General features: G+C 43.0%; 8 protein-coding genes, 1 non-coding gene and 1 pseudogene across 15 annotated transcripts; 5 read left to right on the top strand and 5 right to left on the bottom strand.

The window, feature by feature from the left end:
• Window positions 1–19,332: 19,332 nt before the first annotated feature.
• Window positions 19,333–89,615, bottom strand: PPP1R18 (protein phosphatase 1 regulatory subunit 18). The gene is made up of 4 exons (XM_089656946.1): window positions 89,214–89,615; window positions 84,872–86,278; window positions 35,549–35,741; window positions 19,333–28,741 (listed from the first exon to the last, which is right to left on the bottom strand). The coding sequence occupies exons 2-4, from the start codon at window positions 86,135–86,137 to the stop codon at window positions 28,722–28,724; spliced, it is 1,479 nt and encodes a 492-aa protein (XP_089513072.1). The 5' UTR covers window positions 86,138–86,278; window positions 89,214–89,615; the 3' UTR covers window positions 19,333–28,721.
• A 15,450-nt stretch (window positions 89,616–105,065) lies between these two features.
• Window positions 105,066–126,201, bottom strand: NRM (nurim). Its single transcript, XM_089656945.1, has 4 exons — window positions 125,991–126,201; window positions 121,580–121,779; window positions 112,310–112,486; window positions 105,066–106,046 (listed from the first exon to the last, which is right to left on the bottom strand). The coding sequence occupies exons 1-4, from the start codon at window positions 126,166–126,168 to the stop codon at window positions 105,744–105,746; spliced, it is 858 nt and encodes a 285-aa protein (XP_089513071.1). The 5' UTR covers window positions 126,169–126,201; the 3' UTR covers window positions 105,066–105,743.
• A 96-nt stretch (window positions 126,202–126,297) lies between these two features.
• On the top strand, window positions 126,298–126,370 carry TRNAK-CUU (transfer RNA lysine (anticodon CUU)). Its single transcript has one exon. It is a non-coding gene; the product is annotated as a tRNA-Lys (tRNA).
• A 13,260-nt stretch (window positions 126,371–139,630) lies between these two features.
• On the top strand, window positions 139,631–167,018 carry PPP1R10 (protein phosphatase 1 regulatory subunit 10). Of its 3 annotated transcripts, none has more exons than XM_089656943.1 (19): window positions 139,631–140,168; window positions 150,289–150,404; window positions 150,496–150,582; window positions 151,225–151,360; window positions 151,449–151,500; window positions 151,612–151,689; window positions 153,201–153,371; window positions 153,454–153,556; window positions 153,801–153,910; window positions 157,132–157,232; window positions 157,386–157,530; window positions 157,632–157,805; window positions 157,902–158,148; window positions 158,297–158,372; window positions 159,665–159,853; window positions 160,731–160,845; window positions 162,741–162,848; window positions 165,030–165,404; window positions 165,494–167,018. In XM_089656943.1, exons 2-19 carry the CDS (start codon window positions 150,298–150,300, stop codon window positions 165,601–165,603), a joined length of 2,484 nt encoding a protein of 827 aa, XP_089513069.1. In that variant the 5' UTR covers window positions 139,631–140,168; window positions 150,289–150,297; the 3' UTR covers window positions 165,604–167,018. The 3 variants fall into 3 exon arrangements, with proteins under 3 accessions (XP_089513069.1, XP_089513068.1, XP_089513070.1); XM_089656942.1 differs by having other exon boundaries at window positions 162,738–162,848; XM_089656944.1 differs by lacking the exon at window positions 159,665–159,853 and having other exon boundaries at window positions 162,738–162,848.
• Window positions 167,019–187,526: 20,508 nt separating this feature from the next.
• Window positions 187,527–238,341, top strand: ATAT1 (alpha tubulin acetyltransferase 1). The gene is made up of 13 exons (XM_089656941.1): window positions 187,527–187,718; window positions 187,831–188,070; window positions 198,106–198,166; window positions 199,138–199,229; window positions 203,332–203,392; window positions 204,692–204,805; window positions 204,984–205,085; window positions 205,960–206,005; window positions 212,898–212,969; window positions 218,896–219,106; window positions 229,914–230,011; window positions 235,232–235,268; window positions 237,965–238,341. The coding sequence occupies exons 2-13, from the start codon at window positions 187,976–187,978 to the stop codon at window positions 238,263–238,265; spliced, it is 1,290 nt and encodes a 429-aa protein (XP_089513067.1). The 5' UTR covers window positions 187,527–187,718; window positions 187,831–187,975; the 3' UTR covers window positions 238,266–238,341.
• Window positions 238,342–243,212: 4,871 nt separating this feature from the next.
• CUNH6orf136 (chromosome unknown C6orf136 homolog) lies at window positions 243,213–271,121 on the top strand. Its single transcript, XM_089656939.1, has 6 exons — window positions 243,213–243,409; window positions 248,470–248,958; window positions 253,055–253,143; window positions 265,943–266,143; window positions 269,917–269,986; window positions 270,608–271,121. The coding sequence occupies exons 1-6, from the start codon at window positions 243,299–243,301 to the stop codon at window positions 270,734–270,736; spliced, it is 1,089 nt and encodes a 362-aa protein (XP_089513065.1). The 5' UTR covers window positions 243,213–243,298; the 3' UTR covers window positions 270,737–271,121.
• Window positions 271,122–284,948: 13,827 nt separating this feature from the next.
• ABCF1 (ATP binding cassette subfamily F member 1) lies at window positions 284,949–365,615 on the bottom strand. Its single transcript, XM_089656937.1, has 27 exons — window positions 365,352–365,615; window positions 357,563–357,609; window positions 351,128–351,214; window positions 340,646–340,781; window positions 336,543–336,577; window positions 335,604–335,705; window positions 325,375–325,428; window positions 324,765–324,827; window positions 323,745–323,900; window positions 323,344–323,415; window positions 319,999–320,088; window positions 318,181–318,303; window positions 316,411–316,511; window positions 316,106–316,191; window positions 315,884–316,023; window positions 315,656–315,804; window positions 313,727–313,810; window positions 313,479–313,603; window positions 301,912–302,024; window positions 300,266–300,437; window positions 300,097–300,171; window positions 298,172–298,242; window positions 298,054–298,086; window positions 297,783–297,951; window positions 287,927–287,991; window positions 285,681–285,753; window positions 284,949–285,291 (listed from the first exon to the last, which is right to left on the bottom strand). The coding sequence occupies exons 1-27, from the start codon at window positions 365,395–365,397 to the stop codon at window positions 285,119–285,121; spliced, it is 2,640 nt and encodes an 879-aa protein (XP_089513063.1). The 5' UTR covers window positions 365,398–365,615; the 3' UTR covers window positions 284,949–285,118.
• On the bottom strand, window positions 354,942–355,057 carry LOC149441750 (U2 spliceosomal RNA; annotated as a pseudogene).
• Window positions 365,616–365,771: 156 nt separating the features above from the next.
• Window positions 365,772–403,068, top strand: GNL1 (G protein nucleolar 1). The gene is made up of 12 exons (XM_089656938.1): window positions 365,772–367,064; window positions 371,766–371,934; window positions 374,948–375,084; window positions 379,169–379,320; window positions 379,942–380,013; window positions 383,007–383,214; window positions 384,489–384,584; window positions 387,258–387,455; window positions 394,447–394,625; window positions 395,294–395,444; window positions 395,541–395,681; window positions 400,797–403,068. The coding sequence occupies exons 1-12, from the start codon at window positions 366,992–366,994 to the stop codon at window positions 401,069–401,071; spliced, it is 1,851 nt and encodes a 616-aa protein (XP_089513064.1). The 5' UTR covers window positions 365,772–366,991; the 3' UTR covers window positions 401,072–403,068.
• Window positions 403,069–407,088: 4,020 nt separating this feature from the next.
• Window positions 407,089–526,113, bottom strand: DDR1 (discoidin domain receptor tyrosine kinase 1). 5 transcript variants are annotated; one of them, XM_089656932.1, is made up of 18 exons: window positions 525,543–526,113; window positions 462,015–462,142; window positions 457,720–457,822; window positions 446,921–447,149; window positions 445,178–445,325; window positions 444,554–444,656; window positions 442,870–443,056; window positions 440,401–440,647; window positions 436,438–436,593; window positions 434,352–434,509; window positions 432,710–432,920; window positions 431,481–431,582; window positions 430,926–431,158; window positions 424,946–425,073; window positions 422,258–422,464; window positions 418,793–419,027; window positions 416,342–416,491; window positions 407,089–413,279 (listed from the first exon to the last, which is right to left on the bottom strand). In XM_089656932.1, exons 1-18 carry the CDS (start codon window positions 525,545–525,547, stop codon window positions 413,121–413,123), a joined length of 2,889 nt encoding a protein of 962 aa, XP_089513058.1. In that variant the 5' UTR covers window positions 525,548–526,113; the 3' UTR covers window positions 407,089–413,120. The 5 variants fall into 5 exon arrangements, with proteins under 5 accessions (XP_089513058.1, XP_089513059.1, XP_089513060.1 ...); XM_089656933.1 differs by having other exon boundaries at window positions 430,926–431,155; XM_089656934.1 differs by lacking the exon at window positions 525,543–526,113 and adding an exon at window positions 471,431–471,567.
• Window positions 526,114–535,998: the final 9,885 nt, after the last annotated feature.

Below are 535,998 nucleotides of genomic sequence, written 5' to 3'. Positions count from 1 at the left end.
ATGGCATTAAACAATCCACAACCCCCCACCCCAATATTAGGACAGATCACCCTGTACCCCTAACAGGCACAGGGTGACTTACACATAAGAGGGATATGGGGAGCTGAGACAGAGGTCTCCCCACCTCTCCAAAGTGAGCTGGGTTCCATGGGCCCCAAACCCAAAGTGACTCCCGTCACATATATTCAAAACTTCTTTTCTCAATTGTTCATTGGTGCAGGGTTCCCCAACCCCCGGGTGACCAGGTTGCACGGCAGGAGGTGGGCGGTGACCATGGACCAGAGAGGACAATCATAGACTGCAGTTGATGCTCACCTCCTGCTGTGCAGTAGAAAAGCCTATATCCTGCCATCATGCTGCAGAGAAGAACCTTTGCTCTCTGTTCAGAAGCAGTGGTCTCTCTGTCGAAGTCTGTCACACCCCCTTCTGAGTCAGACCAATAGCTCTACAATAAAAGCTCATGCTGAGCGAAAGAAATCTAGCAGTGTATGGCTACCTTTAGCATGAGGTTATCAGTCTGCTACTTCTTCACCATTGTTTGGTCAGCAGGCTGGGGGCTGAGATAATGTAATAGAGGAAGTGGTGTCTCCCTGCTGGCTGTTCAGTGTGGCATGGGTTGTGTAAATCACAATTGTGGCCCAACAAAATCACACATTTCTTTCTATATATTGTGCTGTTTGGATGGAGTTCAGCTTTAAAGAAACTTGTCTAAGTGCCCATTTACCTGTCACATAAAGCTGGTGTCTGCCATTGCTGACTCCTGGGAGAGGTGCCAGTTGCAGGGCAGAACACATCTCTGCAGTATCACGTCATATGACACCCTATCCTTAGAATTGGCACTTCCTCTGAGAGTCAAGCAGTGGCAGCCACCACTCTGGATGACAGTCTTGGTTGTGCCAAGGAACGGATATTCTGACTGGTTCTCTTTGATATGAAACTGTGCATTCATTCTCCATGAAGAGTTTGCAAAATATATTTCAGAAAGCCGTGAAGAACAATTGTCTACAGGGGAAAAAAATGGTATGCAACCTGATGTCTTGATTTCTAGTTCAGCAAGGGTAGTCCAAGGTGGCCCATGGAGGCCTAACGAGCTGCACATACCTTTGCTTTAGCTCTGCAATGCTCTGTTCAGATGCTGGATACAAAGAAAAATACCTGGTACGTTAGAGGAATGCAGCGGCAGCACAGTGGCTAAGTGATTATCACTTATGCCTGGCAGCACTGGGGTCGTTAGTTCGAATCCCAACAACAGCACCATCTGCCTGAGTTTGTATGTTCTCCCTGTGCCTGTGTCGGTTTCTTCCAGGTACTCCGGTTTCCTCCTACACTCCAAAAACATGCTGGTAGGTTCATTGGATCCTGTCTAAATTGTCTCTAGTATATCTATGTATGAATGTGAGTTAGGGACCTTAGATTGTATGCTCCTTGAGGGTTAGGGACTGATGTGAATGTACAATATACAGTCAGGTCCATAAATATTGGGATATCGACACAATTCTAACATTTTTGGCTCTATACACCACCACAATGGATTTGAAATGAAACAAACAATATGTGCTTTAACTGCAGACTGTCAGCTTTAATTTTAGGGTATTTACATCCAAATCAGGTGAACGGTGTAGGAATTACAAGAGTTTGCATATGTGCCTCCCACTTGTTAAGGGACCAAAATTAATGGGACAGAATAATAATCATAAATCAAACTTTCACTTTTTAATGCTTGGTTCCTTTCCTTCTCCATGCTCTTCTCTTCCCATCACTCTGGTACAAGTTGATCTTGGTCTCATCTGTCCATAGGATGTTGTTCCAGAACTGTGAAGGCTTTTTTAGATGTCGTTTGGCAAACTCTAATCTGGCCTTCCTGTTTTTGAGGCTCACCAATGGTTTACATCTTGTGGTGAACCCTCTGTATTCACTCTGGTGAAGTCTTCTCTTGATTGTTGACTTTGGCACACATACACCTACCTCCTGGAGAGTGTTCTTGATCTGGCCAACTGTTGTGAAGGGTGTTTTCTTCACCAGGGAAAGAATTCTTCGATCATCCACCACAGTTGTTTTCCGTGGTCTTCCGGGTCTTTTGGTGTTGCTGAGCTCACCGGTGCGTTCCTTCTTTTTAAGAATGTTCCAAACAGTTGTTTTGGCCACGCCTAATGTTTTTGCTATCTCTCTGATGGGTTTGTTTTGTTTTTTCAGCCTAATGATGGCTTGCTTCACTGATAGTGACAGCTCTTTGGATCTCATCTTGAGAGTTGACAGCAACAGATTCCAAATGCAAATAGCACACTTGAAATGAACTCTGGACCTTTTATCTGCTCATTGTAATTGGGATAATGAGGGAATAGCACACATCTGGCCATGGAACAGCTGAGAAGCCTATTGTCCCATTGCTTTTGGTCCCTTAACAAATGGAAGGCACATATGCAAACTGTTGTAATTCCTACACCGTTCACCTGATTTGGATGTAAATACCCTCAAATTAAAGCTGACAGTCTGCAGTTAAAGCACATCTTGTTCGTTTCATTTCAAATCCATTGTGGTGGTGTTTAGAGCCAAAAATGTTAGAATTGTGTCGATGTCCCAATATTTATTGACCTGACTGTTTATATAAATTGCTGTGTACATTGATGGCGCTATATAAGTACCTGAAATAATAATAATAATAACCTCCCTGGCGGTATTCCCGAGTGTAGCTCGGGGTAAAGTTTCAGCACCACAAGCGGTAACCCCGAGCTACAGTCGGGCTTACCATGCGGCGCTGCTCCGGAATCCCTCGATCACTTACCTTGTCCTGCGCTCCCGCGATGTCCCTCCTGCAGTGTCCCCGGCAATGTAATCCTGTGGATGCCGGCATCTGTCTTCCGGGTTCCGTTCCCTGCAACGTTGGGAAGTACGGGGGACGGAACTGGCGGGAAATTTAAAAATTTCAAAAAGTGACATTCACTAAATACACTAAAATCACATAGTATTACATTACTGTATCAAAGCATTTCACATACATATTGTCCCTAGTGCTTTGTCCTGTGCCCTGCCTGCATTTTGTCTGTTCTTTCTGCCTGGAAACTGAGAAACATCCATGGTGTCCAAAAAGCGTCCCTGTAGGTCAAAAGCGATTTTAGACCAGCTAGAGAACAGCGATAGTAAATCAGAACCACTTGCAGAATTAAGTGATAATGATTCGTGGAGAAATTCGTCATCAGACACTGAAAACGAATTTGCGACTTTGCTCAGTGATGTGCGAACTTGGTGCTATATCTCAAATGTCAGTGTTTTTGGTTTGATTATATTATTGAATTAAATTTATTATTATTATATTTTTTTTATGATTATTTATTAAATTATAATTTATGATTTTGTGTTTCCAATTTTAACATCCCCGGGATGTTTACTAGACTCTTGATCAGACAGATTTCAGTGAGTTATTCCTAAAAATTACAGTCCTACAATAAAAAAATACATATTTCCATGCAAAAAAATGTACCGCTTTGAGCACAGAAATATGGACATAATCAGAACGCTAGGGAGGTTAAATGTGAAAACATCAAATACAACTTTTTTTCAGTCAATATACAGCAGTTACATCGTGCTCTGCAGTGTGGTTGTGTTGCTACTACTTAATAGACGTGTGGTTTATTTCATTCCAAATCAAAATTTGGACAGATTTTTCATTATTCAGTGATTCAGATGTATCTGAATTTTTGAATTACAATAGTGAATTTAAACAAATCCAAGAGAACGAAACTAAATTTTGTCCAAAATTCAAATCAAATTTGAAATCGAATTCAAAAACAAGAATAAAATAGAACAGAAAATCAAGGAACAGAAAAGAAAAAAATAGCATAAAAGAATAGAATAGATCAGAAAATAATAGAATAGAACAAAACAATAGATTAAAATAAAAAGAATATAACTATCTTTCGAATTTCATGTAGACTAAATTCAAACAGAATAGATTGGAATAGAATAAAATAGAATAGAACAGAAAATAATAAAACAGAATATAACCGTCCTTCAAATTTTGAATAGATTAGAATAGAAAATAAAAGAATAGAAAAAAAAACAATAAAATAGAAATAGAGTAGAACCATCTTCTGAAATTTGGATTGAATAAATTCAAATAGAATACAATATAACCAATATAACCATCTTCCAAAATTCAAATAGATTAGAACAGAATATAATGAAACAAATAGAATAGAAAATAAAAGAATAGAATAGGAAAAACAATAGAATATAACTGTCTTCCAAAATTCACATTTCAAATAGAATAAATTCAAATAGAACAGATTAAAAAAGAATAGAAAATAAAAATATAATAGAAACAATAGAATAAAATAAACTTTCTTCCAAAATTTGAATAGAATAAATTTGTGTGCCGATTCTGTACTTTTCGATTTGGTCAAATTGAATTCAATTCCACCGAATTTGGAAAATTTTGATTAAATTCAAAAACAAACTAAACAAATTCACGTCTGCAAATACCTACCACTTAATAATGGGGGAGAGTTACTAAAACTGGTATACACAGAATCTGGTGCAGCTATTGACAGTTACCAATCAGCTTCCAGGTTTTATTGTTAAAGCTTAATTAAACAAGCTGAAGTTAGAAGCTGATTGGTTACCATACACAGCTGCACCAGATTCTGAGTGCACTAGTTTTAGCAAAACTACCCCAGTGTGTTTTTAACTATCCAGTTTTTTCAATAGGTTAAACCCCTGGTGCACCAACCTGCAGCCCTCTGGCTCCTGTGACCCCTGCCGCTGCATGTGGCCCTCTAGCACATTTTGTGTGGCCTTCGGGGCCCCTACAGACACTAATCTGTGTTTCCCTATTGCTTTTTTATAGCAGTGACCTCTAGCAGTCTCCTGTAATGTGTCTGCAGTCTGACTGTCTCTTGAAGCATGTCCACAGTCTCTGACCATCTCTTGTATCAAGTCCATTGTCTGACCATCTCTTGTATCATGCCTGGAGTCTCTGACCATCTCTTGTATCATGCCTGGAGTCTCTGACCATCTCTTGTATCATGCCTGGAGTCTCTGACCATTTCTTGTATGATGTCCACAGTCTCTTCCCATTTCCTGTCTCATGCTTGCAATCACTGACAGTCTTTTGTATCATGTCTGCAGTCTGTTCCCATCTCTTGTCATGCCTGCAGTCTCTTTCCATCTCCTGCCTCTCGCCTGCAGTCTTTGATAATCTTTGTTTCTTGCCTGCATTCTCTGACCATCTCTTGAATCACATCCGCAGTCTCTTCCCATCTCCTGTCTCGTGTCCGCAGTCTCTTCCCATCTCCTGTCTCGTGTCCGCAGTCTCTTCCGTCTCGTGTCTGCAGTCTCTTCCCGTCTCGTGTCTGCAGTCTCTTCCCGTCTCGTGTCCGCAGTCTCTTCCCATCTCCTGTCTCGTGTCTGCAGTCTCTTCCCATCTCCTGTCTCGTATCCGCAGTCTCTTCCCATCTCCTGTCTCGTATCCGCAGTCTCTTCCCATCTCCTGTCTCGTGTCTGCAGTCTCTTCCCATCTCCTGTCTCGTATCCGCAATCTCTTCCCATCTCCTGTCTCGTGTCCGCAGTCTCTTCCCGTCTCGTGTCCGCAGTCTCTTCCTGTCTCGTGTCCGCAGTCTCTTCCTGTCTCGTGTCCGCATTCTCTTCCCGTCTCCTGTTTCATGTCCGCAGTCTCTTCCCATCTCCTTGAGGGCGGCACGGGTGCGCAAAAACACGCATGTATATATACGTGATTTTGTATTTCTGGGTGCCCGGTGGTTTCTGAGGATCTCCAATGGGGATAACTGTTTTGTTTACTAACAGTTCTCCTCCCTATCAGCTCAGGCACACTGCTTTGGCTGGCTGTGCACAGCGCAGCCATTCAGAGCAGTGTGCTTACAGTGAAGCACACTGACACAGCCCCCTATGTAAAACACTCCCAGCACACAGTTAACCCTTTGATCGCCCCTCATGTTAACCCCTTCCTGCCCAGTGCCATTAGTATCAGTGTCAGTGCTTTTTTTTTTTTTTTTTTTTTAGCACTGACCACTGTATTTGTGTCACTGTGGATGTCAATGACACCAAGTCCGTTCCCCCCCAGTGTCAGAATGCCCACCGCAGTCCCGCTATAAATCGCTGATCGCCGCCATTACTAGTAAAAATAAAAAACTACAGTATATATACCGCCAGTTGTAAACACTAAAACTTTTACGTAAACCAATTAATTTACATGTATTGGGATTTTGTTTAGCAAATACATGTAGCAGAATACATTTTAAACTAAATTTATGACTAAATTTTATTTTTTTTACTGGATAAGTTTAATAGCAAAAAGTCAAAAATATTGTTTTTTTCTCAAAATTGTCTCTTTTTGTTTCCATAACGCAAAAAATAAAAACCGCACAGGTTATTAAATACCACCAAAAGAAAGCTCTATATGTGGGGAAAAAAGGATGTAAATTTCATCTGGGTGCAGCGTTGCATGACTGCGCAATTGTCAGTTAAAGTAACGCAGCGCTGTAGCACAAAAAATGGCCTGGTCAGGAAGGGGGGTAAATCCTCAGGAGAGCAAGTGGTTAAAGCTCCAAAGAGACTGTGTGTGTATTGCCTTGTGAGCACTTTGGACAACAGTTGTTTGCCCAAACCCAAGTAATAGGTGAAAAGTCTAGTGGGCTCCACCTTTTTGTCTCTGAGTAACCCTCAGGATATTTGGAACAGGTTGTTCAGTTCTATTCTAGGAAAATCACTGAATCTCACAGATAATTATTCCTGATTTCTTTTTCAAAGGGAACCTCCTAGTTCAATACTTGTTTGTAGCTGTGCAAATTGTTGGAACCAGAAAATAAGGCATAGCTTGCATAGGTGAGGTTAAGGTTTGGTACATAATGAGGTTGAGTTTAGGCGTAATAGAGTTCAAATTAAATCGTTCTTATGCTAAATCCGTCAGCTAGCTTCTAATAATATCCAAAAAATATGCTTCGTTTACATAAACAGAGCTAATTGTAATCCTTTGTAACCTTGACTGTCTAACTTTCCACAGGTGCTTAATATAGGTTGGGCACCTTCTGTCCTCCCAGAACACAAAGATAGGAATACCTGGCCTGCGCAGTCACATGGCTCAGCTGTTAGTATTCCCAAAAAAGTGTATGTTGGCACCAAGCTGAATTTTTAAAATACAGCTCCACCTTTACCTAACTATAGCAATTCCTAGCCTTCCTAAACTAATTTGCACTAATCTCCTCCAGCTTGGCGCTCACTTATTTTCATAGCACTTCCATAGCCTTCTCCAATGTTTACAGCCTGTCCAACAAAACTCTTTGGATTTGAATGTGGGATGTCTCGCTATACTGCGCATTCAAGCATATGGGTACTCGCTGCCCAGGCATGGACATAATTAATAAGATCATATGTAAAGACTTGGCTAAACATCCATCCTGCACCTTCACTAGGGTTGCCACCTCATCCCTTTAAAACCGAACACATTCTTTACACAGGTTCTGGGGCTAATTGGATGCAGATAAGGCACCAAGTGAGTTTAATTATCACCTTCATCAACCACGGAACCTGTATAATTAATAGGTGTTCGGGTTTAAAGGGATGAGATGGCAACTCTAACCTTCAGGCCTGATAAAGGGCGTACGGCCAATTGAGACACCAAGTAAATCTATACTCAAAAATGTATGTATAGGGTGTAAACGCCGAGGAAGGCTATGGCAGCGATGTGTAGGCAGCTGGGTTGGGGGTTGATGCAAACTCACTTAGGGGAGCTGGGGGGAGGGAAGCACAGTACTTTAGCCTTTCCCTGCAACTGATGTATGTCATATATCCGCAGCAGGGGGTTTTACACACTGGGGATACACTGTACCTGCACATCTGACAAATTTGACTGTCAGCTTGAAGTGATCTGGCAGTTGTACAGCCACCTGATCGTGTCCCCTGGTAGTGCGACCTCCCTCGTGGGGCCAGGGATCCCCATGGTGGATGTCACTGGGTGTAGAGGGAGGGAGACCAGTGAATATTCTTTCACTGATCTCCCCTAACTAACATGGAAGCAGTGTGCATTACGTCACTTCTGGGTTTCAGCTGTCAATTTCTTGGCCTCTGTGGCCAGGGAACAGACTAATGAAGTGTGATCTGAGCATCATTAGCTTCAGTGGAAGGCAGGTGAGATAAGAGTTTCCCGTAATGTCATTGGCCATATATGGTCATGTTCCAATATGATAAATGCCGTCACCTGAACACCCCCGCATCTTTGCTTATTTTGCATGGACTAGCGGATGACATTTGTTGGGAGTCGAGTGCTTTTTTTTCCATTTGTTGGGTCAGCACCATGATTGATGTGGATCTGCATCACTGGACAACGTGGCTGATGGTGCATTTACATTGTAAGCATTGAAGGACTTGTCAAAAAGTTTGTGTTTATTTACCATCAACTTTATTTTTGTGAATGAGCCCCTCAATCATTCATGTAGGGGGCAGGGAAAGTGAAATCTGGGGGCCCCCTTTTTTTTTGTAATAGGGGCTTGCAAATTCCAATAAGCCCCTTGCCTGCAGACCCACTCAACCACTGTGCCTTATCAACATAAGATCCTTTGCCTGGGATCCCCCCCTGGCAAGGCAGCCCCCATTTTGAGGGCATTTGGGAGAGGGGGACTGTATGCTTGTCTCCCGTTTCTTGGCCACCCAGGCTATATGCTCACATATTCTAGGGGTCTGGTACTGTATATGGTAAATCTATACCAGACTCAGTTCGTGAGGGACCGCATGCCTTTTTTTTTTTTTTTATGTGGTCCCAACTAAAAACCATACCAGACCTAAAGAGCCTGGTATGAATTTTGGTGTGTAATAATGAAAAACAAAAATGAATGGGCCCCTGGCACCCCAACCACTCCCCCCCCCCCCCCCCCCCCATGCTCACGTGCAAAGGCGAAAGCACGCGTTGCTTCCGCATGCACAAAAGCAGTGATTGACACATGTGAGGTATGGCCGTGATTATCAGTAATTTTAGCACTAGACCTCCTTTGTAAACCTAAAGTGGTAACCCGTAAAGACTTTGAAAGCATTGCCTATGAATAGTAAAATTTACTCATGCATGTATGAGCAATTTTAAAGCCTGACATGTTTGATATCTATTTACTTGGCGGAACATCATCCCCAAATATTTTCCAAAAAAAAATAGGTTATGTATTGTGGTTTTTTTTTGCAATAAAATTTAAAAAAGTGTATATTTTCCCATAAATTGTGTTTGAAAAACTGACATAAAAAATACAAAAACCATCAAATTTATTCTCTAGGGCCTCTGCTTTAAATAAAATATATGTGGGGGTTCTATGGGCATTTTCTAGCAAAAAATACAGATTTTAAAATGTAAACAAAAAGTGCCAGAAATAGCCTGGAGCTGAAGTGGTTAAAGACTACCCTCCACAACCAACGTTGTCTTCCACATATACAAATGCCTGCAATCATTCCCATCCTTTCTGGAACAAAATTGAGTTGTACTTATGTTTAAAGTGGTAGGAAACTCTTAATGTTAACTTTTCCCTACAGGTTAGCTTTTAATAAAGCTTATTTGTAGGTAAAATGAATATTTCCTACATGTGCACTGTTTAGGAGATATTTGCTCTTCTTTTAGAGCCGGCGCATGCGCTCTGAAGCGACAGCATGCCTGTGCTGTTCCTTTAGAGTACTGTTCTGTGGCCAGTCAGATGGTCAGAGCTCGTGAACCCGGAAGGAAGACTGGGTGAAGATGGAAGCCCTGTCATTGGTGACAGCTGGAGAGCTTTGTTTTAAGGGAAGTCCTACATAATATGTGATGCATACTAACACATTGACATTTCCTTGCAGGGGATTTTTTTATTTTAGTTTTTTACCTGCGGTTTACATCTGCTTTAAATACATGGTTTCCTTTGATTGACTGAGGGCAAGCTCATGACCTCATCTGAGGACCTCTCTACCATCAGCTTGGCCCAAACAATCTGAAGTCATAGGAAACCTGGATTTAGGTTTCTGGTCTGCATGGATCAATGGACCTGTTGTGAACAAGCCTCTGTGCTGCTAAGAATGCAGACTAACGCGACTGCTGCTTGTACAAGAGTGGTGTCATGTCATATGTGACTCTCATTTGTGATGACAAAGCCAAGCTTTCATCCCAGAAGTAAAATGTCACCGCAGACTTCTCTGCTTAACAGGAGAGACAAGTGATCTGTAATCCAATATCACCTGTGAACCTCTTCCAAAAAGCTTGTTTTGACATAATAAATTGACACATCTGTAAGCACCTTGAGGCGCATTCTACATGCGTGAGTCACCCAAATTTAGCCTCTGACTAAGCATGGAGAGAAAATATTTGAAAACAGCTGGATTCCTTGATACTTTTCAACAGAAGTCTCATGTCATACAAAGAGCAAAATGTATTATTATAATTGTCGTCCTTTATTTATAAAGAGATGGGGCCAATATATGCAGTACAAAACAAATACCAGAAGGGAAGGAATTGCAGAACTCTCTGTTTCACTCCCCCACAGGTCTATTCAGTCAACAGGAGCGGAAAGAAAGTTCTGTGTAAATGCCAGAGTCAGGGGCTATGAACTACTCTGTGACAATGCTGATTGGCCCAGTGCTGTCAGGGGTGAGACACATGTTGTTCCATACCCAGAGGAACCTGGTATTTCCTTCAGGTCCCCATGCTGAATACAGTAGTAGAGGAGAGAAGGAAAAGTATTTACTGTATACACAGGTAGGGATTGGACTTTAAAGCAAACGTTATTTCGTCCTGGATGGTCTAAGTACAGATAAAGGAAACTTACACTTACATGTTAGATATGTTAGTTTTGTTGAGGTGGATACATAAAAAGTAATAGAGGGGCTGAAAGTCTTTTGCTGGAGGGACTACTTCTCCAGGCTCCTTCCAGTGCTGATCACACAGGTCAAGAGGAGCAGTAGGTCGGCTGATCAAAAACTAATCCTTCCCATCAGCCGAGATCACATGATCAAGTACCTAGCCCTAGAATCTGAGAACAATAAAAGCAAGTAAACCCAAAACCTTTTTTCTAAGTTTTGGATGGAGTAAAAAGATTATAATCTAGTCAGAGGTCACTGTGTCCCCAATGTGTTCACATTCTCTATGGGGTTGATTTGCCAAAACTGGAAAGTGTAAAATCGGGTGCAGCTGTGCATGGTAGCCAATCAGCTTCTAACTTCAGCTTATTCAATTACAGTTGCTTGAAAAGTATTCATACCCCTTGAAATTTTCCACATTTTGTCATGTTACAACCAAAAATGTAAATGTATTTTATTGGGATTTTATGTGATAGACCAGCACAAAGTGGCACATAATTCTGAAGTGAAAGGAAAATGATAAATGGTTTTCAAAATTGTTTACAAATAAATATCTGAAAAGTGTGGGGGGCATTTGTATTCAGCCCCCCCCCCCCCCCCGGAGTCAATACTTTGTAGAACCACCTTTTGCTGCAATTACAGCTGCAAGTCTTTTTGGGGATGTCTCTACCAGCTTTGCACATCTAGAGAGTGACATTTTGCCCATTCTTCTTTGCAAAATAGTTTAAGCTCTGTCAGATTGGATGGAAAGCATCTGTGAACAGCAAATTTCAAGTCTTGCCACAGATTCTCAATAGGATTTAGGTCTGGACTTTGACTGGGCCATTCTAACACATGAATATGCTTTGATCTAAACCATTCCATTGTAGCTCTGGCTGTATGTTTAGGGTCGTTGTCCTGCTGGAAGGTGAACCTCCGCCCCAGTCTCAAGTCTTTTGCAGACTCTAACAGGTTTCTTCTAAGATTGCCCTGTATTTGTCTCCATCCATCTTCCCATCAACTCTGACCAGCTTCCCTGTCCCTGCTGAAAAAAAACATCCCCACAACATGATGCTGCCACCACGTTTCACGATAGGGATGGTGTGGTCAGGCTGATGTGCAGTGTTAGTTTTCCACCACATAGTGTTTTTTGCTTTTAGGCCAGAATGTTCAATTGTGGTCTCATCTGACCAGAGCACCTTCTTCCAAATGTTTGCTGTGTCCCCCACATGGCTTCTCGCAAACTGCAAAGGGACTTCTTATGGCTTTCTTTCAACAATGGCTTTCTTTTTGCCACTCTTCCATAAAGGCCAGATTAGGGGAGTGCACAAATAATAGTTGTCCTGTGGACTGATTCTCTCACCTGAGCTGTGGATCTCTGCAGCTTCTCCACAGTTACCATGGGCCTCTTGGCTGCTTCTCTGATTAATGCTCTCCTTGCCCAGCCTGTCAGTTTAGGTGGACGGACATGTCTTGGTAGGTTTGTAGTTGTGCCATACTCTTTCTATTTTTGGATGATGGATTGAACAGTGCTCTGTGAGATGTTCAAAGCTTGGGATATTTTTTTTTATAACCTAACCCTGCTTTAAACGTCTCCACAACTTTATCCCTGACCTGTCTGGTGTTTTCCTTGGCCTTCATGATGCTGTTTGTTCACTAATGTTCTCTAACAAACCTCTGAGGGCTTCACAGAACAGCTGTATTTATACTGAGATTAAATTACAGACAGGTGGATTCTATTTACTAATTAGGTGACTTCTGAAGGCACTTGGTTCCACTAGATTTTAGTTAAGGGTATCAGAGTAAAGGGGGCTGAATACAAATGCACACCACACTTTTCAAATATTTATTTGTAAAAAAATTTTGAAAACCATTTATCATTTTCCTTCCACTTCACAATTATGCGCCACTTTGTGTTGGTCTATCACATAAAATCCCAATAAAATACATTTACATTTTTGGTTGTAACATGACGCAATGTGGAAAATTTCAAGGGGTATAAATACTTTTTCAAGGCACTGTAAGCTTTGACAATAAAACCTGGAAGACTTCTATGGTTTCTATGCAGAGCTGAACCCAATTTTGCACTCTCCAGTTTCAGTAAATCAACCCCTATGTGTCCTGGTGACCATTGTCTCCAGTATAGAAAGTGATGGTAAATACAATATTTTCCGTTATCACAGGAACAAGAGGTAGGGAGAAATCTTCCAAAAGGTGATCCTGTTCTGGTGTCAATGATCTTGATCTGCTGTCTACTTTCACACTGCTCTGCTGAAACAACACATCAAAAACGCATATGCGGTTTTGCTGCGGTGCCTTGCGTTTTTGATGCATGTGAGTTGTGTTTTTCCCCACTGAACAAAGCACTTCCCACAGGTGCACTGAGTTTTTTATGCAGTTTTTTGCTGAGGTTTTCTTTCATCTCAATGGAGGGGTACGGTTTTGGTGTGTCTTTTTTTTTTTTACTTAACATGCATCAAAAATGCAGCATGTTGGATTTTTTTTTCACAGCAACTGAAGGACGAATCCATGTGGAGAGCACCATAGGATTTAAAGGGCTGCGATTTGCTGCTGCTTTTCTTTCTTTTTTTTCTTTAACTGCAGAAAGCACCAAAAGTGGATCAGTGTGAAAGCAGAGGATATCCCCTCGCTTTGGAGAAATCTCCTCTTCCTGCTGAGTCTCTGGGACAGGAAGTAATGAGAAACTATTATTATTATTATTCAGGATTTATATAGCGCCAACAGTTTGCTCAGTGCTTTATAATATAGCGCTCAATACAGCAACAATACAATAGGGTTAGGAGGGCCCTGCTCCTTGGAGCTGGGAAATTTCCCTGATGGGACACAGTCTGTAAAAAAAAAAAAAAAAAAAACCTATACTACAGCTTACCAGTCCTGAGATTTAGTGGCTGTGTTGTTTTTCTTTTTTCAGGTCTTTTCCCTGTTGCAAATAACACATTTTTTTTGTCTGTTTCTATAAACACACTAATCCGCCATAACATTATGACCACTGACAGGTAAAGTAAATAACATTGATTATCTTGTTACAATAGTATCTGAAAGTGGGTTGGATATACAGGCATACCTCGGTTTACGAACGCCTCGGTTAACGTAATTTTCGGTTTACGAAAGAAAATCCATTGAAAATAATGCCTCGGTTTAGAAATTTTTTTTCGCAATGCGAAGCAAGTTTCCCCAGGATGCATTGCGCCTTGAAGGTTATAGTGCTGGCCACGTGCCTTTAAAGTGCACTTTATAAAGAGTTTTGAACAGATACTTTTTTACTTTTTTCTGACCTCCGGAACGGATTCATTGGTTTTCAATGCATTTACAAATTTTTTTTCACAATATGAAGCAAGTTTCCCCAGGATGAATTGAGCCTGAGACGTTTATAGTGCCGACCCCATGCATGCTGGAGTCTGGGTAGCACGTGGCATCGAGTGTGGAGGTGTTGGAATGGTTTTTGCATTGCATTTTGGAGCCATTCTGGAAATTTTTAATCATGTCCCTGTACAGTATTTGTCTTTAAAGTGCACTTTATAAAGAGTTTTGAACAGATAAAAGATTTTTTTTTACTTTTTTCTGACCTCCAGAATGGATTAATTGGTTTTCAATGCATTGCCATGGGAAACCGTGTTTCAGTTTACAAATTTTTCACAATACGAAACAACCTGGAGAATGCATTAAATTCGTAAACCGAGGTATGCCTGTAATAGGCAGCAAGTGAACATGTTGTCCCTTAAGTTGATGTGTTGAAAGAAGAAAAAATAAGCAAGTGTAAGGAGAGAGCCATGGGTGGCTTAGGCTCACTGATGCATGTGGGAAGCGAAGGCTGGCTGTGTATTTCAATCCAGTAGAAAAGCTACTGTATCTCAAACTGCTGAAAAAGTTAATTCTGTTTCTGCTAGAAAGGTTTCAGAATATGAAAACCATTGCAGTTTGTTGTGTATGGGAAAGCATAGAAGACCAGTCAAGGTGCCCATGCTGACCTGTGTCCACAGCCAAAAGCGCCTACAATGCGCAAGTAAGCATCAGTACTGGACCATGAATAAATGGACGGTGTTCTGTGTATGCGTGTGCAGGCAGTCCCATGGGTTTGTGCACCCTAATAGACATTATTGGGACTGCACAGGAGCATGAATATGTACACCCTTGTGAATGAGGCCTTAAAGAGAATATTTTCAAGCCCAATTTAAGAAATATTGCTTTTCAGGCCACAATCTGGAACTTGAAACCTCAGACCCTGTCACCAGTCCATTTATTTCAACAACAATCTTACCATAAGATTATATGTACATTTACCATACTTCCAAAATGCATTTAGGCAGCTAGATGGGGTGAAAACAACTTGCTGAAGTTCAAACTGAGCATCAGAATGGGGAAGAAAGGGGATTTAAGTGACTTTGAACAAGGCATGGTTGTTGGTGCCAGACGGGCTGGTCTGAGTATTTAAAAAAACTGCTGATTTACTGGGATTTTCACGCACAACTATCTCTAGGGTTTACAGAGAATGGTCCGAAAAAGAGAAAACATCCAATGGGCAGCAGTTGTGTGGACAAAAAAAATGCCTTGTTGATGTCAGAGGTGAATAGGCAGACTGGTTGCTGTGATATTCAGTTGGTAGGGTTAGAATTTGGCGTAAACAATGAGAAAGCATGGATCCATCCTGCCTTGTATCAACTGGTCAGGCTTGTGGTGGTGGTGTAATGGTGTGGGGGAGATTTTCTTAGCACTAGCTAGGTGTACCTAATAAAGTGGCCATTAAGTGTATATGCATCACTGGTTTACTGAATGATCACACAAGGTCCAACAAGAAAGCATCTCAGTGCTGAGTCCATGTGACTGTGGTTAATCTATGCAGGCTCATGTAAGAATGCACTGAAAATGAATCTTAATTGTGGCTTTTGTAGTTCCTGTGTTCCAGGATTTTAATAGCAGCAGCTGACTCTCTATGATCGAAGATATGGGCAGAACAGGCCGGATCACTTGACTGCCCTTGATGCAATCTGTATTGGATACACACCCTTTCAGGGATAAATATAATTATTCAGTCCGGGGACTGGGGATCAAATTGCAGCATTATTGCACTTAAGTTTGAAACTGGTTGTAGCAGGTTTGGTAAGTTGTTCCATCTGACTCCAGCTAAATTTTAACTCCAAAGTGGCAAACTAAACAAAAAAAAATAGGATATTCAGTGCAAATATGATTGTCTAAGGCCTAAAAAATAAAGGAAAAAATTAAATAGATTTTTTGTATATTCATATTTTTATTATAATTTTCAGCCATCAGTTCCTGGCTCCTTCTTATGATTTTCCCAAGCTACTTTGCCAGCTTCTGAAAATAGTTAACAATAGTTTGAAGTTCTGTCTGAAGCTTGTTAACAATAGCCTGGTCATACGGCCTTAGATTTTATTTCATTCATCATATTGGATAGTCACTTCTGGTTTCAGATGCACCATTTCCTGGCCAGTACAGCCAGGGAATACATCAAACCAAGCCGACCTGTGCTTATTTAGATGGTGTGAAGGGCAGGGGAGACACTGGGATCTATTAGATTTATGTCTCCATAAAGAGTACCTGTCACCTGCCCAATGCTGTCACTTAGGGGTTTATTAACTCCTTGTGATAGAAATCTAGTAAAAATACATAAAAAAAGTAAAAAAAATAAAATTATAATAAAATATATTAAAATAAAAAAAAAATTGGCATAACCCTGTTGCCCTGTACACCTATGTAAACCCAACACAACAAGCTCTTTTCTCCTGTGCTAGGAATGGACTCAGTAGACCCAATAGGAATGTTCTGGAATATGCACTTCTTGCTGCCCTCTACAGACCGGGGTGGTCCATAAACACTAGATGCAAATGGAGAAACAAAAAAAGGGCGCACCGACCTAGTGCATTAACGTTTATAAATATTTATTGAAGGAACAATGTAAGTATCATACTCACAATAGAAATAAAAACACAGGGATGTCAAACTGAACAAGATGTATGATCCAAACAGCATCTGAGTCCATACGATGGAACCCTGGATGACCAACTGGCTAACGCGTTTTTGAGGACACAACCTCTTCCTCAGAGCCACCTATGCAAACGCAAGCCCAGAGTGTGCGAATGTATGTAAACCGCACAACATATTGCTGCAAACATCAGAGGGAAAACAATAATTTTAGCATAAGAGCTCCTGGTTGACTCTAAACTGATGAGCTGTAAAGGCTTTTAAAGCATCACTTATGGTAATTTTTGGGCACCATAGTTTTTGGCGATATTGCAGGCGCATGCAATTTTAAGACATGGAATGTTTGGTATCTATCTACTCAATGCAACCTCATCTTTTATGTATTAACCCAAAATGGCTATTATATTGTGTGTTTTTACACTAAAATTTAATTTTATTATATTTTTTCCTGAAAATTTGCATTTAATAAAAATAGCACAAATATTATGTGACATAAAAATTTGCTACTATCGCCTTTGATTCTACAGCGCCTCTGCTTTCAGAAAATAGATAATATACCACCTCAGTCTCCGCCCAAATCACACACCTACTGAGCGACATATCAGACTGGATGTCACTCCACTTCCTTAAACTGAACCTCTCCAAAACCGAGTTTCTTGTCTTCTCCCTAGCCCGGACACCACCCCCCATTGACTTCTCCATCACATCCAACAACGCCACCATCAAACCCGCAGGCCAGAGTACTTGGTGTCATTCTGGACTCCAACCTATCCTTCCAGCCCCAAGTCCAATCTTTAACAAGCTCGTGCAGACTCCACCTCCACAACATCGCCAAAATCTGCACGTTCCTAACCCCAGAAATCACTAAACAGCTCATTCACTCCCTCATCATATCACGACTCGACTACTGCAAATCCCTCCTCACTGGCCTGCCTCGCCGCTGGCTATCCCCTCTTCAGTCTATCCTGAACACGGCTGCCAGGCTCATTCACCTTTCCAACCACTCCATTTCCGCCACCCCCCTCTACCAATCCCTCCACTAGCTTCTGATTGCGCAACGGATCAAATTCAAAATCCTAACACTGACGTACAAAGCCGTCCACCATACTGCCCCGAACTACATCACTGACCTAATATCCAAGTACCGCCCAGCACGCACACTCCGCTCCTCACAAGACCTCCTTCTCTCTAGTTCCCTGGTCTCCTCCTCCCATGCCCGCCTCCAGGACTTCTCCAGGGTGTCACCCATCCTCTGGAACTCCCTGCCCCAACCCATCAGATTATCACCTACTCTCCTCTCTTCTAGGCGCACCCTGAAAACCCACCTCTTCAGGGAAGCCTACCCCACCCCCTGCTAACTTGCCAACCTCCTCCACTCTTCCTACCACCCCATCCCCCACAGCTATCTCCTCCTGTGCCCCCATTCCCTACCTCCTAGATTGTAAGCTTGAAAGAGCAGGGCCCTCAATCCCCCCGTTTTGCATTGTATTGTTGTTGTTCTGTCACATGTTCTGTCCCCCTTTGTAATGTACAGCGCTGAGCGAACTATTGGCGCTTTATAAATACTGTATATTAATAATATTTTGGGGGTTTAGGTAATTTTATTGTGAAAAATTAAGATTTTTACAGGTGTCCAAAAAATAAAAAAAAATTGCTCTTGGGCCAAACTAGTTAAAGCATATCTAAAGACAAAACCCCTTTTAGTTATTCTTTGCAGTTTCTGTCTCATAAGAAGTAGGGGAAATCCTATCTTGGTTGCCACTGCAACAAAGTTTCCCATTGGAAGCCTTCCCCTCTAATTTTCTGGTGACAAATCTAAATTTTGGAGTCAGTGACTGTGGTTACCATGTCAGGAAAGAATTTTGGCTTGAGACACATTAAAGCCTTACTTTAGGCTGAATAGACTTCCTCCCCTTGCATTTCTACTGAATGAAAATCTGATATTTGTGAATGATTTGGAGCTGTCTTCAGGCCAGTCATGTAATGTGCTGGTGCACATTTCTTCCAACAGAGCTGGTGGGCAGATCTCGATGCAGAGAACAATGCAGAATGACCAGAGTGTTGCGCTTTCTACTGTGAGCACAGAGTGGCTAAGTGATGTGCCCACAGGGCGCAGATCCTTTATGGCCTGGGTTTTCAAAAAAGGGGGTAGATGATACTGGACGTTGTTCAACCTGAAAGAGGAATGCGGACTGGGTCTAGAGGAAGATGCAGAGTGCAGCACCGGAACAGGAGGTGAGTTCTGTTTAGAGGCATTTTTTTTTCAACCAAGAAGGATTCAAAAAGCAACAAAAAGGTGGAGTTGGTCTCTAAACCTTTCTGCAGTTCACATTTGGGAGTGGTAAATGCATAAAAGCAGTGCTGAACCTGCTATTAGCCTGCTAAAAGATAGAGCCAGCAATTCTGTATTCAGTGCTCCCAGCTGACACTGAAGGATGCTTTTAAATGGATGCTCCAGAAGAAGTTGTCACCATATAAACTAGTAAAAACATCTGATGCAAGCACCATGGTATCATGTACTGGATGCTCTGTTGGTAACATGCTTCAATTTCTTTGTTTACAAGAAATAGACTACACAAATACTTTGAATACTGCTTTATTAACAATACAAAAATCAAGTGGCAGCTGCTCTTTGCATCTGAGTAAAAACATCCTCATCTACCTTAGTATTGCTACATTCTATGCCACCTCAGGCAATGCATGCAGTGGCCACCCATTAGACAAGGTAAGAAGTTCTGACCCTACCAGTAACCCTAGTTCTTTTATGAAAGTTTTTTATATTTGCTAACATGAATAATTAGAATTGGTAGAGGGTATCATGTTGTCTAGGCCTGAGCCGATTCCCCATGTCCATGCTAGCAGGAGGAAGCTGTGGGGGCAATAGACATGGCAGAGAACTCTTCTGATGGAAGCCCTGGAGGGGAAGCCACCTGAGATGTAATTCTCAACTTGGCCCATGGTGGGAAAGGTTCTTCTGGATCAGGGGCATAATTACACTATTACTGGGGAAGGCCAAGCTATATCCCCCATTTAATTACATTGTGTAGTAGGATTTCATATTAACCCATATATTTCACATTAATGATAATTATAAAAGAAGTCTGCAACCTCTATATTTATGAGCAAATTTTGAATTTGCTCCCAGCTGCAGCTGATAATAAACCTCTTGCTGTCTTGGAAATTTACTGCCTTGTCGTTACTTTCCACATCGATTGACTAGCCTTTTCTGGGCTGAAAAAAATCTGATATGCTGAAAATTAATACTTTTTTTTTTAAATGCTTTAAAGTTTAAATGTAATCATTTTTTTATTTGATAGATTAGAAAAGGGGTTAAAACCTCTGTCATTTCTTTTCTGTCTATGTCCGAACTTTCTTTCTTCTTCTATCCCTGAGACCGGAAGTTATAGAAATTTTCCTCAAAGTGAGAGGAATTTCCCCCTTAAGCAGTTGTCAATGGAACAGATGTCCCTCATTGGAAGATCTCCCCTCTGGTAGCAATTGGTGAAATTTTGTATTTCCATCATTTTCTGCCTTGAGGACAATGGATAACAAGAAAAATACGGTGAATCTCCCCAGGGGACATACAGACAAAGAAATAAAAACTTGACAGGTATTCACACATAAAATGTCTATGTATACTGTGCAGTACAGCTATATAAATCCTGTATAATAATAATAATACTTAAAGTGTAAGGGACAAAAACGACTTATTATTAGTTACATGTTCCTATTTGAACAGCATAACTTGAAAAATAAAATTTAAATTATTGCTTACCTTTCTACTTGCTAAAAATGCTACCTAGCTTTCCTTTACTATATAATGTTAAAGTAGTTCCTAAGTGTGCAGCTCCCCCCCCTTATACTTACCTGAGCCTGATCTCGATCCAGCAATGTGCACAAGCACAGAGGGCTCTCCTGGCTCTCTCCCTCCTCTCTGGTTCAGACACCACAGCTGGAGCCACTGGTTCCCACTGCAGTCAATCACAACTAATAAGGTGGGAGCAGGGGGCAGGACTGAGCAACACTCTGTGTCTTATGGACACAGAGCAGGGCTCAGGTGTGAGCATGCACAAGTGCCCCCATAGCAAGCAGCATGCTATGAGGGCATTCAGCAGGGGGGGTAGCCAGGAGCACCGGCAGGAGACCCGAGAAGAGAAGGTTTGGGACTGCTCTGTGCAAGACTATTGCACAGAGGAGGTATCACATGTGTGTTATCTTAAAGAGAAAAAAATTAGCCTTTACAACCAGTTCACATTGGTGCAGCTTTCAAAACGCGATACATCAGCACGATTTCAAGGCCGCACATCAGTCTATGCAAGTCACAATAAAAAATTGGCAAAAAGTAGGCAGGAACATCTTTTTCATAATCGCTGCAACATGAACAGTTCCATTGCCAGTAATGTGGTGTGAGTTGTCATTTGGAACTGTCAGATCGCATGATAAGTCGCACTGGTGTGAACGGGGGCTTAGTATCACTTTAGAAATTTAGATGGGAGTTATGTATACCATAATTAACCTAGTCTGTACTGTACTGGCAGATCTTCATCATCTTTGAGAGAGAGGAGTGAATACCATGTGCATTACCATACCATGTGCATTCAAAAAGTGCTCCCAAAACACTTTTTAAATGCACATGGTATTCACTCCTCTCTCCCCCCTCTTTTTTTTTTTTTTTGGAGAGGTCTGTACTGCGTTTTTACAGTGCATCATTTGCATTCCTCAAGACAGTGAGGTTTTTTTGGTGCATATGGTGATGTTTGGGGCTTTTCCATGAGAGGCTGACGTTGAAACCCGTGGATGAGTGTACCCGTACTACATAGCTGTAGCTAGATAGATTATACTATTCAATTCGTTTGTCCATGGGGTAACTCCATTTCCTTAACAGAGATTATATATTCAAGCTGATAGGCTTATGATCAAACTAGTACCTCCTTGTATGCCGTCACTTCATCTAAAACGGTATGGTATTTGATTTTGGTCTGGTGTTATCAACCATTTAGATGTAAGGAAAACAATTGCAATGGTATTCAGTTATATTGTGCGCAGTACATTCCACTCCAACAGGCATTAATTGCAGCTAAACATACATTTTTTATATATTTGAATAAAGGTTATATTTTAGATTCATCAATTGGGCAGATGGTGCGTAGGGAAACGCACTCTCGTTCAGTATAGATTTGTTATTTGCCAAAAATGATGATTTACAATTAGGGCGTAGTAGATCATCATCTGTTGTAAACTAGGTGTGCATATGATCTGTCCTAACAAAGGGTTATATACTGTATATCAATGCTAGCATGGTACATTGTATGTTAACGCACCGTTGAACCATTCTGTCCCTAAATATGCACATTGCAAGTTATTCTGAACAATATAAGCCGACTATGTAAAAGCCTGCTACAAAGTAACAACTAGAAAGATAAGAAATACAAAAAAAAAAGGTATGCTGTGTGAATGGGAACATAAACATATAGGGGAGGGGGGTTCTCAAATCTGTCTGCAAAGGTGGAAACACTTGAAGTAAGTTGTAAATGAAGCATGAGGCCTTATTCACATGGGCGTACTACAGTGAATGCACGTATGAGGGCCGTGTTTAGCTGCACAGGTGTTCCGTGCAGGTAGTTCCATTCATGTAAATGGCTGTATGGACACAGCCGCTGCTCCCAATTTGACATTTGAGCGGGTGCACAGCCCTGAATGCAGCCGCTGCATCCCAACTTCCAAGAATGGGATGCCTGCACGGGGATGCACTGAACACCTGTGCATCCCATGTAAGTAAACAAGAACCTCATATGGGCACTACTGTGTCCTACGATGATGTGGAGTTATGAGGGAAGAACCACTGAATACCATGGGGAAGATAGATGAATGAAACTCCTCGAAGTGTTGGTGTTTGTACAGGCTTCAGGGGATGGGTTCTCTTTTTGGGGATGCACTGAACACCTGTGCATTCCATGTAAGTAAACAAGACCCTCATATGGGCACTACCTGGGGTGGACTGACAACTCATTGGGCCCCCGGGCAATAGGGGAGCATGGGGCCCCTGTGTCCTTGCCCAAACTCAAAAAAGCCTATGAAAAAGGTACCAGGGGCATCTCATGGGGCCCCCTACTGACCCCGGGCCCTCGGGCAGTGCCCGAGTTTCCAAATGGTCAGTCCACCCCTGGGCACTACTGTGTCCTACGATGATGTGGAGTTATGAGGGTTGAACCGCTGAATACCATGGGGAAGATAGATGAATGAAACTCCTGGAAGTGTTGGTGTCTGTACAGACTTCAGGGGATGGCTTCTCTTTTTGGCGGCATGGGCAGCAGGAAAGGTATTTACTTGTTCTTTACAGGTAACCTCTGTATAAGAAAGCCTTTTGAAGTGACAGAGTCGCTTTTAAGAATAAAGAGAATTCTATCTCAGTGTATAGTTTAAAAAATCCCCTGACCATTAACTATCACAAAATGAGGCGCTGAGGCCAGTTAAAACAATCTACCCATAATTCATTTCATTAAACTCAGATGCAATTGTGATTTCTGCCACGCCACATTCATGAAAAAACAAACAAAACTCCACATCTCAATCATGTAACATGCTGTAAATCATATGAGGACTTTCTAATATTCTTTGATTTTCCCACCTGTATATCATGTTCCATACCCTATACTAAGAGCTCCAAGCAAATGTATAAACTTTAATTGAGCACACTGACAGATGGATGCTCTGTCGCCATGTACATTTGCATATAGTGACTAGAGAAAAGCTTGGGCGTCCTCCAAACTCACCTTTATCCGAATAATCAAAATACAATTTTTTTTTTACGCCAATGAGCTGAGAACTAGGTCATTTCCCACCCTGCAGCACATGTAAACATAGGGGTGGGATGCTGGTGCAATCAGTGCCCTTGTATGCACATATGCCCTTATGAAGCCTTTGTTTACATGTGCTGCAGGGCAGAGAATTATCTGGCCCACAGCTGGAGTAAAAATAAAAAGTGAAAATTTGATGTTCGGAGAGAGATGAGTTTGGAGGATGGCCAGGATCATCTCTAATAGTGACATGGATAGAGCATAGGCTAGTATGCAAATGGTTTGGCTAAGGCTGGTGACATGGTGAATCGAGATGGATGGAGATTCCTCCATCCCCCACAAGAAATTGTATTCTGACAGCAACTCCCAACGCTGTCCCTATACACTGATCAGTGGCTGCAGCTGATGATCTTTGCAAAATTTTTTGACAAGTCCTTTCAACAGAAGTTTAAACAGATTACATTTTTTCATGGAGCAGGGAAGGCCAAATACTTGCTGGACCGGCCAAATTTCAGTGTTTGGTTATTTTAATTGTCAGCTCTCCTCCCTCCAGGCACTGACCAGACTGCCATCTGATGGGAAATTTATTCTGGCCTGTTAGACAGACGTTCTAGCCAGGCAGTCGGCTGAGAGAAAGATTGGGTGTCTGTGCTGAAGCAGACCAAACACAGCCAGGACTGAATATATTCTTTCATATCAATGTGTTGAAACCCCCTGCATTGAGAACCTGCTGTAAAGAAATTATGTTGAAAAAAAAAATTGTCAGCAAAGCCATTAAATGCAAACTAGCAAGTGGATTGAATCCTTGAAAGCTCTACTCTTATTTATTTAATATATAGCACCGTCAATCTTAGATTGTTAGCTCCAAGGAGCAGGATCCTCCTAACCCTCTTGTATTGAATTGTATTGTTGCTGTATTGTCTCCCGGTATATTGTAAAGCGCTGAGCAAACTGTTGGCGCTACATAAATCCTGTATAATAATTTACGCAGCGCTTTTTACATATATATTGTACATTCACATCAGTCTTGAGGCAGAACACCAAAACACATATACATTCTTTGTTGCTTAGCTTTGGATTTGCAGTGCCTTTCACTTTGAATAGCTCCCCAATACACTGTTACAGTAATGAACAATGTACCCTCACTGCAGCGCACCACACTGCAAATGCATTGAGGTGCATTACAAAAAAGTTACAAGGATGATTTTTAATGTATTAAGGATTAAAATTGGCTGTTTTAATGAACCTTATACCTGAACAATCAACAAAGTTCATGCTCCCTGCTGATTGGTAAACACCCACTCTGACTCCGTCAGAGCTGGCAGGCTGGCAGGAGACAGGCTTTTCTACTGTGGCTGCATTCCAAAGAAAATAACATTTTGCACACCTTTTGTTTTCGTGTACCTGGAATGTTTTTAGCATATTTAAACCAAGGGTTAAAATGGGCTTTTAGAACTCTATCATTTCTGAGACTTCAGTAAACCCAATTTGTACAGCTCCTGATGCTCCAAGTCCCAACAGGTCCGGGCAGTCAAAAGTCCAATGTCTGATTTCACAGCATGTACATAGAAGAGATACCATTTACTGATTCTCATGCATCCAAGAAATACAGATAACAAAACATATACAAATACATATATTAAAACATTACAAATTAAGTGCAAAACACAGTGCATTACTGAAGCAGAGGTAACTCTGCTGGAGTATTATCATGTCAGGTGTGCCCAAGAAAAGCACCCTTTTTTGTTTTGGGGTGCAAAGTAGACTTGCCATAGCCACACACTGGAGGCAGCCATGTTGTCAAGGAGAACCACTGTGTTTCAATGCTTGGACTTTATTCTGCCAAACAGTAAAAACAAAGGAGGTGTCCTTCGGAGTCTACAACTTGAAATTTGCTTGATGTGGACAACACAGGCTTACCCAAATTGGAATTTGATCTTTTGGCTGTAGTGGGGAGGTTTTCAATCCTCATTGGGTCATTACAATTTTCTTGGTCCCAAAAGAAAGATCAACCCCACATTTGTGGTAGAATATAATTTTCAGCCCTGCATTATGTGTTACTAGCCTAAGTAAATGCCCATATATTTATATTGTGGACATTTTGTTCAGTGTGTTCTTCTGTGAAACCAGAAGCTTGGCTCAAAAGGCCATAGAACGGATTATATTTATAATCACTGCATCTTGCTCTTTAAAACTTTTAAAAGTGTCTGATCTTAATGCACATGTATGTGACCCTAGGAAACCATAGCAGCCATCATGTTGTTTTATGCCTGTGCCAGCAACAATATACAACAGGGCAGGTAAAACGGTGTCCATTACTTACTGCTACCAGATCAATTAAAATGAGTCCACAGTACAGCAGAGTAAGGTACAAAATTTGAAAGCCTTGTTCAGCCAACACAGTTCTGTTTTAGTCCTGAATAGACTTTTATCAAACTTGAGGGCTCGTTTACACATAGTGTGATGACCTGTGTTTTTCCTTACTAGATAAAGGTACACAGAAAACAACTGTTTTCTATATGCCCCATTCACTGCAGTTGGTTGGTGTGGTGTAGTGAGTTACGGAAAAATGCAGATACAAATTATTTTGCCTCAGCAAAGTGGAAGGCAATGCGTGTCACCACAATGCACAGCTATGTGGACGCATTAAAGAAATGTCACTTTGTAACACTTCAAATAAAGGTTTAAAAGCAAAAAAAGTAAACTGTGCGTTGTGCTTGAGTGCACATCACACTGAAAACTCACTGACCCTGAACCAAAAGCAGCCAGTATGCTAAAACTAACCGTTTTAGTGAAGGTGCTCTGTGAACGAGCCCTAAATCAGGTCCAGTCAGGACTGACATGCTGTCATGTTAGGTATGTAGGGCTAATCATACAAGGGCATGTATTAATCTTACCTTGTAAATACTAATCTGAAGAGCATTGCATTCAGTAGGCATTAAAGCAAGCTTCAACAGGCATTTGCTAAATGCCTGCAGCAGCTCAGCCTTCATGCAGCTGGGAGAGTACTTCCTGAAGTATGTGTCATGTCTTCTGCTTTCTATATCATTAATCACATTCAAACTGGAAAGAAAGATGACTGAAAATGGTGAGCTTACCGATTCTTCTCCTGGATCACACACAGGTGTTCACAGACACCAACCCAACGAGTAGGGTATACTCAACCAATGATGCCCTCTCACGTTATTCCTGCTGCAGGAATATAACCCAGGTAAGCTTGAATATAGGAGTTTACCTAAAGCTGGGTATACACTTATAGAAATTTGGCTGGTTCAGAAAGAAGAAGCCGAATTTCGATCCAGGTATAGTCCTCTCTGTTCAACAGAAACCAGTCTTGTCAAACGGTACTACTGGCAAACCAGCGATCACTCAGCCGCTGCAGCCAATGGGTGCAGTGCTGAACAGTGTATTCTGACAGGGGGAGAGTCGCTGCTGTCAGAATACAATAGCACAGTGGGGGAGATTTCTGCAACCACATCGTTTGTGTGGATGCAGGGATCTGTATTTTTTTTTTTTTGTTCAATCCGCTGGTTGAATTAAGAAAAAACTCAGTGTGCACCCAGCTTAAGTGAATGATGTCACAGCCCACATGAGAGAGATCAGCCCTGGTGATTGGCTGCACATAGGGAAAGTCAAGTGGTAGCATTACAGAAACACAACTAGGGCTTAAAGTTAGCATAGATCAGTGAGTATGCTTTGCAGAATGAGCAAGTGCAGTGTCTCTTTAAAATGCTTTGCAAGGAGCTAAGGAATGGTAGGTAACATTTACAAGTGAAAATATAAATAAATGCAATGTCCACTAAGCCTTCAACTCTGTGTTTTGCAGCTTATTCTACTATACTGTAAACCATTTTTGACACCTTGGTGCTCAGTCTACTGAGCTTACAGACTGCAAATATTCATATGCTTATTACTGACTCCACAATGGCTGCCGTCGATACACAGACAACTCCTCAACTCATTTTCCATTTAAAAGAACGTAACAAGAACCTAAAAACAAAAACATGGTAACATTCAATACAGCTGAAGCGAAACAAGCCATTATAGTATGACTAATCTCCACTCCAACCAATCAACACAGGAATTGGCACTCAAGTGTATACTGAAATTTAAAGCCTGGGTAGCAAATGCTTCTTTTCTGATCAGTGTCTTTAGAAAAAATACAAAAATATTAAAAAATCCATATATAAAAAAGGGAAAACAAAAGCAGTTGGAAAAAAAAAAATACTCGCCGGTAACACTAACTAGTAACGTAAACTAGCTTGAACCAGTGTCTCCTCACTAAAAAGTGTAACAAACCTGAGCCAATATTTGTTCTTTGTTCAGTGGCTGCAAATGATGATCCCCAGCCAACTAAGTTATACCAGTGGTATTTACTATTCTTACGATTTACCAGTACCTTTGACTAGTTTAACCAGCAATTTTCCTGGCTTACTAGTAAAGTTAAGACAGTTCACTGGAAACTTGTTTCAAAGTAAGAAGCGTGCTTAAACTAACTGGCTATCTAAATACAAATGGTTCATTTATTTTATTGCTAACAATAACTAGCATGCAAAAAGATATGTAAAAGCAAGCAGCTATAAGGTCTACTCTCAGTGGTTGGTAATGATAACTAGTTCTGCTAATAACTAAACTCTGGCAGGCTACTAACTGGAAAGATTAAATATGTTAAATGTGTGATGACAGCTTGGAAAAAATGTTTAACTAAACTGAATGAGATGGTCGGTAAAACTAGGTTAATTTGTTGTGCTTAGTTATCTATAACTAATTTCCCCTCTAACACATGTATAAGAACAAGTCATTGTTACCAGCTCTGCTTCAAAAAACTACAGTGTAGCTAGGTCCAAAAACAGTTGGTAAGCCACCAAGTTGCAGGGAAAAAAATAAACGGTTCCAATTCTTAGCAAAAAGTTTTAACGGAACCCATCATTTCGCATAAAAGCTGAACAGCTTCAACAGTAACCAGATCATCACTGGTAACAAGCCAAGTGGTTAAGCCACCATTCATTGGTTCCAACTCTTGGCTTTGGAAGTAACAGGGATCCACTGGTAAACTAGCAGATGTCAGCTGGTCGCTTTGTTTTATCGGTAAACATTGAAGTTCCATGGGGTAAGTAACCCAGATCCACAGGATCTTGCTGCTCTGTACCAGGAATACATGGAGAGTTGTCTTCAGCGCTTGCAAGATTCATCTGTAACAAACAAAACAAAGAGGCATGATGGTAAGGACAAAGAAGGCTGCATAGGCAGAAGCTGCACGTTTGCACATACATCAGCAAATGCAGATCCATATATCTATCATTACAGGTGCCCTTTAAAGTGTAATAAAGTGTAATTCTAGCCAAAACTTTTGTTTTTCTTTTGGGGGGGGGGGGGGGGATTGGGAATGGTTGAAACCCCAGTTAGTATTTTGGGTGTTTTTTTGCTGTCTGTGTGTTGTTGGGGAGATTTACCTCAAATTCTAGTCGAAAAGATGCTACAGGAAGTTACAGGAAAGTAAGGGGCATTCCCTTCTTAAACTGGCCTTACACCTGTAGAATTTCCTTAGAAAATTGTCCTTTTCAGTGCATATGTTCGATTATCTAAGCGTTAAAGGGAATGATCCAACAATCAGGTTTGCCCAGAGCAAGCAAAATCAAAGAGCAAGGATGGAAAATTTTGGTCAAATTTATGGGGAACGAACAAATTACTAAACCATAACTCACTCCCGGCTGAGAAAAATTAACACTAGTCTTATGCACATGCACTTACATAGTTAGTCTGGCTGAAAAAAGACAAAAGTCCATCCAGTTTAACCAAAAAAGTTAAATTCCTTCTTGATCCCCCCCACCCCGAGAGGCAATCGGATATTCCCTGGATCAACTTTACCTAGAAATGTTAGTATCCAGTTATATTATGTGTATCTAGGAAGGAATCCAGGCCTTTTGTTAAGATATCCACTGAACTGGCCAGAGCCAACTCTCGAGGGAGACTATTCCACATTTTCTCAGCTCTTACTGTAAAGAAACCTTTTCATATTTGGAGATTAAATTTATTTTCCTCCAGACGTAAAGAGTGCCCCCTTGTCCTCTGTGATGACCACAGGGTGAATAACTCAACACCAAGTTCACTATATGAACCACTGATGTATTTATACATGTTGATCATATCCCCCCTTAATCTCTTCTCAAGAGAGAATAAATTCATTTCCTCTAATCTTTCCTCATAGCTGATCTCCTCCATGCCTCTTATCAGTTTGGTTATCTTTCTCTGCACTTTCTCCAGTTCCCCAATGTTCTTTTTGTGAATTGGTGCCCAAAACTGAACTGCATTTTGCAGATGAGGTGTTACTAATGATTTGTACCGGGGTAATATGATATCTCTCTCTCTGGAGTCTATACCTCTTTTAATACAAGAGAGGATTTTGCTCGCTTTAGAATCCGCAGCTTGGCATTGCATGCCATTATTAAGCTTGTGATCTACCAGAACTCCCAGATCCTTCTCCACCATTGATTCCCCCAGTTGTACCCCCCCTAGTATGTATGATGCTTGCATATTCTTAGCCCCCAAGTGCATAACCTTACATTTATCAACATTAAACCTCATTTGCCTCATAGTTGCCCAATTAAACAGTGCATTGAGATTGGCTTGTAAATTGGAGACATCCTGTAAAGACCTTATTCCACTGCACAGCTTGGTGTCATCTGCAAAGACTGAAATGGTATATTTAATCCCAGACCCTATATTGTTTATAAATATATTAATAAGTAAGGGTCCCAACACTGAATCTTGGGGTACACCATTGACAACCCTAGACCATTCAAAGTATGAATCATTAACCACTACTCTCTGAATTCGGTCTTTCAGCCAGTTTTCTATCCATTTACAAACTGATTTTTCCAAGCCCGTAGACTTTACTTTACACATTAGCCATGTGTGGGGAACTGTGTCAAACATTTTTGCAAAATTCAAGTATACCACGTCCATCGCCACCCTTCTGTCCAAGTATACCATGTCCACTGCCACCCCTCTGTCCCAAGGTTTTGTTCACCTCCTCATAAAAAGAAATCAGATTTTTTGATAACTTCTGCCTTTCATGAATCCATGCTGTCTGTTGCTTAAAACATCTTTTTCCAGCAAGAACTCATCTATGTGGTCTTTTACTTAACATCTATAGTTGGGAAGATACTAGATAGTTTAACTAACAGGTCTTTAATTACTTGGTAAAGATTTTGATGCCTTTTTAAATATAGGAACCACATTGGCCTTACGCCAATCCAGTGGTACTATGCCAGTCATTAAAGAGTCCCTAAAAATTAGAAACAATGGCTTTGAAATGACAGAGCTCAATTCTTTAAGGATCCGTGGGTGTAGAGCAGCGGTAAAAAGTGCTAAAACCTGAATTTAAGTTCCCCAGAAATTGAAACCTATCAGTGTAAAGTGCAAACAATACTCCAACAAATAGTATAAAATAAATGGTGAAATTATGCACAAATCAATATTTTATAAATAAATAAATACACTGCTCATAAAAAAATTAAAGGAACACTTTTTAATCAGAGTATAGCATCAAGTCAATTAAAGTCCTGGGATATTGATCTGGTCAGTTAAATAGCAGAGGGGATTGTTAATCAGTACTATGCCAGTCATTAAAGAGTCCCTAAAAATTAAAAACAATGGCTTTGAAATTACAGAGCTCAATTCTTTAAGGAATGCCATCCAGTCCAGGTGCTTTATTCACTTTTATTCTGCATGAATATTTTGGGGTCATATCAGTTGTGAGCCAATAAGGATCAGCTGGGGCTGTGTCAATGCCATGCCCATTATGGACAAGAGCTCCCCCATGCTCCTTTGTATACACAGAGCTGAAGAAAGTATTTAATACATTTTCCTTCTCTTTGTCCCTAGTCACCCACTCTAGATTATTTTGTAAATTGTCTACATGCTCTGACTGGACCTTTTTACTATTAATATATCTGAAGAATTTTTGGGGGTTTGTCCTGCTATCTTTTGCAATCTGTCGTTTGTTTTCGAATTTGTCAAAGTTAATCCGGAAGTAAAAAATTCTTTCTACGAAAATCAAGACCTTGAAATGGTAACTGAATGAGAAGTCATTTAAAATTAATTAGTCCATGAAGGCAACATCAAATAGTCAGACATGTGATTTTTATACTTTCTTGTCTGAATGAAATTCTACAGGTGAAAGGCCAGCCTTAGGCTGGACATAGATGGTTCAAATCGCAGCCATTTCAGCAGGGATCGAACCATCTATGGGCAGGCTGATTGTACCCAAGTCGATCCCTCGATTGATTTGGGTACAGCCAGCATGTCATATTTTTACATGCAATTATTGCCAGCAGCCAGAGACGATAGCAATAATCAATGTGTTCTCCCACCAGGGGCAGCTCTCCACACCCCCTGCCAGGAGAAAACAATAGCTCCACGAGAGGCATTCCCCCATCAAAATGACTGTGTTGATGGGGGAATAGTGCAGTTTTCTTTTCCAGAACCTGTGGTTGCAGGAAAGAAAATCGCTTCACCCATGACCTGCCTTAGTCTAGATGCACATGGGTGACTATTGCTTTAAAGATGTAGTGACTGCTACAGGTAGGGAAAAATGGAGAGTACAGCATTGCTCAAAATTTGACAGATTTCTACTACAGGCAAATGCATTTTGAGCAATTGCTAGGGATTACTTGTAGTTTGATAGTGAGATCCATGATCACTATAGCAAAAACAGTGTGGGGTTTAATTACTAAAGCAAAAGAGTGCAAAATCAGGCTCACTTCTGCATAGAAACCAATCAGCTTCCAGGTTTTATTGCCAAAGCTTAATTGGGCAAGCTGGGGTTAGAAGTGGATTGGTTTCTATGCAGAAGTTAGCCTAATTTTGCACTCTCTGAATTAAACTCCTATGTGTTGTGGTGTATTTTGGTTTTGTGCTGTCCTAGGCAAAACTAAAATTGGGTGCAGCCCCCCCCCCCCATCATTTAGATATATCCACCCCTTCATGTTTCAGATCCACCCCTTCTGAACAGGACAAGAGGGGGGCAGCAGGACAGGAGGGGGCAGCATGACAGGCGGGTCACGGGACAAGAGGGGGGCAGCAGGACAGGAGGAGGCAGCGGGACAGGTGGGGGCAGTATGACGGGGGGGGCACGGAACAGAAGGGGGGAAATGGGTGAGGAGCAGCAGGACAGGATGGGGGGCAGCGGAAAAGGAGGGGCAGCATGACGGGTTGTGTCCAACTTTAGGCAGTTGCCACTGAAACAATCACTGCTGGTAGATTTCTCATTACCTCTTGTCTTGGTGACAATGCTAACATTTAGGAGTGTCACTTTCTATCTCAGTGACAACAATCACCAAGAAAACCAGATAGCGTAATCTCCTCAGTAAAGACAGCAATAAAAACTTCACAGAGGTTATAATCCTTCTTTACTCCATCCAAAACTTTAAACATTTTGGATTAAAATAAACTTTATCTACTCCACTGAGGATATGTTTCCTAAAGAACAGTTACAATAAAGTCAACCAAAAACTCAAAGTTTTAATTTTTGTTTTGGTTAATGTCTTTATTAACCACCACAGCAACAACATGTTCAGCAATACATTACAATAGAGAATACAGGATACAATCCTGCACAAAAATATAGAATATAAATTGACTCACAAGGTGTGACAGCTCTGCTTGATAGAGCTTATCACAGGAAACAGGAAATATTATAAAAAGCACAAATACAGTAATAGTTCACATATAAACAATTGAGTGGGCAGACTAAGCATACTGTATTATAGACTCAGGCGCTAAACATTTATTAAGTGATAAAAACTAACATGCATGCTTTTTTTTAGCTGAACATAGTTTACCGATCTATAAAAGAATAATGGTAAATAGCTGTGATGCTCCATTCTAGCTGGGAGGAATTATTTAATTAAGTCTCCCTTGAAAATCGGGGAGGAAAGCAGTCAGCTTAATTTTTTCCATGAAAATGGCCATGCGTGATCGTATGTCTGTGGGTACTGTGTGACCTCTGCAGTAATAATCATATCCCATTGCCTACTGTAATCAGCCAGATCAGGTGGTGATTATATAAAATGTTTGAGAACCTTAAAGTGGAGTTCCACCCAAAAGGAGAAGTTCCGCTTTAAAGATTGGTCCCCCGATCCCCATTAAGGATTGGGACCTTTGGGGAGTGGGGGGGGCGGGTACCCAAATTTCACAGGTACCCGCTCCCACTTCCACTGTGATTGCCTAGGCAATAGGAAGCGGAAGTTGTCCTCTTCCCCTCCTTCGAGACTTGTGGGACACGTGACAGGTCCCAGAAGACTACGGGGCCATTCAGGAAGCACAGCGCTACTCGCGCATGTGCAGTGGGCACCCGGCTGTGAAGCCACAAGCTGCCACAGCCGGGTGCCCTGACTGGAGATGCCGGTGCCTGGAATACAGGACGGCCGGTGAAACGGGCTGCGGCGGGGACAATGAGGGATCATGGGACAGGTGAGTGGCTGTTTTTTAAAAGTCAGCAGCTACAGTTTTTGTAGCTGCTGACTTTTATCTCTTTACAGAGTGGAACTCCGCTTGAAAGAAATCCTGTCACCAACCTTAAAAACTGGAGGCAAAAGTACAAAATAACAAAGTTATTTAAATGCTTATTTTAGCCTTTTTGTTTTACATTAATAATTTTATATTCATCTGCAATGCGCCTCTGAACATGCTATCTAATTTGACCACCAGTCTTGCACAGCTTCCTCCTTTAGACCCGAACACATGAGCCGAATATCGGCCGAAATCAGCTGGTGCAATAGAAACTGGCTGATTCGGCTTATGTGTGCAGGTCCATGTCTGACAGAAGCCAACCTTATGACCAGCTTCTGTCAAAAGAGCATGCTAGAAAATTAGCAGCTTATCTGCATCCGTTCAGTGCTCTCAGCCAATGGCTGCAAGCACTGACCAGTGTTTTCTGGCGAGAAGGGCAGTACCCCTGTCAGAACACAATAGCACAGCAGGGAGATCGCTGTACTAACATCATACAGTTAGTACAGAGATCTCCTCTGTTTTTTTTCATTAAGCCCGCTGGGTTGAAAGGAAAAAGAGAACATCCTGGGTGTACTTAGGCATAAGGCTGGCACACACAGGCCGAATACCAGCCGGTATCGACCGGTTCAACAGAAACCGGCCGACATTCGGCCTGTGTGTGTACAGCAGCCTGTCCTACAGAAGTCAGTCATTTATCAAATAGGCAGGCTGGAGAAACAGTATGCAATCAGCGCTGATCAGTGTGTTCTGGAGGGGGAGCGGTCCCCCTATCAGGATACAATAGCTCAGCGGTAGAGATCACCGCACTAACATTGCTTAATTAGTATGGTGGGAGTGTCTACTATCTGAGCTTGGCTCAGCTCCCATATAACCTTTTATGTAGAAGAGAGGAAGGAGCAAAGGGGAATACTATAGCATGTCACTAGAGTGACAGCTCAAAGTCTACTGATGCTGCTGACATCACATCCAAGATGGCGCACCCAGCAGCAGTCTCTGGGCTTTAGGATGTCTACAGAAGACAGTTACACAGGTAACTAACGTGCATAAAATATGTTGAATGCACATATGAACTTATGGAAAGATTGTTGTGCAAATGAATGGTCTAGCAACAGGGTCTCTTTAGAGGAGCAGCCATGATTGGGCTTAAACAAGAATTTGATTACGTAGTCCTAATTTATTATAACTATGTAGGCATACTTATGAATATTTTTACTTGTCTGCTTATGAAGCTTTAATTGCACTCTCTGTGGCTGACACATTGACATGTTAGTTTCAGTGTAAGGGGGAAGAGACCAACTGCTGCCCTATCAACTGCCTGACCTATCACATTTTTTAACAATGTTGGTATCCAGTCTTTATTTATATGTAACCTATGTAATCTGCAGAAAATCTGTAGCAAGAAGAATGCAGGGGCTGTGGTTGCTGTCCCCCTTCTCACACTAATTGTATGGGAAAAAAGTGTGGTTGAAAGCCGCTTTACTCACCCACTATGAGAGCTTTCCTCCTTAAGATACCACCTAACAGTACACTCTCCTCCTCTTCATCTTCTTCTGGCTGAGCGAGCGGAGGGATGGGGACCTCAAGCTCCTCACAGGGTCCATACTCTGCCAGCAGAGAGCTCTCAGATGGATACTCAAAGGTACGTTCAAGCTCCGCCTCAGGAAAAGAGATGTTCATCTAGAAAAGAATAACACAAAGAGGAGATCCTCTGGTTTAGGATATCAGCTAATCTGTATATTGGCAGCTTTGCAAGAGTTTTTTAAACAAAATTGTCCATTTGTAATATTTAGATATTTCAACAGTTCTGGCATTAGCAACTATAGAACATTTTTGCTTACATTACAGTTTTTCCTAATTCTAGTCCCCCCTCCTCTTCCAACACTTTCTTTTAATACTTATCTTCATTCAGAAGTCTTCTGGCCAAGTGTAGTGTAGAGCAGTTCTCAATAATCCAGAGTTACCCTGATGAGGTCAGAACTGCACTCTGAATCAGCTTCATTTTACTGTGAGTACAACACCCAGCACTGACAAGAAGTAGGTTGAATGACACTGGATGTAATTGACAATTGCATTTTTTTTCTGCTGGTATAGGGCTACTGATTTTTTTTTTTTTGTTAGATACTTGGAAAATTATAATTACAAGCAGCAGCAGCACCTCCGCTCATTTTCTTCCTCTATGGTAGCAACCTTTACTTCAGCAGGATACTGTAGCTTTTTTAAACAATAATATTTTATCAAAGTAAGTAAGAAGCAGTTGTGCACCCCGTATGTATTTCCTAGGAATGTAAGATTTCAGCTAGGCCTTGACCACCTGCCGCTGGTTCTCGAAGTCATTTAATAAGCCCAGAGCAGTGCTACTATTGTATCCTTAGGCAGGCCAAAGGTACAGATTTAATTCCTGCAACCATGGGTTGCAAGAAAGAAATTCACACGATTCTCCCATCAACACAGGCAGAGCTGACAGGGGAATCCCTCCTGCTGAAACATTGCATATTCTTGACGGGGGCGGGCGAGCAGGGGAAGCCATCCCCGCCAGCAGACCTGATACATTCAGCCTACCCATACACCGTTCGAATCTCGGCCGGTTCAGATTCGAACCATCTATAGTCGACCTTAGACTTGTAAACTCAATAAATAATATTGGCTAAACTAATTGTTTCCTTTTAAAGTGAAGTTCCGCCCAAAAGGGGAAATTCCGCTTTAAAGATTGGTTCCCCGCTTCCCATTAAGGATTGACACCTTTGCGGAGCGGGGGAGGAACGGGTACCCGAATTTGACAGGTACCCTCTCCCACTTCTGCTACGATCGCATAGGCGATTGGAAACGGAAGTTCTCCTCCTACCCTCCCTCCCCAAAGCCTTGTGGGACATGTGACAGATCCCAGAAGATGACGGGCCCATTCAGGAAGCGCAGTGCTACTCACGCATGAACAGTAGGCACCCGGCTGTGAAGCCGCAAGCTGTCACAGCTGGGTTCCCACACTGAAGATGCCGGCCCCTGGAATACGGATGGCCAGTGAAACGGGCTGTGGCGGGGCAACGCGTATGACATGTGAATGACTGTTTTTCAAAAGTCAGCAGCTACAGTTTTTGTAGCTGCTGACTAATTTTTTTACAGAGTGAGTGGAACTCTGCTTTAAGTTGTTATTGATAGGACTTTATGTATCAAATTTCAGCAAGCCACTTCTATCAAACTTTTCCATGAATAGCATGTTAATAGTGAACAATAGCTGTCACTGAGTCGCCACCTTGCTAGAAAAAGAACAACTAATACCTTAGAGACATGCAAAAACCCTTACTTGTTTTTTATTTGTCTCTGTGTGTCCAATGTAAATACAAAGATATCATAAATGCATGCTTGTAGAAGGATTGCTAACTATAACTTAAGCATTGTGAGAATGATCTTCAGTTTTTTGGGTTTTTTTGCATGCTAGTCTCATATCGAAAAAGAATGGATTACTGTTAAGAAAATTCTCACAAGACAGACTACAACTTCCTGCGATGATGTAATGGATTGCATTCTTTCCAAGCATGCAGAGTCTTGGTCACTTGGATTTTTTACTGATGAATACTGTACTGGTTAAACAAAAATCACTCGTTCTATATTGTACAAGACAAAAATTGTCGTGCTTGTCCCTTCAGATAATTTTGCATGAACTGCCATGACCAGCTCTGGAAAGCTGTGTACTAACAATCGGATCATCGGATGATTGCTCCAAAAGTGGTATTTTTTGTCCGATTTTCTCATTGTATATGATAGGCATTAGTTCCTACAGGGATATGACTGACAGATTTCCAAGCTCACTATTATGGGCAGCTCTCCACATCCCCTTCATCTGCCCCCACATTTCTGCTGTCATTTAGTTTTTAATGTGAGATAATCCTCTGACAATGGACACAGACCCCAAACGTAGAAAGACATGAACTTCGAATCAGTTTATAGTATTTATGTGGATATTATAAATTTTTGCCCTGTTATATATTCTTAATATCATATACCTATATTTGAATTGTTACTTAAACAGGTGAATTCAATCAGTTGTGCAAAAGTCAGTCTACTCAGCTAAATTAAAATATGTATTTGAAATTTTTAGCAGCCAGATTAAAGCGCAACACCAGCTACATGTTTTTCATTTCGTCCAGACTGGAGAAGGGATAGCACAACCATAACCCTGTTGGAGAGATTTTCCTTCATTTTCTACAGGGAAAAGATGTGGTGGAAAATCTCTCCAATAGAAACACAAGCTGCAATAAATACGATGTCACCAGCACACCCTTTCAGAAAATGCAGACAGGATATCTCTTAGATTGTAAGCTCTAAGGAGCAGGGCCCTCCAAACCCTCTTGTATTGAACTGTATTGTTGCTGTATTGTCTACCAATATATTGTAAAGTGCTGAGCAAACTGTTGACGCTATATAAATCTTGTATAATAATAATAATAATTTATTCATCACTCCTAAACAGAGACAATTCAAGGATATAGGGACATCTTCCTCAGGCAGTAGCAAGGACCATAGCGGCCTTGAAACGTCTTTGCTTATGGATGATGAATAATTGTTTTGTCTGCATTTTTTAGTATGGTGTGCTGGTGATATGGCATTTTTGAAACTTGTTACCGTAATGCTGTAATTTCGCTTTCCTGATCTACACTTTGTTTAGTAAAATGGGGAGGACCCTCTGTCAGGTTATTATTTTTGTCCGTGTCTTCCTGTCCTAGTGACAACTGCTTTCTTAAAATCTTCTGCTTTCACAGGCTGTCATAGGGACAGGAAGTGATGTAACTTATTTCTAACAGGGTTAAGAATATCGGTACACTTTTCACAGGAACATTTGCAATTCATAAAGTGACCCTGTGTCTACAGCAGCCTTTTTCAACCAGGGTGCCCAGGCACCTTGGGGTGCCTTGAAGTTCCTGCAGGGGTGCCTTGGCAAAATATCTAAAAAATGCCCACAAATTGTATAAAAGCCAGCAGGTGGATCAAGCCTGCCTTTTAATTACACAAAGCCATAGTTTTCAATCTGCCCCATTACAGCCTTCTAGCCACCAGCATCCTAACAGCCAATGATACCATCAGCTGATATAGAGCATGTTGGTCGCTTCCATGGCATCATGTTTGACCCTCCCCTGCCCCTTTCAGTCAGTAATGGGGTCAAATCAAATGAGTGATCAAAAGGAACTGAGTGAGAAGAGAAACATTGGAATACTATTCAGTATCAGTGTGCAAACATGTATTTGCTTTGGAAGAATAAATCACCTCCAATGTTAGGTGTCCTACATGTGTGGATGTTGCTGAATTAGGTTAAACTATTAGAATAGTTTTTTACGTTTTAGAATGGGGTGCCTTGAGACTGTTCATAACTTTAAAGGGTGCCTTGACTGAAAAAAGGTTGAGAAACACAGGTCTACAGGGTGATTTACAGTGCATTCATAAAGTATTCAGACCTCCTTTTTTAATTTTGTTATATTGCAGCCTGGTACTACAGTTGTTTAAATTAATTTTTTTTCTCATTAGTCTACTCTCAGTACGCTATAATGACAAAGTGAAACCAGAATTTTAGAAATGGATGGAAAAGGAAAAACTGAAATATCACATAGGCATACGTATTCAGACCCTTTACAACACTTAAAAGTTAGCTCAGGTGCCTCCCATTTCTCAGTTACATCCACAATTCTTAAATGGAAGAAGTTTTACTCAACCGGGACTCTTCCAAGAGCTGGTCGCTTAACCAAACTGAGTAATCGGGGGAGAATGGCCTTAGTAAGAGAGGTGACTAAGAACCCGATGGTCACCCTGACTGAATATAGAGATCCTACATGGAGATGGGACAAAGTTCCAGAAAAGCAACTATCACTTCAGCCATCCACTGCTCTGGGCTTTATGGCAGAGTGGCTAGATGGAAAGCCTGAAGGGCTTTCATGTGTTTGAAAGGGGGGTCTAAATATTTTATGAATGCACTGTATACACAATACCCAGGCTGTAAGGCTGGAATTACATTTGCATGTTTCATGTGCATGAGATGCGCATAGTAACGCAGATGTGTAGGTGTCAATGGGCCCATAGAGTTTCTTTTGTCTTTCACACTAATGTGTAGTGTAGATGTAAACTAGGCAAATAGGAAAGAATAGGATTTCTGAATGACATACATCTTTAGGCAGCAAAATGTAGGCGTTTTGAGGCGCCAAAGCAGACAAGTGAGAATAGACCCTAAAAGAAAAGGCTTCATGCTTACCTTTCCAAAGCCCATTTTTTTAATTTCTGCTGCTTCAGTGCTCCATGGCCAAAGCAGGTATTACCCAATTTTTGGGTGTGTAAAATACAAGCTCATCTACTGTACTCTTTGGTTTCTCTTACTAGCTCATTACTACAGGATGTACGAGCCAGCAGAAAAACCCATGCTGGCTGTGGTATAGGTAATGGGTAAACGCTCTCCAAAGTTCCAGTATCTGCTCTGCCCGCTGTGCAGCGAAGTGGCAGCATTTTAACAAACAGGCCCCGGAAAGGTAAGTATAGAGCCTGTTCTTTTACAGCCTGGGCATTGTGTATACATAATGGTTACTTTTCAGCAGAGTCCAGCTGAATTTTGATTCATATATGGGCAGGTAGATTGTACACAAGTTGATCAGTTAACTAGGGTACAACGAGCCTGTTGGACTTTTCTGCATGCGATTACTGCTACATTATGGCTATAGCCGCTAGCAGTAATGATTGTATGCTGCGGGCTGTAAGGCTCCTCAACCCCCCCACCCTTCTGGCCAAGAGAATGTGTTGATGGGGGACATCCAGCAATTTTCTTTGCATCGTCTATGGGCTGCCTAAGTTTATCCAAAACTGGACCTGGGGTTTGACTAGTTGGAGACTTTGGGCGTGTTACACATGCTCAAAAAACATCATCATTGTACACAGGGCATGTATAGCACATCCAGTCTCCTGCCCTGCTTCTGGGACCCCCATTTCAGTATACCGTAATTGTCGGCTGTGACTAATCAGAGCCAACATTACAGAATACTCTAGCCATCAAAAAAGCAGTCTGAATCAGTGTTTATAAACAATACTGCTCTAGACTGATTATGCAAAGATACAAAGTTACATATTGTTACATTTGTATCTTTCTGTTCATTCATCTGCATATCAAAGGGATGAACTAATCTGCAAAAGATGTTAGTTAAAGCAACCAAACAAGTAAAAAAAAAGTTTTTTTTAAAATAAAATATTCCTGTTTAACACAGTCAATGTTGATGGGGGAATCCCTCCCGCTGGTAGAACACTGATTATTGCTAGCGGCTATAGCCACTGGCAATAATTGCATGAAAATCCGACATACTGGTTGTACCCAAATCATAGAGCAATCGAATTAGGTACAATCAGTCCCATCTGAACCGACCAAGATTCGAACCAGCTGTACTTTCATTCTTTTTTTTGTAAGGTTTATATGTTTGCCATGTTTATTCTGCAATAAATGTTAATTTTGCTGTTTTTTCATACAAGCCGCAGTTTGTCCTCATTGGGTCCTCTTGACTTTAGGGGTTCTTTCCCTTGGTCTCCCTCCCTTTTTCTATGTCATATTTGGTTCCAAGGACACCACAATGTGATTTACATATGAGTCGGCCATTATCATCCTGCAGCATTTGGGGCTATTCTGTTTAGTACTCCCCTGGTCATTATTTATTTATATATGGTCATGGGCATCCTGGTCTTTTAGCCCTTTTATGTTATGAGTACTCTCATTCTCTCTTCAACTGCTGATATTTTTTTGTTTGTTTATTTTTTTTAATTATTAATATTTAAATGTTTTTATTTTGTTTGGTAATATATTTAAACATCTAACGTATATTTACACATTTACCATTTTAAAAAGTGCAAAACGTAAATAAAAAAACTCACTTTATTTCATTTGTAAATAACTTTGCAATGCCTTGTATTATAACTTGAGTGAAATTTTAAAATGTTAAGCATAACAAATGTGCACATTTTATATGCAGTAACACTATTTTTTTAATTTAACACTGCTCAAAAAAAGTGTTGTTTTTTTTTTAATTTTTTTTTTTTAGTTTCGTTGCAAAATATCATTCTTACAAGACTATATCATGAAAAGAAAGCCTTGTTTGTCCTTAAAAAACAATATATGTATTACCTTGTTATTTTTAGTCATGACAAAGTTATTGTCGAATAAACAGGTCCACAGCAGAAATGTAAAAATCGCTCAGGTCCATAGAGGGTGAATAGGTGTGAGAGGCGCAGTGATTACGCAGACTTTTACAGTGTAGGCCTGCAGCCTACTGTAATAACCATGCAATATGGATTGGCAGATGGGATCCATGTAGGGTTGCCAGCCTGGAAACACATTTTTTCTTTCTTTAAGGCTCAGTTTACATCAGCGCGGACAATGTTTGCTTGGTAACGGCAGCCCATTCATTTAAATGGTCTGCTGTGTCCGTGTTTCACACAAGAAAAAGGTGCATGCACCGTTTCCAAAACGCATTCACACGGATACCACATGGTCTTTTTGACCATGCGGTTTCCGCACCCCTGATCATGCTGCGGGATGAAATGAGTGAGGATACCATTCAGAATGAATAGCACCACCTCTGCGTCTCGCAAAAGAAACGGGATGCAGCTGCGGGTGGGGGAACTGGTGAGATTCCTGCACCCACAACTAGGGGATAGTGTGAACCAGAGGTAAACCAAAAATGCAGCTGAGATGATATTAGCTGGGGCTGAGTGGTGTGGAAGACATGGAGATGTTTGGTATACAGTATGTCAGGTGCAGTCTAAGAAATGATGGTGGCTTATGTTGCCAAGCTGGTATATGGCAAGGTTGCATTGTGTATACCTCATACACTGGTGAGGCTTCAAAATCTGCAATTGTTGTTCTTATCGAATGCCCAAGGTGATTGTGATTCTCTGTCTATGAAAGGGTTAAGTGTGGTAATCACAGCTAATCTAAATTGGATGTGGTCATAACCAGATTATGTCATTAGGGGTCATTCAGGAGAGACAGGCTGGGGGCGATCAGGTGATCTCTGTCCAGGAAAGGAGCAGAGGGAAGGGTGAGGTGTGCAGGAGGAGGTGAGAGAACTGTACAGTACAGGGAGGATTGTATTTGGTAGATGAGCTATGTCCTTCCGCTGTACAAAACTATTACAACAGCATTTTCATATCCTCTTGTAGAGTGGTTAATAAAAGAGATTATTTTCCTGTCTCCGGCCTGCAGTTCTCTTTTCATTCCCTCTGCATTGCCCATCAATAATCTCCATCTCTCTCTCTCCAGGGGATTTCCAGACTTCTGTCACCCCCCATCCCCCTTTTAGTCTCACCCAGCTGTCTCTCTTCCTTTCTGACCCCAGATGTCAGGAGCCTTCTCCTCTGCAAAGCCACAGTCTCTGCCCCTCTTTAATAACTCTTTCCTAAACTGCCTCAGTTAACTCTTGACTAAACTGTCTTAATGGAGATCACCTTCCACTGTCTCAAAATTATACAACAGCAATTTCGTAGTATTATCATAAAATAAATAAATGCAAGACATAAAAAAATACTTTTTATAATCTGGAATGAAATCTTACTTCAGGGCTGCAGTAAGAAAAGATCATTCCAACCTGCTGGGAAATGTCAGTTGCTGCTGGTGTAAAAAGACAACAAGACTGTTAGCCGACACAGCATTGGGTCCATTTTAGGCCTGATGTCTTGTCAGCTGATGATGATAGGCCCATCTACAGCTTAGACTTAGATCAGTGCCCCCATAAATATATAACAATTAATTTACAGTCTTTAAAATGTTTATACGTTTTAATTATTTTTTTTATTAAAGCCGAAGAATAGCCAAAGGTACGTTGGCTGTACTCCTCCTGGGGATCACAGGAGTGCAGTTTGTTCTGAACATCTGTGACCCGTTTTCAGATGACAGTGGGCAAAAGCTCGCTCTCGGCTGACATCACTCAGCCAGTCCAGGCTCTGGATCAATCCCCACTTTACAGTCGGGATCCCCCAGATGCTTGGGCCAGCAGCTCCCGCCTCTCCAGTGAGGACTGCAGGGGCAGAGCAAAGAGCCAGTTACTGACAGTCACCGGTTCTCTGCTCACTGAAGGCTAACAACCAAGAAGTCAACAGTGTTTGAAAGCTCAGTTCTCAGTAATAGAAGTGGCTGGGGACAGATGCACCATCAGATCGAGGTGAGTATACATATTTGTTTTAAAACCCATACATCTCTTCTAATATATCCACTACATATTCCAGCACTGAGGTCCTCAGTGCTGGGATCCCAGCCAGGACACTATCTCCATGGTGTTTGTATGTTGTTCCTGTGCTTGTGTTGGTTTTCTCCAACACTCTAAAGGAATGATAGTAGGTTAATTGCCCCTGGTGTATGAAATAGGGACCTTCAATTATAAGTCTCTTGAGGGCAGGGTCTGAAGTGAATATACAGTAAGTAAATTGGCAGCGTTATATAATCGTCTAAAATAACTACACATTTACATATACCAGTGGTGTAGTTAGGTTTTGTGCTGCCCTAGGCAACACAAAAATCATCTGCCCCAACGGACGCCGACCAACACCACCCCTCCTTCCCCTCCTGCGGAGAGAGTCTGACATTGCCCAACAACACCCCTGCCACCCACTTGGGAGAGCCTTCCACTCGATAGAGGGGAAGACACTCATCTTCAAAGCTCCAGATATCCCTGGGAAAGGGAGTCAGGCTCTACGTACACCATCAAGCAGTCCGCAGCCTCTCTCGGATTCCGCCTGGTTCCCATGGCACGCGTGTCCCTTCTTTCATCCCTTCTTCTGAGGGGAGGTGCTGCCCCCCTGAAAAAATGCAGCCCTAGGCAAGTGCCTTGTTTGCCTTGTGGTAAATACACCCCTGACAGATACTGTAAATGATTGAAGACCTGTTCCTAAAAATATTAACTAACAGATTCCCCTCCTCTGGAGATGATCACTGTGTACTGACCACAAATATTCATTTAAAGAAAACCTGCCCAATGACAACACTCCATTCATTGCCAGGAGCTGAAGGAAATACTTTTTGGTATGGAGGAGGATATGACTCACTCCATATGACAATGCTAGGCCAATCAGCATTGTCACAGGAGTCCATGGTCCTATGTATGCCATCACTCTGGTGACTTGCAGCTTGCTTCAGGCTGCTAAACAGCAAATGAGCCAAAGATGGTAAGAATATGCTACTAGAGAGGTTTGCCATAAGAGCAAACCCAACATGGGAAAAGAACTGGTTCAATTTAAGGGGCGATTTACATCCATACATTTCTGCCTGAAATCAGTTTAAACGCATCAAAATGCATTAAAACACAGGCATCATAAAGCATGTAAATGTGTCACAACACGCAGCATTGTGCTCTATGATGTATTCTGACATTCAATACAAAATTCATTGCAACACGCGTTGAAAATATGCAACAAAGACATGCTAATTGATGCCTTTCAATTGATTTTTAATAAAAAACAAAAACAGGGGTAAAATGCAAAGATGTAAATCAATCTTGAGACTTTTTTTTTAATCTGTCTTCCCCTTTTGCTCTCCTCCTGCCCTTTCCTTCCCCCTCCTGATCCTTTTTCATATCCTCCAGACGGTCAGCTGTTTTTTCTTCCCCTTCTTTACACTAGGGGAAAAGTTACCAAATAACGAAACTGTTCCAAACAAAATATACAAAAAAGTATTACATAAGCACAGTAATGGATAAGTTTGTATTTTACTTGTAGAAGGAGAGTTAAAGAGTCATTTGTGGATGGGAAAATCAATATAATCACTTCTGCAGTCTTATAAAAAAAAAAGAAGTAAATCTGTCATAAACTGTACTGCTGCGAAATGTATCACTTGATAATGGTTGCCATACAAGGCCTGACATTCGCTTATGCCAGTGTAAGGGCTGTGTTTTTCCTGCACCAGGATACACAAGTGTTCCGTGCGTCCATGTGCAGGCAGTCCTATTCATATCAAAATGGGAAGCAGCAGCTGCATGGACACAGCCGCTGCTCCAAATTTTGACATCCATGTGGGTTCCGGTCTCCGCACACACTGTCAAATTGGGAGCTGCGGCTATGTTCGAGCAGCTGCTCCATCACAATTGACATAAATGGGACTGCCTGCATGGAGATGCATGGAACAACTGTTTGGATCAATTTCCAAGGAACTTGAATCATTATCAACTGGGTTATCAATGAGTAAATATTTGGAAGCAGCACTTAATGGATCAGTTCCAATCCAACAGTTAACAAAATAACAAAAACCTTTGTCCATTGTATTCAGTGTCTATTTAATCTCTGTGATCAATAATTGGATATAAATGAGGTTGAGGATTTGGTGTACATAGATCTTCAACCATCAAGTGTAGTGAAAGAGGATATCTGAACTGGTATTCCAGGAGTGTCCATCACTTCTACAGATAACAGTCACATTATGAGGACAAAATCTCTCTCCATATATAATCAGGCTGTATGAAGGCTAGTTGTCACAAACTTATACTTTGTAAATGGAGACACATAGTTGTATATGGTCTACAGAATATAAATCATAACGGTGTATCAATGGTTCTCAGTGACGCAAACAGCATAATCCAGATGAGCAAGTTATAAAATATAAATGGAAATCGCACTCATATGCAGTCAAGTTCAATAAAAGACAGTGCACCACATGCAGAAGTGAAAGGCGCCCAAAAGCCAGACATATATAATAGAACTGTGGAGGTTTTTTGCAATACTAAGTCAAAGTACATCGCCCAATGTCAGTTCCTGGATGTCAGATATTGCATAACTCAAAGTTGAAGTTCAAACATGCACTCTTACGTACAAGTCCACATTTGGCCGAGCATAGCATGGGAAAAATCCATCTGGACTGAAATGTGGCAAATCAAAATGTGTGTAATGTGGTTCATCATTGAAATGGTGACTTTTTCAAAAGAGTGAACTCATTTACAGTAAAACTACAGGAATTTTTTCCCATTTTGGATATAGGAAGGGAGGTTCATATCTCCTGTAAAAAATGTTTCATGTCTGCCATTGAGGAGATTTCACTTCACTTCCTGTCCCATAACTAAACCGGAATGGATCCCCACAAATTAAGGGAATTCCTTGCCCCCCCTCCCCAGGTCACCAGAACTAGTGACTCCATTGGTAAATTTCCCTTCTATTACATTTCTGGGGACAACTCAAAATTTGAGATTTTCTTTTATGTTCACTTTCAATGACAATTGTAATTAGGACAAATAAGGCGAATCTTCCTAATGGGGACACACACAACAATACTGACAGGGGTCCTAATCCATCTCCACTCTATTGAAAACCACAAAAAAAAGTTTTGCCTTTTAGTTATACCTTAAGGATTGTTCATGTAAATTATGCTATTCAAGTCACCGAGACTCATTGAAAAGCCATTGTGATTTACATTGTGTGGATTCTATATAGCTATGTGTCTCCATTTATAAGTTAAAAGTTTGTGACAAACAGCCTACACACAGCCTGCTTATATATGCAGAGATTTTTTTCAGACATATATTTGTGTCAGTATATTGAGCCATATCTGGAGAAGTGATAGGCACGCCTGGAATACCAATTCAGATATCATCTTTCACTAGATGTGAAGACTGGGGATTCACATACACCAGAACTTCAAACTCAATTATATCCAATTTTTAATGATAGTGTAAAAAATAGATGTCACATACAATAGACAAAGATAGTCATTATGTTAAGAAATGAAACTGATCTGTTAAGTGTCACTACTAAATATTTGCTCTATGATAACACACTTGCTAATGATTTAAGTTATTTGGAAATTCTGAAGAAAAGAATCTAAAGTTGGCCACAGATGGATCGAAATGCAGCCAGTTCAGCAGAGACCAGCCGCATTTCAATCCATGTATGGTGTTCCCAGCTCAACGTTTGTCGATCAGCGGCTGCAGCAGTTGATCACTGAGTTCTGACAGTAGAGGAGTTCCCTCTCAAAATACAATGGGAAGATGTATTAAAACTGGGGCACACATAATCTTGAATTAATAATACAAAAAAAGAGGGCACACCGACCTAATGCATTACCAAAAACCGCATTTAATAAATACATAAAAAGGACAAAACACAAAAATAGTGAAGCGCTAAAATGAATCCCTATATACACACACAGTGAATATATTATCCAAAAACAATATATATAAGTTCCATATACTCCAATGAAACTGTATAACCATCTGTGGGATATCTATACATACACAAAAAAAATTATCAAATGGAAAAAATACCTCATAAAAATAAATAAATCCGTGATATGAAATAATAAATAAATAAATAGAAAAAAATTAATAGAAAAACTCCTATGCCCTTAATTATTCTTCAAATCAATCAGTGATACGAAATAAAAAATCCATAATAATGCAAATAAAACAGTGATACAAAAACAATATCTGTGATACTAATATTCAAAAATATATATATATAGGTGATGCTTTCTATAATATATGTGACAACCTAAAAAATAGAAATTCATAAATTGTGATTCTTAATCAAATTTACGTGATTAATAATTAATTGTGACAAACCATACATTGAACTATTAAATATATAATCCACTATATCTTGTGATGATTAAATATAAAAATGTGTCCATAAATGAACAAAAAAATCCATGCAATAAGGTGAAAACGACACTCAGTGATCTTCACTTCTAGTGCTCAAAAAAAGAAATCCTCCAATGGCAGCAATGCCTGCTCACCTCCCCACCTCGACCCACAAAGGGCCACAAGGCTATAACTCTCCTCCAGGCAATCCTTTGCTTCCAAGCAGCTCAGTAAGGAATCACAGGACCTCCACTCCACCTCCTCTCAAACGTCATATAGGACACAAACAGAGCTTCCCATAGTGTAATACCGTTTATTTAAGACACTCCATATAACATACTGTTTCCACTCACATGTGTTTTCTTAATGAAAACCGCAATCGGTTTGACCCTGATGAAGTCACGACGCACGTGACGCAACGCGTCGGAATGCTATTCCCAGCCCAGAGACACATTACTTCCGGTCACGTGGGGACGGATGTCCGAGCACAGCGGCCATATTGGTTTCCCTATTTACATGTGAATGCACCCAGGGAATGAGGAGGATTGCGTTTTTCATTAAGAAAACACATGTGAGTGGAAACAGTATGTTATATGGAGTGTCTTAAATAAACGGTATTACACTATGGGAAGCTCTGTTTGTGTCCTATATGACATTTGAGAGGAGGTGGAGTGGAGGTCCTGTGATTCCTTACTGAGCTGCTTGGAAGCAAAGGATTGCCTGGAGGAAAGTTATAGCCTTGTGGCCCTTTGTGGGTCGAGGTGGGGAGGTGAGCAGGCATTGCTGCCATTGGAGGATTTCTTTTTTTGAGCACTAGAAGTGAAGATCACTGAGTGTCGTTTTCACCTTATTGCATGGATTTTTTTGTTCATTTATGGACACATTTTTATATTTAATCATCACAACATATAGTGGATTATATATTTAATAGTTCAATGTATGGTTTGTCACAATGAATTATTAATCACGTAAATTTGATTAAGAATCACAATTTATGAATTTCTATTTTTTAGGTTGTCACATATATTATAGAAAGCATCACCTATATATATATATTTTTGAATATTAATATCACAGATATTGTTTTTGTATCACTGTTTTATTTGCATTATTATGGATTTTTTATTTCGTATCACTGATTGATTTGAAGAATAATTAAGGGCATAGGAGTTTTTATATTTATTTTTTTCTATTTATTTATTTATTATTTCATATCACGGATTTATTTATTTTTATGAGGTATTTTTTCCGTTTGATAATTTTTTTTGTGTATGTATAGATATCCCACAGATGGTTATACAGTTTCATTGGAGTATATGGAACTTATATATATTGTTTTTGGATAATATTATATTCACTGTGTGTGTATATAGGGATTCATTTTAGCGCTTCACTATTTTTGTGTTTGGTACTTTATTACTTATTGGTTAAGGCAGAGTGATAGCAGCTGTTAGGATAGGGACCCATCCATACTAAGCGCAGGAGGATATTCCCATTTTTTACATAAAAAGGACAGCTTTTCCCAAACACATGTACTATACAGGCATATAGTAGGATGACGCCGAGACTGCCTCTAGGTCCTTGGTACCCAGCCAGTGGTATGGGAAGTCTCTGCAGCATCCCTTTCTTACACGTTTCGAGGAACGAACCTTCTTCTTCAGAGTCAAAGCAAGAATATGTAGCTCTGCATAGTAACCATCTTCTAGGCTTTATTGTCAAAGCTCCATTGAACAAGCTGAAGTTAAAACGTTTTGCGATAGAAATGAAGGACACCTTTTAGCAAAAGTATGTGTTCATAGGACACGGACCCTGCCACACCCCCCTTAAAGGAGAATTATGTGACAAAATGATTAGTTAAACCCACAAGTGCTTTATTTTACCACTACTATTCCTTTATACTGGCTTTTGAAATTTACCAATGCAGAAATTTAGAAACTGAATCAAAGGTTTAGCACCCTGAAACACTTTTTGAAAGATAAATAGTGCATTTTATATACAACTATATAGATCAAACTAAAATGAGGGACAAATGAGTTGGAAAGAGGGACAGAGGGACATGGATCCAAATCAGGGTCAGTCCCTCGAAATCAGGGACAGTTGGGAGTTATGAGTATGTACAGTTGTACCAGATTCTGTGGACACCGGTTTTAGTAAATCCCTCCTCGCCCAATGTCTCAGTAGGGGTGATTCCTTTAAGCCGGCCATAGATGGATTGAATTTCGGCTGGTTCAGCAGGGACCAGCCGAGATTCAAACTTTCTATGGGCAGGCTAATTGTACCCAAGTCAGTCCATCAATCAACTTGGAAAAAACCAGTATGTTCGATTTTTTTGCATGCGATTATTGCCAGCAGCTATAGCCGCTAGCAATAATCACTGTGTTCTCACTGCACCCCCTGCTGGGAGAACACAACAGCTCTTCAGGAGGGATTCCCCCATCAACACTGACTGTATTGATGAGGGAATTAACTGTAGTTGCAGGAAAGAAAATCACAATCTATGGCTTGCCTTAGCTACCTCATTTGTGTGGATGTAAGAATCCATTCGTTTTGAAAAGAAAAAAAAATGAAACAAGTTACCTATGACCAGCATAACAGTTTTGTCATTTTACCTTTGTTTGCTAGGGGACCTATCTTTAGTATTGGGGGGGAAATAATGACCATTCATTGGTGTCATTGGGAGGAGTAGTGCCCCATTATTGGTGTCAGTGGGAAAAATAGTACCTCATTGTCAGTGTCAGTGGCCAGAACTATGTCCCATTGATGCTGACCGTGGGGGGAATAATGTCCCCCCCAAGGGCTGAATAAAAGCAAGCAATGGCCGCATCCGGCCCCCGGGCCGCAGTTTGGAGACCACTGTGATAGATCAATACAAAGTGGCACATAATTGTGAAGTGGAAGGAAAATGATAAATGATTTTCAAAATTTTTTACAAATAAATATCTGAAAAGTGTGGCGTGCATTTGTATTCAGCCCCCCTGAGCCAATACTTTGTAGAACCACCTTTCACTGCAATTACAGCTGCAAGTCTTTTTGGGGATGTCTCTACCACCTTTGCAAATCTAGAGAGGGACATTTATGCCCATTCTTCAATGCAAAATAGCTCAAGCTGTGTCAGATTGGATGAAGAACATCTGTGAACAGCGTTTTTCAAGTCTTGCCAAAGATTCTCAATTGGATTTAGGTCTGGACTTTGACTGGGCCATTCTAACACATGAATATGCTTTGATCTAAACCATTCCATTGTAGCTCTGTTTATATGTTTAGGGTCGTTGTCCTGCTGGAAGGTGAACCTCCGCCCCAGTCTCAAGTCTTTTGCAGGTTTTCTTCTAAGATTGCCCTGTATTTGGCTCCATCCATCTTCCCATCAACTTTGACCAGCTTCCCTGTGCCTGCTGAAGGAAAGCATCCCCACAACATGATGCTGCCACCACCATGTTTCATGATGGGGATGGTGTGTTCAGGGTGATCTGCAGTGTTAGTTTTCCACCACACATAACATTTTGCTTTTAGGCCAGAAAGTTCAATTTTGGTCTCATCTGACCAGAGCACCTTCTTCCACATGTTTGCTGTGTTCCTCGCATGGCTTCTCGCAAACTGCAATTTGGACTTTTTATGGCTTTTTAACAATGTTTTTTTTCTTGCCAATCTTCCATAAAGGCCATATTTGTTGAGTGCACACCTAATAGTTGTCCAGATTCTCCAACCTGAGCTGTGGATCTCTGCAGCTCCTTCAGAGTTACCATGGGCCTCTTGGCTGCTTCTCTGATTAATTCCTTGCCCGTCCTGTCAGTTTAGGTGGATGGCCATGTCTTGATAGATTTGCAGTTGTGCCATACTCTTTCCATTTTTAGATGATGGATTGAACAGTGCTCTGTGGGATGTTCAAAGCTTGGGATATTTTTTTATAACCTAACCCTGCTTTAAACTTCTCCACAACTTTATCCCTGACCTGTCTGGTGTGTTCCTTGGTCTTCATGATGCTGTTTGTTTACTAATGTTCTCTAACAAACCTCTGAGGGCTTCACAGAACAGCTGTATTTATACTGACATTAAATTACACACAGGTGGATTTTAGTTTCTAATTAAGTGATTTCTGAAGGCAATTGGTTCCATTAGATTTTAATTAGGGGTAGCAGAGTAAAGGGGGCTTAATACAAACACACGCCACACTTTTCAGATTTTTATTTGTAAAAAATTTTTGAAAACCATTTATTATTTTCCTTCCACTTCACAATTATGTGCCACTTTTTTGTTGCTCTATCACATAAAATCCCAATAAAAAAACATTTACGTTTTTGGTTGTAACATGACAAAATGTAGAACATTTCAGGGGGTATGAATAATTTTTCAAGGCACTGTAAGATGACAGCTTCTTTGGCTAAAAAGGATAGGGGGGTTTAGTTCTACTATAAGTGTATTTATTCCAAAATAATCATTTTGGTATTAGAATAAGAATCCTTAAATGAAAAATAAAGATTTTTTTTACTTTTTCTGTCAAATGTTAGTGTGATGCTTTTTTTAAATTCCTGTACGAATGTTACACACGAAGGCAGGGTATCTTCCAGTCAATCATATTTATATGTATGTTCTGCGACAGCGGATAGACAGTAATAAAACATTAAGACAGGCTTTTACCTTTCTCCACCTGTCCAAAACAAATAGATTTGACTAGGGTTGCGCTTTAGTATCGCAGAACCGCTGCAACTCAGTGTAGCCAAAGTCCACTTTGGCATATCGAGAGGGGAGCACATCCCTGAGCACCTGTATGTATGGGGTCACCTGGCACATTGCCTCTCTTAGAGATCTGATACCAGGAACAGCCTAGCAGAAGTGAGAACCCAATACTCCCTTTTTGGCTTTCTTGTATACAAGCTCCAACCATTAGAATTTCATTCACACGACTGAACACAGAAAATGTAGTTGTGCAACCGTCCCTATACACAGAATACTATTCGAAAGATTATAATTAATACTGAATGCTTTAAGAGATCCCTGAAAACATAGCTCTTCAGGGAGGTGTATTAGATTTCCTAATCATTTATTACAGCAATTTGCTAGTCATTCATTCCCTCAGTCTTTCACACTGATGCATACTATTCCATCCATTCCACTTACCAGAGCAGGAACAAACAGACAGGGATGTATGCATGCTGTGGCCGCAATGCATTGTCGCTGTGGCATATTTAACTCGGGGTACAAAGTTCAAAAATAAAAAAAATGCATATTTGATACTGATGCTTAATGTATTTTGTACTTCTGTTGGTTTCTTGTTTGCATATTACTAATAAACATATTGAAAGTAAGACAAAAAAAAAACAGGCATTCAAGGAGGCAACAGTAGCACTTCCTGAATGCATGTCTGATGCAGTTATACCGCCCTCTGAAAAGCAGATCACTTTTCAGAAGGCTGTGCACTTATTGCAAATGACTGAAAGAAGCCTTCTAGTACAATTGCCATTATACAGTCTTCCTTTTTCTGGTGACAATGCTATCTGTCTGGTTGTCATGCTGACCCTCTTGCTTCAAGACTTTAGGTCAGCAAACTGGAAGAAATACAGTGCTCAGCATAAATGAGTCCACCCCAACAGATTTGTCAGAAAACCTTTTCTTTCCTTTCAGAATCAACATTTTCTATGGGACACTATACTACAAAATACTCCCACGAAGGCCATTGATTGCAAACAAGATTTGTTCATTTGCACACACAAAAAAGTACTTTTCCTAACAAATTCATTCAAGACCATGGTGCAAAAATTAATACACCCCAATGAAAGTCTAATGCAGGCCATAGATGGGTCGAAAATCGGCCGATTTTTCGGGCCGAAAATAAAATGGGCCGATTTTCGGATCGTTAGTGGGTTAATAGGTCGGCCGTTTTTTGGTATTTTGGCAGATTTTTTTTATCGGTAAAGTGGGAAAAAGATCGGCCGATTTTGCCGATCGGCCGATTTTCGTGGCAATTATGGGCAAATCGGCCGATCTTTTTACCGATAAAAAATCTGCACATGAGCAGTGACCTGCAAGAGGAAGACAAAAAGAAGAAGAAGAGGATGAAGAAGAGGATGAAGAAGAGGATGAAGAAGAAGAAGAGGATGAAGAAGAAGATGAAGAGGATGAAGAAGAAGATGAAGAGGAAGAGGAAGAAGAAGAGGATGAAGAAGAGGAAGAAGAGGAAGAAGAAGAGGATGAAGAAGAAGAAGAGGATGAAGAAGAAGAAGAAGAGGATGAAGAAGAAGAAGAGGATGATGAAGAAGAAGAAGAAGAGGATGAAGAAGAAGAAGAAGAGGATGATGAAGAAGAAAAGGATGAAGAAGAATTATGGGCAAATCGGCCGATCTTTTTACCGATAAAAAATCTGCGCATGAGCAGTGACCTGCAAGAGGAAGACAAAAAGAAGAAAGAAGAAGAGGATGAAGAAGAGGATGAAGATGAAGAAGAAGAAGAAGAGGATGAAGAAGATGAAGAAGAGGATGAAGAAGAAGAAGAGGATGAAGAAGAAGAGGATGAAGAAGACGAAGAAGAGGATGAAGAAGAGGATGAAGAAGAAGAAGAGGATGAAGAAGAAGAAGAGGATGAAGAAGAAGAATAAGAGGATGAAGAAGAAGAAGAAGAGGATGAAGAAGAAGTAGAAGAGGATGAAGAAGAAGAATTCCAGTCCGGCAAAAAGTGTCCCTGCAGAGAGCTCCGCTATTTCTTTGACAGTTCCTTGACATTTATAGCGGCTGCAACAATGTATCTGTTTCCGAATAAAAACATCTGTATCCGAAATGGATACAAATAGATACAATGTTGCAGCCACTATAAATGTCAAAGAACTGTCAAAGAAATAGCGGAGCTCTCTCCAGGGACACTTTTTGCCGGCTGTAGATGGGATGAAAATCGGCCGATTTTTTTTTACCGTTCCTGGTAACGTTGGCCGATTTTTCATTTTTTTAAAGAAAAATCAGCCGGTTTTCTTCCCATCTATGGCCTGCATTAGGAGCAAAGCTACATTTTAGACAATAAAATCCTAATTAACAAGATTTCAACTACATATGAGTCTAATTATTCATTAAACAGGTGTCCAGCAAACAGCTGATTATAAAAGGACATTACTCAACAAAGAGAACCCCTTCCATTTTATGCTGTCAGCACCACATTAAAGAGACATGTCACAAGGCCTGAGAAAGAAAATATTTTCTTTGCATAAGAAAGGTGAAGGCTACAAGTAGATCAGCAAAGCTTTACTCATCTTTCAGAATACTGTAGCAAAAGTGGTAAAAAAAAAGTTAACAAAGATGGAACCGAAACCATCTGACAGAGATGCCCAACCCATCCTCGGAGGTTAACACCTTGACAGGAGCGTCTTCTGATGAGAAGGGTTGAAGGAAATCACCATGCAAGTTCACTGCAGTTAGCTACAGAAATAGAAAGCCAAACTAGGGTGATTATTTCCCATGACACAATATGGCATACACTGCAGAGGAATGGCATGCATGGGTGTCATCCATGATGAAAGCCTCTCCTAAAGCCCATACTCAAAAAAGCCCACCTAGATTTTCCAGGGCTCATGCTAAAAAAAAAAAGAAAAAAGAAGACTGCTGGGACTCTGTAACTTGGAGTGATGAGACCAAGATAAATGTTTTTGGAACTGATGGCTTTAAAACTATATGGCATCGTAAAGGTGTGGAGTACAAAGAAAAATGCATGGTGCCCACAGTGAAACATGGTGGTGACAGTGTCCTTCTGTGCGGCTGCATGAGTGCTGCTTGTGTCGGGGAGCTGCATTTCATTGATGGTATCATGAATTCACAGATGTACTGCTCTATATTGAAAGAGAAGATGCAAGCATCACTCCATACCCTTGGTTGTCGTGCACTTTTCCAACATGACAATGATCCAAAACACACATCCAAGGTCACTGTTGCATTTCTGAAGAAGCACAGGGGTGAAAGTGATTCAGTGGCCAAGTATGTCTCCTGATCTAAACCCATTCGAACACCTATGGGGAATTCTGAAGAGACAAGTTGCGCATCATTCTCCATCAAGCACCCAGGCTCTAAAAGGTTGTTGTTGAAGAATGGAAAAAGACTGATGTTGCAATATGTCGCCGACTTGTTCATTCCATGCCTAGAAGACTTGGTGCTGTCCTTACAAATCATGGAGGTCATACAAAATACTGGATGTAGTAGTTTTTGTTGTGGGGTGTATTCATTTTTGCAACAACTAATTTGAGTAAAACTGAAGATTTTGTAATCTAAGTTATATTATTAACTTTACTTTCATGTAATGAACTAAACAAATGTTCTATAAAACTGAGATTTGTCAATATTTTGGAAAATTGTTCTTGTGTTCATTGAGATATTGATTAAAATCTTACTTTTCAAAAGGGGTGTACACATTTATGCTGAACACTGTATGTTTTCCAAAGTCAGCTGGTCAGCATACAAGCTAGGCAACTAGCATTTTCAGAAGGATTTAAGTGATAGCCCCTGGGACCAGGTTATGGTTAAATAAAAAAAAAAAATCAGTCCAGTCATGTTTCCTTATTTAATAACGTCACTTATTTGCTATTTTTTGGTCCCTTAACTATACAATTACAAATGTTTTGTAATAGAAGTATAAAATAAAAGTAAAAAAAAAAATGTTGATTGTACTTGAAATCTTGTGAGCTGATAGCCTCCTGTGCTGACTGTTCAACATTGTTTCCATCAATCTCTGTGGGCCACAAAACACCTTTCCTTATTTCATAGACAAAAGAAGAGAAGGTATTCCTAAGGTGACAATGCTGCTCCTCCATAGATACAGTAAAGTGAGTGAGCGTTGTAGCCCTGGGACAGAGTTTGACACCGACAGGATCAACAGGTGAAAAAAGGAAAAAAAAAAAAAAGTAAGAAAAACAAAAACTAAAGCAACTACTTAATCTAAAGACTGGTAAGTTGCACTCTAGCCAGACTTTTCCCTTGAGATTTTATATGACTTTTTAAATAGCACATTAGACCTATTTTAAGCTCTGTTTGGTTTTGTATTGTTTTGAGTACATTTTTACCGTGTACCCTTTTGTAAAAAAAAAAAAGAAGAAGAAATAGGACAGATTGTATATACAAAAAGAAAAAAAAAATTCTATTCACAACACAACATTGCTCACAAATTCTTTTGGGTTAAAATCATGGACACTTTAACAGCTGCCATAGTCATTATCAGCTGTCCCCCTTAGTACTGTGCTCACCCCTCCTTCTCTCACCAGCTATGTCTTCATAGTATTATTACTCACTGCTTCCATTTCCGCCTGTGACGCCAATCCTGTACCCTCTGCTACATCACTGCATTCTGAAAGCCAAATCTGGAGATTTTGCAGCAGTAAAAACCCTCTCTTCTCCTAGCAAAGCTGATCTCTGAATGAATCATGTCTCTGGTTTACATAGAACTGACGTATGCCAGAATGTGAATATTCAGAGAGATTTTCACCTGAATTCAAGGCAACACTTGTCTACCAGTTTACAGTTGTGTCCAAAATTATTCAACCCCCAATGCTGTAAAGGGGTTTAGGGACTATAGTGTACATTTGGAATTGTATTCAGAATCAAATCCTACAAGGACGTTGTAACTACCCAAATGCAACTAAAATGACATCAATTGTTTATGTAATACAGTAGTAAATGGTTCTTATGTGGTTTCTTCATTGCCACAATTATTCAACCCCTTAAAGACTACCACTCTGAAGAACAGAGGTTCATACAGGTGCTTTCCATCAGGTATTGAAAACACCTGTGGATGTCACCGAGCAGCAATCAAGCATAATAAGCACCAATTAGGCAGCTTTAAAATGACTGTGATACTCAGCTCCTTCTAGACATTTACTGGTGTGGTTACAAACATGGTGAAGGCAAGAGAATGGTCCAGGAAGACAAGAGAAGAGGTGATTTCTCTTCACAGGAAGGGCAATGGCTATAAGAAGATTGCAAAGATGTTAAACATACCAAGAGACACCTTAGGAAGCATCATTCGCAAATTCAAGGCAAAGGGCACTGTTGAAACGCTACCTGGTCGTGGCAGAAAGAAGATGCTGACTTCGACTGCTGTGCGCTACCTGAAGCGTAGAGTGGAGAGAAGTCCCCGTGTGACTGCTGAGGAACTGAGAAAAGATTTGTCAGATGTGGGTACAGAAGTTTCAGCCCAGACAATAAGACGCACACTGCGTAATGAAGGCCTCCGTGCCAGAACTCCCAGGCGTACCCCCTTGCTGTCTCCAAAGAATAAGAAGAGTCGACTGCAGTATGCCAAAAGCCATGTGGACAAACCACAAAAGTTGTGGGATAGTGTTCTGTGGACTGATGAAACAAAATTAGAACTGTTTGGGCCCATGGATCAACGCTATGTTTGGAGGAGGAAGAACAAGGCCTATGATGAAAAGAACACCTTGCCTACTGTGAAGCATGGTGGAGGGTCAATCATGCTTTGGGGCTGTTTTGCTTCTGCAGGTACAGGGAAGCTTCAGCGTGTGCAAGGTACCATGAATTCTCTTCAGTACCAGGAGATATTGGATGGAAACGTGATGCAGTCCGTCACACACCTGAGGCTTGGGAGACGTTGGACCTTTCAACAGGACAATGATCCCAAGCATACCTCCAAGTCCACTAGAGCATGGTTGCAGAGGAAAGGCTGGAACATTTTGGAGTGGCCATCGCAGTCACCAGACTTAAATCCGATTGAGAACCTCTGGTGGGACTTAAAGAAAGCAGTTGCAGTGCGCAAGCCTAAGAATGTGACTGAACTGGAGGCCTTTGCCCATGAAGAATGGGCGAAGATACCCGTAGATCGCTGCAAGACACTTGTGTCAAGCTATGCTTCACGTTTAAAAGCTGTTATAACTGTAAAAGGATGCTGTACTAAGTACTAAGATTGAATGTCACTTGGGGGTTGAATAAAACTGATAATGCTGTGAGCACAGAAAAGACATTTGTGGTTATTTCATTATAACTGTTATGTTATATTTGTCTGACCTACAAGTGCCTCTTTAATGTAAATGTAAGCAAGATGACTGAATGATCAAAAGCAATGTCAAACTGGCCAAAACACTCAATTTCAGTGGGGGTTGAATAATTTTGGACACAACTGTACATAATATGGGGTTATATGAGCTTTTTCTTCTACAGCATAAACACCTAGAATCAATGAATCAAATAAAATTCCCCACAGATGTAATTTTTTTAAGATTGGCTTTACACCTTTGCGTTACTGCAATGCATTGCATGATGCATGCAGCAGCATAGCTGGGCCCAGGGTTAGGCAGAAGAGGCGGCAGCCTTGGGCACTTCAACAGGATGGGGCTGCAAAAAGAATAGGACCAGCAACCCAAGCAGCTCCTAATTTATGGAGGGGGGTGCACTGTGGCCTTTTCACCTTGGGTGCAAGGACCTTGTTATGGCACTGAATGTTAGTGCAATACAACACACAGTAATGCACTACCATGCACTGTGATATGCTGGGTTGCCAAAAAAGGTCAGGTCTGATTAATGGGTGCCGAGGTACATTGGCAATCTATTCAAAATGAATAATCTGCCTTAATACAGCCTTTTATAACAAGTGAGGTAATGCACCGCAAAGGTCTGAAGGGGTTATAAATAACAGCATGTAGGCATGTTCTCTGGAGATAGGACTGATATGCCTGCAATGCCATTATGTTTTTTTGTTGTGTTTCATAAGGTTTTTATTGAAACATCAAACAAAAAAATAAATACAAGTGTGTACAACTTTGGACTGAAGGAATGCTTCAAAGGTGTAAACATTCCCAGAAAAATCAATAATTATGTCATTATTTTAATGATCAAGATACTACAAATATATAAAAAGTATGATTTGTATAGCAAAAAGTCTTATTAATATGGCTTCATGATAATTTTAATAAAACCCTGTAGTTAATGTCATCAGGGCAAGTTGAACATACACTGCCTGCTTAGCTACCCTGGAATACACTCTCACCTCAGGGCTGTCAGAAAACTAAAATGCTACCCTCATGTTTACCGAACTTTATTAAATCTTAAATCAGATCTGTCATTAAGGTATAAAAGGAAAATGTTCAAATATGAATTAAACAGAGGGTATACTAATAATTTAAGTTTACAGACGCAGTAGATTCTGGTGCCAGGACTTCAGTGCTGGTATATTATGGAGCAATAAGGGGGTCTTTGGTACAGAAGATCCTAGCAGAACAAATGCAAGTATGCAGACATGGGAGATTTACTGTGAGGAGGCTGTAAGGTATGCATCACTCTATTGCTAAAAACTGCGAATGCTCGGGGGGAGAAGGGGGTTCTCTCTCGGGAACACACAAACATGCAAATCTGAAGAATGCAAAAAGGTTCATTATGATCTGTTGTAAAGGAAACATTCTAAAGAGTGACTCTATAGCAGTACAATTTAAAAGCACGTCACCTATTTCTGAATCATATCGAGCTACAACAAAGGCAATAGACTATCGGGAACTTTAAAGGCTAAGTTCACTTTTTATTTTTAAAATAAAATCCAGCTCCCCTATGCATCATTAACGTACCTCCTTTGTAAAAATATTCAAGCTCCCTTTTATCTGGAGAGCAAGGCCTTACCTTAACCCTTGGTAGATTTCTTAGAAAGCTTCTTTAATTCCTGGAATGTAGACAGAGGACAGAGAAACCAGTAGGACCCCCGGAAGCAGCTTACCAGCTGATCTCATTAGCGCACACATCCTGCACTGACCTCATTAGTACACACCCTTCATCCATCAACTATTTTTTCACAGCATTCCTCCCTGCATGCATTTGCCTGGCTACCCCAGCATCCCTTCAGACGAACTCAGGCTGCATGCAGCCCACAGGATACCCCTGATGTAATGTAAGGGCCTGCTAGATTGGATATAGAGTGATTGGATAGATGCTGTGTCCTTCTATTATATAGTTTTGGTAAATCTAAAGGAGATTGTACATTCAGATTGTATAGTGTATGGCCACATTTTGCGTTTTCAGTGTCCTTAACTGTTAACAGCATACCAAACACAGAAACAAGCACACATTTTGGCACATGAAAAAATGGGTGACAGATGCAGCAAAATGCGCAGTAAAAAATGTGCACCTCGCTTCACGTCAAAATGTCCCATGGTCTACTTTGCCAGGTGAAGCGCAGCTCATTGAAATCAACGGGCTGCCCTATGTGTGTCAATTGGAAAAAATGAGCCATAAAACATGCACTCCCTCTACCCTCGGTGTGAATGGGGCCTGAAACTGAAATTGGTACGTTTACACAGAAGAAAGAGGCTCCATCCACATGCGTTTCTGAACGCATGGCAATCTGCACAGAAAATGTATGCTTTGCCATGCATTTCAGAAACACGCTGCAAATGTACATCATGTTTGTGTTGTCCTTACATGTTAGAGGCACCCCAAAAGCGGCAAACGCACCAAAAAATTCAGTAACGTACCATGATCCACTCCAAAAAAAAGTTCTGGAGCATTTCTGGGGCAATTTTTGTCTGTATAGCAGCCCTTTCAAGTGAATTAACTGCCCTATGTGTGATGAGTGAAAACGCTTCAAAACACCCAACACAAACGCATGGGGGAATGTGAGTCTTTAATACATGGAGATGTGAATGGGGCCTGACAACTGAACGTCTCCATCCATTCCCTCCTATGTACTCGTATAAAGATGGCTATACACTATACAATCTGTTTGTACAATTTCCTTTAGATTTACTAGAACTATGGAATAGAAGGACACACCTGAACAATCTATTCCATTTGTATCAAATCAGACAGGCCCTTGTACTACATAACTGATGGGAGGAAGGTAATATCGTAATAAGGGTGGTGTGGTCTAGAGTGGTGAACACACGCTATCACACCCTCTTCTGTGATGCAACAAGGAAGTGAAGGCTTCTGGGAAGTGGAGTTCAGGCAGTGAATGCTAAGAGACCATCTACAGGAAATTATACAATCTGAAAATCTTTTCAAAATCTCACAGAAACTGACAAAATAATTAAACGTCTTGTGGATGAGGTAAGTGAGAGAAAAGCACATTGGGATGGCTGGGCCAGAAATGGCATTGGAAAACGCTGCTATTTATGATGAAAAGTGAAATTGTGCTCAAAAAGGGGAACTTATCCTTTAAAGTGTATGTCAGAGAAAGAAAAACAGAAGCAGTACATTCCTGCAGTACACTCAGCTCCTAATTTCTTATTGTGAGCTGACTGCATATAGCATTTTTGTTGACTGAATGGTGTCAGCCCTTCCTAGTTGTCTTTTCGTAAACTACCAAATCCCTCCCACTGTCCTCATCTTTAAAACATGGGAGCTGAGTGTTCTGCAGCTATATTTGTTAGACTCCCTGTGATAACAAAGAAGTGTGCACGGGACAGTCCTGGATTTCTGAAAAGGTCAACAGAATGTTTTTCTGCACTTATCAAACAGGGATAACAAAATGAATTCAATGGTATAGTTAAAAGACCAAAAGGGAACAAAATAAGAAAAGTTAATTGTTAGGGTTCACATAGAGTTTAAAGACCTGCTAAAGTGAAATAGCCAGTGGCTGTTAAATTTAAATATGTAGCTTGTATGACAAACAAATGACAATTTTTTCCTGGACGCATCTTTGAAAGCTAAATAACTTTGTGAGCGCCATTCTGCCATAGTATATGAATTGGTACAGTCAGGTTTACTTCTTAATGGTTAATTTCTGAATGGGACTAACATGCCTGCCCACAAAAAGAACCATACACACGCTATACAGTGGATATAAAAAGTCTACACACCCCTGTCAAAATGTCAGGTTTCTGTGATGTAAAAAAAATTAGACAAAGAAATAATTTCAGATCTTTTTCCACCTTTAATGTAACCTATAAACTGTACAACTCAGTTGAACAACAAACTGAAATCGTTTAGGTGGAAGGAGGTAAAAAAAAAAAAAAATGTGGTTGCATAAGTGTGTACACCCTCTTATCACTGGGGCTGTAGCTGTGTTCAGAATTAAGCAATCACATTCAAAATCATGTTAAATAGGAGTCAGTACACACCTGCCATCATTTAAAGTGCCTCTGATTAACCCCAAATAAAGTTCAGCTGTTCTAGTAGGTCTTTACTGACATTTTCTTAGTCACATCCTACAGCAAAAGCCATGGACTGCAGAGAGCTTCCAAAGCTCCACTGCACATACCAAGCAGCCATAACGTTATGACCACTGACAGGTTACGTGAATAACATTGATGATCTTGTGGCAATGGCACCTGAAAGTGGGTGGGATATATTAGGCAGCAAATAAACATGTTCCTGAAGCTGATGTGTTAAAAGCAGAACAAATGGGCAAGCATAAAGATCTGAGTGAATTCAACAAGGGGCAACTTGTAATAGCTAGGTGACTGTCAGAGCATCTACAAAGCTGCAGTTCTTGTGGGATGTTCCCAGTCTGCAGTGGTCAGGACTGACCAAAAGTGGTTCAAGCAAAGAAAAGTGGCAAAACAAAGACAGCATGATGGGCAGTCAAGGCTCACTGGAGAGCAAAGGTTGGCTCTTGATGGTTCAAAAAGATGTCAGAACACATAGTGCATTGCAGTTTGTTGTGTATGGGGCTGCAAAGCTGCAGAGCAGAGTGTCCTTGCTGACCCTTTTCCACAACCAAAAGCACCTACAATGGGCATGTAATCATCAGGACCAGACCACAGAGCAATGGAAAAAGGTGGCCTGGTTTGGTGAAACACATTTTCTCTTATATTATGTGAATGTCTGGGTGTGTGTGCGTCACTTACCTAGGGAAGAGATGGCACCAGCATTCACTATGAGAAGAAGGCAAGCAGGCAGAGGCAGTATGATGCTTTGTCTAAAGGAGTCCATGCCTCAATTGATCAGGATCAATGTTTTGGCAGCAAAAGTGTAACTTACACAAAATTAGCTAGGTGGTCATAATGTTATGGTGGGTGGTCATAATGTTATGACTGATCTGTGAATATTCTTGTGTAGAATAAAGGCAAAAAAAACAAAATAACAAAACTTGTCATACTTACCTTCTCTGTGCAATAGGTTTGCAAAGAGCAGCTTCAATCCTCCTCTTCTCAGGTCCCCCACCATCATTCCTGGTCCCTCCCTACTGCTGAGTGCCCCCAGGGCAAGCAGCTTGCTATGGGGGCAACAAAGCAGGCTTGCTCCCAAGCCGCTGCTTTGCGTGTCCAGCTCAGCCCTGCCCCCTCTCTCTTCATTGGCTCACTGGCTGTGATTAACAGCAGCAGGAGCCAATGGCTCACTCTGCTGTCTCAGCCAATGAGGGGGGAAAATCCTTGGAGAGCCATCCCATGCACATCATTGGACCACGTAACGTAAGTATTGGGGGGGGGGCTGCTGCACACAGACGTTTTTTATCTTCATGCATAATATGCATGAAGGTAAAAACTTTCAGCCTTTACAACCACTTTCAAATTAGTAAATAAAAGCAGAAATGTCCTCTTGCAAAATGCTAAACAATTCATTTGAAATGAGACAACCAGTTCCAAAATTTCAGAACAGACCACACTGAGCTGCTGCACAAGCTGGTCTGGCTGATACTAATGAGCAACATGGAGTCTTGGCAGCTGGTCTGGCCAGCTGGTGGGGCAGAGCGTGCCTTCACACATGCCAAGCGTCTCACTGCACACAGGAAAGTGTTAGTGAGAAGCTGCGACATTCATCAGTAACAATGGCCAAAAGTGGGCCACTGATTAAAACACTTTACCTGCATCTGCATGCACTGCGAAGACTGGAAAATATAGCAAAGGAAGCACAGACAGCATGAAAAGAGAGCGAAGATATAACACCTAGCACACTGAAAGGTAAGTATAAAACTTCATTTACAGGATGCCCTTGTACTTTTTTTTTTCCTAAGATGACAGGTTCACTTTAAGAGCTGCTTCAAAACCACAACTTTCACCCAAAATGGAAAGCTAAAGAAAGTCTCAAACTGATATTTCTAAGGCTCGAAACCTGTGAGGTCAGCAGAGTTTATATGAATGGAGAGGGTATGGAAAAACAGCCACAAGCAGGAGGCCGGTGCTGGCTCATTGGGTGGGTGATCGGAACTCATGAAGAGTGTCATAGATACTCCATTAGATACTCCATAGACATCTACTGTTATCTCACAGGAGTGCAGCAAGTGATGGAATGTGCAGCAGATTCATGTACGTGCTGAAATGATGTATTTGCATTTGTCACAACTCTAACCCAACTGTGAAGTAGCAGACTACTCCTCAAGTGGAGTAGATATATGGAGAACCTTGAAGAGTGTATATCGATGTGTGTGTATATATTTGTACACACAAACACCAATATAATCATACATCCCTGTATTCGAATATTATTTTATATACTGTAGTTCTATGTCATATTCCATAATGTACTTATAATGATGTATTTTAGTTATATAAATATTATTATGCAGGATTTATATAGTGCCAACCGTTTGCACATCGCTTTACAACTTGCGGGCAAACAGTACAGTTGCAATATAATTCAATACAGGAGGAATCAGAGGGCCCTGCTCATTGGAGCTTACAATCTAGAAGGGGAGGGTCACGTGATACAAAAGGTAACAGCTGTGGGGATGAGCTGATGGAGAAAATAAAAGTACAGTTGTTAGGTGGGGTCAGGATAGGCTTCCCTGAAGAGAAAAGTTTTCAGGGATCGGCTAAAAGTGGACAGAGTAGGAGATAGCCAGACAGACTGGGGTGGGGAGTTCCAGAGGATGGGAGAGGCTCAGGAGAAGTCCTGGAAGAGAGCATGGGAGTAGTTGACAAGGGAACTAGAGTGCAGCAGGTCTTGGGAGGAACAAAGAGAACGATTTGTTTGGTAGTTTAAGATTAGGTTAGTGATGTAGCTTGGGGTAGAATTGTTAGTATTTTTAAAGGAGTTGCAGTAGTTGAGGCAAGAGATGACCACGGAGTAGACTAGGAGCTCTGTGGTGTCATTGGTTAGGAAGGGGCGTATTTTGGAAGCTCAGTCGTCATGCTTTGGAAAGTGATTGGATGTGGGGCCAAAAGCAGAGTTCAGAGTCTAGGGTTACACCTAGCACCCTGCCATGCCATGCGGTTGACAGTTGATCTTGACAGAGAAGTCAGGGGAAGGGGCAGGTAGGGGAGGAATTATTAAGAGCTTGGCTTTGGACAGATGAAGTTTGAGGAAGTGGTGTGACATCCAGACTGGTATGTCGGTCAGTAAATTAGTGATACGTGAGGAGACAGATATTGTAAGCTCAGGGGTAGAGAGATAGATTTGGGTTTGTCAGTGTAGAAGTGATATGGAAAGCCATGGGAAGCTTTCATGGAAAATGTTTCTCAAACAAACAAATTTCTAATAGTCTATATGGTTTTCATTTGGTTTTGTTCATTAGTTCCAATGGGATGTTAAAAGCAAACATGTTTTTGAAGTACTTTTGAATTGTATTGGTTAATCCAACAAATGTACTGAGAATGTTCAGTCAAATGTGCACACAAAAGTTCAGCCAGCTTTAGATATAAATGTATGGGTGAAAAACACAGGCACAAGGCAGCTGGACAGTTCTGACAAGAGAACATATTACATACATTAGAAACCTGTATAGAAGCTAAGGCCCCTTTCACACAAGTGGTCGGATCATGTCTGCCGGTCTGTTTTTCAGGCAGACCCAATTGGACACTCCATTCTCCTCTATGGACAGTTGGATGTAAATTCACTCGTGTCCATTTACACCTGGCTACCTCCGATCTGATAAAAACTAAATTAAAGGGCATCGATTCCCCTTCATCTGGTGGGATTGGAGGGCAGCTGGGTGTAAACAGACAGCCGGGATTTTACATTCGACTGCCCATAGAGCACAGCAGGCTGCGTCTGTGTCCGTGCTGCATAAGGCAGACCATAGATGATGCAATTTTCTTTCCTGTAACCACAAAAGAAAGTCACTCGATTCCTCCATCGACACAGTCAGTGTTGATGGGGGAATCCCTCCAGCGAAGCTACTGTGTTCTCCTGGGATGAGGGGGGGGGGTGCTTGTTCAGGAAGCTGTCCCTGCCGGGAGTGATTATTGCTAGTGACTATAGCCGCTGGAAATAATCGCTTGAAAAATCAAACAGGCTGGTTGTACCCAAGTCATACAACAATCAAATTGGGTACAATCAGACTGCCCATGGAAATCCTCTTAAACTGACCATAGATGGTCCAAATCTCAGTCAGTTTAGCAAGGTCTGGCTGAGATTTGAACCATCTATGGCCAGCATCAGAGGAGCGGACACAGACCTCTCATCTGGCTGCTCCACTCACTTTGGCAGAAGATTCCCTGCTGAGAAAAAACAGATACGGTCCATGTTAAGGGAGCCTATCACTGCCATGCCAATCAAATGGTTCTACACTTTCTGAGTCATTGAACTTGAAGTGTGCAGACTATGAGCTGTGACACGACGGATTTTCCTGGCCTGCATGCTTGTCTGGGTCAGTGTCTCAAAGTACAAAAACCAAAGACAACCATGCAACTAGTATTTTCAGAAGAACAGCAATGGCAACCTACTAATGTACCTCTGCAAACCCTATCTCTAAAATCGCATATAAGCTTTTCATTTTGTTTTAAAAGTCAAATTTGCAGCTTTTATTAAAATAATCCTTGGAGACCCTGCTATGAAGACCCTTGTTCATCAGTTCTTGTGACAATGCTCTGTCTCTCAGTTGGGCTCCTGTACAGTCACCCAGGCTTCTAATGGAGATTATAAGAAGGCATTCCAACACACAATATGCAGTTATTGTTCACTGTTGTCGCCATCAGGAAACCCACCGTGAGAAATGAAATGCAGCCGTTGCTAGAGTGCATGTAGACAGGAAGTGGCTGCAAAGAGGCTACAGGAGATTGCAAGCAATGACATGCAACAAGGGATTAAAAAAGGTTAAAACAAGTATTTTATATAAAATATGATAACTGTGTATGATACAGGGTGCTTTAACAAACTAAAAGTCGTGCATTTAGGGCTTACATCTACTTTAAAGCAGAACTCTGGGCTAAAACTTCTTTACATGTCCTTGTTGCTGATTTCCTACCTTCACCAGGGGCTGACTGACCATTCGGGTACTGCCTGAGGGCCCAGGGTCAATAGGGGGCCCCATGAGATGCCCCTGGTACCTTTTATAGGCTTTTTTGGGTGTGGTTTGAGTGTGGGCGAGGACACAGGGGCCTCATTATCCCCTATTGCCCAGGGGCCCCATGAGTTGTCAGGCCGCCCCTGACCTTCACTGAATATGTCATCCATCTTCTGGTTCACTCAGTAGTTGCTCTGAAATAGCCTATTCATTTTCAAATAACCGTTACTTCTCTTTGGTTTCCTGTTTGTAAGACCGATGACTTCTATGCCTCCTTTTCCCCCAGCCAATAGTCTTGGTACATCCCTTCTGTAGTTTTTCTTCAGGGAGCAGTGATGTAATTCAGCCCCACTTGCAGTGGTGGGTGGACCAAGACTCTCAGACATATTCAACATGTACAGGTCTAGTGTACCTGCCCACATTCACTACAGTCCCTGTGGTTGATGGGAACTGTAGTTTCCTATTACTGCAGAGAGAGGAGAGGATGTGGTGTAATCCCTGCTGTTACACCTCCTCCTTGGCAGAGCAGACGCTATTATCATTTGAATTACAGTCATGACATTTCAGTTAGTCTTTTCTCCTAAATTGTAAGGATTTTCAAAATTGTATTACCTGTTTAGTGTTTTCTGTAGGAGGTGTACTACTAGGTGATTTTTATTTGCCTATCCTGGAGTTCTTCTTTAAAGCATATCTAAAGACAAAACTTTGTTTTCATTTTGGGCAGCGTAGGGGAGGGCAAAAAACTGCTTTCAGAGGTTTCTTTTGCCATTTGAGTCATAAGGGAAATTTCCCTTCCTGTCCTGAAGACTCAACAGGAAGTGAGAGATCTTTCCAATGTGAGGGAGATCCCCACTTAGACAGCTGTCACAGGAAAAAGGGTTTCCATTAAAAGATTTCCCCTCTTTCTCTTTTGGTGGCAACTCAAAATTTTTAGTTTAACCTCACTTTTCTTTCCTGGTGACATTATTAGGACAATTACAGAGAATGAATCATCCTAATTGGGATACAGACCTTAATAAAAACCTGACAAGAGTTTCTAACCCCACCACTCTATCCAAATCTAAAAAATGTTTGCCTTACTTTGACCGTCTGCCCTATAGCAATAATACTGCTACAGGGTGGCACGGGTGCACAAAATCACGTATATATAGATGATTTAGCATTCCCGTGTAGGGGGCACGCGTGAGCCGTGCATGCCCTACTCGCGCTGCTATTTGCAGCCTCAGCTGTCAATCACCAGGTGATTACTCGCCGGTACCTGGTGATTGAGGATTATTACCAACGGAGGGAGAGAACTGTATGTAAACAATACATTTCTCTCCCCTGTCAGCTCCTGCACACTGCTATGCATGGCTTTGCATAGCAGAGCCATGCAAAGCAGTGTGCTTACAGCACACAACACACACACAGTAAAACAGCACACAGTTAACCCTTTGATTGCCCTACATGTTAACCCCTTCCTGGCCAGTGCCATTAGTACAATGTCAGTCCCACTATAAGTTGCTGATTGCCGCCATTACTAGTAAAAATAAAATAAACAATCCCAGTATATATACTGCCATTTGTAAATGCTAAAACTTTCACATAAACCAATTAAATTACACGTATTGGAATTTTTTTTAGCAGAGACATGTAGTAGAATACATTTTGGCCTAAATTTATGACAAAATTAGATTTTTACATTTTTCTACTGGACATAATAGCAAAAAGTAAAAAATATAGTTTTTTTCTCAAAATTGTCAGTCTTTTTTTTTTTAATAGCGCAAAAAAATAAAAAAACGCACAGGTGATCAAATACCACCAAAAGAAAGCTCTATTTGTGAGGAAAAAAACAACATAAATTTAATTTGGTTGCAGTGTTGCATGACTGCGCAATTGTCAGTTAAAGTAATACAGCGCCGTAACACAAAAAATGGTCTGGTCAGAAAGGGGGGTAAATCCTCTGGAGTGCAAGTGGTTAACCAAAGGTGAGCATACAAACAAATAGGTACACTGGACCGTTTATTTTATTGGCAGCAGAAAACTGTTAAACGCTGCAAAAACATATGTAAACAAGGTACCGTCTTTAACGCTTGGCTGTTTATTCATTTCATTGGCCGGAGTACTTACCATTGAAATGAATAAACGCCCAAGCGTGTCCATGTACACTATGTCTTTTACAGGCAGTTGAGCTTACAGTCGTTTTATTTAACGCACCTAACTTGCGTTCAGGAGTAGATTTTATCAGCGTTTCAAACACCTGTAAACACGGCTAACCGCGTTTATAAGCGTTTGCATTTAGAAGTGTTTTTTAACTGTTCCATGTCCAGAGCCTTTTTTCATCATCAGAAATGCATGCAAAGCATTTTCCATGTATTCAAATGGACCCGGTACACCAGTGCAGTCAGTTCCAGGTTTTGCATGAAGGAAAAAATAGTAGAACGTGCCGCATTATGCACATGATGGGATCCATAGTGAATACAACCAGAAAAGACAACTAATCTCAACGCATACTGATCTCTCTGCTTCTGCTCTCTCTATTTCTCTCAAAATGTCTGAAATAGTTAATTTTTTACTGTTTTCCAGTACATTCTGGGCATTTGGGAAGGTCTCCTGATGGTATGTTTAAAAAACGCTTCTAAACACAAACACGCATAAACAGACATTTTTTAACCTACATTTTCCAGCAGTAAGTTTCCATCATTCAGAAGTGTTTTCCAAACGTCCCGTGTACATGGAGCCTTACACACGTTGTTTGGCCAAAATGTTTCTTTCCTGAAAATGATTCTTCTGCATTCAGGAGAGGAATGTTTAACTGCCCCTAAACTCTGCTACTGTTAAACTCTGATAAAAGCCTATATGTGCATGGACACATAGGCTTTTAATGAGCTGAGTTCAGGGCCATGGCAAAAAAAAAACGCCAAAAGCTCCTGAACTTACGTTTAGGAGCAGCAGTGTGCTGAGGCCTACTTTCTAAATCCTGATGATATATTTGTTACAAAAAATAAATTCCAAACTAATAAGAACATCCCAAAAGATCTAATTTCACAGGGTTACAAAGTCACATCATGTTGTGTAAATCTGTAACAAACATCTTTCTAAAGAACTTCCTGCGTACTGTACCGCTAACTTCCTGTATTTACATGTACACATCCAGTAAAGGCAACACACAGCTACCTTTGTAAGCGAATCTTCCCATGTGTCTCATACACACAGTAAAACAGTGACAATCCAGTTACTGGAACCCATTAATTCACTTTACATTTGTAACCCTTCATTGTAACATTATGTAGTTGGAGAAATGGCCATCCTTATTGTTCCAAGGAAGATATTTAAAGAACCCCCACCCTGTGTAAAACCAACATTTTTATTTTCAATAATTTCTTGTAAGATTTCCATATATAACCGATTAACAATTCTAACTCTGTTGTCCGTCGAATTTAGCCTGACCCTTACCCCCCATCCCCCCCCATTGAGAGCTGTCCCGTTTACACCAGCTGACTTCCATTATGCGCCATATAACGCATGGTCACTGCTTTGCATTTTGATGCGTTGCTACAACACACTGCACTGTTTACTTTTTTTAATCTTTATTGAAATGTTACAAAATTAGATTTCATTTAGCTGGTACCTCAACACACTAAGGAAATGCACATGCATTGCAGCGCACTGCAACACACCAGAGTGCGTTGCAAAATTTGTGGCAGATCTTCTTTTTGAGACACTTTTGTGCATTGTCCGCCAATTCAGTGGGTTGTGTTAACACAACATGCATTAATGCACCATACAGATGTAAATGGGCCACCATACAAACGGTTTCTTTCACAAGAAATGTTAAAGCAATTCTAAAGGTTCATTTTTTTATTTTGTGTAAAATAACAAACATGTCTATACTTACCTGCTGTGTGCAGTGCTTTTGCACAGAGTAGCCCAGATCCTCCTCTTCACGGGACCCCCCCCAGTCTCTCCTGGCTCCTCCTTTCTGTCGAGTGCCCCCACAGCAAGCATGGGGGCACCTGCTGCTCTGTGTGTATATTCACACTCGGATCCACGGCTTGGTCCTGCCCCATCTCTCTCCTCATTGGCTGGCTGGCTGTGACTGGCAGCAGCAGGAGCCAATGGCTCCTTGCTGTCTCAGCCAATGAGGAGGCATAGCCCTGGGGCAGCAGAGGCTGTCATTCACATTGCTGGATCACGATGAGTCGAATAACCTTCAGCCTTCACAACCACTTTAAGTTATGTGGTCAGTCTGGTCACAAGCAGCACATAGAGGGGTTATTCCTAAAATCTGCAATATACTAAACCTGATGTAAAATCTACAAAGTAAGTACTGATTGGTGTTGTATGTATCATTTTTTAACATCTTGATATATCAGTATGGATGTCACACGACTTCCTTACTCTCGTTCTGGGACGTCCTCCCACTCTAACTGCACATGCGCGCCCCCCCCCCCCCCCAGGGTCGCACGGCGATCGGTGGTGCTCTGTGTCCCTGGGACATAACAGATCAGATGATGTCGAAAGAGCTGATGATGTCGGCTCTGTCATGTGATCAGCTGTGTCCAATCACAGCTGATCACATGTAAACAAGGAAATGCCGGTTATAGGTAGTCCTCTCCTCACGCTGACAGCATGTGAGGATAGGAGAGCTGGTAAGCAGCATTCCTCAGAGGGGACATCTACATTGATCATCAGAGCACTGTCAGTGCCCATCAATGGCACCTGTCAGTGCCCTATCAATGCAACATACCAGAGCCCATTAGTGCCTGTCAGTGCCACCTAACAGTTCCAATCAGTGCTGCTTATCAGTGCCAGTCAGTGCTGCCTATCAGTGCCCATCAGTGATGCCTGTTAATGCCCACAAGTGATGCCTGTCAATGTGTCAAGGTCCTACCTTTCCTCAGACCTTGTGCTGCTCCATGTGCTGGCATCCATCTTAGGTGTCTGCAAAGCATTGTGGGATCCTTTATGCTTTCAGCCCTCTGCGGCTCCTCCCCCAGGAGGTGGCGGCTTATCACATATAAGTCTGCTGTTTGTGGCTGTCCATTGCATTCGTGTCCTGTCTATTGCACAACAGCAAGCTCCTGTTTAGCTACTCATTGCTTTCCTGGATACCGACTCGGCTTTGGCTAAGACTCCTCCTGGCTCCTCATAGCCCACTGACTATGGGGAGTACCTGGACGTGTTTGACAAGGTGCACAAGCCGGTGCTCTGCCTCCTCATCGTCCATATGATTGTGCCATAACCTTACAACCCGGTACCACTCCTCCGCGTGGCAGGGTGTATCCTCTTTCGGTTGCGGAGAATCAGGCCACGGAGCAGTACGTTGCGGATGCGCTTTCCCAGGGGCACATTCGCAAGTCTACTTCTCCAGCAGGAGCTGGCTTTTTCTTCGTGAAAAAGAAGGGCGGTGAATTGAGGCCTTGCATTGATTTTAGGGGTCTCAATCGAATCACGATTAAGAATACTTACCCAATTCTGTTGATAACCGAGTTGTTCGACCGCCTCAAGGGAGCAACGGTCTTTACTAAACTCGACCTTAGGGCTGCGTACAACCTCGTACGGATCAAGGAGGGCGACGAGTGGAAGACCGTGTTCGACACCAGAACCGGCCACTATGAATCCCTGGTTATGCCCTTTGGGTTGTGTAATGCGCCCGCGGTCTTTCAGGAGTTCATTAATGATGTCTTTTGTGACTTGTTGCAGCAGTGCGTAGTGGTTTACTTGGACGAATCCTGGTTTACTCTGCGTCCATGGAGGCTCATATCCAGGATGTTAAGCGAGTGCTGCAACAATTACGTGAGAACGAGTGGTCATCCGAGGCCATCTTAGCTTTCGAAGCTCTGAAATTCGCCTTCGCTTCGGCTTCGATACTGTCTCATCCCAATCCCGGGTTGCCTTTTGTCCTCGAGGTTGATGCATCTGAGACGGGAGTAGGCGCCCTCCTGTCTCAGTGTCGGTCGCCTGATGGACCCCTACTTCCCTGTGGGTTCTACTCCAGGAAGCTTTCCTCCGCAGAATGCAACTACCAGATTGGAGACAGGGAGTTGTTGGCCATTATTCAGGCTCTCAAGGAATGGAGGCACCTGCTTGAAGGTTCTGCGGTTCAGGTTCTCATTCTCACTGACCACAAGAACCAGACGTATCTCTCGGAAGCTAAGAGGTTGACGCCCCGTCAGGCCAGATGGGCTCTGTTCTTGTCGCGTTTTAACTATGTGGTCTCCTATTTGCCTGGCTCCAAGAATGTCAGGGCTGATGCCTTGTCGCAGCAATATTCTGAGCTGTCCAGGGAGGACTCTGAGCCAACCTCGGTCATACCTCCGGATCAGATCCTGGCTGCCATTCGTACCAGCCTGACTTCTCCCCTTGGGGAGCAGATTTTGGCGGATCAAACTGATGCTCCCTCTGAGAGACCGGCTGGTAGATGTTTCTTACCTGAGGGATTGCGCATCCGCTTGCTGCGTACCTACCATAATTCCAAGACCGCCGGTCATCCAGGGAGGAACCAGTTGTCCTGGGTCGTTTCTCGTTTATTCTGGTGGCCATCTCTCCGTTCCGACATCGCCTCATATGTAGCGGCATGTTCTGTCTGTGCCCAGAATAAATCTCCTCAGCATCTTCCATTGGGCCTTCTGCAACCCATTCCCAATAGGGAGCGTCCCTGGTCACACCTGGGCATGGATTTTATTGTAGACCTCCCTGCGTCTCAAGGTCATATGGTCATTCTTATGGTCATTGATCGTTTCTCCAAGATGTGCCATTGTGTTCCATTCAAGAAATTGCCGACTGCGCAAGAACTGGCTACGGTTTTCGCCAGGGAGATCTTTCGCTTGCATGGGTTGCCTAAGGTGATTGTCTCGGACCGTGGGAGCCAGTTTGTGTCCAGGTTCTGGCGCACCTTCTGCTCCCAGTTGGGTATCAAGCTCTCCTTCTCTTCGGCCTACCACCCGCAGTCCAATGGGGCTGCGGAGCGTTCCAACCAGGCCCTGGAACAATTCCTTTGCTGCTATATCCCTGACCATCAAGACAATTGGGTCGATCTCCTGCCATGGGCAGAGTTTGCGAGGAACTCGGCTGTCAACTCCTCCTCCGGGATGTCTCCCTTCATGGCCAACTATGGGTTCCAACCCGCTGTATTGCCTGAGTTGTTCTCACCACAGGGCATTCCAGCTGTGGAGAACCATCTTGCTGCCCTGCGTTCCTCGTGGGGGCAGATCCAGAGGTCCTTGAAGGATTCAGCTTAGCGCCAGAAGCTCCAGGCTGATCGTAGACGGTTGCCCGCTCCTTCATACCAGGTCAGAGATCGGGTGTGGTTGTCCACTCGTAACCTCAATCTTTGGGTGCCCGCACCGAAACTGGCTCCCCGTTTTGTTGGTCCTTTCCGTATCCTCCGCAGGGTGAACCCAGTTGCCTATGCCCTTGCTCTTCCTCCTGGGATGCGTATCTCCAATGTCTTCCATGTATCCCTGTTGAAGCCTCTGGTCTGTAATCGCTTTACTGCCTCTCCGCCTCGGGCTCATCCTATCCGGGTCGACGGTCATGAGGAGTATGAGGTGAGCCGCATCCTGGACTCTCGGTTGGTCCGCGGTCGGGTGCAGTTCCTGGTCCATTGGCGTGGTTATGGTCCCGAGGAGCGTTCCTGGGTTCCTTCCGCGGATGTTCATGCTCCTGCCCTCCTCCGTGCTTTTCATGCCCGCTTTCCACAGAAGCCTTATGTTGAGCCGTGGAGGGGGAGGGGCCCTTGAGGAGGAGGTACAGTCAAGGTCCTACCTTTCTTCAGACCTTGTGCTGCTCCATGTGCTGGCATCCATCTTAGGTGTCTGCAAAGCATTGTGGGATCCTTTATGCTTTCAGCCCTCTGCGGCTCCTCCCCCAGGAGGTGGCAGCTTATCATATATAAGTCTGCTGTTTGTGGCTGTCCATTGCATTCGTATCCTGGCCATTGCACAACAGCAAGCTCCTGTTTAGCTACTCATTGCTTTCCTGGATACCGACTCGGCTTTGGCTAAGACTCCTCCTGGCTTCTGACCCCGGCTCTGGCGACCATTCTTCCTGGCTCTTGACCCCGGCTTTGGCTACGATTTCCGCTGTTGGACTTGCATAGACTCTTGTCTTATTTTTATATTAATAAACCTACGTTTAATTGCACCTCCTTGTGTGTCTTGCTCCTCGCTCCCTGACACAATGCCCATCAGTGCCACCTACCAGTGCCTTTCAGTACAGCCTATCAGTGTCCATCACTGTAGCCTCATTAGCGCACATCAGTGAAGGAGACAAATGACTTATTTACAACATTTTATAACAGAAACTAGAAAAAACTTTTTTTTTTCAAAATTTTCAGTCTTTTTTAGTTTGTTTAGTAAAAAATAAAACCCCCAGTGGTGATTAAATACCACCAAAAGAAAGCTCTGTCTCAAAAAAAATTATAACAATTTTGTTTGGTTACAGTGTTGCATGACCGCGCAATAGTCATTCAAAGTGCTACAGAAAATTGGCCTGGGCAAGAAGGGGCTAAAGTGCCCAATAGGCAAGTGGTTAAACTCAGTCTTTGTAAAACTAAGCTCATAATATTTTCCACCTTGCCTGTGCCCCCTCCCCTGACTTCTCGATCAAGATTAACAATACAACAATCAATCCCTCCATTCATGCCAGGGTACTCTCCAAATCCTTTAGACTTCACCTCTGTAACATCTCTAAAATATGCCCCTTTTTTTGTATCAATGAATCCACTAAGGAACGTATTCACTCCCTTGTTATCTCTTGGCTTGACTATTGCAACTCCCTTCTCGCAGACCTATCTCTATACAGACTATCTACCCCCTTAGTTTATCATAAATGGTGCTGCCAGGCTCATTCAACTTACCAACCACTCAATGTCTGCCACACCTCTCAATCCCTCCACTGGCTCCCAATTGCTCAACAAATAAAGTTAAAAATACTAACATACAAAACCATCTACAACTCTGCCCTGAGCTACAACACCAATCTTGTCTTGAAAGATCACCCAAATCTTCCTGTCTGCCCCTTCCAAGACCTCCTGCTCTCTAATCTCCTCCTCCCATGCTTGTTTCCAGGACTTCTCCAAAGCCTCTCCCATGCTCTGGAACTCTTTACCCCAACTGGCCCACCTATATCCTGCTCTGTCCACTTTTAGGAGATCCCTGAAAACTCATCTCTTTAGGGACGCCTATCTTGCCTTCAGCTAACAACTGAATCTTTTATTTTTCCTATCAGCTCATCTTTTAGTTACTTCCTTTATTTCCACTTTCTCCTCCCTATGAGATTGTAAGCTCTCAGGAGCAAGGCTCTCCTAGCCCTCTTGTATTAAATTGCATTGTTACTATATTGTCTCCCTATTTATTGTAAAATGCTGAACACACTATTGGTGCTATATAAATCATGTCTAATAATAATCCTGATCTTCACAGAAGTCCATTCAACAAAGGTGCTCTAGCATTCTTCTCCACATCCCTCAAAGTGTATATATACTCTACCATTGAACAAAAGCAGTGTAGGGTGCAATGAGAATGAGCAAACAATAGCTAACAGTCACATTATACAAGACCAGTCTTTCTAAACCTTTTTACCCCCAAAGACCCCTTGAAATCGTTTCTAAGTCTCAGGGAACCCTGCTTACATAATATCTATCTATTAATAGATAAACCTCATGGTGTAATGATCTGATCAGTAAGTTGCAAAATTAAATTGCCCCCTTAGAGTGATGGACAGTGGAAAATTGCCCTTTTACGCTGGTGGTCAGTGTAGACAGGAGATCAATCAATCCACCAGTGCTCACTTGTCAAGGAATGCCTAGCTCTGACTTGGACTATCTTAAAGGTGGATAACCAAGGCAGTATCCGTAGGGTACAACAGGATTATTGGCTAAGGTCCTTGTGGTATCAGTGGCTTCCAGATCTTCTGTCTAATCCCTTTAATCACTACTGACATGACTAAAGTTCTACAGGGTTTCCTTGCCAATTAGATTCAGTCATTGCTTTATCCACATTGAATCAGCCACGGATCATCTGTAATTAGTCCTCTATGTGTCAATAATTCAAAGGGGTGAGTTGGTGAGAGTATTTGTGGTCATCTAGTAGTAGTCCGGCTGCCATTTGGACAGCAGCTCATCCTAAAAGTGCCCTACATTACAGAAGATTCTTTTTTTTCCCCAGCAATCAGCCGCCTGATCAAAATTTATATATATATATATATATATATATATCTTATTTAGTGTATTCCTACATCCACACATTCAAGGTCAATGGAGGAAATCTTCCCCGCTACGCTACTGTGTTCTGACAGCAGGCCTTTGCTGTCAAAATACACTTATCAGCGCTGCAGTCAATTGACTGCAAGAGCTGATCAAACACAAATTGTTCAGCAGCCCCATCCAAGAGGAATTGATCACTAAGTCAACTCCTCTCAAATGGGAACAGCCATGGATGGATTGCAATTTAACCAGTCTCTACTGAACTGGCCAAATTGTGATCCATCTGTGGCCGGCTTTATTTGTCCCACTGCTTGCTTCTTTGATTTTCATTCTAAGAGTTATGGTCACCCAAAGAGTTTCCACATTCAACATGTCCTAGCGTATCAGATGCCTGTGTATCCCGCTGTTTGCTGTGATCCCTTTTGCTGATCTCCTATGTCACTACAACAAAACACAGGAACAAAAAAAACACAGTAGATGAACAAGGCATCTCAACATACCCAGAAGTGTGTTGAATGTGAAAAAGCCATTGCGAACATCAGAGGTTTGGTCTGCAGGAATTGGGTATTGCAGTTTGTGCTTTTTTCTTTTTTTTTTGCCAACAGTCTTTTTAGAGGATAGATGCTGAGAGTTTGGAATTACAAATTAACAGATGCCATGAGACAGCACAGTAAAATCTATGATCATTTTATGTCAATATATGTTTTCTGGCATCCGATTTTATATTTTGACTGACATCAGATGCTGAATCCATACTTTGCTACAACTATGCAATGGAACAAAATGTCACATTTCAGCCAGCTTTAGGCCATGCATTTGGTTAAAGAGACCCTGCCACCAAATTGCAGGTAAAAAAACAAAATCAAGCATTTTAAATGCTTACTTGTAGTGTTCTTCCTTCCATTAACTATTTTTGATCACACTTGCAATGTACCTTTAGATGTGCTATGAGTATGCCATAGATCTCTCCTCTTCTGGAATTATGCAATTACTGTTTGTACTGCCCCACCTTTTTCACCCTTTACCTCTCTACATAACTCTTTATGTAGGGGAATATTACAGATTGCCACTTGATGGTGGCACCCAGCAGCAGTCTCATGGCTTTTAGATGTCAACAAAATGGAATCTTTTACAGGTAAATATCATGCAAAAAATATTAAAGGATAAGTTCACCTATCGTAACATGTTACATGTTATACCCATATTCAGGGTAACATGTAACGTGTTAGGATCAGACCGGCCCACACTCCTCCCCGCTCTCTGCTGTGACAGCTAGCAGGCATGGCTGTGTGGGGCTCTACCTGCCCCCACCGGCCTTGTCACTCATTCACAGTATTCTGTGAATGGGAAAAATACAAGTCCTGGCAGCCTTTGTGGCTATCGGCTTGTAGTTTTTAATGAACTACCACAGTGCCGTGGAAGTTCATTGAGCCTAGTATCTGCTTGCTTGTACGGGATGTACGAGCAAGCAGATATACTGACAGGTCAGGGGCAGACCTGCATGGCAATGCTTTAGAGGCTCCACAAACAAAAGATAATTTACCTGCAAAAAAATGTGCATTTATTATTTTTTGTTAAAAGGTGAACTTATCCTTTAAATGTGAACCTTTATTAGAAGAGTTTTGTTGCAATTAATGGTCTGGTGATAGTGTCACTTTAAAATATCTCTAGATTAGCCCAAAAGAAGCTGAAGCCTATGTTATCCACAGCAGCCACTGTCTTCTATTTTTCATTTTATCACCTACATTGGGAGAGCATGAGATAGAATCTGGTTGAAATACAGCTTTTCTTCTCAGTGATCGTTATAGATGAGAGCTGCTGAAGGCTTACTCCCTGTCTCTGGGGATATCAACAGAAGAACTGGCTCCCAGGAAAATTACAGAATCGCTAAACTTAAATTATAAGATGCCATGCTTGAAAGGACCATTAATAAGAAACAGACTAACCAACACAAAAACACAGGCACGCATATTTTCATGTAATGTTTAGTTCAATGGAACTGATAATATCTGATGTTCCATTTACATCTGCATTACAAAAGATGATTGCCCTATAATACAAAAAAAGAGACCTCTAGCCAATGCGAACCTCCTAATAATACCAGTAGCCTGGCTGTCTTTGGCTTCATTACTTACCGCTGACCTGAAACAAGCGTGTAAAAGACAAAGTCAGAGTTAAATCAAAAGACCTGCTCCTCATACTTGTTCTGAGTCTCTGCATCAGAACATATCAAAGCCATAAGATCAGCAGGACATCCAGGCTACTAACAGCAATGGCAGCCTCTGTATTACCTCTACATAGGTTTCCTTTAAAATGGGATAAATCAAAGCGCAAAGTGAGATAAACCACAGTAAGAAATCAAAAATTCCTCTTTGGCGGACAGCTGAAATTTGATTTGTTGCTGTGATGTACTATATTCTGAGGAACAGCATTACATTGTGCACTGCCTTATGAAACAAGGGTGATTATTCTGTGGACTCACCTTTTGGTCAAAGAAAGCTCTTCAACAGGACCTTTACCATAGTAATAAAGAGGAAAAAGGCAGGTGGGGAGATATGCAAAGTTGAAGAACATTTTAGGATACATTTGCACAGGCCATACATGGGTTGAATTCCGAACAATTTTTCGATCGAAAATCGAAAACATTGTTCGTTCTGTAATCCGATGGTGCCACCAATGATTTTGAAAATCGGTTGTTTTTCACGAATTTTCCAGCATGCCCGATAAATGAATTGGGGAGGAACCACGAAAATCAGCCAGTGCCATTGCCCCACTAACAGAATGAAAATCGGCCGTTTATTCTTAGGTCTGATTTTCAAACAAAACATCCTTCGAAAATCGACTCATGTATGGCCAGCCTTAGCCACGCTGCATATACCAGCAGCAGGAATCCACTGATTCCTGCAGCTGGGACTGACAGCTGTCTGCAGATGGCTTTGAGCCTCCGAGCCCACATGACATGACTGTTTGCACAGCCAGTGATTACCTGCAGTGATTGTGGCTGGACGCAGGGTCGTCTTAATAGAATAATGGACCCCTGGGCAAAGTAATGCCCTGGGGCCCATACTAGGGAGATGTGCACAAAAAGCGAGTGTGGCTAAATTATGCTAAATATTGGGATTGGCTTTTTAGACCCCATTCACACTTGTGCGACTTCCCATACGACTTCGGACATTAAAGTCGCATGACAGGTCGTACCCCATATTTTCCAATGATCACTATTACATAGAGATGTGAGATGTGATTGGCTACAGTACACAGCTTTGCCAGATTTTGCACTCTCCATTTTTAGTAAATCAACCCCATGGTATCATTAATAGTAACCACATGCCTTACAAACTGATTATACAATCTACTATTAAACGGTGCCTTAGGTTGTTGCATTTTGAATATCACTGCTTCATTTAAAGAGCCAAATTCCAGCAAATGAATCAGGATGACACAAAAACATAATTTTCAGTGGGCACACCACTGGAACCCCTCCATAAAAGGATAATCTTGTAGGAATGTCATGAGCAGTGTGCACCCTTCCTGCTAGAGAAGACTCTGACCTCTAACTTGTCCCAGCCTGTCAGTGGAATGATGATAACATTTTACTGTGCAGATAGAGAGTGAAATTATGTGTGTGGGGGCCAGACATCAATGGGGAGAGAGGGACAGAGAACAGCATTGCTGGACAAATTCAATTTTGGATAGAGAGAGAGGAAAAAGAGAAAAGAAGGGAACTTTTATTTACTGGAGATGAAGTTTTCCTTTGTTCACAGGACTCTTGGAAAGTACAGCTTTTAGATTTAAAGTGACAAGTCTTCAATCTTGTCCACTCAAAATGATGAAGTACATTGCCTTTTGCTTGCCTTACATGGACAGATGTCTCATTGCTTGAAATCTCTGAGCCGAAATCTTCCGTGGGACATTTATTAGAAGTGCATGCACAGTTAAAGCAGAGCTTCACTCCAAAGGGAATGTTCCTCTTTATTTTCCCAGCCCCCCATAACCCCTCGTCCCCATGGTTGTCTAACACTTTTTGGGCATTTTTTGATGGGGGGGGAGCAGGTACCTAGATTTGGTAGGTACCCCGCTCCCACTTCTAGGCGGATCACCTAGGGGATTCAACTGGAAGTTTGTCTCCTTCCACTAACCCCCCACCTACAACCTCTTGGGACACAGCTTGGACCACAGCTGAAGTGAAATTCATCTGATTCCCCATCCATGCGATATAGAGTGGATAGAGGAATCTCCACTGCCATCCATTGTATTCAAACACAAGAACAAACAGGGGCGCTGGCTTCAGATTTTCTATGGCTCACTGAAATGGTCACTGGGTACACTACTTTGCCTATTCAGTGTTTCTTTAAACTGGGAAGTAAAGCTAGTTTAAAAGCAGATCTATAATATTTCTTGTCACTATCTACAAATCTCTTATTTTCAAAAATAATGGGAAAATAAGCATGTAAAGATGCATAAGTCGAATAAAAGATTACTTTAGGGTTAACTGCAAAAATAACTTAAAATGTGCAAACACGAATATACTGTGCTTTCCCTTTAACACTTCCTTCCCTCTTCTATATTTAAGCAATAGTGCTTCTGTGGGTGAGATGGACTCTAGAGCACTAAGGGTCCTTCCCATGAGCATTCTGTCTGTCAGTTTTTTATCCGTCTGTTGATGGATGAAAATGGACAGCAATGCATTCCTATGGACAACTGGATAAAAACCGGATGTCGTCCATTTACATCAGTTTATTGTCAGCTTCCGTTCAGGTCCGATTTTTAAATGGAACAAGTCTGCATTTTTGTTACGTAAAAAAACAGAAGGGAAGAAAAACGGATGTAAATGGCCAAATGGTCTGTTTTTCTGTCCCTTTGTGCATTGGTAATGGATGTGAAAAACTGAAGTAAAAACAGATCCATTTTTTCTTTGAAAAAACTAATGAGTAAAATGAAATGCCAATGTGAAAGGGGCCTTATATGTGGCCCAATTCTTATCACAGGTAAAGCTGGGAATCTACCTGTGTATGGACATAGCCTTATGTTGCCAAGTGTTTTCTATCATTATCAGCTGAAGGAGTTATGCAATTGCTGATTAATATCAACACAGCTGTAGCAAGCTATAACATGCTAAAATATGCAAGGTGGAAATTGCAGTAAACAGGATTTATTATGACTATATGTGGATAAAAAGTCACATCCAAGTTGAACCCATCCAAAGCTGCACCAAAATTGCGTCAAAGTTGCAATGTAAAGTTGCAAATAAATCAAATGACTTTGGAGTCGCACAAGTGTGAATGGAGCCTAACAATATAAACATACTGAGTAGAGAATCATGCAAGGCTTCCCCCTCTGCTGCCAGGACCTCAGCTCACATCTGGGCCGGAAGGGGAAAGCTGCTCAATCTCTGTAGAACACATAGCCTTACAGTTGCGATCTGCAGTGGATGTCAATGTTAATTTAATGACACCCAAAACACAGGTTGCAAACGCAGTGCCTTTTTCTCCACCAGATTGCATGGTACAGAAGTACTAAGCGATCCAGTTTCAGTGCATTTTTTCTTGTCCAAATATTTTATGTGCATATCTTCAGTGCATTTTTTAAAGTAGTTCATGTACTACTTTTAGTGTGATCCAGTGCGATTCAGCCCTTTCAAAGTGAATGGGCTCAAATCACACTGCACTACACTACACCTGGTGTGAACCGGCCCTTAAACATTTGCAGACTTATGCATCTGGAAACGTAAAGCCTAGTGTCCCAAAACAAATAATTAGACATCACTGCAATGGAATCAAATTCTTAATGCCTGTTCACACCAAAAGAAGGTGAGTTTCCTGCATGCACTGTAAGAGGAAGATGCATGAAGAAAAAAGAATGCCATGAAGTAAAGGCATACATCCTCAGTAAAAGAAGAGAGAGACAGCAAATTCAATATAATTAAATGAATACATAAAATTTAGGCAAATCCTGCAGCAATAACACATATAGCAAATATATTGTCTTACCTTTTTCTTGTCCCTGGTGTTCTTGGCCAGGCATGACCTAGACAAAGCCAGGTAACCACCAATCACTTTGATCTCATCCACTGTTGGATAGCGCTTCTTTCCCGAGTCCGGCTTAGCAGTTGGGGTCTTGGTCTCTGTGGCAGCAACACCATTCTCACAGACAGGCGCTTTACGTGGGTTGACAGTAATGGTGTTGCCTTTTCTCCTCTGCATTGCTTGGCTCTCCACTGGTCCTCTTTTGAAGGTCTGGAGGTTGGATGGTGCCTTGGATGGACTGAGACCTCTTTCCCCATCTTCTACTGATTTCTCAGGACTGGGTTTCAAAGTTTCTGGTTTTGTTTGGGTTGGTGAAACCTGGGCAGCCTGTTTGAACTGTCTGGGAGAGCCCGCAGATGCTGGACGTAGCTGGAAAGGAAAAGACCTGACTTCTTCTGTCATGCTAGGCCTGTTGATAAAGCCACTCATGGCCGTGGGGGCCACACAGGGCGAGAGCTCAGCTGGCTCAGAGTCAATGCAGGAAGGGGAAGGGGAGACGTGGGAGGAGAGAGTGGTTTCCTGAGTTAAAGTCTGGCTTCCCGTGACAGCTCGATGACAGGAAGGAGAAGAAAGAACAGGGTTGGCAAAAGCAGTAGAGGCCTGGGTTTCAAAGTCAGTTAATACAACAGGACTAGGTGACAGAGTCTTGGATGGCGAGCTTGCCTCCCCATTTATCCGCTGCAAACAAGGATCACTGTTTTCATCCTCTGTCCTTGAGCCTCCAAAACGGCTAAGCAACCTGCTTACCCTTCCCTTACCTTCTACAGAAAGAGGCTGGTGTTCTTCTAACCGAGTCTCTTGGTCCTTTACCTCATTAGCAAGGTGAGGATCCCTGACTATGTCTTCTGCCTTTGCAGTGCGATTGACTGCCTGCTCTGTGATAGGCTTAGACTTTGTACAGGAATACTCTGGGATCCTCTTCTGCTTCTCCTGTTGGATAAACGGATTTTGCTGAACTGGCCCAATATTTTCCCTTAGGACCCTGCTCTCTTTTTCTTCTTCCTCTACAACAGCGATCTTCTCTCTCTCTTCCTGTTCCCCATCTTCCAATTCAACTTTATTCTCCAACATTGATGCCTCAGCTTTGGCCTTGCGTCGTAGAATGATCTCTCTTTTCCAGGCAGGCATCTTGGCAAGTCTTTCCTCCTCTTCCCTTTCTTTCCTCTTTGCCTCTTCCTCTTCTTTTCTTTTCCGCTCCAGTAGATGAAACTTCCAGTCAGGGACTTCCATCACAGCCTGGCTATGGAATCCAGTTACAAAGCGTGATTGTGGACTCAGCTCTGGCCTATTGTCCCAACACAGTGGACAGAATCCGCCAAGGTGGCATGTTGTACAGAAGACAATGTAGTAAGCCTTTGGTTTTTTAAACTCCTAGGAAAGAAAGAAAATATAAATTTAAAGAATGGCAGCAGAAGGTCTGGAAACAAAGAAGCAATAGAGTAAAGTTGACCAAACACTGATTGAAAATTTGCCAGTTCAATAGGGCCAGGCCAAATTTTGATCAGAGTGTGGCCTCCGCCACTTGATAGAAGTCACATATTTAATCAACTTCTATTGAAGGGACATGTCAAATTTTCCTCAATCTGTGTATTCTGACAGCAGTAGATGCTGCTGTCAGAATACAATGTTCTAAGCGGGAGGGATTCCTCCATCCACTTTATTTGTGTGAGTGAAGGATTATTTTGTCCTTCATGTGTATGTGCATGAAGCCTCTTCTACACAAGGTGTGTACGTTTTTGGGGGGTTTTTCACTTTCCTTCCACAAATCAAAGAGGTACTGGTAGATAAGTCATCTTCCAATTTTGCATCTTATTGATCGTAAAAGCCTGTGATTGTGGTAGGGACATTACTTTATGTGTTACTTTAAGGGCCATGACTGTAATTTACAACACAATTCTCTGAAAAATACTAAAAGATATGTTGGAACAATAAACACACAAAAAGTATTTATTAGCATTTATTTTGTGATAAAATAATCTCAGAAGGAATAAAAACAGAATTAAATGTGCTAGAAAAAAGTTTACACTGCAGAATAGTGAAAGTTTGGAACAACTTGTGAGCTGCATAAGAATGGAAAAAATGAATAAAGGAAATGTAAGAAGAGATAAAGAGGTGGATGTAGACACTGAACAAGAAATAAGAGCAATGTCTGGTTTCTCAATGGCCGTATTTATATAATTGTGGCCATTTACCTTGTTTTATTTGTCAATGGTTTCAGAGAGCACACTACAGACTAAGGTGTTCTAGGGTTTGTATTAGTAGCATTTATAGAATAAAAACTCAGTCTTCCTTAACCAGTAGAATGTAGCCTTTAGCAATATGGTGGGTGGTGACAAAGTGCTCCGATCTTCTTTTGAAGAACAGGATAGGCTGGCATGATACCTTACGCAGTACTTTTGATTTGTTGTGAGTGCACAGATAACCTAAAATTCCTAAACAGCAAGAATGGTGTAGACTGGAGACAGATTGATATACGGAAGGATGACAATGGACTTAGGAATGGTAATAAAGAAATCAAAGTCGAACGCAGGAAAAAAATACAAAGTAAGGCACCAACCAGTATCACATGTAGGCAATAGTACAGTTGTACAGAATAGATAGAGAGAGGTAACACAGTGCAATCATACATAGTAGAGAATCAACCCAGGATAATCATACATAGCAGAGAGATAGCTCAGCATAATTATACCTAGCAGAAAAACAGTCCAACACAATCATACATAGAAGAGACATTTCAGCACAATCAATCATAGCAGAGAGACAGCAGAGCACAGTAGTACAAAGCGTTGAGGCAGCAAAGCAAAATCATATAGAGATTTGAGACAAGAAAGTGCAATTATTTAAATATCTGAGACAGCACAGTGCAATCACAGAGGGCAGTGAAATGGCACTATAAAAAGGGAGAGGAGACAGTCGAGTATAATTAGACAAAGGAACTGGACAGTACAGTGTAATCAGCCATCCAGGCAACGAGACGGCACAGAGGCAGCCAAGGAGCAAGACAACACAGACATCCTTAGATTGGGTTCTATGAATTGTCACAGGATAGTGAGACATCTTAGAGCAACCAGACAGGGAAGGGGGGGGGGGGGGGCAGACGTCAGGAAACACCACAGGCTTAATATAGCAGGACACATATCACAGAAATATGGGGGTGGGGGGGCATTGAAAAGCAGCAAAATATTGTAGGGGCAACACAGAGCAATTAAAATATATGGCGACAGCATAAATGACATGCCAAGTGTCACTGAGCCGAGTCCAGACAGCCGTGATTGGAAGACATGCACAGTTTGGGTAATCAGGCCAGTCTATAGAGACAATGGCAAGACAAAGGCGCAGCTGTTCACACACACTCTGAGATATATACACATACACGGGGCTCTGCTATGAAACCTGACACATAGGCAGCATATAGAACAAGTACCCATCACTGTAAGGACAGATAGAGAATATATAAACAGAAGGTTGTATATGCCATAGAATACAAACGTGTGTGTGTGTGTGTGTGTGTTGCATATCTATTGTATATAAAAGTTATAACCTAAATGTCTATTAATAAAAAGCAGCATAAAAGGTGTACAGTATATATATATATATATGTACAATATAAAAGAGATAAATTCTAAGCTATATGGCAAAACAGAAGAAGCAGCATACAGTACAAAATACAGTATATATGTTAAAAAACTGAAAACAGTCTGTGCTGTTTTTGGCAACTAATCAGATTCTTCCTTTCCCTTTCCAAGCTTCCCTGGAAACTTGCAAAGGAAAATTTAATGGGCTGTAAAATGAAGATGGGCCAGTTTGATATATGAGGCCCAGTGTTCATATATATTTCACACACATACATATACAGTATATATATATATATATATATATATATATATATATATACACATACAAACATACACAGTATATTATATATATATATATATATCACACATACACAGCATATACTGTATACGTGCACATAAATATATATATATATATATATATATATGCAACAGACAATATATATATATATATATATATATATATATATCTATCACACATACACAGCATATACTGTATACGTGCACAGACATTTTATATATATATATATATATATATATATATATATATATATATATATATGCAACAGACAAGAGGTGTAGGTATGTCTACATTGCCCAGCGTGATATATATCCATTTGTCATTCTACAGTATGTGAAATCTATGTCTAGGAGCAAGACGATCAGTACGTGTACATCTCATTTTATGCAGCAATATTCAGAAATGACATGATGGACAGTACAGATGTACATACCACTGCTTGCCTGTTCTCCAACGCTGGGTACAAAAGCTCGCTCCCGCTATGTCCAGTGACCCATTCTGACGTGAATGTCCATGGAAATGGACCAGGGATAACTGTTGTCGACTCTCCTCCTACAACCTAAGTTTCAGTGAAAAAAATAAACAAATGCTTATAGTGGGTAAGGGTTTAGAATCATAGAAATCACAGCCAGATCCTGATTCTTCTAGGATTTCTCCAGGAGAAAAGTTGGGATTTTTAGAATATGGGAAGCTTATACTTGGAGGATTAAAAAAAAAATCTTACATTTCTCTTTCTGGATAAGAGAATGTGGAATAAAATCCCTTTAAATGAAGGAGAGTGAGAGAGAGAAGAGGGTGTGTGGAAAGAAGAAATTGAATCAGAGACAGAAGGAGAGAGAGGGGGTGGAGGGTGAGGTTACTGCTATGAATAATACTGAGTAAAGGGGGAGGGTGGAGATACTGAGGAGGGGGGGGGGGTGATACAGGCTTATTAACCCTACCACTGCTGAGGGGCTTCTGCTGAATGCTCTGATAATGTTACTCAAAACCACATTCCGATGCTGACTGCTCACTTCCCATCATAACTTCCTCTTCGTCTCTTGTGCGTAAAAGTCCCAATTAAACAATCAGCACACAGAAACGTCTTGTTAGAACAGAAACATCTTTGTGTACTTTTTGAAAAATATCAATGAGAGAGCTTTACAGAATAAAATTAAAAAAAGAACTTCCCGAAGACCATCCATGCCCTGGAATGCATAAAGAGTGTCTTAGGTTGGCCATGCACGATTCACTTTTTTTCCCTTCAACTAGTGGGTTGAATTAAAAAAATATGAGCCGATTCCCACATCCACACATTCAATGGGGATAGGGGAATCCTTCCCGCTGTGCTATTTTATTCTGCTGGCAGGGAGCCTTCCCTGCCGTCAGAATACAATGATCAGTGTTTCCGGCTATAGCCAGCACCACTGATCATTCAGGAAAAACCCAACAAGCTGGTTGTACAAAAGTCAGCTGAATTTCAATCCACGTATTGCTAGCTATAGACACTCATCAAAAATTTGTCTCCCATGCATGCAACAAATGGTGACATTTTAAAGTCCCTGTTCACACCTGTGTGGTTTGTTGTGCGACAAGAGGCATCCCATTATGGTCTATGGGGCCCATTCACACCTATGCAGTGATATTCTGTGCGACTCAAAAATAGTTATTTTTGGTGCAAGTTTGGCTCCATAGACTTCGATGGGATCACATGAAAAATGCACAAAAGCATAACAAATGCACCAAAAATGCAAGAAAGTTTAGACAAATACGTATATAACTTGACCCAAAAGAGGAAGTTCTGCTTGTCTGCATCCTTCCCCCCTCCAGTGCCACACGTGGCATTTTTGGGGAAGGGGGAGGGGTTAGCGGGTACCTGGTTTTGACAGGTACCCGCTCCCATTTCCGGGTCAGATCCGTGATGATCTGTGATGAAGTTCTGCCCCTCCTCCTTCCCTCTGTAGCCTTCGGAGACACACACAGGTCCCAAAAGACTGCAGGACCATTCACAAATGCAGCTTGGCTTGCTCATGCGCTGTAGGAAACCAACTGTGAAGCCGGAAAGCTTGACTGCCGGTTTCCCTTACCTGAGATGCCAGCAACTGCACCAGAAGCTAATTGAAGGATCAGTTCGGGTGAGGACATCGCTGGATCCCTGGACAGGCAAGTGCCCTTATATTCAAAGTCAGCAGCTACAGTATTTGTAGCTGCTGAGTTTTAATTTTTTTTTTTTTGGGGGGGGGGGGGGACTGGAGCTCCTCTTTAAAGTAATATTAAAGGTTAATTTTTTTTTTGTTGGTTTTTAAATAACAAGCATGGGATACTTACTTACTTTGTGTAATGGTTTTGCACAGAACAACCCCAATCCTCTTCTTCATGGGTCCTCCGCCAGCACTCCTGGCTCCTTGCTCTATGCGATTATAAGACACATAAAGTAATGGGTCAGCCCAACCCCCTGTTCTCTCCTCATTGGCTCACTGGCTATGATTGACAGCAGTGGGAGCCAATGGCTTCTGCTGCTATGTCTCAGGCTATGAGGAGCAAGAGACCCAGGAGAGCCGAGGCTCCTGTGCACAATGCTGCATCGAGAGGGGGCTCAGGTGAGTATTAGGGGGCTGTGGGGGGAGCGAGACACGTGGGACAGCCAAGGCTCCCATGCACATCGCTGCATCGAGAGGGGGCTCAGGTGAGTATTGGGAGGGCTGTGAAGAGATAGACATAGAATGCACCTTTACAACCACTTAAAGGCTGGATGTACACCTATGTATTTTTAAGCCATAGCGTACGTCAACACGTTGTTTTCAAGGCAAATTGCAAAACACTTTGTATTGAATGTCAGCACACATCATCACCACATCAATGCGCGTTGATGTGCATCATGATATGTACCATTAGACATCAACGTGCATCATTGTACATGTTAACGGACGAATTATCGCATTCGTTAATATGTATTTCTATTGATTTCAATGGAAAATACATCAAACGAAAAACACAAAAGCATGAATCCAGCCCTTCAGTAAGGTGTATATAAATCTGTTGCAGAATTACACATGCGACACAATTTACTCTAACACAGAAGAGATATTATTTACCTCCACATATTACCAACACGGTGGTATTTTTTAATGAACTAAATCGCAGCCATAGTGACAGAATTTTGAAAAATCCTGAAATTGTGTAGCAGAGGACTTTTAAATGGGCAAATCAAGAGATTTCAGTGCTACAAAAATGCATACAATTAAAAAATCCACATTTATTTATACAAAAGATAAAAATACATATTCATAACAACGGACTCACAAATATGTTCTACATCTAAATGTGTGTAAATCAAGTAAAACAGTCCACATGAAAGCTCAACGCGTTTTGAACATTCGTTGGCTTCTTCAGGAGAACACATTAACAGAATCTAGAAACATAGTACATGAATATCATGCTATCAAATATATGAACCTAAAGATGGGCAACAATGTTTCATTTTATATACACACGTTAGTCCTCATGCACACTTGATGTTTTTACAGCGGCTGTTTTTGGCTTTTGACGTTTTTTTTCTACAGCCAGTAAACCCCCCAGCATGTTATCCTATGTGTCCATACACACATAGACTGTAATCAACGTTTTTTGGCTGGAAAAACGGGTTTCTACAGGAGTTTTTTAGCTGGAAAAACGCTCTAATGGTGAGAAACGCGGCAAAACGCTGCAAGTGCTATCAAACCGCCCAGTGTACATGGAGCTTTACTAATATGATTGAGAAAAATCCTTAAAAACACAGAATGCTGCTGCATCTAGTGGCAGCACTAAGCCACCTCTGAATGCAGCAAGGTATCCGCAGATATGCGCCAATGTAAATGTAGCCTAAGGTCCACAGGCAGACAGACCTCTCACTCAGGGGCAAGAAGTGATAAATCCAAGATTGAAATTCTGCTGAGAAAAGGAAACAGTTACTGATACATCTCAGAGTTGTTTAAAAAAAAGTTGGAAATCATCTGCATGTACTAAAGAGCACTTCTGATGCCTATATACTGTTCCTATTTCTTTTGTGAATTTTTTTTCCATACTTAGTGAAAGGTTTATTTTGAAAAGAACTATATATTTGTCACAAAATATTTTTCAGCATGCATGAGACCAGCCATACCCAACACAACATGAAGCAATCCTGGAATCTTCCCATCATCCAAAGTGTTGGTTTTCCAAAGCATGGCTTTGTGACACTAATGCCATTTTACTACAAGCGGCTTTAGTTGCAGTCCTGACTGGAAACTCAGTCCTGCTTTACCATGATGTGAGGAATGCTTCAGTCTCATATCGGGATGGTCAATATTTCAAGCAAGCCAGATTCCAGTCTCCAGCTGGGACTCAATCAATGCACTGCCTGTGCCATACACGCTGGTCCTGGACATTATGTCTGCGTTGCCCCTAACAGCATCCTCCGTGAAGACAAGAACCACCTGAGATGCCAATGTGTACACAGCAATACTAGCACAATGGATCTGTAAAAGCAGACTAGAAAATGTTAGATTCAATTCTCAAAATAATATTGTATTTTTTTCCTTTCAATTCACCATGGCCTCATTCACACCACACATTGAGCCATGCTGGGTAAGGCCTCTTTGACACTAGCAGCAAACTTTACAGCTCTCTGAAGAGTGATCTATGGTGCATTGCTTTTCAGATTGTATTTGACAGCCGGCTTATAGGCATTCAGGAGGCGATACTGCTGCCTTTTGTATGCCTGTTTCATCAATTCCAATGGGGATTTTACATTGAACTCTCACGTCCCAATTGCCATAGCAGTGTTTGGAATGGGGTTGTGCCATGGTCTCATTAACTTCAAAGGCTTATTTCTCCTTTCTGAACATGTTACACGCATATTTAGGGTGTAGCTTGTAACATGTTGAGCATCTGCCTCCTCTCTCCTCGATCTGCCGCCTCCCTGTGACAGAGAACTGGGGATTCTCTCCCCGCACCCGCTATCACAATTTAGAAACAGCACAGCTGTGCAATGGGCTCAACCCACACAGCCACATAATTCATTCCCAGAGTTCTGTGAAAGAATGCCTACAAGTACCATCAACCACCATGGTGACACTGTTCTACTTGTAGAGGGTGATGAAGTTTTTTTTTTTTACACCGATTGCTTTTACACCCATAAAGGCTGTAAAAGCAATCATTTCTCCTCCTCTCTAGCTGCATTCTTGCAGCCATTGAGAACTACTGTGTGAGCTGTGATTGGTCACAGCTTGTCACATGGTAGAAGGCTGTTGTGAATAGTCTTGTACCATGTGACCTCTGTGATCATTCACAGATTTCACACGTAGTAAGCAATGATGTCAGAAGTGACATCTTGCTTACTACTCTGCATGTGATCACTGATTGGCCAATCAGTGATCACATGATCGGGACCTCACACAGAGGTCCCGTCTGACAATCAGTATTCCACTGTGTCCGGAGGACACAGCAGGCACCGGATTGCGGTGCTGCACGCTCCCAGGTAGCGTGCACAAGCAGGTCGCGGGAAGGCCATTTATTAACGGCCACCCGACCCTGCTCTGCCACCGTCCGGCCGTTTATATACATGGGCCAGACAGGAAGTGGTTAAGGCTACTTTTACACTGATCCGCAGCAAAAAATGAATATGCATTTTTGATATGTTTTTACCGTGTTTTCAGTGCATTTTTTTAACAGGACATGTGACTAAAAAAACGCAATGTTGTATCTGCTGAAGTTACTAAATGCAAGTTAAATGATCAATCTTTCAGCATTTCGTATGTGAAGGTCAATTCACAAAGATTATTGCACAGATTTCTGCTCCTAAAAATATTTCTAGCTTTGCCTAGACTGAACAACAAAGCTCTATGTGACGAGTATTAGGGCTTGTTTACACTTTCACCACCTCATGAAGAGCCATCTATGGTAGATTGCTTTCCAGAGAGCATTTGACAGGCAACCGGGAGGCAATATGTCACCTCCTCACTGTCTGTTTTAACCGTAAAAAGTCTGCATCACCTCAATGCAACCACATGCATTGCGTGTGGATTTCCTGTGATCCCAGTCACATTCAGCAGTGGTACTGTACGCTGAATGGGACAGAGGATTTAATTATTGTCTCTCGAGCACAACCCACTCTGGCCACCAAGATGGCTTAAGGGGGCTGTAAAACCACAGCTCAACCACCTGTCCATAATGCCCCTCAACTACAAGTATAAACTAGGAGAAAGATTATAGCAGATCAGAGAAAAAACAGAGCATTTGAAGTGGGGATAAAATAACACCTCATAGTATCTTGTATCAAAGAATCACTGTTTTTTATGTTTTTATTTTGTTTGTTTTTTAATCGAAGCCCCATTGACAACGGAGAGTGAGCATGCAAGCTTTTTTTACAAGTGACTGTGCATTTTTGTTTTACCCAATAGAGAGAAGTATTATCTGTGACATTTACATGTTGTCATTGTCATCTGTGTCCTTCTTGATTTGAATACATGGTGGTATAGTGTCTTGTGATATCAGAGCTCTTGAATCATGTCCACTATACCAATTTCTTCTCAGGACCTCTGGCGTTTTCCATGGTTCTTGTGATGAACATCACTGGAGTTGTAGAGGTACTTGTGGGCCTTCACCAGGCACATGAAAATCTCCACATACAGCATGGACAGTACTAAATCCTCGATATTATTTAAGGACCTGATGTTGCTAGAAGACCAGTTGGTTGGCACAAAAACATGCTTTAGCTGCTCTCATTAAAGTGTTACAAAACTCACAACAGTAAAATCAGTCTGTATCTGCAGTAAACGTACATATTCGCCAACATGCCATGGATCTCGATATGGTCCAAAAAGGTTTTTATTGCAAAAAAAATCACATCACAAAGAAAAGTGCAACATTTCAGACCCGCGCAGGACACCTTCGTCAGGCATGTGATGGATTCGTTCAAGTGACCCTGCAGTTGTCCATTCATCTTCTTGATATGGCTAACTAGGGTGTCAGTGTGGGATCTGAACACCATCTGCTCATTTGATCTCTTGATTGGAGATCAAAGTGTCTGGTAAGAGGCTGATTTTTTTCTTTTATGTCAAGCATTTGTGGATACCTATGCACTTTCTGTTGGATGATTTCTTTGGCACACAGCACTGTGTTATTGGATTTGGGGACTTTTAATTAATATATGAATGTGGACTTATGTCATTTCAATTAATTTATGTACATTTTTCATGTAGCAGCATTTATTTGATTTATTATTGTTTATGATTATTTAGTGTACAGCACACTCATTTTTTAAAAGATTTTTTATTGACTTGCAATGTGCCTCTGAACTTGCTGGCGAATAGGACTACTCAAGGAAGAAACAGTTCTCTAGCACAACCACCTTCCTCCAGCCATGTTATAGCCTTCTCCTCTTGTGGGAGTATCTAATTATTCTCTGTGCTGGCCCAGCTCTTCTGCCCTATCTTCATAAACATTTATGCAGCAAAGAAGCAAAGTATGATACTACAGAGTGTCACTTGAATGACAGTTTTGTTCCAGTTGATATCACATCCAGGATGGCGAGACCCAGCAGCCGTATCAGGACTTGTCTACACAAGAGAACCTTTTACAGGGAGCTAACATGCCTAAGAAACACAATATATGTGTATTACATAATTATATTCTGTACTGTCAGACAAAAAAAAAAATACATGAAAAATAAGCAGTTACCCCCTATGCATCCTCAGCAGATACAGAGCATCTGAGGACATCTCAGCTTATGCCTCATCACATTCTGCCATAAATGTTAATGGAGCAATCTCCAAACAATGAATTAAGAGCTCTAAAACAAACTGGTACTTTTCTGCCCTCTGTTGTTTAGTTGTAGCACTACAAGAAACATGCATTCACAAAATCACGATCCTAACACTAGGTGAATGTATGTTGGTACACCACCCTGGAGCTCAACTTTCACACCTTAAGGAGGGTAGGAACAAGTGTCAGAAACACCCCTATCGCATGGGACTTCGGCAATCAAACCCAACGACTGTAAAACAGAATGGAGGATAGGACCCTGTTACAGCAAACATTTTATTAAGTAAGAAAAAAAATTCTTTATAAACATATTACACATTAAAAAGAAGGAGTTCAAAATCTGTATTACAGTCCTGCTGCAAAATATTTATTATTTCTGCATACCCCATTCTTGGCCAATCACTGGTCAGAAGATTGTAAAATCTAACGAGCAGGGCCCTCTGTTTCCTTTTGTACCAAATTGTATTGTAACTGTAATGTCTACCTTCATTTTGTAAAGAGCTGCGCAAACTGGTGGCATTATATAAATCATATATAATAATAATCACTGAAACTCCTCCCACCTTTATCCTCCACAACAGGCAAGAAAAAAAGCTGTAGTGGAGAGAAAGCATAGACCAAAGTAGAATGACCCAAAGGAGTCACCAGGGCATCTACTGCATACGCCTACGGATTGCTGTCCAGCTTTGTTGCTAAATCTAGAGGCCAGGAGATCCAATTCAGCCACCCTCACCACAATCAGGTCTCTGAGAACACCTCCAGATGAAGAGTCCATTCTCCCCATTTGAGCTCCGATGGTTGAGAAAGTCTACCTGCCAGCCAATTTTCCACATTGGAAATGTACACTGCGGAGAGGGCTGAAACATGATGTTCTGTCCAAGACAAGATCAGGTCTGCTTCTTCCTGAGCAGAACAACTTCTTCCCTCTCCTCAATGGTTGACGAATGCCACTGGAGTAGCACTGTCAAACTACACTCTAGCAGGGAGATACTGAAGGTGTAGGAGAGCCAGCCAAATCGCCCAAAGTTCCATGATGTTGATCAGAACTTTACGCTCCTCTGACGACGTTCCCTCAATCGATAGGTTCTTCAGAACACCTTTCCATCCCAAAAGGCTGACATTCGTTGTCAATGCCTTCCAATTCATCAGAAGGAAGGATTTCCCAGTATCCAGCATCTACGTGGATATTCAGGATTCCAGAGCGGACCTGGTTTTAGGAGACAGGTGCATTGGCAGGTCCAAGAACTCCTGACGTTTGCCTCATATCAGCAGGATATTGAGTTGAAGAGCGCTGGAGTGAAACAGGGCACAAGAGACCGCATTAAAATGTGACTACCATCTTCCACAGAACCCTTATGCAGGTTCGAATCAAGGGACTTTACAATGACCTCAGAGACTCCACCTGGAATTTGGAGAGACAGGCATTTTTTCCCACAGAAGTAGTACTTTCACCTGTGCCATGTCAAAAACGTAAGCCGAAGCACTCCAGCTGTTGTGTTGTGACCCACAAGGACAACAGCTTCTCCAGAGCTGCAAAGAAAACGGCTAGTGTTTGTGGCTCCAAACTTGAGCGCACAAAGCATAGAGGTGTAACGCTGAGAACCTCTAGACACAGTGGCTGCAGATCCAGTCTTCTTTGACTTCCTAAGTACAGACTGTCACAAAGGCCAATAAACATCCCCATCCAAGTGGAGGATTGGGAAGAGGATGTTTATCCAGCTCCAGAGGTGTAGGCTTTTGTCAGGAGTCTGAGACTTGTTGCTTATGCAAGAACATTCTGTGACTGTCAGGAATGGACTCACCATTAGTGGTGGAACTCATCTGCCATGTGGGCTGCAGTACCAGGGCTGGCCAGCTGGTGCTCTCAGCAACCAAAAGCTCACTCCTGCAATCAGCCATCACCTGAGGCTGATTGCAGGAGGTGTATTTAAGGAATGGCCAGACCTGCAGTCAGTGCCTTGGTGTACGTTTCCCATGAGCCCCTGTACCTGCATCCTGTCTGCTTCCTGCCTGATCCTGACTCTGAATGAAGTCCACCTGTCCTGACCTCAGCTATTCCTGACCACTCTTCCGCTTGCTCCTGGTACCGTTTGCTACCGACCCGGCCTGCCCAACTACGTTTGATTGTATATATGGGTATCTGTTGGAGGTTGGGTTGCTTGCACTGTGTTATGTTTACCTTGCACTGCGTTTGTGTTGTTTAGTCTTAATAAATTCTTATTTACACTATACCTGAAGCCTGCGTTTCCCTTTGTCAATCCACACACCTCTGGTCATACCCGGAGCCCTGACATTACACCAAGGCCATTCCTGACCAGAAGTGGCTGCACAGGGAAGCCATCTTGGCTTGTTGTTGTGAAGGATGCATCCGGAGGAGGTTATCTACTTGTATCTGCTAGTCTTTGATGACAGAGAATATGCCTATCAGACTCTGCAGGAGTATACCAGGGATCAGCTGCTAGAATGCATACGGGTCGCACATTCCCTAGTAGATCAGGGCACGGAGTTCTCTGAGGTGCAACCATTGATTCAGGCTTGTGTTGAGTTGGCTTCATCTAGTACCCCTGAGAGCAGGGATGACTTTCTTCCACCATTCAGTGTAGATCAAATAGAATCACTGGTATGGTTGCTGGAGGATGATCCGGATTGCTTCTGGGAACATTATTCAGCATGTTCACCACATATGCTAGTGGAGTGTATAAACGCAGTGCAGTCTTTGGTCAGACGGGCCATGTGTAAGCTGAGTTTTGTTCAACCAATACTACAGTCCTGCTAAGACTTGTTACACCCAGCCTCAGTCAGCTTGCAACAAACCCGTCCTGCTTCTAATCATTCCTCTGCTCAAAGCTCTATTCCTGCATTCCTGACAGCACCCCCAGTTACAGCCCCGTATACCCTGCTATCTACCACGTCAGTACCCTGTTCCCACTCGCACCTATCCTGTAAAAAAGGCAGCTGTAGCAACTACTCCCTCCTCTGTTCCATCCTCCAGCTCTTCTCTGTCCCCAGCTACTCAATCCATTTACAGACCTGCATTTACTTGCATTCCCCCAGTAACTAAACCCAAGAAGAAGCAAAAATTCTTTCCAACCAGTACCATCCTACCAGTATCCAAATCGGTCAGCCTGCTGTCTGAGAACCCGCCTTCCATTGTTCAGCCTGATGCCTGATGACCCAGTGTACACTACCCCGCCTGATGACCCGATCCGGCCTGATGACCCGTTCCAGCCTGATGATCCTACCCAGCCTAATGATCCTATCCAGCATGATGACCTGGTGCCCGCTACCCAGCCTGATGGCCCGATCCAGCCTGATGACCCGATGTTCGTGATCCAGCCTGATGACCCGATCCAGCCTGATGTCCCGATCCAGCCTGATGACCCGGTATTCGTGATCCAGCCCGATGACCCGATCCAGCCTGATGATCCTATCCAGCTTGATGAGCTGGTGCCCGCTACCCCGCCTGATGGCCACGATCCAGCCTGATGACCCGGTGTTCATGATCCAGGCTGATGACCTGGTCCGGCCTGGTGCCTCGATGCCCGTTGTCGTGCCAGATGACTCGGTGCCCGCTGTCGTGCCAGATGACTCGGTGCCCGCTGTCGTACCAGATGCCTCGGTGCCCGCTGTCGTGCCTGTTGCCTCGGTGCCCGCTGTCGTGCCTGATGCCTCAGTGCCCGCCGTCGTGCCTGATGACTCGGTGCCCGTTGTCAAGCTTGGTGAACCGGTGCCCGCTATCGTGCCAGATGACTCAGTGCCCGCTGTCGAGCTTGGTGAACCGGTGCCCGCTGTTGTGCCAAATGACTCGGTGCCCGCTGTCGAGCTTGGTGAACTGGTGCCCGCTGTCGTGCCTGATGCCTCGGTGCCCGCTGTCGTGCCTGATGGCTCGGTGCCCGCTGTCGAGCCTGGTGAACCGGTGCCCGCTGTCGTGCCAGATCACTCGGTGCCTGCTGTCGTGCCAGATCACTCGGTGCCCGCTGTCGTGCCTGATGCCTTGGTGCCCGCTGTTCTGCCAGATGACTCAGTGCCCACTGTCGTGCCAGATGACTCGGTGCCCGCTGTCGTGCCAGATGACTCGGTGCCCGCTGTCGTGCCAGATGACTCGAGCCCGCTGTTGAGCTTAGTGAACCGGTGCCCGCTGTCATGCCAGATGGCTTAGTGCCCGCTGTCGAGCCTGGTGAACCAGTGCCCACTGTCGTGCAGGTGACTCGGTGCCTGCTGTCGTGCCAGATGCCTCAGTGCCCGCTGTCGTGCCAGATGACTCGGTGCCCGCTGTCGAGCTTGGTGAACCGGTGCCCGCTGTCATGCCAGATGACTCGGTGCCCGCTATCGTGGCTCAACTTCCCCTCCAGGGGAATCACTGCAGTGGACCTGTAGCGCACCCTACCAGTGAGTTCACCTTGTACACTGTATCCTGGAGATCACTGTCCCACAGGATCCAGTGCCAACTTGCATTATTACAGGTCATCCCCACTCTAACCTGAATGGTCTGGGTATGGCCTCGCTCAGCCATCGCAGCTGATCTGGATAAAACACTTTACCTCATCAGGGGTGTTAGGAACAGACCAAGCATTAGGGGGAACTAAAGCCCATAAAAAGAATCTTCAGAGAGACAAAGATTAGATTACTTAAACATACTAGACAAAAAAAAAATCAGCCTTAGCTGAGCTGGGAACAGTTATGCTTGGGCAGGAACTCCTGATTTTTTTTGATTTTTTTGCTAGTGTCCAATTAACCAAAAGGTGGCAGCATAACTGGAGAAGTCATGAATATGAAGTCCTATTTGTCCTGTGATGTAGGATTAAGAACAAAAGTTTAATATGTTTTACTTATTCTGCATTGTGTGAAGGTTACCAGTATCATGTTCCTAATAAAAGTGAAATTTATAATAACATCACCAGTAGAAGGTTAATAACACCATTACTCATAATCCTGCAATACCTGGATTTTAGAGTGCAATGCCATTGACTGATAGTTCTATAGGATGCTGGATGACAAAGGCAGGCCATAGAGTAAAATTCCGTTCCTTCAGCCACAGAAGAAATTAGCTTGATTCCCCCATCAACACAGAGTGTTGACAGGGGAATCCCTCCCTCAGAGCTATTGTGTTCGCGTGGTGGAGGAAGCCATTCCCCCTGGAAGAACATAGCGATTAATGCTAGCAGCTTTAACAGTCACTTCCAATAATCACTTAAATCCGGCAGGCTGGTTGTACCCAAGTTCAATCAACTGAAGTACATTTAGCTTGCCCATACACGGTTCAAATCTCAGCCAGTCCCTGCTGAACTGTTTGAGATTCAATAGTTTCAGTTTCTGTTGTATGGTCAGCTTAACATAGGACGCTCCAGACCTAAGCTTAACTACACCATGGATGATGACCTATTCTGCTATACAAAATCTGGATTGAATCATATTAGGCACTATACACTGCAAGGATTGCATGCAACTATACGCCCCAGTCACTACATACACAGACAATTAGTACATAGCACTCCATATTCTAGTGCTGTTTTTTTTCTGTTTACTGGCAACAGTGTTTGAACTTCAGGATTTAAGGTCGCCCTACACAGCTTGATTTTCTCACGCTCAGCACATGGGCTGAACAGCTGAAATTTATCTGGATTCCCCCACCCACGGAAACAGTGTGGCTGAAGGTATCTCCACTACTGGCTATTGTATTCAGGTTCTGGTGGCTGCTTGAAAACCCTGACACTGCCAATGATTGCATTAGATAGGATGCAATCACTGATTGGCCAATAGTGTTCCACCCAGTAGCATTTCTTTATTTTAAAGCCACGTTTGAGTTGGTAGGTGGTTACATGGGCACTCACTGCTCTATTCCAGCCGATTCAGCAGGAATTGGACACAATTTGAGTGGTCTATGACTAGCATTACTATTAGACAGTCTCTTTATTGGATTGCTAGTCTATTCAATTTTTACTAGTAAGGGTGCACTCACACCAGCAAATGCACCCGCATTCTGATTAGATGGGAGAAACGCAGAGGGAGTCCCTGTGATTAGTTGTGGGAGGCAACCCATCACAGCCACTTAGCCCCGGCTCACATAGATGCAGCCGTGTGGGCCGCGTTTTGCGTGGGCACGAGAGCCCATTCATTTGAATGGACTCCCGTGCCACGCAGGGAAGAAGTCCCTGCACTTCTGCCGAAAACACAGCCCGCGGGTCCGCATTTCTCTGTGGAGTTGCATGGATTTTCGTGCGGATCCGCAGCAGCACCACCCGCACAGATGTGAACCTAGCCTTGCGAGTGATTGGGCTTTGACACAGGGGTTCTCACATCTAATCGTGGTGTAGGTATATTACCAGTGTGAATGCACCCTTAGGGGGAATGGAGCATTTACAGGATGAAACATTTAGCACTGTTTCTTATCTGTACTTTAGCTGAATTACCAGACAACCCTCACCCTGTGTATTAACTTTGTTTTCTTACAGGTTTAATTTGTTAAGCAAGGAGTTAACTTCCCACACAATACTAGTGCTGCTTACCTTTTACTCTGTCATTGAAACATGGTTTTCTTTTTTTTTTTAGTGGTAAACCTTAGGTGTATCACTTTTAATTGTTCTAATAGTGCAGCCTTACCACTCAGCAGAGGCGTAGGTAGCATATTTTGCGCCCGGGGACAAACTATAAAATTGGCACCCCAGCCCCCCTCCCAGTTTAATCACATCATTGACACCAATGATGGGGCACTATTCCTCCCACTGACACGAATGACACTTACCTTTCTGACCCCTGCTCCAACCTAGGCTCCTTCCCTCTCCCATCCACAGCTAGTATACCTGGTTGCAGCAGCACCATCTGCACGGCACACTTACCGGTCAGCTGTCTTCACTTGCTCCAGCAGCTCCCTCACTCGATCCTCGCGCTGGCGCTCGGCTCCTCCTACTTGCGGGTGATTGGTAACCTGTGTGCCTTTCCTGAGCTACAGTTCTGGCGCCCAATCACCGGTGAGGAGGCGGAGCTTGCAAGAAAGGTACAAGCTGCCATAGGCTGTCCAGTGATCCCGAGGGTGTGGCCAGATGACAGGGGCGGCACCTGCAGACCTCTCTACCCCTCCTCTAGCAGCGCCTCCTGGACTAGATTGTCGTGGGACTGGGACACGAAGCCAGGTAAGACACAGCAGCCCCTTGCCCGCCCCTGTAGTAAGTGTCCCTTCCGTTGGAGGGGGGGGGGGGGGCATCACCACACCGCCCCCCTAAAAAGGTGAAGCCCTAGGCAAACGCCTTGTTTGCCTCAGGGTAAATGCGCCCCTGGTTGTAAGCCTCATTGGCGCCCGGGTACATATGTACCCCCCTCTCAACTACGCCTCTGCCACTCAGCCATAAGTGCATGCGCTGTTATTTAGCTGCATCTTTTTCCTCACAGCAGAAATGTCAGGCTGAAAGGCTATTAGAGGCTATCCTGTCACCTGCCCAAGCGCAGGGCAGCTGGATGAAAGTAAAAAAAAAAAAAATTGCTCTCTTTAATATGATCCCAACAGAACTTTTAAAAGGAACTTTGATTTTCTGTAATCAATGCAGACTTCAAGTTTTACAGCCCAACAGGGAGAGAATACAATAAAGAAAGGAAAGATTGCACTATAACAAATCAAGAGTAAAGATTCAGATTAATAGAGAGATCGACAGGTGACAAGTTATCTTTAAAGCAGACGCAATCAAACCATGTACCCAGAGCTGTACTAAAAGAGGTATTAAATCTAAATGTAAAACAGATATAGTGACTTCTTTAGGCTTCAGGCGCCCCCCTCTCCTTTTCACCTGTTGATCTGGCCAGTAACAATTCTCCTGTAGTAGAGTGCCTCCTCTCTGGATGAAGGAGCACAACGATATTGTCAGTCTGGGGGGCTGAAGTAGCAGATTTAAATACACTACCAAACTGAAGCCAAACTTCTGCTAATACTTTATAAGCAGTTACAGCAAAAAAATTTTATTTATTTTTTTTACTCGTAGGAGGTTTTACATGAATAAAAATATGATCATTGTAAGCACCCCAGTCAGTGATAAATGGTTTGTCTTATCCCTGTAACCGATACATCTGTAGGAGAGCTTATTCTTTTGAGAAACAGACTTACTGGCAGGATCACCAGGTGAAAATAGAAGAAAGAAAACCTAAAAAAGAAAATGAATGCAGCCATCACATCTAAGAATTGGTAAGATTAAGTATTATAAACTCTTTGCTTGTGGGTGTAATACGGCTTTAAAGCTGCACTAAAGTTCTGCTATTGTTTGTTGCAAACATAAGGTTTTTTTTTGGTTTTTTTTATTGCAGAAAAGACACTTACACGTACATGCCTGTTTGTAGCATCCCTCAGCATGTAATCTGCACAGTTCAGCTTACAGCAGCCTGATCCCCAGTGTGCCAGATTTACAGCCTCCTGCTCATGTATAGGAGAGAGTGCGCCAGTCAATGAAGATGGCTGAAACCGGCAAAAAAGGAGAATATGCAGGTGCCAATGAGGGATGGTTAGTCAGATAAGTTAGTTTTCCAACCAGGACACAAACTGTTCAAAGTTTTTTGTTTTTTTTTTAATTCGAAATATTATGCAATATTTCCACAAAAAATAAAAAGCTTTAAAAAAAACTAAAAAAAACAAACAAACAAAAACCTCAAGTGTAAGAGAAATTAACTTCTCCCCCATTTTTGTTTTCAGTGCACAGTTAAAAAGCAAAATGTTAGAAAGCAGAGCAATTCTCTACAGGAAGCTTTGCTCATAAGAGTTACATGGTGAAACCCAGTCCTGAAGAACATGAAGCCTGTTCTACGATTATCAGGTGACAGACAACATTGACTTCTGCTTCCTTAAAAGGGTTTGTGGGTCATAAATATGCCAACCCATGGGTGGCTTTTTTTTTTCTTTTTTCTTAAATACATGGTTAGCAAATCAGATTTGATCATAAATGCACTGCTGTGGACAACAATTAAGTTTACCTTACTTTTGAAACTTCTCAAGAGTAAAAGAAATAATTAAAATACAATTATTCAATGCTGGGGATCAAGGTGCAAAGTTTTTTCCTTATTTAAAATACTTAAAAAGGTTTCTGTCCATCATATTCCACAGTCAATGTCCATCAGAGGCACTTGTTTCCTGTAGACCAACACTTATTTTCAGCTCAAAATACTTCACACAAGTTAGTCTTTTTCTATACATCCTTTTCAAAACTCAGAATTACAAAGCTCTCTCTCAATCATTTTTCCACAATGTTTCCCGATCAGCACTGGCTTCCTCACGAGTGAAAAGTGAAAACTTCTTCTCAAGCTGAGAACGGAGGTAGCTGTAATCTTGAACATCTAGTCGATGAACGCAGGAGACGTACAGAGTGAGGGCGGAGGCCAGGAGAAGACGATCCGGAGGAAGGGAGGGTACCACCCACAGGATTACAAGTAATTCCAAAAAGACAGGGTGCCTGAGGTGGGCATAGAGGCGAGCAGCACGAGGAGACTTATGAGACAAGGGGTCACCCATTCCAAAGCAGTGGTAATACACCTGTGAGAAAAGTCAGATGAACAGAATGGAGTTTAAAATACTTTAGCTCATTGCCTGCCTTCAAAGTTGTTGGGAACCTTGGGAATACCAGCACAAAGTGCAGCTTTGAATGCTTATCCCACTTGTAGCTTCTGGCATTTAAACAGGGAATGTAAAACCAGCAAAACTGGTGCAGCTGATACTAGTTATAGTTTATGCAAGACTAGCTATTCTTTAACCTCCCTGGCGGTATTCCCGAGTGTAGCTCGGGGTAAAGTTTCAGTGCTACAAGCGGTAACCCCGAGCTACACTCGGGCTTACCATATGGCGCTGCTCCACGATCCCTCGATCACTTACCTTGTCCTGCACTCCCGCGATGTCCCTCCTGCAGTGTCCCTGGCAATGTAATCCGGCGAATGCCGGCACCTGTCATCTGGGTTCCGTCCCCTGCGAGCATCGGGACGTACGGGGGGACGGAACGGTGGGAAATTTGAAAATGACAACAAGTGACATTCACTAAAATCACATAGTAAAACATTACTCTATCAAACCATTTCACATACATTTTGTCCCGAGTGCTTTGCCTGCATTTTTACTGTTCTTTCTGCCTGGAAACTGAGAAACGTCCATTGCGTCCAAAAAGCGTCCCTTTAGGTCAAAAGCGGTTTTAGACCGGCTAGAGAACAGCAAGAGTAAATTAGAACCACTTGCAGAATTGAGTGATGATTCGTGGGGAAATCCGTCATCAGACACTGAAAACGATTTTGCGACTTTGCTCAGTGATGTGCGAACTTGGCGCTATATTTCAAATTTCAGTGTTTTTGGTTTGATTATATTATTGAATTTAATTTATTATATTTTTTATGATTATTAAATTATAATTTATCATTTCGCGTTTCAAGTTTTATCCTACCCGGGATGTTCACTAGACTCTTGTTCGGACAGATTTCAGTGAGTTATTCCTAAAAATTACAGGGCTACAATAAAAAAAATATATACAGTCATGGCCGAAATTGTTGGCACCCTTGATATTTTTCCTGAAAATCAAGTATTTCACACAAAAAAGGTATTGCATTAACACATGTTTTGCTATACACATGTTTATTCCCTTTGTATGTATTGGAACAAATATAAAACAGAGGCAGAAAAGCAAATATGACATAATGTCACACAAAACCCCAAAAATGGGCTGGACAAAAGTATTGGCACCCTTAACTTAATATTTGGTTGCACACCCTTTGGAAAACATAACTGAAATCAGTCGCTTCCTATAACCATCAATAAGCTTCTGACACCTCTCACCCGGAATTTTGGACCACTCTTCCTTTGCAAACAGCTCCAGGTCTCTCTTATTGGAAGGACACCTTTTCCCAACAGCAATTTTAAGATCTCTCCACAGGTGTTCAATGGGATTTAGATCTGGGCTCATTGCTGGCCACTTCAGAACTCTCCAGCGCTTCTTTGCCATCCATTTCTGAGTGCTTTTTGACGTATGTTTGGGGTCATTGTCCTGCTGGAAGACCCAGGATCTTGGACGCAAACCCAGCTTTCTGACACTGGGCCCTACAGTGCGACCCAAAATCCTTTGGTAATCCTCAGATTTCATGATGCCTTGCACACAGTCAAGGCACCCAGTGCCAGAGGCAGCAAAACAACCCCAAAACATCATTGAACCTCCACCATATTTTACCGTAGGTACTGTGTTTTGTTCTTTGTAGGCCTCATTCCGTTTTCGGTAAACAGTAGAATGATGTGCTTTACCGAAAAGCTCTATCTTGGTCTCATCTGTCCACAAGACGTTTTCCCAGAAGGCTTTTGGCTTACTCAAGTACATTTTGGCAAACTGTAGTCTTGCTTTTTTATGTCTCTGTGTCAGCAGTGGGGTCCTCCTGGGTCTCCTGCCATAGCGTTTCATTTCATTTAAATGTCGACGGATAGTTCGCGCTGACACTGATGCTCCCTGAGCCTGCAGGACAGCTTGAATGTCTTTGGAACATGTTTGGGGCTGCTTATCCACCATCCGGACTATTCTGCGTTGCAATCTTTCATCAATTTTCCTCATCCGTCCACGACCAGGGAGATTAGCTACAGTGCCATGGGTTGCAAACTTCTTGATAATGTTGCGCACTGTGGACAAAGGCAAATCTAGTTCTCTGGAGATGGACTTGTAACCTTGAGATTGTTGATATTTTGCCACAATTTTGGTTCTCAGGTCCTCAGACAGTTCTCGTCTCCTCTTTCTGTTGTCCATGCTTAGTGTGGCACAGACAGACACACAATGCAAAGGTTAAGTGAACGTCTCTCCTTTTTATCTGCTTTCAGGTGTGATTTCTATATTGCCCACACCTGTTACTTGCCCCAGGTGAGTTTACAGGAGCATCACATGCTTGTAACATTCTTATTTATCCGCAGTTGTGAAAGGGTGCCAATACTTTTGTCCAGCCCATTTTTGGAGGTTTGTGTGACATTATGTCGAATTTGCTTTCTTTCCTCCCTTTTTTTGTTTTGTCCCAATACACACAAAGGGAATAAACATGTGTATAGCAAAACATGTGTTAATGCAATACGTTTCGTGAGAAATACATGATTTCCTGGAGAAATATCAAGGGTGCCAACAATTTCGGCCATGACTGTATATTTCCATGCAAAAAAAATGTACCGCTTTGAGCACAGAAATATGGACATAATTAGACCGCTAGGGAGGTTAAGACACTATTGTTGCCTAATTTGGTCAATTACAATCATATGATAGCAACACTGCACTTACATTAGCTCTGTGTAACCTGTGCAGACACCCCAACCAGACATGTCTTGTGGGCAGGAGCGGACTGACAACTCATGGGGCCCCTGGGCAATAGGGGATCATGGGGCCCCTGTATCCTTGCCCACACTCAAAAAAGCCTATGAAAGGTACCAGGAACATCTCATGGGGCCCCCTACTGACCCCGGGCCCTCGGGCAGTGCCCAAGTTCCCCAATGGTCAGTCCGCCCCTGCTTGTGGGCATGATTTCTGGTGTTTATTTTTTTCCCCAGACACTCACTTTTGTTCTTAAAAAAGGCTAGTAGTTGCAATTATTTTTCTTATGTTGCAAGACATTTGTGCAACTGTTCATGAAATCTACATTGTCAGTAAAAAAATACATTTATATTCTGTACAGAAAAATGTGATCCCAATTCTATTTAATTTTTAAATATAAAAGATGAGGCTGTGTAAAAGTATATGGATTCTAAATGTGTCAAACCTTAAAAAAAACAAGTTCACTTTTTTGGGAAAAAAATAAATGCATATATTTTTACAGAAAAAGCATTTATTATTTTTCCCCCTACAGCAGCCTGCAAAGCATTGAACCCCTAATCAATGGGTGTTAGTCCTCATGCACACTGGATGTTTTTACAGCTGCTGTTTTTGGCTTTTGACGTTTTTCTTCTACAGCCAGTAAACTCTCCAGCATGTTATCCTACGTGTCCATGCGCACAGACTGTAATCAACGTTTTTTGGTAGGGGTGTTTTTTGGCTGGAAAAAACAAACAAAAAAAAAAAAAACAGAACTAGTGGGTTTCTAGAGGAGTTTTTTAGCTGTAAAAACGCTCCAACACTGGAAAAACGCCTCAAACCAGAGGCTTTGAAATTTTTTTTTTTTTTTAACCAAAAAAATAAATTTTTTTGTGAGTGAATGACACGACTGTGTGAACGGGGCCCCCCAAACACAGTGCTGTTTTTCAAAAGTGACAGCGGGTACAGGGACTGCTGGAGCATGTTACACGTTACACTCTAAATATTGGCATAACATGACCAGGTGACCTTAACCTTTTAAAGTTGCACTGACTAAGAAAATGGCAAATACAATACCTAAAATGGACAAATGTTTTTACAGCTCATCAGTTAAGGATTTCACTTTAAATGATGTTCCTAGAGTTATTCCTATTACTCTACTGTATGTAACAACACCGATAATGATACGAAATGATCATTTATACATGCTTTTAACCACTTGCCTTTGCGATACTGCGCTGCATTACTTTAACTGACAATTACGCAGTTAAACAATGCTGTACATCAGGCATCATTAAATGGCGGACCGCGGTCCAGATGTGGACCCGGTCATGCCATTTAGGAGCCGCTTCTTTCCCCCCATTCTCTGCCACAATTATAACAGCAGAGCGGAAAGCAGGAGACAGAACATTTCTGCAGCGAGTGTGGAATAACAGCACAGTATTGAACAGAGCGCAGGAGCAGAAGCTCTCATAACATTTCTAGATTGGATGCGGGAAGCACAGCACAGCATTGAATAAAGCACGGGAGCTGCCGGGGTACTTTTTAAGTTAACTAGCAGCTGATTGGAAGTAGGGCAGTCCTAGCAGCCAATCACCAGCTGGTTAATACAAAAAGTTAACTCCCACAGCTCCCCTGCTCTAATCAATGCTGTGTTTCCAACACAGCAATGGCGGTGCGGGTAGGGCACGCGTGTGCCCCCTACATGGAATTGCAAATGATTTTGCGCAGCCCTGCCTCCCTGTAGCAATACTTCAACTATAAGGCGGCGGGCAAGCGGTTAAACACTAAATTTTTATTTAACTTTATTGTAATCATACAGGACCTGACAAGCTCCCTATGGGATAGCATTATGACAGATGCCCTTTATGGACATTTCAGATCAAACAGTGCCTGAGCCACCAGGATGTGAAAGCTCTGAAACCAAAGTGCACAGAGCTGGATGCTTCCGGGTTCCTTTACTGCAAGACATTGAGAAACCATACATACATATTGGAAGGGTCACATGGGTGGGCACCGACATCCCTCAATTTAAACAACAAATATGCCTCTCTGTATGAATCTTTAAGGTGACCAAATATATATGTAATATACACTAATATTAAAAAGTTATTTTATATATATATTTATTCAAAGTGCAAAGACATTAAAACTTTTTTCATTTTCAATATATTATTATTTAAATAATACTGGGATAGTTCAGACCTTGTTTGTTTATGATGGGATAGTGAAAGCATTTTGGTTCCTATGTCCCTCTTCCACTAAGGCAGTTTACATACTTCCGCCCTTTGGGTGGACCTGCCCCTGGCCTAGGGTAGGAGGTGGTTCCCGAACTCGAATTGCACATAATACTGGGGCTGGGGGAGAAGAGTATGTGGCGCCAAATGGATGTGGGTTGTCCTGCCTGCCTCAAATGGGCAGCGGAAAACTTCTGCCTATGTGGAAGGGAGGTCACCTACTGCGTAAGCAAATAATGTGGCAGAAAACATAAAAGAGCACTTAATCCCAACTGCAGAATGCTGGCTCTTTCTGAAGACATCTATGTGCTGCCAGATAGTCCACCATTGTACAAAAGGTGGGGGTTGCTATAACTATATGGTGCACAAAATAAGGGGAATCGCAAGCTGTACAAGTTTGTTAAAAAGAAGAAACAGACACACATTCTTAAATTTGGACAGTTTGGAATATTACAGTGGGTATACAAGGAAGATGGAGATATATATATTTTATATGTATTTTTTTTTTAAATGATTTTCTTTGAAAAATCACAGAATTTTAAACAAGTATTTTTTATGTTACAGGTTGTCTTATATAGCTTTTCTCTTATAGGGACACTGCACATTTTGGGGGGGGGGGGGGGGGGGGGGAGAGAGAGAGAGAGAGAGAGAGAGAGAGAGAGAGAGAGAGAGAGAGAGAGAGAGAGAGAGAGAGAGAGAGAGAGAGAGAGAGAGAGAGAGAGAGAGAGAGAGAGAGAGAGAGAGAGAGGGGAGAGAATTTTCTGTCCAATTTCCTTTAGATTTAACTTCAAATATGTAGTGCAAGTGCCTGCCTAATTGGATACAATTGAAAGTGTTGTTTAGGTTTGAGCTCATATTATATGGTTTTTGGTAAATCTAAAGAACAATTCTCAAGAAAAATGTATAATGTATGGCCAGCCTTATACTGTTTGCTACACAGGGGCTTTATTTAAAATCCCACATCCTTTAGACTTGATTTAAAACAAGCTTGTTGTTGCCATTGCAGCTGTGGGCTTGTTCAATCCCTCTGATTGCCATGAAGTGCAAGACATGTCCTTGGTAGTCAAAGGGTAAATCCCATATTTATCCAATGCCCTTGAGGTACAGTAAATGCCCTAATGTATTTACTCACCTGTATTAAATCCATCATTACAAGCTGAAAACTTCAAACTGTTGTCCTAAATTTACTTTAGCAGTAGAAAGATCTCTGGTTCCTGGAAACATACAGTAGCTAGGAAACAAACGTGGTAAGTTGTACAACACAGCACACTTACCTGCTTAATTCCCATGAGCTCTGCATAGTCAAAAATAAGTAAAACACTGAAAATAAGCAACCACGATATGGTGTGTAGCAGAGCGCAGATTACAGGGAATAATGTACTCCATGGAGCAGTAGGGACATTCCACAGGAAGGGCCCACTTGGGAAAGACTGCCAATATCTCATCATGATCTATAAAGAGAGAAAATAAAAGCACCCACTAGCAAACATCATTACAGTTATCAGATAGTAAGCCCACTGCTCTTCCCTACAGCTTTTTTGTACAAACAAGCAAGTGTTTTACAGTCCTATACAGTCAGGTCCATAAATATTGGGACATCGACACAATTCTAACATTTTTGGCTCTATACACCACCACAATGGATTTGAAATGAAACGAACAAGATGTGCTTTAACTGCAGACTGTCAGCTTTAATTTGAGGGTATTTACATCCAAAATCAGGTGATCGGTGTAGGAATTACAACAGTTTGCATATGTGCCTCCCACTTGTTAAAGGGACCAAAAGTAATGGGACAATTGGCTTCTCAGCTGTTCCACAGCCAGGTGTGTGTTATTACCTCATTATCCTAATTACAATGAGCAGATAAAAGGTCCAGAGTTCATTTCAAGTGTGCTATTTGCATTTGGAATCTGTTGCTGTCAACTCTCAAGATGAGATCCAAAGAGCTGTCACTATCAGTGAAGCAAGCCATCATTAGGCTGAAAAAACAAAACAAACCCATCAGAGAGATAGCAAAAACATTAGGCGTGGCCAAAACAACTGTTTGGAACATTCTTAAAAAGAAGGAACGCACCGGTGAGCTCAGCAACACCAAAAGACCCGGAAGACCATGGAAAACAACTGTGGTGGATGACCGAAGAATTCTTTCCCTGGTGAAGAAAACACCCTTCACAACAGTTGGCCAGATCAAGAACACTCTCCAGGAGGTAGGTGTGTCAAAGTCAACAATCAAGAGAAGACTTCACCAGAGTGAATACAGAGGGTTCACCACAAGATGTAAACCATTGGTGAGCCTCAAAAACAGGAAGGCCAGATTAGAGTTTGCCAAACGACATCTAAAAAAGCCTTCACAGTTCTGGAACAACATCCTATGGACAGATGAGACCAAGATCAACTTGTACCAGAGTGATGGGAAGAGAAGAGTATGGAGAAGGAAAGGAACTGCTCATGATCCTAAGCATACCACCTCATCAGTGAAGCATGGTGGTGGTAGTGTCATGGCGTGGGCATGTATGGCTGCCAATGGAACTGGTTCTTTTGTATTTATTGATGATGTGACTGCTGACAAAAGCAGCAGGATGAATTAAGAAGTGTTTCGGGCAATATTATCTGCTCATATTCAGCCAAATGCTTCAGAACTCATTAGAAGCTGCTTCACAGTGCAGATGAACAATGACCCAAAGCATACTGCAAAAGCAACCAAAGAGTTTTTTTAAGGGAAAGAAGTGGAATGTTATGCAATGGCCGAGTCAATCACATGACCTGGATCCGATTGAGCATGCATTTCACTTGCTGAAGACAAAACTGAAGGGAAAATGCCCCAAGAACAAGCAGGAACTGAAGACAGTTGCAATAGAGGCCTGGCAAAGCATCACCAGGGATGAAACCCAGCGTCTGGTGATGTCTATGCATTCCAGACTTCAGGCTGTAATTGACTGCAAAGGATTTGCAAATAAGTATTAAAAAGTGAAAGTTTGATTTATGATTATTATTCTCTCCCATTACTTTTGGTCCCTTAACAAGTGGGAGGCACATATGCAAACTGTTGTAATTCCTACACCGTTCACCTGATTTGGATGTAAATACCCTCAAATTAAAGCTGACAGTCTGCAGTTAAAGCACATCTTGTTCGTTTCATTTCAAATCCATTGTGGTGGTGTATAGAGCCAAAAATGTTAGAATTGTGTCGATGTACCAATATTTATGGACCGGACTGTAAATAAATATATAAAAAAAAAAATACGCCCCCTTTTCCAAACTAGGCGTTTTTAGTCTAAAGCAAACCTCTCCATTTTAATAGTTTCCATACTGGGATAATACCTACTTTAATGTTGTTACACGTTACCATTTACACAGCACAACTTCAAGTGTTACTAAACCCACAACAGTAAAATCAGTCTGTATATGCAATAAACCATGGTTGTTTTACTCACTGTGGAACCTAAGTGGTTAATCCTCTACATTGTGCAAATAGGCTGCATGATCCTGTCTTCTCTGATCCCCCCTTTGTCAAGGTCCTACCTTTCCTCAGAGCTTGTGCTGCTCCATGTGCTGGCTTCCATCTTAGGTTTCTGCAAAGCATTGTGGGATCCTTTATGCTTTCAAGCCTCTGCGGCTCCTCCTCCAGGAGGTGGTGGCTTATCACATTTAAGCCTGCTGTATGCAGCTGCTCTTTGCATTCGTGTCCTGTCTGTTGAATTGCAACAAGCTCCTGTTAGTGTCTCAGTGCTCTCCTGGATATCGACTCGGTTTTGGCACGACTCCTTCCTGGCTTCTGACCCCGGCTCTGGCGACCATCCTTCCTGGCTTCTGACCCCGGCTCTGGCGACCATCCTTCCTGGCTTCTGACCCCGGCTCTGGCGACCATCCTTCCTGGCTTCTGACCCCGGCTCTGGCGACCATCCTTCCTGGCTTCTGACCCCGGCTCTGGCGACCATCCTTCCTGGCTTCTGACCCCGGCTCTGGCAACCATCCTTCCTGGCTACTGTCCTACCCAGTCATCCGCTGTTGCACTTGCATAGACTGTCTTATTTTTGTACAATAAACCTACCTTTTATTGCACCTCGTGTCTGGCTCATCGCTCCCTGACACTACACGAATGCCATGAATCCTGACAGTGCAGGTACGCTCTCGCTCCCTAGGTTGGTTGCCAGACTTGATCAGCAGGATCGCTTGTTAAATCAGTTCACTCAGGTGTTGCAAACCCTGCTTGCACGCACAGCGCACCTTGCTCCTGGTGCTATTAGGCCGGTTGTCACTCCTATGGTCGCTCCTGCTGTTGCTCCGGTTGTTGCGCCTACCTCCGCATCTGCTGCCGCACCTGCAGTGCCCAGAGGCATGACTGGCTCAGGCCCCCTTCCGCAGCGCTTTGGGGGTCAGCCGAGTCAGTGTCGGGGTTTCCTTAACCAAGTGGGCATATATTTTGAATTGATACCCCACGCTTTTCCTACGGAGAGGTCAAAGGTGGGCTTCCTAATCTCGCTGCTCTCGGACAAGGCCTTGACAAATCCCTTATGGGAGAACGATAACCCTGTGATTCACAAGTTAGCAGGTTTTGCTGCCTCCTTCCGTAGGGTATTCGATGTGCCTGCTCGCTGCCTCTGCTGCAAAGCTGCTCATGTCCATGTATCAGGGTTCACGAACCGTTGCCGAGTACGCCATAGAATTTCGTATCCTAGCGGCAGAGGTGGGTTGAGACAATGAGGCTATGGTGGCTGCTTTCTCTCATGGTCTCTCAGATGCGTTGAAGGATGAGATTGCAGCCAAAGAATTGCCTGTGGAGCTCGAGGCACTCATTTCCTTCCTAATCCTGATTGACACCAGGCTCAGAGAGAGGCCTTCATTAAAGGCGCATCTGCGGAGGCCTCCTAACCGATTGGCGCCTACGTTTTCTGTATCACCCGTTGCTCCCTCTCCTCCCACGCCTTCTGGGGATGGTTTGTCTGGCGGTGAGCCCGTGCAGCTGGGGTTTGCTTGCCTTTCAGAGGGGGAGCGGGCCTCTCAGCGTCGGGAGGGTGCTGACTGTACTGTGGTCTCGGTGGGCATTTTCGGCAGTCCTGTCCGGTCCGTCCGGGAAGCGCTCGCACCTGAGATCCTGTCGGGGGCAGATCTTGGGTGGAGTTTCCTCGTCCCCGGTTTCCCGTAAAGATAAACTGCTAATCACCGTTGTCCTCTCTTGGGTGGAGAGCTCGGTGACGGCCCAGGCGTTGGTAGACTCTGGTGCTGGCGGGTTGTTTATGGACAGTTTGTTTGCTGCCCAGTACTCCATTCCTCTGCAGGCTCGAGTTACTCCTTTGGCCCTCGAGACAATAGATGGCAGGCCTCTGCAACCGTCGCAGGTTACCCACGAGACCCTGCCGGTTCAAGTAGCTATTGGGGCTGTTCACAGGGAGTTGGCCTGTTTCCAGGTAATTTCTTCCCTGCACTACTCCGTGGTTTAGGGCTATCCCTGGCTTCAGAAGCACAATCCGACCTTTGATTGGCGGTTGGCCGAGATCCTCTCATGGTCTCCATAGTGTGTGGTCGATTGAATCCGTGGATTTGTTAAGGTGTTGTGTGCCTCCTCGGACTCTGTGTTGCCCACTGAATACGGGGAGTACCTGGACGTGTTTGACAAGGTGCGCGCCGTTGCTCTGCCTCCTCATCGTCCATACGATTGTGCCATAGACTTACAACTTGGTGCCACTCCTCCGCGTGGCAGGGTGTATCCTCTTTCGGTTGCGGAGAATCAGGCCATGGAGGAGTACGTTGCGGATGCGCTTTCCCGGGGGCACATTCGCAAGTCTACTTCTCCAGCAGGAGCTGGCTTTTTCTTCGTGAAAAAGAAGGGCGGTGAGTTGAGGCCTTGAATTGATTTTAGGGGCCTCAATCGAATCACGATTAAGAATGCTTACCCTATTCCGTTGAGTTGTTTGACCGCCTCAAGAGAGCAACGGTCTTTACTAAACTCGACCTTAGGGCTGCGTACAACCTCGTACGGATCAAGGAGGGCGACGAGTGGAAGACCGTGTTCAACACCAGAACCGGCCACTATGAATCCCTGGTCATGCCCTTCGGGTTGTGTAACGCGCCCGCGGTCTTTCAGGAGTTCATTAATGATGTCTTTCGTAACTTGTTGCAGCAGCAGTGCGTGGTGGTTTACTTGGACGACATCCTGGTTTACTCTGCGTCTAGGGAGTCTCATATCCAGGATGTTAAGTGGGTGCTGCAACGGTTACGTGAGAACGAGATTTTCTGTAAGCTGGAGAAGTGCGAATTTCACCGATCCCAGGTCCCCTTTTTGGGCTACATCATTTCCGCTGTGGGTTTTTCCATGGACCCTCAGAAGGTTTCGGCGGTTCTACAGTGGCCTCGTCCCAGTGGTCTTCGGTCCATTCAGCACTTTTTGGGATTCACCAACTTATTAATCGGAAGTTTATCAGAAACTTCTCCACGCTATCCAAGCCTCTCTCAGATCTGACCAAGAAGGGCAGTAATCCTCACGAGTGGTCACCCGAGGCCACCTTAGCTTTCGAAGCTCTGAAATCCGCCTTCGCTTTGGCTCCGATACGGTCTCATCCCAATCCCGGGTTGCCTTTTGTCCTCGAGGTTGATCCTTCTGAGACGGGAGTAGGCGCCCTCTTGTCTCAGCGTCGGTCACCCGATGGACCCCTACTTCCCTGTGGGTTCTACTCCAGGAAGCTTTCCTCCGCAGAATGCAACTACCAGACTGGAGACAGGGAGTTGTAGGCCATTATTCAGGCTCTCAAGGAATGGAGGCACCTGCTCGAGGGTTCTGCGGTTCTGGTTCTCATTCTCACTGACCACAAGAACCTGACGTATCTCTCGGAGGCTAAGAGGTTGACGCCCCGTCAGGCCAGATGGGCTCTGTTCTTGTCGCGTTTTAACTATGTGGTATCCTATTTGCCTGGCTCCAAGAATGTCAGGGCTGATGCCTTGTCGAGGCAATACTCTGAGCTGTCCAGGGAGGACTCTGAGCCAACCTCGGTCATACTCTGGACCAGATCCTGGCTGCCATTCGTACCAACCTGACTTCTCCCCTTGGGGAGCAGATTTTGGCGGCTCAAACTGATGCTCCCCGAGAGACCGGCTGGCAGATGTTTCGTACCTGAGGGATTGCGTACCCGCCTGCTGCGTACCTACCATAATTCCAAGACTGCCGGTCATCCAGGGAGGAACAAGTTGTCCTGGGTCGTTTCTCGGTTATTCTGGTGGCCATCTCTCCGTTCCAACATCGCCTCATATGTAGCGGCATGTTCGGTCTGTGCCCAGAATAAATCTTCTTGGCATCTTCCATTGGGCCTTCTGCAACCCATTCCTAATGGGGAGCGTCCCTGGTCACACCTGGGCATGGATTTTATTGTGGACCTCCCTGCGTCTTAAGGCCATACGGTCATTCTTATGGTCATTGATCATTTTTCCAAGATGTGCCATCGTGTTCCGTTCAAGAAATTGCCGACTGCGCAAGAACTGGCTATGGTTTTCGCCAGGGAGATCTTTTGCTTGCATGGGTTGCCCAAGGTGATTGTCTCGGACCGTGGGAGCCAGTTTGTGTACAGGTTCTGGTGCGCCTTCTGCTCCCAGTTGGGTATCAAGCTCTCCTTCTCTTCGGCCTACCACCTGCAGTCCAATGGGGCTGCGGAGCGTTCCAACCAGGCCCTGGAACAATTCCTTCGCTGCTATATCTCTGACCATCAAGACAATTGGGTCGATCTCCTGCCATGGGCAGAGTTTGCGAGGAACTCGGCTGTCAACTCCTCCTCTGGGATGTCTCCCTTCATGACCAACTATGGGTTCCAACCCGCTGTATTGCCTGAGTTCTCGCCACAGGACATTCCATCTGTGGAGAACCATCTTGCTGCCCTGCGTTCCTCGTGGGGGCAGATCCAGAGGTCCTTGAAGGACTTAGCACAGCGCCAGAAGCTGATCGTAGACGGTTGCCCGCTCCTTCATACCAGGTCGGAGATCGGGTGTGGTTGTCCACTCGTAACCTCAATCTGCGGGTGCCCGCACCGAAACTGGCTCCCCGTTTTGTTGGTCCTTTCCGCATCCTCCGCAGGGTGAACCTGGTTGCCTGTGCCCTTGCTCTTCCTCCTGGGATGCGTATCTCCAATGTCTTCCACGTATCCCTGTTGAAGCCTCTGGTCTGTAATCGCTTTACTGCCTCTCCGCCTCGGCCTTGTCCTATCCGGGTTGACGGTCATGAGGAGTATGAGGTGAGCCGCATCCTGGACTCTCGGTTGGTCCGCGGTCGGGTGCAGTTCCTGGTCCATTGGCATGGTTATGGTCCCGAGGAGCGTTCCTGGGTTCCCTCCGTGGATGTTCATGCGCCTGCCCTCCTCCGCGCTTTTCACACCCGCTTTCCTTAGAAGCCTTATGTTGAGCCGCGGAGGGGGGAGGGGCCCTTGAGGAGGAGGTACTGTCAAGGTCCTACCTTTCCTCAGAGCTTGTGTTGCTCCATGTGCTGGCATCCATCTTAGGTTTCTGCAAAGCACTGTGGGATCCTTTATGCTTTCAAGCCTCTGCGGCTCCTCCTTCAGGAGGTGGTGGCTTATCACATTTAAGCCTGCTGTTTGCAGCTGCTCTTTGCATTCGTGTCCTGTCTGTTGAATTGCAACAAGCTCCTGTTAGTGTCTCAGTGCTCTCCTGGATATCGACTCGGTTTTGGCACGACTCCTTCCTGGCTTCTGACCCCGGCTCTGGCGGCCATCCTTCCTGGCTTCTGACCCCGGCTCTGGCGACCATCCTTCCTGGCTTCTGACCCCGGCTCTGGCGACCATCCTTCCTGGCTTCTGACCCCGGCTCTGGCGACCATCCTTCCTGGCTACTGTCCTACCCAGTCATCCGCTGTTGCACTTGCATAGACTGTCTTGTTTTTGTACAGTAAACCTACCTTTTATTGCACCTCCTTGTGTGTCTGGCTCATCGCTCCCTGACACCCTTCTACAGTCCCCATCCATCTGCTGAAAGTACAGAGCCCTAGGAAGCACTCTGCACCTGCTCAGTTTGGCGAGTATGGCTAGAGAGTTTTCTTTTTTGGGAGGGTGCATGTGATCAGCACAGGTCCAATCAGCCCTGTCCAGACAGAAGGTCAAGGGTCATGCAGCCTCATATTATTATTATTATTACATCGAGTTTATATAGCGCCAAAGGGTTTGCTCAGCGCTGTACAATAGAGGGGGGGACAATACATGGCACAGTACAACAATAACAAACAACGTACGAGGGGTAAGAGGGCCCTACTCTTTCGAGCTTACAATCTAGGAGGCAGGGGGTAAAGGTACAGTAGGAAGTGGCTGAGGGGAATGAGGGGTGGGAGGAAAGAGGGAGAATGGCCGTTAGGTGAGGGTGGGGTAGGCTTCCCTGAAGAGATGGGTTTTGAGGGAGCGCCTGAATGTGAAGAGGGAAGGCGACAGTCTGATGGATTGGGGCAGTGAGTTCCAGAGGATGGGGGAGGACCTGGAGAAGTACTGCAGTCGTGCATGGGAGGAGGAGACCAGGGAGCAGGATAGAAGGAGGTCCAGTGAGGAGCGAAGGGTACGGGTAGGGCGGTACTTGGGGATCAGGTTGGTGAGGTAGTCAGGGGCAGTGTTGTGAACGGCTTTGTAGGTCAGGGTTAGAAGTTTAAATTTGATGCGTTGGGCAATCGGGAGCCAGTGGAGGGAGAGGCAGAGGGGGGTGGCAGAGGTGGAGTGGGTGGTGAGGTGGATGAGTCTAGCCGCTGAGTTCAGGATGGTCTGGAGCGGGGAGAGCCTACACTTGGGTAGGCCGGTGAGACAGTCATATGACAGTCCAAAGAGAATGAAAACTCCTCCTACAAGATTAACCAGTGCTCAGCTGGACACTGATAGAAGTCACAAGACTGCAATATACTGCTAATGAGAAAAGGTATTTAGCAGTCTATATTTACTAAAATAATTGCGTTTATATGTTCTGTGTACTGTGGGAGACCTGATATAGTGAATGCAAGGTCTTGGGTTTAGTAACAATTTAAATAAAAAAATAAATAAAACTGCTGTTCACATTTTTACTTGCATAAAGTAATCCTGCTCAGCTTTCCTTTCAAAGTAATATTAAGGAGGGAAGCGTTGGAGTTAATGTTTAACATAAATAACCCTGTCTGTGCTGTTGTAAATCAGCTTGTAAACCATGTGCTCAATATTTGTCCTAACAAAAGGCTTAATGGTCTCTAGGCTTGGATGATACACTGTATGTTAACAAAAAAAAAAAAACCTGTTCCTTTGCAAACGGTGGAAATACAATTTAAGGTATAATGCTAAAGTGCTATAAAGGCCAATGTAATTCTATCCAATAGAAAAAGCAATCACATGGCTAAAAACAACAATTACTGTTGAAAATAACATATGCATGATAGCCATTGAACTGAAAATGAAGTCTTATCACATCAAGGAAAACTCCCTTATTACTAAAGTTTATGATAAATTTAAAAACAAGTGTAGTCAACTATTTTTTTTTCTTATTCTAGTAGAAAATGTATAACAAAAGGTGTATCCATGATACTTTTTAATAAGACTGACAATACCTGGAGGGAGACAGCAGTGCACAATATATAAACGGATCGCTGAAGAACTCCAAACACCCGAATCACCCACTCCTTTAATGGAGGCCAGGCCATGAGGCTGTGCTGGAAAACAAATACAAGAAGCAAGGCCACATTGATTCCGAGAGAGCGCAGGAATTGAGAGTCTCCAATAGCATCTCGCCACAGCAGAGGGGACTCACCTGTGAAAAGAAAAATGACAGTTAGCAAATGTCAATCTATGTACAGGTTCAAAAGTGGACCGTTCTATACAAAATTGAACTGATTATGTTTAAGGCTTGGTGCACATTAGTGCAGGTGGAAGCTGCTGCGGGACACACTTTGTAACAACAGCTGCACAAAAAACGCGGGACCCACGGCGGGCAAGTGCCATTAACATTCATGGCACGCCGCCCACACTGAAAATCACACCAGCACTGGGAACCACAATGTAGTGTGGTTGCTGTGCAGGCTGCTATTTCTGGAAAGGCGCAGGGACCTTTTCCCTGCATTTTGCGAGGCACGGCAGCCCATTCAAATGAAAGGGCTGCCGTGTCCATGCAAACGCAGCCCACAAAACACGCAAAGGTGTGAACCTAGGCTGAATACTGAAAATAAAATATTTCTAGGAAAGAAGTTAGTATATACTCATCTCCAATCGTGACTTGCACTGTCAATCTATGCTATGACAAAGAGAACCTCCAGCTGAAGAGTCTTCACAATCTGACAATTCAGCCATCTACGTCACTACAGGACACAGCGGATGGGGGAATGAGAGTGCATGGCTGGAGACCAGGAAGACCACCTGAGTGTCAGAAGATTCTTCACCTAGCAGTTTCTCGTCACCATAGGGTAGCAGTGCAGGCAAATACCTTCTTTGCAGGGAACACCATTTTTAACATTTATCTTAGTTAGGTGTAATACAGCTGAGCTTAGAGATAAGCAATATTGTACCAGCGTAGGGACTGACAATGGGTCCAAGGATTTCATCCCGATACCTAATGGTAGTCAGGGTGCCATTGTCTAGCCTGTAAAGGTCTGTGCATCCCTCCATGGATATACCTCCTCAGATCATCACTGACCCAACACCAAAGTGGTCATGCTAAACAATGTTACAGGCAGCATAACGTTCTCCACGGCTTCTCCAGACCCTTTCATGTCTGTCACGTGCTCAGGGTGAACCTGCTCTCATCTGTGAAAATCACAGGGCGCCAGTGGCGGACCTGCCAATTCTGGTGTTCAATGGCAAATGCCAATCGAGCTCTATGGTGCCGGGCAGTGAACACAGGGCCCACTAGAGGATGTCGGACCCTCAGGCCACCCTCATGAAGTCTGTTTCTGATTGTCAGAGACATTCACACCAATGGTCTTGCTGAAGGTCATTTTGTTGGGCTCTGGCAGTGCTCATCCTGTTCCTACTTGCACAAAGGAGCAGATAGCGGTCCTGCTGATGGGTTAAGGACCTTCTATGGCCCTGTCCAGCTCTCCTAGAGTAACTGCCTGTCTCCTGTAATCTCCTCCATACTCTTGAGACTGTGCTGGAAGACACAGCAAACCTTCTGGCAATGGTTACATATTGATGTGCCATCCTGGAGGAGTTGGACTGCCTGTGCAACCTCTGTAGGGTCCTGGTATCGCCTCATGCTACCAGTAGTGACACTGACCCTAGCCAAATGCAAAACTAGTGAAAAACAGTCAGAAAAGATGAGTAGGGAAAAAAAATGCCAGTGGCCTCGACCTGTAAAACCATTCCTGTTTTGGGAGTTGTCTCATTGTTGCCCATCTAGTGCACCTGTTAATTTCATTAACACCAAAGCAGCTGAAACTGATTAACAACCCCCCTCTGCTACTTAACTGACCAGATCAATATCCTAGAAGTGTGACTTGATGCTATACTCTGATTAAAAAGTGTTCCTTTAATTTTTTTGAGCAGTGTATTTAAATAAAAGCTTTTGTGCCCGAAAGTCAGTTTTACACACTGTATTGGATCCTTTCATATTGATAAAACACACAATGCCTGCCACCTTCTATTCCAACAGTGCTTGGTGCGGTGCCACACACGAGCACATGAGGTGGGAACATGTCCAGGTCGATTACAAATTTCAAAACTCTGTATTTGCATTTGTAATCCCATCTCCCTTTGCAGATATCAACAGGACAAAAAACGAAGTAAAATCTACCCAACGGAATAGAGGCAGTAAAAAAAAACTGACAGGGTTTTAAAGTTTTTAAATCCAAGAACAAAAATATATGTTAGTTTACCAATCCTAATTTGGCACGCCCCTGAAGAACATCATTTACATGTAGCACAGACTGCCACTCCTCTGAAAAGCGATCCACACTCAAATTGCTTTTCGAAGGTATTAGACCGGTAGTGTTGAGGCATCATGTTGCCTCCTCTGCACCGGACTTAACCCTATAGTTGGCATACTACCACACCACAACTGAGTACCCAGTTGCAGAGCAGCCCCATGCATTAGTTGCATTTAGCGAGGCACCACCTGACAAAAGCAACATGTTAAGTTTTGCTGAAATTGTATGCCAGTGCTCAGGCAGACTGTAAAACAGCTCAACTGCCTGGTTTTACTGCCCCTCTGCTGCACACGTGAATGAAGTCTAAGGGCTCGCTTATACTTGCGGTGGGGGGGGGGGGGGATAAAAACAGAACAGTGGTTTTATAGCCCCCTCCTCAAGTTCCCAGTCACACCTGTGCGACTTGTCATGCGATTAGATGATTTCAAATCACATGACAAGTCGCACCCTACTGTCTGCAATGGAAGCAGTCAAATCAGTGTGACGGAATCTGTTGGAGTCGCACAGATTTTGAAAGCAGTTCATGCACTACTTCTTGCAAGTTCAGGTGCAACTTGAATAAACATCTGTGCATGAAGTCACACAGATGTCTTCGAAGTCACACTGACATCCGACTTTGAAATCACGCAACTTCAAGTAAACTCGCACAATTTCAACATTGGATTCATTGTGACCGAAGACTAAGCTGCAAAGGCAGCCAGACAGTATTGTTCACATTCTGCTGTCTCAGTTATATCCCCTGTTACTTTTGGCAGGCATTACCACCGTGTGAGGCCTTGTTCATACAGTGGGGGGGGGTGACATCCATGCCCCATGCAGAGCCCTGTTTTACTGCCATGGGGATGCAGAGTTGTTGTGTGCATCCTCGTGCAAGCAGTCCCATTGTTCCTTATAGGAACACAGCAACTGTGGCCCAATATGACACTTCTGTGGGTCTAGATGTCCAAACGCACACACAGGGTGATTTCAAAGGACTGCACCCCCACAGACTGGGAGCAGCAGCTGTGTCCCCATAGACAACAATGGGACTGCCAGCACAGGGATGCACGCGGCACCTGTGACAACACAGCGCCCTGCACAGGGTACAGATGGAATTACCCAATGTGAATAAAGGTCCTTTCACGCCGCCGTTCCGTCTCTCTTTTTCATCTGCTGATGGATGAAAAATGGACAGCAATGCATTTCTATGGGCAAACAGATGCCATCCATTCACATCAGTTGTCAGCTTCTGTTCTGGTCTGTTTTTAAACGGAACAAGTCGACATTTTTGTTCCAAAAAACAGAACAGATGAAAAACGAATAAAAATAACTGTCCATTTATGCATTGGTATGGATGTGAAAAACTGATCTGTGAAAATGGAAGGTGCATGTGAAAGGGGCCTTAGGCCTAACACAAGCCATTCAAGTGAATGGGGCCACAGCGGAAGCACTTGTGCTGAAGGCTTTTAAGGCCTCATGTACACCGCTCCTAGGGGTGTCTGGTGGGTTTTCTTTCTGCCTCCATGTTATCCTATGGGCTCATTAACACAAGTGTTTAGAGGCAGAAAAAAAAATCCTACCACCAGTGCGTCCAGGAGCAGAGCGGACTTCTTGCTCCAAAAAAGAAAACAAATGCTTGGCCCTTGTAAACGCATGTAACACATTTTTTGGGCACATTTAGCGCTTAACGACTGATTTCAATGGCCGGAATCAACTATTCTGGCCAACAAAATGACACCCAAGCGCTTGATGAGCCTAAACGCCTTTACAAGCATCAATTGCTCTTTTACTACCAGGAGGAAAGGCGCTGAGGAGAGCCGGCCAAAGTGTCCAGCGTGCACCAGGTAAACCCAGCGCTGAGGGGCGCCCTGCCTGCCAGCTGCCCAGTGATGGCTTTGGAGGGGCAAGGAGTGTCTCCAATGTGTGTTAGACCTATAGGAACTGTACAATCCTATTATACAGGGTGGAGACCTTCAGGGCCGAACACTGACCATGGCACACAGGACCATCAGGCACCTGCGGGGCACCTTTAAGAAGCACGTGACCCGCCCTCACATGAACTCCCCTCATCGCCTCCGGGTCCAGAGAAAGGCACCAGAACCTTCCCGCCATGTTCACTCACTCTCCGACCCTTCACTGATATTCCTCAGCAGCGCTCCGAATGACAGAAACCGCACGAACTCCACTCCAGTACCGAACCCAGCCATGAAGCACAGCAAGGAGACCAGACCCAGAGCCGCACACACTGGCAGGGCAGGTCCCGGGGAAACCGGACCGCTCATCTCACTTCCCGCCGACATGTTCACACTCAGTTCTCTAAACTCCACCGCCCCGCCCCCCAACCACTTTCATACCCCGTGTTCTGCGGCTTATCCGACACGCCCATAATTAGAGTCTCTTCTAGTCAATTACAAGGCTTGCCTCCAAGTGCCCGGCTAGCTCAGTCGGTAGAGCATGAGACTCTTAATCTCAGGGTCGTGGGTTCGAGCCCCACGTTGGGCGGCTAAAATTTTTCTTTTTTTTCCCAACAATTAGTCTCACCTCCCAGAACAGAAGATTAACCACTTGCCTACAGGGCACCTATACCCCCTTCCTGCCCAGGCCAATTTCCAGCTTTCAGCGCTGTCACACTTTGAATGACAATTGCGCAGTCATGCAACACTGTACCCATATGAAATTTTTTATCATTTTTTTGTGACAGATAGAGCTTTCTTTTGGTGGTATTTAATCACATCTGGGTTTTTTTATTTTTTCTTAAACAAACCAAAAACCACTGAAAATTTTGAAAAAAAAAAGTTTTTTCTTAGTTTTTGTTATAAAATTTTGTAAATAAGTGATTTTTCTCCTTCACTGATGTGCGCTAATGAGGCTGCAGTGATGGGCACTGATAGGCTGCACTGATGGACACTGATAGGTGGCACTGATGGGCACTGATGAGGAGGCACTGGTAGGTTGCACTGATGGGCATTGACAGACATCACTAATGGGCACTGAAAGGCAGCGCTGATACATGACACTGATATACGGCACTGACTGGCACTGTTAGGCAGCACTGACTGGCACTGTTAGGCGGCACTGACTGGCACTGATAGGCGACACTGACTGGCACTGATAGGTGGCACTGATTGGCAACACTGATAGGTGGCACTGATCTGATTGGCATTGATAGGTGGCACTGATGGGTAACATTGAAAGGCAGCTCAGATGGGCACTGATATGTGGCATTGATGTGCACTGGTATGCACTGATATGTGGCATTGATGTGGCACTGATGGGCACTGGCATGTGGCACTGATGAGCACTGAGAGCTGGCAGTGATGGACACTGACAGGTGGCACTTCTGGGGCCACACTGATCATCAGGGCACACTGATCATCACTGCCCTGATGATCAGTGTACATGTCCCCTCCGCAGTCGTGATCAGCTGTGATTGGACACAGCTGATCACATGACCGAGCCAACATCTTCGGCTCTTTCCGTGATCCGCTGTGTCCGAGGGACACAGCGGACCGGCGATCGAAGTGCTGCGCGCTCCCTGAGCCACGCATGCGCAGTGAGAATGGTAGGACGTCATATGACGTCCTATCAGAACGAGAGAACCACCTTGCTCCCGTCATTGTACTAAGGAAGGTAGTTAAACTAGTATACTTGAATCTGTATAGATTGTTATTTACCGGACAGATTGTGGCATTGTCATTCAGTATGTCACAATGCATTGTGGAAACAACAGGTAAGGCCCCATTTGCACTTGGCAGTGTGAAAGCACGTTCCCGCTCATGATTTTGTGTGGGTGTTTTTTTACATGTCTCCATGCGACCTGCATAGGGAAGCTTGAACGGGGTGCCCTCTGTGCACTTGTCGCACAAAAAATACTTCTGCGCCTTTTTGGGCGATGAGCTTCATGTAATTTTTTTATGCACGTTTCTGCCATGCAACAATCATAACAAAATCTCATTGTGTAGGAGGTGCCATTAAGAATGAGTGGCCGCAATTTAAGTGCGATTTGGGATTACGGGTGGAATCGCATCGTTTTTGCCCGGAGTTCCAAATCACGCACTATGAATGGGGCCGTAGATGTGTTATGAGCAGAATTTATGAAAACTAGAACAAGAGTGCATGGCAACCAATCAGCTTTGAAGGGCCAGTTCACACTACATGCGTTTCAGTTGCTTTTTTTCTGCATCCAAAACACACAGTAGGTTATTTGGTTGTCAATGTCATAGTTCACATCAGCGCTTGCAGTTCCAGTGCGTTCCGGTTGCAGAAGAAAAAGTGGAACAGGCTGCATTTTTTCTGCACAGAACTGTACTGGAATGTGGAAAACGCACTGGAGCGCACCAAAAATGCACTGGAACGCAGATGTCCCTATTTAAAGTGAAGACAAAGAGGAAAAAAAAAATAACGGGAAAGCATCAAAAACACACCAGAACACGTCAAAAAAGCACTAGAACACGTCAAAAAACGCATGCAGAAACGCATCTGGACTGTGTTTCTATGGTGTGAGCCGGTCCTAAGGGTTCTTTCACACAAAGCCACTCCGCTCCATTCAGCAGCAGTTCTGTGAGTGGATCCCCTGCTGGATCAATGCTGAATGGGACAGATGTCAGTTTTTATATCCATGCCTCTTCAGTTTGTGTCCGTATATTCACACAGCAGACCTTTGCGGACCCGGAATGGTTCTGTGGATGGGAATACCTCTGATCCATTACATTTAGGTCCAGAAAAACAAGGCTGCAGTGGTTTTCCCTTTATTCCGGACCTGGACAGATCTGGAGTTAGGCAGGTGTAAACTGACCCAACTTTGTTTACATCAGCCTGCTCATAGAGCTCCATGGAGCTTGCAATTATTTCCTCCTTAACCGCTTGTCTACCAGGCACTTTCACGCCCAAGCAAATTTCAGGCTTTCAGCGATGCCACACTTTAAATGACAATTGCGCGATCATGCAACACTGCCCATATGAAATTTTTATAAGACAGAGCTTTTTTTGTTGTTATTTAATCACCACTGGGTTTTTTATTTTTTGATAAACAAACCAAAAACAACTGAAAATGTTTTTTAACCGCCTCCCGCCTGACATATAGTAATATGACGGATGCAAGGTGGTTCTCTCGTTCTGTCACACGCTGACAGCTCGTGAGGAAAGGAGAGCCGGTAATCGGCATTCCTCGGAGGGGACTTGTACACAGATCATCAGGGCACTGATGATCAGTGTGCCCTGATGATCTGTGTAGCCCCAGCAGCGCCACCTGTCAGTGTCCATCAGTACCAGCTCTCAGTGCTCATCCATGCCACCTGCCAGTGCCACATTTCAGTGCCCATCTGAGCTGCCTTTCAGTGTCACCCATCAGTGCCACCTATCAATGCTAGTCAGTGCTGCTAATCAGTGCCACCTATCAGTGCCAGTCAGTGCCGCCTATCAGTGTGCATCACTGCCGCCTATCAGTGCCCGTCAGTGCTGTCTAACAGTGCTAGTTAATGCCACCTAACAGTGCCAGTCAGTGCCGTCTATCAGTGCCATATATGAGTGCTGCCTTTCAGTGCCCATCAGTGATGCCTGTCAATGCCCATCAGTGCCACCTACCAGTGCCTCCTCATCAGTGTCCATCAGTGCAGCCTATCAGTGCCCATCACTGCAGCCTCATTAGCGCACATCAGTGAAGCAGAAAAATCACTTATTTACAAAATTTTATAACAAAAACTAAGAAAAAACTTTTTTTTCAAACTTTTTAGTGGTTTTTGGTTTAAGAAAAAATAAAAAACCCAGAGGTGATTAAATACCACCAAAATAAAGATGTCACAAAAAAATAAGAAAAATTTCATTTGGGTACAGTGTTGCATGACTGCGCAATTGTCATTCAAAGTGAAACAGTGCTAAAATCTGGAAATTGGCCTGGGCAGGAAGAGGGTATAAGTGCCCTGTAGGCTAGTGGTTAAAAAAAGTTTTTCTCTTTGTTTCTGTTATAAAATTTTGTAAATGAGTAATTTTTTTCCTTCACTGATGTGCGCTAATGAGGCTGCAGTGATGGGCACTGATAGGCTGCACTGATGGGTACTGATGAGGAGGCACTGGTAGGTGGCACTGATGGGTATTGACAGGTATCACTGGTGGGCACTGAAAGGCAGTACTCATATATGGCACTGATAGATAGCACTGACTGGCACTGATAGGCAGCACTGACTGGCATTGTTAGGTGGCACTGACTGAAACTGTTAGCTGGCACTGATTGGCAGCACTGACTGGCACTGATAGGCAGCTCAGATGGGCACTGATATGTGGCATTGATGTGCACTGATATGTGGCACTGATGGGCACTGACAGGTGGCATTGATAGGCAATGACAGGTGGCACTGATCATCACTGCCATGATGATCAGTGTAGATGTACCCTCTGAGGAATGCCAATTACCGGCTCTCCTCTCCTCACGAGCTGTCAGCGTGACAGCTCATGAGGAGAGAAATGCCAATAACCCGCATTTCCTTATTTACATGCGATCAGCTGTGATTGGTATTTGATAACCATTTTTTTTATATTTTATTATATAAATAAGGACTGAACATTTTGGGGAAAAAAAATATATTTTCTGCTTTCTGTTATAAAACATTTCCAATAAAATCAAATTTCTTCATACATTTAGACCAAAATGTATACTATTACATGTCTTTGGTAAAGAAACAAAATCCCAATAAGTATATTAATTGGATTGTGTGAAAGTTATAGCGTCTACATACTATGATATATAGAGTATACTGGAATGTACGCAGCTTTTACTTTCTGTCTATCACATTTCTTGAGGTGCTAAAATGCCAGGACAGTACAAACACCCCCAAATGACCCCTTTTTGAAAAATAGACACCCCAAGGAATTTGATGAGAGGCATGTTGAGTCTCTGGAAGATCTTATTTTGCCACAAGTTTTTGGAAAATGACATTTTTTTTTCACACAGTCACTTTACTGAGATATTTCTCTCACACATCATAGGTATACATGGCAATACACCCCAACTTCTCCTGAGTATGGGGATACCACATGTGTGAGACTTTTTGGGAGCCTAGCCGATGGGGCCTAAAACCAATGAGCACATTCAGGCTTTCAAAGGGTGTAACTTCCTCATTTGATTTCCTGACTGCCTATCACAGTTTCAGAGTAGAAACAAACTACCCCTTTTTGGAAGGTAGATTTGAAATGGGTACTTGGCTCACTCCAGGAAGGGGTTAAAGTGGTATATGCGGCGACAACTAAAGATAAAAGTGGACATAAGACATAGAATGTACGTGTACACATATACATGTGTAAAAACCACAATATAAATGTAAAGTCCTTAAATAGTCCTTGTGAGAGTTCTGATGCACAGCTGAATAGGGGGAAGCCAGCCACTAATGAGCTAGAGACCCTGTAAGAAATCAGGAAAAGGTGGCACCCTATAAGTGCAGTATAAAAAACTATTTAATATGGTAGAGTCTTCTTCGCTCTGAGGGAATCCCGAAACTCGGAGGATATGCTGGAAGCCACCAGCATCACCGCCATACACCAGGTCTTCCCAGTTGCTTAGAGGTTCGAGCTCCTTCACAAAGCGGTTGATTTCCTAGGTCACAAGCGCATTTCACCTTACTTTTGTGAGTGGCCTGCATTACTCTATTTTACCATATTAAAGAGTTTTTTATACTGCACTTAGAGGGCGCCACCTCTTCCTCCAAAGTATTTTCTAAGAGGCATGGCAATTATTTTGTAGGTTTCATTTGTTGCCACAAGTTTTTGGAGAATGAAGAAAGAAAACTAAAATGGATTTTTTATTTTCTTTTTTCAAAACCTTTTTCGGCCTTACAACTAAGATCATCTGTAGTATCTATCCTTATCAGTTTTTCCTCTGCTTTCACCTGGTGATCTAGCCCTGTCGCAAGAGCACTGATTATTAGGGCGATTTAACACTGCTTCAGTACGGTTTCCCTGTGTAGACTTGTATTAGATTGGGTGTTTTTGGTGCATTTTTTTAAAGCGCACCAAAAGTCCTGCATGCTGCATTTTTGTTTCAGAAAACTCACCAAAACCACGCGATCTATTAGAAGTCTATGAGAAAGCATGGGTAACCCACACGAAAAACTCGTGTACACTGCGCTGGGTGGACACCACACTGGAGTAGTCTGAAAGGAGCCTCTTAACCAAAAGACGCCAGGCCAATAGCCGTTTGGCGGCCGGCAAAATGCTGTAGATTTCCAGGGTGGACGCCAAATGGCGTCCTCCCGGGCATGCGCAGTTTTCGCGCTTGCAGAGCTGCGCAGCGGCGCGATCTGTCTCCGGCCGTGTACCTCGGACACGGCCGATGACAGATCTGAGTATCGGCCCCTGTTGCCAGTACCATGTGATCTGCTGTGACCAATCACAACAGGTCACATCACAGTTGTATACAATGGATGGCTTCATTCATGCCATCCATTATATACTAGTGTCTAGCTGTGAATGGTCACAGCGATCACATGCACATGTCATGTGATTAGCTGCGGCCAAATCACAGCTAAGCACAAAAAAAAAAAAAACCCCTGAATGAATCAATGTCATTCAGGTAAATACTTGCTTATAGCAAAGTAATTCTTTGCTATAAGTAAATTGTGTAGAAAAAAAAAAAATACTGATCACTTCCCCAAAGTAGTACAATGTTACCATGGTAACATTGTACTACTTTGGTCATAATGAAATATGAAAAAAAATCTTAAAAAAAAAGAAAAAAAATATAATAAAAATTTAAAATTAATAAAAAAAAACCTTTTTGTTAAAAAATTATATATATTTTTTTTTCATACTGTCAGTGTCCCTGATCACCGCCATGCCAGTTATATGATGATGCTGTACTGCACTGGTGACAGTATGTAAAAAAAAATAGTGAAAATAATTTTATTAATTTTTTAATTTTCCGAAAAATTATGACAAAAAAATACAATTTCAAAAAACTCGCCATGCCTCTTATGAAGTACGTCGGACTGTCTACTTTGCAAAAAGTGGTCATTTGGGGGATATCTGTACTGTTCTGATATTCTTGGACCTCAAGAAATTAGATTGGCCATCAGTACTTCAGGATTGATCAATTTTCAGATCTATACCATAGTTTGTGAACTCTATAACTTTCCTACAAACTAAATAATATATCCTAATTTGGGTTATTTTCACCAAAGAAATGTAGCAGAATACATCTTGGCCTAAATTTATGAAGAACAATTATTTATTTGCAAACTTTTATAACAGAAACAAAGAAAAACGTGTTTTTTTTTTTCAAAAATTCGGTCTTTTTTTGTTAATTTAGCAAAAAACAAAAACCCCAGTGATGATTAAATACCACCAAAAGAAAGCTCTAGTTGTGTGAAGAAAATGATAAAATTTTAGTTTGGGTACAATGTTGTATGACCGCGCAATTGTCATTCAAAGTGTGAGAGCGCTGAAACCTGAAAAATGGCCTGGGCAGGAAGGGGTGCCCGGTATTGAAATGGTTAAAGGTCCACGCATCTGAATATACTGTATATACACACACACCAAATGAAATAAAGACCAGGAACAAAGTGCATTGTTAGAATTTTTTAATCCAAAAGTTTACTTACATAACACAATGAACTGAAAAAATAGGAACAGTCAAAAAGTCCTAATAACCCATCACTTGTGAACTAATGTGTGTAGCCCCCTCCTCTGTATAGGAAAATGCACCACTTGAGTACAATGGTACAGAAAGCTCCCCTATCAGCAGGCTACTTCACTCAGTGGAGTAATTGATACAAGTCCAAAGAAAAGATGCAGGCTGTTTGGAATTTGGATAGCATAATTTGGTCTGGTGGACTAGAGCCACTGCCTGACATCCAGTCCAATATAAATAAGGCCCAGAAGTGAAGTGCAGTAGTGGAAAGATGAAAACTTTCTACTATTGCACTTCACTTCATTTGATTTGGATTGCATGTCAGGAGGTGGCTGGAGCCTGCCAGACCAGTAAAAGCGATTTCTATTCCGCCGTACAATCTGCAGCACCCTATTTGGATATATACACACTATATTGCCAAATGTATTGGGGCACCTACCTTTACACGCACATGAACTTTAATGGCATCCCAGTCTTAGTCCGATTAGGGTTCAATATGGAATTGGCCCACCCTTTGCAGTTATAACAGCTTCAACTCTTCTGGGAAGGCTGTCCACAAGGTTTAGGAGTGTGTCTATGGGAATGTTTGACCATTCTTCCAGAAGCGCATTGATGAGGTCAGGCTCTGATGTCAGACGAGAAGGCCTGGCTCACAGTCTCTGCTCTAATTCATCCCAAAGATGTTCTATCAGGTTTAGGTCAGGACTCTGTGCAGGCCAGTCAAGTTCCTCCACCCCAAACTCGCTAATTCATGTCTTTATGGACATTGCTTTGTGCACTGGGGTGCAGTCATGTTGGAACAGGAAGGGGCCATCCCCAAACTGATCATACAAAGTTGGGAGCATGAAATTGTCCAAAATGTATTGGAGTTCCCTCCACTGGAACTAAGGGGCCAAGCCCAACCCCTGAAAAGAACCCCACACCATAATCTCCCTCCACCAAACTTTACACTTGGCTCAATGCAGTCAGGCAAGTACCAATCTCCTGGCAATCACCAAACCCAAACATGTCCATCCACAGAAGCGTGATTTGTCATTCCAGAGAACACATCTCCACTGCTCTAGAGTCTAGTGGTGGTGTGCTTTACACCACTGCATCCGATGCAGCTGCTCGGCCATGGAAACCCATTCCATGAAGCTCTACACACAGTTGTTGTGCTAATCTAAAGGCCACACCAAGTTTGGAGGTCTTTAGCTATCGACTCTGCAGACAGTTGGCAACTTCTGCGCACTGTACGCTTCAGCATGCACTGACTATGCTCTGTCATTTTACGTGGCCTACCACTTTGTGGCTGAGTTGCTGTTGTTCCCAGTTGCTTCCACTTTGCTATAATACCACTAACAGTTGAGCGTGGAATATTTAGTGGCAAGGAAATTTCATGGATGGACTTATTGCACAGGTGGCAACCTATCACGGTACCATGCTTGAATTCACTGAGCTCCTGAGAGCGACCCATTCTTTCACAAATGTTTGTAGAAGGAATCTGCATGCCTAGGTGCTTGATTTTATACACCTGTGGCCATGGAGGTGATTGGGACACCTGAATCCAATGATTTGGAGGGCGGACCCAATACGTTTGGCAATATAGTGTATATAAATATAAAAACACCGATCAGCCATAACATTATGATCACCCGTCTAATACTAAATAGGTCCCCCTTTTGTTGCTAAAACAGCCCTCACCCATCCAGGCATGGACTCCATTAGACCTCTCAAGGTATTCTGTGATATCTGTCACAAGCTCTGACTAGCAGATCCTTTAAAGTGGAACTGAGCCCTCCTGTTATTTACAGACAAGAAAGCTGCCATCTTGGCCTCTGTTTGATCTTCAACTGCCATGACGTTGCACATCAGTTATGACACCAGCCATTTGATGGTGTGACAGTTTGGGGTAGATTTACTAAAATTGAAGAGCATAAAATCTGGTGCAGCTGTGCATGGTAGCCAATTAGCTTCTAACTTCAGTTTGTTCAATTAAGCTTTGACATAAAAAACTGGAAGCTGATTGGTTTCTATGCTGAGCTGCATTAGATTTTGAACTCTCTAGTTTAGTAAATCAACCCCTTTGGGTGAGAGCACAAGCGAAAGTGACAGTTACACTCCCAGCCCGTGCTGGGAATGTAACTGTTCACCCCGTGTGAACGAGGCCTTACTGCACTCGCTACAGATTTGTTTACCTTTCCTAAGAGAAATACAGTTGCAAGAAAAAGTATGTGAACCCCTTGGGATTACATGGAGTTTAGCATGAATTGGGCATAAAATGTGCTCTGAATGTCATCTAAGTCACAACAATAGAAGAACACAGTCTGCTGAACATAATACTACACAAACATTAGATGTTGCCATGGTTTAATTGCACATAACATGTAAACATTCACAGTGCAGGGAGGAAAAAGTATGTGAAGCCCTAGCTTAATGACTTCTCCCAGAGCTAATTGGAGCCAGGAGTGAGCCAACCTTGACTCCAATCAGTGTGATGATATTGGATGTGTTGCTGACAGCTGTCCTGCCCTTAAAAAACACACACCTGTTTTGGGTTTACTGGTTTCAAGAAGCACTGTCTGATGTGGACCATGCCTCGCAGAAAAGAGCTATCAGAAGACCTACGATCAAGAATTGTTGACTTGCATGAAGCTGGAAAGGGTTACAAAAGTATCTCCAAAAGCCTTGATGTTCATGTGTCCATGGTAAGACAGACTGTCTACAAATGGAGAAAGTTTAGCACTGTTGCTACTCTCCCTAGGCATGGTCGTCCTGTAAAAATGACTGCAAGAGCACAGCGCAGAATGCTGCATGAGGTAAAGAAGAATCCCAGAGTGTCAGCTAAAGACCTACAGAAATCTCTGGCACATGCTAACATTTTTGTTGACACATCTACAATAAGGAAAACATTAAACAAGAATGGAGTACATGGGGGGACACCACGGAGGAAGCCATTGCTGACCAAAAAGAATATTGCAGCACGTTTGAAGTTTGCAAAAGAGCACCTGGATGTTCCACAGCACTACTGGCAAAATATACTGTGGACAGATGAAACCAAGATTGAGTTGTTTGGGAAGAACACACAACACTATGTGTGGAGAAAAAAAGGCACAGCACACCAACATCAAAACCTCATCCCCACTGTAAAACATGGCGGAGGGAGCATCATGGTTTGGGGCTGCTTTGCTGCCTCAGGGCCTGGATGGATTGTTGTCATTGATGGGAAAATGAATTCCAGAGTGTATCAAGACATTTTGCAGGAAAACGTACGACCATCTGTCCGCCAACTGACGCTCTGCAGAGGATGGGTGATGCAACAGGACAATGACCCAAAGCATACAAGTAATTCAACAAAACAATGGCTGCAACAGCACAGAATACGCCTTCTGGAGTGGCCCAGTCAGAGTCCTGACCTCAACCCGATTGAAATGCTGTGGCATGACCTAAAGAGAGCGATTCACACCAAACATCCCAAGAATATTGCTACACTGAAACAGTTTTGTGAAGAGGAGTGGTCCAAAATTACTCCAGATCGTTGTGCAGGTCTGATCTGCAACTACAGGAAACGTTTGGTTGAGGTTATTGCTGCCGAAGGAGGGTCAACCAGTTATTAAGTCCAAAGGTTCACATACTTTTTCCTCCCTGCACTGTGAATGTTTACATGTTATGTGCAATTAAACCATGGCAACATCTAATGTTTGTGTAGTATTATGTTCAGCAGACTGTGTTCTTCTATTGTTGTGACTTAGATGACGTTCAGAGCACATTTTATGCCCAATTCATGCAAAACTCCACGTAATCCAAAGGGGTTCACATACTTTTTCTTGCAACTGTATGTGAGCAGTCACAGCTGACCTCCCAATGAAAATGCTAATCAACTGGCTGCTACATCTGCGTAAAGCTTCAACACTTTGGGGTTGATTTACCAAAACTTGGAGAGTGCAAATTCTGGTGCAGATGAGCATGGTAGCCAATCAACTTCTAACTTCAGCTTGTTCAATTAAGCTTTATTTAAAAGAAAACCAAAAGCTGGAACTGATTGGTTTCTATGCAGAGCTGCACCAGACTTTGCACTCTCCAGTTTTAGTAAATCAACTCCATTCTGTCCCTGCACAGCAGACAAGAATACTGGATATTTGTATTATTAAAGTGATATTAAAGGTTTGGATTTTAACAAAATAAAAATGTCATACTTACCTGCTCTGTGCAATTGTTTTGCAAAGAGCAGCCCCGATCCACTTCTTCTTGGGTTCCCTGCCGAAGCACCTGGCTCCTCCCCCTCAGCCAGTGCCCCCAATAGCAAGCCGCTTGCTATGGGGGCACTGGTGCATGCTCACTCCCAAGCCCCACTCTATGCATCCATAAGACACATAGAGCAGGTGCTCGGCCCTGTCCTCCGCTCTCCCCTCATTGGCTGTGACTGACAGCAGTGGGAGCCATTGGCTCCTGCAGCTGTGTCTCAGCCAATGAGGAGACAAAGTCTTGGGATAGCCAAGGCTGACGTGCACATCGCTGGATCAAGGGAGGGCTCAGGTGAGTATAAGGGGGGGCCTATGGGAGGAGCAGTACACAGAAGAAACCTTCAGCCTTTACAACCACTTTAAAGCAATAGTACACCGCCAAAAAAAAAAAATAGTGTCCCCTGTAGTTTTATCCCATAATGTGCTAGTTTGCACCACATACTAGCACATTATGGCAGACTTATCTGCAAATGGAGCCTCACAGCGCACTGCTGTCATGGCTCCCCTGATAGCTCCATCTTGCTTTCTTCCGGGTTCATGGGTTCTAGCCATTTTAATGGCTGGGACCATGATGACGTCACTCTGAACAGGAGTCCTAGGCCGCCTCAGCACAATGCTCTGCATTCCATGGAATACCATTTGTTCTGAATGTAGAGCATCACAGCGCATGTGCAGTCATCAGCTATTGCCACTGTAAACATCTCCTAGAAGTTGCACATTTAGGATCTATTCATTGTACCTACAGGCAATCCTGATTGTAAGCTTACCTGTAGGTACAATATAAAAAAAAGAGAATTTACTACCACTTTAATTTTTTGCAGTCAAATGGCTGCCAAAAATGAGGAGCTGTTATAAACCCTCCATTGCCCTCACACTCCTCATCCTCCACAGGTCTCCTCTGGCCACAACTTGCCCAAGGAGGTCGCCATCTTGGAGAGGGAAGTCACACGGTCTGATCTACCAAGCAGCACACGTTTTTTTTTTTTTTACAACTTTCATTCAACTTTATAGATAATGTTCACTCTGCGATTGAAGATACTAGAACTGTATTTGTTCATAGCAACTTGCTTTATCATTAAATTCATACACACGGCTATCCAATAGTATTGTAAATGATAATAATTCGCACCCAGCAAACGCAACGGGGCATAATAACCGCCCGCAGTCTGTACAGCGTGACCTGCAGGCGCTGGGATACTGTTAGGCAATGAAGGTGTGGCAACTGGCAAGCACTAACCTCGCACAACTTCATCCCCATTAGCGACATATAAAAAAAATCAAAACTCTCAATGTCATTAAGTCTTTCTGTATCACACGTGTCTTTAATTTTTTTGCATTAAACAAAGGCGCCATTTTGCAAGAGACCGTTTCTAGGTCATTTAAAACAAAACTGCCTCACGCAAAATGGCTTCCACCGAGGACACAACTAGCGAGTCAACTCGCGCTCTATGGGCCCAGCATGTAGTAGAAAAGCGATTACGTTAGGCTGTAACGCGAGGTTATAACTGGCGACGAGCCTCAGTCTCTTCGTTAAAGCCTTACAGCAATACAAGAAAGATAATGGAGAAGGAGTGACGAGGCGTGTTTAAGGTTGCTCGGCTTCTATTGGTCGGTCAAACAACGTCAACTGTCTCTATCTTCCGTCTCCAAATCTGCCTTTAGAGATTCACCAACCCGCTTCGTCCTTTCAGCCTCCAGTTTCCACCCCCTTAGCTTACGTCACGGAGCTTTATAAACACGGGCGGCGCCTGCCGCCGCCATTGAAGGCTCAGTCGTCAGGTATGTTAGTAGTGGGAGCGTGGCGGGCATTTTGTCCGTTACCCCCTCCCTCTTTTTTTTGTCCTTTTTGCCATTGTGTTTGTTTTTGCTCCCGCCATTTAGGATTCGTACTTAATCTGCTTTGTTTTGTCTCCTGTACAGGTCTCTACCTCCACCAGTTGTTCTGGCTTTCCAAGGTCTGAATGCTCATGTTGGACGATAGTTATGATGAATCTCTAAAGAACCCAGAAGCTTTTCTTTGCTTGGACCAGACTGAAGATCAAGGGGAAAAAAATCCCTCTTCTGCTCCATCTACACGTCTTCCCCTCAAATTTTGTGCCACTCTTATGAATCTGAGCTCCCCTGAACCCCATAGGGCGGTTGAGAAGTTAGAATAACATTAATTGGTAATAAAAACAAGGCTAGCTCTAGTATTACTGAAAGCTAGGCTGTTAAACTGCATTTCAGCCATTTTTGTGGTCAAGTTCCCCTTCAGTATGGATTTGCTGGACAGTTTCCAACCCTGAGTTGTACTACGCCCTTTTCTAAGATGGTGGCTGCAGCCTTTGTCATGCTGCTATAACCTATAAAGGCACATTGGCCCCTCTAAGAGGCATTTGCCTCCTCTGGTTCCTCTTTTTTTTTTTCTTCACTTTTTAGCCCAAAAACCTACGTTCGAAGCACAGGAGGAGAATTTTGGATAGTAAGTGTTGCTTTTTCAAATGACCTTTTCACAAACAACTTTCCAACTCCCCCAAAACCTTTTTTTTTTTTTTTTTTTTTTTTTTTTTTTTTTCCCCACATGAAAAAGCCATGTGGGTTTCTCTAAACTCCATTTTTTTTTTTCAGTGTAGCTCTGGACATATAATGGTATCAGAAATTTCATGGCACGGTCCCAATCATTACCAGGAAGGACTTAAAGCTGCAGAGAAATGAATTGCAAATTTGAACGTATATAATTAGGTTGGCATGTGTTCTATGACCATCTAAGTCTTCCATTAAAATTAGAGCTGGGGCTGGTTTAGCCAGGCACTAATGATCTAGGCAGTCATGAGCTATCAAACAGAGATATAATCTAGATTTCAGTGGAAAATGAGCTCCCATACTTGAGATGAGGTTGGGAGTTTTGCCTGAAAGGCTTCATCTCTGTGTGGGAGACAACATTTAACTTGGGTTAGCAGGGAATTGTAGATTAGCTGTAATAATAGATCCATGAGCAATCTGTACATAAAGATTGCAGGCAGAGGAGGCTGCTCAGACACCAAGCAGGATGAACCCCTATTCCAGGATGGCCAGGAACAAATTTATATCCAGGCAGGGAACATAAAGGCTTATGGAATGAAGCAGATGAGAGCAGATTGATTAATGGAGGATAACCCATGACCATCCTGCCCAAGGACTCTTCCTCTTGGTTTTGCTCTGCTTTTTTTTTTTTTTATTACGCCATTACCATATTGTGGGCACCATACGGATATAATATTTACACAGCAGTGGAGTTCTATTTCATTTTTTCACCTGAGGCAGATGTGTAAATTTAAAAGAGAATTGCAAGCAATCTAGTAATAAAGATTGCATAGCTTCTGCCTACAAATTGCCACAAATGGTACATATTTAAAATGCAACGCTTTCCAATAATGACTGAGCAGTGTGGCAAAAGTGATATGGGTAGACTTATTTTTTAATTATGTATTTTTTTTATTTTTTGTATATAGCTTTTGTATAAGTCAACGCATGTGCTGTTTAAAAAGTAATTATGTCATTTCATAACTCCCATTTCTGAATATTATTTGCCACAACACATTTCATCTTTTTCCATGAAATTGGAGTCATAATTGTATGCAGAAGAGGCAATATACATCTTTAATATTTCAAGTGTGAGGCAATATTGGATCTATGCTAATTTTTATGTATGAAAATTTTTTTCTTATACCATTTCTTTTTTTCTTTTTAATTGTTTACCACGGGAGTTTTTATTTTTCAGAGCATTTATTGCAGTGCATTTTGACTGTTCTTCAAAATGGCTGCTCGGCTTGTTGTTTTTTGTCTCTGGCGTGTTCCTGAATCAAAATGGATTCTGTCACTCCTTCTTTGTTTGCAGATGGGGCGGACGGACGAGTCATGCTGGGCTGCAGTGGGGTTGGGTTGGCCAATGTGCACAGCCCATGGAAACACCCTCTTCTCTTCTGCTTATGCCCTCTGCTCGGCAGACATCTGTTAAAGATGTTAGAGCGGTGAGGCAGGCTAGATAGGCTATGGAATCAATGTTAATTTTTTCAACATTTCATTCTATAAGCCAGTGACTTTCTACTTTTCAGATAGTAATTCTATTTTTTTTTTTTTTTGTTCTGCAGCACTTTTGTATTAATGTCTAAAGTACAGCACAAGAAAATTGCTAAAATATCCATTATTTACAGTAATTACCAAATACATTTTGACACATTTATTCATTTATGTTACCCACAAGTTCCACAGTGTTTCAGTTTACATTGGACATTTCACCCGTGCTTTGATCTGTACTAATTAACTTGTATTTTGTTGTAGCCAGTTTCGGAAACATAGACGTTTAGCTATCAACCGGATTTTTTTTCATGCTTGCAATTTTTCACGTAAGCTTTTTTTTTTTCCCACAAATTTTTCATTTGTGTGTGTGTGTACATGTGTGTGTGTGTGTACACGTGTGTGGTTTGTTGTAGGGTTTTTTTTTTTTTTAAACAATATAGGCCTAGAGATGAATTGACTGCCTTAAGTGTTGTATGTTTGGGGGTGGGTGTGCATATATGTGTGTTACTCAAGAATTATAACCAAGAATTTTTATTTAAAAAAAAAAAAAAAAAAAAAATGCATGTACTATGTAAAGCATAATTTCTGAGGCATTTTTATTTCCTTTTAACATTTTAACTAAAGCCATTTATTTTGTTCTTGTTATTCATTATGCCACGGTCTTATATTTCTTCATAAAAGAATTAAAAACTATTTTTTTTTCAATATTCTGATGTTTAACTGCCAGTATCGAATTGGGCTCTGTCTGGTGATAAATTCAGTTTTTTCGTTTTTTTTTCTTTAAATGCCTTATCTGGCATTTTTGAAGGTGAAAACGTGGCTATTCATTTTTTTCCCTAAACATTACAATGTTTAGTAGACATTACAATGCTTAGTAAACTTTATATTTTACTATCATACTTTAAAGTGGAAAAGAGTCCTTTTTTTATCCCTTTTGTGGGTTTTTTTAATCACCAAGATTCACATTAATGCCACATGTATAAATTAATATCTGAAACAAAACCTTTGTCACTGGGTAAGTATTCTGATATTGCTTCCCATACCATACCAGCCAGCTACAGGCAGTGGCCAGCCTGGAGTCGATGGTAATAAGGCACCACTGCCAGTTTTGGCACGAGTGTCAGTGCCTATAGCACAGGGTCAGCTGTTACAGATACCACCGTTGTGTATTGGATGAACTAGAGGAAAATCCCTGTCACTGAGATGAAAGGCCAGCTCAAGTATTGGTAAGCAAACAATCCCAATATGTGTGTATATGCACACTTTGCCCATCTCTTGTTAACCTGATAAAAGTTTGCAACTTTATGTTGAAAATTTTATAAGTGCTAGCAGATATTGCGAGCACAAAAATATATGCATGCCTAATGTGTCTATCTACCTATTGCAATTGAAACCTATGCACTGAACTGTTATATAGATGCCATGTACACGTGGTGGACTACACCAGCTGTGGTACAATAGCTTTTCTGTACAGTGGAGATGCTTTAGATTTTTTTTTTTTTTTTATTAAGTAAAGTGTTGGTGTTGAACAAAGCAACCAATTATTCTCTGTTTTTAACCTGATCTTGAAATCCAGTTGATATTGGGGTCAGCAACAGTTTCCCTCCAAACACTTTCATACACCAGGCCCCTCATAGCCAAATAAGAGAATGAGCCTCATTTATCAAATTGAGAAATAACTGTTTCCCTAGGGTGTTCAGCCAGATTCCGGATTTCATTCTGACGTTTTCCAGTTTGGGTTTTAGTCCAATTGCTATATGGCTACAGACATTCTAGGGCCTATCTGCTATGCACCAGAGTAAGCTTCAAACATTTAAGGTGTCTATGTTTTCACTTTCACCCAAGAGTCACACTTTTGTAATTGGATTCTAATGGGAAAAGTGAAAAAACGTATATAAGTAGACACCTAAGATTCCAGTTTTTTCCTTTTAGATTAAAATCTGATTGCTTTGAGGCAGTGCAGAATAGCTTGCCGCTGGAATCCGGTGTATATGATAAATACCCATGTAAAGGAGGCCTTAGTCTGCAGCTTTCTTTAACACAACCCCTGTTTAGGACTTTTTTGTTATTGGTTGACAGCTTTCTGCCAACTGTGCCCCTACGTTGTCACCGGAGACTGCCCATTGCTGTGCCAACACATAGTGCAGGCATAGTCCATTGTCGCCAGGAAGCTGATCCAGCCAAAGGCTGCAGGAGATTAGCAACAGTGAGATGTAAAAAAGTGAAACCAGTACTTTTATGAAGTAAGGCAAACATTTTATGCACAGTGCATTAACAGACTAAATATGGTTTAGATCTACTTTAAAGTGTATTCAAAGGCAACATTTAAAGGCAAATTTGGAATAGTGTAGGGAAGAGTTAAAACCCTTTTGGTGTTTTATTAATGTCTGTGTCCCCACAGGGAAGATTCACTGTCTATTTGTCCAGCACCAAGTCCAAAGTTGAGTTGCCATCAGAACAGGAAAATTTTGAGGTAGAGAGATTTCTCACTTTTGTTGTCTTCATGACAGAAGGGAAGGTGTAAGTCTAGAATAGAACCATCCTTTACCATATTCAATATGGAAAAAAAAAAGGTTTTACTTTAAGTATACCTAATGAGCTGCCATTTCTTGTCTTTAGAATTGTCCTTTGTTGCCACATACCTACCAATCAGATTTAAATATTTCCTGGAAAATTACAGAAGTAAATTCACCATTTTCATTAAAGGATAAGTTGACCTTTTTTAACATGTTACATTACACCTGTGTTCAGGTTGAGACATGTTACAGTAGCTCCCCGCACTGTTGCAGATTCTCTCCCCGCACCAGCTAACACTATATTTTTTTTTTCTAAATGGCTGTGTGGAGCTCTGCCCACCCGGCCGCATCATTTATTCAGTGTTCTGTGAATGGGAGAACTACAAGTACCGACAGCCTTTGCAACTGACGGCTTTTAGATCTCAATGAACTACCAGAGCGCTGTTGTGCTTTCTAGGTAGTTCATTAATGCTTCCTGTCATTGTGTAACTGCCTGCCTGTAGGAGATTAGATCTGACAGATACACAGACAGTCTTCAGGATCCTGAGATTGCACCCACGGTCTGCTGGTCGTGGGTGCAGTTTTTTGCTGGCTCCTAGTAAAATAAATAAATGCGCATATTTTTTTTTTTTGCCTACAAAAAAAATGTGCATGTATTTATTTTTTTTCAAGGTGACTGTATTCTTTAAACAGTGTTTACTGGCATATGATAGTGGAATAATAGAATCTCAGTTACTCTAAATAACAGCTCCACCTTTGCTTCAGTTTTCATAAATCAGGCACACTGTTGCTTTCTAATGATTCCTTACAGGATTTAACTACAATTCTAGTGTTAAGGCTCATTCCCACAGCACCATATCGCATACTGTGTATGTTTTGTTATAACACATTGCAGTGCTCACTTTTCTCTTATTTTTTTTTTTCTTTTTCTACCCTAATACTGTACACTGCAGTGTGTTGCAATAAAATGTATGTCTTCACCAGTGCATTGGTGTGAACAGCCATATGCAATGCTACCCAACAGGGCTGGTGTGAAAAAGCCCTGAGCAGCAAAGAGATGCTTTTTACCATTTGAATGGGATGCCTAATGCACCAAACCCTTTTTTTTCTGTTCTGCAGCACGCCACAATGCACTAATGCAGCACAACAGTGTGAACCAAGCCTTAAAGCGTAACTGAAGTATGCAATTCTTACCTCCGCTTCAGCTGTCCCACATTTGCCAGGTCCCTCGCAGGGGCTGACTTCTGGGTTCTTCTGGTTGCCGATCTTTGACCTTCTCAATTGGCCGATTTAGGATGATGTCACTCCCACGCATGTGCAGGATTTAAGTCATTGGGCACACAGGCACTGTACTGGAATCTAAACTGAGCTGTGTGTGCCAGGGGCGGACTGACCATTTGGAAACTCGGGCACTGCCCGAGGGCCCGGGGTCAGTAGGGGGCCCCATGAGATGCCCCTGGTACCTTTTTCATATGCTTTTTTGAGTTTGGGCAAGGACACAGAGGCCCCATGAACCCCTATTGCCCGGGGGCCCCATGAGTTGTCAGTCCGCCCCTGGTGTGTGCAACTCAGTAAAGACATTTGCAATAAAGAGCCTGCCTGCTTGCAGTTTTTAAATTTTAGACTTTAGTTCCACCTTAAAGTCTGATGCCATACTCCCAGCAAAATATAAATGATGGTATGGCATAGTATAATCTGGTTTAAAGTGGTTCTAAAGGCCTGATGTTTTTCACCTTAATGCATTCTACATATTAAGGTAACAAAAAAAACCTTCCAGTGTCAGCTCCCTGTGCTTGAGAGCAGCATCGCTGCTCGCTCTTGCTCCTCACAGAACTCAGAGGCAGCAGCAGGTGCCATTGGTTCCTGCTTCTGTCAATCAAATTGTAAGAGGAGTGAGCGGGACCAAGCTGAAGTGTGTGTCTATGGACACACAACCTGGTTTGGCAACAAGCCCACACATCTGCCCCCATAGCCAGCGCTTGCTATGTAGTAGCCAAGAGCATTGGCCGGGGGCCCCAGAAGATGAGTTTTTCAAGACCACTATGTGCAATACTGTTGCACAGAAGAGGTAAGTATAACATGTTTATTATTAACATCAAATTTTTTAAATAAAATAATGCTTTAACTTTTTAGAAATCCAGTTTTGATAAATGGATTACATTTTTAAGCATACTTCTGTACAGTGTATAACAGTTCCGTCAGTGCAGAATACTCTTCTCTCTTGGTGCAGTATGAATTATGACATTATGAACAATAATGTCCACTGTAATCCTGCACACTTCTCCTGAATTATATAATATATTCACATTTGCATGCATATATAATTTACTTGATAGAGTAACAGTCTTTCTATTCTATAAAATTAAAATGTGCGTTCTTGCCTCCAAATTTGAGCTTATGCCTGGTGACATGGTATTAGAAGTGCGTGTTGAATGGCATTATCAGTGTGTGTGTTCATCCGACAGAGTGCAGAGCCTGTGTGTGAGTGTGTACGCTTCAGTTGCCGGAGGAGCAGTCTTGGTTTGAGATGGGAGGAGACTGTTTCATAATTTCCAAGTCTCCCCATCTCCCTCTATCTGTTAAAGGAGAAACAGATACATGTGTCCTCCAGCCTCTGCTATAGAAAGTCTATTAACAGCGAAGGGCAATGCAAGCAGCTGTTCTGACTAGTCATGCTAGAGGTCAGCCCAGGGGTGGTGTGAGTTTACAACGTTCATAATGTAGACTGAGGTTTAGAATTTTTCCGACTTTTCTCAAATCTATTCATCATCTAGAACAAAAAAAGTTATAAATTTAGAAGAAACAAAACTCTTTACACAAGGCTTCTCTGCAGCTTTATGAACTCCTTGTCAAAATCATGCCATACAGTGTAAACCATGTTCAAGAAACCATCGGTGTTTGCAAATGTAATAGTCCTTATGTGTGAAGGAAACAAAGCACCTCCATTGTATAATATCTGAGTCTGGACTAACAGTTTGATCAAATGAAGGTTGCTATACATCCCATCACACAATTTATTTCTTTTCTATAGCAATATCAAGAAAGATGGCTATATAAATATCTTGTTTAGTACCCCTGTCATGGGTGACCTATGGGGCTACCATTGCTGAATCCTCTTGCACATGCTAGTTGCCTGGCGTCAATACATTTAAATAACAGATCAGAAACAAGCCCATGTTGTAAATAAAGTGTCAGAAAAGTGTAACAATTTCTTCTTTCTTTACTCATTCTGGGTCAGCAACTCAAAGTGTGAAGCTAAAGAACCTGGTATCAGTCGGCGAACTAAAATTCCCCAAAAGGGGACATCGGCAATGGTGGCCTCCATAATTCACTCCTGACAGGTGTACTTTAAATTTGTTATTTCAACCTAAAAGCACAGCCGTATCTTTTTCATATTTCTTAGATTATAAAACTGCATTTATACATTTTACCCTCTCTGCTAATATTACTAACAGCTATTCAATGATTGTTCTGTGTCATCTATATGTACTTTAGTATTTTGGTGTACATCACGTGGATTGGGCCCCAGCATTGTGTCCTGCAATACATTTTTGAGCCTCCCAGATTGTAAACTATGACTATTCCATTTTTGTGATCCTATAAATATCACAGACATTTGGGGTCCCAGAAAACAATATGCCGACACTTGGGAACTAAATATAGGAAGGTTAAGCAGCCTATGCTATATAGTGCAAGTTAATTGCCTCATAAACCTTACTGACATGAGCTTCACTCTAATAAACACAGCCAAAGCTTGCTACCAGAAGAAAAACTGTCAGACAGGCATCACAATATTGTAGTACTGCAACATTATTATTATTATACAGGATTTATATAGCAACAGTTTGCTCAGCGCATTACAATATAATGGGAGACAATACAGCAACAATACAGTTCAATGCAAGAGGGAAAGGAGGGCCCTGCTCCTTGGAGCTTACAATCTAGGAGCATGAATGCATTAGTACATTGCGGTGCTATTCATTCTGAATGGCACCCCAATACACTTGTTCATGTAACCTGTATGGTAGTGAAACATCGTATCATACAACTTTGAGTTCCGGTGTGTATCATAGGGTAATAAAGGTGCAGGTATGGTTTTTGGTGTGCTGAAAGTCAATTGTAAATGAATGGGCTGCCTTAACACAATACACATTGTGTGTTCAGAACTGCACAGCAGCGCACCGCAAAGGTGTGCACAGGTCAATTGTATAACAGATTTGTTATAAATCCACACATTCAAAATTGATTTAAATGCAAGTCAAGTTTTGGATACGGTTAACCTATTTTATTTGCAATAATAACGTTTATGGTAAATGATTGCTTTAGGTTAGACAATTGAGCCTTTAGTGTTGAGACTAAGGTCAGCTTGATCAATATAATAGTAATAGAACTCTGGCACTAATTCATATAAACCAATAGACCAAAAAAAAAGTGGTGGCCTGTGGTCCCCTAAAGCTCACATTTGTGGCAGCCATAATGTTTATCTTTTAGGGTCAAGGTTTTCTTTTCGTCTAAATTTTGGTGCTGAAAACTTTTTTACCCAATAAGTTAGATTAGTTTTCAGAGCATGAATATGTCATAGGATGGCTGAAAACTATGAAATAAATGAAAGCAGTGTTTTAGCATACATTCTTGTAGTGTCATCACGATTTGATAGGCCATGTTACGTTTTGACAACTCAATAGAAACCATAAAGTGCCCGCCACCTCCCCGGAACATAACAATTTAACAGAGGCTACTTAAAATGTGGCCTATTCACTATTCCTTTACAGTGTTTTTTGGAAAGGGCCAGGGGCTTCTTTTCCGACAGCAGTTTGTGTTTTTAGTCCAATAGACGTCAATGGAACAGCATATAAAACGCAAGTGCTGTATTTTTTATGCAATTTTTCGTTTTTAATCTGCCCAGCAACAAGTTGGCAAAAATAAATAAATAAAACAGCATTTGGGGAAAAACCGCACCTCAAAAAGCACTGCAGAAATGGATCAAACGCCAACTGCATAGGTGTGAACCTAACCTAAAGGATAAGTTCACCTTTTCATAAAAAATAATGCACATTTTATTGCATGTAAAAAAATGTGCATTTACTTTTTTTTTTTTTTTTTACTATTTTTTGTGTCATGAGCATGTAAAGTATTGCACCAGCAATCAGTCGCTTGCTGATGCCATGCAGGTCTTCAGCAAACCTGTCAGTGTATCTACTTGCTAGTACTTCATATGGGCAAGCCAATACTTCCTGGCAGGAAGAATCCATGAACTACCACGATGCTCACAGCACTGTGGTAGTTCATTGAGTAGTACAAGCCGACAGCCACAAAGGCTGTCGGAATTTGTAGTTTTCCATTCAAAGGACTCTGAATGAGTGGCGTGGGCTGAGCCCCACATGTCCGCATTTTTTTAAATTTTGACATTTGGGGAAGAAGATCCTTGCTAGCTGTCAAAACAGGGGAGCGGGGACCAGTCCTGATGTTACACCCTAAATATGGGTGTAACACCTTATGGAAGGTGAACTTATCCTTTAAGGTCTCGTTCACACCATGGAGCAGAGATTTTTCTGCACGCATTTTGTAAGGGCACAAAGAAAACAACTGTTCCCTGTGCACATCACAGCACTGGTATTATGTGCAGGATAAAACTCACACTTGTAATAAATTAAGTTTAGTAATATTTTTCGGGATTAGGTTGGTGTAGCCCTTTGCAGATTTTAGATACTCACTGTAACCCATGATTATATAATATAATTAGTAATATATAGCCACATTGAACCTAATTCTTACAAGCTCTTAGTGGGTGTACTTGACACTATCAATCATATCTATTGTACATAAACAAAAACCCTGAAAAACAAACATAACAAAAATATGCTTTTTAAATTTTTTTTTTTTATTTTTCAATTTTTTTAATATTTTTTCAAAGTGAATTTCTAGATTATCCAGATTACCCCCAGTTAACATGTATATTGATATGCTCCATATCCATGTATATCAAAATATAATGGAGTCCTTATCTGTCTGTTTTCATTATTCCAGCTTGGTGAAATGGGGTCAGGACCAATAGATCCCAGTGAGCTGCTCAAGGGCCTGGATTGTTTGCTGGGGCAAAAGGGAGAAGTAAAAGCTGTTAATGGAGTAACAAAAATATACAAGTAAGAACATGAAAAAATTACTGGTGACTGTAATTGCTGGTTTTAAATCTTGTTTTATTACTCATACTTACATTTTTTAATTGTCTTTCAGCTTGATGAAAGAATCTCAAAAGATGGTCAGTCGGTGTATTTACCTGAACATCATATGCCAGACACATGCCCCAGAACTACTTTCTAAGTAAGCAGCAGATGTGATTTATAAATTCTATTTTCAAGACTGTTATATTCTGCTCTGATGTTCACAGATCTCTTACATTTAAAGTGGACCTGTATTTTTAAACAGCACCTAGCAGGCATTTTTTGTAAGCTGTATAAAGTTCTGAAATTTCCAGGAATCGCATAATCAATGCCAAGCCATTAGTCATGTGGTCTGTGTGTTAATTCAAGTAGAATTAGGTAATCAGTGGTTGTCTGATTTTCAGTCCTCCTATTCAAGATAGACCCCATCACTGGCACCAAAGGGCAAAAAGGCATAAAAAGAGTTGTGGTGGCAATTCAGTGTTTAACCACCTTATAGCCTTTGTTAGCGGGACATAGGGATGTGTATATTGTGTTTGTTTTTGTTTGTTTTTTAAGTGAAGTATTTAGAGTATAGGTCTACTTGGCAAATCACTGCTGAGCAACTCTGAATCAAAACATGTTACAATAGGTGTTTCACTTATCTGTTTATTTTCAGCATAATGCTATAAAGTAAATGGTTTTTGTACATAACAAATATGAATCTGAGGATATAAATTTACTGCATTTCCAGGGTTCTGTATTTTTAAATGTATATGTTTATATATTTGGTGGACTTGACCACCTTTTCTGAATGTTTCAGGTTCATCCGGGTTGGAGGATATAAGCTTTTAAATGTTTGGCTGACATATGCTCGGAACAACAAAAACAGCCCTTTGCTTTATCAAATTCTGCTGACCCTTCAGCACTTACCATTGACAGTGGACCACCTAAAGTTGGTAAGTCTTTCTGATGTTTTGATCATCTGTATGCAGGATGTAGACTCTAGTATTGTGTTATCTAATATCTTCTGTCTTGAATTTACAGAATAACACAGCCAAGCTAGTGAAGCAGCTTAGCAAAACCAGCGAGGATGAAGGTATGGTACATACTTTATATTGATATACAATAGTTCAATGTGTTTCTGGCGTTTGGAAGTATGTTTACATCTGTCTTCCTTTTTTTTTTTTTTTTTTTTTTTTTTTCTCAGAACTTCGGAAGTTAGCACTTATACTTGTCAATGACTGGATGACTGTAATTAGGACCCAGAGTAATCTTTTACCTGTTGGTGAGTGGTGGTATTACGTTTATTAGCAGGGCTGTACCTAGAGACTCTGTCAGCTAGTGTACCTAGTCTATACAGTTGTCTCTGGAAAGGTCAGCCTCCAACCTCCAATTACTCACCTTCTGTGCTGCTTTGCTGCTCTACAATTGCTAAATTGCTACTGAAATCTGTGTCGGCAACCTAGGAAAAAGTGATGCCGTTCTGGTCATGTGACATTATTAAAGCGATGGTGAAGTCTGGGGGGGAAAAAACCTTCCCCCTACAAGTTAAGGGCATAATGTACTAGTATGCATTCCATACTAGAATATTGTGAAAGGCCTAGTTTAAAACAAAGCTCTCCAGCGGCATGCTGTCCCTGCTGACAGGGCTTCCATCTTCACCTGGTCCCTTCAGGGTTCTGGGCTATGGCTGTTTGAATGCATGTGCACAGGAGCCGTGATCGCTGCACAGCGCTTTGAAGAGATGGCATACTCATTATGCCATCCCTTCACAGAGCAGTATGCATGTGCCAGTAAAGACACCAGCTGCAGAAAAAGTGAATATCTCCTAAACTGTGCGGGAAGATGAGTACAGGGTGGTTTGGTGATGCTTTGCAGAGTCTGCATCACTTTGCCCACATGCCCTGCATGGGCAAGAATGTGACAGAGTCTCTTTAATGGATAAGTTCACCTTTTAGTAAAAAGAAGTAAATGCACATTTTTATTTAAATTTTTTTTTTTTTTTTTTGCAGGAAAAAAAAAAAAAGTGCATTTATTACTTTTTTCTGCAGCTTTGACAGCAGATTGCTGGTGCCATGCAGGTCTCCTGTAGATCTGTCAGTATATCTGCTTTCCTGTAAGGGATGTACGAGCAAGAAGATATATTGACAGGAAGAATGAGTGAACTACCACAGTGCCGTAGTAGTTCATTGAGGACTGCAAGCTGACAGCTGCTAAGGCTGTCGGGACTTGTAGTTTCTCATTCACAGAGGACTGTGAATCAGTGACGTTGCCGGGCGGGCGAAGCCCCATAGGACTGTTTTTTTGGGGGTTTTTTTCTAATGGGACAGCTAGCGAGGGGGAAGAGGATCCCCCCCACGCTAGCTGTCAAAGCGAGAGCAGGGGCTAGTCTGATTGTTCTATATTACACTTTGAATATGGGTGTAACATGTTACGAAAGGTGAACTTATCCTTTAAGCTAGAGCATTGATGGGCCAGTACAGGTTAATGGTGTTAGCTCCAAAGCATATTATTTTTTTTTCTTTTCTCTGGTAGGAGAGCCTTAGGGTGCACACCAGTGTCTGGGAGAAAGAGATACAACACACAACTGTCTCTTTTTGTTTATTACATTTTAATAGTTTTAGAGCTTAATGTTTGCCTATGTATATAAAACAAAATTGTTCACATAACACATTCTGCTGTCACATGATATGGTAACTAAAGAGGGTGCAGCCTATATTAAAGGGTATAATTACAGATTCACTACTTGCATGTAGCACTTTTATTTTGTAAAACCTTTTTATTCTTACTCTCTAGAAAAGGAGAAAAAGAAAAAGAAAGATGATACAAAAGGACGATCTACTGTGGCTGATAAGACTGCAGAAGCCAAAGCTGAGTCCTGTATAGATGACCAAGCAGATAGAAAGAGAGAAAAGCCAAAAACTCTGCGCACTACTGCCCCTAGTCATGCAAAGTTCAGATCTACAGGTAAGTGACCACAAGCACTGTTCTCTATAAATAAATCTTTTATATTGTCTTTGATTAATTTTGTTCCTTTACCCTAACACAGGTCTAGAGGTGGAAACACCATCACAAGCTCCCATTAAGAAACCAGCTTCTGTTCCACTTATATCAGACAAATACTTGAAACCCGTTCCTGTAAAAAGACAAAGGTGAGAAAAAAAAGTGGAGACTGTCAGTATTAAAACATTATAATGTATGCTCACTCGGACAACAGTTCCCAGTAGTCAATGGGTTTAGACGGCCTGTTGATGCACAAGGTAACAATGGACTAATTTAAAGGGATTGTTTCCAAATAAATGCATTTTATTAAAACTGCTTTAAAATGCAACCTGCGTTACATTTATTTTATGTCTACAGCTGTATTGCTTTGCTTACATTTGTTGTCTTTACCAGTTCGGTTCCACCACCCAGTGATGCAACACCTGCAGAAAAGAAATACAAGCCACTTAATGCTACACCAAATTCTACCAAGGAGATCAAAGTGAAGATCATTCCTCCACAGCGTATGTGTCATAACCTACTTTAAAGTATTCCTTAATTTACAATGGTTGCATTATTTCAAAGTTCACTTAAATTGGAATTAAACCTAAAAAACACATTGAAGGGTAGGATTTTATGACAGAAGAGACCCTATTTGTCTCTTCTGTCATAAATCCTTCACCCTGCCTGTCAGTATTTGTGCACTTTTAGCTATGCATGCGCAGCTCAACGTTTATGGTGTGGCTCTGTGTTGTGGTGATGTGACTCCCATGTAAATGTGACCAACCAGTTGGCCAAAAGACCAAGAGAAATGGACAGCGCCTGTACCTGATGGGAACACTCGGTGCTTGAGGGGATCACTAGCCAGATAAGGTTGCCAAAGTGTGCCAATATGCTGTGCACATTATTGCTAAAAGCTCATATAATAATAATAATAATTTTTTAGTGCTTTTCTGCTGCTGGGTCACTATGAAAAACACGGGCACTTTGATTATGGGGAAACATGATGCTGCCCATGACTTCCACAATATGGCGCTTGAAGCCTAAGAGTTTAATTGTCTTAAAAAAAAAAAATTCTTCGATGATCTGGCATATGATCAGGGGAGGTTCAGGTTCATTTTAAAGTGTATCTAAACCCTCTTAATGAAAAACATGTCTTACATGTTCCATATTTATGTTCTTTCTACTGTCTACCATCTTTATGGCTGGTTTAGATAAAAAAAGAACAACAAAAAAAACAAAAAACACTCATAAAAAAATAGCCCCTGCATTGCTGCCTGTATTGTAAGAATGCTGCAATTGCAATTAACTCTATGGAGAGGTAGAGTTGTCACCCTTGTGTGCTTGCTCCCAAGAGGAAGCACTGACTCAAGGAGCGCTGATAATTTTGCTGTCTGCTGAAATAGGCAATATCATTGGCCAGCCTTCAGACCACTATACACTGTATACTAGGATAGAGCAAAGCATTCTGGGACTTGTAGTTTCCAGCACTGCTCCAAGTTACACTATCCAGCCCTGCATGGGAGCAAATAGCCTTTGAAAGTTCTGGTGTACAATTCTGTGGTTCTGTGCGTGGCTTTTTAACTAAATATACGTGAAAAACTGGTTTTGTTTGTGTTTTTAGTAGTTTATTTTTTATTAGTGATTTTGATTGAGCTTGGGGACTAACATTTTTATCCTGAAAGATTAGTATTCCATTAGTCTCAGTTCACACTGATGCGGTACGGAATTTGCAGCAATTCCACACCGCATCACAATCGCATTGTGTTCGTGCGAACCGCTGCGGGTGTCCGTATTAATGATATCCCAAAAATGGTTGCAAAACGCAGTGCGATTGCCTGAATTGAATCACGTGGGTGAATACCCATGTGTTTTGATTCCAGTGTGCAAAAAAGGTGTATCTACATGGGGGGTGCAAATCGCACTACATAGAATAGCATGTGATTTGAACAAGAATGCAGTGTGATTCCTGTCCAAATCGCATGCGCTTTCCCACACCACATCAGTGTGAACCAGGACTTAAAGTGAAAGCTTAAACTCTCAATCCACATAAACTATTTTAAAGTGGAAGTTAAGGTAAAACATAACTAATGCTAAACCAGCTTCCACCACCATTCTAAGCCTCTTCTATCCAACCCTGTAAAGAAAAGATCTGTATACTTGCCTATTCTGAAGGTGATTTGGTCTGCTCCCAGGATCATCTGTCAGCTGCGATTTCTGTGTAGAGGTGCAGCTGACAACTGATGCCCCACAGTAAGTTTTGGGTGACATCATCTCCTAGGCATTTCCAGCCATTGTCGGCAATCTCTCCTGTATACAGAAGCTGCTGCTGAAGAGTTGACCGGAGCAGCTTCAGAATAGGAAAGTATACAGATCTGTTCTTTACAGACTTAGATAGAATAGCTTAGAATGGGGGAGGGAGTAGGTGTGGCCTTATTTGGCTTTTGCCTGAACTTCCACTTTAAAGTGATTGTTTTGAAAGGCAAAACATTTGTGTATAGATTATTATAAATACCTTTTTCTTTTTTTTTTTTTTTTTCTTTTTTTAAGAGTGATTACATACCCTCTGTTCTCAGCTGCAGAAGAGCTGGGGAAGGAGAAGCAGGGAGACAAAAATGGTCACATCCATTAGTAAAGCCGCACATATTGCACACATTACACATAGTTAGACACACAACCCTTTGCCCAAATGTTAACCCCTTTCTGCCCAGTGTCATTAGTGTCAGTGCATTTTATTAGCACTAGTCACTGTATTAGTGTCACTGCTGATGTCCGTTAACCAGTGTCAGAATACCTGCCATACTCGCAGCCCCGCTTTAAGTTGGTCACCGTCATTACTCATGTAAAAGAGAAGAATTCCAGCGTGTATATATACCGTCGTATAGACACTATAACATTCATGTAAACCAAATACTTATACATTTTGCTTAAATTTTATGAAGATTTTTTTTTAATTTTTAGATATGTTTTATAGCGAAAAGTAAAAAATCTTTTTTTTCTCCTTTTTGGTCACTTTTTTTTCCTTTTATAATGCAGTAAATAACCCAGTGGTGATTGAATACCACCAAAAGAGAGCTCTATTTGTGGGGAAAAAAATATTTAAATTTAATTTGTGTACAGTGTTGAATGACTACGCAATTGTCGAAGTTGTGTAGCGCCGTATATATAAAAAAAAGAAAAAATTACCTTCTCATGCATAGGGTAAACCTTCCAGAGGGCAAGTGGTCAAACTGTGCCATATATCAAAGTGGAACTGCACTGCATCTGAGCTCCACAAAACAAAAATGCCATATATTTAATTTTCAATATTCAAAGCTAACTCCCTGACCCCCCCAATCCATCCATCTATCCATGTCTCCATGCTTTATTTTGCTGACAAGTCATCTTACACCCCCCCCCCCATTCCCCCAGCATTTCTAGCCATGGCCATCTTGAGAAAGGGCAGATGATTTATGTAGCATTTATTTCCTGGAATCCCCCTGCCCTTAGCTCAGGCATGTGCTAAGCTGTGAACCCTCCCTCCCCTTCTCAGACTCCTGGGATATATGGCATCATTTGCCTAGGCATGGAAACCAGAAATTAACTAAAGAAATGCAAACAAAAAAAAATGTAAAACAAATATGATATACCTTCCTATCTATATACTAATGCTACCAGCATAAGGATTAGAAATAGTCAATGTTGTTTAAGAGAGTAAAGTTCTGCTCTAAACTCTTAAATAATATCCTACATTTTTCCCCTGTAGCTATGGAGAGTTTAGGTTTCTTGGATGCACTGAATTCAGCACCAGTACCTGGACTTAAGATTAAAAAGAAGAAGAAAGCGGTTTCTCCAACTAGCAACAAGGTAACTTAATTGCCTGTAAAAAAATGGAATGTTTTTATGGTAGCCTAATATATTGACTTGTTCTGGGAAATGTAATTCTAGAAATACAGATACAAGGATGTTGTTGTAACTGCCGTACAGAGACCTAAAACCATATCTGTTTTGTGTATATAGCCAAGTCCATTTGACAGCAAACCCCAAGGAGATGTAGTAGTGGTCACCAAGCCCTCTTCTCCAGAACCAGAGCTCCTAGCTGAGGCAATGGAAGTGGAACGACCTGGCACTCCAGTTCCTGTTGAACTTCCTGAGCCTATGGAAAGTAAGTCCTCATTCTATACTCTTCCGAGCTGTAACCATTACTGACCTTTTCTCCTTCTGTGCATTTTTCTCATATGGCTAATTTTTCCTTCCATTTTGCAGCAGCAGTACCTGCATCTACACCTGCCCCTGCCCCTGCCCCAGCAGAAGTGAAATCTGCTGATCCAGAAGTTCCTCAACTAACTAAAAAAGGAAAGAAGAGGAAAACGGTTAGCTGGCCAGATGAGAGTCAACTTCGGGAGTACTTCTACTTTGAGTTAGATGAAACAGAGAGGGGTACATGGAATATCTAATCTCTCTTGGCATTATATCCTTGTAATCCATATAGCTTTGTGCTTATAACAGTCTTTCCTTTTGTATGTCCACTTACAGTTAATGTGAACAAGATTAGGGACTTTGGTGAAGCTGCCAAACGAGAGATGATGAAGGACCGCCAGGCATTCCAAAATGCCCGCCGGCTTAGCCATGACGCCATGGAGGAAGCCATTCCTTGGGTTCTTCCACGCCCATTTTCACTCACAGGGTCACTTGTTCAAATGGGAAGCAACAGCACAGAAAAGCACACGCAAGCTGAGCGGGAGATGGGCATTCTGCAAGAGCTTTTTCTCTCTAAGGAGAGGTAAGTTATGTACATCAAGTATTGTAGAACACATTTCACACAAGTCTGTTTTTTGTTTTTTACAGCATGGTATGTGCACAAGCTTTAAATCCGTGCTTTATTTTATTTAGGCTGACACATTAAAACTAACTTTTATTGCTTCCTACAGTGTTCCTGATACTCCACATGAGCCAGACCCTGAGCCTTATGAACCGGCGCCTCCAAAGCTCATACCACTGGATGAGGTAATTTTTTTAAGCCACTACTTCAAGCCACAATTTTGTCATCCCCCAGCATGCAGCCCATCTAAGATAATTTTCCTTTCCAATCCAATGATAATTTCCTCCAACGCTCTTGCCATCTCTCCTTCATATTACGTATGCACACCATGACTCCATTCATTCATGTGAGTAAGCCGTACACATGGCCTCCAGCAGTCCCTTTGAGTATGACTTGCACATAGACTAAATGGAGTCACATGATGCATGTGCAGTATAAAGTGGAGCCAGCCAGGGCCTTGAAGAAAAGATCACTGGATTGCGGAGGAAGCTAAGCATTAAGTATTATTCCTGGTGGGCTGCATTTAGGGGAAGGGGGTCATTAAAGGTTAACTTTACTAAAGGCAAAGTTCTCCTTTAAATATTTACCTTCATCTATAATTGTTATAATAATAAGCTACATACTTTCCATGTTGGGTGGATTCTGTGTATTAAAGGACATTTTTACCTTTGGTACAATTGTTGTGTGTGGAGTTTTTTTTTTTTTTTTACTAAAGTGGAACTAAACCCTTCAATTTAACTGTTTAACAAAACAGTTATATTCAGAGCGTCCTGTGGATGAGAACTGTCCTGTTTGATTGAGCTGTCAAACGAATTGTCAAGTCATCAAATTGCTGGTATCCTAACTGATCATGTGTGCAGCACCATGGCAACTGCAGATCAATAGAGGCTAAGATGGCAGAGTTTTAGTTCCTATTTAAAGTGTGGTAGTAAAGCCTAACTCATACTAAAAATGCCCCCCCCCCCCCCCCATCCCCCTTTTCCTACCTATCTCGCATAAAAAAAGAAGAGATAGAAATCTGTGTACTTCACTTTACAGTTGTGCTTAGGACCACAGGGCCTTGTCTTTGAAGATGTCCATGTATAGTCTTCCATGTAGTGTGGATGCCACAGCCCTGTTCATTCATGGGTAAGCCATACATATGATGCCCCCAGGGGTCCAGCAGTGTATGGCTTGCCTATAGAAATAGGGCCTAGGAAGAGTATTTTCAGTGGAAAGGCTGTGCAGGAATACACAGAGAAGATCACTAAATTTAAGGTAAGTAAATGAACCAAGGAAATTCTCTTAATAGGTTACAGTTGCCCTTTAATGAACACATCAGAGCATTGCTTGTTTTCAGGTCAAAAGAAATAAGATCTTTCAGCTGATATATTTTGTAACTAAATAATATAATCATTTATTGCTATCTATAACTCAGGTATGTAAAAGTATATTTTATTACAAACCACGTTTTTTTTTTTTTTTCTACATCCAATAGGATTGTTCTGTGGATGATAGTTCCTATGTTGAATCCATGGACCAGATTGGAGGGTCTCAATCTCCAGACCTGTCATCTGGTGCTAAGCTGCCTCCTGTACTTGTTAACCTAATGGGCAGCATGGGAAATTCAAAGTCACAAACAAGCCCACTGCCAGGCACCATGCAAGAGATCCTGACTTCTATCATGGTGAGTAGATTTCCATATTGTGCACCATTTGTGATGCATGGTATGTCTTGGTAAATAGAAACATCGTCCGCATTATTCCTTAAAGGATAAGTTGACCTTTTGGACAAAAATAATAAATGCACATTTTTTTTTTTTTTTTGTCTAAAGGAGCCGGGAAAGCATTGCACCAGTGATCATTAGATCGCTGATGCCATGCAGGTCTCCTGCAGACCTGTCAGAATAACTGTTTCCCGTACAGGATATATTAACAGGAAGCTTCAATGAACTACCATGGCGCTCCACAGCACTGTGCTAGTTAATTGAAAACTACAAGCCCACAGCTCTTAGGTTGTTGGGACTTGTAGGCACTCATTCGCAGATCACTGTGAATGAGTGATGCCGCCATGTGGGTGGAGCCCCGCACGACCACGCTGTTTTTAAATATGACAGATAGTACAGGGAGACGTTTACCCGTACTATCTGTCAAATTGAGGGGGGCGGCAGGTGCTGCTGCGGCTATGGGAACATGTTCCACTCTATAAACGGGTGGAAAATGTAACATTTTTCCACAGGTGAACTTGTCCTTTAAGACCTCACAGTAACTCGTGCAAACATGGAATATGGCATTCAGCTCAATTGCTAATTGATAACTAGAAGTTATACACTATGGCTATCAGCGTCCTAAGCTCGGTTCACTAAGCTATAACAATATTTGCCATAATGACTCTTCTTTTTAGCAGTAACCATCAATAAGATTTGCAAATTGGCTTACGTGGCTGAAAATAACTTAATGTCAAATAACACATGCATTTTCCTGTTGTATCTCAGACCTTTTCTTGTTAGATTGTCTTCGTACTCTTTTGTATTTATCACTTTCCAAAAATGTTTTATGTTGCAGGGTGCCCAGGGTAATGCTAAACCAGAAGATTTGATGAAGCAACCAGATTTCTCAGATAAGATTAAGCAGCTTCTTGGCTCACTGCAGAACCAGAGCCAGGCCACACCTACACCAGGTGAGATTTATTTTTTTTAAATTATAGTAAGCTACAATTCTTCCTGTCAAGCGGAAATCAACAATATTTCACTTTGATGCCTACTGCATTAACACTGCAGTTCTTGTTTTTCTGACTCCCTATAATGTAGTTATTACCGATTGATCCTGCCAGTAGATCCAATATTATCAAACTTCCTTTAACAGGCCAAGCTATTCAGCTGGGATAATCCGTATAGCATTTAAAGGGGGGAGGGGGGCATCAAATTGAACTTTGAGTTTTTTGTTTTATTTATTACAGTTGCTTATATAGTGCTGTCAATTTATGCACCACTGTTGGATTCGTGGCCACAGTACCTCATGAAGGAGCTACAAGAACATGGACTGCCTAACTATGCATGAGCAGTCAGCTCTCATTCTCAAAGCACTAAGCTTGGCCTCTGCCACAGAAGAGAACAGACTGCACATGCATGGTTAGGAAAGCTGAATGCTCAGTCATGAGGTTCTGGGGCACACATCCAACAGTCAGACATTCCGCCACAGGGTAAGCCCCTTACATAAGCTGCTACAAAAGGAAGAATTATTTTTAAAAACGGAAGGCAGCATTTTAAAGTGCGCTTAAAGCTGTAATGCATTTGGAATAAAAAAGTAATTTAACAATGAAATAAACCCATTTTCCTTATGTTTATCATACCTCCCTGCATATAGATTTCTTTGCAAACTTTTTTACCTGGACATCCTGCCAGTAACAGCACTTCTGTTTGCAGGCTGACCCTACCAAGCTGCTGCTTTACTATTCACATCAGCATTGTCAGCCAGCCACTGGATTGCCGTATCAGGTCTGAAGTGTTGTTACTGGTTTGTTAAAGGATAAGGTCACTTGAAAACAAAAATGCACATTTTTTTTTTTTGCAGTTAAAAATATGTAGTTACTAAATAAATATATAATTTACATTTTTTGTAGGAGCCTGAAAAGCATTGCACCAGCGATCAGCAGATTGCTGGTGCCTTGCAGGACTTCTGCAGATTGTCAGTGTAAGCCCGTACAACATACAATCATTGAGAACTACAAGCCAACAGCTGCAAAGTCTGTGTCGGTACTTGTAGTTTTCCACTCACAGAACTCTATCAATGAATGATGCCGCTGGCCAGAGCCCCGCACAGCCGCGTTTTTTTTTTTTTTTTTCAAATTGTGACAGTGGGTGGAGAAGATCACCTGCTAGCTGTCACAACAGGGAATCAGGAGGGTGCTGGGGCCAGTCCTACAGTAACATGTTACATATTACACTCTGAATATGGGTGTAACATGTTATGAAAGGTGAACTTATCCTTTTAAAGGAAGTTTAAAAAATGGTTGTGGGGTGGACTCAGGAAAACTACCATGTTAATGAAATTCACAGAGTCATATGTAATTTTGTGTTTTGCCCATAGTACAGTTTTAAAGCTGAACTCCAGGATATATAAATATTGTCTAAATAAAAGACATGTATATTCTCAGAATCTTGGTATGATTTGTCTATTCCATATCTGTGCAGTAATTTAAAAACTTTACCCCTCTGCAGGAGCTTCTTTTTAATAAGAGCGCTCAGTGCTGCCCTCTATTTGTACAGGGTGGCTGATCTTGTCTCTGCCACCTGTTTATTCCTGGCAGCCGGTACTGGGTGAAGCCTGCTGGCTTCCCCTGCAGCTCTGCTTTCTACATAGGCTGTAGACAGCTCAGTGATATCACTACTACATTTACTAAGTAATACCTGGGTTTGCAAATACATTTGGTACACACAAAGTAGATTTATATCCTTTATGGCTATTGAGGCCCTTATTTATTTAATGGTAATTTTTTTGTACCTGGGGTTAAGCTTAAAAATCTCTCAAGGTTTTTGTATCATAAAAATCCTTTTCTCATTTCTCTTCTAGCAGGGCCCATGTCTGCTGCCAGTGGCTTTCCACCACCTGCACCTAAAAACCCACCACAGCAGCTGCCTCCGCAACATTACCCACAGCCCGGGCCTGGTGGGCCATTCCCAGGTAATTTGTTTTTGTCTTGGCTAGCCATTAATGTGTTTTGTTTTTTTTTTTGTTTTTTTTGTTTTTTTTTTTTTGTTTTGGAGGTTCAAAGAAGATCTGTTAGTGTTTGCAACTTTTTTGAAATAATTGTACAGCAAATCGGGTGCATGTTGAAGATATGCTTCTCAAACTTGGTCATAAGGAGTGCTGCATTGATTTTAGTTCAGGGTTTTTTTAATGGGTTAGTTCCTAGTGAAGAAAGTCAAGGCATTTGTTCACCTGTAGGCTTTGTTCACACTGCTGCGACTTGGGATTCAACTTGTGAGACCCCAAGTCGCATGACATGTGAAATCCCATGTTAGTCTATGAGAGCTGTCTTAATTAACACTATTATTATTATACAGTATTTATAAAGCACCAACAGTTCGCTCTGCGCTGTACATTACAAAGGGAGACAGAACATGCGACAGTACAATAACAATACAATGTGATACACGAGGGGTTCAAGGGCCCTGCTCCTTTGAGCTTTTACAATCTAGGAGACAACTGTAGTTGCTCCAACTTTAGGTTCCTGTACTACTTCAAGGCGACTTCTATCCAACTTGTGCCCATAGACTTTAATAGAAGTTACCTCCAAGTCAAATCCTCATCCATATTGATGTGATTTGGATCTGATATTACAAGAAGATTGCCTGCAGCTGATGTTCTCATTTGCCACAGGCACAGTCGCATGGCATGAAGTCGCTTCAAAGTCACATCAAAGTAGTACTTGAGTTGCGTCAATTTGCCAAAAAGTCACCTGTCAAAGGCTCACCATAAGTCGTATGACTTTCAGGTCGCTGTAGTGTGAACCGACACTTATTTAGCATGTACTTGAGGCCAGAAGTGTCATTTTAAATTTTGGATACATTGGGAAAATGTTTTAACTATGATCGTTTTTATTACTCTATGTTCCTTCTGGGAAAATTCACCTTCCCTCTTTTGATCTGTGTCCACAGTCATTGTATCAAAAAGCAATGAGACATATTACTGATGTCACTAGAGCAGGAGGTGAAAGATCTAGTTGGACGCCTGTTCTGTTGATAACTGTCTAAGAAGGGAATTTGGGGTGATATTAATGCTCATTGTCTTTTGCGGCTCTATGGCTGGAAATGTAGGGAAATCTCCCTAACAGGACATAGACTACAAAGAAAGTCCACCAGCTGCTGCAGGGGATGAAGATTTTTTTTTTTTTTTTTTTTAAACGTACAATTATCCTGATTTAGAGCTCAAGTCAGTAACCGCTTTTTTTTTTTTTTTTTTTTTTTTTTTAAAAACCCTCTTTATGGATTTCAACATTTTGGTGTGGTGCTCCAACCTTTTGAACCAACCAATATATTTTTCAAGGCTTTTCGTGGCAGTCCCTTGGTGTATGGAAGTGGTCCGCATATTACCCAGATTATGTATGGGGATAAAAGTGTAGTTTTTTTAATATTAGCAATCATAGGTGCCACGTAACCTCCACATAGGGTTCCAGGGCCATCAAATTCACTATCTTAAAGGATTAGTTCACCTTTACCAAAAACCTACGTATGCAGGTAAGGGACACCTGTAGATAAAAACAAACTCTGCAACAGCCAAATGACATTGCATGGGCAGTGAGGCTTGCATTTGGGGCCGCACAGTATGTTGTGGAATGCAGAGCGCTCTGCCACAACCATGACTCGTACGTGCTTTTATCTAAAGTAAGCAACATTGTAACAAGGCAGGAAGGGATGGTGCCATCTCTGGAAGTTTTTCAAACAGGCTTCAGGACATACATAAATGGCTTCTATCTTTAGTAAGGGCATTATTCAACTTTAGTCAAAGCTGCAGAGTATATTTTTATTTACAGGTGACCCTTACCTTCATAGGCAGTTTTTGGTAAAGATAAAGTAACTCTTTAAGCATACAAAGAAAAACCTGTCAGGAGTTTTATTCACTCCATATTCTTTTTATGTTCCTTTTTCCTTGGTATGCTTTAAATAAAAAAGCTAATTCTTGTTTAGAGTTCTCTTTAAAGTTCTGCAGAAAATTGTTAGCACTATGTAAATAAGTAAATGTAAACTGTTCTTGTTGCCTTTATCTGTCATGCTAATCCTTGAAATACTGCGGTAATGCTTGTGGATAAATGCATGCAGTAGAGATTAAAACAGAAGCTTAACATATGTGTTTATTTTGTAGGTCCACATGGACCTCCTGGCGGTCCACGGATGATGGGTCCAGCTCCTCCACAACATGATGGTTATTGGGAACCGCCACCAAATGAAATGAGAGGTGAACACCACGATCCCATGGTTGGGAGAGGAGGTGGAATGCGGGGGGATAGAGGACATCCTCCCCCATTTCACAGAAACCGAGGAAGCAGAGGAGGTGACCCAGGATTCAGAGGACGAGCTGGAAGGGGAGGAGAAAGAGGGCCACCTGGACGTGGACGAGAAGGTCCACATGGCATGGGACATGGTGGAGAGCATAGAGGTTACAGTGGAGAACACCGAGGCCATGGTGGAGAGCACAGGGGCCATGGAGGAGAACATAGGGGACATAGTCAAGGTGGAGGTAATTTCATTAATATCATAAATAATTATGAAATCTTTAAAAAACATTAAACCCATGTCACTATTTACAAATATCTGTTTCTTTTCCAGATATGTCCTGTCGACCTATATGTCGGCATTTCAGGTACAAGGGTACCTGTCGATATGAAAACGATTGTGCCTTCTATCACCCAGGCATTAATGGACCACCTCTACCTTAAAAACTGACCAATGAAATCAGTGTTTTCTTGGACAAAAGCGAACAAACTGAACTTTGTTACTTTTATGGCTTCTGTGAGGCCTATATTTTTCCCTCCGTATGTTTTATGTTACCACTGATGAAGATGAGACCTCTTGACTTTTTCCATTGTTCTTTTTTTTCTTGCACCTTTTTCAGTGTTTGTCATCCCAGTGTGTCCATTATCTTCTGACATCCCAATAACACTAAATCGATGATATTTGGCTCAGAGGTGGCTTATCCATAGCTGACTCGGCTCCTCTTTTCAGTGCAACTTCAAAGAAATACATGCAAAGACTTAAAGTATTAACACTGACTGATGACTTCACACTAAAATGGGAAACCTTTCCCAAAATATGCACTGTGGTGTACTAGACCAGCAATGGAAAACACTGAACTATCTATGTTTATACTTTTTTAATGTATATAAGAATATGTATGTTTATCATTGAGCAGTTATGATGCTGAGCATCTGTATAAATGTATTCCACAAACAAGCTGCTTTTATTCATCCAGGGTACATAGAGATAAACGTGCTGAGTAATTACTATTGCAGCCCAAAAGTCAGGAGCTATGTTCACCAGTAGTGATGAGCTCGGGTTCAGTCCAAACTTGGAAGTTAGCTGTCATTTCTGGGCTAGTGAGCTGTGGGCAGGAGATTCCCCACCCTGCAGCTGACATACACAAAGGGGCAGGGATACTTGTGACAATATTGACCCAATATGGCAACATGGTCCTATTAGGTCAACTATGTCAGAAGCATTCCCGCCCCGCAGCTGCATGTTTACAAAAAGGGCCTTTGACAGACCCAACCGGGACAGGGTTTTTTGGAGGGGGAATACAGACTAACCTCTTGCCTACTGACCATAAAGCCTGCCTCTGATGCTAAGGCCCATGGTCAGAAGGAAAGAGGCTATCACTCGGTCCCCTCCATAAGCCCCTGTTCTGTTTTGGGTCTGTCAGGCGGGGACTGCAGGCTAGCCTCTTTCCTACTGGCCCCTCCAAAAGCCCCTGTCCCAGCTGGGTCTGTCACAGGGCCTTGCCATGTTTCTGATATCATTGAACTACTTTGACCCACAGCTCATCCCTATTCAACAGTATATACTAAGCTTGCTGTTTTGATACCACTTTAATACAGTTTTTCGTTATCACTCCCAAAATGTATTAAATACAGTATTAATGGAGGAAACTCTGGCTTTCAGTCTCATTGGTATTACAAAGTGGGAAGGAGGCTTTGGTTTCTATCCTGGAAAATTGTTTTTTGTGAAAACTGTTTGAGAATATATTGAATCACTTTTAATTAATGTATTTGCTTTTTATGGGTCCCTAAAAGGATTCCTTTGTTTGGGACTTGTTTGTAAAATTTGTAAATGTTAAATAAACCCAATGAGAAGGTGATATATTTCATTTGGAAGTCTTATGCTACAATTTCATCAAAAGATACTTTAGAGTGGAACACCAGACATGAAACCGCTAAATCCACAGATGGGATACTTATGTGGGAGCTGTTTTACCTTTCAAAGAATTTGGATTTCTGACATATTCACTCCTGAGATTTATACAGCTTTGGCAGAGAACACGTGGAGAATGGACTCTTTTGCAATCAATGCAACTACTCTGCTCCCTGCCCTGTTTATGATTTGGATAATGAAGGAAAAGTAGCAGTCTGATTAATCCATCTTTTTTCTTTTTTACACTTGTGAAAATATCGGCACTACATACCATTTTATTGGCTGTTTGTACTGCTTCTCACTGTCCCAGTCTGAGCTTTTTTTGTGCGGGATTGCAAGTGGTGGATACCACACTAAATTCAGGTACTTAACCCCTTCAAGATGGAGGGTAAAACAAATACTAATGCCTGAACACAGTTTTTCAACTTTGACATGCGTTAGTAAATCTGTACATATCACACAACCACTTTGTGTATCCAGGTGGATTATACCTTGTTTTTGTTTTCAGGACAAATTGGACTTTCGTTTGGTGGTAAATGGTAATGGATAGCTCTTGAATGTTTTTAATGATCAAAGGAAAACTGGCCCAAAATAGCAATACAGCTAATTAAAAAAAAAAAAAAAAAAAAAAATTCTATTACCATAACTTACCACCCAAAAACGCAAAATAAATTCTCCTGCCCCTGATGAGTGCAGCAATACCTCATGTATATGTTACATGTTTTTACACGGGGGGGGGTTCAGAAACAATAGTGTACAATTGTTTTTTTTTGGTTTTGTTTTTTACATTTTACCCAAAATACATTGACCCAAGGCTGCATTCACACCTCAGCATTTTGTAGCTCAAGCTCAATGGTTCTTGTTCATGCTCAAGCATGTGATGGGATTTTGCTTGTTGAGCATCCTCGAGCTACAAAATGCTCAGGTGTAAATGCAGGACACTGACCTAGATCAAAACCTGATCTACCCATTTTATTCTTAACTGCTTGCCGTCCAGCCACTGTGGAAAAACGGCCACAAGGTGGCACCGCTGGGCAAAATCATGTTTTAAAACGTGATATTGCAAAACACGTAGGGGACGCGCTTGACCGCCCTACCCGTGCTGCCGATCTTGGCCGGGGGTGTCAATCGCCGGGTCCCTGTCGGTCATTACCCGCCAAGTCCTGGCAATTGCCGGCAAACGGTGACACAGAGCACATGCAGCTCTGCTCCCTGTCAGTTCCTAACACACTAATCCCGAAAGCGGAGTTTAGCTCTCGGGATCAGTGTGTTCCTGTAAAGCACACACCCCCTGCCCACTAGTAAAACACTCCCCTCACACAGTTAACCCTTTGAATAAAAATGTTAACCCCTTCCTCCCCAGTGCCATTACTACAGTGTCAGTGTTTTTTTTGTTTGTTTTTTTTTGCACTGATCACTGTATTGGTGTCACTGGGGATGTCAGTGACCCCAAGTCAGTTCCCCCCCAGTGCCAAAATGTCCAACGCAGTCTCTGATAAGTCGCTGATCGCCGCCATAAGTCGCTGATCACTGTCATAAATTGCCGATCACCGCCATTAGTCGCTGATCGCCGCTATTATTAGTATAAAAAAAAAAAAAATCCCAGTATCTTTCCTGCCATTTGTAGATGCTATAACTTTCATGTAAACCAATTAATTTACACGTATTGGGATTTTTTTTAATTTTTTTTTTTTAGCAAAGACATGTCGCAGAATACATTTTGGCCGAAATTTATGACAAAATTTGATTTTTACATTTTTTTTACTGGACATGTTTTATAGCAAAAAGTACAAAATATTAATTTTTTCTCAAAATTGTCAGCCTTTTTTTTTTATTTTTATAGCGCAAAAAATAAAAAATGCACAGGCGATCAAATACCACTGAAAGAAAGCTCAAGTCGTGGGAAAACAAAGACGTAAATTTAATTTGGGTGCAGTGTTGCATGATCGCGCAATTGTCAGTTAAAGTAACGCAACGCCGTAACACAAACCGCTTCTGTAACTGCTTCCTGACTGCCCTATAGCAGAAATACTGCTACAGGGCGGCACAGGTGCATATACAAGTGAAACTCAAAAAATTAGAATATTGTGCAAAAGTTCATTTATTTGAGTAATGTAACTTAAAAAGTGAAACTAATATATGAGATAAACTCATTACATGCAAAGCAAGATAGTTCAAGCCGTGATTTGTCATAATTGTGATGATTATGACTTACAGCTCATGAAAACCCTAAATCCACAATCTCAGAAAATTAGAATATTGTGAAAAGGTGCAATATTCTCGGCTCAAAGTGTCACACTCTAATCAGCTAATTAAGCCATAACACCTGCAAAGGGTTCCTGAGCCTTTAAATGGTCTCTCTGTCTGGTTCAGTAGGAATCACAATCATGGGGAAGACTGCTGACCTGACAGTTGTACAGAAAACCATCATTGACACCCTCCATAAGGAGGGAAAGCCTCAAAAGGTAATTTCAAAAAAAGTTGGATGTTCCCAAAGTGCTGTATCAAAGCACATTAATAGAAAGTTATGTGGAAGGGAAAAGTGTGGAAGAAAAAGGTGCACAAGCAGCACCGATGACTGCAGCCTGGAGAGGATTGTCAGGAAAAGGCAATTCAAAAGCGTTGGGGACTTTCACAAGGAGTGGACTGAGCCTGGAGTCAGTGCATCAAGAGCCACAACACACAGACGGATCCTGGACATGGGCTTCAAATGTCGTATTCCTCTTGTGAAGCCGCTCCTGAACAACAAACAACGTCAGAAGCGTCTTACCTGGGCTAAAGAAAAACAGACCTGGTCTGTTGCTCAGTGGTCCAAAGTCCTCTTTTCTGATGAGAGCAACCTTTGCATCTCATTTGGAAACCAAGGACCCAGAGTATGGAGGAAGAATGGAGAGGCACACCCTGCAAGATGCTTGAAGTCCAGTGTGAAGTTTCCACAGTCTGTGTTGATTTGGGGAGCCATGTCATCTGCTGGTGTTGGTCCAATGTGCTTCATTAAGTCCAGGGTCAGCGCAGTCGTCTACCAGGAGATTTTGGAGCACTTCATGCCTCCTTCCGCAGACGAGCTTTATGGGGATGCTGACTTCATTTTCCAGCAGAACTTGGCACCTGCCCACATTGCCAAAAGCACCAAAACCTGGTTCAATGACCGTGGGATTACTGTGCTTGATTGGCCAGCAAACTCGCCTGACCTGAACCCCATAGAGAATCTATGGGGCATTGCCGAGAGACATGAGACCGAACAATGCAGAAGAGCTGAAGGCCGCTATTGAAGCATCCTGGTCTTCTATAACACCTCAGCAGTGCCACAGGCTGATAGCTTCCATGCCACGCCGCATTGAGGCAGTAATTGCTGCAAAAGGGGCCCAAACCAAGTATTGGAGTACATATGCATGCTTAGACTTTTCAGAGGTCCGATATTGTTCTATGTACAATCCTTGTTTTATTGATTGCATGTAATATTCTAATTTTCTGAGATTGTGGATTTGGGATTTTCATGAGCTGTAAGCCATAATCATCACAATTATGACAAATCACAACTTGAACTATCTTGCTTTGCATGTAATGAGTCTATCTCATATATTAGTTTCACCTTTTAAGTTGCATTACTGAAATAAATTAACGTTTGCACGATATTCTAATTTTTCGAGTTTCGTGTGTGTGTGTGTGTGTGTGTGTGTGTATATATATGATTTGCACTCCCCTGATTTTCACACCCCTCCCAGATAGCGTCAGATTGCCCGTCACTACACCAGTCATCACATTTAACCCCTTGATTGCCAGGAAGACGCTCATGCACAATAAACCTTTATTGCTAGTATAGTGTCTGAAGGGATCAATATCTTTGATCAGATCAGCACTATACCAGCGTCCCCAAAAACGCAGCGTTAGCGGGATCAGCCCTGACACCTGTCAGCACCTGCATTTAGCTCCTACGCTTACCCCACCCCCTTCTCCACCAGCAAGTGCAGTGTCAGTAGGTCACTGTCACTTGATACATTGCACACAAAACAGCAGTGTTGGCAGAATCAGGCCTGATCTCTGTTAGCACTTGCCTGTAAATGTTGATGACTCTCATATGCAGCAGAGTGCCAGTACTAGGGCCGCGCTACCTTTTGGTGAACTGGCAACTACCAGCGGTCTAGTACATCTTGGTCTTTCACATACCTCTTAGATTGTAAGCTCCCAAGATCAGGGCCCTCCTAACCCTCTTGTATTGAACTGTATTATCTCCTGTTATACTGTAAAGTGCTGAGCAAACTGTTTGCGCTATATAAATCCTGTATAATAATACTAGCACTGCAGTATGACTTGGTGACGTGGCGAGTCCCATAAGTCCAGTACAAGCCGGTGCGGTAGCGAGCACAAGTATTGTCCCGCACCCACCAAGAATTTGCACACAGGCCCATAGAGCTCCTAGTATCTTTCCGGATGTGATTGCAAATCCCGATTGACAGCCCACAAGTTCTGCAGCACCCGTACTTCCCCCATTAACTGCCCAACCCGGAATTCAGGTCGAAATAGCAAATTTAACTACACCCCTTGATTTTTGGAGCTGTTTTTCACGGAATATCTGTATGCGTTGATTGTGGATCAAAGCAATTTATATGCACAACAATTTATCGCCACCAACCCAATTTCAAACCTTGCCAGACCAGTCGCATTGAAACTCATTACGGTTTTCGAATTTACATTTTTTTGGGCCTAACCCTCAGCATGGGCGTTATTAAAAGAAATGAATTGCGGTTGTATTGGTCCACAGACCCGATTTATCATATGCCCATGTTCTCTGCTGCCATGGCCAGGCATAAATATGAGAGTATAATGTCTTTTATGCAGGTGACCCTGAATTTGATTGACTCCACAAAATTCAGCCCCTCACAAATCACCTTAACCAAAAATTTGCAGATGTCTGTACTCCCCAGCAAAACATCTGCATTGATGAGTCCCTGATTAATTTTTCTGGCCGCCTTCCATTCAATTTCTTCCCAGCAAGCGTGCCAGATATGGGGTCAAGATGTAGAAGACCTGTGAGTGGAAAACAGGCTATACTTATAAGTTTCGGATTTATGAGGGAAAAGATAGTCGTATAGAGCCCCCCGGATGCCCAGACTACATGGGGAGCAGTGGCAAGATAGTTTGGGACTTGGTGTCATCCTTTTTCCATAGGGGGTACCACTTATACGTGGACAATTTTTATTCAAGCGTGCCACTATTTAGACATTTGTACAATCTTGGAAATGGCGCATGTGGCAAAGTGTGACCTAATGTATGCCCACCATTAGAAGTGGGTGGATGCAGGGCGGTATATTCTAAAGGTGGGCATACCACACATTTTTTCTGGCAGAGATTTCTTCTCTTTTTTTCATTCAGTCCACAGGCTGCATACAAAAAAAAAAAAAGAACATAGCATATATACCCAACAAGGCCCAGCGACGTACTGGTAGATCACTGGACTTTGAATGGTTATACCAGGATGATGCCTACAGCTGCAGACATCATCCTGGTATTGTTTTTTTCAGCCAGCAATCGGCTTTCATGTAAAAGCAATCCTAGTGGCTAATTAGCTGCAGGATTGCTTTTACAAGCAGCGGGAGATGTTGCCTTCCACGGCCTTCTCGGGCAGTCCCGTGCCATTGGGGGAACCTGAGATTGCAGCCGGTGTTTCTGCCAGCTGACCATAGAGCTGATTGGAGACCAGAGTGGTGCCGATTATCTCTATAGTCTAAGAATTTGGAAGCTACAAGCATTTCATTACTTCAGTTTCGCAGGATATAAACAGCGCCATTTGTAAATTGGGAAAGCATCTGATCACACCAATTTTGTCACTTAAGTGATTTACTGCTCACACATGCCATGGGTATATGTGGAATTATTCCCCAAAATACATTCTGCTACTTCTCCCGAGTATAGGGGTACCACATGTGAGAGACGTTTTGGCAGTCTAGCCAAGTACAGAACCCCAAAATCCAATAAGCACCTTCAGGCTTTTAAAGGACTTTATTTCCTCATTACACTTCCAGACTACCTATCACAGTTTCAGAGGCCCTGAAATGCCAGGATAGCACCTAACCCCCCCAAATGACCCCTTTTTGGAAAGTAGACACCCCAAGGAATTTGATAAGAAGCATGGTAAGTATTTTGCAGATCATTTAAATGACAACTTTGTGTAATTTTTGTAATTTTCCAGAAACTTGTGGAAAACAAAATAAATCTTACATGGACTCAATATACCTCTCAGCAAATAGCTTAGGGTGTCTACTTTCCAAAAAGGGGTAATTTGAGGGTGTTTGTACTATCCTGGTATTTTAGTACCTCAAGAAATGTGATGGGCAGTCAGAAAGTAAAAGCTGTGTAAATTTCATTATCTATACCATAGTTTGTAGATGCTATAACTTTCACACAAAGCAATAAATATACACTTACTGGGATTTTTTTTAACCAAAAACATGTAGCAGAATACATTTTGGCCTAAATTTATGACAAAATTTTTGTTTTTTTGGATATTTTTTATGACCAAAATGAGAAAATATTGTTTTTTTTTAATAATATTGTCCGTTAAACTAGCGCAGTGCTGTATAGCAAAAAAAATGGCATAAATTGCAGTATCTATACTATAGTTTGTAGACATTATAACTTTCACACAAAGCAATCAATATACACTTATTGGGATTTTGTTTTACCAAAAACATGTAGCAGAATACATTTTGGCCTAAATTTATAACTAACTTTGAGTTTACTATATATTTTTTATAGCTGAAAGTAAAAAATATTGTTTTTCTTCAAAATTTTCGGTCTTTTTTTGTTTATAGCGTGAAAAATAAAAAGCACACAGGTGATCAAATACCACTAAAAGAAAGCTCTATTTGTGTGAAAAACAGGACGTACATTTAGTTTGGGTGCAGCATTGCATGACCGCGCAATTATCAGTTGAATTAGTGCAGCGCCGAGTAGCAAAAAGAGGCCTGGTCATTAGGGGGGTAAATCCTCAGGAGTGCAAGTGGTTAATTAACATTCCCCCCTCTGGCAAGGAGAAGAAGATACAATGTATCTTCTCCATTCAAGAGGAGAAAGAGGAAAACAAAAAAACTGGTTGGCTGCACAGTGAATGATCACTGTTCTGTGATAGCTTCTGATTTTCTATGAATCAAGTGATTGGGAACTGATACAGTACATTCAGTTCCCAATGTTAATACGATACCTGGGCCTTTCAGTGAGAGCCCGGTCTCTGTGGTGGGAGTGCGCTGTGCAGTGCACTCCCAGCACAAACACAGATGAGTATAAATGCTGTTTTGTGGAATAAGACCTACTTGTGAGGCAGCAAGAGATTAACCTCCCTGGCGGTATGATTATTTCAGATTTTTGGTGCTGAAAGCGGTACCATTTTTTTGCATGGAAATATGTTTTTTTTTTATTGTAGGCTGTAATTTTTAGGAATAACTCACTGAAATCTGTCCAAACAAGAGTCTAGTAAACATCCCGGGTATGATAAAATTTGAAACACTAAATCATAAATTATAATTTAATAAATAATCATAAAAATAATAATATAATAATTATAAATTTAATTTAATAATATAATCAAACCAAAAACACTTAAATTTGAAATATAGCGCCAAGTTCGCACATCACTGAGCAAAGTCGCAAAATCGTTTTCACTGTTTGATGACGAATTTCCCCACAAATCATTATCACTCAATTCTGCAAGTGGTTCTGATTTACTATCGCTGTTCTCTAGCTGGTCTAAAACCGCTTTTGACCTAAAGTGACGCTTTTTGAACACCATGGACATTTCTCAGTTTCCAGGCAATAAGAACAGTAAAAATGCAGGCAGGACACAGGACAAAGCACTCGGGACAAAATGTATGTGATATGGTTTGATACAGTAATGGAATACTATGTGATTTTAGTGAATGTCACTTCTTGTCATTTTTGAATTTCCCGCCGTTCCGTCCCCCGTACGTCCCGACGCTCACAGGGGACGGAACCCAGATGACAGATGCTGGCATCCGCCGGATTACATTGTCGGGGACACTGCAGGAGGGACATCGTGGGAGCGCAGGACAAGGTAAGTGATACAGGGATCGTGGAGCAGCGCCGCATGGTATTCCCGAGTGTAGCTCGGGGTTACCGCTTGTGGTACTGAAACCTTACCCCGAGCTACACTCGGGAATACCGCCAGGGAGGTTAAACTAGTTTTATTGACAAAATTGGAGTTTACAGCAAAACCAAAAATATTTCTTGACATTTGTCACAGGACACTCAAAAGATTGTACACATACTGAAATACATATATGGCAGACTCGAAACATACATTAAAGGATAAGTTCACCATATAACATGTTCCACCCATATTCCGGATGTAAGGTCTTATGAACCCCCCCCCCCCCAAATCCTCTGTTTTGATAGCTAGCAGCTTCATCCTTCATTCAGTTTTCTGTGAGTGGAGAAGAAGTTCTGACAGCCTTTGCAGCTGACAGCTTGCAGTTCTCAAAGAACTACCACGGCTCTGTGAGAATAACCCCACATTAAGTTCGCTATATGGACCACCTATGTATTACTACAATTTGATCATATCCCCCCTTAATCTCTTCAAGAGAGAATAAATTCAGTTCCTTTAATCTTTCCCCATAGCTGAGCTCCTCCATGCCTCTTATCAGTTTGGTTCTCTGCACTTTCTCCAGTTCCCCAATATCCTTTTTGTGAATTGGTGCCCAAAACTGAACTGCATATTCCAGATGAGGTGTTACTAAAGATTTGTACAGGGAAAAAATTATTTCTCTCCCTCTGCAGTCCACACCCCACATGTCCTTCAGAGGATTTACCCCCATTCCTGAACAGGCCATTTTTTGCAATACAGCGCTGTGTTACTTTAACTGACAATTGCACAGTCATGCAATGCTGTACATAAATTAAATTTGTCATTTTTTCCCACTAATAGAGCTTTATTTTAGTGGTAATTGATCATCTCTGCATTTTTTTTTTATTTTTTTGCGCTAAAAACAAAAAAAAGACCGACAATTAAAAAAAACAAAACAATATTTTTGACTTTTAAAAAATTAAAAAATAACATTTCTCCATAAATTTATGCCAAAATGTGTTCTGCTACGTCTTTGCTAAATAAAAAAAACCCCAAAATAAGTGTATATTAATTAGTTCATGTAGAAGTTATAGCATCTACAAATGGGGGTATATATACTGGAATTTTTATTTATTTATTTTTATACTAGTAATGGTGGTGATCAGTGACTTATAGTGGGATGCGATGGACATTCTGACACTGGGTGGGAACCGACTGCCACTGACCTCTCCAGTGACACTAATACAGTGATCAGTGCTAATAAAAAGCAATGGCACTGTACTAATGACACTGAGCAGGAAGGGGTTAACATCTGGGCTGATTAGCGGGTTAACAATGTGCTGTGTGTGTGTTTTACTGTGTGCTGTTTTACTTGGGAGACATGCCGCTTTGTATCTCTGTGTTGTGCACACACAGCTCTCTCCCCTCTCAGCCCTGCCAACGATCGCTAAGCCGGGACCTGGTGATTGACATCCCCAACAACCAATAGTGGTGCGTGTAGGGCAGCGCACGCCCCCCAGTCTCATTGCCACCAGGAAAGTGATGGGGAAAAAACTGACAGAGATTTTACCCATCCCTTATGCAGGCCATAGATGGATCGAAAACCGGGCGTTTTTTTAACAAAAAAATGAAAAATCGGTCGTTCAATAGGCCGACGTTACCACCAACAATAAAAAGAATCAGCTGATTTTCGTCACGTCTACGGCCGGCATTTATTTACTTCTGTGCCCTGCAGAGAGCTCCGCTCTTATATTTGACATTAAAAAGTATTGTGGTTACAACATTGTATCTATTTGTATCCATTTCGGATACAGATGTTTTTATTCAGATACAAATAGATACATTGTTGCAACCGCAATACTTTTTTCATGACAAATATAATAGCGGACTGGAATTCTTTTTCTTCTTCTCACGGCTCATGCGCAGATTTTTTATTGGTAAAAAGATCGGCCGATTTGCCCATCATTGCCGTGAAAATCAGCCAATCGGCAAAATCAGACGATTGTTTTCCAAATTTACCGATCAAAAAATGTGCCAAAATCCAGAAAAACGGCTGACCAATTAACCCATCAACAGTGTGAAAATCGGCCGAAAAATCAGCCGATTTTTGACCCATCTATGGCCTGCATTACTCACACAGCCATCATTTGTCTTGAAAACTGTCCTTTTGTCAGGGCTCCGGGGTGTGACCAGAGGTATGTGACTGACGCAGGGAAACGCAGACTTCAGATATGTTATAAATATAATTTATTAACACTAACAATACAAACATAAACGCAGTGCAATACTAAAACATAACACAGTGCAAACAAACCAAACCAACCACCCACAGATGACAGTACATACAATACAAGCGTCGTCAGGCAGGCCGGGTCAATATCAATCGGGCAGGTAGGTACAGGGGGAGCAAGCGGAGAATGGTCAGGGTCACAAGCCAGGTTCAGCAGGTAGCGGGCAGCGTGGTACAGAGGGTCAGGCAGAGGAGAATGGTCAGACAAGACAGGGATCAGGAGCAGGAGAATGGTCAGACAAAGCCAGGGATCAGAGCAGGGTCAGCAACCAATCAGACAGGAACAGGAACAGGGAGCAGGAACAGGAACAGGATACAGGGCCCAGGAGAAACACACACCAAGGCCGAGTCTGCAGGTCTGGCCATCCCTTAAATACACCAGTATAATCAGTTCCAGGTGTTTGACTGGCTGCAAGGTTGAGTCTCTGATTGCTGGGAGCACCCGCTGGCCAGCCCTGAAACTGCAGCTCATAAGGCAGGTGAGTCCCACCATTGCTGGCCAGTCCATTCCTGACAGTACCCCCCCTCAAGGAGCGGCCTCAGGACGCTCCAAACAGTCCTAGCTGGGCAAAATGTTCCACCACCCGGGTCTGGTAACTGGCGGGATATCAAAGACTGGCACACCGGGCAGGACTCTGGGCAGCGGCACACTGGGCAGGACTCCGGGCAGCGGCACACCGGGCAGGGGCACACCGGGCAGAGGCACACCGGGGCTGGACTCCGGGCAGAGGCACACCGGGCTGGACTCCGGGCAGAGGCACATCGGGCTGGACTCCGGGCAGAGGCACATCGGGCTGGACTCCGGGCAGCGGCACACCGGGCAGAGGCACATCAGGCTGGACTCCGGGCAGAGGCACATCGGGCTGGACTCCGGGCAGAGGCACATCGGGCTGGACTCCGGGCAGAGGCACATCGGGCTGGACTCCGGGCAGAGGCACATCGGATTACCAGGCGAAGCAGCAGGCACCGGGCCACCAGGCGGAGCAGCAGGCACCGGGCCCCTGGGCGGGGCGACAGGCACCGGGCCCCCAGGCGGGGCGACAGGCATTGGGCCCCCAGGCGGGGCGATAGGCCTCGGGCCCCCAGGCGGGGCGACAGGCCTCGGGCCCCCAGGCGGGGCGTCAGGCATCGGGCCCCCAGGCGGAGCGGCGGGCGCCGGGCCCCCAGGAGGGGCAACAGGCATCGGGCCCCCAGGAGGGGCGACAGGCATCAGGCCTCCAGGCGGGGTGACAGGCATCGGGCCCCCAGGCGGGGCGACAGGCATCGGGCCCCCAGGCAGGGCGACAGGCATCGGGCCCCCAGGCGGAGCGGCGGGCGCCGGACCCCCAGGCGGAGCGGCAGGTCTCGGGCCCCCAGGCGGAGCGGCGGGCGCCGGACCCCCAGGCGGAGCGACAGGTCTCGGGCCCCCAGGCGGAGCGGCGGGCGCCGGACCCCCAGGCGGAGCGACAGGTCTCGGGCCCCCAGGCGGAGCGGCGGGCGCCGGACCCCCAGGCGGAGCGACAGGTCTCAGGCCCCCAGGCGGAGCGGCGGACGCCGGACCCCCAGGCGGAGCGACAGGTCTCAGGCCCCCAGGCGGAGCGACAGGTCTCAGGCCCCCAGGCGGAGCGACAGGTCTCAGGCCCCCAAGCGGAGCAACAGGTCTCAGGCCCCCAGGCGGAGCGGCGGGCGCCGGACCCCCAGGCGGAGCGGCGGGCGCCGGACCCCCAGGCAGAGCAGCAGGTCTCGGGCCCCCAGGCAGAGCGGCGGGCGCCGGACCCCCAGGCGGAGCGACAGGTCTCGGGCCCCCAGGCGGAGCGATAGGTCTCAGGCCCCCAGGCGGAGCGACAGGTCTCAGGCCCCCAGGCGGAGCGACAGGTCTCAGGCCCCCAGGCGGAGCGGCGGGCGCCGGACCCCCAGGCGGAGCGGCGGGCGCCAGACCCCCAGGCGGAGTGACAGGTCTCGGGCCCCCAGGCGGAGCGGCGGGCGCCGGACCCCCAGACGGAGCGACAGGTCTCAGGCCCCCAGGCGGAGCGACAGGTCTCAGGCCCCCAGGCGGAACGGCAGTTCTCAGGCCCCCAGGCGGAGCGACAGGTCTCAGGCCCCCAGGCGGAGCAACAGGTCTCAGGCCCCCAGGCGGAGCGACAGGTCTCAGGCCCCCAGGCGGAGCGACAGGTCTCAGGCCCCTAGGCGGAGCGGCGGGCGCCGGACCCCCAGGCGGAGTGGCGGGCGCCGGACCCCCAGGCAGAGCGACAGGTCTCGGGCCCCCAGGCAGAGCGGCGGGCGCTGGACCCCCAGGCGGAGCGACAGGTCTCGGGCCCCCAGGCGGATCGACAGGTCTCAGGCCCCCAGGCGGAGTGACAGGTCTCAGGCCCCCAGGCGGAGCGACAGGTCTCAGGCCCCCAGGCGGAGCGGCGGGCGCCGGACCCCCAGGCAGAGCGGCGGGCGCCGGACCCCCAGGCGGAGTGACAGGTCTCGGGCCCCCAGGCGGAGCGGCGGGCGCCGGACCCCCAGGGGGAGCGACAGGTCTCAGGCCCCCAGGTGGAGCGACAGGTCTCAGGCCCCCAGGCGGAGCGACAGGTCTCAGGCCCCCAGGCGGAGCGACAGGTCTCAGGCCCCCAGGCGGAGCGGCGGGCACCGAGTCACCAGGCACGACAGTGGGCTCCGAGTCAACTGGCATGACCGCTGGCACTGGGTCAGACATTGGATCGTCTGGCTGGACAGCGGGCATCGGGTCATCAGGCATCAGGTCATTTGGCTCGATAGCGGGCACCGCATCATCTGGCAAGGCAGTGGGCTCCGAGTCAACTGGTATGACCGCGGGCACTGGGTCAGACATTGGATCGTCTGGCTGGACAGCGGGCATCGGGTCACCAGGCATCAGGTCATTTGACTCAACAGCGGGCACCGCGTCATCCGGCAACTCACCAGGCACGACAGTGGGCTCTGAGTCAATTGGCACAACAGCGGGCACCGGGTTATCAGGTACCGGATTGTCTGGCTCGACAGCGGGCATCAGGTCATCAGGTATGACAGGGGGCACTGGGCTACCAGGCATCAGGTCATTTGGCTTGCCAGCGGGCACTGCGTCATCTGGCAAGGCAGTGGGCACCGGGTCACCAGGCATTGGATCGTCTGGCTCGACAGCGGGCATTGGGTCACCAGGTATGACAGCGGGCACTGGGTCACCAGGCATCAGGTCATTTGGCTCGCCAGCGGGCACCGCGTCATCTGGCAAGGCAGTGGGCACCGAGTCACCAGGTACGACAACGGGCTCTGAGTCAATTGGCACGACAGCGGGCACCGGATCAGGTACCGGATCATCTGGATCAACAGCGGGCCTCGAGTCAACTGGCCTAATAGGATCATCAGGCTGGATCAGTTCATCATGCTGGGTAGAGGCATCAGGCTGAGTGGAGGCATCAGGCTGAGTAGAGGCATCAGGCTGAGTAGAGGCATCAGGCTGAAGAGAGGCATCAGGCTGCGTAGAGGCATCAGGCTGAAGAGAGGCATCAGGCTGGGTACAGGCATCAGGCTGAAGAGAGGCATCAGGCTGAAGAGAGGCATCAGGCTGAAGACAGGCATCAGGCTGGGTACAGGCATCAGGCTGGGTACAGGCCTCAGGCTGAAGTGCGGGTGCCGAGGCACCAGGCTGAACCACGGAAGGCAGGTTCTCAGACGGCAGGCTGACCGGTTTGGATACTGGCAGGATGGTATTGGTTGGAAAGAATTTTCGCTTTTTTCTGGTTTTAACTACTGGAGCACTGCAAGTAAACGCAGGTCTGCAAACGAATGGAGCAGCTGGAGACAGAGAAGAGCTGGAGGATGGAACAGGAGAGGGAGCAGTTGCTACAGAGGGCTTTTTTACAGGGTTAAAGGCAGGATAGGTGCAGCGAGTGGGAACAGGGTACTGACATGCGGTAGATAGCAGGGCAGGAGGAGCTGTTGGGAATGCAGGAATAGAGCTTTGAGGAAATAGATTAGAAGCAGGACTGGGTTTTTGTAGGCTGACTGAGGCTGGGTGCAACAAATCTGTCCATGTCTGCAGTACGGGTTGAACAAAGCTGAGCTTACACAAAGCCTGTCTGACCAAAGACTGCACTGCGTTTATACAATCTCTTAGTGTCTGTGGTGAACATGCAGCATAATGCTCCAAGAAGCAATCCACATCATCCTCTAATAACCATACCAGGGACTCTACCTGGTCGGCACTAAATGGCGGCAAAAATTCATCCCTGCATTCGGGGGTACCAGATGAAACCAACTCCGCACAAATCTGAATCAATGGCTGCACCTCAGAGAATTCTGTGCCCTGATCTACTAGAACATGAGCGAGCCGTATACATTCTAGCAGTTCATCCCGGGGATACTCCTTCAGAGTTTGATAAGCATACTCTCTGTCATCAAACACTAGCAGATATAAATACACAACCTCATCAAGATCCATCCTTCCCATCAACAAACCAAGATGGCTTCCCTGTGCAGCCACTTCTGGTCAGGATGGGCCTTGGTGTAATGTCAGGGCTCCCGGGTGTGACCAGAGGTGTGTGACTGACGCAGGGAAACGCAGACTTCAGATATGTTATAAACAATATAATTTATTAACACTAACAATACAAACATAAACGCAGTGCAATACTAAAACATAACACAGTGCAAACAAACCAAACCAACCATCCACAGATGACAGTACATACAATACAAGCGTCGTCAGGCAGGCCGGGTCAATATCAATCGGGCAGGTAGGTACAGGGGGAGCAAGCGGAGAATGGTCGGGGTCACAAGCCAGGTTCAGCAGGTAGCGGGCAGAGTGGTACAGAGGGTCAGGCAGAGGAGAATGGTCAGACAAGCCAGGGATCAGGAGCAGGAGAATGGTCAGACAAAGCCAGGGATCAGAGCAGGGTCAGCAACGAATCAGACAGGAACAGGAACAGGGAGCAGGAACAGGGACAGGGAGCAGGAACAGGGACAGGGACAGGGACAGGGAGCAGGATACAGGGCCCAGGAGAAACACACACCAAGGCCGAGTCTGCAGGTCTGGCCATCCCTTAAATACACCAGTATAATCAGTTCCAGGTGTTTGACTGGCTGCAAGGTTGAGTCTCTGATTGCTGGGAGCACCCGCTGGCCAGCCCTGAAACTGCAGCTCATAAGGCAGGTGAGTCCCACCATTGCTGGCCAGTCCATTCCTGACACCTTTGTTTCCACATACCTACCAATCAGATTTAGACATACCCTGGAAAATTACAGAAATAAATTCAACATTTTCACCTTTTTGCTGCGAGACCATATTACCACTTTCCACCCGGCCAATGCACATATACAGCCTATCGAGTGCTATCCAGTTCCAGGAGGACATCCCCAGATGTTGTCCCACTCACACATTCCCTGGGGCACACAGTGGTGCAATCTGTGAATGATCACAGTGCTCGGTACTGGGCTCATGTGATTGGCCCAGGTACCATGTGATCGCTGTGACCAATCACAGCAACCACATGAAAACAAGTGAACACAGCTGTCATGAAAGGCTTTCATTCATGTCAGCTTGCTTACTATTGTGATCTCTGTGATCAGTCACATAGTACAGGGCCAATAACAGCGGCCCTGTACCATGTGATAGCTGTAGCAAATCACAGCAATTGCAATAGTAAACAATGAGTCATGAATGAAAGCCATTCAGTACAGTAAAAAGAAAAATGATATACAGTGTATATAGGGGATGCACTGAAACCCTTTTTTTAAATTGGAAAGTAGGAGTACCGATACTTTGGGTCAAGTACTCGCTGATACTGTTTACCAATACAAAATGTAAGGATGCAAATTGCACCTCAAAGAATAGCATGCAATTTGAACAGGAATGCAATTCCTGTCTAAATCACATTTGGTTTCTCCACTGCTCCTGTGTGAACCTACGCAGTCAGCATGCAGGAGCGGTGCAGGGAGATTTCCCGCAGTGGAGAGTAGGTGTGTGAGGATGTATACTATGGAGGCAGATGCTCCATAATCTCAGTGGTAGGAGAGGTGAGAAAGCAGCGTGGATTTGAATTCCCTGCCTTGTTCTCTCCTCTCCTTGCAGGAATGACAGCTCGGGCTAGGGGGCTTTTAATTGGGTATATGTGAGGGGTTACAACCACTTAATGTCTATGTGGCAACTGTGTCCCAAAGAAGCTAATGTACTCTTCGGAGTTTTGAGCGACAAGCTTCAAGTCACATGATGCGCAAGTATTAATAGGCACCAGTGAATATATGGTCAATTTTTACTGTGTGACATCTAATCTGTGTTTGATTTGCTCTTCAGACAGCAATAGATAGGAGGTGTTTTAACCCCCTAAATACTGGACAACTGCACATGTTGTGTGCGGTTAGAATGTGCCCCATTTACTTGAATGAGTCGTGCTTGGCGGGTGGTAGCACCCGCTGAGCAGGACAGGAGGTATAAATCCTGCCATGGCCGCAAACCAAAGCATTGCAGTTGTGTACACCCACTGCTGCTGCCTCAGCAGCAAAAGGGGGAGTAGTTGAGGGGTGGCAAAAACACCACTCAACTCCCCCCCCCAATAGCAATTGTAAACAGGCAGGAAACCTGTTTTAACCGCTTTCCAACCGTCCTATAGCAGAACTACTGCTATAGGGTAGCAGGGCTGTGCAAAATCACATGTGTATATATATATACAGTGGGGATCGAAAGTTTGGGCACCCCAGCTAAAAATTTGTATTAATGTGCATAAAGAAGCCAAGGAAAGATGGAAAAATCTCCAAAAGGCATCAAATTACAGATTAGACATTCTTAGAATATGTCAACAAAAGTTAGATTTTATTTCCATCATTTACACTTTCAAAATAACAGAAAACCAAAAAATGGCGTCTGCAAAAGTTTGGGCACCCTGCAGAATTTATAGCATGCACTGCCCCCTTTGCCAAGCTGAGACCTGCCAGTGTCATGGATTGTTCTCAATCATCGTCTGGGAAGACCAGGAGATGTCAATCTCAAAGGTTTTAAATGCCCAGACTCATCTGACCTTGCCCCAACAATCAGCACCATGGGTTCTTCTAAGCAGTTGTCTAGAAAACTGAAACTGAAAATAGTTGACGCTCACAAAGCTAGAGAAGGCTATAAGAAGATAGCAAAGCGTTTTCAGATGTCAATATCTTCTGTTCGGAATGTAATTAAGAAATGGCAGTCATCAGGGACAGTGGAAGTTAAAGCAAGATCTGGAAGACCAAGAAAAATATCAGACAGAACAGCTCGCAGGATTGTGAGAAAAACAATTCAAAACCCACGTTTGACTGCACGATCCCTCCAGAAAGATCTGGCAGACACTGGAGTTGTGGTCCACTATTCTACTATAAAGAGATACTTGTACAAATATGGTCTTCATAGAAGAGTCATCAGAAGAAAACCTCTTCTACGTCCTCACCACAAAAATCATTGTTTGAACTTTGCAAATGAACATATAGACAAGCCTGATGCATTTTGGAAACAAGTTCTGTGGACTGATGAGGTTAAAATGGAACTTTTTGGCCAGAATGAGCAAAGGTACGTTTGGAGAAGAAGGGGCACAGAATTGAATGAAAAGAACCTCTGTCCAACTGTTAAGCATGGGGTTGGATCAATCATGCTTTGGGGTTGTGTTGCAGCCAGTGGCACAGGGGACATCTCACGAGTAGAAGGAAAAATGGATTCAATAAAATTTCAGCAAATTTTGGATGGTAACTTGATGCCATCTGTGAAAAAGCTGAAGTTAAAGAGAGGATGGCTTCTACAAATGGATAATGATCCTAAACACACCTCAAAATCCACGGGGGATTACATCAAGAGGCGTAAAGTGAAGGTTTTGCCATGGCCTTCACACTCTCCTGACCTCAACATCATTGAAAATCTATGGATAGACCTTAAAAGAGCAGTGCGTGACAGACAGCCCAGAAATCTCAAAGAACTGGAAGACTTTTGTAAGGAAGAATGGGCAAAGATACCTCAAACAAGAATTGAAAGACTCTTGGCTGGCTACAAAAAGTGTTTACAAGCTGTGATACTTGCCAAAGGGGGCAGTACAAGATATTAACTCTGCAGGGTGCCCAAACTTTTGCAGACGCCATTTTTTGGTTTTCTGTTATTTTGAAAGTGTAAATGATGGAAATAAAATCTAACTTTTGTTGACATATTATAAGAATGTCTAATCTGTAATTTGCTGCCTTTTGGAGATTTTTCCATCTTTCCTTGGCTTCTTTATGCACATTAATACAAATGTTTAGCTGGGGTGCCCAAACTTTCGATCCCCACTGTATATATATGTGATTTTGCATTCCTGGGTAGGGGGCGAGCACACCACCCTACCCGCCGCTACAGCTGTTGATCACCAGGTTCCACCCAGAGATTCCCCCGCCAACACCTGGCGATCGCCAAGGAACACTGACAGGTGAGAGGTCTGTATGTAAACAATACAGATCTTTCCCATTAGCTCCAGCATGCTACATAACGGAGTGATATACAGCAACATGCTTACACAGTAAAACACAAACAGCACATAATGTGAAATACGCAAAGCACACTGTCAACCCTTTGATCGCCCCAGATGTTAACCCCTTCCTGCCCAGTGTCATTAGTACAGTGTCAGTGCTTTATATTAGCACTGATCACTGTATTAGTGTCACTGCGGATGTCAGTGGCAGTTAATCAGTTCCCCCCCAGTGTCAGAATGCCGGCTGCAGTCTTGCTATACGTCGCTGATCACCGCCATTAACAGTGTAAAAAAAAAAATAATAATGAAACCAGTATCTATACCGCCATTCGTAGATGCTATAACTTCCACGTAAACCAATTAATTTACACATATTGGGAATTTTTTTAGCAAAGAAGTAGCATTATACATTTTGGCCTACATTTATGAAGAAATGGTATTTTTAAAAATTTTTTTACTGGACATGTTTTATAGTAAAAAGCCAAAAATATATTTTTTTCAAAATTGTCGGTCTTTTTTTGTTTATAGCACAAAAAATAAAAAATGCACAGGTGATCAAATACCACTGAAAGAAAGCTCCATTTGTGGGAAAAAAGGGCATACATTTTATTTGGGTGCAGCGTTGCATGACCGTTCAATTAAAGTAACGCAGCACTGTATCGCAAAAAAATGGCTTGGTCAGGAAGGGGGTAAATCCTCTGGAGGGTAAGTGGTTAAAGTAGAGCTAAAGTCCGCTCTGTAAGTTGTGCCTACATGTAACCCTGTAGGTACTCCTGTAGGTACACTGAACTTGCACCGTAGAGGAGATAGTCACACAGCATGCAGCCGGAGATGTTACTGGCACATGTGCACTACAGGGACAGCGCAGGGTGCTGAACCTTCAGAGCTCAATGTTGCAACAAAGAGCTCCCGCGCACATGCGCAGGAGTGACGTCATCGCGGCTACAGCCGTTCGTTCTGCAGAAGCCGGTGAATCTGGAAGAAAGGGCGGGTGGAAATAACGGCACTGCGGAGCCGCGACAGCTCGGTGCTGGAGAGCTCCGTGTACAGGTAAGTCGGATATAACATACTAGTATGCTGTGCATTTTAATACGTCATGACCTAAACCTGCAGGGGCCCATTTCCTGGCGGTTTACTACCGCTTTAAGTCAATCAGGTGTGAATGTATTTCCATGTATGAATGAATTCTTTATGAATGAAATTCTTATATATTATGAATGAAAGATGAATGAATTCTTATGTATTATGAACGAAAGATGAATGAATTCTTATGTATTATGAATGAAAGATGAATGAATTCTTATGTATTATGAATGAATGATGAATTCTTATGTATGTATGAGGAACATCATCCCCGTTGCTAAGGAAGGCCTGCGCGGTTGCTAGGGAGCTGCTTAGCCTCACATCAGTCTATGGACTGTACTGTAAGAGGCGTGGTCAAATAAAAGCCTATTGCTGCAAGTATCAGGCACGAGCATCCAGCTGGGCGAATCCCCCACCACTCCCACTCCCCTACTAGCCAATTGCCGGGCGTGTGCTTATGTCGCTAGGGAAGCGGTTGCTAGGTGGAAGCGGACGCTCCAAAAGCAATTGGACGGGATGCTGATCACGTGGCTACCGCGCCGTTCTCGCCTCCCGTCTAGCGCCGGTTTCTATTGTCTCGGGGGCGCGCTGTGTAGTGGAGGACGGACGGGTGCGCGCTGCTGGGCTGTACGTGTCAGAGGGGGAGGCATAGTGGCCCCAATGTCTGTGATGTGATGGATGTATAGAGCAGCGTACAGTCCTTTCCATAGAGCGGTCAGCATGTGATTTATTAGGTGTCTCAGTCATCTATATGTACCGGTAAGTACTGGTGCGATAATAGGCCAGAGGCTGCACGGTTTATATTTACGGAGGAATATAAATATTGCACAGATTGTATATAGAAGATGTTTATTATGTCTCCTTGTAACAGAAAGGTGTGAACAGCTGTGCAGGTGATGGGCTATAAGGAAATGCTGCCAGTCATGGAATGTGAATGAATATATCCGCCTGTGAGCGTCAGCTGACACGCGATTGTACACGTATCTTAGCACACACTTTATCCCACTTTGGTCAACATGGAGTTTGATTTTGACGTGCACAAGATCTTCTTGGACCCCATCACTAAGATGGATAGCAATCTCACCCCTGTGCGCCGACCGCTCATCTCCAGGTATGTAGAACGGGGTAGAGTGGGTGGCTGCAACCCTCCACCTCAGTGCACTTAATATTCATCTGTAAATATTTTATGCCTGGCTTCAGGGCAAAACTATGGGGGGAAGCATGTGCCCAGGGCCCCAGATAGAGAGGGGTGTTGCCAGGCTCAGCCAGTCAGCTCCCCCGGTGCCCGATCTTCACATCACAGGTGCTAGAGCTGCAGCAAAGATCAGGCGCTGGGAGACATTGGAGCCATGTTCTTAGTGATTTTATCGCAGCGCACCAGACCAAATTGTACTGCAATGTCAAGAATGACAACACATTGTGCTGCCCGACATCACAGTGAATGAAATGTACATTTTGCACACTTTTAATAAAGCTCAAACAAAAACATTTTTGTACGCTGAATTGCACACCACACTTCCCTCCCTAGCTTAGCCAGCAACGCAGAGTTGCTCCTGCTGCTCTGCGTTGCCATATGAATTCACCTTTATGATACCAGCCATTTGATGGTTTGACAGTTTGGTCGAGAGCACAAGCAAATGTGACAGCATTTCCGGTATGCCAGGAATTTAAAGCGGTTCTAAAGGCTCATTGTTTTTATACCTTCATGCATTCTATGCATGAAGGTAAAAAACCTTCTCTGTGCAGAATCCCACCCAGTCCCCCCCTAATACTTACCTAAGCCCCCTCTCAGTCCAGAAATGTGCACTGGAGCCTCGGCTATCCCGTGACTTCCTCTTCTCATAGGCTGAAACAAAAATGGGAGCCATTGGCTCCCACTGCTGTCAGTCACAGCCAGTGAGCCAATGAGAATAGAGAGGGGGCGGGGCCGAGCTCCAGCTCCTTGTGCGAACAAGCTGTTTGCTGTCTGGGCACCTGACAGGAGGGAGGGGCCAGGAGCGCCAGCGGGGTACCCGAAAAGAGCAGGATCCAGACTACTCTGAAAAACCACTGCACACAGCAGGTAAATATAGACATGTTTGTCTATAAGCCTTTAGAATAACTTTAACTGTTTTTTTATAAACTGTTCAGTCCATGGGTTAGTTTTGCTTTATAGCCTCTTTCACACAACATGATTACTTGCTTTCTTTGTGCGGGGCAGTGTTTTGCCAGCAGGGGAATACACAGCTGGAGCTTCCCGCCTGCAGCTAATAGCCAGAAAACCCGCTGAGTCTCCTGCAGGTTATACTAACAGCCCCATTCACAAGTGTGAATGGGGCCTTGGTGAAATTCTACTATATGTAAAGGTCACTGTCTGCATGGAGTTTGCATGTTTCCTCCAGGCACTCGGGTTTCCTCCCACGCTCCAAAGACATGCTGGTGTGTTCATTGGCTTTTGTCTAATTTGGCCCTAGTATGTGTTTGTGTAGGTGTACATGTGAGATAGGGACCTTAGATTGTAAGCTCCTTGAGGGCAGTTACTGATGTGAATGTACCATATGTAAAGCTCTGCGTAAATTCTTGAATATTTGCTTTTTTGAATATTTGTAATAAATCAATAATTGGTCTACCTCCTGTAGAACTGGCAGCTTTGTCAATAACCAGTCTGGATGGCTGAGAAATGGCTCACGCTAAGCCTTCTCCTTGTGCTTGGTGATATTCTGCATATGGCAAGTTATAAAAGGAGGTCTCCATCTAGGATGCAGTGAATATCATAGTTCACATATTTCCCTTCATTCCTTTTTCCATCTGGGTGGTGTAGCTAAAGACAATTCACACAGCTTCAATCTAGCACACCCCAATGTGCAGTAATGTATTACTGTGCAAGGCATCATATGGCAAAGGTGTGTTTCAGCCCTAAGAAATTTTGACAGCTAATTATTACAGTTGATGAGTCCAGGAGAGATCATCTGCATTTTACGATCTGCATAGATCACAGCAAGTAAAAAATCAGTACAGTATATTTGTACACCCTTAAGGCCTCGTTCACACCATACATACAGATAAACTGATGAATAGATTTCTCTTGCAGAGACATCAGTTTTCTTGCACACTTCAATGCATTTTAGACATGTTGCATATTCCTGCACAGAAAAAAATCTACAGGTGATACTAGTGTTGTGGTGTGCGCAGGGCACATAGAAAACAATAGATTTTGTTGTGCCCTTGCAGAACGTGTGCAGAAAAACTGACATTCCTGCACCATGGTGTGAACAAGGCCTACATCTGTGTTTTTGGTAGAGGTGGAATGTTAGAACCCATCATAAGCTTTTATTTGGTGTCCCTGTTGCAGATTTTTCCCACTTTCTTTGGTGAAATTATCATCAAAACAGTTAAAGTGTTACTAAACCCAGGACCCTGTATTCACTTTCTCTGGTCTCCCACAGTACACAGAACATGGAAATGCAATTATTTTAGTAAATATAAACTGCTAAATACCTTTTTCTCATCAGCAGTTAGAGCAGTTTTTTTTACTTCTATCAGTGTCCAGCAGAGCACTGGGTAAAGCTTGTAGGAGGAGTTTTCATTCTCCCCTGATTGTGCTATGAGGTTGCAGGACCCCTGGCCTCTTTGTCTGGACAGCGCTGATTGGCCCTGTGCTGGTCACATGCACTTTCCCAAGAGAAAAAAATCTCTTTAGCATTACACACCAAACTGAGCATATGCAGCTTGCCCACAAGGCTCTGTTCAATCAGCAGATGGATTGGGGACTGTGGAATAAGGGGAGGTTTAGGGAAGACAGGAGCAAACATCCTTTTTACACAATGCGGAGGGTTAACCCCTTAGGTTCCACAGTGAGTTTAACAAGCATGGTTTACTTCATATACAGACTGATTTTACTGTTGTGGGTTTAGTAATACTTTAATGCTGAGTTCCAGCTGAAAAAAAAAAAATAAAAGTCAGCAGCTACAAAAACTGTTGCGTTGACTTTTAAAATACAGACACTTACTTGTCCCTTGGTCCAGCGGTGTCCTCACAATGGCTGGTTTCACCAGCTGTCGTCTCTCCCTGGCGCCAGCATGTTTAGTGTGGGCACCCGGCTGTGACAGCTTGCGGCTTCACAGCCGGGTGCCCACTGCGCATGCGCGAGAATGGCCCTGCAGTCTTCTGGTACCTGTCACGTGTCCCAGAAGATTATGGGGAGGGGGGATGGACAACTTCCGCTCCCCCCTGCTCCCCCAATCCTCCCCTTTTGGGTGTAGCTCTGATTTAACTCTAAATTGATGACAGGCATCACCTATGCACAGTTTTGGGTCCTGCAGTTATTTCCTGCTTCATGGCCATGCAGTTAGGAGACTTGACATATTTTGTATCTATGTACGCAACGCAACCTCAACTTTAGTGTGTGTGTTTATTTATGTATATGTATGTGTAAAATATATATATATATATATATATATATATATATATATATAAATTTTTAATTATTATAAACGTAATAGCAGGAGCCCATATAAATTCCACAAATACTTTATTGGTTAAAATCCATGCAATCCAGTGAATCCTTAATCATATAAGTCTATAAGTCGACTGTGTTCAGGTTTGGACATCCATCCATAATCGCAGCTAACCGCTGTCAGTGTGGCTACTGTACATTTAAACATTGCTGCTGCTGTTAGCCTTTCATCAGTTTAAATAGACTAATGTGCTCAAAAAATAGCCTTTGAGGTTGGTGAAAATATATATGCATATACCAACACACATCCGCTAAAAGTTGAGCGTTTGTCACTGTAACCAAAAAACAATTAAAACAAAAACAAAATTGCCCAAAGGGTAGGCAAAAGTGGTTACTATTGATGACGTCCAGATGAAGCGATGCTATGTTCTAGTGAAACGCGTTGACGTCATCTGCAATGTCACCTAACGCAAACCCTCACATGGGAACTCTGTGGTGATGGTGCCCTGTGTGCCTGTGATGGCGTCCTGGAGTGTCGGTAGGAGCATGGAGAGATTTTTGACCCACACAAAGCTATAAGGAACAGCAGCCAACTCTCCGTGAGGCTTGGTCTGACATTTTGAACTGTGGAACAGCTGTGGACAGGTGGGTGAGCGGTAATGTATGTGCCGCCCTTCCCTGGGAAGTAGTGGAGACCTCAGGGACACAAGAATACTTAATACTCCTTGATATTAGGTCCAGGTGGACCAGAAGAAAAACGGAGTTTCAAGTAACTGCGTGCCATATCAGGTTGGCTATTTATCCTGGGGTGACGCTGTTCACAGTTTGCCCATAATTTCCATATCTACAGTTGGATTTATGCTACTTCCTGATGTTGTCAAGTGCACTTATTAAGTCCTATACCGTACAGGATAATTGCGGTCTTCTCCTCCTGAAATACACTCTATGGGGACCTGTGTGATGAACTAATCCTTCTGACTCCATATGGGATATAACCATCTAACGGATTAATATTTTCATACAAATTGCCACACTGACCACCTAGGTCCTGGCCACCCAATTGAGCATGCTTTTTAAGCCTCAAGACTTTTTAGTTATTTTAGTGCACTTGTGTCTCTTTGAATATTGGGCCCCTAGAGATCCCAGATTCACACATGGTGGTTACCTTGAAAGTTATTCTAGACAACATAAGCGGCGTGGTGCTGCGGTATGTAACCCATGTGTGACTTTACATGTGTCCGGATGTTTATTTTTTTTTTGTTTGTCTATTCTGTTTTGTCTGTTCATGTTTTCTATGTGCTGAATCTATTATGATTGATGTTTGCATCCACGCTGGTGTTTTATTCAAATCGAATAATAAAATTGTCGGTTTTATGATACTAAGTATTAAGACTCCTTTTCTGCGATCCCTATGCCCAGTAAATATTTGTCATCAATAGTAACCACTTTTGCCTACCCTTTGGGCAGTTTTGTTTTTGTTTTAAATAGACTAATGTAGCCTAAAGGTCCAGGCTTTGGAATAGGAAGCAACAGATATAATACTTGTGCACTCCTTCCTTAGCTTTGTTGCTAGTGAAATCATATATAAAAGAGGGAGGGAATGACACCCTATGTATATTTATTTTCTGTTTTTATTGCCCTTATTCCTTCTAATATGTCTTTAGGAGGGATACATAATTACAGTGCAAATGAGGACTGAATTCTGATGAACTCATTCACATTCTTGTCAAAACCATAATATATAAATTTGGGGGGTTGTTAAGCAAGGCCTAAAAGTGTGTTTTAACGTGTATGCAAAAATGAAAATATGACTCTGGCAGCAAAAGGGGCAAAAATGAATGCTGAGTGTAAAATGAATGCTGAGTGTACACCCACTCTTGTTTTCCTCTTTGTTTTCGGGGCCTTTAAAATGCTGTCTGCTCCTGAGCGTGTGCCCAGTCTATACAATGGACAAAGCTCAGATTATTATATCGAGAGCTATTCAATTAAGCTTCAGGGTGGAAGTCTGAGAGCCGTGAATAAAAGTCATTATTTAGTGTGGATTATTCTGGCTGATCTCACATCTGAAGATGGAGAACATTGATTTGATAGACTGGATGAAAGCTAGTTGGATGCTCTTGTCTGTTTAGTGTGCATTGTCTGAGAAACCTCAGTTCTAGGCTTCAGAAATTCTTCTAGGACCTTTCATTTTTGATTATTGTTAAACTGCTTTATTCAGTGTTCTAGTTGAAGGAACTATAAATGTAACTATGTTAAAGAAGAATTCCAGGTATGACATTTTTACAGTTGTATTTGTCCAGCTTGAGCCAGTGTAACTATACATATACCATACCTGTGGGATCCTTCTAAAACGCAACTGTCAAACACAAGGCCCACGGGCCAAATCTGGCCCACCAGGCCTTTTTGTGTGGCCCTTGCACCCTGTTTTGCAGCTGGAACGTAGCAGAACTCCATTCCATCACCTCCAGCTTTCACCCTCTGCTTCTGATTCTAGCAATCACTTGTAAATGCAGAATCCTTCTTTGTTTACAAGAGACAGGTTTGCTTTCATTGGCTCCCAGATCTAACAGATCCCTGCACGCCCTCACGGTGGGGACAGATCTCCAGTTTCTGAGAGAAAGAATGATCTACCTGCAAGGCGAGGCAGAGCGGCATACACAGGGAAATACTAGAGCTGAATACACGGATAGTAGAGCCGCCTACACAGAGAGGTACTAGAGCCAGGCCAGGTAGGAGAGAGATGCTTTGGGGTGGTTGGGGTTGCAAGCTTTGCAAAACGTACCCCTAAACCCTGCACTCTTTCAGACATTCACACCAGTGGTCTGCTGAATGTCATTTTGTTGGGCTCTGGCAGTGCTCATCCTTTTCCTTCTTGCACAAAGGAGCAGATTCTGGTCCTGCTGATGGGTTAAGGACCTTCTACGGTCCTGTCCAACTCTCCTAGAGTAATTGCCTGTCTCCTGGAATCTTCTCCATGCTCTTGAGACTATGCTGGGAGATGCAGTAAACCTTCTGTCAATGGCACGTATTGATGTGCCATCCTGGGGGAGTTGTACTGCCAGTGCAACCTCTGTAGGGTCCAGGTATCCCCTCATGCTACCAGTAGTGACACTGACCCTAGCCAAATGCAAAACTAGTGAAAAACTGTCAGAAAAGATGAGTAGGGAAGAAAATGTCAGTGGCCTCCACCTGTAAAACCATTCCTGTTTTGGGGGTCCTCTCATGGTTGCCAATCTACTGCACCTGTGGTTAATCAGTTTCAGCTGCTTTTTTGTTAATGAAATTAACAACCCACTCTGCTACTTGACTGACTAGATCAATATCCCAGGAGTTTAATTGACTTGATGCTATACTCTGAAAAGGTGTTCCTTTAACTTTTTTTGAGGTGTGTCTGTATATAATGATGCCATGAAGGCAGTGGAGACCCGACCCATGAGAGGGTCTGCATAAAAGAGGCTCACAGTCAAAATATGTAGCGAACTCCGATGAGCATTTGAAATAGGATCATACGGTCCAAGTGAGTCGGTAAGATTCTGATTTGTCATTTTCCCTGGAGACCAGGTTTTCCAGGTGGCCTATAGAATCCATCTCACAGGCCCAGTCAAGGTTACGGCTACTTTTATATGTGTTTCTTTTATGCTACAATTAGTATATATAAAACACTATGTGAAAATATCCTGAATTTTGATGGTTGACCAGAGTAAAGATAGGTATATGAGATTTATGCAAATATACCCTGGAGCAGGTCTAACATTTGAGGCCCCAAAATGTGTGTTGGCCTGTGTTATTTTGTGCAGGATATTCCTTAGGCACAATTAACATTTGTAGAAGTTCCCTTTTTAGATTTTTTTTGTGTTCAGGTCCACTTAAAAGATAAGTTTACCTATTGCAAAAAATAATACGTGCACTTTTTTTTTTTTTTTTTTTTGGAGGTAAAAATTAATTGTGCATTTTATTATTTTTTTGGTTACGGGAACTTGTAAAGCATTGCATCAGCGATCTGCTGGTTGCATGCAGATCTCCTGCTGACTTGTCACTATATCTGCTTGCCTGTACAGGATGTACGGGCAAGCAGATATACTGACAGGAAGAATCAAAGTACTACAACGGCACTTCACAGCGCCTTGGCAGTTCATTGAGAACTACAAGCTGACAGCCACTGAGTCTGTTTGGACTTGTAGTTCATTCATTCACAGAACTCTGTGAATGAGTGATGCGGCCGTGTGGGCGGAGCCCCGCACAGCCATGCTGATTTCAAAAACTGACAGCTTGTATGGGAAGGGGGGGTGGCGACGGCGGCGATCAGACAGCAGCTGCAGCATTAGGAACATGTTACATGTTCCACCCTAAAAATGGGTGGAACATGTAACATATTCCCAAGGGTGAACTTATCCTTTAAATACTTTAACCTAGCCATGCCTACTGATGGCTTCCCCACCAGCAAGGTATACTCACCAAATCACAAGGGGCACTCAGACCTTTCAAATTGGCCAGGTCACATGCTCAGGTGCTCCATACCCAGATGCTTTCCCTTCTAAAGCAACAGTGAGGGATGCAGATCGATGAGTATACATTGCTTTGGGGTGGAGTGAATAAATGGGGAAAGTGACAGTGTCTCTTTAAAGCTTTGTAAACTGAGCTTATTGTCTTCAGAGGGGGAGGTACACCTGTCAAAAAAATACATGTCATAAGGTGAGCTCAATGAGGATAGAAACCTTCCATGGAGCCTAGGGGTACAGTTAATTCATTCCATGGAGGAGAGGGAATTCTTAGCTACAGTCCAGACACCCACATGCATCACAGCTGAGCCTTGCCTCTCCAGTTAAATCCTCTTACACAGAGTTGCATAAGGCCATCTGCTGAGCATCTCTTTTCTCAGGAGCCCTATACAAGACTATGAGGACTCACAGCACAAACATGACCAGCTCTAAAGAGGATTTTTTCCTGTAGAAGCTGTAAACATCAGACTTAGGGATTTAAGTAGCTGGTATGGTGAGTTTTAGGGTAGATTAGTTCAGCAGAACTGGAAGGGTGGATATGGATTTTTTTTTAAAGGTACAGTTCTCCTTTTTAAAGTGTATTGCTAATTTTGGAATAGAATTTACTTTGTTACATGGTCTTATTCACATAGCATAATTTTAAAAAAATATTTAAAATTTGCTGCTTAACATTTTACTTATTGAATTAATGTTTCTGTGGAATGTAAGGGGGTTATTGTGTACCATAAATAACCCTTTCTGTAGTGGGTTGGCAGATCTCCTTATCAGTTGTAAACTAGATTTGACCACAGTTTGTCCTAACAAAGGGTAAAGCGATACTAAACTCATGACACTGCATTAACAATATAAGGGCTCCCAGAGTACATAAAACATGGTAATGTATTTATTTTCGTAAAGTGAAACTGCTAAATGCTTTTTCTCAGCAGTGGTATACAGCATTCATGTGACTGGTTTCTGTGTCCAGCCAAGTGCCAGTTCAGCTTCAAGGAGGAGTTTTTCATTCTTCTCTGAAGTCTTCCAAGCAGAGGCTGCATGGCCCTCTGTCTGAACAGCGCTGATAGTCTTTGTGTCGATCACATGAACCCTCCACTAAAGCCTGTGTCCACATGCTGTTATGGGAGGCGTTGCCTCTATCACTCAAGATGTGAACTCCCACCCACTGTTTACTTTTTGAGTTACTGGGTATGGAGGGAGGAGAGAGGGGCTGGGCTATCATTTGGGATACACACCTTAATGTGTGATTAAGTCCTGTGCCCTTAATAGTTCAGATCATAGAGGAAATGTTCTCTAGCAATACAGACAAAATGGAGCATGTGCAGACTTGCCACTGCTGCACTGTACAATCAGCAGATGGATTGGGGACAGTAAAAGAAGGGGAGGATCAGAGAAGACAAGATTACACACTCTGGATGATTAACCCCTTAGGTTCCATAATGAGTATAACAAGGATGCTTTACTGCATCTACAGATTGATTTTAGTGTTGTGGGTTTAGTAACACTTTAAAAATCTTAGAAGTCTTATATGCTATTGTGTCCCCAGTCTGTGTGGGGACATAGACACTGTGAGATTGTTCAGAAATGTTTGCAATCAGCCACGAGGCCTTCTCAAAAACAACTAAAAGGTAAATGTATATACAGTATATATTTTAAAATTTGTAGGTATACTGTATGAATGGGAACATTATAGCAAGCAAATGGTAGTGTTTTCTCAAACTTGACTTCAAAATGGAAATACACTTTAAAGCAGCTCAAGATAAAAGTTGTTGCTACATTTAAAAATTTTCACCCAAAGCACACAGTAAAAGAACAAAATGAATACTTTCCTTTCTATTGGTTACAAGTCAAATGTTTCCTTTTCCAACGCTACAGATTACACTGTAATGTAACATTTCCAGGTGTGTCGGATAGCATTTCCCCCACTGAGCCCTACACTTCTTACTGCTAACTGCTACATCACTGCAGGACAGAGTAGTGACGTAGCAGCTGGCGGGAGAGCCTCTGGACAAGTATGTTATCAGCTTCTTTACAGAGTGAATTTTTTCAAATCCTTTTTTTCTGCCAACAGGGTCACTTTAAGGTAGACACCACAACTGTAACTCCACATAAATAAAAATCCACTAAGCCCTGACACAGACAGGTCCAGCTTTCACCATGCAACTTTATGATCAATGCTTGTTCGGGGTCATCTAATGTTTTTTTCTTTTGTTTTCAGTTCTGAAGCTCAAAGACAAATCATGGCAGTCATAGATGAAATTGGAAAAGCATCCGCAAAGGTAATATTATTCATCTGTTAGAGCAAATACTGTATTGCTGTTCTGACTTATATTTGCTTTGCATTGGCCTTTTCCAACTCCACAGGCAAACCATATTTTTTAGGTTTTTGTATCTCTCGACTCCTCCACTCACCCCACTCACTCACTCTCATCACTAAATTACTAACTGACCTACAGCATCTGTACGGATGTCACACCACTTACAAAAACTCAAGCTTTCAAAAACTGAGCTCATGATATTTCCTCCCACCCTATGGACTCTTTACTGACTTTTCTATTCAGACCAAAAGAGCAACTGTCAATCCCTCCCTAACATTTCCAGAATATGCTGCCTCTTAAGGTTGGTTCACACTATACAAATGCAGTCCAGATGCATTGCGAATGTGTTTCTGCATGCACGTTTTTTGATGTCTTCTGGTGTGTTTTCTATGCTTTCCGGTTAAATTTTTCACCCTCTTTTCTTCACTTTAAACTGCAACTAGAACGCACTAGATATGCAAGCACTGATGTGAACTTGGACATTGACAACCATATAACCTACTTTCTGTGTGTTTTGGATGCAGAAAAAAAGCAACTGAAATGCATGTAGTGTGAACTGGCACTTAAACGACAACAGCACCAAATTGCTTGCCTCGGCTACTGCACCCCTTTACTCTTTGGCCTACCTCTACACAGGATATCCCGTCTTCTGTCTGTCATGGATGTTGCTGCCAGATGCACCACCTTACTAACAGCTCAATGTACACCAATCCTCTCTGCCAACCCTTCCACTGGTGTCTGCTCACCCATGGAACCCAGGGTCCCTTTGACTCACTTGTCTTGAATTGTATTGTAATGGTGCTGTCTCCTTTTTTATATTATGAAGTTGTACACAAACTGTTGACGCCATATAAATTCTGTATTATATTAATATATTTGAAGTTTGTTTTTGTAACAGAATATTCACTATATTTACACTCTCCATGTTTCAGGCCCAGCGACTGCCTGCCCCAATAACTAGCGCCTCCCGTATGCAGACAAATCAGCATCAGTTGTATATTCTGAAGGACTGCACAGCTAAAACGTAAGAAATGGTACATAAAAGGGTTACTTGAACCACATGGTTTACATATATAATGGTGATTTTGCTTAGTAGTTGTAAATGGAATAACCCTTTTTAAAATTTAAATTTCTGCATGCCTTTATTTGATATTTGGGATGTCATTATGGCCTACTGCTGCTGTTTAATGACTGTTATCAGGTATCCATAGTTGCATAGTTAAAGGAGAAGTACGGAAAAGCAAAAATAAATAGTGCATATTATCCTAATGCTTCCATTACCTTTCTTCCTTTCCTCAGTCCCTTAGTCTGTGCTATACACGTAGTTAAATTGTCAGAAAACACCAAGTAACCGATCCTCTTTCTGTTTGAAAGAGGGGGTGTATAGAAAGTCCAGCAATCCACCCCCAATTTCAGTTTCTTCTTTCCTCAATTATGTGGCCACGCTTATCAAACGGGCACACTCCTCAGCAGCAAGCTAGAGCTGGGCACACTCCTCAGCAGCAAGCTAGAGCTGGGCACACTCCTCAGCAGCAAGCTAGAGCTGGGCACACTCCTCGGCGGCAAGCTAGAGCTGGGCACACTCCTCGGCGGCAAGCTAGAGCTGGGCACACTCCTCGGCGGCAAGCTAGAGCTGGGCACACTCCTCGGCGGCAAGCTAGAGCTGGGCACACTCCTCGGCGGCAAGCTAGAGCTGGGCACACTTTTCGGCGGCAAGCCAGAGCCGAGCACACTCCTCGGCGGCAAGCCAGAGCCATTCAGAAGGGGAAGCATCAGCCCCCGTTTGCTGTGAGTTTCTGTTTTGTGAATGAACACAGTCCTATGTATAGGACATACCTGTGTTCAATATATTGGAAGAGGGAAACTGACAGCTCAGTTTTCTCAATCTCTTCCTTGAAGTAAAGTGAAAACCCCAAATATTTCCCCAAAGTCTCCTGCACTGTAAAACAATAAAAATTATAGAGGTAAAAAAAAAAATATATATATATATAAAAATTTTAACACAACAGAGCTATCTGGTCATGAAGCTGTCACTGCAGACAGCCAAACATAAGTGACCAAGTCACCCCACAGCTGCACATATAGAGGAGCATGAATACATGCAGTTGCAGGGTGGGGAATGCTTCCACTGTTCACAAATTTAGGGGTCAGAGGTGAGCGGCGGGTGAGGCGGAGTTTAGTAGTAACTGAACCTCTATGCCAAAAAACAGCCACAAAGCCCTTCCCTGCATAGCTTACTCTTTTTTTTCCCTGGACTGTGGTTCCCATTGGTTTTCTATTAGAATGCACATTTTGGTGAGTTTTCTAAAAGCGCACCAAACGTTCTGCATGCTGCATCCTTGATGCACTTTCTGAAAACGTGCGGGATAAAAAACTGCCACAAACGCACAGACCTACTAGAAAGTCTAAGGGAAGCCGCAGCTTAACCGCATAAAAAACGCAGATACACCCATGCTGCGGTCAAACAGTGCAGCAATGTGAAACCAGCCTAAGCAGATGTGAATGGAAGGTGTCATTGCCTTGATCACATATAGCAATCTGAATAGTCAGTAAAATGATCCATTCACAATATTTGCTCTGATTTTATTATTTTTTGATATTATAAAAACACTCTTGCTGAAAAGCACTTTACTGTAATTACAAGTAGCTACCTCTAAATGTATAAATACATTTATAATGGGTAAAGGCAGCGCTAACAAAGAAAAGTGCAAAAATTCAGATTATTTATACGCAATCCACATGTGCTACAAGAAATAAGTGCAAAGCAACCCATCAATAATTCATAGAACACAAAATATCGGTAGCTCATGAAAAATCATAAAAACAAAATGTACAAAAATTAAATATCAATAGAGTGCTCAAACACAACGTGCATAACCTATAAAGTGCAAATGAACAAGTGTCCATACAGAAAGTTTGAAATTTCAAGTGTTCTCCACCCAAAATGGATACTTTCAATAATGCTCCACCCACAATGATGAATAAATTGTAGTGCAATTAAGTGTTTGCTCAAAATTCCAAAACAGATGTGCTCCACCCAAAACTGATATTTCAATTGTGCCCCATTCACAATAATGAAGTCCACAAACCACAGTGCTCTTGTGATCTCCCCTCTGGACAGATATCACTTACCAGAAAAGATGGACCGGACTTCAGCGCATTTATAAAGTGCACAATAATTAAGGCAAGGCTCATCTCCACTTCTCCTCCACACACCAGGTGGGTTCAAAACTTAAATAAAAATGACAGAAAAGAGGCACTCACATTTGCAGGTGCCCAACATACAACGGCACTATTACAGAAGGCTCAGTCATTATTGTGGATGGAGCACGACTGAAATATAAATTTTGGATGGAGCACTTCTGTTTTTTTGGAATTTTGAGCAGACACCTTTTTGCACTCCCAATTATTCTTCATTGTGGATGGAGCATTATTGAAAGTATCCATTTTTGGAGGAGCACACTTGAAATTTCAAACTTTCTGAATGGGCACTTGTTCGTTTGCACTTAATAGGTTATGCACTTTGTTTTTGAGCACTCTATTCATATAAAATTTTTGTACATTTTTAGTTTTTATGAGCTACTGACATTTTGTGTTTTTATTGATTGGTTTCTTTGCACTTTAACACTTTCTTTTTGTTTTCTTGTGCATATAAATAATTAGAATTTTTGCACTTTCATTTTAGTGCTGCCTTTACCCATTATCCATGCTCTGATAGTTTATTTATTATATTTTTTTTTACTGTACATGCAGGCAATGCTGGTCGGTTGATAAGACAATGTTACCTGTGTATTTTTACTTTGCTAAAGTATATTGTGCATTGTATTTTTAACAGGAATGTAGAACACATATGTATAAACAACACCACAGTAAGGGCTCGTTCACATTTGACTGTTTTTCCAACTCTTGCCAAACGCCCCTATAGTGTTTGACAAGCTTTGGTCCGGCATTTGCATAGCGGTTTAGCGGAGGTTGCTAGGTGTTTGCCAAGCATTAAAAACGCCGCACAAACGCCTATAATGAAGTTTGAATGGTGTTACCGCTCCGCAAACGCCTCGCAACCGCTCCGCAACCGCTCTGCAAACGCGGCCGGGCGTTTGCGGTGCGGCACCATAGACTTGAATAGGATGCTTCAACTCCTGACTTGACCAGAGGCATCCGTTTTGCCATAACGCAATGCTAACTCTCCCGTTTGAACAGCAGTATGTGCTGCAATGTGCAGAATTTTCCCAGGCCTTTGGGAAGCGTTTTTACCGTTTCTCAAACGCCCGTCTGCCGCTTGCTAACAAGGCTAGTGTAGCCTTAGTTCTGTTTACAGAAGTGCTGCTGTTACTACTGCAACCTTGTGTGTTCAGGACCGTCTGTCTGGAATGGAAAAGGGAGGTGGGAAGAGGGAGAGGAGCTGCTGCTCAGTGATGGATAAGCCCCCTTTCACACAGGTGTTCCGTTTTTACATCAGTTCAGTCACGTTTTTTCCACGAAAAAATTGATCCTTTTTACTTTCATTTACATCCGTTTTTCGTCCGTTCCGTTTGTGTTTTTTTTTTTTTTTTACAGAGGAAAAATAGTGTTTTCTTCCGTTCAAAAAGACGGATGTAAACATGATCATCTGTTTACATCCGCTAGTCTATAGAAATACATGGACTGATAAACCGTAAATGGACAGATGAAAAATGGCCGTGTGAAAGGGCCTAAGCCAGCAGAGCGCTTCCAGCAGACATCAAACAGAGGAGAGGAAAGTGGTGGATTCTAAACTGAATGACAGCATAAAAATCCAGAAAAGTCTGTAGCCCCTCCCACAGGTAATTTAACTCCTTTTTTTTTTTTTTCTATCTTTTTTTAACAGAAATTATGCACTTCTCAGAGGGCAGGAAAAGATTGTAGGTACTAGGAGCTCATAAGGATTAAGACTGTGCAAAAAAAAAAAAAATCCATACTTCTCTTTTAATTAGATTAAAAAAAGACAAATGCCCTTTGCAACCTCTTTCAGTGTGGGGATTACAATAACAAAAACACATTTAGTACATCTCTACAATGCATGCACAATTCATAATGTTTTATTCCTTAAAAACCGTAATGGTCAAATTCAGAAAATGTATATATTTTTTTTTAATCTTGTGTTGCAGAGCTGGTCGAGGAGTGGTGATTGGTTTTCTGAAGGTGGGATATAAGAAGCTATTTGTGCTGGTGAGATTTGTTATTAAATATTGGATATAAACATTCAATTTGTCTGTCTAACACAATGCAGCTTAATGCATTAAAATCCATGCTTTGCAGTGCTGTGTAATTTGCATGAGCCCTTATAAGCCAAATCCTGGCTTCTGATTTTTTTAAATTCTCATTTAGTTGGGAAGGGGGGGGGGGGGCCAAAAAGTACAAATAGCCAGTGCTCCCTTCCTCTGACGCTTCTTCAAATTTGGGTGGGGCGGGCCCTTCTCTCCCCTTTCTCCTGTACAATGCAGGACTGCTGGTCCTGTATTGTAGGAGATGATGTCAGAGAGCTCAGACTGGCCATGCAACATAGTAAAGCGGCTTCAGGGGAACCTGTTGCATGGTAACGAGGAAGCCTTCGGGAATGAGGAATAACTTAACTGTTTGAACTAATTACTTTCCAGTGCTGGAGGATGGGGGACCCCACTGCACAGGTAAATGTAGAAACCGCCCGGAGTGGGGCTTTAAGTCAACCTTGCAGGGCAAAGCGAACGGTTTTCTTTAATGCTTCTCTCTCCAGCAGCACATACTCGCCTGTACTATGAACCCCCACTGCTCAGATTTAACCAAGAATGAAGAAAATACTTGGAAGAAGTTTGCGACTCCCTTCTTTTACTCTCATATGACTGCATTAGTACTTGGTGGTTTGCCAGCACTGTCACATGGGGACAGAGAAAGCTCCAAATAGTGACCCTGAGTTTGCACACTGCTTCCTTTCCTTTCTTGTGGAATCCGAACACAGGGGCAGGGAGTAAATAGAAGAGACTCTAAAAATGAACTATAGGGGGAAAAAAAGGATATTTTTCTTTTTAATATGTTGTGCACAAAGAAGCTGCCTCGGATGGTGCCTGTGGTTTACTGTGGATCGCAGCTATGTTCTGTGAAAATCAAAGTTTCATTGATGTCAGAAAGTACAGTGATCCAAACCTGGGATAAGCATCATTAGAGGTAGCTTGTTTGTGCACAGCACAGGTTAAAAAAAAATTAAATAAAATAACTTTTTCCTTGAGTTTCACTTTAAAGACAACCTGTTAGTTTTGCTTGTATAAGGAACGTAAATGATTATTACGGTTGTTTTTGAAGGATCCGAGAAAAGAAAAATATCCTGTGCCTTTGGGAGATTTTTCTTTCTTTAGCACTCTGCAGTAGTTACTGAATCCTTTTACAGTATCCAATTGCTGACCCTCCCAATATTTCCTAATAAAAATGCATGAAAGTGGTTTTGCCTTTAAAACATTATTAATGTGTTCCAGCTTGCTTTTTCTTTATTTTTAGGACCACAAAGGCTCCCATATTGAAGCAGAACCACTGTGCATTCTTGATTTCTATATCCATGAATCTCTTCAGCGCCATGGCTTTGGGAAAGAGGTTTTTAGCTTCATGCTCCGAGTAAGGGCTAACTCTTTTTGTGTTCTTTGGATTTGTGTTGGTGATTTTATCACTGCTGGGTGTGTTTTTTAGATGGTGTCTGCCAATATTGCTGCATTGTGAGTTTGTGTTCATTTTATGTCTGTTGGTGTCCCTTTTTTGTCCAGATGTTTTTTTAATAAATGTTTCCTTGTTCTAGATAGAGCAGGTAGAACCTCAACATTTGGCCATTGATCGTCCTTCTGATAAGTTTCTTTCATTCCTGAGGAAACATTACAATCTTCGTTCCACTATCCCACAGGTGAGTGGATGATATAAATGGCTTCTTGCTAGGTGAGGCATGGTAGGACGGAGCAGATTGGACAACAAGAAAAATTTGGTCTATTCATTTTCAGCTTCTGAAAATTGACGTTTGCAAAAAATCATTGGCATTTTCACACCAGAACTTTTGGCATATAATTTTCAGAACTGCTTTTTTTTTTCTTTTCTATTTTGTGTCTGACTCTTTAGCTTGAATCAAGGGTCAGACGCACAGTCATGATTGGCTCTCTTTAAAGTGGTTGTAAAGGCCAACAGTTTTTATCTTTTTAATGCATTTCCTGCATTAAGGTAAAAAACCTTTTCATGTTTAACCCCCTCCTAAATACCTACCTGAGCCTGATCTCGATCAAGCAATGTGCCTGAGAGCAGCTCAGAGATTGTTGATCAAATCCTGTGAGGAGGTTCCTGTATGTTCCGTGCATCCCCATGCAGTCTGCCTCATTGATGTCTATTGCTGTGGATGTCCCAATATGACATCCGTGTGAGTGCTGGTGTGGGTCCCCGAACGTAGACCTCATGAACTCGGGGACATGCATCTGCACCCACATGGATGTCATATTAGGATACAGCATCTTTGTTTGTGCAGCTGCTATGTCCCAGTGGATGCAGGGATGCATAGAACACCTATGGATCTCCGTACAAGTCAAGATGGCCATGCACCGGCATACAATATAGTGTGCCCTTTGTGAACAAGGCCATACAAATGAAAATGTTCCCTTTTTGTTTAAAAAAAATAAATAAAAGAGGAATGTGTGTGTATGTGTTTGATACATTGCTGATAACAGTATCACTGGAGTTTACTGTGAAACAAATGGCATTAAATACGTTCTAACTTTCTTTTTTTTCCCCCTCAGGTTAATAATTTTGTTATTTTTGAAGGCTTCTTCAGAGATCGGAAAGGTAAATATGTGTGCCCCCAGTGCCAGAACTTAAAGGTATTATATACCTTCTAATTTTAGTTATTTGTAGTATCCTACAGGAGATCAACAATTATATGGAATACCTGTGTCAGCGTGCTGTGGTATGAATTGAAACATACAGATGTTTAAAACTGGGAGAAAATGCTGCTTCAGGTCCCTTTTCTGTGCCAAATTTTTTTTTCTGTGCTGAAGGGAAGGGTCAGAGTTCAGATTGTCTGTCTAATTCAGGGGTCTCCAAACTATGGCCCTCCAGGTGTTGAGGAGCTGCAAGTCCCATGAGGCCTTGCAAATCTCTGACAGGCAAAGACTTTTAGAGGCAGAAGCATGATGAGACTTGTGCTTCAACTAGTACTTCAACAGCTGGATGGCCATAGTTTAGAGACCCCTGGTCTAAATCTTCCCCCGTTGGAATTTCTGCCACTGTTGTGATCCAAGCATGACTGCCACAATGCAACACTTGATCATTGACCTTATTTTTCTCTAGTGCAATTCAACAATATGGTTTGATTGAAGAACTTCCCCAACCTGCTGATTTGGACAGTGAAACATCAGCAGCACACTGAAGAATCCACTCCGTGCTGTTTTCTCCTGTAAAGCCAGCCATACATGGATCGAAATTCAACCGGTTCAACAGAGACTGACTGACTGAATTTCAATCCGTGTATGGGCACCCTGGCTGGACAGAAGTGGATCTACCGATCGAGTTCTGTAAATGCTGCCTATTGGATGAATACCAATCTTAATCAGCGCTGCCAGCCATCAGCCGTCAGTGCCGACCATTGTATTCTGACTTCATGAAAGTCTTCCTGCTGTTAGAATACAATGACACAGTGGGAGTACTTCTCCCATCCACATCGAATATGTGGATGGGTGGCATCGTGTCAAGTTTCTTTTTTTTTTTTTTTTCATTCAGCCTGCTAGTTGGACAAAAAAAACTGACCCATCTATGGCCAGCTTAGGCATATACCGTAGTTGTACAGCACTATGGATAACAAAAGAGCCTGGTAGGCGCAGAGTACAGATGCTCTCTCTGCTAGTATGCTAGCATGAAGACCAGTAATTCAAAAGGCTTACATAAATACATTTAGTTACTTGTGCCAGTTGTAATTAAAATGCATTTAATGATGTTTTCAATTTATTACATTACTAGAATAAATTGTATTACATTTATACTTGGCTATACTTGACAACTACACCTTTTAAATATTTAGGCCTCATGCATACAGACATTTACATTCTGAAAAGTCTTTTAGTATAAAATCCCTGTTGTTTTCTCACGCCTGAGGAGCTGCAGGTTCTGTGTAAAACCAAGCAATACAAGTGAAAGGCTGTATGTGACCATACTCGTGTAAATGGTGATTGCTTCAGCATTGGAGTTTACAGTGCATGCACGTTACTACTTTTTTCCCCAAATGCAGTAGTGTCGCATTTGGCATAATGTGCTGTATACACATGGTGGGTAAACCATGAAGAAGCAGAAGCAATCAACGTTTACATGAGGACAGCCATTAAGTTGTACTGGCAGCTGTATGCAGCATGTGTGGATCACTGACCACAGGAAAGCACCAAGGATGTTATGCTAGAAGATTTTTCAGCATGTTAAAGTCTATGTGCATAAGACCTTCTTTGAGTGTCATTTGTGTAGTTTGTGAGATATATTTAATACCTTTTAATACAATGAATCAAAATGGGGTGCGTTGTCAGCTGCTAAATATTCCCAAGAAGTGGGCAAGCTTTTAAGGCTTATAGCCCCTGCATCTTCCAGACACTCATACCTTGAAAACTAACAGTGATTGCCTCTACAGTTCCCTGTTACCAATAACAGTAAGTAAAGACCTTTCTCAGTTCTTATTAGCAATATTTAATACATTTGCTCATGTTGAATGAATGGGTCGCTTCTAGCGTAAATGACCCATTTTCTTTGACTCTTCGATCTATGCAGCTGATGTTACTTTACACACAGAGATGGAAGATCATCCTGCTAACAAGACAGTAAGACAAAATGCCGACCCCCTAATACCCAAATTGTTTGTATTCACCTGAACTCTTATTCCTTCAGCTGTTCCTCCCTCTTTACCAAATACCATGCTTCCATTACCCTCGATAACCCTCCTGTATGAGTATGTTAAAAAGAGAGTGCTTTAAAAAGTATTGACCTTTTCTACCTCCAGTTACATTGTAACTAGTATGGTTATTTTTTTGGTGTTTGGTACCAAGCTGATCATTCAGATGGCTTTTTTTTTTATTGCTTTATGAATTTTTTTTAGGGTCTTTCACGACCCTGGATGCAAACAGTTTAAGTCCAGGGCCACTCAAATGTCCCTGTAACCACTTGGATATGAAGTCACAAGCATACAACCATGGCATCTTGAATAATATGTAAATAGTTCAATGTCCATAGTGTGGGCACAGGGGCACTTTAAGCCAGGGAATCCACAGTTCAAATGTCTGCATGGCGACTCTGCATTAATTCTTGTGTAACGGAGAAGATTATTCCTTTCTGTGACTGGGAGATTTTCACTGACGTTAACCTTTGATTATGCATCTCTTCCTCTGTGGTTTACTATAAATTGCTTAGAGTTGTGACTGTTTTACCTTACATAATGCATTTACCTAGAGAAAATAAAAACTAGTATAAGCATTGTACAACCAAGAATGAATTTTATCCTTCATAATTTAATCAAGGTGGCTGCCAAATGTTCCATTTAGAGATGAGCGAATTTCTCAAAAATTCGATTCGGCTGATTCGGCGAATTCCAGTGTGAAATTCGATTCGATGCGAATTTCTTCGCTACGAAGATGACTTATAAAAAGGGTTTCTAGGCTTCAGAGAGCCTTTAAATTAGTGCAGAACACTGTACCTTTAATTTAAATGCCCTTGGAGATGAGGAAAGAGAAGGAGAAGGAGAAGGATGAGAAGAAGGAGAAGGATGAGAAGAAGGAGAAGGATGAGAAGAAGGAGAAGGATGAGAAGAAGGAGAAGGAGAAGGATGAGAAGAAGGAGAAGGAGAAGGATGAGAAGAAGGAGAAGGAGAAGGATGAGAAGAAGGAGAAGGAGAAGGATGAGGAGAAGGAGAAGGATGAGAAGAAGGAGAAGGATGAGGAGAAGGAGAAGGATGAGAAGAAGGAGAAGGATGAGAAGAAGGAGAAGGAGAAGGATGAGAAGAAGGAGAAGGAGAAGGATGAGAAGAAGGAGAAGGATGAGGAGAAGGAGAAGGATGAGAAGAAGGAGAAGGATGAGAAGAAGGAGAAGGATGAGAAGAAGGAGAAGGATGAGAAGAAGGAGAAGGAGAAGGATGAGAAGAAGGAGAAGGATGAGAAGAAGGAGAAGGATGAGAAGAAGGAGAAGGATGAGAAGAAGGAGAAGGAGAAGGAAAAGCAGAAGGAGAAGGATGAGAAGAAGGAAAAGGAGAAGGATGAGAAGATGGAGAAGGAGAAGGATGAGAAGAAGGAGAAGGAGAAGGATGAGAAGAAGGAGAAGGATGAGAAGATGGAGAAGGAGAAGGATGAGAAGAAGGAGAAGGAGAAGGATGAGAAGAAGGAGAAGGAGAAGGATGAGAAGAAGGAGAAGGAGAAGGATGAGAAGAAGGAGAAGGAGAAGGATGAGAAGAAGGAGAAGGAGAAGGATGAGAAGAAGGAGAAGGAGAAGGATGAGAAGAAGGAGAAGGAGAAGGATGAGAAGAAGGAGAAGGATGAGAAGAAGGATGAGAAGAAGGATGAGAAGAAGGATGAGAAGGAGAAGGATGAGAAGAAGGACAGTTCTGTGACAGTTTCTGTCTATTTCTGACAGTTCTGGGACATTCACTCCATACAGCTGTTTCAACCGCTGTATGGAGGGAATGTCATAGAACTGTCAGAAATAGACTATTAATGACAGTTCTGGGACTGTCCTTCCATGCAGCGGTTGAAACATTGTATGTATTTGTTTCCATAAATGGATCCATTTATGGAAACAAATAGATACAATGTTTCAACCGCTGTATGGAAGGACAGTCCCAGAACTGTCATTAATAGTCTATTTCTGACAGTTCTATGACATTCCCTCCATACAGCGGTTGAAACAGCTGTATGGAGTGAATGTCCCAGAACTGTCAGAAATAGACTATTTATGACAGTTCTGGGACTGTCCTTCCATACAGCGGTTGAAACATTGTATCTATTTTTTTCCATAAATGACATTCTGCAAATACACTTAGAGGAGCGCTGCAGATACACTTTTTGCCGGCTTGGAATTAATCTTATTTTCATCCTACTTCTTCTTCTTCATCCTCATCCTCATAAGAAGAAAAAGAAGAAGTAGGATGAAAATAAGAATAATTCCAAGCCGGCAAAAAGTGTATCTGCAGCGCTCCTCTAAGTGTATCTGCAGAATGTCATTTATGGAAAAAAATAGATACAATGTTTCAACCGCTGTATGGAGTGAATGTCCCAGAACTGTCATAAATAGTCTATTTCTGACAGTTCTGGGACATTCACTCCATACAGCTGTTTCAACCGCTGTATGGAGGGAATGTCATAGAACTGTCAGAAATAGACTATTAATGACAGTTCTGGGACTGTCCTTCCATAGAGCGGTTGAAACATTGTATGTATTTGTTTCCATAAATGGATCCATTTATGGAAACAAATAGATACAATGTTTCAACCGCTGTATGGAAGGACAGTCCCAGAACTGTCATTAATAGTCTATTTCTGACAGTTCTATGACATTCCCTCCATACAGCGGTTGAAACAGCTGTATGGAGTGAATGTCCCAGAACTGTCAGAAATAGACTATTTATGACAGTTCTGGGACTGTCCTTCCATACAGCGGTTGAAACATTGTATGTATTTGTTTCCATAAATGGATCCATTTATGGAAACAAATACATACAATGTTTCAACCGCTGTATGGAAGGACAGTCCCAGAACTGTCATTAATAGTCTATTTCTGACAGTTCCATGACATTCCCTCCATACAGCGGTTGAAACAGCTGTATGGAGTGATTGTCCCAGAACTGTCAGAAATAGTCTATTTCTGACAGTTCTGGGACATTCACTCCATACAGCGGTTTCAACCGCTGTATGGAGGGAATGTCATGGAACTGTCAGAAATAGACTATTAATGACAGTTCTGGGACTGTCCTTCCATACAGCGGTTGAAACATTGTATGTATTTGTTTCCATAAATGGATCCATTTATGGAAACAAATACATACAATGTTTCAACCGCTGTATGGAAGGACAGTCCCAGAACTGTCATTAATAGTCTATTTCTGACAGTTCCATGACATTCCCTCCATACAGCGGTTTCCGGCAAAAAGTGTATGTGCAGAGTTCCTCTATTCTGCAGATACACTTAGAGGAGCTCTGCACATACACTTTTTGCCGGCTTGGAATTATTCTTATTTTCATCCTACTTCTTCTTCTTCTTCTTCTTCTTCTTCATCCTCATCCTCATCCTCTTCTTCTTCTTCTGAGGATGAGGATGAGGATGAAGAAGAAGAAGAAGAAGTAGGATGAAAATAAGATTAATTCCAAGCCGGCAAAAAGTGTATGTGCAGAGCTCCTCTAAGTGTATCTGCAGAATAGAGGAACTCTGCACATACACTTTTTGCCGGCTTGCAATTATTCTTATTTTCATCCTACTTCTTCTTCTTCTTCTTCATCCTCTTCTTCTTCTTCTGAGGATGAGGATAAAGAAGAAGAAGAAGAAGTAGGATGAAAATAAGATTAATTCCAAACAGGCAAAAAGTGTATGTGCAGAGCTCCTCTAAGTGTATCTGCAGAATAGAGGAACTCTGCACATACACTTTTTGCCGGCTTGGAATTATTCTTATTTTCATCCTACTGCTTCTTCTTCTTCTTCATCCTCATCCTCATCCTCAGAAGAAGAGGATGAGGATGAGGATGAAGAAGAAGAAGAAGAAGTAGGATGAAAAGAAGAATAATTCCAAGCCGGCAAAAAGTGTATGTGCAGAGTTCCTCTATTTCTGACAGTTCTCTCACAGCTTCTTCACATGTACAGCGGTTGAAACATCTGTATCCTAAATGTAAACTAATAGATACAAATTAGTTTACTAATTGTATCTATTAGTTTCCATTTAGGATACAGATGTTTCAACCGCTGTACATGTGAAGAAGCTGTGAGAGAACTGTCAGAAATAGAGGAACTCTGCACATACACTTTTTGCCGGCTTGGAATTATTCTTCTTTTCATCCTACTTCTTCTTCTTCTTCTTCATCCTCATCCTCATCCTCTTCTTCTGAGGATGAAGATGAAGAAGAAGAAGAAGTAGGATGAAAAGAAGAATAATTCCAAGCCGGCAAAAAGTGTATGTGCAGAGTTCCTCTATTTCTGACAGTTCTCTCACAGCTTCTTCACATGAACAGTGGTTGAAACATCTGTATCCTAAATGTAAACTAATATATACAATGTTTCAACCGCTAAACATGTGTTCCTTCTGTCAGAGAACTGTCAGAAATAGCGGAGCTCACTGCAGGGACACTTTTGCCGGCTGATCGGGAAATGTTCGATTCGCGCACCCGAAGTAGGCAAAATTTCGGTTTCGCCGCGAATCGAATATTTCCTGAAATTCGACTCGAATTCCGGTTCGCCTGGTTCGATTCGCTCATCTCTAGTTCCATTGTGAACTTCCACCTTCTTCCGAACCAGGGTAGTCATACACAGAATCCTTTTACTTTCCTGAAAACTGACTCCTGTGCCCCTTGTTTAGGACCTCATAGCATGTTGGGGATGTAGATGTTTGTCCAGAAAAATGCCTAACCTAGTATTTGTTCCAGGGATTGGTTAAAAATCCAAACTTTCTTTAGTGAATGAAGCTGGTTAAAGTCTAACAGTGTTATATCATATTTTTTTTCCTTTTGTACAGCTCCAGTGAAGAAGTTGCCCCCCAAGCGACCAGAGGGAGAGATCAAACCATATTCGCTGTCTGACAGAGAGTGTAAGAAATAGTAAACTGTGATGGGTTGTAAGGGAAGCTGTGGCAAACTGTACAGCTTTGTGACTGCTAAAGAAAAGGAAGGCCACTGTTACTTACTGTAGCTGAAAATATGCACATACTGTGATGGAGAGCTGAATATATTTCAGGAAACTGGTAGCCAGTGCAATATATTTAAAACAGGGACATGGGCACTGGTAGATTTTGGTGCAGAGTTCCTGATCCTTAGAGCAATGACCTAAAGCTTCTCTCGCTATTCAGCTGCTTAATGCAGCCAAGGCTTGTATCCCTATATGGTGGAAAGACAGCCACCCTCTTACCCTTTCATTGTGGTTCTCAAAGGTGAACGAGCTTAGAGACATGGAGGATTTCACGGCCACCTTGTATAAGGAGGAGATATTTCGGGGCCTTTCGCGGCCGAGGGTGTCAAATCACCGGGTCCCGGCCAGTCATTACCCGCCGGGTCCCGGCGATTGACGGCAAACAGTGACACAGAGCACAGCTGCCAACACACTGTTCCTGAGAGCGGAGTTTAGCTCTCGGGATCAGTGTGTTCCTGTGAACTACACACCCTCGCCCACTAGTAAAACACTCCCCTCACACGGTTAACCCTTTGATTGCCTAAAAAAGTTAACCCTTTCCTCCCCAGTGATATTGGTACAGTGTCAGTGTTTTTTTTTTTTGCATTGATCACTGTATTGGTGTCACTGGGGATGTCAGTGACCCCAAGTCAGTTCCCCCCCAGTGTCAGAATGTCCGCCGCAGTCCCTCCATAAGTTGCTGATTGCCGCCATAAGTCGCTGATCGCTATCATTATTAGTATAAAAAAAATAAAAAATCCAGTATCTATCCCGCCATTTGTAAACGCTATAACTCATGAAACCAATTAATTTACACGTATTGGGATTTTTTTTTTAGCAAAGGATTTGTGGGTAAAAAAAAGATGTAAATTTAATTTTGGTGCAGCGTTGCATGACCGCGCAATTGTCAGTTAAAGTAATGCAGCGGCGTAACACAAACCACTTATGTAACCGCTTCCTGACCGCCCTATAGCAGAAATACTGCTACAGGGCGGCACAGGTGCGCAAAATCACAAATATATAAGTGATTGGCGCTCCCGTGGTTTTCACGCCCCTCCTAGATGGCGTCAGATTGCCCGTCAGTACACCAGTCATCACATTTAACCCCTTGATTGCCAGGAAGATGCTCATACACAATAAACCTCCATTGTTAGTATAGTGTCCAGGGGCGGACTGACCATTCGAGCACTCGGGCACTGCCCGAGGGCCCAGGGTCAGTAGGGGGCCCCATGAGATGCCCCTGGTACCTTTCATTGGGTTTTTCATAGGCTTTTTTAGGTGTGGGTGAGGACACAGGGGCCCCATGATCCCCTATTGCCCGGGGGCCCCATGAGTTGTCAGTCTGCCCATGATAGTGTCTGAACGGATCAATATCTTTGATCAGATCAGCACTATACCAGCGTTCACATTAGTATAGCGTCCCCAAAAACGCAGCATTAGCGGGATCAGCCCTGGCACCTGCCAGCACCTGCGTTTAGCCCCTACGCTTCCCCCCCCCCCCCTTCTCCCCCAGCAAGTGCTTTGTCAGTAGGTCACTGTCACTTGATACATTGCACACAAAACCGCAGTGTTGGCAGAATCAGGCCTGATCTCTGTTAGCACTTGTCGGTAAATTTTGATGACTCTTATATGCAGCAGATTGCCAGTACTAGTGCCGCGCTACCTTTTGGTGAACTGGCGACACCAATGGTCTAGTACATCCTGGTCTTTCACATACCTCTTAGATTGTAAGCTCCAAGGGTCAGGCCCTCCAAACCCTCTTGTATTGAACTGTATTGTTGCTGTATTGTCTCCCGTTATATTGTAAAGCACTGAGCAAACTGTTGGTGCTATATAAATCCTGTATAATAATAATAATAATACCAGCACTGCAGTATGACTTGGTGAGTCCCATAAGTGTAGTACAAGCTGGTGCGGTGGAGAGCACAAGTAGTGTTCGGATTTACGAGCCCCCCAGATGCCCAGACTACATGGGGAGCAGTGGCAAGATAGTTTGGGACTTGGTGTCATCCTTCTCCATATGGGGTACCACTTATACATGGACAATTTTTATCAAGTGTGCCACTATTTAGACATTTGTACAATCTTGGAAATGGCGCTTGTGGCAAAGTGTGACCTAATGTGTGCCCACATTAGAAGTGGGTGTATGCAGGGTGGTATATTCCAATGGTGGGCATACCACACACTTTTTCTAGCAGAGATTTCTTCCCTTTTTTTTTTTTTCATTCAGTCCACAGGCTGCATACAAAAAAAAAAAGAACATAGCATATACAGTAATACCTTGGTTTCCGAATGCCTCTGTTAACGTAGTTTTCAGTTTACGAATGAAAATCCATTGAAAATAATGCGTTGGTTTACAAATGTTTTACTAATATTTTTCACAATACTAGGTGTACGTCAGTGCTGATTTTTAAATGCAATTGCCATCTTTTTTTTCTTCAGTATAGCTCACATTAGCTGTCAGTTTCCCAGAGCTAAAAGATACTTTGTATATTTTAAGAAACTGAAAGGATATATTGTATCTTTTAAGAAACTGAAAGTAAACATTGTATCTTTTAACTTATGGAAATAAACTAAACGTTTATTTAGAAACGTTCTCTCTTTCAGCTGGAGGGGGAAAGTAACTGCTGAATTTCTGAACTACTGTATAGTGAAGGGAAAAAAAACAAATCGGTAATTACATTTAAAAACTGACAGCTGAGTGAACGAGTACTATGTGACATAAAAAATTGCAGCTCCCACTATTTTATTCACTAGGGTGTTTGCGTTAAAAAAATATTTAATGTTTGGGGTTTAAATTAATTTCCTAGCAAAAAATACAGATTTTTTTTTTCATGTGAACAAAAAGTGTCAGAAAAGGCTTGGTCTTCAGGTGGTTGGAAGAGTGAGTGATGTGTGGCATAAACTTGTAATGCTGGGCATAAAATGCCCCCACCCCCCAAAACGACCCCTTTTTGAAAAGTAGACACCCCAAACTATTTGCTGAGAGGCATGTTGAATCAATAGAAGAATTTATTTTTTTACCACAAATTTTTGGAAAATGACAAAAAAAAATTTTTTTTTTTTTCACAAAATTGTCACTTAACTGATTTATTGCTCACACATGCCATGGGTATATGTGGAACTACTCCCCAAAATACATTCTGCTACTTTTCCCGAGTATGGGGGTACCACATGTGAGAGACGTTTTGGCAGTCTAGCCAAGTACAGGACCCCAAAATCCAATAAGCACATTCAGGCATTTAAAGGGCTTTATTTCCAACCATGGCGTCACCTGCCTGGAGTTTGCATGTTCTCCCTGTGCCTGCGTGGGTTTCCTCTGGGTACTCTGGTTTCCTCCCACACTCCAAAGACATGCTGGTAGGTTAATTGGCTCCTGTTTAAATTGTCCCTAGTATGTGTATGTATGAATGTGAGTTAGGGACCTTAGATTGTACAGCCCTTGAGGGTTAGGGACTGACGTGAATGTACAATATATATATATATGTGTAAAGCGCTGCATAAATGGACAGCGCTATATAAGTACCTGAAATAAATAAAAATAAATTTCCTCATTACACTTCCTGACTACCTATCACAGTTTTGGAGGCCCTGCAATGCCAGGATAGCACCAAAACCCCCCCAAATGACCACTTTTTGGAAATTAGACATCCCAAGGAATTTGATAAGAAGCATGGTGAGTATTTCGCAGATCTTGTTTGTTGCCACAAGTTTTTGAAAATTGAAGAAAAAAAACAAAAACATATTTTTTCTTTTTTTTTTTTTTTCTATTTCAAAACCTTGTGAGAAAAAATGAGATCTGCAAAATACTCACCATGCCTCTTTTTAAATTCCTTGGGGTGTCTACTTTCCAAAAAGGGGTAATTTGGGGGGGTTTGGTGCTGTCCTGGCATTTCAGGGCTTCCGAAACTGTGATGGGTAGTGAGGAAGTGAAATGAGGAAGTTACGCACCTTGAGGCTTTCAAAATGGTCATTGGATTTTAGGCTCCTGTATGTGGCTAGGCTCCCAAAAAGTCTCACACATGTGGTATCTCCATACTCGGTAGAAGTAGCAGAATGTATTTTGGGGTGTAATTCCACATATACCCATTGCTTGTGCGAGAAATTAAATCATTTAAATTACAACTTTGTGTAAAAAAAATTTTCCAGAAATTTATGGAAAAAAATAAACCTTCCATGGACTCAATATGCCTCTCAGCAGATAGCTTAGGGTGTCTACTTTCCGAAAAGGGGTCATTTGGGGGTGTTTGTACTGTCTTGGTATTTTAGCACCTCAAGAAATGTGATGAGCAGTCAGAAAGTAAAAGCTGTGTAAATTCCATTATCTATACCATAGTTTGTAGACGCTATAACTTTCACACAAAGCAATAAATATACACTTACTGGGATTTATTTAACCAAAAACATGTAGCAGAATACATTTTGGCCTAAAGTTAGGACAAAATTTTAGTTTTTTTGGATATTTTTTATGACAGAAATTAGAAAATATTGTTTTTTTTTTCAAAAACATTTTTTTTCTCAAAAATTTTTGTTTATAGCTTCAAAAATAAAAAGCGCACAGGTGATAAAATACCACCAAAATAAAGCTCTATTTGTGTGAAAAAAAGGACATAAATTTCATTTATGTACCGTATTGCATAACCACGCAATTGTCAGTTAAACTAGTGCAGCGCTATATAGCAAAAAAATGGCGTAAATTTCAATATCAATACCATAGTTTGTAGACGCTATAACTTTCACACAAAGCAATCAATATACACTTATTGGTATTTTTTCTTTTTTTACCAAAAACATGTAGCAGAATACATTTTGGCCTAAATTTATAACGAAAGTAGAAAATATTGTTTTTCTTCAAAATGTTCAGTCTTTTTTTTGTTTTTAGCGCGAAAAATAAAAAGCGCACAGGTGATCAAATACCACCGAAAGAAAGCTCTATTTGTGTGAAAAGAGGATGTAAATTTTGTTTGGGTGCAGCATTGCATGACCGCGCAATTATCAGTTGAATTAGTGCAGCGCCGAGTAGCAAAAAGAGGCCTGGTCATTAACGGGGGTAAATCCTCAGGAGGGCAAGTGGTTAAGATAGATTACCTGCTTGTGCAAAAAAATGGAAACCCCTGTATTTCCTTTTCTCCAGGGACCACTTCACAGATAGCAGAAAAGTAGGAAAAGACAACTTGTGTGGGAGGCGTAGAAATGTAAACAGGGAGGGGTTTTTGAGAAGAGGAAAGGGGGAGTTGTTATGTAGTCCAGCAGGGGAGAACTCGGCAGAGCTGGATTTCACTGCAGCAGTGGAACTGCTTTGTTAGCCTAAAGAGGAAGTTAAGAGCTCAATGGATTTCTAGCAACCTGTATTTTTGTGAGCTTGCAGTGTTTAACAGGATAAACATGGGAAAACAGTGCTGTGACACATTGGCAGTTATCGCAAATGCTTGATTGCAGTTGTTGCCGCCAAGGTTGGCACAACCAGTTATTAGGTTTTGGGGATAATTACTTTTTCACATAGGACCAGACATGTTTTGGACAGCTTTTTTTCCCTTTTAATAAATGAAATCGTCATTTTAAAACGGCATTTTGTATTTACGTGGGTTATCTTTGTGTGATAATAAAATTTGTTAGGTCATCTGAATCATTTAAGTGTGACATACATGTGCAAAAAAAAAATCAGGAAGGAGGCCAATACGATTGCACAGCACTGTATGGAAATGTGTTTTTTTTGCCCCGACATTAACGTAAACTAGTTTTAGTTTTGTTTCATCCTAATACCATGGGTAGAAAGGAGTTGTCTTTATGGGTACTGGGAAATAAGTCAGTTCTGTCTCATGCAAGTGTGTTTTTCCTTTCAATTGTAGTTCTGAAACACGACGAAGGCCTCCCTTGGCCTTTCAGCCAGTCACCGTCATCCCTTAATCGTGTTGGTAGCCTTGGTTCTTCCCCTACACGGGCCCGACCATCTCCCAGAGAAGAGGAGTTTGTGAAGTCCCTTCGGGTCTGCAGACCTCACTCGCTACAAAGAGCAGCCAATGGGGAACAGGAAGAATCTTCCCAGAGGAGAAGGACCAGGTATGAGAGGGTTTCTTGGGTACATCTAAGAATAGTACAGCTCCTTAGTAAAAACGCATGGGCAACGTCTAGCACCCAACAACTAGCCACAAACTAAATCAGATATCTCTGGGGAGATTTGTAATAAAAGATGATTTCGGTACTCTAGTATAACAGGAGCATAGTAAGCTTTGAAATTACTTTCAAAATTTTTTTACTAGCTTGTCCATTTTTGTATTATTAAAAGACAACTACTTTGAACCTAAAATCTTCAATTCAATGCTCCCACCAACCTTGTGTAATCCTAAAAAGCAGGAAGCAGAATCTGTTTTTGATGAGCAAATATGGCTGCCCCATGTACAGTGTATGTATATAACTACGAACTACACAGAGGCCAAGTTTTTGAAATGTTGACACGCAGTCTAATGTTGACTTTCAGAGTCGCAGCAGAAAGCACAAAATTTTATTTATTTATTTATTTTAGAATTGACTTGCAGTTACGGTACAGTAATATTAAATTTTATATATGCATGTGACTAGTTTAAGAATTTCTTTAATTCTCCCTAATAATGTTTGACAAAGACACTTTACAATCGTGCTTACAAGTATCATATGCTCTAGGACACTGTCTTAATTTAGTATTCAGTCAACTCATTTTCAGAAGGAGGTTCGCAATGGCTGTTTTCATATTTCTCTTATCCATTTCTTTAAAAGTCCAATTGAAGTTTTATTTTTTTTACAACATAGTTATGTAAATTCTGCTTGAAAACCGCATTTAGAACTAAAGCTGTCCGACCAAGTTCAACACTAACTGACCTTAACGCTCTCAATTAGCATGAGGCATCAGAGTTAAAGTGATACTAAATCCACAATAGTAAAACCAGTTTATGTATGCAGTAAAGCATGGTTTATACTCACTGTAGAACTTAAGGAACTAATCCTCCACATTGTGTAAAAAGGCTGTTTGATCCTGTCTTCTCTGATCCTCCCCTTCGTCCATCTGCTGATGGAACAGAGCCCTAGGAGGCACACTGCACATGCTCGGTTTGGTATGTACTGCTAGAGATGGTGCATGTGATCGGCACAGGGCAAGTTAGCACTGTCCAGACAGAGGGTCAGGCGTCATGCAGCCTCACAGGACAGTCAGAGAAGAATGAAAATTCCTACAAGCTTTAACCAGTGCTTGGCCAGACACTGTTAAACTTCACAAGACTGCTCTATACTGCTGATGAGAAAAGGTATTTACTAAAATAGTTGCATTTCCATGTTCTGTGTACTGTGGCAGAACAGATATAGTGAATGCAGGGTCCTGGGTTTAGTAACACTTTATAAAGTGAAAATGCACAATACACTTTTCTTACACACATCACCTAAATTTGGCAGCTCCATTAGTTTTTCTTTCTTTCTTTTTTTTATGTTAATTTTTATTGATCTGGCGAATAAGTCTGTTATTTTTCATTTTCCTTTTGTTATCAAAGCAAAGTTGTCCAGCATAAGTGGCAGTTTGAGGGCTGAGACACTACTTAACGCTGACAGGGGTGCATACAACAATCCGGGGTTTTTTTTTTTTTTCGCTTTTATTCTTTTGTGTAAAACTTTTATCCTTAAAGTTTAAAAAAAGAAAGAAAAAACTATTCCTGTAAATGCTTAAGTATAAACTGGAGTTGGCCTTAATTTGTTAGTCAATCTAATTTGTTTTATGCATCTTCCACTACGTTCTCCCCAGATTGCCATCATTGCTATCCAAGGGTGTTTTGCTTTTTTGCAGTTTTGCTCTTCCATCTAGGGTGGATCCACCCTAACTTGGGAAATGCGTTACTGGCTAATCACCAAGCCAATACAAAGTTACAAAAAGAAAACTAAAGCAGCCACCACATTTTAAGGATTGGTAAACTGCAGTATAATGCATATTTGTTTTGGGGCATATTACCGCTTCAAACTATACACTGAATAATTAAACTTCAATTGGGCTTTAACCAATGATGGGCAAGTTTCCTGTTTTTTCTTTTTATAAAATCTCATTGTACTGTTATTTCTTACTATAGCTATTCCTAATCCACTTTCTTTTTTTTCTGTCTTCTCTTTCCTCCCTTTTCCTTCCTGTGTCTTTTAATGATCCTGACAGTTCCCTCAACCGTCCTCAGAGCATTCACCATTAACCTGACATTTTATAAGCTCCTTCTCTTTCCATCGCAGCTATATTTAATCTTCCATCATTGTTCTAACAAGCCGGCACAATACAAATGACTGTGTATCAAACCAATTTTTTAGGAAACTAGTGGCCATTCCACCCACTGAATGCCTCTACTTTTGTATCATCTGTCTTGATCACATTGAGTTTCTTTTTATATATTAATTTATATGTTAATATGTGTTTAACAAAAAAGAAAACAAAAAACAGGGGTGAGTGAATTGCATTGGATCACTCATCCTCCTTTACCCATGGCAGTCATTGCGTAGAAGCCTTGTAGCAGGAAGAACTATACTGTAAGAAAGGTATGAGTACAAGTACATCTTTCGATTGCAAGATCAGCAGTCCAGGAAGACCAACTTACACACTGCAAGGACTCATGCTGAAAAAAGCCACTGTTAAAGGACCAGTAGTGTTGCTTGATATGGAGGATCATATTTATGAATATGCAGACTATTTTATTAGAAAACTTCAACGCTAGCAAGCTGGTTTTGTTTCGCTCACTATCCATGTGCTTGGAAATGGATAGAAAAAACATATAATAGTGAATTTTTAGTTTTAATAGAGTTTCATTTGTGCTACAAAAGCTGAACTCCAAGCAGATATGGAAAACTACACAATTTTAATCCAAATAATCTCATATATATATATATATATATATATATATTTTATTTTACATGGGACCAGCATTTGTATCTACATCTGTCCTGATACGCTGTATAGCCAATTGTTTGTGGAAACTTTACCATCACACCCACACTATATGATCAAAAGTATATGGACATCCCTCAAGTTGAGATAAAGTGTTCACAGTGAAGGGTACTGTTAATTTAGAAAATTGTTCACTTCCATTCTTAATGCAACTGTGAATGTACAGTTGCCATTTGCCTGGAGTTCAGTGTTAACCCAAAACATTTCTACAGAAGTGCAATATTCAGTGAAGAAGTCTTTTGATGATGTGAAAGATCAAAGGCAAAAAAGGGGTGACAGAAGCTATGATGGATATTTCTGAAGCAGTGTAGCTACCAACGAATCAACATTTGGCTATGCAGCGTATCAGGGCAGATGCCAAAGTACCTGAAGTCACAAATTGTTGCAGTGTGCTAAATTAATAGATGGCACACACAATCTATCACTAATGAAAATAATTCCAGATTTGAGTGATCCATTGCAAACCCCAAATTGATTTGCTTATTCCTGTTTGCACTACTTGACCACAGTTGTAAAATAGTGGTCATTCGGACACAAGTGTTCTTCATTGTCTCCTGTGCATTACAGCATCAAGATCTGAGTGGTAGAGTCTCCGATGAATGTTTTGAGGATAAGGCTGTTGTCAGTTTATTGAGCTATTACTTGCCACTGGGGAATAAAGTGCATGGGGGGAGGGGAAGGGGGGGGGGGTTGAGAGACACTTCTAGTCCTAAGCACTTTGTCCATGTAAGGGACTTGGTAGATACAGGAATCCTCCTGGAGCTTCGGGTGATTTTTAAGCATAAGATCAACGTGTTGGCAGGCCTTCTGATTTGTATCCATTTGGGTTCCAGCTTTGTCAGCTGTTTACATTACTGGTGTAGACCATTTGGCAGGCAGATTTCCTCAGCCAGCAATGTCTAGACTCGGAGTGGTCTCTGGGTGTGGCCCTTCAGGTCCAACAGCAAACTAAACAGGTTTGTATCAAAGTCCAGGGATCCGCTGGTGGAGGCAGTAGATGCTCTAGTGACTCTGTGGGATCAGTACACCCTGCTCTGTACCTTTCCTCTCCTGAAATTTCTTCCTCGCCCTATCTACAGGATGGGGATAGAGGGTATTCGAGTGATCCTCATTGATGTGGATTGGCTCAGGTGGATGCAGTATGCTGACCTGGTAAGACTTTTCACATACATTTCCATAAGCTTTGTCAGAGCCTTCCACCGCCTGTAAAAGTAATCGAGCGGCTGTATAGCCACTAGGATCACATTTACCAGATAGATAGGGAAACACCTGCTAAAAAGAATAGTACTAGGGTCACGGTCGTAGCTGCAACCATGATCCTAATATATCCACCTCAATACGAGGCCGTATTTATACGTGCATTGGTATTAAGGTGGTTAAAGCCCAGGTTCTTAGCGGCAGGGGGATCTTGAAGTCTATAAATCTTACAATGCTGAATTCTAGGCAGTTCAGCTTCTGCAAAGTATACAATCAGATGTGGAAGGCATACTCTGCTTGATGTGAGGGCTTTTACACTGTAGTTTCCTACGGATCCTTTGTTTTTTTAGAGTCTGTTCTAACACTTGCCTCTTTGTACTATTAAGGGCTAAATCTCTGCCCTTTCTATTCTGTTTCAGAGAACATTGGCTTCTTACTCTTTGATTAAGACCTTTTGTGCAGAGGTCTCTCATGTGATCCAATCCCCTTTTGCACCCCCATGGGTTTAAAATCGCCTTCTTTAAACACTTCAGAAGGTCCCATTTGAACCTATCAGATTTATTTCTTGCTCTTCTCTGACCCACAAGGTTGTATTTCTTGTAGCCATCACCTCGACCAGGTGAGTGCCTGAGCTTTATCCTGCAAGGAACTGTTTTTGGTCTTGCACACAAACAAGGTGGTATTGAGGCTCAGGCCTTCCCTTCTTCCCAAGGTAGTCTCCACTTTCTACCTTAACCAAGCCATTGTTCACCGAAAGGACATTTCCCTTTTTATTGTCTAAATGTGGTTCAGACTGTATGGCTCTGTTTTTCAGCCCCTGCTTTCTTCACAAAGGCTGAATTCCCTTTTTGTCCCCCCAGATGGGCCAGGAATGAAACCCCAGCATCTCTCTTCTCTAGCTGGCTAACGCAGACAATCGTTCATGCTTGTGGTCTTAAGGATCAGATTCCCCCTTTCTAGTTTAGGATCACTCCACTAGAGCAGTGAGCTGTGCTTGGACTTTGCAACATCAGGCATCTGTTTCCTAGATTTGCATGGCTGCCACCTGGTTCATTTTGTAAACGTAATTCTCTATGTTTTATAGGGTGGGTGTTTCTGTCTCATCTTATACCAGTTTGGGGTGCAAGGTCCTTCATTTGGTTCTTTTTGCTGCAGGGCAGTCCACTGTTTTTTGCTTGTTTGGCTTGTTGTTGGCCTGGTTGTTTTTCTGTGTTGCACATTCCTCAGCTGTACTGCTTTTGGATGTCCCAAAGGTTTGAGTTTTCCTCCCTCAATGGACTAGAAAGAAAGTAGGATATTTTGTACTCGCTGTAAAATCCTTTTCTTGGAGTCCATTAAGAGCCACAGGTTCCACCCATCTGTGTTAATAATCGTGCTGTTGGTACTGTTTTGCTACAAAACTGAAGCATGCTCGAAGTAGAAGGGGTTATACACTGGGCTGGCCTACAGTTTTTTTGATTGCCAGTGTCCAATCAATCCTTCTGTAGGCAGCAGTATAATCCAAAGGTTTAAGACTTTCCACGGTCTCTCAAGGGACTCCAAAAAAGGTTTTCTGTGCTTCAGATACTGGAAACCATACTTTTCAAAAGCATCCTACTCAACATATATGCTTGAGATGTATTTTAATTGGTCATTCCTCACAAAAATGCCATATTAGTTATAGGTGGAGTACGATAGAGTGGGTCATCTGTTGGTTTCTTATGATTCTTGGGGACCAGAGTTCTAAGATATTCCCACAAAAACATACAGGTCTGTTCTTGCCCGCCATGGATTCTTTCTGTTCTAACAGGGGTGTTTCCACTTCTGCTTCATTCTCTGTAATATATAACAAATACATCCAGCAGGGTTAGTGGTACTAAATGCCAGGTAGTAAATGCCAATAACAGGTGGGCGTAAATCTCACCACAAGAGTCACTAAGAGATATAAGAATCTGTTTAGGTGATTTGTCACTTCACTTTCTTCTAGAAACTTAGGGAGGACTGATATTTTCACAGTATCGGCCTCTATTTTATTGCATGTATCCTTCCTGTGCTTGTGAAATCAATTTTTAATTTCATATTAGCACTACAATTCAGGTTACAATTTAATCCGGCCTATTGACTTGTTGCCACACCAGTATCTGACAGCACAAAGTGCTTTGATGTCTAATGTAAGTATTTTTACAACCAGCAGCAAGTATTAGCTCATTGATATTTGTCCTCTTAGCCATATGAATGTTTGGTTTTTTTTTTTTGCTTTTTTAATAATTGTTTTGACCCATTTTTATACTGTACCACAAGTAGTAATCCTACATGTTTGAGCTAGTAAACTTGCACATTTTGACTGAGCAAGAGAGCTGTTTTTAAAGTATACCTGTCATACAATCTGCAGGAAATTTCTTTGTGGAAATCTGTTCTGAAGAACATTCCTCTCCACCCAGGTGAAATTAAGGTGAAACTCCCTGTATCACCATCCAGTAGTCATTAAGTGTTGTGCCACTCTTCAGACAAAGAAGACACTGGGAGAATGAAAACTGAGTGTGGAGGTGCCTTGGTTTGCAAAGCTAGATGGTGCTCAGGTTGTAGTTTCTCTTCACCCACTGTAATGTATGGGTGTTTTTGCTGATTTTCTATAGCAGACAGATTTTGATGCTTTGTTCTTTGTATAATTGTTTTTTTGATTGAATGTATTTTTGGTAAAACTTTTTTTTAAACACCAAAAGCATCACACAGATACAGACTGCATCTTATGACAAATATCCAAAACTGCATCTCCCCAATATAAAGAATAAGCATTGCTACAGTATACAGTCCTGTATGGAGGGTACACCTACGACACATGAATATATTCAAAATACCATAAAAACATAAGCTATAAATCTCTAAGACACTATATCAATATTGGTCACAAAACTTGTCATAAGAGAAGAGTCCGAATGGTAGGGGAAGCATGATGTCCACAAGGCCTTATATACAGTGCCTTGAAAAAGGATTTATACCCCTTGAAATTTTCCAGATTGTATCATGTTACAACCAAAAACGTAAATGTACCTTATTGGGATTTTATGTGATAGACAAACATAAAGTGGCACACAATTGTGAAGTGGAAGGAAAATGATAAACGCTTTTCAGAATTGTTTACATATAAATATCTGAAAAGTGTGGCATGCATTTGTGTTCAGACCTCTTTATTCTGATACTCCTAATTAAAATCTAGTGGAACCAATTGCACTGCACTGTAGTAGATACTGCCTGTAGGGAAGACGTGTGAACGCTAGCAATCAATCAACCTGAGAGGGTATGAGGCCAGTGGAAAGGGAAACAGAAGAATGGTATTGGGAAAGAGAGGAAATGCACAGTCCCTGGAATGCAAAGCTGGCAGAGGATCCACAATGGACTAACCCTTGTAGGATCCATGATAAGTGGGGTATAAGTCCCAATAAATCCAAACTTGGGATTTCTTTAGAGTACTGTGTTCTGGCCGTAAGTTGTTACCTGACTCTCGATTCCTTGATTAAATTGAGCAAGTTGCCATAAGTTGTTGGGGGTTGCACATAGTTGCACTTGGAAGTCAATAAACAGTGGGCTGCAAAAAGAATATGTATAAGTGTTCTTAATTTTTTTGGATGGTACTGCAAATGGTAAGCCAGTCCCAGGTAAATGACAGTCCGAGATTTTGTATAGGAGGTTCTCAAACTCCCCTCCCACCCCACCCTTCTTATACTAACCACCACCACCAAAATGATGAGACACCTGGACAGGTCCACAGTGTATAGTACATGGAACCCACTTGAGATTTGCACTACTGGTTAAAAAAGCAGAGATGGCTGCTTACAGCGGACCCCCTACCTTCTCTCCACCTTCTCCTTCATGCAAGGCAAGTACCTGTCTTTCAACAGAAACCTCAATAACTCAAACAAAAAGCAGATTAAGGAAGATGACTGTTGTAAAAATAAAAGAAGAAAGGAGGAACAGAAGTGTGATTCTCATACTAAATAGATCAACAATCAGAGTAAATAGTTAAAAACTGATCTCTTTTCAAGAATGGCGGCTACACTCACAAGACTGCACTGCATTAATTGTATGTGACAGGTATGACTTTAAATTTCAGTATTTGAAAGGGGGAGGGGGTTTGACAAATGTTGACTGATAAGTTTAATAAAGATGCAGAATGTTGAAGTGTTTTGTGTACTGGTCAGTAATTTTAACATTGCTATCATAATCCTATTAATAGATGCTAGTTCATTTGTGTCACCTTTCTACAGTTTTCAGGGTTTGCCTTAAAAGTTGAGAAAAAGGCTTGTCGCAGCACTGCTTATATATGAGAAAATCTTACTACCAGAGATCTACAGACCTTTAGAGCTGATCTACTGTCTAATTATTTTTTTAGTTTTGGATAGAGTAGGGAAGGGTTAGAACCTCTGTCAGGTTTAATGATGCCTCTGGCTGAACTTGGGAGATTTTCCCTTTTTTTTTTTTTTTTTTTGTCCTGGTTAAAATGTTGTCATGGAGACTACACACAAGGGTTTCTTCTGGGAACATGGAGAGCAATAAAAAGCTTCAAAGCGCATGTTGGTGGAGCACTGAGCCCATGAACAGGTAAAAAATAACTTCACATCTAATTCTTGAAGGCAGCTTTCTATCAACATGGGTATCCTCAGTGGTCCCTGGAGTGGTCAGAACTGTATGTAATCGGATGAGAGTGCCAAAGGGTTGGACTAGGTTCAGTAAATGTTTATGTATCTTAATAGGTCAAAGGATACATCCAACACGTTTAAAATCTGCTACTCTCCTTCCATCAGGTGCTGGTAATTATTGAGGTAAACTGGACAGCAATCTTTTAAAACAAGGATTTGATTTATTCTGAAATGCCAGTTGCCAGGATGTCAGACTGGAATATTTGAGTCATTCAGATTCTTGTTTTATATGATTCCTGTCCAGCATATCTTAAAACTGGATTTCGGGCACAAAAATTTATTTATTTCTCAATAGCTGCAAAGAATATACTTTGTGTGCACCAGATGCCTTTGCAAACTCCGATTTTACTTTGTAAAAGTAGTAGTGACATCATCACTGTACTGTATATAGCCTGTACAGAGAGCAGAGCTGTGGGAGGGACCCAGAAGGCTCCAGCCACTACAGGCTGCCTACAGAAAACTTTTTTTTGGGGGGGGAGGGAACAAGACCAATTCCGGAAGATCCTGCCCAGAGGCAGAGTTTCAAACCGGATTTCTGCACAGATGTGGAAAAATATATGAAGCACATCAAGATTCCATAATATACATGTCTCTAGTATTTAGATAATATTTACATATCTTGGAGTTCAGCTTTACGCCCCGATGAAGGGAAAGCTATGAGCCACTGAACACAATGGCTGTTTTCTGTGACCTGTTATCAAAATAAATACACTTTTTAATATACAGAGTACAAACATGTAGCGCTCTCATCCTTTTTACATTCTGTTTTGAGCAATAAAAAGCTGGCAGAGGTCCTAGCCTTCTACCACTGCATTACAAAAAGTGTTTTCATGGCTGTTGCTTATTTCCCTTTTTTTGCTGTCCTGGCAACAATGTTGTCACTGGGACAGGAAGGGAGGGGAAATCTCCGCTCTTAAAGAAAAGGTCTCATCATCAATGATTAAAGCAGTATTAAACCCAAAACCAAAAATGTAAAATATTATAGCTTACCAATCATTAGATGTGAATATTATAGCTTACCAATCATTAGATGTGATGTCTGTCTGCAAAAACCTCAATCTGATGTCCGCAAGGCCTGTTGCTGGAGCCGACGTCTTCTCCCTGGATTTTTCCTCCTTGATTGGCCTGCCCTGTATGACGTAATTCCTGTGCATGCACATGAGTTCATTCATCCCAGCACCAAGGCAATGTGCTGATAATGTACCCTGGGCTGTGCATGCACAGCTCAGTGCACATTCCAAACAAGACTGCAAACAGGGCAGGTAAGCTTGTTTTATTGCAAAAGAGACATAGCATATCTCTTCTGCAATAAATATCCTACTTTCCCACAATTATATTTACACTTTAGTTCTAATTTAAAGTGTATGTCTGTGCAAATTAAAATTTACATATGCAGTACATCTCTTCAGTACTTGTACCTTTACCCTGTTTGTCTCCTTGGAAATGCTGCAGTAACACAATAATACCTGTTGATCTGCCAAAATGTTCTCCCCTGCTAAAGTAAAAGAAATTTCTCCTCTATGTGTTGTCAGCTCAAACAGGAAGTTAGGTGCGCACTGGAATTCTGACAGATCAACAGGTCATTTTCTGTGCTTGCTTTTCTTTAACCGCTAAATCTCAAATTGGGCAGACCACAGGCTGTTTCGGTAGGGCAGTGATCCAATTATATAGGAGAATGGGATTTGGATTCTGGGTAATTGTTTCCATGGTTGCAAGGAAATAATTGAACATTGTAAGCTGCACACTGATGGAAAAAGTTTGTTAGTTACACTGAAGTGCTTATTATTATTTTCGTTGCATCGGGTTTTTAACAAAATTGGAGTTACACTTTATCTGTTTGCTTTAGGATGACTTATGTGTAGAATTTGTGGGGGCTGATGTCACCATTTGTCATTTCTTTCCCTATTCTCTCCTATTTGCCTTCCACGCATTTCACATCACTGCACTTTTTTCTCTTTCATCTATGCTTATCCTTCATCTTTGTACTTCCATGCATGATCCTCTGCTGCCCAAACCTTCCTTCCTTCTTTGCCCCTGTCGCTTTGTCTCTTAGTGATATGAACCTCTCCCGTGGACTCATGGCTCAGCGAAATTGTTACAGCCGCTACATCTCCACCTCTCCTCCTCTTCTCCGTAGAGCTCCCCCTGAAGGTATGTGCAGATGTTTTAAACTGACATTTCATTTTTTATATGTGCAAATACTGTATATGGAATTAATTTGTGTGCACTGTATGTGGCCTATGTATAAAACAATTACATGGTTAATTTCAACTTGTTTTCTGTTTAATTTCACACCTAATTAATTTATATAAATGTATTCAGCTGTTTAGCTCCTGAGATTGTAATTTTGAAATGTCATTGGAATCAGGAATGCAATATTGTGAGATTCTGATACTCGGACATATAAATTCATTCAGTTTTATTGGGCAAGTGGCAGAAAGTCCTCACTGGTTACTCCCCTCTGACATATTTGCCACTTGCTGAGGCTTGGGAGCTTTACATTGCATTGCACTTGTTTTTGTGCATTAAGGTGTACTCTGATGCACTGCATTAGGCAGCCCAATCAAAGTGGTTTCTGCTCAACACACAAAACACTAGTGCTGGCTGCATTTTTATATACTGCACAACACACACTTGACACATGTACATTCTGGAGGCATATTGGGGTGCCATTCAAAATGAATGTTACCACAGAGCACCAACACAAGTAGCATGCACTACAGTGTGTTACCACAGCGCATTGGTATGAATGGGCCTTTAATCATACTGTTAAAAGAAATGAAGGCGTACAAAGATCTTTAAATTGAAATTATAAACACTTAAATATACATCTTAAAGTTACAGGATAATCTAATAGTAGGGGTCTCCAAATTTTCAAAGCAAAAGGCCAGTTTACTTCCCTTAAAATTTTAGGGGGGTTAGACTGTGGCCAGTGGGAGTAGAAAATGCCCCTGACAGAGATAAGAGTAGACTGTGTCATGGGTTCAGTGGTCAGTGGCAGTAAAAAAAAAATTACATCAATGGTGTAAGTGGGAGGAATAGTGCCCCATCATTGGTGTCAGTGAGAGAATTATTCCACATCTCTAGTGTCAATTGAGGGCCAGATAAAGGCAGACAAAGAGCTGCATTCGGCCAATTGGCCACAATTTGGAGATCCCCTGCTCTATTAGCACTCAAATGCCATACCATCCCAACCTTAAAAACATCTTTATTATTTTTTAAAAAAACTTTCCATCTAAAAAAACCCTATATGGTGCATGACACTAAAATGTTTCCATCTCACACAGGCTGTACCCTTTATCCCTATACAAATGAAAGCACATGGAGGGCTGGGAAGTGTTAGGCAGCTTACATTATTACCTTGCAGAAAGGAGTGGGTGAAGAAACCCAAAGTTGGGTGCACATCCGGGGCTAAAGTGAGCTGCTTCAGGGTTATGCTTTAGACTGAAAATTAAAAAAACTTTAGCCTGGTATTTTACATTTTGTGAATTGAGCCCTTTCTGTTTGTCATCAAATGTATAAATTAGTAAACTCAAAATTTCCTCAGAATAATTTGCTGGTTGACTGTACCACAATTACCATTTCAATACTGGACACTTTCACCTCTTTCCTGCCCAGGCAAATTTTCAGCTTTCAGCGCTGTCATACTTTTTGAATGAGAATTGCATGGTCATGTAACACTGTACTCCTATGAAATTTTTATAATGTTTTCACACAAATAGAGCTTTTTTTTGGTGGTATTTAACGGTCTCCTGCCTGCCATATAAGGCAATGACGGGTGCAAGGCGGTTCTCTCGTTCTAGGAGGATGTCATATGATGTCCTCCCACTCTAACCACGCATGCGCGGCTCCTGGAGTGCACAGCAGGGCGATCGGTGGTGCACTGTGTCCTTCGGACACAGCGGATCACCAATCAACGGAAAGAGCCAAAGATGTTGGCTTGGTCATGTGATCAGCTGTGTCCAATCACAGCTGATCGCATGTAAATAGGGAAATGCCGGTTATCGGCATTTCTCTCCTCACGAGCTGTCACACTGACAGCTCAAGAGGAGAGGAGAGCCGGTAATTGGCATTCCTCGGAGAGGACATGTACACTGGTCATCAGGGCACTGATGATCAGTGTGCTCTGATGATCAGTGTAGCCCCAGCAGTGCCACCTGTCAGTGTTCATCAATGCCAGCTGTCAGTGCCCATCAGTGCCACATCAATGCCACATATCAGTGCCTACCAGTGCACATCAATGCCACATATCAGTGCCCATCTGAGCTGCTTTTCAGTGCCACCTATCAATGCTTGTCAGTGCCGCCTGTCAGTGCCCATCAGTGCTGCCTAACAGTGCCAGTCAGTGCCGCCTATCAGTGCCATATGAGTGCTGCCTTTCAGTGCCCATCAGTGATGCCTGTCAATGCCCATCAGTGCCATCTACAATTACCTCCTCATCAGTGCCACCTATCAGTGCCCATCAGTGCAGCCTATCAGTGCCCATCACTGCAGCCTCATTAGCGCACATCCGTGAAGGAGAAAAATCACTTATTTACAAAATTGTATAGCAAAAACTAAGAAACATTTTTTTTTTTCAAAATTTTCAGTTTTTGGTTTGTTTAGCAAAAAATAAAAAAACCCAGAGGTGATTAAATAACACCAAAAGAAAGCTCTATCTGTCTCAAAAAAATATAAAAATTTCATATGAGTACAGTGCTGCATGACCGCGCAATTGTCATTCAAAGTGCGACAGCGCTGAAAGATGAAAATTGGCCTGGGCAGAAAGGGGGTATAAGTGCCCTGTAGGCTAGTGGTTAATCACCACTGGAGTTTTTATTTTTTGCTATGAAATGAAAAAAAGGTGAAACATTTTGAAAAAAAGCACACATTTTCTTTTTTGTGTTTATAAAAGTTTGCAAATAATCTTTCTTCATAAATTTAGGCCAAACCTGTATTCTGCTTCATTTCTTTGGTGAAAATAACCCAAATCTGTGTACATTATTCAGTCTGTAGGAAAGTTATAGAGTCCATAAACTATGGTATATATCTTAACCATTAGCCGCCCGGCCAATGGCCGTTTGGCGGCTTCAGATGTGCTCCTCCATTCCGGGTGCACGCCATTTGGCGTGCTCCCGCACATGCGCCGTTTGCGCTAGTGCAGAGCGGCGCAGCAGTGCGATCTGTCGGCGGCCGTGCACCTCGGACGCGGCCTATGACAGATCCGAGTACCGGCTCCCGTTGCTGGTACCATGTGACCTGCTGTGACCAATCACAGCAGGTCACATGACAGTTGTATACATGGATGGCTTCATTCATGATGCCATCCATTGTATACTAGTGCCTAGCTGTGAATGGTCACAGCTAATCACATGCACATGTCATGTGATTAGCTGTGACCAAATCACAGCTAAGCACAAAAAAAAAAAAAGCTGAATGAATCGATTTCATTCAGGTAAATGCTTGCTTATAGCAAAGTAATTCTTTGCTATAAGCAAATTGTGTAAAAAAAAAAAAACAAAATACTGATCACTTCCCCAAAGTAGTACAATGTTACTATGGTAACATTGTACTATTTTGGTCATAGTAAAATATGAAAAAAAAAATAAAAAAAAATGTAATAAAAAATTAAATATAATAAAAAAATCAAAAAAAAATTTAAAAAAAATATATATATATATTTTTTTTTTCATACTGTCACCAGTCAGTGTCCCTGTTCACCGCCATGCCAGTTATATGATGACGCTGTACTGCACTGGTGACAGTATGTAAAAAAAAAAAATAGTGAAAATAATTTTTTTCATTTTTTCATTTTCCGAAAAATTATGACAAAAAAATACAACTTCAAAAAACTCGCCATGCCTCTTATGAAGTACGTCGGACTGTCTACTCTGCAAAAAGGGGACATTTGGGGATATCTGTACTATTCTGACATTCTTGGACCTCAAGAAATTAGATTGGCCGTCAGTACTTCAGGATTGATCAATATTCAGATCTATACCATAGTTTGTGAACTCTATAACTTTCCTACAAACTAAATAATACATCCTAATTTGGGTTATTTTCACCAAAGACATGTAGCAGAATACATCTCGGCCTAAATTTATGAAGAACAATTATTTATTTGTAAACTTTTATAACAGAAACAAAGAAAAATGTGTTTTTTTTTCAAAATTTTTGGTCTTTTTTTGTTAATTTAGCAAAAAATAAAAACCCCAGCGGTGATTAAATACCACCAAAAGAAAGCTCTAGTTGTGTGAAGAAAATGATAAAATTTTAGTTTGGGTACAATGTTGTATGACCGCGCAATTGTCATTCAAAGTGTGAGAGCGCTGAAACCTGAAAAATGGCCTGGGCAGGAAGGTGTAAAATTGCACGGTATTGAAACGGTTTAAGTTTGATCAGTCCTGATGTACTGACGGCCTATCTCATTTCTTGAGGCCCGAAAGTGCCAGAACAGTACAGATATCCCCCAAATGACCCCTTTTTGGAAAGTAAACAGTCCAAGGTATTTAGTAAGAGGCATGGTGCATTTTTTTTTGAAGTTCTAATTTTCTGTCACAATTTTTTGGAAAATTAAATTTTTTTTAAAAAAATGTGTTTATTTTCACATTTATTTTTTTCCCACATACTGTCTCAGGTGCAGTACAGCGTCATCATATAACTGGTGTGGCAGTGAGCAGGAACACTGACTGGTGACATGTAAAAAAAATAAAATAAATAATATATTTCAACTTTTAAAAATTTACAGATTCTGATTGCTTATAACTGTGAATTTCAGTGCTATAAGCAAGCATTTTCACTGAATGAAATAGATTAATTCAGTGTGTATTATGATTAGCTGTGATTGGCCACAGCTAATCACATGGTACAGATGGGCTGTGATTGGCCCTATCTGTACCATGTGATCACTTTGACCACTCACAGTTGTACACAATAAATGGCATGAATGGAAGCTATTCATTGTTTACAATTGTCATGTGATTTGCTGCGATTGGTCACCGTGATCACATGGTACTGGCAGCAGGTCGGTGGACACATTGGGTGAGAGATCGCACCAGAGCGTGGCTCGCATGGCCTGCGCAAGGAGTGTTCTGGGGAGGACGTTATATGACATCCTCCTAGAACAATAGGGCAACCGCTTGGGTGTCATTTTACAATGGCCCGGGCAGGAATCAATTAAAGTAATGTGTTAGAGCCCATGGCATCTTCACCTTCCACTTAAGATACTCTTCCTTGATTTTCCAACCTTGGCATGCTATAGATTGCAGCTCTAGAGAACATCAGAAAACACCAATGTCTTTGTAAGCATGTTGAATGAGTGCAAATTATCTCCAGTAAATTATAAGATGAGGGATAATGTTTTACTTTTTTTTTTTTTTTTTTCTCCAGAGGATATTAAAGAAAAACATTATGATTCAGATAAAAGGTAAGAATTTTTTGTAAGTATGTGTTGGCTGTAGCTAGTGGCAGCTCAATCAGCTTGCTTCTTTAAATTTTAAAAAGCATCAGAAATATACATCAGCATTTATAGCCACACAGGTAACTATCATCTTATCCCAAACATTTTGGACAATCAACAACTGCCTTGACATATTCAATGAACAGGATGGGAGGTGAGAAATTTGTAGAACCACCCTGTTCTAATTGCATAATCCCATGCCATGATAGAATGAAGTCCTGTAATGGGTATCAATCTTTGGATTGTCAAATAGTTGGGGGAGAGATGTTAAAACAACAAAATACAGTATAGGAGAGACTGATGGTGTTTAAGACCCTCAACCCTGTTTAGGGATGGTTGTTTGAGTTTGATGAAAATCATTCACACCGCTTATGAACCAGTTTTCCTCTGTCCATGATGTGCACCTCATTGTCCCCAAAAGAATGTCCCTTTTTCTAGAAGCTGAAGTTTCAGTATGGTTTTTATATCATAGTTACATTAATCTAGCTTGGACAGATTTAAGTGTATATATATCATAACTGACCAATGCCTGTGTAAATATCAAATCACTGCCACTACAGTGAATAACCGCAGTCTTCCGGGTCCAGTGCCAGGTGCCTGCCCTTTTGCAGAGAAGACAGAGGGGGTTGCCCTTTGGCACTGCCACCAGTCAGAGAAAGTCTTGTATTTGTTCAAGGAATACAAAGCGTTTTCTGATTGAACAAGGTGAAGAGACGGTGGTGACATCACAATCTCATCCAATAAGAGAACGCCTTTGAAAAAAAAATACAAGGCTTTCTCTGAGTGGTGGCAGTGTTGAGTGAGTGATCTCTTGTAATTACTGTGCAGAAGGGCAACCTCTTGGCACTGGACCAAGAAGACTGCTGTTCTCAGTATAGTAGGAGTGACTACTATAGCAATTTGCAGCTTATACAGGTACTGGTTATGTATGATTTATGGATACTTACACTGGTCCAAGCTGGACAAATGTAACTATGCTATAAAAATCATATCTAAACTTCATCTATAAGGTGTATGAAAACAGTTGTGGTCTTACCTACGAAATTTGCCCTTCTATGTTGGGCTATCCTATGTTTTTGAGTCTTTTGGATGTATAAACTTCCGTATCAGTGATGTTTGTTATTGATCACTATCCCACAAAATTGCTATATTACTCCACATGTTCTGGTTCTCACCTCTGTTCCATGGTTCCATTATTTTTTTGACTTTGTGGTTGTTTTATAGAAGTCCCAATCTGGGTTGCCACAGACTTTCAAAGCATCCCTGAGATGTCTGCATTGTTTTGTCTTTAGACTTTGGGGGTGATTAGAACTGTATAACACTGGGCTGAGATGGTCACAACAAACTGTTTGGATTTCAGTGGGTGGTGAAAGTCAAAAAGCAGATACTGGTTTGTGTGGTAAGTTTTCAGTAGATGTCAATGTCCAAGTCACCCTACTCCTTGAACTGTAACACACAGTCCAAAAAAGGTTATTTTTGTAAATTATTATTTTGTCTAAGGAGTTTATGCATTCACTAAAACCCTGTACTTGGATGTTTTTATCTTGAATCCCTCTATCATCCACTTACTAGAACCAATGGCTCTGTGGTTTTCCCCTGAAATAACTAATTGCTTTCTTCTCCACCTCCTCGATGAATAGGTTAGCTACAATGGGCAATACTGGTAATCCCATTGCACAACCATGTTTCTGTCTATAAACGTTATCCTTGTACTTGAGATAGGTGGTGTTGAGACACAGGTCTAGCAAGAAACAATGTCAAAGCGCCTTTTTCCAAATTGGGGGAGCACATGATTCTAAGAACCCTGTTATATGAGCATTTAGTTTGGATCTGTCTGTCAGTTGTTCAGAAAGATCCAGGCTAAACCACAATGTAAGTCTATGGGTGTTTACATCTGAGCCCTTTATCTCTGCAGAAAAAAATTAAAAAGGTTATTTTTCTGTTTTTGTGAAATCCATTCCATTTATGTCTGTGTTTAGGTAAGAAAAAAATTGTTTTATTAGTTTGTCCACCTATGACTATTTTTTTCTTATAAAATTAATTAAAAAAAAAACAAAAAAAAAAAACAGACATGTGAAAAACATACATACTAAAATTAACTGAAGACATATGTAGAAACTGTTGGAAATATTTTTTTTTTTTTTTTTTTCTGTTTTGTCAGTTTTCATGATGGAACTGATGATATTTGTGTGAAAGGACACTTAGGCTTGATACACACTGTTACATTGCAGTAATGAGTACAAGGTAGCTCAATTGTTTTTTTGCACAGTGGCGCACTGCAGTGCATTCATTATTAATGCCACAGCATCACACTTTGCTCTGCAGTGCAAGTCCATCAGCATCGCAATGCACTATAATGCACTACTGTGCGTTGTGGTCCATTGTGCTATGAATAATAGTACACGTTTTTGGTGTGATTTGATGCTGGAAGCAGCAAATTAATAGGCTGCCTTAACATAATGCACAGTAATGTGTGGAAAAACGCACAGATGTTACCACAGTGCAACAGTGTAAACCTAGTCTTAGCTTTCTTCTATACTGATCTGCTGATTAATGGATAGACTCAGCTTTTGCCTGCGTCAGAACACAGAAGGAGGGTCAGTCGGGAGGGATGTTACTGTGCTGCTTCCACACTGCAATATGATGCTTGCTTATCTTCACAGCATAAACAAGAATGAGACATCAGATGTGGCATCTCTTAATCTCAATGGCCAGCTCACAAGCAATCAACACTACCGATTTCTTATCCAGAAGCCTCAGCAACAGACTACATTACATTCCAAGCAAGGGCAACCAGAAGCAAAAGGAAGCCTTGAAACAGCAGGGGACCATAATCAAACTAGTGTTCATGATGTTTTCAGAACTCCGTTGTTGGAGCAACCATCTTGGACAGTCCTGGGTACAGTAACAAATGCACAGTGGGTCAGACGGAAACAGGAAATGCGTGGTACACGGCCATGGTGAAGAAAATGAATACGAGCCAGCACTGTCACTTCCATTTCATTTTTTTATTACAGAATAAATATTTATCTATCAATCATTTGGTTTTTTTTTTTGTTTGTTTTTTTATACTAACGTGTTGCTCTATAACAGCCTTTCTCAACCAGGGTGCCTTGAAGTTTCTTCAGGGGTGGGTACCTTGGAAAAATGTCTAAAAATTGCTCAAAACATGTATACAAGCCAGCGGATGGAACAAGCCTGCCTTTTGGTTACACAAAGCCACAGGTTTTTATTGTGCACCATTATGACCTTCTAGCTGCCGGCGTCCTGACAACCAATGACATCATCAGTTGATAAGGAGGATGTCAGCTGCCTGCGCAGCATCCTTGTTTGACCATCCCCTGCCCCTCTCCATCAGTACTGGGGTCACATCAGGGATGGAGAAAAATTGAGGGAGAAGAGAAACATTGAAATACTACTCAGTACCAATGTGCAAAAGTGTATTTGCTTTGGAAGAATAACTCTCCTCCAATGTCCTACATGTGTGGATGTTGCTGCGCTATATAAAACTTTTCACATTTTAGAATGGGGTGCTCTTTTAAAATTATGGACAGTCTTGAGGCACCCTATTTTAGAATGCGGTTCCTCAAGACTGTTCATAATTTTAAAGGGTGCCTCGGGACTGCCCATAATTTTTAAGGGTGCCTTGACTGAAAAAAGGTTGAGAAACACTGCTCTACAATAATAAATATAATAGATCTCAAATAAACAATATACCAAATGTCATGTGAACATCAAATCATATTCAAAAGTGCACAGTTCTCATATCATACAATGACTGTAAAAAAAGTCCCCAAATCCATCAATATTATGCAAAAATGTAATTCACAATATTCCTAATTCAGAAGTGAAATAATGTGATGACGATATTCAATACAGCCACAATCACTCCTAGTGGACACTCCCACCTTGTGTGATGGACCTTAAAGCCTAACTCTAGGTTTCTTTTTACTTTAAATAATTTGTTTGGACCAAGCAAATAATTTTATTTAAAGGCACAAGAAATCTGGAGTTAAGCTTCAAAATTATAGAAGGTCTGATTCCGCCATCTTACTTTCAGCTGGAAACGGCTTTCACAGATTAATGACCACCCTGATTAACTTCATACTTCCTTCCTATCTGCCTTTTCTTTTCACAATGCTTTGTATGTAAGAGGAAACGAAAACACTACATAGTGCTCTCCATTACTTTTTCCAAACAATTCAATATAAAACACTCACATAGTGAAAAACATGCACTAGTGTGGGTTTAACCTCCACTGTTCAGTGCCACCACTCTCAGTGCCCTAGTGTGCACTGTCAAACTCTGCCTTACATGTTACTTCATGCGTTACATGTCTAGTGTATGATTTTGAAATCTGGTGTATGATTAGGATGCACTACTTCCTTTTGTGAGTGCTTTGTTTTTTTATTAAAAATTTTTTAAAGCGGAGCTCCAGTCAGTTTTCTGAAGAAATTAAAAGTCAGCAGCTACAAAAACTGTAGCTGCTGACTTTTAGTAATCCGACACTTAGCTGTATCAGGATCCAGCGATGTGCTGACCCGAGGGGGTTCCGGGGACCGCGTTCAGTCCTCGGTGCTGGCGTCTTAACACCAGTGGGCACCTGGCTGTGACTGCTTGTGCCTTCATAGTTGGGTGCCCACTGCGCATGCGTGAACCACAGTGCGCATTGTGAAGGGTCCCGCAGTCTTCCGGGACCTGTCACGTATCCCAAAAGACTTCCGCTTCTGATCACCTAGGGGTGTCGGAGCGGGCACATGTCATAATCTGGTACCCGCTCCCCCCAATAGTCAATTTCTTACCAGGAGCAGGGGAGGATACCGTAAAGCGAACATCCCCTTTTGGGTGGAGCTCCGCTTTAAGTAATGGAGAGCACTATGTAGTGAAATTCAGACAGTAAAAAAGTAAAATAAGGTTTTATAAAATAAACTGCAAATTTATGTTTTGAAAACATTATAGTCCATTTGTAAAATTATAATAAACCACATAATCAGATAATTTATTAAAACCATGTACAGAATAAAGGTCATATATGTCGTTTCAAAGTAGCAACCAAAGTATTTAGGCTGGAAAATGATCATTAGAATTGTTACATGTTAGCTAAAGTTGCTACATTTGGTCTGGTATACCTAGGACCTCGGTGTCCCAACACACTCTGGCTTGCCTTTTCCTGGAGCTGGGACCATCAAATGCTGAGCACTAGTGGTGTTTGGTTCTGGAATGCTCTCAGCTTTCCATCACCCAGCATTGAAACAAAGCTGGTTCTCTCAGGCAGTGCTGTCTCTCCCCTTCAGTACAAGTATAGCCCTGGGTGGATGGGGGAACAAAAGAGAGCAGAGCAGTGTGGGGGCATGGGATCGGGTAGGTAACCTCTGACTCCCAAGGTTGGGGGTTAACTTTTACAGCCTCTGATCACCAATGCATAGGAGGGATTGTTACAAACACATTCACTGACCACCAATGGTTAGGGGAGGGGGTGTTACATAATACTGTTACTGACCACTAATGGGAGGTTAAATAAAAATCCCACAGACCACCTTATGGAGAAATGGGAATAGGACCTTAGTTTACCACTAAGTGAAGAGACAGATGTGGCCGACCACCAAGTTCTGCTCAGCGAATGTTGGTGCACTGGAGATGAGCAGTTATCGATTCAATTCACACTTCTGTTACATATGCAAAGCAGGTCATTGTGAAGTCCTGGAAGCCACCAAACCTCTGTCCTAAGGAGGTGAAGATACAGTATGCATCACATGGCACCATGACCAGCAAAAAGTGTCAAAACTGAATGACACTGCTGACATTTGACACATTATGGGCCCCGAGGTGAACCATTTTCCACTACCTGACTTCAATCACTGGCTTCTGTACCACTAGTAAATGAAATATGACCAGTGGATGACTCCCTTCCTAGCTGTACTCCTCACATCTCTGTTAGCTTTTGTCCTTTTCCATTGCTGGGTAAATGATTGCAGGCACTGACACCCATGCTGGGCTTGTTATTACAGTCACTGACACCAGTGCTGGGGTTATTATTCTTGTCACTGACACCAATGCTGGAGGTTGTAATTGCAGCCACTGACACCATTGCTGGGGATTATTATTACTGTTACACCAGTGCTGGGGGTTGTTATTGCAGTCGCTATCACCATTGCTGGGGGCTATTATTACTGTCACTGACACCAATGTTGGGGGTTATTACTCTCACTTACACCAGTGCTGGGGATTTTTATTACTGTCCCTGACAACAATGCTGGGGGTTATTATTACTGTCCCTGGCACCAGTTCTGGGGGTTATTATTACTGTCCCCTGCACCAGGTTTGAGGGTTATTACTGTCACTGACACCAATGTTGGGGGTTATTATTGCAGCCACTGACACCATTGCTTGGGGTTATTATTGCAGCTACTGACACCAATGCTTGTGGTTATTATTACTGTTACTGACACCAGTGCTGAAGGTTATTATTACTGACACCAATGCTGGGCGTTAATGCTGTCACTGACACTAGTGCTGGGGATTATTATTACTGTCCCTGACACCATTACAGGTTATTAATGCAGCCACTGACACCATTGCTGCAGGTTTTTATTGCTGTCACTGTCGCCAATGCTGGGGGTTATTATTGCAGCCACTTGACACCATTGTTGAGAGTTATTACTGTCACTGACACTAGTGCTGGGGATTATTATTACTGTCCCTGATATCATTGCTGCGGGTTATTATTGCAGCCACTGACACCATTGTTGAGAGTTATTACTGTCACTGACACTAGTGCTGGGGATTATTATTACTGTCCCTGATATCATTGCTGCGGGTTATTATTGCAGCCACTGACACCATTGCAGGAGGTTTTTATTGCTGTCACTAATGCTGGGGGTTATTATTGCAGCCACTGACACCATTTCTTGGGGTTATTATTGCAGCCACTAACACCAATGCTAGTGGTTATTATTACTTTCACTGACCAATGCTGGGCATTAATACTATAACTGACACTAGTGATGGGGATTATTATTACTGTCCCTGACACCATTGCTGCGGGTTATTATTGCAGCCACTGACACCATTGCTGGAGGTTTTTATTGCTGTCACTAATGCTAAGAGTTATTATTGCTGTCAATGACACCAGTGCTTGGAGTTATTATCACTGACACCGATGCTGGTGGTTGTCATTACATTCATTGACACCAGTCCTTGGGCATACTATAACTGTCGCTGACACCAATATAGTATGTTTGTGTTCCCTAAAATCAACTTAAATGTATTTGTATTGAACATTTGTGCTTAACAAATCATTGCATTAATATGTAACATAATCATTTGGAAATGCCACTATGTTGGGTCCCTGCTTTCAACATATATAACGTTTGAGGAGTTTTACTAATCTGCAGGCCTAATATGTTTTTTTAAAGCTGTGTAAGAATGCAGAAATGTCTCTGGCAGCAAGAGTTTGATCCGTGCTGGGTTTGTACTACGCTGCAACACGAGCCGAGCAATGTTACATTTTCCTCCCTCTGTGACCTTCCCTACAAGTGTCATTGAAGAGCACAGGCACGTTCCCTCACTCAATATGGCGCTCCCGCACATCAGAGCTCCTTTAGCTTTTTTGGCCAATCAAATGAAGACGGTGGGGTGGGACTCTAATTGATAATCCAATAAAGAGTAGCCTCCGTGTGAAGACATGCCGCTAGTCCTGGAACGCATATCGCGGAAGTGTACAAAACCACCGCATTTTTATTTGTCAAGCCTTTTTACAAGGAGGAATGGTAGCGGTTGCTGAGTATTTTATTGGTCATTACGCTCACGCCTCCACCATATGATAGGCTGACAGGTTTGCACTGGGTCAGTTGATAGGTTCATGGAGAGTTGTGTCTTTTCCATTGATTGGCTGTTTGTTTTTGCTTCCCAGTGGGTGCTGGTTGTCCTCCGCGCCCTGTGCTCTGCTTCAGGCGGCGGTTCCTGTGTGGTGACGTAGCGCTGGTGAACGGGAGAGGATGGCGCTGTGTATGAGGAGGCTCCGAGGGGCTCCGGGGCTGGGCGGCAGGTGGAAGAGCGGAGTGAGGGCAGCCGGGGGGGCGTCCCTGAGACTCCGGGAAGGGAGCCGGGTGAGTGTTACAGGCAGCAGTGATGGAGCAGAGGGCTGTTGGTGGGAATGAGCCAGAAATGGGCTTTTTGTGTGTATGTAGAGGCCTATAACTGTACATGTGTGGCTCATAGACCCCCCCACATACTGCCTGTGTGCTCTCCCATACCCAGAGGTGTGCTCCAGTATGGATTGGAAGGTGAAAGACATCTAAACCAAAGAACAAAATATATTCCAGTTCACCAGTCCTTGTAATGGTTGCATTTGACATACAATTTCATTTTCTTCATTTATTTCCAGCTGGGAATAACACACTTCCTGTCCTATAGTGACAACGCTTGCCTTGTGTACAGTGCATAGATGCAGCGTTGTCACCCTAGGCCACTTCTCATTTAGGCTTCAGAATAGAGACTTCTCTGTGGACTACAGAACATCAACCCTTCATGTGATGGAGATGAGGAGAGTGTTCTGTAGTTCACGGAGGAGAAGCAGGCATGAACGAAAACGCTATGAGGATGTTGTCACACTAAAACAGGAAGTGTGCTAATTGCAGGATCACCAGGTGGAAAAAAAGCCTAAAAAGAAAAAAACCTCATGCAACCGCCACATCGAAGAACTGGTAAGCTGTAATATATTACATCTCGGGGCTTAACCACTTGGCACTGGCTCCTCCCGGCCCTTTAAGGGTTTCAGGAGGCGGGGTTTAGGGTCACGTGACACGCTGTCACGGCGGTCACATGATTGGGAAAGGTCCGAAAGAGGAGATCTTGACCTTTGCGTGAGTACCGGACGTGTGCTGGGAGCACGTAGGGCGCGCGCTCTCAGCACATATTTTTTTTTAATAGAATGCAAATGTGCGGCAACTTGGTGTCTAGGCCCAGACGCCAGGAGGCCGCACATTTGCGTTTGGCCAGCGCCAAGAGGTTAAAGAGGAACTAAACCCATTGATTTAGGTCTCGTTCACACCCTGGTGCAGAGACATCAGTTTTTCTGCACACGTCCTGCAAGGGCACAACAAAATCGACATTTCTCTATGTGCCCTGTTCACACCACAACACTAGTATCATGTGCAAACGGTTTTCTGCGCAGGAATCTGCAACCTGTATGAAACTCACTGAAACACATGAAAACTGATGTCTCTGCAAGTCAGTTTTCATGCTCGTATGGTGTGAATGAGCCATTAACGGTTTAGAAAAAAAAAAAAAAACACTTATAGTCCCAGCATGCCAGGATTGCTAACTGTCACAGTTGCTTGTGATCTCAACCAAAGTGTCAAACCATCAAATGGCTGGTGTCATAACTTGTCACGTGCAGCACCATGCAACTGCGGATCAAACAGAGGCCAAGATGGCAGCTTCCTTTGCTGAAAAGCATAGGAGGGTTTAGTTCTGCCCTAAATACATTTTAAAGTGGAACTAAACCTACCAATTAAAGTTAATCGGTCCAAAAACAGTTACATTCAAGGTATGCCTCTGGTGACATCTGTCACCATTTCCAGTGTATTGAAAAAATAGGAATGCGCTAAATTAAATATAATAAAATAAAAGTGTCCATAATTAAATATGTGAAAGTCCACACACCAAAATTATAACAAAAAGTCATCTTGTGAAAATCATAACACCGTGATCAATCCACCAAATAAATGGGATAAACTCACCAGAGCTAAATGCTGATCAGGTTATAGACCAGCACAAGCGCTTTTGCTCTGGGAGCGGTGAATAAAGCGATATCCAGATTATAGATGCAATGCTCTGCAGTGGTAATCACATTTCCAGGTAACAAGCAGCAATACTCTGCAATGGTGGACAATATCTCAATGTAAGGAGCAATACTCTGCAGCCAATCCTCCCAGGATGAGCCTTTTCATATACCAACGTATCTCCATAAATATAGGGACCACACTCAGGGACAAAGGAAAAGAAATGATGGTGCAGCACGTTTTAAAACAAGATAGCATTTAATAAAACTTCATATCACTCACAAATAAGGTGTCTAGACCGACACCAGTATAAACAGCGTAACACAGCACTGGTAATGGACGAGCCCCGCTCACCGCGGATCACCGCCAACAGTCACAGGGAACATCCTACGTCAACATCAAGTAGGCCACGCTCTAAGTGTTTCGTCACCACAACATCCTCACGGGGTGGAACCGTCGTGACGAAACGCGTAGGGTGTGGCCTACTTGATGTTGACGTCAGGACGTTCCCTGTGATCTGCGGTAAGCGGGGCTCGTCCATTACCAGTGCTGTGTTACGCTGTTTATGCTGGTGTCGGTCTAGACACCTTTTTTGTGAGTGATATGAAGTTTTATTAAATGCTATCTTGTTTTAAAACGTGCTGCACCATCATTTCTTTTCCTTTGTCCCTGAGTGTGGTCCCTATATTTATAGAGATACGTTGGTATATGAAAAGGCTCATCCTGGGAGGATTGGCTGCAGAGTTTCTCTCTTTACATTGAGATATTGTCCACTATTGCAGAGTATTGCTGCTTGTTACCTGGAAATGTGATTACCACTGCAGAGCATTGCATCTATAATCTGGATATCGCTTTATTCATCGCTCCCAGAGCAAAAGCACTTGTGCTGGTCTATAACCTGATCAGCATTTAGCTCTGGTGAGTTTATCCAATTTATTTGGTGGTGGATTGATCACGGTGTTATGATTTTCACAAGATGACTTTTTGTTATAATTTTGGTGTTTGGACTTTCACATATTTAATTATGGACACTTTTCTTTTGCTGCTATATTTAATTATTTAGCGCATTCCTATTTTTCAATATTTTTATGCCTAAATATTTTTGGGGTTTGGGAGTTGCGGCTATAGGTGTTTATTTATATATGGTCAAAAGTGTGGCGCTTTTCTAAGTTTATCTGATTGACCATTTCCAGTGTGCTTATGTCCGCTCTTAACCATTAGCTGCCCGGCCAATGGCCGTTTGGCGGCTTCAAAAGTGTCTCTGCACTCTGGGTGCACGCCATTTGGGCAGTTTGCGCTAATGCAGAGCGGCGCAGCAGTGCGATCTGTCACCGGCCGTGCACCTCGGACACGGCCGATGACAGATCCGAGTACCGACTCCCGTTGCTGGTACCATGTGACCTGCTGTGACCAATCACAGCAGGTCACATGACAGTTGTATACAATGGATGTCTTCATTCATAATGCCATCCATTGTATACTAGTGCCTAGCTGTGAATGATCACAGCTAATCACATGCACATGTCATGTGATTAGCTGTGACCAATTCACAGCTAAGCACAAAAAAAAAAAAGCTGAATGAATCGATGTCATTCAGGTAAATGCTTGCTTATAGCAAAGTAATTCTTTGCTATAAGCAAATTGTGTAAAAAAAAAAAAAAAAATACTGATCACTTCCCCAAAGTAGTACAATGTTACTATGGTAACATTGTACTACTTTGGTCATAGTAAAATATGAAAAAGAAATCTTAAAAAAAATAAAAAAAAATGTAATAAAAAATTAAATATAATAAAAAAAAAAATATATATATATATTCTTTTTTCATACTGTCACCAGTCAGTGTCCCTGTTCACCGCCATGCCAGTTATATGATGACGCTGTACTGCACTAGTGACAGTATGTAAAAAAAAAAATAGTGAAAATAATTTTTTTAATTTTTTCATTTTCTGAAAAATTATGACAAAAAAATACAACTTCAAAAAACTCGCCATTTCTCTTATGAAGTACGTCGGACTGTCTACTCTGCAAAAAGGGGTCATTTGGGGATATCTGTACTATTCTGACATTCTTGGACCTCAAGAAATTAGATTGGCTGTCAGTACTTCAGGATTGATCAATATTCAGATCTATCCCATAGTTTGTGAACTCTATAACTTTCCTACAAACCAAAAAATACATCCTAATTTGGGTTATTTTCACCAAAGACATGTAGCAGAATACATCTCGGCCTAAATTTATGAAGAACAATTATTTATTTGTAAACTTTTATAACAGAAACAAAGAAAAATGTGGGGTTTTTTTTCAAAATTTTTGGTCTTTTTTTGTTAATTTAGCAAAAAATAAAAACCCCAGCGGTGATTAAATACCACCAAAAGAAAGCTCTAGTTGTGTGAAGAAAATGCTAAAATTTTAGTTTGGGTACAGTGTTGTATGACCGGGCAATTGTCATTCAAAGTGTGAGAGCCTGGGCAGGGAGGTGTAAAATTGCCCGGTATTGAAACGGTTAACCAAATTTAAAGTGGAACTTTAGTCAGAAAATTAAATTGTGCTCGATCACTTCATACTGGCCCCTTTTGCAGGTATAGCTATGTAAAACATTTCAAATAAGTGCCTATACTGTTTAAAATCCAGTAATACACTGTCTCACCCTGATCTGCACAGCCTCAGTTACTCTCCATTTGTTAGGCACTGTGCCGCATCTGTAGCGACCGGTCTGCTGACAGCCTAAAGATTTGAGCTCTGGGCTTCAGCAAAATGGCATCTTTAGTATTTATTGCACAGAATTTCTCCAAACTTGTGCGGAGTCCTGTAATGCATTAAGAACAGTGCATTACAGCTAACCCTGTACATGTCTGTGCCCGTTCCTGTATTGTTTGCATTATTTCTTTTGACTTGTATGCTGGGCATATAATGCCTCTTCTGTGCATTGGCAGTCCTATGTTACATTCATTGTACATTTGTCTTCATTATATAATGCGGAGCGCAGTGTGCAGCCTGCAGACAACACTTGTGTATGAAGGAAAGTGCTGTCATGTGATATCTTCCCTCTTCCTTCTGTGATCCTTTTTTTGTGCTCTTGGTTAGGGCAGGATTTCAGAGTCTGAAAGTCTTTGAAGGCAACACATAATCACTGACTACTGTATAAATGTTCTATTAAAAGGTTTTAAAAGAAAAGCTGTAATGTGGCCATGGCTAGACCATACTGCTGCTTCAGAAATTGGCTCCTAAGTGCACCAGAGCTCCTTTTGTCTGTCATATCTATTGGCTCAAACGCAAAGATTCCAGCTGTTTGATTTGTACTGCTTGCACCAATATAGCACCCTACATTTTCTGTCTCTGCTCTCACTTGGTCACAAGTCATTTACATTCTGTTCTGCCTTAGGTCCGCGATGCTGTCTTGTTCCAAGAATTGCGCCCCTTCCCCGGTACCAGCACTCCTGCTAGACGACCAGTACCACCAACAGCCATTGTTCTTTCACCGTGTACCAGGCCTTTGGGCATCGAACTGTCTTCCTCAACCTCTGAGCAGAACAGGGCTCTGCAGCAGCTAAAGGACATTATTATCCAAAGTAAACTACCTCCAAGACCAATTTCCCAGTTCTTACGTAGTGCCGAGCCCAGTGACTGCTACCATCTTGGCAGGGAGTGTGGTTATCTTAGCAGTGCACAGTTAGACTGTTTCAGAAGTCTCTTTGAACCTGGATTGTGTAGAACCCCTTACCAAGCTCTGGCATTTCCTCCACCGGCAGCTCATGAAGGTCTCTTGGAGTTTACCCTCAGTGCCAAAACTGAGGGTAGTCAGTCTACCGGGAGTAATCAACCCAGTATGGAAGAGCATCTGGCGGTAATGCATGAGAAGCTGAGAGAGGAGGTGAGCCAAGACACAGGATTTGTGATATAATGCACACAACAAGGCTCCCAAGTGTCTAATGCCCTTGGAGTGATGCTGTCACCAGATTAAAAAGTGTAAAAAAAAATGTACTCTTGCCCCTACCCCAGCAAGACCCAATTGAAAGGACTGTTGTCTTGGAAATATCAGAGCTTATGTGAATTGACAAATAGATTAGGGAGGAACTAATTTGCTCTAGGGGCCCAAAACAGACCAAAACCTGTGTGATTAAGACTCCATGTATGATGAAAAGCTATATACATACAGTAATGGTTCTTTTTGGTTTAAACCATGTCACATTAGATAATAGATCCGAACATCTAGACAGCTTAACCGCTTCCCAACCACCCTATAGCAGAAATACTGCTACAGGGTGGCACGGGTACGCAAAAGCACGTGTGTATATATGTGTGTGTATATATGTGTGTATGTATGTGTGTGTGTGTGTGTATGTATGTATGTATGTATATATGTGTGTATATATATATATATATATATATATATATATATATATATATATATATATATATATATATATATATATATATATATATATATATATATAGTGTGATTTTGCATTTCCGGGTAGGGGGCGTGCGGGCTCCCTACCCGCGACATAATCCGTGGCTGTCAATCACTGGGTGCCGGCCCGTGATTTCTCACAGGCGCCTAGTGATTACCGAGGATCTCCAACAGGGAGGAGAACTGTTTTGTTTACTAATAGTTCTCCTCCCTGTCAGCTTGGGCACACTGCACAGCATAGCCATCCAAAGCAGTGTGCTTACGGTGAAGCACACAGACACTGCTTCATAGTAAAACACACCCAGCACACAACCCTTTGATCGCCCCTCATGTTAACCTCTTCCGCCCAGTGCCATTAGTACAGTGTCAGTGCTTTTTTTATTTATTGGTTTGTTTGTTTTTTTATCACTGATCACTTTATTGGTGTCACCGGGGATGTCAGTGACACCAAGTCAGTCCTGCTATAAGTCGCTGATCACCACCATTACTAGTTAAAAAAAAAAAAAAATCCCAGTACAGGTGTACCTCGGTTTACAAATGCCTCGGTTAACGTAATTTTCAGTTTACGAATGAAAATCCATTGAAAATAATGCCTTGGTTTACACATTTTTTACAAATTTTTTTCGCAATACGAAGCGTATGTTGGTGCTGATTTTTAAATGCAATTGCCGGCTTTTTTTTTTCTTCACTATAATACACGGAATTCGCTGTTTTCCCCGGAGTTAAGAAACTAAAAGGAAACATTTGTTTCTTTTAACTCAAACTAAAAGGAAACTTTCTGTTAGCTGAGGGGAAAGTGACAGCTGAATCTCTGAGCTATAGTGAAGAAAAAAAAAAGCTGTAATTACATATAAAAAACAGCGTGGGTTCCCCCCTCCCATCCATGTCTGCCGCCGACCCAAAAAAAGAATTTAAAAAAAGGCTCCGCTTCTGACAATGGCCCCCAGCCGTCTGCCTGCTCCGGTGGTTTCACAGTTCTTAAATATATAAGGGGCGGGGCCACCTGGGGACATTATGCATGTGACCCCACCCCAGGTGACATAAATGATGTCACCTGGGGTGGGGTCGTTCCGCTGATGTCCCAGGGTGGCCCCGCCCCTTACATATTTAAGAACTGTCAAACAGCCAGAGCACGCAGACGCTGGGGGCCATCAGCGGAAGCAGAGCCTTCTTTTTTTTTTTTTTTTTTTTTATTCTTTTTTTGGGTTGGCGGCAGACAATGGATCTACTGCGGGGGACATTCTTTTATTTTTTTTTCTTTTAATAAAGGACTTGTCAAAGACCATGTCCTGTCTTTTTTCACACTATACCTTTTTGTTTTTTGTGAATAAGCAGCGGTACCATGAGGGGGGGGGGGGGGAGGTGTTGCGAGATCTGGGGGCCCCCTTGTTAAGCCCCAAAGCACCCCCTCCATGGGGCATGCGGCCTGGTATGGTCCCGGGGGGGGGGTGTTTGCTTGTTCCCACCCCCCACTTTTTCGAACCTGCCGGGCTGCATGCTTGAATAAGGGTCTGGTATGGATTTTGTGGGGGGACCCCACACCATTTTTTTTTTTTTTCCAATTTTTGTGTGGGAGTTCCCCTTAAAATCCATACCAGACCCGAAGGGCTTGGTATGGATGGAAGGGGACCCCACGCAATTTTAAATTTTTTTTTTTCCGTTGCCGGCAATTCTTTCTTTTATATTCAGCTGTCAGTGGGGAACCCCGCTGACAGCTGAAACATTAACACATGGTTGTCACTACTAAAATACTACACGACTTGAGTATTTTGGTATTTAGTATTTTAGTAGCGTTTACTTTTTTCTGACCTCCGGAATGGATTAATTGGTTTTCAATGCATCCCTATGGGAACAAATTTTTCGCTATGCGTAAAGTCCTGCAGAATGAATTCAATTTGTAAACCGAGGTATGCCTGTATATATATACCGCTATTTGTAAACGCTATAACTTTCACGTAAACCAATTAATTTACATGATTGGGATTTTTTTTTTAGCAAAGACGTATAGCAGAGTACATTTTGGCCTAAATTTATGACAAAATTTGATTTTTTTAAAAAATAATTTTTCCTGGAAATGTTTAATAGCAAAAAGTCAATAATATTGTTTTTTTCCTCAATATTGTCGGTCTTTTTTTTTTTTTTTTTATAGCGCAAAAAAAACAAAAACGAACACGCGATCAAATGCCACCTAAAGAAAGCTCTATTTGTGAGAAAAAAAGGATGTAAATTTAATTTGGGTGCAGCTTTGCATGACTGCACAATTGTCAGTTAAATAACGCAAAAAATGGCCTGGTCAGGAAGGGGGGTAAATACTCAAGTGGTTAATTTATATGCAAATCATAACTTTGCTGATAAAAATCAGTTTTGTGCTCAGGCCTCATTCACACAAACGCTGTGGCTTGTACACTGTGGATTGGCCATTTGTTTATATGGCTGGAGCTTGGTGGAGGCAGCCTATGTAAGTCTATAGGGATGTAGCAGCTATGCAGACACAGCCACTCATCCATTTCACAGGCGTGCAGGGGTGAGTGAGTGGCCCCGAACGCATACTTTCTGCATTCAGGGCATTTACCCAACTCTGCATGCCTGTCAAATTAGGATGACCGCCTGTGTCTGTACAGCTGCTACCTTCCCATAGGAATATTTGGGTTGCCTCTGCTAAGCTCCTGGCAGCTCCAACTGCATAAACAAACGGCTGAACAGGCCACAGCATCCTTGTGAATGAGGCCTAAAACAGAACTAGACCGTCTGAAGAGTACCTAAACCTTAACACATACAGTATATGTAGGATATTGCAGCTTAACAAGCCCTTAAATGTGTTGGCTGCATTCATTTCATTTTTCAGATGCAGAACATTTTCAGAAAGTATAGAAGATATCTGATGATTTGCCAAAAATGCAGCTTCCCTGTCACTTCTTGTAAGCAGAAAAGAAAACATAAAGAATCTGATCTTTCTTGTGTAAACTTCTAAGCTTGTCAGTCTGTTTGAAATTCAACGTTTGTGACTACTATGGATACCACTGTAGATAGTGGATGAAAAAGCATAGACACGAAGGAACTTAAAGTGTTATTTGCAGGATTACCAGGGGGAAAGACTAAGGAAAAAAAAGAAAACTAATGCAGCCACCACCTCCAAGCACTGGTAAACTGCAGTACATTTGGGTTTAGATTCACTTTAAACATAATTTTAACAAATATTTTCCAATTATTTTTGCCTGTTGATTATTCCAGCCTGTTTTAGAGTGACAGTGCTCATCCACTCCACTGTGTCTATGGTTGTCACCTTAGGGCAGGCCTAGACCTCCTCCTTTTCTTTTTGCCATAACATAGATGTGAGGGGCTTTGTAGTCTTCAGAGATAAATTCAATATAACTGCTAATAAAACTTTCAATGGTATATTTTCCAGACCAAGTGGTACCAAATAAAAGAAGTTTATTTTTAGGGTTTGCATACCCTTTAGGATGTTTGTATTGCAATTCTATTCTTGCCTTGTTTATCGATTATGTTCAGGCTCATTGCAGTTTTTTTATGCTGATGTTGTTTATTACATTTGCAGCTGCCAAGGTTCTTGTGGAAGCCAGCAAATTTCTCTTTATACAGAAAAGATGTGGAGTTTATCAGTAGCACATTTCACGTACACTTACGGTAAAGCTAAACTCCTACTGTTGCTGTATCTTACCTCATTTCTTTTTCATTTTTTTTTCTTACTCCTTTTTATGTATATATTTCTCATCCTGTCATTCTTCCTATCACCTTAGATCTTTTCTCTGTCTCCTCTTCCTTCATCTCACTCTCCCACAACTTTGTTTTCTTGACTTCACTGAAAGGCTACTATTTTGAGGTCAGGTGACCTTACAGATACTAAGGGATCACAAGTCCCAGTGTACTGATGGGGCATGCTGGGATTTGCAGCTTCTCAACATCTGGACTGCTGCATGTTGCTAGGCATGTACTAGATTGTATGATGAATGCCTGATGAAACTATTTTGTTTAAATAATAAGTACCTCTTTAATTCAACAAGCCAGATCCTATTCTGTGTGCAGCATAAATATACACTTCAAATGTTTTGAAAGTGTAGTATATTCCGGCTTGGCAGGGGTTTTCACTGGCTTTCCCAGGGCTGGAGCAGTGTTGCTATCTTCTGGCGCTCCTAGTTTGTCTTTAACATCTGAAACATGCTGCTTCACCTTGGAGCATATTGTCAGTCATTATATTTATCTTAACCACTTGCCTACAGGGCACTTATACCCCCTTCCTGCCCAGGCCAATTTCCAGCTTTCAGCGCCGTCGCAATTTGAATGGCAATTGCGCGGTCATGCAACACTGTACCCATATAACATTTTTATCATTTTTTTGAGACAGAGATTTCTTTCGGTGGTATTTAATCACCTCTGGGATTTTTATTTTTTCTTAAACAAACCAAAAACCGCTGAAAATTTTGAAAAAAAAAAAAAGTTTTTTCTTAGTTTTTGTTATACAGTTTTGTAAATAAGTGATTTTTCTCCTTCACTGATGTGCGCTAATGAGGCTGCAGTGATGGGCACTGATAGGCTACACTGATAGGTGGCACTGATGAGGCACTGGTAGGTTGCACTGATGGGCATTGACAGGCATCACTGATGGGCACTGAAAGGCAGCACTGATACATGACACTGATATATGGCACTGACTGGCACTGATAGGCAGCACTGACTGGCACTGATAGGCGGCACTGACTGGCACTGATAGGTGGCACTGACTGGCACTGATGGGTGACTTTGAAATGCAGCTCAGATGGGCACTGATATATGGCATTGATGTGCACTGATATGTGGCATTGATGTGGCACTGGCATGTGGCACTGATGAGCACTGACTGCTGGCACTGATGGACAGTGACAGGTGGCACTTCTGGGGCCACACTGATCATCAGTGCCCTGATGATCAGTGTACATGTCCCCTCCGCGGAAAGCCGATTACCGGCTCTCCTCTCCTCTCGAGCTGTCAGCGTGAGTACATATGCATGCTTATACTTTTCAGAGGTCCATTATTGTTCTATGTACAATATTTGTTTTATTGATTGTATGTAATATTCTAATTTTCTGAGATTGTGGATTTGGGGTTTTCATGAGCTGTAAGCCATAATCATCACAATTATAACAAATCACGGCTTGAACTATCTTGCTTTGCATGTAATGAGTCTATCTCATATATTAGTTTCACCTTTTAAGTTGTATTACTGAAATAAATGAACTTTTGCACGATATTCAAATTTTTCGAGTTTCACCTGTATATACGTGATCCTGCAATCCGGGGTAGGGGTGCGCGAAGTGCGTGACCGCCGGTATGGTACTGCGGGTACTGCAGCACCGATCGCGGCCGTGGATGTCAATCACGAACGGTGATTACCCGCCGGAGCCCGGCTATTGCCGGCAATCACTGACAGAGAGGAAGGCTGCATTGTTTTCATTAGAGCTTTCCTCCCTGTCAGCTCACTGTTCCGGGATCGCTGGTCACAGCCTTCCAGGACAGTGTGTAACAGAGAGGGCCCCCGCCCTGACAGCTCCAGGACACGCTGATCGGAACAGAAGAGTTTCTCTCTCCCGATCAGCGGTGTTCCCTGTAGTACACACCCCCGCCCCCTAGTAAAACACTCCCCTCACACAGTTAACCCTTTCATTATCTCCAGAAGTTAACCCCTTCCTCCCCAGTGCCATTAGTACAGTGTCAATTGTTTTTTTTTTTTTTGCACTGATCACTGTATTGGTGTCACTGGGGATGTCAGTGACCCCAAGTAATTCCCCCCCCCCCCCCCCCCAGTGTCAGAATGTCCGCCGCAGTCCCGCCATAAGTCGCTGATTGCCGCCAAAAGTCACTGATTATTAGTATTAAAAAAAATTAAAAATCCAGTATCTATACCACCATTTGTAAACGCTATAACTTTCACGTAAACCAATTAATTTACACATATTGGGATTTTTTTTTAGCAAATACATGTCGCAGAATACATTTTGGCCGAAATTTATGAAGAAATTAGATTTTTAGATTTTTTTACTGGACATGTTTTATAGCAAACAGTCCAAAATATTGTTTTTTGTTCTTTTTCTCAAAATTGTCAGCCTTTATTTTTTATAGCGCAAAAACTAAAAAACGCACAGGCAATCAAATACCACTGAAAGAAATCTCAATTTGTGGGGAAAAAAATATGTAAATTTAATTTTGGTGCAGCGTTGCATGACCTCGCAATTGTCAGTTAAATAATGCAGTGCCGTAACACAAACCGCTTATGTAACCGCTTCCTGACTCCCCTATAGCAGAAATACTGCTACAGAATGGCACAGGTTTTCATGCCCCTCCCAGATAGCGTCAGATTGCCCGTCAGTACACCAATAATCACATTTAACCCCTCGATTGCCAGGAAGACGCTCATACACAATAAACCTCCATTGCTAGTATAGTGTCTGAACGGATAAATATCTTTGATCAGATCAGCACTATACCAGCATTCACATTAGTATAGCATCCCCAAAAATGCAGCGTTAGCGGGATCAGCCCCAGCACCTGCCAGCTCCTGCGTTTAGCCCCTACGCTTACCCCTCCTTCTCCCCCAGCAAGTGCAGTGTCAGTAGGTCACTGTCACTTGATACATTACACACAAAACCGCAGTGTTGGCAGAATCAGACCTGATCTCTGTTAGCACTTGCCGGTAAATTTTGATGACTCTCATATGCAGCAGAGTGCCAGTACTAGTGCCACGCTACCTTTTGGTGAACTGGTGAGCACCAGCAGTCTAGTACATCCTGGTCTTTCACATACCTCTTAGATTGTAAGCTCCAAGGGTCAGGCCCTCTTAACCCTTTTGTATTGAACTGTATTGTCTCCCGTTATATTGTAAAGCGCTGAGCAAACTGTTGGTGCCATATAAATCCTGTATAATAATAATACCAGCACTACAGTATGACTTGGTGACGTGGCGAGTCCCTTAAGTGCAGTAAAAGCTGGTGAGGTGGCGAGCACAAGTATTGTCCTGCAACCACCAAGAATTCGCACACAGGCCCATAGAGCTCCTAGTATCCTTCTGATTGGCAACACACAAATTCTGCAGCACCCATACTTCCCCCATTCACTGCCCAACCCAGAATTCAGGTAGAAATAGCAAATTTCCTCCCCTTGATTTTTTGGAGCTGTTTTTCACGGAAGATCTGTATGCATTGATTGTGGATGAAAGCATTTTATATGCACAACAATGTATCGCCGCCAACCAAAATTCAAACCTTTCCAGACCATTCGATATCTAGAGTCTGATAGAACCCAGATCTTTGAAAAAATAATATATGACAATGCCCATTGAAGTTGTAGGGGATATTTGCATTAAAAGTGATAAAAAAAAAGACTGTGTAAAAAAAAATTAAAAAAATCAAAATAACTTAAAAAAAAAAAAAGTACCCTCAACCCCCCGTGTGCACCTGCGTTCATGAGTCTTGACCCAGTGCCAGTATGGAAACAGCAGTTGCACCATGCATGTGAGGTATCACCACGAACGGCAAATCAAGGGCAGTAATTCTAACACTAGACCTCCTCTGTAAATCTAAAATTGTAGCTTGTAAAGGCTTTTAAAACGTTGCCTATGGATATTAAAAACATGCAGTTTGTCGCCATGCACAGTTTAAAAGCATGTCATGTTTGGTATCCATTTACTCGGCATACCATCATCTTTTATATTTTACCACATAATTGGCCAATATATTGTGTTTTTGTGCATTAAAAGTAAAAAAAAGTGTTTTTTTTTTGTTTTTTTTTTAAATTGCATTTGAAAAATCGCTGCGCGAGTATTATGTGCCATACTAAATTGCAGCACCCACCATTTTATTTACTAGGGTGTCTGCTTTAAAACAATATATAATATTTGGGGTTTAAATTAATTTCCTAGCAAAAAATACAGATTTTTTTCATGTAAACAAAATGTGTCAGAAAAGGCTTGGTCTTCAGGTGGTTAGAAGAGTGAATGAGGTGTGGCATAAACTTCTAATGCGGGGCATAAAACGACCCCTTTTTGGAAAGTAGACACCCCAAACTATTTGCTGAGAGGCATGTTGAATCAATAGAAGAATTTTTTTTTTACCACAAGATTTGGAAAATGACAAACAAAAAAAAAGTTTTTTTTTTACACAAAATTGTCACTTAAATGATTTACTGCTCACACATGCCATGGGTATATGTGGAATTACTCCCCAAAATACATTCTGCTACTTCTCCTGAGTATGGGGGTACCACATGTGAGAGACTTTTTGGCAGTCTAGCCAAGTACAGGACCCCAAAATCCAATAAGCATCTTCAGGCTTTTAAAGGTCTTTATTTCCTCATTACACTTCCAGACTACCTGTCACAGTTTCGGAGGCGCTGAAATGCCAGGATAGCACCTAACCACTTTTTGGAAAGTAGACACCCCAAGGAATTTGATAAGAAGCATGGTGAGTATTTTGCAGATCTCGTTTGTTGCCGCAAGTTTTTGGAAAATGAAGAAAAAATAACAAAAACATATTTTTTCTCTCCTTTTTTTATATTTCAAAAACTTGTGAGAAAAAATGAGATCTGCAAAATACTCACTATGCCTCTTTTTAAATTCTTTGTGGTGGGGTGTCTACTTTTCAAAAAGGGGTCATTTGGGGGGGTTTGGTGCTATCCTGACATTTCAGGGCCTTCGAAACTGTGATAGGTAATGAGGAAGTTACGCACCTTCAGGCTTTCAAAGTGGTCATTGGATTTCAGGCTCCTGTATGTGGCTAGGTTCCCAAAAAGTCTCACACGTGGTATCCCCATACTTGGTAGAAGTAGCAGAATGTATTTTAGGGTGTAATTCCACATATACCCATGGCTTGTGCGAGAAATAAATAATTTAAATGACAACTTTGTGTTGAAAAAAAGAAAAAAAGAAAATTTTTTTTTTTTTAATTTTCCGGAAACTTATGGAAAAAAATAAATCTTCTACTGACTCAATATGCCTCTCAGCAGATAGCTTAGGGTGTCTCCTTTCCGAAAAGGGGTCATATGGGGGTGTTTGTACTATCCTGGTATTTTAGCACCTCCAGAAATGTGATGAGCAGTCAAAAAGTAAAAGCTGTGTACATTCCATTATCTATACCATAGTTTGTAGATGCTAGAACTTTCACACAAAGCAATAAATATACACTTATTGGGATTTTTTTTAACCAAAAACATGTAGCAGAATACATTTTGGCCTAAATTTATAATGGAATTTTAGTTTTTTTTATGAAAGAAATGAAAAAATATTGTTTTTAAAAAAAAAAAAATTTTCTCAATTGTTTTTGTTTATAGCTTCAAAAATAAAAAGCGCACAGGTGATCAAATACCACCAAAAGAAAGCTCTATTTTTGTGAAAAAAGGGACATAAATTTAATTTATGTACCATATTGCATGACTGCGCAATTGTCAGTTAAACTAGTGCAATGCTGTATAGCAAAAAAAATGGCGTAAATTGCAGTATCTATACCATAGTTTGTAGACGCTATAACTTTCACACAAAGCAATCAATATACACTTATTGGGATTTTCTATAGCCGAAAATAAAAAATATTTGGTTTTCTTCAAAATTTTCGGCCTCTTTTTGTTTATAGCGTGAAAAATAAAAAGCACACAGGTGATCAAGTACCACCAAAAGAAAGCTCTATTTGTGTGAAAAAAAGGATGTAAATTTCGTTTGGGTGCAGCATTGCATGACCACGCAATTATCAGTTGAATAAGTACAGCGCAGAGTAGCAAAAAGAGGCCTGGTCATTAAGGGGGGTAAATTTGTGTGCACTAGTGAAATGGCGACAAACTTCAGTACCCTATATTTTCTATAGGGGACACTTTTAAAGCTTTATAGGTCATCAGTTTAGCGTTACGGATGAGGTCTGGTGCTAGAATTATTCCTCTCATTCTGGCATGCGTGGTGATTTTTGACGTGTATCGCAATCGACGTTTTCATGTGTAGGCGCCCCAGCGTGTGCTTTTACGTTTGTAGGTGTTTATATGGAGCAGGGGTGGGGGCATTAATTTTTTATGGGGGGGAGGGTATGTGCTTGGATGTAACTTTCATTTTTTACAATAAAAAAAAAAAATATATATATAATTTTTTTTTTTTTTTCCATCCACATAGTGGGGGGGGGGGGGGGTTAGAGAGGCTGGCACTGAGAGGAAGCAAATGAACGTCGGGAATCTATCATCACTGCATATATCTCTGAATGGTTACGTTTTTCCATGTTATAAACATTTAACTATGTCATGGTGGAGACCCAACATTTTCAGCATGTAGCCTTACCCTTCAACTTTGACAGTGGCCAGGGGATATTTATCAAAGTTTCTGAACAGCCAGGGCTCCATATGGGGGTAGGAAGTTATTACAACCTTGAGATTTGCTTGAACACTTTGGTGAACATTGATTTTATAGTAAATCACCAGAAGTCCTTTGAGAACTTCCATCTTAGAGCCTGACCTTCCTGGGAAAGGAATTTAACATCCCACTCATGAAGGTCATTCTCCCTTTTTAGAGTGGATGGCCTTCTTGTTCCTGGGTATCGGATCTGAGAATTCAAACATTGTTGATTATCAGAAGTTGTATGCAGGTCTTTGAAATAATCAGCCTGGTATTGAAGCCAACCCTGATCAGTTTTTGCATTCAGTTCTTGACCAAGTGACAGCTGGATCACTGTAAAATAAACCGATCCACAATAAATCCTTGTCAATATTGTCTTGTAGCACAGCACCCTGTTCTTTCTTCAAGCAGGTCCTTGAGTACCAAAACCCAGGGTGCTCATTTATAGATACAACATTTAACCAGGATGTCAGTGCCTTGGCCCACCTCCTGCACCTTGTTATTTGATAGGCTGCCAATCACGTTCAGCTCCCATTAGGGAGGAACAGGATGGAGAGGGTTAAGATGCTGGCTTTTCCTCTTCCCAACGTTTTTTATGGATAATGGAGCATATTGGGCTTTGGGTTTTACAGGGCACTCTAGGAAGGTAACTTGATTCCTGGAGCTGCTTGTTTTCAGCTTTTGCTAGCATTTTTGTCCAGTGTAGATTACACAGGTTGTTTTTAAAGGTTGCTTGGTAAACAGAACATTTCCTAATACCAAAGAAGCATCATAAAGGATAGTGTTGTCCACTCTGTACAGGGCTTGCCCTGGCTTTGTATGTTGCCTAATTTTCCCCATTTGTCTTTCAAGACAGCACCTTGAGAGACCTCGGCTCCTCCCCACCTGAGTAAACACCTCCACCCTAAACAAAAAGGACTATCACTCCCCTCCGACCTCAGTTTTGGTTGTTTCCTCCGGTGGGGAGACATCTCGAGGAAGCCTCTCAGGTACTGTCGGGGGACGGCAGAGCCTGACATCCAGAAATAGGGGAGCAGCAGGGAGTGAAGGCCGGAGAGTCAGCTGCGATCCTCCCAACTGAAGCTGCGGTGGCAGAGCGGTGAGCCCTGGGTGACAGGGAGTGACACTGACCTGCTGGCCGCCCCCTCCGGAGAGTTGCGGGTGCCGGGGCGGCCTCGGTGGGATCTGGAGAAGATCGGGGAGGAGTCCCGCTCCTCCCATGCATGCCGGCTTAGGAGCACGACGGCCGGATGACGGGAGACATCATTTCTGGCAGAGGAGGTGGGGCTTCTTCCGGGGTCGCGGCTTCCGGCCACGGCCCTATACACCGGGGTCGGCGGCAATGGCGGTGCAACGCGGACCTGAGCCTGTAAGGACAGGCACACCGCGGAAGATTGGCGACCACCCTCCTGTCGGATGTCCAGCGCAGAGGCACCGGGACCAGGCAAGGCCTGCACCAGCCAGACCCAGGTGAGGTGACTCAGTGGAGTCCTCCCCTGCCTGTGGGCCCCTAACTCCAGAGGTATTCCCCGGCCCTCTTGTGGTCAGAGGGTCTAGGGCGGGGGGGGGTCGGTCTTATGAGGGTAAGGCCCTTAATTCCTGCCAGGGAATGGAGGGGGGGCAGGTAGCCAGGGGGTAATAGGTTTTCTGGCTCTCTCCCTCTTTCCCTCTTGTCTTTTCAGGGTAAGGCCCAGGAAAAACTTAAACACCAGGAACCTAGGCGGAAATGCCCGTCTTGCGGAGCAGCCCTCAAGGAGTCATGGAAGAAGGTTCTATGTGGGCCCTGTATTGAGGGATTAGTGAGGAAAGAGAGTCCAGTTCAGGGGGATTTGGTCAAGTCAGTAAGGGAATTGACCAACACCTTTGACTCCTTCAAAAACCTGATGGAGAGTTTAGCCATTCCCCAGGCAATGCCCCCGCCCCCCCAGCAGGTAGCTCCGTCAACTAGCCTGGGTAGGGAACTCCAGGAGGCGGGGGAAGGAGAGCCTTCCCTGGATTCCCAGTCCGAGGAGGACTCAGCAGGGGAGGGCCCCATCGGAAGACCCCAGAGGCCCCTCCAGGTACAAATTGTCCCTGGAAGAAGTGGACGATTTGTTAGGGGCAACTTATGATACGCTGGACATCGAGGAAAAGCCTCTATCTCTACATGATCAAATGTACCAGGGCATGGAGGAACAGAAGCGTGGAGTATTCCCCGTACACAAGGTTTTGGTAGACACTTTAAGTAAAGAATGGCACGATCCTGAGAGGAAGCCCTTTTTCTCCAAGTCACTCAAGCGTAGATTTCCGTTCAGTGATGACCCGTCAGCCTTATGGAACAAAAATCCTAAGTTGGATGTGGCCTTTTCCCAGATTGCCAGGAAAATGGATCTGGCCTTTGAAGACATGGGTGTGTTACCAGACCTGATGGATAGGAGAGCTGAATCCCTCCTTAAAAAGTCGTGGGACTCGACCCTATCTAATCTGAAGCCAGCCATGGTCACTACTGTAGTAGCCAGAAACATGGAAGACTGGCTTACACAGTTACAGGCACATATAGTGGTCAATTCCCCTAAAGATAAAATCCTTGCGTCATTTGAAACATTGTTGCAGGGGGTGGGGTACATTGCGGACGCATCCGCAGAGTCTGTAAGGCTGGCAGCTAAGTCGGCGGCCCTAACCAACTCGGCCCGCAGGGCCTTGTGGCTTAAGATGTGGCAGGGGGATGTCACGTCTAAGGTAAAGTTATGTGGAATCCCCTTTTCAGGAGATCTCCTGTTTGGGCCGGGATTAGAGACGGTGTTGAACCGTACGGCGGACAGGAAAAAGTCCTTTCCCCTGAAGCAAAAAATGCAGGATCTAGGGGGTAGGAAATTTCGGTCCATAAAGAGACAGAGTCCTAGGGAAGAAGGGCAAAGGAGGACATGGGGGCAGAGAGGGAGGGGCAAGGGAGGTGCAATATTACGTCTTCCTGACCAACCCCAGAAACCACGGTGACTCGGTTCCCCCGGTGGGAGGAAGATTGGCGGCCTTCCTCACACGGTTGGAAGCGGAGGTCTCCAGCCCCTTTATATTGGACATCATAAGAAGGGGATACCGACTGGAGTTTTCGAGACCACCGCTGCAAGGTTATTAATAATGAGCCTGCCCAGGTGTCCTGAGAAGGCCTCAGCCTTGCTAGCCTCGCTTCGGGATTTGGAGGCACAGAAAGTGGTAGTAAGCGTTCCCGAGGCAGAAGTAGAGGAGGGTTTCTATTCCCACGTGTTTGTGGTTCAGAAACCATCAGGGGCGTACAGATTAATCTTAAATCTGAAACCCCTAAACAAGTCCATTTGTTACAAAAGGTTCCGGATGGACTTGATCTTCAGTCAGAGCCCTCCTTCCACCAGGGGCCTTCCTGGCCTCCGTCGACCCGAAGGATGCCTATCTGCACGTGCCCATCGCAGAGGCATTTCCGAAATTTCTCAGGTTGGCAGTACAGAGCACAGCAGGGACGTATCACCTACAGTTCCGGGCCTTGCCTTTTGAACTCTCCTCCTCACCAAGAATCTTCACCAAGGTTCTGTCCGAGGCATTGGTTCCTCTTCGGCTTAGGGGAATTTCAGTGGTAGCCTATCTGGACGACCTGCTTATATTTGTGGGCTTGGCAGATCGGCTCGCACTGGATGTGGCAGTGGTGAGGAGACATCTGGAGAGTCTGGGATGGCTGCTGAACTTGGACAAGTCCTGCCTAATCCCTTCCCAAAGAATGACCTAGGGTACATTCTGGACTCCACCTGTCAGAAGACCAGGTTAACCCCGGAGAAGCTCGCCAAATTAGACAGGGGGATCAGGCAGTTACTGGGAAGCCACGAAGTAGCATTGAGGCAGGCGATGTCGGTATTGAAGAGTGAAGAGATCCCTGTGGTGGTGGAGGAAGACAGCCAATGTGACTCGGGGCTGTTATGGAGTTTCCCGGTGGTCAGGGAGATCACGACGGACGCCAGCGCCCAGGGATGGGGGGCCCATCTAGGAGAATCGGTGGTACAGGGAGAGTGGTCTCCAGTAGAAAGGGGGGAATCCTCAAACTGGAGGGAGCTAAGGGCAGTATTGGAAGCACTTCGCTCCTTCCAGAGCTTGATTTTGGGCCAGCATGTCCGCGTCCTTTTGGACAATGCAACAGCGATGGCCTACGTGAACAGACAAGGAGGGCCCTGGCAACGGTGCTTCTGTCTTGGGCAGAAAGGAATCTTGCCTCATCTGCCGTCCACCTAAAAGGGGAATTAAATCGGGTAGCCAATTTTTTTTTTTGAGCAGACGGCAACTGAGAGAATCGGAGTGGGTTCTAAATGGGGAGGTTTACCAGGCCATTGTAAAGAAGTGGGGATCCCCAGACATAGACCTTTTCGTGCCAGGTCAGAGCAACAAAGTCCCAAGATTTTTTTCGCTAAACCAGTGGGACGGGGCGCGGGCAGTGGATGCGTTAGGACAGAAGTGGGATTTTCCTCTGTGCTACGCCCTTTCCCCCGGTCGCCCTACTGTCAGCAGTGTTGAGGAAGTTCAGGTCGGAGAGAACTTCTCTAATCCTGATAGCTCTGTACTGGCCCTGGCGAGCGTGGTTCGCAACATTGAGGGCCTAAGCCACGCGGCCACCCTGGATATTACCTCCGCGGAAGGTCTTACTGTCATAGGGCCTGGTCCTATGTCCCAGGGTGGAAATGCTGAAACTGACGGCTTAGTTTCTGAGGAGCAACTCCTGTTAGCAAAGGGACTCTCAGCCAGGGTGGTGGCTACGCTCTTAGCTAACAGGAAGAGAGAAACCCAAGTCATCTATAGGAAGGCTTGGAGGCGCTTTAATGAATGGTGCTTCAGGGCCTCAGTGGATACCCATAGCCTAGTGTTGGTGCTGGAATTCCTGCAGGCAGGGGTCGATAAGGGGCTCGCGATCAGCACACTCTTGCCAAATTTCGGCCCTTAGTGTGTTTCTAGAATCCCCCTTAGCTAAGGAAGTATTGGTAATTAGGTTCTGTAGAGCTCTGGCAAGACAGAGACCTCCTGGGAATTGACCTTTCCCAAAATGGGATTTGGCAATGGTACTCAAGGTGTTGATGGAACCACCATTTGAACCCCTAGGATCCTGCTCCCTAAGGGCCCTCACATTTAAAACTGTATTTTTGGAGGCAGTCACCACAGCAAGGAGAGTGTGTGAACTGGAAGCCCTGTCGGTCAGGTCGCCTTATTTGCAAATTTTTCCAGATATGGTGGTGTTCAGGACTGACCCATCCTTTGTTCCTAAAGTGGCCCTAAATTTTCATGTGGAACAGGATATAATTTTGCCTTCGTTCTACCCTAATCCAGTGGGGGAAAAACAAGAGAAATGTAATTTGTTAGATGTAAGAAGGTGTGTGCTCCTTTACCTAGATAGGACTAAGAAATTTCGAAGCACTGATTCATTTTTTATTTCTTTTGCGGGGGCCAGGAAAGGGCAAAAAGCCTCCAGGCGCACAGTAGCTAGATGGTTAAAGCTAGCAATTGAGCAGGCATACCAGACCAAGAGTCTAGAAGTCCCAGAGGGAATCGGGGCTCATTTTACACGGGCCATGGCGGCAACGCAAGCGGAACTGGCAGGAGCCTCCCCGGGACAGATTTGTAGGGCCGCAACCTGGTCCAGTTACGGGACGTTTGTGAGGCATTACAGACTTGACCTGGTCTCGGTGCAGGAGCAGGCCTTCAGACATAAGGTACTGCAAGCAGTGAGCCTGCCCGAGTGGTAAGTACTCGCTTATCCTCTCAAGGTGCTGTCCTGAAAGACGTAGGGGGAAAATCAAAGTTACACTTACGGTAACGCCTTTTCCAGTAGTCTTTCAGGACAGCACCGGTTACCCACCCTGTGTTGCAGAATTGTTGTGTGAGATGTCTTATGGTATGTTCTGGTGTATCAGATTATGTCTCCCCAGGTGACCTGAGGTGCGATTCCAGGAACCGAGGTCGGAGGGGAGTGATAGTGCTTTTTGTTTAGGGTGGAGGTGTTTCCTCAACTGGGGAGGAGCCGAGGTCTCTCAAGGTGCTGTCCTGAAAGACTACTGGAAAAGGCGTTACTGTAAGTGTAACTTTGATTTTTCTTTCTTACAGTGGTGTGCATAAGTATCATCTCTTCCTGACCTTCATCCGGTTGCTGCTGTTGATGTATTATAGCAACTGTCGTATCTCAGTCTTGAAGCTTACATCTCATCCGGAGACCAACAGTATCCATGCACGCTGGTCTTTCTCTGGCCTGCCACTGCACTGTCTGTTTTTTTACATTTTTAAGAGTGACAAGAATGAGTTGTACAGGTGAGTCAACATTTCCATCTAAACGTCTTTGTGTAGGCACAGGCCTTTGTGGCAGCATTCATTGGTTTTTTCAGCAAGACAAAGCAAAATAACCTAAAACCACCTTTCACTGAATTAAATTTGATCAGTATTGTGTGCATCATTACTCTGCATGGCTTTTTTAAATATACACTGTATTGCCAAAAGTATTGTCTTTACATGCACATGAAGTTTAATGGCCCCCCAGTCTTAGTCCATAGAGTTCAATATTGAGTTGGCCCACCCTTTGCAGCTATAACAGGTTCAGCTCTTCTGGGAAGATTGTCCACAAGGTTTAGGAGTGTGTCTATGGGAATGTTTGAACATTCTCGCAGAAGCGCATTTGTGAGGTCAGGAACTGATGTTGGATGAGAAGGCCTGGCTCGCAGTCTCTGCTTCATCCCAAAGGTGTTCTATCAGGTTGAGGTTAGAACTCTGGGGTAGAGGAACTTGACTGGCCTGCACAAACTCGCTCATCCATGTCTTTGTGGACCTTGCTTTGTGCACTGGTACGCAGTCATGTTGGAACAGGAAGGGTCCATCCCCAAACTGTTCCCACAAAGTTGGGAGCATGAAATTGTCCAAAATGTCTTGGTATGCTGACTACTTAAGAGTTTCCTTCACTGGAACTAAGCGGCCAAGCCCAACCCCTGAAAAACAACCCCAGACTATAATCCCACCTCCACCAAACTTTACACTAAGGTGTGGAGGAGGTGAGAGTTCACTTGTAGTCTTAACAGTTGCTGCCCTCTCACCTGCCTGAGCTCACACTGTTTTAAAGCATTTTAGTGTACAGTATGTGATATTTGGTACAACGCAGAAATTTTGTGACCCTTTGACACAAGCTGGAGTGTCAGAGTAAATGGATGCTAAATAAGGCAACAGATATTCATTTCAGCAACAAGCTGTCTGAGTGTACAGTGTGTAAGATAGGCAAACACTTTGTGAATCCCCCCCACAAGCTGAAATGCCACACACAGCATGTAGATGCTAAAAAAAAGGGAATAGATTTTAATTTTTTAGCAGTAAGTTTACACAGTTATAACAATTTAATCCCAATTCAGATTCTTCAATAGATCCAGTCTTGACTGGTTTTCTTTAGGGTCTAATCCCTCTATACATTTTGAGTGTTGTTGAATGTTTAGGTTTGAGAGTCTAAAGCTCTCTCCACAAGTTACAATCTGATTTTGTAGTCTCGTTTAGATCAACTGACAGCTATGTTATGCAGTAGCCAAACTAAATGGATTGTACAGATTGTAACATGTGTAGCAAGACTTGTTTAGTACAGGTATGAGGCGTCATCATTGTGGTAGAACCTAAATTGACCTGATCATGAGAAAGGTTTGGGTGTTCCAGAGCTGGCCCTCTTCTGAACACACTAGTTGTTGGCTGTGTCTGGGCTCAGACACAGATCTATAACAAGCTTGGTGTAAACAAGTGTCAGCATTCCATAGCTCTATATTTTCCTAGGTCAGAGACTTAGAAAGCATGGAAGCCAAAGAATTAGCATGACATCCAGGAAATTAGCATTTTGTAAATGAGGTGAGCAGCTGCGGACCCCATGCTTTCAACTTAATAGAATCACTTAATGAAATAGGAAAGATGTTCTCCCTGCATTATATTTTTTTCTATTCTAAAGCTGCAGTATACCATAATATTGTACCATATTGTCTACCTTACATCTTTGGTTAGCTGCTCAGAGCATTTCCCCAGTGTTGTTGAGATCTGCACTTTTTGCATCACCAGACTTTAAATTTCTTGTTTGCTCTTTAAACCCTGGCAGTACTATGTATGCCTATGTGCATGACATGGATTTTACTTGTACATTTTCATATTGGTTCTATATAGTACAGCGGAGAGATGGAAAGTAGGAGACCCAGAATTCAATGTGTCCCTGTCTTGCTGATGCTTCCATCCACCTCCAACATCTGGCCGGATCCAGGCTGACCTTGACCAAGGATGGTGGGAGGATATCGTATGATTCAGTGTAACATAAAATTTGCAGTGTCATCATGCAGGGAGGAATGGGTGTGTTGTCTCAAGCCTTAGTTCTATTGGAAATATACTGCTCAGAAAAATTAAAGGAACACTTTGAAAACACATCAATGGGGAAAAATATCATGCTGGATATCTATACTGATGTGGTCTGGGTAATGTGTTAGGAATGTAAGGATGCCCCATCGTTTGATGGAAATGAAAATGATCGACCGACAGAGGACTGAATTCAAATACACCCCGAAAATCAAAGTGAAAAAATAATGCAGTAGGCTAGTCCATTTTGCTGAAATTTAATTGCAGCAACTCAAAATTGTACTCAGTAGTTTGTATGACCCCCACATGCTTGTATGCATTCCTGACAACATCGGGGCATGTTCCTAATGATACGACGGAAGGTGTCCTGGGGTATTTCCTCCCAAATCTGGAACAGGGCATCATGAGCTCCTGGACAGTCGGATGTGCAGTCTGATGGACCGAAACATGAAATGCCAGAGGTGTTCTATTGGATTTAGGTTAGGCGAGCGTGGGGGCCATTCAGTGGCATAGTCTTGCCACATGAGGCTGGGCATTGTCGTGCACCAAGAGGAACCCAGGACCCACTGCACCAGCATAGGGTCTGACAGTGGGTCCAAGGAAGTCATCCTGATAACTAATGGCAGTCAGGGTGCCATTGTCTAGCCTGTAAAGGTCTGTGCGTCCCTCCATAGATATGCCTCCCTAGACCATCACTGACCTAACACCATAACGGTCATACTGAATGATGTTACAGGCTGCATAAAGTTTTTCACGGCTTCTCCAGACCCTTTCACGTCTGTCACATGTGCTCAGGGTGAACCTGCTCTCATCTGTGAAAAGCACAGGCGCCAGTGGCGGACCTGCCAATTCTGGTGTTTATTGGCAAATGCCAGTAAAGCTCTATGGTACCGGGCAGTGAGCACAGGACCCACTAGAGCAGGGGTGGGCAACTGTGGCCCTCCAGCTGTTGGTGAACTACAAGTCCCATCATGCCTCTGCCTTTGGGAGTCATGCTTGTAACTGTCAGTTTTGCAATGCCTCATGGGACTTTTAGTTCTACAACAGCTGGAGGGCCACAGTTTCCCACCCCTGCACTAGACCTTGGGCCACCCTCATGAAGTCTGTTTGATTGTTTGGTCAGAGACATTCACACCAGTGGCCTGCTGGAGGTCATTTTGTAGGGCTCTGGCAGTGCTTATCCTGTTCTCCTTGCACAAAGGAGCAGATACCGGTCCTACTGATGGGTTAAGGGCCTTCTTTTGCCCTGTCCAGCTCTCGTATAGTAACTGCCTGTCTCCTGCAATCTCCTCCATGCTCTTGAGACTGTGCTTGGAGACACCACAAATCTTCTGGCAATGGCACGTATTGATGTGCCATCCTGGAGGAGTTGGACTACCTGTGCGACCTCCATGGGGTCCAGGTATTGCCTCATGCTACCAGTAGTGACACTGACCCTAGCCAAATGCAAAACTAGTGAAAAACAGTCAGAAAGATGAGTAGAGAGAAAATGGCAGTGGCCTCCACCTGTAAAACCATTCCTGTTTTGGGGGTCATCCATCTAGTGCACTTGTTGTTAATTTCATTAACAACCCCCTCTGCTACTTAACTGACCAGATTTATTGACTTGATGCTATACTCTGATTTAAAAAGTGTTCCCTTAATTTTTTTGATCAGTGTATTTAGAATAATAAACCTTCTCGATGTGTAGTTCTGTGCTAATATTTTTTCTATTTCCGTTGCAGGACATATGACGCTTTCTCCACTTTCCAGCTTGCGCATGATGGTCTCATATGCCTACATAAAGTAGAGCAGGTATGTGATGAAACATTTCGCCTCCGCTGGCTTAAAAAGGTTATAGTGTTAAAGGCTGCCTTTGCTCAGCTGCAGATTTGTTTCCTGCTCTGTTCTGGTGACAGATCTTACCCCTCACAACACTTATAGTGTATGTACTGGTGCTTCTGTGTTAAAGGAAATTTACCAAATGAGAGCTCGTTCAGTGCCCCCCATAATGCAGAAATGTACTGTGGAGATATTTGTAAAGGAAGATTTCACATTTTATTTTGATCTGAAAGATTAAACCTGATTGCTGGCACTCCCCATGGCAGGTATACTGGTCAGCTCGACCCCTTCTTATAAGCCTAGATAGACACTTGAGTATCATCTCCCCAATGTTGTTTTGTTTTTTTTGGCCCTAGCTGCAGGACCAATATTATAGTGTGACAATATCCCTACCCAACACCCCTGTCGGCACATTCAGCATCTCCATCCGATTATGGGACCCCATGTTGTGCTGGGACAAGTAGTTAGGCCTTAATATATAATATTCTTACATATTTTGCATGAGAAGTGGACTGCCAGGACAGTCTGTTCTTGTATTCAGTTCTCCACTTTAAAATGTATATGCACATTGTTTATTCTGCCTGTGTCTTATAGGTGATGCCATCGTCGCCACTCACTGTAACCAAGAAGACAGTACTTGCTGCATTTCTCGCTTTGGGACTGGGGCAAGATAGACCTGCATTAAATTTACTCTCCACCCCTAAAATGCCTGACGAAGTGTAACCTCTGCTGAACTGGGAGTGTATTTTGCACTGCTGCTTCCCCTTAGCAAGTTCTACATAGTATAAAGACAGACCGTACCTGGAGCTGCTGCTCTCCTCCTAGGGGACAGAGACCAGATGTTGCAGAGCCCATCCAGAATAACAGCAGGCCTTAATGCACTGTAACATGCCACTGGATAACTCCACAACCAAACATGTCTTTTCACTATTAGATCTGGCCTGTGTTTTGTTATGTGATCCTAACCTCTCACAGTTTTATCTGTGTCTAAGCCCATCATGGAGTAGGCTGTTTGCCGATTACTCTGCACTGCTGTTTCTGCATGCGCAACCTGGACCTTGCCTGTGGATGTGTAACATATACTGTATATAATTAAATTATAACAACATTCTTGTTTCTCTTGCTGTCAGCAAGTTCAAATTGCTATTGCACAGTCAAACTGAATTTTCTTTTTCAGCTGGTTAAGATTAGTTTGTTTAAGGTTAATAAATGATGGGGTGTAGAGGAGGAAAAACCAATAGAGGGGATGTAATATGGATAGTGAAACAGGAACCCCCTTTCCTCTCTGCCTGTAAGTATTTTCTAAAGAGGAGCTAACCTTCAACGGGCAAGCACAAAAGGCACTTTTCTCAACCAGGGTCAGCCAACCAAGCGCTAAGCCATAACATTCTGCACCTATACAGAGCCTTGAAAAAGTAATCATACCCTTTTACGTTTTTGATTGTAACATGACAAAATGTGGAAAATGTCAATGTATTTTATTGGGATTGTATGTGATAGACCAACCCAAAGTGGAAAATAATTTTGAAGTAGAAGGAATATGATAAATGGTTTTCAAAATTTTACAAATATCTGAAAAGTGTGGCGTGCATTTGTATTCAGCCCCCTTTACTCTGGTTCCACTAGATTTTAGTTGGGAGTATCAATTACCTTCAGAAGTCGCCTAATTAGTAAATAGATTCTAACTGTGTTTTAATGTAATCTCAGTATAAATACAGCTGTTCTGTGAGGCCCTCAGAGGTTTGTTAGAGAACATTAGCGAACGAACAGCATCATGAAGGGCAAGAAGCACACCAGACAGGTCAGAGATAAAGTTGTGGATAAGCTTAAAGTAGGGTTAGGTCATATAATAAAAAAAAAAAAAATATCCTGAGCTTTGAACATCTTATGGAGCACAGTTCAATCCATCATCTGAAAACGGAAAGCGTATGGCCCAACTGCAAACCTACCAAGACATGGCCGTCCACGGGACAAATATGCTACTCAGAAAAAACTAAAGAAACACTAAAAAGTGTAGAGTATAGCATCAAGTCAATTAACCTCCTGGGATATTGATCTGGTCAGTTAAGTAGCAGAGGGCGTTGTTAATCAGTTTCAGCTGCTTTTTTTGTTAATGAAATTAACAGGTGCAGTAGATAGGAAACAATGAGATGACCCCCAAAACAGGAATGCTTTTACGGGTGGAGGCCACTGACATTTTATTTCCCTACTCATCTTTCTGGTTTTCACTAGTTTTGCATTTGGCTAGGGTCAGTGTCACTACTGGTAGCATGAGGTGATACCTGAACCTTACAAAGGTTGAACAGGCAGTCCAGCTCCTCCCAGGATGGTGCATCAATACATGCCATTGCCAGAAAGTGTGCTGTGTCTCCCAGCACAGTCTCAAGAGCACGGAGGAAATTCCAGGAGACAGGCAGTTACTCTAGGAGAGATGCATAGGACCGGAGAAGGCCCTTAACCCATCAGCAGGACTGGTATCTGCTTCTTTTTGTGCAAGGAGGAACAGGATGAGCAATGCCAGAGCCCTACAAAATGACCTCCCAACAGGCCACTGCTGTGAATGTCTATAACCAAACAATCAGAAACAGACTTCATCAGGGTGGCTTGAGAGCCAGACATCCTCTAGAGGGCCCTGTGCTCACTGCCTGGCACCCTAGAGCTCAATTGGCATTTGCCATTGAACACCAGAATTGTCAGGTCCGCCACTGGTGCCCTGTGCTTTTCACAGATGAGAGCAGGTTCATGCGACAGATATGAAAGGGTCTGGAAAAGCCATGGAGAACATTATGGTGCCTGTAACATCGTTCAGTGTGACTGTTTTGGTGGTGGGTCAGTGATGATCTGGGGGTGGCATATCCATAGACCTCTAGAGAATAGACAATGGCAGCCTGAATTCCATTATTTATCAGGATGAAATCCTTGGCCCCATTGTGAGACCCTACGCTGGTGCAGTGGGTCTTGGGTTCCTCCTGGTGCACGACCCCTCATGTAGCGAGAGTACACAGGCAGTTCCTGGAGGACAAAGGAATTGATACCATTGACTGGCCCCTATGCTCGCCTGACCTAAATCCAATAGAACACCTCTGGGATATCATGTTTCAGTCCATCCAACACCACCCGGTTGCACCTCCAACTGTCCAGGAGCTCAGTGATGCCCTGGCCCAGATCTGGGAGGAAATACCCCAGGACATCCGTTGTCTCATTAGGAGCATGCCCTGACGCTGTCAGGCATGTTTACAAGCACGTGGGAGCCATACAAACTACTGAGTAACATTTTGAGTTGCTGCAATGAAATTTCAGCACAATGGACTAGCCTGCTGCTTAATTTTTTTTTCACTTTGATTTTTGTGGTGTCTTTGATGAAAATGATAAACCTACAGCAGACTGAATTCAAATAATGGAGCGTCCATCCTTATGTTCCTGACACATTACCCAGTCTATATCAGTATCCAGCATAATTATTTTTCTCCATTGAGATCTGATGTGTTTGCAAAGTGTATGTTTACTTTTTTGAGCAGTATATTAGTCGTGCACTCCACAAATCTAGCCTTTATGGAAGTGTGGCAAGAAGAAAGCCATTATAGAAAGAAAGCCATAAGAAGTCTCGTTTGCTGTGTCCCCCACATGGCTTTGTGCAAACATAGAAAAAGGTGCTCTGGTTAAATGAGACCAAAATTGAACTTTGTAGGCTAAACACAAACTGCTATGTATGGCAGAAAACTAACACTGCACATTACCCTGAACACACCATTCCCACCGTGAAACATAGTGGTGGCACCATCATGTTGTGCGGATGCTTTTCTTCAGCAGGGCCAGGGAAGCTGGTCAGAGTTGATGGGAAGATGGATGGAGCCAAACACAGTGAAATCTTAGACAAAAAAAAAAAACCTGTTAGAGACTGCATAAGACTTGAGACTGGGGCAAATGTTCACCTTCCAGCAGGACAACGACCCTAAACATACAGCCAGAGCTACAATGGAATGGTTTTGATCAAAGCTTATTCATATGTTAGAATGGCCCAGTCAAAGTCCAGACCTAAATCCAATTGAGAATCTGTGGAAAGACTTAAACTGCTGTTCACAGACACTCTCCATCTATTCGGACAGAGCTTGAGCTATTTTGCAAAGAATGGGCAAACATTTCACTCTCTAGAGGTTCAAAGCTGTTAGAGACATCCCCAAAAAGTACACACTACACTTTTCAGATATTTATCCCAATAAATATATTTACGTTTTTGGTTGCAACATGAACAAATGTGGAAGGTTTCAAGGGGAATGAATACATTTTCAAGGCACTGTATATGCAGAAAGTAAGTACATTCTGGAGATTTGACAAATCACATTCTCTATGCACAATCAGGGTCAAGTGCAAGAGCTGTAATGTTTCAGAAAGAACAGAATTATCTATACCAGGAGAACATTCACTGTTGAGTTGTCTAGTCCAGCTCACCATAGTCTGAGCAACTGATAGAGCTGCACTAGCTGGACCTGTCAGAACAAAAGGAAGACCTCAATATAGTCTCTAAACTCCAATCAACAAACTTTGAGCCCAGAGACTTGCACCAACCATGCCATACCTTGCAGGTGGAGAGAGAATTTCCCTATGCATATCACTGTACATAAAACACAGAGAAATGAGATGAAGGCTTCTAACAAACCATAACAGCTGAAATGTAATACTACAAAGCTCTCTGTTTGTGTTCTATAATCAAGGGATCAACCTCAGTAGCAGTTAAATATCTTAAAGGAATATTGACCAGTCAAATATGGTTTGGCAAAATGAAGACACAACCAGAATCCAATAAAGGGCAGAACTCACCAGCAAGAACATGGCTCTAAAAGGGGCTTCCAACTGTTTATTAGTTGGGTCCTTAAGAGAGCTATCATTCCAATGGAGGATGAGCTGGTCTTTAAATCAAAACACTGCTGGATCCACAGTGAGGATAGATGACTTCTATACATATAAAAAAAGACAAAATCCTCCTGCGCTCTTATGTTGGAAAAGAAAGAAAAAATATAAACGCTAAAAAGCAGCTAGCATCCTAACCTGTACCATATAGGTCTTAAATCAAATAAACATAATGATGCAGCGCTAATTAAAATAAACAATCATGGGTGACAAAGTGTATAAAACAAATATATGTATGAAAGGTCTAGAGAGCAGACCTTTAGGTGATCACATAGACAATCATGACCCCAATCCACATGGGAATATATTGAGTCCCAATAGGGCACCTGGGGTCACGATTTAATTTACCAGTAACAAACAGAAGTGAATCCCTGCTGAGGGATAACAAATATAATACCATGTGAAACACACATCACATATAAATAATCATAGTGTCAAACAGTCCATATCATGGTGTAGTGATCTTCCTGTTCATGCACGATGTGGATGTCAGCACACCCTCAATGTGACCCAAAGGAATGGCTGCAATGGTCTCTCACCTCTACTTCACGACCCTGCAGGGTCATAAAGCAAAATATTTCCCCTCTGGATCCTCAGAGTAGATGGTGCAAACCAGATGGTGCAAGCAGGTCATAAGTATTCACTACTCCACTGGACCGGTTTGCAAGCAGATTAGCACTCTCAAACATCACAACTCATATGCCCATAAAACAAGAAGAGAACACAATCTCCATAGTGTATAACTGTTTAATGGCATATAGATAAGAAGCCAGAAGTGCACTCACATAAATGTTGTTTGAATCAAGGTAGAATCCAATGTGCAAGGTATACAGCATGAAGAAAAAGCGCTGATAGGTATTCAAAAATGGCGCCAAGCCGGAAGTATGTCACACGTGAATGCCGTCGACGTGTTGCGTCACGTGACCTCGTGATTTCAGCAAAAGTCAAAGTCAAAAAGTCAACAAAAGTTAGATTTTATTTCCATCATTTACACTTTCAAAATAACAGAAAACAAAAAAATGGCGTCTGCAAAAGTTTGGGCACCCTGCAGAATTTATAGCGTGCACTGCCCCCTTTGCAAAGCTGAGACCTGTCAGTGTCATGGATTGTTCTCAATCATGGTCTGGGAAGACCAGGTTATGTCAATCTCTAAGGTTTTAAATGCCCAGACTCATCTGACCTTGCCCCAACAATCAGCACCATGGGTTCTTCTAAGCAGTTGTCTAGAAAACTGAAACTGAAAATAGTTGACGCTCACAAAGCTGGAGAAGGCTATAAGAAGATAGCAAAGCGTTTTCAGATGTCAATATCCTCTGTTCGGAATGTAATTAAGAAATGGCAGTCATCATGAACAGTGGAAGTTAAAGCAAGATCTGGAAGACCAAGAAAAATATCAGACAGAACAGCTTGCAGGATTGTGAGAAAAACAATTCAAAACCCACGTTTGACTGCACAATCCCTCCAGAAAGATCTGGCAGACACTGGAGTTGTGGTACACTATTCCACTATAAAGAGATACTTGTATAAATATGGTCTTCATGTAAGAGTCATCAGAAGAAAACCTCTTCTACGTCCTCACCACAAAAATCATCGTTTGAACTTTGCAAATGAACATATAGACAAGCCTGATGCATTTTGGAAACAAGTTCTGTGGACCGATGAGGTTAAAATGGAACTTTTTGGCCGGAATGAGCAAAGGTACGTTTGGAGAAGAAGGGGCACAGAATTTAATGAAAAGAACCTCTGTCCAACTGTTAAGCATGGGGTTGGATCAATCATGCTTTGGGGTTGTGTTGCAGCCAGTGGCACAGGAAACATCTCACGAGTAGAAGGAAAAATGGATTGAATAAAATTTCAGCAAATTTTGGATGGTAACTTGATGCCATCTGTGAAAATGCTGAAGTTAAAGAGAGGATGGCTTCTACAAATGGATAATGATCCTAAAACACACCTCGAAATCCACGGGGGATTACATCAAGAGGTTTTACCATGGCCTTCACAATCTCCTGACCTCAACATAATTGCTCTTTTAAGGTCTATCCATAGATTTTCAGTGCGTGACAGACAGCCCAGAAATCTCAAAGAACTGGAAGACTTTTGTAAGGAAGAATGAGCAAAGATACCTCAAACAAGAATTGAAAGACTCTTGGCTGGCTACAAAAAGCGTTTACAAGCTGTGATACTTGCCAAAAGGGGGCAGTACAAGATATTAACTCTGCAGGGTGCCCAAACTTTTGCAGATGCCATTTTTTAGTTTTCTGTTATTTTGAAAGTGTAAATGATGGAAATAAAATCTAACTTTTGTTGACATATAAGAATGTCTAATCTGTAATTTGATGCCTTTTGGAGATTTTTCCATCTTTCCTTGGCTTCTTTATGCACATTAATACAAATTTTTAGCTGGGGTGCCCAAACTTTCGATCCCCACTGTAGATGTACCCATGATGTGAAATAAATCACATAATTGTGCAAAAATAGGGACCATATAAAAACATACTAAGAGCAATTAATATCTCTTAGTTGCATCGTGCATGAACAGGAAGATCACTACACCATGATATGGACTTTTTGACACTACGATTATTTATATATGTGATGTGTGTTTCACATGGTGTTATATTTTTGATCCCTCAGCAGGGATTCACTTCTGTGTTTGTTACTGTTATATTGTGTCCCAATAGGGCACCTGGGGTCACGATTTAATTTATCCCCATGTGGATTGGGGTCACGATTGTTCATGTGATCACCTATAGGTCTGCTCTCTAGACCTTTCATACATATATTATTTGTTTTATACACTTTATGTCACCCATGATTGTTTATTTTAATTAGCGCTGCATCATTATGATGTTTGACTTCTATACATAATCCTCACTATTTGGATATAAGGTCATTAAGAATTTAGGAGAAGAAAACTTGTCAAGATGTTTACATTTGCACTTAGACCACAGAGACTTTACAATTTCCATTTGAAAATAGTCGGAACACTTAGAAATTAAAAAAAAAACCAAGGTTAGAAACAACACTGGTAGGAGCAACAGGCTGGTGCACACCGTATCAAAAGGTGCTGAAGTTCTTAGTTGGTCTACTGCTATTACTCCCAAATTTACTGACACTTCAGAGGCAAGCTCATCAGTCAAGGACTTGACCAACTCAGAATACGTTTCTGTGGCCAGAACAGACCCGAAGACCAGAGGATAACATGGTTCCAGGCTGCAGATCTCAGCACCATTAGAAGACATGCTGTATGCAACCTGCTAACCACTAATAGAACGTGAGCTGGGGGCACCCAATACTGTACAATACTGTCTTCCCCTGCCCCATGCCTAGAATCAGACATGTTGGGACAGCGAGGGAGTAAATCACCACATACAGTGGATGTAAAATAAAATGTCAGGTTTCTGTGATGTAAAAAAAAAATGAGACAGATAAAGAATTTCAGAACTTTTTCCACCTTTAGTGTGATCTATAAACTGTACAACTCAATTGAAAAACAAACTGAAATCTTTTTTTTAATCATTTTTTCGGCCTTTGGGGAGGTGGGGTGGGGGTATAGAGTAAAGATGAAAAACTAAAATAATGTAGGTTTAGGGTGAGTGGCAAGGCCTCAGGTATTCGTGAAACCTAGAAAGCCTGTAGCAGGTAAGGGTCAGATTGCCAGAGGTAATCAAAAGCACTGAAAGCAGGCATGAGCAACAGTATGACGTTCCTCATGACTCTTTACAAGCAGAGCAATGCTTCCTTAATGCTGTATGAGGGTGCACAACACTCCATTCAGAGTATGATGTCAGTGCTCAACTCTACAGCGTTAATACCTTCTGTAACAAAAGTAGCAGGAATTCAAGGTGTGTGGCAACCCGATCAGTCTACTCACCAAGTCTTCAGAGACAGGGCAAGCTCGGAGGCCAAGCCAATGGCTCTGGACCTATTAATGTTCTCCAAAACTAACTTTTACCAGAATATCTGGAAAGTGCACTAAGCAGAGCCCAGTGTCCAAAAGTCACCTCCAGGTTATCCCCGCAATTACAGTCCACTGTGGTCTGGATATGGTACTCCAAAAACTAGGCTGAGGACAACCATGTTGAAAATCTGCACATGAAGAGACAATTCCAGTAGCGAGCTAGCAAAATTACTGAGACATGTTGGTAGTGGGGGTGTTATCCTGGGCTGACCTAGTTCATTTGCCAGTGTCTCCTGTGGGTGACAGAAAATCTTTTCACCAGAGCACCTGACTGGCAATCCCTTAGCTGCAAAAAAGGTGGTTAGACGTGAAGGCACAATGTGACTCTGCTAGGGCCAGTACATTTGTAAAAACCTCCTAAAACTTGCAAGGTCAGCCTCTGTGGTACAGCAGGCTCACATCAGGGCAGAAACCAAAGTCACCGCTAATCGGACACAGAATCTGAAGGATCGAACAATGGGCTCAAGCCCACCTGCTTTTGTTATGTCTTACAAGACCAGTTGTGTGGTGTTTGCCTGTTACAGTACTGCAGTATGATCTGCTCATCTGTGACTGCAGCAGAGGAATTTCTAGAGTGACTTAAACGGATGTAACATGTTCCCAAAGGTGACTTTATCCTTTAAAGTGTGAAACATGTAACATGTTCCCAATGTTGCAGCTGCTGCCCAATTCTCCAATCCCAGCCGCCCCCCCCCCAGTGGAGCGCCATGGTAGTTCATCGATTCTTCCTATCAGTATATCTGCTTGCCCATACATCCCGTATTGGCAAGCAGATATACTGACAGGTCAGCAGGAGACCTACATGGCACCAGCAATCTGCTGATCTCAGGTGCAATGCTTTACAGGCTCCTGCAACCAAAAAAAAATAAATGCCTTTTTTTCACCTACCAAAAAAATGCACATTCAGTATTTTTTGTCAAAAGGTGAACTTATCCTTTAATTCACCTGTGTATATTGGCCACAACACTGAAGATCAGCAGCTTGGCTTCAGATGTATTAGAAGGGTGACTTTGCTTCTCACATGTTGCAGCTCATTTATGCTCGCAGCCCACAGAGACTTTGGCCTAATGGGTGCATCAGAGCTTCTGCACGGTATCAAAGTATATTTATTGTTCCCAGCACAGATTGTGGTTAAATATTACCAAGCAACAGATGGGCTTGGCTTTGTTGTTAGCCTGCTTAGTGTTCAAAGAGGTTTATTTTTTTATCACATTTGCTAAACATTTAGGATAAGGGTGCTTGCAGAGAAGAGTGCTTGTTATAGTGGGAACTTACTTTGTGTAGTAGCAGGGGCTACTTGTGAGCTGAACGTAGGCATGTGCCAAGAGGTTCAGGTAAAAAAAGAAAAAAAAAAGTCATGACCCTATAAAAAAAAAAAAAAAAAAAAAAAAACGAACTATAAGCTTCTCTTGATTTTAAAAGGAAAGTCAAGCATCAAATATTTTGTTTACATTTATTGACTACCGTGCTCCAGGGCTTTCTTCATGTCTAAACCTATACTGAGTTATAATTGCTTTTACACACTTATTGAATTCTGAATGACTAAGAATTGTGCCAGGAATAACCTTGTATATTTTCCAAAGCATTGGATACAAAGAAAACAAACAGAAGGCGCACGGGCCTAGTGCATTACCATAAAAAACATTTGATAGAAATAATAGGTATTGTACTCACAAATGACAATAATGTCAACGGCACTTCATAAAAGAACAGCACTCTCCAAATCCATACTATGTGACCGTCCACAATAGGAACCCTGGACTTCCAACAGACCCAACACACGCAATGCCAGTACCCTCTCTTATATATTCTCCGACTAGTTCAGAAGCTACATGTGGGCCGTCACTGCTTGCCCAGGTGCGGAGACGTTCACATGAGCTGCCCTTCCAGATGACATAAAAGAAACATAAAAACAACCAATCTGTAAACAATACTATAACTGTTATAAATACTTGATGAATTGTAAAAGACCACGCAATTCCATAAAAGACAATAAAAGTGCATAAAAAGTTTGCCTCATATTGTATATATTGGATCCCATTATGTTATATTTTATGAATCCTTGTCGCCTCATCTGTCTACATCTACAGGTTGTGCTATTAGAAATAATAATGATTATATAGTGGATGTTGGATAGGAGGGAGATGGAGAATACAGTTCACATGCAGATGTGTATAAATGCATTAAAAAAAAAAAAAAAAAAAAAGTGTGTGTATAGAGGGAGATCAAAGCAAATTAATGTTGTAAACTTACATCTCCTGTATTGATGCAGTGTAGTGGTGTTGATGCCATTGCTTAGTGTGTGTGGGGATGACATGCCTGAAAACATACCTGCCGCTAAAAAGGCAGCTGTCAAGTGACACTCTCCACACTGCATGGAATTGGCTGGAAAACACACACCGGCATGTGCAGTCCAGTGATTCTCTCCTGTCTGTGTGTTCCAATGGGACGCACGCCCAGTGGAATCAAATATATTCAATACAATATGAGGCAAACTTTTTATGAACTTTTATTGTCTTATGGAATTGTTTACAGATTGGTTGTTTTTATGTTTGTTTTATGTCATCTGGAAGGCGGCTCATGTGACATTTGTCTCTACCCCTGGGTGAGCCAGTGACTGCCCACATGTAGCTTCTGAATTAGTCTAGGAATATATAAGAGAGGGTACAGGCCAGGGGCGGACTGACCATTTGGAAACTCGGGCACTGCCCGAGGGCCCTGGGTCAGTAGGGGGCCCCATGAGATGCCCCTGGTACCTTTTTCATAGGGCTTTTTTGAGTTTGAGCAAGGACGCAGGGGCCCCATGATCCCCTATTGCCTGGGGGCCCCATGAGTTGTCAGTCCGCCCCTGGTACAGGCATTGCGTGTGCTGGCTCTGAGGAAGAGGCAAGTCCTTGAAATGTATTGGCCTGTTGGAAGTTCAGGGTTCCCATTGTGGACAGTCACATAGTGTGGATTGGAGAGTGCTGTTCTTTCATGATGTGCCTTTGACATTATTGTCATTTGTGAGTACAATACCTATTTCTATCAATAACGGTTTTTTTTTAAGGTAATGCACTAGGTTGGTGCGCACTCTGTTTTCTTTGCATCCAGTGCATTTGGACTTCCATAGTCCATTGAGGGCAGCAAGGCGTACACTTTCCAGAACATTCGAGATGTGGTTATAGCCTATATGTTGAGTCCATCCCCAAGCTTCAGGAGTATTTGGGTTTACCATTTTCCAAAGCATGCTTTAACCACTATTATTAAGGTTATCACATGTGCTGGTAGAGTCTAAACTTAAAGATGCATGTTTTTCCCAGGAGGGGGCTGGTTTTAACTGTAAGGCCTGTACAGGGGGCATCCACTAGGGCTCTTTATGCTTGTCTGCAATGCGGAAAGAACCATACTAGGAAAGGAAGATGGGGCAAGGTCCATGTCAATACAAGCCAACTGTGCACAGACCCTCCCCCCCTTCCATCTTTGTCTTAGTGCAGTGCCCACATACTGTATTTTGACAGGTGAGAAAACCAAAGCATGTAAACACTGCGTGGACCATGCACCACACAAAGCACATGTTTTTGTCAAGAATAGTTATTTGCATTTACCAGTGCTGATATGTTTGGTAAAATCACATAGCAAAATCTACAATGGTTAATGAAAGATTTTAAGTCTAACTGCAAAAGAATTAAAACGTGGTTCTAAAGGCTGAAGGGTTTTTACCTTCATGCATTCTATGTATGAAGGTAAAAGAAAACATTCAGTGTGCTGCCCTCCCTAATATGTATCTGCACCTGATCCCAGTCCAGTGATGTGTACAAGAGCAGAAGCTCTCCGAGGTCTCTGCCACATCATTAGCTGAGACAGGAGAAGAGGGGGCTGGGAGTGGGGCCGAGCGGTGCTCTGTGGGTCTCAGACACACAGAGGTGGCTCGGGAGCAAGTAACTTGCTATGGGGGCACTCAGCAGGAAAGAGGTGCCACGAGCGCCTGTGGAGGGGGGAACCCAAGGAGAGAATGATCTGGGCTGCTCTGTGCAAAACCAGTGCAAAGAGTAGGTAAGTATGCGTTTTTTTTGCTAAGGTCCAAATTTTTTTTCTTAAATAACGCTTTAAAGTCAGTCTTATACTAAGATAGCAGGTGACATTGATGCTTTGTGACAGATTAACCACTTGCCGCCCTGCCACTGTAGATATACGGTGGCAAAACCACTTTTTAAGACGTGTGTTTTGTAAACAAATAGGGGGCGCGCGCGAGGTGCGCCACCGCCCTATCTATCCCGCCAATCACCGCCGCAGATGTGAGTCGCCGGGTCACAGCCGGTCCTTAGCGGCTGTTTCCCGGCGATCGGCGGCAAACAGTGACAGACAGCACAGCTGCAGTAGCTGTGCTGTCTGTCACTTCCCTGTCAGCTTGAGGATGAGCTGAACAAGAAAGAACAGTTTCTCTTTCTCGATCAGCCTTGTCCCGCCCAGTACACACCCCCGCCCCCTAGTAAAACACTCCCCTCACTCCTATAACCCTTCCCTGCAAAATAAAGTTAAACCCTTCCTCCCCAGTGCCATTAGTACAGTGTCAGTGGGTTTTTTTTTTGCACTGATCACTGTATTAGTGTTTTTGGGGATGTCAGTGACCCCAAGTCAGTACCCCCCAATGTCAGAATGTCTCCCGCAGTCCCGCCATAAGTCGCTGGTTGCTGCCATAAGTCCCTGATCGCCGCCATTATTAGTATAAAAAAAACCCCTAAAAATCCCAGTATCTTTCCTGCCATTTGTAAACACTATAACTTTCACGTAAACCAATTAATTTACACGTATTGGGTTTTTTTTTTTTCAGCAAAGACATGTCGCAGAATGCATTTTGGCAGAAATTTATGACTAAATTTGATTTTTGCATTTTTTTTTTTACTGGACATGTTTTATAGCAAAAACGTCCAAAATATTGTTTTTTTTTTCCACAAAATTGTCAGCCTTTTTTTTTATAGCGCAAAAAATAAAAACCGCGTAAATTGCAGTATCTATACCAGCAATGGGCAAACTACGGCCCGGCGGACCTTTTAATCCGGCCCGCGGAGCGTGGCAAACATCGGCTGTCAGAATGTGTGTAGGCGGGGCAGCGTGAGGAACGTGAGGGGAGCTAGGCTCCTCTCACAGTCCGCCCTGAAGACCGGAACGGCGCGGGAACACGGCGAGAGGAACGCGCGGAGCAAAGGTAAGTGAATTGACACAGGGGGGACTTGGGGACTTAATATGGGGGATGAATTAATATGGGGAATGAATTACTATATGGGGGATGAATTACTATATGGGGGATGAATTACTATGCTTACTATGGGGGAATATTACTATACTTACTATGGATGACACATACACATCATTCATCTACTCTTGGTCCGGCCCCCGGGTCCAATATATGAACCCATTGCGGCCCTCAAGTCAAAAAGTTTGCCCACCCCTGATCTATACCATAGTTTGTAGACGCTATAACTTTCACACAAAGCAATCAATATACACTTATTGGGATTTTTTTTACCAAAAACATGGAGCAGAATACATTTTGGCCTAAATGTATAACCAACTTTGAGTTTACTATATATTTTTTATAGCTGAAAGTAAAAAATATTGTTTTTCTTCAAAATTTTTGGCATTTTTTTGTTTATAGCGTGAAAAATAAAAAGCGCACAGTTGATCAAATTACACCGAAAGAAAGCTCTATTTGTGTGAAAAAAAGGACGTAAATTTCGTTTGGGTGCAGCATTGCATGACCGCGCAATTATCAGTTGAATTAGTGCAGCGCCGAGTAGCAAAAAGAGGCCTGGTCATTAAGGGGGGTAAATCCTCAGGAGCTCAAGTGGTTAATAAATCCAGCATTAGATGGTGATTTCTACACTGAAGTCAAGCTGTAACTATTAATACACAGTACTCACCTGTGACCTCTGCAGTCTTACCTTAAGCATTGTTATCTCATCCTCTGGACTACAGTACACCCCACATGTTATGGAGGACTTGGGGGAGGAGTGAGGACTACTAACACTTTATGCCCCAGGATGACAAGATTATATTTTTTTTAATTTATGAAGCACAGGGCTCTTTCCAGCCAATATATAAATATTTATTTTCATTTTCCTCAATAACAAGGCAGCAGGATGGAATAAAAACAGAGAGATTTCCTCATCATTCTCTCAGGTCCAGGTGGGTCCATTGTAAGGGGTGATCCATCACTCCCCGACTTGTGGCATTCTGTTCACCATCAGTCCATGTCACTCCTTGTCTTTAGACTTGGTGATGATCACCTCACCCAAGCTCTCCAGGACCTCCCGCTTGTAGTCATCAAAGTCTCCTTCTATCTGGTTCACGCTCTGATCCTCTACCACCCACAGCTGGCAGTTCGTCTCTGTGATGAGACGGGCATCGTGGCTGACCGTGATTACCGCTGTGGATAGAGACAGCATGGTCAGTGATGGCTCCAGGCCCTGAGACATGCTAGACAGTAGACAGGGCACTTTACAATATATTTGAAGACAACTTGCTGATACAGGAATAAAAGGACCCACCATCTTTGCATCCTGCTGAGTCACTGATCTCAAACAAGCACACAGGAGCTCCGACCTTACCCATTTCATACTTCTGGGTCAACAACTCACCAGTTATTAGTGAAATGCAGATGGGTGTCTGTACCTTGCATCTGTAAAACAAGCCTGCCCCTACCCTTTCCCCCCCCCCCATTTACTCCAGAAGGTCCCTTCCCATGTATGTTATGGCAAACTTTTGATAGGATATACCATATGTCCAACGAGAAACTGCAATTGCACAAACACTTACCTCCTTTGTATTCATTCACAGCTTCTGCCAAAGCATCAATGGATTCAATGTCCAAGTTATTTGTGGGCTCATCCTATAGTAGCCAGGAGAGAGGAAAATTATTAATAAACAAAACTGTACCTTGTTATTTGCAGTATTTCTTGGACAATATCAGCAAATATACAACCAGTTAAATCAAGTTCTAAATGTAGAACAGGAGAAACTAGGATCCATTTTTTTTTTTCTAATTAAACATTTCCATGAACTGCAGCAGCCATTACGCTACAGGTACACTTGAAGGGAAAAATTAAACATTTTGGTAGAAATGTAGCTTTTAACCTACAGTGCTCAGAACACTATAATTAGTCATGTTATACCTAGGGAAACTACTTTATTTTGGTTTTAAGGAAATGTAATATATAATGTAAATATCAGAGGACTAGGATATATGACCCAGCAAATAAGGCACAAGGCCATAAAAATTTATTTACTTCCCAAAATACATACAGTAAATCTAATAGGCGCAGAAATTTTCCTTTTGGCAGGTTATTGCTTTTGCTGAGCTAATGCAAGGTCAATAGAAGAGTGACAGTGCTGGTTTGTAATTAGTAGTTGCCACAGCACTCATTTACTCAAAGCCATCTCCAGGAGTGTGTGCGATGGCAATATTTTATTTGACCGCAGGCACTGTTTTCCAAGCTTCAAAATGAGCAGTATGTGTGAATCCAGGCAGAAAAATGGAGCAACTTCCCCCAACACTCCAGCTTAATGTCATGAAAAATGAAAAGCTAAAAGGGGGGAAATATAGATCCTTCATTGAAAGATAAGTTCACCTTTGTATAAAAAATAATAAATGCACATCTTTTTGCATGTAAAATAAAAAATATGTGCATTTATTATTTTTTTACATTTCAGTTTGTAAGGCATTGCACCCACGATCATTAGATCAGATGTGCAATGCCTGGATGCTGGAGACTCTCAGTATACTGAATGACAGGAAGGATAAATGAACAACAGAGTGCTTATCAGCACCCCGATAGTTCATTGAGAATTACAAGCTGCCAGCCACAAAAGCTAACAGTATCTGTAGTTTGAAAACAAAGGCTAGGTGCTACAATCTGATCAGTGGTTCATATAGTGAACTCGGTGTAGAGTTATTCACCCTGAGGTCATCACAGAGGACAAGAGGGCACTCTTAACATTTGGAGGAAAAGAAATGTAATCTCCAAACACGGAAAGGTTTCTTTACAGTGAGAGCTGTAAAAATGTGGAATAGACTCCCTCAAGAGTTGATTCTGGCCAGCTCAGTGGATTGCTTTACAAAAGTCCTGGATTCTTTCTTAGATACACAGAATATAACTGGATACTAACATTTATAGGTAAAGTTGATCCAAGGAATATCCGATTGCCTCTCGGGGATCAAGAAGGAATTATTTTCCCTGCAAGAACAAATTGGATCATGCTTTGCTGGGTTTTTTTTGCCTTCCTCTGGATCAACTGCGAGTGTAGGATTATAACTTTTTTTTTTTTTTTTTAATGGTTGAACTGGATGGACTTCTGTCTTTTTTCACCCAGAATAACTATGTAACTATGCAGTTCTTAGGCTAAAGCTCAATTCACATTCACCTTGCCAGACCAGCAGTCTCCACCTGCTCATATAGAATATCCACAACGTAGAATGTCGTAACAAGGTGAAAAGGTAAACTTCTTCTTTATTATATGCAAGAAGTAAAATATTCCATACAGTAATAAACGCTAAGACATTTCAGTCAAAGAAAGAGCTTATTCATAGCGTATTAAAATAGTGGCAGCGAGTCGGGGGAGAAGATCCCTGTTTGCTGTCACGGTGAGGCAGCGGATTGGGGAGGGGCTGCAGGAGAGGGAATATGTTACATGTTCCAACCTAAAAAAGGGGGGAACATGTAACATGTTCCCAAAAGTGAACTTATCCTTTAAGAAGCCTGCACAATTATCTTAAAGGCTGAATATTGAGATTCCTAAAAAAGGTAAATTATGGCACGTCCTCAAAAAGGTAAGGTAGCCCAAAGGAGATTGATGGAGGTGATGTTGAGAAAAAAAAAAAAAGTATCGCCAATGGTATGTCCACAAGTGGTGAGGTATTTCAATGTAAACCTGATAACAAAATGCTGACAGTTGCCAACAACAAACATTCCAAGTTAAAGTATAAAAATGTGTCCACTGGCATTATTAATGCCTGTATAAGACTTATTTAAAAGTGTTGGAAAAACATGTTGAAGCATACTCACCAAAATGAGGACATCTGGCTCCCGGCAACACAACTCTGCAAACACTACTCGTGCTTTCTGCCCTCCTGCAACAGAAATGCTGACAAATTTAGTTTGTTCCTGATAAAAAAAAAAAAAAAAAAAAAAAAAAAAAAAAGAGTTCCAGAAGCCATTAAGCATCTCAAACACCCCCCAAAAAGTTTTTCTCCTAGACTTCACATACAGCGATACCACAGGTAAAATCTGGCACTGCAATTACTATAGGAATATAGTAAATAAGACCCTGTCATAAACTTAAAACAGCAGGTAAAGCACAGAAAAAGTATTTTAAAGGGTAACTCCACTTTTTTTTTGGGGGGGGGGGGGATTTCAAATAAAAATAATAATATAGCTCATGCAATTACGGACCTGTCCTTTTCAATCTGCAGGATTGTAATTTTCTGTAAAATGCAATGCAATATGGCTATCTGGAGGCATTCTGTACAGATGTCGTACAGAACGCCCCCCAGATATGTAATTTCCTGTTTGTGTGACTGCCCTACTGATTTTCCCAGAAGTCTGCACTAAGATACAAGTCAGATTTTTAGCATACCCTGCAACAAAAAAATTAAATTTTTGGTGAGATATTCCCAAAGGGAAAATTATGTTGTCTAAAGGGATGTAGTTTTCCTCATTTAGAGCCCTGCAGGTGCAGCAGCTGATAGACAATTATGAAGTCACTCCCATACAGATTCATGCTGCACATGGACACAAAAAGCTACTTCTACAGAACAACAAAAAGGAATCTGCAACAAAGTTTACTAAAATCCTTGACATGTCCATAGATCACCCAAAAGGAAAGATTTTTTTCTCAACAAAAGCAGACTTACTCTTAATTGTTTACTTGCAGTTTTTTCCTTTCCCTTTTTGGCACTTGCAATGTGCCACTGAATTTTCTTGAAATTATGACTATTTGAAGTGTCAATTCCTTAGCACAGCCCCTTCCTCTTTGCACATCATAGCACTTTCCTCTTCTGGGACTGTCTAATTACTATCGGTGCTGTCCCAGCTCCTCTCCCCCCTTTACCTCCTTACATAAACTTATTTACCTTCTGGAAGAGGGGGGGATACTATAAGAATGGCAACTCTGAGCCTGTTGGGGCTGCTGATTTCACATCCAAAGTATCAACACTCAGCAGCAGTCTTAGGGCCCATTCACACCACCATGTCATGTTTGTTGTGTGTTTTTTTTTTTTTTTTTACACAATAGCATGGAACAGCCCATTCAATTGAATGGGCTAACAAATGTAACAAAAGAAGCTCTAGGACCTTTTCTGACCTTGAGTTTTCTGCGTTTGACCTCACAGGAGCCACTGCAGCAATTTTAACATGTTTTAAAGGGCAAGATAGGACATGAACCCCTAACCAGGAAAAGGGTCCTTGTTTAGGATTTGGAACATCCTTGTAATGTATCCCAAAAAGAAAGGAGATGACCACACTTTATGACCATAATCTGCAAAATAGTGTAAGGAAACAGTTTGCTTTTAGTGAAGCAGCAAGTAGGAATGGGTAGTAGAAAGTAAGAGAGCGAGGACAGCAATATAGACTCTTTGTGTACCTCTCCAAAGAAGGGGTGAAATAAAATGGTTGGGACATCTCTAGTCTAAACTGGAGGAAATGATCGTAGATGTCCACCCTCACTTCCAGAGGTGAAGGTGAACCTTCAATGTGAAGATGGTTTCGGAGTAGGTCCAGTGGGCTTGGAGGTGGGTAACTTGCCACAAGAAAGGACCTGTAGTACATGATGGCACCTTGAGGGGGCGAACAGATCATACTCCTAAGGTAAAGGGGTCCCATTCAACAGGTAAGTTTGATTGTGGATAGTGGGATAGGAATCCCCCTCACTCAGTTGGCGTCTTAATGTATTCCTCATGTAAATTTCCAAAGAGGAACTGACAGCAAGACACTAAAGCTAAAGGAAAAAAACAAACAATCAAAAGTGTAGATTATCCCATAACCTATGCGTTTCAGATCTCTTGTGTGCTTAGCACTGTGGTGGGTCTTGGTAGGAGAAGACAAAATATTATGCACAGTATGTACACATACATAGATTTTTATTACAGTAACTGGTATGTAACGGTACAGGGAAATCCTGTCTTACCATTCCCATGTCACTGGTCCCATTCAGGACCCAGTGCCCAAGGCAAACCTTAAAGGCCAGCTCAGGGGCCTGGGTTTGGTTCCCAAGATAAATATCAAGGGTAACCGATCTGGAAACTGACAATGAGCCATAAGGCAATAGGCAGTCAGATCTTGATAGAAATGTTGATCTTGACAAAAGGGGTCCAACAAAAGAACACTAGCATAAAATTGGAACCTCACTGAGTGGCCAGTGTTATTGGAATACACTGGGGGGCTGTCCCAGCAAAGCTTTGCCAATCACCTGAAGGTAGCAGCATACAACCCATGGTCTAAGAATCAAATTCCTGTGTCTTATACTGTGCAAAATTGGATATCAGTTTTTTTTTTGTTTTTTTTTAAATTTTGGTCTTTTTCCCTTTTTATAGTAAAAGTTTAAAACCACAGCAGTTATTAATTACCACCAAAAAAAACTCTAAATTAAGAAAAAAAAGGGAAGAAGACTTCAAATTAATTTGCAGACAATGCTGCATGAGCAAGTAATTGCCAAACTATTACAGCACTGAAATCTAAAACAGGGCTCGATAAATCCCAGGTGCCAGGTCACCATGGCGACTAGAAATTTTATCCTGGCGCCTTTTGTCAGCCCATTTACTGTTGGCACCAAGCAGGCTCGGACTGGACGTAGGGCACACCAAGGCTGCATGTCCTTATGAGGCACAAAGCTGTGGGAGCTGGGCTGCTCCTTGAGCCTGCACCACTCAGCTGGCCACCTATTCAGTTCAGCCAGTTTTGGAAACTACAGGTCAGCTGACCCATGACCGTGAAGGGGGAGGAGCAAGAGGAGACCCCATCTCCTGATGTGTGGATTGGTGTCACTGCTGCTGCCTGCTGGAGAGAAAGTTCAAGACTGCCAATGGTGCCATGTTCACTTACTGTTAGAAAAAATTATAGGAGGGGGTGGGTGGTCAGCTGCATATAGAATAATTGATCTCTCCATTTTTCTCCTGCAGCCTCTGAATGCTTGCGGGACAAAGAGTAAAAGCAGGCTTTCAGAGGCTGCAGGATGAAAATGGAGAGATTGATACCTCTATATGCAGCCGCCCACGCAGCTCCTCCTAGCCAGCTTCTTTCTGCTGCCCCCCAATGTGCTCTCTGCCCCTTGTGCTCCCTGCCCTGCCCACTGCTCTCCAACGCTGAAAATAAAGCTTTGTTCATTAAGAACAAAGGGGGGGGGGGGGGTGGGCTTGGGCGCTCGTGAGCAGCAACCAGGATGGCTGCTATTTAATCCTGCTCCTTGGCCGCCGAACACATTGGCTGATTTTTGCTCCTCAGGGAGGGTCCCCCTGCTTCCTCTCTGGCCCCTTGTCCCTCCAGTAGCCCAATGGGCAAAAAAACGCCGGCCACCCGTGCCTCCAGCTGCCGGTGGGCGGCGCCGGAGTTTGCGGCCTACCCGCCGGAGGTCACGGCTGAAGCCGCGGCCTCGATTTTGGGCCGGCCGCCGGAGACTTCCAGGACCCCGGCCGCGGGTTCGTGGCTCCCGCCGGAGACCTCAGATGGAGCCCCAGCCGCGATTTCGGGTCCCATGACGTCGCTATCCGCAGGTGGGTCGGATCCTGGCAGTGTGGAGGACCTGGCATCAGAGCCATCCCAGCAGTCTCCCGAGCCATCCCAGCAGTCTCCCATGCCATCTCTGCAGGATGCTGAGCTCCTGAGCCGCTTCCAATTTATGTTGCAATCAGAATTGTCCTCCGCTACCTCCAAGCTGGCCGACCGTCTTTCGTGGGAATTCGGGTGTTGGGCAACCGGACGAACGACCTCGAGGATAAAATGGACGCTGCGGCTACGGTTATTGAAAATCACGAACACGATTTGTGCGACCTCAAGAAAGAATTGGCGGACACGCTGCTACGGCTTGAGGATTTTAAAAATCGTTCCCGCCGTGGCAATTTGTGGTTAAGGGGTATCCCGGAAACAGTTACGGATCTTACTTCCACTGCTACTGCTCTGTTTCAGGATTCCCATTGACCGGCTTGAATTTGATCGCATACATCGTGCATTGGGCCCCAGATGACCGAATGGGCCCCCGAGGGACATTATCATCAAGTTCACTTATTACCGCACTAAGGAAACTATCCTCTTGGCGGCCAGAAATAAACCTGATCTCAGTTTCCAGGGGACCTTTCCCAGACCACTCTTCAGAAGCGCCGCCAGTTGAAGCCCTTCACTTCGGTCCTGGTGAAACACAGTATTAAATACACCTGGGGCTTTCCGTTCCGCCTCACCTTCACCTACCAGGGCCGCAGTCACTCTGTGGCTACGCCGGAGGAGGCCCATTCTCTCTTGGAATCCTTACACCTTCTTTAGCCGGAGGCTGCAGATCGGAGCCCAGTTCATTCATCTGGATCCCCGGCGAGGCCGCTTCCTCCGGGCCACATCTGGGAGCGGTCGTCCAATAGGAAGAGGGCCCTCTCTCAGACCCCCTTCGCGATCAAGTCCTTCCTGTTCTTCTCCGGGCTGAAGATGCGTCCTGGGCTTCCCATGTATCATCTCACCGATAACCTCTCTGACTGGACCGTGAGTTTGGCCCTTAGGGCTCCCCCAGTTTGTTAGCATTCCGGGTTGGTACTGATCCGGCTTGCTCCCTTGGGTTCCATCCCTGGTTGGGGGGGTCTCCTCCTGGACTTAAGAATTATGACTTTCTGTTGCCGCAGCCTGTTTTGGGCCCGGGTGATGGTGTCCGGTCTCCGTTGGTGGCATGGGGTGATGGTTCCCTCGGGCTCCAGGGTGGGAGGTTGATCTGGTAGGCCAGGTTGGGTGGGAGGGGGTGGGCCCCCATGGTTCTCTGGGTTTCTATGGGGAGGTTATCACGGAGGTCCTCGCTCCTGGGACTTTTAGTTTTATTACTTTGGTACCCCGTTCTATTATGTTCATTGCATTATTGCCCTTTGCCCCCTGAGGGCTTATGTTTCTGATGTTTACATTTGCAGCCATGTGTCTGGTGGTAGAGCCACCCCTAACTGGTATCCTTCAGGAGTAGGATGCACGTCACCATTGGCGTGATAAGATTGCACTGTTGTATATACTTTTTGTGTCTTTTTCCTTTCTTTGTTTTCTTTTTCTTCCCTGGTTTTTTTTTGTTCTTGTTTTATGCAGGGTTCCGGGACGCCATGGTCCGATCGCCATTGGGAGTGGAAATTGCTAGCTGCTTTATGTTTTTTTCTGCTGAGCGTGTTGCACTGATGCCCCCATGGCCTCACCCCTTTTGAAAATACATTCACAAAATGTTCACGGCTTCAATTCGCCTCAGAAGCAGGCTAAAGTTTTTCATCACCTCAAATCGCAACAAATTGATGTGGTATGTCTACAGGAGACCAGGTTTTCTCAGTCCTCCACTCCGCGTTATCTTTCACCTCACTATCCCACCTTTTACACGGCCTTGGCTCCTGAGAAGCGTCATAGTGTACTGATAGCTTTTAAACGCAATCTCCCTTTTGTCTGTGCTCGGAATATAGTGGACCCCACGGGCAGGTATTTGCTTCTGCAAGGCACCCTCTGGGACCAGGAGGTTACTTTTGTCTCTTATTACGCGCCTCATCGTTTTCAAGATAAATTTTTTTTGCATCTTTGCACCATTGTTTCCCGACACTCCAAAGGTCTCCTTCTTGTTTTGGGGGATTCAAATGTTACTTTGGATTCCACATTGGATAGGCGCTGCGCTCGGGGGGCGACCCCCTCTCATGACTTGGTGCTGGAGGAACGTATGCGCTCTCGTTTGCGGATGGCGGGGCTAGCGGACGTCTGGAGGGAGCTTCACCCAACTGAACGCGACTTTACATTCTACTCCAATCCTCATGACAGTTTTTGTAGAATTGACCACATATTTATGCAGGTTCAGCAGCTTCCTTTGGTCAGGCGGATAACTATTCCCTCCTCACCCTGGTCGGATCATGATCACTTGGTATTTTTCCTTGCCCTCTCTGGGTCAGAACAGCGCCCTTTTCATTGGCGCATCAACGATTCTTTATTGACCACTCAGACTACCTGCGAACAAATAGAATTTTTTTTTACGGACATACTTCACGGAAAATTCGGGATCGGTCTCTTCGGCAGTGCCCTTATGGGAGGCGCATAAGGCCACGGTGCGGGGTCATGTTATACAGCTGGCGGCGGTCCGGAAGCGGGAGCGCCGACTTTTGGAGCTTCATTCTCTCCAAGCCTCTGCGGATGCGCGTTGGAAGGCATCTCCGTCGCGGCCCATAAACGTGCTCGGGACGCTCTGGCGACAGAATTAGACCTACTTGCCTCTTCGGAGGCGGAACGGGCCCTGCGTTGGACCAAACACAAATTTTATTCCTGTGCTAATAGGCCGGGCCCGATGCTGGCCAGGAAACTCAATTCTGTGGGGAAACCACATAAACCGATCCGACTGTGGCTTCCCACGGGTGGATGTACTTCTAACCCTCAGCAGATTGTTTCCCGATTCTCGGACTTCCTTTGCGCCTCTACACTAAACCAGATCCCTTCCCTGTGGCTCAAGCAGAGGCATTCTTTCAAGATCTCCATCTTCCTGGATTATCTGAGGCAGCACAGGTGGCCCTCAACGCCTGTGTTACCGTACCGGAAGTGCTCCAAGCTATCAAATCTTTACGGTCCGCCGCAGCTCCAGATCCTGAAGGCTTTTCCGGTCTCTATTATAAAAAATTCTCTGCCCTTCTTGGCTGACTATTTCAATGAGTTACGACAGGGCTCCTTGCCCTCTCCAGACGCGCTTAGAGCGCATATCTCCATGATTCCTAAGACGACCGATGATGTACAGGAACCGCAAGCCTTCCGGCCCATTTCTCTTCTTAATGAAGACCTGAAGATATTGGGCAAGATTCTTAGTTCTCGTATCAATAAATATTTGTGGAGCCTGGTCCACAGGGACCAAGTGGGGTTCGTCCCTGGGAGGCAGGCAGGTGATAACGTTCGTAAGGTGGTCCATCTTATACATTTTCTGCAAGAGCGGAAAATCCCGGGATTCTTACTGTCCTTAGACATATATAAAGCCTTTGATTCTCTATCCTGGGAATATCTGCGGTTTGTGCTGTCTCGTTGGGGTTTTGGGAATTCTATTCTTTCTTGGATCCAAGCCTTGTATTCTTCTCCTTCGGCCTTCGTTAAATAGGCTGGGTATTTCTCGGATCCCTTTCCTATTGGGCGAGGGACGAGGCAGGGCTGCCCGCTGTCCCCGGCGCTCTTTGTCCTGGCGCTTGAGCCGCTGGCTTTAGCGCTTCGGACCGATTGCAATATATCGGGGGTTTCCTACACGGGACAGGAGTTTAAGCTGAACCTTTTTGCGGACGATGCCCTCTTGACTCTTACTGATCCTCTGACAACGCTTCCTAATTTGCAACGGGTTCTTGAGCGCTTCTCTTTGATTTCGGGTCTCCGTATTAACTTGGATAAGACTGTCGCTCTCAATATTACTTTGGCTTCAGATTTGGTTTCGCGCCTACAATCCCACTTCCCTTACAAATGGGCTTCCTCTTCTCTTGAATACTTGGGCATTTGCTTGACCCCCACCTATGACTCCCTCTTTGCTGCAAACTATTATCCATTGCTCAGCTCTCTATCTTCTCTTATGCATTCCTGGCAATTTCCGCACCTGTCTTGGATAGGGCAGGTCCATTCTGTGAAAATGACCATCCTGCCAAAATTGTTATATTATTTTTGCACCCTCCCAGTGTGGGTTCCCCCTCATTTTCTTCGGTTGCTTCAGGCAAACTTTATGCGTTTTATCTGGGCTAATAAGCACCCCAGAGTATCCAGAAATACGCTCTTTGCTCATAGACTCCAGTGTGGTCTTGGGGTGCCTAATGTAACTAAGTATTATCAGATGAGCCAGATAGGCCCCGCTGTCTACGTTGCACGCTTCCCCTGACGTCCCTCTCTGGGTTTTGCTGGAACTACCTAATTGTGCCCCTATCGCATCGTCGACGCTTCTATGGCTTCCCCCTGCCCTGCGCCCTATGGCGCTGAGCCCGATGTTGCTCCATGGCTTACAAGTCTGGGACTCGGTACGTTACTCCAGTGGCCTGATGTCACCCTTTCTGCCTTTGCTCCCAATTGTTAATAATCCTCTTTTCCCACCGGGTTTGGATCACCCAAGGGCGTTCTCTTGGTGGGTGGCTAATGGTTTTTCGCAGGTGCGACACTTTTTGGTTTTTCGGTCCTTCCCCACCTACCTTCAATTGCGGCACTGGCTGCTCTCGCTGCGGGGCACTTCTGCTTTTCCATACCGGAAATCTGCCTTTGAACAGCTTTGCCAGCAGCGTCCGGTCGCCCCGGGCCTTATCTCCCTTCTTTATGCAGTTTTGAACAGACGCTCGTCGCATACTTCTCTTTCATATGTTGTTCAGTGGGAGCGTGACCTGGGAGTGGCTGTGGATCCGGAGGACTGGAATAAGGCCTGGTCACTCATAGCTAAATGCTCATTTAATACGTCCACGCTGGAGGCAGCCTAGAAGGTATTGTTTCTTTGGTATTGGGTTCCAGCTCGTTTGGCCCAGGCTAACCCTGCCTGTAGTGATCGATGTTTTCGGGGTTGTGGCCATCGTGGCGATGTCTTGCATATCTGATGGTCATGCCCAAGACTGGTTCGTTTTTTGTCTCGTGTGTTTGGCCTCCTTTTCACTTTGTTTCATCTCTCCATACGCCGGGATGCCCGGTATGCCTTGCTTCATTGCCCTATACCGGGCCTCTTGGCTCATCAGCAGAAGTTGGCGTCCTATTTGTTTTTATCGGCCACTAGAACAATTGCTCAGGCCTGGAAGAGTCCGTTTGTCCTTCTTCAGGGGGTGCGGGATCGTATGATCACTATGATGCTCAACGAACAGATGTCGAGTATATGCAACAACTCCCAAAGTAAATTTTCGAAAATATGAGAACCGTGGTTGCAATATGCCTGTCCCACGCTCCCTCTGGCTAGTATGGGGATGTAATGGCGTTTGACATTGGCGTTCGGTGGTGGCGCTCTTGGACCCCTGCTTTTTTTTTTTTTCTCCCTTTTTCTGTTAGTTTTTGGGTGACAGTGGACAGCTGCCTTTAGTTGTTATAGTCAGAGTTTCATTAATATTGTTGTAACTTATGTGCCATTGATAGCCCCTGCGTGGGCGTACCTTCTGCCTTGTTGGAGTTAGAGCACTGTTTCTCTATTATGTTTTTTCTTATCGGTGCAATTGATAGCCCCTGTGGGGGCGTGTTTTGTTGCCTCTGTTTTATACTGATTAAAATGATTAAAAACCATTGAAATATAAAAAAAAAAACGGGCTTCTAACTTATTTTAGCTGGCTTCTAGATTCAAAGCAAATTTGTCCAGCCCTGAAGTAAAACATGGCCTACCAGGCTTCGAGGGGGCTCTAAAGGCTGGTACACAAGTGATTAAGGACCACTATACGCTGCATGATCAACTTAAAAGCAGTCATCTCAAAAAAAGCTGATTAACACATTTTCACAAAATTCTAAATCAGGCTAGGACCAATGGAAATATTGAGTGATAAAGGTGAACCTATGAAATGTAACCTTGCTTTATAAATACAATTAGGCACAATTGACAGATTTCAGTCTTCTGAGCTATCCAAGCAGCAGTGTTTGAATGAGAATACAGACAATGCAAAATGCATTAGGCAAAAGGTTAATAAACAGGTTCATAGACAGCTAGTACAGAGAGAGTGATGACTGAAATATATACAAGATTCATTTCAAAAGTAGTCACCTGACAACTTGCAGATCTGGATGGTGTGAGCATGGCTCTCCAAACCGAACCTTCCCAGGCATTTCCGGGCATCTTGGTAAGGCAGATTGAAGTTACGCTGAAGATATTCTGTCGCCGTCTCCTCCATGTTCAGCTGGTCTGCATATTGCTGATTAAAGAACCCAATTTTCTGTGCATGAAAAAAAAAACCCAAAACAAAACATCAAAAGAAGAGTCACATAAGAAGTAAGGCCCCACCTTCTCCAATTCTGTTCTACAGACTAGCACTCACCAATCTGTGATTCTTCCTCATTTCTCCTTTTGTCTGTAAAAGAAGACATGGAAAACTAAGCCAACCAGTTGCTGAAACGGTTATTGATGGATGCAGAGCCGTGGCAGGTTATACTTACAGGTGTGAGTTTTCCAGTTAGAAGTAACAGCAGAGTACTTTTTCCCACACCATTCGGGCCCACAATACAGACTGTAGAGGAAAAAAAAAAAAAAAGGGGGAGGATGTTAGGTGTCTTGTGTGTTCTTGCAATCCAGCAGTGCAACCATTTCTCCTGTCTCCACAACGTATGTCAAGCTACATTTCACCTTGCACCAACAGACCTCACACGGCTCCAGCAGCTTTTCAGACCTATAGGGGAGTAGGCTCCACACCAGCCCTCAAGAAGAAGGCTCAAAACACAGAAAGACTCCAAACTGCACCACCAATATAAACAACTGTGGTTAAAGGAAATTAATGTGTTTTTAAATATATTTTTTTAAAACATTTCTTAAGTTTTAGAGCTAAAAGTTAAACAGATTTTCATTTTAGACTACTTGCCAACCGCAGACAGCCGAATACCGGCTACACTGCTGCCGGCCAGTTCTGGGAGGGCGTGATATGACGTCCTCCCAGAACACGCTCTCCTGCGCGCCCCCGGGGGCACCGAACCCGGCTATCTCCGAGATCGCTGTGTCCTGCAGACACAGCTGATCACGTGATGTGGTAAAAGGACAATCACAGCGGCCTTTTACCACATGATCAGCTGTGTCCAATGACACGCCGATCACCGGGAAATGCAATTGCCGGTTCTCGGCTGCACCTTCCTTGCGATGTCTGAGCGCGAGGAAAGTACTGCCGAGAACCGGTAGTTGTCAGAGCAGGGATCGGCACCGATCATCGGTGTCCAGCAGTGCCACCCACCAGTATCGCCCACCTGTGCCTAGCAGTACACCCACCTGTGCCACCCAGCAGTGCACCCACCTGTGCCACCCAGCAGTGCACCCACCTGTGCCCAGCATTTGGGCCAGTCAATGCCTAGCAGTGCCGCCAGTCAGTGCCCAGCAGTGATGCCAATCAGTGCCACCTATCAGTGCTGTCTATCAGTACCCATCATCAGTGCCGCCTATCATTGTCACCTAACAGCGCCGCCTATCCATGACACCTCGTTAGTGCTGCCTATCAGTGCCGCCTATCCGTGCCACCTCATTAGTACTGCCTATCAGTGCCCATCAGTGCTGCCTATCAGTGCCCATCAGTGCTGCCTATTAGTGCCCATCAGTGCTACCTCATCAACGCACATAAGTGAAGGAGAAAAATTACCTGTTTGAAAAATATTATAATACAAAGAAACTTTTTTTTTCTTCAAATTTTTTGTTTATAGCGCAAAAAGTAAAGCGCCCAGCGGCGATTAAATACCACCAAAAGAAAGCTCTATCTGTGAGAAAAAAAAATTATAAAAATTTCATATGGGTACAATCTTGCATGACCGTGCAATTGTCATTCAAAGTTCAACAGTGCTGAAAGCTGAAAATTTGCCTGGTAAAAAAGGGGGTATAAGTGCCCGGTAGGCAAGTGGTTAAATATAGATATTTACATGTAATATTTATTATACTGTATATAAAACTTACAGCCAAGTAGTTGGTACAGTTCAGTGTGTTTTCTATCGCATTGCAAAGTTTATTGCTAAGCCATGAATAGTCTGCAATTAGATCTCAAGGAAAAGAAAAAAAAACTGCATTCTAGGATAAAAGTCACAAGTAAGATTTATTAAACAATCCAATACATGGCAGACCACTTGTGCCTTGATAAATCTAAGTCTATCCCTCAAACCACCTCTCATTCATTAGAGTCGAGCATCATTTTCTGTTTTACACAGAGGGCTGATGGGCCCCAGGCCAACTTTGACTCAACATTTTGCAGAATGATAATATGTAAAGAATACCCCTCAAAAACAAGGTGGCACACCCCTCCTACAGATACTAGGCCCCACCAGCCTGAAACGAGTGCTGAAATATCACTAGGCCCTACAATCTGGAACTTGCTTTTGTGCGTGTTCAAACTCACTTCTAGAATCCATGTCTATGCCAAAATCCAGATTTTTAAACAAAAGCTTGTGTCCCGAATAGCCAAATTCAACACCTGCAATAAAGAAGAAAAAATAAAAGAGGGTTAATCATTACTGCATGCTGTAAATGACAGAAAAGGAGCAGAGAGCAATTCCAAGCACACATACCATGCAGGCCCAGGATAGGAGGGCTTAGTGGAGGAGGATTCGGGAAGGTGAATTTCACCGTGTACTCCTTCGGTCTCTTCAGTAGCTCAGCTGGTTCATTGGAATCATCATCAGCTTTTTTCTTCTGACACTTCTGCTGCTTCCTAGTCAGAGCCTCCTTTGTCTGTTTCTCCTGCAAGAGCAAAACAGAAACAGTATAAAAAGATGATGAGAAGCCTAGACATAGAAATAAGAGGCAAAAAGATCGACAGTCCTTGAGAGCTGGGCCTGCATTCGTGTCTCATGTACTATGTCACCACTAACTAATCACAACACAAGAAGGATATACAGGTGTACCTCGGTTTACAAACGCCTCAGTTAACTTAATTTTCGGTTTATGAATGAAAATCCATTGCAAATAACGGTTTACAAATTTTTTTCGCAATACGAAGAGTATGTGGGTGCCGATTTTTCAAATGCAATTGCCGGCTTTTTTTTCTTCACTACAGCTCACAAAATTAGCTGTCACTTTACCAGGAGCTAAAGGATACTTTGTTTCTTTTATCTCAGGAACAAACTAAAAGGAAACATTGTTTCTTTTAACTCAAATAAACGAAAAGGAAACTTTCTTTTAGCTGGGGGGAAATTGACAGCTGATTCTCTGAGCTATAGTGAAGAAAAAAAAAGCAAGCCAGTAATTACATTTAAAAACCAGCACTGACATATAGTGACAGCGACTTTTTTTCACTTTTTTTCTGACCTCTGGAACGGATTAATTGGTTTTCAATACATTCCTATGGGAAACCGGGTTTCGGTTTACAAATTTTTCGCAATATGAAATGTCCTGGAGAGCGCATTAAATTCATAAACCGAGGTACACCTGGAAGGAAAAAAAGCTTCAAAGGCAGAAGGAAAGGAGCAATGGCACTGTACAATACTTACAAGAGGCTTTTGGCCCAACATGTAATGACACGGAATATAACATGTTGCCGTTTTTATAAACGTATCCCTGACTCTCTTTCTATACAATGAGAGTGCATAACACTTCTAACAGAAACCCATGGAAATTAAGCTCCTATAGCAGTGCATTACATGTTTATGAAATGCTTAAAATGGATTGAAGACTTTAAAGGGACACTAAACTTTGCCTGTTCAGGAAAAAAGTGACAGTATACAGTATGTGCAAAGCCACCCCCCATCTACTGATAAGCACCTTTCTGTCAATTCTCTGACACTCCCCTGCAGCTGGCCCAGTGCTTCTGGGTATGAGAGAGCATGCGACGACTTCCCATGATGCAGGACTTGGACCTAGCAGACAGTCTAATGATGTAGGCAGACGTCACTGCTTCTAGGCACTGACATCAGCTTACAGTAGGTATTCTGGTCATGGCGGCAACTGAGAAATAGTAGGTGTGGGCGGGGGAATTATTGGACAGATGAGTACTAATGGACTGGGGATGCTTTACACAGATTCTTCCTAAACTGGCAAAGTGACAGTGTTTCACTGGAGAAAGGAGAAATATATGTTTAGTAATATCTACGAACTTTCTTCAAGAACGCATAAAGATGTACATATCCTCAGTGTAATAAACAACTTTGTCTACTGGTTCCAGCAAGGATACCAATAATTGAAAGGATCCAGTCTCCTGACGATCACATCTACTCACCGCTTGCTTGGAAGATTTCCCTCCTGCCTTCAGATCCTTCAGTTTCTTTTCCTGCTTCTCATACTGTTTCAGCATCTCCTTCTGTTTCTGCTGGTACATCTTCTTAAATGCCACTAGAGAGACAAACGCACCAAATTAAGACATGCTACTACATTTGTCTTCTGGGTAGAGTGAAGTACAGTTTGGTGTCCCTCCTCAATACCGGGTCTCAGCTGACAACTACATTTCCTTGTCATTTTCACCATTTTCTCTCTCTGCCATATATTCTATCAATATACTAGGGAGTAATAACACCAGTGAGAGCAGTTACAAGGCACTAGACAGGCAATGGATGCTGAATGGGGAGATACAGATGGAGTAAAGCAGCAGAGATAGAAGACCTGGTGATTGCACATGTACAAACACTCCAGTAGAGTATGCAAGTTTTACCCAATTAGTAAATCTCTGAAGTGGGGGTTTGTTTTATGGCAAGAAACTCATGGAAAACAGCATCACCCTTGAAATAACACAGATGGAGCAGTTAGTCTTCACTCCAGCTGTAAAAAGCAATAGAATTGCTCCATAATTCAGAGGAAGCAGAAAAGACCTGTTCTATTCAGTGGGGTATAATGGAAGAAGTCATTCTCCAAGTGCATTTCCGCCTCTGCAGCCAAATTTGAGAAAGCCACACTATATGTTTGTTATGTGTTCCCATTCACACAAGCAAAAAAATAAATAAATACTAAATTTTATATACTGTGTATACGCAAGTCGCACTGTGCTTTCTGAATGCTCCTTCAGTTTTTCAGGGACCTGTGATATGTCCCTGAAGGTTGCGGGGGATGGGGGAGAAGTGAGAAGGGTCTGAACATCGCCACGGCAATCTGACCGGAACAGGGAAGTGGGTGTCACAATCATGCACACAGGGAGAGGAGCAGGTCATCCATTCTGCTCCAAACAACTACATTTTGGTAGTTCTCTTAAACTCCCAAATCAGTCTCTCTCCTCCGATTTCCCCCCTCCCTCAGGAATGCGTTCAGTGTACCTTGCTAAGGGGCTGTCTATGGCATCCTTTTTCCAAATAAGGCAATAAGCTGCTGTTGTAAGAAGATACCAATTGATTTTTGGGTAGAAAAGAAACGGTTAGTTCTTGTGTGAGCAGTTAGACAAGTGAGGACGTTGGCTCTGTACCATCGAGCTGACCAAGAGTCTTGTTGTACCATCGCAACTGAGTGCAAAACCAGAAATCCCTTTGAGCTCATCAGAATTGAAACTGCCTAATTCCAAGCATTTATTTGGCAAGTACTTATCTATTGCTGTGCTGTGCGTGCGTGTATATATATATATATATATATCTCTATCTTAATTACATCTTCTCTGTAAATATTTTACTGCACCCGTTTGACCCTTTTAGTAATAAATCTTTCTTCTAAAAGTGTTGAACTGTTTCTATAACTCTTAATTGCAATTTACGAATCCCTGCCTTTAAAGAGACACTACTGTTAGTTTAACTCTCTGTATAACCGGCCTGTGTTAATGACCGGGTTATGCGGACGATTATTTCAATTATTGTAGTGTTATAGCGATATTGCGAGTGTCCTCTTTCTCTGAGCCAAAAGGAGGTGGTGGCAGTGTGAAGGGGTTAATTGCGTAATTAACCTGACCCAGTAACAATCGCCCCCAGGCTGCCGGTACATAGATTGTGTCCAATTAGCTGGAAAATCGTTGTGCAGGGTGCAGCTGGGCGTGGCATTGTTACGCACATCATGGTTTGGATCGGCCAGTCCTTCGGTCACGAGTTTGGTGAGGAGGTCTGGGGTCTGACGCCGCGATCGTGACATATTGGTGACAGCGGTCGTGGGATTTTCGCATGTTGGTGGCGGCAATCTTCACATATTGTTGGCAGCGTACATGGGATAACTGAATTAAGAGCTTCAGTGCAGTGTTAAAAATTGGCTTTGCACTGAAGGATTGTAACCTCTGTGGAAACAGTCCTTAGAAACAAGCGGTGCATAATATATTATATATATATATATATATATATATATATGTGTATGTATCTATATATATATATATATATATATATATATATATATATATATATATATATATATATATATATATATATATATATAGACACAAATAGTGAAGATTTGATTCGGGACCTATTGGAGGATGATATCAGAGTAGAGGAGAACGCGGGGGAACTTGACCCTGACGGGGTTCCCGCTACATCCGATCCCAGTGGCTCAGTGACAGCCTCGCAGGATAGGCGGAGACTGACACTGGAGGATCACGAATGTTGTCATCGCACCACCGCCTGAGCGGGCCAGCACCGGAGCGCCTATAACCAGCAGAGTCTTTCCTCAGATGCAGGAAGCCCTGAAACGCATCAAGGAGACAGATCTTGAGGCATACCTGCGGTTCATGGAACGCCAGGCTGACAGAGAAGCTGCGGAACGCCAAGCTGACAGGTGGCGGAATGCCAAGCAGCGGCTGACAGAGAGGTGGCAGAACGCCAAGCAGCGGCTGACAGAGAAGAACACCGGGCTGAGAGAGATGCAGTGCAGAGGGAAGCTAATCATCGGCACGAGCTGGAGATGACAAGGCTCCAGCAGCAGCAGTGATAGGGTCAGAACCTCAGGTCCCTAGAGCACAGGGACGCCACTCTGGCTGTGGGCACAGCCGCCAAGTTTCCAGTGATGGACAAAGATAGTGACATTGACACGTATTTACTGTCATTTGAAAAAACGTGCTGTCAGTACCATGTGCCCCAAACACAATGGGCTCGGTACCTAACCCCAGGGCTACGAGGCAAGGCCCTGGATGCATTTGTTGAAATGCCAGAGGGGCAGGACGACAATTATGAAGTTTTAAAAGAAGCCATCATCCGGCAGTACCAGATGACCCCGGAAGTGTACCGCAAGCGGTTCAGGTCCATGCAAAAGGGACCTGGGGACTCTTACACGGATGTGGCGAGTCGCTTACGCACCACATTCCGACAGTGGACTAAAGGATTGAAAGAGGACACCTACGAGTCTTTGGAAGATCTCATGATACGAGATCAGCTCCTACATATCTGCCCGGCAGACGTCAGACAGTTAGTCTTGGAGAGAGAGCCAGCGTCTACTAAAGCTGCAGGAGATCTGGCAGATACCTTCGTCTACACGCGGGTGTCTGACCCTCGCAAGGCTCCTCCGAACGGCTGGAAAGGGGGGAAAATCGCCCCTAGCAACCTCTCCTATGTCGGTGAGTCAAGCTTCTCATCCACCCCCACCTGCAGCTCCTGGGGCCAAGCCATTCTCGCCTGACAACCGCAGATGTTTCACCTGTGGGAAAGCTGGATATCTCAGGATGCAGTGTCCTGAGCAGAAGCAGATGACATCATCTGGCCAGCAAATCTTCTTCAGTGCTGTTTGTCCGCAGGGAGATGCAGGTTTTCCCCACCTACTTGCAGCCACTCACTGTGGGCAATCGGTCTGTAACTGGTTTCCAGGACACCGGAGCAGAAGTCACCTTGATCCGGCCAGAGGTGATTAAGCAAAGGAACCTCATCCCAGGGAAGTTCCTTACCCTCACAGGAGTTGGGGGGACCCGTTCACGCATACCCTGTGCAAAGGTGTTCATTGATTGGGGTGCATGAAAGGGGGATGAGGGAGGTGGGGGTCTCGGAGGAAATTCCCACACCTGTTTTGTTGGGTGCTGATTTGGGTACTCGTTTCTTATTATGCCCCTGCTGAGAATACCCGGAAGGCCCCCCTGGAACTCTCTGGACATGCCAAGGGACTGTGTGCAGATGTTGGGGTAACGTCTGGGCCACCTGTGGATGGACAGAGGGAGGGGGTCGGGAATGGAGTGGGGCTACAGGATTCTCCATTAGCTGGAGAACGAGAAGAAATCCCCTTGCCTGGGGAGGTATCGAACTCATGTGTCATGGACATTACAGAAATGTACCTGTTGATAATGAGGACGATGGAGCTGATATTGAGAATGTTGATGATAATGTTGATAGTTGATACGGTCAATGCGAATGGTGATGATGGTCATGAAGATAAAACTGATGCATTTTCATTGTTGGGGGTCAACCACAGTGCTATGAAGGGGGCAGAGGTACAATCTCCAGGGGCTAAACAAAGGTATGGTCTGTGTAGGCCTGTTCCTTGCCCAGGCCTAGAGGATTCTACTTCGATAAGTGTCCAGGCGTTGTCCTTGCATGGTACTGGACAGCCGGCTGGGACTTGCAGTTCCACGTGTAAGGCAGCACTGGAAAGCAATTCACACATGGACCTCAGCAGCCAGATAGTGGTAAGCTTCCCTGCTGAGAAAGGTAAACAAAGGCCTGACAGGGAGACTGAAAGCATGTCATATGATCTGACCTGTCCTGGTGTGTCACCAGGCAGAAAAACACGTGTCCTAGGCAGTGACAGCACACCTGGATTGGAAGTGCGAGGGGCCTCATTGGAGTTGATCAGCAGGTCTCCGAGAGGGGGCTGAGGCCTTTAGCTTCAATCACCTCTCCTTTCAAGTCAGGTACAGGAGCTGGTGGCAAGGCCTATGAAAGATGGTGTCAGAGTTCAGGAAAACCCAGGGAGAGCTCACCGTGCTGTTCATGAGTTGGATGGCAAGGTGTATCTTTCCCCCATGCCTTCAGCCAACCTCATCTCACAGGAGGTGCAGATTGAATGGGCCAAAGAGACAGAGGTAATGGTGCCGTCAGGAATCCAGGGGTCAGCTAGAGTCTGGACATCCCCGGTAGTCTCGGTCCCCAAACAGGATCAGATGACCAGACTTTGTGAGGACCTTGGGAAACTGTCAGGGAGCGAGGAGCCAGACATACAAGGAGGTGCAATTAAAGGTAGGTTTATTAATATAAAAATAAGACTAGAGTCTATGCAAGTCCAACAGCGGAAATTGTAGCCAAAGCTGGGATCAAGAGCCAGGAAGAATCTTCGCCAGAGCCGGGATCAGGAGCCAGGAAGAATCGTCACCAGAGCCGGGATCGGGAGCCAGGAAGAATCGTCACCAGAGCCGGGATCGGGAGCCAGGAAGAATGGGTCGTCAGAGCCGGGGTCAGAAGCCAGGAGGAGTCTTAGCCAAAGCCGAGTCGGTATCCAGGAAAGCAATGAGTAGCTAAACTGGAGCTTGCTGATGTGCAAGAGACAGCACACAAATGCAATGGACAGCTACAAACAGCAGCCTTATATGTGATAAGCCGCCACCTCATGTGGGAGGAGCCGCAGAGGCTTGAAAGCATAAAGGATCCCACAATGCTTTGCAGACACCTAAGATGGATGCCAGCACATGGAGCAGCACAAGCCCTGAGGAAAGGTAGGACCTTGACAGTACCTCCTCCTCAAGGACCCCTCCCCCTCCCCCTCAGTGGCTCAACATAAGGCTTCTGGGGAAAGTGGGCGTGAAAAGCACAGAGGAGGGCAGGAGCATGAACATCCGCGGAAGAAACCCAGGAACGCTCCTCGGGACCATAACCACGCCAATGGACCAGGAACTGCACCCGACCGTGGACCAACCGAGAGTCCAGGATGTGGCTCACCTCATACTCCTCATGATCGTCAACCCGGATAGGACGAGGCCGAGGCGGAGAGGCAGTAAAGCGATTACAGACCAGAGGCTTCAACAGGGATACTTGGAAGACATTGGAGATACGCATCCCAGGAGGAAGAGCAAGGGCATAGGCAACTGGGTTCACCCTGCGGAGGATGCGGAACGGACCAACAAAACGGGGAGCCAGTTTCTCTGCGGGCACCCGAAGATTGAGGTTACAAGTAAACAACCACACCTGATCTCCGACCTGGTATGAAGGAGCGGGCAACCGTCTACGATCAGCCTGGAGCTTCTGGCGCTGAGCCGAGTCCTTCAAGGACCTCTGGATCTGCCCCACGAGGAACGCAGGGCAGCAAGATGGTTATCCACAGCCGGAATGTCCTGTGGCGAGAACAACTCAGGCAATACAGCGGGTTGGAACCCATAGTTGGCCATGAAGGGAGACATCCCGGAAGAGGGGTTGACAGCCGAGTTCCTCGCAAACTCTGCCCATGGCAGGAGATCGACCCAATTGTCTTGATGGTCTGAGATATAGCAGTGAAGGAATTGTCCCAGGGCCTGGTTGGAACGCTCCGCAGCCCCATTGGACTGTGGGTGGTAGGCCGAAGAGAAGGAGAGCTTGATACCCAACTGGGAGCAGAAGGTGCGCCAGAACCTGGACACAAACTGGCTCCCACGGTCCGAGACAAATCACCTTAGGTAACCCATGCAAGCGAAAGATCTCCCTGGCGAAAACCGTAGACAGTTCTTGCACAGCCGGCAATTTCTTGAACGGAACACAATGGCACATCTTGGAGAAACGATCAATGACCATAAGAATGACCGTATGGCCTCGAGATGCAGGGAGGTCTACAATAAAATCCATGCCCAGGTGTGACCAGGGACGCTCCCCATTGAGAATGGGTTGCAGAAGGCCCAATGGAAGATGCTGAGGAGATTTATTCTGGGCACAGACAGAACATGCCGCTACATATGAGGTGATATCGGAACGGAGAGATGGACACCAGAAAAAAAGAGAAACGACCCAGGACAACTGGTTCCTCCATGGATGACCGGCAGTCTTGGAATTATGGTAGGTACGCAGCAAGCGGGTGCGCAATCCCTCAGGTACGAAACATCTACCAGCTGGTCTCTCAGAGGGAGCATCAATTTGAGCCGCCAAAATCTGTCCCCCAAGGGGAGAAGTCAGGCTGGTACGAATGGCAGCCGGGATCTGATCCTGAGGTATGACCGAGGTCGGCACAGACTCCTCCCTGGACAGCTCAGAGTATTGCCACGACAAGGCATCAGCCCTGACATTCTTGGAGCCAGGCAAATAGGAGACCACATACTTAAAACACGACAAGAACAGAGCCCATCTGGCCTGACGGGGCGTCAACCTCTTAGCTTCCGAGAGATACGTCAGGTTCTTGTGGTCAGTGAGAATGAGGACCGGAACCGCAGAACCCTCGAGCAGGTGCCTCCATTCCTTGAGAGCCTGAATAATGGCCAACAACTCCCTGTCTCCAATCTGGTAGCTGCATTCTGCGGAGGAAAGCTTCCTTGAGTAGAACCCACAGGGAAGTAGGGGTCCATCGGGCGACCGACGCTGAGACAGGAGGGAGCCTACTCCCGTCTCAGATGCATCAACCTCGAGGACAAAAAGGCAACCCAAGATTGGGATGAGACAGTATCGGTGCCGAAGCGTAGGCGGATTTCAGAGCTTCGAAAGCGAAGATGGCCTCGGATGACCACTCGTAGGGATTACTGCCCTTCTTGGTCAGATCTGAGAGAGGCTTGGCCAGCGTGGAGAAGTTCCTGATAAACTTCCGATAATAGTTGGCGAATCCCAAAAAGCGCTGAATGGACCGAAGACCACTGGGACGAGGCCACTGCAGAACCGCCGAAACCTTCTGAGGGTCCATGGAAAATCCCACAGCAGAAATGATGTAGCCCAAAAAGGCAACCTGGGATCAGTGAAATTCACACTTCTCGAGCTTACAGAAAAGCTTGTTTTCACGTAACCGTTGCTGCACCCGCTTAACATTCTGGATATGAGACTTCATAGACACAGAGTAAACCAGGATGTTGTCCAAGTAAACCACCACGCACTGCTGCAACAAGTCACGAAAGACATCATAAATGAACTCCTGAAAGACCGCGGGCGCGTTACACAACCCGAAGGGCATAACCAGGGATTCATAGTGGCCGGTTCTGGTGTTGAACGCTGTCTTCCACTTGTCGCCCTTCTTGATCCGTACAAGATAGTACGCAGCCCTAAGGTCGAGTTTAGTAAAGACCGTTGCTCCCTTGAGGCGGTCGAACAACTCAGTAATCAACGGAACTGGGTAAGCATTCTTAATCGTGATTCGATTGAGACCCTTAAAATCAATGCAAGGCCTCTATTCACACAAAAAAAAAGCCAGCTCCTGCTGGAGAAGTAGACTTGCGAATGTGGCCCCGGGAAAGCGCATCCACAACGTACTCCTCCATGGCCTGATTCTCCGCAACCGAAAGAGGATACACCCTGCCACACGGAGGAGTGGCACCGGGTTGTAAGGTTATGGCACAATCGTATGGACGATGAGGAGGCAGAGCACCGGCGCGCACCTTGTCAAACACGTCCAGGTACTCCCCGTAGTCAGTAGGCAACACAGAGTCCGAGGAGGCACACAACACCTTAACAGGTCCACGGATGCAACCGGCCCCACACTGTGGAGACCATGAGAGAATCTCGGCCGACCGCCAATCAAAGGTCGGATTGTGCTTCTGAAGCCAGGGATATCCCAAAACCACGGAGTAGTGCGGGGAAGAAATTACCTGGAAACAGGCCAACTCCCTGTGAACAGCCCGAATAGCTACTTCAACCGGCAGGGTCTCGTGGGTAACCTGCAGCGGTTGCAGGGGCCTGCCATCTATCGCCTCGAGGACCAATGGAGTAACTCGAGCCTGCAGAGTTAGGAAGCCCACCTTTGACCTCTCCGTAGGAAAAACGTGGGGTATCAATTCAAAATATATGCCCACTTGGTTAAGGAAACCCGACACTGACTCGGCTCACCCCCAAAGCGCTGTGGAAGGGGGGCTGAACCAGTCATACCTCTGGCACCGCAGGTGCGGCAGCAGATGCGGAGGTAGGCGCAACAACCGGAGCAACAGAGGGAGCGACAACAGGAGTGACAACCGGCCCAATAGCACCAGGAGTAAGGTGCGCTGTGCGTGCAAGCAGCGTCTGCAACGCCTGCGCAAACTGAACCAACAAGAGATCCTGCTGGTCAAGTCTGGCAACCAACATAGGGAGCGAGGGCGTACCTGTACCGTCAGGATTCATGGCATTCGTGTACTGTCAGGGAGCGAGGAGACAGACACACAAGGAGGTGCAATTAAAGGTAGGTTTATTAATATAAAAATAAGACAAGAGTCTATGCAAGTCCAACAGCGGAAATCGTCACCAGAGCTGGGATCAGGAGCCAGGAAGAATGGTCGCCAGAGCCGGGGTCAGAAGCCAGGAGGAGTCTTAGCCAAAGCCGAGTCGGTATCCAGGAAAGCAATGAGTAGCTAAACAGGAGCTTGCTGCTGTGCAAGAGACAGCACACGAATGCAATGGACAGCTACAAAACAGCAGACTTATATGTGATAAGCCGCCACCTCCTGGGGGGGGGAGCCGCAGAGGGCTGAAAGCATAAAGGATCCCACAATGCTTTGCAGACACCTAAGATGGTTGCCAGCACATGGAGCAGCACTAGCCCTGAGGAAAGGTAGGACCTTGACAGAAACTGAGCGCCAGCCCTGTGGTTGTGGCCCCATGCCCAGGAGCCATGAGGTAATGAAGCATCCGGAAGGGGTCCGCTGTCTAACCATCATGGACCTGAGCAGAGGGTCTGGGTCACCATTTCTAACCCAGGAGGCTCAGGACGAGTCAGCCTTCACCACCCCATGTGGCTTGCCTGAATATTTGGGAAAGCTACCTGAGGTTGAGAACACACCAACCACCTTCCCAGGGGTCAGGAATGGCCTACAATGTGGAATGGAACTGGGTGAAGTTGCCCACTTTAGGGGCCTTGTGGTGTTCGGCCCTGTCTGGGAAGAGCAACTTGGGCCCGTCACTAGTCAGGAGCGAACTGCCCCTGCCTAGTCTGACAGTTGAGAATGGTAACTGTCAAGAGGGGCATGTCAGTGGTTCAGCTTTGGGGAAGAGACCCCCAGAGGTCTGGGAATGGGGAGACTGAGGCAGTTATGGCCTGGCGGACTCCCCAGGTCAAGAAACAGGTTTCGTCAGTCTTGGATGCAGCTGGCTATGGTAAGACGCCGGGGTGCAACTACCATGACTCAGCTGGACCTGTGACTGACCTAGCAGACAGGAAACTGACGGAACTGGTGTCTTGGATGTTAGCAGGTAAAGAGGAATGGTCATCTTGGACGAAGGTACCTGTGGACCCATCCGGGCAGCGATTTCCAGAATTCGCCTGTCCGGTTCACACAGGCGTCACTACCTTCGGGTCAGATGTAGTCCTGGTTCAGAGGAAGGAGATGGGAGAGGGAAAGCTCATTCTCTACCTCAACAAAAAGCTTCATCTTAATATGTTAGCAGACGACACCCCTGAGCCGAAGTGCTTGGTGAATAGGTGGGCACCCCGGCAGTCGCCACGATGTCCGGATAATCACAGCCGACTGGGGCTCCCCTGTGACCACTCACTTGGTCGGCACAACGGAAGGAACCTGGTTCTCCTGCAGTGCAATGGCACCCTGTCAACCCAAGGTGAACCTCTGGGCAGAGGTCGGCTGCGTCGGGAGGGAACCTGTAGTCCCTCCCACGCAACCACCTGAGGGGAGAGGTGTCACAATCATGTACACAGGGAGAGGAGCAGGTCATCCATTCTGCTCCAAACAACTACATTTTGGTAGTTCTCTTAAACTCCCAAATCAGTTTCTCTCCTCCGATTTCCCCCCCCCCTCAGGAATGCGTTCAGTGTATCTTGCAAAGTGACTGTCTATGGCATCCTTTTCCCAAATAAGGCAATAAGCTGCTGTTGTAAGAAGATACCAATTGATTTTTGGGTAAAAAAGAAAGGTTAGTTCTTGTGTGAGCAGTTAGAAAAGTGAGGACATTGGCTCTGTACCATCGAGCTGACCGAGAGTCTTGTTGTACCATCGCAACTGAGTGCAAGACCAGAAATCCTTTTGAGCTCATCAGAATTGAAACTGCTTAACTCCAGGCATTTATTTGGCAAGTACTTACCTAAACTTCCTTCTGTTATCTGTTGCTGTGCTGTGTTGCTGTGCTGTATTGCTCTGTGTGTATGTATATATATATATATATATATATATATATATATATATATATATATATCTATCTTAGTTACATCTTCTCTGTAAATATTTTACTGCACCTGTTTGACCCTTTTAGTAATAAATCTTTCTTCTAAAAGTGTTGAATTGTTTCTACAACTCTTAATTGCAATTTACGAATCCCTGCCTTTAAAGAGACGCTTCTGTTGGTTTAACTCTCTGCATAACCGGCATGTGTCAATGACCGGGTTATGCGGACGATTATTTCAATTATTATAGTGTTATAGCAATATTGCGAGTATCCTCTTTCTCTGAACCAAAAGGAGGTGGTGGCAGTGTGAAGGGGTTAATTGCGTAATTAACCTGACCCAGTAACAATCGCTCCCAGGCTGCCGGTACATAGATTGTGTCCAATTAGCTGGAAAATCATTGTGCAGGGTGCAGCTGGGCGTGGCATTGTTACGCACGTCACATCGCGGTTTGGATCGGCCAGTCCTTCGGTCACGAGTTTGGTGAGAAGGTCTGGGGTCTGACGACGCGATCGTGACAGTGGGTACCTGTCAAAACCAGGTACCCTATCCCCCCTCCCTCTCAAAAAGTGGAGGAGGGGAGATGCAAACAAGCAGAATGCACCTTTTTGGGTAAATGTCTGCTTTAATAATTAATGAATGCCAAGGTGCATTCATTTGTGATTTTTGTAATGTTTGTGTATAGTTCACCTTTAGCATATTTAGATTGCAGAGTTGATGGAAAATACTCACTGTAGTTTCCCCGGTAATAATACAGTTTCTGCTGATCAAGGTGCATTATGTCCGTACACACGTCATCCAGGAAGCCCTGGTCGTGGGAGACAATGAGGAGTGTTTTCTTCCAGCCCTGCAGGTAACTGGAGGGATAAGTGAGATATAAGTCGCACAGCAGCATTCAGGACCTATTTCTGTGTGGAAAGCAGTAAGAAAACTACAGTCTCTTATCCGCATACAGTGACTGCTCAGATGTAAACACATACTTGTTAAGCCAGATGACAGCGTTGAGATCCAAGTGATTGGTTGGTTCATCCAACATAAGGAGTGTTGGTTCCATGAAGAGAGCCCTGAAACATGGAATATACAGAAAAGTGAAGCAAGAGAAATGAACAGGGCTAAACACTGCAAAGGAGTTCTATAGCATCATTTCAAATCGGTACACATTTTGAGTTATTACTCTAACATTTGCAAAAGTGGGTTTCAAGGTGATGATCACATATATTTTTCCTTGCTTGCTGTTACACACTTGCCACAAATATATTGCTGGGTTGTCTGTGCACTAACGTTCCATAACCTTGAATGGGATATACTTGTACTGTAGGAGAAATGTCACGTCTAAGTGATATTGTGCGAGGGAAGCCAGGCACTAGATTTTAACCAGATGTTTGTGTGGCAAACCCAAATTTGTAAGTGCTCCCTATAGTGGTTTTCTTTGTTAGGAAACCCTTGTCATGAAAAGAAAAACATGGCTTCCATTCCAGATCACCTTCTAAAAACGCTAGCTACCCGGCTGCCTTTGCCTTAATACTTTTAAGTCACAAAGTCAGAACAAGGAAGCAGATAAACTACTGTATACAGAGAAGCATTTATTTTTGCAAGAACCATTAATGATCAAATTATTTACAATAAACTGACCACCTTCAATAAGCCTCTTATAAGAACTGTTTTTTTCTATTAGTTGTCTTCTATACAGAATGGTTACCAATTACCACTGACAGTACACACTCACCGGTCACTTTATTATTAGGTACACCTGTTCAAATGCTTGCTAACACAAATTACTAGTCAGCCGATCACATGGCAGCAAGTCAATGCATTTAGGCATCTAGAAGTGGTGAAGACGATTTGTTGAAGTTAAAACCGAGTATCAGAATGGGGAAGAAAGGGAATTTAAGAGACTTTGAACGTGGCATGGTTGTTGGTGCCAGACAGGCTGGTCTGAGTATTTCAAAAACTGCTGATCTACTGGGATTTTCAAGCACAATCATCTCCAGGGTTGACAGAGAATGGTCCAAAAAAGATAAAATATCCAATGAGCGGCAGTTGTGTGGATGAAAATGCCTTGTTGATGTCAGAGGGCAGAGGAGAATGAGCAAACTGGTTGCTACGACATTCAGATTGTATGGTCAAAATTTGGCGTAAACAAAATTCATGGATCCATCCTGCTTTGTATCAATGGTTCAGGCTGGTGGTGTAATGGTGGGGGATATTTTCTTAGAACTAGCAATGTGTACCTAATAAAGTGGCCGTTGTGTGTTTTGTACTATAGAATGTATAGCGTGGAGTAAAAAATGTACAACAGTGTAAAGAGGTGGAGATTTGGAAGTGTGCAGTGTGTGCCATTATCCAGTACAATAAATCATATACAGAGTGGAGTGCTATGGATCAATTAATGTACAGTACACAGCGAAGCAGCATTCGGTATAGGAAAGAGGTATGGAATACAGTCCGTTCAGGACAACATACCAAGTGGGGTAATCTGTCATTTGTCACAGACATTACAGCAATGAGTACAGAGTAGTGCAGTGTTTAATTCTAGATTGCTGCCCCAGTCTGTACATTTTACATTCACTGTACAGCACAGTATTTGGTGGTATAAAGGCTGTACAGCACAGCATTCAGTGTATGCTTGTGTGGAGTATAGAACATACTGTGCAGCATAAAGAGTAGGATGGCAGGGAATACAAAACATACATTATTCCCCACAACTTCAAAATATTATGTCAGTAGAGTTAAATGACTTGGTATCTCACAATAATAGTCAAAGGTCGCCACAAAGTGTAAAGAAAAACATCTAAACTGGGCTTTTGCTGTTATAATCCCAGATAGATTTATAAGCAAGGCCAAACAACACAACAAGTGCATCAGCTCATAAAATGCAAAGTATGTTTTAACAAGATATCTGCAGATACCTGGCCAGTGACACTCTCATTCTCCAGCCTCCACTGAACCTCCGCGTCTCTCGATCCTGCATCTCTGGAGTAAATCCCAGACCGGCCAAGATCCTGCGGGCTTTGGCTTCTGCTGAGGCGGCTCCCGTGGCTCGTAATTCCTCGTAGACCTGCAACAAGACAAAACAGTCAGACATCATCTTACAGACTTTTAATAACAGGTACCCTTGTCCAATTATCAGTTATCACCTTCTCCAGCCTTTCTGCTGCACTGTCATCTCCCTTCTCAAGGCGAGCTTGCAGCTTCTTTTCCTGCTCCAACAACTTCAGGCGCTTTGTGTCAGCCTTCAGGACAGCTTGAACAGCTGGCGTTTCATCAGCAACAACCTCTGCAGCAGAGAAGAGGAGACAAGTTTTAGTCTGGGACAAATGACTTATAAGTTATGTGCAATATGGTGGAAGGTGACATACCTTGCTCACAGAGAAGAACATCAATGTTGGGAGGAATGTTTAGGGCACGGTTGGCAATGTGCTTTAGCAGAGTTGTTTTTCCTTTGCTTAAAAAGGAGAAAAAAAAAAAAATACTAAGAGGAACAAATTTTAATAAACAACCTCTATATAACAGAACAATAAAATTAGAAATGAAAAACATTAAAATGAATTTAAAAAAATTACACAAAAGAGCACCTTATACACAGTGAATATATACTCCTCAAACCTTGCTCTGTACCCCAGTAAATAATAAAAATATTCAATGATGTTCACAGATTACGCACCCATTAGGTCCCACCAAACCGTAGCGCCGACCAGCAACTACAAACAAGTCAGCATTCACAAACAGCTCCTTGCCATGGGCAGAGATACTGAACTTCTCCAACTAGAGAAGGGGAAACAAGAATTTTAGACTCAGGGTATAACAATAACATGTCCAGCATTCTGAAACGGAGTAAAAAATGTAAAATCTCACTGTGTTGGTTGGCTGAAATAAAGGCATAAATTATATAAAACCCTTCCAAGCCATCTAAACTATCCTAAGCTGAACCACCCTCACCCTAGGTACTGACCTCCCTCCCACGAGAGAAGCCTAATCCCATGTGGTTTACATCCCATGTGGTTAAAATCTAGTGCCTGGCTTCCCTCGCACACTATCACTTAGATGTGACATTTCTCCTACAGTACAAGTATATCCCATTCGAAGTTATGGAACGTTAGTGCACAGGCAAACCAGCAATAGATTTTTACCGGACAGATGTAAACAAAATGGTAGGGTGCTGCCATTCTGGAGGTATGTACAAGGAGGGAATGATGGTTAAGCCAAGAAGCCCTTCCAAACTAACCTAACTTGTCAATAGGGAAACAGAAGCTGCCATTTTCTTGCCCTCTGCTCTGAAATGCTTGTCACCTGCCCCTTAGTGTATTAAACTTTAAACCAATGGCTGCGGGGGGAAAAAGTTAGTACTTATACCTACCTTACTGTCACCATCCTTCTGGTGAGATCCTTAGGAATGCTAAATATCCCAAGTCTTGTTCACAGTGCATATATTTGGGGTACACAGCATTCCCCAAGATGTCACCGAAGGATGGTTACATCACCCTCACATAGGCACCTCAGGTGAGAAAAGTATATTTACTAATTTTTCATCACACTTTTTGTATTTTTGTTTTATTTTTTATTTGCTGCAGTGTTTTAGCAAACGAAGTGGGCAAGGGGTTCTCAAACAAACAAACCTTGCTTTTATTAGTGCAATGTCCTCTTTAAAGGTCAACTCCAATTAATATCTAAAAAAATTGTAAATCTTGTACTTGGACAAGTTGGTCCTTATCCCAAACTTCTGAAGTCTTTCAATGCATCCCGATTTCCTTAGGCTACGTTCACACTAGTGTTGTGTGCAGGCGGCAGAAAGGCGTTTGGGAAGCGTTTTTACCGCTTCTCAAACGTCTCGGACAATTCTGCACATTGCAGCACATAATGCTGTTCTAACGGAAGCGTTAGCGTCGCGTCAAAACGGACGCCTCTGGTCGAGTCAGGAGGCGTTGAAGCCTCCTATTCTAATCTATGGTGCCGCTCCGCCCGGCCGGCGTTTGCGGTGCGGTTGCGGAGTGGTAACACCATTTAAACTTCATTATAGGCGTTTGTGGGGTGTTTTTAACTCTTGCGGAGCATTTGCCGAGTGTTAAAGAACGCTCCGCAAACGTCGGACCAACGCTTGCCAAACGCTATAGGGGTGTTTGGCAAGAGTTGGTAAAACAGTCAAGTGTGAACGAGCCCTAAAATCACATCCCTGATAAAAATGTTTTTGCCTTCAACTGGTAGTTGGCTTGAAGAAATCAATGAATAGAATATCTGGGAATCTTATACATTTGCTTGAAGTTTTTCATTAAAATGAGCTAAGGCACAACTTATATGAATTCTAATGACATTAAAAATCATAACTAAGCATGTGAAAACACAAACACAGGGCTTTGATTAACAGTCATGGACATCCTGCGACCCCCTTCAACACAAAGGAGCTGCATATCCTGTGCCAGCCAGAACTTTCAGTTACCTTGATGTCGGAGGCATTCTCCAGCATGGCTTGGCGGGATGACAATTCTGCCTGTGAAACGGAGAAGTCGTTCTCTGCTGCAGTTGCCTTTTTCATTGTTGCCACCTGTTTCTCATAATCCATCTATGACACACAAGACATTCAGGTGTTAATATCGGTGAGAATCAGAGAATGGTAAAAGTTTTATTAAAGGGTAATTCCAGGCAAAAAAAAAAATTAAAGCATAACGCACACAGGATCAAAAAGTTACATTTTACAATGTTTTCTGTGTTTCCTGCATCATTATTCATACTTCCAAGTCAGGTATGTATCAGATTGGTGGAACTTATTACTGGCATAGTTTTTACATAAGCCGATGTATGAAAGGCAGCAAGGAAGGTGTTCCAGCATTACCAGCAAGTGTTTTCCAGGATCATCAGATCACGGACATAGGAATGGGGGCAGCCCTGTTCATTACAGGATGCTTGGAGAAAACACTGAACAGCCCATCACACAGGGTATATGGTTTGTGTCACAAGGTTTTATTTTCATGCAAGCCTACCTCTATGTTATTCTGTGATTTATGTTATCATTTTGATGCAGGTAAGTGACTCATTAGGCAGGAATGATGGACAAGAGCTAGCACCACATGACAAAGGCAGCTCCAATATGCCTGTTTTAAATAGTTATTTTAAAAGGTGACTTATACCAGTATGTGACTATTCTGCATGTTAGAAACTCAAGAACGAAAAGGGCAGGCTGGGATCAGCGCCCTGCACTCGGGGACAAGAGCCCAAACTAGCCAACAGCAAACCTTAGATGGCAGAGGCATTCTCTGCCCCGCAGCCACACATGAAAGGGGAGTGCTGCAGGGCAGGGAATGACTGTGCCTAGAACTGGCTTTGAATGCTTCCCAGCTTGAAAGCTCACACGGCAAGACGCCTGAGCTTATCCTTTCCCTGCCAATCAATTTGCACTTGCAAGTCTGCAGGGAATCAAAATCTTTCTTACACCTGGCTGCAGTCAACGGGTAGTTCGCGATCAACAGGTTGCCAACCCCCACCTTACGCTATCTCTCCTTTTTCAAATAGACAGTCCTTTATGCAATATAAAAACTAAATTAAAAAAACAAAAAAAAAATCCAGTAGAAAAAGAATGTAACAAAACTTCCCATAACTAATCAGTTGCTAATCTAGTGTTTATAATCAAGATTAACTAAAGCACCAGATGTGCAAATCTATTAAATGCGATCCTTTAGAAAGAAAAAATCTGGTGACCCTTTTGACATACGACGCTCATGTCAATCCATACCTTCATTTCTAAGTCCCAATGAAAATGATAGTCTTTTTCCACATTTTCCTTTGGTGCCATGCTGCATTATTATACTTACAAGCACAGTGGATCCAGCACTGTCCTCTTTTCACCCACTATTCTCTTACTACAGGGTCCTGTCCCAAGCCACCATCTTTCCCTTTGAGAGCTGGCTGTCTCTTCCTGGCTCTGGCAGGTGACCTCCCAATGACATGTTGCCTGATCTCGCATATGCATAGGCAAAGATCCTACACCATGTCAGATTACATTTTGCAATAGATTTTATGAATGGAGGAAAGTATGTGTGACGTCAGTATCCCAAAAGGATGCAAGAGGCGGCTGAAACGCCATTCTCGCTTAGGTGAGAATCAAGGTGGGTGTAGGTCAAATGGAAAAAAAGTGAATTAAAAAACTAAGGAGAAATAAAAAGTCAACGATGAAAGTTATTTTTATGTGAAGGTTCACTTTAACAGTGGCTTGTTAAATTAAAAAGTGTGACATCACAGAATGAAATCACATCTCACTCACCTGCTTCTTCATCTTCTTTTTCTCTTTCTTGCTTAGATTGGCAAATGGATCCTCAGCTGGTGTTTTTTCTTCACCTTCCTCATCGCCAGACTGATGGAGATACAGAGTTTGAAAAAACATCCTTACATCTAAACTACAAAACTTATTGCAACTGTCTTCAATAACACAACAGTAAATGTATGCAAATCCTGTACAGCTGAACCAAGTTCTAAAGATAGGAAAGCAGCACAAATAGACAAATCAGTTGTGCTGCAGTGCTCATGTGCCAACAAGCAATATGCGGATAGGTGGAAGGAGCAGAATTGCAGAGAGAGGAGTTCAACAGTCTACTGCTTCTTCTTTCTTTCTTTCACAGGCAGCAGAGGGGGGATGGGGGCAAATCTGACAGTGTTGCTTAACCACTTCAATACCGGGCACTTTCACCCCCTTCCTGCCCAGGCCAATTTTCATCTTTCAGCGCGCTCACATTTTGAATGACAATTGCGCGGTCATGCAACGCTGTACCCGAACTATATTTTTATCACTTTGTTCACACAACTACAGTAGGGCTTTGTTTTGGTGGTATTTAACCACCACTGGGTATTTTTTTTCTTGCTAAATTAACAAAAAAAGACTGAAAGCTTTGGGGGGGAAAAAAAAAACAAAACAGTTTTTCTTAGTTTGTTATAAAATTAAATAAATATTTGCTCTTCATAACTTTAGGCCAAGATGAATTCTGCTACGTTTCTTTGGGGAAAATAACCCACGTCAGTATTTATTATTTAGTCTGTAGGGAAGTTATAGAGTTCACAAACTATGGGATATATCTGAAAATCAATCAATCCTGAAGTACTGACATCCAATCTAGTTTCGTGAGGCCCAAAAATGGCAGAACAGTACAGATATGCCCCAAATGACCCCTTTTTACAAAGTAAAACAGTCCAAAGTATTTAGTAAGAGGCATGGCGATTTTTGTCTTAATATTTTGGAAAATTAAAAAAAAAAAAAGTGAATTTTTTTTACACATACTGTCACCAGTGCAGTATCGTATCATATAACTGGTGTGGCTGTGATCAAGGACACTAACTGATGACAGTATTCAGTTTTTTTTTTACGATAACACACTGTGACCAGAGTAGTATAATGCTACCATAGTAACATTGTACTACTCTGGGGAAGTGATCAGTATTTTTGTTTTTTTGTTTTTTTTTTTTTACACACACTATGTTTGCTTATAGCAAAGAAATTCATTCCTATAAGCAATCATTTAACTGAATGAAATTGATTCATTCAGGTTTTTTTTGTTGAGATTAGCTGTGATTGACCACAGCTAATCACATGATACAGATGGGCTGTGATTGGCCCAGTCTGTACCATGTGATTACTATGAACAATTACAGCTAGTGACACAATTATATACAATTGATGGCATGAAAGGAAGCCATCCATTGTTTACAATTGTCAAGTGACATGCTGTGCTTGGTCACAGCGTTCAGATGGTACTGGCAGCAGGCCAGTACACAGATTTATCATCGGTTGTGTTTGAGGAACAGATCTTGCCACAGCCCGACCCTGTGGGTATGCACAAGGCGCGATCCGGCAGGACGTCATATGACGTCCTGCAGCAACCCCGCGGCCCGCCCCTCAATCCTTGCCTAAGCCTCCTCTGATCCAGCGACGTTTCAGAGAGCCTCTGCTGTCTGGGGACTCTCTTTCTCCTCACTGGCTGAGACAGCAGCGGGAGCCCATTGGCTCCCGCTGCTGTTAATCACAGCCAGTGAGCCAATGGGGAGAGAGCAGGGGAGGGGTGGGGCAGGACTGAGCCGCGGGCTCTATGTGTCTTATGGACACTTAGAGCAGCAGCTCGGGGGCAAGCACACAGCAGTGCCCTCAAGACGAGTGGCTTTCCCTGGGGGCACTGCTCAAGGGGGAGGAGTGAGAAGCGCCAGCGTGGACCCGAAAAAAGGATCGGGGCTGCTCTATGCAAAACCACTGCAGGTGGCAGGTAAGTATAGACATGTTTGTTAAAAAAAAAAAAAAGTTAAAAAAGATGTTTGGCAGATAACAAGGCTCCCCTATATGGATTTCCTCTGTGTATTTAGCACTTGTCTGGAGTTCAGCTGCTCTTCCTGGTCTGCTTCAAGCTCAAGATAAGTGATTCAGAAAGTAAAATCCAGAAGCAGCCAGACATTTTTAGCTTCTAGTCTAGGAGGTCAGCAACTGTAGCCTCAGTAGCTGTCTCAGTAGAGGTTTAGGCTCCATGCACACTAGTGGTTTTTCAAGCTCCTAGAAGCTAATATGAGCATTTTTTTCTGCTCCTAGAAGCTAATAATGTTATCCTATGTGTCCATGTACACAATTTTTTGCTAGAAGCATTTTTCAAACTTTAGCATTTAGGAGCAGAAAACAAAAATGTTTTTGTAGAGTTTTTGAGAGTGTTTTCCTGGCAGAAAAAAGAACTCTGAACGCTCCAAAAGCTACTAAACCAAGCATCAGAATGGGGAAGAAAGGGGATTTAAGTGACTTTGAAGTGGCACGGTTGTTGGCATCAGACAAGCTAATCTGAGTAGTTAAACTGCTGGCGTACTGGGATTTACATGCACAACCACCTCTAGGGTTTACAAAAAATGGTCCGAAAAAGAGAAAATATCCAGAGAGCAGCAGTTGTGTGGATGAAAATGACTTGTTGGTGTCAGAGGAGAATGGACAGACTGGTTGCTGAGACATTCAGATTCTAGGGTCAGAATTTGGCGTAAACAACATGACAGCATGGATCCATCCTACCTTGTATCAATGGTTCAGGCTGGTGGTGGTAGTGTGATGGTGTGGGGGATATTTTCTTGGAGCTAGCAATGTGTACCTAATAAAGTGGTTAGTGAGTGTACTTAGCGCTGCACTCTCATTCTTTATCAGTGAGTGTACTTGTTTCAAGGCAATGAAACAGAAACAAGGGTGAAAGTCTCGGGACCCAAATCGATAAACAGATCAGCAGTGGCAGTGCCCAAAACTTCAGTTCTCAGATGTTCATATTAAAAAGTTCAGTTACTGTGACTTCCACCCACCTTGGAATCGCTGTCTCTTTAATGACATACGCTGCCACAAACAGTCAGGATGGTGTCTTTTTACCTCTCTTACATCCACTGGCCCAACCTCAACAAGACAACTCACTCACACATTAATGCATTCTAACCCTCCTAGATTGTAAGCTCGAAAAAGCAGGGCCCTCGAACCCCTCGTATATTGTTTTGTTACTGTATTGTCTCATGTACTGTCCCCCACTACTCTGTACAGCGCTGAGCAAACTTTTTAGCACTATATAAATACTGTATAATAATAATAATAATATTCTTATGCATCAAGACTCACCCCTTGCAGTGAGCCAAAACTGTCTGCATCGTCGTCATCATCATCATCCAGAGCACCAAACCGATTCTGATTCTGTGTAGATAAAAAAAAGGTAGAGGAACCTATAAGTGGTGGACAATTCTATGCATCACTTGGAGATATTAGATCCCCATTGATACTTGTTTTGCCATCCAGTCTCATTTTATCATTTTGTTTGGGCAGAACAGAACTGCCCAAACAGAACGATAAAATGTAAAAAGCAACTTCATTAACGTATTGATGGGAAAGGACGCAGTCAGCCAGGCTGAACATTTTCAGCCCATTATCCAGTCATAGCGTGCTCTAGAAAGTAACATTACATTTGACTTAATATATAGAGGTCTCTGTTTAGAGATCTCTGCACCATGGGAGAAATTAATTACCTGTGTTGGTTTTGGCTTTTTGTTGTTCTTTTTAGTCTTCTTTTCTTCCTCTTCAACCTTTTCAGGAGCCTTAGGAGGAACCTTTTCAGGAGCCTTAGGAGGAACCTTTTCAGGAGCCTTAGGAGGAACCTTTTCAGGAGCCTTAGGAGGCGGTTTCTGTAAATGAAAGAAGTCATCTTTTGGACACTAAGGAAGGACAGAAAACAAGAGCAAAGACAGACTCACAGCTTTTCTCTGTCTATGCTACTCTCTGGGAACGAGGACAAACACATATCTTTTTTTGCCTGTGGAACCCTGCAGGAGGAGGGACAAACTCCTCGCTTATTTCTGTCTACATCACCCTGCAAGAGGACAGAGACTCAAATCTACCTTCTCTGTGCCATCCTGCAAAAGGAGGGACAGGCTTATAGATCTATTCCTGTCTAATTCACCCTGCAGGAGGCAAGCCAGACTAAAAGCTCCCTTCTGTCTGTGTCACCCTGCAGGAGGAGGGACAGACTCTCAGCTCCCTACTGTCTGTGTCAACATGCAGAAGGAAGGACAGACTTGTAACTTCTGTGTTACCCTGCAAGAGGAGGGACAGAATCACAGCTCCCATCTGTCTGCATCACCCGTGAAGGAGGAGAAAGAAACTCATAGCTCTTATCTTTCCGAGTCACCCTACAGGAAAAAGGGACAGATTCATAGCTCCCTTCTGTGTCACTAAACAGGGGAACACAATTTAAATAGTCGCCAGCACACCGTGGATCTTTAATTAAGTCCAAACTTTTTTTTTTATCGAAGAAAGATCACAAACAGATTAGTGCGACATTTTGGAAACGCGCACGACCCCTCTGTCAGGCATGTGTGATGGGAATATGAACTGTTACCTATACAGGAGGAGGGACAGATTCATAGCTCCCTTCATTATATTTTAATGGACAGAAAATATACACCACTACTTTAGTTTTAAGAATAGTTCTTAGTTTATTATGCTCTCTGTCAACAATGGAATTATTCTGCTGGAAAAGAGCCACTCACTTTGCTTTTTGCTTTTTCTTTTGGCACCTCCTCTTCACTTTCTTCTTTATCTTCACTTGGGGGCTAACACACAACAGTGAGAAAAGGTAAAAGGAAATTAAAGTTGTTCTAAATTAAGATATGCATTAAGATAAAAAAAAATGTCCTTTTATTCATATTGCCCCCTCATTCCCCTGGATATGTACCTGAGCTTGATCTCGATCCATTGCTGTGCCTGTCTGCAGCAGTTCTCTCTTTTCTCTCTGCTCACAGAGGCAGCAGCAGCATTGGCTCCTGTTGCTGTCAATCAAATCCTGCTAGCAGACACTGGGGGGCAGGGCTGAGCAGAGCTGAGCCACGCTGTTTGTATCAATAGATGCAAATAGCCAGGCTTGGGAGAGGGTCCGCAGGTGTGCACCCATAGGAAACGGCTTCCTATGGGAGAGGTGCCGAGAAAAAGAGAAGCCCAGAGTGTCAGCGGGACCCGAGAAGAGAAGGTTGGTGGCCACTCTATGCAATACCATTGTACAGAGCAGGTAAGCATAACATTTGAAATATTTTAATACAATATGAAAGCTTTACAATCATTTTAAATCATTAAAATTATAACGCAAATAAAATAAAAACATACCGGTTTGGGTTTTTCATTTTTCTTTCCTATCTTCTGTTTTTTCTCCTCTTCTTCCTGAGAAACAAAGGGGAGCAGCGATGAGTATAAACTATGTCGGGTGACCCATGCTGAGTTGTAGTAGCCACAGAATTGATCTTCTTAGTGGTTATGTTGCCAGGACAATTTAAAATTCAGGTGAGGAGTGATTGCCCATGGGGAGCAAAGCAACAGCTTCATTTACAGGTATACCAAAAGCAAAAAAGTTTTTATTTTTTTCATTTTTAACTAGATTAGGAAATGTTTACATTTCTAAATTCCTTCAAAGTTTCTTATGTCATATATGCCCCATGGGGGAGATTGTTTAGTAGTTCCTGTTCTGTACAGTGAGTGAAAGTGAGAGGAAATCTCTCAAAAGTGAGGAAAATGCCTACTTAGACAATTGCCACTGGAAGAGATGAGTCTATTGCAAGATTTCCTGCTCTATTCAACTTCTTTTGACAACTCCCATTTTTTGTTTTTTTTCCCCAGACTTTAAATCAAAGTGATGGTGGTCACCAAGACAATAGACAAATAAAGAGCACATTGTTCCAACGTGGGGACACACATATCAATAAAAAACATACAAGGTCTACCAAAAAAAACAAACAAAACAATGTTTTGGCTATAGATACACTTTTAAATGGCTGCGCAACCAATTCTCACACCACCCTTTGCTCCCGGTCCCTCCATTCAGTCTCCAGGACAAAACAAATACCCAATGTGGGAGAGCATGCGACTCTCTCTCCTTCCTGGAGCCAACTTTCTTCACAGCAACTGGCTAAATGAAACACCAGGGATGCAATGAACTGGTGGGGGGGTAAGAGAACACAATGAACCCATTGCATTGCCTTGCATAATGCAACAACATTTTAACTATTGGAAACCAAATCATAACATAATTCATTGATAATTTATTGTGTGAATAAAGTCCAATATGTTTTATCAGTGGGTGGCTGGGAGAAAAGGGGAGAGCATGCTATTGCACTGCACAAGATCGCAAGTCACATCAGCAGAGCCCAGAAGATTAAAGCCAGCAGTAAATCTGTAATGAAGACAGCTAAAACTTTCAGCATTCCCAGCAGCCCTCTGAATGTAGTATATGTAGATATAACTAAGCTAAACCAATCTAAAGTGGAAGAAAACAAAACAAATAGTTTTTTTTCCTGGAATTCGGCTTTATTTACTTTTTTCTTAAATGCAGCCAGTGTAAGTGCCTGAATCTGACTTAGTATGAAACGCTTACCATTCCCTCTATACAACAGTACTCAGACTGGGAGAGGGAGGGGCAGGACTGAAAGCCAATCAGGTTTGAGGCATGCCAGTTTGCTGAAAAGGAACCTGCTGATAGGCAGAGAGAGTAGAGTGGGCAGAAAGCTGACCTAATTGATTTGCTGCCACTCTTTTCATGTCTAGTCAGCAGGATGGGGGGGGGGGGGGGGGGGATAGAGGACAACACCTTCTCCCCTCACCTGTAATTGTTGCCATCCACATTGTTGTGCTGTGTGGCTGTGTAAATCTCAGGACCAGATAAACAGAAACACAACTGCTTTGGAAGGTGAACAGCTCTTAAGCTGGCCATACATTTTACATTTTTCTTGTTCAATTTCCTTTAGTTACCTTTAACTACATAGTGCAAGGGCTTGTCTGATTGCAAACACATTGAAAGTGTTTAGGTTTGACCTCATATTATATGGTTTTAGTAAATCTAAAGGAAAATTGTACAACGTACGGCCAACGTGTGTATTCTGCGTTCTGCCTTAAAGTTAGCTTTAAGCAAATAACTTTTTGCAGACTTTGGTGCTAGCTTCTGCAGCCATTTTTGACCAGGGCAAACCAGCAATTTGAAGCAATACAGAAATTTTGCAGCCATCTACAAATCTACTTCTCATATGGTGGTACAAGACTCAGCTAAACTACACCGAATGTTTCCATGTTAGCACTGTTGGGAATCTGAAGGGACTCTCATATACATCTTTTGAGAGTATCCAAAACTAGCGGGTTTCTTGGATGAAGTAGAGAAAACAATTCAGACCATGACAGGAGTCTCCTTTCACTAAAACCCGGCTGCATACCTCTTGAATGACACCCCATTATTCAACATGAAATTAAAAAATTCTCTACTTCAACACTTGCTCATGGCAGCCAGGGCCTGTATACCGGCATAGTGGAAAAGTACTAGCCCCCCTATAATAGCCCAAAGGTGAGTGTCAGGAATGGACTCATTATTAGTGGTGGGACTCATCTGTCGTGTGGGCTGCAGTACCAGGGCTGGCCAGCGGGTGCTCTCAGCAGCCAGAAGCTCACTCCTGCAGTCAGCCATCACCTGAGGCTGATTGCAGGAGGTGTATTTAAGGAATGGCCAGACCTGCAGTCAGTGCCTTGGTGTATGTTTCCCATGAGCCCTGTACCTACATCCTGTCTGCTTCCTGCCTGATCCTAACTCTTAACTAACTCCACCTGTCCTGACCTCGGCTATTCCTGACCACTCTTCCGCTCGCTCCTGGTACCGTTTGCCCGTTTGCTACCGACCCGGCCTGCCCGACTACGTTTGATTGTATATATAGTTATCTGTTGGGTGTGGGTTGTTTGCGCGGTGTTATGTTTACCTTGCACTGCGTTTGTGTTGTTTAGTCTTCAATAAATTGTCTTGTTTACACTATACCTGAAGTCTGCGTTTCCTTGTGTCAGTCCACACACCTCTGGTCATACCCGGAGCCCTGACATTACACCAAGGCCATTCCTGACCAGAAGTGGCTGCACAGGGAAGCCATCTTGGCTTGTTGTTGGGAGGATGCATCCTGAGGAGGTTATATACTTGTGTCTGCTAGTCTTAGATGACAGAGAATATGGCTATCAGACTCTGCAGGAGTATACCAGGGATCAGCTGCTAGAATGCATACGGGTCACTCATTCTCTAGTAGATCAGGGCACAGAGTTCTCTGAGGTGCAACCATTGATTCAGGCTTGTGTTAAGTTGGCTTCATCTAGTACCCCTGAAAGCAGGGATGACTTTCTTCCACCAGTGTGGATCAAATAGAATCACTGGTATGGTTGTTGGAGGATGATCCGGATTGCTTCTGGGAACATTATTCAGCATGTTCACCATGTGTGCTAGTGGACTGTATAAACACAGTGCAGTCTTTGGTCAGACAGGCTATGTGTAAGCTGAGTTTTGTTCAACCAATACTACAGTCCTGGTCAGACTTGTTACACCTAGCCTCAGGCAGCTTGCAACAAACCCATCTTGCTTCTAATCATTCCTCTGCTCAAAGCTCTATTCCTGCATTCCCGACAGCACCCCCAGTTACAGCCCAATATACCCTGCTATCTACCACGTCAGTCCCCTGCTCCCACTCGCTGCACCTATCCTGCCTTTAACCCTGTAAAAAAGGCTGCTGTAACAACTATTCCCTCCTCTGTTCCACCCTCCAGCTCTTCTCTGTCCCCAGCTACTCCATCCATTTACAGAACTGCATTTACTTGCAGTGCCCCAGTAACTAAAGCCAAGAAGAAGCGAAAATTCTTTCCAACCAGTACCATCCTACCAGTATCCAAACCGGTCAGCCTGCTGTCTGAGAACCCGCCTTCCGTTGTTCAGCCTGATGACCCAGTGTACGCTACCCAGCCTGATGGCCCGGTCCGGCCTGATCCGGCCTGATGGCCCTACCCAGCCTGATGATCCTATCCAGCTTGATGACCTGGTGCCCGCTACCCAGCCTGATGACCCGATCCAGCCTGATGACCCGGTGTTCGGGATCCAGCCTGATGACCCGATTCAGCCTGATGACCCGATCCAGCCTGATGATCCTACCCAGCCTGATGATCCTACCCAGCCTGATGACCTGGTGCCCGCTACCCACCCTGATGGCCCGATCCAGCCTGATGACCCGGTCCGGCCTGGTGCCTCGGTGCCCGTGTCGTCCGGCCTGGTGCCCGCTGTCGTACCAGATGACTCGGTGCCCGCTGTCGAGCTTGGTGACGCGGTGCCCGCTATTCTACCAGATGACGCTCTGCCCGCTGTCCTGCCAGATAACTCGGTGCCCGCTGTCCTGCCAGATGACTCGGTGCCCGCTGTCGTGCCAGATGACTCGGTGCCCGCTGTCGTGCCAGATGACTCGGTGCCCGCTGTCCTGCCAGATGACTCGGTGCCCGCTGTCCTGCCAGATGACTCGGTGCCCGCTGTCCTGCCAGATGACTCGGTGCCCGCTGTCCTGCCAGATGACTCGGTGCCCGCTGTCCTGCCAGATGACTCGGTGCCCGCTGTCCTGCCAGATGACTCGGTGCCCGCTGTCGAGCTTGGTGACCCGGTGCCCTCGGTTCTGCTAGATGGCTCGGTGCCCGCTGACTTGCCAGATGACTCGGTGCCCGCTGACTTGCCAGATGACTCGGTGCCCGCTGACGAGCTTGGTGACCCGGTGCCCTCGGTTCTGCTAGATGGCTCGGTGCCCGCTGACTTGCCAGATGACTCTGTGCCCGCTGTCGCGCTTGGTGACTCGGTGCCCGCTGTCCTGCCAGATGACTCGGTGCCCGCTGTCTAGCTTGGTGACCCGGAGCCCGCAGTTCTGCTAGATGGCTCGTTGCCCGCTGACTTGCCAGATGACTCGGTGCCCGCTGACTTGCCAGGTGACTCGGCGCCCGCTGTCGAGCTTGGTGACTCGGTGCCTGTCGTACCAGATGACTCGTGCCCGCTGTCCTGCCAGATGACTCGCCGCCCGCTGTCCTGCCAGATGACTCGCCGCCCGCTGTCCTGCCAGATGACTCGCCGCCCGCTGTCGAGCTTGGTGACCCAGTGCCCGCTGACTTGCTAGATAACTCGGTGCCCGCTGACTTGCTAGATAACTCGGTGCCCGCTGACTTGCCAGATGGCTCGGTGCCCGCTGTCGAGCTTGGTGACTCGGTGCCCGCTGTCCTGCCAGATGACTTGGTGCCCGCTGTCGAGCTTGGTGACCCGTGCCCGCTGACTTGCCAGATGACTCGGTGCCCGCTGACTTGCCAGATGACTCGGTGCCCAATGTCGAGCTTGGTGACTCGGTGCCCGCTGTCCTGCCAGATGACTCGGCGCCCGCTCTCCTGCCAGATGACTCGGCGCCCGCTCTCCTGCCAGATGACTCGGCGCCCGCTCTCCTGCCAGATGACTCGGCGCCCGCTCTCCTGCCAGATGACTCGGCGCCCGCTGTCGAGCTTGGTGACTCGGCGCCCGCTGTCGTGCCAGATGACTTGGTGCCCGCTGTCGAGCTTGGTGACCCGGTGTCCGCGGTTCTGCTAGATGGCTCGTTGCCCGCTGACTTGCCAGATGACTCGGTGCCCGCTGACGAGCTTGGTGACTCGGTGCCCACTCGTCACTCGGTGCCCGTCACTCGTGACTCGGTGCCCGCTCGGTGGTACGACCTGCTGTCGTACCAGGTGACTTGGTGCCTGCTGTCGTGCCAGATGACTCGGTGCCTGCTGTTGTGTCAGGTGACTCGGTGCCCGCTGTCTTGCCAGGTGACTCGGTGCCCGCTGTCGAGCTTGGTGACCCGTGCCCGCTGACTTGCTAGATGGCTCGGTGCCCACTGACTTGCCAGATGACTCGGTGCCCGCTGTCGAGCTTGGTGACTTGGCGCCCGCTGTCGAGCTTGGTGACTCGGCGCCCGCTGTCGAGCTTGGTGACTCGGCGCCCGCTGTCGAGCTTGGTGACTCGGTGCCCACTCGTCACTCGGTGCCCGTCACTCGTGACTCGGTGCCCGCTCGGTGGTAAGACCTGCTGTCGTACCAGGTGACTTGGTGCCTGCTGTCGTGCCAGATGACTCGGTGGCCGCTCTTCTGCTAGATGGCCCGGTGCCTGCTGCTCCGCCTGATGACCTGGTGCCCGCTGCCCAGCCTGATGGCCCGATCCAGCCTGATGACCCGGTGTTTGTGATCAAGCCCGATGACCCGATCCAGCCTGATGATCCTACCCAGCCTGACGATCCTACCCAGCTTGATGACCTGGTGCCCGCTACCCACCCTGATGGTCCGATCCAGCCTGATGACCCGGTGTTCGTGATCCAGCCTGATGACCCGATCCGGCCTGGCGCCTCGGTGCCCGTGGTCCGGCCTGGTGCCCGCTGTTCTACCAGATGACTCGGTGCCGGCTGTCGCGCCAGATGACTGTGCCCGCTGTCGAGCTTGGTGACTCGGTGCCCGCTGTTCTACCAGATGACTCAGTGCCCGCTGTCAAGCTTGGCGACTTGGTGCCCGCTGTCCTGCCAGATGACTCGGTGCCCGTTGTCCTGCCAGATGACTTGGTTCCCGCTGTCCTGCCAGATGACTCGGTGCCCGCTGTCGAGCTTGATGACCTGGTGCCCGCTACCCACCCTGATGGTCCGATCCAGCCTGATGACCCGGTGTTCGTGATCCACCCTGATGACCCGATCCGGCCTGGCGCCTCGGTGCCCGTGGTCCGGCCTGGTGCCCGCTGTTCTACCAGATGACTCGGTGCCCGCTGTAGCGCCAGATGACTGTGCCCGCTGTCGAGCTTGGTGACTCGGTGCCCGCTGTTCTACCAGATGACTCAGTGCCCGCTGTCAAGCTTGGTGACTTGGTGCCCGCTGTCCTGCCAGATGACTCGGTGCACTGCCAACTCCTGATGTCCAGCTAAACTGGCCAACAACTGATTCCCAGCCTGCTCCGGGAGATCCTGTGTCTAGTAACCTGCCTTCCAGATGACTCGGTGTCCGCTGTTCTACCAGATGACTCAGTGCCCGCTGTCAAGCTTGGCTGATCCAGCCTGCCCGATCCAGCCTGCTGTTGTGTCAGGTGACTCGGTGCCCGCTGTCCTGCCAGATGACGCGGTGCCCGCTGTCCTGCCAGATGACGCGGTGCCCGCTGTCGAGCTTGGTGACCCGGTGCCCGCTGACTTGCTAGATGGCTCGGTGCCCGCTGACTTGCCAGATGACTCGGTGCCCGCTGACTTGCCAGGTGACTCGGTGCCCGCTGTCGAGCTTGGTGACTCGGTGCTCGCTGTCCTGCCAGATGACTCGGTGCCCGCTGTCGAGCTTGGTGACCCGGTGCCCGCTGACTTGCCAGATGACTCGGTGCCTGTCGTACCAGATGACTCGGTGCCCGCTGTCCTGCCAGATGACTCAGTGCCGCTGTCGAGCTTGGTGACCCAGAGCCCGCGGTTCTGCTAGATGGCTCGGTGCCCGCTGATCTGCCAGATGACTCGGTGCCCGCTGTTGAGCTTGGTGACTCGGTGCCTGCTGTCGCACGAGGTGACTCGGTGCCCGCTATCGTGCCAGATGACTTGCCGCCTGCTGTCGAGCCTGGTGACTCGGTGCCCGCTGTCCTGACAGGTGACACGGTGCCCGCTGTCGAGCTTGGTGACCCGGTGCCCGCGGTTCTGCTAGATGGCTCGTTGCCCGCTGACTTGCCAGATGACTCGGTGCCTGCTGTCGTACCAGATGACTCGGTGCCCGCTGTCGTGCCAGGTGACTCGGTGCCCGCTGTCTTGCCAGGTGACTCGGTGCCCGCTCTTCTGCTAGATGGCCCGGTGCCTGCTGCTCCGCCTGATGGCCCGGTGCCTGCTGCTCCGCCTGATGGCCCGATCCAGCCGGATGACCCGATCCAGCCGGATGACCCGGTGTTCGTGATCCAGCCGGATGACCCGGTCCAGCTTGATGACCCGGTGTTCGTGATCCAGCCGGATGACCCGATCCAGCCTGATGATCCGATCCAGCCTGATGACCCGATCCAGCCTGATGACCCGATCCAGCCTGATGACCCGATCCAGCCTGATGACCCGATCCAGCCTGATGACCCGATCCAGCTTGATGACCTGGTGCCCGCTACCCACCCTGATGGCCCGATCCAGCCTGATGACCCGGTGTTCGCGATCCAGCCTGATGACCCGATCCGGCCTGGCGCCTCGGTGCCCGTGGTCCGGCCTGGTGCCCGCTGTTCTACCAGATGACTCGGTGCCCGCTGTCGCGCCAGATGACTGTGCCCGCTGTCGAGCTTGGTGACTCGGTGCCCGCTGTTCTACCAGATGACTCAGTGCCCGCTGTCAAGCTTGGTGACTCGGTGCCCGCTGTCCTGCCAGATGACTCGGTGCCCATTGTCCTGCCAGATGACTTGGTTCCCGCTGTCCTGCCAGATGACTCGGTGCCCGCTGTCGAGCTTGGTGACCCGGTGCCCGCGGTTCTGCTAAATGGCTCGGTGCCCGCTGTCGTGCCAGATGACTCGGTGCCCGCTATCGAGCTTGGTGACTTGGGGCCCGCTGTCGAGCTTGGTGACTTGGGGCCCGCTGTCGAGCTTGGTGACTCGGTGCCCGCTGTCGTGCCAGATGACTCGATGCCCGGTGATTCTATGCCTGCTGTCGTGCCAGGTGACTCGGTGCCCGCTGTTCTGCTAGATGGCCCGGTGCCTGCTGCCCAGCCTGATGTGCCTCTGTCCGCTGCCCAGCCTGATGTGCCTCTGTCCGCTGCCCAGCCTGATGTGCCTCTGTCCGCTGCCCAGCCTGATGTGCCTCTGTCCGCTGCCCAGCCTGATGTGCCTCTGTCCGCTGCCCAGCCTGATGTGCCTCTGTCCGCTGCCCAGCCTGATGTGCCTCTGTCCGCTGCCCAGCCTGATGTGCCAACTCCTGATGTCCAGCTAAACTGGCCAACAACTGATTCCCAGCCTGCTCCAGGAGATCCTGTGTCTAGTAACCTGCCTTCCTGTGTTCTCCTACACAAGGAGAAGTCTACCAACAGGAAACCCAGGTAGCCGGTTGACTCCGGCAGTAGGATATCCAGCCAGTTACCTGACCCGGGCGGTGGAACATTTTGCCCACTAAGGACTGTTTGGAGCGTCCTGAGGCCGCTCTTTGAGGGGGGGTACTGTCAGGAATGGACTCACCATTAGTGGTGGGACTCATCTGCCGTGTGGGCTGCAGTACCAGGGCTGGCCAACGGGTGCTCTGAGCAACCAGAAGCTCACTCCTGCAGTCAGCCATCACCTGAGGCTGATTGCAGGAGGTGTATTTAAGGAATGGCCAGACCTGCAGTCAGTGCCTTGGTGTATGTTTCCCATGAGCCCTGGTATCTGCATCCTGTCTGCTTCCTGCCTGATCCTGACTCTGCTTTGATCCTGACTCTGAATGAACTCCGCCTGCCCTGACCTCGGCTATTCCTGACCACTCTTCCACTCGCTCCTGGTACCCCGTTTGCCTGTTTGCTACTGACCCAGCCTGCCCGACTACGTTTGATTGTTATATATAGTTATCTGTTGGTGTGGGTTGTTTGCATGGTGTTATGTTTACCTTGCACTGCATTTGTGTTGTTTAGTCTTCAATAAATTGTCTTGTTTACACTATACCTGAAGCCTGCGTTTCCGTGTCAGTCCACACACCTCTGGTCATACCCGGAGCCCTGACAGTGAGCGAGAGTTTTTTTGTTAAAATCCAGGAAATGGAAAGAATGGACCATGATCGTGAAGGAACAGTGGGGAAAATATTAGAAGAGTTTGACCTCCTATTTCTTTTACAGGGACCAGACTTCCCTTGCCTCCAAGTCTTAATTTGCTCTCCTATTCTATAGTACACCAGGTAATCGGGGTCCTGGACTTGGATGGTCCTGGACGTGGTTGGAACCATCCGAGAGGAAGACAGTTACTATACCCTGTCACCCCCCTTTTTCTCCCAGACCTTTCCCTGTCCTTCCTTTCCCCTTCCTCTCTCTCCATCCCTTGTGCACCCCCCCCCCCCACCCCTTTTTAAGTTTCCTCAGCCCCTACTTACTTAATCCTGTCCCAGGTTTGCATCTCTGCTCACTACATCTGTGTTCTATCTACTACTGCAAGTGTATTGATGTCTCTTGAAAGACAAAACATGGTGTATTCGACATTTTTTTGTCATACCGCCTATTGCATTTACTGAGACAGACATTGTTTTTCTTTTTGTATTATGTTCCTGTATACATATATGTCCTGTTATGTTGGCTGTACCTTACGTATATTTTTTCCTTTACTGACTGGTTCCCTCTCGGGACAATGTTACCTGGTAATGTAATATGTGCTGGCTGTTTTGTAATGCTTTGCCGAATTCCAGAATTAAATAAAGAATTAAAAAAAAAAAGCAAAATCTGAAACTACTTGCAGATCATTGAAAATAATAGATTTGGAGTGGTTTACAGTGTTGTTGCTGCAACATTTATCTTTATGTATTCATGCCAGGATAAAGAACAACTATGACGGCAGCACCCTGTGTACATCACCTTCACTTTTTTGCCTTTATCTTTTTTAGACGTCTGTTCTTCCTCCTCATCTTCATCCTCCTCGCTGTCATTATCACCCAGAGCTGCAAAGATGTTTTTACTCTGCAAGAGAATCACAAGGTATAATGTTTTCACTCATGTCTCAGAGCCAAGGTCGAACTATAGGGGAATGGGGTCCCCATAGCTAAAATCATTAAGGGGCACCTCTTTACTATTTAAATATGTAAATTCTTAGGATCAACTTTGCTTATTTGGTACAATTTGTACAGTTTGTTAAGTGCGAGAAATACCCGTTGACCTTGCCAGGAATCTTGTCAAGGGATACCTTGCTGTGCTGTCTCCTACTTTCCTATATGTTACATTGCTCCCAGCTATGTCTGAGGACTACAGAACCCCTCCGCCTCTAGGTTATGAAGAGAGGTAGAGGCATTTTGTATTCCAGTCCAAATGTGGAAATGCCGATTTTCCATAGATACAGTGAGTTGTCACCCTAAGAGAGGAAGTGAGTTACTGGCAAGATCATCAGGGGAGCAAAAATAAAAAAAGCCTGAAAAATAAAGAAAACTAGCGCAGCTTCCTCATTTATGGAATAATATGCATATTGTTATTAGCTTTATAGAAGTTCCTAAACTTTATGAATTATGTATTTTATGTATTTGCCAAATTCTATTGAAACCGTCATGAACCACCGTGCAGTCAGGCTATTTTTGTCCCTCTGATTCTAGGCCCCCTTATTGGCCTACTGTAGCTATTATTACACACCTGCTGACAGTAATAGCTAAGGTATTTAAAAAACCAGAACAAACCATGGTACAGTAAACACCCCCCCAGCCTAGTTTACAGTCACCACCAGATACTCAAACAGATAAACAGTAACATCAGACTCTACAAACATAAGACCAAGAAAATAGTACATTTAGTTTGCCAAAATAAATTTACCTGATTTGTTGTATTTCTTGGAGCAGGGGCATGGTCTGCAAAAGAAGAGCCATTGTTAAAGTGAATGTATAGTGTTACTGAGCATTTTTATAATGAAGGCTAAGTTTATCTTTTGGGGAAAAAAAAATGTGCATTTATTTTTTTTTTCCCCACACAGCAGCATGCAAAGCACTGTACCCATGATAAGTGGATCATGGGTGCAATGTCAAACTCTTGCGAACAAGCTCTATAGCTTTCAGCCCATACCTCTGTATTGGCTGCCAGTTCGAAAGCTGCAGGGCTCGTGAATGAACTACAAGGGCACTCATCACTGCTCTCGCCGTTCATTGAGAACTTCAAGCCGTCTGCCATGGGCAGATGGGACTTGTAGTTCTCTCATTCACAGATTCCTATGAATGAATGACTCGGCTGTGCGCATAGAGGCACAAACAGCAGCACTTGTTTTCAGAATGTGGCAGCAGTTGTGGAGAGAGGATCCCCTGCTGGCTGTCACAGGGAGAGTGAGGAGGACATGTGCTACAGCATGTTACACCCTAAACATGGGTGTAACGTGCAACATGCTCCAAAAGGTGATCTTATCCTTTAAGTTTAAAAATACTTTTTGTTAGGCAAAGATTTTAATGCAACATTTGATATTTACCATTTTTATTTTACATAAAAATGTATGGGAAGGGCTAAAACTGCTGTCAGGTTATTTTTTTGCCATCTGTACCTCAGAAAGGTTTCCTTTCACTTCCTGCCCTGTAGACTGAACAAGCAGTGAGAGGATATCTTCTCAATATGACATTTGTCAGGGGAACAAGTATCCCCATTGGAAGATTTCCCCTCTATTCCTCTTCTAGTGGCAACTTAAAAATGTTGTATTTACAATCACTTCCAACTCCGCTACACGGGTAATCAGGACAATCAGAGAAAACAAATTTCCAGAACGGTGACACAGACAGCAATAAAAACCTCGCTAAGGTTCCAATCCCTCACCACTCTATCCAAATCTAAAAAAACAAAACAAAACAAAACAAAAAAAACACGACAACCGATACCCGCCGCTAATCCACTCCCTGCTGTACTTGGCAGGCTGACCTCAGCACTTCCCACATCCCAGTAGGTGTCAGGATGTTGGTTTCCAGGTTGGGTGGTGCTTGGCCTGGTCTGTGTGAGGAGTTATTTCCTCTGTCACTGCTTTAAAAAGCAAGTTTTATTTATTGAATAAACTTTTATTTCAAGCATAATACTTTCATATACACTGCATTTCACGTTCCTAGTGTAACAAAATGACTTTCAAATGAATGACTTTCCATATCAATTTTCTGAAAATGTATTACATTACATATAACTGAGCACACTGGCGTGACAGCAATTATAGGACAATTCTTCACAGTTAACTCTAAAGTAATTACCTGTAAGAGCTGTTAAAGTGGTACCTATGGAAAATTTTGAGTACCGGAGATTGTCAACATTTTACGGGCATGCACAATTTTAAGGCTTGACATGCTGTGTAAAATTGGGTAATATATTGTGTTTGTGTGCACTAAAATTAACTTTATTGTATTTTTTACTAAAAATATGTGCTTTGTATGCCATCGCACTAACATCATGTGACATAAAAAATTGGAACTATCACCCTTTTATTTTCCAGTCTCTTCTTTCAGAAAATATATACTGTTTGGTGTTTTTAACTAATATTCAGGCCTAAAATTATTATTTTTTTTTTTTTAACTACTTGAGTCATGCTTTTTAAACATGTGGAAGTAGTATGAGCAGCTTTGAAGCTTCTGATCACTTCCACAACTGTTGCAATGTGCCACAACCATCTATACCTAGCTACGCTCTCCGATCTGTGGGCCCTGCGCGGTCAAGGGAGGTGTTGCTGGGAAGGTTGGCAGGAACCCTATGAACACCAAATCTTAGATCTGCCCTCCTGTGAATGGACCAGGATATGACATGTATGACATCACTTCCTAGTCTAGCGATGTCAATCACCAGGATCGGTGCTTGGTGAAGCAGCTAAGAAATAGACACAAGGTGGTGCTATGTTCGATGTGCTATGTATTTTGTACCCTTCTTTGATGTGTTCATTCATTTGCACAGCTAATTTTCTAGTGGTTCAGGTCACATACAGGAGTCCACACGGGCTCTCCAATACATAGATTACAAATTTCCTATCACAAGAGATAAACCCACCTATGTGGAATTATAGCGCAACTGGAACTTAATTTTTACATAACCCTTGATGGTTCTGGATGGTTGACACCTTTTAAATTGAAAAAACCCCACTTAGTCCAGAAATGTAACTACTTTTTTGAGAAGAGGGGTCTGGTATATTATGAAGTCCTGGGGCTTTCCTATAAATAAAGTTAGTTTTTTTGGAAGGATTGTCCCTAGTGTACTGTCCCTTAATAATATGGACCAATATTTTTTCACCCCTTTTTCATTGTCCTTATATTGATGGTCGAACCCAGTGATAAAAGCTGTACCAAACGTTTGTGAAGATTTAACTTTGGTTTCTATCCCTATTGTGGAAAGATGTTCATAACAAAAGAGAACTACGATCTGCTTATAATAATAAGTCCCAGTGATCTGATGAGCGAGCACTCCTTACCTGAAACACCTGGGTCACTGTACTTTGTTGGTGCGGACAAGTAGCACCACTTTGGACATGTATTATGATAAAAGCCCTATCCTAAAACAAATGATTTATGTGTTTCACACGTTTTTATTTAGTAGCGCAAGCACTATTTAAATAATGCATGAAGTCGAACTGATTTTAGATGGCAATAGAGCACCACCTTGTGTTTATTTCTCATTGGTACCAAGTGCCAATGAGCACAATAAGGGGGGCTGCTGAATTATTCATAGTGAGGGAATATATTTGTGGAATGTAAATTTATTATTGCGGTTTATATAAGTGTTATACAGTGCAGTATTATTAGTTATTTGTGTATTGTTCCCATTAATTCACAGTAAAACTTTTTTTTATTTTTTAATAGAAATGTAAACATTTAAGCAGACATAAAAAAAACATACAAAAATGCATGTGTTGGGGCACCTCTATACGAAAAGTGATTTTCCTACACGTGACATATCATCGCTCACACCAGAGTGTAGGCAATAATTCTAGCATCAGAGCACCTGGGTAATACTAAAATGATGACCTGTATGGCCTTTTAAAACATCGTCTATGGAAAATATAGGGTATTGAAGTTATTTCACCATTTCATGGCTGCACACATTAAGGCTTTACATGTCACATATCCATTTACTTTGTGCAACTTCTTTTTTCATATTTTACCAAATAAATTGGATCATTTATTACATTTACGAGCCCTAAAATTTACTTTAGTGTTTTGTTTTTTTTTACTGAAATATTGCATTTCATAAACTGTTGCTTTAAAATCATGTAACACAAAAAAAAACGAAGCTACCACAATTTTATTCTGTAGGCTGTCTGCATAATAATTTTAGGCATGAAGATTAATTATCACCTCCCAAACATTGTATATTTTCTGAAAGCAAACAAAAAGTGAAAAAAAAATTAACAAATGGCTCTGGGACTCAAGTGTGCATAAAACACAAAAATGGCTGTGGCAATGAAAGGGTTAAAACATATCTAAAGCCAAATATTTTTAGCTACAGTAAGGAATGATTAAATCCTCTTTCAGGGTTTTGTTTATCATTAATGTCCAATTCAAGAAATTTCCATGTACTTCTTGTTCTGTAGACACAGCAGGAAGTGAGAGTAAAAACATTTAACGTAAGCTAAACCTCCTCTTAGAAAGTTGTCACTGAAAAAAAAGTGTCATCACTGGAAGATTTCCCATCAGATCTTGTTTTGGCGACAACTGAAAATTTGGGACTTATCAAATTATCTGTCCCGCTGACAATCACAATAACAAACAGAAAGGGTGAATCTCTCCAGTGGGAAACATACAGTAATAAAAAAAAAAAAAAACGGACAGGGATTCGAACCCATCACTAATTCTCAAATGCAAAAATAAAAAGGTTTGCTTTTAGGTACACTTAACAAAAAAGCCTGTACAGTTTTCACGAGTGACTGATGTAAATCGACATTTTTAAAATGTTTGATAAAGCAGATCCTGTTCTACCTGACTCCTCTTCATCGCTGGGCTGTACTGACAGTTTCTTCAGCCTCTCTGTGATCTCCCGGTCTTCGTTGTCATCTCCCCCTCCTTTCTGTTTTCTCCGATCCTTTTTCTTCTTCTCCTTTTCTTTTTTCTTTTGCTGCAGCAAAAACAATTCCATGAAGTGCAAAGACTCTCAAGTATAGCATTTTATGGTCACAAGGGGTGAGTGTTTTATACTAGAATGCCCACTATGTCTCAGTACAACTCTTCCGAACACCCCTGCACTAGGTGGGCCATGGCCCAAGCAAGCCATAAGTATCAAGTCAGGTTGCCATATTTCACGAAACAACCAGTTTGTCATTGGACATATGGAAACTTCTGGTAGGGGCAGTGAGCCAATTACAGCGAGTTGGAGGATTCTGGGAAATCCTATCTCAAACTGAATTACAAAGCCAAACGTGTGAGGAAGGGGAAATTTCTTTTTTAGGGCAGTTACAGAAAGCTGGCTGCATGTCAGGGAGCGAGGAGCCAGACACACAAGGAGGTGCAATTAAAGGTAGGTTTATTAATATAAAAATAAGACAAGAGTCTATGCAAGTCCAACAGCGCAAATCGTAGCAAAAGCCGGGGTCAAGAGCCAGGAAGAATGGTCGCCAGAGCTGGGGTCAAGAGCCAGGAAGAATGGTCGCCAGAGCCGGGATCAGGAGCCAGGAAGAATGGTCGCCAGAGCCAGGATCAGGAGCCAGGAAGAATGGTCGCCAGAGCCAGGATCAGGAGCCAGGAAGAATGGTCGCCAGAGCCAGGATCAGGAGCCAGGAAGAATGGTCGCCAGAGCCGGGGTCAGGAGCCAGGAGTCGTCTTGGCCAAAGCCGAGTCAGTATCCAGGAAAGCAATAAGTAGCTAAACAAGAGCTTGCTGCTGTGCAAGAGACAGCACACAAATGCAATGGACAGCTACAAACAGCAGACTTATATGTGATAAGCCGCACCTCCTGGGGGAGGACCCACAGAGGGCTGAAAGCATAAAGGATCCCATAATGCTTTGCAGACACCCAAGATGGATGCCAGCACATGGAGCAGCACAAGACCTGAGGAAAGATAGGACCTTGACAGTACCTCCTCCTCAAGGGCCCCTCCCCCTCCGCGGCTCAACAAAAGGTTTCTTGGGAAAGCGGGCGTGAAAAGCGCGGAGGAGGGCAGGAGCATGAACATCCATGGAAAGAACCCAGGAACGCTCCTCGGGACCATAACCACGCCAATGGACCAGGAACTGCACCCGACCAACCGAGAGTCCAGGATGCGGCTCACCTCATATTCCTCATGACCGTCAACCCGGATAGGACGAGGCCGAGGCGGAGAGGCAGCAAAGCGATTGCAGACCAGAGGCTTCAACAGGGATACATGGAAGACATTAGAGATACGCATCCCAGGAGGAAGAGCAAGGGCAAAGGCAACCGGGTTCACCCTGCGGAGGATGCGGAAAGGACCAACAAAACGGGGAGCCAGTTTCGGTGTGGGCACCCGAAGATTGAGGTTACGAGTGAACAACCACACCCGATCTCCGACCTGGTATGAAGGAGCAGGCAACCGCCTACGATCAGCCTGGAGCTTCTGGCGCTGGGCTGAGTCCTTCAAGGATCTCTGGATCTGCCCCACGAGGAACGCAGGGCAGCAAGATGGTTATCCACAGCCCGAATGTCCTGTGGCGAGAACAACTCAGGCAATACAGCGGGTTGGAACCCATAGTCGGCCATGAAGGGAGACATCCCGGAGGAGGAGTTGACAGTCGAGTTCCTCGCAAACTCTGTCCATGGCAGGAGATCGACCCAATTGTCTTGATGGTCAGAGATATAGCAGTGAAGGAATTGTTCCAGGGCCTGGTTGGAACGCTCCGCAGCCCCATTGGACTGCAGGTGGTAGGCCGAAGAGAAGGAGAGCTTGATACCCAACTGGGAGCAGAAGGCGCGCCAGAACCTGGACACAAACTGGCTCCCATGGTCCGAGACAATCACCTTAGGCAACCCATGCAAGCGAAAGATCTCCCTAGCAAAAACCGTAGCCAGTTCTTGCGCAGTCGGCAATCTCTTGAATGGAACACAATGGCACATCTTGGAGAAACGATCAATGACCATATGGCCTTGAGACGCAGGGAGGTCCACAATAAAATCCATGCCCAGGTGTGACCAGGGACGGTCCCCATTGGGAATGGGTTGCAGAAGGCCCAAAGGAAGATGCCAAGGAGATTTATTCTGGGCACAGACAGAACATGCTGCTACATATGAGGCGATGTCGGAACGGAGAGATGGCCACCAGAATAAATGAGAAATGACCCAGGACAACTGGTTCCTCCCCGGATGACCGGCAGTCTTGGAATTATGGTAGGTACGCAGCAAGCGGGTGCGCAATCCCACAGGTACGAAACATCTACCAGCCGGTCTCTCAGCGGGAGCATCAGTTTGAGCCGCCAAAATCTGCTCCCCAAGGGGAGAAGTCAGGCTGGTACGAATGGCAGCCAGGATCTGATCCAGAGGTATGGCCGAGGTCAGCTCAGAGTCCTCCCTGGACAGCTCAGAGTATTGCCGCGACAAGGCATCAGCCCTGACATTCTTGGAGCCAGGCAAATAGGAGACCACATACTTAAAACGCGATAAGAACAGAGCCCATCTGGCCTGACGGGGCGTGAACCTCTTAGCCTCCGAGAGATACGTCAGGTTCTTGCGGTCAGTGAGAATGAGAACCGGAACCGCAGAACCCTCGAGCAGGTGCCTCCATTCCTTGAGAGCCTGAATAATGGCCAACAACTCCCTGTCTCCAATCTGGTAGCTGCATTCTGCGGAGGAAAGCTTCCTGGAATAGAACCCACAGGGAAGTAGGGGTCCATCAGGCGACCGACGCCGAGACAGGAGGGCGCCTACTCCCGTCTCAGATGCATCAACCTCGAGGACAAAAGGCAACCCAGGATTAGGATGAGACAGTATCGGAGCCGAAGCGAAGATGGATTTCAGAGCTTCGAAAGCGAAGATGGCCTCGGATGACCACTCGTGGGGATTACTGCCCTTCTTGGTCAGATCTTAGAGAGGCTTGGCCAGCGTGGAGAAGTTCCTGATAAACTTCCGATAATAGTTGGCGAATCCCAAAAAGCGCTGAATGGACCGAAGACCACTGGGACGAGGCCACTGCAGAACCGCCGAAACCTTCTGAGGGTCCATGGAAAATCCCACAGCGGAAATGATGTAGCCCAAAAAGGCAATCTGGGATCAGTGAAATTCACACTTCTCGAGCTTACAGAAAAGCTCGTTCTCACGTAACCGTTGCAGCACCCGCTTAACATCCTGGATATGAGCCTCCATAGATGCAGAGTAAACCAGGATGTCGTCCAAGTAAACCACCACGCACTGCTGCAACAAGTCACGAAAGATATCATAAATGAACTCCTGAAAGACCGCGGGCGCGTTACACAACCCGAAGGGCATAACCAAGGATTCATAGTGGCCGGTTCTGGTGTTGAACGCAGTCTTCCACTTGACGCCCTCTTTGATCCGTACGAGGTTGTACGCAGCCCTAAGGTCGAGTTTGGTAAAGACCGTTGCTCCCTTGAGGCGGTCGAACAACTCGGTAATCAACGGAATAGGGTAAGCATTCTTAATCGTGATTCGATTGAGACCCTTAAAATCAATGCAAGGCCTCAATTCACCGTCCTTTTTCACAAAGAAAAAGCCAGCTTCTGCTGTAGAAGTAGACTTGCGAATGTGCCCCCGGGAAAGCCCATCTGCAACGTACTCCTCCATGGCCTGATTGTCCGCAACCGAAAGAGGATACACCCTGCCACGCGGAGGAGTGGCACCGGGTTGCAAGGTTATGGCACAATCGTATGGACGATGAGGAGGCAGAGCACCGCACGCACCTTGTCAAACACGTCCAGGTACTCCTCATAGTCAGTGGGCAACACAGAGTCTGAGGAGGCACACAACACCTTAACAGGTCCACGGATACAACCGACCCCACACTGTGGAGACCACGAGAGGATCTCGGCCGAACGCCAATTAAATGTCGGATTGTGCTTCTGAAGCCAGGGATACCCCAAAACCATGGAGTAGAGCGGAGAAGAAATTACCTGGAAACAGGCTAACTCCCTGTGCACAGCCCCAATAGCTACTTCAACCGGCAGGGTCTCGTGGGTAACCTGCGACGGTTGCAGGGGCCTGCCATCTATCGCCTCGAGAACCAATGGAGTAACTCGGGCCTGCAGAGGAATGGAGTACTGGGCAGCAAACAAACTGTCCATAAACAACCCACCAGCACCAGAGTCTACCAACGCCTGGGCCGTCACCGAGCCTTCCTCCCAAGGAGAGGACAACGGTGATTAGCGGTTTATCTTTGCGGGACACCGGGGACGAGGAAACTCCACCCAAGATCTACCCCCGACAGGATCTAAGGTGCGAGCGTTTCCCGGACGGACCGGACAGGACTGCCGAAAATGCCCACCGAGACCACAGTACAGGCAGAGACCCTCCCGACACCGAGAGGCCCGCTCCCCCTCGAAAAGGCGAGTAAACCCCAGCTGCATGGGCTCACCGCCCGACAAGCCATCCCCAGGAGGTGTGGGAGGAGAGGGAGGAACGGGTGGGACAGAAACGTAGGCGCCAATCGGTTAAGAGGCCTCCGCAGACGCTCCTTCAGTGAAGGCCTCTCTCTGAGCCTGGTGTCAATCAGGATTAGGAAGGAGATGAGTGCTTCGAGCAGTTCTTTGGCTGCAATCTCGTCCTTCAACGCATCTCAGAGACCATCAGAGAAAGCAGCCACCAGAGCCTCATTGTTCCAACCCACCTCTGCCTCCAGGGTACGAAATTCTATGGCAAACTCGGCAACGGTCCATGAACCCTGATGCATGGACATGAGCAGCTTGGCAGCAGAGGCGGAGCGAGCAGGCACATCGAATACCCTACGGAAGGAAGCAACAAAACCGGCAAACCTGTGAATCACAGGGTTATCGGTCTCCCATAAGGGATTTGCCCAGGCCAAGGCCTTGTCCGAGAGCAGCGAGATTAGGAAGCCCACCTTTGACCTCTCAGTAGGAAAAGCGTGGGTTATCAATTCAAAATATATGCCTACTTGGTTAAGGAAACCCCGACACCGACTCGGCTCACCCCCAAAACGCTGTGGAAGGGAGGCTAAACCAGTCATACCTCTGGGCACAGAAGGTGCAGCAGCAGATGCAGAGGTAGGCGCAACAACCGGAGCAGCAGCGGGAGCGACCACTGGAGTGACAACCGGCCTAATTGCACCAGGAGCAAGGTGCGCTGTGCGTGCAAGCAGCGTCTGCAACGCCTGAGTGAACTAATCCAATAAGAGATCCTGCTGATCAAGTCTGGCAACCAACATAGGGAGCGAGGGCATACCTGCACCGTCAGGATTCATGGCATTCGTGTAGTGTCAGGGAGTGAGGAGCCAGACACACAAGGAGGTGCAATTAAAAGGTAGGTTTATTAATATAAAAATAAGACAAGAGTCTATGCAAGTCCAACAGCGGAAATCGTAGCCAAAGCAGGGGTCAAGAGCCAGGAAGAATCGTCGCCAGAGCCGGGATCAGGAGCCAGGAAGAATCGTCGCCAGAGCTGGAATCAGGAAGAATCGTCGCCAGAGCCGGAATCAGGAGCCAGGAAGAATTGTCGCCAGTGCCGGGATCAGGAGCCAGGAGGAGTCTTAGCCAAAGCTGAGTCGGTATCCAGGAAAGCAATGAGTAGCTAAACAGGAGCTTGCTGATGTGCAAGAGACAGGATACGAATGCAATGGACAGCTACAAACAGCAGACTTAAATGTGATAAGCCGCACCTCCTGGGGGAGGAGCCGCAGAGGGCTGAAAGCATAAAGGATCCCACAATGCTTTGCAGACACCTAAGATGGATGCCAGCACATGGAGCAGCACAAGCCCTGAGGAAAGGTAGGACCTTGACACTGCAGGATGAAATAACAGATTTAAAGGTGGATTGGTAGCAATTACGGATGCTATATCAAGTCAGAACAAAATGATTCTGTCAGGAATATTAAAATTTTAATAATAAGGCCTGCAGAGAAGGCACAGCAAGTTGCCTTTTAACATTGAAAAAAAACTTTATTGTAAGGAAAAGCGAAGATACATTACAAAACATATACAAAAGAAAACACAGGGAAAAGAAGCACAACCAGCATGGTACATCAAGAACATATACTACAAAAAAAAGGGAAATTACCCGGGTCATAAAATTAGGTACATGTCCAGGGGGTGAATGGAAAAACGCATGGACAGCAAAACAGGTCAAACAGCAGTGAATATCCAGGTACCAGGAGCCTGGAAGAAACCAGTAGAAAGATGGGCTTGGGGGAGGGATGGGAAAAACCCCACTCCCAAAATCTCCGTCACGTCAACCATTTAGGTGGCGGGGGCCGATAGCCATCTATCCCATATTTTGTTATATTTCATGGGACATCCTCTATGCATGTAAATAAGTTTCTTATACGGTAGAGTGGAATTGACTTCAATCAACCACGTCTGTAGAGTGGGGACGGTTGCCTGCATCCAATGGCTCGCCAGTAATTTACAGGGCACTGAATAGAGTTTCGTTTAAAAGGGTGACAAGAATTTTATCCTCGGGTATATCGGGGAGAGAGCCAAAAAGGCACACTCTGAGGTCTAATTGCAAAGGTGAACCCATGTGATCATGTAGACATTTGATGATTTGTACCCAGTATGTCTGGACAATTGGCAGGACCATATAAGGTGGAAAAGGGTACCTGTCTAGCCAAGGCAATGGGGGCAGAGGGGATTCTGCTCGGGGCGGTATCTAGAGACCTGGAGTGGAGTGAGGTAGGCACTATGTAGGATATAGAGCTGGGTGAGCCTGTCAGAGAGCCTCGGGGACACCAATTTAACAGTCTCCAACACCTCATCCAAGATTTCCAACTCTAGGGGTCCCACATCCTGCTCCCAACAAGATCTAAACCACCACACTGGTTATAATTGGAGTGTGTAGGGCAGAGTACAGAGCCAATATCAATTTGGTAGGTTCAGACCCAAGCACCACATCCATCAGAGTTAAGGGTTGAAAAAGAGGGACCTGTTCAGAAAACTGGGTCCTAAAGGCATGACGGAGCTGTAAATATCCAAACAGCATGTGACTGGGGAGGTCGAACTCTTCCTTTAAGGTTTGAAACTGCTTGGGCCCGGTGGACAGCAAGTTGCCTTCTATCACAATTATTAGCCAGGAAATTCTGCTGTGTGTCCTTTTGAAACTGGTTTCACTAAGTTACCAAAGGGTTTGACTTTCCTGATTTTAAGGCCAAGCCTCATCCACCCGTCATCGCCATGTCCAATAAGAGTGCCTTGCAGATCAATAAAGCTGTTCTCACTGTACAGTTGAAATGGCACGCGGGTGGGGATTAGGTCTGAAGTAAGCAAAGTCCAGATCTAACCATTTTTGCGTGTTTATCAGCATTTTAACAAAGTTACAATGTAACATAGTAAATACACCTGTGGGAAGTTAGACAGGGTCCAAAGCACACACAGTTGTAGAGTACTGTGTAAAGCAGCCAGTAGGAGTTTCTAAGACCATCCACTGTCATCAGTAAGTCGCATATGAATGCATTTCATTGCAGGGAGTTCAAGAACATAGAGGGCTTAGATTTGGAATAATATGCAATGCATATAAGGCTCAGTTCACACTACTACGATACAACTTTAATGCGATTTACAGCGTGATTATGTGGTGCGACTTTGATGCGACTTTGTAAATTCTATGGGGCCAAGTCACAATGCACATTGCACCAAATTAGTCCCGGCATGTTGACGGTTGCAGACCAGTCAACAAAGTCTTTACGGAGTAGTAGTAGAAACGACAGGTGTGTGCATTGTGCTGTTGGTGGAAAATTAATTACAGGAATAAGAAACAGCAGATTAACATTAAATTTTGTGTGAGATTTTGCAAAAGTGCGAGTGAAACTTTAGTTCTGTTACAACAGGCTTACGGTGAACATTCCATAAAGAAATCAAGTGTTTCTGAATGGCTTAGGCAGTTTAAGGAGGGACGAGAACACTTCCACGATGATGCAAGAAGTGGGCAGCCAAAAGCATAAAGCACAGAAGATCAAAGACTGAGTGTGCGAATGATGGCAGAAGAATTGAACATTAACATGGAAACAATGCGGCAGATTTTAACATAGGATTTGGGTATGAGAGATTTTCCGCAAAGATGGTGCTCCGAATCTTGACAAATCAAAAAAAACGTCTTCACATTTCATCCAATCTTTTGAAGAACGCAGAAGTGTTTGATAGGGTTATTACCAATTCATTTCAGGAATTAAATTGTCACACCTCATACATATAGAACACTTGCCATGACCTCTTAGTATGAGCTGTTGTTTTTGTAGGCAATCAAGGCCCATACCTTGCGAAATTTATCCAACAGGTAGCGGGTTTGTTCCTCCATGGGTCTAATGTGGTCCATTCTTTGAAACTACAATTTGAGAAGGGGAAAGGTTGTTTTCTAGAATGGTATTAGGGATTTTACTGCTTTTTAATAGATGATTTATTGGCCTGCTGAAACAAAAATGCCCAGGGGTCTAAAGTTCCTTAAGGTACAAGGCTACGGTTTTCCAGAAGGTTTAGATTGTCTGACACATCTATTATACATGGGTAAACGTTCCATCACAGACACTCTAGCACAGAGGCAAGCAACTGTGGAAGAGGACCTAGTTGATGGAGAGTGTGATGAGACTGAAGCATTATGGGTGGAACTGCACATAGGAGTACTACAAAGGTAATCATTGGAGTTTGCTATAGGCCTCCCAGTGTAATGAGGAGGTGGAGACTCAGCTCCTTGCACAGATCAAAAGGGCTGCAAAGGCTGGGACAGTGATAATAATGGGAGATTCCAACTACCAGGATATTAACTGGAGTAATGGTACTACAGGAACAGTTAGGGGCAAAAATGTTTAAACCTACTACAGGACAATTTTATGGTACAGTTCATAGAGACCAACTAGGAATGATGCTCTGTTGGACCTGGTAATCTCAAACCATGCAGAGTTTATTACGAATGGCCATATAAAGTCAGGGTAGCAGTGACCACAACATGATTTCATTTATTGTTAGCTGTAAACAGCAAGCACATATGGGAAAAATACAAATGCTCAATTTTAAGAGAGCTAATTTTCCAAGGCTGAGAGATGCTCTCCAAGACTTAGACTGGGAGGGAATATTGGCATCAATTGACACGACACAGAAATGGGAGTTCTTCAAAAAGACTGTATGTGAACACACTGCAAAATATATTCCCATGAGCAACAAGTTTAAAAGGCTAAAAAGCAAACCTATGTGGCTTACGGCTAAAAAAAGCTATAGATAAGAAAAGGGCTTTTATCAAATATAACCATGAAGGAATGCTATCATCGTTTAAACAATACAAAGAATATAACAGAATATGCAAAAAGAAAAAGGCTGCAAAAATTAAAAACGAACGACAGATTGCAAAAGATAGCAGGACCAACCCAAAAAAATTCTTCAAATATATTAACAGTAAAAAAGGTTCGGTCCGAGCATGTAGGCCCTTTACAAAATAATCTAGAGTGGGTGACTGGGGACAAAGAGAAGGCAAAATTTATTTAATACCTTCTACAGCTCTATGTATACAAAGGAGGATGGGGGAGCTCTTCTCCATAATGGGCATGGTATTGACACAGCACCAGATGATCCACATTGGCTCACAATTGATATGATCCAAAAATATTTAGACATAATAAGGTGAATAAAGCACCTGGAAAAGATGGCATACACCCACGAGTCCTTAAAGAATTGAGCTCTGGCATTTCAAAACCATTGTTTCTAAACTTTTAGAGACTCTTTAATGACTGGCATAGTACCACTGGATTGGCGTAAGGCCAATGTGGTGCCAATATTTAAAAAGGGATCAAAATCTTTACCAAGTAATTATAGACCTGTTAATTTAACTTCCATAGTTGGGAAGATACTGGAGAGTTTAATAAAAAGACCACATAGATGAGCTCTTGCTGGAAAAAAATATTTTAGGAACAGACAGCATGGATTCATGAAAGACAGAAGTTGTCAAACAAATCTGATTTCTTTTTATGAGGAGATAAAAAAAAAAAAAAAAAAAGTACCTACTTTTAGATAGAACTTCCAGTTCAAAAAAAAAATTTAATTAAAAAGCTGACAAGCTCACTGAAAGCTTCAAGCCCATACTATATAATAATTAAATCTATTAAGGAACAGGCTGCCACTGCTAACGTCCTCCAGAAAATGCTTGCTGCCTGGCTTTTATGCTGTCTGAGTAACTGACTCAAATTGTGGACGAAGGTCAGAAATCCTAATTTGACTGCTCAGTGACAAACTATTTTAGCCACAGGATCAGCATGACAAACAAGCTAGCATTTTCTGTCACTCCCATGGCAGGTTTCCTTAAAAAAAAAAAAAAAAAAAAAAAAGGCAGAACTGCGGCAAGATGTTACCCACCTGCTGCTGCTGCTGTTCCTTTTCTCTTTCTTTGGCTGCTTCCTCCTCCTGAGCCTGTTTATTATCTGCTGACAGCTCCTCGAAGAACTGTAAAGAGAAAAACAAATATGAAGCAAGAAGAGCCAAGACTATAAGGGGACATTTACAGTTAAATGTAAAAAAAAAAAAAAAAAAAGACATATAGTATATAGTATATATTTGTATGTGTGTTAGGTGAAAACTGCCAATACCTAATTTATGAAAGTATCATGTCTGACAACCTGCACTTGTGTTCTTTCAGCCGTTTGGCTTTTTTCATAGCAGTTGTTGTTAAAGTGACCCTGCTATTCTGCTATCGATTTTATATGAAGCTGTATCTGTAAGGGCTCCTGTTAAAGGGTGGCAGGAGGGTGCTAAAAAACAGGTGGCCGAGTTGCAGTTTTACTGCTTCCTGGCCTCCCACCTGAACCCTAAACTTACAGCCTGACAGGGCTGTACACATGTCACAGCCGCAAAAGCTGTGCTTCAAGGCCATAGGATTTTTAACTTGTGTTGCAGAGTTTGCACAATTGAGAGAAAAGTGATTCAATAAAGATAGTTATCAGAGGGTGGTAAGCAGTGCCACCTATCTAAAAGAGACCTAAGAATAGTCTGTAAACACTCACCCTTTCTGCTGCCTGTGCTTCTAAATGCCGCTCCTGATACTTTTCAGAAGAGTTAAACCTAGGTGTCCCAAAGCTCTCACTGGCTCCTTCTGCTGATTTCCACATATTACAAGATACAGCAGTGACAAACCAATGAGATCTGGTTCACCAGACTTCAGCAGTAGATTTCCCAAAATCAGAGCAGCACATGTTGATGAAGGCAGCATAAAAAGGTACGTACTTACAGTGGTAGTGATCAGCTTTCTTGATATGGGGGCCTCAAGTGTGGATCCGAAGTTGGCAAAAGGGCCACATATTATAGTCAGTAAATGTAATGCTACAGAAAGCTGTCAAAGACTACAAACAAGCTGGGGGGAGGAGACATTTTAAGATTAAAGTGGTTGTAAAGGCTCACGGTTCTTTACTTTCATGCATTCTATGCATGAAGGTAAAAAACCTTTTGTGTGCAGCAGCACCCCCAGCCCCCCCCCAAAACTTACATGAGCCCCATCTCAATTCAGCGATGTGCATGAGAGCCTCAGGTTTGCCCCTCCTTATTGGCTGAAACAGTAGTGGTAGCCATTGGCTCCTGCCACTGTCAATCAAAGCCAGTGAGCCAATAAGAAGAGAGCAGGGGGGGGCAGGGCAGGGCTGAGCCATGCTCGCCCCCATAGCAAGCTGCTTGCTATGGGGGCAATAGGCAGAAGAGAGGGAGAAGTACTGCTACAGGATAGCAGGGCTGCACAAAATCACATTATATATACGTGATGATGTATTTCCGGGAAGGAGGCGTGCGCCCCCGCTACCCACGCCACCATTGGTGGCTACAGCTGTCGATCATCGGGCCCCAGCCGGAGATTCCCCACCAGCACCTGGTGATTGCCAGAGGAACAGTGAGAGAAGAAAGGTCTGTATGTAAACAACACAGATCTCTCCCGTCAGCACCAGCATGCTGCTTTGTATTGTTTTGCACAGCAGAGAAATACAAAGCAGCGTGCTTACACAGTAAAGCACACACATATAAAATAGTAATACAGCACACAGTTAACCCTTTGATCGCCCCAGATGTTAACCCCTTCCTGCCCAGTGCCATTGGTATAGTGTCAGCACTTTCTATTAGCACTGATCACTGTATTAGTGTCAGTGTGGATGTCAATGGCAGTTAGTCAGTTCCCCCCAGTGTCAGAATGCCCACCGCAGTCCCGCTGATCACTGCCATTACTAGTATAAGGGGAAAAAAAAAAAATTCCAGTATATATGCCGCCAGTTGTAGTTGCTATAGCTTTCACGTAAACCAATTAATTTACATGTATAAGGATTTTGTTTTATAGCAAAGACATGTAGCAGGATACATTTTGGCCTAAGCTTATGCCGAAATTTGATTTTTTAAATCTTTTTACTGGACATGGTTTATAGCAAAAAGTCAAAAATATTGCTTTTATGGTCAGTCCTTTTTTGTTTATAGTGTAAAAAATAAAAGCCACACAGGCAATCAAAATACCAGCAAAAGAAAGCTCCATTTGTGGGTGGGGAGGACATAAATTTCATTTGGGTGCAGTGTTGCATGATCGTTAAAGTAACGCAGCGCCATATCACAAAAAAATGGTCTGGTAAGGAAGGTGGGGGGGGCGTAAATCCTCTGGAGGGCAAGTGGTTAAAAAACTAAAACAAACCTTTAATATCACTTTAAAGTTCTTCCTCTATTGTCATAAAAGGCCAGGTCAGATTTACTTACAGATATTTCATCTTCCACTATGTTATAGCAGCAAGTATCCAATCCCAAGGGAAACAAACTACTATACTTTTATATAGAAATCTATAAGATGTAAAGCAGTAATGACTCAGTAAAGATTGTGCTGAACACAGCAGGTCAGGTGACATTCTTAGCGACATGGATCGCTCCACTATAATAAATGTTCTCTCATACGGAGTCATCCACTATGACTGATACATAACAGTGTGTTACAACACATCAAACAGGGGATTAAAGCACTATACATGACATGTTATTCCCTGGAAATGTTTAAAAAATTGTTCACACCTATCAAGTGTAAGTCCTAAACTTACCAACACATTCTAAATTGTAGCCCATACATAAATGTCATTTTCTACACTCTTCGGCTTTAAGTGATTGGAAATGTTTTTTTCTTTTCTTTTAGAACAAAGAGGTTTATATTTACCTGCTCTGTGCAATGGAATTGCACAAAGCGACCCCAAAATCTTTTCTTCTCAGGTCCCCCACTGGAAACCCTGGCTCCTCCCCTCCAAGTGCCCCCATAGAAAGCTGCTTTCCACGGGGCACTAGTGCAGTCTTGCTCCTGAGCTTCGCTGTCTGCACTACTTTTTTTTTTTTTTTTTTATTAGTCCGCAAACGTGCAAACTACAACGAAAAACCCGTAAGTGATCACAAAAAATGTGCAAGTGCGAACACCACACGAAAAAGTGCACTTAGGGGTGTGTTTGTCCTACCCCCGGAAGGGTTGGACCGTTCACCCGATCCCCCGGGGCACGAAGCTCCTGACAGGGACAAGGTTCCCATTTGGTCCTCCTGGCCAAAAGGCCTGGTGGACCACCGTTCCTTATGCCCAGCCGAAGCCGGACATCCAGTACTAGGCAAGGGGGTTCTCCCGAAGAGAAAACCCCCTAGGGATCAGGGGAGGAAGGAACCGTATGGCCACACATCCTCCCCCTAGACTTCAGGTAAGGCCCGAGGACCCACACCCTCCATCCGTGAAAAACACACACATAAGAACAGAAAAAGTGACAAAACGTGGGAGTGATTAAATAAATAAATAAAAAATAAAAAAGTGGTACCGTGCCTAATAGTGCACAGACCAGGCCCTGAGGCCTGTAGCAAAAATTGCCCCGGACTTAGCCAAAAGACCTGGTCCTTAGGGCGCTTTGCAAAAAGAAGTGAAAAACAGTGGCCATGTGTCATCTTCACACCGTGGGGTCCCACACCCAAGTGTTACTAGTGACACCCCTGAGAGCGTCTTCCCCAGGGGGCACTGAGTTTGCGGACTTTTTGCGTCCCCAGCCCCAGGCCAGACCAAGGTAGATCCGTCCAAATCAGGAGGTACTGGGTCTTTCCAGCTTTCCCAGAGGAATTACTCCCAAGGTCCCAGAGCGTATCGTGGCGCCCCCTGGTTTCTGTCCCTCCGGTCCAGCCTTCCGGACCCCCATCATACCAGTGAGGGTACTATACAACAACCATCCCCGCAAAGCTAGAATGGTCGGGAGCACCCCCACTGGACACTGATAAGAACAGATACTACACTTGATCTTAGCCAAAAGGCCGAGAAGCGATTAGCAGACAGCGGGACCCATCTCCACCCCCCGTTCTTTCATCACTGGCTTTGACAGCAGTGGAAGCCAATGGCTCCTGATACCTCAGCAAAGCTAGTGAGACCAGCAAGTGAGGGGAGAGAAGAACTGTAGAAGGGCACAGCGCAGGATTGAATGAGGGCTCCGGTATGTAAAGGGGAGGATGAGGGGGATTATTGATGCTTAAACATTTTGTTTCCTTAATGCAAGGGCTGCATTAAGGTAGAAATGTTGCGGCATCACTTTATATGCGGGGGGGGGAGGGGGGACAAAAACTGATTTTTTTATTTTTCTGTACTGCCTTGTAACTTCTTTCTTATGGAAAAAACGAATAAATAAAACACTATTGAAAGAAAAAATATGTTTAGGCTTTATAACTTCCATTACACCCAAACTGATTTCTTTACTTTGGAAGTAAGTAGCAGAGAAAGATTAACCACTTCCAGACCGGACACTTTTACCCCCTTCCTGACCAGGGCAATTTTCAGCTTTTAGCGCTATCACACTTTGAATGACAATTGCGCGGTCATGCAACACTGTACCCAAATGAATTTTTTACCATTTTTTTGAGACAGATAAAGCTTTATTTTGGTGGTATTTATTCACCACTGGGATTTGTATTTTTTTTGCTATGTAAATGAAATGTCCAAAAAGTTTGAAAAAAAGTGTTTTTTTTATAAAATTTTGCAAATAAATAATATTTCATCATAAATCTTAGCCAAAATGTATTCCGTTATCTTTTTAGTAAAAAAAAAAAAATCCAAATTAGTTTATAACCAAAAATTATAATTTTTAAACTTTTTTTTTACATACTGTCACCCTAGCAGTACAGTGTCACCATGGTGACACTGTACTACTTGTGGGGGGTGATGAAGATTTTTTTTTTTTTTACACAGATTGCTTTTACACCCATATAGGATGTAAAAGCAATCATTTCGCTTTCTCTCTGTGTGCATTCTTGCACTCATTGAGAAGTACTGAGTGAGCTGTGATTGGTCACAGCTTGTCACATGGTACAAGGCTTTTGTGAATAGCCTTGCACCATGTGACCTCTGTGACCATTCACAGATTTCCCACGTAGTAAGCAATGATGTCACAAGTGACATCTTGCTTACTAATTTGCATGTGATCACTGATTGGCCAATCAGTGATCACATGATCGGGACCTCGTACAGAGGTCCTGTCCGACGATCGGTGTGTCACTGTGTCCGGAGGACACAGCGGGCACCGGATCGCGGTGCTGCGTGCTCCCAGGGAGCGTGCACAAGCAGGGTGCGGGGAGGCCGTTTATAAATGGCCACCCGACCCTGCAGTGCCACCGTCCGGCCGTTTATATGCAACGGCCGGTCGGGAAGTGGTTAAACCCATCGCCAAGCCCTCTCCCATCCTTCACACAACTGTGACAGGTTGAGCACAGCAGTTTCACCTGAACTACTGTTGTCCCCAGCCTAAGTAAGGTGCTCATATCATACCAAAAGATTCACTGGGTTACTGGATTCTTGGTAGATACACTACATATAGATAAAACAACACATGTATGTACAAAAACAAGCAGCAAATCATTTCCTCTCTGCCTCATCCAGTTTAAATATTTCTAAACTGGACTACACAAGGCTGCCAAAATCTGAACACCAATTAATTACAACAAGTGGCTGACTTGTGTTTAAATACTTAATTACAGGGAGTACTGATGGTGTTTTTTTGCACTTTATAAATGAAAGAATAGTTTATGAGCAATGTAGTCTTATGCATCCATATTAGTACAGAATTCATAAAAGGCCTAGACAAATGAGAGATTAAAGATAAATTAGAAGCATATTCATAAGACCATGAAAAGTCCATTCACTAGACATTTACTGGTGGTAAATCATTCCCTTTATATTAAAACAAATTTAATGGATAAGTTCACCTTTAGGGTTCACCCATATTTAGGGTGTAACGTGTTACTATGCAGCACCCCTGCTCACCCCCTACCCCATGACAGTGGGCAGGGGTTCTTCTCCCCGCACCCGCTGTCACATTTTAAAAACAACATGGCTGCACAGGGCTCTGACCACATAGTCACATCATTCATTCATAGAGATCTGTGAATGAATGAACTACAAGTCCCGTCTTCCACCACAGCAGATGGTCTGCAGTGGCCTGACATTCCACCTATATTTCCACTAATCAAGGGTGCAATGCTTTGCATGCTCCAAGTAGAAAAGAAAAAAAAAAAAAAAAAAAAAAAAAAAAAAGATAAAATGCACATTTTTTTTTTTTTATTTTTTTTTTACTAATGGAGAACTTAGCCTTCAATAGGAAGATTCACATGCAGTGAAAGTTCAGTGAATGTCCCATTCACTGCTTGAATATGCCCCAAGTTAGTAAATTGAAAGGACAAATGAAAACATTATCATAGAATCAATACAAGAGAAAATGCCAAAACAAAAGCAAAATAAATATATTAAAAACTATATAAATAAATCAATAAGAATTGTTCACTTACAGATTTCTTTCCTTTTTTGTCTTTTTTTCCTTTCTTCACCACTTTATCTGAAAGGAGACAGAATGTTAGGATAATGCAATGCGGTCATCTGTATGATCTGTAGACACACACAGCTGAGTAAGCAGGAAACAGATCGGGGCATATTGCCAGCAGCAGGCAGGCTGGATGTACTTCCAGCTAAAAGGTAGGGAGTCTAAAGCAGCATTTTCTCCAGGGAAGGTAAGTATTTTAAACCTTCTATTTGGCCACTCGAGCAAAGCTATAAAAACACAGCACAGTGGCATAGTGGTTAACACTTCTGCCTTGCAGCACTGGGATCCTCTGTGCAAATTCCAGCCAGGGCACTATCTGCATAGAGTTTGCATGTTTTCCCAGTGCCTGTGAACGTTAGTAATTCTTTACTAACGTGAATGGATGATTCTAAGCAACTCACAAGACAGGCTCGTAAGTTAAGTGGCTGCTGTCTAAATTGGCTCTAGTATGTGTATGTATGTATGTATGAAGATCCAAAATGTAGATGGTAAGCTCCTAAAGGCAGGAATGAATGAGAATGTACAGTGTGTAAAGTGCTGCCTAAATTGTTGGTGCTATATAAATGCCTGTAAATATACAATTCTGTGCAACATGATGATACAAAGTTACAATGCAACTGACATCTTACCTTTACAGCCCCCTCCCTCATTCTCAATTAGTTGGTGCAGCCCCAGGGAGGTCCCAAGAAAATACAGACTTTCTGAAAGTCCGAATGTAGGCCAAGCGTTAGGGATCCAGGTATGACCAGAAATATGTGGACCGACACAGGGAAGTAGCAGGCTTCAGAGGTGGAATGGTCAGGCAGGCCATAAGGTACTGTCAGGTGCCGCCTGGCAGTGTCTCTAGCAGCCCACAGCACGGATTTCCTCAGGGCGCGGGGTCTAAGTCCCAGCCTGCTATTCACCAAGGCCCCTGATGGTGGGGATGGACTTGGTGCAGACTGGAACCAGGTCGCGACCCCTGAGTGTGTCCGGCTGTGGTAGAGAGTACTGGCAGGGGAGTGCAGGAACGGAGTCTGATGGGAAGAGGCAGGCAGACTTACTAAAGGTGATCCGCGCGGGATGGATGGATCATCGGGTGAAGTAAGCTTAGTCAGACAGCCCGGGTCGGTATCGTGCGGGCAGCGTGGTACAGGAGGAGCAAGCAGAGAATGGTCGGGGTCACAAGCCAGGTTCAGCAGGTAGCGGGCAGCGCGGTACCGAGGATCAGGCAGAAGGATGGTCAGGCAAGCCAGGGGTTCAACAGGAGATGGTCAGCAGAGGTCAGGATCAAAGCAGGGTCAGTAACGAGCCAGGAATACAGGATACCAGGTACAGGGGCTCATGGGAAACATACACCAAGGTCCTGATCACAGGCCTGGTCATTCCTTAAATACACCTGCAATCAGCCCCAGGTGTTGGCTGACTACAGGAGTGAGCTTCTGGCTGCTGAGAGCACCCGCTGGTCAGTCCTGGTACTGCAGCCCACACGGCAGGTGAGTCCCACCACCAGTGCTGAGTCCATTCCTGACAGTACCCCCCCCTCAAGGAGCGGCCTTAGGACGCTCCAAACAGTCCCTAGTGGGCAAAATGTTCCATCGCCCGGGTCAGGTAACTGGATATCTTACTGCCGGAGTCAACCGGCTGGCTGGGTTTCCTGCTGGCAGACTTCTCTTTATGTAGGGGAACCCAGGAAGGCAGGTCGCTGGACACAGGATTTCCAGGAGCAGGCTGGGAATCAGTTATTGGCCAGTTTAGCTGGACATCAGGGGCTGGCACATCGGGCTCGGCAGCGGGCAGAGGCACGTCAGGCTCGGCAGCGGGCAGAGGCACGTCAGGCTCGGCAGCGGGCAGAGGCACGTCAGGCTCGGCAGCGGGCAGAGGCACGTCAGGCTCGGCAGCGGGCAGAGGCACGTCAGGCTCGGCAGAGGCACGGCAGCGGGCAGAGGCACCGAGTCACCGGGCAAGTCAGCGGGCACCGAGTTACCGGGCAAGTCAGCGGGCACCGAGTCATCTGGCACGACAGCGGGCACCGAGTCACTCGGCAAGTCAGCGGGCACCGAGTCAGCGGGCAACGAGTCATCTGGCAGAACAGTGGGCATTGGGTCACCAAGCTCAACAGCGGGTAACGAGTCATCTTGCATGACAGCGGGCACCGAGTCATCTGGCACGACATCGGGCACCGAGTCATCTGGCACGACAGCGGGCACCGAGTCATCTGGCACGACAGCGGGCACCGAGTCATCTGGCACGACAGCGGGCACCGAGTCATCTGGCACGACAGCGGGCACCGAGTCATCTGGCACGACAGCGGGCACCGAGTCATCTGGCACGACAGCGGGCACCGAGTCATCTGGCACAACAGCGGGCACCGAGTCATCTGGCACAACAGCGGATCATCAGGCTCGACAGCGGGCATCGGATCATCAGGCATCAGGTCATCTGGCTCGACAGTAGGCATCGGGGCATCAGGTCATCTGGCTTGACAGCAGGCACCGAGTCATCAGGCATCGGATCATCTGGCTTGACAGTGGGCATCAGGTCATCTGGCTTGACAGCAGGCACCGAGTCAACTGGCATGACAGCGGGCACCGGGTCATCAGGCATCGGATCATCTGGCTTGACAGTGGGCATCAGGTCATCTGGCTTGACAGCAGGCACCGAGTCAACTGGCATGACAGCGGGCACCGGGTCATCAGGCATCGGATCATCTGGCTTGACAGTGGGTACCAGGTCATCTGGCAGGACAGCGGGCACCGGGTCATCTGGCATCAGATCGTCCGGCACGACAGCGGGCACCAGGTCATCTGGCAGGATAGCAGGCATCAGGTCATCTGGCTCGACAGCGGGCACCGAGTCATCTGGCATGATAGGATCATCAGGCCGGGCAGGAACCATCAGACCGGGCAGCGTACACTGGGTCATCAGGCTGAACCATAGAAGGCGGGTTCTCAGACAGCAGACTGACCGGTTTGGATACTGGCAGGATGGTACTGGTTGGAAAGAATTTTCGCCTTTTCCTGGTTTTAGTTACTGGAGCACTGTAAGTGCAGGTTTGTAAACAGATAGAGCAGCTGTAGGCAGAGAAGAGCTGGGGGATGGAACAAAGGAAAGAGCAGTTGCTACAGAGGACTTCTTTACAGGGTTAAAGGCAGGATAGGTGCAGCGAGTGGGAGCAGGGTACTGACAAGTGGTAGGTAGTAGGGTATACTGGGCTGTCACTGGGGGTACTGTCGGGAATGCAGGAAGAGAGCTTTGAGCAGAGAAATGATGAGAAGGACTGGTTTGTTGCAAGCTGACTGAGGTTGGGTGTAACAACTCTGACCATATCTGCAGTATGGGTTGAACAAAGCTCCGCTTACACAAAGCCTGTCTGGTCAAAGACTGCACTGCGTTTATACAATCCCTTAGTACCTGTTGTGAACATGCAGCATAATGCTCCAAGAAGCACTCCACATCATCCTCTAATAACCATACCAGGGACTCTACCTGGTCTGCACTAAATGGCGGCAAAAAGTCATTCGTGCTTTCAGGGGTACCAGATGAAGCCAACTCAGCACAAACCTGAATCAAAGGTTGCACCTCAGAGAATTCTGTGCCCTGATCTACTAGAACATGAGCGACCCGTATACATTCTAGCAGTTGATTCCTGGTATACTCCTTCAGAGTCTGATAAGCATAATCTCTGTCATCAAAGACCAGCAGAGACAAATACACAACCTCATCAGGATGCATCCTTCCCAGCAACAAGCCAAGATGGCTTCCCTGTGCAGTCACTTCTGGTCAGGAAGGTTCTTGGTGTTCTGTTAGGGATCCGGGTATGACCAGAAATGTGTGGACTGACACAGGGAAGTAGCAGGCTTCAGAGGTGGAATGGTCAGGCAGGCCGTAAGGTACTGTCACGTGCCGCCTGGCAGTGTCTCTAGCAGCCCACAGCACGGATTTCCTCAGGGCGCGGGGTCTAAGTCCCAGCCTGCTATTCACCAGGGCCCCTGATGGTGGGGATGGACTTGGTGCAGACTGAAACGTCCGGCTGTGGTAGAGAGTACTGGCAGGGGAGTGCAGGAACGGAGTCTGATGGGAAGAGGCAGGCAGACTTACTAAAGGTGATCCGTGCGGGATGGATGGATCGTCGGGTGAAGTAAGCGTAGTCAGACAGGCCGGATCGGTATCGTGCGGGCAGCGTGGTACAGGAGGAGAGAATGGTCGGGGTCACAAGCCAGGTTCAGCAGGTAGCGGGCAGCGCAGTACCGAGGATCAGGCAGAAGGATGGTCAGGCAAGCCAGGGGTTCAACAGGAGACGGTCAGCAGAGGTCAGGATCAAAGCAGGGTCAGCAACGAGGCAGGAACACAGGATAACAGGTACAGGGGCTCATGGGAAACATACACCAAGGCCCTGATCACAGGCCTGGTCATTCCTTAAATACACCTCCTGCAATCAGCCCCAGGTGTTGGCTGACTACAGGAGTGAGCTTCTGGCTGCTGAGAGCACCCGCTGGTCAGTCCTGGTACTGCAGCCCACACGGCAGGTGAGTCCCACCACCAGTGCTGAGTCCATTCCTGACACCAAGGCTCATGTGACACTACTAAAAGCGGAGCTCCAGCCAAAAGGGGAAGTTCCGCTTTAATGCTTTGTCCCCCACTCCCCATTAAGGATTGGCACCTTTGGGGAGCGGGTACATGAATTTGACAGGTACCCACTCCCGCTGTAATTGCCTAGGCCAGGGGTAGGCAACCTGCGGCTCTCCAGCTGTTGCAGGACTACAAGTTCCATCATGCCTCTGCAAGTCATAGCTGTAACTGTCAGTTTTGAAATGTTGCAATGCCTCATGGGAAATGTAGTTCCACAACAGCTAGAGAGCCGCAGGTTGCCTACCCCTGGCCTAGGCAATCAGAAGTTGTCCTACCTCCCTCCCTGTAGTCTTCTGGGACACGTGACAGGTCCCATAAGACTACGGGCCCATTCACAAAGCGCATCGCCGGATCGCTTCTCGTGCATGCGTAGTGGGCACCTGGCTGTGAAGCCGCAAGCTGTCACAGCCGGGTGCCCACACTGACGATGCCGGCGCCAGGGAGAGCAGACAGCCAATAAAACCAGCGGTGGTGAGGACACCGCTGGTCTGAGGGACAGGTAAGTGGCTGTATTTTAAAGGTCAGAAGCTACAGTTTTTGTAGCTGCTGACTTTTTTTTTTTTTCAGCTGCTGACTTTTTTTTTTTTTTTCAGCTGCAAGTCCGCTTTAAGCCGTGCAACAGATCACCCAAGCTCTGAGCACTGCATGGTGGGAGAGAGTATAGTATTGTCTACACAACACCAAAATTCCAGGCCTGGAGTCTTAGGCCCCCTTCACACAAGGCAGATCTGATTTTGCTCAGCAGGGGATCCATCTGCTGATCGGAGCTGCCAGATTAACAGGTCTGTGTTCATATGTAAGGGTACATGAAAGTGGTATTAAGCCCAAAAATGTTATATATATATATATATATATATATATATATATATATATAAAAATATATACACACACACATATACATACACACACACGTTAGACAAAAAAATGGAAACACTACATGATTTGAAGGTGTGAAAGCAACATGTTTCGCATTGAGAGCAAAAATAACGTTAACATACTTTTACTTCCGCTGTGTGATGAGACACCTAGCTAACAGGTGGGAAGCTTCACTTTCATCATTCACTGCGTGTACTATTAGTAATACGGAGTCATGTCAGAGCTTACTGAGCCTCAGAGGGCAAATTGTTGTTGCTGCTTAGCTGGTCCCTGTGTGACTGAAGTTGACAGTTTATTTGACCTGTCACGAGGTACAATATCAAAGGCTATGATGGCATATACTGTATCCATGTCATCTGATAAGCATAGTTAACATGGTCAAATGACCGAAAGAGACAAAAAGGACATTGCACAGGATTGTGACCTGGATTAAGGAAACTGCAAAAGTGACTGTAGAGTTCAATCTCAGTCTTCGAGTATTAAGGAAGAGCAATACACATTCTGAAAAGTAATTACACGAATGACATTATCACTGAACAGTTGTGCACATTATACAGCTTTGGGTACAATCCGCTGCAACTATTAGTCTTCACCATCGCCTATGAGGGACGGACTTTAGTGGCGAGTATAAGCAATTCAATATCATTGTTCCATGCTGAATGATCTGGACATTTTCCCAAGTGCCATGGCTGATGCTTATATAAGCGACTGCTCACAGTAATTACACTGAACTGCCATTGTGAGGATATGTCTAATCAAGTTATCGCCGAATATACAGGCCCATAGCAGAAATGTAAATTGTTCTGGTCCATAGGGGGTGAACAGGTTAAAAAAAGGTTGACTTGTATTTTTTCCATGCAGCTATTATTATTTTCCATGCAGCCCCCTCTGCCAATCCCTCCACTGGCTTCCGATTGCCCAACGGATCAAATTCAAAATCCTAACACTGACATACAAAGCTGCCCACCATACTGCCCCAAACTACATCACTGACCTAATACCCAAATACCACCCAAAACGCACTCTCCGCTCCTCACAAGACCTCCTTCTCTCTAGTTCCCTGGTCTCCTCCTCCCATGCCCACCTCCAGGATTTCTCCAGGGCGTCACCCATCCTCTGGAACTCCCTACCCCAATCCATTAGACTATCACCTACTCTCCTTTAGGCGCACCCTGAAAACCCACCTCTTCAGGGAAGCCTAAACCACCAACAAAGAAATTTGTGAAAAGAGATTCACAAGAAAGCGGCTACATTATGGACAGAATGCGATACTCAGAAAAATTTCCAAAAATTATGCTTTATTACACATTAATGATTGACAATTGGGCAATCGCCCTGGTTTACCATCACCGCAGTATGAGACAATACACACAGACCTAAAACCATTAAAATCACACCAAGACCGGTCTGGATATATATGTGCTGCAAAGGCTGTGACAACCATAGTCTAGAACATTTGCAGCACCGCACATAGGTTACACTCCCTGTAGGAGGTGTTTTCAAAAAATTGTACCATAGGTATATAATATCACATGCTATGCATATAGGCAAATAGCCTACACCACCCCCTGCTAAATGCTGATCTCCTCCACTCTTCCTACCACTTCATCCCCCACAGCTATCTCCTCCTGTGCCACCATCCCCTCCCTCCTAGATTGTAAGGTCCGAGGAGCAGGGCCCTTGAACCCCTCGTGTATCGCCTTGTATTGTTATTGTACTGTCACATGTATTGCCTCCCTTTGTAATGTACAGCGCTGAGCGAACTGCTGGCACTTTATAAATCCTGTATAATAATAATAATGGGGAATCTGTCATCCCCTGTGTATTGTGCGAACACACCAACCAATCAGAACGGTGTTGCTTTTCTTGCTCCCAGGAAGAGAGAGCAGAGGTAAGTCCTCCTCACTACACTAGCGCAGCTTCGTCAGCCAATCACAGGCTGAGGGTGGGCTTTGGACCAGGCTACACTGCATACTAATGCACTGTCCGCAGAGCGGTCCTGGCTGCGCTGTCTGCATCATAGGACTGGCTGAGCAGAGTCATACATACAAGCTGGTGGTCGAGATAAAAATGAATGTGTCAGCCATTGCACAATCCACTCCCAGCTGGTGTGCCAGGAGAAGAATCAGGCTCCCCTATTAGGTGAGGCCAATACTGGGCACATGGCCGTCTGGGTCAGGGGGGCCCATGGCCTTCCCTTATAAGAGAAGCCTATCGTGGAGTGTCAGGCTACAACCGAGGGTCCCCTTGTGGAGACACCCCACCCTCACCTGTCTCCTTCCCCTCCTCTTCCTCCAGATCCTGTTTTCTGGGCATCTTGCTGACGTGACGTTACGCTCCGCTTCCCGACCGATTCCTCTTTACTCACGTGGCGCGGACTATTCACGGAGGAGCCGGCGAACACAGCCTGCCCAGAAACCTCGCCCACTTTCAAGCCGGCGGACCAATCGCCGTTTTCCATGCGCCTTTCCAATGAAAGATAGCCCACTATTGGTGCACCTAGGGCGACTCTTGATGCTGAAACGCACGGTGATTTCCAATTGGTCGCCTGTCAAACCAAAGCGAGGCGCGAAACTCATATTCTCCGCCTATCGGTCCTGAGGCGTGAAGCACATTTTGTGTTCCCATTGGGCGAACCGCTAGTTCTTTCGTAGCCAAATCTTCGTTGGTCATTCGAGGTCACTTGACAAGAACGCTGCAGCTGAAACGTCCTCATTGGCTTGCCTTGGGGAGCGAAGAGAGGCGTGATACGCTCGCTGAGCGCTGGTTGGTTAGTGACTTTGAGGTGGAACGCACAGGGGGCATTTCCTGTTGCCCGAGCTGAGAGAGGCACATTGTGGGTCCCACTCGTGACTTTAGTGGGTTGTTCTTACCAGCTAGAGACAAGTTGTTGTCTGGCAGTACAGAGTGGGCTCAGGAAGGGAGAGGTCCCCTGTAGGAGTAGAAGACCCCTCCTGAGGGAGTGAGAGGCAGGGACAGTGAGCATGAGGCCTTCTCCTGGAGGGGGGTAGTGCTTATAGGCCTGAGGTAAAGGCTCTGTCCTGCAGGGACCAGTGCAAAGTGAAGCAAGGTGAATCCTGGAGGGACCATAATTAGCACAAAAGGCCTGAGTTTGGGGTGTCAGCTCTTTCTGTAAGAGGCTATTGTAAGGACTGCATCTGCATGGACAGCAAACTGACTGATAGCCATTGGACTACAGAACCTTCAGTTCCTGGGGGGACCATAATCCGCACAAAAGGCCAGTTTCAGTCCTGGTGGGTCCAGCCCTTCTGTAAGGGACCAGTGTTCTTTCAGGGACTATTGACCAATGAGACTACAGGACGTTTAGTCCTGGAGGGACCATTATCAGCACAAAAGGTCATTATTTGGTGGATCCTTCAGTAAGGGTCTGTAGTTATTTCAGGGACTGCATGGACAGTTGATTGACCATCATAAATTGTAGAACATTTAGTCCTGGAGGACACTTCCAGGGTAAAGAGACCAAAACCTGGAGGGCCATCAATCAGTTTACATGTTCTAATGCTCATAAGGCATAAAAGGTAGAGTAACCTTGAATGGGACCAACATTTAGTATCTGTATTTGAAGATGATTATCAGGAGCTTGACAATCTTGTAGGTCATACAAACATTGATTTAGGAGATCTTGTGAACTTGTTACGCTGTGCTTAGTTAGGTCTTAAGAAGACATTAAGTGGGACAACATCTGGAACATCCTTTCTTCGTTTAGAAATCCCTCTCCACATAAGAATTAGAACATCACACAGAGCCGGGCTTCCCTTTTTGTTACATAGACATTTAGGTAAGGCTTAGCCAAGCGGGTTACTGAGACTCTTAGGGGTGGTATTGGCATTGTCGGGGTCTCTTGGAAGAGGCATTAACCTCATTTATAGCTCTTTGCCGGAAGTTAAAAATGCCCCGCAAGAAGCCATTTAGCAACAAGCAGAAGAAGAAGCAGCTGCAGGACAAAAGGGAGCGCAAGAGAGGTAAGTGCTGAATGCCTGTGTTTTGTACAAAATATAATAAAAGGCATGCAGACCATAGTGATCATTATTATGTATTTATTTATTTCAGGTACTTGTATAGCGCCATCAATTTACGCAGCGCTTTACATATATATTGTATTTTTACATTCACATCGGTCCCTAAGGCTGGCCATACACTATACAATTGTCTTGAGAATTTTGCTTTAGATTTACCAAAAATCATATAATATGAGGTCAAACCTAAACAACACTTTCAATTGTATCCAATTAGGCAGATTCTTGCACTTCATGGTTGAAGGTAAATCTAAAGGAAATTGGGCAGAAAATTGTATAGTGTATGGTGAGCCTAACCCTCAAGGGGTGTACAATCTAAGGTCCCCAACTCCCAGTCATACATACACATACTAGGGGAAATTTAGACAGGATCCAATTAACCTACCAGCATGTCTTTGGAGTGTGGGAGGAAACTGGAGTACCCGGAGGAAACCCACGCAGGCACAGGGAGAACATGCAAACACCAGGCAGGTGATGCCGTGGTTGGGATTTGAACCAACAACCCCAGTGCTAACCATTTAGCCATTATGCTGTCCATTATCATTATATAAGGTTCAGGGCTAGACCTCTTCTCTGAAAGCTCAGTAATAGCCACCATTCTACTTTCATTTTGTAAAGCGCTGCATAAACTGTTGGCGCTATATAAATCCTGTATAATAATAACATAATAATGTCATGGGGGTTTTTTTTTGCAGAAGGTCTTTGTAACTGTTTTAATATGATAGTGCTTTGTGATGCTCAGGGGCTAGTTACATCAGGCTGAACTTGAATGTAAATGTTAAAGAGCTAGTCTTCTGTTCTCACACCTCATAAACCCACTCACAGGCTGCCAGTGCCCGAAACAAAATGTATTTGCATAAAATACACTGCTCAAAAAAATTAAAGGAACATTTGAAAACACATCAGAAGTCAGTGGGGAAAAGTCTCATGCTGGATATTTGCATATCTATACTGATATGGACTGGGTCATGTGTTAGGAACGTAAGGGTGCCCCATCGTTTGATGAAAATGATCAACCTACAGGGGACTGAATTCAAAGACACCCCGAAAATCAAAGTGAAAAAATGATGCAGCAGGCTAGTTCATGTTGTTGAAATTTCATTGCAGCAACTCAAAATGGTACTCAGTAGTTTGTATGACCCCTGCGTGCTTGTATGCATGCCTGACAACATCAGGGCATGCTCCTAATGAGACGACGGATGGTGTCCTGGGGTATTTCCTCCCAGATCTGGACCAGGGCATCACTGACAGTCTGAGGTGCAACCTGGCATCGTATGATGGACCGAAACATGATATCCCAGAGGTGTTCTATTGGATTTTGATCAGGTGAGTGTGGGGGCCATTCAATGGTATCAATTCTTTCATCCTCCGGGAACTGCCTGCATACTCTCTCCTTATGAGGCCTGGCATTGTTGTGCACCAGGAGGAACTCAGGACCCACTGCACCAGCGTAGGGTCTGACAATGGGTCCAAGGATTTAATCTCCATACCTAATGGCAGTTAAGGTGCCATTGTCTAGCCTGTAAAGGTCTGTGCATCCCTCCATGGATTACGCCTCCCCAGACTATCACTGACCCACCACCAAAACTGTCACGCTGAACGGTGTTATAGGCAGCATAACGTTCTGCACGGCTTCTCCAGACCCTTTCACATCTGTCACATGTGCTCAGGGTGAACCTGCTCTCATCTGTGAAAAGAACAGGGTGCCAGTGGAGAACCTGCCAATTCTAGTGTTCAATGGCAAATTCCAGTTGAGCTCTATGGTGCAATGAGCACAGGGCCCACTAGAAGACATCAGGCCACCCTCATGAAGTTTGTTTCTGTTTGGTTCGAGACATTCACACCAGTGGCCTGCTGGAGGTCATTTTGTAGGCCTCTGGCAGTGCTCATCCTGTTTCTCCTTGCACAAACGAGCAGATACCAATCCTGCTGATGGGTTAAGGACCTTCCTCGGCCCTGTCAAGCTCTTTTAGAGTAACTGCCTGTCTCCTGGAATCTCCTCCATGCTCTTGAGACTGTGCTGGGAGACACAGCAAACCTTCTGGTAATGGCACATATTGATGTGCCATCCTGGAGGAGTTGGCCTCCACCTGTACAACCATTCCTGTTTTGGGGGTTGTCTCATTGTTGCCCATCTAGTGCACCTGTTGTTAATTTCATTAACAATAAAGCAGCAGAAAATGATTACCAACCCCCTCTGCTACTTTAAAGGATACGTTCAGCTTTGGAGCATGTTACATGTTCCACCTGTTTGTAGGGTGGAGCATGTAACTTGTTCCCATAGCTGCTTCCACCCGTCATTCCACCCCCCCCCCCCCCATACGGCTAGCAGATATTCTGACAGGTCTGCAGGAGACCTGCACGGCATCAGCGATCTACTGGAATGCTTTACATGCTCCTTTGGACAAAAATAATAAATGCACATTTTTTTTTACCTGGAAAAAAATAGCATTTATTATTTTTGTCCAAAAGGTGAACTTTTAACTGACCAAATAAATATTCCAGGAGTTTAATTTACTTGATGCTATACTCTGGTTAAAAAATGTTCCTTATTTTTGTTAGCAGTGTATAAGAAACTGAAAACAAAAATTGATGCAGCACTGACTCTTCCCATTCAATAAAAAGTTTTTGTTTTTTTTAATTATTTCCAAGGGTAGCCACCACACTCTATATGTGAGGTAAGTGCCTGGGTGCCTCACAAAGCAAGAACCATATAAAATCTAAAATCAGTATAGAGGCATTCACAGGTCTGGCAGCTGAAATAAATCAAAGCAACCACATTTTACTTCAAGCATTATTTCTTCAGTACTGTGCAGTGTGAGGCAGTCCACCACTTTGGCTTGCACAACACAGCAGCCATTTGAACTAAAAATGGTTGTAAACCTCAGAAATGTGAACAAAGCATATCCCTCTAGAGTGTTTTATATGTCTCAATCCAGAGCACTAAGTGTCATTTCTGTCTGCTGCCTTGCTATCAGCATGAATCACTTTTGACACGTTTTCCTGACACCAAAAGAAAAATGGTGACAGGGGTGGGACCTCCAGCAGATTGACAGCCTCAGCTCTTTTCCTGTGAGCTGTGTGGAAGAGGATATGTCTGTTCCCTCCAATCAGCTCTCAGAGCTCCCCTCATTGAGCTCTGCAGAGTGTAACTTTAGCTGTCCACCTCCTCCCTTTTACTGAGCTCTCAAACACGCTTTATAAATTCAGCACTTTGAATGGATGTATAGAAGAGAAGACTGCAGATAGACAGGTACAACTTATTTACGAGGTTTTGTTTGCTCTTTGTGTATCTCCTGAGGCAAGTCACTTCGTTGGGTTTACAACCACTTTAATTGAATGTCTGTGTGATTTTAATAAAATTCGTTAAAAAAAAAGGGTACAATGCAATGCGCTGAGATCGATACTGCAGCAATCCCACTGTTCCATACCACACACAAGCAGCTGGCCCTAAATGTTGCTGATAAAATGCCGCCACACCCATGAGTGCCTCTATATCTGTGTTGGATTTGTATGGTTATATGTACTGTATATAACCTTCTTTCTGTGTATTACACTAATACTATTATACTGCCATAAATGAAGTCCTGATCTCTAAGGCCTCTTGCACACTGTACTGATGTTTGAGCATCTGTTTTGGATGTAATTTCAGGTGTTTACTTTGTACGTATTACGAGTTTGCGCACACATTATAGTCTTGGGGAAAATTCATTAATATTTACCCTCACAAGCACGCATTTGCATGCATGTGGCATAAATTATCAAAAATGCAGATTTGCCTTCTTTCTCTTTTTTTTAACTGAGTAATACACTGTGCTGGTTTACGCATCTGTGTGCACAGGCACATTGTAAAAAATGGGCTATATTTTACCTCCGTAATAAAAAAATTATTTACTGAGCTTTTTCAAGCTGCAGTGTGCAAGAGGCCCGAAATGTAAAAAGGTGCTTCACACATCTATGAACAGTAAAGTCTCTCTTCGCAGTGCAAATAAATCTCTCTGTAGTGTGCTGATATCGAATATTATTTTTTGTTTCTGGAGCCTCTAAAGTATTGCACCAGCGATCAGCAGATCACTGGTGCCACGCAGGTCTACCCCTGACCTGTCAGTATATCTGCTTGCTCTTGCATCCCGTATGAACAAGCAGATACTAATGACAGGAAGGCTCAATGAAATAAGATTGTGACAGGGGGGAACTTCTGCCCCCTTGCTAGCTGTCACAATGGGGGGGGGCCAGTCAGATCGTAACATGTTACACCCTGAATATGGGTGTAACATGTTACGAAGGGTGTACTTATCTTTTCAATTGCTGAACCTATGCTAGACAGGGCCACATAGCCAGTGGGGTTGATTTACTAAAGGAATAGCACATTGTTTTTGCAAAGGAAATTTTCACTTGGCTTAGTAAATGAGGTAAAGCTGAGTGCAAATCCACTCTGCAAAAAAATACCCGATCATGTGCAAGAAAAATTCCATAAAGGGTTTTTTGAGTTGTCACAGAACTATATTTCATACATACTATGAAATTGGAAATTCATGCTGTTTTAATAATATGAATTATTAAATGCAGTCTAGATGTGTTTTTTTGGGACTCACATATGTCACTAATACATGCTTCACTTCATTTATATTTTTATTGTATTTGCAGGACCTCTGGAAGCTGGACGTTCTGAGTCAAACAGTCGCAGCCAGAGCAGAGAACGGGGAGAGGAAAATACTGACACCTCTGACAGCGAAAGCCTCCGTCCCCAAGTCAGACGTCTCAACCAGCAGCCACAGGTTTCCAGACCTGGGGAAAAAGGCTATGACCCCAACAGGTTCGTGTGTAATGTAAACGTTTCTGTAAGAATTTATATGCTTGCTCCTGTGTTGGTGTTATCTCCACATTTGTGGAATATACATGTTTAAATGACCTCTGATTATGGCTCTTTGAGAGCCATTCTACTGCTACATGGCAGAAAGTGGCAGCAGATACTATGTATGACAGATGCAGTAAAACATGGGGTGAGGTTAAATTTCCTGCTGGGGACTCCTGTTCTGGTAATCTCTGACAATGGTGGGATTTCCTTATTTTGAGGAGATTTTCTCATCTTGACAGGACATGAGCAAATCTCCCAGGTTCTAAGATTTACACGTCTATAACAAGTAGATGCACACAACCAGGGATACACACCAAGTGAAAGCATTACAATGTATAAACATTTAGTAAATAATGTTTTTAGAGATGCATGTGAACAAGGTCAACTTAAAGCTTTTGTCAGTGTTTGTTTTCCTTTTGTTTGTTTTTTTTACCAAGAAGGCAAAATGTTTTTGTTTAATAAAAACTGAGATTACAGTATAAAGCATTGAGTTGTACAAAAGTTGAACAGGAATGGTTACAAACAACCAAACTAAAAAGAGACAACCCCATGGTGACAATCTAAGTATAATGCTGATCATAACACAGTAGTGGAGACCTGCACAAAAGATTGAATTTGCCGGCAGCAGAAAATAATCAGCACATCCCCTACATGGAAAAGATACCGGTATATGGAATGATATATATACATGGAAGATAGTATATGAAAAAAATACACACATCTACATGGATGATCATAAAAAAAAAAGCAAGTGTACATCCAGTATATGAAGCTAATAGTTCATCCAGACCTTCATTATCTGAGAACAGGTATCAACAGATTGCAGCCAACAATCCCAAATTTTATTATATTTGACAGGGCAGTCTCTATTAACATATATCATTTTCTTTAAAGTGAGGGTATTTTTAATATTTGCCGTCCACCCCTTCAGTGTAGGAGGAAGCGTCTGTAGCTTTTGTCTGTGTTTACAGAAAACACTTTCAGATTTACAGTTTATTAGTGAACAAACTCTGCTTTAGTCAATTCCCATTGACCCAGTTATTCACCATGACCCAGTTATTCCCCTTCTTAGACATTTTGCCCCTTAAATTGAAAAGGCGAATCAAATCTGTCAGTCCAACTGCCCATTAAAATCCACATTTCCAAAAATCACCTTAGCCCGCTCAATACATTCAGGTGTGAAAGTCCCTTCATCTTTCCTGTCTTCTGTCTAGCCAGGAAAAATCTAGTGCCAGGCTGCTTGAACACTAATGTTCCATAGGCTTGGAAATTGGAGACTTCCTGTTCCTGTCTTTTGTCCGGAAGGTTGGGGGTGGCACACCTGAATGTATTGAGGGGACTGTGTGTGTGTTTTTTTTTTTTTTTTTGTTTTGTTTTTTTTTGTTTTTTATGTTTTTTATGTTGAATTGTTCTTTAAAAGAAACCTCTGAACTTTTTTTTTTTTTTTTTATCCTTCTGTTATTTCTCTCTGCAGACTGCAGCTAGGGGACTGTCAGTCTGGTGCTCCCCCCCAGTGTACAATACATAGGCAAAGCATACAAAAAAGAATACAATTTTATACAGAATTTACAAATTTCCTTTACACAATACTATGCTCGAGGAATGGAAAGGTCATCCTTTTATTTAGAGTGTCATATGTATATATATATATGAGAAACTAAGACTGAATTCACACTGAAACAGACAGCTGCCGGAGCGCTGTACCTCTCTGACAGCTGTCCGTTCAGACTGCAGTAGGGGGTGGTGTGGTGCATGGTTCAGCGCATCACAAAGCTCTTTTTTTTTTTTTTTTTATTTCACTGGACTTTATTTCAAGTGTATAAAAGTACACTTCATGTCCCTGTACAACTGCACAATGCGCTGCCTTGCTGTACAGTGACATGCGATCCAGTATGATGTGCTGTGATAAAACGCAACAAGTCTACATTTCATTGCAGCACATCTCCAGACTGCATTGCACTGTGAATGGGGTACACAGAAAACAATTGTTTTCTGTATGTTCTTGCAGTAACTTGCATTTTACCAACCAGTAAAATGCCTGCCTCTGCACATAGTGTGAATTCAGCCTTGAGTCTACATATCTGGTGGCAGCCATTTTGAGTCTCTTATCTTACCACTGTTTGCAAAATTACTCTGCATATTCTAATGATGGGTAGCAAGAGACAATGTTGTCTGGCCAGCCCTGGTTAGACTTTTCAGGAACTGATTTTTCTCTTTTTATGTATGATGGGTACCGTTTTTTTTTACTCAAATAATTAGTGTGATATGGTAAGACATGGGTGCTCAACCTGTTGAAGAGTGAGGGCCACAATGAAATGGTTCCGAATTTTTAATTTTTTTTATTTTGAATAGCATAATGAATATTTTCCTTCTACAGCCAATGAATGCCGGTGGGAGAGAGAGACGGAGAAGTCGGCTTTCAGTGGTTGCAGGAAGAAAATAGAGAGAATCAGTTTATGTATAAGTCACCCCCTTCACCCCTCCTGTACAAGTGTAAAACAGAATGCAATAGGGAGGCCACGCGGGTCCTGTGGAATATAGTGCAGTGTCGTCCCTGTGACCCCTGATGCTACACCAGTGATTGGGGGGGTGTGGTAAAAACACCTCTTAACTATGGGGATTTACGCCCCCCCAACCTCAACTGTGAAGTCCTTATCTATAAGGCTGCTTTCACACTGATGCGCTGTGGTTTACCCACACTGTGGGTGCAGCACAGTTCACCTGTGGCTTTCCTGAGGGTTGTCTGCTCTTTGCCATAGACTATTATATCTTGCAGGTGTGGTGTACTTTCTGAAAGCACACCAAAACTCCTGGATTCAATTTGAGGTGGAGGGTTACATCAGAGGGCTCCGAGGGCCACAGGATGAGCACCCCTGTGTTAAAACTATAATACGCAGTATCAATTCTCATAAAGTGTAGTGAACTGCTGTAAATAATGGTGACATCTTATGGTCTTGACATTTTATTGTAGGTATCGACTTCAGTTTGAGAAAGAAAGCAAAGATGAAATTGAACGGAGGAAGAAAATTGCCCAGGAAAAAATCCTGGAACCTGTTTCAGAAACCGAACTGGAAGTTGATATAATGAAGATTTACAGACCTGGATCAGGTAACTTTGTAATGTTATTTAAATGCCTTTTTTCTTGAGGTGACCATAATGTAACTATTTTCAAGGAAACACAGTGTATTAAGAGGGACACCATCATGTTTTCTACTATTCAATATCTTAAAGGAGAAGTAGAGCCAAAGCTTTTTTGGCTGTACTTCTCCTATGGATCACAGGAGTGCAGTACGTTCTGCACTCCTGTGACCCAGTTTCAGCTGACAGCGGGCCGAAACCCGACGTTGGCTGACGTCACTCAACCAGTCCAAGCTGGGGAAAGATCCCAACTTTAAACTCGGGATCCACCCCAGAGTCTGGAGCGGCACCTGGCTAAGCCTCTACAAGAGCCATTAAGAGCCTTAGCAAGCCACTCCCTCATCTTCCACAACCCAGCACTCCAGAGTGGCTGTGAAAACTCAGTGGTCGTGATCTCTGAGTTCTCACCCTTAGAGTCGGCGGGGGACAAATGCAGCATTGGACCCATGTTTCATCCTCCTAGGTAAGTATAATTGGGGGGGGAAGCCCATACTTCTCTTTTTAATAATAATTTCTATTCTTTAAAAAGGATTATTTATACAAAAAGGGGTTATACATTTTATAAACGCTGGCAAATTAGGAATACAAGGGCATCCAGTGACAATTTACTACAGTAAATAACATTATTGTCTCTCTAGTGACGAAAATCAGGAGCCACATTACAGACTAGTATACTTTCTTTTAGCAACCTTTACCAGAGACTTGCTTCCACACTGGGGCATAATTCTGCTCCTTTGGGAACTGGTGGGGGGGTGTTTACTATCTGGTCGTATAATTTGTTTTCACAATATAGCAGTCATTTTCTGATGAGTGTAATTTAAGGCCCCATTCATAATAGTGTGTTTTGAATCATGATGATTCTGCCCACAATTTCAAAATGCTCTGTTAAAATGTGAAATCGCGAAACCGCATGCTTAGGTGGGATTCATTTTATTGGCATATGAAAACACTTTGCAGTTTTGTCTCGATTGTCATGCAATAAATAGCAAGCTGCAAATCGCATCAGGCAACATGCATCATGTGATGTGGTTTGCCGCAATTACTTTTACAGAACGAGGGTGCATTGCCCTACGCATCAGAGGCCAACGGTATAAAACAACCTTTACTGAGGACTTTTTAATAAATTGTATATGTAACTGTGTGTGCTTGTTCACTTCAAGGGGGTTTCTGAGCTTTGTAAAAAGATCTATTTGGTGGTCAGTAATGGTCAGAAAACAGGAAAAAGACCATCCTTCCCACTGTACTACTGTGCAGCCACCTAATGTGGCCACGAGGGGATGTCTGTCAGGTAGTGTCACAGCCATGAGATAAGTAGTGTCCACCTTATCCAGCAATGGTGATTTTAGAAGCCTTATTATATCTGTGGCACAAGACTAAGTCTCTTTAAGAAATGTACATTAAACAATAAAGGTTAAGACTGAAATAAACCTCATTATTTCCTGAACTCCCTTTTTTATACAATTGGGGGTTCAAAAGTCCCCTGGCTGTAAAGAGTGTAGAAATCGATCCCTATACTTCGTGTACCTATTCTGACCATTTATAGTAAACTAATACCATATATATCAAGGTGGTCAAAGCTATGATTTATCATGTGACAGTTGCGGCAGATGAAACAATAAAGAGTATTTCATTACAGATAGTGCTAATAGCTGTTAAACAGTAACAATATGTCGCTCTTTATTCCAGCAGCCTTGTAGAAAGACTGTGTACCAAAGGGATAAAGACATGAAAATGATATTGGTAGTTGGGTAGTGTGAACAGGCCTTCTGATCTCCAGTGTTTAGTGAAGTTTAAATAGCTTGTATGGACTGAGCTGGTCCAAGCAAACTATTTACTTCACTAAGCCATTTAGCACCCCTCAGCACTGTATGGACTGTATGTAGCCTCAGCTACATACAATACATAGCTCTGTTTTTTCAGCAGTGGGATGGGAACGTCACATCCCACACCTAGTACAAAATTGAGTTGGGCTGAGTGCTGCTCAGCCACTAGCAACGTGCTTTGTATTTGCTGAATGAATGCAAAGCTTCCACTGATTGGCCGCTGCATGTATTAGTGAAGTAAATATTTAATTTGGACTAGCTTGGTCCAAACAAACTAAACTTTATGGATAGCTGAAGACCAGGTTTATGACCTCTGCAGTAGCTACACTATATTAAATTGGAGATCTTTCTTGCAATTATGGTAAAGTTACCTTTGCACTATTTACATATATTAGCATTTCATTATTTGAAAAATAAAGTCCAGATAAGCAGATGGAGAGATGTAATATTAACTAAAGATGGTTATAAAACGAAGAATTTGGCCTCTGCAATGGAGACCTGGGTAATAAAAACAGAAGTGGGTAGGCTAAAAGAAGTTAGAAAGAAGGGTTTAGAACTGAACCTGTGGCCAGGCCATGGGAATTCAAGTATATAAATATTTTTAACAAGCAAGCAGTATATGAGCTGTAAATCCCTTTTCCATATTCTCTATTTAGGAATGGTAACAGTCTTGTGCAGTATAGGAAGGCTTCCTCAGCTAGAAATTGCCAAGGAGGCCAAGTATAACAGAACTGGCACGATTAAGTAGCTCTGTGCAACCCATTTTCTGTGAATATTTTTACATAAATTTATAAAGGAAGCAAGGTGGGAAGAAGAGTAAGACAGAAAAAGAAAGCTGAGGGCAAGAGGAAAAAGGATGATGGAGGGGTTAGTGTGTGGGAAGGGGGAAGAACTCCCTAGGCACTAAAGAAGGGTTACTTCAGAAATCCTACCTTAGCCTTCTTGGAGGAAGTCACTCGGCCGTGATGGATTATTAGTTCGTTTTTGGTTCCCCTCACTGGAGCACTTTTTTCAAATCTCATTAGTAACAGGACCACATGCAATGCTAGTTTGTCAAAATATCATTCAAAAAGCTATCTCGCATGATCCAGCATTTGGTTAGTTGCAGTCTGTAGGCAGCGTTAGGGTTTGTTTGGCCATGTACTAATGATTGGAGAAGAAAATTCCGAAAATAACTTTTTCCTTAAAATTTTGGAGATGGGAAAAAAAAAGGGAAAGGCTGAAGATAAAATTGAAGAAGGACCTATGGGTTCATGTACATGAGCATTTGTTGGCACCTAAACTGCTTTTCTTTCCCGTACAAGTCAATGTGAATGCAAAAGCAGGGCATAGCAATTCCTGAAAACTAGATTTTCAAATACAATTCAAATGAATAATTTTGCAGTCCATATGGCCTCCCCACCCCCCATCCCACCCCCAAAAGTTGGATTGCTGATCCCCTTTTTTTTTTTTTCCCCCGATCTTTATGTAAATATGACATTTTATTAACTGATGGCTTACAAATATGTACGCTTCTCTTGAAACTTCCAAGAGTAGGTGTGCAAATACTGAGAACGACATTACCTTGCATGCATAGCACCATGAATCCCTTCAGTGGCATGTGTTTATCTCAGGAAGGGTATGCGCTGTCAATCAAGTTTTTCAGTAGGCAGGCATAAGTGAGGAGAGTATTCCACCATGTCCCAGTGTGCACTTCAAGGCCATATGTAACGGGAAGATGTGTGTTGACACACAGTATTGTAATGCTCTGCATGAACAAGCCTCCCTGGACACTACTGGTTCTGCTAATGAAATGTTTTGACCCAGGGACAGGAAGCGGGATTACACCTTCAGAAAGCAGTAGGAAGAGGTGGTATTATGAGTATACCACTGACAGTTTGCTAGAGTGCCACTGCTCAGAGGACATCATGGTAGGCAGCAGTTTTAATTGAATAAAAATTAGCATTTACATACTTTCTAAAGCACCTTAAAGGAAAATCAAAGCAACTTAGAAGCACTTATAAACATGCAGCATATAAATGCTTCTGAATTTGATTCAGGTATACATGAACCATTGGAGCTGTGAGTCAGAAGATGGTGAAAGCAATGAACAAAATAAGCCAAGCTTGGGCATGAGGTCTGAGTCTTTTAGGGGGTTGTTTATTGGTGAAACTCCATCCTTATAGCGATACCTAATATTGTCTTACATGATTTGCTTATGGATTCTTCTTTTTTCATTTTATCCTTTTAAGTGTTAGACTTCCCAAAACGGCCAGCCTGGAATTACGACATGAGCAAAGAGGCTGTGCAATTACAGGAGGAGAAGTCATTTAGAGATTATCTCCAGAAGATATACGAGAGTCACAACCCTCGAGATCTCAGCTACTTCGAACACAACCTGGAGGTGAGAGAAATCACTGCTGATAATAGGCAGGATCATCTTGGCTTTAAATAAACTTGTCGTGAGGGAAATGCAAAGGTTCCCATGGCTGACCTGCTACTTAAAGTGCTATTTGACTGGCTTCTATGCTGGCCCATCACTTTCCATCAAGAAACGGTTATGCTAATTGGAAAGGTCATAATTTTTATTTGTTTTGCACTCGCACTTTATTTCACTCCTTTGATGCAACGTTTGAGTAGTTATATAATTATATAGCATTTGTTTACTTCAACAATAATATATTGCCCATTTAGATATTTATTTTGGTTGATTTTTATGTCATTGCATTTTTTTTGAAGCACTGCACTATTTGCACATAATTTTTTATTTGTTCATTTCAAGTATTGAAGCAAAAGGGTCAGATTCAAAGCCAGGCAGATAGCCTTTTCAGAATTGTTGCCCACACATTTCTTTTGCCAAGTTTTTCTTAAAAATGATGGGTTTGCTTTGCCTTGCCAGCTGCATTTTACCAATTATTCCAAAGTTTGTTTCTGTTTGGCTAGTGTGGTCAGTCTGTTTAAAATGTAAGAAAACAAACCATACAACAAGCCTAACAAAAATCACCTTTTTCTGTTCTCTCTTTAGACCTGGCGTCAGCTCTGGCGAGTTCTAGAGATGTCAGACATTGTCCTGCTGATTACCGACATCCGGCACCCGGTCAGTATTATGTGTCACTGTCTCCTATTGTGTTTGCTTTGTAGTACTTGCTTTATATGCAGACCTGTCATTAGACGTTCTATTGCCTGATGCTATATGGCACAGCACAAGTGGTTGTCCTCTGATGTTATGCATTCATTTGTTTAAAAGGTAGATCTTTTTCAGTCAAATCATTCATGCACAACCCCAAAGTCAGTTAATATAGACCTGTATAAAGCAATAAATATTGTTTTTTTTCATACATTTATTTATTGAGTTAGGACTGAGAAAAAGTAGATAACCTTTTTAAAAATGCAATTTTTAATTCCATGGCCTAAAGCTGTGCAAGGATTGAATCAAAACCTGATATGCTCCGATAATGCCTGAAACAAGGCAAGTGTTTCAATCAACAAGGCAATTTTCCATCACTGTTCAGCATTCAACAGAGTTATTTTATTCCTCACTAAGAATATGAAAGAAAAGTGGTAATCATTACTGTCTGTCATTTGCGTTAAATGACAAACCGCAGCAGGTCTTGACGCTGCAACCCCAGCCAGATGTCTCTTGTTTGTTTCCCTTAGGAGATATCTGCCTTTGTGTGGCTGGTCTGAGTGTGGGAATGACCGAGTAACATGGGATCTGTTGCAAAGCAACAGATCCCATGTTGCTCACAATGCTAACCTGTTTCAGGCATTAGCTGAGCCAGATTATACACACGGCAACCTAGGCAGTAGCTTAGTGCTTGGTGCTTGTCCAGGGAACCCAGCTAAAACCTTGATTCTCCTGCAGTATATCAAAGGGATGGCAATGTTGGTTAAATCTGTACACCTGCCAGTCACTTCTTATGGAAGAATGACCTTGCAAACAGTTGATATCTGATGTTGCGGCCATGCCAGTACAACAATGCATTTCAGCCTGCAAATTTCACAATTTAATTGATGCCAGATAATATAGTACTTGTTACACTTCTGACTCTGTGATGATGAGAGCTGCTGCTCCCATACACAGAAGCTGTACCTACGTTTATCTGCTCCTTTTCTTCCCCTGTCCACTCGCCTTGTATTCTGGGAATAAAATCTGAAGTGTTCTGTAAATGGACAAGGGGACAGGAGGAGCAGATAAATGGCAGGAAGCTTCTGTGGAAGAGAGCCACAGCTCTCAATCACAGTGCCAAAAGTAGAGTGGGAGCTCTACAATCTAGCATCAGTGAAAGTTTCAGTAATAAAGAAATGGCAGCAATTCTGGAGGTGGCATACACCTCGAGAGTTAACTGGTACGCAGGACATTTTAATTAAAAAAACAAAACAATGCCTGAAGTTCTACTTTAAACATAGAGAGAGAGGGGCTTTTTCAGATACTCCCCCACCCCTTATGATCCTTGCTTAAGGTGGCAGCCTTTGGTATGATGAATAATGTAATAAATACAGGCCAGGTCCCCTTTACATAAGACATGTATACTGTACATACAAACAACTCTTACATTATGAAGGGAAAAGAAGGGAACATGGAAGGCAAAATATAAGCAGTTTAAATTTTATTTTAATTGCCACTCTCTTCTCAGCTTCACATGTGTAATTTTCCCTTTTCTCCCCCACTTCTTGGTTCATCTGCTAGGAGTGATGCTTGTGTCTCCACTTTCTTCCTCCTCAGAGTGCTGGTAATTGGTGGTTGGTCATTTAGGCTCCTGACACATTCACATGGGGGCAGGAATAATGTACTCAGTCCTGTGTAAACTCCAAGTTATAACTTCAAGCATTTGATTGAACATCCTCTCCTCTCTCCCAACATCTAAACAAAGTGGCAGGGGAGTAAAAGAAAGACAACTTAAAAGGAGCCAGACAACTATTTGATAATAAATGGCTTCTTATGTTTGTCATCCTTCAATAAAAGAGCATTTTTTTGGCATGATCAGTCATATTTTCAATATCAATGCCAAAATTTCACAATTTCTGCCAGGGTGTGCAAACGTTTAAGCACATTTGTAGAAGACAATGGGCAGGGCTTGACAATACTCAGTCCAAAAAAAAAAAAAAAAAAAGAAAAACCTGTCTTTTGTCAGCAACACTATTTGGGGAACTGAGTTAACTTCAGGCAGATAAACGGGTACTTTTTGTGTGTACTTGCAGGCTCTTTAAATGGTTAGACTTGGCACATGTGCATGTATTGCAAAGATGTAACGTATGGTGTGTTTGTTGTTTTTCTTTTTTTTTTTTTTTGTCTGGTTTTTTTTTTGTCTGGTTTTTTTTTTTTTTTTAAACTTCATATGAACTTTAAGTGGACTTGTTGTTTTGCTCTAGTACTGCATCAATGTATGGCTGACAGAGAAGCCTAGAGCTGGATAAATGGAGGGACCAGTGAGCAGGGGCCACACTATGACATGCTGAGTGGAGAGGGAGGGCGGGCTCACATGCAGCTCCTACTTCCTTACACCTGTGTCAGACTGCAAAGCTGGGTACACACACTGTGTGTTTTTCGGGGGTTTTTTCCCCTTAACCAGTAGGTTTAATGGGAAGAAAAACTGACATATCACTGCATCAACACAAGCGAAGTTGATGCAGTGATTTTTCACGCTGATACATTGTATTCTGACAGGGGGACGCCCCCCCAAACACCACACACACCACAATACACTCATCAGCGCTCGCAGCCAGTGGGTGCAAGCGCTGCTCAAATGCTGGTTTTCCAGCATGCCAGTTCGATAGAAGTTGGTTGTTAGACCAGTTTCTGTAGAACAGACAGCTGTACACATGGACCGAAATTCATCTGGCTCCTGCTGAACTGGACGATTTTCGTACCATGTGTACCTAGCTTTAGAGTCTTGGGGACCCTATAAATATTGGTTTTGAAACAAAATGTTTTTTTCTGGAATTGCTGTGGTTTGGTCACGTAACCAATAAAAAATGCTGTATTTAGATGGACAAACATCTCTCCCTATACCAGAGGTGTTCTTTATGAAAGCTCTTTAATAAGGAAGTAAATGCAAGATATTCAGAGTAACATTCAGTGTCTTTTAGGTGCTGCATTTCTCTCCAGCTCTGTATGACTATTTGACTGTGGACCTGGAAAGATCTCTGATCCTCGTTCTCAATAAGACTGATCTGGCTCCTCCATCGCTAGTGGTGGCCTGGAAACAGTATTTTCAGGAGATGTTTCCTCATGTCCATGTTGTTTGCTTCACATCTTACCCCAGACATCCAGAGGAAGAGCAGGACCCCTCTGCAGGTATCTAACTTGGGAGCATGTGAACAATTGGTGTTACCTGTCCTGTCATTGTTTTCATCTTTCCCTTCCTTTGTCATAACTGCCATTTTCACATCCAATTGTCTATAGTATCCATTTTATTTGTATGATACTCTGTTTTCTTTTTGCTACTATGCGATATGTTTTTGGCTTTTTCCTACTCATATGATACTTTTATTGTTTGTACACTGACTTGGTTTCTTTGGTATATTGTTTCTCAAATAAACATAAGACACTTGTTAAAACAGAACTTCACTCTCTCAATCAACATGGCCTACTTTTAATCCTTGAGCTGCTAGCATTGTTAATAGATAGAAAAATATATTGTATTTACTTTGTTTTAAACCTTTTATTTATTTTTTTACATTTCTTCAGTTACTTCCTGGTTTCCATGCCAGGGCAAATTATGTCATATATGCCAGCAGTCTTCGGGGGGGAGGGAGGGTTCTCAGCTCAGCCTATGAGTGAGCTAAGAGCAAACGGATTCCAGGTAGTAAATGCTACATGAATTATCTGCCTTTAGTCAAGATGGCCACGGCCAGAAATGCCAGGGGGTGTTTTTCAAAATGATTTCTCCGCAAAATAAGGCATGGAGATGTGTATGGTTGGGGAGTCTGCTTTGAATATTAAAAATTAATTAAACTGTGTTTTTGGTTTGTGGTGCTCAGATGCAGTGTGGTTCCAGTTTAAAGAGATCCTGTCACTTTATCCACTCAGGGCCAAGTGAGAGTGTCTGCAGGTCACCACTCCAGCTGAAGCACTGTCATATGGTCCACTTCATTAGAGAAGCAGAGCTATGGCTTGCACTGCCAAGTACTCACTAGGGCCCATATGTACCAGATGTTATCATGCATTTTTCTGTCCAGGCTTTCCTACCAATCCCTTCAAAAAAGTACTGCATGTTGCATTTTGAATGCATTAATTTGCAATTTGCCAAGCAACTCAGCATGTCAACAGTTGGCAGCACAGGTAAACAAAATTCATGTTAACATATGTCTTCTGATATGCTTGAGTTCTTTAGCTTTATGTCCAGAAAATATAGTCCCCAAATGGGAAGGAGCGACTATTTAATAGCCATCCTCATGAAGGCAGGTATTATGTCTAGAGGTATGCTGTGTCCACCAGTGAACTTGTCAAGAATTATGACTGTTAGTGTTGCAGTCTCTTTCTGCTCTTTAGCTGCTACTTCATTGATCAGCTTTCTTTTTTTTTCTCCTATGTGCTTAACTGATCTCTGCCCTTTTTTCTCCTGCCAGTGTTTAAGAAACGTAGAAAGAAACGTCGAATTTGGAGTTCAGCTTTGGGCCCCAATCAGTTGCTCCAAGCTTGTGAGATCATCACAGCTGGAAAAGGTAAGACAACATATACACTGCTCATAAAAATTAAAGGAACACATTTTAATCAGAGTATAGCATCAAGTTAGTTAAACTCCAGGGATATTGATCTGGTCAGTTAAGTAGCAGAGGGGATTGTTAATCAGTTTCAGCTGCTTTCGTGTTAATTAAATTAACAGGTGCACTAGATGAGACGACCCCTCCAAAACAGGAATGGTTTTAAAGGTGGAGGCCACTGACATTTTTCCCTACTCCTCTTTTCTGACTGTTTTTTACTAGTTTTGCATTTGGCTAGAGTCAGTGTCACTACTGGTAGCATGAGGAGATACCTGGACCCTATGGAGGTTGCACAGGCAGTCCAACTCCTCCAGGATGGCACATCAATATGTGCCATTGCCAAAAGGTTTGCGGTGTCTCCCAGCACAGTCCAAGAGCATGGAGGAGATTCCAGGAGACAGGCAGTTACTCTAGGAAAGCTGGACAGGGCCGTAGAAGGTCCTTAACCCATCAGCAGGACCGGTATCTGCTCCTTTGTGCAAGTAGGAACAGGATGAGTACTGCCAGAGCCCTACAAAATGACCTCCAGCAGGCCAATGGTGTGAATGTCTCTGACCAAACAATCAGAAACAGACTTCATGAGGGTGGCCTAAGGGCCCAACATCTTCTAGTGGGCCCTGTGCTCACTGCCCGGCACCATACGCTGGTGCAGTGGGTCCAGGGTTCCTCCTGGTGCACAAAAATGCCCAGCCTCATGTGGCAAGAGTATGCAGGTAGTTCCTGGAGAATGAAGGAATTGATACTATTGAATGGCCCCCATGCTCGCCTGACCTAAATCCATTAGAACACCTCTAGGATATCATGTTTCAGTCCATCCGATGCCACCAGGTTGCACCTCAGGCTGTCCAGGAGCTCAGTGATGCCCTGGTCCAGATCTGGGAGGAAATACCCCAGGACACCATCTGTCGTCTCGTTAGGAGCATGTTCCGAAGTTGTCAGGCATTCATACAAGTACAAGGGGGCCATACAAACTACTGAGTACCATTTTGAGTTGCTGCAATGAAATTTCAGCAAAATGGACTAGCCTGCTGCATCATTTTTTTTTTTTTTCACTTTGATTTTTGGGGTGTCTTTGAATTCAGTCCTCTGTAGGTTGATAATTTTCATTTCCACCAAACGATGGGGCATCCTTACGTTCCTAACACATTACCCAGTCCATATCAGTATAGATATCCAGCATGATATTTTTCCCCATTGAGATCTGCTGAGTTTTCAAAGTGTTTTAATTATATGGTCACCCGACTACCACACTTACTATATAGTTATCCTTCAAAGTTCAGGTATTTTCAATGAAGGGTACAGTTAAAGAATATGCAAACCTACCATTTCATATTTCTTATGTGTCTTCTGTACCATGTACTTGTATGAAAAAGTATCCTATTCTCTTTGTATTGCTTCCTGTCTGTGAAATACCTGGGGTTCCTGCCAGTCGCCTTGCCTTCCTCTTAAAAACTGACCACACTAGGCATGAAATCACAGGGTTGTCAGTTTTCTAGTTGTACTGGGAGCTAATCCAGTGATCAGGCTTGTTATGACATGACACACGGCAGATTAGTATGCTGCTGTTTCTCCTCCCCTAGCTTCATATGCAGCTGAGAACAGAGGGTATGTGATCCTTTTATTTAAAAAAAAAAAAAGGTATTTATAATATTTTTTTATATGTGTAAACAAAGTTTTGTCTTTCATGTCTATTTTAAACTGAATGGGTTGTTTGACAAGGTGAGGGTTTACATATACTTTAATGTTACATCATACAAAGTCATAGATAATTGTACACTTAGAGCCTTGCAGCAACACATTGGGGAAGGCCCTTTTCTGTTACAGCATGACTGTGCACAAAGCCAACTCCAAAAATACTTGGTTTAATGAGTTTTGCATAGAGGAACTTGAGTGGGCCTGTACAGGACCTTGACCCCAACCTTACTGAACACCCAAGGAATAAGTTGGAAAGTTGATTGCAGCCAGGCCTTCTCAGCTGACATCAGTACCTGACCTCACAAATCCTTGTTTGGCTGAATGAGCACAAATTTCCACAGCCACACTCAAATCTTGTGGAAAGCCTTTCCAGAAGAGAGTGGCTGTTTTAACAACAAAGGGGGTGCCAATTCTATAATGCCATGGTTTTGGAACAGGAAGCCCAGCATGCTTCTACAGCTGTGATAACCACTGTACTCTTTTTTTTTTTTTTCAAATGCACAATGGGGTTGATTTACTAAAGGCATTAGGATAGCCTTTTAAGTTAGCATGGACAGTTACTGTATTTGTATTGTTACAAGTTAATTTTTCGGCCCCATTCACACTTGGCCATTCTGAGAAAGGCCAAGTGTGAATGGGGCCTAAATAGAACCCCAAACGTGGTCCGATTTTGCTACGAAAAATGTGCAACACTCCTCACCTGAAAAGGTTTTGAAGCTTCCTTGGTGCTTTTATAGGGCAGTCCATTCAAGTGATTAGAAAAGCATTGAAAATGCACAAAAAACCATTATCGGGAATGAACATTCCTGCTACATGAAGTGTGAATGAGGCCTAAATATACGGAGATGTTATTCCCTTTGTTGTCCCCTAATATATAACACTGCACAGTGATTATGTTCCACCTGACCATATTTCTCTTTTTACCATCTTCCAATTCAGTTGATCTTTCTAGCTGGAGAGAGAAAATTGAGAGAGACACTGCAGCACTGTGCCGCCCTGCTAGCAAAGAAGGAGACAGACCATGCAAAGAATCTGATGATGGCGATGCTGTTCTGGCCCAGCAAGTCACCGATGCAGAATTAGGAGCCCCCAGCACAGAGCGCTACAAGGATGGCGTGCTGAGCATCGGCTGTGTAGGTAAGATATAACGAATGCTGTTTTAAAGTATCCCTTTTGCAACATTAGACCTCATTGTCAAGGGCATACTTGAGCATAGATCTGTGCGAAGGGCTGGTTTTGCCTGCACGTGATGCACAGGTGTTCCAAGTATTGGCCTGAAGGCAGACTCATTCATGTCTATTGGGATACAGTGGGGTTGAGTCACTAAAGGCAAATAGACTGTGCACTGCAAGTGCACTTGCTCTGAAATGAAGGGAAGCTCTGCTGATTTTTATCATCCAATCATGTGCAAGCAAAAATTCAGTTTTTTGTTTTTTTTCGTTTTCTTGCATGTGATTGGGTATTCTTTGCAAAGTGACTCTTTATCTAATTTTTCTATGCTCTGGAGCAACTCCACTTGCAGTGTGCACAGTATATTTGCCTTTAGTAAATCAACCCCAGTGGCTGCACATACACTGCTGCTGGTCCCAATTTTACAGCTGTGCAGGTACAGATCCATGTCCCTGAATGCAGCAAGTGTCTGTGTTCAGGGAAACACACCTGCATGGCTGTCAAATTGGGACCCGCAGCTGTGTCTGGTCAGTTGCTGGGTACCAATGGTCATGAATGGGAGTGCCTGCATGCGGATACATGAAATAGCTTTGAATCTTGTGCGGGCAAAGACAGCCCTTTGTACGCTTAAGTACACCTGTGTAAATGAGGCCTTAAAGCTTAACTCTGTGATAAGCAATTATTGTCTAAATACAAGAGGCGTGTGTAATCTTAATCAGATCTTAGTGTGATTTTGTGTATTTTTGTCTGTATCAGAGCTGTAATCCAGCATGGAAGTTTCCCTTTGTGCAGGAGCTTCTTGTGTAAAAGATTAGTCACTGATGCTCTCTGTCCATGTGCAGGGTGATTGGTCTTATAGCCATTATCTCTTCTAGCTTTCTGCAGAAAGTCTGTAGTGGGAGGACCTGCTGGTCCCTCCTATATCTCCGCTTTCTGTGCAGGCTATGCACACCCCAGTGACAATATCATTACTAATTTTCCAAGGTAATAACCAAGTTTGCCAAGGCATTTGGCGCACACAGACTGGATTTACTGTATATCCTTTGTGACTATTGAGGAAAATATTTAACTTTTTTAAAATTAAAAATGTGCCTGGAGTTCAGCTTTAGAAGTAGGAAAAAAGATTCCCCTGTAAACAAGAAGTATGATTATGCATCAGCAATTTTTGGCAGGAGAATCCTCTTTATTCATCACATTTCCTGGAAAGTTGGATTCTTTTGTGACTCCAAATGCAAAGATCGAGGAATGGGCCATGGGATGGGAAGGTATATAACATTTTCTATACAGGGGAAATTTTTTTTTTTCATACTCCTTTTATTAATTTTGCAACAGGGTTGTTTTAAACTGTGATATGTTTGCGTGATAAATGTCACAATTTGTGGTGGAAAATTCTATCAAAAATGTAATCTTCAGAGCCTAAAGGTGGACTTTTGACTGTTCATGTCAATCCCTGTCCCCAAGGAGCTTTTTAATCCACTATTTTCTTACCATTGCCATGCACATGTACACACACAATAGGACCACTGTGTGATATGCTTTTGAGAGGAAAACCAAGCTCCTTGAGAGAACCCACTCATGCAATCCTCTTGCCAGGAATTAAACTTCGTGTTGCAAACAAGAATCCGAGTCACTTCGCTGCCTGGTGACTAAATGGTTGCAATTCTTATACCAAATTAACAATCTATAATCTTGAATTTGTGATTTAAAGTGTTACTAAACCCAGGACCCTGCATTCATTATTTCTGGTCTCCCACAGTACACACAACATGGAAATGCAGTTATTTTACTAGGTATGAACTGCTAAATACCTTTTCTCATCAGCAGTTAGAGCATTCTTGTGACTTCTATCAGTGTTCAACTGAGCACTGTTTAAAGCTTGTAGTAGGAGTTTTCATTCTCCTCTGACTGTCCTATGAGGCTACATGACCCCTAACCCTCTGTCTGGACAGTACTGATTGGCCTTGTGCCGATCACATGCACCCTCCCAAAAGGAAAAAAAAAAGCTCTAGCAATACACACTAAACTGAGCATGTGCAGAGTTACTCCTAGAGCTCTAATATCAGCAGATGGATTGGGGACAGTAGAAGAAGGGGAGGATCAAACAGCCTTTTTACACAATGTGGAGAATAACCCGCTTAGGTTCCATAGTGAGTATAACAAGCCTGCTTGACTGCATATGCAGACTGATTTACTGTTGTGGGTTTAGTAACTCTTTTTAAATAAATATATCAGGTCATAAGCATATTCTTTGGAGAGCCTTAGTGTTTATGTCTAGAAGATCTTACCCCTCTAATAGAAGCTAAAATTGTTATGTCTTGGCAAAAAAAAACATGCAGTAAATCTCTGCAGTACATGCACATTACCCCTTGTTTTGTTTCTTTAAAATGTCTAAAGTTCCCTGTGGACTTGGAGAGGGCCCTGCAAATACACCATTTCTTAACTACTATCAGATTGAGTAGTATGAACCAGAGTAGGATTTCTCTATCTGAGCAGCTTTGTTCAGACTTCCCCTATGCTTCACACTCTCTTAATGTCCTATGCTCTGATTTACAAGTCATCTGACGACTATGTTCCTCCCTTTCTTCTGAAATGGGAGCAAAATTTAGTCATGTCCTTGACTCCCTGAAATGGCCCTCCCTGTCTGGTAGATACCAGGAGGCAGGATATAAACTGCTGACTCGCTGGTATAGGACCCCTGCACTTCTTCATAGGATCTATCCTGCTGTATCTTTGTAATGTTGGCGTTGCCAACAAGAACCTGGCACATACATATCTTTTGGTCATGTCCTTGCATACAACCCTTTTGGGAAGATATCAAATGGCTGGTTCATAAGGTTACTGATTTCTCTCTGGAGCTGTGCTCTAGACATTCCTTCTAAACGTCACCCCACTCTTGAGCCGTACGTACAAGAAATCCCTCCTGATCCACTTCCTTAATGCAGCCAAGGTTTGCATCCCACAAAAATGGAAACATACTGATCCTCCATTGGTCGGTCAATTGGATAACTGTGGTAAACTGGATTAATGATCTGGAACGTCTAACATTGGCTTTGAAACATAAAGAGGAACAATTCCGTAAAACATTATTGGCATGACTTTCAGTGTTCAGGAGACTATGCTTTGTATCTGTCCTCCCAGGTCACACGGACTCTGGCCCAGTAAGGATTACATACTCTGTGCCTTTCGGGTTTCTTGGTGGGCACCAATCCCTGTACCCTCTATCCCAGGGTACAGGGATTGGGATTTTTTTTTTTTTTTTTTTTTGGTGTGTTACCCTCATTTTTCTTTCACTTATTTCTTCCTGATCCTCATATTTGATATAATTTAGATTTAAAATTGCTCTTTTGGCTTAAGCCTACTTGGGTCAGACCCCCTGTTTATGTACCTGTAGTGTGTGGTCATGAATTATGTTCCATTTTGCACTACTGAAAAACTACTGTTTTTCATGTAATCGCTTCTCTAAAGGTTTTGGAGTCGTACAAGATGACACGGGTCTGGATGTGCATTGACTTTTTCATTGCTCTAATTATGTACCTTATGACCGTCATTGGTTTGCTATGGTTGGCACACTGCTATCTCTTGTTTTGCACCATGTACTTTGCTGAAAAGTGAAAATGCCTAAAGTACAGACATAGGACTGTTGATTCCAGTAGGAATCCAGTGAGTTGATAGTGCAGCTTGTGTTGCACTGAAATCTGAAGTATTGTTGTTAGGCTGGCTCAGTTCTCCTATGGTGGACTACAGAACACCCCAATGTTATGGAAATAAAGAGAGGGGGAAGTGCTTTGTTGCCTGACACAAAATAACTGGGCTGAATTAACAACACTACTTAGTGCCCCTTCACATATATGTGGATTGGATTCGGTTTGAACCACATCCAATCCACATGACATGTGAATTACCATTGCTTCCTATGTTGCCTGTCCACATATGTCCAGTACGGATTCAGTGTGGTTTTAAAAAAAAAAAAAAAAAGAGTCCGGTCCGATTTCTGAGCAATGCGGTTTAGGTGCTGATTACAGGCTATTGACTTTTATGGGAACTGTTCCTAAACCACATACAGTTGTGTTCAAAATAATAGCAGTCAGACATCACTAACCTGATAAGTCACTGTTTTTGGTAGAAATTATATTTCTACATGGCAAATAATTTACTAGCAGGTGTAGTAGAGTAATAGAAATCCAACAGACCCAACAGTCATGACATGCATGCTGCTGATTCTGTGTAATTGAATCACTAATTGAAAGGGGTATGTTCAAAATAATAGCAGTGTAGAGTTCTATTAGTGAGGTCATTCATTGTTTGAAAAACAGGTGGCAATTATTGCCCTTATTTAAGGAAGGAAGGCAGCAAATGTTGGACATGCTGGTTACAGTGCATTTCTCTCTGAAATTCTGAGGAAAATGGGTTGTTCCAGACTTTGTTCAGAAGAACAGTGTACCTTGATTAAAAAGTGGATTGGAGAGGGGAAAACATATAAAGGAGTGCAGAAAATGATAGGCTGCTCAGCTAAAATGATCGCAAATGCTTTAAAATGGCAACCAAAACCTGAAAGACGTGGAAGAAAGTGGAAAAACTACCATTCGAATGGATAGAAGAATAACCAAAATGGCAAGGACTCAGCCAACAATAAGCTCCAGGAAGATCAAAGAAGGTGTAAAGTTACCTGTGAGTACTGTTACAATTAGAAGACACCTATGTGAAGCCAAACTATCTGCAAGAAGCCCCCACAAAGTCCCACTGTTGAAAAAAAGACAGGTGCTGAAGAGGTTACAATTTGCCAAAGAGCACATTGACTGGCCTAAAGAGAAATGATGCAACATTTTGTGGACTGATGAAAGTAAGATTGTTCTTTTTGGGTCTAGTGGCCGGAGACAGTTTGTCAGACGACCCCCAAACACTGAATTCAAGCCACAGTACACTGTGAAGACAGTGAAGCATGGTTGCGCAAGCATCATGATATGGGGATGTTTCTCATACTACGGTGTTGGGCCTATTTATCGCATACCAGGAATCATGGATCAGTTTGAATACATCAGAATACTTGAAGAGGTCATGCTGCATTATGCTGAAGAGGAAATGCCCTTGAAATGGGTGTTCCAACAAGACAACGACCCCAAACACACCAGTAAATGTGCAACATCTTGGTTCCAGACCAACAAGATTGACGTTATGGAGTGGCCAGCCCAATCCCCGGATCTTAATCCAATAGAAAACTTGTGGGGTGACATCATAAATAAATGCAGTTTCTGAGGCAAAACCAAGAAATAGAGAAGAACTGTGGAATGTAGTCCAATCATCCTGGGCTGGAATACCCGTTCAGAAGTTGGTTGACTCCATGCAACACAGATGTACAGCAGTTCTCAGAAACAGGGCTTATATAACTAAATATTATTTAAGTGACTCAAAGGAAAGCAAAATCTTCAAACATTTTTCAGTTTATATAGTGAATGTTTGAGTTTGTAAAGAATACAAACACTATTTTTTTGAAGTCTAATATTCACTTTTCTTCACTTTTTTTTTTTTAGAGGAACAACACAAATTTGATATATTTTTCTTCATGTTTTGATTTGGAATAGAATGTGTAGTGTTCCCAATGCATTTGTGTGTATGGATATAAAAGCTATTAGAAGGATTTTGAGCTTTATTCACTTTTTTCAAAACACTGCTATTATTTTGAACACAACTGTATATGTCAACAGGATAAGATCCTGAGCCAATCCTGTCCTGAACCTGATGTAAACCTGTGAACAGCTGCTGTATCAATTAGCTGTAAAACCTGAGCTTCAATCCAAACCACATGTGTGAATCAGCTGTTAGGATTCATTGCCGCAAATGCACTGTTATCAACTCGGGAACTTTTGAACACACTGGATTTCTGGCAGATCAGCAGATATTTTTCTGTACTTGCAGAAAAAATAGGGAGGAATGTGCATGTGTTGCAGAGCTGTACTAAACGTTTGTTTTTTGTTTTTTTTTCTTTTCTTTCTCAGACATACACTTTAATAGTAGTAGAGCCCCTGAAAATCTCTTTTATTTTAAATAATACAGACATTCCTTGTACAAAAACTAAAATTACATAAAGGTCCTGATATATATTTTTACAAATTTGGGCTGTCTACTCTTCATCTGTTGAACTGCCCAGCAAGGCTTGTATAATCCCAAAAGTCCTGTGCTTTGTTATATGTTGCATTTTAAATTGAATTGAACGGTTTTCCCATGTGCTAGCACAGTGCACTGTTTTGGATTGGTAGTATTATACAGAATTTATATCACGCCAGTAGTTTTTGAAGGGCTTTACAAAGTGGAGACAGACGGTACAGTTATAATACAATCCAATACAAGAGCAATTGAGGAGGAGGTATTGGTCAACTTCATCAAAAGCAACAGAGAGGTCCAAGAGTAAGAGTACAGATAGTGGCCATTGGTTTTAGCAGTTAATTAGTAGTTTTTAAGTGAGTTGTAGGCGAATAGTTTCTCTGTAGTGTTGCAGGACAAATCCAGACCGAAGGGAGTCGAGGAGGTTATTCGTAGTAAGGTGAGCCCTTTAGTCATTGGCTGTCCTGCTGTTTCCTTCATGAGAAGAGAGGGTTTGTCCTGCAGAGCAGTTGATATTAAGCATTGTTTGTTGTGGAGGGGGGAGTAGTAGGATTGTGTATTTTGTTGCTGTTTTCTGCAATAACATGCAAAATAGTTTTTTAGTCTTCTTAAAACAAAGAAAACCACTGTTTTGTTTGCTTTTTTTTGCATTCAGTTCCCTTATTGAATTCCCATCAAAATTACTAGTTCCTAAGCGATCACAGGCTGGCCAAGCATAAATATTAGTTTGGCATAAAAAAAGGATGCTCCAGTATGTGTAAGGAGCAGGTGGACTATAACAAATGTGACATAGATAAACGTGTCCCCATTCTCAGTATTCTGAATTCATTGTGGGGTTTTTTTCTGCTCTGATTTAAAGGATTCCCAAATGTAGGGAAGTCATCGTTAATCAATGGCCTTGTGGGCAGGAAGATTGTCAGTGTTTCTCGAACCCCTGGTCACACCAAATACTTCCAGACCTATTATCTGACGCCCACAGTACGCCTTTGTGATTGCCCTGGCCTCATCTTCCCATCGCTGATAGATAAGCAACAGCAGGTAAGTCCCTATACCAAGATAAGAGAAGGTACTCATTTACATGCTCTTCCAGGTGTGTGATTGCCATAGTATACAGACTTTACTAACAGATGCTGTGAGCTGAGTTTAGTTTTCCATTCTTTCTAAAAAAAAAAAAAAAAAAAAAGTATTTACCACCAATTTTGTGTTGGACCAAGCATGCTGGCCTGTTAATTATGACACAGCAGCATATCCTGCCCCCCCCCCCTGTCTGGTATTCACCATAATGCCATGATAATGGAACTGGCTGATCTAATGGGTAGCTGAAAAAATGACTGCTGACGTTCTGCAGTAGTAGTAGACTTGGTAGTCTTCCAGCTTGCTGAAGTAGTAGTAGCAGGTCAGGACCCCTACTCTGCGGGGTCCTCAATTAGAGGGATAACGGCACTATACAAATCAGATTTCTCTGCAGTGCAGGTCTGTGTCAGGACATTTGTGATGATGGGTGTGTCTGTTCTGCAGTTATGCCAGCACAGAGCACTAGAGTGGGAGAGCAGAAAGCCACATGTTCACTGAGAGAAGGGGGTATTTAGGCATTGCTATTTGAAAAAACCTTTCCAAATTATATGCAAGGATGTAGGACTATAAATACATTTACAGGTGTGAAATTTCAAATGTGCTTTAATCCATCCATGCTGTAACTCCCTCAGCTACTTGCTGGTATATACCCGATTGCACAAATTCAAGAACCTTATACCTCTGTGGGCTACCTGTCTTGCCGAATACCTGTTCCCAGACTCCTCAAACTGACTCATCCAGAAAGAGGCGAGCAGGGTTGGACAGCATGGTACATCTGTGAAGGTAAGAAGCTGATAATTGGTTAGCATGTTCACCTTGTAGAGTTCCATTAGATAGTGATTTAAATCCATGTTCTTATCCCTCCCCTTCTGAACACAGCCTGGGCTGAAAAGCGTGGATATAAGACTTCAAAAGCCGCACGCAATGATACCTACCGAGCTGCCAACAGTTTGCTACGCCTTGCCGTGGATGGACGACTTTGTTTATGCATGAGGCCTCCAGGCTACTCACGTCGCAAAGGTATTTTCAGGATTTCCTTCTGTTTTCAGTCAATGAAGTTACTTGTTTTACAGTTAGTTTTCATTTCGTTTCCCTGTGAAGCCTGACTGACAAATACCTGTTGAGCCTGCCAGTGAAGTACACGTAATGCAGCTATATGTGGTGGTGTGACAAAAATGCTGCACTGCTCTTGAATTTATAGCAGAGTTGCCACTCTAATGTAGGCTATGTCTGCTTGCACTACAAACTTTTTGTTGCTTTTTTTTTGTTTTTTGTTTTTTCAGATTTCTGATTTTATTTATAATTTTTTTTTTTTCCCCCATTTAACAAATACTAAAACAAAATAACTACCCACCTCACAGGGTGGAACAAACAATCCAACAACACAAATTAATAAATAAAAGAGAAAGGAAGAAAGGGAAAAAAAACACCGGAAAAGAGTGCAATCATCACAATTAAGTGATTAACAGATTGCCTCTATCAAAAATTAGGATACTAACACTCTATCCATTTGGACCATATTGCTTCAAACTTCCATTTAGAGTACCTAAGATGGTAAGTATGTTTTTCATAGAGAATATGTTTGTTTGAACCATGTTACAGAGGGCTTGGCTATCAGCGTTGTCACTGCTGATCCACAAGCATGTAGCTTATCAATCAGCACCTGACCACATGTAGTCCTGTCTCCATTCCTAAAACCCTCCCATTGTGAGGTCCAGTATCTGGGGAAAGTTTGTGAAACCCAAATAATGGAGGATTTAACTCCGTCAAGGAAGGTAAAATGATTTTGTTTACTCAGTGAAGCTTGTGCATCACATAGTTACTGGATTTGGTACCAGTTTAGATTGTAATATAGGAATACAACCCAAACCGGAACTACACCACCTTGTGCAGTGACCAGGGACAAAGTAGATATGAAACCAACACAAAACCTATAGCTCATCAAGATGCCCTCTAAAATGTAAATCATAATTAAAGATGTATAAACTAATAAGTAATATAAGTGCATCCTGCTCTAGGTAACCCAAGCCAACTCGGTAGAAATTTCAATTGATTAAATGTGACAGCAGCTTTCACTGATATTGCACACAAATATCTAAACCAGTCTTAAGAAGATAAAGTGTTGTGCTGCCATAGATATTCAACATATCATAAATCACAACACAAAAATAAATCAATCAAAGTCCCAGAGTGTAAACTGAAAAGTCCATCGTGAATGAACATCTTGATAGATTCAAAGTGCACCAGCCACCATGTGAAAGAAGAGGCTGCTTACCAGAAGTTTAGACCGCACATAATAAGAGGTCCAAAACCGCACGTGGATGAGGCAAGAACCCACAGGGATGGTTGGATGGATGGCTCTACACCACTTGGTCTCCTCAACTGTCAATACCTCAGATCCCCCTCACACTGATATCAAGCCACAGGATGACTTCAAATTCATTCAGTATATCCCGTTTCATCATCATAGGTACATACCAAAAAAAGGGATAAAGGTATCCCATAGTGAAATACTGTTGATCAATTTATTAAAAGTGAATGGAAAGATACTGACAAGCATATAGCAATAAGAGCATTAAAAAAACGCAATGCCAGTGCTCAGGGCGCACCTAATGACGTCACCACTATTTTCCGCTTGATATATGTTTCATTCAATTGAGCGTCTTCTAGGGGCATCAGAGTAGTAGTGAATAGAAACTGCAGATCTTTATAGAACGCAGATTAACCAACACCAGAGGGCACTCATCCTCTCCCAACACTACCCAGGTAAACTTAATGAGATTGTTCTGTGCGGCTGCTACAAAAAGAGATCCAAGAAAATGGACCAGAAAATACATAATAAATATTGTAATATGTAATAAATACAATTTTAAATATTTAAAAATGATCAATGACAAGATTCAGGTATCCCAGTAATTTAGATAACCCCATTGGAAAAGGGGCTGTAGCGACATCAGTTTATCTAAGAATGGCAATACATTTCCACGCATAAACCTAAACGCATGGATTAACCTATAAATATTATTTAGCAAAACCCACTAAACTATAACTTTTTTTTTTCTTATAGATGAGGATATAATCCATAAAAATGTTAATATTAAACACCAGCACGAATGTATCATGCATATATAAATGCATCATTTTAAAACATTTTGCATAAATTACATAAACCAGATAAAAATATGAAAATTATTAAATGAATAAAAATAGCAAAATTCACCAGTATTTAGGATTAAATGTTGAGTGGGATATAAATTCCTTTATTAATAAGGGCTAATGGCCTACATGACTGCAGTTGGTAAATCCAACATGTTTCCCGTTGCAAGATATGTCTCATGTTGTTACTCCCTCTCCAATGTGCCCTACAATTTTCTATTCCTACCACCTTTAAACAAGTGGAGTCTTTTTTGATGACGCAGGGCAAAATGCTTAGGACTATATTTTTTAACCCTTTCTTGGTATTGGTCAAATGCTCCCTATTCTAACATTGTTCTAACATGTAGTGCCCTTTTTAGTCCTATCCACATACTGCAGGTGGCAGGGGCATTAAAGGAGGTAGACAACATTCTTGGTAGAACAGGTGATAAACTGATCAATTTTGTATATTTTTATGGGTAACGGTAGACTGGAAAGCTTTGGTCCTGTGTTATGTTCCAACATTTACATACTAGACACTTCCTACATTGAAAGAAACTTTTAAGATTACTGAAAAAGGTAGGTTGTTTCGGATGCTCAATAACTGTATGAGCAACCAAATTTCTCAAGGTCATAGCTCTATTAAAAATGACCTTAGGTTTACAAGGTAGAATGGGTACTAGCACTTTATCATTCTTAAGTGCATCCCAATGTTTTTCTAAAAGTCTTTTTACCACATAATGTTGCTCTGAAAAAGTAGTTGGGTGCATCCAAAACCAGAGGCACCCTCTTTCCTGGTCTTGGGGGTTAATAAATAATTTCTATCTAAAGGTGAAACATCACGTATTATTATATTATCTTCTGAGGAAGCAACAGTATAACGCTTATCCAAAAATCTCTCTTTATTAACCTGAGCCTGTACAAATCATCTGCTCTGTGCAGTCCTGTCGTATCCTAAGAAAGTGTCCTTTCGTGATCACATGTAGCCATGACTGATGATGACACCATAGGTACATACCAAGTTTTTTGGTATCTACCTATGGTAATGAAACAGAATATACTAAATGAATTTGAGGTCATTTTGTGTCTTGATATCAGTGTGAGGGGGATTCGAGGTATTGACAGCTAAGTAGGCCTAGTGGTGTGGAACCATCCATCCAACCATCTCTCAGGGACTTTGATTTATTTATTTTGTGTTGTGATTTATTATTTGCTGAATGTGTATGACAGCGCAACACTTTATCTTCTTAAGATAAACCAATAAGTTGCTCTTAAAAAAAAAAAATAAGGATTTCACAGTTGTGGTAACAATATAAACTATTTACACGTATAAACTCCAAAAGGTGTTTATCAAGAACATCTAACTGAAGAGAACTGGAGTTCTATAAATATTATACAGAAGATACCATAATCCTAATACCAGTAGTGACCACAAAAATAACCAAACACCAATGTGCACTAAACAAGCGAGCTGCTATGTAGAAATAACAATACCACTCTGTTTTGCTCTGTCAAAATAAGCACCAAATGACCTCAAAATTAAAGCCGCTGTACACAAATACAAATCCCATATAATTGAGCATAAATTCAAAATGACAAAATATTATGCAGTGCTATAATTGAACTCTTCAACATTAATACAAATCAAAACATGAATGCTATACAGTGTGTATAGTATTTTAGTATAGAATACTAAAAGTCCTCTTTTATGCACCAAATTATGCTTTTCAGTTGTGAAAGCACCTTCCGTGCTGCAACCAGTGACCACACCACCACTAGGTGTCTGCTCCCCTCCTATATATGACCTCACACTTAATGTTTGGTCATAAAACGCTTCTTTTCCTTTCTATGGACATCATGGATGTTGCTTATGTCCAGTACTCGCTCCACACATCCCCTCCCAACACCTCTCCGTTTCATGCAAATGAAACTTAAATGTGGTAGTTGCATTTGTTTTCTTTTTTTCAGGTTTGTTTCACCTGGTTATCATGCTAACAATGCACTTCCTGTCCATTGTTGGTTATACTCCTTCACTGTATCTATGGAAGGAGTCGTGGTTGCCACCCAGGCAACTACACCACGTCTGCCTTTGTTCATCTCCATTACATGGTGGATTGATGGGATCTTGCCAGAAAAGCAGGGAACTTGCTTGAAATACCTGTTGTTCTTGACAAAAACCAATGTCCTTGTCCCTTTCCTGTGGGCTGACCTGGAAGCAAAGTTATCCAGCCCAGTGTTTTTGTCCCACACACAACCATGTTTTTGTTAGTTCCACCTGAATTAAACAAGGATTTCCTCTGCAAGCTATGCGCACTACAAAAAGACACCACATATAAAATGTCTTCTGCCACCATTGTATAAATTCAGGGTTCCGGCTATTTGTCTGACACCTTCAGGAGTTGCACTTTGCAGGAGCATGTTTCTGCCAGAACGTGTTAATTTTTTGGCTTTCCCTGAACAGAAGGTCCAGTCCTATCAACCCCACCTAGGTGTTCTTACCTAAAGCTTAGATGTAAGGGATTTTTGTTTTTTGTACTTTTGATTCGTGTTTTTTTTTTTGTTTATTCAGGGGTAGGGCTTGCTTGCTAATATGCAGTCACGATTCCGCTTACTCCACAAAAAGCTGTACCTGAGGATCTGTACTGCTTCATTCATTGTGTGAAACTGTGTTTTCTATACTTCTTGATCATATCGCCACCAATCATGCTCCTCTATCAAGACTGCTGCCTCCACACAGAGACACCGTACAGAATAGAGCATGGTAAACCAGTAAGTAATGTAGATGGCATCAGTTGCAGGGAAGTCTATAGACAATACTAATGACTAGTTCTTTCTCCTGTGCTTGCCTTTTTTGGGCACAGCTTCCTAGGTTCAGGTCCTTTTTAACTATTTTGCATTAAAAACCCTTTCATAAAAATGTTTTTTTCATATACTGGCTGTTTCCTCCAATGGTGATAAGCAACAGGACACAGCTTGAATATTATTTTTCCCCCCTTACAGAGGCATGGGAGCAACACCCAGATACACTGGAAATGATTAGTCATATACAAGCCCGGGGCCACCCTGATAGTCGATCCTCCTCTGGGGGCGAGGAAGAGGAAGACATCTCCAGCTCAGGGGAAGAGGAAGAAGAGCGAGACCGGGACGCAGATGAGGAGGAGGATGCGGAAGAAGAGGAGGAAGAGGATGCCTCTCCATCTCAAGCCAAAAAAGGTGTCAAAGCAAAAAGCGCTGATGTCAACCCTTACGCCCTTCTTGGGGAAGATGAGTGTTAAGTTTTGGATGTGAATTTGAACTTGGCTATGCTTCAGCAGAGGACAGATGGTTGCCTTTGGTTTTAATGCAATCTCATTGCTTAACTGTCTGCTAAGTGTCTAAATAGAACCATTTTCAGACAGTTTTTCAGGAGAAGCTGATGGCATTTGTTCAGTTATTGCTTTTTTTACACTCCAAACTTATACAAAGGCTGGTGAAGTTGCAGGTTTTTGTATTTTGAGGGGTTTGAGATGTTACTTTGCTCACATTTTGCTTTTATCATTCACTTCATGGATTTTTGGCAAAATGGTAGGGTTTACCAAATAGCCAGGGCTGTATTTACCACAATGGCGCTAGCAGACCAGTGCCAAGGGCAGCAGGGTTAATGGGGGCAGCAACATGCAATAAAATTTATAAATTGCTTTGCCTCTCTACTTACTTTCTGTCCTTCATTAGGCCAGCTCTGGATCTTGTGGCTAATTTCAGCAGGAAAAGTATGGGTGGTGGAAGGCACGTTGAGAGAAGTCCTATGGATCTTTTTAGTTCAGGATACATAAACCATCTCTCCCTTCTCTGGTGTGGTGGTCTGTGCACCTGAAAAGTAGCTGTGCATGGAATGCAGACCCCATGCTACCTCCCAATAATTCCATGCAGAGCTTTTGAAAAGGGTGTCATCATTTCAGTGTGCCTAGAGCTTCAGAATGTCTAAATACAAGCCTGCTGTCAGCATGTGGGTTTGCAGTGATGAATAACTGAACTAGGCCTGTTTGCACTTGGTGTGCATTTTCCTGCACAGATCAAATGCACGTATCTTAGACAATCCTATGTTTTCAGTGGGGCATGTTCACCCCGACACCTTTCATCAAGGTTTGTTGAAAACGGGTTTTTCTTACTGCATTTTCAGCACGTCCGTCTGAATTTTCAGAATCGAGTCCATCAAATGCTGTCCTTAAACATGCATGCTAAAATGCATGTGTCTGGTGTGTTCCAAGCCTTACGGAGTCCCCTTTCATTGCTTGTGCCCTGTAGTTGGCAGTTTTTGTTGGCAGATCAATAGGTATGATAATAGACATCTTGCCTATGTAAAAGAAATACTAGTCTTGCCACCCAGGGTTAACCAATCAGATTCTTCCTTTTCTTTCCCCAGCACTTGAATAGAAACGTGAATGGAATAATATTATTGGTTTCCTTTGGCAAGAACTGTTCCTAGTTTAAAATCAAACTCTCTTTTTAAATTTTTTTTTTTATAAAGGATTTTGAAAGAGAATGGCAGATATATTAGAAGTTATTATTCTCATAATAGGTAATATAGAAAATTAGCCATAAACCTATTTACATTTCCAAGTCAAATGATCTTGGTGCCATTTATTCACCAGCATAACGACTGCTTTCAGTGAGAGCTCTATAAACTTTTTTGTAACGACAAGTTACCAAGTTGAGGTGTCTTGACTTGAAACCGAGGATGAAGTTTGCAATACGCAAGGTATTTGGCCGTACTTTAATAGAGCTAAGCTGCCTTCTTCACGCTACATTATATATCGCTTGTGCTTTTTTTTTTTTTCTTTTCTTTAACCATATTTTGATGGAGAGATTTGAGAACCAAGGTGCTCAAAATAAAAAGAGATTGTGTATTTTTTTCCTGACACAAGTTAGTCTGAAATTTAATAATGTTCATCTCCCACCAATGAAACTAGAGGCGTTTTGATAGACCAAATTCCATGAAATTTCCAGTGTTTTGGCTCTGATGGACTTGGGGTGCATGGCATGTGGAGTCGTATAGCATACAGAAAAATTGCAGGTGACTGAATTGTTGCAATGTTGGAGGGAATTTAGTTACATAACAGGAAGCTTACAGGATATGAGTGAGACCTATTGGCAGAGTGACACCCCTACCTCATATCTGGTACTCCCACCTGCCTCAAGCTTGCAAGGCCTGTTTACCCAATTTCTTTTTGTTTTCATGGCTTCAGATGTCTATTTTGCGGTATACAAAATAAATACAACTATATTTACTGAATCCTAACTGGCTTCTATTACTGTAAGTACATTAAAAAAGCCTGTTCTACTTTTACAGCTTCTACCCATGATAGGCGTCTGGTGGTAACTAGGTAATTCTTCAAGTCTGCTGCATGTTCTTCACATTCAATGAAAGTAGGAAGGCCATAAAATGTATGACTTGGCAAAATCTTTTTTTTTTTTTAAAGTTTTGGATAGAGTGGGGGAGGGGTCAAACCCCTGTCAGGTTTTCGTCCTGCTGGTGAAAGTTCCTTTCACTTTATGTCTTGAACATGCAACCGGAAATGAGTGCGAATATCAATGTGAGGGGATACCTGGACCTTTACTGGCTTTTTCAGAGACCATGGTCACCAAGGCAAATGGAGAGGACTTTTCTCCTCCGTGGGGATGCAAAATAACTCAACAGAGGGACTACTCTCTACTGTAATCTAAAATGAACAAAACATTGTTTTGCTTAATGTACATGTTAAAGTGGACCCACCTAAGGATGTACACCACAGAATACCTGATTAATCTTTTATTATCCAGGAAAGCCTCTTCTCTGCCCTCTGTAATTTAATTTCACTTTGTCACTGGGGGAAGGGGGGTCTGACATTCATGGCCAAGCCCTGTCATCCTCCACCCTCCTGTCCAATGAGACTTACTTAGTGACTGGTAAGGGCACTCTAATTCATTGGGGAGATAGCAGTTGGTAGAGTTCAGTACTGTGAACTGAGCTCTAACAATTGTTTTTAATACTAAACTGTATGCCGTTTTATGTGCTATGGCTCCCTTCCCTTTATTTTCACAGGTAGAGTTCATGTGTGAAAGATGGGGGCTGCCATTGCTCACCTTCTGATAATGCCAGTTGCTTGGCTGTGTTCATTCTGTTCCAAATCAAAGAGCAGAAGAATGTCTGTCTGAAAAAGTGTTGATATCAGGTTCTAACCTGCACTAAAAAAAAGAATGCAATAATTGAATGTGTTAAATCCAGCCCAGACACTTCTTTCATCATTTGATGTGTAAGACACTTGTTGCAGAACCAACTTACAGTTGTGTTTAAAATATATAAAACTCACTTGTCATAATAGGGCTGAAGTAGAAAAAGTGGGCTTCAGGAAAAGGTCTTTTTGGCCAAAGCGACCAGTCATAATCTTTGTTTCATTTAAAGTCTGAATTTTACCTGCTCCCCTGCCCATGTCCTTGCCTGTCTTACAAAATGTTGCCGCTCATCAGCCTCCTTGGTGGCTCTGGTTCTTGACTATTTAGTGCAAGAACTTATTTGGAGATTGTCTGCATTCCCCTCTGAAAAGTCCCCAAGTGAAAAATGCTTCTACGATTTATCCCATCATCAGGTGAACTGAGGTGCCAAGCAGGACTTTGTTGTTCATGTCTCTAGAACAATAATTTATTGAATACTGCAATAATTGTAGCCGGGTTTTCAATTACTCTTTGCTTTTCCTAGAAACCTGGATAAAGCTATATGTCAAATTACAAGCATTCCCAGGAACGTCTATTTTGTCCTGGCTTTCTACAGCTCACTCCCCAAAAAGGTATTCTTTCCAGTTCGTGCTGCCTCCCCGCTCTATTTCTCTAATGGAGCAGAGCTTTCACATGTGTAGTGGAGCAGGTGAAAGTGCATGGGCCTGAGCAGCAAATTGTCAGGCCTGTGGGAAGACAATGTCATTACCCAGTAGGTCCTGACACCGAAATTTACTCAGGTGGAAATGGCAATGAAGCATGGTTAAGCATCAGTAAGTATATCTTGGTGGGATGGGTGGGTGGGTGGGTTTTTAGGAGGCAAACACTCTGCCCTGAATGGTCAGTTGATATTGTTTCAATCTCATGCAACATGGATGGCGAGAAGCTGAAAATATGCTGGGTGTACAATTCCAGGCATTTTTTGCTGCAGGTGCTGTGTACAGCCTGCCATAGAAGTGGTCGGCTGTACTCATGTGAACTCTGAGCCACAGAAGCATAGCATCTGTGCATGCATGACGTGTTTCCCAAATGCGGAAATGTTTCGTTCTGGAAATATGTCATGCATGCGTGGGTAAATGCAGATGCACAGAAGCATCAGTGTGTACATGATTACAGCTGCCTACAGGCATTCACTTGTATGGCACGAAAATGCTTGGGATCTTATGCTCAGCATATTTTCAGCCTCTCGCACTCAATGTGCATGAGACCTTAAAGTGCTACTGAACCCGTGACCCTGCATTCACTATATCCAGTCTTCCACGGTACACAGAACATGGAAATGCAATTATTTTGGTAAATATAAACTACTAAGTACCTTTTTCCCATCAGCAGTATATATCGGTCTTGTGACTTCTATCAGTGTCCAGCTGAGTACTAGTTAATCTTGTAGGAGTTTTCATTCACCTTGGACTGTCCTGTGAGGCTGCATGGCCCCTGACCCTCTGTCTAGACAGTGCTGATTGGCCCTGTGCAAATGACATGCACCCTCCCAATATAAAAAGCTTTCTAGCAATACAAACCAAACAGAGCATGTGTGGACTTGCCACTGCTGCTTTAACTATGTCAGATGGATTGGAGAAAGCAAAAGAAGGGGAGGATCAGAAAAGACAGGATCAAACAGCCTTTTTACACAATGCTGCGGTTTCCACAGTAAGTATAATAAGCATGTATATACAGACTGATTTTACTGTTGTGGGTTTAGTAACACTTTAAGTGATAGATGGTATCTACTACTATGGAGAATAAAGATGATCAGCAAAGCTTGATTTCTACAGGAAAGTTGGAGAGTTGCCTCTGTATTCAGCTGTTTCTCTTGATATATGGATTATACATACATACATACATACATACATACATAATAAGATAACAATAAAAGTGAGCACTCTATACATAAAAGCCGCTGAACATTTAAGGAAACCAGATAAAGCCTTGGGCAAATAATGTAAACAATAATATGCAGTGCTGATAGTCAATAAAAGATGCCTGATAAGTAACGCAGTAAATAATGCTGAGTATCAATCCGTCAGTGACAAATAAAGTTGGTAGTGAAAACACATCAAATTCCAGTCCTGTGATGGTGCTCCCCATGCATATGATACAAATGTGCACTAACCAGAAGCGTATTTGAAATACGCGATGTATATAAATTTCATGAAGATCCCTCTTCTCTGGTCAAGGACTGGACTGGAACTTATGGTGAAGTACTGCCCTCATAGGATGGAACTGGATCCGATGTGCCAGAGGTCCCCTTTAAGGGATGAGCGGGTGAAGGTTCCTGGTTTACAGGTAATCCCCCTCTCTAGGTCTGGTGGATGAATCGCAGCAGGGCTCTAGAAATATTAAAGCTCCTCAAGGGAGACCAAGGAAAGTATCCATAGTGTAGTAATTAAAGTACTCGTTTATTAGGTAGCCAAAGCAAATATTAAATGGGTAAAATCAGCATGTAAAGTGCAGCAGCATAGATAGGTGCAAGTGACTGACCCTCCAGCATCCAAGATGGCCGCCGGGCCTCCACGTGGCACCGGCGGCGTGACGTCATGACGTCCTAGGCTCGTTTCTAGAGCTCTGCTGCGATTCATCCACCAGACCTAGAGAGGGGGATTACCTGTAATCCAGGAACCTTCATCCGCTCATCCCTTAAAGGGGACCTCTGGCACATCGGATCCAGTTCCATCCTATGAGGGCAGTACTTCACCATAAGGTCCAGTCCTTGACCAGAGAAGAGGGATCTTCATGAGATTTATATACATCGCGTATTTCAATTACGCTTCTGGTTAGTGCGCATTTGTATCATATGCATGGGGAGCACCATCACAGGACTGGAATTTGATGTGTTTTCACTACCAACTTTATTTGTCACTGACTGACTGATACTCACCATTATTTACTGCGTTACTTATCAGGCATCTTTTATTGACTATCAACGCTGCATATTATTGTTTACATTATATACATACATACAGTTCTCATGAATGACCTTTAACATAAGCCAGTTAGAGCCTCTCTCAGGTTCCTGAAAGATTTACTTTAGATTGTCAAATAAAAACACTGAAGCAAATGATTCTAAAAAGAATCTAGAAAAAAGGGCAATCTTTTTATTTCTGCAAATTAGTGATATTTTCAGCAAATCTCTATATATTAACATCATATAAAAAAATTGTAACACAATCTCATTTTAAAGCTTTAAATTAGCAGTACTCTATATACACAACAGGCTGTAGTGTGAACATCCGGATACAAGAACCCAAGCCTCTTCATAACTGGGCTTGGCTAGAACAATCCATTAAGATTCAAACAAATGTTCAACAGCCAAAACAAAGGTATGCCCCGACTGTCTGTTTTGACTCTCCTTGAGGACGTTGCACTCCACACATACAAATATGAAGGTGAAAGAGTAAAGTTCGTCAAGCCAAGCGCTAATGAATAATTCCAAGCTCCTTATGTCATCTATTCATTAATTTTTATATTTTTAGTCCTAGATGTTTCTTTGCAATCCACAAAGTTCCAGGAATATATATAATATTTTACTGAACCTAAACAAAACTGTTACTGCAAGACATGAAGAATTGGCAATTGGTTTTCAGTAATTGCTAGTTGGATTTGGTATAAATGTATGCACTGGTATTGTGACCGTAAAGCAGGTTTGCATTGATAGCACCATTACAAGGAGACCACATAGTATATACAGGTTCTTGTGGTCACATACATGAACTAAACCAAAATTTGGTCAGAGGAAGGAGTGTGCATATTTAAAAATATCTTTCACAGCAATTTATTCAATAATCAGTTTGATAAATATTGTAAAATGAATGCTCTTTTCCACAGCTTGAATGTCATGCTCATGGTGTCCATTTTCGGATAACCTTGTTTTTCTTTTTTTCTTTGGTGTTGGGTTTAGGTTTTTTCTACATTGGGCTAGTAACCTTGTCTATCAATCCTGACACCACATCTATGTTACAAAACTTGAAGCTGAACTTGTCGGGATATTATATATATATCTGCTTTTGTGACTTTAAAGTATAACAAAAGACAAAACTTTTTTTTTTTTTTTTTTTTTTTTTTAATTTTGGATAGTGTGGAGAGAGTTACAACCCCCCTGCCAGGTTTTTATAGCTGTCTGTGTCCCCATTAGGGAGATTCTCCCTCTTTATTTGTCCTATTTATCCATTATAATTGAAAGTAAAAGAAAATCCCACATTTTGGGTTGTCCCCAGAAAAGTCAAATCCTCCAATGGGGACACTAGTTCTGGTGACCTGGGGGTCCCCAAAGAATTCCCTTAATTTGCAGAGATTTCCTCTCACTTCCTATTTGGCTATGGGACAGGAAGTAAAGGGAAATCTCTGCAATGGGACACAGGGTGAAAAAAAAAAAAAAAAATCTGAGAGGGGTTATAACATTTTGCTCTATTCAAGATGAAAAAAAATTGCCTATAGTTCTGCTTTAACGTGACACTAAAGCTTCAGGGGGGGGGTTTTTTTGGGGGGGGTCCCCTCTGGCGCTCCTGGCTCCTCCCCCTCGAGCAGTACCCCCAGAGAAAGCTGCATGCTCATTCCTGAGCTACTGCTGTATGCATCCATAATGCTGCATTCACACTTGAGCAATTTGTAACTCGAGGCTCCAAAAACGCTCAATCTTAAAAAAAATAAAAATAAATTTTCTCTATGGTGCCATTCGCATGATCAGCAATTTTTAATCTTTAGCGATTTGTAGCTTGAAGCTCAAAAAACGCTTAAGTGTGAATGCAGCCTTATGGACGCATAGAGCTGTGGCTCAGCCCCCCCCCCCCCCACCTTGAGCTCGCCCCTCATTGGCTCACTTGCTGTGACTGAGCCAATGAGAAGGGAGAGTCATACTCATACAGCGGAGGCTTTTGTGAACATCACTGGATCAGAGGGGACTCAGCACACAGAAGGTTTTTCATCTTTTTGCATAGAATGCATGAGGGTAAAATGCCTTGAGCCTTTAGAACCGCTTTAAAACTGAAGTCGAGGCAGATTTCAAAAATAAAATTATTGCAGTTATAGGTGTTTTTAAATGCAGATAGTGTAAGTACCTGAATGTAATTACTGCTCCTTTATTTTCCTTTCATAGGCTGAAGGTAGAACAGTGACCGAAGCAATGTTTCATAACTGCAGTATAAAAAAAAAAAAAAATCATGGCACCAGTCTGGCTGTGTCTGACTGACAGGGCTGTGGAAGTCTCAGGACTGGGTTAGCAGAAATGCAAATCCTTTAGAATATAAAACGGCTTCTTAAAAGTATTGTAATGGTGGATTTGGCTGTTTGTTGTTTTTTTTTTTGTTTGTTTGTTTTTTTACCTAGAGTTCAGTTTAAAGGGGCACACTCCACTCACTGACCAGGAAAAGAAAAATTCTAGTGATAGCAGAACATCTAACCTGCAGTGACTCTGAAAGCTGTAAAGCAAGGATGACAATGATAGCTTGCACCTTCAAAAACAAGGTAACAAAAGTTCCTTGTATGCAACTTCCTGTAGCCTCTCCTCCCATCTGACATCACTTTATTATAGGAACTATAGGCTACAGGATAATTCTTTTTCAGCTAGTGCAATAGAGAGCTTACAGACAGGATTCAAACAAGGTCTTTTTACAGAAAGAAGAAGCTCTGAAAATACCCACTTTTGATTAAAAATGTACTTTCATATTTCAAATCACCATGCTACAAAAAGACAGGCCCTCTCCAAAGTAGAAATGTTTTATGCGCATAAATACTGACATAAATGTCAAATAAGCATTCGGTGGTAGTTTTCACTCATTAGAATCAACTGCGTATAATCACATTACTGAGATTATGGCACGGTGGTGACTGTCCAGTGTTTCCAGTGAGGTGAGGATGGTCATTGTAGACAAAGCTGGCAGTAAGGACATGCTGAGATGTTATCAAGAGTACAAAAATCTAGAATGAGCATGGTGTTCACATAGATTTAAAGGAAAACTTCACCACCAAACTGATAAATCAGGTTTGAATGGCGGGTAATCTGTGAAATTTATGTAAAAAATTACATTTTCTTTTGGGCCCCTATTATTTCCCTCAATGCTCCTAAACCATCCAGGTTAAGGACGTCCTCTTTTCTTTGCACCCTTCTATGGGACTAACTTCAACGTACACAAACTTCCAAGAGTGCGAGAAACAACCTAAAAAAAAATACCCTGATCCTAAAACATCACTACTACATTTTGGACATTGGTATCAGTTTCAATAACTTCTTGCAGAGAGGCTAAGACTGCAGATTCAGGGACCATCCTTTCCCTTGGAAGCACAAACTAGAAGGGAGGAAAGCCAAGGCCTGGCACATCATTTTGAGAAGATCTACGGTATGTCGACTTTGAAAAATCAATGACACTTCAACACCTGAACATACGGTTTACAATATAATGCTGGCCATGGTTGGTACACCAAGACTAGAAGTGTAAAACCCACTAGCTGATGTCACACTGGCATCCTGCATCACCAAAGTACAACATTTTATCGAAAAGGTGTTGCTACCTGGCTGGCCAAAACGCTACAGAACTATGATTGCTAGGAAGGGACTAAGCAACATTTTGCCTGCAAAGAAGCACTACCATAGAAGAAGGTCAGTGGACACTTAGCAGTTTAGTTGTCAGGGTCAGAATCACTAGTGTGACATGGAAGTTTAATCTGTGTTCTTGGATACAATGCAGGGCACAGCTCCAAGAAATGTAGCAATGGATCATATAAGTAAATCTTCCTATTGAAGATCTGGGGGTAGATCTAAAACTGCTTGTAATGATTTTCTAATCTCTCTTCATCAAAATTAAAATATGAAGAATCTGAAGTGAAGTTCTTATGAGAGAAAAAATGAGCTATGGTGTACACAACCATGGTGGAGTGTTATTTCAGGGCATCTGGCCGACATTTCTCAAGCAGCAAGTGTGCCCAGGTTTTGGTGATCAAAGAAAGGGCAGTTCCTACATCACGCCACTGTAGAATAGGGAGTTCTGTATGTGGGATTATAGTAGAGATGTCTTCTGGAGGATGCCACTCATATTTTAAATTCCTGGCGTAAACGTTCTTTGGCTGGAAATCCAACATATGTATCATAAGAATTCCTCGATCCCAATTACACATCATCAAGAAACATATAGAGGAGCTTGTAAAGTTTGCTGATGCAGACAGGCAGTAAGACTTGAATGATAAGGGACAGTGTGACTGTTCTACAGGTGTGTTTGAATAAGGTGCATCTGTCTAGGTATTAGGTGGTTCTGTTACAGAGAGCCAGCAGTGCTGTGCTGGGATTGCTAGTACCTAAGTAACTAAAAACCTCAGAGTGACTGAGTCTGGTCTGTGACATCTGAATTAATTCTGACATTTCGGGCCTTTGTTTTCAAAAGTGTACAATGGGGCCTACCCACATTTCAATCCTTGTTCATACTTTAAGCTTATCTAAAATTGGCCACACAAACTACAATCTGTTTGCACCATCTCCTTTAGCTCTGATAACTATTGCAAGGGCTCGTCTAAATGAATACAAACAAAATACATTGTTCAGTAGGCCCTGACATTTTTTAGATTCATCTAAATGTAGAATTTGTCTGTAAGGGGAATGGCCAGCATAAAGCTGGTCATAGACGAGTCAAAATTTGGCCAGTTTAGCAGCGACCAGCCAAATTTTGATCCATCTATTGCAGTTTTCATTCCAGAGAAGTTGATCTAGTGACTGACGTCTTTCAGACCAGCTTGTTGTTCTATCAGTGATGCAGCCAATTGGCTGCAGTGCTAATCAGAGTATTCTAACAACAGAGAAATCCCTGCTGTCAGATTACAATAGCGCAGCAGAGAGGATTCCTCTATCCACTTTGCTTCTGTGGATTGGGGAACAAAAAAAACTTACCCATGTATGGCCAGATTAAGAAAACATGCAAGTGTTGGCTCTGTTCATTACATTCCAAAACGTCTTGGTTCTGATCAAAAAGTTATTTCCTCAGGCACTTGCTAGTGGTTTTGATCATGGATTTTTACTTGGAATGTTGTATAAATGTTAAGGTGGAGATATAGTGGGTAAAACATGTATGGGCTTATTCATTAAGGCAAGGCAAGGTGTATAAATTACTTGTAAGAAGCAGTAACCCACAACATCCAATCAGAAATAATCTTGATAGTAATATTGCTACAGTAAACTGAAATCTGGTGGCCATGAGTAATCTCTGTTTGCTTTGGCATTATTAAAGGACCACTACACATTAGTTGATTGGTCTGAAAAAGCAATAATATTAACGGAAATATACAGAAACATTTTGGGATATTATTAAGACCTAGTATAATATAAGTGAAGGTAGTATAGGTGGGGACAGCATTTTCCAACACAGGGCTTATTTCCTATCAAGTTAATCCCTTAGAAGAAAAACTAGCAAATTTAATTTTGTTGTCTCTTTTTCCCTAACATGGCAGCAAAGTGTTGTAACTGTCATATATTCCAAGTTCTGTTGAGGTGCAGTAACAACTTTTGCATGCATAGCTGTAAATATTATAGCTGTTTTTTTCACATACTGTATCTTTTCCCAGTAGTGGTCCTTTAATAAGGTTGTATTAACTTGACCTTGAGGTTATGTAACTTGGGGTTGATTTACTAAAGGCTAGACTGTGCACTTTGCAAGTGAGTTCCCCATAGGATAATACATGTGGTGAAACTCTGCTAAACTCCATCATTCAATCATGTGCATGCAGGAATGCTGGTTTTTTTTTTTTTTTTTTATTTTCCTTGGACCTGATTGTAAAGTATTCCCAAAGTGAAGTATAACCGCATTCACTAAGCAAGTGTGCTTTTTCCCTTTATTAAATCAACCCCACAGTGTAGTCAATGCAAGATCCAGTGTAGACATGTACAGTTTAGTGTTATGGCACCCAATGTGTTCACATTGTATGTTTCAGTGTATAGCGTTTTGTCTGCTTGTAACCAATCCAGTGTTTTTGACTGGGGAGACAGTAAAATGGAACAGCTGACAAGGGGTCATGGGCTGATGCTCAGGATGAAATGATGAGATGTTTTTCAAGGCTGGATCGCAAACAATAATGATGGAAGATTGAAGGGTGTTCGTAGAGTGTGTGGTGCTCCAGTTACTCCTTCAAGTCCACAGTGGAACAACAGAGAGCATGGGAGGTAAGCAAAGCATGGATGTCCTGGAACGAGGGCCTTTCCCTGCAGTCTCTGGCCCAGCACTGCAGCATTAGCTCATACAGCGATGGAGGACAGATAAGTGGCCGGGACAGGTAGACCTGGAGTAAAAGTAAGAGGAGTAGAGAATGTTAGTCTAGACCTAGAACTAAGAAAATAACAGTCCCCTTCCCCATTACTTCATGTTCTGGAGACACCACAAGAAGTGCTTTGAAATCTTCTCTTCAAAACAGATGTCAAACAAGTGTCCCATTGGAAGATTTACACTCACCTGTTGTGGTGATACTGATGATAATGGTCACTGGGACAAATAGAACTTGGGATTCTCCTCAGTGAGGATACAGCAATAAAAACCCAACAGGGGCATACCACTAAATATATAAACATTCAAATATCAAAGCAACCACAACACCGCATAGCCAGTAGCCAGCATAACAGTCAGCATACAGTATAATTGATTCATCAAATCCTTTCCCATCCAGAACGGTACCTAGGGGCTTAAGTATGGCCTGAGCATTGTCACGTGGGGAAGCACCACCGCCAAATCCTCTTTTTCAATGAGATTTATTCTTTAGGGAACTATGCATTACAAACAACGTTTGGAGTAGGAGTGGTATTTGGTGGTTTCTTATGGAATAAAGTTCAAAAAAGTGGTGGTACAGTTCCTTTGTGTACTTGGGACAAGGACAGGTCCCCTGCAGCCTTGGCACCAATGGTTGGCAGTAGGGTCTTAAATCCATTTTGAGCGTTACCTCTACAAACACACTGTCACAAGGGGTTGAAAATGTTTCTGTAGCTTTAGCTACTTTATTAATACTCTGGTCAATGCTGGAAGGATGCAAATTTGATGAAAATGATGCACGCCAATAGTCTATACCAGCGGTCTCCAAACTTTTCAAACAAAGGGCCAGTTTACTGTCCTTTAGATTTTAGGGGGGTGGGATTGGGGTGGGGAAGTAAATGAACCCTTTAGGGCATGCAAGTAAATAAACAACAAATAGAAGCTAGTACAGAAGCCAGCATTAAAAGGGATGCTGTTAGTTCTGGTCTTAACTACTTGCCTAATGGGCACTTATACCCCCCTCCTGCCCAGGCCAATTTTCAGCTTTCAGCGTTGTCACACTTTGAATGACAATTGCGTGGTCATGCAACACTGTACCCATAGAAAATTTTTATCATTTTTTTCACACAAATAGAGCTTTCCTTAGATGAACAAAAAAAGAAAAAATAATTTGAAAAAAAAAAAAGTTTTTCTTTGTTTCTATGATAAAATTTTGCAAACAGGTAATTTTTCTCCTTCACTGATGTGCATGGGTGAGGCAGCACTGATAAGGTGGCACGGATGAAGCTGCACTGATGATGGGCACTGATAGGTGGCACTGACGGGTGTCACTGCTAGGCACTAGTGGGTGGCACTGCTGGGCACTGATCATCAGGGCACTCTGGGAGGACATCATTTGAGGCCCTCCCAGAACTGGACAACTGCGCTGTAGCCGTCATTCGGCTATAGCCCGGTTATCAAGTGGTTAAAGTTTTGTTTTTTTTTTTTTAATTTTGGATAGAGTAAGGCTGGCCATACGCTGTACAATTTTCTGTCCAATGCCTGCCCAATTTCTTTTAGATTTACCTTCAACTATGTAGTGCAAGAGCCCAACTAATTGGATACAATTGAAAGTGTTGTTAGTTTTGACCTACTATTATATGGTTTTTGGTAAATCTAAACCAAAAATCTCAAGAAAATTGTATAATGTATGGCCAGCCTAAGGGAGGGTTATAACCTCTGTCAGTTTTTTTCTGCTATCTGTGTCCCATTACAGTTATTTCCCTTCACCTGCTGGCCCATAACCAAACAGGAAGTGAGAGGAAATGTCTGCAAATTTCCTTGGGGACTCCCAGGTCACCAGAACTAGTGCCCCCATTGGAAGATTTCCCTTTTACTTTTTTGGGGCAATCCAAAATTTTGGATTTTGTTTTACTTTCACTGATATTGGTAAACAGTCACAGAAAGCAAAAAAAACCTGACGTGTTCTAATCCATTTACACTCTAAGACTGAAAAAAAAGTTTTGCCTTTGATTATACTTGAAGGTCCACAGGACCATTGTTTTCAATTGACAGTACAATAAAGTACTTGGTCATACATGATAAATATGTTTCAACTAGCAGAGTGACTACTTCACAAAAATTTACATTAATACCTTATTAACAAGACTCCCATGAGGTCTATGTGGCTTTTGAAAAGTATTTGGCACCACGAAGATATTTTAAGATTTAACCGAGGTGACGGATTAATCCCATCAGCCCTGCATTCCAGAATGGATGAAGCTCTGCAGAGAACTATCTGAATTTTTTGGGTGAATGAAGGCCAGTGAGGAAAAAAAACTCACTAAAATTGTATTTCTAACTGCATCTTTTTTTACTTCTTGAAAATAGACTTTTTTTCATTATGGATACTGTAATAGAGCGTTATAATCTCTGTCAGGTTTTTTTTTGCCATCTGTGCCCCATTAGGGAGACTTTCCTTCATTTCCCGTCCCACAGATAAAGCAGGAAGCGAGAGGAAATCCTTCCAAAGTGAGGGAATCCCTGGTTGTCACCAGGATCAACAGAACTAGTGTCCCCATTGGAATATTCCTGTTCTGCTGACAACTCAAAATTTGGGATTTTCTTTCACTTTTATGCTTGATGATAACAGTAAACAGGACATATACTGTAAAGAGGGTAGCAATAAAAACTTGACAGGTGTTCCAACCCCTCTCAACGCTATCCAAAATGTTAAAAAAGCTTAGTGATTAGTTATACTTTAATGTTATTCATATTTTATTCTTGTGTCTGATTTTTTTTTTTTAAATTATTAACATTTTTCATGAAGAAATTTACAACACAGAAAGACATTAACAGAATGTTCCTACTGCTGATGTTATGTCAGTGCAAGCCTAGGGTCAGATCTCTATTAGTATATTTTGCTGAAACCAGTAGATGACTTATCCTGTAATGTATTTTCCTGCAACAGTCACAATGCAAGAATCCAACCATACTGATTGTTAGCAAAAGCCAGATTAGTGCAGGTTACAATAGGCAGGGCACATCTTTGTTATGGGAAACTCTTTTATTGATCTGCTTCAGTTTCATAAACAAGACCAATGACATCTCAAGCACACTTACCTGTTTCTTGCTGTCTCGAAAGATTTCTCCGGCATTCTCAATCACATCCTCGTCATTCAGCTCTCCATATGGTTGCTCCTTACATAACATCAAAATCTCCCATAACGTCACCCCAAATGCCCAGACATCGCTGGCTGTGGTGAATTTTCCCTGTGTGGAAGAACGGTTGATGTTTAGGGGTTTTGTCTTAGCTTATTTTTTCTTTCAAAAGTATTTTATTGAAGTTTTCAGAAGCAACATACAGGTTCAAACCTATAGGTTGAGCATTACAGTAGTGGAGTTATATAAAGGACAATAGCCTAACTTAGGCAACACTAAATGGCGGACCACGGTCTGGACCCAGACCAAGTGACAGGTCTGTCCGGAATGCCATGGCCTTGCAATGTAGCTGCCCGTGTTGTCCTTTCTTCCTCCTGCCGCTGCCTCTGCTGCCATCTGCAGGGCAGAGGGCAAGAGGTGCAATCGGTCTGGATGGAGGGCAGGGGCTACCCTGCTTTCAAGTTGGCAAGAAGCCAGTTAATTGCTATGATGTGGGGCGGTCCTAGCAACCAATTATTCACTTGTTAACAGAAGTTGGGAAGCTCCCACCCTCCATCCAGACCCATCATTCGCACCTCTAGCCCCCTGCTATGAGGACAGGAAGCGAAGGGGGGAGATGAGCACACTTATTTAAAGGAATTGAGTGCTGGCTGCTCTGTAAACTGTGAACTGCCATGTAAAGGGGGGCACTGAGAAGTAACAGGGGGTCCTATAATATAAAAGGGGGACTGTACTGTAAAAGAGGGGCCTGCAATGTAAAGTGGGCTCTGATGTAAAGGGGGTGATATTTTGTAAAGGGGGACTGTGATGTAAAGATAGGGGGCTGCAATGTGAAGATGGGGGACTAGGATGTAAAGGAGATGAGACTGACTGATGTAAAGATTGGGGGCTGTGATGTAAAAGTGGGCAACAAGGTTGCAAAGAGGAGGACTGTTACTGTATGTAAAGATGGGGGCCTGCAATGTAATTGGGGAGAGAGTGTGATGTAAAGGGGGCACTGTATTGTAAAGGGAAGTTGTGATGTAAAGGGGGGGGGGCTTTGATGCAAATGGGGGAAACTGTGATGTAAAGATGGCGGACTGCCTTGTACAATGTAAAGATGGGGGACTGTATTGTAAAGAGGCACTGTGATGTAAATGGTGGGACTGTAATGTAAAGGGGGGCTGAGTAATAGCACAAACATGAGACCTCCAGACGTCTACTGGAACAAAATTTTACTTAGCGGACTTCTGTGAATTTTAATTCAATACCCCTGGTATTGTCATGATTGTCAAAGTTCTTTTGGCTGTACTTCTCCAGTGGATCACAGGAGTGCAGTTCGTTCTGCACTCCTATGACCCATAAGCAGCCAACAATGGGCTAAAGCCGCTGTCGGCTGACGTCACAGAGCTGGTCCAGTACCTGGCTCAGCTCCTCGGCTGCGCCACTGGGAGATTGAGCCAGCTGCTTCCTCCCCTCCCTAGCCTGGCACTCTAGTGAGTGCTGGAGGGGTGGAGAAGACAGCGGTGACTGACAGTCAACACTTGCTGCTAAGAACAGCGGGGAGAACGGATCGATCGGCGGTGTTCTATCACTCAGTTCTCAGCCTTAGAGTCAGTGGGGAACAGATGCAGCATCCACCTAGGTAAGCATGACTTAAAAAAAACAAAAACATTATTATTATACAGTATTTATAAAGCGCCAATAGTTCGCTCAGCGCTGTACATTACAAAGGGGGACAGAACATGTGACAGAACAATACCAATACAATGCAAAACATGAGGGGATCGAGGGCCCTGCTCTTTCGAGTTTACAATCTAGGAGGGAGGGGATGGTGGCACAGGAGGAGATAGCTGTGGGCGATGGGGTGGTAGGAAGAGTGGAGGAGGTTGGCAAGTTAGCAGGGGGTGGGGTAGGCTTCCCTGAAGAGGTGGGTTTTCAGGGTGCGCCTAAAGGAGAGGAGAGTAGGTGATATTCTGATGGGTGGGGGAATGGAGTTCCAGAGGATGGGTGACACCCTGGAAAAGTCCTGAAGGCGGGCATGGGAGGAGGAGACCAGGGAACTAGAGAGAAGGAGGTCTTGTGAGGAGCGGAGTGTGCGTGCTGGGTGGTACTTGGATATTAGGTCAGTGATGTAGTTTGGGGCAGTGTGGTGGACAGCTTTGTACGTCAGTGTTAGGATTTTGAATTTGATTCGTTGCGCAATTGGAAGCCAAAGGAGGGATTGGCAGAGGGGGGTGGCGGAGATGGAGCGGTTGGAAAGGTGAATGAGTCTGGCAGCCGTATTCATGCCCAACATGCCCAAACCTCTCTTTTAAGCCTCACTTACACAAACTGGTTTCTGAAAATGGTATAATTTATAAGCAGCTGCCATAAAAACAAACAAGGAGAAGAAAAGTAAAATCTGACAAAGCACTAGGAAGGCTCAATTACCATGAGTATACACTCCCAGGCCATCCATCGGATTGGCAGCACTGCTCTCCCCTGTATCCGGTAGTAGTCTCCAGCGTACAAGTTGCGGCTCATCCCAAAGTCAGCTATCTTAATAGTTAGGTTTTCTCCCACCAGGCAGTTTCGAGAGGCTAGATCCCGGTGCACAAAGTTCAAAGAAGAGAGATACTTCATACCAGAGCAGATCTGAAGGGCCACATGAAGGAGGCTGGGATAACTGGGCAAAAGAAAAAGACAGACAAAGTCACAAGGCAATCGAGGCATGTGGCTGCTTTTTAGAAACTATCCAATAGATAGGGTTACCACCTCATCCCTTTTAAACAGCATTGTATATACACACTGGTCTTATGGCTAATCAGACCAGGTAAGGTACTAAATAAATAAAACTGCTACTTTAAAGTACACAAAAACCCTAACATCAAATGTTTCGTATTCGCTTTTTCCTTTTTGATCTATTCAGTTTGTCACTGAAAGTGTTTTATCTGTTTGATAAGTGCAAAAAATACCTGTTTACGCACCAAAAACCAAGTGAGCTTACATCTTCCTGTAGTGAGCTGACAACACAGCGCATTTGTGACTCTGAAATTCGAGTTTTATTAGCCCTGCCCAGGCTACTTCTGTTTATTACAGAACACTTTCCCTATATTACAAAGATGAGGAGATAGGCAATTGCTTTTCAGTTCCAACAAGAAAGGAGCAGTGTCTAAAAACACTGCATCTAAAGAGATACCGTACAGCATGGAATAGAAAACAAATGTAACCACCACATCTAAGAAATGGTAAGTTGCAATATATAAAATGTTTAATTCTAGCTTTTAAATACGCTTTAAACCATAGGAACTTGTGTAATTCATTTTTTTTAGGTTTACTACATGGCAACCACAGCCATATACAGTAGTAAGTATAGTACATTGTCAAAATTCACTCTAGATAAGTTCTTTTTGGATACAGAATACCTTGACAGTGTCTGTGCTTCTATACAATGTACCGTTACCAATCAGATTTCACCTTTACTGTATCAGAATCTATGAAGGCTTATTTCGGACTTATTGCTAAAGGTTACTTTGCACATTGTTGTTTAGCCTATTGAAAAAAAAGCCCCTGGGGTGAGTTGGTGTCTCCATTGTAATAATGGGATACTGCATTTATCCCCAGTTAAAACAATTTTAGCATAATGTATTATTTATTTATTACAGGTACTTACAGTATCACACAGAAGTGAGTCCACCCCTCACATTTTTGTAAATATTTTATTATGTCTTTTCATGTGACAACATTGGAGAAATTACACTTTGCTACAGCTTGTATAACAGTGTAAATGTGCTGTCCCCTCAAAATAACTGAACACACAGCCATTAATGTCTAAACTGCTGGCAACAAAAGTGAGTACACCCCTAAGTGAAAATGTCCAAATTGGGCCCAAAGTGTCAATATTTTGTGTTGCTGCCATTATTTTCCAGCACTGCCTTAATCCTCTTGGGCATGGAGTTCAGTAGAGCTTCACAGGTTGCCACTGGAGTCCTCTTCCACTCCACCATGACGACATCACAGAGCTGGTGGATGTTGGAGACCTTACGCTCCTCCACCTTCCGTTTAATGATGCCTCACAGATGCTCAATAGGGTTTAGGTCTGGAGACATGCTTGGCCAATCCATCACCTTTACTCTCAGCTTCTTTAGCAAGGCAGTAGTCGTCTTGGAGGTGTGTTTGGGGTCGTTATCATGCTGGAATATTGCCCTGTGACCCAGTCTCGGAATGGAGGGGATCATGCTCTGCTTCAGTATGTCACAGTACATGTTGGCATTTATGGTTCCCTCAATGAACTGTAGCTCCCCAGTGCTGGAAGCACTCATGCAGTTCCAGACCATGACACTCCCACCACCATGCTTGACTGTAGACAAGACAGACTTGTCTTAGTACTCCTCACCTGGTTGCCACCACATACGCTTGACACCATCTGAACCAAATACGTTTATCTTTGTCTCATCAGACCACAGGAAATGGTTCCAGTAATCCATGTCCTTAGTCTTGTCTTCAGCAAACTGTTTGCGGGTTTTCTTGTACATAATGTTTAGAAGAAGCTTCCTTCTGTGACGACAGCCATGCAGACCAATTTGATGTAGTGTGCGGTGTATGGTCTGAACACGGACAGGCTGACCCCCCCACCCCTTCAACCTTTACAGCAATGCTGGCAGCACTCATACATCTATTTCCCAAAGACAACCTCTGGATATGATGCTGAGCACGTGCACTCAACTTCTGTGGTTGTCCATGGCGAGACCTGTTCTGAGTGGAACCTGTCCTGTTAAACCGCTGTATGGTCTTGGCCACCGTGCTGCAGCTCAGTTTCAGGTCTTGGCAATCTTCTTATAACCTAGGCCATTTTTATGTAGAGCAACAATTATTTTCTCAGAGAGTTCTTTGCCATGAGGTGCCATGTTGAACTTCCAGTGACCAGTATGAGAGAGTGAGAGCGATAACACCAAATTTAACACACCTGCTCCCCATTCACACCTGCGACCTTGTAACACTAAGGAGTCACATGACACCGGGGAGGGGAACTGGCTAACGGCCCAATTTGGACGTTTTCACTCAGGGGTGTACTCACTTTTGTTGCCAGCAGTTCAGACATTAATGGCTGTGTTGAGTTATTTTGAGGGGACAGCACATTTACACTGTTATACAAGCTGTACACTCACAACTTTACATTGTAGCAAAGTGTCATTTCTTCAGTGTTGTCACATGAAAAGAGGGTGAGGGGTGTACTCACTTCTGTGAGATACTGTATATAGTGCTGACAATTTACATATACATTGTACACTCACATCAGTCCCTGCTCTCAAGGAGCTTACAATCTAAGATCCAGGCTCATATTCATACATGCACATACTAGATCTAATTTAGAAAGGAGCCAATAACCTATCAGCATGCCTTTGGATGTGGGAGGAAACCAGGGTATATGGAGAAATCCCACATAGGCATAGGGAGAACATGCAAACTACAGACAGGTAGTGCCCTGGTGGGATTCAAATGTATGTTCTCCTATCTTTGGTGTGGATTTCCTTTGGTACTCCATCTTTCAGTAGCAAAGTGGTACAAAGAGCAAGAATGTGCATCAAGTCATTAAAAATAATCTGATTTAGTGTCACTCTAATCAGCTTAGCAATTCTTACTGGCTGCTAGTGTTGACAGTACTTTCCTGTCTACTTCACTCAATTAGCCTACAGGATGCTTTTTTGTCAAAGTTTAAAAAAAAATCCTCTCTGTTGCTCCTAGCAATTACATTCCTACTGTTTTGTTTCCCTATCCATTCTTCTGAAAACAACAGTTGGAATTTGATTGTCTACTGTACCTGAGGGAAAAGCATACAGGTTTTATTTTACACACTTCTATAAGGCCTAGCACTGTACCCAATCCACATAAATCTGAATAAAGTGGTTTCTTCACCTGATGCAGGGAGGGTTGTGCCCATCTTCCATGCTCTCATCCTCCTCCGCCAGCTGATGGGAACTCAAGAACTGATTAAGGTCTCCATTCTCCATGTACTCGGTAATCATGCACAGTGGGTCCTCATCCAGACAGGCCCCCAAGAGACGTATGATGTGTGGGTCACTCAGACGAGACAGGATCTTTAATTCCTTCAGGAAATCACTCCTGTAGACCAACCAGAAAATTACAGACATTGGAATACAGGAGAGGGTCAACCTCAAAGCATCATCAGTTCAAAGAGCATTTATATTTCACTGCTGGCTTGCTGGCTAGAGGCTGGTGAATCCTTTTCTAGAATCCTACTCTATACACTAGATGAGGGGTCTCCAAACTTTGTAAACAAAGGGCCAGTTTACTGTCTTTCAGACTTAAGTGGGGCTGGACTGTGGGCATTGGGAGTAGAAAAGGTCCCAACATCAGCGGGAATAAAAAAATGTAGCATCTTTGGTGTGAGAGGAAAAGTGAACCATTGTTAGTGTCATTGGGCCTCATTGTTTGTGTTATTGGGAGTAATTGTGCACCATCTTTGGTGTCATTGGGAGAATTTCTTCCCCTTCATTGGTGTCAGTGGAGGGGTGGGGGTGGGATTATGCCTCATTGTTGATATCAGTGGATGAAAATAGTGCCTCAAGGGCCGGATAAAAGCAGGCAAAGAGCCATATCTGGCCCCCGGGCCGCAGTTTGGAGACCACTGCACTAGATGGTCATACATATGTGGCCATCCTCCAAAATATTGAGCTCAGGTGTTCCTAGAAAAGAATTCTTACCACAGCAAACAAGGACACTTTAGACAACTGTACACATTGAACCCTGGGGCAGTAGTTTGGGGAAGGCCCTTCTCTGTTCCAGCATGCTTCCAGGTTTTATTATATATGCAAAGTGTATATTAAATACATATGTGCAAAGTGAATATTCAAATACGAGAAATTATAAACACCAATGAAAATTATATAATGATAAAATCACACAAATAAAGGCTAGGTGTAAAATAATAAATCCATAAACTAAATAATGCAATAAACAAATATATGGCATCCACAAAATGAAATAAAACCGTGTAAGTGAAATAAAAAGTAGAGTGATGTATCCGTGGCACTACAAGACACAGTAGTGTTCAATTCAAAACAGGTGCTGTGGAATCCAGTGAGACAATCCACCACCGCTAAGTGTATCACCCTAAGGTGCATGACGTCTTACGCTCTATCTTGCGCATGTTTGGAACAATAGAGTTTTCAAAAAGGTGGTGGGGGAGAATAGACGCTGGCTGCACAGAAGCAGCCTGAAAAGAGAACCAACAAGGAGAGGCAGAGTAGACATAGATTTTGCAGAGTTCCACTCTCTTTCTGTCTGGTAAAACATTGTCATAAACACGGGAAGTGAGGGAAATCTAGGGAGTAGTAAAGCTCTCCAGGGATTCTAAACCTTTCTGACTTTATCTAAAACTAAGAAGGAAAATTGGCTGGACACATACTTTGAAGACCCTCATAAATATGAGCTTATGAACAGATGCTTTTTTCCTTAGGAGAAGTCCTTCTGGTCAAAGCTTTCAAGTCTCCATCTGAGAGTTTACACAATGCTGCTACACCAGTAGCTTTCCGGTGAGTGCATAGCGGTGGTGGATTGTCTCACTGGATTCCACAGCACCTGTTTTGAATTGAACATTACTGTGTCTTGTAGTGCCATGGACACATTGGGGTTCATTTACTAAAGCTGGAGAGTCCAAAATCAGACTCCCTTCTGCATAGAAACCAATCAGCTTCTAACCTGAGCTTGTTCAATGAAGCTTTGGCAATGAAACCTGGAAGCTGATTGGTTTCTATGCAGAAGGGAGTCTGATTTTGGACACTCCAGCTTTAGTAAATAAACCCCATTGCTTCATCTTACATACACTGATTGATTTGGAACTGAGCACTGCTGTGTCTGCTGTGTCTTGTAGTGGCATGGACACATCACTCCACTTTATTTCACTTACACTGATTTATTTCATTTTGTGAATGCCATATATTTGCTTATTGCATTATTTAGTTTATGGATTATTTTACATTTAGCCTTTATTTTTGTGATTTATCTTTATATAATTTGCACTGGTGTTATAATTTCTTCTATTTAATATTCAGCGCAGCACTTTGCATATATTTCTTACAAGATCCATTGTCACTGTCTCTTGTGCTAGTAGCTTGTTTTCCTCATATCAGCGCTCGCCATATATTTATATTTTTTCCAGGTTTTATTGTCAAAGCTTAATTGAACAACCTGAGGTTAAAAGCTGATTGGCTACCATGCACAGCTGCACCAGATTTTGCACTCTCTAGTTTTAGTAAATCATCCTCACTGCTTGATGAGATCTGTCTGTGTCCATGGCCAATGAGCTGTCACTAACTTCATGTAGCAACTTCAGGTACAGATACATGCTTACAGTAGCTGACAGCCTCAACTCCATTCAGACTTTCATTGACTTGCATAGGCTTTATGGCTGTGGTTGCCTGAAAACACCTGGGCTCCTGTCTACAGATATCTGCAGGATACTTTGCCCATGATAGCCAACTTGGCCATGTGACTGAGGTCTAAAAATCTGAATCAAGGAGGAGCCTGAGAAAGGTACACGTACTCCAATAGCTTCCTTATATAATAACATAAAAGGATTACCTGGCATTCTTATTTGCATCTGCCCTTAGTAACTTCACAGCTACAAGAAGACTCCTCCCCTTGCGCATGTTGAAAGGAAACTGTAGAACAGGTAGTTCATGAGGATTGACCACTTCACACAGGTGAACCTGCAATGTACAGCAGAAGTGTACTGAGTAATATTTATCTCAGATACCATTCAGTATTACAGAAAGGAAACAAAAACTATATAGAATTCCTAAAAGAGAAATATGGCAGTGACAGGAACACCTAAAAAGACACATTGGACAAAATTTTAAATAGAAAAAGAGAATATATTTGTTTGAGAAACCAGAACTCCCACCAATGTCACCTACATGACCAAACCCTGGAGCTGAAGAGTAGGATCAGCTCAAGGAAAGTGATCGCTGGTTTGCATTATTTGAATGTACAGTAAGTTCCTCATGTCTCTTCGACAGAGGTCACTTAAACAGTGCTCCAGGATTTGTTCACATGCCTGGTACCAGAGGAAGCTTGGAACATTGGTTTCTACAGCAAAGGCACTGGTTTAGTACCTATCTTTCAATTCATAACTAAAATGTCAATTTTGTGTGGACTTTAATAAGGCAGTGAAAAAGTGTGTGGCAACCTATATCAACCATTAAGATTAGACATTTAATTATTTTGGAAAACCAAAGAAGAAAAAAATAAGAACTCAACCCATAACCTGCTCTGTAGACTGACCCTTAAAGCTACAACTACATTCCAATCAGGGAAAACCTTGAGACCTGATGGTCTTCTGGTGGAGTTTGACTCTGAGGATCTTGCACCTATATTTCACAAGATCTTGGATAAAGCCTTACATGAGGGTAAACTACACACATCGATGTCTGGAAGCAGCTATAGTAGTAATTCCTAAGCCAGGTATGGGTCCCACCCAATGTCCCTCATACCACCCTAATTCTCTCCTATGTGTTGACACAATGGTTTTTGCTACATTCCTTGCAAATTGTTTAATGGGAGTGATCTCCACAGTGGTTCATGCAGACCAAACTGGGTTTATGCCTGAAAGGTACTGACATTACTATTTGTCACCTTGTCAATAACATCAATGGTCACGAAGGCAGGGGGTGTGAGGGCAGTAGTGTCTCGACACAGAGAAGGCATTCAATTCAGTTGAGTGGGGATACCCTTGGGAAATGTACTCTAGATTTGACTTTGGGCCTCCATTTGAATTGCACATTTCAAGTCTATCTAATCTCTCCTGGGCTCTTTATTAGAGACTCTTGCCATTCTTATTAGGGAGAGTGCTTCAATCAAAGGTCTATCAAAAGGTTCTTGGGAAGAGAGGATCTCTCATTAAACATCCTCCTGTATCTGGGTGATGCTACCTTCTCACTACAATCTGCACTGGAGATCAACTCCTTTGGATCCTACTTGGGCATTAAAATAAACTGGGAGAAAAGCCTACTATTCCAACTCAGCCCATTGGCACTTCCTACAACAGCACCCACTCCCGTTCACCAAGTTTTTAAATGTAAATATCTTGGAATCAAGATGAAATTGGATCTTTCTTGCTATATTCCAGACAATTTAAACCCCTAATAAATCACTTTTCTCACAAATGTTTGGGCTGGGTGTCTCTGCCTTTGGGCCCAGTGGGCAAGGCTAACTTAATTAAAATGGTTTTCCTACCTAAATTCCTTTATTTTTTCAGATAGTCCCCAGTAGTGATACCTAAATCCTGCTTTGAAAAAATTGATGGCATCGTCACCTCTTTTATTTTGGCAGGGAAAACCCCCAGGCTGGCCAAGGTGGCTTTATACCATCCTTTTACAATCGACGGACTTGCACTTCCCAACTCCTTAAAATATTACTGGGCAGCAGTATTAGTCACTGTATGCTGGTAGTTTGCTTAGCCCGGGCAGTCACATTGGAAATGGGGTTCCTTTCAAGGTCCCCAGTCAAAAATGGCTATCACACCTCTATGAAAAAAAAGCACATTGGCAGTATGGAGACAGGCATCATCGAGGTACTATAAAATGAATTACCTTTCTCCTCATACCCCGCTATGGAGGAATCCTAATTTGCCTCATCTACTTATTGTATCTGACCCTCAGCTTTGGGCCAGCTATTGCATTAGGTTCTTAGTCACATTATTTCACAGGGCTGACTTCTCAACTTTGACCCATTAAAGGCTAATTTCCACCTGTCAAATTCTATGTTTTTCATATTTTAAAACTTTCTTATGCAGACAATTCCCGAATAGGTTATTGCTGATTTTTCACCGTATGGAGAGCATACTTATTGTGAAAGACCTAGACCAGTGATGGCGAACCCGTGGCACGCGTGCCACAGCCGGCACGCCGAGCCTTATCTGTGGGCACGCCAGGAGAATCCAGCGGCGCGCTGTCTTCCCGGCTGTAGTGTGCGTGACAGCCGGGTCCCAAGTGCGCATGCACAAGAAGCAGTGCTCTTTGTGAATGGTAAGGAGGTACCTGGGACACATGACAGATCCCAGAAGCCGCCGGACCAATCACAAATGCAGCGCTTCTCGCGCATGCGCACTGGGCATCCGGCTGTCCGACGAGCGCCCACACTACAGAAGCCGGGAAGACAGCGCGCGGCTGGATAAAGGAACAGGTAAGATAAAAAAAAAACTCTGCGGAAGTAAGAGCGGGTACCTGTCAAATTCAGGTACCCGCTCCCCCTCCCTCCCCAAAGGTCAGCAGTCATCTCTGTGCTGTCCGCAGTCTCTGGTCATCCCTGTGCTGTCCGCAGTCTCTGGTCATCCCTGTGCTGTCCGCAGTCTCTGGTCATCCCCTGTACTGTGTCCGCAGTCTCTGGTCATCCCTGTACTGTGTCCGCAGTCTCTGGTCATCTCCTGTACTGTGTCCGCAGTCTCTGGTCATCCCTGTACTGTGTCCGCAGTCTCTGGTCATCCCTGTACTGTCCGCAGTCTCTGGTCATCCCTGTACTGTCCGCAGTCTCTGGTCATCCCTGTACTGTGTCCACAGTCTCTGGTCATCCCTGTACTGTCCGCAGTCTCTGGTCATCCCTGTACTGTCCGCAGTCTCTGGTCATCTCTGTACTGTCCGCAGTCACTGGTCATCCCTGTACTGTGTCCGCAGTCTCTGGTCATCCCTGTACTGTCCGCAGTCTCTGGTCATCCCTGTACTGTCCGCAGTCACTGGTCATCCCTGTACTGTGTCCGCAGTCTCTGGTCATCCCTGTACTGTGTCCGCAGTCTCTGGTCATCCCTGTACTGTGTCCGCAGTCTCTGGTCATCTCCTGTACTGTGTCCGCAGTCTCTGGTCATCTCCTGTACTGTGTCCGCAGTCTCTGGTCATCCCTGTACTGTCCGCAGTCTCTGGTCATCTCCTGTACTGTGTCCGCAGTCTCTGGTCATCCCTGTACTGTGTCCGCAGTCTCTGGTCATCCCTGTACTGTCCCTGCAGTCTCTGGTCATCCCTGTACTGTCCCTGCAGTCTCTGGTCATCCCTGTACTGTGTCTGCAGTCTCTGGTCATCCCTGTACTGTGTCTGCAGTCTCTGGTCATCCCTGTACTGTGTCCGCAAACTCTGGTCATCCCTGTACTGTGTCCGCAGTCTCTGGTCATCCCTGTACTGTCCGCAGTCTCTGGTCATCCCTGTACTGTCCGCAGTCTCTGGTCATCTCCTGTACTGTTCGCAGTCTCTGGTCATCTCCTGTACTGTGTCCGCAGTCTCTGGTCATCTCCTGTACTGTGTCCGCAGTCTCTGGTCATCTCCTGTACTGTGTCCGCAGTCTCTGGTCATCTCCTGTACTGTCCGCAGTCTCTGGTCATCCCTGTACTGTCCGCAGTCTCTGGTCATCCCTGTACTGTGTCCGCAGTCTCTGGTCATCCCTGTACTGTGTCCGCAGTCTCTGGTCATCTCCTGTACTGTGTCCGCAGTCTCTGGTCATCCCTGTACTGTCCGCAGTCTCTGGTCATCTCCTGTACTGTGTCCGCAGTCTCTGGTCATCCCTGTACTGTGTCCGCAGTCTCTGGTCATCCCTGTACTGTGTCTGCAGTCTCTGGTCATCCCTGTACTGTGTCCGCAGTCTCTGGTCATCCCTGTACTGTGTCCGCAGTCTCTGGTCATCCCTGTACTGTGTCCGCAGTCTCTGGTCATCCCTGTACTGTTAATTAGTTTGCACTACTGTACGAGTTGTTTTTTCTAAACCAAAAGCTCGATATTCAGGTTTCATTGCAGTGTTGGCACTTTGAAAGAAATAAGTTGGTTTTGAGTTGCAGTTTGGGCACTTGGATTCAAAAAAGGTTCGCCGTCACTGACCTAGACAAACCTCTTTCCTCTATATACTCAATATTAAATACAGCTGTCTGTCAGAGATGCTCCACTGAAGTAGGCACACCTTAATACATATGTTATGGACTTGCCCTTGTCTACAAAATTACTGAATGGAGCTAATTTCTACTGTTAATCTAATAGGAGGATTGGCTGTTCCTATGGACCCCCTCATTTCCTTGTTTTGTATGACTTCAAGGAGCCCCAATATGAAAAAAATGTTTATATTCTACTCTGCCTTCTCTGTCCAACATGTTTTAAAAGAGAAGTAGGGCTTTTTTCCCCCCTATTTATACTTACCTAGGTAGATGCAGCACTGGTCCGATGCTACATCTGTCCCCTGCCAGCTCTAAGGGTGAGTACTCAGCAATCACATGATTATTATTATACAGTATTTATATAGCGCCAAAAAGGTTTGCTGAGTGCTGTACATTATAGTGGGGGACAGAACATGAGACAATACAGCAACAAACAACACACGAGGGGTTCAAGGGCCCTGCTCTTTCGAGCTTACAATCTAGGAGATCACTGAGTTCTCACAGCTGCTCTGAGCAGAGAGCAGGACTGTCAGTCACCGCTCTCTGCTCAGCCCCCCCCAGTGCTCACTGGAGCGCAGGGCTGTGGAGAGGGAGGGAGCGGCTGGTTCAGGCTCTCAGTGCTTCGCCACTCCAGACTCTGGGGGTGATCCCGACTCTGAAGTCAGGATCTTTCCCCAGCCTGGACCAGCTGAGTGACGTCAGCCGACAGCAGACTTCAGTCCGCTGTCAGCTGAAAATGGGTCACAGGAGTGCAGAACAAACTGCACTCCTGTGATCCACACTAGAAGTACAGCCAAAAAAGCTGATGAAGAAAAGCATCCCCACAACATGATGCTGTCACCACCATATTTCACGGTGGGGATGGTGTGTTCAGGGTGATGTGCAGTGTTAGTTTTCCACCACACATAGCGTTTTGCTTTTAGGACAAAAAGTTCAATTTTGGTCTCATCTGACCAGAGCACCTTCTTCCACATGTTTGCTGTGTCCCCCACATGATTTCTCGCAAACTGCAAATGGGACTTCTTATGGCTTTCTTTCAACAATGGCTCCTCCATAAAGGCCAGATTTGTGGAGTGCAAGACTAATAGTTGTCCTCTGGACAGATTCTCCCACCTGAGCTGTGGATCTTTGCAGCTGTGCCAAAGTTACCATGGGCCTCTTGGCTGCTTCTCTGATTAATGCTCACTTTGCTCGGCCTGTTTAGGTGGACGGCCATGTCTTGGTAGGTTTGCAGTTGTGCCATACGCTTTCCATTTTTGGAAGACGGATTGAACAGTGCTCTGTGAGATGCTCAAAGCTTGGGATAACAGCTGTATTTATACTGAGATTAAATTACACACAGGTGGATTTACTAATTAGGTGACTTGTGAAGGCAATTAGGGGTATCAGAATAAAGGGGTCTAAATAAAAATTGCATTCCACACTTTTTAAATATTTATTTGAAAAAAAAAATTTAAACCCATTTATCATTTTCCTTCTACTTCACAATTGTGTACCACTTTGTGTAGGTCTATCATATAAAATTCCAATAAAATACATTTAAGATTTTGGTTGTAACATGACAAAATGTGTAAAATTTCAAGGAGGTACGAATACTTTTTCAAGGCACTGTATGCTTTTCATTCTTTAATCAACATCTGTAGATATAACAATTACCTCTCCAAACTGGCCTTCCCCCAGCTTCTCTCGGAAGAGGAGATGTCCTCGAGGAAACTTGCTGAGGGGCAATTCTTTGGAGGTCAGAGTGTCTGCAGTCAGGGCAGGTACAGCATAGGTGTTACCTCCTGTCACCCCTTGCAGAGTGACAATATCTGCTTCTGCATAGTGGGGGACACTTGGAGGGCAAATGGCAGGCAACTTAGGGGACTCCAGCTCTCTGTACCCCCCTTCTAGGGAGAAAGAGAAAAAGTAAGATAGAGTAAGGAAGGATAGGGTTATAATTAAGAAAATAAAGAATAATAAAGATAGCAAAAGGAGCATGAAGTAATAGGAAGGTGGAAAGAAGAAAAGGTCCACCTATAAAGTTTGGGATAGCATAACAATTCATATGATAGTATAAAACATAAAGATGACACCATTAAGAACCATCCAGGCAGTAAAGAATTAGATACAGAGAAGGACAGTAAATTGGACAGTAGAAAGAAATATATACGTGTAGTATGGAGTTGGCCATCTTGTATCGTGGGCAACTCCAACATGACAGCCCCTTACCCTGGCTGTTGATTGGCTTAGCCTGCAGGCCGCCAGGTTCTGTGATTGGCCGGCTGTAGGTGGCAAGCAGGAGCTCATAGGCTGGGTTGTTTAACAGTAGAGCTGGAGAGACACATGCAGAGTACAGAGTGTACACCTCAATAAACATGCAGACACCATGGACACAATATTATATACATATACATACACATGCACACAACTGCCTTCCCACATAGACTAATAGGTTTATGACATACAGAAAATATACAACATCAAAGTCCACAGCAGGTCAATATTCCACTACACCTGACTGAGATAAATGAGTCACTCAGAAGTTTGCATATTCTGTATGTACACTGATAACACAATTACCTTACTGTGTTTTAAAACTCAAACAATCTTTAGTATAAATCAGGTAAAAACATTCCAGGTGCATCAATACAAAAATCATGCCAAGTCTTACAGTTCATTTCTTTATAAAGCAGCCATGGTGGAAAATCCTGCACCTTGTCAGAATGCTGCAGAGTAGAACCTTTGCTCTTTTCGGGGAAGCAGCAGACTCTCTGCAGAGGTCTGACGTGCTCCGCGGTGAGTCAAACCTATAGCTCTTCAATCAGCAAAACTCATGCCCCTGCTGACTGGAGAGCTCCAACACTGAAGATCAGATATGTTACGTGCCTGTGCTGTCACTGCAGAGCATGATAGATAAAGATGGCCACTTACAGAGTATGTTATAAAATAATTTCTTTGCCTTGTCATGGAAGGTTCTCTAAAGATAGAACTTACTTAGTTGTCCAATTTACCAGAATCTGATTTGAGCAGGAATACTGACACTTATGTTGGGATTAAGCATTATCCTTAGCAGAGGTTGGCAACCTGAGGTACTTTAGCAGACACTAGTGAGCATTGCTGGGACCTGTAGTTCCTCTGCAGCCAGTGATCCACAGTTTGCCACTCTCTGTGGCTATTAAATGGGTTGGCGTTATACTGTGGCACAACACAAGTATACAGTATATAAACACATAAACATTAGGGCAAACATGAATTAAAACATAGAATACTTGGTTAGGACAACATCAGTTATGATTTCCTTCTCACCTGAACCGATAAATATAGTCATGCATTTAGTAAAATCATCTGTAAATACGTATGTTGCATGCAGATGAATTTCAATACCCCCTACAGACATGCACAAAGCCCTCTATATACATGCATACACACTGCCTGAGATACATAAAAGTCTTTCTGACCTGCACCCTCAGAGCTGGAGCACAAAGTAGGCATCTTGGCAAGGGCGCTGTGGCTTGGCTCCTGGTACTCCCCCTCTGTAGTCAGAATGCGCTCATAGCGGTTACTGTGGCGGGATGCCAGCGAGAGGTTCTGTGTGTTGTTGATGACCACAGTGTCAGAAGGGAGGGAGAGGTGGGCAGTGAGGTCACTGTCGGAGGGGCGATGCTGGGCCTGGAAGTAAATAGTAGAAAAAAAAAACATTTCTGTTTGTCGGGGTAACAGCCAATTCACCTGTCATAGCAACCAGAAAAAGAGGATTGCACATACATTGCATGAAAAAAACACGACTTAATTGCCATAACAATTAGAGTAGCTGTTTTAAAAATCAATAGGATAATATTACCAGTCTTCCCATTCGAAAGCCTTTACTGCATGAATTGTGAATGAATATACAGTTCGGCCTGGTATGCAGAAATCAGCAATACAGAATTTTTTGCTACCCTGGGATGGCTCCAGTCTTTAGGACTAAGCTGAGGAAACATGTAGGCAGCCATTGCTAAAATGTTTATTCCCTGGCTATCATGCTAATCCACTGACTTCAGTACTCTCTGAGCCACAGATCTGGAATATGTAAGCCGATCACAAGTCTGATCTTTGTTCTTGTTCTGAGTCAGTGTTTTATAAAAATATTGAAGCCAGAGACACCGAACTAGCATTTTCAGAAGGAGGTCAACCGTTGCTGCAGTTAAAGTGAGCCAGGGCTGCATTTGAATCTCCCAGGATTGAAATGGGTGCCCACAATGGTTTTATAAATGTACTGTTGAAGCCCAACTCTGGCTTAGTTTTTAAAATATATTACAATAATTTAGTGCTTCAGTGCTGCTCTTTGTGTCCTCCTTGCACAGTGGTTGCTGCCCATGCATGTTGGAGGATGCTGAGCCTCTACCCAGGCTGCATTGAAAACATTCCTTGGCTCAGCATGATTAAGCAGCCTGGACTCATAGTATATCGTTGCAAAGAAAGTAACTCAGCTGTCACAGAACTGCACCATGTGAACACCACTGAAACCCACTTACAGCCCAATGAAGGACCACATATGTATACTTTTAATCATTATATGTCGGGGAAAGGGTCAGGTAGTTCATTTGGAAACCTGGACTGGGCTTTATTTTGGAATGTGAAAGGGTTTTACCCCTTGCCTGGTCATTATTGCTGTCAGTGACCCAACAGTATATGTTCTCTGCTCTGGATCCTGCTGTGACAGTCAGGATTCAGATTTAGGCCGCCTCTCTCTCTAGAGGTCATTATCCATATTTTCCTAAGCAGACACCACTTGGGAAGCTGGGAACAGCAGAATTATGGTTTCACCAACTCCCAAGGGATTCTCGATAATAATATACAGTATGTAAAATGCATTCTAGAAAGGGAGGCCAGCAAGTCCAGCTCACAGCAGAGCCCTGGCTATCAGATCAGAATGAAAACTCATACCTTACTGTTGGGACAAAGAGGCAGTAACCTTAGAAATAACATTTGTCATTATCACATTTGCTCTAATAGATGTATTAAATGATTGCTAGTTGTTTAATATGTGCTCTCTATTTCCATGTCCCACAGGCTTATACTGTGTCTTTCTATCCCCTTGTGATCCATCTAATCTCTTACCTTGCCCAGCAGTCTCTTCCAACGCTGCCTCCAGAGGATAAGGATGATGACGACCAATAAAAGCAAGATTATGACCACCAGGCAGCCAATCAGAATGGAGGTGTTATTGTTGTCATCTTTAGCAATTGGTTGGTTTATCCGGTTAACGCTGACAGCTTCTAGTTAGGGTACATGTACAAAAGGAAAGATGAAGTACAGAGAAGGCAAGTGAAGGTGTTACCCAAAGCAACTGGTCAGATTCTAGCTGTCATTCTTCTGTTGAAGCTTAGAAATACAACAGATGACATCCAATCGTTTATTGATGGACAATTATTAGCTGGTGCTGAATAAGAAATATCTAAAGCCACAAGTTTTTACTTTTAATTTTGGATAGAGGAGGGAATGGTTTTTGTGAACTGTGTCCTACTGAGGAGATCCCCTTTCACTTCCCTCAGATGTGTCCTCACTAGAAGATTTCACCTGTTTTTGTTCCGATGACACCTCAGAATTTTGGATTCCTCCTTTCTATCCAGGTGATAATGATCACCAGTACAAATTAAGAAGGTACCGTAAATCTCCCCAGTGCGGACACTCTACCCAAAAAAATCAAAAACGTTTTGGCTTTAGATACACTTTATCTATGACCAGTGGCATAACAACAGCCATCGCTGCCCAGGTAGCTGCTATGGGGCATGGGGTAGGAGAGGGGTCCCATTAGGGAGGATGTTAAACTGTCCACTATAGAAGGGCTAAAGTCAGACCTCAGGGTCATTTATACATGGATATCACTCTATGCAGTAAGAAGCATTTGCTTATCTGTCTTTAGAGTGACATTAACTCTGTGTGTCTAAAGCAGTCAGAAATTCTAAAGTTTCTACTCAGCAATAACCTTAACAAAACAGCTAAAATTTGTAGTTCCACAAATAAAGTTTAAAGATGCTAAAGTTGAAAGAGATTTGTACGATTGTTGTAGTGTAATTAAAATGTTTCCCTTGATTTTAAATATATTGTTATAATTATTGTTACTACCCCTTTAACTTTTATCCAAAACACTGTGTCCTTGTAGTGTACTGGCTATGCTTACAACTCATCGCCTGCTGTCTGTCCTTGATTTTGGCATACTTTATGTTAAAGAATAGGTTCACCTTTTAGTAAAAAATAATAAATACACATTTTATTTCAGGTTAAAAAAATTAGCATTTATTATTTTTGTCTGCAAGAGCCTGTAAAGCACTGCACCAGCGATCAGCAGATCGCTGGTGCCATGCAGGTCTCCTGCAGATCTGTCAATATATCTGCTTGCCCGTATGGGATGCACGGGTAAACAGATATACAGACAGGAAGAATGAATTAACTACCATGGTGCTCCACAGCACCATGGTAATTCATTGACAAATACAAGCCAACAGTCACTAAGGCTGTCGGGACTTGAAGTTTCTCATTTACAGAGGACTATGAATGAGTGACGTGGCTGGAGCCCCGCATGGGCGCATTTTTTCAAAATTTGACAGCTAGCAGGGGGAGAGAAGATCCCCAGCTAGCTGTAAAAGCAGGGATCAGGGGGAGCGGGGGTCAGTCTGACTGTAACATGTTACAATTTGAACCCTAAATATGGGTGTAACATGTTAAAAACAGTGAACTTATCCTTTAGGATCAATGATGCCTGTTGTCAATTTTGATGCTGTCAGCTGCAACAGGGAGAATAAAGCTGGCCATACTCTGCTCATCCATCCATAACAGATGTGGCAATCCCCCTGCTGGGACATTGTATTCTGACGGACACCCACAGCTGTGAGAATACATTGATCAGTAGCTGTAGCGGATTGCCTTCAGCCACTAATAACATTTTCCAACAGGTCTGTTAGACTTCCGTTGAACAGGGACAGATATACATTGACTGAAATTCAGTTGACCCTGGCTGAACTGGCCAAATTTCAAAGGCCAACAATAGCTGGAGAGCCCCACTAATATTTGGCTATTATACCCTATGATTCTAAGACAACAACTGGTATACCAAACGGGGTTGTATTGTTAAAAAAAGACATACAAGGTTTAACATAGAAAGATATCATTAAATGTGACAGGAAAAAAAAAATGACACCCTCACCATGAACACTCTCACTGAAGCTGCCCATGGTGGTGATAGCTGGTCTTGTTCTTTGGCTGGTACCCTGTGGCAAGCCTGTTACGGCTGGTTGGGGTGTAGCCTCTCTTGGTTCTGGTAGAGGACTTGGTTCTTCTGGTTCTGATGAGTCCAGGACATCTGTACATGAAAAATCAATGATAGCGGCTCATGTGAGATCCAGAACAATAATGTCATTAAAAAGAGAACCTCAGTCTAATGCAAAAAATTACAGATCTCTTAAAACCTGTAACCTGTGACAGTTGAAAAACAAAATGTGGAATGTCCATTTAAAGAGGTTATCTTTGAGGTTTGAACCCTGGTTTACAAAGATGCGAATCTGAGGCAGTCCTGATGTGGTCCCGAAAGCATAGATTTGCATGTCAAGGGAGAGAACACAGCTTTATATGGGGGTCATTCATACCTATCAGTTCCAAATGCAATTTCCAAAAGGGTCCTGTGCGTGTTTGGTGCTATGCAGTGCATTTTTGAGCACCTTAGACTTGAATGGAAACAACAGTGAAAACGCATAGGTGTTCAAATGCAATGCAATTTCAGTGTGAGATACACCTTATTTCTAATGTCAAAAAATTAGCCAGAACAGAAATCTCAGCTGTGTAAAGTTGCATCAGAATCACTGCAGAATTTCACCGCAACTGCTCCTGAAAGCGCATCGCATCAGTGTCTAAAATGCATTTTAGATTGAATCATTTATGATAGGTTAATGGCTTGTACATTTAGGGTGGTGCTTTAGGCAAACAGCTACATACACTGTTCAGATATATATTGGTCTACTGCAGGGCTCAAAATTTCAAGTCCTGAGCTACTAGCTTAAAGAGTTACTCGCCACCAGTTGTCCCACCCAACCCCCACCCTGCCCGCCCTTAATCCTGTCCCCTAAACACACACTCATAAATGATCTCATGAAATGGCACTTTTAAATGTTGTATGCAGAATGAATGAAGGAAGGGAAGGAAGAAAGAAAGGAAATGGCAGGAAGGACGGGAGGGAGGGGTGGAAGGAAGGGAGGGGAGGGGAGGGGTGGAAGGAAGGAAGAGAGGGGTGGAAGGAAGGGCAGGAGGGTGGAAGGAGGGGTGGGAAGTAAGGGTGGAAAGGAAGAGAGGAGTGAATGGGAGGGAGGGGTGAATGGGACGGAGGGGTGCGAAGGGAGGGGAGGAAAGAAGGAAGGGAGGGGTGGAAGGGAGGGAGGTGTGTAAGTAAGGTGTGGAAGGAAGGGCGGGAGTTGTGGGATGGAAGGGTGGAAGAAAGGAAGGGAGGGGTGGGTGGAAGGAAGGGAGGTCAGACTCACATGCTCAGTCAGAAGCATCAGAGCTGTTGGCTGCTCTGTGTTCAATTTCCCGCCCAGATATCCTCTGAAGCAGACTGGAGTGTGGGCGATCACAGGGGGAGGCAGAGCAGATCCAGCCTCTCTCCACTCTTCTTCTATGGGGGGATGGGGGGAGGGGCTGGGCACTAAGGAGCACACAGCGGGGGGCCCAGAAAGAAACGGAACGATTGGGGATGATTGGTGCAGTGGAGGGACAGTGACAAGCATCGATCTCCTGTATGGCTTTCAATGAAGCAGCTGAAAGCCGATTCTCCTCCTCTCCTTCCTGCGGCTTCCAGCTGCTTCATTGAAAGCCATACAGGAGATCGCTGCTTGTCACTGCCCCCTCCACTGTCCCTCCCACACACTCCTAGTCCTGGCGCTGCTCGCCCCCACCTTATTTCCACTCATCCAATGAGAGCGAGCAAGTGGAAACTTCAGGGGTTGTCTACTGTTTTACCTACCAATGGATATGGAAATGCATGATGCAAACATACTGTATCATAGTCCCTGATTTAGCAACATTACTTCCTAGGTCAACTTCCCTGCTGGAGGTAAAGAGATAATAAAGATAGTTGAAGTGAAGTACTAGAGAATCCGTGTATCACCTAACTGGTTGAGCAGTGCGTAAGAGGTACACACATCACAAAACTGCCTGTACAGAATTACAAATAATTTGGTGGTCAGCAGAGTAAAGATACATGCAATTAACTGTGTACTTAGTCATTTGTGTGGATTAGTGCTTTTATGAAAAACATTCTTGATGGTCTTTTTAATTACAGCAAAACATCATGTCATTAATGTTGCCAACCCCTTCCTTTTGATTGGCAGCTGCCTATGAACATCACTGTTTGAGACTGTGCATCCGCCAAGCCACTTGTCAAATTTGGGAAAACCCCACTATATGTTTGCCATATATGTGTTGTCCTTCACACAGCGTACCTAAAATGAATTTATAAAAAAAAAATAAAAAGCTTACCAATTTAGGTGTTTTGTTTTAGAGAAGGCACTGGCAGACTGCAATCTACTCTGGACAATTTCAAATGAGAAGATTCTTAATCTTTTCCCAATGTCAAAAAGGGACACACTGAGCTTCCCTCACTAACATACAATGGAGACATCCATCTTCTCAAGATCATTAACCCTATGTTAGGCCAGTGTTCAAATCTAATCTACAACTAATAATAATGAGATCTTCCAGCTCAGTACAGACAGGGTTAATTATGGTATAAATTAAGGCTCCATACACACTAGCATTTTTTATAAACTCAAAAAACCCGCTAGTAAAAAAAAAAAAATGGATGAAAAACGCTGATATTAGCATTTTTGTGCCAGCTTGTAGTAGCGTTTAGGAGTGTTCATGTTTTATTACCGTTTTAAACCTAGGAAAAAGCTGTTAGTTGCATTTTTGTAGCGTTTTGGAGCATTCAGGTTTTTTTTGCTGGAAAAACTCTCCCAAAAACTCTGCTAAAACAATTTTATTTTGCTTCTAAATGCTCTTGAAAAATACTACTAGCCTAAAATAGTGTGCATGGACACATTGGGGATGATTTACTAAAGGTAAATATACTGTGCACTGCAAGTGCAGTTTCTTTATATCTGAGGGGAAGTTCTGAAATGAGGGGAAGCTCTGCTGATTTCTTTCATTCAATCCTGTGCAAGCAAAAATGCCATTTTTTTTTGCATGTTCCCCTCAGATCTAGCGCAACTGCACTTTCAGTGCGCTTGGAGTGCACAGCCTATTTGCCTTTAGTAAATCAACCCCATTGAATAACACTATTTTGCTTCTAGGAGCAGAAAAAAATGCTAATAACAGCTTCTAGGAGCGTAAAAAAAAACAGTCCCCAGCCCCGCCTGCTAAACAGATGAAAACTTCAGTTTTGTAGTTCTCAGAAAAGAGCAAGTAAAAGGTAGATAGCATTTGTTTAAATTTTGCTATGTGAATGAGAACATGTAAGAAATAAAGTGTGTTTTCCCAATTTGGCTGCAAAAGTTGAAATACACCTTAATATTGAATCATTTAGAAAAAAAGCTCAGATATTTCTATTTTAACAGTGACCTTTGTATGTATAGATTTTATACCAGGGTTTACACTTTACATACTTTCTCACTGAGTCATCAACCTGGAACAAGTATGTAGATAAGAAGTTCGATTTTATGTTATTTTTTTTCTATGTGCCTGAAACCAGTGGATTTCTACGATAGCCATATAACTGGTATTTTTCAGCAGTAGGTAACCAATGACAGCCCCTACTATGAGACCCTTCAGCTCACTTGTCTCTCCCAGGAAATATACCTTTTGGGTTGACTGACCCTTAAAGATGATGTGTCATTACTGGAAATATGAAACTTACAAGCATGAAGACGTTTTGGCATTTTGCATAGAGCCTCTCTTTTCTTTGTAATTGGCTTCCCAATGACTTTGTATGCTTTCTACGTTTACTATGTAAAGATCATGTATAAGTCTATAGAATGTATGAGGGGTTTCCTTTTGTACAGCAACAATACAGTTCAATACAAGAGGGATAGGAGGGCCCTGCTCCTCGGAGGTTATGACAAAACACACACACAAAAAAAGAAAGAAATATGGAACTTATTTGGAGGTTTTTAAATATACTGACCTGAGAGGAAGGAGATTTCACTGAAGAGCAGCCATTGGCTGGAGAAGTAATAGTGACAACGGAGGATTCTTGCCATTCTGTTGGACAGTGGGATGGTGACAGTGCGGGCACTGGGGTCCCGGACGTCCAGGGCTAGAGAAAGGCTGACAGGCTGGAGGTCCCATGGAGTATGTAAGGTGCGCTTGAAGTAACAGTCCACACGACGGAATATCTGAACTCCTCGTGACCGCATGTTGTTACAATGTACCTGATCGGGAACAAAGACGGAGCACAAAAAACATTAAAGTTGGACTCCAGGTAAACAGCTAATACACAGATGAAATACATACAGTATGGGGACGGTTTTACCTGCTAAATAATTTGTATTTCTGTCCATCCAATACTGATATTTACACAATTCTGTCACACCACAGAACCCTGTCTGGTGGGGCAGCAGACCTGATTCTTTCCTTCTGCAATACAGTAAAACTAAAGCTGGCCATACATGGAGCACATTTTGGCCAGTTTCCAATGTGCCAGCCAGATTTGGCTGCATGGGTGGCCCTGTTAGCTGCCTCATGACTGACATTCCTTGATTGACGAATCAAAGAAGCTGGATGTAAAATTGTTGACCAAGCAACAATCCAATCAGATACAGGGACTGTTCATGTATTTTGACAGATGGCAAATTCATCTGTACTGTATAGCGTGGATGAAGGAATCCATTAGAATTTTTCAATTTAGCCTGAACAGAAAAAAATCTATATGTGTATGGCAAACTTTACAGGTCTTCTCACATGCAGCCAGTGACTGGACAATGAAAGGAGAAGGAAGACTCTGCTCTGTCCAACTATTAGTACTGTAACTGATTGGCTCCTTGAGCTGCTTCAACCTCTTCAAATCTGAGCCCTTCTGTATAGAGGACTGCAGGAGGCAGATACCTAGTCAAATGCAGGTACGTACACTGCTTACATGTAGAAAACTAAAGTTGATTGAACACTTGTAACCCTCATTGGCCCTGCGTATCACACAAATGGACAGGTGGCGTATATACGAGGTGGTATCAAAAAATTTTTGAGACTAGTTTTGTAACACGCCAACAGATGGCAGCACAAGGCTGCACACACAGTCACAGGAAGCACCGACCTTTATAAGTCAAAGTGCCAAAAGACATTATCCTGTGTACAGCGGGAGCTGTGCAACTGGTGCTATTCTGACCAAGTGCATTACCACGTCTGCTATTTCATCATGGAAAGCAAGTTAGAACAAAGAGCAAAGTCTGCATGAAAATGGGCAAATCTGCCACAAAGAGGACTGACATGATTCGGCAAGTTTACGGTGATGCTGCAGAGATATTTGAGGTGTTTTGAGTGGCATGTGCACTTCAAGAGTGGAAGAACATCACTGGAAGATGACCAGAGATCAAGAAGACCTTCAATGTGCTCAATCCCCAAAAATGCCCTCTTCCCGAAGATGAAAATCCAGCTCAAGGGTCGCCATTTTGACAACATTGCGAATATCCAACGATTTGCCCAGTTTCACACAGAATTTCACGTTTGCACTTTGTTCTAACTTGCTTTCCATGATGAAATAGCAGATGTGGTAATGCACATGGCCAGAATAGCAGCAGTTGCACAGCTCGTGATGTATATATATTTGGAAAACTAATAAACTTACTGTAATTATTTTAATATTTATAAAAATTCGATATATAGCTCAGTTAGAGGGCTTTTGTAATATATTCCTGGCCTTATTTAGGCTTTGTTATTACTGTCTGTGTCCTCTTTGAGGAGATTTCTCTTCACTTGTTTTGGTGATTTAAAGTGGACCTGAACTCAAAAAGTGAAAATCTGCTAGTTTATATGAAACATCCAGAAATGTCTCTAAGTAATACCCTGAAACATTAACTTTTTTCCTGAAATTTTCCTTACAAATAGTAGCACACTTACTGTGTCTAGGCACTGCTGCGTCTTTAGCTTCATAGCTGCTTATCCATAGTTTAAGATCATCTATGGAACTGCTGAATCTGAATGGTAGTCTCACCAAGAAATTGGATGATGTCGCTACTGCTAACTATTCCACTTACTAGAGAGCCAGCTGTACAAGAGCACCTGCCGATACTTTCCTGCTTCTATTATAATTGTTCTGTGAATCTGTGATTTCTCCACCTCTATCAGTGCTTCTTGATTATTCCTCCATCAGGGTGGCCAGCTCTGACATGAGGCTGCAAAGCCCTGAACCTCTACCAAGATAATCACCTCCACACAGAGACACAGCATGAACAAGGCATCATAAGTCTGTGATGGGGAAATATAAGCAGCAGGGAGCCTACAGACAAGATGGGTAGTCTTTTGCCCTCTGCATGCCTTTTTTTGGCACAGCTTCCACAGTGCAAGTCCCTGATAAAGTTAAAATTTCCTCTCAGCTATATATATATTTTTTAGGGCCGATACTACATAATATCTAATATTCTAGAGCAGGCACACTTACTCTCATATATGTAAAAGCTCGTAAGGCATCAAAATCAAACTCCATTTCAAGGTACCCAGTTGGAAAGCTTGCATTATCCCAGCCAACATAGTCATATCCAGGCCAGACACCTTGCTCTTTGTGCTGGACAAAGTCATCTGCCCCAATTACACCATCAGTCAGCTGCCCCAGACCTCCATAGTGCAGCCTACAGGATGGGATAAAGAACAGAATTATCATAAAAAATAAGATACATTAAAAGTATAAGCCTTGCCTGTTCATGCATGCATGCATTTTAGATCAGTGGTGGCTAACTGGCGGTTTAGGTGGTATAAAGTGCCTCAAATGTGGCCCCTGACATAACCAAGGGGCCACATGCAAAATTCAGTATATGTACTACTACAGAAGACTGAGTTAGTATACGTATTACAGAGGATGGTAGGAGACTGGGTGCATTTTAAAGGTGTGCATAGAGACTAAGGGTAAGCTGTAGAATAAGGTCAGAGAGTGGGAACATGACATATAGACTTCGAGGTCACTATCTTTACAACCTCTTTACAGTTTTGTGTTTCCTCTTCTGAATGCTGGGGCCCAAGAGCCACACAAGAAGTACCAAAGGGCTGGAGGTTGGAAACTAGGGCTCTAGAGGGAAAAAGAGTCATAAACAAACAATGGGAAGGGCAGTGAAGTTGATTTACTAAAACTGGAGAGTGTAAAATCTGATGCAGCTGTAAATGGTAGCCAATTGTCTTCTAACTTCAACTTGTTCAATTAAGGTTTGACAAAAAAAACCTGAAAGCTGACTGGTTTCTGTGCAGAGCTGCATCATATTATGAACTGTCCAGTTTCAGTAAATCAGCCCCAGTAAGTGCCTTATGAGATAGAAGATTAATACAGTTTTAGGTTATACTACTCCTTGGAGATGATTTGGTATTGTGCTGCTGCAGGACCATGTTGCCCAAATTTTGCCACCTCTCTGCTAGATTCATTTGGTAGGTTTTTTCCACTAGTAATGTAAGGCACCATTGGAAAAAACTCGCAAATAAACAAAAGTCAGAAGTTATCTAAAGAAAGTACCTAATGTCATGGAAGAGAAGAGACAAGGCTTCAAAAGGTGGGCAAAATGGTGCTGCACAACAGAGATTGTCATATAGGAAGAGAAATAGGGAAACCATTGTTGTTTCTTATGCAATTTTTGTAGTTAATTAGACTTTAGGTGTTGGTGAATGACTACAAGAAAACATGTTAGAGGATACTGCTCTGACATTAAATTTAAAGGCCGGCGAGTGCCTAAAGGCCTGAGGAAGGGAGTTCCAGAAAAGAGGAGAAGTGAGAAGTAGTGACTAGAAAGAACAAGAGGTGAAAGTCATATGCAGACTGAAAGTCGTGTGGTGTAATACTTGGGAATTAGTGAGGAGATATAACGAGCAACTAGGATGGAAAAAACTTTGTAAGATACAGCTACTGAAGAATTGTAAACTACTGTACATAGTCTGTGTAGTTGGCAACCAGTGAAGGGACTTGCAGAAGAGAAGAACTTGAGCAAGAAGGGCAGTGCCAGTTTGTTATGTGATAAAACAAGTCACATAGCAGGCTAACATGCATTGTTCACTGGTACACTAGAGACTCCCAGTGATTTATAAATATAGCAGCTAAGTTTAAAATGAAAAGAACAAAATTTGGGCACAATAGTGCACGTATTTACCCGCCAACTGTGAATCCATCATATGTTGAGTCGTTTAGATTTACAAACATCGAAGGAAGTTTCATGACATTTCCAGGTGGAGAGGTATAGGAACGAAGACCATCTGGACAAGAAGTCAATTCCAAGTGGGAAAACATTGATATACAGAATTGGGACTTTTTTAAAAACAAAATTTATATAAATCAGATGTCACAAATAACAAAACAAGGACAGGAAAAGCTAATAGTGGTTAGTGACATTCATCTGGACTTTTTACCACTAATCCCATTGGCTTCTTCAGTTTCCATGAGTGTTGGGAACATACCAATTAAGTCATGTTCCTAATACGTGTTTGAACTTAGGAACTTGGAAGAGTGACGAAACATCTTTAACATCATTAAATAGGTCCAGTTAAATGCCAATAATGAATACTAGTTATTCCATGACTTGGATCACTTGGAAAACTTTTTGGGTCATAAGAAATTACTGTGTTTGTTAGTTTTTGCCAGCCTATGTGCGCTAAAAACCCACCCACTGGAATCTGGATTGATTACAGGTACCAGTCTGTCTCTTTTTCCCATATCTTATATTTGAGGGTCCAAGTCACCACGATGACTAACAGTAGTACATCACAAAAAGACTCACCTTGCCAGACACAACCATAGAGTTCAACTCTCAGGCAAACACTCATGACTCGGTCAGCCATGGGGTAGAAACGAACATAGCGGGCTATAAGTGGAGGCCCAAGGTCCTTTAAAACTAGATCACCTGTGTTTTCATTACCCACTATAACCTGCACAGGAGAGAGTAAACACACACAAACAGTGAGATTTGTGAGGTGAAATCTCTAAACAAGTCTTTAACCCCCCTTCCCCCACCACCACCACAGTGATTACAAGGCAGTCTATAAGGCTGGCCATACATTATACAATTTTCTAGATTTACCAGAACCATATAACTACTTGCCAACCCCACACTGCAGCTTTACTGATACAGTGAGGCCCGGCTGCACAGAATCACGTATATACATGAGATTCTGCTTTTCCAGGTACTGTGCGTGTCACTGGCTCCTTTACATGCCGATCAGTGGCTGGGACCTGCTGATCGTCAGAGCAAGTGACAGGAAAGAGATCTGTGTTGGTAAACAACAGAGATCTCTCTACTGAAAGCGGGGACGTGCCAGTTTTTGCCTCCATGCAAAGCAGAGAGAGAAAACGGTCACACTCCTTAGTAAAACAGCACATATTTCACACATTACGCATAGTTAGGCACACAGTTAACCCTTTGATTACCCCAGATGTTAACCCCTTCCTGCCCAGTATCATTAGCACAATGTCAGTGCATTTTATTAGCACTGATCACTGTATTAGTGTCACTGGTGATGTCAGTGTCAGTTAGCCAGTGTCTGAATGCCTGCCGCACTATCCTATGTACAGTCCTGCTAAAATTCGCTGATCTCCACCATAACTAGTATAAAAAAAAAAAAACATAACAGAATACATTTTGGCCTAAATGTATGAACAAATTTTATTTTTTTTAAATTGAATATGTTTTATAGCAAAAAGTAAAATCTATTGTTTTTTTTTTCTGCACCGGAAACTGACTGGAATTGACTGCTCTGGTGTGAACTAGGACTATTGGAATATATGGAAAACACTACACATGCATGTTTGATGCAGGAAAAAAGACGCACTGGACTGCATCTGGTATGAACCAGCCCTTATAGTACAAAAAATAAAAAACCCAGTGATTATCAAATACCACCAAAAGAAAGCTCTATTTGTGTGAAAAAAATGATATACATTTTAATTATATGCGGTGTTGCATGACCACGCAATTGTCAGTTAAAATAGCGCATCATCATATAGCAAAAAATAGCCTGGTCATGTAAACCTTCTGGAGGGCAAATGGATAATATGAGGTCAACCCTAAACACGTTCAATTTGTATGCAATCAGGCAGGCTCTTTCAGTATATAGTTGAAGGTAAATCTAAAGGAAATGAAATATGTATATTATATAATTGTATTGCCAGCTTTAGTCCCTGCAGGATTTTTCAGTGGCAAAAAGAGGGTATATGATTTCACAGCTGGGGGTGGAGCCAAGATTTCCTGAAGGAAATCCTCACCATTGGAGGTCCTAATAATGATGTTAAGCCAACATCTCCCACACATAACCAAAATAGCAATATTTCTGTCTTTAAATAAGAGACCAATGTGTATTATAATTGTCAGAGTTCCTAAAAGAAAACCTGTCAGTTTTATTTAGGGGTGTATTTCAGTTCCTTTTATTCTTGCACCATGTTTGAAGAAAGAGAAGAAGTATCAAATTTGTCAACACAGACAATTCCATTTTTCAATATATTTATACCCTATAAATTATAACCTTACCTCATTTCCCCAGCGGTCTTGCCACTGGGCCCATTTGTAACCATCTCGACTGTAGCGCAATTGGTAATGACGGACAAATTCCTTCCCAAGCCCGCCCCCATCACGGCCTTGCGTGCCAACAAGGGTCAGGAAATGCAGCTTCTTCAAATCTATCTGTAGATACTCATCGTTATTTGGATAGACAGATCCTGCTGGGCACCATGCACCATCACCATCGTTACTTTCTATCCTGTGTCACACAGGAAACATTTATTGTTAAAAAAAAGGAACTTAAATTAAAAAAAAAAAAAACATAAGCAAAACACAGAAAACATCAAGTTATGCCCAAATCAGGCCAAAACATTATTTTAGTTCTGGATAGACTTCACTGTCAAATAACCCCATGAGAACACTTCACCTTACTTACCTCTGACAATAAAACAATGTATAAGCTTTTGTTAAGATAAGCTTTTGTTCACTGGGATAGGATAGGAAGACACAAACAGTAATGTTAGCCTGAGAAAGGTTTTAACCTATCTCCATTTTACTGCAAAAAAAGTGTCTTGCTGCAATTTGGTCCAATGGAGAGTTTTCCCATTATGTCTTGTCCTGATATTATCTTTATTAGCCAAAGACACCTATACTGTGCTCCTTTCTGATTTAGTTTCACCTTTTTATAGCCTTGCTATAAGTGCCATCCTCTTGTCCAAAGGTTGTGCTTTGCTGCCTGGTAAGGGTACTCTCATTATAACAGTTGGTTAAGTTTACCTACAACATCAGAGAAAGTCGGGCACGGGTAACAAGGTAGAACTAAATCAAGAGAAGAGGCTTTTCATATTTAAAGTTAAGAATAAGGTACAGTATCAATTTAAGAATCAGAAGCACCCATTGAACAGGCTGGATGTAGAGCCCTAGTGCCCAGCTTGCTATCCAAGAGCCACTTGCAGCCCATTTGAACTTGTTCTGTGGCTCTTGGAATCCAGCAGTCAGTAGTGTGAGTATTGATTTGCAAAGGAGTAATAACAATGACTGCTCTACTAGCCTCATGTAGTATGTCCACACGATCACAGTCTCTAATTATCACTGTCTCTGACAGTCCTTGCTACACTGTTTTGTGTAGTACTTCGTTGATGTCTGGGGCCACAGCTGAGGCCCTCCATACTTTCTAGGTTGAGTACCATTGATGTAGACCTTGGGTGTTAAGGAACTGGAGTCTGTTTGACTGCTGAGACTGCTTTCTTTTTTCATCTACATAAAACACCACAACAATTTGTGTATAGTGAATGGTTACCAGACCAGAAAACAAGAAAATGCAGATAATAAAAAAAGTTTGTGTTAAGTTGATTTGAACATTTGTTTATAAAATGCTCAGTTTCATATAATTTGACTGATTTCCTAAAATAGGGGGGAAAAAAAATCAAACAATCAGATTCTAGCTTCCATTGTCCTCTGTAGGTTTTAAATTTAGAGTTGAAACCCAATGTATTTGCTACAGGCAACATGGTTTTCTTTCAGTTGTCTTGTCAGAACTTTCTCTACTGGGTCTCATTTATTAATAAGATGGCCTTGGGGCTACCCAGGCAGAATTAAAAGGCGAATTTGGATTGGTTTAAAATCAGTACATACAATTCTTGTTTTAGTAATTCTAATACATTACTTATCTATTGTTCAAGGCTAGCAGCTCTTGTTGATTGAAACACACTGAATCTCGAGACAAAAACAGGGGCATGACAAGGCTTCCCACAAAGCAAAAACTGCAGCAGAGAATGGGTTTTAATTGCTCTGACTAAAATTTTCCCAGAAAAGGAAAATGTGAGCACCGGCTTCTAAAGGAAAGTACAGGCATTCTTCAGACAAGTCACAACAAGGTGGCTTCTCTTGCATTAAAATTTTCTTTGTCAGCACATTAAGGCAGTCTTTTGATACTGAGAGATCTTTAGCTCCCAGCTTTGCTACATTATAGAGTGAAGCACATTACAGCTAATTAGGACAGGGATTGTGGTCTTTTTGCCAGTAAAGTGGATATTTTGTAGACCCATCTATTATCAATTCAAAAGTAGATGGTGACACCACTGTAACAAAAAGAGGCAAACCAAGCACTAATTGTTGGTGCACATGGAATTGTAATTCAGAAGAGAGTCAACTATAATATATGTTTTCAGGTGTTTTTGAGCTGCTTCGAATCTTGCTGATGTTGTACCCATTTCGTCTATGGGCAAATAAAAGAGCTCATATGCAGACAAAAGCCCATGTACATGAGTCCTAAAGTTGTTGAAATAGCAGAGCACCAATGTGAATATTAGGACTCGAGTACGACTTTCGAATCTGTCCAACTGCACTGTCCTCAGATAAAGGGTATTTAGGGCTGATCCCAAGCCACTAGAATGTAGTCTGATGTGCCAACAATAGCAACTATATTGAAAGATTATTGTCCATGGGAAGTCTAATTATGAAATGAAGGAGCTTCATCAACCACCTTAGCAAAAAGAAATCTATATTACATCTTGGCCTGGGAAAGACTCCTGAATGGCCAATCCAGTAACAAAATGTTCCCTTTGACACGCAAACTCAGCATTGGGTCAGCAGCCTGGGAGAAACACTTTAAGATCCTGACATGTTAGTACAGTGCTGGTAGTACATCATACAAAAAAATTTCCCTTCTGCTTTGACCCTGTATTAGCACTGCAAAAATGACCATGCTACATGTTTAAAGGTCTCGCCCCTTGCTCTTGCCCATTTGGTCACAAATCTTCCTTATGTATGAGCAAGCTACTGACCTTAAGATCCAAGGTGTTAACAGAAATTGCACTGTTCTCACTGATCTTTCAAATGCCTAAGGGAATCATAGAGGTTAACTTACTAAAGGCAAATAGACTGTGCACTCTGCACCAGAGCTTAGTAAATGAGGTAAATCTCTACTTCACAAAGAATACCCAATCACGTGCAAGGAAAATTAAAAAAAAATATATATATATTTTTGCTTGCACATGATTGGATGATGGAAGTCAGCAGAACTCGTGCTCATTTAAGCTCTGGAACAACTGCTCTTGCAGAGTGAAACTGCAGTTTGCAAAGTGCACAGTCTATTTGCCTTTAGTAAATCAACCTCATAATGATCCATATCAAATCTCTCCAATGGAATCACAGACAGCAAAAAAACCTGACAGAGGTAGAGTGGGGAAAGTAATTATTTGATCCCCTGCAGATTTTGTAAGTTTGCCCACTTACAAAGAAGTGAAGGGTCTATAATTTTTACCATAGGTGTATTTTAAATGATGAAGACAGAATATCAACCAAAAATCCAGAAAAAACACACAAAAATGTTATAAATGGAGTTTCAGTTCAGTCAGTAAAATAAGTATTTGATGACCTACCAACCAACAGTAATCTGGCTCCCACAGACTGGCTATGTGCTCATGTGGTACACAGATTAGTCCTGTCAATTTAAGAATGTACTCCTAACCACAACTCGTTATGTGTATAAAAAACACCTGTCCACAATCTCTTTCTTCCATTCAAACCTCACAATCATGGGCAAAAAGCTGTCAAAGGACATCGGGGACGAGATTGTAGACCTGCACAAGGCTGGAATGGGCTAAAAGACCATCAGCAAGAAGCTTGGTGAGAAGGAGACAACATTAAAAAATAAATACAAAATAACCATCAATCGCCCTCGATCCGGAACTCCATGCAAGATTTCACCTCATGGGGTAAGCATGATCATGATAAAAGTGAGGGATCAGCCCAGAACTACATGGAGCTTATGAATAATCTCAAAGCAGTTGGGATCACAGTCACAAAACAAACCACTGGTAACACAGTACGCCGCTATGGATTGAATTCCTACAGTGCCCGCAAGGCCCCCTCCTCAAGAATGTGTTGTAACATCTTGGATGAGAACCTCCTTCTCTCAACCGGAACACTGAAGATGGGTCGTGGATGGGTCTTCCAGCATAATAATGACCCAAAACATACCGGCAAGGCAACAAAGGAGTGACTCAGGAAGAAGCATATTAAGGTCATGGAGTGGCCTAGCCAGTCTCCAGACCTTAATCCTAGAGTAAATTTATGGAGGGAGCTGAAACTTCGAGTTGCCAAGTGACTGCGAAGAAACCTTAAGGATTTAGAGAAGATCTGTAAAAAAGAGTGGACCAAAATCACTCCTGAGATGTGTACAAACCTGGTAACCACCTACAAGAAATGACTTACCTCTGTGCTTGCCAACAAGGGTTTCTCCACCAAGTACTAAGTCATGTTTTGCTTGGGGATCAAGTACTTATTTTACTCACTGAGCTGCAACTCAATTTATAACATTTGCATCGTGTGTTTTTTTCTGGATTTTTGGTTAATATTCTGTCTTGATCATTTAAAATGCACTGATGATAAAAATTATAGACCATAAATTTTTTTTTGTAAGTGGACAAACTTACAAAATCTGCAGGGGATCAAATAATTATTTTCCCCACTGCAAGTACCTTCCATCATTTTGGGAAGCTGAATGACAATTTTGGGAAGCCCATAACAATTTCTCACAGTCCAATGAAGGCACAAGAGTTAACCCCTGCTTTTTCCTGTAGGCTCACTCTCAATTTTCCAGTTGCTAATCTCAAAAAGTGGCTTAATGCAAAACATCCAAACATTCTCAAGGACATCCCTGAATTTTCCTAAAGTATTTTGCCAAAAAACTTTAAATCGTCTTCAAAGCATGTTTCATGTTACATGTGGTGGCCATCTGAGAGGTAAAATGGGCTGAAGCGAAACACGGAACTTTATTACCTCCTACAGCTCTTCTGTTTGATGTGCCATCCTCCTGAACCCTGAATCGAATTAGCAAACTCATCTGGCTTAAAGGGCATCTTTCATCTTCAAAGTTACGTTTATTTGATTAGGCATGTACAAAAACAGGTGAACAATGTTTTTTTTTGGCATGGACTGACAGTCAGTGAAAAACATGCAGTATTTCAAAAGTAAAAGGTTTGAATAGAGAGGGGCCCCAATGATATTCATGTGTTATAAAGGCTTGACAGCAGATTTTAGGGAGTGAACAGAGAGGGGACCAACACAACTAACAAAACATTGACCACCATATGTTGAAAATGTCTTAAAGTAGATGTAAACTGTAATGGAATGAATTTTAGCTTGCTAAAGCAATGTATATCATCATCCTGTCACCTCTTTGCAGCAATTCCATGCCTTTATGCACTCAAGAGATGAATGCATGGCATTGCTCAGTGCAAGGTGACAACAGTGGACCATACCAGCATAATTTGGAACAGTCACTTGTAGTCTCTATCAGAAGTTTGTGTGCAGGGTGACAACACAGGAGCACAACTGGGAGTCAGGGATACAGCGTTGTCACTCTATAACAGGAAATACCTGACCAAGGATCCTTCTGTAGAATCACCATATATTATTTTAATAAAAACTTCAGATTTAAAAAAGGTGGAAATGACTTTTGAATTTTACATGTTACAGCTTATATACGATTTTTTATTAATTGGGCTTAGATATACTATAAGGAAAAATTTGCCTTGTTGCACAAACCGAGCAGTCACACTTTGGAGTTCTTCCCGTCTATTGCATGGAACAAAAGAGCATCCAATGAATGGTATAGGTAACAAGATTAGTCCATTAAAGCTCTATGGGCCTCAAGAAATCCTGCAGTTGAAATATCCTTTTCATTCTGCCATAATTTGTTCTTATAAAAGTGATTCAGGCACTTATAAAAAAAAATGCTATTAACTGCTTCCTGACCACCCTATAGCAAAAGCACTGCTACAGGGCTGCACAAAATCACCGGGTCCCGGCAGGAGATTCCCCGCTGGCACCCGGCTATCACTGAGGAACACTGACAGAGGAGAGGTCTGTATGTAAACAATACAGATCTCTCCCCTGTCAGCACTGGCACGCTGATTTGTATTGCTCTGCTGTGCAGAGCAATACAAAGCAGTATGCTTACACAGTAAAGCACATACAGACAAAATAGTAAAACAGCACACAGTTAACCCTTTGATCACCCCAGATGTTAACCCCTTCCCGCCCAATGTCATTAGTAGAGTGTCAGTGCTTTTTATTAGCACTGATCACTGCATTATTGTCAGTGGCAATTAGTCATTTCCCCCCCAGTGTCAGAATGCCTGCAGCAGTCCTGCTATAAGTCGCTGATTGCTACCATTACTAGTATAAAAAAAAAAAAGAAAATTCCAGTAGATATGCCACCATTTGCAGACGCTATAACTTTCATGTAAACCAATTAATTTGCATGTATTGTAATTTTTTTTTAGCAAAGACATATAGCAGAATACACTTTGGCTTAAATTTATAACGAAATTTGATTTTTAAATTTTTTTTACTGGATATGTTTTATAGCAAAAAGTCAAAAATATTGTTTTGGTTTTTTTGAAATTGTCGGGTTTTTTTTGTTTATAGAGAAAAAAAAAATGTAAAAACTCAGAGGCGATCAAATACCACAAAAGAAAGCTCCATTTGTGGGAAAAAAGGACATACCGTATTTGCCGGCGTATAAGACGACTTTTTGACCCTTGAAAATCTTCTCAAAAGTCGGGGGTCGTCTTATACGCCGGTACACATGTTTAGGGGGGCTGCGGCATTAAGTACAGGGGTTTGCAGGGGCTGATGTCTCTTACCTGGATCCAGTCCCACGACGATCCGGTCCAGGAAGCGCGGCGTCTCCTTCAGTTCGGCCACTGGATGTTCGTGCAGCTGCTCGGCTCCGCCTCCTCACTGGTGATTGGCCGCCAGAACTGTAGCTCAGGAAAGGCACACAGGCGGCCAATCACCGGCGAGGGGGCGGAGCCGAGCGGCCCCGCAAAAATTGAGTGCCGGAGCAGCAGGTAGGTGTTCTGTGTAGAGGTGCTGCTGCAACCACATATGCTGGCTGCAGCAGCACCATACGAGAACAGGGTCAGCAAGTCTCAGTGGGAGGAATAGTGCCCCATCATTGGTGTCACTGATACCAATGATGGGGCACTATTCCTCCCACTGACACCAACGATGGGGCACTATTCCTCCCCCCCACTGACACCAATGATGGGGCACTATTCCCCCCCCCACTGACACCAACGATGGGGCACTATTCCCCCCCCCACTGACACCAACGATGGGGCACTATTCCACCCCCCACTGACACCAATGATGGGGCACTATTCTACCCCCCACTGACACCAATGATGGGGCACTATTCCACCCCTCACTGACACCAATGATGGGACACCATTCCTCCCACTGACATCAATGATGGGGCACTATTCCTCCCACTGACACCAATGATGGGGCACTATTCCTGCCACTGACACCAATGATGGGGCACCATTCCTGCCACTGATACCAATGATGGGGCACTATTCCTGCCACTGATACCAATGATGGGGCACTATTCCTGCCACTGATACCAATGATGGGGCACTATTCCTGCCACTGATACCAATGATGGGGCACCATTCCTGCCACTGATACCAATGATGGGGCACCTATTCCCCCCACTGATACCAATGATGGGGCACTATTCCTGCCACTGATACCAATGATGGGGCACTATTCCTCCCACTGACACCAATGATGGGGCACTGTTCCTCCCACTGACACCAATGATGGAGCACTATTCCTCCACTGATACTAATGATAGGGCACTATTCCTGCCACTAATGCCAATGATGGGGCACTATTCCTGCCACTAATACCAATGATGGGGCACTATTCCTCCCACTGACACCAATGATGGGGCACTGTTCCTCCCACTGACACCAATGATGGAGCACTATTCCTCCACTGATACTAATGATAGGGCACTATTCCTGCCACTAATGCCAATGATGGGGCACTATTCCTGCCACTAATACCGATGATGGGGCACTATTCCTCCCACTGGTGTGCATTGGAAGAGAGGTAGTCTTATACGGCGAGTATAGCCCAAACACTACATTTTAGCAGGAAAAGTAGGGGGGTCGTCTTATACGCCCAGTCGTCTTATACGCCGGCAAATACGGTAAATTTAATTGTCAATTGTCAGTTAAAATAGTGCAGCGCCGTATCGCAAAAAATGGCCTGGTCAGGAAGGGGGTTAAATCCAGTTATGTATTTATTGAAAAAAACATAAGTATTTTTAACTATTGCTAGTAAAAAAGCCTGTTTTTGTAGTATTTTCTGGCAATCTGTGCTAAGCAGAGGAAGCAGGAGGGACAGCACTGTGAGCTAATCAGCCTCTGCTACACTGCACAAGCTAGCATGCAGAGTGAGAGCAGAAAACAGAGCAAGTGGCAGTTTTTAATAAAACAAACCTTGGATGATCTGCACTAGTGAAGTATCTTCCTTTCTTTGTGGACACCAGCTGTGTGGTGTGATGTGGGAGGCTATAAAGAAGGCGCAGGTTTGACCTTGTAGGAGGCTGATACCATACTCAAGTGAATAGTGTCCTCTAGGCGCTGAGATCCACCCTTCTGATAAACATTTGCTTTAAATCTACTGGTGCTGAATTTCCTGGCACCTATAGAAGTCTCACTTCTGATATTGCAGTGCGACCCTCTGCCTGCTTTTATCTGGCCCTTGGGACACCATTTCATTTCACTGACACCAATGAATGGCATAATTTCCTGCTAATGACACCAACATTGGGGCAAAATCCTACCAATGACATAAATGGTGGGGCATCGTTCCTCCCAATGACACCAACAATGGGGTCTAATGACACCAATCATGGGGTACAATACCTCCCAATGACACCAATGATAGAGGATTGTTTACTCCCACTGATGCTGGGACATTTTGTATTTCTGTCGGCTACAGTCTGGCCCCCCTAAAGACTGAAGGACAGTAAATTGGCCCTTTGTCTGGAAAGTTTGGAGACCCGTGTGATATTGGATAATGATATTTACATCAAGAAAATCAGAGGAGTCTGGGTCGTTATATTTTATTTAGGATACAGTGGTGGAAGAGTTAATATTTAAGCTTTTTTCAAAGAATTTTACTATGTGCTGCAATCTATTTTTATACACTGCGGAATACTATCCAATGAGCAGGCGCATGAACAAGTTTTATTTAACTTTAGAGAAGAAAAATTAGGTCATCAATCTGGCTGTGTGAGGGCAGTGCGGAGCAGACGCATCCTTGCCGACTCCTCCAGGTTGTAAGCCCACAGGATTCTTGAACTACGCCAGGCAATGGGCAGGGTCACTTGCCCTGCACATGGGGTACCTTTCTGTGTGTGCACACACTCACCAAACCCTGAGACTGGGCAGAAGCCAAGTTCAGGTGAAATAAACCTTAAGACGGCCTCCGACTTAGAGATGAGCCGTGCGTGTGCCTGTGTGTTATTAAATGTACTTCTGTGAAACTCTGCATGCCATGTCACTGCACACCTTGAATGTAACTGTTGCATTTAGGAGGCACACTGCTGATAACTCTAACAAACTGTACTGATTTCTGGCTGCCTAGGCCTACTTTAATAGGTGTCAGTCCATGACTTGGCAGTTCTCCAATTGGACAGCATCTTTGGGCGGACTGCAGGGCCCAGCAGACCCCTTCCGCAGTACGGTGTCACGACTTCCCCAACCTAGGATTGTACCATGGCCCAGAAACAGGCACAGCTTCAGCAGACAACAGGAACACAGACGTATCCCCAAAGGAAGGACTTCTCTTGGCATCCAACTTTCCCCCCTTATATTAGCAGCACAGAGTGGGTAGGCTGGGTCCAAAAATCCCCTAAAAAAGGTTTAACCCCTGCCTGGGCCAGCCAGACTACACTACCTACTGAAGGCAATCTGCCTACATGTGTATGGTGGAAGTTTGTGAATCTCAAGACTGGCTAGACAGGATTATAAATATTTTGGCAGATAAAACATTTCACACATATGCATTCCGTCTGTGTATCTAACTGTTTGCCAAGAAATCTGCTTTAAAGGAAAAATGTTATTAGTTTCTATGCGTAACAGACTGCCAGATACTGTCCACCACTACCTTGGTCTGCCCTTCTGTATTAGGCCTTGACTTATTGGGAAAACTATAAAATATATGTCTGTAGAAAATTGCCCATTACATAACCTGTATGCACAGTGGAAGATGCGTTTGTATTTAAATACTAAGGCTATATTTATTCTTTCTTAGGTGTTTGGGATAATTCTAAGATGTAAATACTTCTGGATCATCTGAATTAACATTTAGCGCATCTACGGTAGCACAGCTGACTATCACTGAAAAATCCTGCACCAAAGAGGGAGATGTCCTTTCAAAGGTCTTGAAGACATTAAGCAACCCAGTGAGGAATGGAACTTTGCATTATCAGTATAGGGTGGATTTTTAGAAACTTCTTGCCACAAGGGAAGCTACTAACACCATCTAGGAAACTGCAGCTGTGCCAAAGACAAAAAAATCCAATTTGCTTGTTACATTAGCCAAATGCAAGTCCTCAGAAAGGACTTCTGTAGACCTTCTGCAGCCTCTCATCATATGTTATCCCTGCAAACATTATAGGGTAGCATCAATGGACTAAAGTGAGCAAGCTTCATGGTAAGGAACGTGCCAACAAGGAGTCAAGTGTAAGACTTGGATTAATGGTACCATGGAGGAGGGGAGACAGTGGCACAGGTTGAGCTGCATAAGTTCAATCCTACAACAGTATATACAATGGGGACATCTGAACTGCAGAGCTTAGTTTAAAATAATTAGCGTGGGTTTTATGGCTCTTGAGTATGGTCAAGCTCAACTTACAAAGCCAAAATGTTTCCTTCATTATTCGAAATGCTCATTCCTGGAGTTTGGAAAGGGATACCCTTGAAATACAATCAAAAGTAGAAGACATCTCTCACCTGCTATGTTTGGCTTCAGTGGAATCTGACCATGCACTGGATGCTGTGATGTCCTCGTCAGGGATGGTTCTGTCTTGCATGCCCAATGCATAGCGGCATGTAGCTAAAAATCAAAAACAAGCAGTCAGTTTCCTGTTAGCATACTGACTGTCCAAAATTAGACTGATTTTATTCAAGTTGGTCAACTCTGTTTAAAACAAACCCATAAGGACAATATAAGGAAGCAGACATTGCTGACTTCTGCTTCTAAAAATGCTTTCCTGGTTTAAATGTCCATCCTATGGCTTTTGTTATTTATAAGCCACTGGCTCTGAAAACGCATGCAGAATAATAGTTTTAACTTTATGACTCTCACAATCTGCATGTTTGTTCTGGGCCAGTGTCTCAAAGACAACCAGGCAATCAGAACAAGGTCAGCAAATGCAGCCTACAAATTACTATCTGTACAGGTTTCTATTTAATTAGATTTTGGGTTGTTACACAAACTTCTAATACTATACATTTTGAAATTGGTGCTTTTTTTACTAATTTTAAAAGGATGTAATTTTAAAGTGGTTGTAAAGTTAGAAGGTTTTTCACCGTAATGCATTCTCTGTATTAACCTCCCTAGCGGTCTGATTATGTCCATATTTCAGTGCTCAAAGCGGTACAATTTTTTGCATGGAAATATGTATTTTTTTTATTGTAGGCCTGTAATTCTTAGGAATAACTCACTGAAATCTGCCCAAACAAGAGTCTAGTAAACATCCCGGGTATGTTAAAATTTGAAACACGAAATCATAAATTATAATTTAATAATCATAAAAAATAATAATATAATAATAAATTTAATTCAATAATATAATCAAACCAAAAACACTGAAATTTGAAATATAGCGCCAAGTTTGCACATCACTTAGCAAAGTCGCAGAATCGTTTTCAGTGTCTGATGACGAATTTCCCCACGAATCATTATCACTCAATTCTGCAAGTGGTTCTAATTTACTATCGCTGTTCTCTAGCTGGTCTAAAACCGATTTTGACCTAAAGGGACGCTTTTTGGACGCCATGGACGTTTCTCAGTTTCCAGGCAGAAAGAACAGTAAAAATGTAGGCAGGGCAAAGGACAAAGCACTCGGGACAAAATGTATGTGAAATGGTTTGATACAGTAATGTTTTACTATGTTATTTTAGTGTATTTAGTGAATGTCACTTTTTGTCATTTTCAAATTTCCCTCCGTTCCATCCCCCGTATGTCCCGACGCTCGCAGGGGACGGAACCCAGATGACAGATGCCGGCATCGGCCGGAGGACATTACAGGGGACACTGCAGGAGGGACATCGCGGGAGCGCAGGACAAGGTAAGTGATCGAGGGATCCCGGAGCAGCGCTGCATGGTAAGCCCAAGTGAAGCTCGGGGTTACCGCTTGTGGTACTGAAACTTTACCCCGAGCTACACTCGGGAATACCGCCAGGGAGGCTACGATAAAAAAAACTTTCGTACACAGGTTCTCCCCCAGCCCCCCCTTATACTTACCTGAGCCCGATCTCATCCAGCACTGTGCCTGAGAGCAGCGGCGCTCTCTCTCTCTCCATTGAGGCAGCAGCAGGAGCCATTGGCTTCTGCTACTGTCGATCACAGCCTGTGAGGAGAGAGCAGAGGGCTGTAATTAAATAACAGTTATAGCCCCCCCCCTTCAGCTTGTGATTAGACAGTGAAGGAGACCACTCTAATGAGCTCATCTGTCTGTCACTCTGCTCTCTCCTTCTTTCAGTATGTCTCCTGTTAGCATATGAGCAATGCAGCACTACTGATTGGTTTTGTGTGTGGATTCTCTCTGTGTAAACTCTGCTGTACAAGGAATGGAAGAGACTGATACAAACTCAAATTCAGATACTTATACTACCTGCATGCAAAAAACAAAAGGTGTGAATACAGAGCTGCATCAATTTGCAGAATGTCTATGTGTCTAAAGTTCAGCTTTATACTGACAAGGGACTGCTGTCATTATAAAGCTGGGACATTTTTCAAGATAATAAGAACTCTGTGAGCAATATTGAGCCCTGCCTTCAATCATTCATATAATTTCAATAGCTACTACTCTGCCTGGTAATTGTAAGCAATGATTCCAGATAACATATACAGTATATCAGACAATAGGCATCTGGCAATATCATGATATAAGGGGGCAGTCATATCAACAAGAAAAATCTGATCACTTTTAGGGGAAACAGGCTGTAAAAATTGCTCCACAAACATACGCTCGGCTCTGCTGAACACATGTGAATAGTTCAAACTAGAATTTCTCTGCTGCAACACTTATCAGGTAAGGACCCAAATCCTGTCCAGGTCCAATCAATTGTATCATCACCTTCAGAGTCATCTGCAGATATTAAAGCAGAACTCGAGTTAAAAAATTTTTTTTTTACCACGCAGTGGGGTTGTGCCCCCACTGCATGGATCAGCTGCTCCTTTTTTCTGAGGGTGAGGACTAAGCTCATTCTCACCTGACCTATCGAGCCTATGGAAAACAGCGTTTCCCCACGTTCCATTGGTGGACCGTTCCTGCCTGTGGAACGTGCATTGAGCGTGCTCATGTCAGAAACAGCCCATTTACAAGACCGCTGGACCGCAGGGACCGAAAGGACCAGTCTTGTGCGGGGAGGATTGGCAGGTCAGATGAGTATATCTTCGGTGCCCTCTCCCCGGCATACCAGTGCCATTCCTTCAGAGTACTGTGCCATGGTCCAGGACTCCCACGTGCATGTGTGGGAGTGGCATCACTGTCTGTCAGGCGGCCGGAACTCGCAAAGGAAGACCACGTGAAGATGGAAGCCTCTGCAGCACGCCGCTGGAGGGCTGTTTTAAGGGAAGACCTACATAATGTGCTAGTATGCAATGCATATTAGCACATTATGACATTACCTTGCAGGGGACTTTTTTTTTTCTTCTACTGCTTTAAGCTCTATGTGCATGAGCCCTGAAAATGTCCTTCAGTCCTCCAATTTGGATTGTTTTCAGGTGAGTAATGTGCATTGTGCTGGTTGAGAATACTATTCAAGTGAAATGAGGTTATTCCTGGTGCAGAAAGAACCACTAGCAAAATTCTATACTTGCCTTTGTCACCATCATCATGTAGTTTCTGGACCAGCTCCATTTTATAGGTATGGAAATGACCATTTTTAATAATCTAATGCCTATGGATGCAGACATTTGGGACACCCCATATATTAGTTGGTTGCCCACTGTCTGGTTGGCCAGGTTGGGAGACATGCAACTCTCTGGAATCCTTTAGGAAATAAACACACACATCCACACCCACACATATATGAACAAATACTGCAGCTTACCAGTCCTTAGACGTGGTGGCTGTATTAGTTTTTTCAGGCTAAGAATATTTTCAGCAAGTACCCAAAAATACCCTTAGATCCTGCCAGAAATATTCTATCCTTGTAACTTCCTAGGCATTGAATTGAATTCCGAAACAATGTTATCAGCTTTCCCAGATATCTTTGGTAAACTACAAAACACTTCCTCCTGTTATAATGGAGGTCAGAAGATGGAGAGGTGTTTGTAATCCAGTTCAGGAGAGCAGCCTAGGGTGACAACGCTCCACCACCATAGATACAGTACAATGTGTGAGCAGGATAAAGAAAATTAATACAACCATAAAAATGTAAGGTCTGGCAAGCTGCAATGTAAAACATTTTTGATTTTGGGTTTAGATACGTTGTAACTGCAAGCTGTTGGTGCTATATAAATCCTGTATAATAATAATATTAATAACAATAAAGGATAAGTCCACCTTTGGGAACATGTTACATGTTCCACCCATTTTTAGGGTGGAACATGTAACATGTTCCCATAGCCGCAGCCGGCTGCCCCCCTCCCTCTGACAGATAGTACAGGGAGAAGTCTGACTTCCATGAATGAATGAACTGCAAGTCCCCACAGCCTTAGCGGCTATGGGCCTGTAGTTTCCAATGAACTACCACAGCGCTCTGTAACACCGTTTCCTGTCAGAATATCTGCTTGCTTGTACATCCCATATGGCAAGCAGATATTCTGACAGGTCTGCAGGAGTCCTGCATGGCATCAGCAATCTACTGATCACTGGTGCAATTCCTTTCCAGGCTTCTGTAGAAAAAAATTATAAATGCACTTTTTTTTTGCCTGCAAAAAAATGTGCATTTTTTTATTTTTGTCTAAAAGGTGAACTTATCTTTTAAAAAAGTGCTAAATAATTTCCATTCTTCACTTTAACCCACTTTAAATATGCTGAACCTTTTTAACCGTTTTTTTGTAAAAAACTTACATGGATCAAAATGAGCATCAGGTTCACCCAGGCAGATGCCGAGCAGCATACACAAGGAAAGAAGTCGAGATCCCATCTTTACATCTCCTCTCAGCGGCCTTCCATGAAATATTCCTTCATATTTTTTGCTGTGGAAACAAAGTTGCATAGTATGTTACACAAAGCAGTATAAAAAAGTTCAGATTCAGCTCTGAAGCAAAGTAAATAATTTGGTTGGTTGCTATGGGCATGTATCCCTAGTTTTGTTCTAGTTTTGATCCCTACTGTGTATATGCAGATAAGAACTGGGGTTCTGGAAATAGTTCCAACCAGGGACATGACCTGGATCCAGACTGCATGTTCTCTTTGTATTGGGCTTCCTCTGGTGCTCCAGTTTCCCCCCCAATCCAAAAAGAAACAGCTGGGCTCATTGGCTTATGACCAAATTGGCAGTGTGCAAGGTCTTTAGGGACTGTTGTGAATGGTTCAGTGTTCTCTAAAGAGCTACAGAATATGTTGGTGCTATGTAAATGAACAAAATAATTTCACATGTCGACAGTTAAAGCAGACCATCACTCCAAAATTGGACTTTTACCCACTGGGTAGCATATTTCTGATTCTGCCATGATTATGAGAATGGATTTCCTCATGGCCCTGCGACATTACTGCAATCATACAAGAATGTACATGTTTTGAAGATGTCATACATGTTCTCATACTTATACAGGTGGGACAAAGGAGTATCATGCTGACACTCTGTGGGCTGACATTTAGAGAGTGCACAGCCTAAAGCTGAACAAAAAAAACCTGACTTATTGCCTTACCAGCACAAGCGATGTTGGTGCAGCGATCTCCCATGTTGCTCTATTGAATTCTAACAGCAGGTAGGCTCTCCTGCTCCCCCCCCTGCTAGAATTCACAGTTCAGTGTTTGCCGCCATTGGCCGCAAGCACTGATAGGATGCTGTTTTTCCAGCATGACCCTTCCACAAGTGTACCTGGATTTTGTCGAAGGCACTTGCTGGGAAACCAGCATCTGATCAGCGCATGTGGCCAATAGCTGTGAGCACTGATCTGTGAATTCTGGTGGGGGAAGCAGTAGACCCTACCTGCTGTCAGAATTCAATAGAACAGCAGAGCAGATCACTGCACCAACAATGCTTGTGTTTGTACAGCAATCTGTCAGTTTTTTTTTCATTCAACCTGCTGGTTGAACAAACAAAAAATTATCCGAGTGTACCAAGCCTAACACTTACAGGTGGAAAAGTCCAGTATTCAGGACAGTGGGACAATGGTATAAAGCACAATCTGTTATTCTAGCATCTAGCACAGAGGGATAGTACACAATCACTCACTCCTACAGTTGGCACAGTGGGAAAATGTACATTCACTTAATTCCACAGGTTGCACAGTGGGATACTACATAGTCTGATTCTCATACAGGTGACATAGTGAGATAATGCACATTCTGATACACCAGCAAGTGGTACAGAGAGACAACACAGTCTAAATCTCATACATGTGGCACACTTGGATAATGCAGTTCTATTTACTCCTATAGGTGACACGTGGGTTGATGTTCAGTTTTATCCTCATACAGGTGGCTCAGTTTAATGATGCACATCCATATATTCTTACATTTGACGCTGCAGAAATGCACTCAGTCTTATACTCAAATAGATGACACAGTGGGATAGTATAATGTCTCATACAGATGACACAGTGGGATAACTCCCAGTCTTATACTCATGCAGGTAGCATAGTGGGATAATACACAGTTTGGTGCTCTTACAGGTGACACTGTGAGATAATGCACAGTCTGTAACTCTTCTAGGTGTCACGGTTGGATAATATACAGACTACTTCTAGTATAGGTGGTGCAGTGGAAAATTTTCAGTCTGATCATTTTCCAGGTGGCACAATGGATTAACACTCGATCTCATAATCTTCCAGGTGGAATGATGAATTAACACTCGGTCTGATCATCTTCCAGGTGGCACAATGGATTAACACTCGGTCTGATCATCTTCCAGGTGGCACAATGGATTAACACTCAGTCGGATCATCTTCCAGTTGAGACAATGGGTTGATCATCTTCCAGGTGGCACAGTGGGTTAACACTCAGTCTGATAACCTTCCAGGTGGCACAATGGATTAACACTCAGTCTGCTCATCTTCTAGGTGGCACGATGAATTAACACTCGGTCTGATCATCTTCCAGGTGGCACAATGGATTAACACTCAGTCGGATCATCTTCCAGTTGACACAATGGGTTGATCATCTTCCAGGTGGCACAGTGGGTTAACACTCAGTCTGATAACCTTCCAGGTGGCACAATGGATTAACACTCAGTCTGCTCATCTTCTAGGTGGCACGATGAATTAACACTCGGTCTGATCATCTTCCAGGTGGCACAATGGATTAACACTCGGTTGGATCATCTTCCAGGTGGCACAATGGATTAACACTCGGTCTGATCATCTTCCAGGTGGCACAATGGATTAACACTCGATTGGATCATCTTCCAGGTGGCACAATGGATTAACACTCGGTTGGATCATCTTCCAGGTGGCACAATGGATTAACACTCGGTCTGATCATCTTCCAGGTGGCACAATGGATTAACACTCGGTTGGATCATCTTCCAGGTGGCACAATGGATTAACACTCGGTCTGATCATCTTCCAGGTGGCACAATGGATTAACACTCGGTCTGATCACCTGCCAGGTGGCACAATGGGTTGATCATCTTCCAGGTGGCACGATGGATTAACACTCAGTCTGATAGTCTTACAGATACCATAGTGAAATAATGCTTAGCCTGGCACCCTTGATGAGTCCTCATGCACACTGGACATTTTTACAGCGCCTGTTTTTGGCTTTTGACGTTTTTTTCTACAGCCAGTAAACTCCCCAGCATGTTATCCTATTTGTCCATGCATACAGACTGTAATCAGTGTTTTTTGGCAGGGGCGTTTTTTGACTGGAAAAAACTCCCAGAACTAGTGGGTTTCTAGAGGAGTTCTTTAGCTGTAAAAATGCTCTAATGCTGCAAAAGGCGGTAAAACGCAGCATTTTTGGACTTTTTTTTTAGCACAAAAAATTATTTTTGGGAGTTAAAAAAAGTAGCTAAAAAATGCAAACATGAAAAAATGTGGCTAAACGCTAATGCGAAAACGCTAAAAAAACCTCACTTTTTTAATGTGACTTTACACAGCTAACATTACCAGCGTTAAAACACCCTGTGAGCATGAAGCCTAAACTGACACAGATAGTATAGTGTGATAATGAACGTTGATACAAAGTAAGGATACACAGACCAATACTCTTCTAGATGACAAAGTGAGATAATGCACAGCAGAAAACCCTTACAGGTGCAACAGTGAAGAAGAGTTCAGTCTGGTATTCTTGCAGATACAAAGTGAGACTATGAAGAGCCTGACATTCTTACAGGTGTCACAGTTAGATAAAGTTGAATATTTCTACATTATACAGTGGCAAAAATAATTATTTGATCACCTGCAGATTTTGTAAGTTTGCCCACTTACAAAGAAATGAAGGGTCTATAATTTTTATCATAGGTGTATTTTAAATGATAGAGACAGAATATCAACCAAAAATCCAGGACAAAAAAAAAACACAATACAAATGTTATGAATTGAGTTGCAGTTCAGTGAGTAGAATAAGCATTTGATCCCCTACCAATCAACAATAATTCTGGCTCCCACAGACTGGCTATGTGCTCATGTGGCACACAGATTGTTCCTGTCAATTTAAGAAAGTGCTCCTAAGACAATTAATTACGTGTATAAAAGACACCTGTCCACAGAATCTCTTTCTTCCATTCAAACCTCACCACCATGGTCAAGACCAAAGAGCTGTCATCAGGGATAAGATTGTAGACCTGCATAAGGCTAGAATGGGCTACAAGACCATAAGCAAGAAGCTTGGTGGGAAGGAGACAACTGTTGGAGCGATTATTCGCAAATGGAAGAAATAGAAAATAACCATCAATCGCCCTCAGTCTGGAGCTCCATGCAAGATTTTGCCTCATGGGGTAAGGGTGATCATAAGAAAAGTGAGGGATCAGCCCAGAACTACACGGGAGGAGCTTGTGAATGATCTCAGTTGGAACCACAGTCACAAAACAAACCATTGGTAACACCGCCCTGGATCGAAATTCTGCAGTGCTTGCAAGGTCCCCCTCCTCAAGAAAGCACATGTACAGGCCCGTCTGAAGTTTGCCAATGATCATCTAAATGATTCAGAGAAGGATGTGTGCAAGCCCGGTAAACAACTAAAAGAAACGTCTTACCTCTGTGCTTGCCAACAAGGGTTTCTCCACCAAGTACTCATGTTTTGCTTAGGGATCAAATACTTATTTTACTCACTGAACTGCAACTCAATTCATAACATATGTATCATGTGTTTTTTTAGCATTTAAAATACACCTATGATAAAAGTTATAGACCCTTCATTTCTTTGTAAGAGGACAAACATACAAAATCTGCAGGGGATCAAATAATTATTTTCCCCACTGTAGGTGGCATGGTGAGGAAATATACTGTATAGTCATATGCGTATACAAGTTGCACTTCTGAATAATGTACAGAGTGGTACCTGTACAATGGCATAGTTAGATATTTCATAGTCAAATACTGTGACAAGTGACTCAGTGATAAAAGCACTACTGAATATTCTCACAGGTGGTAAGCAATGAGATAATATTCAGTCTGTTATTCTTAAAGGTGCCAAAGTGATACAGTGCCCAGCCAAACACTGTTACAGGTGGCACAGTAGGATATTCAGTCTGGTACTCAATACTTTTACAGGTGACACACTGAAGTTATGCACAGTCAAATACTGTTACAGGTGGCATAGTGGATAATAGTCTGGTAATCTTATGGGCAAAACAGTGAGACAATGCACAAATACTAATACAGAAGGTACAGTGAAAAAATAGTTATTTTGGTACTCTTTCAAGTAATACAGTGAGGCAATGCACAATAAAATACTGCTACAGGTGGTACAGTTGAATAATATGCATTCTGGTGTTCCAACAGGTGACTCAGTGAAACAATGCACAGTCAAACAGTGCTGCAGGTGACACAGTGGAATGATAATCAGTCTGGTTCTCTTACAGGTGACATGGTGGAACAATGCAGTCAACTAATGTTACGGGTGACACAGTGGGATAATATTTAGTCTGTTTCTCTTGCAGGTGACACAGTGAAACAATACACAGTCAAATACTGTTACAACCGTCATAGTGGGATTATATTCACTTTGGTGCTTGAATAGATGACACAGTGAAACAAATACGCAGTTGAATCCTCTTACAGGTGGAATAGTGGGATAGTTTTCAGTCTGGTACTCTTACAGGTGACACAGTGAAACAATGCACAGTTGAATACTCTTCCAGGTGTCACAGTGGAATAATATATCTGATACTCTTACAGATGACACAGTAAGATAATGCACACTCTGCTTATGGGTGGCACATGGGGATAATATGTAATCTAATACTCTAACAGAAGACACAGCAAGATGATATAGTGCCTGATACTCCTGCACGGAGCTCAGCAGTACAGAGCAAAGTCTAATGTTTAAATGGTTAATAGAATGTGAATTCTAGACATTGCAGAATGAGCAGAATGCCCACAATACGCAGATTGATAAGGGTGGGACAGTGGGCTCGCAGAGACTGGAATGTGAAGAATTACCATGGAGAGAACACAATATAGGGATAGAATACAGACTGGCACTTGTTATTGTGGCGCAGCTTGATAAAGAATTTCTCAGAGAATACACTGGAGCTGACTAATAAAACACTGGAGCAGAAGTGGATCATCTGCCCCTAGCAACCCATCAGACTCCTTTTCTCATTCAAAAGATTGCACCCTGTTCAGTTTTTGTAAATCAGCCCTATTGTGTGGTCATGGCGAGGCAGAAACCAGTCTGAGACATCTGTATGACAAAGTATGAAGTGTGACACATCTAGGGGGTAAAGGAGGCTGAACTGGGCCATTACTTCACTGGATATTAGCCTGCTCCTTCTCACATTGTACACATGACGAAACCTGAAGTGATACTAAACTATCTCCTTATTTTCCAAAAATAATCCATATACATCCACTATTTATTGGCCCTGTAATCTATTTTTCATTAAAAGAGAAGTATGGCTTTTGGTTTTTTTATTATACTTACCTAGGTGGATATGCTGCATCTCTCCCCCACCAGCTCTAGGGGTGGGAACTGTACGATCAGACACCGCTCATCGCTCAGTTCTCCCTGCCGCTCTGAGCAGAGCGGTGACTGTCAGTTACCACTGTCTGCTCTGCCTCCCCCCACCCCAGCACTCATTGGAGTGCTGGGCTGTTTTGGGGGTGTGAGTGGCTGGCTCAGAGGCAGAGCAAGCTGCCGGTCCAGGGTCCTGGGTGGATCCTGACCATATGGTTGCGATCCTTCCCCAGCCTGGACTGGCTAAGAGATGTCAGCTTTAGCCCGCTGTTGGCTAAAACCGGGTCACAGGAGTGCAGAATGAACTGCATTCCTGTGATCCACAGGAGAAGTACAGTCAAAGCAGCTTTGACTGTACTTCTCCTTTAAATTGTTTCTTACAGTGTTTTTCTGCCTTTTTCTAATGTCCTTTGTGAGCTCCTGAACCTCTTCTTTTCCACTCACTTCTGTTTGTTTGGAGTGAGCAGTGTACGTTAGTTGCGGTCATGTGCACAGGTCTATACAAACTACATAGTCCATAGTCCACCTTGGGAGTGAGAAAGAGGGTGGCCACACTCTTACTTACAGTGAGACCATGGATAACAAATGTAGTCTCCCTCTAATAGGGAGTCAGACTACAGCAAGAAAAAAAAAAAAAAAGAATTTGGATATTCTTCTTGAATAGCATATTTTTTTAAAACTAGAGTTTAGTATCACTTTAACACAAAGGCCAAGAGGAATCCTAAGCTCAGAGAAATAAGCAGACTGCCATTGCTGACCTGCCTTTCTGAAAATGCTAGCTACCTGGCTGTCATGATGATCCTCAGACCTCAATACTTTAGATAATTTGGATCCTATTGATTTGTTCCTGGCGCAAGGAACAGGTACATGGCCCAGCTCATATCTAAAATGAGCTGAATGATTTATGGAGAAAAGGACCAGACAAAAGCATGTACAGTTCAGAATGAATTTTTATTAAAAGCTGCATTCACTAAAAAGACAATTAAAACAACTTTTAATAACATTTCATTTTGGATTTAATACTTTGGAGACACTGACCTAGCAAGGCCCCTTTCACACGGGGTGGACCCTGCCTGCGATCAGCTTGCTCAGCAGGGGATCTGTCTGCTGACCCCCCCGCTGAGCAGAAGTAAGACAGCTTATGCAGAGTGGACACGGACATAGCCCGTTCTCCCCTATAAGTGGTCGGATGTAAAACGGGCCAACTGTCTGTTTACACCCGACTGCCATCAGATCTGGTCTGCCATCAGATCTTTATATTTTCAGATGGAGATCAGCTGCCTGAGATCAGCTTGCTCAGCAGGGGATCGGTCTGCTGATCCCCCGCTGAGTAGGTATATGACAGCTTATGCAGAGTGGACATGGACACAGCCTGCACTCCTCTATGGGTGGTTGGATATAAACGGGCTGCCTGTCTGTTTACACCTGACTGCCATCAGATCTGGACAGAAGGGGAATGGATCCCCATCTGAAAATATAAAGATCAGGCATTTTGACATCACTTGCTGGATACTTGTTAAGCCCCTATCACATGAACATTCCGATCGGGTCTGCAGGTCCATTTTTCAGGCCGACCTGATCGGAAACCTCAATTCTCCTCTATGGAGTGGCAGGTTACACCCACCTACATCCAATCTGCTAAAAAGGAAGATTCAATGAACTACCACGGTGCTCCACAGCCACTAAAGCTGTCAGGACTTGTAGTTCATTCATTCACAGAATACTGTGAATGAATGACACAGCCATGTGGGTGGAGCAATGGTCAGCCACGCTGTTTTTAAAACGTGAGCTTATACTGGGAACTTCTCCCTCTACGTCTGTCACGGGGGGGGGGGGGGGGGTCAGTGGCTGCAGCATTGGGAACATGTTACATGTTCCAGCATTAAAAACATGTAACATGTCCCCAAAGGTGAGCTTTTCTTCTTTACCTTTGTTCATAGAGTGTTTTCTTTTTGTTATTGAATGTACAACAAAACAAAGCAAACTGTTGTCGCTATATAAATCCTGTATAATAACAATATAATAATAATAGTAACAACAACAACCAACAACACAGTGGGAGTTATTTACTAAAACTGGAGAGTGCAAAATCTGGTGCAGCTCTGCATAGAAACCAATCAGCTGCCATTTTTTCTCAAAGCTTATTTGAACGAGCTGAAGTTAGAAGCTGATTGGCTACCATGCACTACTGCACCAAATTCTGAGTGCTCCAGTTTTAGTAAAGCAACGCCTGTGTAATGTGTTAAACAAATAAAAAATAACAAAACAAACTATAGGCATAAAAAAAGGAGCAAAATATCTTGGAATCCAGTACCTAAATACACAAATGTTTTTAATCAATAATCTGTACAAAATATATAACATTTTAAAAAGAACACAGATCAGACTGTACAAAGGGAACAAGTCTATGTCATTTTCAAAATAATAAAAACACATCCAATAGATTTTTTTCATTGGACATAAAACAGTTATTTTAATATTTTCGATTAGATTAATATATTTAGACAGTATAGATTATTAAAATGATTTTTTTTGTATTTATGTAATGTGCTCTGAAATCTCATCTTCTTTTCTACACCTACTATAGTACAATTATTTAAGGGGTGTTGTGTGTATGTACCATTTATCACAAGCTATCTATCCATTCAGTCGTATCCGATCCTTGGCGATTGCATGGACCGTCACTCGTAAGCGACTTTTTCCATGAATTCTCTTAGCAATTATTTTACAGGGTAGGTTGCTAGGTCTTTCCCCAACCCCTACCATGCAGGAGATCCCACATGGCCAGGGATGAAATTTATCATAATAATAATAATAATAATAATAATAAAACAGCCAATAAATTCACGATTGTTACTCGGTTGAATTCTGTAAGGTTCTGGATACAAGTGTCTCAGTTTCTGGGTGGAAAGTGACTTTATATAGAAGTTTCTCACTATGATTTACAAGCAGGGGCATGTCAGAGAAAGCAGAAAACCCACAAAGCGTCCTTTGCAAATACCAGTGTGTAGGATCTCTCCTCCCATGTATGCAAACACCTGTCTGTCAGATATGGAAGCAGCTTCCCTCTCCACTTTCCTCATTCTTCGCTCCCTTTCTTCTAACCATTGTCTATTTGTGCCAAGTTTCCTTGTCATTCAGTCCCCCCTCTACCCGCTGCACCTTGTCCACCACTAGCAGCCCCCTTGTCCTCTTACCTTGTGCCCCAATCCCTGCAGTCGTAGCCCAGGTGCTCCTAGGAGGGTGACATGTCCAAGCTACTCTCCCTGGGGGCAGACAGGAACTCAACTTTCTTCTCCCTGAGAGTCTCTCTCCTCCTCCTGCATCCCTCCTCCCCCACCTTGCCTGGCATTCACTTGTCTGCCTCCCCTCCCCTCTATTCTCCTTAACTCATTCTTTCACTGTCCTCATTTCCATTTCTCTCACACTTTGCTGCTGCTGGTTGCTGAACTTCCTGAGATTTTTACTGGCTGTTTCCTGCAGTGTGCTGCTCTCCTGCAGACAATGGCCATGGTGGACCTGCCAGTTTTAGGGCCGAAGGGTGGGGGCTGGGGGTCAGGTAATATCCTGCCCTGGGGAGGAAGAACAATGGAATCAAGAAATTGTTGCTGTACTCTTTAAAACAAAGTAACAAGCAACACTGTAAGAATTCAGCTTGTAGGGTGTACATTGAAATGCCTGTGTTTGAACCCCAAGTATGGGCCCTTGTGCAATGCTATGCAGTGAGTTCCTTCATAAAAAACACGAGAATGGTCCGTGTAGTGCGTGCGTTTATACACGTATAGATGTGTAAGCGTCCGGACACATATATACATGGAAAAGTTCCAGAGTGATTCTTCTAGCTCCCAGAATAGAAGCGAGGTTGTGATTTAGATTGTAAGCTCTAATGAGCAGGGCTCTCTGTTTCCTACTGTGTGAAATTGTATAGTAAGTGTACTGTCTGCCCTCATATTGTAAAGTGCTGCGCAAACTGTTGGTGCTATATAGTAAGTGTACTGTCTGCCCTCATGTTGTAAAGTGCTGCGCAAACTGTTGGCGCTATATAGTAAGTGTACTGTCTGCCCTCATGTTGTAAAGTGCTGCGCAAACTGTTGGCACTATATAGATCCTGTATAAGGGCCAGGTCACACTACATGCATTTCAGTGGATTTTTTTTCTGCATCCAAAATGCACAGAAAGTAGGTTATATGGTTATCAATGTCATAGATTACATCAGCACTTACAGTTCCAGTCAGGGGCGGACTGACAACTTATGGGGGCCCCGGGCAATAGGGGATCATGGGGCCCCTGTGTCCTAGCCCAAACTCAAAAAAGCCTATGAAAAAGGTACCAGGGGCATCTCCTGGGGCCCCCTACTGACCCCGGGCCCTCAGGAGTTTCCAAATGGTCAGTCCGCCCCTGGTACCAATGCATTCCGGTTGTAGAAAAAAAAAAGAACAGGCTGCATTTTTTCTGCACAGAACGCAGTAAAATGCATCAAAACCACACTGGAACGCACCAAAAACACACTGGAACACACATGTCCTTATTTAAACTGAAAAATAGAGAGGGGAGCTGGAAATGAACTGGAATGCATCAAAAATGTACCGGAGCACACCAAAAACGTGTCAAAAACGCACCTGCAAAAACACATCTGGAACACATCTGGACTGCCTTTCTAGAGTGTGAACCGGCCCTAATAGTAATAATTTCCATGGGTAAGCATCCACAATACTGGTCAGTAATGCAAATATATACATGTTTTCAGATCTAAACATAGCACAAGTTTACTGACATCTACAAACCTGTGACAGCAATAGGCTGCACTCAGATCAGCAAAAAAAAAAAAAAGTCTAAATACCTAGAAAAGTGGCATTTTTGGCACCCTGTGCAAGAGCCCTGTCGCTTAAGGTGTTATCAAACCTAGGAATCGGCATTCAATATATCTGGTCTCCCACTGTACACAGAACATGGAAATGCAATTATCTTAGTAAATATAAACTGCTAAATACATTTTCTAAGCAGTATATAGCAGTCTTGTGACTTCTATCAGTGTCCAGCAGAGCACTGGTTAAAGCTTGTAGGAGAAGTTTTCATTTTCCCCTGATTGTCCTTTGAGGCTGCATAACCCCTGAACCTCTGTCAGGACAGTGTTGATTGGCCCTGTGCTAATCACATGCACACTCCGAAGAAAAGAAAAAACTCTCTAGCAATACACACAAAAATTAGCATGTGCAGCTTGCCCCCAAGGCTTTGTTCCATCATAGATGGATTGGGGAGAGTAGAAGAAGGGGAGGATCAGAAAAGACAGGATCAAACAGCCTTTTTACACAATGCAGAGGGTTAACCCCTTAGGTTCCACAGTGAGTATAACAAGCATGCTTTACTACATATACAGACTGATTTTACTGTTGTGGGTTTAATAAAATTTTAACACTAACATTTATGAATTTGTGTTATTTAGCACATAATGGGGGACATTCATGAAAACCATTTTATCATCTTACATTTCTAATCTGTCACAAATTGCAGAAGACAAATAAGTCCCTAGCATACATTATAAGGGTTCATGAACACGGCCATCGGAGGGCCATGCAGCATGCAATCGCATACAGAGCCTGTGTAAAATCTACCCCTGGAGCCATAGCTGCTGTACACCGACACCCATAGAAAGCAATTTCAGGATGCGGCTTTACAGTACTGTACAGCCTTGAACACGGGGTGTCTATGTCCAGGGTTGTATGTCCATGTGTGCTTCCTTGCACAAGTACCAGCGTATACCCGCGTACAGCCGCATCCTGTAATTGCATTGTCTTTAATATATGTCCTGCAATGAGCATTTCTAGGTAAAGGGCAAGTATTTTTTTTTTACATATTTAATAAACAAGCAAAGGATTGGGAATATTTAACCCGTTCATGGCTGGGGGTCATTTTGTGACTGTAGGGCTCTCTTTGTAGCTATGCTCACATTTCCATACCTGTATTAATGCAATGATGAAAGTTCTGTACTAGGTCTACTCTGCCGTACACACAGGGCCTGCATTCTGGAACCTCATTCCTGAACAGACAGGGCCCTCAATGCCGGTACAGCATTTAGCCTACTGCATTTCCAGCAGCAGCAGCCTGCCATAGGCATTGACAGGCTGCCAGCAGCAGTGCTTGACGCTACACTGACCCTCCAGGGGTACATTAAAACACCAGGAGGGGTGTACTGCAGTTGGACAGCCCCATGTGCAAAGGGCCTCAGAATTCTAAGGGCCGGTTCACACCATAGAAACACTGTCCAGATGCATTTCCACATATGCATTTTTGACGCGTTCCGGTGCGTTTTTTGATGCTTTCCGGTAATTTTTTCCCCTCTCTTTTTCTTCAACTTAAACAGGGACAAGTGCGTTCCAGTGCATTTTTTTTGTGCGTTCCAGTGCATTTTTGGTGTGTTTCAATGCATTTTTTATGCGTTTTACCACGTTTCAGTACAGTTCTGTGCAGGAAAAATGCAACCTGTTTTACCTTTTTTTTCCTGCAACCAGAACACACTGGAACTGCAAGCACTGATGTGAACTATGTCACTGACAACCATGTAACCTTTCTGTGTGTTTTGGATACAAAAAAAAAAAGCACACACTGAAACGCAAGTAGTGTGAACTGACCACAATGCATAAAAACCTATCAGCACTATATTTTTCAAAACAAGGGGCACTGCAATGCACGCATGAGCACTAATGTGCGCACCACCATGTACGCAGTCTAGCATTTTGGTTCCCTCTGCCACTTGAAGTGTTACTAAACCCAGGACCCTGCATTCACTATATCTGGTCTCCCACAGTACACAGAACAGGGAAATGCAATTATTTTAGTAAATATAAACTGCTAAATACCTTTTCACATCAGCAGTTAGAGCAGTCTTGTGGCTTCCATCAGTGACCAGAAGAGCACGTGTTAAAGCTTGTAGGAGGAGTTTTCTTTCTGCTCTAGGAGGATGCAGAACCCCTGACCTCTGTCTGGACAGTGTTGATTGGCCCTGTGCTGATCACATGCACACCCCCAAGGGAAAAAAAAAAACCTCTCTAGCCATACACACCAAACTGAGCATGTACAAAATGCCTACGGTTCAGTCTATCTTATCAGGAGATAAGAGGTGGTTGTTTGAAAAAGGGGAGGAGCAGAGAAGAAAGGATCAAAGGGCCTTTTTATACAATGCAGAGGATTAACCCCTTAGGTTCCACTGTGAGTATAACAAGCATGCTTTAATGCATATACAGACTGATTTTACTGTTGTGGGTTTAGTAACACATTAAGCTTGCCATACACTGTGTGAAATTCAGCTGCTTCCTGATGAACCATCCGAAATTCGCTTTGTGGGCCTGTCGCCCTCCCCGCCCGAGATCCTTCAATTGAAAAATCAAAGTAGTCAGGCGGAAATTTGTCAGCCAATCAGCGGGTGCATCCAATCAAATACAGCTATTGAGGTTTAATGTAAAGAAAAAGCTTTTACTTTTACATTTCATGTTGTTGTTGAGCCTGGGTTCACACATATGTGGTGCGGCACATCGAATGTGATTCGCACAGGAACCGCACCGCATTCCTGTGCAAATGACATGCGATTTCTGTGTGGTGTGATCTGAGCCATATAAAATAGTGCAGGACCCTATTTTTTGTCCATACCAGAATCGGATTGCATGGGTATTCACATCCATGCGATCCGATTCTGCACATCGCAGCACGTTTTGCAAACCAATTTTGGGGTGTTGTTAACTTAACATACACACCTGCAGCGGGGTGCGATTATGATGCGGTGTGGAAAACGCACAGAAACTGGTGTGAATTCCCCATCACATCAGTGTGAACCCAGGCTAAAGCATATTCCCCAGGTATAGATTTACAGGGTAGCCCTCTAGTGGCTATGTATATGTCACTGCATGTCATCAATAATTTCACAGGTGTCAAACACAAGGCCCGCGGGCCGAATCCAGTGCTCCAAGCCATTTCATGTGGCCCTTGCACCTCTCCTGCAGGTACCCCATTGTCTCTGCCCCCACCTTGTCTCAGCAGTCGGCAGAAGAGAGGAGGACAGAACTCCTCTGCCAAATCCTGCACCTCTCAGTGCAGCTGCAGCACCCCCTCATCTCTGCCTCCCCTGGTCTCAGCATTTAGCAGACTCTGGTAACTGACTCCACTCCTCCTCTAGTCCTCCTCCAGACCCTGCACTTTCTGCTTTCCAGCTCTGTCCTCAAATGGGGTGCACGGTGATGTTAGGGAGGGTGTGGTATTCTTGACATCTGATGTAATAGGGGAGGGGTGAGGTGCTCTGGACATCTAGTCTTACAGATACAACCAGCCCTTTGAGGGCAATCATAATGTTGATACAGCCTGCAATGCAATGTAAAAAGAAAATCCTGCAATCTTTAAAGAAAAAACAGGGAAACTTGCAGATTTAGGAAATTTAAGCCTATATTCTGACTCACTAATTTGTCTTTTTTCTGTTGTTGTGTCGAACGGTATCAGATTTGACTTATGCTGGCATCTATTGGCAGTTTTGGGCCACCACAACTTGTTTACTTACGTGATTTGGTTTCACCTTTTGTCCTCCCTCCTGTCTAGTGCAGTGTTTCTCAACCTTTTTTCAGTCAAGGCACCCTTTAAAGTTATGGGCAGTCTTGAGGGACCCCATTCTAAAATGTAAAAAACTATTCTAATAGTTCTACATAATGCGTCAACATCCACACACGTAGAACACCCAACGTTAGGTGATTTAGTCTTCCAAAGCAAATATGCTTTTGCCCATTGGTACTGACTAGTATTCCAATGTTTCTCTTCTCCCTAAGTTTTTCTCCATTAATCAGCTAATGTGACCCCAGCGGTGACAGAGAGGGTCAAGGGAGAGGCAAACAAGGATGCTGTGCAAACGACCGACATCCTCCTTATCAACTGATGACATAGTTGGTTGTTGGGATGCCAGTGCCTAGAAGGTCGTAATGGTGCCACCCGCTGGCTTGCACAAAATTTTGGGGCAATTTTTAGGCATTTTGCCAAGGCACCCCTAAAAAGACTTCAAGGCACCCTGGTTGGAAAAGTCCTAGTTAGACACTCCCAGTTCACTCTCTGTTTCCTCCGTGTTCTTTCAATACTTCAAAAGACTGCAAAGCATTCTCTTTACTGCAATTAGATAAAGTAAAATTGTGTTGGATTCAACATCTGTGTCTTATTGAAGAGTTAAGCTGCCTGTGGATGGTGTCAAGTCAGCAGTAGTCCATAATGTCTGCACAGACTGGGTCTAAGAAGGTATGTCAATACATAAAGTGTCATATTAAACAGAACTGCCTACCTTTTTTTTTTTAATTTATCATTCAGCCTGGAAGAACCATAGTTTAAAAAGTCTGGTTTTGGACAAAGACTAAGGGTCCATTTAGATCTGTATGCTGCAGTAATTTAGGGAAATTTGAAAGCTATCCCTTGATGTGGGGCTGCACCCGCACTGCAAGAGTTAATTGCTTGTTTATTCTAGGGGAGAGTTTTTGAACTTTAAATTACTTGATCCTCTGCTCCCCTGACTAGTGGCACTCCCCTATGCTCTAGTGGTGGACTGTCCCTCAGTGTCATCACTTCCAATGCAGGGCTATGGACTCTATATTGGCCTTGATAAGGTCAGGACCTTAAATTGCTGGACCGTGGGAGAAAAGACACTGTGGGGACTAGTCTAGCAGCACGGAGAAACAGAGGAATGGTTAAGTAAATCTATTTTAACAAGTTCCCTAGAACTAAATGAACAATTAGCCCTTGCAGTGAAGGTGCAGCCACACTGAAGGAGATCATTTTTCATTTTCCCAGAGTTGGACTTTAAGGTGACTGTTTTTGTATGTGACATTTATATAAATACACCCCAATGCACCTAGGCTGTACAGCACAAAGTATTTTGTTGTTCTGCAATACACAAATGTGAACCCTCTCTGTGTTATGGTGTGCTGCATTCAGGGGCGGACTGACAACTCATAGGGGATCATGGGGCCCCTGTGTCCTTGCCCAAACTCAAAAAAGCCTATGAAAAAGGTACCAGGGGCATCTCATGGGGCCCCCTACTGACCCTGGGCCCTCGGCTAGTGCCCGAGTTTCCAAATGGTCAGTCCGCCCCTGGCTGCATTGTATAACATGCAGGTCCACTAAATGGATTGGTGATCAATTTAAAATGAATGACTTGCCTTATTGCAAAGCCTATTAAAAATGTGTAATAACTCACTAAAAAGTACCGTTGATCAGTCCGAATGGCACTATTAGTGACCCTGAAAAATCTCAGTCTGGCACTGTGGGCTGTCATACATGATGTGCCGGGTTGTTTCTCAGTCCCTGTCTGGCACCGCCAGCATCCACAAGCCCAAAATTACCGTGGAGTTGCTTCTAATTCACTCAGTGGAGGTCAACTGCAAATTCCTCAGTGCAAAGTGTGTTCTAACTATGCAAAAATGTTCCCTATTTAATCAATGTGCATGGATGTTACGTGTGAGGGGCGGAGGGCAGCTTTGCCAGTTGCTGCCCTGGTGCACTTGTAAATCTTATTTTGTTCATTCAGAAATGTAGATTGGATTTTTAATTCTGCATAGTTAATGGCTGGGGTCTATGTCTGCAATTTGCTCCGTGCATCGGTCCAGCGCGGATGTACAGTTGGAGACCCATACAGGCCTGTGCAGCCTGCCTATCATTAGCTGCACCTGCACCGGACATTTGTACACCCCTTGTGGGTACATGCAGTGTTCGCATGGGTGTACGGATCAGTACATCTGTGTGAATGAGGCCTAAGTCTAACGCATGTTTTCTGCAAAAACGCACAGCAGTCCATTTAACATGATTTCCTATGGGACAGGTTCACATCTCCGCGTTTTCACCTGGTGCGTTTTTTGGAAAGGGTCAGGGACTTTTTTAAATGCAAAACGATTTTAAACGCAAAACGGTCACAATTCATGTGATCACTGATTGGCCAATCAGTGATCACATGAATAGTAATAAGCAAGATGTCACTTCTGACATCATTGCTTACTATGTGTGAAATCTGTGAATGATCACAGAGGTCACATGGTACAAGGCTATTCACAACAGCCTTGTACCATGTGACAAGCTGTGACCAATCACAGCTCACACAGTATTTCTCAATGGCTGCAAGAATGCAGCCAGAGAGAAGGAGAAATGATTGCTTTTACAGCCTTTATGGGTGTAAAAGCAATCAGTGTAAAAAAAAAAAAATCTTCATCACCCCCCACAAGTACTGTACTGCTAGGGTGACAGTATGTTAAAAAAAATAAATAATAATATATTAAAAAAAAATGTAAAAAAATTTTTTGGGAAATTATTATTTTTGGTTATAAACTAATCTTGTTTTTTTTTTTTACTAAAAAGATAACTGAATACATTTTGGCCAAGATTTATGTAGAAAGATTATTTGCAAAATTTTATAAGAAAAACACTTTTTTTAAAAAATTTTGGACTTTTTCATTTATATGAATAAATACCACCAAAATAAAGTTGTATCTGTCTCAAAAAAATCCTAAAAAATACATATGGGTATTTGTATTTACCCAGTCAGTGTTGCATGACTGTGCAATTGTCATTCAAAGTGTGATAGCACTGAAAGCTGAAAATTGGCCTGGGCAGGAAGGGGGTGAAAGTGCCCGGGCTTGAGGTGGTTAAACGCCCAATTAAACTTTCAGTTAAAATCAAGTAAACACATTCCTAGTGCATCAAAACAAAAAGGTGAGCAAAATCTAACCTTTCTTTTTCTTTATAAAGGAGCGAAAGCTTGAGTAGAAAAGCTTGTCCCCTGCCAGCATGGTGCATAGAAGGATCCCTTCTCTCTGTGTGGAAGCAGGGGTCTCTCTGCAGAGGTCTTACACACCCTCTACAAATAGAAAAGCTTATAGGCTTTCATGGAAAGCAGTAGCTTTGACTCATTATGAGGGTGTGTCACACCTCTGTGGAGAGATCACTGCTACAACAGATGCAAGGATCCCTTCTCTGCATCATGCTGGCAGGGGACAGGCTTCTCTACTCAAGCTTTCTAAAGAAAACAATCTTCAAAACCTTGCACACTTTGATGCACGTTGAATGTGTTTAGCAGATTTAGTCTCCATGCACACTGGGAGTTATAATATCGCTGGTAGCGTTAGCTGCGTAAAGTCACGTTAAAAATGTGAGTTTTTCAGCAATTTTGCATTAGCGTTTAGCTGCGTTATGTCCATTTTTGCAGTTTTAGTGTTTTTCAGCATTTTTACCCCCCATTCACAATTTTTTTTTGCTAAAAAAAAGTCCAAAAACGCTGGTTTGGCACGGTTTACCGCGCTTTACAGCATTAGAGCGTATTTACAGCTGAAAAACTCTAGAAACCCACTAGTTCTGTTTTTTTTTCCAGCCAAAAAACGCCCCTGCCTGCATGGTCACATAGGATAACATGCTGGGGAGTTTACTGGCTGTAGAAAAAAAAACCGCCAAAAGCTGTAAACAGCAGTTGTAAAAATGTCCAGTGTGCATGAGGACTTAAACTGACACTTCAACTATTCTCAAAGAGCACAGGATAAAGGTATTTTGATATATAAACAGTTGGCACTATAAAAATCCTGTATAATAATATTACTAATGTACAAAATAGACAGATAGGAATGATAATCCAACCAAACTTCTCCCAAAATTAACATTTAACCACTTGACCTCCAGAGGATTTACCCCCCTTAATGACCAGGCCTCTTTTTATAGGGGTCAAGTTTATTATTCAGGGAAAGGGTTAACTGTGTGAGGGGAGTGTTTTACTAGGGAGCGGGGGTGTATGTATACTGCAGGGAACACCGCTGATCGGGAGAGAGAAACTCTTCTGTCCCGATCAGCGTGTCCTGGAGCTGTCAGGGAACCGACAGAAAGCACAGCTACTGCAGCTGTGCTCTCTGTCAGCGATTGCCGCCGATCGCCAGGACATAGCCGGTAACGACTGGCTGTGACCCGGCGACTGACATCCGCGGCTGTGATCGGCGGGACAGGTAGGGCGGCGGCGCACCTCGCGCGCCCCCTACCTGTTTACAAAACACACGTTTTAAAACGTGCTTTTGCCCAGCCGTGCCGCCCTGCCGCCGTATTTATACAGTGGCTGGGCGGCATGTGGTTAAAGTATTACTAAACTCATGACCCTGCATTCACTTTATCTGGTCTCCCATGGTACACGCAACATGGAAATGCACGTGTTTTAGTAAATATAAACTGCTAAATACCTTTTCTCATCAGCAGTATATAGCAGTCTTGTGACTTCTATCAGTATCTGGCCAAGCACTGGTTAAAGCTTGTAGGAGGAGTTTTCATTCTGCTCTGACTGTCCTGTGAGCCTGTATAACCCCTGACCATCTGTCTGGACAGTGCTGATTGGCCCTGTGCTAATCACATGAACCCTCCCAAAGAAAAAAAAAAAACCTCTCTAGCAATACACACCATACTGAGCATGTGCAGAGTGACTCCTAGAGCTCTGTACTATCAGCAGATGTATTGGGGACAATAGACAAAGAGGAGGATCAGAGAAGACAGGATCAAACAGCCTTTTTGCACAATATGGAGGATTAACCCTTTAGGTTGCACAATGAGTATAACAAGCAACTAATGCAGCCATCACATCTAATTACTGGTATACTGTAGTATATTACAGTTTTGTTTTTTGGGTTTGGACAAACTTCCCATTTTGAGCAGTCACTGCTGGGCTAAGTCGCCTACCAGGTTTTTAGACCTTTTGGAAACTCCAAGTTAGCTGTACAGTATTTATTATGTGGATTGTAGCAAACTTTATTGCATTTATTAGAGCTGACCATTCATGGATTGAAGCTCGGCCGGTTCATCAGGGAGCAGTTGAGATTCGAACCATGTATGGGCAGGCTGATTACACCCAAGTTAATCCAGCAACCCCAAGCCCCACAGCCCCCCCTGCCAGCAAAACACAATAGCACTGTGGAGGTCATTCCTCCATCACTGACTGTGTTGATGGGAATCAAGCGATTTTCTTTCCTTCTACCTGTAGTGGAAGGAAAAAAAATCGAGTAATCTATGGGCTGCTTTAACTGCTGTCATCACTAAAATGCTGATGTACATCTTGCCTGCACTTTCCAAGGCTGATTTCACATAGAATAGTTTCTGAAGTATTTTTGCATTTAAAAAAGCTCCTAAAAAGCTCAAGAAAAATGCTTCCCTATGTACAGTTGTGGCCAAAATTATTCAACCCCCACTGAAATTGAGTGTTTTGGCCAGTTTGACATTGCTTTTGATCATTCAGTCATCTTGCTTACATTTACATTAAAGAGGCACTTGTAGGTCAGACAAATATAACATAACAGTTATAATGAAATAACCACAAATGTCTTTTCTGTGCTCACAGCATTATCAGTTTTATTCAACCCCCAAGTGACATTCAATCTTAGTACTTAGTACAGCATCCTTTTACAGTTATAACAGCTTTTAAACGTGAAGCATAGCTTGACACAAGTGTCTTGCAGCGATCTACGGGTATCTTCGCCCATTCTTCATGGGCAAAGGCCTCCAGTTCAGTCACATTCTTAGGCTTGCGCACTGCAACTGCTTTCTTTAAGTCCCACCAGAGGTTCTCAATCGGATTTAAGTCTGGTGACTGCGATGGCCACTCCAAAATGTTCCAGCCTTTCCTCTGCAACCATGCTCTAGTGGACTTGGAGGTATGCTTGGGATCATTGTCCTGTTGAAAGGTCCAACGTCTCCCAAGCCTCAGGTGTGTGACGGACTGCATCACGTTTCCATCCAATATCTCCTGGTACTGAAGAGAATTCATGGTACCTTGCACACGCTGAAGCTTCCCTGTACCTGCAGAAGCAAAACAGCCCCAAAGCATGATTGACCCTCCACCATGCTTCACAGTAGGCAAGGTGTTCTTTTCATCATAGGCCTTGTTCTTCCTCCTCCAAACATAGCGTTGATCCATGGGCCCAAACAGTTCTAATTTTGTTTCATCAGTCCACAGAACACTATCCCACAACTTTTGTGGTTTGTCCACATGGCTTTTGGCATACTGCAGTCGACTCTTCTTATTCTTTGGAGACAGCAAGGGGGTACGCCTGGGAGTTCTGGCACGGAGGCCTTCATTACGCAGTGTGCGTCTTATTGTCTGGGCTGAAACTTCTGTACCCACATCTGACAAATCTTTTCTCAGTTCCTCAGCAGTCACACGGGGACTTCTCTCCACTCTACGCTTCAGGTAGCGCACAGCAGTCGAAGTCAGCATCTTCTTTCTGCCACGACCAGGTAGCGTTTCAACAGTGCCCTTTGCCTTGAATTTGCGAATGATGCTTCCTAAGGTGTCTCTTGGTATGTTTAACATCTTTGCAATCTTCTTATAGCCATTGCCCTTCCTGTGAAGAGAAATCACCTCTTCTCTTGTCTTCCTGGACCATTCTCTTGCCTTCACCATGTTTGTAACCACACCAGTAAATGTCTAGAAGGAGCTGAGTATCACAGTCATTTTAAAGCTGCCTAATTGGTGCTTATTATGCTTGATTGCTGCTCGGTGACATCCACAGGTGTTTTCAATACCTGATGGAAAGCACCTGTATGAACCTCTGTTCTTCAGAGTGGTAGTCTTTAAGGGGTTGAATAATTGTGGCAATGAAGAAACCACATAAGAACCATTTACTACTGTATTACATAAACAATTGATGTCATTTTAGTTGCATTTGGGTAGTTACAACGTCCTTGTAGGATTTGATTCTGAATACAATTCCAAATGTACACTATAGTCCCTAAACCCCTTTACAGCATTGGGGGTTGAATAATTTTGGCCACAACTGTATGTGAATGTATATCTATGTATGTTTTCACACTGAAGCATTGCGCTTGCAGCGTGGTGTAAAAACTCCTGCTTGCAGGATCTTTGAGGCATGGTTGGTAAGTTAAAAAAACACTCCAAAAACGCCTCTTCCCATTGAAAGCATTGGAAAACACATGAAAAACACCTGAAAAGTGCCTAAAAAATACATCTGGGGAGCGTTTTTGGTTCAGTTTTTAAGTCACATGTCCTTTATAAACACTCAAAAAGCACGGCAAAAACACAATAGAAACACCTAGGTGTCTTTGCGGTGGATCAGTGTGAAAGTAGCCTTAGTGGGGGGCTCTTCTGTCCTTGTAACCACCTATCAGTCTCAGTGTCACAAAGATGTACCCCTACACTGAACACTCCGATTGCAGGGGGCTCTTTACTGAATCATTTCTTAGTTCTGGTGACTTGCGCTGTAAGTAATACTATACCCAGTAGACCAGCATCAGGGACCAGATGATTCAGTGAAGACTAAATGGACCAGAATGGGGAGATTAGATGAACAGATAGCAAACTCCAAACTCAGGAATGAAGTCAGCACTCCAGAGACGACCCAGGAGGTAATCTGGCTGTGAATCATCCGGGTTTCATGGAGCAGAATGTAAACTCAGAAATAGAGATAAGACTTTGAAAGCTGTGTAGAGATGATGGGACAATGGGGGTTATTTACTAAAACTTGAGAGCGCAAAATCTGGTGCCGCTGTGCATGGCAGCCAATCAGCTTCTAACCTCAGCTTGTTCAATTAAGCTTTGGCAATAAAACCTGGAATCTGATTGGTTTCTATGCAGAGCTGCACCAGATTTTACACTCTCAAGTTTTAGTAGATATCCCCCAATGTTTTTATTACAGTCGGTGCCTTTCTGTTTCATTGATGCTCGCCATAGATTATGCAGTTTTCTTACCTTAAGTGCCAGCTCACACTGGTGTGGTGAGAATCTGATGCGGTTTCACAGTGCGGTATCACAGTGCGATTTTTGCTCTGACAGGTGCGAATTTAATGAGATTTCCGAGGTGACTGGGTATAGCAGGGGATTCAATTTGCACCATTCCCGCAATAAACTTTCACAGCACCATTTTTTGGACCGGATCAAATTTGCACCGCATATGGGTGAACAGTCTGCATTGGAAATAATGCTTTTGTAGATTATATGCAAATCTATGCTTTTTGGATCGCAGCTGATCCACATAGAATTCGCATCAAGGTGAACCTGCACTGAACCACAAGTTGAAGCAAAGAAAATGGCTTGATTTCCCTATGGCCCCTTTCACACGGGCGTTACGTCTTTTTCATCAGTTCAGTCCCGCTGTTTCCAAGAAAAAATGGATCAGTTTACATCCGTTTTTCATCAGTTTACATCCGTTTTTCATCAGTTTACATCAGTTTTAATCTGTTTTCGTCTGTTTACATCCATTTACATACATTTTTCATCCGTTTACATCCGTTCCGTTTTTGTACGTTCTGTTTTTTTTTTAACAGAAGAAAAATAGGGTTTTCTTCCATTCAAAAAAACAGATGTTAATGGCTGCAGACATTAACGGATGTAAACAGATGATTGTCCGTTTACATCCATTAGTCCATAGAAATACATAGGTGTCCGTTTTTCATCCGTAAATACATACAGAACGCCTGTGTGAAAGGGGCCTATCAGTACAGTCAGTGTAGATGAGGGAATCCCTCCCGCTGTGCTATTGTCTTCTGACAGTGGGGGGTTTCCCCACCATCAGGACACAATGATCACTGCTGTTGGCTATAGGCAGTAGCAGTGATTGTATGAAAAAAGCACAACAGGCTGATTGTACTGTACTGAAGTCAATCGATAGATCAGTACAACCAGCCTGCCCATAGATTGAAATTCAATCCGTCTATGACCGGCTTAAGTGGTATGGGTAAAGTAAACCTGTCCTGGCAGCTAATAATATATTTAAATGTGTGCACATTCATGACATGACAACCTCCTTCTGACCATTTGCACAATAATAATAAGTTCGCTCTTATGGTGTGTGCCCTATCTGTGACTGTGGCAGCATTGATTGCACATATTAAAGTAAAACTATATAAAAAATGTTCCTTTTCATTTTGGATGGAGCAAGGGAGTGTTATAACCCCTGTCAGATTTTTTTTTTCCACCATCTAGGTCCAGTTGTGGGTCACTCGCTTGGTACCTCCTCCATTCATAAAACGTTTTGCATTCTTTTCGGTGAATGCAAGGAGCTCTGTGATTGGAGGAGGTGTGGATGAACCGCACAGTTACCCCACCTCCAATCACAGAGTGCTTCTAAAAGTGTGAACTAGAAGCTGCAGCAATTGAAATAGAGCCCGCCTCCTTTCCTGGCTGCAGAGTTCACGCCATCATCTAGCTCTTTCCTCCCCAGCCTTACTGTCTCTGGGCCTTCTCCTTCATTCCCTGAGTTTCAGTTCTTTCAGTCATGGAGGCTCAGTGTCAAACATGGGGGTTACATGGGCAGATCTGCGTGTAAATTCAGCCTGCCAGCCCACTCCTCTAGACATACACCCACCCATCAAATCACTTTGATATCTGCAAAACGCCTCCCAAGAGTCAGCATACTGCTTGCATCACAGCTGAGGGCTCCTAAGAGGAGTACTGAGATAGGGTACTATAATGTTTTCAGGAAGCTATGCACAGCACCCAGCTGTCCCCTCTCATCAGCCATGATCTGCCTGTATTGTACAGAGAAGCACAGAGGCCCAGTGATTACATTGCTGCGTCCAAATAAGGTGTGTAATGAAAACAGATATGTGTATATGAAAATTGCATTAGCATGTGAATAGGGGAAGGCCAGGGGATGGTAAAATATAAGCACATTAAACTTCAGCTTTAAAAAACAGTTTCTGAGTTGTTGTTACACATTAATGAACTTTGGCACTTCCTTATTAAGTAAACCTGCAGCCGTCAGCGGTGGTATTTGAATATCCAACATGGCTGCTGAGATAAAATGTGTCGGAGCCTTGAGAAATATCACAGAACGGGGTGAAAAGCTGTGATTGGGAAGGGGGGTGGGGGTGAGTCAGATGAAAGAACGCAAGGTGGGGAGACACAGGGTGAGCAGTATGACAGAAAAGAATAGAAGGAATAAAACGCACAGCAGGACTAAGAAATAAAAGTCACGTGCTCTCCCCAGTAAAGGATAAAAGGCCCCAGGCTGTTCTTTATTATTACCCTGCCAAGCAACTTTCTCTGTTTAACCACGTCCACGCCAGAGCACCACAGGATCATTAACCCTTACTGTGGAAGGTAACGTTCAATCCCAACCTGTAGTATTCTTCTCACTTTCCTTTATGATAAATTACTAGAAAATTCCAGTTCAATGTAGATCTAAAGATTGTTTTGGGGGGATAGAGTGTGGATGGATTGGAACGTCTGTTAAGTGTCTTTTGCTGTCTGTGTCCCCATTGGGGAGATTAAACCTGTTACTTGGTTTTGGAGACCATTGGCACCAGGGCAGAAAGCGATAAGATATGCAAAATGTTATTGTTGTCACCAGAAAGGGAATGAGAGGAAGCGGTGACACCTGATCTTTTGATAGTAGTATAAGATGGTGTATCTCAACCTTTCTTCAGTTACAGTACATCTTGGGGTGCACCAGTCTAAAATGGGGTTTTCTTTTATACGTCAGTCCCTCTGGCACTTTAGCAGCAACTTTTTCACATCAGAGAAGACTTCTCCATCCCCCCTCCTTTTCACATCAGGGTCCTCAGTTCTCCCTCTTTCCCTTCAGAGTCCTCAGCCCCCCCCCCCCCCTTCCCAGTAGAGTCCTCAGTCTCCCAACCCCTTTACATCAGAATCCTATGTTCATAACAGAGTCCCCCCCTTCTGTTTCACATCTGTTTTTTCACAATTCCAGTGGCCTACAGTGGGAAGTTTTGGGTAGGGACAAGACCCTGTTTTGTTTAGGGAGAGTTGGGGCTCTGATACTCCTCACCCCTCTGGTCTAAACAGGTGTAGGGCCTAGAGGTACAGGTAGGTTTGGAAGCAGGGTAGAGTGTGTTTCCAGGACCAGTGTCCTGTGGAAATAGAGGTTCCTTGTTGTAGGACTGGTGCCCCAAAAACCTTAAGAGGACCTGTAAGTAGTACCCAGTGGAGCTCAGTGCTTCAATAAGCAGTAAGCTTAAGAAAAGCAATCCCTGATAATTCTGTACTGCTCTGTAGTAACTGAAAATCTGTGTACTGAACCTGTAATGATAAATTTGTGTTCATTGGATAAAGAAGTGTTTGAGAGATTGTCTGTGTTTTCTTCTTCGGTCACCCCTACTTTGCAGTTACTACCTGCTACAACAAGTAGGTTATGGTGAGGTTGGCCAAAAGGCAACTAAAAGCCCAACTAGGCCAGTGCAGGCACCATACAGCCTATCAGAATAGAGAGCATCTACATGTCTTACTTCCATTACAAGCCCTACTCCATAGGAGCCATTGTATCCATGTACAGCACTGATGATGGCAAACACTCCATAGTTATAACTAAAAACAACTGTATGCACTTTGGCATTAATAACATAAATGATCAGGCTGTACATATGTTGTAAACCAGCAATTCTGGACGCTCAGTTGGTCCAGAGGCATAAAGGAATTATTTGAATAACTCTGTCTACTCTCCTAAAATGCAGAATATTAATTTTGGAATTTGTGATGGAAGTGACACATATACTGTAGATACTTTCTGTTTCATGAACACATAACTGTGCTTTTGGCGATTCAGTAGGGGGCTTTCTTACAGTTCCCTACGATCCATCTTACCAGAACCTCTTTTGGTTTACATTCTCATTTGGTGCGGTTGAATCTTCAGTTGTGTTATTCTGTAAACTGTCACAAAGCTCACGCAAACAGCATATTTTAACGATACCCCCTTAAAATACCCTAGTATGAATGTAACCCAATGATTTATCAAGCTGCACTAGTGCCCTGTAAGTCTAATTACAGAGGTAAGGGGATCCTGATTTGGACACAAATGTAAAGGGAGACACTGATGGACTCTAATGGAGATACAGTACTAATGTAATGGGGGACACTGATGTAAAAGGGACTCTGAAGGGGACCCTGATTTTGGGGAGGACTTTGATGGGAACCCTTATATATGGTGGCACTCTGATGGGGACCCTAATGTATGGGGGGACTCTGATGGGGACCCTGATGTAAGGGGGGACCATGATATAATGGGGGACACTGCTGGAGACCCTGATTTACGGGGGAACTTTGATGGGGACCATGATTTAAGGGAAAACTCTGATGTTCACTCCAGGAGCTCCAAGAATAACATATACTTTAATTTAAATTTTATTCTTCATTTATAAAGTTGTTGTTTTTTTTCGGCCTGTGAAAATTTGTAAATATAATGTTGTCCTTGTCCTGAAAGATTTGGAGACTTCTTCCTTAAAGTGATAAATAATTGGGTATTTGGACCTTATTTGCCTAGGACTGATGGGGTTTCCTGCAATAAGTCTCTTCATCTTGTTTTTCATTGATCTCTTTCACAGGGACAGCATGTGGCTGACCATCTGTATAATCACAATTTGCTGAGCTACAACCAGGGGCTGACTGACAAATCATGGGGCCCCCGGGCATTGGGAATCATGGGGCCCCTGTGTCCTTGCCCAAACTCAAAAAAGCCTATGAAAAATGTACTAGGGGCATCTCATGGGGCCCCCTACTGACCCCGGGCCCTCAGGCAGTGCCCGAGTTTCCAAATGGTCAGTCCGCCCCTGGCTACAACATAGATCACCACTTGCCACAATACCCGTTAGGACTAACTTATACCTTGACACCCTGGTGTGTTTCATTAAGACAGTCCATTCAAATAAATGGGCTGGCAACACACCGAAATGTCTGAAAAACAGACGTGCACTATTTTTTTTTGGCAATGCACAACAGCATGCTGTAGCGCACTGCCATGCGTGTTTGTACACTGCAATGCCCTGAAGTTGGGGTATTTCTGTAAACAAAAAATGTCACTACAACACACTGATGCATCCATCGTGGCCAACTATCCAACAGTGTGAATGGGCCCTTATTCTCCACCAAGCCAACAAGTGACAGCTACAGGGTTGAAAATATGATCATTATGGCAAAAATCTCACATGTTGTATCTTCCTAATAAAGCCTAATGCCTCAAATGTGCATGATAAACCCCGTGGGAAAATTGCTGCACGCCATTGACTGGCAGTCACAACAGACCTGGAATGATATTTGGGAATAATTCCCAATTGATTTTCTGTTATATGTCTGAAAATAACTTCAGAATCACCCATGCAGAATATGTTTTCTAGTAAGGCAAAAGCCTACATTAACCCTTTCCCTCTTGTGCTGCAGTAAACACGCAAAAGCCACAAAACATGCATTCACACGCTAAAAATCATTGCATAACATACATATGTTAGATATTACACAGGCACATATACACACACTGGGAGTCTCACAAACACACACGTGTGCACACATGACAGAAATTCCTGGGTGGTGCAATCACTCTTGGAATAAGTGAAACAAGATCTTTTACTCCCAGCTGTTTGTAAGATTCATGGCGGGGGGCGGGGGTGCACAGACGGCATCCCGATGTTAATATATATTATTGATTCAGTATGAAATCACTGTTTTGTTTCCCATTATTAATGCAGTTCAGTCCACCCAATATTGATATTTCAGGTGTTGGTAGATGCTTTAAAGTTAATCTACCTGGCAGCTTTCTTACAGTGAGGAACAGAAGTATTTGAACACCCTGCAATTTTGCAAGTTCTCCCACTTAGAAATCATGGAGGGGTCTGAAATTCACATTGTAGGTGCATTCCCACTCTGAGAGACAGAATTTAAAAAAAATACAGGAAATCACATGATTTTTAAAGAATTTATTTGTCTTGTACTGCTGAACATAAGTATTTGAACACCTGAGAAAATCAGTGTTAATATTTGGTACAGAAGCCTTTGTTTGCAATTACAGAGGTCAAACGTTTCCTGTAGTTCTTGACCAGGTTTGCACTGCAACAGGGATTTTGGCCCACTCCTCCACACAGATCTCCTCTAGATCTGTCAGGTTTCGGGGCTGTCGCTGAGCAACATGGAGTTTCAGCTCCCTCCAAAGATGTTCTATTGGATTTAGGTCTGGAGACTGGCTAGGCCAATCCAGAACCTTGATATGCTTCTTACGGAGCCACTCCTTGGTTATCCTGGTTGTGTGCTTCGGGTCGTTGTCATGTTGGAAGACCCAGCCACGACCCATCTTCAATGCTCTGACTGAGGGAAGGAGGTTGTTGCTTAAAATCTCACAATAAATGGCCCCATTCATCCTCTCCTTAATACAGTTCAGTCATCCTGTCCTCTTCGCAGAAAAGTACCCCCAAAGCATGATGTTACCACCCCCATGCTTCACAGTAGGGATGGTGTTCTTGGGATGCAACTCATCCTTCTTTTTCCTCCAAACACGAGTGACGTTTAGACCAAAAAGTTCTACTTTGGTCTCATCTGACCACATGACTTTCTCCCATGCCTCCTCTGGATCATACAGATGGTCATTGGCAAACTTCAGACGGGCCTGGACATGTGATGACTTGACTTGTGCAATGCATGATTTGAAACCATGACGGCGTAGTGTTCTACCGGCAGTGACCTTTGAAACTGTTCCCAGCTCTCTTCATGTCATTGACCAGCTCCTCCCTTGTAGTTCTGGGCTGATTCCTCACCTTTCTTATCATCAGTGATACCCCACGAGGTGAGATCTTGCATGGAGCCCCAGTCCGAGGGAGACTGACAGTCGCCTTTAGCCTCTTCCATTTTCTAACAATTGCTCCAACAGTTGATCTATTTTCACCAAGCTGCTTGGCAATTTCCCCATAGCCCTTTCCAGCCTTGTGGAGGTCCACAATTTTGTCTCTGGTTTCTTTTGACAGCTCTTTGGTCTTGCCCATGGTAGTAGTTGGCGTCTGACTGACTGTGGGGTGGACAGGTGTCTTTAAAGAGCTCAGACAGGTGCTACTAAGTTAGATTAATGAGTGGAGTAGAGGTGGATTTTTAAAGGCACAATAACAGGTCTTTGAGAGCCAGAATTCTTGCTGTTTCTTAGATGTTCAAATACTTATGTTCAGCAGTGCAAGAGAAATAAATTCTTTAAAAATCATACAATGTGATTTCCTGAATTTTTTTTTAATTCTGTCTGTCAGAGTGGGAATGCACCTACAATGTGAATTTCAGACCCCTCCATGATTTCTAAGTGGGAGAACTTGCAAAATCGCAGGGTGTTCAAATACTTCTGTTCCTCACTGTATATGTCTTTGCGAGTTCCCGGATCACTAGATTTCATGTGCCTAATATGAGGGGTTCCCACTTACCCTAGGTTCACACCTATGCGTTTTCTGCAGCGTTCTGCAGAAATTCACTACAGTCCATTTAACATGATTTGCTATGGGACATGTTCACATCTCCGCATTTTCACCCAGTGCGTTTTTTTTAGAAAGGGTCAGGGACATTTTTAAACGAATAACATATTCTTTCATTTAAATTTTATTCGCAAAAAAGTTGCGGTTTTGGTTCTATAGACTTCAATGGAAACGCTGCAGAAAAGAATGTAGTGCATTTTTGCTATGTTTTTGATGCGGTTTGTGTTTAAAATCTGCCTAGCAACAACAAAAAAAATAAAAAACCGCAGCAAAAATGCAGGTGCAAAAACGCAATGCAGAAACGGATCAAAAGCAAACTGCATAGGTGTGAACCTAGCCTTAATGTTAGGGGATTTATTTATTTTATATCACGGAGAATGTAACAGGAGAAGCTCGAACACACCTAGGTGATCGGGAACACCCGAAACTCCCAAAGTGGAACAGATTTGAGAATTAGGCCAGGGAGATTTTGCTATTAGAATATCCAAAACAAAAGCTGGCCATAGATGGAACACAATTCGTCCAGTTCTGCAGGGACAAGCCATATTTAGATCAATGTGTGGCCATCCCTGTTCGACAGAAGATGATCCTTAGGACCCTTTCACACAGGACATCCAATCAGGTCCGTCTGTCAGTTTTTCAGACGGACCTGATTGGATGGTCCATGCTTCCCTATGGACAGGTGGGTGTAAATGGACTTTCACCTGTCTACCTTTGGGTCCAATCTGGTCTCCTAAAAGAAACGGAAGGAGATCTGTCCTTCTTTGTTTAGGTGGATTGGTAGTCGGGTGTAAATGCACAGCGGAGGAAGTTTACACCCAGCTGCCCATAGCGCAAAGCAGGCTTTGTTCATGAACGCTCTGAAGACACTGGTGGACACTGATGTCTCCTCCGTGCGTTCTGCAGCAGGGGATCTGTGAGCTGAATGCAAAAAAAAACCCCAATACTATCTATGACCAGCTTAAAGTGATTGTAAACCCTTACTTATACCCAGCGAAGTGACTGGCCCCAGGTGATCCTGTGAATCCTACATAAGTTGTACCTGTTTATCTGTAGCTGTCTTTCTCCTACATCCATTCAAAGTGCAGAATTAACACAGGATCTCTCCACTCTGAAAAGCAGGGGGTGGGCAGCAAGGTACACCAGTGAGGATAGTTCTTAGAGCTGATTGGAGGGAAGGGACACACAGTACTCAGGAACAGAACTGAGGCTGTCAGCCTTCTGGAGGTCCCTCCCCTGTCACCATTTTTCTCTTGGTGTCAGGAAAACTCCTCAGAAGTGATTCATGTTGATAGCAGAGAAACAAGGCAGCAGACAGAAATAACACTCGTTCTGGATTAAGACAGGTACACACTATAGATGGATATGCTTTGTTCATATTTCAAATCTGAGGTTTACTCCACTTCAAGGGTCCTTTCACCCAGGCTTTGTCTGCTCTGTGTCTTAGCCAATGAGGAGGAAGAGACCCAGGAGAGATGCTGCTCTTGTGCACATTGGTGGATCGAGATCAGGCTCAGGTAAGTATTAGTGGGGGCTGAAGGAAGAGCTGAAAAATGAGGATTTTTTTTATCATAAAAAACCTTCAGCCTTTAAAATCACTTAAAATGTGGTGACTGTACTAGTTTTTTTTAACCCCATCTTCACCTGGTGATCTGGCCAGTAACACACCTCCTGTATTAAAGAGCCACCACTTTGGATATAGGAGCAGCGGAGACACCTTTGGACAACAGCATAGTCAGTTTGAGGGGAGGGTAGTGTTAGCGTATTTGAACCTGCTAGTAGTGCATCTAACAAATTGAAGCCAAACTCCTGCTTATATTTTATAACCAGTTAGGGCAAGTTTTTTCCCTGCATATAAATTTTACATAAGTAAGTGAAAGCTGATTACTGTATTTATAATGAGATCTATGAGGAGGCTTTTAATCCCTCACCCACTATTGCCTTACCCTAGGTTCACACCTAAGCGTTTTCTGCAGCACTTTGCGTTTTGCAGAAATGCAGTACAGTCCATTTAACATAATTTCCTATGGGACAGATTCACATCCGTGCATTTTCACTCAGTGCATTTTTTGGAGAGGGTCAGGGACTTTTTTGAATGCAAAAAGTTCCGTTTTTGGTTCTACAGACTTCAATGGAAACGCTGCAGAAAAGCATGTATTGCATTTTTACAGCATTTTTATGCGTTTTAAGTCTGCCTAGCAACAAGAAAAATTTAAAGAAATTGCAGGTGCAAAAATGCAACGCAAAAGCAGCTCAAATGCAACCTGCATAGGTGTGAATCTGGCCTTACTGTGTACTCTACAAGGTTCTGTTAAACCCCAAAAGATGAGCCTTTTATGTTTTTTTTCTTTATCTCGGCAGCTAGACAATTTATTTCCAGGTTCTGGATTCTCACATCTGCCCCCCCCCCCCCCTTTATCTTGCAGGGTCGATATAGTAAATGATATGATGCTGATGGAGGAGATGCAGGCGAAAGAGACGGACTCTTGGGATACATTTACCGCTCTGTGGTATATCTGGAGGCATTATTCTGCTTTAGATAAACTGGAAAACAGACTCGCCTCCTCAGTCTCTAGCTGTGGCCCTCGCCTGGGTCTCTCCCTTCGGTATAGCCCCTGATTAGGTGGATACTGCAGGCTTTTCTAGGACTGTTCCCTGCGGTTTGGGACACGGTGGATATCATGTATTAAACATCACCCCATTTTCTTGGGGTTCTGCTGCAAGTGTCCCCTTTCAAGGCCACTTTGCAGCTTTCATTTATCTTGTCTGCTTTTATACTGTCAATCTACTAATAAACATACATTCAACCTAAAGCTGATCATTGTAAGTACCCCTGTAAGTGATGAATGGTTCATCTCAACCCTCAAACAGCTGTATGTGCAGGACAGCTTGTTCTGTTGAAAAACATCATTTCATCAGGTGAAAATACAAGAAAGAAAACCAAAAAAAGAAAACTAATGCAGCCATCACATCTAAGAATTGGTAAGCTGCAATATAACGAATGTTTGCTTTTGGGTTTATTACCACTTCAAATAAATACTTTGTGTTTTGTCTTTTCCAGTACTTTCAGCTCTGCTGGCATTATGTAAACAGTGTGATTCATAAATTGTGACACATTGGTATAACAGGATTACAATGTTATTAAGACAAATCAGAGTTGTAATAGTGAAAACACATGTCAGTTTTATGATGTGCCGCACAATTGGTCATCTTCATTCATGTACAATGTTCACATTTGTGTCACAGCTTTCTATGTTTATATAAAAAATGAAAAATTCAAAGAACTTAAAAGTGATTGTAAATTTTACATATTTTTTTTTATTAAAATAACAAACATGTCATACTCACCTGCTCTGTATAATGGTTTTAAAAAGTATCCTGTTCACTTTGTATTGCTTCTTTTGTGTGAAATACCTGGTGATCCTACCAGTTCCCCTGCTTTCCTATTTCAAACTGACCATGCTAGACTTGAGCGCACATCCATCCCAGCGTGGTCAGTTTTCTTGCTGTGATGGGAGCACTGTCTGCCTGTCCTATATGTTCAGCTGCACAGCTATTCACTGGGAAGATCAGTGTATTGCTGTTTCTCCTCCCCCAGCTCTTCAGCTGAGAACAAAGATTATGTGATCACTTATACAAAAAAGAAAAAAGGTACTTATAATGTTTTATATGTACACACAAATGCTTTGCCTTCCATTTCTATTTTAAACTGAATGGGTTGTTTTACAAGGTAAGGGTTCACATATGCTTTAACATTGCTCGTTTATCACCCTCTAAGGGCTCATTCACACAAGAGGTCAGAGGGCATTAAATCCATACAGTTGCACTGTGGTTTTACCCCCCTCCCCCCCAACCGTCCAACTGAACAGGCAGCTCAGCACTGTAGACATGCCATGGTAAAAATTAGACAGTATGTCACTGTCAAGGTTCTTGTATGGCCAGCTTGAATTTCCTTTTTTTTTTTTCTTTTTTAAATGGAATAATTCCCTAAACTGCCTGCAAACCCATGGACCCATGCTGCAACTGTCCCGCAATTGTGTGCAATCCATCATTTAGGGAGTAGAAACAGGCGGTAAGCAGATGACATATCACCTCCTTTCCACCTGTCAAATGCTTCTAAAAAGTGATCCAAGTATGGATTGCTTTTCAATGGAGTAACAGTCCTTACAGCAAGTTTAAAGAGTCATTTAGCTGGCCATACACTGGCATGGATGGAGGAATCTGAAAGCTGAACCAAAAATGTAAAAGATTCCTCCATTCATACTACTATGCTATGGATTGACAAATCCATTGCTGGGTTTTTGTGGCAGCTATCAAAATACCTGAACAGCAGCTGCATTTGACTGGATGCAGCTGCTGTTTGTCCAACAATTTTCACAAACCTTTTTAAATTTTTGTCCCGTTTCACACGGGGCAGACCTGTCAGTGGATCCGTTTGCTCAGCGAGGGATCTGTCTGCTGATCTCCACTGAGCAAGCGGATGACAGTGTCCACAGCCTGCTGTCCTCTATAGGCGGTCGGATGGAAATGGACCGATTGTTTCCATCTGACAGTCATTCAATTTGATGGACAGAAGGGGAAAGGATTCCCATCTGTCTCTTTTTGGATTGGATGTTGGCAGGTGTCCGTATGTCCATTTACACGCGCCAATCCATACAGGAGAATTATTATTATACAGGATTTATATAGCGAATGGAGGTTCTGATTGAGTCCGCCTCAAAAATGGGCAGGCGGACCTGATGGGAATGTCCGTGTGATAGGGGCCTTTCAATTGAAGGATGTTGGGTAGGAGGGGGATGATAGAACCACCCATGGGGCTAAATTTGCTCAGTTTAGGTCTAGCTGAAGCAAACCTACAAAAGCCAACATACAGTGTTTTTAAAGAGAACCTGTCTCCACAAAATATATTCTAAGCCAACATTCTGATTTCCTGGTATTTAGGGAGGAAGGGCCGAGGTCACAGTTTGAAGCCATTGACACAGGCGCCTCGGGGCCTGGTACCTGCGATAGAATGTCAGGAGCAGCACATGCATGATGGGGGTTGATTTGTGTGTGGGTGACGAGGGGGAGGGCGAGAATCAGCTGCTCTGTGTGTCATGGAGGGGGCGAGATGGAGGGACAGCTGCCCGGAATAAAGAAACAGTTCAAACAATGGAGTGATTGTGAGAGACAGACACACTGCGAGGGAGAACAGGGCCAGGGATGCAGCCACAATGGAGAAGGGGGAGTATGGAAAGGGCTAGCGTCAAATGAGGGAAAATAGAAAATTAAAAGATGACACAAATAAAGATCCGGGCAAGGAGCACGGAGTGGTGTGGGTCAAGAAAGGACAATGAGATATGAAAGGAAATAGGTTAACCGGACTTCTTCAATACAGAGCACAACTGAAGATGGTATACTGCACTAACCTACAGCAACCCTGATATCGGTTAGCGCCTATAGATGAAGCTACTTTCTGATTGGTTGCTATAGTTTACAGTGTTTTTCACATGGCTCTCTGCAAATTGTTTTGAATTGATCCCTATTTTCCTTTGCCACCTGGCCACATTATCCAGAATTACTTTATTGTAAGATTCAAGATCTCTTTTCTCATATAGTGACTGTGCTGCATACATGTGTTTAGACGCACCAGCAGCAGGGTTGCCACCTCATCCCTTTAAACCCGAACATATATTCATCACACAGGTTCTGTGGCTGATTAATGTGGTCATTAAACTCCCTAACCCTAGGTTCACACCTAAGCGTTTTCTGCAGAGTTTTGCGTTTTGTAGAAACACAGAACAGTACATTTAACATGTTTTCCTATGGGACAGGTTTACATCTGCGCATTTTCACACGCTGAGTTTTTTGGAAAGGGTCAGGGACTTTTTTTAACACATAATGTTGCATTTTTCTATAGTTCTATAGACTTCAATGGAAATGCTGCAGAAAAGCGTGTAGTGCATTTTTGCTAGATTTTTGATGCGTTTTGTGTTTTAAATCTGCCTAGCAAAAAAAAGTAACATTAAAAATAGCGGCAAAAACGCAAAATACAATGCAGAAACGGATCAAACGCAAACTGCATAGGTGTGAACCTAGCCTTAATGTTGAGAATTAGACCAGGGAGATTTTGCTATTAGAATATGCAAAACAAAAGCTGGCCATAGACAGAGCAAAATTCGTCCAGTTCTGCAGGGGCAAGCCATATTTAGATCAATGCGTGCCATTGCTGTTCGACAAAAGATGATCCTTAGGGCCCTTTCACACAGGCCATCCAATCAGGTCCGTCTGTCAATTTTTCAGGTGGGTGTAAAAAAAAAAAAAAGAAAAAAAACCCAGCAAAAACGCAATGCAGAAACAGTTCAAACGCAACCTGCATAGGTGTGAACTTAACCTTATGCAGGCCATAGATGGGGAGAAAACCGGCTGATTTTTCTTTAAAAAAATGAAAAATCGGTCAATCGGCCGACGTTACCAGGAACGGTAAAAAAAAAAATCGGCCGATTTTCATCCCATCTACAGCCAAAAGTGTCCCTGCAGAGAGCTCCCCTATTTCTTTGACAGTTCTTTGACATTTATAGCGGCTGCAACATTGTATCTATTTGTATCCATTTCGGATACAGATGTTTTTATTCGGAAACAAATACATACATTGTTGCAGCCGCTATAAATGTCAAAGATCTGTCAAAGAAATAGCGGAGCTCTCTGCAGGGACACTTTTTGCTGGACTGGAATTCTTATTCATCCTCTTCTTCTTCTTCTTTTTGTCTTCCTCTTGCAGGTCACTGCTCATGCGCATATTTTTTATCGGTAAAAAGATCGGCTGATTTGCCCATCATTGCCGCGAAAATTGGCCGATCGGCAAAATCGGCCGATTTTTTTTCAAACTTTACCGATAAAAAAAATCTGCCAAAATACCCAAAAATGGCCAACCTATTACCCCACTGACGATCCGAAAATCAGCCGATTTTATTTTTGGCTGAAAAATCGGCCGATTTTCGACCCATCTATGGCCTGCATTAGTGCCTTATCTGCATTAAATTAGCCCCAAAAATCTGTGTAATGAATATGTGTTCAGGATTAAAGGGATGAGGTGGCAACCCTTACCAGCAGCAGGTCCTAACAGGCTTTGGTCAATACCTGTTAACCCTATAGACTCCAAATTCTAAATGAAAAAAAACACAAAAATGTGCATAAACGCACAGCAAAACACAAGGCCACTCGCAAAAGAAATGCACATTGACATATAACAATGAACACCTACTTAGCTCTACAAAATACACTTCTATGGACATGCAAAGAGCTAAATAGACCCTGAAAGTGATTTTTGGTCTGCTGAATAACCCTCGCATCAAGGCACCACAACCGAGTGCATTTTAAGTGATAGTGGAGTGTCCCCATTCAGTACAACAGGTCGCATTCGACTGTTTGCTAAACGGATCATTTTTGCTGTGCCATGATGCAAAGCAGCACAGCAATGGCATATGTACTAGGGTTGCCACCTCATCCCTTTAAAACCAAAAACATATTAATTGCACAGCTTCTGTGGCTGATTAAGGTGGTAATTAAACTCACTAAGGCTAGGTTCACACCTATACAGTCTGTGTTTGATCTGTTTTTGCAGTGCTTTTTGTGGTATGTTTTCACACATGCATTTTGATGTATTTTTGCTGTGTTTTTGATGCGTTTTGCTTTTTTTTTTCCCCTTCTTGCTAGGCATATTAAATGCAAAATGCATCAAAAACACCTTATCTGTGATGGATTAGCCTCAGAACCTGTGTAATTAATTTGTGTTCGGTTTTAAAGGGATGAGGCGGCAACCCTAATATGTACACCCCTTCCATTACAGCTTAAGCAGGAGCAGATGGGGGTGGTAAAACATGTGGTTGACCCCAACCACAAGTGTAAGGCCCCATTCACACCTTGCGTATTTGAAACACATGTTTTTTTAATGCTTTATTTGTGCTTTTCTTGTGTGACATGCATAAGGCAGTCCATTGATTATAATGGGCAGGTTGAATGAAAAAAAAAATTGATCTGGATGGGGGAATCCGTTCTACTGAGCTATTGTGTTCTGACACTGGGGAGTCTTCCCCGCTATCAGAATACACTGATCAATGCTGATGGCTACAGCTGGCGGCATTGGACGATTGGGGAGAACCCCGCAGGGTGGTTGTACAGAAGTCGATCAGTAAGAGAGTCCCTGCTGGACCAGCCAAGTTGTGATCCATGTACGGCTGCCATACGTTTGGAGTTCACACTTTGACAGTTGTCTGTAGTTAACGAATACAATGTGTGGCTAAAGGGTGAGGTAGAACTCTGAATGGCAACATTTGCCTGCTGCTGAAACAAAAGCCCAGCCCCGGCCTCATAAGAATTCATTCATGCAGCTGCTTCCATATAAGCACACCTGCACATACATTGCTCATTCTAGAGATAAGTGATCCCAACTGGGAAAGCAGGTGTCAGTACTCACTAAGCCAGGGCTTAAAATGTCAAGTCCTGAGCTACTAGCCAGGCCTTAGAGTAAGGCTGGCCATACACTATACAATTTTCTGTCCAATTTATTGAAATTTCCTTTAGATTTACCTTCAACTGTGTAGTGCAAGGGCCTGCCTAATTGGATACAACTGAAAGTGTTGTTTGGGTTTGACCTCCTATTATATGGTTTTTGGTAAATCTAAACCAAAAATCTCAAGAAAATTGTATCATGTATGGCCAGCCTTACTCGCCACCAACAAACACACACAGAGACACCTGTACACACACACAGACATGTACATACACACACAGAAACATGTACACACACACACACAGAGACACATGTACACATCAGGGGCGGACTGACAACTCATGGGGCCCCCGGGCAATAGGGGATCATGGGGCCCCTGTGTCCTTGCCCACATTCAAAAAAGCCTATAAAAAAGGTACCAGGGGCATTTCATGGGGCCCCCTACTGACCCTGGGCCCTCGGGCAGTGCCAGAGTGCTCGAATGGTCAGTCCACCCCTGGTACACATACAGACAGATGTATACACACACAGGCACGTACAGACACGCATACACACAGATACATGTACATACACAGAAATAAACATGCACAGACACATGTACATACATACACAGACACATGTACACACAGACACATGTACGTACATACACACAGACACATGTACAGATACACACATGTACATACACACAGACACATGTACACACACATACATGTACATACACGCAAACACATGTACAGATACACACATGTACATACACACAGACACATGTACAATTGTACATGCATACACAGACACACACAAACACACATGTACACCCCCCCCATAAAACGTTGCAGTACTTCGTTGTTCACTCACAGATCTGGGTACTGCACTCTAGGGGGAGGCAGAGAGCACAGCACACACTCCTTGCTTTGCTTTCACTGCGCTCAGCTATCAAGCAGTCTGACGGCTCCCAGTGCCAATGACAGATCCGGCCTGAGCTCCGAGCCTGCTCAGCAAGACAGCCCTGGGGGGCACACTCGCCCCCACCATAATTTCCACTCGCCATTGGCAAGCAGGCGAGTGGAAATTTCAAGCCCTGCACTAAGCCATACATTATACAAGTTTCTTTTAGATTTACCAAAACCATATAATATGAGGTCAAACCTAAACACTTTCCATTTGTATGCAATCAGCCAGGCCCTTGCACTACATAGTTGAAGGTAAATCCAAAGGAAATTGAACAAGAAAATGGTATAATGTATGGCCAACTTAAAGCAGGCCATGGGTTGAATTCTGAACGATATTTCAAAAATCGTAAACATTGTTCATTCTGTAATACGATGGTGCCACCAATGATTTTGAAAATCGGACGTTTTTCCAGAATTTTCCAGCATGCCCGACAAACAAAATGGGGAGAAACCACGAAAATCGTCCGGTGCCCTTGCCCCACTAACAGAGCGAAAATTGGCCGATTATTCTTAGGTCTGATTTTCGAACGAAAATTATTCGAAAATCGACCCATGTATGGCCATCCTAAGGCTACTTTCACACTGAGGAGTTTTTGAAGCGACTGAAGAGCTCAAGAAAAATGTATGTCTGTGTATGTTTTCACACTGGGGCGTTGCGCTTCCATTGCGGTGTAAAAACTCCTGCTTGTTGCATGTCTGAAGCATGTTTGTTTAGTTGAAAAAAAAAAGCCCCAAAAACTCCTCTTCCCATTGAAATCAATGGAAAATGCATGAAAAGCGCCTCATAAAGGCCTCTGAGAAGCATTTTTGGTGCAGTTTTTAAGTCAAGTGTCCTTTAAAAACACCCAGAAAGTAGAGTTGCCACGTCATCCCTTTAAACCCGAACTCATATTAATGATACAGGTTCTGTGGCTGATTAAGATGGTAATTAAACTCACTTTGCGCCTTATCTGCATTAAATTAGTCGCTGAACCTGTGTGGTCAATATATGTTTGGGTTTAAAGGAATGAGGTGGCAACCCTATCAGAAAGCATAGAAAAAGCGAAGTAAAAGCGCCTATGCGTTTTTGCTGTGTTTTTGTGGCAGATCAGTGTGAACATAGCTTTAGATGGCTTTCACACTGATCTGTTTTTCTTCCACTTTTGCATTTAAAAAAGCAGAAGAAAAATGTGTGGCCATGTATTTCTAAGGAACTGAATCTGTCGTGGGTCAGGTGCGTTTTTTAAAATGCTGCTTGCTGCATATTTTGCACTAAGCACCGCACCAAAAAGACACCTCCACAAAAACGCAGCAAAAACGCAACAAAAATGCATATGCGGGACATTTATGGTGCGTTTTTTGAGTCACGTTCTGTAAAAAGTGTGGTAAACATGCATATGCATTTTTGCTAGGATCAGTGTGAAAGTTGCCCAACACTTGATTAGACAAAGTTAAAAGCCCCCAAAGGCTTCTTTCACACTGATTAGTTTTTCTTCCATTTAAAAAAAGCAGAAGAAAAACATGTAACAATGTAGTCCTATGAAACTCTTCACACTGATCTGTTGCGGGTCAGGTGGATTATTTTAAAATCCTGCTTGCTGCATTTTTGGTACAGGTTTGGTGCGATACAAAAAAAGGCACCAAAAATGCACCTACCCATTGAAATAAATGGAAAGCAAACACCCGCGGTGCATTTTTGGTGCTTTTTTGAGTCACATGTCCTGTAAAAAACATGTTAGGATCAGTGTGAAAATAGCCTAACAGCGGTGACCTGTGTTTTTCCCACTGGGTAAAGGCAAGTCCCGTAGAGAACAATTGTTTTCTATGTGCCCCGTTCACACCACTGTACAGTGTGGGAACCTGTGGAAAAATGCAGCAAGTCTACAATTTTCTGCAATGTGCTGGATGGCACTACATGTCACTGCCCTGTTGTGCTGTGACATGAATGAAGTGTCACTACATGAAACTTCAAATATGATTAACCGCTTCCGCGCCGCCCTATAGCAGAACTACTGCTACAGGGTGGCATGTGTGTGCAAAATCACACATATATATATATATATATATATATATGTGTGTGTGTGTGATTTTGTAGTTCTGGGTAGGGGACGAACACACCCTACCAGCGCCGCCATGCGCGCCCTACCAGTGCCGCCATTTGTGGCCTCGGCTGTCAATCACCGGGTCCCGGCCGGTGATTCCTCGCCACCACCCAACAATTTCCAAGGATATCTGACGGGGGAGAGACCTGTATGTATATAATGCAGATCTCTCCCCTGTCAGCTCCTGCACACTGCTTTGTATGGCTCTGCATAGCAGAGCCATACAAAGCAGTGTGCTTACAGCGAAATAGACACACAGCACATATAGTAAAACAGCACACAGCAAACCCTTTGATCAAACCAGATGTTAAACCCTTCCTGCCCAGTGCCATTAGTACAGTTTCAGTGTTTTTTATTAGCACTGATCACGACATTGGTGTCACTGGGGATGTCAGTGACACCAAGTCAGTTCCCTCCATTATCAGAAAGCCCGCCGTAGTCCCGCTATAAGTCACTGATCACCACCATTACTAACAAAAAAAATTCCAGTATATATACCGCCATTTGTAAATGCTATACCTTTCATGTAAACCAATTAATTTATACATATTGGGATTTTTTTTAGCAAAGACATGGAGCAGAATACATTTTGGCTTAAATTTGTGCTAAATTTTTTTCCATTTTTTTACTGGGCATGTTTAATAGCAAAAAGCCAAAGATATTTTTTTCTCAAAATTGTCGGTCTTTTTTTTTTTTATAGCTTAAAAAATAAAAAAGGCACAGGTGATCAAATATCACCAAAAGAAAGCTCTATTTGTGGGGAAAAAGGGCGTAAAATGCATTTGGGTGCAGCGTTGCATGACCGCGCAATTGTCAGTTAAAGTAACACAGCGCCATATCGCAAAAAATAGCTTGGTCAGGAAGGTGGTAAATCCTCTGGAGGGCAAGTGGTTAAAATTAAAAAAAAAAAAAAAGTAAGTGGTGCAATGCTCTGAAACATCACACTGCTCTCTGATGCAGGCGGCACTGTCACTAGCCCTCACAGTAAAATGCTGTATTTTAGGTCCTGTTCACATCTTTCTGTTTCTGCTGTCATGCATTTAGTCCTCATGCACACAGGATGTTTTGATGACGCTTGTAACATTAGCTGTGTAAAGTCACGTTAAGCAGTTTTAGCGTTTTTGCATTAGTGTATAGCGGCATTTTCCCATGTTTGCAGTTTTTAGCGTTTTTTTTGTAAAAAAAATTTCCGGAAACGCCGGTTTGTGGCGTTTTAACGTTTTTCAGCGTTAGAGCGTTTTTACAGCTAACAAACTCCTCTAGAAACCCACTAGTTCTGGGTTTTTTTCCAGCCAAAAAATGTTGATTCCAGTCTATGTGTTCATGGACACATAGGATAACATGCTGGGGGTTTACTAGCTGTAGAAAAAAACATCAAAAGCCAAAAACAGCCGCTGTAAAAACATCAACTGTGCATGAGGACTTAAAGTGTTTGTTTTTGTGCATTTTACATGCATTTTCATGTGCTGTGCATTTTTGTTGTTCGCCAATGAGTATGCTTTTTCTGTAGTGACATCATGAGGAAATGTGCTGCCTGGTGTTCTGTGTATGAAGCTAAGGAAGGATGGCTGATTTTGCACTCCCTGTTTGCAGCTGTCACAGCAAATGTCACTGTCTTCATTGTGGCTGAGCACATGGCAAGAGAACAAAAAGTTGAAAATGCAGATAAATGAACACAGAATGCCTAATTTTTACAACACAGCGCCCAGATGTGAATGTCCTCAGTGTATTTTACTGACACATGCATTTTTGTGCTCTGCAAAATGTACATACGAATGCAAAGGTGTGAAGCAGGCCTTACCATGAGGGCTAGTTTGAGCACAGTCTAAAACATCAACTCCACCTTTGGTTGAGAAAAAAAAACATTCCCCTCTGGGTGATCTATGTACATTGAGGGGTTTTATCAAACTTTTTGCAGATTCCAACTTTTTGTTATTCTGAAGAAATAGCTGATTGTCTGTGTCTGTGCAAACTGAATGTGTATGGGAGTGATTTTATAATTATTGCTTTGCATTTTACAGAAATTTACAGCGCTGGCAATTGTAAAGGAAAGGTCATTTTTGTAATATTCAATTAAAATATGAATATTATTGCAATTGTATATACTATATTACTTTTTTTTATTCTCCCATGGAAGTGGCGTTACCCTTTTAAGCATGTGGGTTGAACAAAAAAAAACCTCACAGACCCCCTCATCAGATAAGTGTTGTTAATGCGGGGATCTCTCCCGCTGGTTCTATTGTATTCTGACAGGGTGGAATCTCCCCCCTGCCAAAATACACAGATCAGCATTGCAGGCATTGGCTGCATGTGCTGATCAAATTATGGTTTTCCAGCAGAATCATTTAACACACATACTGGAATTCAGCTGTTTCCTGCTAAACCATCCGATTTTCGATTTTTAGTACATGTATACCCTGCTTTTGGCCCTGTTCACATGGGCCAGATCCGGTTCTGCTCAGCAGGGGATCCGTCCACCGATCCCCTGCTGAGCTGAGTGGAGCTGAGGAAAGACAAGCCAATGGCTGCTCCTCTTAAGCAGCATGGACCTGGACACAGCCCACTCTGCTCTGTGGGAAGTTGGATGTAAAAAGACTGGCTGTCCACTTACACCCAACTGCTCTCCAATTTGATCTAGCCAGATGTAGGGGAGCAGATTCCACTTTCGTTTGTTTTTGCTGGATTGGAGGTAGCCGGGTTAAATGGACATAAATCCATTTTCATCTGACTGCTCCTAGAGGAGAATGAAGGGTCAAATCTGGTCCTCCTCATAAATGGACATGTGGACTTGACCAGACCACTTATGTGAAAGGGGCCTTAGGGTCCTTTCACACTGGCGTTCCATTTTTTTTATCAGTTCAGTCACCTTTTTTCCAAGAAAAAATGAATCAGTTCACATCAGTTTTTCATCAGTTTACATAAGTTTACATCCGTTTTTCATCCATTTATCTCTGTATTTTTACATCCATTACCAATGCAAAAACAGACCGTATGTCCGTTTACATCCGTTTTTCGTCCATTCCATTTTTTTACGGAAGAAAAATAGGGTTTTCTTCTTTTCAAAAAAACAGATGTAAACAGATGATCATCCTTTTACATCCGCTAGTCCAGTGGTCGGCAAGCCGCGGCTCGCGAGCCACATGCGGCTCTTTACCCACTCTAATGCGGCTCTTCTGTGTGCCGGGCGCCTGCTCCCCTCCCTCCTCTCGGTCGGCCGCTCCCCTGCCTCCTCTCGGTTGGCAGCCCCAAAAGTCCGCGCGGACCTTTTAATCCGGCCCGCGGATGTGGCTGTCAGGATGTGTGTAGGCGGGGCAGCGTGCCGAACGTGAGGGGAGGGGAGCTAGGCTCCTCTCACAGTCCGCCCTGAAGACCCGAACGGCGCGGGAAGACAGCGAGAGGAACGCAAAAGGTAAGTGAATTGACACGGGGGACTTGGCTTACTAGAAGGGGGGGGGATAGTACTGTGGGGGATGAAATACTATATGAGGGATGAAATACTATATGAGGGATGAATTACTATATGAGGGATGAATTACTATATGGGGGATGAATTACTATATGGGGGATGAATTACTATATGGGGGATGAATTACTATATGAGGGATGAAATACTATATGAGGGATGAATTACTATATGAGGGATGAATTACTATATGGGGAATGAATTACTATATGAGGGATGAAATACTATATGAGGGATGAAATACTATATGGGGGGATGAAATACTATATGGGGGGATGAAATACTATATGAGGGATGAAATACTATATGAGGGATGAATTACTATATGAGGGATGAAATACTATATGAGGGATGAAATACTATATGAGGGATGAAATACTATATGGGGGGATGAAATACTATATGAGGGATGAAATACTATATGAGGGATGAATTACTATATGAGGGATGAAATACTATATGAGGGATGAAATACTATATGAGGGATGAAATACTATATGGGGGGATGAAATACTATATGAGGGATGAATTACTATATGAGGGATGAAATACTATATGGGGGGATGAAATACTATATGGGGGGATGAAATACTATATGAGGGATGAAATACTATATGAGGGATGAAATACTATATGAGGGATGAATTACTATATGGGGGATGAAATACTATATGAGGGATGAAATACTATATGAGGGATGAAATACTATATGAGGGATGAAATACTATACGAGGGATGAAATACTATACGGGGGATGAATTGCTATGGGGGATGAATTACTATATGGGGGATGAATTACTATGGGGGATGAATTACTATGGGGGATGAATTACTATGGGGGATGAATTACTATATGGGGGATGAATTACTATATGGAGGATGAATTACTATATGGAGGATGAATTACTATATGGGGGATGAATTACTATGGGGGATGAATTACTATGGGGGATGAATTACTATGGGGGATGAATTACTATGGGGGATGAATTACTATGGGGGATGAATTACTATGGGGGATGAATTACACTATGGGGGATGAATTACTATATGGGGGATAAATTACTATGGGGGATGAATTACTATATGGGAGATGTATTTTCAGTTTTAAAAATGTGGCTCTCAAAATAAATTTCAATCATGGTTTTGGCGAGATTTGGCTCAGTTGAAAAAAAAGGTTGCCCACCACTGCGCTAGTCCATAGAAATACATGGGTGTCCATTTTTCATCCATAAACAGAGGAAAAATGAACATACAGAACTCCCATGTGAAAGGTGCCTTACCCCTAGTTCACAGTTTTGCACGGGCACAAGAGCCCATTCATTTAAATGGACTCCCGTGCCCCGGGACACGCAGGGAAGAGGTCCCTGCACTTCTGAATACGCAGCCCGCACCCAGTACGGTTGCAATTTCCAGTGCGGGCGGCATGCCATTAGAATTAATGGCACCCGCCCGCGGGTCCGCATTCTTCTGTGTGAGTGGTGCGGCTGCGTGGATTTTTGTGCGGATCCGGAGCGTCACCACCCGCCCAGATGTAAACCTAGCCTTAGACTCTTTTCCTGTGGGCTTTCCGCACAGGTCTGCCTGTCCGTTTTTCAGGTGGACCTGATTGGAAGCTCCATGCAGGTCTATGGGCAGGTGGATGTAAACAGATAGGCAGAAAATACGCAGTCTTCCACCCATTCGTTTCACACCCACCAAAATCTGACCAATTGTGAGGTCATACAAGACTTTAGTGATGAACTCGGGTGTACTAGGACCCAAACCCACGTGTAGGCAGGTACAGTCTAGTTGTACTTTGCTTTTTCCTGCATTTGGAAAGTTTGTTATCAAATTGAATAGAATCAAAATATGCAAAACATTCAAAGTATCTCATACAGCATTGCAGGAGCATGCTCTCAAACCCCCACACATGTGTCCAGTATCTCCTCTGCTGCAGCATCACTGAGCTCAGAGCTACTATGAAAGGGGAGAGAGGGCGCATGTGAGGGGGTTTCAATCAGCTGGGAGTGTCCTAATGTCCTAGCAAGAAGGCAGGATGGGATGCTGCCATCTCTGGGAGTTTTTCAATCAGGCTTCAGGAGGTACCTAAATGGCCTACACGTATATAGCGAGGTCATTATTTAACTTTGCTGAAATCTGCACAGTTTGTTTTTATCTACAGGTGCCCTGTATAGGAAGTCCCTCCTCGCCGGCCTACCCCAACACAGGCTATCCCCGCTTCAGTCTATCCTGAATTCTGCGGCCAGACTCATCCACCTTACCAACCGCACTGTATCCGCCATCCCCCTCTTCTGCCAATCCCTCCACTGGCTTCCGATTGCCCAATGCATAAAATCCAAAATATTAACATTGACGTACAAAGCTGTTCAGAACACTGCCCCAAACTACATCACCGACCTGATATCCATCTACCACCCAAAACGCACTTTCTGCTCCTCACAAGACCTCCTACTCTCTAGTTCCCTGGTCTCCTCCTCCCATGCCCGTCTCCAGGACTTCTCCAGGGCTTCCCCCATCCTCTGGAACTCACTACCCCAATCCATCAGACTGCCACCTACCCTCCTCACCTTTAGGCGCACCCTGAAAACCCATCTCTTCAGAGAAGCCTACCCCGCCCTCACCTAATTGCCAATCTCCTCCGCTCTTCCCACCACTCCATCCCCCACAGCTATTTCCTCCTGTACCACTTTCCCCTCCCTCCTAGATTGTAAGCTCCAAGGAGCAGGGCCCTCGAATCCCTCGTGTATCGCATTGTATTGTTACTGTGCTGTCTCGTGTACTGTCTCCCATTGTAATGTACAGCGCCGAGCAACTGTTGGCGCTATATAAATCCTGTATAATAATAGTAATAAAAATAATAATAAAGATGAACTAACCCTTTAACTGTCTAACTGGGACAAGTGGTTAACAAAGGGTCAGTGAGCGCTAACGTTGACCATCGCTATTGTATCTGTATGCTAACGTGCTCACTGTACACGACTGGGCAAATTCAGGCACGCAAGGAGTTGAGAACTTTAGCGAATACTTGTGACTGCCTGTTAACCATAAGGGCTCGTTCACACTTGGCTGTTTTACCAACGCTTGCCAAACGCCCCTATAGCGTTTGGCAAGTGCTGGTTTTTTAACGCTCGGCAAACGCCGCATGCGCGGTTTAGAGGAGGTTGCTAGGCATTTGCCGGGCATTAATAACGCCCCACAAATGCCTATAATGCAGTTTGAGTGGTGTTACCACTCCGCAAACGCCAGGCAAATGCCCCTCAACCGCGTCGCAACCGCACCGCAAACGCCGGCCGGGCGTTTGCGGAGCGGCACCATAGACTAGAATAGGAGGCTTCAACGCCTCCTGACTCGACCAGAGCCGTCCGCTTTGCCGTGACGCAACGCGACGCAAATGCTCCCGTTAGAACAGCACCATGTGCTGTAATGTGCAGAATTGGCAGAGGCGTTTAGGAAGTGGTAAAAACGCTTCCCAAACGCCTCTCTGCCGCCTGCACAAAACGCTAGTGTGAACGTAGCCTAAGGCTCCATGCTCATTGGGTGTTTTGATAACGCTGATAACACAGCTGTGTAAGGTTTTTTAATGTTTTTGCATTAGCGTTTAGCAGCACTTTGCCGCATTCTTTCGTGCTTGTGTTTTTTAGCGTTTTCTAGCTTTTTTTTTTTTACCAAAAATATTTTTTTTGCTCAAAAAAGTCCAAAAATGCCGGTTTGTTACCACGTTTTACCGCGTTTTGCCACATTTGTACACGTTAGAGTGCTTTTACAGCAGAAACCCACTAGTTCTGGGGGGGGGGGGGGGTTTCTCCAGCCAAAAAACGTCGCAGCCAAAAAACGTTGATCACAGTGTATGTGTGCATGGACACATAGGATAACATACTGAGAATTTTACTGGCTGTAGAAAAAACTGTCAAAAACAAAAACAGCAGCTGTAAAAACGTCCCGTGTGCATGAGGACTAAAAATTATTTACCAAAGCAGCACAAAGAAAAAGCTTTACAAAGTGTACATATTAAAGACCAACCATCAGATTTGACATTTCTACAGTTTAGAGCAGCTAGAAATAAAAAAGATGGCTGCTGATTGGTTAGTTGGTTGGTAAAGAATATCACCTGTTGTTTATCATGATCTTTGCATGTCTAAGCAGTGTTCTTCACTGTAATAAATAAGCACTGTCTGACCCTCTGGACATACTGGATTTAGGTTTCACATGTGTGGCATAGTAAAGGACTAATGGTGTGAACTATAACTAATGAGGGAATGTGTGTCTAAAGGACTACATCCCACTTCAGCTTTGCTCAATGGCCATATTCAGAATAATGTGTCCTGATAAGATGACCTTATCCTGTCCTTACTGTTGTACACAAGGTTGGCAGGAATCTATGGTAGTAAGACCACCCTTACTGATCTACTTCTAAGCCACACAACTGATTCAAGCACCACCTGCCATAACTGCACAGTATAAAGTTTAAAGTGGACCTGTCACCTGATATATTTTTCATGCTAGGTAATGTGTAAGTGTAACATTTGCAAGTATTTATTACCTTTCTCAGACTACATTCACACCTGAGTGTCGCGTTTTTGCCTGTTTTTCTTGCGTTTTTTGGACAACGTTCTCCAAGTGTTTTGGAGCTTTGGCGTTTTTTGTAGTAGCCAATAGAGAAAACTATCATCTGTTACATCATTTGTTTATATGTATTTCTGCTTTCAGCTGCTTAAGAAATGCATCACTCTACTTGAATCGAGCTACAGAAGTAGCTCCAAAATGTTTTGAGCTTCAGGCATTTTGCAGTGGAGATGTGAATCACCACCACAGAGAATAATTGATTTTTTATTCCTTGAGCATTTTTGGAGCTTCAAACTTCAGGCTATAAAATGCTCAGGTGGAGTCTTAGAGATCACAGTACTCCCCCTGACAATGCCCTCATCTCATTTTCTCTCCAGAAAGATGACGTTTTCTTTGTTCAGGTATTATCTAGTTTTAACTAGATTTATTTGGACTTCTTGGACTAAGATGCTGGCTGAGGCTAGGTTCACAACTATGCAGGTTGCGTTTGAACCGTCTCTGCATTGCGTTTTTGCACTTGCTTTTTTTATACATGTTTGCTGTTTTGCGTTTTTTTTAAATCATTTATTTAAATTTTTCTTACTGCTAGGCAGATTCAGAATGCATAAAAAACGCAGCAAAAACGCAATACATGCTTTTCTGCAGCATTTCCATTGAAGTCTATAGAACCAAAAATGCAACTTGTTCCGTTCAAAAAAATCCCTGACCCTTTCCAAAAAACGCACCGGGTGAAAACGCACAGATGTGAACATGTCCCATAGGAAATCATGTTAAATGGACTGTACTGCTTTTCTGCAAAATGCTGCAGAAAATGCTTAGGTGTGAACCTAGATTAATGCAGGCCATAGATGGGTCGAAAATCGGCCGATTTTTTGGCCGAAAATAAAATCGGCCGATTTTCGGATCGTTAGTGGGCTATTTGTTCGGCCGTTTTTCGGTATTTTGGCAGTTTTTTTTTATCTGTAAAGTTGGAAAAAAAATCGGCCGATTTTGCCGATCGGCCGATTTTCGCGGCAATGATGGGCAAATCGGCCGATTTTTTACCGATAAAAAATCTGCGCATGAGCAGTGACCTGCAAGAGGAAGACAAAAAGAAGAAGAAGAAGAGGATGATGATGAAGATGAGGATGAGGATGATGATGATGAAGAAGAAGAAGAAGAAGAGGATGATAATGAAGAAGAGGATGAAGAGGATGATGATGAAGAAGAAGAGGATGATGATGAAGAAGAAGAAGAGGATGATGAAGAAGAAGAAGAGGATGATGATGATGAAGAGGATGATGATGATGATGATGATGAAGAAGAAGAGGATGATGATGATGAAGAAGAAGAAGAAGAAGAGGAGGAGGAGGAGGATGATGAAGAAGAGGATGATGATGAAGAAGAAGAAGAGGATGATGATGATGAAGAAAAGGATGATGATGATGATGATGATGATGAAGAGGATGATGATGATGAAGAGGAAGAAGAAGAAGATGATGAAGAAGAAGAAGAGGATGATGATGAAGAAGAAGAAGAAGAGGAGGAGGAGGAGGAGGATGAAGAAGAGGATGATGAAGAAGAAGAAGAAGAGGATGATGATGATGAAGAAGAGGATGATGATGATGAAGAGGATGATGATGATGAAGAGGAAGAAGAAGATGATGAAGAAGAAGAAGAAGAAGAGGATGATGATGATGAAGAAGAAGAAGAAGAAGAAGAGGATGATGATGAAGAAGAAGAAAAAGAAGAAGTAGGATGAAAAATAAGAGGAATTCCAGTCCAGCAAAAAGTGTCCCAGCAGAGAGCTCCGCTATTTCTTTGACAGTTCTTTGACAGTTCCTTGACATTTACAGAGGTTGCAACATTGTATCTATTTGTTTCCGAATAAAAACATCTGTATCCTAAATGGAAACAAATAGATACAATGTTGCAACCGCTGTAAATGTCAAGGAACTGTCAAAGAACTGTCAAAGAAATAGCGGAGCTCTCTGCAGGGACACTTTTTGCCGGCTGTAGACGGGATGAAAATCGGCCGATTTTTTTTACCATTGATGGTAACGTCGGCCGCTTGAATGACCGATTTTTCGTTTTTTTTTTAAAGAAAAATCGGCCGTTTTTCTCACCGTCTATGGCCTGCATAAGTCATTGTGGTGTCAGGAACTCGTTAACACAGATTTGCAAAGTTATTGACAGGTCTACTTTATTGATTACTTTACATACTGCCCAGGTTCTGCACTATTTTGACAGCTCAAAACCACATACAGGTGAAGATCTTGCTGGCTAGGGCTTCCAAAGGGGGAGCAACCAGTGCTTTGAACCACTGCAAATTATAATTTTTGCACAGATTTTTTAGACTTGTTGAAAACTCTCCATGTCAATCCTTCCAAAATATTTAAAAGAAGTTTGAGCTGATTAAAAAAAATAATCCAATGCTGCATCTGTCCCCCGCTGGCTCTGTACAGAGAACTGATCGATCAAAGACCGTGATCGCTCAGTCAGGAATGTCAGTCACCGCCTCTCTGCTCTGCCCCCCCCCCCCCCCAGCGCTCACTGGAGTGCTAGGCTGTGGAGAAGGTGGGAGCAGCTGGCTCAGTCTCTTGGTGGATCACTGAGAGACTGGGCCACGTTCCAGTCCTGGGTTCTGGGTGGATCCCGACCATATGGTAGGGATCCTTTGAGAGCCTGGACCAGCTCTGTGACATCAGCCGACAGCAGGATTCAGCCCACTGTAGGCTGAAAACAGGTCACAGGAGTGCAGAACTAACTGCACTCCTGTGATCCATTGAAGTATAGTCAGAAAAGCTGTGACTGTACTTCTCCTTTAAAGTACAGTATATAAACCCAATCACCGCAACGTTTGTTAACAGAATACCTGGTGATCCTACCAGAAAGACTCTTGTTCAGGCACTTCTGATTATAGGGTGACAGCTGACAACCAATTACTCTTTAGCATTCCAGTGGAGACTATAGGCAGCTGCACTGACACTGAGTGCTCAAAGTTCCATTGTTATCCCCATCAGCAGTGACATACAGCTCCTGCTAGAGAGAGTGCATTCAAACACAAAGTGGCTGAAAAAAGTCAATAGTTTATGATACTCAGTGTTCAGAAACCTGTATGTCATCAAATTAGGGCTTACATTGACTTTAACTGCTCATGCCTTGCTTCCACCTGGCCACGTTGCAGTGTGTTGGTTTTGAGGATGGTTTATATATTTCCACCCATCTGTCACAATGAAATACTTCACTAGGTAATGATACCAGCCTCAATGGTAACAGGCCACTCTCTTGCCAATGCTAATAAACAAGCAACAAGCAGTGCTAGTGTCTATTATTGCTACAGATACAGTATTTTCTAACATGTTGCAAAATCTCCGGGATGCATAATACAGTTTTTACTTTTCTCTGAAAATAACCTCTTTCCTGCCCACCATCATATCTCAGGCACTTCCAGCACCTCTCAGACGCCTTCCTTTTTCAGACTGGTACATATTATGAACCTGACTAAGCCCAATATCGATCATATTGGATGAGCCATTGCCTCCTTCAGTGGAGCAGGAGGAACTGAGAGATGGAAACAGAACACGTACGTAGGCCATCAGTGTCCGTGAGGTTGGCATACGGCCTAAATATTTGTCCCCTCCACACGAGGGAGAGGCAGCAGTAGACTGCTTGATGAATACAAATCCAGAAAGCCCCCATCCTGTACCTAAGCATTAGTAGCCCTTCACTCCCCCGCATTCAGCAATAAATTCAGGATCACACTACTTTTCGTTCATTTACAGTTTTTATATGCTATGATGCTATGTGCACACTTCAGATCGTCTTTTGGGATTTGGCAAAGGAAAGGACAGGAACTGGGACTGGGATTATAAAGCTGTATAAAACATAACACAACCAAGTGAAAAACAACACTAAACTACTAGTCCGTTTTACAACTACCCAATAAAAGTCAAAATGAAAACACCATAAAGCACTCTTTCTCAGGGACCTATGACAGTACAATTTTCCCCAAGCGTATTAGAGGTTTACCACTTTCAGAAAGAAAGAATATCCTCCACACTTGATCTCCTGCTGCCAATGGGCATCATAAAATTTGTTACACCCTCAATGTAGCTAGACAACAGACCGGAAAGATGCTTGAGTGGTGTAATTTCTTAGAAGATGGCCAGAGCAGACATGTTCACAGCAAGAAGGTGGTCAGAGGAATCCCTCAATGAGCTGACAACAGGCAGGAAAGATCCTTGAGTGGTGTCATTTCTTACAAGATGGTCAAAGCAGACATGTTCACAGCAAGAAGGTGGTCAGAGGAAACCCTCAATGAGCTGACAACGGGCAGGAAAGATGCTTGAGTGGTGTCATTTCTTAGAAGATGGTCAGAGCAGACATGTTCAGAGCAAGAAGGTGGTCAGAAGAAACCCTCAATGAACTGACAACGGGCAGGAGAGTTGCTTGAGTGGTGTAATTTCTTAGAAGATGGTCAGAGCAGACATGTTGAGAGCAAGAAGGTGGTCAAAGGAAACCCTCAATGAGCTGACAACGGGCAGGAAAGATGCTTGAGTGATGTAATTTCTTAGAAGATGGTCAGAGCAGACATGTTGAGAGCAAGAAGATGGTCAGAGGAATCCCTCAATGAGCTGACAACAGGCAGGAAAGATGCTTGAGCGGTGTCATTTCTTAAAAGATGGTCAAAGCAGCAAACAGAAGCACAGGCAACTGCCTGAAGGCCAGATAAGGGTCTCAAAAATAATGTCCAGGGCACTAATAATAAAAAAAAAAAAATGTTGATCAGCAGCTATAGCTGCTGATCTGTGTATTCTGACAACAGCGGGAGTCGCTCTCAGAATACAATGTCCCAGCAGGGGCGGCTCACCGTGCCCCCCCCCCCCAACCCACAGGTAGAACACAATAGCTATAAGGGAGTGACATGGAGACTGACAGTGTTAATCAGGCAATTTTCTTTCCAGCAACCATGGAAAATCGCATCATAAGTTTGCAAGGGAAGGCATGTACAGTCAAACAGCAGTCAGAGACAGAAAAAAACAGATCTCCATCCAGGGCATAAGCACATAGACAAACCTGTTGGATATTTAATGACTGAACTCCCAGCATTCAACCTTACTTTTCTTGATTAGGATAAATCATACACTTAAGAGACTTGCACAACATTGCTAAGTAACAACCACCACCAGGTAAAGGCTCAAGGCTGATTGTTGCATCAGGTGACCCCAATTCTGCAGGACAGTTTTGTCAAATTTCTCCTTTCCCCTACATCCTGCACCCAGAGGGTGTACTGTCTTTTTTATTTTCTATTGCAGGAAAGTGTACTTGCAGTATTTTAGGAATGTCAGCAACTAAAGATCAGACATTTACCAGCCCTGCTGAGTGGCTGTGAGGCTACCACCACTTGTACATTTTTCACTGCCACCCTTGGAAACTTATTGCCTTTCAATGTGTGTCCTGGGCTGGACTTCAACAGTCCACGGGATTTTGACATGGCTGTGTCATTCAAAGACAACTAGGCAACTTTGCCAGCTTTGGAGATAAAGTCTGCCCAGTAAGTAGTACCATTGTAGAAGATGGTTAATATTAATAGGATTTCTCAAAGGTTCAGCTTACTGAATACTGACAACTGAATTTTTTTCTTCTTACAGGAAAAGCATTCAATATGTGCCAGAAATTCCTGAACAAACAGGACATCAATTTTCAGCTGTTACTGAATTGAACTAAGCAATGTATCTAACTAGACTGGAACTTCTCCATCCAGTTTGGAGCCCGCCTCAGTCAAATAATTTTTGCTGTCCAAAAGGGGGTGCTCCATAGCCTTCCCTACATATGAGCCTACCTGAATGAGATAAAGGGGTGTTTTGGGCTAAATGATTTGAATGTTTGCAATCAAAGTGTAACGCTGCCAAAACATTACACAGATGTGTCTGAACTAGGCAAAACACTAGAGAGAAAGCAAACCAGAATCCAACCATGCAACCAACGCTGTGTCCTGATTTTATGGTACCCTGTACAAAAGCTTGCTAGGCTTCCCTATCCCCCCATAAACAGAATTTAATATTTCTTACTGTCCTTGTAACCATTGTCATTGATGTTAGCATCTATGCTGTTCTTCAAATGACAGTATTTTAAGGTGCCTTACGGGCAGCATGTTTTATCAAGTGCAAATATTCAGTAAAAAATACACTGAAATTCATTTTAGGACACATAAAATCAATAGATTAGGTTACACTCACACACTTAGAAACCCCCCCAAAAATATGAGCCCATTTCAACCCTACGTATGCGATCATACGAAAGTAAACACACCTGTCAGGAGCACCTATGTACAAAAACTTGCCCTATACATATTACATATCGCCACACACGTCAAAGGGAGGGCAATAATTCTAGGACCAATAATAGCAGGTAATTATAATGTAGAGCTTCTAACCTGCAGAGCTTTTTAAAGCGTCATCTATGGAAAATATAAAGTAATGAAGTTGGTCATCGTTTTGCAGGCATGCCCAATTTTAAGGCCCAGTTCACACTAGTGCGGGCCGATTCATTTTAATGGTCTGCCATGCCCGCATTTCATGCAACGAAAGGTACATGCACCTTTTACAAAAGGCATCCGCAGGGAAACTGCGTGGTCTTTTTGACCTCGCAGTTTCTGTGCATTTCCCGCACCCGCTATCACGCTGCGTGATGAGATGCAGGGGAGTTGCCATTCAGAATGAATGGCACCCCCACGCATCTCGCAAGAGAAATGCGATGCAGGTGCCAATCTCATAGATTCTTACACCTGCAACCAGCCCACAGGATGTGGGCTAATGTGAACCAGGGGTAAAGCTTGACATGATGGGTATCTATTTACTTGGTGCAGCTCATCTTTTATATTGTACCAAAAAATGGGTAATTTGTGGACAATTTTTCCACTTAAACTTTATTTATATCACCTAGGGGACCAAAAGTCCCCATTGTGATATAATGTCTTTGTTATATCTTCACTTTAATGAGACATCAAGGGGTTTATTTACTAAAGTTGGAGAGTGCAAAATCAGGCTCACGTCTGCATAGAAACCAATCAGCTTCCAGGTTTTATTGCTAAAGCCTAATTGAACAAGCTGAGGTTAGAAGCTGATTGGTTTCTATGCAGATGTGAACCTGGTTTTGCACTCTCCAGCTTAATAAATAAATCCCCAAGGGTCTCACCTGCCCTCCATTGAAGCTATTGGAATACAGATCGCCCTCCATTACCTTCTTCCCTGATCTCAGCAGCCAGGGCAAGTGATGACAGAAACGTCTTTGTTCTTTGTAGCTAGGCAGATTAGTGAACAGATATTTACTGGTCTCCTTCCTCTCCACATGGTAAGCTCCACCATGCAGGTCCCAGGCCCGCAGGTGGGACAGAGGAGCCCAGGAAGCATTCCTGTGGGTTTGCCCGGTAGGGTGCACAGTTCCACGGGACACAGCAAATGATCAGGCGGCTGTACAGCCAATGGATAACTTTCAAAAGAAAGTCAACAGTCAGCTTGTGGAATGTATACATGCACTTGTGTTTGTAACCCCCCCCCCCCCCCCATTGTGATGGAACTCATATATAAATCAGATAAAGTCTTTTAAGAATATTGTTCAAAGATGATTTATTTAGGGCAATAATATCTCAGTAGTAAACGCTTCATTGGCCTTTGTCGTGACTTTACTACCCACAAGGACAGAGCTACAGTGCTCACAATAGCACGCCTTAATCATCTAATTCAATAAACATTACAACATAATCACTTCATAGACGGAATCTGAAAGAGAGAAAGTCACTCTTCCATCTTTAGTGCAGTCAGCAAAACCCACATGACTAACTTCTTTCTCCTTGAAAGCGCATTTGTTTTAATTACTGGTTATAGAGTTTGTTAAACAACATTTTTACTTTATTCTGTGTCTTAAAGGGGTTTCAGGGCATGTTTCTTAAATTTTTCTCTTTAATCTAATAGGATATTTGCTGTGATCATAGGCAAGATTAAAAACTACTCCTTTATTAAATTTGCCTTATAAATCCAAGACTCAGTTTTCATGGAGAAACAATCTAAAAGTAGGATGTTTAAAAACAGATCTGCAACAGTTAAGGAGATAAAGTGGGGCTACAGTGAAGATTTTCAGTGAGTGAATGAAAAATTTAAAAATGCTGTAATTGATTGCTTTGTTCGCACCACAGTGACTTCTGTTGAATGGCACACAAAGATTATCAATTGCAAATTCAATTTGATCTCATAACAGAAAATTGTATTCACCTTCATGTACTTGAACAAGGTAAGAATATTAATTGTTTATGAATTATTCATTATGTTTATTGGAAAACAATCCCCTGTTCCCTGAAACATGGTAGCATTTAATGCATATGCATTTGATTTGCAGCAGATGTAAGGTAATTATTTTAGGGATACTTCAACTGTTTATGTATTTAAAGCTGAACTCCAGCCTCAAAAACTTTCAGTTAAAGAGAATGTTATCCCCAACATTTCATACAAAGTATCTCACAGAAGTGAGTCCACCCAGCGGTTTAGACATTAATGGCTGTGTGTTGAGTTATTTTGAGGGGACAGCAAATTTACACTGTTATACAAGCTGTACACTCACTATACATTGTAGCAAAATGTAATTTCTTCAGTGTTGTCACATGAAAAGATAGAATAAAATATTTACAAAAATGTGAGGGGTGAACTCAGTTCTGGGAGATACTGTATCTTATGTGTCTGCTGTACCATGTATTTGTATTGCTTCCTTTGTGTGACATCCCCGGTATTCTTCTCAGCCCCTCTGCTTTCCTATTAAAAACTGACCACATTAGACATGAGAGTATAGTGTGATCACTTTACTGTCTGTGCTGAAAACTCAGCCTGCTCTTCTCCAATTATTAGACTTGTGCTGACACAACCACCCCACCCGGCACAGCCATTGATTGGGAAGACCAGTGTACTGCTGCTTCTCTTCCCCTAGCTCTCAGAGCTCCTTATGCAGCTGAGAACAGACTGTAGTTATCATTTACATAAAAAAGAAAAAAGTTATTTACAATTTTTTTTATAAGCATAAACAAAGATAAAGCTGCCTCAAGGTCCATAAACTAGTGACCTGGGAGTCCCTAATCAGTTTTAGATACAAACCAACCTCAGTAAAGATTAGTTTGGACTCATTCCAGAACCGATGGGTTTTTGTGCTAGTCCATATACAAAACATACATCAGTGGCCAAAATATATGAATAACCTTTTAATTGTACAAAAATAGACATAAAAAGTGTATTAAAAACATCTCCAAAAACCTCTGCTGAACCATAAATACTCCCATACATGGGAGCCCCTATATGTTATCTACTATTCAGTTGTTATTGTTCAAATGTTTTTTTTTGTATGTACACACAAATGTTTTGCCTTTGATTTCAATTTTAAACAGAATGGGCTGTTTTAAAAGGTTACAGTTCACAAATACTTTAAATATGTTGCTCAATAACCAACAATGGATATAGATCCACTTTGTGTGCACCAAATGCCTTTGCAAGCCTAGTTATTACCCTGTAAAAATAGAGGTGATATCACTGTGCTGCACAAAGCCTTTGCAGAGAACAGAGCTGTTCTGGGCTCCTCCCACTAGAGGCTGCATGCAGAAAACTACAGGAGGGGGCAGATCCAAGACCAGTCATCCTGCACAAGGAAAGAGAGCAGCAGTGACTGGTCTTTATTACAGGAAACTCGTGCACAAAGACAACATTTCTTGCTGGATGACTGCTCAGCTCTGCAATAAATACACAACGTTCACCAAGATTCAGCTAAGAATACAGAGGAGAATATTAGGCAATATTCATTTAAACATTAGTTTGGTTTAAAGTTGAATATTTTTTTCAGTTTTGAATAGGACATCGGCTACACTTATTGTTAAATTATTCCTGTCTGTGTACCGCTAGGGAGGACTTACCCTTGCTTCCTGTCCTGATATTGAATATACTCATATAACAGCATTTTCTTTATTTTCCTGTAAAAAAAATGTTTAAATCTGTCTCCCTCTCTAGGTCCTTTGGGGTTTGCTGGTATACACAAGCATGAGTAATCAGCATCAGATATACACTCATTGGCCACTTTATTAGGTACACCTGTTCAATTGCTTGATAACACAAACAGAAACATGTACACACACGCACAGAGACACATGTACACATCAGGGGCGGACTGACAACTCATGGGGCCCCCGGGCAATAGGGGATCATGGGGCCTCTGTGTCCTTGCCCAAACTCAAAAAATCCTATGAAAAAGGTACCAGGGGCATCTCATGGGGCCCCCTACTGACCCCAGGCCCTCGGGCAGTGCCTGAGTTTCCAAATGGTCAGTCCGCCCCTGGTAACCACCCAATCACATGGCAGCAACTCAATGCATTTAAGCATGTAGACATGGTGAAGACGACTTACTGAAGTTCAAACCGAGCATCAGAACAGGGAAGAGAGGGGATTTCAGTGATTTTTATCGTGACATGGTTGTTAGTACCAGACAGACTGGTCTGAGTATTTCAGAAAATGCTGATCTACTGGGATTTTCACGCAGAACCATTTCCAGGGTTTACAGAGAATGGTTCATTAAAGAGAAAATATCCAGTGAGCAGCAGTTCTGTGGACAAAAATGCATTGTTGATGTCAGAGGTCAGAGAAGAATGGGCAGACTGGTTGCTGAGACATTCAGATGGTAGGGTCAGACTTTGGTGTAAACTACATGAAAGCATGGATCCATCTGCCTTGTATCAATAGTTCAGACTGGTGGTGGTGGTGTAATGGTGTGGGGGATATTTTCTTGGCACTAGCAAGATGTACTTAATAAAGTTGCTGATGAGTGCAGGTACAGAATTACCCAGGCATGATTGATGACCTTCAGATACAGCCCCATGTGTGCATAGACCTGAAGATGGCTAAAACCAATAGATCAGTACATTTTCCATGTAGGAACTCCTACATTGGCTCTCATTCAGACAAGCACGGACTCCCATAGCCTGTGAATTATCCCCTTGGGGTTTTTTGTGTCTCTAGGCTCAAGGCGCTGCATGTAGGCAGCCCATTCATGTTTATTGGGTTGCAGTGGCTGCATGGACACAGCTGCTATGCCCAATTTGACAGCTCTGTGGGTGCAGATGAACAGCACCAAACCCAGACATGGGCTATGGGTGTCAGTGCCCATCTCAACGAAGACTTGCTGGCCAGCTAAATTATAAGTTGTAGAAAATGGTAACCCATGTAAGCTTTAACCAGCACTTAAATACTCTCACACACCTTCCCATCAAATTCCAGAATTGCCAGATCACCAGACCAGGCTTGCACACTATCTCTATTATTGAGAATGTGCCATCTTTCTGAAGTGTGAGAAGGAATTATTCAATGGTTCATTGGGGTGTAGTATGGCGCTGTCCCCCAAAAACTGAAAATGTCATATATAATATTAAGTGAAACTTAATCCACATTTTGAATCTCATCTGTACTATGTTAAATGATGCCTGTGTCCCACTGGGGACTTCACTTCATATCTCAACAACACAAAAGGAATGAAAAGAAAATTCCTCTAAAATAGGAGAAATTCCTCTTAGACAGTTGTCACCATAACAAATGCCCCCATTGTAAGATTTCCCCTCCATTTCTGTTCTGGTGACAACTCAAAATCTTGGGTTTTCTCTCACTTTCTGTCCCTTCGACAATGGTCACCAGGACACAGAGAGAATGTGAATTTTTCATATTCTGCACAAACATCAATAAAAATCTGACAAAGGTTCTAGCTCTTCCCCATGCTGTCTACAGGAACAAACGTTTGGCTTTTGATACACTTTATACCTCCCCTAAAACTTATAACCACCTCACAACAATAATTCTTTAAAATATTCTAATATAACCCTTAAATTAGATGTTTACACGAATTAACCGCTTCCTGACCACCATATAGCAGAACTACTGCTACAGGGCTGCGTAAAATCACGTATATATACACGTGATTTTGAATTTCCGGGTAGGGGGCAGGCCAACCGCCCTACCCACGCTACTACTGGCGGCTACAGATGTCAATCACTGGAGCCGGCACCCAGTGATCGCCGAGGAGGAGTGAGAGAGGAGAGAGTTGTGTAAACAACAGAGGTCTCTTTCCTGCCAGCAGTAACATGCTGCTGTGTACTTTTCTGCACAGCAGAGAAATACACAGTAGCATGTTTCCCTAGTAAAACACACACAGCACAGTTAGTAAAACAGCACACTGTTAACCCTTTGATCGCCCCAGATGTTAACCCCTTCCTGCCCAGTGTCATTAGTACAGTGTCAGTGCTTTTTATTAGCACTGACCACTGTATTAGTGTCATTAGAATGTAGTGGCAGTTAGTCAGTCCCCCCCCCCGTGTCAGAATACCTGCAGCAGTCCCGCTATAAGTCACTGATTGTCGTCATTACTAGTATAAAAGTTAAAAAAAAAATCCAGTATATATACACCGCCATTTGTAGATGCTCTATCTTTCACATAAACCAATTACTTTAAATGTATTAGGATTTTTTTGTTAGCAAAGACATGTAGCAGAATACATTTTGGCCTAAATTTATGACGAAATTAGATTTTTTAATTTTTTTACTGGATATGTTTTATAGTAAAAAGTCAAAAATATAGTTTTTTTCAAAATTGGCAGTCTTTGCTTATAGCGTTAAAAATAAAAAACGCACAGGTGATCAAATACCACCGAAAGACAGCTCTATTTGTGGGAAAAAAGGACACAAATTTATTTTGGGTGCAGCGTTGCATGACCGCGCAATTGGCAGTTAAATTAATGCAGCGCTGTATCGCAAAAATGGCCTGGTCAGGAAGGTGGGTAAATCCTCTGGAGGGCAAGTTAACTCCTGTCCTGTTGTGTACTTTCCTTTTCCTAATCTAGCAGTCTCTACGCCAATAGGATGCAGGTCCAAAAGTGCCAAGAACCTGGCACCAGGATAATCTGCTTTGTGAAAAGGGATATATCATATCTTTACACCACATGTATATTGCAGTGGAAAGGTCGTGCTGGGTCCTGGAGGTTAAGCAGTGTGAACAAGCATGGTAAATCCACCCTGTATTCTGATATTGAGCTACGGCCTAAACAGGGCACATGTATGGTGCAAAAAATGGTAATCCATTGACCAGAAATGCTTGAAAACAAATACTGAAAATACTTGTCTTTGGTTGACCATAGACCTCTAGCCATCCTTGCACAAGAATTGTATATTAAAAAGGAAGAAAAGGTAATTAGTCAGGATTTTTCTAACAAACTCGAAAATCCAACTGAGCCATGACTTGCAGTGATCAGGAGTATTCATTCGCTCACCTCTACATGTCCAACTATTGCAAATAATGGTTGAATTGATCACAAAATTTGCTGTTATCAAGATGCCTAAGGCTGGCATACTATTTAGCCAACATATTTCTAACAGTAAAAAAAAATGACTACAAAATTGGTTGACTTTACATGCCCAAGTGATGCTGAAATCATCCAGGACGCTTCTATCAGACCATATACAGCAAGCGTACTAGTTAACAATCAAAAACTTTACTTACGACATTGGTTGACTTTATTTTGATCTTCCTTTGTTTGCAACTAAGCGACTCCTTGGGATCCTCGTTTCCACTACTGGAGACTTTCTTTAGTCCAAAGTTTGTGAAGTAAGCAGAGAGTTATGGGGTATTTACGTGCTGTTGACAGTTGCAGTTCTCACACAATATGCCAGTCCTATAGTGTGTCCGAATCAGCTGCTCCCACATGCTGTCCAATCATGGAATGGGAATTTCTGCTCAGCCCCATTAGTCACCTCAAAAAGTTGGTTAATTGTGGATTATTTTGCCCTTTTGTGCCCCTAAACTTGGTTTCTTTGCTGCTGTTGATTCTCTCCCATATATGTCTTTGCTGTGTACTTGTCACAGCTTGTCAGTATCCCTTTGCATCATATTTTCTTATTTTTGTTCCTAATGCACAGGTCTTTTGACAGTTTTTCTTTGCTCTCCTGTGGCTTCTCACTTTGAAATTGCGTTCTAAGACTTGCAGTGTGCGTCCTTCAAAACATTTCCCTTTTTCTGCATTCTCCACCAGTCTCAGTCGCTCTGGCTTTCTGTCCCACTTCCCAAATGTATTCCCCCCTCCCCAGTCTGTGCGTCTCTGTTTGCCCCCCTCCTTCTCACCACCTGCTGCTATAACTCATGCTGACACAGACTCCCTGCAACAGAGCGCCACAGGCAGCCATCACAGACAGACAGCCTTGGTAGCCTGATACAGGTAGCTAGGCCTATGCTAGAGGCACTTTTATTCATATATGGGTTAAGATGCTAGACGTGTATGATCAGCAGTATTATAAGCAGTATGGGGTAAATATGGTTTAAGTTGGCCATAGGCAAATCAAAATTTGGCTGGTTCAGGGGTGACCAGACGAATTTAGATGAATCTATGGCCGTTCTCAATCGACAGTAACGATTGACTTCTATTGAATGGGACTATTGGAAAGATTTAATTTGCTCAGTGGCTGCAGCACTGATCTGTGTATTCTGACAGCAAAAGAGTCCCTGCTTTGAGAATACAATAGGAAATCAGAGAGGATTCCTTCAATAACTTCACTTGTGTGGATGGAGGAATACATTTTTATTTTATTTTTCGATCAGCCTACTGTGTATGATGTATGATCAGCAGTATTACAGTATAAGCAGTATGGGGTAAATATGGTTTAAGTTGGCCATAGGCAAATCAAAATTTGGCTGGTTCAGGGGTGACCAGACGAATTTAGATGAATCTATGGCCGTTCTCAATCGACAGTAACGATTGACTTCTATTGAACGGGACTATTGGAAAGATTTAATTTGCTCAGTGGCTGCAGCACTGATCTGTGTATTCTGACAGCAAAGGAGTCCCTGCTCTGAGAATACAATAGGAAATCAGAGAGAATTCCTTCAATAACTTCACTTGTGTGGATGGAGGAATACATTTTTATTTATTTTTTTCGATCAGCCTACTGTGTGATTGGAAAAAAAAAGATCCATCTATGGTCAGAATTACTTCCTGGCCTTGCAGTGTTGGGTCCTGGGTTCATTGTGTATGGAAGTTATATTTTCTTAGCTCTACCAAGACAGACTGCTAGGTAAATGAGCCCTAGAATGTGTGAGGGGAAGCTAGATGGAACCAAACCTGGCATTAATTGCAACAAGTGCATTTCCCACCCTACAGTTGCACAGACACAAAGGAGCAAGGATGCTCATGACATCATGTTGCCACATTAGGTCACCATCAGCATCCACAGTCCACTGTGTACATGCAGTTGAGAGTCGAGGATTGCCCTTGCCACAGTTGATTGGGCTGGGGGTGACAGCTTCCTTCGGGGTTCAGTCCCCTAGTCATAACATACAAGCAACAGTATAATTGTTCAAAAGCGTCACCTTTTATAACAGGTGTTCTAGAGCAGGGGTTTCAAACTGGTCGCCCTCCAGCTGTTGCAAAATTACAAGTCCCATCATGCCTCTGCCTTTCGGGAGTCATGCTTGCAACTGTCAATCTTGCAATGCCTCATGGGACTTATAGTTTGGCAACAGCTGGATGGCCGCCAGTTTGACACCCGTGTTCTAGAGCTTCAGTCAGTGACTATCCCGTGCTGAGATGATGTCATCAGTCTGTTGCTAGCAGGAGGAACCATTTCCTCCTACTTGCAGCAGACCCGCAAAAGCCACTGCTCTGGAATTCCCTGTGGCTAATCATGTGGCCAAATGCCTAGAAACTGGTCATATGATCCATGTTGAAGAGGTTGCTGCTGCATCCTCAAAATCAGTCACCAGAGTTCCTATGCAAAGAGAATTTAAATTATGCTTGAAATGTATCTTTATATTTTCTATTATTATCATTGTTACATTGTGTTGTTATATTGTCCCATGTGTACAGTTGTTTTTGTACATGTCTGCTTAACATAAATACTTTGTTGTTTTGCTTCCATTTCTTGAAAAAATAATTAGAAATCTCTGCAAGAATTCTCCGTGCTTGTGTGTGTGTCACGATCTGAGCATGTAGCCAGTCATATTTTATTATTAGTCTCTGTACGTATTTCTGGATCAGACTCTGCCGCTGGAGGAGACTGGCACGGGGGAACGGATTATTGTGGAAGTATCGCTTCCCAATTTGCTTCTGGATCTTTATATCATACCTGAACCCCGCCGGGAAACCTCACACCCCCGCAGACTGGACCGAGTCCTGAGCTGGCCGACAGGAATTTCACACTAGGTGGGTGCAGTGGCACTATTCCTATTGGCTGTGTCACTCATTCTTGTGTTGCTGCTGGTCATCAGCCAACTGCAGAGAGTTGTCTGCCAAGACTGGTGCCATCGCTTTGGGGACAGGTACTCAAGCTCAGAAGAAGGGGCCCGCTTCTAGTTACCTATTACAGAAAGCATTAAAGCAAAAAAAAAAAAAAAAAATATATATATATACAATTAAATAGCCCAATAAATTTGACACTTAATTATTTTTTTTACCTACACCAGGAATGCTACTTACCAGCAAAAAGTGTGTCCCGTGTACTGGTGGCTGCTGTTTAGAGGTGAACTCCTCAGTCCTCCACATACCGCATCAGCAGGATCAGAGGATGCTCATCGCTGATAAATAGCATCTGTGGTGCAGTTTACTTTTTATTTCTCCGTAAACTTCAGCTTTAAAAGATAAAATAAAAAAACTTTAGTTGTGATATTCACTTTCAATCCAGAGCTCTGACCTGTAGTACTTCCTTTCTGCCGCAAGATATACTTAGTCTGATGGAGAGCATCATTCAACCAACTTCCTTTGAGCCCAGGTCATCCTGGATCTGCCCCAACCTGTGACTGGACAGTGAAAGGAGAAGCAGCACAGTGATGAGTTTATCTCTCTGTTACTCTGCTTTCTCCTCCTATGAACATGCCCTTCTGTCAGCACATTAACTGATTAGCTCCTTCTGAGCTTCTTCCTCTTACATTGCAGCGCTGCTGTATAGAGACTGTAAAAGTTTGTTTTGCGTCACATATGTTGCCACAAGTTATCATGATTGCCTGTTTGCTGTCCACATATTGTCACAAGTGTCTGTTTGTTGCCCACATGTTATCACACCATTGAATACAAAGTATTGTCACAACTGCCATTGTGTTGACAACAAATTGTATTAGGCTTCTCAAGGGTAGCACAGTGGCTGAATGGTTAGCACTTCCGCCTGGCAGTACTAGGGTCATTAGTTCAAATCCCAACCAGGGCACCACCTGCCAGGAGTTTGCATGTTCTCCCTGTGCCTGTATGGGTTTTCTCTGGGTACTCCAGTTGGCCCTAGTATGTGTGTGTATATGAATGTGCGTTAGGGACCTTAGATTGTACTCCCTTGAGGGTTAGGGACTGATGTGAATGTACTATATATATATATGTAAAATTGACAGCACTATATAAGTACCTGAAACAAATAAATAATGTATGCTACTGAACATTACACAATTTAATTTGGAGTATGTGCCTCTTCTCCCTGTACCAAGGGGTTAGGATTTAGACGGCACTTTTGAGAATGGGGGGCTAATATGGTGCTCTGGGAGCTGTAAAATTAAATGAAGATATGCAAGCTTGTTGTACCTGCTGTCCAACAGCAATATTCGATTATACCTTTTAGCCTAGGTGCAAACTAGTGCTGCTGAACAATCATGCATTTATCAGTGTGTTTTTGTAGCATGTTTTAATATGCATTTTTGATACTTGTTCATGTGCTTTCTGTGCTTTCCCATTGCATTCTATGGGGCCAAAAATGTACTATGCTTTACGAAAAGAAGCACCTGCACCTTTTCAAAAATTGCACTGCACCAGGTTGCATGTGAACCGGCATCATAGAGTGATTTCCATTGTTGTTCAGGGCAGCGTGACGTCAGACACAGGATAAATCACAGTTGTGTGAACAGGGCATTCATTCTCATGCACACTAAGTGTTTAGCATCAGTGCATGAGATGCTGGCATTTAGGCGCAGGTGGAAGGTACAGGCGCACCATCCAGCCCCTCTGCCAGCAGCCTGTACAGGTCTGTGAGAGGCTAATAGCTGCTGCGACAGGACAGTGCACTGAGTGATACTAACGTTTAGGGCAGTATGTGCGCAAGGATGAAGCAGCATTTGTTCAGGGCAATGGGCATTCATACTGCCCTAAATTTTAGTACTGCTCTGTGTCCCATCCTGCCCCAGTAACTCTCAGCGTCTCATATACATGTACAGGCTGCCACCGGCAGGGCTGAAGAGTACCCTGAGTAACCTGTACCTTCCACCCAAACCTAAATGCCGAAGTCTAATGCACCAGGGGTAAACACCCAGTGTGCATGAGGCCTACACAGGAGCTCATTTTTAAAAATCCATGCTGTGAACTGGTCCTTTTACAAACAACCCGTTATCAGCACCTGGGTATTTAGGTTCTTATGGAAATTCTCAACTCAGCCATTCTCTGAATCATAAGTTGTATCCGAGTTCTAGTGTACAGAAGCTAGATCCATTTACTGAGTCAGGGCTTTAGTGCTAGTATGTAGTCAGGGAGCCGTAGCTTCCATTAGAGCCTAATCACACAGGTATTTTGCAAAGACAGCTATTAAAAGGCATAGTTGGCCACCACCCAGCTAGAATTTTAACACGAGAACAATCCATTATTAGCATTAGCTCCAGGCTCACATAAAAGATTTGGCTATTCAGGGGGCTAATCTCTCTCTTCTGACTTGGCAATGATATATCATTGCAGTTTCACATTTGACCACCAGAGGCTATTGTGAGCTGTAGTCAGAATAGTTTTTGCAGTAAAATTTGCATTTGCTTCTACAACCTACAAACAGTAATGCCCCGTACACACAATAATAAAATCGTACGAAAATTTTAGGGGAAACACTGATCGAACAATTTTCTCTTTGTTGATGAGTAGGATGTTTTAACCAATAACAATATTGTGAACGAAAAACTCCGGTTGAACAACAGTGAAAAATTTTGTCGTTTCGCATACGAACGACCGATTTTCTATGCGGTGGTATGTCGGTCGTACGAAAAAAATCTATCAAGTGCTATCACGCATGAGCGGAAACAGAAGATGACTCGGATGTTTATGTCTTTGTAAACACAAATGAAAAATCCAAATGTTAAAAGTAGATTGGCCTAATGAGATAATGAAAGCAGAATTCTGCATATTATATTTTATTTATCTCTATTTATGTATATAGATGATGTAATAAACTATATTATACTCATTGCTGGTCATTGTTGTGTTTATCACTCGTTCTGGCCGGAGGGGCGTGGCTACAAGGTCACATGCACACTGCATCACTTCCACTTGTACGGAACACGTCAACGCTACGTATTGCCCGACGAATTATTTTTTTAGATTGGTTAATGTGGGCCACGATTTCGACCAACGAATGAATGCCTCTTGGTCGTTGGATGACTGATCGATCGATTTCCTAAACGTGTATGCCCACCTTAAGTCAGGCATTTGGAAGACGAAAATGGGCTGCAAATCAGTTTAAAAAAAATTCCCCCTTTTTTTTTTTTAAATGCTTTTATTGCCACATGCAAATATTCATACATTAAACAATATGCAGTTGGCACATTCCAAAGTGTACAATAAATAGTGCAAAACAAATCTACAATTCAATGCCAAAATCTATATTGTACAGAGAGCGTACCCTACCCAGTCAGTGACAGATATTTCCAACCATTATAGAGTAGTCAGATTGTCATACTCACATATAGCATTTAGTATCAATATAAAAAGTACCCCAACCAAAATATACTACTACAAAAAAAAAAGAAAAATATACAAACAAACAAAAAACATCCCTGAGTGAACCCATCCCACCCATCCCAAATTAGGAAATGTCAGAGTCAGGGCTACAAAGCACCCCATACCAACAAAATCTGTAAACATGCGGAGCTCCCCACCAGTAAAAGGATCTTACAAATACAATACATTTAGTCTCTTACAGGTTGTCAGCCATTGTTGCAGATGAATCTACCCACCTTGACCAAAGCTTTCTGAAATTTTTTGACACCCCCTAGCTTCATATGTTATCTCATAAAGCAGAAGATCCAGATTTATCATTTTTTTTTCATGCTATCAAGTCAAAAGTGTCGGTACCTATTCAATTCAATGTTATTCATTTTCATACATAAAAAGCAGGAGTCTCAAAAAAAGCTTAGCAGCATTATCCATAATTTCATCCTCAATCACCCCTAGAAGGCATACCTGAGGACTACACACATTAGGTAAATTAAATGTGTCAGCTATAAATTCTATTTTTACTTTAGACCAGTGTTTCTCAACCTTTTTCAGTCAAAGCACCCTTTAAAATTCTGCACAATCTAGAGGCACCCCATTCTAAAATATAAAGAACTAAACATAGTTTTACATAACACAGCAACATCAACACAAGCAGGACACCCAACGTTAGAGGTGATTTTTTCTTCCAAAGTAAATACACCTTTGCACACTGGTACTGACTAGAATTCCAATGTTTCTCTTCTCCCTCAATTTCTCTCCATCACTCAACTAATGTCACCCCAATGCTGAGGAGAGGGGCAGGGGCAAGCAAGGATGCTGTGCAGGCACCCATCGTCTTCCTAATCAACTGATGACATCATTGGTTGTTAGGACATCGGTGGCTGTAAGGTTGTAATGGAGCACAATGAAACTCTGAGACTTTGTGTAATTGAAGTTAGGCTTCATCTACCCCCCAACTTGTGTACAATTATTTGGCATTTTGCTAAGGTACCCCTGAACAGACCTGAAGGCACTCCAGGGTTCCTGGGAACCCTGGTTGAAAAAGGCTGCTTTAGACCACAAAGACCTGATTTTGATGCATTCCCATACCACATGCAAAAAGGATCCCATACAAGCTTGACACTTATGGCAAGTTGTAGTATCCCGTCTCTCCATAGGAAAGAGACGCTGAGGAGTATAGTTCATTTGGGGCAGGCAATGTAATTGTATCATTTTATCGCTAGAAGAAATAACTGTACCCACTTACGTGGCAAGGACATCTAATCACAACTCCTCTGTCAAGTCAGAGACAATACCAAAACACGTCTCGCGGGCCCAATGACAAAAGTTCTTAAAATCGATTGCTTCCCGGCTTCCACTGTGCTTTATATTTCCACTGTGTTCTGATTGTGCTGCTTATGATGCACAGTAAGTGCTATTCCAGTTCCCAGCAGGCACTGTGTATTGGGAAGTGTTTGACCCTGTGGTTATTAATTACATGAGCAGGGGAACTACAGATAATGTGGCTTCACAGCAAAAATTTGAGTTCCACCCCAGTTACCACCCTACTATCATTGATCTTAGCATAAAGTATGTCTAATCAAGAACAGGTATCAGGAGAGCAGTTAGCATATTCAGTACATTACTAGGGACTGGAGATGCAGATAAACATTATCAGGAAGAAGAGGCAGCAGTGCAGGGAATTAACTTTATGGGCTCAGTCACATGATAGGCGTGCTGTATGAAAGAGACATGAAAGAGGCCCTCAGACTGTTTGCCTCCAGGACTGTGCATCCATGCCTACATGCGTGTCCATGCTGCTATGTACAGCTGCAGCATCTCTCAGCCTGCCACTTATTTCACACTGGAAGATAGCTGCACCTACCTGGATCACCCATTCCTCCCAGGCGCCTCTTGCATACATAATCAGACTCCTCTTTCACTCTTCACATGCAGCTCTGCGGTTGTGTGAATGAGCCCTTAACCGTAATCTTCCAGCCAATCACTCTGTCCTCAGCAGCTCCCCAGTCTTTATCCACATCTCAGATCTCAGGGACTCAGTATAATGCTGGCCATACATGGTAAGAGTTTTGCTCAAACATTCATAGACAGACCGTTCAGAAAACCGTTAAAGTGGTATGAAGCGGAAAATCAATACATTTATATACTGCGACTTACTAATCCTTAAATGTGGTGGCTGCAATCATTTTTCTTCTTTAAAACGGAGCTCCACCCAAAAGGGGAAGTTCTGCTTTTAAGACTGGTCCCCCGCTCCCCTTTAAGGATTAGCACCTTTGGGGAGTGGGTTGTGATGGGTACCCAAAATTGACAGGTACCCGCTTCCACTTCTGCTGCAATCCCCTAGACCACGGGTTTCAAACTGGCGGCTCTCCAGCTGTTGCCGAACTACAAGTCCCATGAGGCATTGCAAAATTGACAGTTACAAGCATGACTCCCAAGGGCAGAGGCATGATTGGCACCTTTGGGGAGTGTGGGGGGGAGGGGTACCCGAAATTGACAGGTACCCGCTCCCACTTCTGCTGCAATCCCCTAGGCCACGGGTTCAAACTGGCGGCCCTCCAGCTGTTGCCAAACTACAAGTCCCATGAGGCATTGCAAAATTGACAGTTACAAGCATGACTCCCAAGGGCAGAGGCATGATGGGACTTGTAGTTTGGCAACAGCTGGAGGGCTGCCACTTTGACACTCCTGCTCTAGTCGATCGGAAGCGGAAGTTGTCCTCCCTCCAGGTAGTCTTCTGGGACATCCCAGAAGACTACGGGACCATTCAGAAGACCAGTGGGCACCCAGCTGTGAAGTCGCAAGCTGTCACAGCCAGGTGCCCACACGGAAGATGCCGGCGCACGAGCTGACAGGGAGTTGAACTGTATTGTTTATATACGGTTCCCCACATTCCCCCCCTCCGTCAGAGATCCTTGGCAATCACCGGGCGCTGGTGAGTAATCACCGGCTAGGACCCAGTGATTGACAACCGCAGCCGCAGCTGAGAATGGCGGCGTGGGTAGGGCGTGCGCCCCCTACCCGGAAATGCAAAATTACGTGTATATACGTGATTTTGTGCACCCCTGCCACCTTTACCAGTATATTTGCTATAGGGCGGACAGGAAGCGGTTAAATAAGTATGATTTTCTTGAACGAAAACCAAATTCTTCTATCCTGATCCTTTGCATTTTCTCATCACTACAGTCGAAAGCAAACAGCAAACTAACCCCAATAATCATTAGAAAATTCAATGTTCAGAAAATGAAAAAAATTTTCTCATGACATTTTAAGCCCTTCCACCCATTTCACTGCCACAGCAACCATAGTAGTCAGTAAAAAAAACATTATAAAAAAGTATTCAAGTAGCAATGATAAAGACCATCACAATAGTTTATATTATGACATAATTGTTAGTACTCCAGTACACAATTTCTCTATAACACGAATACAAACTTCATTAAACTGTGGAATTTATTCAGGACTACAAGAAGCTATCTTGTAAGTTCTTTGCTGAAAACACAGAATTTTTACAGGGTAAGGAAGAATGTATTAAGTATACAGGGGTTAATTTCAGTGCTGGCCAGGATGACCAGAAGTTTGGAGGGCAAATTCACTTTATAGCACAGCCTGCAGAGGGAATCTGTGAGTAGCGACAAGTTTGAAGTTGCTTTCTGTACCTCTCACTTCAGCTGTAATCGCTGCAGCATAGCAGTAACTTACATTGTCAACTACACAAGTACACACTATCATGTAATCATGTATACTTGTGTAGTTGACAATGTAAGTTACTGCTATGATCTGGATCCCAGAACCACCAAAGAACCAAGAGCAACAAGAAAAGGAGACAGACCTATAGATTCCCTCCAATTTTCAGGATGCTGCTTCATCCAGAGAGCCTGGAAGAATTTTCTTTTGATCAGGTTATCTCTCAGTGATAACTTTTTCAGTGGCTTACTGGGCTAGCTACTGCTACTATCACCAAGGAGAATGGCCACCAATCTGTGGCCAAAACAGTAAGACTGTGAATGACACTAAACTAATAAAAAAAGAGCAGAAAAGATCATTGACTGAAAATATGTCACTACTGAAGTTTAAGTATAGGTATGCCAAGCTCTCGGGAATCGAGAGTTGTTGGGTTTGCAGTATGCTCCACCCTGAAACCGTGAACATTCTTTTGTATGCTGCACAAAAAAATGTGACATCAATGTTTATTGGTAATCTGAGTATCATCCTTACAAATGTTACTACAAGGCCTACATT

Source organism: Staurois parvus, unplaced genomic scaffold (genome assembly GCF_062004578.1).
Source record: "Staurois parvus isolate SC_StPar_1 unplaced genomic scaffold, SC_StPar_1.0 ptg000950l, whole genome shotgun sequence".
Taxonomy (NCBI): Eukaryota; Metazoa; Chordata; class Amphibia; order Anura; family Ranidae; genus Staurois; species Staurois parvus.
Note: the sequence above shows the minus strand (reverse complement) of the source record. Positions and strands in the feature narration are given on the sequence as shown.

Bases quoted from the DNA above. Each gene is read 5' to 3' on its own strand.
- NRM (XM_089656945.1), bottom strand. From the start codon at position 126,168: ATGTCGGCGGGAAGTGAGATGAGCGGTCCGGTTTCCCCGGGACCTGCC. The intron at 112,487-121,579 runs GTATTGTCAGTC...CTCTCTTTATAG, and splicing joins GCACTGCTGTCTCCCTCCAG to ATCATGATGAGATATTGGCA. The intron at 106,047-112,309 runs GTAAGTGTGCTG...CTTTTCTCACAG, and splicing joins AGCTCATGGGAATTAAGCAG to GTGTATTACCACTGCTTTGG.
- GNL1 (XM_089656938.1), top strand. From the start codon at position 366,992: ATGCCCCGCAAGAAGCCATTTAGCAACAAGCAGAAGAAGAAGCAGCTG. The intron at 367,065-371,765 runs GTAAGTGCTGAA...TTGTATTTGCAG, and splicing joins CAAAAGGGAGCGCAAGAGAG to GACCTCTGGAAGCTGGACGT. The intron at 380,014-383,006 runs GTCAGTATTATG...AGTGTCTTTTAG, and splicing joins TTACCGACATCCGGCACCCG to GTGCTGCATTTCTCTCCAGC.
- ATAT1 (XM_089656941.1), top strand. From the start codon at position 187,976: ATGGAGTTTGATTTTGACGTGCACAAGATCTTCTTGGACCCCATCACT. The intron at 198,167-199,137 runs GTAATATTATTC...TCCATGTTTCAG, and splicing joins TTGGAAAAGCATCCGCAAAG to GCCCAGCGACTGCCTGCCCC. The intron at 235,269-237,964 runs GTAAGAATTTTT...TTATCTTCACAG, and splicing joins CATTATGATTCAGATAAAAG to CATAAACAAGAATGAGACAT.
- PPP1R10 (XM_089656942.1), top strand. From the start codon at position 150,298: ATGGGGTCAGGACCAATAGATCCCAGTGAGCTGCTCAAGGGCCTGGAT. The intron at 157,806-157,901 runs GTACATGGAATA...GTCCACTTACAG, and splicing joins GTTAGATGAAACAGAGAGGG to TTAATGTGAACAAGATTAGG. The intron at 158,149-158,296 runs GTAAGTTATGTA...TGCTTCCTACAG, and splicing joins CTTTTTCTCTCTAAGGAGAG to TGTTCCTGATACTCCACATG.
- ABCF1 (XM_089656937.1), bottom strand. From the start codon at position 365,397: ATGCCCAGAAAACAGGATCTGGAGGAAGAGGAGGGGAAGGAGACAG. The intron at 357,610-365,351 runs GTGAGGGTGGGG...GTCTCCTTTCAG, and splicing joins AGAGGAGGGGAAGGAGACAG to ATAAAGTGGTGAAGAAAGGA. The intron at 285,754-287,926 runs GTGAGTATGCTT...TGGCTACTATAG, and splicing joins AGCCAGATGTCCTCATTTTG to GATGAGCCCACAAATAACTT.
- PPP1R18 (XM_089656946.1), bottom strand. From the start codon at position 86,137: ATGGAAGTCCCTGACTGGAAGTTTCATCTACTGGAGCGGAAAAGAAAA. The intron at 35,742-84,871 runs GTAAGACAATAT...ATTCTTTTCTAG, and splicing joins ACACCAGGGACAAGAAAAAG to ATGAACATCTCTTTTCCTGA. The intron at 28,742-35,548 runs GTGAGTAAAGCG...TGTTTGTTACAG, and splicing joins GAGGAAAGCTCTCATAGTGG to ATGAATCTTGCAAGCGCTGA.
- DDR1 (XM_089656932.1), bottom strand. The intron at 447,150-457,719 runs GTGAGAGATGTC...TGTGTGACACAG, and splicing joins ACTGAAGCCAAACATAGCAG to GATAGAAAGTAACGATGGTG. The intron at 413,280-416,341 runs GTAAGTGTGCTT...CTTTTACTCCAG, and splicing joins TTCGAGACAGCAAGAAACAG to GTCTACCTGTCCCGGCCACT.
- CUNH6orf136 (XM_089656939.1), top strand. From the start codon at position 243,299: ATGGCGCTGTGTATGAGGAGGCTCCGAGGGGCTCCGGGGCTGGGCGGC. The intron at 243,410-248,469 runs GTGAGTGTTACA...GTTCTGCCTTAG, and splicing joins GACTCCGGGAAGGGAGCCGG to GTCCGCGATGCTGTCTTGTT. The intron at 266,144-269,916 runs GTGAGTCAACAT...TTTCCGTTGCAG, and splicing joins GACAAGAATGAGTTGTACAG to GACATATGACGCTTTCTCCA.